General features: G+C 37.8%; 2 protein-coding genes across 4 annotated transcripts; both read left to right on the top strand.

Moving 5' to 3' along the window:
- The first annotated feature begins 121,112 nt into the window (after window positions 1–121,112).
- On the top strand, window positions 121,113–133,658 carry ZNF800 (zinc finger protein 800). Of its 3 annotated transcripts, none has more exons than XM_082281166.1 (6): window positions 121,113–121,201; window positions 121,800–121,910; window positions 124,201–124,296; window positions 127,734–127,877; window positions 130,288–132,043; window positions 133,459–133,658. In XM_082281166.1, exons 2-6 carry the CDS (start codon window positions 121,850–121,852, stop codon window positions 133,466–133,468), a joined length of 2,067 nt encoding a protein of 688 aa, XP_082137292.1. In that variant the 5' UTR covers window positions 121,113–121,201; window positions 121,800–121,849; the 3' UTR covers window positions 133,469–133,658. The 3 variants fall into 3 exon arrangements, with proteins under 3 accessions (XP_082137292.1, XP_082137294.1, XP_082137293.1); XM_082281168.1 differs by having other exon boundaries at window positions 133,455–133,658; XM_082281167.1 differs by having other exon boundaries at window positions 121,163–121,201; window positions 121,803–121,910.
- A 40,841-nt stretch (window positions 133,659–174,499) lies between these two features.
- GRM8 (glutamate metabotropic receptor 8) lies at window positions 174,500–490,225 on the top strand (the record flags this gene model as incomplete). The annotated part of the gene is made up of 10 exons (XM_082280316.1): window positions 174,500–175,009; window positions 231,289–231,505; window positions 313,887–314,022; window positions 314,503–314,657; window positions 315,581–315,718; window positions 366,435–366,635; window positions 422,110–422,246; window positions 446,243–447,178; window positions 484,912–485,158; window positions 490,176–490,225. The coding sequence occupies 10 exons, from the start codon at window positions 174,500–174,502 to the stop codon at window positions 490,223–490,225; spliced, it is 2,727 nt and encodes a 908-aa protein (XP_082136442.1).
- Window positions 490,226–518,981: the final 28,756 nt, after the last annotated feature.

Below are 518,981 nucleotides of genomic sequence, written 5' to 3'. Positions count from 1 at the left end.
AATAAAGTATTGACTATTACAACAGAAGCTGTATTTTACCTTTTTTATTCAAAGGAAGATTTCCAAGATAATATGTGTATTTTAAACGACTAGCTGAGCTTCCATCATGTAATGGCAACTAATCAATAAATCATGTGCCATTGTTGTAGCTCAGCATGTCGAATAGCTGCATTTCAGTGTCCACACTTGAAGATGTTGAGCAATTTTTTTGTTCTTGTATATTTCTAGTTCATTAGCCCTGATTCTAAGAGTGGTTATTTTCATGTCAATTACATTGGTAGAAAAATCACGTCTTACCTGCTTCTGCCAAAGGGAGGAGACGGAATGGGGTAATGAGTGGGAAACTTCTCTTCCTTAACACTGCTTGCCACCCCATGTGGGTTTGCTAAAGCACCTTTTCCTTGTGAGCAACATGGAAAATAAATACATGGCATCCTGCTAGACATCCTGGATGTTTTGATGCTCATGGGAGATGGTAAAAGGATGAGTGTTTTTGAAAGCAGCTTTTGGCATACATAAATCATGAGGTTTGTACTGGGGCCTGGGACATCCAACTCAAAGGATTTTGGTTAGATAACAGCATGAAGATACACTAATAAACTTTCAATTACCCCGCACATTTCTGTTACATTTGCCTACCAGAACTCCAGTGCAACCTTCATCTGCCACATGGAAACCGCCCTGCATGAGTAGGTGAAGTAGGTGGCCAGTATGCATCCAAATCTCTGGTTTAAGAACAGTGGCAAACAGCTGAAAAACATTAACCTTTGGTGTGATCTCCCATTGCCATTAATCACATTTGGAGTGCCTTTGCCTCTCTGTCAGAGTATCTAAAAATGTTCTTGATGAAAGTGGTTGGTTCACTTGGACTCTGGCCAGAATAAAGTGCTGTTTGTCCTCAGAGAGAGATGTAACAAAGAACTAGCCAAAGTGCAGTTGCTGTCTTTTGTCTGCAGTAAACAGCTCTACTTCATCAAGATATTGCAAAATCTCAATGTCCTCCATGCATTAGTCTTAAAAATGCCTGTTTTTTCATGTTTTAATTTATTAGAAGATTAAGTTATTTTCTTGTGGACAATAACTCAGGATGTAATAAACCCCATGTTTATCACAGACACAGGCACATAACTGGAACTCATGCAATCTGAAGTGAATTGTGAAGGTTTGTATAGGTTTCTGCATGTACAAAACACAGATGCTCTGTTTTCCAGTGGCTCAGTTTTATGTGTGTGTGTGTATATAAATACATGTATATATGCATCAAGTCTGTGCTTGTACTCCTTTCCTGTATGCAGTGTAAGAAAGCCTGGAGTTTCATTTCCAAAGCAATGAATAGTTGAGGCTGTAGCTACATTTCATTCTAGTAATCTTGCATAAATGGTGCTCCTCTGAGAAAGCAGATCGCAAAGCCTGGAATAAAATTTGTGAGAGCTGAACAAAATTCAGTCATATTAGATCAACTATGGAACTGTTCTTCTCAGTGGCTCAGGTAAATCAGGATTTTGGTGACCTTTTACATAGTTCTGAATGCTTCTTTCCTTCAAGGAAGCTCTTCATGCAGGGTGGTGCCTCCTCCCAAGGCTTGTCACACAAAGAGTCACCTTTGGATGCAGAAGTCCCCTACCAGTGGTCTTCTGGAACTGGTGGTTTTTCTCTTGGGACCACATCTATTGTGTGACCTCACTCATGGAGGTTCACAGACCCAGGCAGCTAGAAAGGACCTCTGAGGAATTTAGAACATACCCCTGACTGGGAGCAGTACAACATACACTTATAGGTAAATTTTGACTTGTTTGTCCAGAGGAGGATCATGGAGTTGATCAGAAGGCCAGAGCACCTTTCCCATGAGGAAAGGCTTAGAGAGTTGGGGTTGTTCAGCCTGGAGAAGATATGGCTCCAGGCTGACCTTATTGCAGCCTTTCAGTACCCGAAGGAGGCCTATAAGAAAGATGGGGAGAAACATTTTAACTGGGCTTGTTACAATAGGACAGGAGGTAATGTTTTTAAACTGAAAGAGGGTTGATTTAGATTAGATAAAAGAGAATTTTTTACAGTGAGGGTGGTGAAACACCATTACAGATTACCCAGAGAGGTGGCGAATGCCCCATCACTGCAGCCCTAACCCCATGATGTGACTCCTGGGGCAGCCATCTCTCACCTAACAGCTCGGAGCCTGAGTGGGGGGATTGAGTCTGGAGACTGTTCATCTAGAGTCATACTAAAGCAGCAACTGGAGCTTGTAGCTGGGAACTCCTGTCTCCCAAATCTTCACTCTAACTACATCTCTGCTGCCTTTGGCACCTCTCCCAAGCCGTTCTCTCAGCATGGTGATACATGGAAGTGAGGAAATGAATGCTGAAAGTAGCAAATGATGATTAATGAACACCTAGTCCCTTTGTTTTACTGTCCTTCCTCTTGTAATATGTCCTTGATAATTAATTTCTTCAAGAGGGGTTTCAGACTATAACTAGCTGGTCTAAGCTTCTCTTCAATGATTGATGGTTCCCATCCCATTCCCTGGTTCTGGCCATATAATTTCCCAGCATCTTGGTCCAGTTTGGTATATATCTGACCCCCAAAAATACGCCTCTTTTGGGAGTCAATAGTCAGAAAATAACAAGAAAAAGTGATATACTTTTTCTGCTTCCAGAATGCCTGGTGATATTGCTCCCTGAGCAGGTTTACCACCATGTCAGGATGGTGCTAACAGTGGCACACTGGAATGGGATTGGAATGGGATGAGAGAAATGAACATGCAGGCAGCAGACCACTAGATCAACCACTGGGTAAGCCTCAACATCCCTCTTTGATGTAGAGGGGAAAAAAAGTCATGGGAAGCAATCACTAGGTGCTTAATTTGTGTTTTCTCTTCTGAAATCTGTGGTTTTAACAATACTTGACTTTCATTTCTACATTCCACTGAAGTTGCAGCTGTCTGTACTTGAAGTAGGTGGGAGGCTTAAGAATGAGATTGTTATGAAAAGGCAATGCAGTTTTAATCCTTCTTTGGTCACCTGTTTTTCTATTTTTCTGTAAGATTCCAATCCCTGGCCCAGCCTCAGAGCAGAAGTCAGTAAGGCAGTAGGAACATTCACATGTTAAGCTTTCTGCACACCAGTTACCATGGGGCATGAGAGTGCTGTGAATGTGAACTCCTGCTGCCACCTGCCTCTCCTGCCTCCACTGCTTACAGAAGGATGGAGGCAGCAGGAGGGGCAGCACAAGCCAGAAATCAGGCAACATGAGAAATGGCTGGACAATTGCAACTGACAAGCAAGAGACTTGCAAGAGGCAAAATTTAAAGCCTCATTTCAGTTTTCCTTGTTAGGGTGCTGTTGGGCCTCCTACAACAATGACAAGCCCGATACAATCTAAGCCATATTGTATAGCTGAGAGCTGAATGAGGCTCTATCAGACATTAGAATCTCTCCCTAATGTTTTGCTTCTGATACCCAGGAAATTTTGTTCTGCACTTGGAACAGAAGAGAAATCATCATTTGAATAAAACAAAGAAAAACAAGCAAACATTTGGCAAATACATTATTTTAATTGTAAATGTGGTAACTATTTGGAAATGTTGATGTTTTTTGGCAAGCACAGTGCACACATGTATGTTATTAATCACCCAACACATTAGATTTGTGATAAATATACTTCTTAAAATAGATTTGCTCAGTATTTAAAATTTTTGTCTTCTTTATTCAATGAATCTCCAAAACTGTAGCAGATGGATAGGGGAAAAACATTTTTGACCTCAGAATGGAATAGTTTAATGGAATCGCAAAGACAGATGACTTCTGTGTGTTAATAGCATCTTATTCAAAATGGTTACTGCCATGGATCATGGTGCTGTATTACAGGCTTATGACAAGTATTACTGTAGAACACATTTAAATCTAGTTTGGCAAAGATGGGTAGAAAAAAAAAAACTTTATGTACTATTATCTGCTTCTCAATCCTTTAGCAGTTTTTGTAGTTTGACATACAGTCTTATTTTTGCCATGTTTTCCTAAGAAAATAAGGCTTATGAAATGATGGTTTGGATTTTTATCTCTTCCCCCATAACAAATTTGGAACCATGTCCTAATTTCAGGTTTTTAAAATATTGAAGTCCTGGAAATTTTATTGAAAATATGTATAGAGGTAGAAGTAGCCAAACTGGTGTGATAAAGGAAAAATGTCTTGTCAGTGAGGTTGGTAAGTATGAAGGGCTTGAAACAGAAGAGAGATTTAGGTACACTTCAGGTATGGGAAAGGGCTCATATATAGTTGCTGTCATGATTTTAGGCACTGAAAAAGAGCCATAGGATTAGCTGCAGAGATGACTGGCTCAATAATTTTGTATCAAAATACTGTTGTATTTATCACACAAAGTGAAGGAGATACTTTGCTTCATTTTCAGTTGCTCTGAGTACTCACGACAGCAACAGCCTACAACCAAAATCTTGTTTCTCTCTGAATGTTTGAGATATGTGACCCACTGAGAACTTCTGCAGCCTTGGTCCCATGGGATGGCTGGTAGAGGAGTCTTGCTCTCAGGCCTTGCTCTCATGACCACATTTGCAGCCCATTGTTAGGTCTGTGCATATTGATAGCCCAAATGGGAGTATTTTCATACGTTTAAAATGAAGCTCATGTATAATTGTTGGCAAGATCAGTTCCCACGAGCTCGGTGTTTCTATCACCTAACGGAGCAGCTCTCTTAACCCAGGTGAGGTTGACACGGATGCCTCGCAGAAGATTTAGTTCTCACTGAGAGCTAGTGTTAGCAGCTAAGCACATTGCTTCTTTGTTTTCCTGTGGTGCTTTGCCTGGTTCTGAATACCTTTAAAGTGGTGCATGCCTGCAATTACATGTGAGAGCAATATTCATTGTCTTTTCAAAATGTGCGGCAGGAGTCCGAGAGAGAAAACTAAATGAAAGGTCTTTTTAGGTGTGAAAAACATATCAATCTGTGCTCACAGCTGATTTCAGGAGCCTCTTCTGTCACACTCCTGCGGTTGGGAGTTTTTTCCTTCCTCAGAGAAAATTGCCCCCTTAACGTTACTCTGAGGCAGGGTGAGGAGAGTGAAGAGGAAATTAGTGTTTCTTCTCGTTTGGTAATTTTGTTCCACTCAAAGACTGTTAGCAGCCAATGAAAGCAGTTGTGATCCTGTTGGCTGCCTTCTTTGTGTATTAGGCAGAGGGAAATGGCAGCCTGCTGCAAAGGAAGGGCCCTTTTCAGCAGAAATCATGGAAATTCCCTTATCCTGCCCCCGAATTAGCAAGCAAGGAAATAGCAACAGGAGACAGCCCGGTGTGTTGGCAATGGAGGGGAACAGCCACAGAACAATTGATGTGAAAGCCTTCAGCCGAAATCAGCATGTGGCCCATGCAGCTGGCCAGCCTGGCTGCCAGTAGCTGCAGTAAGGTATTTACACCTTGGACAAAGTAAGAGAAGCACTAAAAAAGCCAGGAGAGAATCATTAAACTGTGTTTATTAACAACACAGTGCTTTATCTTCAAAGTGTTGTGCACAATTAATCAATATATTCAGCAAGTGCAGTAAATGGATAACATTCATTATCACCCAGTCACTATCTTACAAACAGATTTAAAGTGATGAGAAGAAGATGCGCTTGAAACCTTGTGAAGGAACATTTTTAACCTGCTCTTTGAACTGATGCAACCCCATTTTGAACTACTACATAGCATCTTGTCCTTTCAATCCCAGTTTCATCAGGCAAGCATTGCCCACAGGGCTGAGAGGGCATTTCAGTGTCCTCTCTTATCGCTTTGGTATCTGCCTGTTAGGAGCTAGAATGAAATCTGTTCGCTTCATAGAAATATGTGATTACTCTTGGAGGACAGTCATCACTTTCAGTCATTAGCAACAGTAGTCCTGAACCATATTTTATGTGAGCATCCTCATCAAGTGTGCACCTTCCCTTTGGATACAGGAAAGCTGGACTGGAGTTGTGCTTGGTTTGAACGTAAAACATGTTGCCTTCTCCAGGTTCTGAGAGAGTGGGTATTCAATGGCATTTGTATCAGTCTCTAAGTCCTGGGCTGAATTTAAGCTACTGGCAGCAGCAAAATAAAACTACAACCAGTCCCCCAAGGCAGGCAGATTCCAGTTAATATCTGACTAGCTACAGAAATGATATATAAAGTCAGACATTCTTACCTGCTCTCACACAGTAATACATAGGCTGTAGAGTATAAGTCTTGTGAAGAGCGGCTGAGGGAGCTGAGGTTGTTTAATTTGGAGAAAAGAAGGCTCAAGAGAGACATTATCGTGCTCTGCAACTACCTGAAAGGAGGTTGTGCTGAAGTGGGGGTCAGGCTCTTCTCCTAAGTAACAAGTGATAGAATGAGGGGAAATGGCCTCAAGTTACACCAGGGGAGATTTAAGTTGGATATTAGAGAAAATTTCTTCACAGAAAGGATTGTCAAGCATTGGAACAGGCTGTCCAGGGAAATGGTTGAGTCACCATTAAGGTCTTTATAAGAAGTGTAGATGTGGTGTTTAGGGACATGGTTTAGTGGTGGACTTGGCAATGCTGGTTTAAGAGTTGGACTTGATCTTAGCGGTATTTTCCAACCTAAATGATTCTCTGATCCTATAGACTAGAAGATGAAATCAAGCCCAGAAAGAGAATTCAAATCACGGAGAGCTCTCCTAACATAAAACAATAGAGCAGTGATGTTAATTTTCTGAGTATTGTCATTTAGTAAATAACAAACCTTTTCAAAGTTATCTTGTCATTCATAGGACAAACTCACTTCAATGTGGATGCACAGGTACCAGTTCCAAGAAGTACTGTCAATCTTTTCATTAAAGTTTTCCCCCCCCGCTCCTTTCTCTCTCCCTCCTGCCATTACTCTTTTTTTCCCCAAAGAAAGCATTGCACAATGGCAGCAAGAGGAAAAATCTGTGAAACTCCAGGTCAACAAGAAGGCTTAATCTCTATTAGATTTGTTGGGAACCTTTAGGTTTTTGTTGTTGTTGTTGTTGTTTTTGTTGTTGTTGTTGTTGTTTTTTTTGTTGTTTTTTTTTGAAGAGTGGCTTCTAATGCTGCTTGCTTCTGTAGAGTCTTTGTAATTTTAGACCTTTTGAAATTAGTCTGAGCAATCCTTTGGATGTTTTTTAGTGCTTTTAAAAGAAAATCTACTCATTAAAACCATCACTAGCTTCAGTAAAAATGGAGCTTGTGCAGTAGTTCCAAGGTATATCCTTCTATTTCTATTCTGTTTATTTTAATGCTTCAGAGATTATTTGTTCAGATAGGATTTTATTTGTTTCAGATAGGATAGCCTGATAGACAGAAAAACTCGGTGATTAATTTATGTTGTTATTAAACTATCAAGGCTTCAGATATTAAAATATCAATATTGTGGCTCAAAATGCAAAGAACTGAGCAAATTAACAAATAAAAATAAAAATAAAAATAAAAAGGTCTTTGATGGTCTTTGACACCCTAGTCCAATTTGTACTGACCAGTAATCTGACCATGCAGAGAGCTCAGCGGGCTAAATTTCAAGTCCAAGCTGTGCCACAGATTCCTGTGCTGCCTTAGATCACCATTAGCAACTGCATTTTTTAAGCAGTTGCTCATGTGCAACATTTCTGTCTTAGTGTGCCCTAATGAGAAAGTAGCAGTCAGTCCAGGACTGCTCCAGAGGCCTTGGTGCTTCAACTGCTCAGCTGCCATGGGCCACATCAGGCACCCAGCCTGCTGGAAAAGAGAGCAAGTCCCTCTTTTTTGCACCCATTCATGATGAAAGGAGTCATTTATGTGCAGAGTGGCTGAGTTAATCTGATTCTGGTAGCTGTAATATTTTACATTTCTTTCCAAATGTAGTTAACAATCCCAAAATCTATTACGTTCTAATGCCAAAACATTACTTTAGAAGTTGAAAACATGGATGGGCTAAAATATTTTGCTTTTCATTTTAGAGCCGTGATTTTCACAAAAAATCCACTGTAGGTTTAGAAATTAATGGTAACCTATAATATTTCATGTACCCAGAGTATCATCCCTTCACAGACCAGGAGAAAAAAGTCAAATAGTTTGATTTGCAGCTATTGATTCTAAAGAGTATGACAGGATAATCACAGCATTTCTGTTCTTAAATTGTGCTGCAGCCCAAACACATATTAAGGGGTCAGCTCCTGTGCCTAAAACATGCAAAACTCTCAAACTATCAGCATTCCTCCTGACTTGGTAGTTTAGACACTACTAAAAATTTTGGTGAAACAGAACAGATGCAGGGCACCCTCTGTCTTCTCTACTCTTGCACACTCTTGTCTTCATACTCCTGCATCTCTACTCATATGACTGGAGGGGCCAACTCAGATGGCTCTAAGGAGGGAGATCTACTGCAGCCTGCTCAGAGACACTGTGGCAGGAGAGGGAAAGTGGTGCAGGGTGCCCAGCTGGGGTCTGGAGGAGAATGGCTGTTAATATGAGACAGCACTTTAGGCAAAGTGCTTAAGACCCAACACAGATTAAAAAAAAAGGTGTAAAGGACACATAGTGAGAATTTCTTAGCAGGACTGTTGCCAGACTACTTTGGCTCTTGCTTGTGGAGTCGTCTTAGATGTGTTGCTGAAATGTAAAGGTGTTGAACCAGAACGCCACTTCATCTGCATGGACACATGCCCTCCTGTAGTGCGACAGCAATTCTCTCTTCTTTCCCAAGAGTGGCAAACTGCCTTTTTAGGACAGGGCAGCCAAGATGCTCTGCAAGAAACATGCACAGTACTATCAAAAATTATAGAAGTTATATTACCCCTCGTCCTGCTAGGATTCAGTCAAGGCTGCCACAGCAAGGAAGGATGGAAATGCTCTTGGCTCACTTGTCTTTACTCATTGCTTTGCTCTGCTCTACATGTGCTCACCCACAAGGGTTGCTGGACTTCCCACGACCACAGTGCATTTTCGCTGTTATGCATTTCCACCTTTGTGCATTGTCATAATGGCTTCTTCCCTAGAAATCTGGAAGATCCAATACTCCCACCTGATTTCAAACTGGACTGTGATGGGCAGAAGCTGTATGCAAATAGCAAGATCATTGCTGATAGCAAGACAAAAACCTATGGCTGTGGCTAATGGGGTTAATGGAGCTGGATTTTCCCATCAAGTGCTGGACTTTACAGCAAAATTAAAATTTGCAGGTGTAATATGGTGCATATTTAAAATTAATGTTCCAGTTCTAGTAAATATCCAAGGAGACAAGAGACTGATCCTGAATTTGCAGTTAATTTAAACAATAATCAAATGGGCAAAATGGCCTTTTGGTGAAGTGAGAAGGAAAGGACTGAAAAAATGGGTAAAATGCTTATGGGCAGCAGTGGGAAAGCCAGAGACTGCAGCATGCAAAGATAATATCTGGCTTACAGTATCTACTGGTACAAAGCCACTGTTTTTTCCAAGTTTATTTGAGCTGCCTGCTGAATAACTTTACTCTGATCCTGACATTTGCATTCTGTGGCTTCAGTGTTTTTGACCTAGCACTTAGGATCCCAGAAAACAGGCCTGTGAGTGAACAAGGCTCTCAAACAGGCAGTTAAACAGCACATGATTGCAGCTCCAATTGTTTCGTAGTGTGACTTGCAGTTGCTTTTCCACTTAATATTCCTTCAGGCAAACAGGCTTTTTAATTCCTGTGCATTTCACAGGAAGATTTGCAGATCTGCCTTTAATGTTTTGCTTCATCTGATTGTTGTTGAGAAATACCAGGGACTTGACATTGAATTCTCTGCCTGGAGACATTTTTGTTTGCTTAACAAATGAATAGCCTATATAGTGAAATTTGGAACAAAACTTTCTGCAACTCCAAATGGTACTTCCAATGTCCCTTTAAAGTTAGTTTTGTAGTGTTAAATGATATGTGCATTTTGCAGTAAAGGATTTATCCTTCCACAGTGTTCTTCATTAGTGTGGAATTCTTGGACTAAGACTCTTTTAGGGTTAAATTTTAGACTTGGTTTTTAGAAAGCCACATCAGTCATGATCTAATTGCACAATTTCAGCAGAGCTGACATTTAAAGTATGTGATAATTCTACCACTTCAGACAACCACTATTTCAAGGACTATCTCCTAGAACTAAATTAAGGATCATCTAGATTGAAGTAAGAAGTGATGAAGCATTGTTTGATTAAAAAGAAAAGAAATTATTCTACAGGGCAAATAATTGTGATTTGTTTATGCGGATATTTGAGATACACTGACACTGAAAATATACAGGTGGCCAGTCCACCAGAAAGTTTTCACTTACCAGAATTTCAAGTCTTCTTTGTTCTATTGATGTAAATTTATTGGTAAGAAGAAAACCACACTTGGTTTTGATGCTTAAAAGTGCATATTGGGAAAAATGGCCCATGGATTAATCTTAACAGATGTCAATCTCAAAAGATAGTCAGCTTCAAAATCAATCTGTCAATCCCAACCACGTACTTGTGGTTAATACACTCTTTGCATTAAAAGTAAATTTTCACAGTAAAGTGTTGAAAGGAGATATGCTGTGGGGTCTCTGCAAGGAAAACATCCTGCAAGGGGATTCTGTGGAACGACTGGGCAAACAAAGCAGAGCAGGCAGCAACTGTTCCCTTGCTCCTCCAAAGATTAGCACTGATAACAATAAAGTGAAATAAAATCACGTAATTGAAAACGGCACATCTCTTGCCTTGGTTTTCAGCCAAGTCATATGTCAGTGCAGATCTCTGCCTCCCCAAGGCATTGCCTTCACTCTGCCTCTGAAAGAAGCAGTTCCCATGTCTGTATAATGCCTGCTCAAATGGGAGAAGGAAAAAAGATGAACAAGTTAGGTGCTGGCACAAGGTCTTGCAATAAAGCTATTTGTTTCTCTTTTACAGGAAACAGTTAAGAACATGTGCTTATTTTGATTGTAAAAACAACCTTCTTTTTATATAACTGTTTCCTATATGGCATCATAGAATTATGATACATTTTACATATCCCAGCATTGTCCTTGCTTGCGGAGCTTGAAGTGTAAAAAGAAAGTAAGTCAAAGCAAATAAACACAAGGTAAAGTAGAGGACAGAAACACAAGAGAGAAGAAAAGAGAGTTGGTTGTTTGTCAGGGTGAAATTCAGAGTGATTTTGAAGACAACTCAAAGGATGAAGACAGAAAAATTATTCAATTGCAGGGACCTATATAGACTGGAAAAATAATAAAGCAAATTTTTAGAAAGAACAGAAAGATCAGGAGGCATGAAAAATGAAAACAACAGTAGGCAGCTTCAAATGTAGTTTTAAGGACCATTTCATACAATACAACTTAGTATTTAGGCTGTGGAGGAAAGATGTGAACACCAACATGATGGAGTTAAGGAGCTGGTCATGGCACAAGTAACCTTCCAAACTTAACCACTGGACACAAATAGCAGAATGAAACAAGTACTGAAACTGTGTGGTCCATTTGTGGAAGTGCTGGCTGACCGCTTTATGAGGCCAGACTGCAGTGCCTGCCCACTTGGCCTCAGCCATGGTAGCTGTGGACATAACTGCATTTTCCCCTTGTGCCTCAGTTTCCCAGTTGCTTCCTTAACCCAGTGTCATTGTGGAAAACATTACAGTAGAGGGGTACAAATACCATAGAATCCTCACAGGATCACCAAGGCTGGAAGAGACCTTTAAGAGCATCCAGCCCAACCATCAACCTAGCACTATTAATGTAACCCCTAAAACCACTAAACCATCACCCAGCACCAGATCCAGATGCCTCTAAAACACTTTCAGGGGTGGTGGCTCCGCCACCTGCCTGGGCAATCTATTCCAATGCATGGCCACCCTAACAGTGAAAAAATGTTTCTGTTATCCATTCTGAATCTCCCCTGTCTCAGCCTAAGGCCATTTCCTCTGGTCTTCTCACTGAAGAGACTGGTCCCCACCTCACCAGAGGCTCCTTTCAGAGAGTTATGGAGAGTGATGAGCTCTTCCCCGAGCCTCCTCGAGACTAAACAAACCCAGCTCCCTCAGCTGCTCCTCTTAAGACATGTTTCTAAATCTTTCATGAGCCTTGTTGCCCTTCACTGGACACTCTCCAGCACCTCAACGTCCTTTGTAAAGTGAGGGGCCCAGAACTGGGCACAGCACTCAAGGTGAAGCCTCACCAAGGCTGAGTACAGGGGGATGATGATCACTTCTTTAGTCTTGCTGGCGGCACTGCTCTTGATAGGGGCCAAGATGTCATTGGCCTTCTTGGCTACCTGGGCAGATGCTGACTCATACTGAGTCGGCTGTCAACCAGCGCCCCCAAGTCCCTTTCTACTGAACAGCTCTCAAGTCACTCCCCCCAGCCTGTAGCACTGCATGGTGTTGCTGCAACTCAAGTGCAGGATCCAACATTTCGCCTTATTGAACTTCATGCATTTGTTCTTAGCCCATTGATTGAGTCTGTCCAGGTCTCTCTGTAGAGTCTTCCTACCCTCGAGCAGATCAACACTCCCACCCAGCTTAGTGTCATCTGCAAATTTACTGAGGGTACACTCACTATCCCCATCCAGATCATCAGTGAAGAAGTTAAACAGGACTGGTCCCAAATATCCACATGAAAAGACACATGCATGCCTGAGACTCAAGTAATCAGACACTGCACAAGAGCAGACAGTCCCATATTCTGTGATGCTGGTTCTGCACAGCAGAGCTGCTGACAGGTAGGTTTATTGGCAGTCACAAGGTTGCAGCCTAGTTTTGTTACACCTCTCTCTAATAGTCTCTGTTTAATTTGATGGGAGTTTCTTACCACTAATTACATACAGCTTAAAAACCAGAATTATATTTTCACAAGCTTTGAAGAAAGCAAAGATTCTGAGCACTTGTATTGCAAGTTCAGTATGAGGTGGAAGCTATGGGGAGCACTGTCACACAGGAATCCTTATAGGCCTGTTTGGGATAACTTTAAAAACTCTTGTCTGTCTTCTTTTTGGGCATTTAATTTTAGATGTGCACCAGCAATCAAACACTGTAGATTTTCATTGTGGAGCAGGATGGAAAAAGTTTCTTTAAAGAAGGAGCAGTTGAAGCCTCAAACGACATTCTCACAAGTAAACTCAAGAAATATAGCAAGTTCAGCTGAACTATAAGATGAATATAAAATGGCTGAAAAATTCTCCTTAGAGCAATTTACAATTTTATAGAATGCTGGGAAATGCAGGACATTTATCACCCTGGAAAGACTGTTATGCAGCCACAGCTTTATTAATCAATAACCTTATGTTGAAAGTAAGGGAATGATTAGAGAAGATGCAGTTCCATTATTTATAGGGAACTAGGCAACTAATGGACAAAATAGGGGGAAGACTGAAATATTCAGTGCTTTTCTTTGTCTCCACTGTTGAAAAAATCCTAGCTGTGACCACAAATTATTGACTATGAAAAGAAAGAAAAGTTAGGGACAGAGAAGAGAAAAAGAAAGAATTAAAATAAATTTATATGGTTAAAGATATCAAACCAAATTATTAATAATTTCAGGCGCCAGGTCTGTAAGAAAGAGCTAACACCCATTTATCTACACTCGCATAATGTCAAATCAACCAGACTTCCTTTCTTGACAGGCTAACTAGCTTAGAGGATAAGAGGAAAGAGTAGAATCAGTGTATTATATCTTGATTTTAGAATAAGTTTTGATACAGAATCATGTGACTGACAATCCAGGGAAAGAAGATTCAGCTGGACTTAAACAGAAGGTTAAAAATCTGCCTTCAGAATTTTCCAGTGGTTTCTTCTCAAATCAGGAGGCAAGAACGGTTCTATCCCACTGCTGGTTTCAACAGCAGTGAATGGTAAAGTAGAGAGAAAATCTATATAGATGCAAACATTACATGTACTGTGAAAGAAAAGATCAAAATCCAGGATGACTTTGGTAAGCAACAGAAGTAGTTCAAAATGGTAAAAGGAGGTTCAGTGATGATTAGGACAAACTGGTATGCTTACGGAGCAAAAATTAGTTGACAAACACATGGCAGCAAGAGGCAGCAGAATTGACAAGGGGACAATTGCAAGACGATATTAATGCTATTGTGTTTTATTCTTGGACATCAGGAGGCCTTGTCTGAGGGAACATGTGCAATTTGTGTCCTACATTTTAAATTGAAATAACTGAAGAAATTTCAGAGAGGCGCTACAAAAATGCGTAGAGTTTAGGAAAAATTGTTAAGGCTGTAACTCTGAAAGAACTGCTTTCTGGTACTGACAAAAGATTTTAAAGATATGTTAAGAGTCCAATGATATATTGATATCAAGAGATCATTACATAAACAAAAGAACAATAAGAATTTTTAGATTTTTGCTGAGCGCAAGGCAAGTACTACTTCATTTCATTTGTGCCAGAAAGACTCATTTATATAGCAAGGATTGGTTTTTTGTATTTGCAGTCTTATTTTTTAGTTACAGAAGATCCTCTGTTGGAAGGGACCCACAAGGTTCATTAAGTCCAACTCTATAGTGAATGACCATTATGGGGATTGAATCTACAGCCCTGGCCTTATTAGCATCATGCTCTCAATAGACCTGAACCAGCTATGGGGAGGTATTAGGATTGGTGTTGTTAAGGAATTAAAGAGTCATCAGTCATGAATGTTCAAATTACTGTTACTCTTGTATCAGTATAAGGGAATGGACTGGAGACAGACGAACACCTGAATCATCTGGATGTGTCTCTTCACAGGATGTAGGGAGGCAGTATTATGCAGTACACAGACTCCAATTTATCTCCTCCAGAGTTAAGTGGGAAGATATTTTTAGGCATTTGACTCTTGCTTATTGTCAAGATCTTTGCATTGTTATTGCTCTCTTATGTCCAGTTTATCATATTTGCCATTTCACATTTGTGAGGATCTTTTGGCACAGCCTCATCAGCCTTTGTGCAGATCTGCTATGGGCATGGTGCTGCCTGGCTTTTTCTCTAAAGCAAAGGCAGCTGCAGGAGGGCTTGCTTTCTTCCTTCCACTCTGCCCCTATCTGCAATATCTTGCTCTCTGATGTATCACCAGGGAAACTCCCCCAGGTCAAAAGTAAGAGGTTTTTCTTATTGATATTATTTAGGAATTCTTGCTATTTACTTGTATTTTGCATGCTCCAACAACCTTCATTTTTGGGCAGCATAGAGAAGGATCCTTGTACGTGTGAGTTTCTGACATAAGCACAGTGCCAAGAGTGTAACACAAAATCCTACTCCTTGTCAGCTTGTGTCATCAAAGCCTTTACAAGAGCTTTTTCTTACCAAGGACTTCATCTGACTGTATAGGAAGATATCAGTACATTTCCAGTGTCTAGTAGGATGTCATCGTGTTCTGTCCTTGCTGGTGTCCAGTGCAGCCTTGGGTTAACACAGTGTTTTGAGCGTGTGAGAAAGGAAGCAGTGTAACGAAATGTGGTGAAGGATCCTCTGGTTGATTACTCGCCAGTTTGTTATCCAGACATGGGTGCCCCAGGTGCTCTGAGCCCTCCTTTCTGCGCTCCCTTGGGAGCCACTCTGAGATCTTGAGTGCTCCCAGGAGTCCCAGCTTCCACCTCTAATGCTGACATTCCTACAGGCTCAGGAGACCTGCAGGATGCCTGAGTAAACCAGTTTTCATGATATTTCTGGCCTATTTTTACTCAAAGGGGGGTCCACGAGAGGTCCCACCCCACCTCCAATGCACCAGGAGACTCTGAGAGCCGAGAAGGCTCGTTCACGCCTAGTCACCAGAGGGCAAATGTGGCACCTCTTCAGTCCTCTCCGGTGAGAAGGACCCCTGCCAGGTGACTTCTGACCAAAATCAAGTTCTCTTTGCTCTCTGAAGTAGGAGTTGGTTTATTTCAGATGGTGATTACATTTCAGTGGGAGAGCACTTAAACTAATTGTTTAGTTTTGTGCCAACATTCCTCTGAAGCTTTAGTTCAAAGGCCTGTGTTGCAATCAAAATACTTTGCTGTTTGACATAGATATAGCCGGAGTTCATCAGCTGGAAGAGAATGACTGCATTGTGTGGACAGTGTGCAGAGATATTGTCAAGGGAGCAGGTAACCAAGAGTAAAATCTGAGGGTGAGATTTCCTGTCTAGGTTCCTGAGGATGAGTAACTCAGAAGCCCTTTTCCTTCAGCTGGTGCTGTACAAAAAGGCCATCCACAATCTACCTTCTCATCAAGAAAATTTACTTTATTGCTCAATTTCGCATATTGAGAAAAGCAGTGGAGATACGTATATCCAGTTCACTTGTTCAGCTCGATAAGCCATACAGAAGCAGTGAGGCTGTTTCAATTGATAGAATTCCCAGTATATTATAAAAAGCAAAATATTTGCAAAACTAGGTCTTGTTGCTATTTACAACACATCCTGTGGCTTTTTGCTGTGAAATATTTTGACACCTACCAACAAAGATTAGTGCAGACAATTTATTGGGAAAATGTGTGAAGAGTATGAAGTTCACAGACTGCATACAGAGGAAGTATGGGTGGAATTGTGGCTTTCTAGAGAGACCACAGTCCACGAATCTTTGTAGAGAAAACAATGAGAAAACAGTTAAAAGTGTTTTTTCCTCTGTCTCAGTTTTGGAGACAAAACTTCAGGAGGAAGCATTCCAGAATGAGTGTCTCCTCCAAAAGGAAAAGGGCCTCCCCTTTTCCTCCACCAATAAGACAAGTGGGTCACAGCAAGTGAGAGTGGAAAAAACAAACTGTTTATTAACCCAAAACAAAACAGGGTAGAACAGGGAAAAAAAAAAACCCTCAAAATACAACAAATTCCTGGAGAGGGAACAGACATGTGGGCTTGGACCAGCCGGGGCCACCCTGCGAGCCTGCTGGGGCCACCCTGCAGGCTCCCTGGACCGGCGAGGAGGAAAGAGAGGCAGTGAGGCAAGGCAAGGGAGAAAGAACAAGAAAAACCAACACAACCTTTTCCCAGCTAGCCGGAACACAAAAGAAACCCAAAAAATAGCACGGTGCTCCCGGCGCACTCCCTCCCGAGCCCGGCCGAGCCCCCGAGCCCTTGGGCCGAGCCGTTCAGCCGCCCCCTCGGGTCCCATGGCCCCGCCCCCCGGGTCCATCTTAAAGGCACTGAGTCCTTGGGCATTGAGCGGACAGTTAAGGGATAAAGCGGCTTCATAGCATCACCCAGGACACCCTCCTCTATTAAAACAAAATTAATTTGTTGGAATGAACTTTTTTTTCCTAAAACAATGCTTTCATGTGGACCATGCCTTGTAAGTGTATTTGCTAAGTTCTGTACTTGTGTATTTAAACACAGATGTTTCTGCATACAGCACATTTTGGTTGGTGATTGCCTCTTCCACCCAGGTAAAATCTGAAGTGCTTTCCAAACTTTTAAACAGATTGGGGAGCCTTGTTGCTGGCATGTGTAATTGCTTTGCCCATTTTTACAGGAAAGCTGTTTAGCATGCAGCTATTCTGCACAGTAGTTTAGAACAGTAGAGCCAAATGAAATTATGGTGGGAGTTTCTAGCAGACAGGCTGTAATTATTCAGTTTGGAATTTGACCAGAGTGAAATAGAAGCTTGCCTACCAATAAACATACTTGAAGTACCATGTTTTTGAAGTTTTTAAACAAAGAAGCTTGTTTGAATGGTGTAAGTGCAAGTTGGGAGTCAGAAAATCTGTGCTGCTGTGGCATACATTTAGGAGCTATACTGGGAATTATTTAAGCTCTCCCTCACCCTTTTTTTTTTGCCATCTGTCTTAGGTTACAATATGAGATGTAACCAAAAGTATGTATTCTATCACCATCTGTTAAAACCAGGTGGGGCAGTGTTCTTCATCTCTTCCTTGACACATCCCTGATCACTCCCTCTGGAGTGGTATTTTTCTCTTGATGTGCCATCAAGCCTCACTGCATGACTCATAAAATTACATCATCCCATTGTGAGATGCTCCGCCCAGGGGGAGGAACCAAGCATTCCTACCTGGATATAATCTGAGGTTTGGAGCACCACAGGCAGCCCTTACCTACTGGGTTCCCAGAGGACAAGAGCTACATAACCACCACTGGAGCTTCAGAGGAAGACCAGACCCTTCTACAGGATCACTGCTTCAACAGAACCACATCTATCACTTCAGGAGGACTGCAGGCACCATTTAATCAGACTGCTACCACCAGCCTGACCGACAGGGTGTCAGGTTGTATCCTGACTCTGTCAGTTTAAGCCAGTGTTTCTGTATTATTGCCTTTATCTTAATTTTCCTATTAAGTCGTAGTTCTGATTTTGAGTGTCTCACTGGTTGGCTTTCAAATTAGTACACCATCAGAAAGCTACAATAGACTGGAGCCTTACCACCACTTGTTCTCTTCATTTTTACCCTGTATTACCTTAGAAATTATGAAGAGGTTGGCAGGAGTATCTTTTAGCTTTTTTTTGTTTGGTTTTTACTGGGTGCTTACATGTGACTCCAGAGTGGCCTTGCCTCTACAGAGACAAATTCATTATTGTGGCAAGGACAATTGTGTGAGTGTTCATCTGGAGTGACTCCACCCTGTGGAATTGTCTATAATTTCAGCAATTATTTAATTTGCAAAGTAGGATTGACATTACTTTTTTATTTCAATAGAGTATTTTCCCATGGCGAGTTAGTCTATGGTGTCTGTGAGCTGCTCTGTTTAGACAACCTCCTTGCTTAGGACTTTCACACTGTCCCACAGGCTTGCTTGTAAACCTCTAGGAAGAATAAATGGTAAGGGAGCTAACTGTGGAACAGCAATCCAAAGCAATGTTTCAACTCTGAAAAAAATATGTGAAAGTGAGGTTTCATTTTCCTGTTGAAGTTTTGCCCATAATTTTCACACTAGTATGCTTCACATGATATTTGAAGCATTCAAATTTTGTTGTCAATTAATTTGTCCATTATTTTTGGCTTATGCAAGAGAGGGAGAAAGCTTTAACAATGCACAGGATGAACCAATACACATGCATATACTTGTAGTGAAGCAGAGCAGAAGTGACAAAAGATTGATTTGCTCAGAGATGACCTCAATTACTGGTCTGCTGCAAGGCATATTCTAGGGCTAATTTTGCCATAAGTGTCATGGCATGTGTCAGAGACTGAAAATAATTCGTGCCTCAAACATTGATATAAAGTTTTGCTCATTATAAAGAAGCTACAACCGAAGAAGCCTACCTGAAGAGTGGGACTTTGGACTGAAAGTCAAACTGTTGATTAGATAAAGGGAAATGCATTGTTCAGTCATCTCAGGCTGAGGGAAAGGTATGCATCCACAAAATGCCAAAGCCACCAGCTACAGCTATTCCCAGTTGAGTTTGGAGTGGAGGGAGAGCACAGCTCACAGAAGCCTGGTTTACACAGACTCCCCCCAACCGAGGGGGGACGAGGAGGTTTTGGGTGCATGGTGCAACCTCTGGTGAGGGGCAATAAACACCCATCCTCTGATTGCACAAACTGGCCCAGCTGTGGAAGCCCCAGCCCCACAGGGCACGTCCACGGGACATCCACGGGACTTCCATGTGAGAGGCTCGGCCCCACAGGGCTGCACATGGTGCAACAGACCCAGAGTCTGCTGTGAGAGACTGACCCCCACCCCAGGGGAACACTCCTGGACACGGCCACCTAGCCTGAGCATGTACACCCGTGGGACTCTCTGCCTTCTGGGGGGACCTTCACCACCGGGAAGACCAGCTGGAGAGGATCAATGAACATCGCTGGGATCCACAGTGTGATGATATTTTCCTTATTCTGTCCCTGCCACTCTTTCTGTCCCCCCCACCTATCTTCTACTTCTTTCTTTCTTGCTTTGTTGCTTCTTGCTTTGTTGCTTCTTGCTTTCTTTCTTGCTTTCTTTCTTGCTTTCTTTCTTGCTTTCTCACTCTCTCATATTTACTATCAAATAAACCCCTTACTATTGTCACTGGTATATGGTCTCGTTTGCAGCTTAATTTGGGCAGAGGTATTTCTAAGAACCTTAAAACTGGATCATAACAGCATGTGAAAATGGCTATACAGGATGCATCATGATATGCAGATATGGATAACTAATGGGAAGATATGAAAGAGTGAAAAGTGTATAGAGGCAAACCCTGTAGCCACTCAGGTTCAGCTTCTGGATATTCTTCAAAAAACCTCTGAAACTCAGTAAAGGTGAAGCACTTGAAATGTTACTCACCATAATTAAAGTTTTGTGACAAAAATCACATGCTTTTCTAAATTATTGGTATTTATTGTGAATCTTACCACATTAGAAGGATTGGATCTTCACTGGTATTGTTTTCAGTCATGAATCTCTCAGGAGATAGGCTCAGGAGGGCTCAGGACACAGGCAGCAGCTCTCTATCCATACATTGTGTTGCAGTCAGGTTTAGCACAGGGGCTCCCTCTGATGCTACCTTCACAGTGATGGGAGTCTTTTGAATGATCTAGAGAAAAACATAAATTCTAGCCATGGACTTTATGTAAATGAGTCAAAAACAGTCCTGACAAAATGGAGAAGATTTATAACTTTTGTGAAGCAGAACAAACTTGTGATGTTGGAGCCACACAGCTAAAAACACACTTGAATTCTTGTAGACACCCTGAGAACATACCATACATACTTTCACACAAACAAAATAACTAGACATTTAACCTTTTCCCCTTGAATTGCTTCATTTTTTCCTACTATTTCACAAACTAGCTCTGTTTTCATTAAGGACAAAGTATGTTGTGAATTTATCACTCAGCTCAGCACACTGTCATTCTTGTGTTCCTTTCAGCTTAGTACTTCTGCTTTTTTATTTTAATGGGATGTTATGTAAGGTTGGATTCTGGTCTTGGTTACTGTGGTAGATCTCTGAAGGCATGCCTCTGGCTACAACCTGGCTTCACAGATAATCAGGCAGCATTGTGCTTCTAAATTTTAAATTTGACCACCCAGATTCAGATGTCTGATTCCATCAGTTAGAGAAACTACATCGTTCACATTTGCTGTCCAGGTGGTAACAACAGTAGGTCCCCAAAGTATTGGCTAGGGGAAGACTGGGCTTCACACAGCTGAGCACTAATTTACATTGCCACATATCCCACTGTCCTCTTTGACTGCATGACAGTGGCTAGCCACCCTGTCTTGCTTTAAAGCTTTTCAAGATCTGTGTTGCTGGTATCAATTCTGTTTATATTTACAGCACAACTGAGTCTTCTATTTGCTTAAAGCACTAAGAGAGCAATAGTCTATCTGTTAAGAAGGAACATGCAGTACAAAGAGCTCAGCTGCTGGTTGAAATATTCCAATCATCAGAAGTGCTGCTAATTTAGGTAGGCAATAAATACATTAATTGAGAATATTTTTGAAGACTTGTTTGTGCAGATGGACAAGGACAATAAGAGAATGGTATTTCCTTACTAAATGAAGAGCTGGTGTTTATCTCATGCTAGTATGGCAGGTATTTACAATATGTCCTTTCAGCATCTACATTTAGATCTCTAAATGTGGGGCCTAGACCTGGTTTTGTCTCATCTGACTTAAGCATTTAACTAAGCTGGGTTAGCTAAATCAGAGCTGTTCTTGTTCACTTAGGCAATCAAAGTGAGGGTGGAGAATGGGGGGAGGAGAGGGGGGAAAGGGGAAGCAGAGAGAGGAAAGGAGAGAGGTTATAGGATAGAGAGAGAAAGAAACACTTCTGAGAAAAAGCTTTTGAAACCCTGCAATCCAAGTTGCCTTCTGGAGATTAGATACCTAATTCTGCACTGATCAGGGCGATTTAGTTACGTAAATGCATGAAGTCATGTGGAACATATTTACATCACCTCTTACAGTAGCCCTCTCTGTCTACTTACTACACATGTAGAATGGCCACCTAACTTGGGAATTTAGAATCTGATGATTAAAGTAAGTTGCATGAACAGTCCTCTCCAGGCCAGAACTGGTAAGATGTAAATTGTTTTGAGGGTTATCCTTACCTCTAGGCTATTTGGCTCAGGGAAAGAAAAATATGGCAGATTTTGGACTATCTGGTCCCAATCCTGCACTTTCATTAAAAGGAGCTTCATATGACTTAGGAGAGGTGTTTAGGAAAAAAGCACTCTTAAACCACATGTGTGTGATTCAGGTTCATCTTCTTAGAGAGGTTTTCCCACTGTGACCCAGTACAGACAGAGGAATGTGCAGAGAGGTAGGAAACATGTTTTCTGCTGCTTCAGTTACCTACATGGGATGCCTTCAGGGACAAGAAGTTTAAGGAAGTTTTGTGTGTCTGATCATCCTGCCATTAATTTATTTCCAAAATGGTGTATCTCATTGCAAAATATTATTGGGCACAATAAAAGCTGAATCAGGACCCTCAGCACTATGTTATTCCTTATAAATCAAATGCTCTTTTATAGGGGTTGGATGGCGAGGGAGCTTTTCCGTGCTGCAGGGTTTAAAATCCAACCATGTTTAGATAATTTTGCAATTTCATTATGGCCTTTTGTAGATACATTGGGTGTGACTATAATGGTTCTATCCTTCCATCACCATATATTTTTGGACAAATCATCCATATTCTGCCTGTGATTTTTCTTTCTCCTCACAGACAAATCTGGTGTTGTCCAGCATTCCCATTCTTCATTAACCACCCTTGTAAGAGCTTTATCAACCAGCTCTGCAACATGGTATATCTCCCATTCTAACCTCTGTTTTGGAAGGCTGCATATACTCAGAACATGTACACACTATATACACACTGTTCTGCCATTAAATACAATTTTATTCTTTCTTTCTCACATGGGTTTTCTAAATAAAAGCCCATACTCACTAAACCTGGAAAAAGGTCATGAAGAGATTATTTATAACGTAATTTACAAACGTTTATTAAGTTCTGCTTTTAGTACTCAAGGGAAGGGTACTGCTAATTTACTGCACTCTAGTTGATGGTCTGCAGACCAAATTTAGTCTGTGGTGTGCTTCCATCTGAGTAGAGAAGATGGAGGTGAACTGTTCTTTTTTCTTTAATGCCAAATGGCATATTTTCAGTCCTCCACCCTTTTTTTTTTCCAGATTTGGAAAAAAAGGTACCCTATAAAGCATAGGTTGCACTCAAGTTATTAATAATACTTGCCATGAGGATAAAAAAAACTACAAACCCCTAAACCTTAAAAAGTCAGGGCAAATGATTTTGCTCTCTTCCTCATTACTCATGTGATGGGCTGAAACTGAAGTTGAAATAAATGGAAATGAAAGTCAGGATTATGCAGAAATTGAGTGCAGTCAGTGATTCAAAAGGAAAATTGATTAGACTCACATTTTGTTTTGACAGCATTTTAGGTAAAATTTTGGTTTTATAGGGATTGCAAGAACACTGACTTTTTGTTCCTTGTGCTGTCTTAACACAGTGTCAAAGAAAGCAATCACATACAAAGCTTCCTCATGAACAAAGGCTGGTGTAAAATACAAAAGTCATCATGTGTTCAAGTGAAAGTTGATTCAGATACCATCTCTGGTATTTTTACTTCTCTCTTGGGTAGTGGTTAGCAACATGTCAGAAATGGAGGAGGAATCATTGTACAACTATGCTGAAAAGAGACAACAACCAGTGCAGTTTAAGGTAAACTACCTTCAGTGCTATGCCTGCTGATGCATCTTTAACCTCCCTTATTGTTCCTAATATTGTTCGCAATCATATTAGAACATGATAGCATCAAGAATGCACACATATCTGCAACCTAATTTCTCTAAATCATTTTACAAATCTGTTATTACTAGATATCTCTTTTTTTTCCCCCCGATAGTAATTGTCTGGATATCATTTCAATGCATTCCTCATCCCAGGTAATAAAAGCCTTTTAAGGATATATTGATCTCTATGTGTTAATGCTTAGTGAAAGATACAGGTTTGGTTTTTCTAAAAATTAAGTCTTTTATTATCTCCGAGAAAGAATAGCAGAAAATGAGAGTGTTTTGATGTACCAAACTACACAGACCCTGACCTAAAAGGAAGTTCAGACTCATTCCTCCATGGGCTTTTTTGACTGATTTCCAGCTGGCAAATATGGGGAGGGTTTTTTTAATGTGGACACCTCTCAAGAGTAAATGGCTTGAGACTACTCCTCTACTTCACATAAGCTGCTACTCAGAACCTTCTCAAATTCATGCATTAAATAGCAAACACATGAATGAGCTGGAACAGAGTAGATGCCCTAGCATGTACTCCAAAACCACATCAGAGATAAAAACGAGGTATCAACAGCAAGCAACTGTCAGGTTCGCACCAATCTCACAAAAAAAAAGTTAAGGAGAAACTATCATACACTGAATCATAGAATAATAGAATCATAAAATGGATGGAAACTTTAAGATCACTTAGTTCCAATCCCCCTGCCAAAGGACACCTTCTGCTAGACAAGGTTGCTCAAAGCTCCATCCAGCCTGGCCTTGAACCTGGCGTTAAACCACACCACCTTTTACACTGTGACTTCCTTTTGAATGATACGAATAATGTTCTTGATTTTTGGCTTTCCTTGCAAATGAAAGGATGGATTTCCAAAAATGGATTTGTGATTACAGAACAGAGGAGTCAAAAGCATATCTACTAGACATTTAGTTGAAGGAATGGATCAAATCTGAACAACCTAGAGATTCTATCATTTTTTTCCACTCAAGATCTCAAAGAATTCCAGACCCTTATCAAGACTCTGCTTATATACTCCTAGGAAGAGTGATCTGAAACTGGAATGAAACCAAAACACCACTTTGACAACTGTCATTAAAATTACTTTTCATCATTGGTATTGCTAGGTGAACACTACAGCACCCATCCACCTCTCAGAGGAAGACTGCTGCTCATTTCAGAAAGACAGTAGGCTAATAGTGCTTTATGACTCCCTCTCTTGAGCACATACTGCTTGATGTGCTTACAGGTTACTTACTGTTTGTGTTACCTAGATTGTGTCGTACACACAATACATGCAGCCACCACTCTGTACAAACACTGAATGGTCATAACCAAATCATGCTCAGCCTTCTCTTCAATGCCAGAGTGTGGAGTTTTCCCAGATGGCACATTCTTTGACAAAGAGCTCTGTATGCTGATCACCAGCAACAACGCGAGAGAAGCTTTGTAAGCAAAGGCTGTGGGACCAAGCCAACACGAGTCACAGGCTGGTAATCAAGAGAGGCATGTGGATACCTTGAACCAGCTGGAAATGTGCTGGCTTTCACTGGTTAGCATGGCTACCTGCCCACTTCTTAAGTGTCTTTGATTCTCACCTTCCCACAGACCATTCTTCTTTCCTCGTTGCTGGGTCATCCTATGCTGTCCTTTCCCATTTTCAGCGTGGGATGGTATGTATAGTCTTCATTAGTTTCCTGGCTTCCAATTTTGTCTGTTACTGACTGCTGTGCCCAGCCTTTCCCTGGACTGTATCATTTCATGTGTTCCTTGCAGGTCTCTGATTTGCCATCATGCTTTTTCTAGTTTATGCACTCTTAGTTTTATCACTTTCTTGCTCAAACTGAAAAAAACAAACCATAGAGAAGCAAAGAAACTAACAATTATATCTTCTTATTATTTATTTCTGTTTGTGTTTCTGTGATCTTTATTCATCTCTTCTATTTTTTAACACAAAGGAAGAACTACATTGAGGACACATAAAATAATGTTTTGGCATTAAATGACTCCCAAAAATTTTTTATTGCTATGTATAGTCTTCTGATATTCATAGAATCTTAAACAAAATTTCTCAGTCCTTTCCATCATATATTACATTTCCAAACAAATCATATTTCCAGTGGATGAAGGTCCTAAGTGAATAACATTTCATCAAGAAAAAGGGGCAACTAAAAAAGTACAAAATTATAGCAGATGAGGCTGTAAGAAGAGGTAATAATTCAGGGAACTAAGGAAAAGTAGAAAAAGATGCATAAACAATGTGGCTGCATACTGTTAGAACAAACTCATCTAAACGTAAAAGTCTTTAAAAGTCTTAGTTTCTAGAGGTACAATTTTTGCTTCATTTTGCCAACTCCCCAAAACCCCATCCCAAAACCCAATCCCAAAATGTTAGGTGTTTTAGAAAAGTTACTTTTCCAATAAGACTAAAAATAAGAGAACATACTATTCCAGTGAATTTTTCACTGATTTATACCTTATATTTGGGTATTCTGGTGAAGGAAAACAGAATAATTGAAATCTTTTATTCAGCCAAGGAAGAACTAATTGTTTGAACTAAAGAGGAAGATTATTTCCTACAAATATTTATTTTATGAAATGCTCAACTTTAAAAACGACAACTTTTCACAAAAGCCAGAGCTTCTCTTAAGTGGACATGTTCTTACATGTATTTGAAGCTGCCACTGCAGTAGGTGAATGGAAAAAAGAACTCAGTAAAGTATGGCACAACCTTTGTTTTCCAGTCTTGTGACATATTGCTGGGACCTCTGACTTCCACAGCTGCCTCTTCCCACCTTAGCTTTGGGCCTGAGTCTAACTCAAGCAAAACCTTCACAGATGCCAAGAAAGGCAATGAATTTTGAACTTGATGATTTTGTAAGATTTTTTAGTTTGTGTGTTTATAGTAAACATTTCCCCCTCTGTAACATGCTAGTAATTGCTACAAGAAACAAGAAAAAGATAAAATGCACAACCCCCCTCCAATGCTTTCAAGGGTACAGAGAACCAAGCTGCTGTTTTGTCGAGAAGCATCATCTCACATTGTACAATTTTCCTTTAGTAAGTTTAGATGATTAAGAAGGACTCAGCAAGAAATGAAATTAGATTGTCAATTACTGATTTCATAAACAGGAAATAAAAGTGCAAATACATTAAGTGAGGTTATTTTTGCCTGCTTTCAACAATCCATAGAAAAGCAAAGTGTTATTGGTGATTTGATTTACTGATGTACTTTGCAAGACTTTATAGGAAGCTGTCTGTAGATGTTGAATCAGATTCTTTCAGATGAAATGTTGCTTTTCTTGCTGTGTGCATAATTATCAAAGTATGGTAATCATGTACACACACAAAGGCTGAATCAACTCCAATTGACGGCATAACTTCAGTAATGCAAGATCTGGGTTTTGGCTATTGGTAGAAATGTCTGCAGTGAAGATGTTGTAAGAAAAAGGCAGCAAAAGCTTCGGCAGTGGCTAATAAAATAGCTGTTTTTAGTCTTCTCCTTTTAAAGCTTACAGGGACTCTTATCCTGGGATGGAAACTGCTGCCCCTTACCTTACATCTACCTAACAAAGCTGATAGTTCCAACCTTCATGCCTAACTATCCTTTAGCTTTAGTGATATGATTTTCCATAAGATTACTTCTGAGGGACAAGGACTCATTATTTTACTGAAGAACAGTGAACTACAGAGAATCTGAGTAGCTTCTTCATGGGCCCACGGGGAGTTTATTTTAGGGCAGGTGTTTGAAGCCTGGCACCTAGTACTTTAAATACCAGGTCATGTTTTCTCCTGCTGGACTCCTGCTTGCCACATATCCACAGCTGTGTGGGTTGAAGAAATCACTGTACTTTTCCCCGGAGCAGTGCATGACTGTAATATTCAGACTACCACACAAGGCAGGAAGCAAAGTAAAAATCACCCCAGGACACAAAGGCATGGCGTAACAGGCAAAATTAATAATTTAAAAAAGGGAACGTCTTTTAAATTTGTGTCTACGACAGTAACTCTAAGCAGGGTACTGCTTAGAGCAACAGTTAACACTGGATATGACAGGAATGAAAGATAGCATTGGAAATGCAATTTGCAAGTAGCTTTTGTACCCTTCATCATGCCAGTACTCTTTCACCTTTCCAGTGGTGCTTTCTAGGAAGCATCTACATTCATTCAGCAGTCTGTTCAGGGAAAATTTCATAGGCTGTTTTTTTTTCTATCAACCACCTCAACAGCTCCAATATAAGTACCTCATAATACATTTTTAATTTCAAAAGAAGAGTTAATAAATAAAGCCCTCTTTCAAACCACTCAGCTCTCCAGAGTCAGGTCCTCATTCTTCTTGGCAAAGCCAGAAGTTATCTGTCTCCCCTTTTTCTGATGCAGAAGTCTAGAATTCAGAAGCTTGAACTTGTTTGTCTGGGCTGTGTCCTCATACCTGTCTGTAGTTTCTTTAAGAAGGACCCTGTGCTCCTCTAGGCCTATGTAAGGTTGATGGACTCTGATATGTCATCTTGGTCATCATATAAACTCTTCTGCTTCTAAATCTCATTTGGAAGGCTCCACAGGATATTTGTCTTATCCATCAACACAAAATGTGTATCGGTGCACTACAACAAATTTGAAAAAACCCCAAAACCAAAAAAATTAAAGCAAATTGTTCAAGTGTTGCAACAAGGGATCAAATACAGAGCATTAAGCTTTTCCTAAACCAGAAAAGTAAGCTGTGTGTTTCCATTACTTGACTGTTGCCTCTGCTATATTTTTCTTGGTTTTTTTTCTGTAAATAGAAGGATGCTACTGACAATCATATAACTCATTCTGGTTTATGACCTAGTGGGGAAAGTCAGCTCTAACACTTTCTAGCTCCAAAGCAGAATATTTTTTGCGTGTGGTTCTGTTATGTTGATAATCTGCAGTGTAAGAACCATAAATCAATATCTAGTAAAGCTTAAAATATTTCAAGTTTAACAATTAAACATTATTTCCCTCTTCAAGAAACCAAAATATGTCAGAAATTCCTCTGCATCTGATCTGCAAGGCATTTAAGTTTAGCATCAATAAACATAAAGGAAAGTCCTCAATTTAGGCATTCTGATTTAAATAGCTTTGTGTATATGCATGCATATGTGTTTGCATATATATATATTCAAACAAGAAATATAGTCTCATTTTGCTTTACTGGCATCTATAAGGGAAGATAATTGCCAAGGAAGAAGGATAAGGTAATGGTGTGAAACAAAATTTGAAGAGTAAAAGCTTTGAAAATATATAACTCTTTTAAGGTCATTTTAGATTAGAAGACACAGTCTACCTTCCCAAAATCTCCTGAGGCTCAATGTAAAACAAATAATTTCCATGAATCAGCTAGGCAATTAACACCTCCACAATGTCATCTCTCCAACATGGTTATGTGTGTGAAGTCAGAATGCATTTACAGCTCAGTCATGAAGACGAGACCACATCAGCTGCTGGTGTGATAGGAGCAAAGACAGCTACCAGTTCATGTCCTTGGCTACTGAAGCAAGCTCACAGAGCAGGTCGGATGTTACAAAGACATGTCTTGCAGTGTCTTCTAGAACATCACTTTTTGTTTTACTTGCCCCAGAGAGCAAAGAGCTTGACATAACATGTAAATGATAGGTTACATATGATTTGAGCATATACCTAGGTGAGCGTGTGAAATAAAAAATCCATTTGGCAATTGATTTTCTGCTTCAAAATATATTTAGCTTTTATAAGGAGAAAGAAGGTTCACTGGAAGACAAGCAAATATATTATTTTTGTAATAAATTCTACATTCTTTACCCAGAAAGTACTCAGAGCCTTGCAGATCTGGTCATAGGTCAGCAATGGCTCTTAGTGGACAAGAAGTCTGAAATAATATGCTTATCAGGAGGGTGGCTGCTACTTCCAGCTATTTACCTCTTTGCTAGCCTGGAAAATAGCATTTTTTTTTTCCAGGCTTTCTTGGCTTTTACAAATGCTCTAGTAAACACTGAATGACAACTTCAAGCTGTTTACCAGGAATAGCCAAATGGTTGGCATAATGGTGGCTGTCACAACAGTGGGAAATACTGTACTACCTTATTAAGTTATCATTTCTGTTAATAAACTCATGTTCTCTTAACAGAAAACAGCAGTGCAAAAAGAGAAATCAACAGAAAAATATGGAAAAGAATACAGTTTATTACCCAAAAAAGGCAACACCAAACTGTGCAAACCCATGCAGTTAATCCGGTGATTGAATGTGAATTAAGTTAGAAAACATAAGAGCAAAGAAACAAATGAAAAAGAACCAATTAGATTAACATCAGCTTTTTGTAGAAACATTTCTGATGACCTGAAGAAATGTTGTCTCTATGGAGTGAGTTGCTACAGACTAGGAATGAAAATTTTCTGTGTTGGTACTATGGAAATAATCCCATGTTATTTGTGCAAAAATTACTCACTAGTCTGGAAAAATAAAGAAATTAATATTATCTGTAGGACATTCTACAAAGAAAGAATGCTCCTTTTCAATGTGTGCATGAGCCATTACCAAAGCTTTATAAGAGAAATAATAGGTATTGATAGAAAGTTGGGCATTGATCACAGGCATGAACTTAATGAAGAAATACATGGAAACTTTCCAGTTTTGTGGAGAACTAAGTATGAAAACCTGTTAGGACTACCTAGTTTTGCTGTTGAGGCCAGCTAACAAACCATGTACAACCATGGCAATGTAACTAAAAGAGACAGAGAGCTTTAGTCTTGATCAGTCTGGGGACAGAGCCAGGATATGAAACTGAGGAGAGAGAGAATGGAGTGCAGAGCACTAGAGCCTCAGATATTCAAGTAACAGCAGGAGATTTTGGAAGCCTGCTAATATTAGAAGATAAATTACATAAATTACAAGGAAGCTGAAATCCTGTAGTGATGGTGCATACTTTTTTCTGCTACAAATCTGAGATATGCTCTAATACATTACCACATTTCAGATTCTAATAAAAGCTATTGGTTTCTGTGGTTTCAAATCTCTCAGTTCCACTTCCCCATTTCTAGCTCAATTTAAACCTGTTCCGGATTTCCTGAAAAGTAGAACATGCCTACCACACCAAACCTTGCAAAGAGATAGGAAGAAGAGAGGAAGTTATGCTTGCATCAAGCAGTGCTAAATGCATTTGAGGCATTGAGGAGAAAACTAGCACTCATTTTCTGGGAAGTGGTGGAGAGGAAGGTCTCAATATTATTCAGTGCAGGAAGAAAGAAGTCTGGTAAAATTCCTTGGTAAAGGGAATCATTACAGATTTGGGAACTCTTGGCTCCCCCAGCCTGAGCCACATCCCTGCCTCATGTTGGGGCAATGATGTTGTTGTTAGCCATTGGTGTCTGACAGGGAACTGCAGGGAGCTCCTTACCCAGTCCCTGATCTGGACAGCTGGAGGAACATTACTCAAAAAGACAGGAGTATGTCCCAGCTGGTCATCTAGACACAGTTTGAAATGCCAAGGAACAGTTACAGCAGAATGAGCCCTGTGTCTGGCAATATCAGGAGTGCTCTGCTGATATCCCAAAAATATTTCAATCATCCTTCTTGGAAGAGAGATTTTCAGCATTACAGAATTACATTAAAATACAGTTTGACTGACAAATGTCAGCATTCAGCTCAATAGATGCAATCTTCTTAAACTGACTATGCTGCCAGAAAAAGATGTCCTTGTATCCCAAGCCACTGTTTTTGCAGATGGAGATCAAGAGAGACCACACATATATGTGTGTGCCTCACCTACACGTTTACAGGCATTTCAATATTATACTGAAACACCATGTGTAAGAGCAACAAAGAGGGGAAATCCATATGAGAAACAGCAACAGATGTATGGCAGGATTTATCTCACCTATCTTTAGACATCCAGAGCGTAGGCGGTCTCCGTCTGAGCTAGCCAGCCTGTGCTCCTTTTATAGTCAGTGCAAAGAAATAGGCACTTTCAAGGCCTGATTTGTCTGCTTTATTTTAGATCACATCTACATTACAATGAGATCAGATGAGATGTATCCTAGAAATGCCATTTTCTTTCTATAGACTATGAAAGGACTTTGAGGTATCTAATTTAAACATCAATTTGAATGCTAGCTAAAATAAGAACTAAAAAACACTTCCTTTTTTTGGCAGGGATTTTTTAATGCTAGCCTTGTTTCCTGTTCAGTTATAGCATAACTATCCATAAAACAGTGTTGTTTATAAGCAAGCAAAGAGGCCTGTGGGGCCAGAACAGTCTTAAACCACATTGTTAAAGAACTCTTCTGTTCCTGAGACTATGATGTTAATCCCACACAGGGATATTAAACCTTTAGAAATTGAAGATTGAGTAGATAAGCCAATCAAACAAGGCAGAAGTTAATTTAGCTCAACATGCACAGACCTGGTCAATCTACACCACAGTTACCTGTGATATGGAGTGATTATCTGACTGACCAGCAGATCCCTAGGGCCAAATGTCTGGTCTGGTTATTGGGTTTGCATGGCCAGGCTTTGGTAACAGCGGGGTTACAGTGGTGGTTTCTGTGAGAAGCTGCCAGATGCTTCCTTCATTTCTGGGAGAGCCAATCCCCGGGAGCTCCAAAGATGAACGTGCTGCTGGCCAAGGCTGGACCAGTTAGAAATGGTGGCAATGCCTCAGTGGTAACAGATTTAAGAAAAATTTTAAAATGTTATTGCACAGTTGTAATTGCAGCCAGAGAAGAGTGAAGTGAAAACATGTGAGGAACAACTCTGCACACACCAAGGTCAGTGGAGAAGGAGGGGGCAAGGTGCTCCAGGCACCAGAGCTGAGATTCCTCTACAGCCCATGGTGCAGACATGGAGAGGCAGCTGTTCCCCTGCAGCCCATGGGTGTCCACAGGTTTGCAGAGATCCACCTGCAGACTGTGGAGGAGCCCCACGTCGGAGCAGGTGGATGCCTAGAGGAGGCTAAGGTCCTGTGGGAGACCTGTGGAGAGAGGCCCCCACACTAGAGCAGCCTGTCTTTGATGGACTGCACCCTGTGGAAGAGTGACCCATGCTGCAGCAGTTTGAGGGGTGCTGTTGCCCGTGGGATGGACCCGCGTTAACTGCAGGGCGCTGCTGCTCATGTGATGGAGCCACGCAGGAGAAGTTCACGGGAAACTGTCTCCCATGGGAGGGCCCCACGGTGCAGCAGGGGAATGACTCCTCTCTGAGCAGCAGGAGAAACAAAGTGGGATGAACTGACCATAACTCCCATTCCCGTCTCACTGTGCTGCCGGGGGAGAAGATAGAGCTGGAAAGGAGGGAGGGATGTGGAGAAGGTGTTTTAAAGGTCTCTTTTTACTTCTCATTATCTTGCTCTGATTTCGTTAGTAATACATTCAATTAATATCTCTAATTCAATCCTGTTTTACCCGTGATAGTAATTGATGAGTGATCTCTCCTGGTCCTTATCTCAACCCACGAACCCTTTGTTATAGTTTCTCTCCCCTGTCCAGCTGTGGAGGGGAGTGAGAGAGAAGCTTTGGTGGGTGTCTGCTATCCAGCCAGGGTCAACCCACTACACCTGGTTTGGAATGGGCATATTTCTGGCTAATATATACATTGGTTCCTAATGACTATATTTCTAATGGTGATAGCTATGGGTGTAAAACATCTGGAAAAAATGAAAAAAAATCTTATCCCTAATAACTCTGATTTTTAAGACAGAAAAACACGACTCCTCCCACATCCATGTATTATGAGAGATGACTATGAGAAACTTCCTGTAAATTTCAATGTGTCCTTAGCAAAGTTTTGCTATAGGAGGATTAAATTGTCCATTTATTGGCCTTCAGCTTTCTTGTGTGTTCTTGTTTGTCCTCCTTCAGGAAGAGTTTTGATACACTTTCTTGTTCAGACAGGCAAGGTACACTGGCCCACTGAATGCCCTTCCTGCCCTGCTCACCCAGCCCCATCCATCAGCTGATCTGAGACACCTTGGGCAGTACAAAGTTGGTATGCTGCAGTATGAACCTCATGGTTCTTCACTTATAATCTGTGTTGTGAGGCAGATACAGGAGCTCGTTTCCTTTAGATTCTTACTTTAGCTGATTAACTAATCTCATTTCTAAACTAAATATATGACAAGGTGCATGCTGTAGCAATCTAACTGCAGAACTAAAGAAACACCAGAAAATCCTCATTATTCAGTACTTTGTTTCACATTCTCACACATTAAAGTCTACTTTTCCATAAATAGTTTTTCTGCCTTTCATTATCAGTAATTCAATGCCCAGGATAGTTATTTATAAAATTATGGAATGTTTTGAGTTTGAAGGAGCCTCTAAAGATCATCTGGTTTCAAACCCTGTGAGATAAGGATCGGAGTCCGAGCCTAGATCAGAGAAAGAACAAGTTTTAGACTGAGGATATATATTATCTGTTGATGCCAAGTAATTTTAAGAAGAGTATTTTTTCTGTTTTCTCTCAGTTTTGTCTCCTCTTTCTTGTGGTAGCAGTTGATGCCCAAGCAGCTGGGCACATTTTTTAACATGACTTCCCTGTAAAATAGATCTCTGAAAAGATTAATCTTAAAAGCATAATTTACCCTGCTCTCCCTCCAACCTTACCCTGGATCTGCTGTAATAACACTATATAAGTCCAGTCTGATTTTCCAGGTCCATGATTAGCAAGGTCAAAGTCCTTCTAGCAAACCCACCCAGCCATCATTTTACCTATAAACTGAACACATCTTGGAACTGAATGCAGAGAATTCAATGACGGACAGTAGCTGCAGGTTTCTACATTGTTGTTTCACAAAATCATTTTACTGTCTACCACATCTGAAATAGTTTTTGTTTTAACAGCATAATTTAAAACTTGCTTGAGATGCATCAAGTGACTAATAGTCTGGCAGCCAAAATATGCCAAAGGTTATTACAGCGCAGATACTGCAACACGATGTATCAGACAACGAGGCCCATGGAAAAGAAATATCTATGGACGGATTCTTGGTAGATGTTTCAGAGGTGTTTATTTCTCCAGCCACATGGCTGAGGATCTGCCGAGGAGCTGCGGCAATCACGGGAACCGAGGGTCCTTCCTGGGCAGGGGAACACAAACCAACCCATGGGGAACGAGGCTGACCAGGGGCAGCGAAACCCCGTGTCTCCCCCCAGGGCCCCTCTCCCAGGGCTACATGGCAGGGGGAGGGCCCCAACAAAAGGTATTAAAATTTACATTAAACAGAGATTTGCAGAAAGCTCTGGACTGTAAAATCTTTCTGATTAAAGTGTGGTTCTGGGCTGAAAAGCCTGTATGAGAAAATGAAATAGAGCACCTTCTTGATGTTTACTCTAGAGATTTAGAATTTTCACTGTAGCCTTGTTCTTGTTTCTGCTGCAAAGCTTTCTCAGGTACAGAGGAGTTATTTGGTTTCCTTTGCATTCCTTTACCCTATTATTAATTCAGTGTTAAATGCAGGGATTGTTCTGTCATCTGAATTTTTGTTGATGTTTGTGTGTACTATTTACAAGTATTATGTACTTATTAGCACCTTGGTTAGGTGGTAATATTCAAGGATTAGGATTAATTGTTCCAGTCTTTGCCTAGGAGACATCAGATTTAAACAGACAATACAGACATGGGGAAATCAGAAATAAAATGGAACCATTTCACTAATACCTGGCAAGTGGGCACAAAAGGGGTAGAGTAGGAATAACAATCAGGACCTCTGACTCCAGCTTCAACACTCATCTAGTAAAAAATGCTATCTTCTGAGGATATTTAACAAGAAATAGTCCCTGGCCAAAACAGTTACAATCTAAGCACAATATGAAAGAAAACTTGGAGGCTGGAAGGAAACACTTAGGCTGCAGCGTTATGCATAGACTAGCAGTTTGCTCAGGGTGGTCTTTCCTGCTGTATCCTATAATCTCTTATTCTTTTCATTTTCCCATCCTGTTCTCACATTCTGTCCACCTGATGGCACAGTCTCTCCCACTCATTTGGGATCTTCTCACTTACCAGGAGGGCAACACAGTCTGCCAGGAGGGCAGAGCTCTGTTTTCCATGGACACCTTCCAGGCAGGAGGGTGAATGAACTGCCTCACTGAGAGGCAGAGATGGTGCAAGAGATGTGGGTACTCTATACCATCAGCAGAAGAACCTAGAAAGACGAGCAGCTGGAAGCTGTTAGAGAAACTCTGTCTTCCCTGTCAAACAGCACCCAAATGATGACATTAATTAATTTTTACTTCTCCAGTATTACTATTATTAATGAAGATTGCTATTGCAACTACTCAGGAGAGCAATGAGAACGCCCAGCAGTCCCTCCCAACATTTATCATCAGTCTTGCAGAAATCGCCTTCTTGCTAAGAACTGTCACTGCTAGTGATGTTGTGAGCAAGAAAAATACCAGACTTTACTTTCCAATCCCAGGTGTGCTTTGTAGAGACGCAAGTTCATTAAATCACCTTGTGAAAGGAGCCTGTTTGATTCCAAAGTCATTCATATATGCTGTCATTAAACCCTAAAGTATGATTGGTATAATTTTTCAAAATTTAGTATTTCTGTAGATATCTGCATCTACTATGAAGGATTCTCGTCAGAGGGAAACTCATGCTCAAAGCAATGGACGTTTACTAGTTTGGATAATTATCAGTGTTGCCATTATGCTCAGATTTAACTTGTTGCTAGAGAAAGTAAGAGTGAAAACTGTCCTGCTTAGAAAGCAACTAAGAAACTTTATTGAAGTGACAAACTGTGACAGCTAAGGAAATAGGCTTTTATGCACAGGGAAACAAGCATTAAAGTCAAAACCACGCAAGGCTTATTAAAATTGTGTTGAGTGTTGGCAGTGAATAAGTGCAGATGGCTTTCTGAAAGCAGCTTCCTGATGGTTAAAAGAATAGGAAATAAAAACAAAACAAAAAACAATTAACAAATTGCCCTCATTGTTGAGGTAGAGATGAGGGAAGATGGACAAAAGAAATTACTGAGTGTCAGGGCAAATTTGCTTGTTGGCAATGATGTTGGTTAAAAATTAAGTAGGTAAATGCACATTTACAAGTTCTCAGCTGTCAGCTGCCAAGAATGAAAGTCTCACATCTGGCTAATAAAATGGATTTGTTCTTGATTGCTCAGTTTCCAGTGGTGTTAGCTAAAGATGCAAAATTCTAGAAGAAACAAAACAAAGGTCCTATTCCTAAGGACTTTTTTCTGTAACACAGAGAAACATGTATCCTCTATGCCTATGCCATATCCCTTGGTATTTCTCTGTACATTTCAGTTTGTCCATAGGAGGATTAGAGTACCTGTATAGAGGCCTTCAGCTTTCGTGTGTTTTGGTTCTTGTCCCTATCCTCCAGGGAGATTTTTGATACCCTCTATTGCCCCAGCCAATGAGGAGCATACTGTTCATGTACCTGCTGAAGGTCCTTGCTGCCCTGCCCACCTGGCACCTTCCAACAGTTGATCTGTGATACCTGGAACAGTAGAAAGCTGACATAGTCTGGTTACCATGTGGCTTCAAGATAAAGCTGTGGGGCAGGACACGTCTGGGAGGATAAGGAGCACAGGGTTGAGGAGGTAGGGTAAAGGATGGAAAGAGAAGGAGAAAAGGGCTGAGATTCTGAGAAGGTGCGGAAAAGTATGAGAGATCAAGATTGTAACACTGGGGTGAAGGTCCTGGCTTAAAACTGAAGGATGTGTGGTAAAGAAATAGATATAGATGACATCGTCTATCAGAGGTTTTTGATAATTCCTATTCCAATTTATAATTCTTAGTGATATAACATCTAAAAGCTTGTGGCAGGTCATCTGATTCTTCTTTCAGCTAAATGAAATAGCTCCCCTCCCTCCCCCAGTCCTGGCATATTCTTTATTCTTTTGTGCCCAAACAGTTCACTCTGACAGCCTATTTATCACTCCTGAGACTCTGAAGTCAGGGTATTGCAAATCCCAGAGTTGTCAGTAAACTCACTCATGTATCTATGAACTACTTTTTGTTTCCTCTCACAGGCTCAGGCATTCACTATTGACTTAATACCATTTTGACAGTACTTTTTAGTGAGGTTAGAAGTTGAACAGTTTTACTGCTGTTGGGGTGCAGCCAATGATGCTTCCACCTCAGCTGGGAGATAAAAAAAACCAGAAACTATAATAAATGTGTTTTTATTTCATTTTTCTATGTCAATCACAGCCGTTACATTTACAGAATAGCACAAGGCCACACAGCCTTCTGGACCACATGTGGCTCACAAAGAGCTCCAGTATGACTCCCAGGCTGGGGATGCATTTCATAACCAAAGGGTATACTCATGTAATCTCTGTCTCAGGCACCAAGAGAGTTAAAGAAACTGCTGAAACTGAGATAGAAGATTGCACTGAGACTCACTTCTGTGTGCAACCCAGGTAAATCTTGGAATGGAAAAGTGGGAAATGTGACTACTCCATGTATGTGATGTATATTATATGGCTGTTGGTACGTACTTTGATAAAGTTCAGTATGAAACTTTAGTAAAATTTTTACTGTGTAGCTCACAAGTTCAGGGAAGTCTGTAGTTGCAGCTTGGATGGGTGCAGCGGTTGAGGTGCAAACATGCTTTACAGGGAGTCCACGGCAGCAGTGCAGAGTTTATCTTGATTTTGGCCTGGATTCATCCTTCCTGGCTTATGGCTTATTAAGTAAACAAGACTTTTTTGTACCTTACCTACTTGCTGGAGAAAGGTAGGGAAATTTAGGGGGCTGTGGAGTCCATTTATGTGCTGAATTACCATATGACTCTTTGCTTAATAAGGTGACTATAGATACAAGCCCAGATATGAAGCATGACAGCATTAAGGGGACACTTTTACCTTTAATTATTAGACATCTTTAGTTATGAAGAATGCTGTGATAAAAACCAGTGAAAGTAGACTTTAGCATGTCAAGGAAGCATTGAGTATACCATGTCTCTCACAATATAGCACGAATAATAGATTTCTTGTAACATGTTGACCATCAAAGGTGTAATTAGTAAACATTACTAGCTTCAGGGTGATCTTTCACAGTCCCACTTCTGAGCTAGAAATTGTTGATGTGACAGTAAGCCACTTCAGTAAAGCTGGATAAGCCATTGTGGCTGTACGGATCAGTGTGCATGTAGAAAGAGGAAAGAAATAAGACCCTCACAGGCTCTTAAGTCTCCATTCTTTTCTCCACATTACAGTACTTTTACACCCAGTTAGTTCATTTACATGAAATTAATTTCTGTACACAATCTGGAAGGTCAGTGATTTGATGATCTTGGAAAGCAAGGAATGTGCAGATGCAGGTGGATGGGGAAAAGATTGGCCTGAGAATCTCCAAAAAGTCCTGATGAGCAGAGGAGATCCTTCTGCGGGATGTTGGAAGCTAAAGAAACTGTGTCAGAGTGCCCAACTCTCAAGACACCCTTAGCACAAAAGGCTGCACCGAGTAAAGGAGAGTCATGAATCAACCTCAGCATGCTCACTGTCAAACTCCAGGTAGTCACAAGACCAGGGAGTACCCAGAGAATGCCAGGAAGAGTCAAAGGGCAGGAGGAATGGCAAACAAATGAGACCACACAACAGCAGTGTAAATCAGAGAGGTAAGTGAGGGCTTCCCTGCCTGGTACCATATCTATCAGTCACTTCAGGTGGCATATGAACTCCCCTGGTATCAATGTTTTTTAAGGTCTGACCCCCATTTGGACTTTTCTGAGGCTGCCTTTTAGGGAGGAGTGGGACTGTGACAGCTGCCCACCTGCATTCAGACACTGGTGAGAGTCTAGGGCAGAGAACTGGAAGGATACTTTGGAAGTATCCAGCTACAGGCCAACAGGTGGGCCAGGTAAATACTAAGGAGACTGTAGCTCTGTGAACACGGCCTTATACAGCACAGGAGAGGTGAATAATGTGATATAGTTGTATCAACACAACTTTGTATCCTTGTTTTCCACATTAGGCCCTCCAGTCTCATTGACTCTCAATTTATTACCCACTGTTCCCAAGCTAGTGTTTATTACATTTTCCTTTTCCTTGTGATAAAGCTCTGTGGTTTAACACTTTGGGTCAAGTGTGCGAGAGATGTCAGATATAGTTCAAGAGTCCTTAGACCTTGGTGCTGTTTTGTAGATCTGTGTGTGAGAATTGAAGCTAGTTTTGCCTCAGTTTTGAGAAGCCCCTACTCTCAGGAAGTAATTCTCTTCCCTGCTTAGCAGTTTCTTGCAGAGGAATTACATAAACATGCCTTGAGAATCTGCCAGGTGTAATGTCTCTTTTGTTGTGCTTCTTGATATAACAGAATTAAGCAGGACTATCATAACCTTCTTACTTAATATTCTATTACACGTCATAAAAGCAATACCATCTTGGACGTAACAAGAACAACAACTTTTGAATTTTATTAGGTTGTTTGGCAGCTAAGGAGCCAACAACCCTCCCTAGATTTTAGATGCAGTGTTTGAAGATAATCTAGATGAATATCCTTTACGATTTGCCAGAAGGAGCAGAATGGGTGCTATGTAGCAATGACGAAAATGGGTAGCTTAGTCATTAGCTACTACAATTCACATCTGGTTTAGGTACATAACCTGAAGTCACAGCAGTTAATTCACTGGTTGTGAACTGCAGCAGTTAAAATACCTGATTCATGGTACCTGGTGGATTATGCTATAACAGCTACTGCTCCAGATATGGAGGGAGGTCACCTCTCTAGTCTACTGAAGCTAGATGTGACAGAGAAAAAGAATCAAAGCTGTAAGGGGTTTTCCTCTGATTTGGGGAGAGTTTTTTTTAAAGGCTTTCTATTGTACGATAAGCCTTGTGCATACCTTGCAGGCAGTTGGATGCTAGGTTCCATTCAGTATCAGCCACTCAGCATTCAGTGTTCCTTTTGCATCCTGCTGATCAAATCTGAGTGTTATAAAAGTTTCATCCAACTCCACATAGGTGTATATGGCTTGCATTTCTAGGGAATGAAAGTGCCTGTGGCTTTCACGCATGCCAGTCTACCTTGTTGAGTTTCATCATTGCTCAAAACATGTGACTTACTTCTGAACACATAGTTTATTCAAAGAAAATTGTCAGATCTAGTTGAAGTATACTTGCTGGTGGTTTTTGGTCTTGGTATGCGCGTTACATTTTCCACTATTGTTATCTGTACTAATTAACATACATTCAAATAACTAAGACAACAAGCTCTAAGGTGAATGTATCTCTTGATATCAAACATGTATCTGTGCTGACTGGATCACTAGAATACAGATGCTTTCCTCACAAAATCAACTTCCCATTCTCTTCCTTGTTTGCAGCATTCTAATTCAGTCTTACTACTTTTAATCACTAACTTTATTTTGCAACATAGAATTTCCATTTCTAGATAAATCTTACAAATATAATGGCATTTGTGATCTGAATGTCTGATTTTTAGTACACATTGGATATCTCCATTATGTCCACATTTCTCAAAGAATGATAGTGTACATCTTCTGGCTCCTCTGAAAAAAACCCCAACTACTGGCATTTGTTAATTTTTATTGCATAATTTGCTCTGAGACTTTCTTGCTGAAACTGAAATATGTATGGCTGTTCAGGTCTTCCTGTGTTTTTGTAATGCACAAGCACTTGCCAGGTTGCTTTTATTCTTTGCTTCAGGCCAGAGTGCCTGGGAGGACAATACAGTTCATCTAACCTAATCCTTGGAGTAACTCATCCAGGTTCTTTTAAAGTCAGTTTTAAGAAAAACACTTCCAATGTATGATTCATTTCGTCCTAATATCGATATCCAAAATAGGTCAAGTGTATGCATTCTAGAAATGCCTGAAGTTAGAAAAGCTGAATCTCTTCTCAAGTGTCCCAAGAACTGCAGTCAACTGCAATTCTGCCAGAGAGACTTCTATTTATTTCCCTGGTGTTGTTGATCATAACACTGGGTGTTATTTCTATCTGTTGCAAATTCCTCAAAGTTGGCTCCACAGTAATACACTGGAATGCTATGCATCTATTTGGATTTCCACGAATTTCAACAGTCCCTTCTGGTGGTTAAACTGATATTCTTCCTTTGTAAATTGATTCCTAATCGTGCTCCCAAGCATCTATAACTATTCAATGCTATGCAGTATTAAGCAATGTACCATTCACTTCTGTAATTCTTGGCTTTGGCAACAATAGTGCAGAGCAGGTCATGTTTGATTTAGCTGAAAGCACATGAAAACAATGTTTAAGTATATGCAAATATGCAGTTTAAGTAAGAGCAGTTTAGCCAACTCTAGCAGTAATATCTCCTTTTCCTGTTCACTTCATTATTTCCATGTATTTTTCCTCACAACAGAATGACAGGTATGAGACAGCAGTGAGGTTGCTAAATTGTTTTTAACTATTTCCAAATAAATTATGTCCAGGAGATATCCCAGCCTTCAAACAGAACTTGCTGCAAGAATGCTGCAGTATACTGCCAGGAATTATTTTCTGTTTTCTTTATGTATCTAGTGTATTAATTACTTGTTCCCCATATAGTTTAAATATGTTCATTAATAAATTGATTTCAGTGGGGCTTTCTGTATCTGCAATATTAAGTGTTCCTCTTCTCCTTGGGGCTCTGTCTCCCTGGTGTAGGCTGTTTTAAATCAGTGCAGCCATGGCCTGTGAAGGTCCAGGCAGGGAACTCCCATTGGTAGCTGCATCAGAATGCTGCCAGTTTCCCCTTCCCCGAACTACTCTGGTGGATGTACAACCACATTCAGACAGTCTGTGGATGATACTTGTATCTCTATGAAAAAGCACTGATTCACCTTACTAACACTGTGATGACTCTTGGGCTGTAACCCAACTTACTACCAACTGAATGGTACACCCTTTCTCAGGGAGAAACACAAGAAATGCTCCCTGTTTTCCCGGACCCCACTGAATGGCTCAAGAATCTTGGACTAAATTTATAATTCTGCTTACAATTTTCAATATCCAAGTGATGGTGCATATAATTTTAATTAGCCTTTGTTGTTTGCTGTTCCATTTTGAAATCTGTAATGCTGTGGAAGTCTTTGTAACCCGCTGGCATATTCACTGATGCCCCATTGCCTATTCATTATTTAGTTTTTGGTTTGCTGTGTGCTTCTGCCTTGTCTTTGCATTTCTGACAGAGCATTCAGGCATTATTTTTTCCTCCACTGATAGTGTGCTCTCTCACCAAACCTTTCCCAAAAGTATTTTTCCTATATTTAATCATACAGCAGCTGCCATCCTCTCTTTCTCTTTTTGTGTATTTGTACTATAGACAGCAATACCAAAACAATGCTTACTATTCATGATGCAGTGGTGTGTGGCATCGAGCAAGAGCTGCTTCATGTTTTGTAGGTATATGGTCACAGTTTGATAACTCTGGGCAAATATTTAGATCCCTTGTGTAGTTCTGACAGGGGAAGGTGGGGATTTTTTGCTTCTCCTTTGTAAAAGAAAAGTCTTATTTACAGTATCTTCAGATTCTTTCCCTTATTAAGGTAATATATATATATTCCTTCCTCTTTTCTTTTTATATTTATATATAAAAAAACTGAAACAGAAAATAAAGGCTAGATTTCTGAATTTAAATTAACATTTTGCTTTGCAGTGGTGCAACAATTCTGAAGTGAAATGTCTGATCACTGTCACTCGCTGCGTGCACTGGTTTAGTTTGCAGAGCCATGCTGGTGTGTGTCACTTTCAGAGAAAACTAGCCAAGAAAATCTACTTGAGATCTGTATCCAATGGACTCAGCACTTAATCAGAACCTAGAGGTCAAAACTGATGAATAGGTCTTAGGACAGCCTTAACTCACAAGGGTGTTTGGAACATTTGGTTGTGGTGACCACCTGAAACTAGTCATCTCTATCCAAAACCTTGTAACATGTAGATGTGGTGGCCACTACATTAAATGCTTTGATTTACTATTCTGCTTCTGTTGTGATAAATTATTTCATGATGCAGATAATTCTTGGGCTTTTTAGAAAAATAATAAAATAAATATGATCAACATGGCCTCAACTTCACTTGTACTATGTTAGTATCGGTACTTAGTAACAAACAACTTTAAAAAATCCATTAGAAACAATCTCCTCCAGCTGTGGTCTGAGAATATTGATTTCAAAACTAAAAAGTTTTAAATCAGATGGTTGCATGTGGACTTCCCACAAAAATGTTCTAACTTTTAGGACTGATGTGATCAATTTCACTCGAAATGCTCTTGGTTATTGTAGCTGGCAGCACATATCCTAGCAAAGCTAATCAATAAGCACTAACATGCAGATTGATACCATCCTCTGTCAGGCAGTTAGGAATTTAATGTATTTGCAGAACAGGACTCTGGGAGTGAAAAATAAGAGAAAAAATACTAGTTTATTGATTGTGCTCCTGTGACCCATTTCCTATACTTTTTTACTCCATTTGTCACAATGCAGCTGGGATAGCCATACATATGCCTGCACACCATTCCACAGCAAACTAAAAGCTCTGCACTTAATGAATTTGACTTAATAAAACATTATCACCAGAAGCTTGTAACCTAATCAGATATAATACCAATATTTAGAGAGATACTCAAGGCTACTTTGTCAACAAGGGCTAGCCACAAGCCAGATTGGAGTGTCCTGCCTTCAGTTGTTGCAATGGCAAATGTGTTCAATTACAGAATTTTTGGAATGGAAAAAGGATTTGTTTTCTTTACTGTTCTCATAGTTCAAGGAGATAAAACCATTTTTATTGAAAATGAAAACAAATGGACCTTTAGGCAGGCTACTTTTATTACCACTGGAAGCTCTCTGGAAGAATGAAAGAGTTTCACCTTAGCTTCCATCTTCATCCACATGAAATAGATTCCAATGGCATGGGAAAAATACTAATAGAAAGTAGTCTTTTCTCTGGCAGTAGAAATCTTTAATGCAGTTTATGCCCTTTATGACTCTTAATTAACTCAGGCAAAGGATATTAGTTCTGACCCTTTACAGAAATACAGATAACACAATCCTCCATATGAAACTGAAACACAAGAAATGTGTTTTCAAAGTGATGGTACAAGAATTAAATGAAATTGAAGAAGAATGTGAATACTGAAGTCTTAAGTGGATTTCTGAGAAACTTACAGAAATCCTGAGGAATTTAAGAATGCCTGTCACCTATAGCAAACACATAAACTAGGTCAATCAAATGAACTCTCTTGACAACGCAGAAAAAAATGACCTTTGAGGAAAAACTGATTTGTTTGTGTTGTCCAAGGAAAAACTCTGCTCATTCTAAATCACTTATACTCCTCCTAAACTGCTATTCTAATTGTACAAGTGTAGCTTTGCACTAGAAGATATGATAACTGGATAAGGAGCTATGCTTATTAATGGTCTCTCTCCCAGACATTCTCGATTGGACATATTAAAGACTGTAAATAGGTATGACATTTGGATATCAGCCAGTAATCCCTAATCTCTATTATTTTCAGTATGAAAGTCTAATGCAATATGGATTCATAACCCATGAGCCACAGCTTGCCTACTGCAGGTATTGTGTTTAATATAAAGATGAGATTTAGAATTCTTGCAGCTTTTGAAGATGATGTAAGAAGTGCTTGGGATTTACAGAAAAAAGAGCAGACAGGAAAAGCTGAAGACATGTACTGTCTCCTTTCAGTAAGATTAGGTGTTACAATACTATGAATATGTTGCATGTGCATCTCTGATAGAAGTCAATGGCTGCAGAAAGTCATGTGAGGTTTTTCTGAGGCCGTAAAGAGTTACCTCTGAAATTAAGTCAATACCTTCTCCACCGTAACAGGGGAGATAAGATGACTAACATTGCTTGTTTGCACCAGAAAGCTTGTTAACTGGCCACAACTGGAACAAGTAAAACTGATTGTGCCCCAAAATGTAACAGGTGACAGGTCAAATAGACCAGAACACAGCCAGGTCAGGCATTCATGACTTGTGGGACACCTGGGACAGAGTCAATGGGAAAAATTTTGGCACATGGTGCTGCATGTGAATATCCTCCTCTGCCTCCAGTGAAGGTCTCCTTTTAGACCTGTCATGCTGTCAGTGTGACAGAATAGAATAGCACAGAATACAATAGAATCATTTCTGTTGGAAGGGGCCTACAATGATCATATGGCTCACTGATGCATCTTGGTTGCCTTAGGGAATCTCAGATGGCATGATGTGAGTGAGTCTGCTTAAGCAACAGATTCCTGAGCCTAGTATCCAAACAGCACAAGGCACTCCTGAAGTGATTTGTTTCAGTATGTTAAGCCTATAAGGTGCCTACAATTCCAAACCCAAAATGGTGTTTTGATTGTTCAGTGTCAATTATGTCTGGGAGTAAAGAAGTAATATTTGGAACTTTCACATGCAACAGCTTAACTTTGAAGACAGAAGGTTGGATTGAAGAACTTGATGTTCTATTACCTGCTTATAACTAATAAAAATGAATAAAAATATGAATAAAAAGCATATTTTTTCAGACAGTTGGGCCCACTTGCAATTTTTGTACTAACTAAATCAAAAGAAATGACAGTGCTTAAAAAAATAATGGGATGGAGAAAAAAAAAAGACGAGTGAAGATCCTCCAGGAAAATTAAAGGACAGAGAATGATCATGACTGGCCTTTGTTCAAAAGAGCAAATTCATTAGTTTGTAATAGAAAGCTGGAAACTCTTATTTTTAAGGATTTTCTTGGGCTAACTTCTTTCCTTTCTTGAAGCATTAGCAGCACAAACATGGTGATTTCTCAGATCAGAGGAGAGTATTGAGAGAAAGCACAAACGTGGAGGGTCCTGTGAATAAGGATGAAATATGTAATAAATACTGGAATAGTGAAACTAGACTTTAAACTGTTACCACCCTTACCCTATTAAACCCTATGCTATGCGAGTTCTTAGAACAGACTCTCTTACTCTTCATGTTGACATATTTGTCAGCAAAACTATTCCTGGCATTATAGAAATCTAGAATCATTTAGGCTGGAAAAGATGTTTAAGATCACTGAGTTGACCTGTACAACTAACACTGCCAAGTCCACCACTAGACTGTGTCCCTAAATGCCACATCTACATGGCTTTAAATTATATCCAGGGATGGTGACTCAACCACTTCACTGGGCAGCCTGTTCCTATGCTCAATAATAATTCGGTGCAGAAATTTTTTATAATATTCAAGCTAAACTTCTTCTGGTGCAACTTGAGGTCATTTTCTTTTTTCTATTGTTTGTTACTCGGGAAAAGAGATTGATCCCAACCTGGCTTCAACCTCTTTTCAGATAGTTGTAGAGAGTGAATAAGGTCTTCCCTGAGCCTCATTTTCACCAGGCTAAATAACCCCAGCTCCTCCAGCTCCTTATAGGACTTGTGCTTCAGACCCTTCTCCAGTTTTGCTGCTGCATTATAATCTAAATGGCAATGTACTTGAGTGATACCAAGACTAGTGTAGGATGTTCTCTAGTGGAAACAAGATACAGATAGATTTTATCTAGTATCTATACTTCTGCTCCTCTCAAGATGAATTAGTTTTACTCAGTTTGGTTTCTTTGTCAGTAGATGTATTTATCTAGCTACCTATCTGATTTTAAAAACTGTTATGTCCTTCGCTATGCAAACATGAGTGATAGTATGGATTTTTAATTTTGACTTGATGTCACTATTTAATTTTTTCTTATGCATGGTTCTATCTTTTGAAGTCTGATTTCCACCATAAAAGTTTCACATCACAGAAGTGCTGAATCAACAAAGGTTCCTCCCTCATGCCAGCCCTGTTAGAAACTAAGTTTATAGTAATAATTTGTTAGAAGTAGAGTAATACTTCCCATTTTCCCATTTAAATCCTCACTTTCCTAGATAAAAGATTTCCCATCATACTGCATAGAATTTTTGCAGCTTGCTGGTTTTTATTCAATTTATGTTATTTCTTCTCTGCTATTTTTGTACTAGAATAAGAAAATATGTTCTACTTACTTTAAAAGAAGGTAGGAAGAGCAAAATGAGAGCCACATGAGCAACTACAAAATAAGATTGTGCTGGTATGGCTGGCTTGTGTTTATGACTTGTCTGCAGGTCAATCTGCTGAGGACACAGGGAAGACTTTTAAAATCTATCTGCATAAAACACAGGTGACTAATTTTGTAAGTAGGAAGCAGATTCCGGATCTATTGAAATCAGTGGGAGGCTGGGTCCTGAAATATCCTCATGCATCTGTTAGTTAAGGATATATTTAGACAGCATAAATTCTACCTATATCCAAATGCCTTGTCAGCAGAGGAAGGTTTCAAACTCACATAATATTACAAGGGTTAGACAAGGTACCAATTGATATGGCACTTTAGAAACAAAAATTTAGAATTTAGGCTCATGAGCTGTGGAAACCCTGCTATTTCCATGGCAGAAATACCTATGGGGCATTCATTTTAAGAGACTCAATTACCTATCTTCTCATAAAGCAGCAGTCTTTGGATACAGATGATCATCTGAAGCAGATCTATATTACAAGTCTCATAGAGAAAAGTGTGTTTTAGGTTAGAGCTGAGCTGAATTTGCAATCCCAGTAAGAAGCCTCTGGGAATGAAAAACCTGCAGAGAGATTTTAGATGCTAGCGCTGGGAGATCTGGTAAGGGAAGCTATGAAATCCCTGAAACTCAAAATGCACAGAATGGCTCAATGCAAGTTGAGATAATGCTTGAGAAAGAAGCTGAAACCGGTAGTCCTAAGACTGTTCCAGATACCCTTGGGGGCCCCCCATCCTCAAAAGGTAAAGCATATGTGTGGAATCTCTACAGCTTGAGCACAGAAACAAAGGTTAAGTATTTTCCAGGTTTTAGCCAACTACCCAAACCCTCATGATGTATTTGTCCTCTTGCTCACATTGTATTTGAGGTAAGGTTTGTAATGACACGGATTCAAAAGCAGTACTACAGGGCATGGGGTTTCTCCCTAACTTAGATGTTTAATTGGCTGTTTTATGGGCAAAAAAGGCAGTTATAAGAAAAAGTGTATAAACATGTAAAAAAATGGAAAATCCTCTCACTTTCTGTGAGAGATGAACATTCTGTTTTCAGTTTTGTATGCACAGTCTGTGGGAAATAAATGATGTGTCAGTACCCAAATGTGCCAGGAGAATGCTGATGTATTTTGTACTTCACTCTCAATTATCCATGGACTCTTTATCCATGTTGCCAATTAACCATGTCATGGATGCAAGAAAATGGAGCTGGCTCTTTGCACAGCTGGTTGGTTTTGGCTTGGATTAGCTCAGTTGCAGTTGAAGCATTTCATCAGTTTTCATGTGGTATAGACCCGATACCAAAAGCTCACATATACCGGATCTGCTAGATCAGACTTGGTGGGGGTGTCTCTTTTTCCTACCATCTTCTGTGAAATGCCAATTCTTGTCTAAATGGCTTTGATCAAATTTGGATTCTTAGCTCCTGTTCAGAGCTGATACTACTGGACCAAAGGGTGGTTTTGCAAAGCCTTATGGCCTCAGATATCAAGAGGGCTTGTCAGAGTGAACTCAGAAGCAGGACAGCGCTAGGGCAAATCTGATGTTTTGCTGTGTCTGAGTTAAGAAGCCTCCACAAGTCAGTAGCACTGGAGAGTGGAGTTCACAAGTACCAAGTGAGTAGTCTGAGTAGATCTGGTCATGCGTAGAGCCGCCAGAATGTTGCCTATTAATGTGTCCCAGGTTGCATGATCTGGGATGACCCCAGACCCTGTTTCTGTGACAGAAAGCTTTTACAAGCTTAATTGGTAACAGAGCTACCAAACAAAGTCCTTATTTAATGGAAAACATTAGAGCCACAGTATAAATTAGCATGAGTCATTTCAGCTTGTCTTGAGATAGTCTTCTTGGCTCCTCTCATTTTTCATTGCTCTCTGTTTTTCATATAAGCCGAATAAGTTCAATTTTACTATATCAGCAAAACTGTCAATTCTGTCCGTGTTCTAGTAACCCAGTCAGCTAAAATAAGCTTCTTACTTCTCAGCCTTCTGTCCTCTCCTCAGCTGGGGAATATGGGACAGATTTATTTCAGGGGTCATAGACTGCCCATTGGCGCTGTATGTGAGGCATACACTTAGCAGCATAGTTGCTACTATATCATGCATGATGAGTATATTCTGTCTCTCTCTTTCCCTAGCAGGTGGCTGTTTCAGGCTGTCCATTTTCATGCCGACACAGTAGTCCTTTCTCCCTCATTTGAAATCAAAGACTCAGTGACAGTAGGGCTGAGTCTTGAAGTTTATGTTCATTAGAATGGACCCTTTCAGTCCTTCCTCTGTGCTGTAACAGGCTGGTGCCACAGTGTGCTATGAGCAGAGCTGCTGAGGTGAATATATGGAGTGTATTATTTGGAGGAAGAATGAGACAACTGCAAGTTTCTGTGGAGCCAGAGCAATTGCACAGATTCTTTTTTTTGGTGTTCAGCTAGCTTAATTTGAGGCAAATTCCTTAGTAAAATGTACTAAATGCAGGCTCAGGAAATTATCCCGTACTTTTTTCCTATTTTGTAAAGAGAATGGAAGCTCCACTCCTCCATTTTTTAAAAAAGATAAAGTTCCCATGAGTATTTCTTTCAGAGACTGACTAGAGTCCTACTAGTTGTTGGATTCCTACCAAGAGGGTAGATGATTCTGGAGGCTAGCTCTTCATCACTGATTCCTTCCTCTGTCCCCTCCCTCACCAAGGGTAAGCATGCCCACAGGAAAATTGATCAGGTCTAGTCTGCCTGGATCTGGACTCTTCAGGGAATTTTTATGGCAACAATCAACTTTTCTGCAATCAGTAAAATGTCTTCTGTCCATAGCTGGAAGATATTACTTTTGATTGTAGAATCATTTAGTCAATCTGTGTGACTGAAATTATCGATGACTGACAAAGGAAAAGAAGGATGAGTATGACCACACAGGAAACTTCACAACCATAATGATTCTACGGAGAATGTGGGCCAAGGCATCACATGTTTGTACTTAACACTATTCGGCTCAAATCTCCAAAAACTTCTCTCTTGACACAGATTTCCTACATGGGAAGAGAACTGACTAATATATAAAAGTTTAGGACTCAGGCTTCCAGATAAATTACTGTGTTTCAAAGTTTACTGTGCTGAAGTGAGCCGTGGTAACTGTGTGAATGTAGCTGAAGCTGTATGACTTCACATAACACTTTGGCAATGTGGGCTGTCAGGCTCCTTATGCCAGCTGAGCAGAAGTTGTTAGGCCACAGAAACTTGATCAGGAGTAACTTGGTGCAATTATTACTAAGTTTTCAGTTGACATTATGGCTCAGATTCCTTCCTTTTTTAAAAGTGAAAATGTGAAATTGTCTTGGTACACAGCATCTGACATGAGGAAGAGAAGGCAGAAAGGACAGATTGTCTTCTCTGAGTGAGCTGGTCTAAAGTTCAAGTCTGAGGGACTATTTGTGTGGCACAGATGCTTTCAGGACTGACTGTTTTTCATCAAAAACTGTTGGAGATTTGGAGAGTTATAAATAGCACCTACTTCATTAGCTGAGACCTCAAAGACTTCAAGCACAGGTGCAGGGATTTCTACAGGGATGAGAGAGGAAAGATCACTCTCAGTGGAACTGCTGTGTCCTTGAGAGTGAAAAATCACAGGTCTTTTCTGTGGGTTTTTGCTGCTGAATAGAATATAACACATAAACTGACACAGGGCACAGAGAAACAATTAAAAGAGAACAAACGTTGATTCTAGTACCACATTTGCGGTTTATAATTATTTTTGAAATTATTTGACTAGAACCTACTGTTAAATTGATAACATCTTGTGAAAATGTGTGATCACTGGCTCCCATAAACAGTGAGAAAAATGGATTAATGGAAAGTATGGTAACTGATCAGAATATTAATGATCTCCATGCCTTGTACATTAGACCACAAGACACTTTAAAAAAATTATCTCTGTCATGAACATCTGTTACCAGTCAAGCAAATGTTAACAGCAGCAAGTAGCCTTTCTTTCATCCTGTGCAGAGGTTCATCATTACACATCTCCAAGTTCAAAATGAAGGTCAGACTGGAAAGGTAAGAAACATAAGAGTTCTACAGCACATAGGCCAAAAAACCCCCAAGGTTATAGCTCTGAGCTCTCCTCCTGAGTATCATTCTGATCCACAGCTTGGAGAGGTGTCATCTTTGTAGTACAAACAGGAAGAGACAGCAGAGCAACAGAAATATAACAGTGTCTGAGCAATGGTTTTAATGAAGGAGAGGGCAACAAGAAGACTTCAGCAACTGGCAACAGAAGAGGAAAATAATACAGTCAAGGAGCTTCTCAGCTTTGAGAATTTGAACTTTTTTGCTGTCTGAACTGAAACTTTTAAACATCTATTGAAGCCTATCAGTATGTCATATGTTATTTAAAATAAATCAGGTATTGAAACCTATAATAAATGGAATTTTTTGACTAATGATATTACATGTAGATTTGAAGACTGGGACCTATGCAAAAATAGGTCAAGATTCTTACAGTACTATATAGGCTGAGATTTTTACAGCACTGACATGTAATTTTGTATTGTAATTATTTCACACTTGCACAGCTGTATCCAGATGCCTTAAAATTAGTGACACAAAGGCTGTGCTATTTTTAAGTTTATCCAGTTTTTTCCTCTGTTTGTGGTCAGAAAGCTAAGCAAAAGGAATCTCTTTAACACATTGATCTGAAATGAAGATTGAGTTATTTCTTAGAATTCTTTGTATCAAGACTCTCAGCCTTAGATCTATTATCAATAAAGCCCACTTCCCTCAACAGTCATGTTCTTAACATCTAGAAATATCAGATAAAAAACCTGTCTAAAGATCAAAAAATCTCATAATTCCGGGACTGATGCTGGTAGACTGGATATGTGAATTGAAATAAATCTTGAAGGTATTGTGTGAAACAACTAACTGGACTTTGCAGAAGGGAAACCACATCGCAGTGTTGAATGACAAAGCAATTAAGTATTTCAGCTGAATTACTTAGGATATGGTGATACTACAATAAACTTAGTTTAAAATACTTTGTTTGTTTGTTTGTTTTGGCTTTTTATCTGCACTATTGCTATTTACTCCTTTGGGATTTCCATCATAAGGGTCAGAATACTTCAACACTTTGAAAATTCACTAACTTACAAGAATTGGAAAGCTGCAGGGTCAGTTCTGTAAATTCCATTAGAATCCACTTAAAAAAACCCATCATATTTTTGTTAGGAAAATAAAAAAAGAGGAAAGGAATTTGAGAGGTTACATTCACTGGGGGACTTTTGGATAGTTGCATAATGTAATTAAATTCAAATGCTATGTAAAACCAAGTATGATTTATTTTGTCCCTTCCTAGTCTTCTGAAAGTTAGGTCACCAACACACATATATGCACATATATATACTGCCCAATGCAAGTCCCTCCTCTATCTCTATTTATAGCTCTGTTCCTAAGATCTGCAGCAACTTGGTAGAATTCTATCACACTATGGGCTTGTCATTCTGCAACACAGTTGATCAGTACTCTACATAGTACTCAAAGTTATGGAATTTATAAGCTGACCTTTTTCTTCTGGAAGTACTTCCTGTTATGTTTTAGGTTCTTAGCCCTCTCTATGCTAACAAATCAGAGGCCTTGGCTGATTAGTTAGGCATCTCAGCTCATTTCCTGGCAATCACAAAGTTCTTCCCATTTATAGCAGAAAAATTTTGTTATCACTCTGTAGCTGCAGCATTTTGAAACATCAACTACTTTTCAATTACTGTTTTAAAAAGTCTTCAAGGTTGTCTGTTATTGCATGAAAAGAGGATACTCCTCTGTACGGCAGAGGCTTCCCAGTTTTGCATCACTAATCAAGTTCTTAGAAAAAAGTTGTTATGCTTTTCTTTCCTTGAACTCCTATAAGACATTAAACCTTCCACTTTTGCATTCTGAACGATGTTCATTAATGAAAACTGATGATACTTCATGTAGTTTTCATAGTTTTCAAAGAAACTGAGATGGTCATTGCTAAATGGTTTTTTGGTTTTGTTTGTTTGTTTGTTTGTTTGTGGTTTTTTTGTAATTTGCCAAGTCTTATTCAGCCTCATTCTCACATTTCCACTAAATGTCCTGTGTTTGAAAACATCATTTTACTCTAATACTCTTCTCTCTGTCTCCACACTTCTGCATTCCTTGTGGGCTCTTCCTCCTTCTGATCTTTTCCAAAGCAGTTGCTATCTTATGTTACCTTCTACTTCCTGTTCTTGCCATGTTTTTGCTTTTTTTCATATGGACTTGAAAACTGCAGTAACTACCATGAAAGTTTAAATTACTGAATGTATTCCTCAACCAAGACACTCACTTAATGGGACACTTGTGTCACTTGTTCTGGCATGAAAGATAATTAGTCCATTCTTCTGGCTTTTACCAGAAGTCTCTATAACCTTACAGATTCATCTAATTTATATTCTTACTAGATGCATCCTGACAAGCATCACATTTTCTGCTGGATCTGCTCAAATGACAAATCTACAATTTCTTAGCCAGGACTCTTGAGTAATGAATCTTAAATCTGCAGATCTTTAACCTGCATCTTCACTATGATTATAAGAGTATTCAGTTCTTTATTCTCTCTGTTCTGTCTGAGAGTCATGTTTCCTTCTCCTCCTCAACATCTTGAAAATCATTTATATTTCCCTTGGCCTCTCAGTTCTAGCCTTTCTCCTTTTAGTGAAAACAGTTTTCCTTTTTTCATTGCCATCTTGCTTATTCTATTAATTTTTCTAATGGAGCAAGTCTGTGTCTCAATCTCTCTTGCTCTTGCTTTATCTCCCCCTGTCCCCATGGTCTTATATTGCCTCCTTCACTTATTTCTGTACTTCAGATTTTGCCAGATGTGGGTTTGGAAATCAGAAGTTGTTTGCGCTTCTGGGATTCTTCCTACAAACAGTCAAACTCACATCATGTGTTGATCCCCACCTACATTGCAGCACTCAAGTCTTCTCTCATGAGTCCTGTCTGTTGATGCTTCATGAGTGAACAGACTCTGAGAAGGTTCCAGTAATGGGCAATGTAGATGCTAAAACCTCCACACCCAGTAATCCTGATAGTCTCAGCAAAACTTAAAATTTTTGTGGCTGAATGCTTAGCCACCAATACTGGCTTTTCCTACAAGTTCACCGTTTTAAAGAAATAAAGAAATTTCTTCTGACTTAGCCTTCATGCTTCCATCTTCACGCCTGTTTAAGCTTTTGTCTGGGTCAATGCTATCAGCTCACTCAAAGTCAGCAGTTAGCTATTTTTCAGCTGTGATCAGTCAAAAGCAAGAAGCTCTCTTAACACCATTAGCTGCAACGCCTAGTTCTTACTCACGAAAGAAGGCAGTGATTTGAGAAACTAGGTATATTCCAAAAAAAGCCAGAAAAGAGCTTTAAGCATATTACCTGAGAGGGACAAAAGCCAGCAAGTGAATAAAAAGCAAAATAGTCTAAAATATTCTACTAACTCAAGCATAACATTTTTAAAACTATCTGTGAATAATCTTTCATAAATCAATGAGAACATTAGATTGTGGGGGTTTTTTTTGGCATAAGTTTTTTTTTATATCTTTTCCTTTCTTTTTAGCTGGTAGATTTAAAGTTCCAGGTCCAACACAATTTTTTTCATGGTACATCAATGACTTTTCATGTGGAAACTGAAGCTTTGGTTAGATTACAATGACTGCTGTTTGCCTTAAGTAAGCAAACATGCAAATACATTTTTGTAAAGGCAAAAGTACATACCAATGTCACTCCCCTATTGCGGAATTCCAGAGATTTTATTACCATATCATTTTTCAGCTATGACGTATACCAAAAGAGCACTGGGTATCCTCCTACAGAACAACTACTTGGATCATTTTCACTATTCTAACTCCCTTTATGCCTCAACTCCCTAATCCTCTCCATTGCAATGTCTCCACAACCTGCATCTCCTTTGGCAAGAGAGGAAAAAAGGAATCTCCATATACTTACTTCAAAATTGATTTTTTTTTCAGACCAGAATTCTTCTCTGCTTTTCTAAGGACTCTCCCATCTGCCTGTCTCCTATTTTCCTCTTATATGGAAGACCATTAATTATCTTAATTTTTAACCTTAAATATTGTGTGTGGATGAATATGCTTTCTTAAAAGGCAGGGGAATTTTTGGTTTTAATCCAAACTGAAAAGCAAGGGGACAGACAAATTCCCTCTTTTATACAGAGCCCTCCTGAAATGTTCTGGCATGTGTTCAACTTTTTGTCTTTAGCTAAGCCAAAAATGACCTTAAATGATATTGCTAGTCTGTCTTTTCATCTGTATTAACTTGTGACTTTTTGCTTATAGGAATAGAAATACTCCTTCCTCCTTCCTCCCGAGAGTTTTGCTTTTTACAGCTCAAGACAAATACAAGCTTAGCACTATGAAATCCCTCAGAGGAGAAATATGACTGCAACAAATGTCATGAAGGAAGATGAATAATAAAACCAAATTAATGAATTCAACCCTTTCTAAAGGCACTTTCAGCTTGGTCTCAGGAAGAGATGGTAACACACCGTTTTGTCAAGAAAACTACCAGAAGTCATAGCAGGCCTAGAGCTAAATCCTTAACTGGGTGCAATGTGGGGGCTCATTACTTAAATGAAATGACACCAGTGTATGTAACTGGTATGTAAAGAATCAGTCCATTGCACTCTCTTTCAAATAGTAGCTTAATAGAACTGGAAATATGATGTGGAGAAAGGACAGGAGGTATCAAAGCCATAACATCTGATTTATTTCACTGATTGCTCCTTCTTTTGTAGTTGTCGATTGTTTGTTTGTTTGTTTGTTTGTTTGTTTTGTTTTATTTTGTTTGGTTTGGTTTCAAAATTTTTTTTGGTTGGCTAGTTGGTTGGGTGGGGTTTTTTGCACATGGTAGACTCTCAGCAAAACCACTTAGAGGAGTAGAGGATTAATGTTTTATTGCTGCTTTCAGAGCCCTGTAAATTGTGTATCCAGCAAGAAATAAGAGGAATCAAAGGGCAGAATGACCAGCATTTGGAACCAAGACATGCTACAAAAAGATGCTGCAGATTTTTACTTTCTTTACACCTGAAGAGATGACCTGTCCAACCATGGCAGCTGCACAGGGATGCAATCATTCATTTGGCTCTAGGCTCAAATATTCATACTGGGCTTACTGCATTCCTGCTCTATGCCTTCAGGCACATGATGTAATTGTTGGAGTTGTCCTGTGCAGGACGGGGAGTTTGATAATCCTTGTGAATCCTCTGCAATTAAGGATATTCGTTGATTCTATGCTGAAAAAAGGCATATGGCTAGGAAATGGATTTTAGAAATATAACAACCCTTTGGGTATTCTATGGCTCCAAAAAAGCCCAAGGAATATGTACTGTTGCAAAGCAAAAACGTGGGAGAGATGCAAAGTGCTTTCTTTCTTCAGCAGAATATCCATGAAGCCATGCTCGGCATGTACAACTGCCTTTAGCTGGGGTGTAAGTAACTAGTAAGTGCTACAAAAATCCAGTCTTACATCACTGATACCAGAAGGTACAATTCAGCTAGACTGCTCATAGCTCAGCAAGCAAAGGCCAGACTCAGTCTGCAACATGTCAATGTGGTTGTTGTCATCAAAATGAATAGATACTCAAAGAAAGTACTGGATAAAAAGCTGGTCATGCGCTCTGTATGATGGAGCTTCCATAGCAGAGTATGTATATTTCTTTCAGGTACTTTTACACACGAACTGTTGATGCTCAGTTTTTTCTGCATAACTACTTGGAAGTGTCCCATGCTGTCTGATAAAACCCAGATGGTAACCAGATGGCTACATGTGACTCTTTGGAAATGCTGCTACAGATGGGGAATAAGAAACTGAAGTAAGTCTACAAATACCTCCTTCTCTTTTCCTTGACTTCTATTAATAGGGAGAGAAGATTACAATACTGTATCCCCTCTGGTAAATAATGTCAAATGTTGTGGGAGTTTGCAGATAATTTTCCCATTTTAGGAAAAAAAAAAGGCTAACCCAGAGTCTAGACATTTTCCAATAGTGACTTGTTTACTTACTTGATCTATCCTACACTGCCAAACTTGGGACTGTTTTAAAGTTGAAATTACTATGAAAATCCATAAATATTACACTATCATCAGGAATAAAGCAAAATCTGCTCTAGCTACTTTCTAAGAGCTCTCCTCTAGACCAATTCAGCAGCCACCCCTCTATTTCCTAAAGAGAAAGGTTCACACTCACGTCAGTAACACATGACATACAGCCCATACTCTTCTCTAAATCACCGTATCATTTTCTAAACAAAACAGAAAAGTCTCTTCTTATACAGATTTAGCATGGCCTGTAATACCAGACATCTTTCTCCATCCCTTGCACATTGTTCTAATTTGCTGTCAATGAAAATATGCTGATGTGAAGATTAAAGATGCAAATGGGGTCTGGAGTATTTAAACATTGTTAGTGTAATATTGCTACAATGTCATGGAGAGTTAACATATCCCAGTTTCTACCTGCATGGAAGTACTACGCTTTTGCAGGAATTTCATTTGGAAAGTTCTTCGTAGGGATTTATTTGCTCCAGATGGATTGTGTCTGCTCACCCTATTAATATTTCCTAATGTTGGTCAGTCATTTACAGTAAAGTTTCTGGTTTACCCTAGTTTTACCCCTTCTGTTTTACCCTAGTGAAATCATCCCTTCTGTGTGATAAAACACAATAATATACCTTCATAATGATATCTGACAAGAACATTTCAATGTATCTGAATTCATGCCACCAAAGCTTCCTGCAGCAAACTCTATATAATCTATGAGTAATAAATTAAGTAATTTTCATCTCTATAGGCAAAGCACACACTATGGTGGTTTGTAGTTAAGCACATTAGGGACAAAACAATTAGATAATGCACGTGCATTGATAGGAAAGTGTACATGCATAACTCATAAGACAGAGAAGCAAAGGGATAGAAGGCAGACATCTATGGTGGGGAATACATTTAAATGCAGGAAAGTATTACCACTCAGAATAAGAACCAAGATGTTCTTTTAAAATATCATAGTTGTCATTTCGATGGGAGAAGCCACTCATCACAATTACATTCATTGCAGCTGAAAGATCTGGTAGGAATTCGTCAGAATCTAGTTTATGCTAATGTTTTTCTGATTTGGTGTTTTGAACTGTTAATGAACTTCTGTCAGAAGGCTCCTTATTTCACCATTATTCTATTTTTAATAACACAAATGTTAATGTTTTTTTCCCCTTCTTGAATATTTACTCTTTGGGTGTTCCTCATTGCCCACCGTTCTGTGCTTCAAACTGTTCAGTCTTATTGAACAGAATGCAATAAAATGAAGAATAGAGAAGAGCCCGTGGAGCTCTGGAAAGTCGCCACTGAAGTATTTGTTTTATGTTTTCGTGCTGCCATCTTGAGCACAAGTGTTGAAACTGCAGTTATTGTGCATCCAAGCAATCAGACCTTTGCTTTCTTCCTTTAACACACATCTTGTGTGCTTGAATGTGGGTTTCAAATATGGTCAAATTAAATAAATTGATCACTTTATACACAGGGATGCAAGTAAGTAAAGGTAACGAGGTCATCTGTGATGATGACTATTCAGGACTACCAAAACATCATGTTGGACAAACAAAAACCAGTACCAGATATTAAGATGTTTATTTGCCATGTTTGTTTTCACCAAAACCCAGGAAATATGTAATTTAACCATTATTTGTTTTCTTTTTCAACATGAAGATATTTTTGTAGGTCTCTGAGTTCCAGGAATATGATGAGAGAATACTGGTCAGTAAGAACTGAACACTCATTTCCCCTTATTTTCATATTCTCACGTTTTACTTAGCACTTCATTCTGTTTCTTCTATTTCTGTTACTTTCTTCAAGAATTAAGGATTAACCCCACAATGCCTAGCTTCCGTTTTCCAGATTGGCTTATGATTTTAAGACTAACGTGACCTGATTCTCAGGAAGTTTTTAGCCACTTGCTCTGCCCTCATGCTACCTTAAAAGGGCAGTCAGACTGCTAGCGGAGAAGGCTGAGATGCCGTGGCTTAATTAATAACTGGTTATCAGCAGAACTTTGCTGCTCATAAGGGCCCATTGAAATGGCTGATCCTGTGTTTACAAGGACTCTTTCAGTGTAGCATGATAATGGCAGTTCATTAATAGATGTATATAAGCATAAAGGCTTACAGTTCTTATTTCTCAAAGCCCTAGCTGATGGTGTATCACCTGACAAACATGAATCAAGATCTTCAGAGATTTCCAGTTATAAAATGGGAATAAGGCTTATATTTTCTATGGTTACAGTGATTTAATAAAGCTTTTCGCCCTTCAAGAAGCACTATTCATAAACAGACAATCCTTTTCAGGAAAAAACAAACCCCCAAAACTAGCTATATTAAAGGACAGGCTTGTGTGCAAGGAAAAGCCATATTTTTAGACTGAAAAGATTAAAATATTTTACTGGCAAGTTCCCCATTTATTTTCAGTCAAATATAATGACAGCTTTCAGAGAATGATTGTAATTTTTGTGGTCATTCTGACTCTGTAATAGAGAATAGATGGACAGATAAATTTTCTTAATCAGTATTTCTTCTTCTTTGCTTAAGTGATATACAGAACTCAATTATATTTCTGCCTGCCTATTTTACTTGTGATTGTGCTTAAGGCAGGCACAAAATTATGATTAGACTTTACACATATAATCAGACAATACTTGACTGAGTGGGCAGAAGAGACAGATAGATTATATCATTATATCCTTATCCTTATATATCCTTATCACCAAAAAGAAAAGAAGAATAGAAAAATAATTTGATTATAGATACATTAGAGAGCACTGGAAAAGCTTCCCAAAAGAAGATAAGAGGTATTGTCCTAAAAACGTATGTTGTCGGGTTCACAGGGATGGGTTAGATTTAGGCACATTTAATTGTAACTCAGAATCTGTGGCACATCTTCAAATACTCTTGTCATGATCCTTTCATTTCAAAACCACCTGTCTTTTTTTCATTTGCCTACTTTTTTTCTGTTAAAAGTTTACTTGAAAGTAAACCTGTTTTCTCAAATGCCTGTATTTGGGAGTCCAAAGAAGAATACCTTAAGATAAAGATACTTAGAAATGGAATGCAAAGGAAATGGTATAGTTAAATATAAGGAAGAAAAATCTAATGGAGCTATTGCAGGACATTAGTCTTCCGTGTGTAAAACAGCTTTGAGTAGAGAAGATGATAATAAAAATATGAAATTTTTGTTCTACTGACACAATTGTCTGCTTAGGATGATAAGGCACAGGAGCCCAAGAATGCTCTGAAATCTCCAGCATCTGGCTAAAAGAATCCCTCCTAACCCCTTCTCTTATGTAATTCTATGATGTCTAGTCGAGGACACACTGAACCCTCAGTAATTTTCAGACCATTTGATTTACTATTCAGCAATTTAAATTTGGACAAAATGACAAATTGTCCATATATAAACACATTCCATTTGCATGGCAGGTTTTGGCTGTGGAGGCTATAGGTGTGAGAAGCTGCTAGAAGATTCCCACATCTCCAACAGAACCAATGTCAACAGGTTCCAAGACAGACTTCCTTCCTGCTGGACAAGACCAAGGCCCTCAGCGCCTCAGGGATAACAGAGAGGGGGAAAAAAAACCCCTGCTCAACTACAGCTGGAGAGAGGAGTGCGACAATATGTGAGAGAACTGCCTTGCAGACACCAAGGTCAGTGAAGAAGGAGGGGAAGGAGGTGCTCCAGGCACCAGAGCTGCAATTCCTCTGCAGCCCATGGCGTATGATGGAGGAGCAGAGATCCACCTGCAGCCCCCACACCAGAGCAGGTGGATGACCAAAGGAATCTGTGACCCCAAGGAAAACCTGTGATGGAACAGGCTCCTGTCAAGACCTCTGGACCAATGGTGAGAGAAGCCCACACCGGAGCAGGTTTGCTGACAGGATTTGTGATCCCATGGCGGGGCTCACCCTGGAGCGGTCAGTTCGTGGAGGACTGCACCTTGTGAAAGAGACCCACACTGGAGCAGTTCACCAAGAACAGCAGCCCATGGGAAGGACTCCCACTGGAGAAGATCATGGAGGTCTGTCTCCCCCTGGAGGAGGAAAAGAAGGCGAGGCATCCTCCCCCGGGAAAGGAAGGAGCAGCAGAGGCAACATGTGATGAGCTGACCACAGTTCACATTCCCTTGTCCCCCCCAAGCTGCTGCAGGGGAGAAGATAGGGAATTCAGGAATAGAATCAAGCCTGTGAAGAAGAGAGGGGTGGAGAGAAAGTTTTTATGGTTTGGTTTTAATTTTTATTATCCTATTCTGATTTGATTGATAATAAATTAATTTACTCCAAGTCTGTTTTGCCTGTGATTGTAATTGATGAGTGATTTCTTCCTGTTCTAACCTCGACCCATAAACCTTTTGCTATATTTTCTCTCCCCATCTAGCTGAGGAGGAGAGTGACAGAGCAGCTATGATAGACACTTGGCAACCAACAAGGATCAACCCTTAGCAATAAGGAACCTCAGAATGAAGGGAAGAGGTGCAATTCAAGAAGAAGCCTAGAGATGTACATTTAAGCAATCTACATATCTGTTTTCAGCATGTGCTGCAGATTCAAACCAGAACATTAAAGTCAAGTTAGTGAAACATCAGGAGGAGTGGATAATCCACACTGAAAATGGGGGCAATTTCACATCTACTGAGAGCTGGTGAGAAACAGAATCCAGCTAACCCCCAAGAAAACTGCCAGGGTATGTAGGATCACATCAAGTCCTAGACTTCAACTTACATATATTGACTCTTAAGTGACCCAACAAAGCTGCTACACAGACTGTTTCACAGTGTTTTTCCCCCGTGGAAAGACTGAGGCTAGTAAGTTTTGGAAAGGGGAGTCACATTAATACATGCTGTCTGAAGTGTTCTGAATTACTCTGCTCAGTACTATACATTTCAAAAGTAAAAGAGCAGTATCCCAAGTTACCAAGCAAAAAGGAAAATGGAGCTAACAAAACTCAAAACACTAAGCAGTGTTCAAATCCTCTTCAAACACAAGGAGCAAGGGAATAATTCTCTACAGGGCACCAGAGGATAGGCTTCCATCTAAAAAAAATGTAGGCAAATATTAAAGCCATAATTCTCTGCAGGAAAACATGGAAATGTCAGTAGTGAAAATGTAGGTTGTCATGCCTTGAGACTGCATTATCTGCTCTTTATTTATATTTTTAGTGTGTAAAATTGGTGTAGGTAATGGGGAAATGAGAAAGAACAATAATTTTAGAAAGCACCTGTCTAATTAGACTGTGTGCAACCCAAATACTAAGTTTTATATGAAACTAGTTTAGTTACAAGTAGTTATCTTTCTTCACAAATATGAGAAATAAGCTCACTGGTGTTTTTGATCAAAGAGCAATGTTTGAGGAATCTGTCATAGGAGATGAACTATTAAACAAGAATGACTTCTTAAGGTAAAGTCTCATCTGACGTTTAAGGGACATTTGATTCCTGGAAAACGCAGTAACACTACTCTCGTTTTGAAAGGGATGCAAGAGCCCACTCGATGGTGCTGTTGTGCAGCAAGAACAAGCATCCCCCGGGAACCTGCTCCAGCTCACGCTGTGCAGCCAGTGAAACCAGCGTGAGTGCAGCGAGTCCCAGGACTCCTTCACCTCATGGTTAGCGTTGCTGTCTAATTAATACACTGACCAACCCATATGCTACAGACCCTGCTGGAACAAGAAACAGTTTAGGCTTAGTTTGAAGTCATTCAAACAAATTCACTACCATAAGTGCAATCCCAGGCAGTTGGACATGTCTTCAAATGGGGGCAACTGCCCGGGGCCTGGGTGTTTCAGGTATGACGGTGCACTGGTAACTGATGCTCAAAAATGTGCAGTTCCTGGGAGCTGCAGGTCCTGTAAAATCTCACTGGGAATTGCTTCATCTCTGTGTCTACTCTGCCAGATGACAAGATCCATCATTTTTCTAAGTCAATGCCCCACTCCTATGTTTTTTCCACATCATGTGATAAAAAAGGTGAGCAAAGATTGAAAGCAGAACACACAGGTACCCAACCAGCCAGCCCTGGTGTTTTGAATAAAGTCTATTAGATGTTCTTGTGTTGCAAGCCCAGTCTGCACATGCACAGAGGTCAGACACAGGTGTCTGAACATTTATGGGTGCCCTGCCTACCACTGAACCAATCTCCATTTCCTCCTAGAGGGTCTAATGCTAGATCTTGTCTGCTTCTGCTGGTTGTGCTGAGTATAACTTCACCATTTTTTTAAACCAATCTAGCTGCAAGTTGCTGCCAATATGGGACATTCTACCCTGGTTCTTTGTTGTGCACTTGAGTGCAAGCTGACAAGTAAAGTGGTGTTCATTAACCACACTGTGTAGGTGAACTGTAGTTCAGCAGTTTAATTAAAAAGGCTGTTTGGTTCTGGTGCATGCAGAAGCATTTTATATTCTCACAGAGGACTCTTCTATTAATATCTTTTTCAGGCAAGATGGCCTGAGAAATCATAGAATGGTTTGAGTTGGAAAGGACCTTAAAGATTGTCTAGGTCCAACAACCCTGCCAAGGCCAGGGGCACTTTTCCCTAAACCAGGTTGTTCAAAGCCCCATCCCACCTAGCCATGACCTCTTCCAGGGATGGGATGTGAACAACTTCTCTGGGACATCTCTTCCAGTGCCTCAGCATTCTCACAGTGAAGAATTTCTTCCAAATATCCAATCTAAATCTACCTTCTTTCAGCTTAAAGCCATTGATCAGAGCACATCTCAAGTTACAGTGCTGGGGAGCATGGAAATATTTCAGCAAATACCTTTCCAGATTAAACTATCATGGGAATGCGTTAGGAGTGGGGCATTTGGCCATCAGGCAGGGACAGGAGCTGCTGCTTGGCGGAAAGTCTCCATAGATATTTAACTCTGGTGTTGTGTTCGACATTAACTGCCAGTCTATAAGCTCCCAAGTCAGCCAATATATTTTAACTGCAGCCGATGTGTTTATGACTTCGTTGGAACACTTTACAGAATATATGCTCTCACTCTCTGCATTTAGTTGAAGGAATGCAGTGAGTATAAGGTGTAGGAAGTCATATATGACAGGAAGAACATGAGTCTCAAGTTTTACAGGAGAACTGACGTCTTATTTATAGAGACCATAGAGAAAGACTATTAATATAATAGTACATTGCTAAAGGTACTATTTAGAATCAAAATGCGTTGCCAAGTTCTTTGCAACATGTACATAGAACTCCGCCTGCTACCGGTATATTGGTTTTGCAATTATAGCCAGGAAAACATTTGCAATTGTAGGGTGTGCCCAGCCACTGCCCTGGAGGGATAAGGAGATGGAGCAATCTCCCAGCAGGACTCCCTGGGAAGGCAGCTAGCTTTGCAGTTACAGCGAGAAAAGACAGACCCAAAATCCTCTGGGAGACCTTATGCAGATCCTTTGTAACCCATTGGCCTCTACCCTCTGGCACCCACCCCCTGTATCCCTATAAAAGCTAGCCCCCTGCCCCTGCGAGGGCAGAGAGCGCTGGTCCCTGGCTCCCCTTCGCCGGAGTACGGACCGGATCAGGAGTACAGACCAACAATAAAGCTCCCTTCGTGCGGAACCAGCCACACGAGCCTCCCATCTTTCTCTCCCTGGTCTGGCCTGGAGGCTGCCCTGCAGAGCTGAGCTGGAATCACGAGCTGATAATCACTAAAGAGCTGACAGCCTCTGCAAGGGCCCCTCTGCCAGCAGCTGAGGGAAGACACCGGACCTCGGGAAGGCGATTCCTTTCGGGACCATCTCCCCAGACCGGTCACCTCTTTCTCCTCCTCCACCTTCCACCACCCCTCACCAGCTGTAATATGCAATGACTAATCGATACTGCACCCAAAGGCATCGGAGTGTTGAGTTTACCTGGACTCTGGACTAGTTCATTGGCCAGTGCTGTCTGAGGGCAGACTGAACTCAAGGTATTTTACTTTGACCTGTAAGCATAATTAGCAATTAAACAGCAAAGCAACCATCCCAATGTGGAGCTTTGTCAGCATCTCCATCCAATGCATATTAGACAGGACTTCTGTAGAAGTAGAAATCAGTTTCAATGCCTGTGAAGTTACTCCTAGCTGGCATAAATCATAATATTTCACTGCTAATGTGGGCACTGAATGATTTTTGATTAAAACAAAATTATTTATATTTTCTGTCCTTAAGGATCACTAATCAAGATTTGAAATGAAACATTTATGAATGTTTGCAGAGTATCTGCATTCACTAACAATTTTCAACATGCTCAAGCGTTTATGACAAAACAACTCGCATGAAGTATGTTTCTTGGCAATCAGAATGAACGACAAGGTGAATGATGAAACTGATGTTTATGACTTGAGAGTAGAGCAGCAGAGCCTTTGACCAATCGTGTCTGAACTGGCTGTTATATTGATTTCTGCCAGTTAAATTGGTTATATAAAAACTAGATTAGGAGTCTGACCTCATAAAAATCTCCATATTTTCCAAGTGTTTTAATGTCCCAAAATGAAAATACTTTTTTTCCAGATTAATTAGTAAATTGTCAGTAAAAAAAAAAAAAAAAAGAAGTATTCCAATATTGGTTAGCAACTTCACAAGTCATCAGTAATATGTAAATGACTATGAATAAAAACATTCCTGGTTTACTTCACCAGCTGTTCAGTTGCTAGAATGTTCCCCCTAACCAGAGCTCAAGACCTAAGCAGGTCTGAATACCTTCTGCATTGAATATCTGATTGATAGTAAGGCCTGGACTATGGTTGCCAAACTAAAGCTTAATCCAGATAAAAGTGAAGATAATGTGAGACTGTGGCAAGATAATGGGAAATCTGGAAAGATTATATGATATAGCAGTAGATTATTTTATTGGAAGTCTCAGTGGATGCTTGGTCATTCTTAGATGGTGTTAGATGACAAAAGTTCCTCCAAAGACCCCTTTCTAACTTTGTGGCTACTTTTGGAGTAAATTATGTTCCATAATATGTTATGATTAAAACAAACCCATTGTGTGCTGTTTAGTCAGAAAGTCTGTGATTTACTTAACTGGATCCTTTGTTTGAGGGCACATTTGAATTACTTTAAATATTTTTCCATACCAAAAGCTGCAATTGTGAGGTAGAGCTAGCACCAGATTTGTTTGCAGGTCAGACTTTTAACCTCTTTCTGCCCTAGCCAAACACAGAGTTTATACGCCCCATCAGTTTTAATCTGCAATTCCTACAGTGGCGTGTGTTGTATAGTAGGTCTGCATTGTAAAACACAACTCTTGCGAATGGTATGGTTTACACTTTCAATCTTAAACTGCAGCCAGTTAAATTTTCACACATTGTCAAAAGAAGCCACCACAATGGAAATAAGTTCCCAGCAGCAGCACCCTATATAGACACAATTGCCTTTGCTGCTATAAGTGCAAATAAACTTCCATAACAGACCCCTTAATTTTCTGGAGTCCAATATCTAATTATAGCAGCAGCCATTCGAAGATATTTCGAGGCATCGAGGATCCCTTAGTCTGTGTGAACTACTGCACAGAAAGAAAGTAAACTTGCAGTCCAAATTCTTTTAGGGGCTTTCACTCATAGAGTGTTTTATTGTCCACAGGGCAGTCAGGGAATCAAACAATCAAACTAAAAACCACAGAGCACCCAAGGGAGGCAGAAAGGGAACACACCCTTTCTAACCCTGATTCCCCTTTCTTTTATAATCCATCCCCCAGCTATTAGGACAGACCACTGGGTCCTAGTAACCCTCTACTCATTGACTGCAGTTATCCACTATGTTGCCCAGAGAGGAAGTTTCTTTTTAATTGTAAAGATTTTTTACAGACATAAAATTTTTTAGCTTTTCTATTATTCTTATAATCTGATTTTGATAAAAATATTTTCTAGTTTAAATCTAATGAGCATAAAATGCTCGTTTTCCCCAATTTTCTTTCTTTCTGTTCAGACCACTAAACCTTTTTTTCAGGCTTTACTTGATCCCACCTGACCCTCTTCCTACCTCTCCTTTAAACCCCTTCCAGACCAGGGCTTTGCAATGAAGACAGAAAATAAGTAATGGATAATAAAACCCCTCTGATCACTTACATAAATGCTGAGTTTTACAGCTTGTGAGGAAAGGTTTACTTGTACTACAAAGTTTGTACAGAAATATTTGCTGCATCAATCACATCGGTGATTTTGCAGATTGCTGGGAAAAAAATAGCTACAGCAACCTTTTTCTTTAATTTGACATAGTTGTGTATAGAGCCTTTACTTATTGTATAGTTGGAAAGAAAAGGAGTTTGTTCATTAAAAAAAGATTTAAAAAATGCAAAAAAATGTAAAGCATCATCAAACCATAGGCGTAGTTTCTTTTCATTACTAGCTAAGTAAATATGTCTAAATATAAGTGTATAAATACAGGGGCAGGACTTCTTCTGTCCTTATGTTATAAAGATTTTCAGCTCTATTGCTCTAAAACAGACTGAAATTCTTCTGGCGCTAGACTTACAAATGTGTGAATGCTACTTAATAATTCCAATAAATGTAGTTTAATGTCATAATAATGAAATGAACAAACCACAGTCATCAAGATAATGTAATAAGTGAAAGGTTTCTTTGGCATGTTTTCTCACGCCATTGCTCCTAGTTTAGCCTCTGCCTAGGCTCCCAGTGAATTTTTCTAGCTCTCCTTTGCATTCTGTTATATTGGATTTCTTCCTTTGCCCCCATCTCTGGATGAAAAGCTGTCTCAGAAAAATGGCTGTTTAGCCCCAGATTAAAGCTGCAGCTCTCATCTGCAGAAACAGAAATCCCTCAAAAGACACTGCCAGGAAATCAGAGCCATTGTCAGCACTGACCACTTCCCCAGATGCAAGACTCACTGGTGGCTGTTTCCTCCAGCCACTGACTGGAGGCTGACCCTGCTGGACACCTACCAGGGCTCAAGAGGAGCACACAACACATCATATAACACAGAATTCTGTAATTCTGTGATTTATAATTCATCTGACTTTGCTGTTTAAATTTAGTCAAGAGACAGCTATTTACACTACCTGCAATGTTTTAATGATTAAAAAAGCTCCTTTAAATGTGCTGGCAGCAGTGGTGAGCTAATCAACCAGATGATGTTGTGACACCTTTGCAACCAACCATTTCCTCAATAAGTTGCTGCCTGCTTTTGGATGGTGGGCTTCTTAGGAATGTCAGCTGCAGTCTCCCTGGTCCCTAGTCACACTTAACTTTTAAACCACCTAGTGTCAGCCATTTCCTTGGTTTCCTAAGTTTTCTGGTGTTCTTTACCTGGGGTGCACACAGCTCCTTACAGCCCCTGCTCAGGACCAGTGAAGCTGCATCCCCCAAGACCCCTACTGCTCTGTGGTGCCAAACAGAGGCAGCAGCCGCTTGCTTTGCTCACATTGGTCTCTTGGACAGAGTAAGAAAGAGGCAAAGAGAGGAAAGGGCAAACCTCTTATGATTTCAACTCTCCCAGAGGTGCAGGGAGATGGCTGTCCATTTGTGTAAAGGAGTATGTGAAATGGAGGCCAGGTCATGAGGGCTGTCCGCGTCCCCTGGTGGTATCAGCCCCTGTGTGAACCGTAGGCTATTGCTACCCCATAAATGCTTTACCAGGCAGTTGAATTAATGAGAAGTAAACAGCAGTAATGACAAGGAAAGGCAAGTTTTCCTTCCCTGTAGACCCCTAGTTAGAAAATTTCAATTTCTTAGATGACAACCCTCTCACAGCAGCTTTACCTTTGTTACAATACATTGCTTTATTGGGGGGCAGGGCTGCAGCTCCCTTTCCAAAATCTGTTTGAGGTTATGCTTTAGACTGACTTTTGAAAAACAAAAAGATAGATTTCAAAAAGTGTTTAGGGCTTCTTTCAGTTAATTACAAAAAACCCCCAAAAACCAAAAAAACCAAAACCACCAACCAAAAAAGAAAACCAACAAAAGAAATGAGTAATGTTCTCACAAGGAAGGTTTATCACAAAGTTTAAGAGAAAGCAGAGGCAGGGCCAGTGCAAGTGCTTCTGAAAATCTTGTATGAATATTTTGGTACTTGCTGCATGTCTCTGCCCTGCACTGTTCAGGGGATGTTCACACAGGGCTGCTGTCTCTGTAAGAAAAGTGAGAAATAATGGGAGCACCAGAAATTGTGTTGGTGCAGTGACAAAGCATGGAGTATCATTTCCATGTACCTGAGATCTGTCAGCCAGAACTGCAGCTGGGGTAAGACCTGTTGTCCAATCTTATACAATGAAATCCAATTTCACTTTGGAAATTGCTCCATTTTAGGATGCTTGGAGAAAGAAGGATTTTTGTTACATGCTTGCAACAGCTGGGTGTCTTTTCCCAAATTACCCTGGGATATAGAAAATGGTACTGAATGTGTATGAACGGGTAAATCATATGTGTGCAGGTAGACACACCAGACCTTCTGAGTCTGTATTTGATGTGTGCCTATGCAGATTGAATCAGCATCATGAACACAGACTCTGACTGGACTGGCTTATTGCTGACGTGTCAGGAAGGAATTCTGCATATACTTTTGAACAACTGTGGTTGAGACTTCCTTCAAGTTACATAGGGAGACCCGATGGGCTCTCCAAATCTTCTGAGTAGGCACAAACCAGTGTCTTCCTAGTGTTACAGATACTGTTTGCTGCTATCCATTTCATCCTGCCTAAATAAATGGCTTCCTCTGTGAGGCTTTTATAGAGTGGAGGTTTACGGATGACAAAGATCTGGAAACCAAAACACTATTTAGGTTAGGTTGTTGCTAGCTGAAGGTGGGAGGGACATAGAGGAGTTAATTTATTTATGTGGGAGAACATATAATCTTAAGTTATGGTGGATTTTTCTGGAGCCCTAGGTAAAGGCTGGGAAAAAAAATTCAAGGCTTTGCATGTACAAGGGCCCTGTCTCATAATGCTTAGTCTTGTATACCTGAACATTTGCCTTTCCAGGTTTATTGAGCCTCTTGAACTGTTATTGCTACTGCTGGCTAAAGCTGAACTTCACCTGTTGTGCTCAACACAGTGAGATGGCAGCTGAATTGTTCTTTGGCCCCACCTTGCCTCTTTGGTAGCATCCTGTGGTCCACAAGAACTTTCTGGGTAAGAAATGATGTAAGGGAAGTAATTCAGGAAATACCTGGGTGTTTGAGTTCCTTTCATTTTATGTAGAAAACCAGACGTGCCAAGAAGCTCACTCCAGTGATGATGGTTGCAGTACAGCAAATAAGATACTGAGCCCAGAAAAAAAAAAAGAATGGTTTTCTACTGTTTCAGTTGTTGTAATTTTCTGGCTGTAGAGTCAGAAAAGATCTTGTGCTACTCCATTGGAGCCTCTGGAAAAGTGGGTGTCTGGCTAAAAGCAGCCTCAAATATCACTGTACTTTGTTCTGAGGGTGCTGAAATAAAGAGTTAGTGCAAAGTAGCAAATATAATGAAATTCATACCAACACTTGAATTCTACCAACTTTCCTGCAACAAGGAATGCAGGCATTACTGCAACAAGCCTATTTCAAACTAGGAGTCCCGTGGAAACGAAGTATATATGGACAGATTTGTGGTAGATGTTTCAGAGGTCTTTATTTCTCCAGCCACATGGCCGGGGCTCAGCTCCGGAACTCCACAGTCACGGGACCCCAGGGTCCTTGGCCACACCAGGGAACACAAACCAACCCATGGGGAATGAGGCTGACCAGGGGCAGGGAAACACCGTGTCTCCCCCTCAGGGCCCATCTCCCAGGGCTCCATGGCAGGGGGGGAGACCCCAACACTTTCCTATGAAAGAGGTCTCGAGATTATTACATATAAAGTTCAAAGAATAGGTTGTAAAAAATATAAGCACCGAATACCGTTTGACTGATTCCCACATCTAGTTAAATCATTAACAGATAAAATTGCCTTGTCTGCAATCTCAGCTACAAAAAGCCAAAACTAAACTGGAAGTAAAAGCCCCCAAAAAAAGAAAAACAAAGAATTTTTTCTTTTAAAATACTGCCTTATTTTCTGTTCAGTCAATAAGAAGGACATACAAACTTATCACAAGTCTTGAAAAATGGAAAGGTGAAATTGAGGTAGATACTGCCTCAGATTGAGGGATCAAAATCAAATGCTGCTGTGTCACCAAAGTGCTGGCAAGTCTCTCTTTTGTTTCTTGCTCCTAGAAATAGGAAGGAGTTTCTTCTGAGCAGTGACTCCATAAATTCCCTCAGACGCTTAGTTCAGCACCAGTTCGAGTAATTACCAGTACTGTTGTTTTCATGGGTGACATGAATAGCAGAAGTGTGTTACTTCTTTTTAATTGGAAACTTCTCAGTTAATTTTTCCATCCACATAAAACTGGTGCTTTAAATTTTTGTGCTGACCTATAAGAATCTGGGCAAGAACCAGCTGTTAAAAGCACGTAGATGTGTCTGAAATTAGATAGTCTGTGGGAACTTTGCATATATGATCACTTCTTCTGTCCAAAGGAGTCAAAATCCATCTCTATCTTTGTTAGAGAAGAGTTGAGTCAAAAAATAAAGCTGTAACTTGTAGTACATTTATGATAATTTTCCAGAAGAAGACTATTGAAAAAAACAGGTTAAAAGCTGCAGAAATTATCCTCACAATTCTCAGATATGTGTTCAAGAAGTACTTGAAATATTTAAGTGATCAGCACTGCAAAGGAAGTACAATTATCCCAACTGATGGACTGAGGCAGAAAGACTCCAGCTGACTTTATTGGTACCACCTGGGAAGCAAGAACTGTTCACAGATTAGCCACTACATTACCAGGCCTCATTGTGCTGGGCTGTTTGTGCTATCAGACTGTGGATTTTGTGTAATTTTGCTTCCAAATTTGACATCTTCATGGGAGGATTAAATAATGGGCAGATAGCAGGGTGGAGAATAATAGGATTAGGATAGTGAAAAGACAATCCTTTTCACCACTTTGTTATAATGCAAGAGTGCAGCTGTAATCTCTCACTTTATTTAAACTTTGCTATATTTCCTCATATTCCTTTTTCTACTTAACTGGTGCAGTAATATTTTGATTCTGCCAAAACACTGTCCATTCTCTGCTCATTCTCCTTTTACCTTATTGGCTTGCCTTGTGTGTTCCAAGATCCATTTCCCAGAGAATGCTCTATGGCATCTTCCAACTCCCAGGTTGACTGAACACATTTGTCTCAGGCCATTTTAACACAGCAGTCAAGAAAGACAAGAAAGTACCAGAGACAGTCCATCAGAGGGCTATGAAGATGATCAGGCATGCTGTTTCCTGCCCAAGTAAGGGTAAGGAGGTGTGACCAAGCCATTGTGTTACTCATTACCACCTTACATAGTTTCCAGAGGTGCAGAAAAGGAGGTCCCTCTCTCACTTCCAGGAAGAAGGACATCCCTTTCCAGTGGAACAAAGTGTGGTGGGGTGGGGAACCCATTGGCCATAGTTCATTGTCTTTGTCATGCTGTGTGGGGTCAGGCTTGGAGTGTTTTGCATGTTAATCACCCTCTCTTTGTACACTTTTTTTAGTTGATACTGGTGCTGTTATTGTTTGTTTTCTTATCTCACTGCTGTTTCCAGTAAGCTGTTCTTATCTCAACCTGTGATTTCTGTTTTTCGTGTTTCCCATTGGAGGGAGGAGTGGAACAGCCTATAGTTTTCTTTTTAGGGGGAGTACTAAACTGGGGAATACCATTCCTAAACCATGACGTTAGGGGACTGGAGCATCCTTCTTATGAGGAAAGACTGAGGGAGTTAGGCCTGTTTAGCCTGGAGAGGAGATGACTGAGAGGGGACCTTATCAATGTATACAAATATCTTCAGGGCAGGTGTCAAGAAGATGGAGCCAGGCTCTTTTCCGTGGTGCTCAGTGACAGTATGAGGAACAAGAGTTACAAACTGAAACACAGGAAATTCCATCTGAATATGACGAAAAACTTACTTACTTTGAGGATGACTTGTCTGTTTATAAGATTACCAGCAATTATTGATTTCTAACACATTAAAATATTTGTGACACTGAAAAATGTTACCAACCCTTATTTCTCTGCTACAGGTTTATCTGAAGAAAAGCTTTCTTATGGCTTAATTTCTGCTAGAAGGATTAATTTCTGATTGCTAATACTGAAGGAAAACTATATAATGCTGTTGCAAATCTAAAATGGGAACACATTCAAAGAAATCAGTGTATTTCCCTTTCACCAATGGAGATTTCGCAAATGAATGACATATGAAAACACAGTCTAAGAAAATAGAACCATTTGGAAACCTTGAAATCTAATGTTCTCACACTAACAACAGCAAAGGGAAGAAAAAAAGAAACATAGTGCATCTGTAGGACAGATATCAAGTGTCTCAAGCTCAGACTGAGTTTAATGCTTTGAGGCCTTGGCTCTTGGAAGAGTGTGAAACAGCTGTGAAAACTGTTTGGTCTGAACAATTTTTTCCTTTATGACGGTTTAATGCACAGATTTTGATGAATTTATTCCAGATTTGCATGCATGTGATATTAGAACATGGCCTTTCTTCAGTATTCTGTGATTCAGTTTGAAAATGTGGCAGTTTAAACTGGATTGAACTGATTAGAAGTGTCTGTATCTCATATGAATGACAGTGAATTAGGTAGAAACTTGAAAATGCTAACATAAGTAAAGCAGCTTATTTGAAGTACTTTTCTTTATACTACTCTGTACAAAGTCCTCAACACCTAATTTTGACCGATTTTGACTTCTGGCATTTATTTCCATTGAATAGGTGTAGTGATATGCAAATGTTTACATCTGACAGATTTTTAAAATCTTGAACCATGTCTCTAATTGCATACATATTATTTCACAATGTAACTGCATGCTTTTTAAAAAAATGTGCACCCTTGAAATACATAACTAATTTTACATTAACTTTTTCTCTTTTCTCTTTTCCTAATATCACAAATAATGGCTTTCATAATTATGAATTAAAACAAGGTTTGTATGCTAGTGAATTAATAATATTTACAAATCTACATTTATTGCATAGATTGTCAAGGCATTTTGTCTCAGTGGGAGCTATTTCTGTCTCCACAGGAACATTTTCTTGCTACACAGTATTTATTAGTGACACTACACAAACACTTATTCCATAAAACACAAGAATTAAAGAAATACAACTGCTATATTTAAAGGGTCCTGTTCAAAAATCTAAACCCCATTGGAAGTGACAAACAAAAGGATCCAGTCAGCTCCATCCTACAGCAAATGACTGTAATATTAGTTGCAGGTGCTCAGCTTTTCAGCATGTCTCTCTCAGCCTGATGTGTCCTTTAAGAGGCAATGGCACATATTGCTGCACATGTTCAGTTGCTCTACCTTTGTGCTGCAGTTCTTTACTCTGTAAAATGTTCTTCTCAGTACACAAAAGCAGCTGCTGAAGAAACCGCTTCAGACCGAGGGTGAGAGAACTGATGGCAGGATCACTAAGCAAACTCCAGTAAAGACAGAGAGAACAAGACAGTGCAGAGACACCGAAGGGACTTCTGTGAAAAACAAAAATATCAGCATTGTTGCCTGTCATCAAACTCCAGGTGAGATTGAAAAGCCACTAGAGACTTTTTGGCTGTAGATCTATGGACCTGTATTATGCTTGACTCGAAATGGTTCACCTTAGATTAAGAAAAAATATTTTGCAGAAATACTACCAAAAGATTTTATATTTTCTTTGTTTCATCAGTGATGATGATGGGTTTTTCACACTAGAAGGAAAATAATTCTGGAAGGACTTATATGTATCTTTTGAAAGTTTCATTGCTCAATGTTAAATTAATTAATTAAAAATTCCAGTTGACTGAGACTTCAGGAATGTCTATAGCTGGCTAAATTACCCAAGCACTACATCAGTGCCTCCTGAAAATGGTGGCAGAAAGCCAAATGGACAAAACCAGATGCTTGCTACTTAATTTACTTATGTTAAAATATATTTTATTGTAATCATTTGTAGTGGGAGATTTACCCTGGAAGAGCCCCAAAAGCTTCATGTGAAACATGCACAGCTATTTCTGTTAGTGCTTTATTTCAGGCAAGGATTTTTTGCATTGCTCCAGCCATGCAGCGATCTGTAAAGGGAACCTACTCTGATACAGTTTGAAAAGTGCATTTTGTACTTGGCTCTCCCTTTGATCGAATTAATCTGGTCTTTTTTGTAGTTCTAAATGAGGCCTATGGGCTGACAATGTAGCTGTTTAAAGGGGATTTTAGGGGATAATAGCCAATGCAAATAGTGCCATGAGAATGGCAACTTGCTTTTGCACTTTCAATCACATAATAACAGCAAAGAAAGCTTTTAAAATGAATTGAAATTTTGTGGCTTGCCATCTGGGATTATTTGGGGAAACAGTTCTGAATACTATGGTTGTATAAAAGAATGGTACTATGGGACACTCTTAAGCTGACATGTTTCAGATGGCACCCTTATGCTAACTGCTGCAAAGTTGGCTAGCATTTTTTTTTATTATTTTCTTTCTTCTGGATTATCTGCAAAAAATTCTCTTTGCTGGTATTTGGGGCTGAAAAACTTTTCTATTGTTAAAGAATTCAATTCAAACCCCTTGCAGCTGCTGATCCCTTTATTGTTCCAAACGTTATGTATACGCGTCTCAGATGAATGTAGCCAAGCCTTTTAGTGCCTTAATAGGTGTCTGTATAAAGTTCATTTATTCTGCAGTACTTGTTTTAACAAAAGTTTATACACAAACAACAACTACAGCCAAAACATTCACATTAATCAATGCTCTTTGCTGTGTAAAATGCAGAGAAAAAGCCTAAGTGGAGAAAGTATGTCCAAACACGAGAACTCCTTCTGTGTTTAACTCTGAAGCAGCATATATTTTAGACTCCAAGATCAAAAACCAAATGAAAAATCATTTCATTCTGAGCAAGGATTGATAATTCCAGACTTTTCAGGACAAGTGTAGTTTTGATGAGGTCACTGAAAGCTATAATACACAGGAATCAGTGTCTATGTGGTAAATACATATATATAAATATATATATATGACTTCTCCATTCCAGTTAGTTTTGGAACTGAGCTTTAGGCTAGCCAGCACCTTGACATTTCAGTTGACATAGTTGCCTTCTTTTCTCTTCCTATTCCTTTTGTCTTAGCTCCAACTGGCTGCCCTTATAAATGGTCCTTGAGGAATTAGGGTGCATATCAGATGTTTTAGATGAGAAGAACTGAGTACACTTCTTTGGCACACAAGATTTTTCTTTTTATAGAAATATTAAAATACCATCTGTAAGTTTTAGGAATGTAGGTCATGTCCATGGAGAGTTTCAATTTAAGGTTATGACAGATGCTGGATGGCAAATTAAATATTTGGCTCCAAGTCTGTAAATCAACTAGGTTCCATCAACTTCCCTGGAGTTAGTTCTCCTGACACACATGTAATGAGATCAGATTTTGACTATCTAAGTACTCAGTTGAGCTCAGCAGAATATAAATCCGTCAGTGATATGAGGGATGAGGCTTGTCAGGAAAATAATGTGGAAGCAACAGCGGGTACACAGAAGGAGCAGGACCAAAGAAGCCCAACTGCTTGATCTTTGACAGAAGAAAATAGAGAAAAGAAAAAATAAAGAAAGCTGTATTACCTTGTTTGCTGTTTAGTAATTTTTTATCGTTCTTGGGAATAGTTTATTATGCTCTGATCTCTAAATATGGGATTTTTAAATGTTTAACAATGAACTTATTAGTGTTGCTGCTAGGGGCATGTTTAGTGTATACCACTCCACAAGTCTGTGTCAAGATGCATACATGGATTGCAGTTACCCTGTACTAAAAACTTAAAAATCAATTGTTATGGCAGAAGTTTGTGAAAAATTGACATGTGTTCCACTGTGTTGATCATTTGATCGACAGCTGTGGGCTCTGCCAGGTAGGTGAGGACTGTTCTGTAAAGGATTGCAGTGAGAATGCCCTATGTCTCCAGTCTCAGATTCCAAGCTAGCACAGCTCAGTTGCTCTAAAATGCTACCTGTGCCACAGAGACAGGCTGCCCGTGGCTGCCTCACACAGGACTTGAGGGAGCATCACTTCCACTGCAGCCACGCAAATAGGTGGAAAGTGCAGAGTTTGGAAAGTTGGTGAACTGCGTGCCTCAGAGCCGGCACTGTTAATCTCATGGATAACTACATACTGCTCTAGCTGAAGCTTCCAGGTGGTCTTCAAAACCAGTCACATGTATAATGAATTGTAATAATCCCATTTGGCAACTGTGGCTAGGTCCTCATCCAAGCAAAATGACTGCAATTTTGCCAGAGAAGAAAAGGTGCCAATGCACTTGACTAGTGTGATGACTGGTCAAAATCCCCTATCAGAAAATCCTTCTTGCTTTGGCAGGTAAATTCTATTGCTATAAATATTCTAAATATTTCATAGTAACAGTACAGTGATTCTGTGGGAGAGATACAGAGAAGCCATGGCATGGCACAGCAGAACACACTGCAAGAATAGCAGGAGGGATAGGGAATGTCATTATCAGAAGGGAGGGAAAAATTTCCTCCTCACAGTAAATATTGCCTTAATTAGACTAATAAAACATAAGGAACTAATAAACAAGACCAAGCATAATGTGCTGTCAGTCACAGAGATGTGTTTCCTATATGAGAAACAGAATTTTCTGCTAAGCTCATTCCACCCTGAAAGGTGAGGAGCAATAGGCAGTGTCCATTTCAGAAGCAGGAGACCACTAATCAGCTGCTTGGCAGTGTTCTGTTGCACTGAGAAGTAGCAGGCCCTGGCCAGAACAGCTGCTGCTGTGTGCAGAAATTCTGGGAAGGCAGCACCTGGCACCAGGTTCTTGAATGAGGTTGTTTTGCCCAAGAACAGGAGGAAATCCAACACTGTGCTTTAGGTTAACATGATCATGCCATTTGGTAAATATTATTCATCTATTTTAAGTCAGGCAATGGCTTGATCCACACTGCTAACTACATTCATTGTCTAGAGAGCTTAATAAAAGAGTATTCCCAAAATAATTTTGTACCTAATTTGATTTTTTCTGAAAAAGGTGAAATGTTTGTAGGATACTATTATGCCCATATCAGGTCCAATTTAATAAAGTGAGGAATCAGTCAAATATCTAAATGGCAGCCAAGCCTTTAGTTGGTTAATATCCTTCTACCTTGCTCTTCAAATTGCAGACCAGATCTCATGAATCCCAGAGTATCACTCCTCAGTTTTTTTTCCCCCCTGACTTTTAAGAACTTCCATTGCTTCAATTTCTACCATATTCATGACTGCAAAGTATGTACAAAATGGGTGTTTGCATCAAATTAGTGTTTAATATTGCATGGTGCAGCAGGTGTAAGGGCAAAATGCATCCCTGTTATCCCTGAGCAACAATTACACTCTTTCAGCTTGCTTCATCATTATATCAGCAATGAGGCTTTATAGCAACAACAAACCAATATTGATATTTAATATTATATTCTGAAATAATGATTCTGACTTAAAGGCTGGAGTGATCACTAGCAAAAAAATGTCATGGGTCATGAAGAAAGCCGGTCATTTGATCAAAAGTTTAAAATAAGTAAGGTTAATAACATCACCAGGTGCTCAGCAATGTGAGTTTACTGATTGGTGACAGGCGACTTTTTAATTTGCTGGATGATATACAACAAGAAAGTTGCATTCTTGTGTATCAACTCACACAATACTCTTAATCTTTGAGAGCACTCTATTCTACCTGATGAAGAAAAGCTAGTAATTATATTATAAAAATAGCTAAATACCCAGGGTATATGTAATTATTTTGTCACTCACGACTCAATTATTTTAGTTCAGCGTGAACTGTGCATTTTGCCTTTAATACAGTACTTGCATAATTCCTTTACTAAAAAACCGTAACCTCAAACTCAAAACCCTGTGGCAGTAAATGTGGTGAAAGCTTTTACACAAAAGACTTACATCGATCTGTTTGTAGCATATTGGAAAAGTTGGCAGGCTGTGCAAGAGCTGCAGAAATGTTAGGATTTAATATTTTCACTGTTTTAATCTCCAGATTCTCTGATTAGATTTGTAGATAAAATATCATTATAGTTGTTTCACAAACATGTCGTAATACATGATCTCTGCAACTGCTGATGTTGTCAGGGTGTGTGAGGGTGTTTTCTCAGCATATAGTCCACTGGTACTTTTCATGGGAAATGGTACCAGCTGGGTGGAGTTTTTTCAGTATTTCCTCAGTTTCATTTGAAATGTTTATTCTCCTGTGAATAAATCTTTTGTTTTAATGGGCAAGGTGAGACTAACAGGTTTAAAGTTACTGACTCCTGTGATTTGTTGCAGGAATGTCATGTTCCCTTGTGACTCAGAGCATCATGCTGGATCCATATTAACCAGAATATACTTCCAGTAAAGAAAGTAAGAATAAAAGTGGTTATGCCATTTCTCTTTCACCCTTCTGTCTAACAGAGCTAAGTATTTTATTGTCTGGTATCATTCACAGATACTATACTCTAGAACTGTGAAACAGAATGAATCACAACAAAGAAAATCTTATTTGAAATCTTAATCACCTTGAATTCAGGTGAATCTTAGCCACTTTGTACTTCCTATCTCAGATACACGACTGGCACAGACAATTACCTCAGAATAAATCATGACATAGCTGGGAGCTGAAGAACCCTCTGAGATAATCAGGCTTAGATCTTACTCTGAACACAGTTCAGTTCGGCTGACCATGGTCTGCCAATCTAACGTGCTTTCTGCAGATTTTAATATTTGATAGGCTGATCCTATCCCTTGTTTTCTTTCCTGTAAATGCAGGCATCACAGTAGTGCGTAAAGCATCTCTAGGAGTTAGTAATATGTTGAGGAGATGTAGTAATATTCTTTGATTAAGACACCATTCCTCTGAGCAAAGAAGAGCAAACAGGTCACAGGGAGAGTGCTGTACATGACACAAACTGGGAACTGGAACGTTTGTTGAACTCTCACCTTGGAAGAGGAAATGTTTTTTAATGTGCTGAAGGCTGAATTAATTCTTTAACTGTTGAAAAGGAGCCTACCAATCACCAGACAAGTAAAGACGAGACTATTGTGACCTTGAATGACTACAGGATTTGCTGCCAGCTCAATTTAGTGTTCAATTTGTTGCTGATGTTGCTTCTTTCCAAAAATGCTAGAGCCATACAGTAGAAAACACAGGGTACATACTGAAACATTGCTTCTTAGGTCAACAGGAGTTTAGATGGCTGTTACTAATGTGTCACTTTGCTTTGCTAAATACACTCTGGAACAGGGTCATGAAAGCTGGCTTTGTCATTAGGTGCTGAACTTGGAAAGCCTCAGTTCTCAAATCACACATCTTTGTTCTGGAGGGTAATTATAGTAGCTGATTATAGTAGTAAGTCTTTATTGTCTGTGAGAGCAACCAGTAGGGCAGTAGAGAAGATTGTTGTTATGCTAAAAAGCAAGCAGATCAAGTTGCCTCTTTGTTTGTTTGTTTTTCTGTAAAGTTTACTTCCTCTTCTAGCTATTCCTCATAAAAAAGCCCATGTGGAAGCACTGACCACTGCTAGGATAGGAGGAATGCCGCAGTACAACTTCACTCTTCACTCATCTCACTTTTCTGTAGGAAGGGAGCAATGGAAAAGATACCGCATTGCTAGTTTGTTCTTAGACAGCTTTCATTTAAGCTGTTGTTGTCCTGAAGACTGATATTTCATTTCCAGGTTCCATGTTACACTTAGAGCCATCCAGATGGAAAAGCTTTTGTTTAAATTACACTAAGTCTTTCAGTGCTTTGCAGGATGCATTGCTTACTCTGGTTGACATGTGGGTCTCAGGAAACAGTCTCTAGACATGCAATATGTGCTGGTGTGTTTTTATTTGTTGTAACAGTTGTTAGACATCAGTTGTACATGGATATCAGCAGATAGGGATATCTACTTCCAGAAAGACTGGGCATCAAATCTTCACTTTTGTTTTGCATTTGGTTCTTCATATCCAGGTGACTTACATGTGGAGATGTAGGTATATTAATTTAGGTTGAGCTCTTGAGTCTTCTGAAAATACAGGACTGTAAAGACCTTGTCACAATTTGGCACACTTGTTACCAACAGGTGTCAGTGTTGTAGTGTGTTTTTATTGCTCAGGATCTGCTCCTGCTCTGCTTTGCCAGAGAAGCTTTGCTTCTGATGCTTCAGTAACACACCACACACACTGATGCACATATGGCTTTGACACATCCTGTCCTCAAGAACTGCTACAAAAAGAAGCACTTTTTTCCTGGTCATGCATGGTAATGAAGGCTATTTGGAGAATGTTTCATATTGAAGATTGCTAAATTAAACAAAGCTCATCTAGTGATACAGTAATAGATAATGACAGTGTCTGGGAAGCGAAAGCAAAGACATAAATGACTGCAAGTCTAGCTGATGGCAAAGAAGCTTGCAGAACTAGTGGCTACCCTCTTCTTAAATAAGTGCTAGACTTGTCTATAGTCTCTTGGCTTGATTCATCAAAGGAAAATGGTTAAGTACGTTACTTTTAGATGTTTGTGGAAAAAAACACTTCCTTATTTTCTCTACAACAACAAGTAAATTCTTTTTCTTTTACTGATAGTGACAACAAGAATCTATTCACAGAGACTTTTAGGTGAAATTAAGGGTACATGTCACAGGACTAAGATTTGCTGGATCACCTTCAAGCACCAAAGCCAAAATATTTTAAGAGTGTGGTCTAAACTAAAGATCTACATCACAGTTAAGCCCATAAATAACAGATTTATAAAGACTCTTCGTCTCCTCCTCACAAATATTTGCCTTACTGAGTTTTCAAACAACTCATAGAGCCTATGATTTGTAGCAGAAGCCTGGTTTGGTACCTACATTTCTAATAGACAAGAGCAGGTAAACTCCCATATTAGCTAAGCAGAACAGCTCAGCATCTGTTTCTGTCCAGAGGCCTTCAAAATTCACACACTGGGTGTCTGTATGTCACCCTGCCTGGCAGGGGTGTTCTGAGTACATCTAGCCCACAGTGGCATCACTGAAAGCAAAAGATAAGGACATCTCCATTTCACATATTTGATATATGCAAGAGCAAAGAGATTTCTGTTTTATCTTTTTTCGTTTCCAGGGACAAAATAATTTTCTCCTTACTTCAGCATCATATTGAGACACATTTCCTCATTTTAAATCCCATCTGCTATGACTTATCAGGCATTTAACTATCTTCTGTCTGGATGACTCAGGGTACTATTAATTTTTCAAATTTTATTACTCCCTGAGGGTACTGTTCTGGAAAAAACCCATGGGGACAGGTTTCTTTAAGATATTCAAGACTGACTTTGGAAAATCCTAGGTGGGGGTAAAAAATGAGACGTTTCACTGGGTGTTGTGCATAAAAGGAATATTTTGTTGGTGCTATAATTCTGTGAACCTGGGAAGTGTGAAAGTTATATCTAAGAAAGTGTCTGACTCAGAAAAAGGAAAAAGGTTTATGTGTAATAGATTATAATCTGAGAAATGATTCACTTGTCACTAAGTCTTCCTCATTTATGCAGTTGTGTGATGCAGAACTGTCAGTCTCAGCTGTTCAAATACTAGAAGCTGAGCTCCCAAAGCCTTGTCCTAACATCGTGATTTAAAAGATAATGGGTTTGTTGTGGTTTTAAGCCCAGCTGGTGATAAAACACCATGCAGCTGATCACTCAACTTCCCCTTTTCCCTCCACCCTGGTGGAATGGGGAGGAGAATCAAAGTAAAACTTGTATGTTGATATAAGAACAATTTAATAATAGAAAATAAAGTAAAATATGGTAATAATGTAAATAATGTAATGATGATAAAAAGGAAAAATATCCAAGTGATGCACAGTACAATTGCTCACGACCCACTGACTGATGCCAGATCCCCTTCCTGAACCCAGACTGGCCGCCCTTGAGGGTAACAGGGTAACTCCCCCAGTTTATATACTGGACATGATGGTCTAGGGCATGGAGTATCCCCTTGGTCAGTTTGGATCACCTGTCCTGCTGTCCCAGCTATCCTTCCTCCCAGGCTGGTTTTTTTATTTGCATATCTCCTCAATGGCAGAGCATGAGACAAGGAAAAATAAAAGTGCTTGAATTAAAACAGATATGACTTATCAAAACCCCAAACCACCAGTGTGTTACAAGCACCATTCTTATTACAAACCCAAAACTGTAACAGCTGGAGAGAAGAAATTAACTCTACCTTAGCTGAAGCCAGGACAGGATAATATTTGCTAACTTATTAAAGCTTTTCTTTGTCGTTTTGAAAAATGTGCTTAAAACAGCACAGTGCAAAGCAGAAAAGACTCCTTATTTTCCTCCAGAAGTGGATAGACACACAAGAGTAAGATGGTAGACATCTAGTTAAAATGGCCTTTTTCAGGAAAATTGTTGTATTTGGGAACCAAGTAATCACTACTGCATAAGAGTTACCTGCTGCAGTGCGCTGACTTGATGCTGTATACAATAGTTATAAGGAAGTGAAAAGCACCTGATTCTTAAATGTTGCAAAACATGTAAATACTACATGTGCACAGTGCTCTATTGTGTTTGTTCTTTGGAAGGGAAAGGTAGACAGCCCGTTGCATGTTTGTGTAAAGTAAATGAATAAATATTTCTGATTCAGTGCAACAGAATGTGAAAATCTGAACTTGATAACAGAAGTTGATAGCAAAGGATTTTTATTGCATGGTTTAGTGTAAATGTTTGTGAAGAAATATGTGAAATAAGCAGGTTTATACTGCTATTGCTGATGCAGAGCATATTTGCATTGTGTGCATTGAAGAAGCCATTCAGCACGAGTTAACTCATGAGATATAACACTGTTGCTAAGTTTAGCAAGAAATCAGTCCCAGAAATGTTGGCTCTGTGACACACCTGCAAGTGTCTTACTGAGCTTATATAATGGCAGCTGTTGCTGTTTTATGTTGCTGATAGAAACAAAGCCAGGGTTGAACTGAAGCCCAGTATCATATAGAGTTGCTCTGGCTTAGATGAAAATCATAAAGCTTATGCAGTGGGTTGACCCTAGCCAGCAACCGAGAACCCACTCACCTGCTTGTTCACTCCCCTTTCCCCCTAGTATGAGGAGAAACTAGACAGTGAAAATACTCATGGATTGAGATCAAAACAGTCTAATTTTTTTGAAACAAAAGCTGAATGTGCAAGGAAAGAAAAAAAAGCATTTATACACTACTTTTCATTGCTTGGTAAGCAGAACCTCAGCATGTGTAATGCCATAAACACAAGCACCACCCCTTAGTCTTCCTTTCCTTGAGATTTTATTGTTTAACACAATTTCATGTGGTGTGGAATATCCCTTGGCCAAATCAGGTTGGCTGTCCTCGCTTAGTCCCCTCTCGGTTTCTCACCTACCAGTAGCCTACTCACTGTTCAGGAGATGCTCAGCCAAAAGTGAGACACTGTGGTGTCATCAACACTGGTTTAGTCAGAGATCCAAAATGCACCACCAGATAGGCAGCTATGACGACAGATAAATCTATCACAGCCAGACCCAGTAGAGATTATCAAGACAGAAAATATAGGGCATGAAGGATTAATTAGAAATTTGTGCCCTCATTTCTCACCCTGCCTGCCCCTCCCTCCCCTTACTGTCTCCTGCTTAAAAATAGTAGTGGTCTGGAGAAAAAAAAAGCATGGTTCTCAATACCTGTCACTCTTCTCTGACAGAAAGTGAGTGAGGGTTGTATACTGGTTTGTTGTGGCAGGACATCCTGTTTGCAGTCATCTAAATTCTTTCTGCAATATCAGATGTCACAGATCTTCTGAAGAAGTAGAGTAATTCCACAGGACACGCTGCAGCAGCAGGAGCGTAGGTTCAACTTTAATAAAATAGATGGCAACAGTGCCTGCAATGTGTCACGATTTATATGATGTATGAAAGAAAAATCAAATACCATCTATAACCTCAATCTTATTCATGTCACTAGAAGTTACAGATGCAGAACTGCAAATGCTCAGCAAAAGTAAAATGCATCAGTTACTTTATTATATTAGTATAAAAAATTACTAGTATTAATTATTATTACAGATTATTCACATTAATATAAAAGATGATAAAGCAGAAGTTTCATGATTTAGCAGTGGGTTTTATTTATTTTAAGGTTCCAAATACCATCTAAATCTTTGCACAGTCTGTTGGGGCATAATGCACCTCATGTCTGTAGTGACATAGTTGAGTGTAAATACAGGAAGATCATTGATATCATAAACATTTAACATAGGACTATTTTTTAGATCACTCTGCTGGGAAATGGAGTATGATATAACTGCCAATGTAATGTGAGCGACTGAATTTCCATTCTTAGAGTTGGCTGTGCCACCTAGGGCTGCCCCAATGGCACAGTACTCACCATAGCCTTGCCCTGTTCCTAGAGTCTACCACTGGCCCTTCTGGGTATATGTTCCTCTGAGGTTTCAAAATGCTTCCTCCAAACAGAAACAGAGCTGATCCCCTGAAATTCACATTGTAGAAAATATTTTCCTCTTTTTCTCAAATTAGCAATTAAATTAACTAATTGAAATTCATGTGAAGACACAAGATCACAAGGCAAATTGCTGATTGACGGTCCCTTGTTTGTTCATGGCCCTTGACTTCACTGAAGTTTCAAACTTATAGTGAGGTCTGTGAAGTGCTGCTTCTTAAAGCAGGTATCACCTCACTGACAATAACCCACTGTATAAACAGTGTCCCCTGAAACCAGAGCTCTCTGGACACAGGTAGCCAGGAGCTTTGGACTCTCACAGATACCTCCTTCAATGTGCTACCCATGAGAGCTAGACTGGTTCTGTGGGTATTTGCCTTTGGGATCAGTGCAATACATTCCTAACTCCTGCTCTGTCGTGTCCACATTGCTGGCCTTGAATCATATAAAGAAGAGAGCCTGATCTGTCCCATCAGTCCAATTCTGTTTGAAAAGCTGCCAGGTGACAGCATTGTTTCTCGTCAGCAATCTGCTAATGTGGACTAATTTGATTATTCCTTCTTGTATTAGCTACTTTAAAAAGGTTGTAATCAGCTACTTTGATCAGGTAAAAATGAAATGAAACATTAAGGTGAAGGCGACAGATCAAAGGCAAAATAAGCTGGCTGCAGAGAAAGACAATGGAAAAGGCAAGAAATTAACTTAAAATGTCAAGAGCAATACCCTGAAAGTAAGATTTTAAAGTCTTTCAGGGTAACAGTTTAAATAACCCAGAATCATTGCTAGGGAGAGCCAGAAGGCAGTAGCATCCATAGTATCTCTAACTACAGCATTGGGTGCAGAAACCATGGCTTAACCTCAGAGCAGGTGCAGAGCCTACCTCCCTTCCAGCCCCAGTTGTTGTTCCAGCAACAACAACTTTTTCTTCTCTTACCTGCTGGCATTGGATCTAAATGTTGTTAATGGCTAGGCTGCTAAAACTGCAGTGTCAGTAGTGGTCCTCCAGAGGTAATACTACACGTGCAGATCTCAGAACAAGCAGAGCTCACCTGAAGATTGGGAGAATGCAAAAGGTCATTGCTTGTGTGTTGTATGAACAAGAGTGATGTGAAACATGAAGTCGAGGTGCTAGAAAATGAGTTATATTCTGAACAGTATTGAAATTTGTACTGGCACAAATACAAGCAAGTAGAGTTAATGCAACTGAAGAAATTACTATTCATTCTCCAGGAAGTTACTTCTCTTCACAATTCACTGACCATGAGCTCTTAGTCTATTACAGTGGCAAGAAAAACAGTATATTTAAACTTAAATGCAATTTTTATAGATTAAACTGTCGCCTGAATAGGTCACAGCCTTAAGAGACTTTTCACCAGATGAGATATAAAGATTAGTTTTCTTGCTGAAAGAAGGTAACAGTAGTACTGTTTTTAAAACCTAGTTATAATTGAGATGCTTTCTTTCCTATGTATCTTGGTTAATATAATTTTCTTGACGAGTCTTTTCATCTTGACTATTTTTAGAGTGTATAATCCTCCATAAGTCATGCAATAACTTTTTTTTCATGGCTACAAATTGTGACATGACAAACTTGATACTGTGGTCTATTAATGTCCATAATCTTATGAAACACATGCTTTGAAGCAGAGAGCTGTTAATTAAAAATGCAGAATACCAAAAATAAATTAACCTGAGAGCCAAAACCCCCTTCTTCACTTACAAAGAAATAATTTTTTCTACAATAATCAAATATCTTTCGAAAGGAGGAAAGCCAAGAGGCAGACATAATAACAATTTCCCAGATAAATGGTGCTCAATCTCACAAAATGTCACCATAGCTTTTCTCGAACCTTTAATTTTTTTCCTGATGGAATTGGAATCCAGGATTCTCCCTTTAATTTTTTGGGCATGTATTTTATCTTGAAGAACAGAATCTGCAGGGAAATCAATCTTGTAGTACGTAAAAGATAAATTGTAAAATAGGTGAAGAGGAAAGGAAGAAAGCATTCTCCATATTCACTGGAGGCTGAATAAGAAATAGCCATAAATGCTAGCAAGGGAAATTTGGATTTAACATGGAGGAATTTTTAACAGTCAGAACAAATAAACCCTCAAAAAGTTGGCCAAAGGCACTTGTGGTATTAGGAGTTTTTAAGTATGGGCTAGATAAGAGGTTTAAAGAAGTTAGACAAGATTTTAAAGATGAGGTTAAGCAACTGTGAGAATTATTTGGATACAGTTGATTCTGCTGAAAGAACTAGGTTGGGTAGGTGACCAATTTGAGCCTAAAATTATTTGTTGAAAACACTTCCAGACAGGCCTGTTCTGTCTATTGCTGTGCCCTTCCAGGACAAGACTTAATCAGAGGCTCCTTCTCTCCAGGCTTAGGACTGGCCCTGGAAATGCCTGTCTCCTTAAATGAAAGCAAAATGGGGACATTTTTGCCCTATGTCTTTGACCCAAGAGAGCTAAGCAAAATGTAAACCAGAATATGGGACAGAGTTAAAATGAAATATGTTTAACCTATAGAGCATTATTTCTTTGACTCTGAGAATTTGCATTGTGGGAAAGAAAATTGGTCTCTGTCTCTCACCTTTCATTCTGCACAACAAACATGCATGTTTGGTTGAGAAATAGAGTCACCCACAATGTGGAACTTTTCAGCAACAAAATTTTGCTTTACTTTTTTGTTGCTATAGCTTTTAGAGAAATCGGAGGTCTGGGGGCCTGGTAGCTTGAGAGCTGAATATCTGGGTTTTTTCTGAACTTTTGTGTACTCACGGTGAAGAACAGAAAGTTCAGTGAGCTAAAACTCCTGTCTACTTCCTCTGAGGATATTTTTTGAGCGAATGAAGATAAAAGTTGCAGCAGTTTGAACATTCCTTGACTTAAATGACTTCCTTTTCTCCAGGCTTAGATTTGCTGCGTGTGCATTTACTCTTCCTGGGCAGGTGGTGTGATTGTATGTGGTAGAAGAAATTATACCACAGGTGTGTTAACACCAATTTAATCTTTTCTGTGATGCTGCCAACAGCTTCATTTTAGCAATGAACTTGCCACTGGTAGATGACTTAGTTGAAACACATTTCCAGAATTTTTCTGGAGAGAAATGCAGAAGTGAGGTAGATTCTCCTTTTTTGTATTATTTTTTCTTGGTCTTCTAAGGCTAACTGTTCATTCTTCGGTAACTCGCTGTTGAATTTATTTTTCTTTTTCTAATGGCATTATTCTAGATATTACCACATATGGATAAGTCTGGAAAAGGAAATGAGATAAGGAAAAGGACAAATGAGAAAGTAATTGTTCTTTATTTTATACTACCTCAGAGATAGGGGATTTTTCCTTATTATATAATAAAAACATTAAGTCTTGTTCCTTTCTTGGGCTTCATCTATATTTCTGATTTTCTTTGATGAAGACCTAAGATCTGGCTTGCTTCAAGGAGGAAGGGTCTGCATTTTAAATTCAAATATTAAAATTTGAAAATAATGCAACCTTTAAAAATCCACATTTTCCTTCTTTCAGAAATGTTACAAAATGTTAAGAATTTTCCATTGTTAAATGTAAGGTACAACACATAATCTTGAAGAAAATGGCACCTGAAAGCTTCAAAAAAATTGTGTAGGAGGGAAAATCTATATAATTTTAATTGTCAAAGCACTGCATTTTAGTTCTTCAGGATTTAACTGTGTCTACATTGTACAGAAAATTAGTGCAGTGAAAATAGATCATTGCTCAGACATTTTGACATTATTTATATGCCTATTTTCATTTAAAACTGAATATTTCATCTCAACAAATATCTCACATCCAATCCATAAATACATGGTGAACCTAAAAGGTGAAAAAAAATAATAAATTTTTGTTGCTGGTGCCTTGGGATTATTCTCTGTAGTCTTTTGTGAAGGCAGGAATGTCCACAGAAATGTTGTTGGAGAATACGTGATCAATCTATGTTTTGAATATTCTGAATTGTAAGAGCAATACTCATACCAGCACCAGTCAGATCCAATCACACATGACCTGTATAAGCAATGAAATCTAATTGAAACTTTAAAATTGCAGTGGTTGGTATGAACTGCTTGCTTGAACCTTCAGAGCAAATCTCGTTCATCTAATTATCCACCGTGTGACTCTGTGAACAAATATAATTATACAATTAAAGAAATCATAAGCTGCTCTTCAACAACTCTTGAACAGAAACAAGCTTGATCCTTCCAGTTATTCTCAATGTATTTGTTCAACTGTAATAGAAGTGGTATCTGCAGAGGTTCCCTGCAGCAAATTATATCACCACTAATATGATGGCCCATTGCCTGCTAACTTTCATATTCGTATAAATATGATGTCCTGTGGATTGGATGGATCTTCCATGTTTTCACTTTCCACTACATTCTCCCTCTCAAGTTATCAGACATCTTCAAGGTTACAATGCTATTTATAAAAGAAGTGCAAATTGTTACTGTGTGAATCCCTCCCCTCTTGGTCCTGTCAACAATTATTTGAAGACCTGCTTTCAAATGAAAAAAACCCACTTAGAAAACAAGGGCATGCCTTTCCACTATAAAATCTACATGACTTTTCTTCATTGAATGTTGCAACATGGGGTTGGCTGCATTCTGCTGACAAGAAAATTTCCATGTTGAAAATCTCTCTATGATATCAATGAGAGCAAGAACTGTGAAGAAAGATTTGCTTTCCTGGTGCAGGAAAGAAGAAGAAAGCAAGAGCAAGAGACCAGGTCCATTAACTCTGAATACTGAGTCTAGACTATTTTAAGAAGAACTGCTGTAGGCCTAATTCATGAGGTAGGTGGTCCATTCTTTAATGTGTATGGGATTTTATTTTTTAATGTTTGTAATTCTTGATTTCTATTTCTGTTTCTCTCTTTAGATACCCTTTGCAATAAGGAAGAAAGGAATGGAAAAGCAAGGAGATGCATGACTGCCCTGTGAAAAACACATTTGGGAAAGGAGGAAAAGAAATCCTGAGCCTGCTGGAGACTTGAACATCTATAAAATGAATATGTGCTTTCATAGCAATTTAATATGATTTATGCCAACTAAGCAAAAATTAGTAAGATATTCTCTTCATATAGCAAAAAACTTGATGAACTGGTCAAACCCACTTGTCTGAAACATCACAGACTTTTAAAATATGCTACAGGGCTACCACAGAAATACGTAACTTATGTAATATGTAACATATTTAATATGCAGTCCTCACGAAGACTGATTTTAACAGCAGTCTTACAGATCTGTTATTCCACTGGTAAAAGTAGTATAATTGCAGGTATAAATAATGCAAGTATTGGACTTGAAACTTCTATTTCAAAGTCTTATTGTTCTTTTGAATATGGAATCTTTCATTAAAAAATTTAATCCTACCTGAATGACTTCTTTTTTTTTTGCGCCAAGGCCATTTTTTGGATAGAATTACAAATTATGCTGGATTCTCTGAGTGGTTTATTAATTAAAGGGCTGGAGGATATTTGACAAAAGACTAGCTTTATAAAAAACCCAATTGTTTGTATTCAGAAATAAAAACTATGATATAGTGTAAGCTTATTGATGAAAATGCAAAGTACTACAGAATCTTGCCCTCTGGATTTTGAAAAATGCAATGGTTTGATAAAAAGCTCATCAGTTGAGAAGGTGGCATATGGGGTCTCGCAAATAATGTAATTCTGCTTTTTCACTCAGCCTATGAACTCCTTCGTGTGACACCAGTATTGGCTTTGTTCATATTAAACTGAAGCCATTTATACCCTAAGGAAGATTTCTTACCTCTGGTGAGCTGCTGCAGACACTTCATCCTACTGGAGCTAGTGAAATTGATCAGAATTGCACACATGGTGTATCTAGCTCCTCGTCTAACTTTCCATGACAAAGCATTCCATTTGTTTTTACTCCTGTGAGTAGTGTTTAAGCTTCTCAACAGTAAAGCCAATGAATAATATTAAAAAAAAAAAAAAAAAAAGAAAAGGCTTATCCTTTGGAAGAAAGGTTGTACTCAAAAAATACACATTGTTTGAGGGGAATCATCAAGGAACTCTCACCCTACCTTTCCAGGACTGGATAGTAACACCAAATCATCCTTGTCACTTAGGTTTGGGCAACAGGCTGGATGGACTCTTGAGAGGCATCACAGTCCCTAGATTTGTAATTATTATCATCAACAGCACTGAGGTAAAAGTGTTGACAACTTGTGTCAAAATAGTTGAGTGATGCTCTAGCTATATGTTTGTGCTGCTGTATAAATAGCAAGGATGTCAAGAGATGAGCTTATTGCTTTATAGACTGTAGATGTTATCTGTGCATATTTGAAAAGTATTTTTAATGAATATTGGCATTTAGTAGTCCCTGATACTTCCCTATATGCCCCTTTTTCTGTTTAAATTCAGGAATGCAGCATACAGCTTTATATTGCTGAAGTACACAGGATTCAGAGTCTCTTAGCTGTGGTATGTTTATTTACAGATGGCTCTGTAAAGCTATCAGCTCCCCCTGTATTTTTTTCAAAAAAGAAGTTTTGTAGTGTGAGAGCAAATGGAACATAATAGTGGAAATGTCTCATATGTTTAAAAAAATTAACAGAATTTTACATCATATTCAGTACAAGGGATAGCAATTTGGCTGCTGTGCAGGATTAATTTCTGTAAATCTATTGCAATAGTGGCTTTTCAAAGGAGGCTGACATTTTTCAAAAAATTAAAGATAATACAATCCAAGACAAGGAGACCTAAGGCTTTATGAAACTTTTACTACCTGGGTGTTGATCAGGGGCTAAACTAGATTAGGAACCCAACTGTACAATCTGTATTGTTCAAAATACACAACAAACATCTTTTGGAACTGCATGTTTTTCAGAAATACAGCAGCAAATCAGCAAATAATCTTTAAAAAAATTGTGTGGTCCTGCCCAAAAAAAAAAAAAATAATAATTAAAAAAAAAAAATTATACATATCCCTGGTTCAAATTCAGCTGGGAAGCTAAATATGGGAAGCAAACATAAACTTTGCCAGGATTCAGTGTGATAACTCCTTACATAATTTTAAAGAGCTATAATATCCTCTATCTTTCAAAATGTTACTGTTCCATTTGCACAGTATAAAAGCACAGATCTTTATAAGCTTTATGTATACTTATGCAAACAGCTTTTTGTGTTATACTGATCTTAAAAATTGGACAGGACTATCTGCAGATAGATCTGAGATGTGGGTGCTAGTAACTCAAAAAGACTGCACTGTTGAGGATAGTAATTTTTGGTTTTTCTCAGGTAAAATCAGTAAAGAGCTTTTCAGTAAAGAAAAACCTTTAAAGATACTAAAAGTATTTTCCTTGATGACAGCAGCAGCCATGTGTGCTAGTTTTGGCTGAGATAATTTTCTTCTGGTAGGTAATATGAGGCTGTGGTTTGGATTTCTTTTGGAAACAGTGTTGATAACACGGGGATGCTTCTGTTGTTGCTGAGCAGAGCTTACACAGAGTCAAGGCCTTTTCTGCTGCTCGCCCCACCAGCAAGGAGGCTGGGGATGCACAAGGAGTTGGGAGGGGACACAGCCAAGCCAGGTGACCCCAACTGACCCAAGATATTTTCCAGACAATATGATGTCATGTTCAGCGTATAGAGCTGGGGGAAGAAGAAGGAAGGAGGAAATGTCTGGGGTGATGTTATTTGTCTTCCCAAGTAACCACTAGGCGTTATGGAGCCATGCTTTCCTGGGAATGGCCCAACACCTGCCTGCCCACAGGAAGTGGTGAATGAATTCCTTGTTTTGCTTGGCTTGTGGGCAGCTTTTGCTTCACCTATTAAACTGTCTTTATCTCAACATACGGGCTTCCTCACTTTCACCATTCTGATTCAGTCCCCCATTCCACTGCAGGAGTGAGTGAGGGGCTGCGTGGGGCTGAGCTGCCAGCTGGGCTTAAACCACACCACCATGGAATACATCAAGACCTGGTTCCTGTCAATGCCAAGTGTAAGAGTTTATGCCCCATAAATTTCAAATTATACTTAACTTCTCAGTCCTGATTCATGGGCTGTAATGGAAGGTGTCCTCTTGGCTTCCACCACAGAATGAGTTTGGCTCCTGCAGTGGATATAGGCAAAAATGTGGCCAGCTGGCCTTGAGTCATATTGTGTCTCGTACTGTCTGAGCCCTGCACATTGCGGTAGGGCAAAAGAGGCTGCTTGTAGACAGAAACAATCAGTGGATTGTCTTCGAACTTCAGGCCCTTTCTTGCAGAATGGAAAACATTTTTTGATTCTCATTGCAATCAGAAAGCATCGAAGGAACTCAGCACCTCACACAGTGTATTATGAGTAATTGCAAGAGAATTTTTATAAATTAAGGCAGTAAACCAGAAGTTAAAGTGGAAACATGTTGCCAATGAACATGCAGAATACTTCTTGGGTACCTTCTAGGGCTAATCTTGTCTCTTTCTACCTATCTCTAGGTTTGCCTGGATTCCAGGTTCTTCCCTCTATTGAAGCCATTGGCAGGAGCCATCCAGGCCAATACTTCCTCTCCCCTGCACATCTTGCTGACACGTTGTTTTCTCCACTGTCCTTGTACAAATCAGGATACCAGACATGTCTGTGGTGATATCCCTACTCTGACTTAGGAAATTCTAGGGTCTAAATAAATCCCTCAAACTGTGGCTGTATATGAATATACCAGGTCGTAGCAAAAGATAATTTTTATTTGATTAATAAATAAAAATTAATACAAACTGATTGCACAGGAAATTTTTCAAAATCAAAGAAGGATCACTCTTCACCCTACACTTTAGAAACTCATTTTTATCTTTAGGATGTCACAACTACTGCTTCTGCATCTTGCTGTGTATGCTTACTACTGTGATGTCTTTTACAGTTGAAATAGTCCTAACATGACCTGTTTATGATCTAGACTGAAATTTGAAAAAGTACATAGGATTCAGATGGTACATATATGTTGTGCTAATTCTTGATATTAGGTAAATTTAATCAGATATTCATAACATTTGTTTGAAAACCTGAAGAGACTCTAAGACCAGCCACAAAGGGGCAGCAGACAAATGTTACGATGCTTGTGTGCTTTCCTCATGAGTTCTGTTTCCTGTTCAACAAAAAAACCTCCAGCAATCCTAGAAAATTGTAAGGCTAGGCTTTTCTTTTGGGAAACACAATCTCCTCTTCACATCCTTCCTGAAAATATCATAAAAAGATGCATACTTGCAGGCAAAAATCTTCCTGAATTTTTTTTTAGTAGTGCTTTTTTCAGCCATCTTTTTCAAGGAGGTATGGTGTCTAATATTCAAGTCTAAGCATATTATATTACCCCCCTTATCTTTTGATTTTCAGAGATAATGTTAAAAGAATGTACAAGAAATTACTGATCCTCACTGGAAGAGAAATTGCTAGCTTTTGTTGTTTTTGCACTAAAGGCATTAAACAAGAGCTCTGAAAACTCCTTGAACAAGCAATTTCCTCTGTAGAAGATAATTTTTACTATTGATAAGATTGAATGTCAGTTCTAATACAAGCCTTCTACAATGTAAGAGAAACAACAAAAAAAATCCCACTTCTGAACAACATTGCCAATTTGCTGATTTTTAGGACAGAAACTTAAAGATATTTTGGTAAAGATCTTGCACACAGATACACATAAATTTAATTTTTATTATGTGCTTTCTGTAATTTCCATTGTGATTTCTTTGTTTTACTGTAGAAACTACTCTTTTCATTATTAGGCATGCAATTAAGAGGTTATTTTAAAGAATTACAGAGAAATGCAACTCCATTTAAAAACAGTAGCCTATGTACACTTGTATACAGAGGTATCAGTAGTTTAACTGGATAGGATCTTATAATAAACTTCAAGTAGTACAGCAGCTTGCATATCCTTTTCTGAAACAGAACTACTTGAAATAGCAGACATGCAACATTTCTTTTTTTGCATATGATTTATTGAAAAATTTGTGTTGCCATTACAGACTTCTCCTTAAAAGCACCCTGGAATTTTAGTGTTTCATATTCAGCAATTTAATTTTTCCAGAAGGTAACTATATAAGCTAAAATTCTCATGTTTATTCCCTCAGATGTGCATATTTCTCCAAAGTTAAAATGAAATCTATTCAGTTTATTTTTAATGATCTGAATATTGTAAGAACCCTGTGGTTTTCCTACTTACAGAAAATTGTTCATTTGTTGTTTCCAACTGGATAACTCAGAAATTTTTTAATGTAATTCTTCAAACTTTTCATGAACAAAATTACTGAACTGAAATATGAGGTTAACTAAATTTAAATTGATGAGGCAAACCCCTTCAAACTCTGTGTTTACAATCTCTGCATCTAACACACTCCACATACTAAGTATGTAGTTCAGGTTTTGATTTTGCAGGCACTGGTACCCACATATTGATGCATGACAGAGTCATAACTGTGCACAGAAAGGCAAATAGTAAGCTTATTACTGTGCTTGAGCAACTTGGCTGGTAGAGTACTTGTAGGAGGTACTGCTTTTATCTTAGCAACAAAATTACGCCATAGGTGTTTCCCCAGTCCAACAGCTTGAACTGCCCTCGTCTGTGTGTTTCCCATGTAGACTCTGTCCAAGGTGAAGGAAAAGACTTACTAAGAAGGACTTTCATCCTGTTTAAATTCTGAGGATGATGACAAAGATACTGATAAAAGGAAGCAAAGATTCCTTTTCCAACATAAAAAAGCGTCAGCTGTGCTGAAGGTACAACTTGTCTCTGACTGTTTCCCCTCTATTTTTTAAAACAAAAATCATGTTACTCTCTAAATGTGATACCACAAATGAAAAAACAGGTAAAAAATCAAGTGAAGCATTTCCCCATACCTGCTTCAAAAAGTTTATTTTAGGGTTTATCTTTGCTGAACGAGTCAGTTCAGATAAATTTGAGTTAACTTTCTTCCTCCAGGCATCTTACCTACTCTGAGTAAAGAGCAGTGACCTACAACAGCCTTTCTAAAGAGTCACCACATTTTGCAATGATGCAACTACAAAGAGTCATTTGATTAGCAGCTCAAAATCTTAGCAGTTGGATTAAACTAGCCCCTGTTGGTACAACCCCAGTACGTGCATTCATATGGACTTACCGTGCACCCATTCCTCTGCAGTATATCCATTACATGATTTCCCATCCTCTGTTGGATTCTCACTTGTGCTGTGACTCGGGTTTTTTGATTCTCATGGTAAACCAGACTAGTGCATTGAATAGCTCTTCTTCCTGATAAATTATATTTCAGTTACATCAGTGAACCAGTCCAGGTTTCCACACAGCCTTTCAAAATATTGGGTCAGCACAATGAAGATGGTAAATAAATGTCTAAGGCTGGTGAAGATGATTCTGCAAGGTGTCATTGCTGCAAGAAAAAGGTGCATGGAGTCACACTCTAAATGATCATTAAGAACATTAAAAAGCTGCCAGCCAAATCCCATCAAGGTTATGGCACTAAAGGACACATACATGATGGCTTGATGTATAAAAATGGAGCAAATCACACTTGTGGCAGCTGCTTACAATAAAGCTGTGCATCTGAAAGCATGATAAATAAACAGGATGTGTATTTAGAGGCATACAACTAAAATGTGATAAAATTACCTCTGATTTATCCAAGGGTAAATTTGTCACTCCTAGAGCAGGGTCATATTGCTTCTAGAGGTTTAATCTTGTTCATGGCTTTTAAAAATTTGGACAGCTGGAAATACTTGTTAACCCATTCACGTGTTCATGGCTTCTGCTGGATCTGTGGATGCTGCATTCACTGTAGAAATACTAAACTAATGTTAAGGTAGCCTAGCCCAGGTACTTTCAGTTATCAGGGCATTCAACCAGTAATTCTGTGAAAGATATCCAATTAAATACATACCCAGCAATTTCAGCTATTGTTATTAATATATGAGTAAGCATCAAAGGGGAAAATTGCTTGCAGCTAAAAGCAAATGGGGGAGAAGAAGCCCTCAGAAATGGAGGGATAAAGGAAATATTACAGAAAACTATGCAAGAAGTACATGTGACTCCATATATTATGACTTGAGAGGGAACATTAATACTCACTTAAAAGATTTCCAATTAAGAAATTCAGTCCAAAGCGCTCGATTTTTATGCAACAATATTCAGAATGACTAGAACCAGAGATGAGGTTTGCAGAGACAGAAAAAAGTTGTAGTACAGGGTCTCACATCCCTATAAAGTCTTTTGGTAAGAACAGGAGCATGTTTTCCACAAATGCATATTGGTCACGAGTATAGTGGGTTCACTGGTTTGAGGATCTCTGCTGAATCAGAAGTGGTAAAAACAGTGCTACTGTAGATGGTGTGCATTTGTTTCTGAATCACGTTCAATTAATATGTACATATTGTTTACCAAATGTCTTGGATGAGAAGATTTTATTGTATCTTGTTAATAACCTATTCAAACATTTGTTGTTAATTGCTTCATGTTTGTGAAAAGCAAGTTTCTTCATTACTGTGTCACAAGGTAATTGTAACTGTTTACTTTTATGCTAGAGTATCAATTGCTGAAGAAACTTGTTTGCCTATAACAAGTTCTTACCAGGAACAGCTGTTGGGGTTTTAGTTTAGTCTTAGGGGTTTTTTTTCTGTTAAAGGAATTTTCTCCCATATGCATGTTGCTAGGGGACAAATAGCTGTACTTAAGAAAGACAAAAAGGGAGTGGGGCGGGCCTGGCTACTTTCTTGTCTACACCTGGGTGTGGGGGCAGTTCGCTCTGAGCGTCCGGAGAGAGAAGCTGCAGAGAAAGGAGCTGCTGCTTCTTTCTTTTTTGGCCGTTCTTCTCTTCCTGCTGGAAACAACGCCGGGACCCCAAAAGCCGCTTTCCCTGCCCTGCTGGAGGCCGAGCTGTGGCTGCCCTGCCCCGCTGCTGCTGCTTCGAGCTTTTGCTACGCTGTAGCCCTGCTCGCCCTGCCTGCCTGGGCACCCGTGGGGTTCTCCCATCTGGATACATCTCGCCTGCCACCCGGGATTTGCGTTCGTCCCTGCCGCTCTAGCCTGTCGCTCTAGCCTGCCGCCCCTGCCTGCCGTTCCCAGCCTGCTGCTCCTGAGAGTCCGGGATCGGCTGCCCAGGGGTTTGTGAAGCCTTTGTTCCTTCCCTTCCCGGGATCCCAGGCCGCCATTGCCCGCGTGTTTCCCGAGCTCGCTCCGGAGCGCCCCCTGCAGCCGCGGGGGAACCATCGCACCTGCCCTGCTCACCGGGAGCCGCCAGCGCCCCTGCCGGCTGCGAGCGGAACTGCACCCCAGGGGAAAGGGCCTGACAGCCGAGAAGGCTGGCACTGGGTTTGGGATTGTTTGCTGTTACTGCCAGAGTTATTGCTGTTTGCTTGACTGGTTATATACATATACATATATATATATATATAGTAAAGAACTGTTATTCCTATTTCCCACATCTCTGCCTAAAGGCCCTTGATTTCAAAATATAATAACTTGGAGGGAAAAAGGGTTATATCTGCCACTTCAAGGGGGGCTTCTGCCTTCCTTAGCAGACACCTGTCTTTCAAAACCGAGACAACAGCAATGTCTCAAACGCTGCCATGAACAAAACTCCCTTTCCATAAATGCTAAGAAACAGTTAATAACAACGGGCACTAAAAGCATCACAAAATCCAAATGTTTGGAATTTAGATGAAGGCTCATGAATACTGCCTTACTAAATGCCATGCCACATTTATGACTTCAGGGCAAAATATATGAGCACCAGACAATGTGAACATATTAATTAATGCTAATTACATCTCTGCAGTACAGATGGGTTCTATTCTCTTGACATGAGTATGTAATATGTTTGGCATAAATGTCAGTTAACATATTTATGCAGAAAAAAATCTGTAGTTTGCAAATACATAATCAGCTGTCTTTTAATTGTGAAGACATTATGTGCTACGGCCCATACATGTTGACCTGCAATGTGAATGGTGCAGATCTTCACCATCATATTTACTCCTTTAGAATGGCTCCTGTGAATCATTAGGGTTTTTGCTGTTCCTCCTATGTGACTACTAGTACAGCATGGATGCAGATCCAACATAGGCAAATGTTGTGTAGCCTCCTCTGTGTCACATAACTGAGGATGGAGGGGAGGAAAGATTTTCTCTCAAAATCCACTCTCTGAAATCCACCCCTGGTACACGTACTAAGGGTAACTCAGATACACCTGCACTAACTTCTATTGATCCCAGTGTCTATTCCTACACTCTAGGCACAGCTCTTTGTGCCAGCAGGTTATACTCACTGGTGTGGATAGGAGGCAGGATTTCTGTCTCCATTCATCTCCATCCCTTTGGAGTTCTGAGCATCACAATTACTAACCTCCAACAAGTATTCTGTTCATTCAGAATCAAAGAAACATAGAACCATAGAATCATACAGTGGTTTGGGTGGAAGGCTCCTTTGAAGGTCGTTTAGTCTAATACCCCATGCAGTAAGCCAGGGACACCTTCAGTTAGGTCAAGTTATTCAGAGCTCTGTCCAACATGACTTTGAAAGTTTCTAGGAATGGGGCATCTACCACCTCTCTGGGCAACCAGTGCTTCATCATATAAAATGTTGAATCAAGCCTCTTTTAGTTTCAAACAACTTCCCCTTGTCTAATTGCTACAGGCTGTATTTAAAACTCCGTCCTCATCTTTCTTCTAAGCCACATTTTAGTACTAAAAGGCTGCAATAAGATCGTCCCAGAACTTTCTCTCCAGGCTGAACAATTCCCATTCCCTCAGCCTTCCCTCATACAGGAGTTGTTCATCCTATGTCCTGATGTTCTTCCTAGTGTCCTTCTTTATAGCAGAGGTGTTCGATCCCTCTGTTCAGTTTCATGACCTCCTCTGGACTCCCTCCAACAGGTTCACATCTTCCTGTGCTGGGGACCCCAGAGCTGGATGCTGCACTGAAGGTGGAGTCTCACCAGAGCAGAGCAGAGGGACAGAATCACTTTGCTTGCTGTGCTGGCCATGCTGCTTTTGATGCAGCCCAGGACACAACTGGCTTTCTGCCAATTGCAGCAAGTGCACATTGCCGGGTCATGTCCGGCCTCTCATCCACCAGCACCCTCAAGTCCTTCTCACAGGGCTGTTCTCAATCCCTTCATGCCCAGCTTGTATTGATAATGGGGCTTTCCCTGACCCACATGCAGGGTGTTGCATTTGCCCTTGTTAAATCTCATAAGGTTCACATGGATTAATTTCTGGGGCTTGTCTGGATCTCTCTGGATGGCATCCCATCCTTCAGGAGTGTCAACTGCTTCACTCAGCTAAGTGTCATCTGTTCAGTGGATCAAGGCCTGCAGTTTTTTGCAGCAGATACAGTCATTTGCATGTAGATACAGTGTAATTAAAATGTAACCAAAAATGAGTTTAAATAAAGGCCAATCAAAACAAAGATAGGCAATTTTTACAGTTTACTTTTATATTTTCCAAGGCTTGGGATTAGGTGGTTATTTCCCATGTGACTGAGGGAACTGACCTTCATCTTTCTTCCAGGCCCTGCCATAAGGGCAAATCCTAATTGTCCATGCTAGCTCATACCAAAGGGAAACATCCTGACTGTGAGACACAGACAACCCGTCCTTGTCCCTCGCACACCACCTTCCTCTTCAGTCCCTTGTTAGGTCACTTCAAAGTCCTTGCATGGTCCTGGAATTTGTCTAAATCTTTCCACTGGGAAAACACCACTTTCCAGCTCAGCAGCAGAAGAAAAGGAGGCAAAATCTGATGGGATTAGGGAAGTTTCTGCCTCTGTAATGATGTGGTAAAGGCAGTGCTTCCCATTGTTCCAATATTATTGTCTGAAGTTTTCCAGCTTATAACATCCAGGTTTTATTTTTCTATCACACTGCAAGTATTAAATGCTCGTGCTCAAATTCTCAAATTTTGTTGCCTAAGACTGACTAATAAAAATCTTACATTGTCAGAGGTAGAAACCTTTTGTTACTGAAGGTGTTTCTTAAAGTCCCTGGTGTGGTGAGAAATAAAATCAGGATAATTACTGCTGTAACCTAATCCAGACCCATTCTGCAATGACTGATGGGATCCTTAGAAAGCTGTTATCATCTCTTGTCTGTCAGTCATCCTAGAGTTCTGCAAGTATTGTTACTCAACCACTACTGGCATTCAGTTTATGGAATCCAAAAGTTTGGTTATTCTTGCGTAAATGGTAGAGAATAAGCAAGTGGGAAACAGTGCAGGAAAGAGAAAGAAAGAAAAACTGGATTGGTCTGATGGGACAATCTTAGGGAGTTACTTTTACTTTCTGTCTCTGTCACATAATTAAATATTATCCAAGTACATTAATCTAGGCTTCTCTTATCTTACATGATCATCAATTTTGCATTTGCTTTTGGGATACTGGACTTGAAGCACTGCAGATTCATTTGAGAGAGTGCCCATAGCAAACTCTGAAGTTAACAAATGCACTTAAAATTTAATGAAGTCAGTATTCTGCTACTTACACTAAAAAATCACATCAGGAGAGTCTCAAAATGACTACTGAAAATTAGTAATCACCTTTGTCTCTGTGTGTTTAATAGTCAGTAAAAGAAGGAAAGTAATGATCTCTAATCTCATTTGTGAAAATAAATGTTTGGGAACTATTCAGTTCCTATACTGATGTTATTATGGAAGAAAGAAAATTATTAATTCAGAGCAGGAGATGAACTGTGTACAATAAATAGGACATAAACTACACTGCACAAGGAGGAGAAAACAGTTTATTTGAGAGTTGGTTGTTAAATGAGCTCAGTGCATTACAGCACTGGGTGCACACGAGCTTTGCAACTTCAGTGTTTTGCTGACGTAGCTTTTGTGTTTAACATCTGCAGCAGTAGTCTGTAGTACTTCTAGCAGAATTAAGCTCAGGGCTTTAGAAGTTGATATTTAGAATCTAACTTTTTAACAGTAGAATTATTTTAGGTTATGGAAATGATGGAAGATAATTTCATGAGCTCTTTTACTGTATGGACAATGTTGTTTTATACTGTAAAATCAGTTACTGAAATCACTCTTATGTCTATACATATTTTAGAGTTTTGTGATCTGGGCAGAAAACTAAAGGTATTCCTTTATCTTAAAAATAATTTTCTGAAAATTTTCTTAGTTTCAACTTCAGAGACTTGTAAGTAGAATTATGATAATAAGTGAGAAAAAGTTAAGCAGTCACAGAGCAAAAGAGCATTTTGGTTTCTATTTGTTTCTCTTACTCTTTTAATCTTGTCATTTACTAATCCCCATTTACACAACTCCAATAACAAATACAGACTTCAGGGGAAGGTTTAATGACTTTTTACACCCCTTCTAATTATTCTACAGCAGAATCAGGCAACACCAGGACTGATATTTATATTACTAGTATGTCAAAATCACATAGAATTAAACAATAATAAATATAGCTAAAAACATTTCAGGACTAACAGGGAGAAAACACAATAATAATATTTATTACCTTTGAGAGTCAACATGAAACAGTGGCTTGGAGTAGATGTATACACTTACACTTTTCCCGGGCATATATGAAAAGAATCAGACACCTGCCTGGGACAACTTTAAGAATACTGTATTTCAGTGATTACAGGGTTGGCTGGTGCAGCCAGGCAGGAAGGAGTGCCATAAAACCATATGAGACTTCTACAGGAATTCTAAATGAAAGCAATTTTTTTTTTAAAGGGGTGAAAACATTAGGGTTAAAAAAGCCCAACTTCAGAGAATCAGAGAGAAAACAGTCAAAGACCTCGATCTTAGCTGCCTGAAACAAGGGAACAAATTACAAAAACTTTAAACCTCTACTGGCACAACAATATCACTGCCAATCACCAAAAGGCAGAAACAGGGTATATAATCAAGGAACACTAAGCATGTCAAAAGATTATGTACATTGAGAGAGACGGCTATAAAAGAAGCTGTTCTGATTCTCTGGTATGATGATAGTATTCTTCAAGATGGAATGATGAAAAGTTTCAAGTTTGGTGGCTCATTTCTGATACTGATGCAGTTAGCCTGGATTTCTCTCGTTCTACTCAATCAGGCATAAGTAATCTCCCTCACAGCTATTTTGCCCTCATTTGCTGCATCTGGGCTTTTTCTAATGGGAAGGATGAAGTGACAAAGATCTCTGAACAATGCTGTTGTAGTTTAACAGGCTAGTAGAGTATGTCTCCCTACCTTTGCTTTTAGGAGATGAGTTTGTCCCAAGCCATTTGAAGGCTTTTGTCTGATTATGAAGAAAAATATTTGTGACTTTAGAAACACTTTGGAGTATAAGAGATACAGAGCTGTTACCCACCTGATAGCTCTGCACAGAAATAAAACCTATTTGTTTAAATGACAGTTTGTAAAAATGACATGAATCACTCAGACCTTTATTCTGCAGACAGGTCTGAGTGAATGGATACTTGTTCTTTTGAATAATAGCCAAGATTGTAATATAGATGGATAATTTTTTTTTGTCTCTCAGAGCTAGATTTTCAGAAAGCAGGGATAAATACCTTTGAAAAACTCATTAACTTTAAGGGCCTTGCACCCAAAGTAAATAGCTGATATTAAAGATTCTAGAAAGGTTATCTCAGGTTTTCTTTTGTGAAAGAAGGCAGGAGATGCATTTCCTCTTGAGATGCAATATGGGGCTTGCTTCTGCTGCTGGACTTTTCTACTCTTACTTCTGGTGACACAAGTAATAGGAAGTAGATTCTCCTGGAGCATCCTGTGTGCTCTGCTCTAGTGATCCATAATCCACAAAAAATCCTACCTGTTCCAGTGTGCAGATGTGGGCACGCAGAACAACATGCATACTAGCTTGCTTTGTTCTCAAGGCCCATTAGGTATTTTGTTTGCAAGCAAGCATTTAGTTAAGTGCAGACACAGGTTTTAGAGCTTTCTGGAGGAAGAAATCTGGTGCCTGTTCAGGACCTCCTTGCCTGCTCAGGTTCTGCCTGCATGGACTGGGTAAGCCCTGAGCAGAGAAGAACGTGCCCCTGTGGAAGTACCACGCCAAGAGAGCGCAGGGTCTGCTGTGGTACAACCACAAGGGGCAGCTGCCAATGTCAGGGATAAAGAAACACATATAAATCTTGGTCATTTTGCCTCCTTGTTCCTTGCCTCATCCTCAAGTCTAACCTTAGAGTACAAATGCTGCTAACACATTGCACTAAATTTGAAGCAAAAAGTATTTCTCCCCCAAGCACGATTAAGAAAATATTTGGGGAACTTGACCTGAGGTTTTTACCGAATGAATAAATATCTGCTGAGACAATATGTTGAATCAGGGGATGATATTGATCTTAGTATAACATGTTCAATTGTTACATATCATGCTTTTAAAAATTAGTTAGTAAAAAGAAATTTGAAATCGTCCTTATAAAAATGACAACAAATTACCACTGGCTGTTTGAAAAATGAGCTAGGAGAATGTGACAAAACACAGGGAATAACACTAAGCAGTGAGTGTCAAGCCAATGGAGAGGAATTTGACTGTGCGAAACAGTTGCTGAGCATGTAAATAAAATTATAGATGATTAGAGATGGAGTGAGAAAGAAAATAAATATACACAAAGACAGCATGAGTAGCTGCATGCTAGCATGCAGTCAAAATAATGTGAATTTATCACACACATTTCAGATAAGCCATTCCTCAAATGTCAGAAAAAAATAGGACTCTAATGAATGTAGAACACATATAGCCCACTTACTGCACTCAAACTGTAAAGATATCGGTCTAACATATGTCTTAAACCCCAAGGATAATAGAGATTCTACACTTCCCTAGGCAATCTACATCAGTATTTGGGATCTTCCTGTTAAAAAATCCTCTCTGTGGTCTAGCTCAAATCTTCTTTGCAACAGCTTTCTACATTTTATTCTTTATTCTTATGACTTAGTAAACAATTTTTCTTCCTTCTTTAATTCTACTTTATACATACTGAAAGTTTTCAGTATACATTAAAGACCTGCAATGATTTTCATGTTTCTTATAGGTTGTATTCCTTGGACTATTTTGATGCTCATATATTTTTTTTCTGGATAATTTTGTTTGAAATGCAATGCCAAAACCTGGCCAGTTTTCCAGCTAGTGATTTACCAGAGGTGAATTGAAGAGAAATATTCCTTCAAATTCATGTCTCTACTTCACCATTTGATACTTTCAATTTTCTGTCTAACATTTCTGACACTTGCTCTGCTTGGCATATACTATATCCCCAAAAACATTTTCTACAGAACTTCTGTCTAGAATATCACAAGCATTTCGTAAGAACCTGTGGCCTTCCATGCTTGACTGAAAGGCAGTGCAACCCAGAACCACATTCAAAGCTGAAGCCAGCATGCAAAACTGCCAAGAAAAGCGTAACAGTGATCTTACCTCTGTTTTGTCTTCTCAGTCAAAGAGCTTCCTGGATTGAAGGCAATTGTATTTCAGAGCTACAAATGGACTTTTCTACACCTGTTTATCCATAAATCCATCACTTTAGGAACTCATTTGTCCTTGTAGTTTCCAAAGTATTCTGTGACAATGATACCCACTATTTACTTAATAATAATATATGAAGTACTATATTAAGATTTTGTAATGTTTACATTGCTCCCTGATAATTTCTTTAAGGGCTTGATAGTTTTTATGCGCCTATAAATAATTAATAAGCACTCCTTATTCATCTTATTCAAACCATTTACAATTTTATACCTCTGTATCATACCCCTCTCTGTCTTCTCCAAGCATGGAAAGTCTTGACACTTTTTCTCCTCCCTTTTACAGAAGTTGCTGTTTTTCTCAGTGGCTGTCCCTCCTTTCCAGTATTTTTTCAAAATTCTGTAACACCTCTTTTCAAAACATCTTATTAGAATGGTATGAAGTGTTCAGAAGGAGGACCAGGATGACTTGACAGTGATAAATAGGATTTTCTGTTTTGTTCTCCCTATACCTAGTAATTTCTAACATTCTCTTTATTGTTTTTTCCCCACCTCCAGTGGTTTCAGATCTCTTTCTGAAAGATAATAGATGCCACAGTTTGAGACAGCTGTTATATATTTATAATTATGGTATTTTTACCTGATGTGCATGGTATTATACTTGTCACAATTTTATTTGGTTGTTTTTACTTAACAGACCTTCAGTATTTTGCGATCTCTGTGGATTTCTTTGCTGTCACATTTATGTTTGTCTAGCCTGCATAATACTTCATCATCTGAAAATTTTGTTCTTTCACAATTCCCTCTTTTTCTATATGGTTATGACTGTTTTACACACCAAATATTCTAACTCAGATCCTTAGGGGGATGTCCTCTCATAGTTTCTTCTCATTGTAAAATCTGATAATTTAACCTTATTATTATTTTTATATCTTATGTATAACATTATAAGTTATTTAGGCACCTTTGATAAGAATTTATATGAAAAAAATATTAAACAGATGACAGGTATCTTATTTCCTTCAGAGATCTGTAACAGAGGGTAAAGCATGACTCCCAAACAGAAGTTCTTCTGGTTGTCTGTCAGTACATTGCATTTATCTATGCATCTACTTCTATAATATTTAATTAAATAGAAGGAAAACTGATTGAAAAGATAAATCAGATTTATGAGCCAGCAGTATCCAGAATTTCTCTTGGAGCCTGTTTTAAGCTTGGTGTCATATTTTTTAATTGTCCAGACCACTGGCACTAAGAGGCTGATTTAAACCACAGGTTATATACTTCAGTACTACTGCTCAGCTTTTTCATGTTTGAATTTCTTTACAACTCTGGATTGATAACCATCTTGTCCATGTTACTTAGGATGGTTAAGTGGTTTGTTGTAAACACCTTTTTGTTAATACTTGAATTGAGACAGTTTGTCAGACTAAGCACTCATAAAGAGGGGTGCTAAGAACTGACATGACCTTCTCTTCAATGAAAACTGATGCAAAGAGTTAGTTTAGCTTTTTCTGATATTGTTTATGTTTGTTGAGTGCTGCTTGTGATCACAAATCTGTTGCACTAATTGTCTGGTGAGCTGCTTCTTTTCAATGTGGTTAAAACATCTGTGAATATTTATCTAGGGCTCCAGAATAGTGTTTTTGGACTTGGTCTGTGATTTTACCTTTAGCGTCATAGAGATTCTTCATCTGGGTTTCCCCCCCCTCTTTTGGACATGACTACATTTTTTTTAAAAGCTATTTCTGTATTTTAGTATCTTTCCTTGTAGTGGAATCACAGCAATGTTATTTTGGTTTTAAATGCTTTTAACGCTTTTGATGTCTTCCTAGTAGAGGGTATGCACTGACACTTGGCCTATACCATTACATTTTTAAAGTCTCCAATCCAAAGTAAACTTTTTTAAACTTTTTCTTTCAAATTTTTCTTCTCTTCCAAAAATTTGAATTTTACTGTTGAAGAAGTCTTGTCTTATTTTCTCCGTAGCCTTTACAATCTCAGGATGGGCTATTCACTCCTGATTGCCGGAAATCTTAACAGCATGACAGCAGATAATTGAAGCCTGTCATTATTATAATTTTTGACCTCAGTAATTTCTCCAGCAGTTTGTGATAATTGTTACTATTCTGGTAATATTATAGACTGCATCTCTAATATTACACTTCTTTTTATGAATATAATTCACAGAAGTTCATGTACACACAAACTCTGTAGCATCCTTACCTAATTCCCCAGCATTATTTTTTTAATTACTAATGACTGCATGCCACCCACACAGTGTCTATTCTTACCTAAGAGCAGGATTTCATATGTCCAAACTTGTTATATGTCTTGTGTCAAGAGGATGGAGCCAGGCTCTTCTCAATGGTGCCAAGCAATAGAAGAAGAGGCAACGGGCAGAAATTGATGCACAGGAAGCTCCACCTGAACATGAGGAATAACTTCTTTACTGTGTGGGTGTTCAACCACTGGAACAGATTGCCCAGAAAGGTTGTGGAGTCTCCCTCACTGGAGATATTCAAGAACCATCTGGACACAATCCAGTGCCATGTGTTCTGGGATGAGCTGCTCGACCAGGGAGGTTGGACCAGATGAACCACTTTGGTCCCCTCCAGCATGACTCATTCTCTGATTCTGTGATCCTTTTTGTGGACTGCTCTGTGACTTCATCAAAATAATTTTCAATTCTCATGCTGGTTTTCTGTATGCTTGCAGGTCCTTCAATTTGAAATCATCTATAAATAGAACAAATACACCCAGTTATGTATAAACATATTTAATTGTATTCAACCGGGATAGAGCCTTGAAATATTTTTCTAGTTTGATAGTAAACCATTGGTAAATTTTCTTTACACATGGTTTTCCAATTACATTAGCTTGCCTATGAATGAGAATCCCACATAACAAAACATCAAAAGCCTTCCTCAAATCCTGCTAGATTCTACTTTTTGGTTTCTTGAGGCCTATTACTCATTAAGAAGGAAATTAGGTGACCTCCTAAGATTTGTACTTGGCAGATATAAGTTGGCTTTTACATATCCCCTTTATCTTCTAAATGCTTATAATAGTGTCTTTCACTATTCATTATCTGGGGGGACCAAAGGTAAACTGTCAGGTTTTTAGAATCCTTCTCTTGTGTTCCTCCTCATTTTAAAAATATAGTGAGTTTACCCTATTCCAATGCTTTTATATTATAATACCAAATGAGTTAACATCAATGATGAATTAACCAAGTCCAACTATTCTTTTGCTGTGCAGTAGCCCAGGGCTACTACAGTACTCTATGGGCTGTAGCCTATTCCTTTGCACATAACAAACTAAACTCACTGGCTGTCTGGGACTAAGTCTGTGCTACATACTCTATGTGACAGCAAAAATTGTAAGACAAAAATGTTTATCAGACTAGTGATAAGACCAAATTTGCAAGATTTTCAGAACTATTCTCTAATGTCTATACTGCTTAATACTATATGATTAATAACTGTGCAGTAGTTCAAGGAGATGTGTTGTAAGCAAAGTAAATGACAGAATTAATTCACCTGAGAGGCAGCTGGCATGGTACTTGGACAATATATTGTGAGTGGCCAATTAAATATCACATAGCAAGTTAGCTTGAAGGAAATTACAGAAAAGTGTGCCAAGCTGATGAATGAAAAATGATTATTTGCTTACCAGCTTTGTCTTTAACACATTAAAAAATACAATTAGTAGAAGCTGTGGGATAAGAACAATTTTAACAAGAGTCATGACTGACAAAATATCCTGTGCCAAAATATCGTCTGCCAACCTCAGTTCAGTTCAGTTTCATTAGCAAAAATTTCATTCACTCAAGTACTGTCAAAATGTGGAAGAGAGACCCAGTAGGTCAGCGTCAGAGCAGATCGGTCCTGCTCATTACAGGGATTGATTGTCTGTTTGAGGTTTGATTCCTTGGCACTATTTGTCATTGCCATCCACATTCAGCTTGAATGGAGGTTGCTGAAATATACTGATACCAATATAATTGCTCTCTTTTATTGCTGAATACTATTTATGGGAGTATACTGAATAATATACTGAATATTATTTATGTAATCACTTACTAATCTTCTGATTCCTGATCTTTTAGTGCATATCTCTCTTAAGCATTTGTGGATTTTGAACACTGAAATAGGAGCAGCCTTGTGTCACAATCTTGTCTGTCACAGTTGCTGCACAGTTTCTTTTACCCAGAATTGTGTTGTGCTTTCTATCTCCCAATTTGTACCTTTAATTAATTGTATTGTGCTTTGTCCTTCCCATTTGTACCTTTACTTTATTACCACTGACTTTATTTTGATGAATGTGTCCTTTATTTTGGACTTATAGTCCAAATTAGGCATGTCATGTTCTGCCATCCAAGAAGCAAATCTAATTTGCAGTGCAAATGCAAGCTGCATTTAGCTTTAATGTAGTGGCAATCAACAGTCTATCTATCTCTTTTTGCTTTTCTACAGGTGTTGCCTCCCTTCCTAAGGAAGCAAAATTTGCTCTGTTGCACATTCTGTCAGTGTAAGTCTTGCAATGAGCTTTGGAACCTTCTTGAAAATTTCAACTGATTTTGACAGTGCTCAAGGTCTCAGTGTTACAACATTCCCACAAGCTGACTAGAGCCAGGCAGAGTGTAGAAACCCAATCAGTCTCCCACTGAGGGCAGAGCTGCACCACAGTTCATTTATATGGATATTCTCTACCTTAGACAATGTAGACTAGCTCATTAGGTGCCTATCACAAGTTTTTTAGGCCATGAACTTTTCATTTTTCTTCCAGTTCATTCTGTGATTTACCATCTGCAGTCCTTCTTTATATGAAACAGTAATTTTATGCTGACTGGGTTAATTGTACATTGCATTTCCACAAATACTTGTTCTTGGTACTTTTGACAGTATTATTTCTGGAATTCAGCTTTCTTATTTCTTTTGTTTTCATGGCTTGTCCTCAGACATCTCGAAATATTTGCCTTTGGTCCTTGATGCTGAGTAATATCTTGCAAGTTTGCTGCTGAAATCATAATATCTCAAACAAAATTTGAAAGGTTCAGATTGCCCTGCAATATAGGACTTGATTTACACACAGACACGTATAAAAAAGCTTACAAAAGTAGTTGTTTGCTTTTGAATAGAAATGTTGTTATTTCTGGATTTTCTAAGCACTATTGCTCTGATTAGACCCAGGACCTGGATGCTTATGTGAGGCTTATGTTTACGCTTCCTTGCTTTTACTACAAAACCTAGGAAAATGGTCAGCAAACAGGAGATAATCTCATTTCAAGTCATAAAATCCCACAAAACCTGTCTTAATGAATTGTTCTGCTTGTTTTTTTTCTTTCTTGACTTCCTACTTCTTCCTCCCCCTATAGTGGCCGAGTTGAGGTCTGTGGCTCAGACCCAGGAAGCCGTGACCGCTCCAGAGAGAGTGTCCCGCAAGGGACAGTCTTCCAGAGGTCTGCAGCAATCCCTCGGCCGCTGGGGTGCCTCCGCAGAAAGGTGCCTGTCTCAGCAGGCTGCCAGCCCTTTAGTGATTCAGCGAGAGTGACTTCAGCTCCTGTTCTGCGAGGCAAACCCCAGGCTGGACCAGGAACAGAGAGACGAGAGGCTCCTATAGCAGTTCCGCATGAGGCAGCTTTATCAGCCTGCACCGTTGCAAAGGGGAGGCTAGGGACTAGTTCTCCGACTCAAAGGGCCAGAGGGCTAGATCTTATAGGGATACAAGGGTGGGTGTGAGAAGGTAGAGGCCAATAGGTTACAAGGAATCTACATAGGGTCTTCCAGAGGATCATGGTTCTTGTTTTCTCTCACCCTCACCAAAAATTGTTGCCTTTTCCAAGGGGATTCTGCTGGGACGTTATGCAATCTCCTTATCAGCAGGCCTTCCTCCAGGGCAGGGGCTGGGCATACCCCACATCCCCCTTTCTGCTATGCTTCTTGCTGTCAGTCTTGCCTGCATTACTTTTAAGCTACTGCACCTTACTTCATCCTTTCATTCTGAATCTTTCCTGTGCTGTGTCTCTCCCCTCTTCTCATGAATCTCTGTCATTCTCCCTTTCCTTGCCTAAGCCTCCTTCCAGATATTTTTGTCTCACTCTCCTATTTGTCTCACTTACTTCTCTCATTCTACTGCTTCCCATCCCCTCCCATGCTATATCCAACTGCATGCGGTCGTACATCACATATATATGTACACACAGAGAATCACAAGTCCTTGTCACTTTTCTGCAGGACTTTCCCCTCACCAGCACATTTTGAGCTAAGTTTAAGAATATGGTCCTTTATATTTTCCTCTGAAAGAATTAGAAATTCTTACATCTTCTCTTTATGCCCCTCTCTTCTGTCTGCAACAGATCCTTTGCCACCATCTACATAAGAAAGAGACAGCTGGCAACACTTTAAACTTCACTAGATTAATAATTAGGAATAGATTTTAAATACATTATTTGCTACAGAACATGATCACCTTGTGAATCAGCATGCTAGACCAGGTCTGCATTTGGCCTCAAATTGCTTATCCAGATGCATTATCCTCCATTTTCTAGTGCACATCACAAAGTCTTAGAATATATATGCCTCAATTAAATAATTTCTGAAAGCATGAAGCTCATTTTGTTGCATATCTGTATGTGTTTATATTAATCAGATTAATCAGGGATGAGAACATGAATTAAATTAACTTTATGTTCACTCTGCAGGAAGAGTGTACAGGAAAATTCACTGGACTGGAAGAAAACTGAATGCGGTAAGAAGATGCAAATTCATTATATAATACTGTAAGCAAGTCCTTCATTTTTCCTAATATATTTTACTAGATTAATTCTTTTGTTAAGGAAACTATCTGTTCTGTGAGATGCATACTTTTTTTTTACCCAACCAGTCAGGTAAGCAAAAAGGCAAGAATATTTACACGGAATACTGCCTTTCTTAAAGAAAGGTATGCAAGACAAACTATTTTAAAGTGGCAGGTCATGCCGTACTTGTCAGTGATCTGTGAGGAGGAAACAAGAGTACTTGAACTTCTTGGTTAGTTGAAGTTGAGTTCCCAACACCACAAGTGTCCAAGTCCCACTCAAAATACCCAAACTATGTCATCAATTCAGTTAGACTTTGTATTCCCTGTTCGTTGCAGGAGAGGGTTATTGACCACACAGATCTGATGATGCAAAATGTCTTCTTGGGGCATTACAATGGCCACTTCTTGTCACCTCAGTTTTTTCCAGCTGCACAGACTTTTTCTCAAGAAGAGGATTTGCTCTGTATGCTCTCTAACTCTCCTGCCAGAACCCACTGCCAGAAGGTGCAGCACTGAAATGGGTAGGCTGTATTCCAGCACACAAACAGCCTTGCTGATGACTGAACCACCAGCTCATACTTTCCACAGAACTGCTGTAATCACAAGCTAAATACTTTTAGGCCAGAAAATCTGTCCTGCCTCTGTGTGAACTGTGCAACCAGGAATCACAGCTGAAGGGTGTAAAGGGAAAACAACAGAATAGGTTGAATCCACGATCAAATGATGACAAGGACCTACTGGGGAGAGATGCAATGCAAATTGCTCCCTTTGCTAAACTTTATAGTCGTGCACCAGAAAGCACAGAAGGGAATTAGACCTCATGAGAAGTCTAATTAATTATGAGTTTTAATAACTTTGTAAATAAATGAATTATGGGTAAGACAATACACATAGCAGTTTATTTCTATCCCAAAAGGGTAATGAAGCTTTATGTTAATTGGGGAACAGAGCATGAAGATGCAGCTGCTTGTTGGATTGGAATACATATTGACTAAGATTCAGAATTATTCTAGCCCAGGGATTTTCTGTAAGATACTGTCAAGGCTAAGGTATAAGAATAGTGTAAACATTGCAATTATGCAAATGTGGGTTTGATGCAAATATAACTGAATTTAATTTCAAGATTTCACCAAAAACATAAAGCATGTAAGTATACACAGTTTAAATATTGTAAACAAGTTGCAGTGGATTATAAAATCTCATCAGGATAACCAGCTCACATAATTTCATTTGTAGCACATAGAAAACTTTTAATGCACTTTTTTGAGGTGACTGATACAGGAAAAGGCAACATAGAATTGTCTGAGTGATCCCACCTTCATCTGAAAGTCAACATGTCTGTGGTCTAAAGACTAGTTTATTAATTTCCCATTTATGAATCTTTGGATATAAATAAATAAACAGCATTAATCATAAAACAGCATAAATAAATCACAACCAGAACTTGATATTGTTTTCCCCCTTCCTCAAGTTAAGATTACTCTCAATAGAATCAGGCTGTTTTTGCTATTTTCTCTATAGTCCCCCAGCTCTTGAATTCCTGATTTAACTGTGCCTTGTGCTTAACAAAAGGAGTCTCTAACTTGTAGTTTAGGAATTTGAAATCAAGGTATTCTGCTTCCTTGGCAAGTGTTCTACCCATTTGGCCATCATGGTCAGAGACTCTAACAAAGGAGTCTTAATGTGCCTCAATTATAGAGTCATGGAAGGGAGCCATCAGGTTGACTGATGACTCCAAATCCTGGCCCTGCACAGGACACCCTAGGAATCACACCATCTGCCTGAAAGCAGACACTTCTTGAACTCTGTCAGTCTTGATGCTGTGACCACTTCCCTAGGGAGCCTGTTCCAGTGCCCAATCCGCCCCTTGGTGAAAAACTTTCCTGATATGCAACCTAAATCTCCTCCAGCTCAGCTTAATGCCATTGTCTCAAGTTCTGTTCGCTACTCACAAGAGTGAAGAAATCAGTGTCTGTCCCTCCGCTTCCCCTTGTGAAGTTGTTGAAGACCACAATGAAGACTCCCCTGAGTCTCCTCCAGGCTTAACAGACCAAGAGATCTCAGCAGCTCCTCATGGCTTCCCCTTCAGACCCTTCATCATCCTCGTGGCCCCCCTTTGGATGCTCTCTGATTACTCAGCACCTTTTTTAAAATGTGGCACCCAAAACTGCCCCCAGCATTCCAGGTGAGGCTGCCCCAGTGCAGAGCAGAGTGGGACAATCCCCTCCCTTGCCCAGCTGGCAATTCTGTGTCTGATGCACCCCAGGACACAGCTGGCCCTCCTGGCTGCCAGGGCACTGCCGACTCATTCAACTTGCCATGGACCAGGACCCCCAGGTCTCTTCTGCAGCGCTGCTCTCCCGCCTCCTGTTCCCCAGCCTACACACACAGTCAGACCTGTCCTGCCTCAGGTGCAGATTCCATCACTTGCGCTTGTTAAACTTCATACAGCTGGTGACTGTCCATCTCTCTAGTTTGTTGAGGTCTTTCTGCAGGGTCTATCTGCCCTTGAAGGAGACTGAATTTCTCTCAGGCTTCTATGTCTAAAATTCATTTAATATGGAGTTTCAGAATATACAGGTTTCATGGGATGCGTTCAGCAATGACATTAGATGAAGCCACATCAAATCAGTAAATAGACTAAGAGTGATATATTAAGGAATACTGGAATATCTGTATTTGCAGTAAAACGCTTTATGACTATGATTTGTGACACTACTTGGTTAGCACATATTACATATGAGATCCTTCAGGCTTAATGCAACTTTACCTTCATCTCTGCAAAAATGAACTCTCTTCAGTGCAGCATCACAACATTAATTCACTCCAACTTACAATTCTTTTCTCCTAGGAAGAATGACTGTGAAGCCAGGTGCTTCATTCAAAATGCACCCCAAATACAGAAAAAATGTCAGTGGTCATAGTGTACGAGGAAAAGTTTAGAAATAAAATCTTACAGCTCTTATATGTCTAAACAGATGGCAAGGCCTCTCAGCAGGTGTTACTACCAGCCCTTTGGCAAGACAAAACCTCTCAGTGGATATTAAATCTACTATCACGACTGTTTGAGATAACTCTTCAATATCCCCTACCAAAAATATACCTCCCTTGCTAGCATATTTTTTATATTTTGGAACCACAATCCAGTAACTAAGAGAAATTGTTCTACATTTTTCATTTCTCAAAGCCATACTCACAACTGAGAAACAATTAAAAAAGAATTTGATCATCAAGTTGTAACAGAAGCCTTAGTTCAAAACTTCTCACCAGCTCCCCATCATCTAAAAGACAATGAAAAAATAAAGATTCTGTTTCAAACTCTGCTGGTTATGTTGAGAACACTAGCCAGGAATGAAAGCTAAACTCGAACCCCCCCACCCCCCAATAATATATTTTATGCCTAGAATTTCCATGAAATGGATCAAAAGTATTTTCATCCTTATCTTTGTTATATGCAAGTGCATTCTGTACATTTTACACTATATCTGGTTTCACTATGAATTTCCATGTTCCCGGAATACAAGCTAATTATGGATTGTATGAAGAATTATGTATTGTTCAAAAAATCTTTTTCATTTTCATTGAATCATATCTGTATAAGACAAAAAGAATGTTATAAATTCCAATTATTGTTCATATTTTACTGAGGAGTATTCTATTTTTCGAAGTCAGGCAACATCATGTGCTTGTTCTTTTTCAATGAAACTCAAATTGGATCCAAGTTCCAGTTTAACCTCTTGGATGAACAACTGCAGCAGTGTGTGGTGAAGTGATCTTTACTGGGAGCTTTGCTGCCCTGATCCAAATTTCTCATATGCAATGGCTGCCTACTGGCTGAAAGGACTCCACTCTGCAAGCATTTTCCTCAAGGCACCTCCTGCTAGGTCCAGTAGAACTACCCGATCTGTGCTGGCAGCTTTTATCAGTCCCAGAGACACTTTGCACATGACTGGCTGACTGGTCAAAGTTTGGGTGTGGTTGTGTGCCCAAGTTACTAATTAGTTACATTGCAAACTACCTGAGGAGTTAAACACAGCAATGTACAGATTAGGGTCTTCCACACATAAACAGGTTACAAGGTCAGCTAAATTACTAAGATTCACACATGCATGCGTCAGTGCCCATTTTTTCTGGTCTTTCTTAAGTGTGGAAAACAAAAGTTATAAAAATACATTTAAGATAGAATAGATTTCAGTTGCTGTTTGGCCATCCTCCAAAAATATGCATTTCCACCTCCCAAAAAACACAGCGATAGTGAACTTGACCTTAGCTGGAATTTCTAAAATTGGAGAGGGGGAAGGCAGAAAGGAACATTTTGTACAACCCATGTCATTGTCTTTTATGATGGAATGGGTGGCTGAAAGCAGGGAGTGTCTGACATGCCAGAGGACAGGGTTGTTGTGTGAGGACACCTTGAACAAACTGGAGAATGTCCTGGCAGGACAAAGCCTTGCACCCAGGGCAAAAATGCCCATGCAATGGTAGAGGCTGAGGACTGACTAATGAAATAGCAGCTCTGCAAAACAGAACCTGTGGGTCCCAGTTAAAAAGTGAAATGAGGGTCAACACTGCAGCTTTGGCGTAAATTAGACTAACCACTATGCTGTGCCACATCAACAAGCCCACAGACAGCAGGTGAAGGGAGATGACCATTCTCCTCTACGTGCCATTTGGGAGGCCACATCTGCAATACTGTGTACAGTTTGGACTCCTAAGTATGCAAGAGATACTTAGAAGATGAAAAGTATCCAGAAGAAAGTAACCAAGATGGTTCCAGGGGTTGGAGCATGTGACATAAGGGGAGGCTAAAGTAATTCACATTCTTTAACCTGACGAGAACACTGAGAGGACGTAATCCCAATGCTTCACTGCATGGGGGGTTATTAAGAAGGAGGAACTATACTTTTTTGGAGGTGAATAGGAAAAAGACAAGAAAGAATGGCTGCTGACACTGGATGCCAGCTGCCCTCCAAAGCTGCTCCATACCCTCCCCTCCTCAACTGGACAGGGGAGAGAAAATACAATGAAATCTCATGAGTTGCTATAAGGATGGGCATCACTTACCATAGGCAAAACAGACCAAGCTTGGAGAAATTAATTGAACACAATCAAAATCAGAGTAGGATAATGAGAAGTAAAATTAATCTTAAAAACACATTTCCCCCACTTCTCCCTCCTTTCCAGGATTAACTTTATTCCCAAATCTTTACCTCCTCCCCAGCAGTGGTGCACGCAGACAGGTGGTTATTGTTATGGTCAGTTCATCATGTTATTTCTGATGCTTCTTTCTCCTCAGGGAGAGTAGTCCTTCCGCTTTTCCAACATGAGTCCTTCCCACAGGCTGCAGCTCTTCATGAACTGCTTCAGCATGGGTTCTTCTTTTCAACAGAGAGGAAATCCTTCAGGAACAAATTGTTCCAGCATGGGTATCCCATGGAATCACAAGTCCTGCCGGCAAACCTGCTCTAGCCTCAAACCTGCTCAAACCTCCTCTAGGTTCCTTTCTCCATAGGCCACAGGTCCTGCCAAGAACTTGCTCCAGGGTGAGCTTCTCACAGAGTGACCTGTGGCATCCACCTGCTCTGGTGTTGGGTCCTCCAGGGGCTGCAGGTGGATCTCTGCTCTCCCGTGGACCTCCATGGGCTGCAGGGGCACAGCTGCCTCACCATGCCCTGCACCATGGGCTGCAGGGGAATCTCAGCTCTGGTGCCTGGAGCACCTCCTCCCTCCCCATCTTCCTTCACTGACTTTGGTGTCTGCAGGGCAGTTTCTCTCACATATTCTCTCTCCTCTCTTCTCTGGTGACAATTACTTCTGTGCAGTAACTTTTTTTCTTTCTTAAATATGTTATCACAGAGGCTTTACTACCATCACTGACTGGCTCAGCCTTGACCAGTGGTGGGTACATATTGGAGCTGGCTGGCATTAGCTCTGTGACATGAAGGAAGCTTCCAGCAACTTCTCAGAGAAGCCACCCTTATAGGCCACCCACTATCAAAACCTTGCCATGCAAGCACAATATAGGCCATAAGCTACAAAAAGAGAAACTTTCATTGGATTAGAAGGAAGAAAAAAACCCTCTTGAAAGTGGCTAAACACAGAAACCCAAACGCAACCAAAAGATTATAAATTTTCATTGCTGGTTTATGATTTGCAGGTTGATTTTTCCTGTCTTATTTTTTGATCACTCAGTAAAATTATATAGGTGATATGGCTACTAATGTTCATAGTAAATGCTCAAGATGCAAAGTTAAGCTGCTATAACCCTACTATTTCAACATTTGTAGTGCAGTGACATCAGTGAGAATGCAAGATAATCTTTGAGCCTGATTCCCACATCTCCTGAGAGGTGGGGAATATTAATTCTCTGAGTTTGATACTTCTTGGGCAAGTACAACAGCCAGTAGGCTGTTGTGCAGAACTAGAGCTGACAGTTGTGTTCCTTGCACTTTGTTACCCAGGAGATTTACAGTTTGACCCAAGTGTACATGGGCTGAATGCAGCTGTGGCTGGTGGAGATTATGCCTCTTCCACTGTGTGTCTAAAACACAGCAGAACTCAGGATGTAGCTAAGCTCAAGGTGAGAGCATCTCTGGACACCCACAAAGACCTGTGTTTGGTTGTCTGACACAAAGGTTTCAACTGACTTCTGCTGTACTTCAGTTAAGATGCTATCTGGCACTCAGCTGTTTGAACTGTTCTCTGACACTTAAGGTGTTTCCAGTTTATTAACCAAAATCCAAATACAACTGATGGAGTTTGAATTTGGTGTCATGTTGCTTTGGAAAAAGATGACTTATTGATTAAATCAATGCCCATATTTTAAAAGAAAACATTATTGGGTACAAGTTAATGGCCACAGATGGTAAGCTCTCTCTGTCTGAGACATCTTACTCTCAGACTGTAATGTGACTTGGAACTTTTGTCTGAAACCATGAGTCCTATCTCCATTAAGTGATGCTATTACAAGCCAGAGTTTGACAGATTTTTTTCTATGTTTGTACCATCACTTAGCATTTTTCCTGTAATGATGAGCTTATTCCTGACATTTCCTTACAGATTTTTCTTCAACGGCAGAAGGTTTTTCTTCAATGGCAGAAGCTTTTCCTTAAGTGTATGAAGACTTAATCTTACCCTTTCCCTTGGCAAAAGCCAACTATCAGCTTTTCAACAACCCGAGGTGCTTACAGAAGTGCACTAAAAGAGCACAGGACTAAGCAGGACCCTGTGGAAACGTATCTGGAGACACCGGCTGCCCTGCCTGCTCACTGCACTGCACCGACGTTCTGTGGCCGGTATTTGCCATAGTGATCACACAATTCTCTTTCGGAACACGAGTTTTTCCTCCAGGTGTTCAAAACATTAATCTATCCTTTTCCTTGGTAGGTCTATTAGAACAACTGGTGGTTTGGTTCCTATTTTTTTACACTGTAATGGCGTAGACCAGGCTGAAAGGGGGCAGAAATGCCAGCTCCAGGGACACTGGCTAGTCCCACTGGTGTGCGGGCACCGGTGCCCTCAGGGCAGCGCTGCACATCAGGGGTGTGCGAGGCGGTCAGCGAGGGCCTTTCTCCCCGGCGGGACAAAGACGGCGCCGGTTCCCGCCGCGAGCTCCGCCCGGCGGGTCGGTCCTGTGGCGGGCGCTGCACTTCAGCCCTCCGGGACTCCTCCGTGACCCGCCACAGCCCCGCGGGCCGGGCCGCCCCGGCCGCCCCCGCCCCGTCCCGCGGCCGCCGCCCGGCACCTGTGCGGCCGGGACGGGGAGCGGCGAGCGCGGCGCCTGCGCACTGGGCGGGCGCTCGCCGCCAGGACCGCAGTCACTTCCTGCTCCCGTGCCCATCCGGCTCCGGGGTCAGCGGCCGCCGCTCTGGCGGGACAGGGGCGAATAAAGTTTAATTCGAGGAGGGGGAAGCCACCCGTCCTCTCCAGGTACGGCTGGCCCGCGGCACCCGCCCGTCGCGCCCGCTCCGTCTCGGCGTCGGCGGCCGCTGTCACCTGCGGCCGCGCGCCCCTCCCGCCCGGGCTGCGCGTGGCGGGCGGCGGGCGCGCCCCGCTCCGGCTCCGGCAGCGCCGCGGGAGCGCCCGGCCCGGCGGCGGGCGCGCTGCAGCCCCGGGCTGTTGGGGACGCGGCTTTCCCCACGCTCCCGCGGGAGCCCAGGGACATCGTTTCGTCGGTGGGGCTGCGGGACGAGGCTGCGAGGTGGGGACGGGACGCGGCGGGGCCGCCCACGGAGGGGGCGCGGGGCCGCGCGGCCGGGCCGGGCTCGGTGGGGAGGGCGGCGGCCGGGGCTCTCCCCCGCCGGCCGAGGCGCAGGTGGCGGCGGGGCGGGAGCGGGGCTGTGCTCGCCGCGGCCGTTGCAGAGGGCGTCGTGAGACCTGCCGAAAACAATGGGAACTTTCTCCTGCGCCAGGGGTGCCGCTGCCTCCGGCCTGCCCGGCCGTGCCGCCGTAGGAAGTGGGTGTGCGCGGTTCGCGTGCTCCGGAGCCGCCTGTGCTTCGGCGGTGACAGCTATTTTGCTTATTTTAGCAGAAACGAGCTGCTGGATGTAGAAGGAAAGTAGGTCGTGCGCACGGAAAATGCCTCTAAGGGACAAGTGTTGTCAGACTGACCACCATCACCATGGATGCTGTGAGCCAGGTATAGTGGTGTGTGATGCTTTGGCTGTTTTGCATATCTGCTTCATTAAAAGCGTGTAGGAACTGTTGTGATAGTTGTGAACGTATATCATTAGTGTCAGCTGTAGGTATAAAAAGTTTCTGAATTTTGTTTGGAAATTTTTTTTTTGTATCCTTGAACTGTCGCCTTAAAATCATTTCAGGAAGAGAATTTTTTAGTTCCTGCAGGATGTTGGATAATCCTCAGGCCACCGCATGGACATTGTATGCAGTGAACAGAGGAAGGCAAGAAGTTGTATAAATACAACAACTGACCGTTTTGTTTCCAAAAAGTGCAGCGGTCTCAGTTTTTTTGTAAAATGATATTTCTGGCAATCATTTGCATTCGCTGTTTGTATTTTTTCTCTCTTCCCTGGTGAACCCTGATGAAATTGAAGATCTTAGTCTCAGAGGAGAAAAACCCCACTATGTCCTAGAACAGCTCTTTATATTCCATGGCTGAGTGATGTGAAAGATGCCATCAGTGAAAACTGTAATGAGTACTGTGAAGGTTCAGGCAACCTGTTAGATGCTTTTGAAATTATTCTGTCTACCGTTATAATTGGTATTTTTAAAGGCAATTTTGTTTCTTTTTGCATTGTTATAGAGTTTATTTGGATGCTTTCCCTTGTGTTTTTGAAAGAAAGATGCTATTTGGATGCTTTCACTTTTGTTTTGAGAAGAAAGTTTGGGGAAATAACAGATGAAAGTGTGAGCATGGTGACTTTGATTATGCTCCTTTAATAAAACGTAATTTGAGAGTAGATATTGTTCAGTTAGTAGAAACATTTTTTTGTGTTGATGATGAAATGATTTTGAGTTGTTCTAATGCTTTAAAAAACTGAAATATTTTTCTTCCCTGACAAATTAACAGCGATCTGTTAGGTCTTCTTCACCTATGTTACTCCTCTTGATGTCAGTAGGTGTTATACATGCAGATTAGAAGCTGTATACAAACAAAAATGTTTTGTTTTGAAGTGTAGGGAGTAGGCTAGTAGAATACAATATGTCATTGTGTTCAAGATCCCCAAATGATTAGCTGATTTGTCATGGTTGTTATGTGTTTGTACATATAATAGTATATTATGGAGCCAGCATAGTTGGGTGAATTGTTCATTCTGTTTTCCTGTTTTACAGTACTTTTCTTTCTGATGTTCTTTTCAGCTAGAATTTTTTATAACCTTTTATCTTTTATCTCAACGTTCCTGTGAAAATTTGTTTAGTCTTTTTGTACTTATTATCTCTAAATAGTTTTTATATTATGCCTCAACTGGCCTTTATTAAATACAAATTTCTTAGAGATGCTCAGTGCTTCATTTAGAAATTAAAGCCTTGAAATGGGGTTAAAATCAAACCAAAGGGATAAGGTGGGAGCCAGTTTATGAAGTACAAAGCAAGCTGTTTAGTCAATAAGAACTTTGAAAGAAGACCTAACTAATGATTTTGCAAACACATGCTTCAATAAGTGCTCTTATTCTTGTAAATTCGTGTTTCCCTCTGGGCAAAGCTTAATTGTCATATCTCTATACTGCAATGGAATGCTGTGAATTTTCATGTGTATAAATACTGCATATTGGAATGACAAAAGATCCTGATTAATATATGTTTTAGTTTCAACAGCTTTTGCAAAGAATATGATGTGGAATGAAACATCAGAAATAAAGTATTCCCTCAGCAGTTTACTTGAACCTGAAGAGTTTATTGAATGTAGTTTTCTTGGTCAAGAATACTATGATAGGTTTTTTTAGTATATACTATTTAGCTATGCTTATGCTTTTCTTCTGATCATTGCTGCTTTAAATTTGGGTTCAGTGTTTAGGTGCATACTGGCAAAACTGAAGTCAGGTAGTATGCTGTGAAGTATTTGGTAATGCTGGTAATACAGTATTTGGTAATGTTTTTTTGTACATGCGGTTTGGTTTTAATGATGGGAGTCAAGTAGATTGTTCTGGGGAATTACTTTAATTGACGGACATTTCTAGTGAGTTAATTCTGTTTTATGTATTTATATGTTTCTATGTTACATATAGCTTTGAATACACATTTTTTTAAGTGATCAAAATGACAACAAATTGTCAGAAGGTGTCATGGCTAGAAAATTCAGTGTTGACTGTTTTTTAATTCAATATAGACGAAAATTCTAGAGTAAGGCTGCTTTTACAGTAGTCCTGGCTGTTCTTTTTAGCTAGTTTACTGTATGTATGGAAAATTCCTAAATTACAGAAATCACCTGAGTGTTTTCTAATGGCTTACTATCCTTTTATATATTTCAGTGCATCTGTTGGAACCTGGTGATCCTCCGTTATTGCAGCAGCCTCTGCAAACATCAAAATCTGGTATTCAACAAATCATTGAGTGTTTTCGATCAGGTATGGAACCATGCCTGACCCTTACAAAGTTCATTACCTTGTTAAAAGAGTTATGTTTATTCAGTGTATTAAAATAACCAGCACCTGACTTTATGCATATTTGCAGAATATTTGTAGATTTGTGAAATTAGGTGTTCCTTTTCATGTGGGTTTTCATAGAAAGTAATGAAGATACAGATCTTGCCGTGTAGTTATCTTTGAAAAACCTTAAAAATTAAGTTTGTTGTTCTGCTTTGTGTCCTTTCTGCTGCTATTATTGATGAGTTTATCAGAAAACTCCTGAGCTGAAGAAAAAACTTTATCTTGAACTTTTGCAATTGCTTTATCATACTATTAAGGTCTTCCTTGATTGTTTTTGGGAGTTGCAATACATAGCAATGAACAATTAAGCATTTGGGGAAGCATGCCAGGGAAGATTGAAACCTTCAATGTTTTCAAGCTGTTTCTACACTTCAGATGTGGCAAACCAAACATTTTATTTTCACAACTCTAGGTCTTTAGTGCTACTGTCTATGTGTTTCTAGATTTTTTTCACACAGAGCTTTTAAATATATGAAATGTGTTGTGCATAAAAACACTGCTGCTGTGCAGTGAGATACTTGTCTGGTCTGAGTCTTGTGAAAGGGCACAGTATTTAAGTTGTCCACTTGCATTTCAATAACTTAATACAAAAACAGGATGTGAGATTATTCATTAGTAATCTTTTTTAGTTTGGCTGAGATTGCTTGAGGGCTCAGATATGTGTGACAGGCTTCTTTGGCTGATTAATGTAATCTGAAGAAGATTAATGGAATATCTACTGGTAATAGCAGAAAGTGGTTGCAGATACTTTGTCTCTGAGTTACTTCCAGATTGTCCTCACTGGCAGGTGTTAAATTGATAACTTGCTTTGATATCATCAGTCACCTGCATCAGGGTGCTTGGACAGAAGGAAAGAAGACTTAGACAAAGATTTTACTGGCTAGTTTTGAACAAGCAACATTTCATCATGGAAGGAGAATGTTTGATTCTTGTAGTAAAGGAATAGAGATTTAAGACAGAGTAATTTTATCAAAAGCTTCTGTCATTCAAAGCATTAAGAATAAAAAGTGAATTTGAATCTAATTTTTTTTTCTAAAAAAGAAACTGCTTGCAAAAGGCATAAACTTAGGTATTTCTGACGGAGAGATATTTATGACCAGTGTTCTCTACCAATTTCTTGTGACTTTGATGTTATTCTAGCATCAACACTTACAAATATTAACAGAATTTGACCAGGTATCACCTGCATTACCATCACAATATACAATTAGATGTAACTACAAAATAGAGAAGACTTCAGTAAGTCTTCTTCAGTAAGCTGGGGGCAGCATATACTGACAGGAGATTGACTTGTTGCCACAGTCTGCAGTTGGTGAAGAGTAAGGAGATGATACTGTTTTCCTCTGCCTGCTGTGTCCACAAAACCAGTGGACGTTTTAAATTTTTTTCCTGCTTCCAGAATTTTCTAAAGGTCTACAGTTTGATTCAAAAGGATCAATTATTTTTCTTTACTCCCACCTGTGAAAAGCTTCATAGTTGCATAAGGATGATTTGAAGCCAGAGTAACTACCATCATATAGTATGATCTCTAGTATGTCATAAATCCTTTAGTCTCATCCACTAATTCTTAAATCCAGTAATTTGTATTGGAAAAAACCATTTCAGTCCTGAACAGAAGGAGACTGAAATATCAATATAACAGGAGAGAGAATGAGTAACCTGTGTGTCCCTTGATTGGGTAATAGTGGAGAATTTTTTTTTTTTTTTTGAGAGGGAGGTTTGTGGCTAGGGCATGCCTGAACACCATGGCTGAATTCTGTTTCTTTGTGTGCCTTCACCAAACTGGAAGCATTTTGTTTCTATTATAGATTGGTATCTCACATGAATTTTATCTACATGGAGCATCTTCAGTTTTGTTCAGCCAGATTTTCTTTATATACAAAAATTCAAATGTTGGTTGCTTCTGGGGGGAACTCTGTACAATTTTTATTTGTTGCTATATCTAAATATTTGTTCAGTAGTCTGTTTGTAAAATGCAAGTCAAATGAAGGTGAGGTTAGTAACACTCAAAGAGAGAGCAGTGACATATGGCCTGGGAAGGCATAGGAGGGGACAGAAACCGTGGTAGCCTCAGATGGTCAAGTTTGGATCCCAGTTTTAAGGAACTGTTGAAGACACTGCTTTGCTGAAACTCGATGTAAAAAGTTTTGTAGTATTACTATTGCACCAAGAAATAAGGTTTCTTGGTAAGGCCCATTTGTATTGAAGAACTATTGCCTATTATGGTATTATTAATATTTGAAAGAGTTTAATTTCAAAAATAGTTCTGCAGTGTGACTCTGAGTTTGATCTTTAAAAGAAATTCTTAAGAGAAGTGTGATGAGATGACAGAACACTTGACCTTGTATTTCAGCTTGAAGAATGTCTTGCTGCTGCTTTACCATAGGTGTTTGGTATTATTTATTCATGGTCCAGTTGCATGGTATTTTTGCTTGTTTGATTAGTTTTGATTAATTAAATTCTAAGAAAAATGAAGATAGATAAATTAGCTGAATTTGGTTAGTGCTTTTTTCTGATTTGGAGTGGGTAAGCATCATTTAGTAACCTATTGCTAATTTTAGGCATTACATTCATAATTTTCATGAGATGAGAAATGAAGGAGTAAGTTTGAAGTGTAAAAAAATGACAGGAGCTGGAATACATCAACAACGCTAGATCTAACTATCTTTGTATACAATGCATAATAGTCTGGAAAGCTGGCATATTTTATCACACTCTCAGTGTTTTAATAGACATCTTTCAGATTTAAGTTGCATGTATTTTCCTTTCATCAGGCTGAAAATATGCCTACATTTCTACTATCTTGCATAAGTGTCATCATCTTGGACTTGGGTCAGATACCTACATATAGTAACATTTCTTGACCTGTTAGTTATTCTCTTTGCTCTATTTTATGCTTTAGTTTTTTTGCCTTACCAGGTACCATTTCTACACGAAATACCTGTATATATCTTGTTTTCTTAGCACTGTAGGATAGCCCTAAAGAAAAAATGCTACAGGCTTCTTTAAATGCTCGAGGTGCTTATTCTTTCCTGTTGGGCAACTGTATTGCAACAACTGAATACTGTAGGAAGAACTCTTTCCTAATGTTAGGTGTTAGTTTTTATTGTAAATCATTGCACTTTCTCTGTAAACTGTAATGTGCGTAATCCTTGAGGGGTTTTTTCATCCTGGTCTTGTCTTCATAGTGAAATTTGGAGCGTGTATCATAAACTTACAGAGCAAATGAAGTAGCATTAACAAAAGATAAAATGCTGTTATAATTATTCATGGTCTAAAATGTTTCCACTTTCATGGGATGATATGAACTAAATGAACAGAAAGCCTTCTTAAGTGTAATATTTCTTTTATTACAGGAACGAAACAACTTAAACATATCTTGTTAAGAGATGTGGACACCATTTTTGAATGTAAATTGTGCCGGAGTCTCTTCAGAGGATTACCAAATTTAATTACTCATAAAAAGTTTTATTGTCCTCCAAGTCTTCAGATGGACGATAGTAAGTATTATTAATTTAAGTGTTTAATAAAGCTAATAAAGTTGAAAACCTTATCTTTCTTTACCATTTACACAAAGATACCTGAAACAAAAATGCAAAAAAAGGAGGTGGAATTAAATTTCTGTAGTAACATATGTAGATCAATTTTATGTTACTGAAGAAGCTACAGCAATGACTTTATATGAATTAACAATCAAGAGCCATGCCAATATCGTAATTAGATAGCTAGTTTGTACATCTAGCCTTTTAATTAAGAGTGTCACTCTTAACACTTTCTATTCCTTGTTCCCCTTTTTCTTTCCCATCTGTCCTTTACTGTGAAAGATACCAAAAGTATGTCAAAGGACTGGGAAACTGATCTTACAGAAAACAGTGGCTCTAACTGGGTGTTTCAGTTTTAGGCCGTCATAGCTCTGATGGACTTCAGCTGCTGCTGTGAAGTGACCCGGCTCAATATCCTTATTATTCTCCTGTACTGAGGAAGCCCTTATAGTGCTTGTGTCATGGATGCAGTCTTTTGGTCTCAGTCAGTATGAAACACAGACTAAAAGTTTACCCTTTTATTTAAGGCTCTGTGCTTGAATAATGCTGTCTCTTTTTCCTTGCTTCACTTCATGTTACGTGGCTTTAACATATTCTATGTGATCATGACTAGCCCAACATCTTTGTTGTAGAAAAGAAACTTTATTATTAAAAGAAGGGACTTAAATGATGAGGAAAAAACCAAGAACTATATTTTTACGGAAAAAGAAATTTATTAGAGTCTCATTCCAGTGATGACTTTTTGTTGATCTGAGTAAGGTTGATTAATTTGGAAATGTGTCAGCATTCAAAAATGTTTTGTAAAGCTTTCTAATTATCTTGATCTCTTGACTAGATCACTATAGGTGCAGTGAGGATTTTTCTTTCCTGATTAATGCCTTCCCGCTTCAATATTTCAAAAATTAGGAACAAACAGAGATATATTTTGATGATTCTTTTTGCACATGGTGTACACTAAAAGGAGAAGGTGAAAAGGCTGGTACTGTCACCTTCCTAAAACAAACTTGCTTGGCCAGTTATAGTCACTGGTGACTTGTAGTTTCAAAGAAAGGTTAGAATTGCATCTGACTTAGATGCAATAGTTTCTAAGCAAAGTAAGATTATCCTGAGGAAAGATTTCATGTCCAGCTCCTGACATTCTAGTTTTCATTTAACTTTCTGATTAACTTTCATATGTTATATGAAATAACATACAAGTAACATACAAATAAAATAATTTCCTCTGTTCAGTGTGAGGGGTGCAAATGAAGGGAATAGTACTACATGGTCTGAATAAAACTGTATAAGTATTTGTGCTTTATATAAAATTGAGTATAGTTATTGAACTAAGTGGGAGTTTTTTTCAATAAATAAAAGATAGTGAACAAGAGGCAGGAATAGAAGTTCAGCACCCCATGGTGAAAAATTCCAAAGACTATTTCCTGCTAAGTTTTTTGACATGCACTCAGTATAGTCACGAAGTAGTCTTAAAAGGTGCTATAAAATAGGAAGGACTTTTTACTTTTGGTAAAAACTATATAGATAGGCCCGTTTGAAACTGACTGCAAAAGCTGTTAAAAATTCAGTGTTAAAAAATGGGTTTGGAGCAACAAAACAGCATATTTCTTGTACTGACACTTTTCATGTATTGCTGGGTGCATGGAAGGAATAACTCTGACTAAGTGTGGGTTTTTAATTAGCTGTTACCAGGACTCACATCTTTAAAATTATTCACAATAATTTGAACTGTGTCACTCAGTGCCTCACCTTTTTGCTGTAGGACCCTGGCTTCTTAGTTGTGCCAGTGCAGATGCTTCAAGTATCACATTAAGAACTAGAGCACTGAAGTAATTTGACATTTAAAAAGAGAATATTACTGAGACCTGTAAAATATTATCTACTTATATCTTCATGCAATGCTCAGGTTACACAGATGTTTCATTCTTTGGTAAGGATTGTTCAGAATTCACAGAAAGAGCTTATTTCCAGAATTAGGTCCCTTTATTGAGAGTGCCTGTATCCCACAGTAGGAAAATCGGTTTCTAATGATACTTCAGGCTTAGTTGCACACCTGCAGAACAAGCTTAGTTGAATGATGTTATTTTTGCAATTGATACAGTTTTTTAAAGACCAGCTTAATTCCAGTCATACAAATTTTTAGTTCAGGTGGCTTTCACATTAGCACGCTGGGAGGGTTATTTCCGATGTTGGCTTTTAATAAAAAAGCAACTTGTAACGATTACTCAAAGCCTTTGAGTGTTCAGAGAGTACAAAAGAGGATTTGTGGAAATTTGGAGACTGAATTCACATATTGGTTAAAAGCTACTTTGAAATTTAAATAATTGAAAATTACCAAATCATTAAAAAATACCTTTTCCTCTTTTCACAGACCTCCCAGATACAAAAGATAAGCAGAGTCAAGCCATAAATGACCTTCTTGAAGCAATCTATCCAAGGGTAGATAAGCAAGAATATATAATTACATTGGAACCTATAGAAACTAATCAAAATGCTGTATTCCAATATGTGTCAAGGACTGATAGCCCAGATGAGAACACAGAAAGTAGTCATACCCCTGATCAAGCTCCGGTACAGATACAGGAACCCAGCACTGAGCAACCCAAGACTGTTTCAGCTCCAGCCCCAGTCCCACCTGGGGAGTCTGTAGAATTACCTCCTGCTGATCCAGTTACAAACAAAGTGGTATCTACTCCTGAAGAACAGCCACCAGCAGTAAATCCTGACTTGGACTCTCTGGATAACTCTGATTATGGCCACCAGTTGATTTGTTGCCTCTGTAGGAAGGAATTTCATTCAAGACGCAGTGTACGCCGGCACATTCGAAAAGTACACAAAAAAAAGATGGAAGAGCTAAAGAAGTACATAGAAACAAAAAAGAAACCAAACCAGTGCTCTGCAAAAGGACGAAATAAGAATGTTCTCGTAACATTAGGTAGAAGTTGTCCTGTGTGTTATAAATCATTTGCTACAAAAGCCAACGTAAGGAGGCATTTTGATGAAGTTCATAGAGGATTAAGAAGGGATTCCATTACTCCTGATATAGCTACAAAGCCTGGGCAACCTTTGTTCTTGGATACAGTTTCTGCTAAAAAATCTTTTAAGACCAGAAAACAAAAGTCGTCTTCAAAGGCTGAATACAATTTAAGTGCATGCAAATGCCTTCTGTGTAAGAGAAAATATAGTTCACAAATAATGCTGAAAAGGCATATGCAAATTGTTCACAAGATAACTCTTTCTGGAAAGAACTCTAAAAGAGAGAAAGGACCCAACAATACTGCCAATGGCACAGAAATAGAAGTTGAACCAGCAGATTCTGTAGAACCTTCACCCCCTTCCATTGCGCTTTCTCCACACAATGAATTAAAGGGAACAAATCATTCAAATGAGAAAAAGAACACACCATCAGCACAGAAAAATAAAGTTAAACAGGACCCCGAAAACCCTAAATCAACTGCTAAATCAACCGCTAAATCAACCTGCAAATCAACCACTAAATCAACCCCTAAATCAACCAATGCATCTGCTGCAGGTGGCCAGCAAAAAACCAGGAAGCCAAAACTTTCAGCTGGCTTTGACTTCAAGCAGCTTTACTGTAAACTCTGTAAGCGCCAATTTACTTCTAAACAGAATTTAACAAAACACATTGAATTACACACAGATGGAAATAATATTTATGTTAAATACTACAGATGTCCACTCTGCTCCTACGAAACGCGTCGCAAGCGTGATGTGATAAGACACATAACTGTGGTTCATAAAAAGTCACCACGCTACCTTGGGAAAATAACTGCAAGTTTAGAAATAAGAGCAATAAAGAAACCAATTGATCTTGTTTTAAATAAGGTGACAAAAAGAGGCTCTCAGAGGGATGAAACAAAACAGATTGGTTCAAAACAGGATGTCACCTCTAATTCTCCCAATAAAAAGTATGAAGGAGCTGATGTTGGCATTGAAGTAAAAGTAACAAAAAACTTTTCTCTACACCGATGCAATAAATGTGGGAAAGCATTTGCCAGAAAAGCTTTTCTAGAACATCATAAGAAAACCCACAAAGCAAATGTATCTCATTCACCTGAAGAAAGTAAAACCAAAGGCAGAAGTACAAGATCTAAAGCTGTTGTCTGGTGAGGAAAAAGAAAAAGTGTTTTGTCTTTTTTTTTCTTTTTTTTTTTTTACAAAACCCCCAACAATACCACTGCCTTTCTTTTGCTGTTGTTGATTTATTGTTGAAAACATATTTTCCCATAGATTTTATGGTTTAGTGGCTTAAATGCAAAAATAGATGTCAAATTTGGTTTTTTTTGGTTTTTTTTTTTTTTTTAGCATTTTGCTAGAGTTAAAATCTAAATTTGTCATTGCAGGAAGATGGAATTTAGATTGAGCTGTATTGAGTCAACTCTTTAAACTGTCTTAAGGCATATGTTATAATCAAGTTAATATACATACATTTTAAAAATAGTAATTTAAAAAAAATTAACAATTTTGTTTGGTTTGAATAACTTAACTCATTTAATTAACTTTGCTGTGACCACTTGAAGAAGTACTAAAAGTACTAAAGTAAAAGCTGATAACAGAAAAAAATCTCTATGAATTTACTGAAATTAGCATTGTAAACTTAAATTTTTATTTTAATGTGTATTGCCTACACACTGTCAACAAAAGTGCATAGAACAGGTTTTTTTCATGTAATTTGGTTGCTTAGTTGCTTTGATTTAAAATCGTTATGGGTTAGGTGCCTGCAAACACCATTGAAGTAATCAAATTTAGCATTTCATTCTTTTAGTGCTTTTTTATATAAGCCCGGGTTTGGAGACTTGTGGTCATTTATTTTTTTAAATTGTTCAAATCTTATCATAAGTTTTTGATTTAGGCATCAATATGTATTGAAGTCTGGCTTAGAAATTTCTAAACTTCTGCTTATGTGCTACTCTGGGAATTTTTTACACTTGGAGGGGTTGTGTTTGTAGTTACTCAGTTTTCCATAGCCTTCATGTTAAAGTTGGCCTATTTTTAGAAGACCTTTTAAAAAAGAAAATATTTGTATACAGTCAGTTTGTATTTCAGAATGACCAACTGATGCCTGAAGGTTGGGGATTGTACAAAAATATCATGAAGAGAGACTGTAGTGATACTTGTAGGGATTTCTAACGTCCTTATTCAGAACCATCTTTCTCGCATATTTGGTAAAAAAGAAAACTAAGTATATGTGCCTTGTTCTGTATTTCAACTCTGAAATGCTGTTTTCCAGGAGGTGATTTGATTTGAGTTCAGCTTTCATAGTGAATGACCACCTAGTTATGTTAAATTGTGATGTGGTGCTTTTGTGACTTTCTAACAAATCCTGGCCAAATTAGACATAACTTCAAAAATAAATTGAGTTGGATCCTGAAATATGCTGAATTTTAGAGGAGGAGTGGCTTCTGCATTTTGAATAAGAATTAAAAATTTAGCCTTATAAATTATTTACGTTGTGTAGTTTAAAACAGAATTATGTGGGTAAACTCAAAGTATTAATTTATTCCCATTTCTCTTCAGATAGGTTCAAATGATGTTCGGAAAGTCTGAAGTTCATTTGACTGAAAAAGACTTTAGTTTGTTGTTGGAACTGCTAGTTCTTGATAATGGTACTATAAGGAGGAAATATTTTCATAAGCTGTTTTTTTTCTTACTATATTAATAACCATTCTGACTGCTTGTAGGACAGTGCCACTTCCCAAAACACTGAAGTAGTTAAAATGAAATGCGCATGCTTCTAAATTAGCAGTTATCTATGCAGTTGTAATTTGACACAGTATAGAGCAAAGTTCCTGAAATTAAGTAAGAGTCCACTAGAGACAAGTTGATGAACAGCAGCTTCGGAAGAAGGTGTTTTTTCCTCATTTAGGAAGTCCTCTTCGGAAAACTCATCATCCAGGCATACTGGTCCTCCCTGGTAGTGTTAATTGATGGACAACTCAAACTTTGATGTGATATCCTACTTTGGTAAATGTTGTGTAATATACTGGTTTAAATTTATTACAAATGAATGTATAAGAGCAAACAATGTAGTGTGTACTGGCTGAATTCTACTAATTTTTAGTATTTGCCATAAATTCAGTTTGTTCATATTGACTTTTTCATAATTTCCCAGTTCTAGGACATTCTGAATTTCACTGTGCTGAAGTTACTTCAAAGACCTCCATTTGTTTCCATATGTGGTTCATAGAAAAACTTTGTAAACATCTAGAAAGTTTACGACAATATCCACATTCCTCTATTCTTTAATTTTTTTAAAAAAATTATACACAAGCACTTTAATGATAGTTGCAGTTTATTTTTTCAGTTTATTTTTAAAAGATCAACACACTAATGTTAATATGAAGGTAGTGAATATTTGCTGATGTATTATAGACAATCTGTGCACAACCACTTATAATGTTAGCTTATTTCATTAAATATTAATAAAAAGGGAGGATAGTTTGGGAGAAACTCAAAATAAATTTTCTCTCAAAATCATATATGACCACTATGGGTAGCACTTGACTTTGTGTAATTGGAAAATGTTTTAGATACCTTTTTTTTAACCTTTTAGTCAAGATTGTAGTAAAACAGTTGCATGCCTACCATTATGAAGTTCTTGGCAGGTTTCATGCGATCGGGTTTTGTTTTGGGTTTTTTTTTTGTTGTTTAGGTTTTTTTGTTTGGTTTTTTTTGTTTGTTTGTTTGGTTTTTTTTTACCTTTTAGAAAATATTCTGTTTAGTGATTTGTGTCAAATTGCTACAATTTGAAAGGTATTGTACATCAGAAGAAATACCATGTTTTTTATATTGGTTCACTCCCTTACTTAGGGAGGTGCCTCGTGTTCATGTATACTTTTTGTATAAAATATATCTAAATGTTGATCACAAGATCAGGAGTAAAAATGCTTTTATGGATAGAGAACTATTTGGGCCTGTTAGTGCATTGCACTAAAAATACTGTGAATGGGAACTAAGATTGTAGCTTTGCTCAAAATGTTCTATATTGAATGTACATGCTTTTGTTTGGATAAATGTACTGTATTTGATGGAAAATAAAGCAGACTGGAAATGATTTTTAAGTGGGCATAAACAAAAAGATGTTGTGTTTGAACACTTGGGATATCTGTCACTCCACAGTTGGAAATTTCATTGTTTGCATTTTGTAAAGTTTTATTTGTTGATCATTGAAGCTAGTTATTTGTAATATTATGTTGTAATAAATGGTTTTTTTAATTATAAATTTGGGACTTGTGGAGTGAACACTTCACACTGGTGGTCAACCCTTGCTATATTTTTAGAAAACACTGCCTTTTGTCCCTTGTAAAGGAATCTCTTTCTTAACTGAGGAACTCTGGTTGTTGTTACCTTTTTAGAACAAAATATTGAAGAAGATAGGCTATCCTGGGATTTTTTTTACAAGAAAATAGGATTACCTAGTTTTCCATTGGAAATAACATTGATGGCTGCTGAAGGTTCCTTGTTTTCATGGTTGGATATAAAAAAGAACTGCCATAACCATTGTTAATTCTTTTGTAAAAGACGACATTAGGCTATTAATGTAAGTGCATTTTAAGTCATATTCCTGAGTGCCTGCAGATGAAGAATGGAAAATTAAAATGCAGACATAGGGATAGAATAACTGTTCTTTTCTCAATTTATCCTTGTGGTTTCTGCTGTCTGTTCTGGGTAAGTGTGTAATCTGTATCTTGAAATATGTGAAGATGAAGTTACTCCTATTTCAAAGGTATGCTTTCTGCTCACCAGCACCCTGGATATGAGTTTTTAATTAAGGTGCAGTCTTGCATCATTGATGGGGCACATTGGTTTGGCTCGTTTCACTTACACTAGCCAAAGACAAATAGAGGGTCTTTAGTGGACCTTCAGAATTAATGTTGAGTCTTGTTAGAAGAGTTTTTTATTTAGAATGAATGTTAGCTACTTTACAGAAAACTTGGAATGATCTAAACATTTTGTATGCAAGTCTGTATTTTTTTTTAAAGTGATGCATGTCTTCTAATGCTAAGGCTTGAGGGGCTAGCTTTCAGGGACATGACATTGCCGACAATCTCCCATACTGGTGGCACCAGGCTTGCTAAGGTGTAAATATGCTGGCGTGAGTCTCAGAATCATCTTAATTGTCTCTCAGCTGAGGGTGTCGGTCTTCCTGGTTTTATTTTTTTTGTCTTTATTTTTAGAGTGGTTTCTGGTTTTATGTTTTACTTGTCTTTCCTGTCTGAGATGTTAGATTTCAGGGCTTGAAGTCCTTGTAGTGCTTAGTTTCCTCAGTTTTATAGGAGAATAAAGAAATCTGTACCTTAGATAGTTAATGGTCATTACCACCATTTGTTTTTGATTGGATTCTCTTGAGATGAACTAAAACCTACTGTGTGAAGGATTTGTGTAAGTGGTCAGGTGCTTGAAGTACTTAGAAAATGGGGTCAGTTTGGAGTGGTGGCTGAAAGAACTGTGGGTAGGTATTTTACATCATTCCCTTTTGCTGAATACTGAAATAGAACAATTGGTTAACCACAAAGGTAGATCAGTGTGTTGTTTGGAGGATGAAGGGTAGAGAACAGGTCCTCAATGATTTTATTGGTGGAGAAGCTGTGGTGTTTGTACTAATGAGGAGACTTGGCAAGGGGGACTGCTGGTTGGGTATACAGGTTCTCTGCCCATCTTGAAAAGGGCATCAAAGGGGAAGTGAGTGATGTGGAATACACTTTAGCTCCCTTTTTTTAGGGAGCTTGCTTCACAGTATCCATCAGTTACTGTCTTAAAGTAGTAATTTCATAGACACAAAGTGGAATGGAATTTGAAAAGCTAGGATTGTTTGGGTTCATTCATCCCTTTGGGTATTGTCAAGATACTGGTAATCTTAATAGAGTTGTTGTATACTTGAAATAATGTCTCAAATGAGGAAATATCATTGACTTTGGAAGATTTAGTGGGGATTGAAGATCACCTGAGACTTTGATAGCACATAGACCAAATACATTTTTCTGCAAAACAGATGACATGATGTATTGTTTCACTGCATTGCCATGGTTGTTTCGAAGTCTGGATGGGTGAGGAGAATGTGCTTTTTCATCTTGCTCTAATGTTACTCTTAAGAAGTAGATCTTGTGGTGGTTTTGCCTCAGTTATAGGTAGGATTGAGGTTCTCTGTGTCAGTAATCCCCTGCACTACATTTGCTAGCATCTGATAATGCTGGTGTTTTTTTGTTTTGATGCTTTCCTGCCATTTCAGTCTAAGGCAGCTTGGATGTACCTGGTCTGTCTTCTCAGCATAGGCCTTTCCAGTGCTAGCTGGTTCAGCTCTCTTGGCTGAGCTGAATTTGCTCTTTCACATTACCTATGTGCTTTGAGCCTGAGCTTTTGAGCCTCCTTTATTAGGGGCAAAACAGTCTGCTTTGATGATCTTCCACAGCTGTTGATGTTATCTGAAAGAGTTGAGTGGGCTCGGTAGCACAGCAGAGACCAAAAAGCACAGTCTGGGGTTTGCAGCAGATCTTACATGTACACGTGCTTACATTTTTTTCATTCTGTTGCTCAGATGTTTTCTTCTCCAGGATGTTGTGGTTTTACAGTTCTCAGCTTGTGACTTTCTGCAGCAAACAAAGGGGTTGTTTGAAGTTACTGTCTTGTGGCAAGGCAGGTGGGGAGAATCTTAGACTGAAATAGATGTGTAAATTGTAATGAGTTTCCTTCATAACATCCATCTAAATTTCAACTGCTACCCTCTCTTTGAAGAAACAACTACCTAAGAATGAACAGGCCTAAAATGGACACGTCATCCTTTAAATATGTAAAGATGCATTTTCCATCAAAAATACATTCACGATATTGGCAGATAAAGAGATCAATAGTTTGTCTCAGATATAAAAGTGATAATGGCTTTCCAAATTCAGTGAGACATTTCTCTGCATGGTGTCAAAGTGGTAGTACATTAGGTGGTGGCTGGGTTCACAAGGCTTAGGATTGGGTGTCTGTGCTGTTTCAGAGTACTTGTTCCCATTAGTATACATGAGGAAAACAAGGTGCATGACTTTGTTGACCTTGCTCAGAACTGAACAGATTGTGACTTGGGTCTTTTTTATTAAATCTCTGTACATAAATATTGCCATTTGCTTCCTCAAGGAACACTTGCATATGCAAACAACTTAGGCACTGTAAGAATGGTCTTTGACGCTGAAAAGATTGGAGGGACTGTTTTCTTATGTCTCAGTAATGTCCTGAAGCTCAGGCTGGAATCAGCTCAATTTGCGCAAGTCATTGTTTTTGCAGTATAACAACATGCAAACATCTCATAAATTGTACTTCATCTGGCATTTGCTATTCTGAGTTACTGTTTAATTATCATTATTTCATGACTTTAACTTCAGAATTTGCTTTTCTACTATTCAAGGTGATACTGAAGGTATTCCACTTTGAAGACTTATTTTCAAATTTTTGTTTTCAGTAAGCTGTCTTTCAGTTTACAATTTACTCATCTGTGTGCAGTGGTAGGATGTTTGTTTTCCTTGTTTTATCTCTCTGTGAATGTTAAGGCAAGCAAATAATCGCAGCAGTGCAGAGTCAGGTACTCGGTTATGTTTTGAGTGAGACTTTCAGAAGGAAATTTCGTCTTAGAGAAATGTACTGGGAAGCATGGAGGATGCCTTTGAAACTCTGAGTGCCTGCACAGCTGTGGACTGACTGACCCATGGTGGTTGGAAATGGCCAGCAAACTATTAGCATTCTTGGCTTCAAAACGACTGGTAACAGACTAAATACTTCTACATCTTGAAAAGCAAAAAAAAAAAAGTTTTTTTATCTTAGAGCTAATTTTCTCATCTCAGTAGATTGTTTATCTACACCAGTATAATACAGGACAATATAATCCAAAAGTAGTAGAATTCCTAATATATTTTTAAACAGTTTTTGAGGGGTAAGGCTTAAGTGTGAGTTAGTTTCTGTTAAAAAAGAAAAGGATAAAACTACGTAGCTTTGATAGCTACATTAGCACAGCTACGAGACAATTACCTTATTCTTTCATAAAATGTCTCTTCCCTTGTGGAAGGTGCTTGCTGTCATTTTTATGTTTCTATTACTAACCTGTGTAGTTCCCAGTTCAATTTTTAATGTTTTACTGTTTGGCTGTGGTTATCTTGAATTATCTATGTGCTTAACATGTTAGCTTCTTTAAACCCCTAATTTTTAAAGTAGAATTTTTTGTTTCTGTTTTGAAAGCTGCTTTAAAAATGCTTGACATTTGATAGTGTTGGGTAGGTGGGTTTGTTTTTTTTTTTTTCTGGAGGGTGAGGTGATCCAAACACCACTGATTTTGGGAGTTCAGAATTTGAGGCTTCTAGAGGGTGGTTTTGAAAAAGACAAGGCAGAGCAGGAAGAAATTGAGGCAGGAACAATGTGGATCCTCTTATATTTATGCCTTTAAAAATAGATTAGAAAAACAGCTGCCAGAAGTAATATTTCTCTCCGTGAACTAGGCACCTGATAAATGGCTCAAGAACTTCAGGCCCTGTCCAGCCCTATTTTCTCCCTATTTCTGTGTGCCTGAATTAAAAGTGAAGTGTTTATTTTTCTCTTGTGTTGGGTTTTATTTTTTTTTCTTTTTTTCATTTGAGGTTTGGTGCTCTTGGATTGTTTTCTCCTTAGTTATTAAATTGTTGTTTGGAGAGGTTGAAGGTAACATGTAACTGAATTCCAATCATTACCAAATCTTGGTTTCTTTGCTCCAGAGGGGCTTGCTACCTTTGGAGCTACACTCTCTAACTTTGGAGCAAAAATAAATGAATCGATAAATAAAAAAAATGAATAAGAGTAAAAAGGTAACGATGGCAAGACTCATGAAAGCACCTGAGGCTGGTGCATTTGTTTGAACTGCCTTATACTAAGTGCATGTGAGAGGAACAGGATAATTCCTACAGCATTCATAGCCTTAAAAAACTTTTTTGTCTTTGCCTTGGTATAAAGAGTGAAATGCTTTGGGCAAGTGTTTTGTGTGTGGACAGGAAGGGCAGTAGGGCTATAGTTGTTTTTATTAGGCTGTGACTGTACACTGCCATAATGCCACTTCCTCTTCCCTGGACCAGGGAGACTTTGGAAGAGGAGTCAGAAGACCCTGAGTCCAGAAGAAATCCCACTTTTGGAGTGGTGAATGCAAGCAGAGAAGCAGAAAGATTTTCTTTCCATGGAAAGTTCAGGGCTGGTGAAGAATAAGATTTTTCAGGTTTGCACTGGCTTTTGTGAAGGGAGCCTAAATATGCGTGGGGAGTCAGTGCCAAGGAAACCCAACAATGCCTGGAGCACACCTTGGTCCTTTTCTGGGATGGAAAGGGTGAGGTGGGCAGTCACCCTGCAACGCCTGAGCTGCTGCTATGACTTTCGGAGAAGCGAATGAAAATCAGTGATTGCAGTTTGTATCGTAACTGTTTCCAACAAAGGCCTTTCGGATGTTCCCTTTCCCTGTCTCCGCCTCCCGAGACTCGATGTGCCGGGCGGGGCGGCGCTGCCGGAGTGGCGGCAGGCAGCCTGCTACCGCAGAGACCTCGCCAAGGGCTGGCACATGGCGACGAACCCACAATTGTGTCCTTCTAGTGCGGCCTCCTGTAAGCACATCCTTAGGAAAAAAGGTGGATATTCAAAAAGCGAAGACAAATTACCGTGGAAAGACTGGCCTTAGGCCTTTGACACAGGAATGAGTCATTAATGGGGTTTCTGTAAGCAGATCGTAGGTTGTGACATTTGAAATTCTTGAATGATGTTTGTAAGGATGAAGACTTAAGGTTTGCTTGATTGCACTTGCTCTTTGTCCCCAAGGCTGTGGAATAGCTGAGGACAATGCATTGTAGCAGGGTTAGGTGTCATCTACCAAGATGATCTCTCAAAATTAACACATCGAAAACCTGTGCAGCTCAATAGCACTTAAGCTCCTTTTTTGTTATTTAGTCCCTTACTGAATTCCAAGAGAGGAATTGTACTTTTCTAATGTCTTTTACCTCCTTTAAGCTTCATTTAACTTAGCTTCATATTTAAAAGGCAAAATGCTGAACACAAAATTACCTCCACCTTTTAAAATGCAGAAACTTTTATCTTGGGGATGGTGGAAGACATCATAAATAGAAATTTCTGCATTGTTATGTTATTTAGCACCTGTAAACATGTTGTTTTCAGACCTTGAATCCTATTCTGTTCCCGGACTTATCATTTGGAAAGGAGAAACATGGGTCATATCTACAGATAGATACCATCTCTTCTATACTTTTGGTAAAGACAACCACTTAATTTCAAGTTAACAAATCTTCTGCCAAAAGAAAGAGAATAATATTAATTAAAAAGCAGGTAGTGTGTTTTCCAAATGAGCATTTGTGTGCTTTTGGTGTATTATTTTGTCTTGAGGTGGTTGTTGTTGTTACTGTTGTTTGTTTGTTCTTCTTCAAAATGGAAAATATCTCAGTATCTCATATTCCGAGCAGTAACTGCAGGGAATACAATACTTTGTTGGTAGCTATAATGAGGTATGTGCAGGTCAGTATACAGTATAATGACTGTTCTGTGTCTTGGATGGTGGCTAAAACCAGTAGTGGCACATCAGAGCCCCTCATTTTCACAGCTTCTAATTCTGCCTGGAAAGAAATGTTTATGTATACTAATTAAAACTTATCTGCAGTGAGCTTGGTTATTTTGTTCGTACACAGTCAAATCAGACCTCTTCAGGACATACATGACTTAATGTGTGGGTGCCAATCAGTTGTCTGTGGACCCATTCACACGTGCAAGCATTCTGTAGCCCTTTGTGTCAGATTTGTTGGATACACACAGTGCAATGTTTATGGGAAATAATGGGTTTGCTGCAAACAAGCTCTCTGCAGTGGTTATCTGCAATTCTGAACATCCAGAAGTTTTGAATGCCTAAATTGCACACCAAAACTTAGCACTGCATGGGTACTGTAAGAGTGCATTAAGTCAGTGAGGAGACTGCCTAGCTCACCAGTGTCATGAAGCTCCCACCTTCTCCTGTGCTGCTTCCTGGGGTGTTCCTGCTATACCCCAGCTCTTCACTGTCTGCAGTACCTGCAACTAATGCAATATCTCAGCCAGCTTCCTTGACACTGTGACCCTTTCTGAGAAAAAGGAAAGATGTGTTATTTGCTATTCCTAGGAATTCTTTTACTCTTTCGGCCTTTTGTTTATGTCTGCTTGCAGACAGCCCCTTTCAACCAGGTCATATCTATTGCTCTTTATAAGCTTTGAGGTGTGCAAGTAGCTCAAGATTCAGCTCTGTAAGGAGTATGCTCCAGGCTCTGAAGAATTTTAGTTGGAGGATCATTCCATCCTCATATCCATCCTCACTTTGTCTCTGTACAGCTGTTGCAATTACAGCATACACCTAGCAACCAGATGTCTCTAACAAACATCTGACAGCACAGGAAGGTGTTTGAGTTGCGTCGATGCTAGATTAATTTGTTTTCCTACTGCAGTCTGTGTATTCTTAAGGTGAGTGAAATGCTACCAGTACCACCACGAACTTTCAGTCCTTTCTGTTCACTTGGGATTTGCAGATCTTTGTGTTAGCTAAAAACAGCAGTCAAGTAAACTATCTATCTTATAGATAAGTGGTGCCCTGAAATTTTTAACGAAGACGACACTATTCTATTAAATTCTGTTTTGTCTCAAGAGAAAAGAGAATTGATATAAGAATAGGCTCTTCTTTTAGGTATTGTTGTGATTCTGGTAATATCAGTTGTAATATCAGTGATGTCCAGATAGAATCATTAGGGAGAAGCTGTTCATCCAACATACAGACTGTTTTTGTCTGCAGGGGAAACAGAATTAACAAGATGCTGCACCTGCCAGATTCACCGTCATGGTTTCATTGACAGCTGATCCACTGGACTAGTCACTATCCTTAAGGAACTCTTGGGTTTTGATGGTCCCTGAGAAGCTCTGGGGTGTCAGCTTTCCCTCCAGTCACTGAGAGCATGTGAGTCGTGGTGAGGTGCACAACAGCACCCGTTTTTGGATGTGGTCTCTCATAGAACTCCAGGCAGATAAATCCATCCACGGTGTTGTAGGAGCCATATGATATGTTTGTTGGTGTGGTTCACATTTGCATCTTTCCATCAAAATGGACTTTTAAGCAGATCTAATATGTAATGTAATATCAGTGCTCATGACAGGACCTTTGATAACTTTAGCAGTACAATGGGACCCCCTGAGACTTACTGACCTTCAAATGAGTTCATACCTCCCTTTTTGACCTTTCTTGATCCTGTAGTACCCACTGCAAGAGAAGACTTCACACACACGCCAACTTTTGTGTTGACAGAAGTAAGCCAGTTAAGATGTATTGCAGTTTGTCATAGGGCAAAAGGACTGGTTGTATGAGTCTGGAGCCTTCCACCTCCTGTGCTGGAATATAGCTTGGTAGATCCACTCAGTCAGAATTGTGCGACTTCTATGGCTTTTAAATAATGTTCCAGTGCTAGAAATCCGTAGGGGGAGATCATATGTTACAACCCAGTGTTGCCCTAAGACAGGAGAGTCAAAGAGGATGATCATTTTGGCAGAGTTGTCCTGTAGTCTTTTTTTAGAAAGATGCCAAGCAGCTACTCCCTGTGAGATGTAGCACTTCCTGTGAAGACTGGTAGAGGGATAAATACTTGGCTAGAGATGTGAAGAATTGAGTTAGTGCCTTTTACATATCCCTTTTGCTATCGTGATAATAATGTAAGGGTTTTAGTTTAACTCAGATTTAAACCTTTCCTTGATTTTGTGCTTCGTATTCACTTTTGTCTTCATACATGTGTAATTTAGATTTGTTAGGCTGGAAAGGACCATTATGATCAGGTAATCTGACCTGAACAGAGTCCATAGACATTTGCCTAAGCTTGTGCCTACATTACAGTTATCCCCTCTGGCTGACTTCCAACAGGTTATTGAGAAAGATCTCCAGTTGTGATTTTAATATTAACCTTCTGTTGCTCATTCTCTCCTTCTCCCCCCCCCCTTTTGTTATATCCTCTGTTACCTGTCTCCTGCTCTTTTTGGCAATTTCTATCATGCTTCAGGCAGATGGAGCCCCTTTAATCTTTAGTTAATTGCTTTCCTGTTCTTCTAATAAAGCCTGAAGACTCCTTTTTCAGTAAGGCAAAAGGATTTTGTGTTAATTAGCCTCTGTGCATATGGTTAGAAGAAAAAATACTAATGCTTTTGTGTGGTGGGACAGTAGGAGTCTGGAATCTAATCTGTGCTGTATGTCAAGGATTCACAAAGCTGTTATATACCATAATTAATTTCGACTTTTATTTTTCACAGCGGCAGCTATGCTTTCAGTATAACCTGAGAAATGAAAGCTGGTCTTTTAAAATAGAGACCCAGCTTTAGAAGAAACTGTTTTTGGATTTCTGATCCAATTATCTGTTTGATACCTATTGCCCCTGCCTGCTGAAATCACAAAAAAATTAAATATTTTAAATACACTTTTCTCCATGATAGTTACACATGGAGTCTGAAATGCTGCCTCTTTAACATATTTAAAGTTTACTGAGCACTGGTGCTTGATCTTGCCCAGCTGTCCTCACATTTTATGTTTCAATGACAAGCACATAGAGTATCAGGATTCCTAAGGTGGTCCTAAATTCCCTGTCTAGTCAAGGGGAAAAGTAGGTGGCTTTGACAGCTTTTAGAGAAATCATTTTTTCCTAAGTTTGGGCATTTAAGTCATCCACGAAGTACAGTCAGGCACCTTTCCAGACAGGCAACACAATGATGTGGTGTTGGGACATAATTTTACCAAGTGAAAATAGATGCTTAGTTGGAGAACAAGACTACTTTGTGTAATGCACAGGAGTGGCGATTGGACTTGATGTTCTTTGTATGTTAGGCAAATAAGAGGCTTATGTTTTCCTTGAAATAATTGTTCAGAGTCTCAGAAAAAAACCAAGTTTTTGATGTCATCGCTTCCCATAAGTGGGAGCTCATAGGTATTTCACAGGCTGGCTGGGTTTTTTGAAATGTGCAAAAGTTGCTTATAAATGCTAGATCCTTATTTTGTCATTTAATTTACATAACCACCATATGGCAACAGTCCATCTACCACATACTGGCTGTAACTAATTTTAACATTATTATTCATCTTTTTTTCCAGCAACAGAAGGAAAGAACTTCTGCTGTTTGGAATTGTATACATTACCTAACGTGTAGTAAAATGGTGTGTTCTCCCTTAGATAAAATGCAGTCTCATCATTGCAGAGCTGAAAACTGGAAAACAGAACACACAGAACTGTAAAACAGGACTAATTCCTGAATTGTTTCTGAGTCTTTAGTGACAGTTTGTTTTGATTAAGGTCTATTCTCTGCTTACCCATTGGTAATGTGCTGGAGATGGTCTGTTGAGTAAAGTGGTGCAACTTGGAAATAGTTGTCTGAATAGGTGGTTAATAATGGAGAAAAATGACTGAAAGCAGGAGAGATGTTAAGCTGAATATTCAGTCTACCTCTTGGAAAGAGCAGAAAAAAGCTGGCCAAGATCTAGATTAGCTATCTAGACTGATCTATAAGATGTAGTTTCTTAGCCAAATCATTAAGCCTTGAAAGGTAGCTATTAATCATCTGTAAAGGCTTTTGTGTCCTCTCTAGAGCGTTGCTCAGGGAAAGCAGAGACAGCTTGGGCACATGTACAGTGTATTGGAGAGGGGAGGCAGCCGCTCCGGACCTGGTACAGCCTGTGTGGTCATCTGGGGAAGGTGAGAAACAGGAACACAGCAAGGCATCGTTATTTAATCTGTGAAAGAGGCCAGCTGGTCATGATGAAGAGATTGCTTTTAAGGAGGGAGGATGTTAACTCTTTTTCTGATAATATTTAGGCAAGCTGAGAATGGTGGGGGTGCAAGGAAGATGTGGAGTCTCTCTGTACTCTGAGGCAAGGTCAGTTGACTTTTGCAAGGAAGGTTTGTCTGGCCTCTTCTTCAGGCAGTTCATTTCTACATTCCATTATTCTTGCCAACAGAAAATTCTCTTGGCTTGAGGTGGAAACCTTGCTATTAAAATCTAAGCCTGTTACTTTTTTCCTTCTCCTGGATGAATGTAGGAAATTAACTGTTCGATCTCTCCCTGCAGCAGTGTTTTATGTGCTTGAGGGCTGTTAGCATGTCATGTCTTAGTCATAAGTAGTTTGACTCAAAAACTCACTGCTCTGTGTTTCCTCCAGGGTCATGTTTCCTGGAACTGTTCTTGCAACTCTCCTATGCATTTCTTCCAGTTGGCCCACTTGAATTTTTATTTACTTATTTATTTTTGTATTGTGAGAACAAGGCAGTATCACAGCTGTGCCTTGCAGGGCAGAGGGTTTTTACAGATTTTGCATTCTGTCTTCTGGCTTATGCATAATTCTGTTGGTACCTTAAGAAACCAGTTATAGCTTGATGTTGACTTCTGTTCGGCTTCTATTTTATATCATTGAAGGTCCTTTTCTACACAACTGATTTCTAATTGGCTGTTTCCTGTTCTGTATTTGTATGGTTCATTTGCTCTTACAGTATCTTCAATTTGTCCCTGTTGGGGTACATTCTGTTTTATTTTTCCCAGACTTTATTTCCATTTTTTGTCCAGACTATTTTTTCCTTTGCAATAGTTTTATTTCCTTCTAGGTTCTTGCCATCTGTAAATTTAATATGCACTCTCTGAATCATGGAGTAAATACTGGAATGTCTTGCAGCCAGAATAGAACCCTGGTGAACCCCATGTGACACGTCCTTCTGTTCTGATGCTAACTCATATATGGCAATGCTCTGGCAGAGAATCAGAAGATTCCCAACTTGAGAATTTTTTGGCCACGTGTTTGTAATTTTTACTTTCTCCTGGCTTTATGTATTAAATTAATGACATTCTCTCAACTTAATTTTGGGAAACATGTATACAGTAGTGATATCTAAAAGAATGCAGAAGTTGAAAACTGTGACTTGCTATTGCGTATTGTTCAGGTCAGTTTGCAGAGGACATACTGGCTGATGTACTGGAAGAAAAGGAAAGAAAGACTGTGATGCTATACTCCACCCCCCCCCAACTATAATGTCCTTTTTGAGGTACAGTTTATTTCAGCTGGCAGCAGATCCTGCAAACTTAAATGAAGACAAGTTTTGTGGTTAAAGAAAAAGGCAGTTGTGACTCTTTTTTTGGTATGAACTAGTTTTTTTTTAAGTTAAAAGTCAGAGTTGTACCAACAACAGCAACTGTTTACCTTGCAGCATTGGCCCATTCTAACTTTTATTTTTCATGGGGAGATCAGAGGCATTAGAAACTACTTTTTAAGAAGCACTTCTCATATCCAGGTGCTGAGGGTTAAGAAGGAGTTAAGCATTTATACCATTTTCTTTTTTTTTAAATACAATTTTTTTCAAGAAAGACTGCTTCTTTTGATGCATGATGTGTATTTTATATCATTTCCAACTGCAGTTGAACATTTTTCTCCAACCTTTGTCACTTGAGTGTTCTCACATCATCTCATGAGAGCAATAGCTGTCTCATTGCTCTGGGACTCAGTATCACAAGAACTTGGTTGACTCAGTTTAGAATGATGGAGTTACCTGGATGATAGGAAGGAAAGACTTTCTTGCGTAGCTGTTGCTCTGTTTTTTCTTTTGCTACCAGTGATGTCATGATTCCCAGCTTTCCTTTATCCTTCATTTCACTTTTGACTGCTCTTTGCTTTTCCTCTTCATTCTCTTTTGTTTGTTCTCCTTTGCACCTGTCTTCCCTGCAGGAGGACATTTGGTGTGTGGGGAGGTGAGCAGGCCTGTTACCAGTCAAAATATCTTGTATTTTTCCACTCCCTTCCTTCTTTCACACTTACTGCTCCACTTCTGACAGCAGTGAAGCTTCCCAGGGTGAAAGCCTCCCTCCTTGCTCCCATGGTGGGGACAGCACTAAGGGCAGTCATCTTTCCATCCCTGATGGGACTCTGCATCAGGCAGTCTTTTTTTATATTATGTTATATTCTAACTAAAGTTAGGCTAAAGTTTATGGGTTTTTCCCCCTTTTTTAAATTTCAAACAAGGCAAACTTTTTTTGAATAAAAACTAAAAAAATAAGTTTTTAATTGAGCAAATTTAGAGCTCTTAGGAAAGGCAAACAGGAAATTAAAAAATCCCAAAAATATCTGCTCTTTCAGGTGAGTCCTTGCTTTAGCTGATTCAGTGACTTCCTGAGTTATAGCAAACTCTATCCAGTCTCCTCATGCCTGGGAAGTTCTTTTTGTTCTTCCCTGAGCTGGCAGGCTCCTTGGCATATTCTCTTTCCATGCGATGATTTCATTGCTTCATCTGTTGCCATAATCACAATAAGCAGCTCTGCAAAGATGTTCTTCCCTCTTAAGTTCTGGCTGATACTGCGTTTTCAAAAGAAAATAACAAGGACTTAGAAGCAGTAAATAGAGAAGAATCTCTGCCACAGCATTTGAGCAAGAGAGATTGTCTTGAGCAATGGTGAGTGCATGGGGAAAGAGTAGATGAGCAGGACGTGTATGGTTACAGTTGTGTTTTGTTAGAAGGAAACTCCTGATAAAACAAGGTAAATGTAAAGCAGGATTCTGAATATCATTACTCATCTGGGATTTTGGAAGAAGAACTTCACCGTTAAATCAGTGTATAATTTTATATTTTTAAGAGCCCACACTTAGCTGAACACTTTCCATACATTCAGGAAAAGACAGTCTCTTGCCTGAGTAATTGCAGTCTAGGGCTGGAGAGAGGTGAGTATATACAGATTAGCTGGATTTGTTGAATTCCTAATAAATCAGGAAGATGATTGCTTATCTGATACTAATGGAAAAAATTTGCTTATGATTGATCTATGTGATCTAAGAAGAATGTTTTTTAACTAAATTAAGAAAGATTTCTTATACTGTAACACAGTTTCACAATTTGATGTGTATTTACTAATAGGTCTGCTTTCCTGAAACATGAGTTATGCAAAGATTAGCCATCTTTCTTAATCTGAAACTGTAAGGTAAAGCTGTTATTGCTATGGATTTAAGAGAAACAATTTGTCAGGCAGATGTGATATTTAAAGAAAACTGGGATTGCAGTTACACTTGCAGAAAGACTGACTGGCAGGAAGGAAAAGCAAGGTGCTGGTGATCTGTGTGGGAAAGGGTCTTTCTTGTGATGTCAAGTGTTCCGTGTGTTGGAGCAGGGCATGTGTTGATTCTCTGTTTTAGTTCTCTGTACTTGAGGTTTTAGCTCTTCCTCTGCTCCCCCAGAGACACCACTGAGTTGTGGACTGAAATTAATTTCGCCCATTGGGTCCTGTTCAGACAAGTTCCCCTATACTCTGATTTATTACAATTTTAAAAATTTGCTAATCTTTTTTTTATTTTTAGCACTTGCATAGAAAGGTTGGGTGCTTTGCCTGTAGTGTTGTAGGTAGTATGGCAGTGCATGTTTCAGAATATCTCCTTCTATGCACATCATCTCTCGTCTTCAGTGAGTGCTTCACGCTGCAGACCGTGGCCCTTTTCCTCCCTGTCAGACCCTTTGGTAAGTGATGTTCATTCTTGCGAACATGTATTGGTTACAGAAGACAGCTGCCTGACCACAGCAGTGACTTGAGTGCTGCTTTTTTTCTTTTCCCGTGCTCATAGGCTTAAACCCAGGTGCTACGGTGCCGTGCCAGCTAACACGCTGTCCCGGGCACCGAGCAATGTTCTGCCCGCCTCGAGCGAGGACGGACGGAGACCGACCGTGGTGCGGGAGGGCCGGCGAAGCACCTGCTCGGGCTCGCCTTGGCCACCGGCAGCGAGGGCGCGCAAGGAGGTAGGGAAAAGGCGGAGGGACCGCCTTGTGAGAAGGGGTTTATTAGGGAGCAAAATTCACAGAGAAAAGCCAAAGCCGCGTGGCCTCCGGGAAGTCTTGTACTCCCACGCTCTGGGCGTGGAAAACACACAGTAACCAATGGAACATCAGCCAGGGGGTGTTACCGAGGCGGGGAGAAGGAATTACAGCAAATGGGAGAAGGGGTAGGCGGGGAGGAGTAACAAGGACCAATTAACAACCGAAGAACACAGAACTCTCTGGAAATACAACCGCGAACGAGAAATGAGGGGTGGGGTGGGCTGCGGCCATGGTAAGGCACGGAGTTATGTATATTTCACAGCCTTAAGAATGCTCAGGGCTTTTGGGCTGTGGCAGCGTCAAACCAATGGACCTTTGGGTCCGCTTGATCCGGCTGACCCTGGGGTTGGTCATAGTTCACCGCAACACCCAGGAGCTGTGAGAACCTCCCGCACAGTACGAGCTGCAGGACATCCCTGCAGAAATCCAGTATTGAATCCTGTGTTTGTAACTGAGCTGCAAGCATGCCTTCTAGCAAAGTATGCCATCTTAGAGGTTGCAAAATTTTACTGATTTACAGTAATCCCAGTTTAGTTGTTCCAATGGGTAATAAATGTTCCTTTGATTAGAATTCCTTTGGCTTGTGATTTTCGTGTTAGATCTCGTTGTGCTTCTGTTGGTCTAATAAGCTAAGGAAACATCCAAACCCTTATTTTAAAACTGTATTTTTAAGAAATCCAACTTTGGAACCTTCTTGTGGTTTGTTAATAACATTTCTTGGCTTCCTATATTTTTAAATACTGACATTGGACTCAGATTCCAGTCTCTGAATTACAATCTCAGCTGACAGAAGGTATGGATTTTTCAGAAATTCTCTCTCCGAAAACAGAACAGAAAGAGAAGACGTTAACAATTTCTATAACTGTATGCTCAAAAATAATCTTACAGCAAACATGAGATGTTTCATTACAATTTGACTTTAAAAGGTTTTATTGTTAAAATTTTTAATATATGATGTCACCAAAGATGCAAAAAGCATATTAAATTTGAACTCAAATCATGTATATTTAAAAACACAAGAGAAATGTAATGAAAATCAAAACATCTTCATCTTCTTTTCTAAAATTCTTTTCTTATTTGAACTTCACCTCCCTCTGAGAATGTTGAATTTTCTGATGAAGAATGTCAGGAAAAAAATCGCAATTAGCTCATCTCAGTTGGGCAGTATACAATTGTCCTACTTGTTACAGATTCATTCTTCTTTACACATCTGAAGATCATACTAGCCCTAATAATCACACAGTCATGTTATGAATTTAGTTGTGTATTTCCCTTATACCAGAGTTCTTCTCTAAGTCATTGAATTACAGGATACTGCTTTTCCAGATCTGGATGTTTGACCTATATTCTTTGTTTGAATGAAGCTAGCACTTGAAGCACCACAGCCTCCGTGTGGAGCTGACCCATTCTTATCACTTCTGGCATGCTGCCAGAGTTTGTACACTAGCTGCAGTGATTCTTTTGTATTCACTTCAATAATAAAGGTATTTCTCATAGTTGAGCCAAGAATAAAAAATTCCGTGCAACACCATTTGAAATACTTCTGTTTAGAAATGTATAAACCCAATTTTCAGTTGAAATCCATTTTATATTCAAGAATCTGCAAGTGGGTGATGAACTCGATACTCTAATGAAGTTTTTTCATCTTATTTTTCTTATAACTCTATACTTGTTTTTAAACAGAAGGTCCTTCACTGTGACGTAAAATAGCTTGTCAAAGCCTGCTATGTCAGCATAGTTTACTTTATCACCTAAACTTCTAATCTAATGATATTTGTGTGACAAAGCCTGTTTAATGTAATTCTTACTGAATGACCTTAATTATGCTACCATACTCATGGCAAATGGCATCCCTATCAGCCTTCCATCATTTTGTGAGCAATCAATACCAGTCTACCCCTTTAGGTCATCCCTTTTAACCTTCTTAATATCTAATTAACTTTTTGCCATTTTTTTCTTCCTTCCACATTATACCAATATTTCCTAAAAATCAATGTTAATCTTCTCCCAAACTTTCTTGTATTTGAAGAAACTCAAGGATAAGGCTCTTCTAGCTCCTGTGGAATGCTGAGGCTGTCTGAACTATTCACACACGTCCTATTCTCAGATGCTGGGAGGCTGCTTGAGCTACAGTTGTGTTACACCTGGACATACACAATGGGGAAAGGTGTTTCAGGTGAAACTTTATACTTGTTTCGCTGTAATTTGGAGAAACAGCTTAGACTGTACCTCTGTAAAGTCTTAGAGTGGTCTTGGTAAGACCTTACATGTTTGCCTCTCATGTTTGATGGCACATGATCGGCCGGACAGAAGGGTAAAGCAGCATGAGAAAGGCAGCCTGTGGTAAGTCCCTGAGCATGGCCCCAAGCTGGGAGACAAGAAGTGTCCTGTGTCCCAGCTCACTCTGCCATGCCTGTTCTTTGGGACTTTGTGTACCTTTCAGGTAACAAACTTGCTGCTTCTTGTTCTGAAAAACAAAGGATGGCATCTATACTTGTTTGTTATAGATCAAATAGCTGAAAATTTTATATATAATTTTACAATTTTAAAAACAGTTTTACAGTTTAAAAATTGTACAATTATATTCAGTCTGGTCAGGCTTCTGAGCTACAGCCTACTACCTCAGCCACGGTAGGAAAAGAGGGAAAACATGTCACTAAATGTGTGTGCGTGCATGCTTGGAGAACCTGACTGAGGACTGTCTTTCACAACAAAGGCATGCAGACAGTAGGGGAGAGGAATTTACTTTACTTTGAGTTCTAATAAGCTTTGCAGCCTTGTATTTGGTTTGACCCACTGCAGCAAGGACCTTTGCTGTGGTAAATTAAGGTATTCTCACTGTCACCTGCAATTTGAGATTGGTAAGAAGATGACACTAAAAAGACATCAGGTAACTGATGGCCCTATTAGACTCAAGTATCAGAACAGATAGGTTAATATGTAAAAGCCAAACATGTACAGCACAAAGTCAGCACATGGCAGAAATGTACAATGATTTTCCAGTTTTCTTACTGTTTTTATGAACCATACATATACTGGCTTCTTAATCTCCTCTGGCCTGAGGAACTGGACTTGTGACTTGTTAAAACTACAAAGAAAGTTTGTTAAGGAAAACAAATCCATTTTAGTCATGAATATCTGAATTGATCACAGCATCATGTGTTGCACATGACAGAAAGGATGATTGACCAGATAAAGATTGCATGCTATGCTTTGGACTTCCAAATGTGTGCATAAATGTTTGCTTTACAATGCACAGGATTTAAATGTTCAGATCTTCAAAGGTCCAGTATTCCTGAAGCACATGGGATCAAATTATTATTTTAGTAAACTGAGAAGACAACACAAAAAAAAGCCTTAGGCTGGTTGGCCAAGTTCCTATTGATTTCCAGCTGGCAAGTTGGTATCATCTCCTTCTTCCTGCTCACATAATGCAGACGCTAAAAAATAATGTCTTGCTTTCTGTTTTATGATTGAGTTTGATTTCTTTGAGTGTCTATTGTAGCAAATGTGTGCAATATCAGCCTTTGTGACATTAAAAAAAAAATCAAATTTTCTGTGTGTAAAATTGGATATAATTTCATTTTTGACTTCACTAATACATATCTATGAAAGAAATGTGAGATCCTTTGGATACTTTGAGAGCAGTAGTATGCAAAGCTATCATTGTCACAGAATATTTCAACTTGTTTTATTATACTCTAGTCTTCATCAGCCCATTTTGTATCAGCTGTGGAACTGTGTATGTCATCTGGCTTGGGAATATATTTGCTGTGATTACACTTGCCGTGGGTTTGCCAAGCTAAACAGAAATTGGCAAAAGCCTTCTCCATCCTGTGCCCAAAACAGCCTGCTGTGGTAAGCACTTAGTCATGTCATCGTTTAGATGCTTATTTTGCTTACAAATCTCATTGGGTGGGCTTTCACTCTAAAACTAGTGGATTTTCTCAGAAAGACCCATGAACAGATTTCTCTGTCCATACAGCTGTAAACTACTGTATGGTCCAATTGACCTTAAAAAGAGAGTGAAATTGGAGGCAGCCACATCTAACTTTATTCTATTCCCACTTTCCCACAGGCTTCACAATGTGCAGCTGCAGAGCTAGGTTCCATGCTCTGGCATGGAATGTTTTCCATAACATTTTATTAGCATAGTAAAATATATAGGTGAACTTGTGCTTTCAACTGGTTATCACCTCTAACTAGTTGAGATTTACTGCTGCTGACAGTATCTTCTCAGTGCACCAAAGTCCAGAAGCAAGGTAAAAGATTGCTCTTCCTAATGTGGGATTTGGTTATTATATAGGTTTATTTCAGTTGCTAAAACTTTGTCACCTCTTTCCATTTAAGAAGCTATAGTGTGTCTGCTGGCCTCTTGCTACCACTCCAGAGAAGTGAATGTCTCCCGTGTAGCCAGTGGTGATCTCCCACCTGCACCTCCCTTGGACAGGACAAACACTCCTAGACACCTTTTACAGTTGGGTAATTGGACTGAGCTCTTGGTGCCTTTTATCCAAACATCCCTGCCCAATGGCTGCTTAACCTTGAGGATTTCTAAATGCCTTTGGAGATCCTCTGCATCTCAGTCTGCAATGCTGCTTCCCTACCAAAGCTTCAGTGGATCCCAAAAGTAGGCAGAAGAGCATGCAAAATCCCTTGAAATGAGCCTGCCTGGCACACTGCCAAAACTGTCTCCCTCCCAAGTGGTAATTATGTGTGAAGTGTTTCTAATGGACCTCTCATACCTGGAGCACTCACCCAGGAGGCACAGACATGCATGGGATGCTCTCTTCCAACTCAAGGACTTCAGGCTCTCAGCCCCTCTGCTGTAGCAAAACACTGTAGCCATGCAGTAGCATGAAGTCCGCTGGAGAAACCAGGAGGGTGTGACTCAGCAGCCTGACAAGGATTTAGCTGTGAAGAGGCAGAATGCAGTGGAATGGGGAGAGCAGGATTCTCACCACTGTTCAGGAGTCTTCTTCCACTGAATGACCTATCTCAAGTTATGGAAGGAGCTCAGGTATCTGACTCTGAATTTCATTCTGGAAGTCAGCCTAAACGTTAGGTGTTGGCACCTTTAAATCTTTCATTGGATCTAACCCAAAAAGGTAGAAAAAATATCTGAACTGTTCTTTTATACTTCTAATGATTTCATACGTATTTTTGCAATTGTTCACCCTGTAATGTTGATGGGTAAATATCAGTGCTGACAGCTCTTGTGATTTGGGCCATAACTCTTGTGAAATATGTGACCGTTTGTAGAGACCTGGAAGGTGAATGAAAACCAGGATGCACTAAGTTTCCATTAAAAAAATAAAATAAAAAAATTTTTTCTTTAGTTGGTATAAAAACCTTGAGAATTTGTCTTTAGTGGAAAGCTGAGGCCGAGAAGACAAATAAGACTCCAAGTATAATAAATGACCAACATTCCTAATTTCAGCTAATACAACTCGGAGCCCTGACATGATTTTTTGATTGAATTGTAGCTGCAGAACTGAACCTGGCAGAGTTATAGAACAGTCTGCTGAACGTTAGAAGTGGTAAATGGATGATGTGGGTATCAGACTGATCAGGCTTGAAAACAAGAAATCTCTCAGGTCATTCCAGAATAGATAAATTATTCATTCACCTGGCATTACAGATCACTTAATCACATATAAACTACCATCTAGAAAACTTTTAAATGAGGCCTTATTGCAAGCCTAAAAGGCCTGGTAACTTTTTCAACTCTAAGAGAATATTTCAGCTTGAGTTTTGTAAGGAGTCAGCATCCATAGACAGGTTTTCTGCTTTCCCCCACTATTTTACATCATTTTCATTTCATGCTTTTTTGTACTGAAGAATTATTATGTTATATGGCACATGCAGGCACTGTGGTTTCAAGTACAATGCATCAGGATGTAGTAGTGTTGTTAGTACCAAGTATGTCCTCAATATCTGCTGAGGACTGCATAACTTTTAAATTAAAAAAAAAAAATTGTTAAACCCCTCTAGTCTTTATGCAAGCAAGTAGTACCAGCAGATTAAAACATGTTCTTTTAGCAAAGCCATTTCTCAAAGCAAGGTTGTTAATGGATGCAAATGTAATAACCTGGGGCTTATTTTAAGTTTTTAATAAGTTGGATGTGTTCTAAATACTTATTGAAGTCAGTGCTATTTTGAAGGGGTGATTTTTAGGAAACAAATCTTTAAGCAAACATCAAATGTATGAGGGCAAAAAATCTGAATGTCTCTATTAGCTGTTCATTTAATCCCAAAATTAAAATTGACTCCACTGAGAAAGAGCTTTAAAAATTACCCACGTTAACCCAATTAACTTCTCTAGAGATTTTAAATTTAATTGTAAAAGCATATTTTTAACTGGCAAATACCAGATTAAATTACTTTTTATTTTAGCAAATGTATATATGTTTTAGTCTTGACTTCCTTTCAGTCAATTAAACTCTTTTCATGGCTGATGTGACAACTTTATATATTTTAGCTCAGAAGCAGAAGCATTTCAGAATTCCAATGAGGTTGTGCTCAAGTCAAACGTTCCTCCACATGGCTGCAGTTATGAGTGTAAAGCATTAAAATCCTTTTTATCCAGTAGCAAGTTCATGAGATATAGCTGTATTGCACTGCGAAACCCGGACCCAAATGGACTCCCTTCTGGAAATCTTCTAGAGAATATGGTTGTACTATACACCAACACAAGCTTGCTTCAATTTCAGGTTCCTCTCTGGAAGGTGTTGTGCAAGATTTTCATGGCCCCTGTGGGCTTGCAGGAAGAAAAACTCATGTGCTGAATCAGGGTAAAACCCTGTTTCCAATTAAGTTTTGTTTTGGTATTTCCTTTCCCCAGAGTATGTGAGGCTGCAGAGCTCCTATTTCAGCTGTGTGAGTACCAATATATGTGTGCTGACAGTGATCTAGATTAGGCAGAGAGGCTGGATTTAGGTGGAAATGGTCAGATAAGATGCCCACACTGGCACGGACACTTACACAGCACACATACAGTCCACTTGCTGCCGTGGCAGCCCCAATACCTGCCGAGATCCTCTGGCTGGACTGTGCTCCCTGCACCGAGAGGATGGGTGTGCCCCATGCATGGTCCTGGGTGGTGGTCTGAGACTGTGCTTTCCTCTCCATTCCCAAGCTCCTGCAGGAGAGGCAGCCCTTTCACACGAAGAGACAGAGAAACCAAAGGCTCAGAGCAGGGGTATCTGAGCTGTCTGTTCTGAAGTTATGGAGGGGGACATTGAGGGCAGTGAGGAAACAGCAAACCCATCCAGAGCCCCCCACCCATTTCAGAAACTGGAACAAATATCTTTGTGTTACTTGTCTTCCCCCCCCCCCCCCCTTTTTTTTTTTCCCCCTAACAAGGGCTCAGGTCTTTATGTCTAGATTAGTTGTGGCTGTAGGTGTCTAAAGCTAATGCCCCCCTTGTTAGTCTCCTGAGACTCCCTCTGTAGTCAATGGAGAGAGACTCTGACATTTATCAGTACATTTACCACCTTTTTAAAGACACCTGTTTCAGGATGAAGTGGTTGCTCTGGAGAGAACTATTTCTCCTCCTGGTTTAGAAAAAAAGCATAGGGTTACTGTTATATGCCTAATCCAATGGGGTATGTGAGTCTTGGCTCCTGCACTTCCTGGAGGATCACTGTGAGCTCCAAAACTTGTCACAGGTCATGGTGAGCTGTTCATCTTAGTGGTAAATACATTTAGCATCTCATCACCTGTGACCTGCAAACCCCAGCCTGAAAAGCACCGGTGTGACTAACACATGCTTGTTAGAGGCTGTGAAACCAGTTATTCTGTAATATGGACAGGCTCATTCAATGTGTGCAAAAGCTGCTGAAGTTGATTTTTGCTCATTGCTTCATGTGTTTGAAATTTCAAACAAGAGTCTGTGCTAATGTTTTAAAAGCTCACAAGTAATAAAAATACGTTAACATACTTAACATATTTTAATCCAATCTTACTGCATTTTAAAATAAGCATGAACCATTGCAGGTTGTAATGCTAATTTTGTAGAAGTTTAATTTCAGACTTTAGTGAATACAGTTTACACTTATACTGGCATACAGTGCAGCTGCAGGAAAGAAAAATAATTTTTAAGTCTTTGACTTGTAAATCCATTGAAATAATATGATTAATAATGTTTCTTTCTGTTGATCAACAAACTAGTGTTTTTATAAACCACTATGTGCTCTTTATATGATTTTTTTCTGTTATTAGGAAATAGAAATGGCAGAAGTGATTTGCAGCCATTTCTTCTATGGGCTCTGATCCAACAGTTAGCAATAGTGCTTATGTGGATCTATCCTCACAAACCTGTTTCCTGACAGAACTGGAAGAAACTTGTTTTTTATGAAAATTACTGATATTTTAAAGCACACTTTCCTTTTATTTAAATTTCTGACTTAGAATGAGTACAAGGTTTTAAATGTTTCTGTGAAGCAGAAATAATGAAAAGAGATGTTTGGGACGCCTCAATACATAGTCATTACAGGATAAAATATCTCTCCTGGCCTGAAACTCATTTAAATCTTCATTATTTTCTCAATGTTTGTGCAGCATTTCTGCAACTGAAGGGAACTGGGGCATTATCACTACAAAGTGAGCAAAAGATGGAATATTGCCCCCAGTCAGAACATCTGTTTGGGCTCCTTCTTGAACACACTCTCTGGCCCAGTGGGTGTTTTTTGACCTGAAGCAGGGAGCTGCACAAGAGAGGGAGAGAAGATGTGTAGAGCAGGTCGCTTAGGACAACAGGAGCAGATCCATGGGGTGGGCCCCCGGGCCCTGTGCCCACACTGTCCTTGCTCAAGAGGTGTCACCTGGGACTGGGACTGGTCTGGTGGTGAGGTCTGGCTGCCCAATGGAGCTGGGGCATAGCCTTTGTTTTGGTTTCATCTGAGAGGATGATCCTGTTGGTTTGGTCCAAGACAGCTCTGTGGTCCAATCAGAGTGGTGTGAACAGGGTGAAAAAGAGGCTTGCATCAAAATAACAGTCCTAGTCCAAGCTAAGATGCAAATATAAACATGTGCAATGAAACCCATCCTGGAGCATGTTTGAAATTAGGGCAGTGCTTGATGTCAGGGAGTGCTGGTTTCAGACATTGGGTGCAATGAATCAGGGAAAGGATGCCTTCATGTGCTTCTGGCATGGCAAATGAATAGCCCAGCAACAGGGCTGGAGGAAGGGGTGTGCTCCCATCAGTTTCTCCTCTTACAGAACTCCAGCCCTTTATTTTCAAATTTCCTTTTAAGTGTTGAATACAAACTAAAAAAATAAAACAACAAACAACTCAAACCAACAAAACCAATAACAAAGCAATGTAACAGCATTTAGGGTAAAAAAAAAAAAAAAAGAAAAAAAAAATTTTTGTCTGATCCTACATTATTTATTTTATGTTTATGTCATTCATTGCTTATTTCATCTTCCTTCAAATGTTCAAGTGTTTCTTAGTTAGTCTGCCAAATAGTTTTAGGCTATGGACATTCCAACAGGATCATCCCCAGTGGAAATACAGAGATACTATGTTTCCAAAGGAATGTTTCATTTCTTAAAAGCTCTTGGCTGAATACTTGAATTATTTCTTCTGCTGAGGGAAAGGGCTTCAGCTTGAGTTCAAAAGCTTTTTCCTCCATTTTACCCGTTTTACTGGGCAATGGGCACACATATTTTTGTAGTAACACTTTTGTAGTAACACTTTTGTGGGCATTAAGAGTTAATATTGAGGGGAAACAAGGCAATATGGGAGAAGCAGCTAGAGACATTAATAAATACACAACATTTTTGTCAAGTTTTACAAGTATAGTTGCTGTAGTAGTCGTATTTCACACTGAAACAGCTCTATGCCATTCCCATGTTATCCAACAAGACCAATGAGGTAGCATTTAAGAACTGGAAATGCTTCTGCTGCAGAAGCATCTCTACTCAGTGCCTGGTACAATACTCACCTAATTATACCTGTCTTCACCTCGTTACCTGTCTTCAGGTCAGAGTTAAGCAATGAAGCACAGGAAAATAAGTCATTACCTTAATACCAATGACATGACTAAGTGGCTTTTAGATATCCTAAGTTATTTTTTTAATACAAGAAAATGCCACTATCATAAGAGTACATTACAATTGGTCTTTCTTGATAGAACTACTACCATTCATTGTTTTGTACTTTACTTAAACAATGAAGGGTTTTATTAAGATCACCTTATCATTGACAAGTGAATGTAATTCCCAAACCATAGGTGCAGAGCAGAACACTGACTGAATGTTGTGTCACTGTACACTTAATCTTCCTCCCAACAACACTGATAGGGAATTTGTTGTTTCAGTTGCACAGAACCTACAGCAAATACAGTTACACGTAAGTTTTCTGATGCTCCAGTGTATTAAAAAAGTTCTACCTTCACTTTACACACACAAGATAGAATCTTGTACATTGTTTACAACTGGTAACTATTAAGTGAAGTGTGAAACTTCCCCGTGAAACTTGCCATGCATCATGTTAGCCTTTAATTAGTTACAAGGTCTAGCTCTCTTAGAGCTTCAGTGCAGTCTTTCAGCTCTGGCCCTCAAGGGAATACTGGGACAGTTTTCAAGACTGTAACCTCAATCTGGCAGGGGCTATATTTATCTTACCAAGTCACATGGGCCAGCACAGGTCTATAGAGCAAAATATTTGGTGCTGATGGGTTGATGTCCACATGACATGTGGTTCACCTCAGACCAGCTCCAGTTTGGTCTGCCAGTGATTGTAACGTGTTGGGTGCAGTCCTGGAGCGGAACTTCAGTTTCTGTTTTTCCTTGAGAGGAATCCAGTCCGTGAGCCCTTAGACTGCTCTGTTACATTAACCAAAGCACATCATAAAAAGGGACAACTGGAAGGTTTACTTCAAAAGTGCGCTCATGATCCAAGCTGAAATGTTAACATGACCTCCCCCACAAAGTACTGTACGGATGTGATACGTCATTCACGGATGTGAATCTTGAGCAGCAGCTCAACTACATCTTGTTCATATAAAGGTCAGCAAAAAACTGAACCCTGACCATTTGTTTTTTTCACAGGCAATTAATTCAAATGATTGCTTGATTTGGTACCAATTGAGTTATAGGAAAAAAAATTGCAGAATTGTTTCTTTCTAGATATATAACTTCTTAATAAATACAATTTTTTTCTAAATCTTTTTTGCTTTTAAATACTTGGCACAGAGTTGATTGGCTTCTTAAGAACATTTTGAATATTTGTCAGCAACTCACTGTGGGAAGAAGAAAGGTAGAGGAAAGACTTATTACTGCTGGAGCATTAGCCACCCCCAGAAAAGGCACAATGAGAAACCAGTCATGAACTGGTGGTGTGTGCTCTCAGACCCTGAACCTGACCTGTTGTCTTACTGTCTGCATCTTCCCATGCTCTGCTGGTGCATATAACTCACCTCATTCTGATCATCTACACTGCAGACATTTACATTTGAGCCAGTTGTTTAAACTCTTTTTATAGTTTATGGAGAGAAAAAGACACTTCTGAGGCATGATTTACATGTTCTATTTAGATGTCTATGGTAATATCAGATGACTCACTGCCTGGAAAGGAGCTATTTTTTTTCATTTCCATATTTTTCTCTTACACAGGGAGCCTAGAGGAATGTTTTAAGTACAGGAGTTTACGTCTTAGATGTTTGAGAATCTATCCTGAAGACCTGTGTATTTTGCCCAAGAAAAGTCACCTCTGAGAACCCTAAAATATATTGATGTGATTCTTACAGAACAGTTTCAAGAGGAATTGACCAGTAGGACATTCTCACCTGCTTATTCTGATGGATCTGGGCACATGAAGTGACATCATAATCTACGTAGCATCATTCTTGTGAGTTTACATATCCACTCAGAGAATAACTTCAGGCCAAATGCTCGGCTGGGTATGTATCTGCTGCCTGTATGGACACTGTATGGAAGCCATGGGTTTAGGGGAATTCTCAGAGCCTCATCAAAAATGTTCTCCCTGCTCTCTGCTGCATGAGGGTGGGTCTTGCAACATTTAAACTTATAATCACATTTAAGCAAAATATATTTTTTACTTCAAATGAGTCTTCCTTCATGATTTTGATGATTCTTATGATTCCTAGAGCTAAAATTCTATTGCTTCTGCAACAAGCCATGAAAAGAAATGTTTGGCTGTGCAATGCAATGCCTTGGAGTCTAGATGATAGATTAATGGTTTGTTTTCTGATTGTCTAATAGGCAGTATTAAAAGTAGAATCAAAGTTTACTTTATATCAAGCCTTGAGTATGTATTTTTCTATCTAGGGAGTACACAGAGATTTTGCACGCTTAGTTTAGAAAAGTCTTCTGACAGATTCTGCTGTCCACAAAAAATGATAGGAGTACTGGATTTGAAGATTAGCTATTTCCATGCATTGCTAACTGAGAGGATTTTGCCAACACTCTACAAGGTGGCTGGAACAAGGCAGAACCTGATCAGCTCCACTTGACTTTTGGCAAATGACATTATATGCAAATAACTTATTTGGAAGGGTATATAATACAAATTTTTTGTTACAGCTATGTAAAATAGTGGTATCAATCTACTGCCATTTAAGAGGAAAGGTTATGGCTCACATGTTGAAAAGGTGATGTGGCTTTGCTTTCTGATTTATAAACCTTTTTCGTACTTCACCTCAAAGATGTCAGCATTTCAAAGGCTGGTGAAGTAATCACTATATATAGCTTTTTATCAGTTTTTGTAAAGTGGCTTAGAGTGAAAGACACTCTTAAACATGATTTCATTTTTCCTTTACTGAAGGACAAAATGAAAGAATAGGGGTTTAGAAGCAGCTGAACTTAGTACCTGTATAGATACTTTACTGTTATAAAACTATACAGTCATTATTCTAGAGGACATGCTACTGGAGACTGTCCCCATTATAACAGTGTAAGAATGGATAACTCCATTTGGGGGTGTTGTAATTTTTAGTTAATTAGCATCAAGTATCTTCTCTTAGCAAATGTTATTTTGCTTCACAACCCTCTCTGCTGACTTCAGAGTTCTGACTGGTGTGGGAGAGTATTTTGCAGATTCATCATCCACTCGTATTTTGGAAACACTGTATTTGATTTGTAAATATACTATATCCTTCACTTAAATGTAGTATTTGTCCACCATTTTTGACTTCTAGATGTGTCTCCTTCACATTTCAATCACGTTGAGAGGCAAATTCTTACACTGTGCATTAAGAAAATCTGTCAAGTTTTATGACATGTTCAGGACAGATGTGTCACTGTCATCCTCTAGCTCTGTGCAGAAAAGGAAGATGTAAGAGAATATGACAGAAGACTTTGACCAGTATATAAGTGAGGACCAAGAGCCCTACTCTGCTCCTATGGCTCTGGCACCAATGGTCAAAGCATCTCTGACATGACGCAGTGGTGTGACCCTGGGTGAGGCTGCTGAGAAGACAGCTTTGTGAGAAAGCTGTAAGAAATCTCCTTTGGGCTCCCCAGCATCACTTAGAAGATTTTTAAGCTCTGATATTCATTCTTTGCCCTTCCCTGAGCTGTTGTAGCCATGCTTGTGCCTTGCCATGTACCACTCTAATGAAGATTCTGATCTTCCGGCTTGACTTCCTGGCTCGACCCCAGACTTGCCTCGGCACTGAGACTTGTCTAGCAGTCTCTGGGATGTGCTGACTGTGGTTGCTGCCACCAGATCTGTTCTGCTCTGCTTCATAGTTTGGCTGTGGTGGGACTAAGTCTCCTGCTGTTTCAAAAGTTTCAAAACCCCATTAACTGAATAGTGTTCTTATGCTGCTCCTTCCAGCAGGGCAATGGTTTCTAGCTGCTAAAATCTTCTTGTACACTGGAGTTTTTTAGACAGATTTGGAAATTAGAAACTGAAAATAATCTGCTTCTGAAAATAGCTTCCCTGGAAACCATGCTACCTTTCCTACATGATGGCTATCTTTCTTTTTAAAGTTTAAGCTTTTACATCTCCTGTTCACTGCTGAAACATGTATTTGAAATAAGCCACAGTTGGGGCCTTCTAAAGGTATATTCTATTTTACAGATGGTTGCACACTTTCTTTGGCCTTCAGATAATATTCTGTCATAGTTACTGCTGTGAAATGTCTTTTCTCCAGCTTTTCTTTTTTCTCCACACAAATAAAATTTGTAGTAAAATAATAGTCTTAAAGTGCACACAAAGCACCCAAGTTTCAAGTTCTTTTCTTTATAATGATTATGTTTCTTGAAAAATTCAAACACTCTTATTCTGAAACATCTTCTAACCATAGTATCCACTATCACTTTAATGGAAGTCAATGACTTTGTGGTTCTGTATTCTTTAATGTCTATTAATCAGCAGGCTTTTGCTGAACAGTGATTATTCAAGAGGTTTTATTGCCTTTGTGGGTTTAATTCCCGTATTTGAATGACTCAGTCACATTTCTCACCTGAGTAGCAACAAAAACCTCATCCAGAACTCAGAGTGCCTTACTTCACACCGTTTCAAAGTTAAAAAAAAATCAGCTTCATTTGAATGTCATTAAAAACTGTACTGGTGATTGAGGTTATGGAAGAGCACTATTGGAACATGAGTTTCTTTGCCAATTGCAATTGCAAAATGGCACTGGATACACTGCTTGGATACATTGAGGATCAACATCTGTGTAAGAGAAACAGAGGCACAGAGACTGACTGATGCATTTGGCTTTAAAGAGCTGTTTACAGTCAGCATTTATTCCAGGCAGTAGTTAAACCTGCAGCCTTTCAGGCCGTGCCTCTACGATCCATTTTAGCATGGCCATGCCAGTCTCATTACGTGTCAGATGCTGCTTGTGACAGTCAGGAGTTCGCACTTAAAAAAAAATGGTTTAAGATGTCCTTTATGACAGGTTGGTCTCCAGAACTGGATTTCTTGCCTTCCAAGTTACTTGTGTGGGTAGTAGTTGTCACCAGCCCTGACATTAGCCTTCTGTACAAACTGACATTAGCTACTGTTGGGTTTGAATCAGAACGAATCCTGCTCAAAGAATCATGGTTGTGTTTTGCCTCTCTGCTGTGTCATCTATCCTCACTGAATGGCCATTTTCATGTAAAGCTTCTAATTATCTTCCCTCCCCCCTAATTAATTTTCTCTGTTTGAATTTAGTTAAAACACAGCAAACTTCAGTTATGCATTTATGTATCATATCCCCACCAAAAAGTCATTGTAGTACTCACTGTAAATATGTGTAAAAGAAATACCCTCAATGTCCCCAAAACTGTGCTGTAGAAAAGATGTGGCTAGAAGAAATAGGGGGAGGCATCAGGTTACATTCAGGTTGGTGGCCAAGCTGGAAGCACATTGGAGTTTCTGTATCCTTTTGACCTCAGCTTGCTTCTCCAGCTGCAAGATTCACACAAGAGTTCAGGCATCAGCTATGCCCTCAGGACATCACTTGGTTTTGCTTTGCTGAACTTTCTGTTAAGCTGCTGGAGAGGCAGAGTATAAATACAGTTTGAAATTGGTCTATCCAACACTGATGATAACTCATGCACGGCTTATTTTCCTGATGGGAGTAAAGGAGGATATCCACTTTTAAATGAAGTTTTGCTCGTGGTTGGACATCAGGACACATAGTCACCGATACAACTATATTCCAGATTTCTGAGATAGATCACTGAAATAACATCTCCTCCATCTTCTGTCATGGAAAGTTTTGAGAAAAAACAAATGCAAACATGAGATAATGTATCCTGCCTAAGACCTGGCTGGTCTCCCAGAGCCATTTTGCAATTGTAAAAGACGTTTTCCATAAGAGAAGTTACAGGCTTGAACGACTCATCGAATATTGTCTGAGTCCCGTGGTTTGCCTGGGGCAGGCCTTTAACATAAACACAAGCAGTAGCACACAACAACGATGATCATGGAAGCACGGGTTGGAAATATTTGAGCACTCTTGGAATTCCTCCTTCCAGCAGTGATGGTCTGAGTAAGTGAGCCAGCCCTGGGCACAGCAAAGAAAAGATATTATTCCTTTTGAGGAAAGTAGTTCAGACTAGCGTGAAAAGGGAAGATGGAAGAGATCTGGTTGGTGGCAGGAGCCTGAGGAGCCGGCCTCCGAACCGTGGGGTTTGGAGCCCTGTCCTGCTCCCGAGGCCGGGCCGGGCCGAGCCGTGCGGGGGCCGCGCCGCGGGTGCAGTTGCGGGCAGCGCCCTCGAGGTGGAACCTTCTCACCGAGGTGGAACCTTCTCACCGAGGTGGAACCTTCTCACCGAGGCTGCGGCGGGCGCTCCCGGGCGGGCGCTGCGGCCCCGCCGGGGCTGCGCTCCCGCGGCTCCGCGGGGCGGGCCGGGCGCTCCCGCCGGGCGGCGCGGGGCATCCCTGTGCCGTGGTGGTGTGCTGGGCAGCCTTTAGGAGAGGAGCAAACTTCCAGAGCCTTGCGGCGAGGTGCTCCCGGCTGTGCCCCTTACCCTCCGGGCTGGCCCCGGCTCCGCGCTGCCGAAACCTCCCTGGTGCCTGGGGATAAATGGGAACTCCGCCACCCGGCATCCGAGCTGCGGCCCAAAACCGGGGACGGGACAAAGAGCGTCGGGAATCTTATCCTGTGTCATCGATCCTAGGGCGGGGGACACGAGTCCGCGGAAGGCGGGGTGGGGATGGAGGCCCCGCACCCTGGGGGAGACCGCATTAAACAGACCCGGCCCGCGCCGGTGACCCCTTCCTTGCTCCCGCTCCCCCACAGCCTCAGCCTTACTGGCTTCCCCCGCTCAGAAATCCCGCGGCACGCGTTCGCCGGGCACCGCGCCCCGGGCGGAGCGGCTGTGCCGGAGGAGGGCGGTGCCGACCGCGGGCGGGCGGGCCCGGAGCCGCAGCCCGCGACCAGCTGGGGATTCCGTGCCGTGCCCTGCCCTGCCCTGCCGTGCCCTGCCCTGCCCTGCCCTGCCGCGGAGCGCCGCCTCCTTCAGCACCAAGAACAGCTACAAGTGTGGCTGCGCGTCCGCCCCGCTGTGCCGAGCCGTTCCGTGCCGTGCCACGCGGTTCCGTGCCGCGCCCGTCCCGCCAGAGCCGCGGTAAGCGCAGGGAGCGCCGTGCCGCTCCCGCCGGAGCCCGAGCGTTCCGAGCCGTGGGCTCCTGGCGCGCACCGCTCCGCCGGCGCGGGGGGCTGGGCCGGGGGCGGGGGCTGAGGTGTTTTCTTGCTTATCTGTGAACGGCTCTGTCGGGCCGGTGCGTGTGTCCACCGCTGCGACTGAGCGGCAAGGCAGCGGAGGGTTAGTATCGTCACGGGGGCTGAGCCACTGACCCCAAAAAGTTACCTTGTGGGTTGGTTTTTTTTTTAGGCGAAGGGATGAGAAGTGAGGAAGGAGTCAGTGGAGCAGGTTCGGCTTGGCTGTTCGCGAGTGTTAAACAGCACGACTGAAACCGCTCTCCTGGATACCTGTCCCAGACTGAGCTCTCGCATATTAAGCTGAGGCTGCTGGGGGAAGCTGTCTGAGACGAGGCTTGTACAGAAATTACCTCATGCTATTCCCGATCGACACCAAGTATAATTCCAGGGACCTCAACAGTAACATGGATATGACACTCTTTTCGATCAAGGTATTTGTGTATCTGTGTGTGTCGTCTTTAGTTCTTATTTTAAGCAAAGAGGAGAAGGCAAATAATGCGAGTTTGCCTCAGTTAAGATTTTTGGGCTGGGAATCCTGGGCAATTCTCTCCACCTGCTTCGTGGCGCCGGGGGCTTTTATTTTTTTATATTAATTATTTATAATTTTTATTGTCAATATCCTCCCCCAATCAGATCTAATGAAAGAGATCCCGGACACGGTGCCGTCACAGCAGCGAGCAAAAAGGGAGAATCTCGGAGCTCCCGAGCAGTGAGGTCTCCCCCTGGCCGCCTTAGCCGGGTCTTCTCCCACCCCCGGGGGAGGGGGGCACAGGGGTTCCCCCGCGCTCCCGCCGCCTTGTTCATGTTTCGCTGGGCCGGAGGGAAGAGCGGGCTGCCGCCGCTCCGGGGGCACGGGCCAGCCCTGCCCGCCGCCGCCAAGTTCTCCGGGGCCGGGGTCGGGCGAGGTGCCGGCCGCCCGCCCATACCTTGCCGGGTGGGCTCAGCTTCTTTGGCTCCTCAGGGGAGACCCCCGCGTCCCTGGGGAGGCAAGGGGCAGGAGGATCCCCGCCGGGCTTCGGGGGCTTCTTGCCCCGAGGAAGAAGGCAAGAGGCTGTACGGGCGGGCACAAGGCTTAACTGTCCTCGGCGTGGAGCAGCATCCCCAGCGCTGGTTGCAGGAATGCGAAGTGTTGGCAGGTGAATGTATGACACGGTTAAAAGCCCAAACCAAACAAACCAACCAACAGCAACAAAAAAACAGAGAAACGAAAAAAAAAAGCCAAACAAAAAAACCCGTACAGCACAAATCAAGTAATAAAAAATTAATCAGTGACCCAAACTGCATGGAAATCCGGCGTTGGCATTTCGAAGTTTGCAAGCTTCTGACCTCTGGGACCAGGGATTCATTAAAAGAGACTTAGGTTTGCTTCGAGGGGGGAGCAGAAGCGCATTAAAGCTGACCAGTTGATGCAAGGAGAGGAAGAAATCACCGGCGGCTGGAAATAAAAGGCGTCACTTGTTTTTGCATCGCCGCTGACGGAGGTGTAGTCCTCCCGGCCGGCGACCAGGGTTCGGAGGGGACCGGCGGAGCCAGGCTCCAGCTGGGAGATCCTCATGTGCCCGCCGTCCCCCGCCCACGGCCCGCCTGGGCTGCAAGGCCGCGGCGGGAGGCAGCTCAAACCTTCCTACGGCCGCTCGCTGGAAGGAGCGAGGCTGCGAGGAGAGCCGCGACGAGGCTGTGCCGGAATCCCTCCACAGCACACGCCAGCTGGGGTACGGATGAGCCTGGGAAGAGAAGAAAAATAATAAATCGCTCGGCTAAGTAAAGTGGAGAACAATAGGGGGCTCCCTTCAAGGGAGAAGCGCAGCGGTGATGGGCGATGGTCGCGGAGTTGCTCGGGGAGAGCCGGCTCGCCCAGCCCAGGGACGCTCCCCGGGCCCCTCCGCTGGGCGGGGCCGGCCTGGCTGCGGTAACCCTTCCTCGGGCCGGGAAAGGTGCCGAGCACGCGATAAGCCGGGAAAGCACGGAGGAGCCGCGCGGAAAGCCGGTGCGTGGCCGGCTGTTCGCTCCCGGCGGTGTGCGCCGGAGGCAGGCGGAGAGGGGCGGAGGGGCAGAGAGCGGCGTGCGGTGCGGAGCGCTGTGCGGGGTGCGGTGCGGGGTGCGCTGTGCGATGTGCGCGGGGTGCCGGGCGCGGTGCTGGGCGCCGTGCGGTGCCGAGTGCGCGGGGTGCTGTGCAGGGTCCGCGCAGTTCGCTGCGCTGTGCTGTGCGGAGGGCGCGGGTGCGGTTCGCGGGATGCTGCTCGGAGTGCTGTGCAGGGGCGCGCGATGCGCCGGATACAGACAGCGGGATACGGAGAGCGGGATGCGGAGTGGTGCTCGCCCGGGGGACTTGCCCGGGGGACTCGCCGGCTCGCCGGGGCCGTCGCCGGGATCGGGCGTGGATGCAGTGTGGGATTTTCCCGCAGGGTGCCCCGGGACGATTTCGGCGGGCGGCTGCGTTGTCGGGGCAGAGCCGTTCTTGCAGGGCACCGAGCTGCACCAGCAGCGCCTGCTCTGAACCCAGCTGTGCAGACTGGGGAGCGAGATTCTAGTGGGAAGAGGGTCAAATGAAAGCAGAAACAACAGGGAAAGCTCTCCTAGGGTGCCTGGGAAAATCTTGATCATCACTTGCTAGACCAGAGGTGGAACCTGTTCTAAAGGTGTTAATAGTGATGGGGTTCATTCATCTTTAAGTCCAACCAAGGGCAGATGAAAATATTCAATGTTGTTTCCTTTTTAAAAATTGTAGGCTCCTCTCCGTTCTCACTCCAGCAGAAGGACCTGTGCCAGATTTTCACAGGGTAGCTCGTTGGTAAATGGATATTTGCAGAGTAGGAAGTGAAGGCAGGTGCTCTGGGGTCTTTGAAAAGGGGCTGATCAGACTGAGGGGAGACATCAGACTGCATAGGGTTCCTGTAATAGTTCCTGTAAATGAGATGCTGAGAGTGATTTGCCTTGAAGTCCTGATTATTGGGTAAAGGTTACCTCTGTGGCAGGGGCACAGCAAACCATTACAGAAGAGCCAAGGTAGATAAGACTACTTACATCAGTGAAGAATTCTCTTGCAAGTTAGGAGTAGCAATGTCAAGGCCAAAGGTTTTCCAAATTCCCTTTTGTTGTCAGCAAAACCCATTAATCTTCTATATGTGTCGGGCTACTGTATGCAGGTGGCAACTCTACCTGTTCTGTGTGGAAATTTAGCTATTTGCTTATTGTGGAATGCTGTACAGAAGAAAGAAGCAACTTCTGTGAACATTGAGTAATGTTAGTAAAATAATTCTTTCATTGTTCAGAGGTGTCAGTAGTAAAACATCAAAATAATCACATTTGTTCTTTTTTTTTCCTTCTCAGAACTTACTAACGGAAATTGCCATTATTTTGTTTTCATTCAGTAAAACCAGATCAGTTTTGTATTGACTGGACAATCTGATTTTTTGTGAATGGGTTTTCACTCTAGAACTTCTCCTATCCTAATTCACAGAATATTTGTTTTATTTTATTTTAGTGCAGTTCCAACCATGCTTTAAATGCAATGAGAAATTAGTTTTTTGACTCAAACAAAATTTTAAGTATTTTTTCTGAGGTATTTTCCCCCTCACTTGATAGCTTATTTTATTTTACTCTTACTCCCTCAGTAAAGGGTTCATGTCTGTGTGCGTAGCAATGTCAGCTGTAAAATGTCCATCCTGCTTATGCTGCAGAGAGTACTCCTCGCTCCTGCGGCTGTCTGTAATTGTGAGATTTTTTAAAACTGTATTTCCTGATGAACATATTGAATCCTTCTACATGTTTTCAGTGAAGACTTCAGTGCCAGCTGAAGATGGCTCTTTCAGGAACCTTGTTAACCAAATAAAAACATTTCCTATATTTACTTAAGTATTTATCTGTCACTCAACTCATTATTTAGACCATTTCATTAACATAAAGAGGTTCCATAACGAGCTTGTCTCTTAGTGCAATGAGTGTGTGGTTGGAGTAATGACTGGTCTGGGTTCATTCTGATGCATTGGTTCTGGCAGTGTGGTGCAAAAATATGCAACCTTGAGTACCAAATATCTGATAAAGCTGAATGATTTTATGAAGGAAGTAATTTCAGAACCAGACACTACATGCAGAAGTTTCCATCTCCCCTGTCTTGCAGTACCCCGCCTCCTTAGGTTTAAAAATAAATATATATTCTAGCAGAACAAGTGGAGGTTTGTGCTGAAATACTGACTTTAAAAATAGCAATATGTTCTGATAATGCCAGATATTTTTAATGAAATAAACCCAAGAGAAGTATGTATTACAAGGTGACTGGAAGAGAGGCTTTGTGGTGCACTTACTCCCGGGCTGTGCTGGGGAAATATATAAATTTTCTTCTCTGAACTCAAGTTGCTAGTGAACACCAACTACTACAGTGGGGAACATGGTAAATCAAGAATATATTTGCATTAATTCAAACTTTTATGGTCAATTGGAAAAGGACAGCATTTTACTTCAAATGAAATCTCTGCACATGAGAAAAGTTCATTCAGGCTTTATAGCCCAGAGGCCTATGCTTTTTTCACTAAAATTCATTGATAAAAATGGAATTAATTTAGATCATATGCTTTCTGCTTAGCTACACAGACTTGCAATGTTCTGTAAAAGGTAATATTAATCAATATATAAAAAGCAGTGTGCCATGAATAAATTAGGCAGTATAATAGAAGCTTTTATTTCTTAGGTAACATTAAAAAAAGACTAAAAGGTCTTAAATTTTTAAAAAGAACACTTTAAAATTTTATTTGTGTTTTACAGACAAGCACTGGACACTTGATGTAAGAAACATACTTCTTCAGGAATCCATGCAAGCTGAGGCAAAGCAATTAATGCTTATGAGGACTATAATGTTGAAAAATGCTAATTGCCAATTCATTTGATTTTCAGTCAGTTCCAGATAAAGTATTAGACTGGTGCTTGGGCTCACTGTAACTTCTCTACTGTTAGAATTTGGGTTGCAATAGTTGAATTCATCACTATTTGTTTGCACTAAGACTGACACTTGCTTTAATTTCTGGGCATTCTTTGGCTGTAAGGAGTTAACCTGTGGCTAAAAAAGAGAAAAAGCAGCATTTCTTTCCTTTGGGAATATTTTCCCTTTTTCAGTGGCGCTTTCTTGTTCTCCATATAGTGTTAAATAAGAGTAGTCTTATCTTTTATTCCCTTAGTGAATTGCTCCTTGTCTGGTTTGTGCATACATACATGGACTAATGAGTTCATTGTGGAAACATGAAGCAAATTGCCTCCATGCCTATTTTAGGTATACTCTTTACTATTTTGAACCCATAACTGGCTTTTTCTAATAAGGCAGTCAAAACAACAGATAATTGTGGCTAGTTAGTAGTTCAATCTTTTCTCTATAGCGTGGACCATATGAGAAACATCCCATGGGCCTGGATCAAATCACACTGTAGTGTGAGTCAAGTTGTTCAGTTTGTGAATAACTCTGAATTTGGCTCACAGAGCTGAAGCCTAGGCAGCTTCGTAACCTGTGCGCCCAAAAAGAGCCAAGGGAGAACGATGGGATTATCACATAAAACAGCATAGACTTTGTTTCATTTTTATTGAACCTTGGGCCAAATTCAAGCAAAACTAAATGTCAAGAGGCATGGAAAGTCCTGTGTGCTGCTCTCAATTGCAGTGATTTTATTCATATCCATTAAATCTTTCATTTTCAACTGGTTCTATTACCAAATCAGAGTGACACACTTTCACATTCAATAAAAGACTTTCCATTGTGAATCCTTTTCTCAGGTCTTCAAATAGCCATAATTTGAAGACTCTACTTCAACATTTTTGAGCTTAGTGTTATTATTTAGGGAAAACGTAACAAAATTAATGTAAGGAGAGGATTATCAATTTAAAGCATTATCAAAGTGAATTTTGAGTTTTGTTACCACATGATATATAAAAGTTTTGTGGTTTTGTCTGTGGTTGTCTTCCAGTGTGACCATATTTTTGATAGGAACCAGTCAGATCACTAAGGACAAAGTAGATATTTACAGATGAGCTTGATGCCTGGATTTTATGTATAGTGAGTGACACTTTTTCAGTGTGATCAATTTCATAGTAAATGAAAATTTTTTAAAGAAAAGGATCAGGTGAATTGTATCTTAGGATGTTCACTGCTCTCCATAGCCTCTAACAGATGTATTGAGAGATTGGTTCAGATGCAATTGCCCAGAGTGTGCCAATCTAGTATCAGGTAAAATTACTTTTCCCTTTCTTCTCCTCAGAAGTTTAAAAATTTATTCAAGCATGTATAATTTTGTTAAGAATTGAAATAAATAAATGCCTTCACTTGAGAATTAAAGTGTGGGAAATTTGAAGATATTTATAACAGTCAGTCAGGTGTTTAAATATGTAGGCTGAAATCCTCATCTCGTTAAAATCAGTGGGATCTCTCCAAATGTCAGTGCAGGCACAACATTGTTCCTATTTAATGTGGTCCAAATGCAAGCAGAAAATAGAGACCTTGTTAATGTTAAACCTCAGCTCAAGTCAAATGTTGGAAAGGGAATGTTGGATGTTCAGCTGGTTTCCCAACATAATATGTTGTGCTCTTTTTGCTTGAGAAATCAGCTACCTTTTCATAAAAATAATTTAGTGTTAGACATTGTCTTGAAGGAGATTTAGATAAATAGTTAGCCCCCCCCCCAAAGTGAATTCCATTGGAGAAATAATCAGTTTAACATTCAAATGAATTGAATTGTACTTGTACTGCATTGGCTGAAGTACTTAAATTCAGGCACCCTGATTACTCCATTGTCATAAATGAGACCTCTCCTGGAGTGAGAGTGTAAGTGGTTATTGCACTTCTGTAGGCTGGAGCAGAATAATACAGTTGAACAGAATAATGCAGCAAAACAGAAAATACAATGTGTTACGGATCAGGTCTGTTTCTGGGTGTCACGCAACGCGAAGGTAGATATGAATAACTGTTCAGAATCTGAATACCAAGCTAAGTTTAATTCCCCTGATTCGGCTCTTGCTCTGCTGGCATCATCAATTTCCTGGCTCATAGTACAGTGCAGCCAGGTGTTCAAATTCACTGAAGGCCAAGATTTGCTCACTTAAAGAACATTGAAAGTAAAACCTAGGTGATGTAACTGCTATTCAAAAGTAAATACACTGTGTGACAGGTATAAAACTGCTGAAGTAAATGGTATTTCTCACTGTTTTTTAAAAATTATTTTTTATTTTTTTTCCAGAAGTACCTCAGCTGTAGGGCAAAATACAAGGACATAAGCTACTGACCTCCTTTTATCATCAGGACCAGACATACTACCTTACTCCTCACCATCAATTAAGAGCAATTGAAAAACCACCTCAGAAAAGCTGGTCAACCCATTCCATCAGTGGACATCTTTTGTAAAACACATTTTATGTACTTCTGCTGAGATCCTTTTTTCTACCTACCTACCACATGGTTCTATATTACTTATTGGGCACTGATGGTAGCCTCCAGAAAGTGCAGCTTCAAATGGTCAGCCTCATCCTTTAGCAAGAAGAAAACCTGGATACTGGATAGCAACAACGTCTTCAGAGAAAATGGTATACGAAGGGAAACGATTGGTTTCCTGCCATTGTTTCTTCCTGTTAACAGCCAAATTCTACTGGATACTCACTCTGATGCAAAGAACTCATGGCCAGGAATATGCCCACTCCATTCGACTGGATGGGGACATCATCTTGGGAGGACTGTTCCCTGTTCACGCAAAAGGGGATAGAGGGGTGCCTTGTGGGGAGCTCAAGAAGGAGAAGGGGATCCACAGACTAGAGGCAATGCTGTATGCAGTTGATCAGATTAATAAAGACCCTGATCTTCTTGCCAATATCACCTTAGGTGTCCGTATCCTTGATACGTGTTCCAGGGACACTTATGCATTGGAGCAATCCTTAACATTTGTGCAAGCATTGATAGAAAAAGATGGTTCAGACGTGAAGTGTGCAAACGGTGACCCACCTATTTTCACTAAGCCAGACAAGATATCAGGCGTGATAGGTGCTGCAGCAAGTTCTGTGTCCATTATGGTCGCAAATATATTAAGACTCTTTAAGGTAAGTAACATTTTCTATCTTTCTTTTAAATTTAAAGAAGAATGAAATAAGTGAAGTAGTTGTGTTGTGATACTTTCAAAAAAGAAAGGACACTTTCCACATTCAAAATCTGAAATGGCTGGTTTGCCCTTTCAAAGCAAAGGGGCAAAAAACACCTCAAAGCAGTGTTTGCAGACCCAATTTCAAGGTGCCAAGTGCTTCTCTTAAAGTTCTGAGCAATCTGTGCACATTTTAACTCTTTAGGGATTTGTATCCTTACTTTATATTACTCAAATTTGGTCCATGTTGAACATTTATGCTCATCAAGACTGGGTTGGGATTGATTTCCCAAATTTCCAGGAGAATGAAATATAAGATTTTAACACAAATACATTTGTTGGAGGACCAGATAATTTCCTTACATAGAAAGATATGCCAGTAATAATCTAGTGCTACTGATGTGCATGTCTAGCCAAATGAAATGTGCTGTAATATCTTTGATTTCCTTGAAATTTTAACCTCCTCCACATTTTCTACAAGGTGATATTTTTTCCAGACTTTGTTATCACTTTGTGAGGGCTTATTTTTAGGCAACAGTTCTACTGGCATTTGCTTTCAAATACTTTATGAAGCTCAGACATTCTAGATAATGGAAAAGTAAACCTGCCACTTTTAAATTTGCTAAGTTAGATGGGAAGATGAACACATTCTAGTCAATCAACTTGGATGGAAGAGATCAGGCAGCAGGTGTTTAACTTTTAATCCTATGCAATGGCAAACAGATATGGTAAGTTGAGCACATTTTTCTATGGAACATGGAACAACTGTAACTTATGTCTGAATCTATTACTGCCCTACCACCTACTGTTCTTCTCATCCATTAATCTCGCCTTATTTCATAGAACTTTACAATCACCAAAACTCACTTAAAGACCATTTCTTTGACTTTGGTGCAGAAGATTCTGGTAATGTTTAATATTGCTGTCATGTATTTTGAAAAGTATTGCATTTGTTTTCTAATGGTTGTAACTGAGATTGATCAGTAGCAAAGAAAGATTGGCTTTTTCTTACGGTTTCTCGGCAAAGTGTATTTCAGTCATTTGAATAGAGATTTTAGTCCTTCCCTTTGGTTCTTCCTTGAAGGAAATAATGATGGATTTACAGTTCAGTGGAGGAACAAAGTGACTGCTGGATTGTTTCAGGTATTCCTTTCAGTCTCGAAACTGATGCTCATCTGCAGTTACTGCACAGGTTTGAGAGTCATGGACTAGTTCTAGCCATATGTTTTACTTGTGAAAATCAAGTACACAAAACTGAGCTAAGACTTAAAAAATGATCTATATGGAGAGCACCTCTGGAGCTGTGCCTGGTGGGGAGGCTTATCTATCCTGGGAACCATCATGCATGTTGTGGGAGGTGTCTTTTGTTTAGTTCACGTCCTTTTTTGAAGTTGTGCTATCCTATTAAATAATGCATATTTCTGAAATAATGATAGATGGAATGGTCACTTTAATAGGCATTATAATGCAGGGCCACGTAGACTACGACTTACACCTGGTTTTGAGTTGAATACGGTTCTATAGACTGATTTAAGAAACTAAGCCTAGTAAGACATGCATTAACTGTGAATTAAGAGCAGCAAGAAGGAAAGAGGCCTATGAATTGTCTAAGATAGCAGCAATTTGTCTTCTGAAACCTTGACAGCTACCTCCTGATTTACATTATGCAATAAGATTGCAAATAACATTCTACTGCAGTCTTAATCAATAGAGGGTCACGTGATATCCCCTCTGGGGAAAGATCTTATTTACCCATTTAATTGATGTAACACAGCTGCTGGCAGAAGGAGGAGACATCTCTTTTAGTTTTAAATATAGATCCTGTACAAATATTCTTAATAATGTAAAAAAAAAGATAAATTATGACCTTTAATGCCTAATGGTGGACCAACGTGGGAGATCTGTTTATACACCTTCCTCTCAGAAGTGAATCTCTTTATGAGTAAAGTCTTCTGGATAAGGCTCTGCATTAGAAGCACTGTAGAAACCACTCACACTGGTTATAGTCAAGAGTATTAGGAAATTAAGGGTCATTTTCCAGAAAGTTAGATGTATAACCCCATTTGGATTGTACTCAGACCAAAGACATAGGCTGAAATTCTCAGCTGATGCATCCCCACAGCTCTGTAGTTGAGGACCTGGGCCTTGGCCCATGCTCACAGAGGCTCCAGGCATGAAATTGTGTTTACTGTATCTTGATGTATATCAAGGTGGGACACGCAGCTGGGGTAAATGCCTGTACTTTCATTGAAGTCAGCAATCACCGTCATGCAAATGCCTGTTTCCATTTTATCCAGGATGAGCGTGATTCATCCATGTTTCTGTTTAACAGTACTATTTAGAAAGTTGAACCTATAATTTGAAGTTCAGTATTGCTTTAATACCTACTCTGAAGTTCCGAAATGTCAGGACTACATATTTTTGAGAATATTATTATCCAGCAAAATTTTAATTTGTAATGAAATTGTGAGAAGTGTATTGTATCTCTCAATGTGAATACACAAAGATAACGTAAGAAATAACCTAAGAAACTCTCAGCAGCTTGGATTTTTATGCTGCTATTTTTCTTTTTCTTGCAATTTTTTTTCTTTCTTTTATTGATTTTACAACAGAAAACATACAGGTCAATAGTCCTATCTGATGATCTGGTGGATAGAATAAACCTTGATTGATAGTCAAGGTAATCTTTTATCTAAGTGTTTTCATGAGAAGAGGGGAGGGAGGCCACCACAGAAAATGACCTCTATCTATAGACTTTCTCCTGATCAAATGGCTTGCCTTGAATTCTTCTCTCTCCCTTCTCCTTCTGTGAATTTTGAGGTGCATTGCTGCTTAGGAGGTGATTTTCCATAGGACTTACCCTTCGTAGGTCCAAAACATTAAGGTACAAATTTGGACAGACTAAATTTCACTCATTGATGGTTTTAGACTTTTCAGAGGCACTTTACACACAGGAAACACTGGAGCATGGAATTAATTGTGTGAAAGTGAACCTGTTATTCCTTGATTATCATACAGTTGTTGTTTTTTGCCATAATTTTAAGCTGTTTTTAGCAGGGAGCATCAGGAATGGGCTGCTTCACAAAGGACACAGAGACAAGGGACCACGCATTGGTAGGATCTATTGAGGAGCTGGCTGTCTCAGTTAAGCAGCTCTTACTATCACAGAGGCAACCTTTCTATTGACTCAATCTGTCAAGATATTACTCTTACATCCTTCCTTATATTTGTTTTTCAGAAATTCTGTTTTCCTGTAGGGTGCTTAGGCATGACTGGATGGGAACTTTTATCTGCTTTGTGTGACACTTATAAGCATCTGGGTTATTTCCCAGGCCCCCCAAACTTGGCCTGGAGGAAACAAGAGACTATGTATCCTAGCTCACTTCATGTACTATGTTCCCTGTATTCAAAGCTTCTACTTGTTTAATGTCTGAATAACTTATGTCAGTGGTTAAAATCTGCTGGAAAAAGAGAGGCATTTGTTTATGCTAGTGTCCTCACATCTAAACACCACATACTATTTCTGAACTCCTCGGTGCACTCCATCTGTCACCTTCACACATCATCTAGCCAGTGTCACACTAGGAGCAGCCTAGGGATGATGGTTTGCATGCAAATTGAGATGGGCGGACAGTATGCTTGGTGAATTGTGATCTCAAGCTTTTATGTATGTATTTATGTACATGTGTATAAGGCCAAATATTCATCAACAGCTTTGATCCTTTCCTTGCCTTGCTTTGCCTTGCCTGGCCTTTCCTTGCCTTACCTTCTGTTTTCACCAGTTTCCCAAGGCTGAATTACTTATTGCCTCTTTTTGGTCAAATTCCCTTTTTGTGGCAGAGTTGTAATCCACTTTAATAGCTGCTGTCTGAAGGGACTAATATTCACTTCATGCACATTTGCCTTATACATTTCATACACGTTTACCTCTTCAGAAGTACAAGTACAAATGGTATTATGGAGTAACACTTTCAACTTTATGGCAACCATCCAAAATACAAGGGATAGTTTCTTTCAGTAAATCTAGAAGTGAATATATTAGTTTCACCAGCATTTTGCTTATTCGCTTTGTTTCATTGCCTCATTTTGGATTTTAGTGTATGTCTTTGCCTGGTATCTTTGCACATTTACTAGAGCTATACCTGTATGATACTATTTTTATGCTTAGTTGCAGGTCTTTTTATGTTTGGCTGCCATGTGGCACTTTTGCTGCCTTGTGTTCTGGACCTGCACAGAGCAGCAGACAGCCCTCCCAGAAATGAGGGCATTACCATAGTACAGAGGCTAATCTCACTTAACTTCATAAATGCTGGGCTTTGAATTTAAGTTGTGGCAATGGAGTGCATCTCATGAAAGGAATATGATGTAAATAAAATGTAATAACATGTTACCACCTAATTTCAGAGAGCACAAACATGCTTTTGTGAGGCAACCTGAGGCATACACAGATCCTGATCTAGACTCTATATCTACAGAAATATTTGCACCTCATGAGCTTTACAGACTTCAAAGGCTCTAGGAAGATGCAGGAGTCAGTCTGTTCCATGTGTGACTGCAGGGCCTTTCCATAATGGAAAAGCTGTATTTTATACTTTAAAGAAGTAGAGATGAGGCTCAAGAATTTCACCCAACATATTGGTACTCATTAATAAGTGTGCTGCACTGACTGAAATTTATCAATTTTCCATTCACTGTGTCCTGCTACATGTGTCAATATTTTCCACTGTATACCATTTGAAATTTGTAATAGGAAGATTTTTTTCCTGGTGGTTAAAACATATGGGGAAAATTTTGTGTGAAGTGTGAAGAAAAATTGTTGTAAGTAGAGAGAAGACGACTGAAACATTTTGAAATAGGTCTTAAGATGAACATATTTTTATTTTGTTCTAGATAATATTTGAACTTTCTGAATAATTTTTAATTATAAAAGGAACCCATATGTGCCATTTAATTTTACAGTGCTTTTTTGTAGCTTAGTACATACATATATCTGTTCAGTGCCTGAGCATCTTCTCTTGTTATTGGCGGTAAAATACCTTTATTAGAATTTTTTTTTCATAATTGAACTTCTTTTACATAGAAGAAACATTCATATCTCTTTGCTCCGCAACATCTTTATATTTCCATGGCAGTAGACACTTGATTATGCAAAGTCCCTCTTTTAACTCAACCATGATTCTTCTGTCAGTACCAGGTTAAATGTGTGTGGTTGAGAGAGGCAAATACCAGGTCAACACCAAGATAAAATTATAGGTACAAGAGGTACTTTGCTAGCATCAGTAATGAAACAGTTGCCAATTTTTTTTAGTTGCAGCCAGAGGAAATAATAGGTTTTCAGATTCTGTGAAAACTGCTAGCACTTATTAACATCAAATTTGATTTGTGCTAAGCTGCTTGAGGCAAGAGAGTACAAAACCAACTTGATGCATTCATTTATTATTTTACAGTATATTAGTTCCTTAAATATTCCCCTAAAACTTTAAGAATTTTGGTTTCTCACAGTCCTAGATGGAACCTGTGGTTAGAACAAGAGGGTAATCTGTTTTTCTGTGTTATTTTCGTTTGTTTGTCATTGGTTTGCTACAAGGCTTGAGAAGCATCTTCTGACCTTTTTGTGCTTCTCTTTTGTCATTTTGATTTGCTTGTGTTTAAGCATTTCACAGGAACAATCAGAAGCTTGGTTATCATTAATTAAATGTTTGAGATGTCTCCCCTGCTTTTGTAGGCATGTTGAAGCTATCTTAAATGTTGAGGGTGTTACGTCATTCCATAAGTACAATACATGAGCACCTTACAAAGAGATTGTAGCTGTTAAAGACCAACAATCTGATTTTCTTTTTACTTCCCTGAGGGCAGGAAATAGATATCTATATATATATCTACACTATCATTTCCCTCCCCTGAAGGAAACTGCATATGCAGAGAAAATTATTTCACCCTTTCATGGCTGAGGCCAGCTGATACAGGCAATCCATGCCCACATCCCATACTCCTTTATTTCCCCAAATCATGGGGCTGCATGCAAATTACTAGGAGGGAATGATTCCTGACCCATGATGACTTCTGAAGCCTGTCAGAAAATTGGGAGACTTGGCTGGCACAGGTCGTGGCCGAGTTATGGACTGTCCTGACAGTCTGACAGTGGAGGCAGCAGAGCTGTTGCTGAGAGATGTGCTCTGAAATAATGTGATTTACCAGCATAGGCACTGCTGCTGATTTCTCAGGACAGAGCTCCTCTGCTCCTACATCACACTGAAGGGAAGCCAAGACACTGCAAGGATCATTGACGCTTTTTCAGTGCTGTACTACAGCAATATTAGTTTTATTAGCTGCAATGAGAACTAAATTAAGACGACTTTTCCCCCCTGGTGTTTAATTGTTTCAGTACAGTAGCAGTTGGGCAATATGAGTAGTCCTGCATTCTGACTGTCATCAGAAACCAGGTGCTATTGTGTTCAGCCAAGTGGTAGATTTTGTGTGTTTGCTTATTTCCATTCTCATTATTTTCCCTAAAGCATATTGTGCTTTTAGGATTAAACTGGTTTAGAGTGCTTAAATGTATATCCTTGTGCTTCCTAGCATTTATCAGAAAAAAAGTAGTCATCAGAACAAAAGTCTAACTGGAGGACACTAGTTCCACAGGAATGAATTAAATAGCCAAGAGCAAAACACTCCTCTGGGCTGGAATCTATATGTACTCCCAGCAAGATATTATGTCCCCTATCACTCTGACAGGAAAATTAAGCATTTAAGTAAGGCCTTAAATTCAGAGGCTGTTGACCCTTGGCTGTCTGTGTCCTCAACAGAAAGAATAAAATGCTTTCAGAAGGGAACTGGATCAGATCTATGAGTATGGATGCATCTTTCTTGTTTATGGAAAGATTATGGGTTAATACATGCTGGGACTTGCATCAGATAGAACCTCTTCTCTTTGGAAGGCTTTGGAAACCTTTGATGGAAGTGATACGAGATTTTATAAGAAGATTTCAAACACCTGCAAGGGTGGTGCCAGTTTCTTAAATTCTTCCTCACTTTCCTTTGGAAGGAATTTTACTCATCTCCTTTTCTCTTTCTTTTCCCGCATGCTTTATTTCTTTCTCTAGTTGTCTTAAGAAAAGCTACTTTTTGACCACGGTTGCCAGAATTTTTCAAGTGGCTATTTCATTCCATAGTCTTCAAAGAAATTTTTTTTCAGTCATGCTGAATAAGCAAGACTCTGACCGAGTCACAGTTTCTGCAGGTTGTGAGGATGAGTGGATCAGCAGGAGGAAGAGCTGGAAATTAGGAAACTTGTGACAGGGATCTATCTATGGGGATAACAGGAAAAAAGGGAAATGCTTGCTGAAAGATTGAATTCTAAATGGACAAGGGTCTCTATTTTTTTTTACCTCCCTGTAGGATTTCTTATCTGGCACTTCAGGTAGATACTGGGCTCTAACTCTTTCTGAAATAAACTATTTCTGATAGCAATGTTGAGATATTCCATGGTATTGTGAGATCTCCCTATTGTATTTCTTTTACAGCTTGAGACTGTGGGACAGGAGCAAAAGTGATTTCTCTGAGGTGAAATAATTAGTCTTTTGAGTTTTGGCTTATGTTTTTTCACTAAAGGTGCCTCCAGCATTTAGTTATGTAGCAGTGGTTTTTGTAGAGGCAGAATCAGAATCTCTATTCCTTCTTCACTGGTGCATTTTGCACACAGCTCTTCTATAAATAGAAAAGTAGCAAAAGTATGATAGCCCATTTTAGGTATCATTCTCTGAAAAGTACCTAACAATCTCCATAAGATTTTTACTTTGAGTGTGGCTCTGTTATGTTTAAAATGCCATCACAGTCGTCTTCCAGGCAGGGCACAATTTCATTAAGCAGCTCCATCGCATTACAGGAACACTGATCCCCTAAAGTGATGGTTACTCTCATTCAGATAAATTTTCTTTGTTTTTTGCTTGCAAAGTGCTGTGAAATATTAAGGTCTTAGTGAAAACTTATAACCACAGTTCTACTTAGGTGATTTGTTAGAGAAACTATGGATCCTGCAATGGCTCTGTAGGCCTGACACTTCGGAAACAAAGCCCGAGAAATGAACTGAAAGAAGGGCTGGGTTTCTTGCCATTCCAATTTCTTCTCTGGGTGCCATAAGTATGCTTTGGTTTTATCAGTAATGCTGAAACACAAAAAGTGTCCTAGAAGAGCTGACTTCCTTGAGGGCTGTCATCTAGACAAGAGCTTGCCAGTCTGGAAGATGTGCTGTGTGAATGTAGGTGAGGTTGCAGGAGGTCTCCAGACTGACCTCCTTATTTGGATGATATGTGAGTGGACTGTTAAATAAAGTGGAGCGTGTTGAAATTCAGTGCTATATAAGACAATACCTACTGGCTAATAATAGAGAGGAGAGAATATATAGCACATATATGTGTGCTTTGTAAAGGATGTTTGCTATGTTATTACATTACGGTAAATTCACTGGCTGTGGACCACATAGTCCAAACAACCTTTCAAGACAGTGCTGTGGGAGAAGAGAATATATCTTGGCAATCTGAGACAGGAACACATTTATCATTAGGAGCAGCATAAAAAAACCTGGGGAATTCAGACTGTGTTCACTGCTATGGTGTCCAGGACCAAACCAAAACCACAGAAAGAGACAAATAGGCTGTCAGGGCTGGTATCATACATTGAATGGAAAGTGCAAAGGCCTTGGAATCCCAAGACTGTGGATGTCTTGCTGCAGGGGCACGAGTTGTTTTAGGATTCAAATTTCTGGCTTCTTCTGTGTTCATGAGACACAGACAAGTAGTGTAAGTATCTATGTTTTTCTATAGCCAGCTGGATAGGACTTGTTGAATTCTGCTTACTCAAAAGGGAAACAGAGTCTGATTTTTGTGTGACTTTTAGTCTTGCTTACATGAGGAAGAATCCCTGAGAGAACAATGAATTCCAGGGAAGCCAGTGAATTATACCACTCTAAAACTGGGTTTATCCAGAGGCAAATAATGTCCTGTGTCCACTGAAATATTGTGTCATCACCGTTAGTAGACTTTGAGTACAGTTTGTCCAGCAGGCACATAGCAAAAGTGAACATGGGTCCTCTACTGCTTTATGCAATTTTCAGATATTATCATGGTGATGCACTATTGGTAGCAGTCAGAAAATAGATAGGGATACAGCCAATTAAAAGAGATTTCTCTTTTTTTAACATGGGACAATAATGACCTTGAGGGAGCTGGCAATTTGGTCTCCACAGACACGCCTCTCCAAATAATGGTTTTGTAATATGGATTAAATACAAACCTAACACTACAAACTCCACTCATAAAGAGGAGTTAGTAGAGCAGAGACACATATAACTAGATCTAGGATATTGTTTCAGGAATTAAAATATGGGCTGATTATAAGAAAAAAATATTGCCAAGAAGTAGCCTGTTATATGTTGTCTAAAGTTTAATCCAGTTGTGTGTTATGAGAAAAATGCCAAATTTTCTACTTCCTAGATTTCTAAAAATTAGGTTGGATAGAAGTATAAAAATATGCATTTTTTGTACCAGTAGGAAAATGATCTAGGTAGAGCAGCCAGTGTTTCCCTCTTCTAAATTTGAGATTTCTGCTTGACATCTTTTGCACAACAAACCACAGGATTTGAAAGTTACCAGCTGCTGTATTTGCTTTCCAAAGTGTGAAGAAAACATGTATTGTCCTGAGGATTAAAGGGCTGATTCTCTTTGTTCACAGTTCAGGCAGAACTGAAGTGTTTATAATGAAAGTAAAAGCTATTAAAAAGCAAGAAACATGAGAGAAAAATAACATGTTTGTATCTTCTTTGTTGGATAGGATTTGATGATGCCCTTAGAAAGTTTTAAGTGTAAACATTTGTCTTATTAACTAGCATTTCTTTTGTGCATGTTGCAAACACTTCCACTTGCAAATCCTAAGTGTAGTCAGAGCTGTTGTTTCAACCCACTGGGAACTGTTTTGCCAAATATCATCTGAACAACAAAAATTCATCATCTGTGAGCTAGTTCACATCTCCAATACTAACTGCACAGCATTTTGGAAACTGGATATGTAGGGTATTTGAGACTGCAAAGAAAAAATAGTATTTCTAGTGCTAGTTTTGGTGACTGGAATAAGATGGGAAGGTAGCTGTGCTGTATATGGGAGCATGAAAAGCTTGCAGTTGGAACAGATGCTGAGAGTGCCCTGTGACTCAAGGTATGATTTCCTGCCATTCCTGCCAAGTTTCAAAGCTTGTGGGCTTTTTTTTCTCTCCTTATTTCTATTTTTGGGCTGAATAGCAAAGAACTTGTGCTTCAAGAATGAAGATTCACCATTCTAGTTGTACTTGTTTTGTTGTGTCTTTGCATACACATCAAATAATTATACTGGCCTGCAGGAAAGAATGAGAGTAAAGATGTAAGAAGCTGATGAAAATGCCGGGTATTTTTGGTATGGATCACATAATCACTTGGCTCAATGGCAAGCTGCAAAGCTTTGTCTGAGTGTGACAGACTTCCCTTGCTGTGTGGTACTGCTCGTTGAAGCCTTACATCCTTTGTCTTGCTTCAGTACAGGTTTTCTGTGTGACCTTGGGCAAGTCACACAGCAGCGAATCCTCAGCCTGACGGATGATGCCTGTGGAACGGAGCGCCCAGTGGCTCTGGAGGACTGATGTCCAGGGCTCCCCCACCCCTGCTTCCTTGGTTAGAGCACTTCTGTGGCTGAAGGGATTTGTGAATATAAAGGCTCCTTGATAATCAGATATAAGAGTAAGGGGTGGGGGCACATAAGTACTTCAGATAGCTAGTCCTTAACGAGGGATTCCTTGTATCCTCTTACATAGTTCTCTCCCCTGGGTTTTGCTATGAGAGGAGATTATCCAACTCACAGTATAATTTAAATATGCAAGTCATCAGTCTCAGGAGCAAGTGGTGAAGCCTGCCTGACCTGTAATCAGAGGCTGTACATCCCCCTTAGGAAACCATGGCAGTCAAAGAAAGAGAGCTCCAGAGTCAGGAAAAAGTATTTGGATTATTGCCCAATAATATTAAAATTGTTAAAATTAATATCTGCAATCTATATTAGAGTGATTGGGAAAAAATGAACGTCTATCATTCTTACAACAAAGCATGAAATTAAGTAGTGTGGGATGAAAGAAAATTAAGATAGGTGTGTGTGCAAATGTACGTTCTACTAGGATGAGAGGACTTGTGTTCTTAAATGTTTGAGAAGAGAGACAATCAAAACAATCTTGTAAAAGACTTGCTAGCTGACCATTATGCCAGTATATTTCTTACTGTCTCAGGAACCATTTTTTTTTGTTTGTTTCATTTTTCATGATGGTTTCATTAAGTTTGCTTTCTTATCTCCAAATTGAGTAAAACTCCCTAAGAATAGGCAGCTTCTGTCAGTTATGTGGTGAATAACTGCCTCATCTATTTACCAAGAGTAGATCAGGAGCTAAGAGGAGATTCCACACTTTTTAGAAATGGTGATTCCAAATTTAAAATTTCATTGTCTTTCATTGTTGTTTTTAATCTACCCAAAGCATGAATACAATATTATGAGCAAGGCTCTGCAAATAATTAGTTAGCTTGACAGCCGAGCTGAAAACAAACATTGATTTTATTCTGAATCAAAATGATCATGTTTTAATGAAACTTGGGCGCTTCTTTATTGGGTTGGGTTTTTATTTTTTTGTTGTTGTATTTTTTTGTTTGGGGTTTTTGTTTGTTTGGGGTTTTTGTTTGCTTGTTTTGGTTTTTGTTTTATTTTGTTGAGAAAAGCTTTCTGAAATGGTTTCTTTTGTGTTAAATGATAACATGTATTCTGTGTGAAACAAAATATTTTATTTCTATTTTGGAGATTTTAGAGTGTAAAATAAAAGTGATGGGTTTGAAATGTCAGTCTTGGGTACCATTCATTAAGTGCTGGTGCCCCTCTTGCCACACTGTTTACTCATGACTTAAACAAGGCTCTTGGGCGAATTCTTTTGGATTCAGAGAAGGAAATCAAATATAACTTAGGAGATGGGACAGCTCATCTCCGACAAGGACAGACAAGGCTGCTTTAGGGTAAAATTATGAGCTCTGCAGAAACAGGGCTGCTTGTGCATGCAGTATGCCATGAACTTCCACACTGGGACTTCTCTTTCTGCCAGAAAAGGTCTTATCTCAGCAGTCTGCTGTGTGTAGGACTTTCCCTGGAGAACTCAATCTCAAAACTGTTTGGTAAAATGGGTCTATAATGGTGCATCTTCTTGAAAATTCTTGCCTGCTCTTCTACCTCTAAACAGCTGGATGCATGTGAGTGCTGCTGTTGCCAGATGCTGTCTATTCACTGATGATAAGCTTTCACAATGGGAAAATTTTATTTCATCCATGCTAAAATTCATTAAATGTTCGTTAGAGTAATGATTTGAACTTAGCTATTACCATTCCTCACTGAATACTGGACTATACAGTGAATTACTCTCAGGCGGGTCCAATGGAAGTTTAATTGTTTGTGAAAACATGAACAGCTTCAGCAGGAGAGACTTTCATGTCCAAAACCCCTATAACTCAATGGTTAGTTGTTCCCAGCTGAGTACTTTATCCACCAGGCTATCAACTATAATTCAGGCAGCTACTGCAGCCTCATTTTTCCTTTGGAACATACTTGTGCATTGAGAGGATAAAGTACAAAAAAAATGACAGATACATGATGACAGAGACCAGAACCAAAGGAAAACCTTTAAAGAAGGTTTAATGCCATGGGAAGACCTAAGAGTAAAGCAGTTTTGAATACTGAAACATTCCTTTATATGCTTTAGCCACGGATTTCCAAGATTTCTCTTAAAGACTAAGCTTGAAAGTCTTGGCCAGAGCAGTAACACAAAATTCATCTCACTCCCATCTGCCCCTGTCTAGTTTAACAGAGATCTCAAGGACAGACCCCTGTATTCATATGAATGGCTGAGTCATCCCACATGAGTCTGAAGTGAAGTGGGCTTCTGGAAGTGCCTATATATGTTTGCTGGTCACAGATGAAGACATAGTGATTTTCAAAGACTGGGAGTTTCTAACCACCTCCTGCTACATAGCACTGACCATCTCAGTTTTGAACTGTCTAAATGCCAAGCAGCTCCTTCAGCATTTAGGACTGATATCTCTGCGGTGCAAAACCCTTGCCATGAACTGTCTTATTTACTTACTCTCATAAAATATGGGTGTTTTTTGTTCTTGACATACAGGCTTGTAATTACTTTTGATTTGTTTTACATGTAGGATTTTATAGAAGAAGAGTAGAAATTTTTGTTTTGAATAGGGAACATTGGAGGACACTCCCACAGCAGCTATTGACAGTGATATTTGTCATTCTTTCATTCTTCAGACTGTTGTGAATATTGTAGTTACTACAGTTATTTAGGCAGACTGATTCATAATAATAAATAATGTATTTAACTTCACAGTTCCTATTTGCAGTAGTGCTCCTGATTCCTCCCTATAATACACTACAGACCATTAAAATATTAAAACACACAGAAAATGAATCATAAAAATAATGCAAAATGGAAAAATAAAGCAAATAACCGGACTACAATGGAAGCTTTTTTTTTCAAACCTAACATACTAGTCTTTCTAAACAGTGATGTGGCATTCCTTAACTGAAGGCTCAGGATGTGGAGAGGGCAGGAGAGGAAAGGGCAGCATACAGCCAATATTTCTGCAAGTTCTAATAAAATAATACAGTAGTCATGAATTTATTTGAGATACTTTTCAGATCCACTGACTGAAAAATAATGAAGTTATGGAGTTGGATGTCTTTATGAATCTTCCTGATTTTATTAAAAGCTTCTCTTCTAAACACTAAGGGGGAAAAAAGTGAAGAAACATTATACACATTCTTATTCCCACTTTGTAAGAGCTGAATTCTGCTCTACCTGCACCATGTCACATGCCAAGGAGGGCAGAAAATGATGGCAGGAGCCTGAGAACTGAGCACAGGCAATGCTCTGCACCCCCAGCTGCCACCCCTGGGCACTGCACGAGGGCCCCTGAGGACATGAGAAATGCAATATCCCTAGATCGAACTTGCTATACACTGGACAAGCAGAGCTGCCCTATGCTTCGAACCACCTTATGCATATGCTAATATTAGCATCGAATTTTATCTGGCAATATATCAAATAGGGTCCTTGCTTTGGTTTACAAAAACCAGCCATGTGTGATCTTTGATGTGCTGGAGCAGCCTACCCTTAGCCAACAAATAAAAAATCATCCACCCTGCCTACAGTGGCAGGTTCCTCTTTGTGCCAGGAAAGCCTGCAGCAGCTGAACGCTGGCTTTGCAGGATGGACATCTCAGTATCTCGGGCCAAGGGTTTTCTTGTGGGTATGGGCTCAGTTTCCATACACTGCAATGGGAATGTCTGAAGCTGGTGTAAAGGCCCTAACTGACTCACTGAAATTAAGTGCAAAATGGTTTCCTCTTCCTTTAGTTCTGCTGGAAAGAATTACAGAATGGTGTAAATTAGGAAGCATTTATTGTTACCTTAGAAAAAAGTGAAAGGGATACTTAGGTCTTATCACCACAAATGCCAGTGTATCACTTTGGTGTGGATGATGATCATAGGAATGACTTAAAATTCTCTCTAACAAACCTTGATAGTAATACTGCAAAATGCAAGATGCAGCTAGACCTGCCCTAGAAAATCTTAAGAGCATTTGATATATTCTTAAGCAAAGGACTATCAAATAAGCAGCAGTAGAAAACAAAGTTGGTGAAATTCTGCTGCTAATAAAACCAAAAGTAACATTACTCCTATGTATCCTTGATCATTTTACAGTGCTACATGTGAGTTTTTTTTGAAAATGATTTAACTTGCTGCAAATGATGGCTGAACTGGCCGTGTATCACTACACACTTTGTCTGCAGTGCTCAGGAATTTAACACACAGAATGACAAGTGTAATTACATGCTTGTGAAACATATGCCATAATTTATGGATATTAAGCAAGTATAAACAAGAGATCAAATCCCAGTGTAAGCAGTCATCCAAGAAATCATCTTGACATTTATTTCATTAAAATCTTTCTTTCAGTACGAGACAGAACGTACCTGAGTTGCACTCACAGCACATCTGCAGATACTTGCCAATTATTGCATGTTTGCAAAGCAAAGGATCAGATGCATGCATGCAGCTAGCATTTAATTTTCAGTTACATTTTGCACATGTAGTTATGTCGATGTTTATCATGCTTATTATTATCCCTTATTATTTTCATCATCACTATTATTACTATTATTATTAATCTCCCATAGGTGATTAATATACAGGACTTAAATAGAAACAGCCTTTTTCACCTGTTTACACTGTATGTTAACATTCATTGAAATTTAAATTAGAAAACTGAGTGAAAAAGGCTCAAGCCCTAGAGAGCTGATGGTTTGTTCACTTGAGATCCTGCTAGGAAGAGAAGCAGAAAAAGAGGAGTGAGACATGCTGGGTGAGGTGTCCCCAAAAGATTAGGCACACCTGCAGGTGTGAGCAGGGGAGCAGGCTGGGCACTCAGTCTCCCAGCTGGGATCTTCCACGCCCTCTGGCTTACTGCAGTGCTTAGAAGGCAGTGGGGTTGCTAATACTGTGTAGATTGTAAAATTGATTTTTATTTCCTGTTGTCATGAAATGTCTTTGTCTGCCTTATCCCTCTTGCTAAGTGGTGCTTTCCATGAGCACTACCAGGGAACTGGAATAAGCCAATATTTTGAAAAGGAGGGAAAAAGAAGGCGAATCTGGCAACAAGTCCTTGCCAGGGGCAAAATAACATAACTGATATAAACGGGTATTAATGTACAATGAAGTATCGTGAATGCCAGCCCACATGGAGGGATGGAAAATAGGTCTTAGCAAATAAACTTGAATGTCTTTTCAGCAAGGCTTTGAGTTGTAAAGGTAACAGCATTGACTTCTGTAAATCTCAGAACCACATGTGATTCTGTGAAGTACTTTAACCATACTTCATTTAATAAGACCATCATAATTACATATATTTTTAAAAATTCTTTACTTTGATAGTAAATTAGGTAGCTTGGGTTTTATCTGGATAAGCTTATGCTCAGGGATAGAAAGGAAGGTCCACAGGGATAAGTCCTCCTCTGCTAGCTACTGCTGATATTGCTCTTATGCCAATGCCTGATTCTGTTAAGGAAATGTTTTCTTGCCAGATTGCCAGTGCTCCTCTACAGCCACTCTAGGCACTCCTTTCCTGATTACGAGCCAGAAACTGAATGGTTGTTGCAGCCAGTTTTCCGTGAACCTTTTTACTTATCCAGCTTGTTTCTAAAGTTTTCAAGGAATATCTGTGAGACATAAAAGAGCATGCTGGTGGGAACTGCAATCTCTGTATTAGCCAGAAGGTCTCTGATGGCCTTCAGGTGAGGTGAGCAATGGGGAGGAAGGGGGAGAAAACTGCCTGTGAAAGGCAAGAAAATGAGACTGTGTCAGGGAGGAAATCTACAGAAAAATTACAGCAAATATACCTGCTCTCTGTTGATTGTATTATCTTACATTCCTGCCATCAGCTTAGCAAGATGATACCAGTTGTATCATTTGAATGTATTGTTTTCCTATTAGTTCAGTCACCCGAGATATTTCAAGGTATACACACTCAGACAAAAGAAATAGAATTTGTGGGTCACGATTATTCCTGTTATGTATCTTGCAATATAAAATTCTGTCTCTTTAACTAAAACCAAAAATAATTTAGCAAATACTGACTTAATCCAGAAGTTGTTGCTAATATTGTCCTGCAGCGAGCCTTAACAAAATCATGATGATTTAGCATGAGATTAGGAAAACAGCTACTGCTTTGTTTGTGCTTTAAAATTTTCAAAAGAGTAGTCTGGAAGAATATTTGAAAATTAGGCATAGAATCATAGAATATATTCTTGAAAATTCAGTGGATGGAAGGCAAAATTGTCAGGGCATGGTACTGTCAGGGCACTGCTATTGCAGCAGGAGGCTGAGGACAGAAGACACATCTGTTTCAGCCTGCAACCACCATGTGAGCAATACTAACTTACTACTGCAATATTGTGGCCTGCAGGGTCCTGAGCCAGAGGACTATTTAAAAGATTAATTGGCTGGAAAGCATTCAGCACCTGAAATCTATCTCTGCTGCTTGACTTTCAGATAGATAAAGTCTCAAGCTTCTTTGCACTTGAAATGTCTTTTCGGGCTGGAAACACTCCATTTCCCCAAACACACAGAAAGTGTGCTTGTTTATAATGAACCATAATATTATAAAGGATGTCATGGAATACCAGGATACAAACTCCCATGCTTAATGTTTTCTTCACCACACCTACAGTCTTGAACAGGTGTAGTAGGTTTCAGAAAGCTATTTGCCCAGAAATTTTCCACATTTATTGGATGTTTTCAAGAATACAATTGTTCCTGAAAAGGCTATTAACATCTCCTTTGATTATTCGTTTCACCTGGGAGGTTTCTGGTATATGCAGGGTGATGGGAAGGCAGGAGATTGTTTGCAAAAATCATAGTCCCTCCGCAACTTCCTTTTGCAAGGGAACAAGTACTATTAATGTTTCTGTCTTAGTCCATTCCCTGTAAGATAATAATATCAGACCTTTTCCAGTACCACGAACCTTATTGGAACAAACAAAATTTGCTTTGGGAATCCCTAGCTTTAACATGGCCTATTCATTATTCTTTAGCTGTTCTCCTAAAAGCTGTTAGGCTTTAAAGCACTTTGCACTACTCTGGAATTGGCTGCAGAGCAATCAAGCATGGTGTAATTTGCCATCAGCCTCATTACTTTTCCAGCTCTTCGAGATCTTTCTCTGCTACACCTGTGGTATGCCTCAGTATTACTTTTAAGAAATACATGATGCAAGTCCTGGGTTCATCTGTACGTGCCACAATTTGGGTCTCACTGTGACCAAGAGCATGACAGTGATCCAGTGATTGTGTTCAGGTATCATCCTGTATTTCAGAAGACTCAGAGGCACAGGTGTATGATAGGGTTTTAAATCTCTGTTGTCCAGCTGAAACAATGTTTAGACTTCATGGTGATAAACATTGAGGCTGTTAGGTAAAGAGGAGTTTGGTCACAGACAAGCATTCTTGTGTGCTGGGGGACCTGCTTTCCCTCCTGTGCAAATCTTGGCAGTCAAAAATTTCCAGACTCACTGCTTCAGACATGCAGTTCACTTTTTTCCTTTTCAGTTCAAAAAAATAAAGAAGCTAGGAATTAAATTCGAATAAAATAATCAAATACATATTGTAGTATCCATTCCAGTTTGCTCTTTCACTGTTTACTAAGAAAGTACAAAAAACTGTTCTGTTTAACTTTTCACATAAGTCAAGGAAACACAGAATTATTATCTCTATACCAACATTTCCTGTCTCTGTTCTTCTGTATGGCATATACTGTTTGCTTGCTTCATAGGACCCATTTGAATAGCTTGAGTAGCAGAACCTCACGTGTGATTTATTTTTTCAAGTTTTGAAAATAAACCAAACAAATACTATCTGTTCAGTTTGCTTATGAAAATTTATACATGGATGGAAAAAAGAGAAATTTCAATATATGTGACTAATAAATTAGCAGTCTGTGGTCCAGAGAGAAATGGAAAATTGCAGCATTAAATCAATTTTGTGTGGTAACATAACAGAACAACAGATTGTTTGGGGTACTTGAGGTAACCACCTTTCCCTGGTAATATATGATTTTCAGTAGCACTGAGCAACACATTCTTCATCAAGTTTATAGTGAAAATTTCTGACAGTGGCAGGTGAGGAATTAGTTTTGAGGATGATGTCCTTCTGGTGGCTCATGCTGAGAATGATATTATTTATATTAACTGGCAAAATAGCCTGGCAGCACACAGGCAATTACCTCAATTTTATGTTTAGTGCTCTTCTCATAAATCTATGTAATGATGGCATCTCTGTTATGAGCTTACATTAACTTACTGGTTACAGTAATTCTATTGAAACAAGTAAATGTCCACTCTGTGATGAAGGTAGTACAATTATGGTATTCCAAATAAATAATCGCTTGAGCTATATATAAGAACAGATCAGGGTTTTTTTAAGGAAACATTAATTGCACAATTAGGTAGAGCTTTGGTAGTGATTTTTCTTGCATATGTGTGAATTTTGTTCTCCATAAGGATTTTTTCTCAAGAAGGCAAAATGATAATTGTGGATTTCTTTTTTGGCTACATCCTGTCCTCCAAAGTGGTGTTTAAAGTCATTAATGGAGGTGAAGCAAAATGCAATATATGTCCCCTCGGTATTACCACAACCCCTTTATTCCCTATAATAGCTTAGTCTGAGATGATCTGTTGAGATGCAAAGGCAGAAGATGTGCTGATTATCTTGCTCTTTCATTAGGTATTTATTACTGACCACTGCCAAAGATAGATCATTGGTTTGTCCCAATATGCTACTGTAAGAGGAACTGCAGATAATTTGTGGGTGACTTGTATTTGGTATGAAGCTGGAATTTACAAGAGTGGGTATCCAAAGTGTTAGACCAAGTAATTACTGGAATCACACTCCATATAACATTAACTTTGCACTTTGTCGCTAATACATGTGTTCTTTTCTTACAATATATTGAAATATTTCCTTGGCATAATGGCACATGGGAAATGGGTATCCTTGTAGCCTTTCAAATGTTCCCATATTAGTTAATAGAGAGGAACTTTAGCGTCAGTTGTCTTAGGGGAAAAGTTAAGTTCCAAAAATATTTTCTTCTTCCATGAACATTAGAAATTTATCTTAATGTGCTGACCTTGGCTGTGCACACTTAAAGCAGATCCATTAAGGTAAAATTAGCTTATGAATTACCCAATTTGATAGACTACCTGACCTGCTAAGTACCTGCAAAAAATTCATTCAGGTATTTTTTGTCCAGAATGCTTTATTATCTGGTGGTGAATGCTTCATTATCTGATGATAACTGCTTGGGCTGAGCTGTCAAACGACTTTAACAGAAAACAATGGAAAAATTCTGAAATAATGAATTGCAGGCATATTACCTACAATTCAAATTTGGCCAGCAAAATGAAGCAATGAAGTCAGATTTGGCAAAGGCAGGGATTGAGACAGACTACTTGAAGACCCTCTGCCTAGACTTAAAAATAGACTCACATTTACTTGTGAGTACATCTGAATTGATGGCTTCTGTGCCCTTGAGATGCATTTTTAAGTGTGGCATTTGAGGAATACTGCAATTCATGGGTTACTATCGATGACAAAGGTTTGGAGTTGCACCCTTTTAATAGGCAAACCCATTTTTTCCTTGCCAGTATCTTCAGCGACCTTTCTGGTTTCACTGCTATGTAACAGCCCTATTAAGATGAACCTCTGGCTTGATGCAGTAAGGGCATTTGGTGTGGCTGGGAATGCTCTGTCATCACCAAGGGTTATGCTAAAGGGATTGGCAGCTCTGGAAGCAGTGTGGGAGCCTCAGGTATTCAAACATGTGAAAGGAGTTTCAAAGTTTTTGCTTTCATCTCCTCTCAGCCTTATAGTTCACATGATGGCTTTGGAAAGGGTACAAATCAAAGATACTGCCCTCTTTTAGAGGACTGTGACTTAATAGGGATTTTGCCTATCAGATGTGTCCAGGACTGAAATTCCAGCTGTTATCACACACTTGCTGGGTGGCAGCTGGCAGATGAGTGAACATCACAGGACCATGCTGAAGGATGTGGTCTGTATTTTCCAGGCAATGTAGATTCAAACAAGCAGAGGGGTGAGAGAAGATGAAAATGGTGATATTAGTGTAGCAGTAAAGAAGAGGGAACAAATTTAAATGTACACATCTTAGAGGATATTTTTTTATTTACTCCTGTCTGCTAATAATAATAAAAATGATAATATTATGGTCCCAATTTCAATGGGAGAAGTGTCACTGCATCAAATGACATAGCTTAGAAATCAGTTACTGATGTCTTTGTCATGAGTAAAATTTTTTCCTTAAAAAACCTACAATTAAAGGGTAGCTTTTTGAAAATAAATTTATCTCTGCAAAAGCAGAAAAGCATATTTAATATCATACAGCATTCAGAGATACTGTGAGGTTATTACAGTAACTTGTTCATCATTTAATCAAGAAATGTTATTCACTAAACTGTCTGGACATCTTCTTGTCAAAGGAATTTGTCTCTGAAATAGAAGCACAATGGGACTCCTAAGCTCTGCTTTATGCAATGTCTGGTCCTCCTCTGGTTTTATTTCTGTTATGCTTTTCTCCCTAATCAAATGAGAAAGGTCTTCCTACCCTAGGAGATCCTTTCCCATAAAAGATCACTTGATAACTTTAAGACTTCCATATTAGTCAAATGGCTGTTTTGCAACTGCATTACTGCATGTAGCTTGAAAAGTTACTGCATTTTCCACTGTTGATGTGCCTAGAGTCTGCCAGTCTCACAAATGAAGTTGTTCTTAAACCTTTTTTGCTTTTTTAACAATCCTGTTTTTTGGGAGACACCAATCCAAAGACCAAATTAAGAGAAAGGTAAATTCTAGGCAAGTGTTCTTTGACTTAAGATATTGTACAAATAAGATAGGGATAATAGTATGTGTTACCAAATTCCTGTAAATCCCTGACATCTATTTTGGAGCTATGTTAAATTGCATTGGCATCATTATTACCTTTACCCTTGCCAACATGTCTGTGATTGCCGCAGCACAAAAGCCTGGACTGGAGACAGACAGTACCAAGAAACAATAAGTGAAAGGTGAAATAAAAAGAGAGTATTGTCTGGAGTAGTGGTTGCCAAGCTGGAGAAGGGAATGCTTTTGAACTGAGGATGGCATTGAAAGATAAGCAGGTGAACCTTCACACATGAAAAGTAGAGCAAGAAATGTATTCCTTCCAAATAGCATAATTGCTTCCAATTTTCAGATCTGTGAGATCCTAAAAAAAGATTTGAAGAGGAAAAAGTAGAGAATTGGAAGGGGTAGCTATGCAGTTTGACTCTCAGAAATGACTCAGAGTTATACAAGGCTTTTCAGAAGAAACCAATGTAACTTGAAAAATAGATTAGAGACAAAGGGAGCTAAAAAATAAATAAGACACATATAAAATTAAATGTGATCTAAAAAGAGTCAGGGGATTGAAGTCCTTTCCTAATATTGCCTTTAGTAAGAAATGGAAAGAAAAGGAAGGCTTGGCAATTAGAAGACAATTGAGATCCTGTAACGACAGCTACTGATAAAAAAACAGATTTGGGAGTACTTGGAAAATGCAAACAGAGACAAATCAATCATTACAGATGATGCTTAATCACTGAGACTCTCTAAATGTCTGAGCACTTACAAAGACCACTAGCAATGCAGACGGCACCAGAAACTCAGGAAAAGAAAAGGCATTGCCCAGTACCAGGACAGAAAAAAAAAAAGATAACTGATAATAGCAACTACTATCCAGTAAGGACAGTAAATAGATAAAGTATGCTATGTGATAAAGCTATAGAAAAGAACAGTATGATTTCATTGTGCTCTCATGAAAGGATCACAACACGGAGGACAGAGACAGCAGTTCATGTCAAAATTTTATATGATCTTTCACCTATATTTTTCTTACTATATGGACAAATTAGAACAACATTTCTAAGGTGAACAACAGAAATCATTGCGGTCTGGAGAAATCACTGTTAGGAAAATTTTAAAAAGGTAAAGTATGACAGTTATACAGTGACTTAGAGAAGAAAATGCAGCAAAAATTGACTGCTTGGAAGACCTGAACACTGAGATGAGAGAAGAACAGAGGTATGTCACCTTATAGGAGCTTATAAAGTCATAGAACATTACTATGAGTCTTTGTCCTAGCTGAGAAACAGATAAGGAAATTCCATATTTCTCATCCATCCCTACCTTCAGTAGGTCAGATCTGTCAACATTTAGTTCAGTTTAACCAGTAAATAATGTCATACACCTCTGGAAATCAGGATTAAGCATGAATTCGTATGGTGAATGAAACTGGACGATCTCGTTCCTTGTAACAAAATTGGTTTTTCTGCCTTTATATTTTTACCTTTGTCCCCTGTGCCAGTAGCTCACACCTATACCAGAAAGTATGGTGGCCTGAATGGCCAGTACCTGGCCCAGGTTATTCCCAAGTTAAGACTGAACACAGCTGTTAGGTGTTGAAGGAGGCCAAAATTGTGCTATGGGACTTGCTGTGGTTTCTACCATGTACATGATTGTATGTCAGGATGAATCTGTCCTTAGCCTTGTTTGTTACGTTTATTCCAAAAGCTGAAAAAAGACTTTTAAGTAAGAGGAACTGGCATAATATAATCCGGACTCTGGACTGTGCTTGAGCACACTTTGTGTCATTACCTGCATGACTCTTGGGGAACAGAAGGAAGGAATTTGTGTGTGTCCCTGAATGAAAGAAAAGAAATTATATGTGTGATTAGGTTGGACAGATCCACATACAGACAGGGTTCATCTTCCCAGCTTTTAGAAAGCTGCTGGGAAATCCATATGCACTCCTAAATGGCAGAATCTTTCTATCTCATTCCTACTGAGTCTCTCAGTGAAGACCATTGTATCTCTGCTGTGCAGCAGATCTGCAATTTCCAGCTTAAATGCGTAAAAAAACCTATTTAATGGTCTGTAAAGTTTAAGAGGTCTTGTAATGACAGCTTCACAAAGGCAATTGTTGATCTTGGCACAACTACAGCCTGATACAATGAAGCTAGGTATTAGTAAACTTTTTTACAATGTCTCATGAAATCCAGATTTTCATTCTAATTCGAATAGTCTTTTGTCATGAGTAATAAATATAAGTAAATAATAATAATAACATCAACAACAATAATAACATAAGTTTTAATAAGTATGTAAAATAATTATAAATAAATAATAAATATATTTGAAAATTAATACAAATATAAAAATTAATATAATTAATATATTTATTGTATTAATACATAATAAATTATGCATAGCTGTCTAGCAGAAGGCCAGAGATATCATGAAAATAAGCATGAAAATGAGGAAAATTAGGCTTCTTTTCCTAGTTTTCAAAATGTAATGGATTCCAGTTCAGAGAAATATGCAGCTATTCTTTGTGATGCAGAACAAACGAATTAGAAGATTAAATACCTTGGAAGACACGAGGATGGAACAGAAAGCAAATCTGATGAGTGATTGCAGTGTTGGAAAAGAGCAAAAGCAGCCTGTACAACATGAGACCGAACAGCATCAAATAACTCAGGGGAGTATGACGACTCCTCTTCTGGTCCTTTTTCAGCAGCGTGGCTGGCAGCCTTTCCAGGCACATTGTCCTCACAAGGGACTCACACACACGGACGCTCCACTTAGGAAACAGGAGAAATCATAGAAAAAGAAGGCTGATCAACTTGAAATTAAATTTTACCAGAGTTAATAGGCTCGAATAGTGGGTTTCAAAGAAGTCAGCCATTTTAGGCTGTATTGAAATTGGTTGGATGCAGCAGTAATTCCAAAAAGGCCTGTTATTGAATCCACGGGATGAAGTGAGATTTTGGCTCCTTTTATTTATCAGCAGGGAAGAAAAGATTACATGCACTATATATTTGCAGCAAAATTATTCTGAATAATTTAGGGTGGTCTTAGTGTTTATAATAAGTAATTAAATGAAATAAAGGAAATAATCATTGACCTTGACTATCTTTTTTTATGTCTGCAATATTTTCTGAGACCAACTGACCTCCTGAGGAAGGAATATGTCATATCTCATGTGACATCTAACCTGGACTGAGGAAAGTGGCAGAAAATGCCCTTTTAAAAGATAATCTTGTCCTGACAGATGGATGGAGTAAATATATAGTAATAGTAAAACTTTTATTGATATATGATCTGCTTACAACAGATAATAGCTCTTTTTGTTTTTAATTTATCCAAGTCTTACAGTTCAATATAATACATCTATTGAAGTAGCAGATGATTGCACAGGCAATCCTGAGGACAGAATTAGGCCGTCTTATTCCATCCTGCTTCTTTTGTTCAGTTTAGGCATCCATCTCAGTGTTTACAGTGCTTAAATTAAATCATATTCGGGCATATACTTCTCAAACTGGACATAAGAATTTTAAGACTGAAAGCACTAGATCCAGAAATGATCAAGTTTGAATTGATTGTAAGAAATAAAAATGCATTCAAAAATTTATCAGTAGGCTAAAATATCAGTGTTTCAATGAAACAAATTTCTTTTAAAATGTTTCCGCATCTGAAAACAGCATGACATGGGCTATTTTATTTGTAATTTTTAAGCCTTTAAAGCTGCACCAGATATTGCTTATTGTCAGTCTCCCAGAAGAGTTATATCCATTTCTCATGGAAGGTATATTCATGTCAGTAGTAGATCAGAGAAAACAATTGTGAGTCATGATGTTGGGGAAAGAAACTCTTGACTCTGCACTTCTTTTGGTTTAATGATCCAGAGAACAGAGATGTGGCTGAAACATGAAGTCTGGAAGACTCTTAGAGTTGATCAGCTTTGCTCTGAGGTTGTTCACCTTGCTAGTAAAGCTTTTATTGGAAATAAATGTGTATTATATACTTGAGATTAAAGAATGAAACTAGAAAGTACAGTTCTGAGTATTTGCAGATGCATAATTACCTTATGAATTGCATGAATTTCTTCTTTTTTTAAAAAAAATCAGAATGCATTTGCTTGAATTGTTGGATGAATGTCACAGCAGAGAGGATCTAAATTTATATGGTCTTAAGAAGTTAAATCTTAAGAAGTTAATTCTTAAGCAGCTAATGTCTAAGCTTTTTAAGTTTCCTAATCAGTGGCTGTAGACTCTGTATATAATGAAAAAAAGCTGAAGGAAAATGTGAGTAGAAACCTTTCTATTAATCACAACAAATTCCAGTAAAGGAGGGAAGAAATTCTAACTCTCAGTTGTCTGAGATGTCTTACCCAGCAGTTTACATAGCTTTTGGCTCATAAGCAGAAGTACTTTTAAAAGAAATATTCAGATGACATTTGAGCCTTGGATTCTAAAATCCCACTCTATCATCCCCTCAGACTGTTCTCTTCATAAACTTTTCCAAATTGAATGTTGTGTCTTGTGTTTCAATGGTGTTGCCATCATAGACAAACCATCTGCAAGCAGCTGGATTGTCATCTGAGACTTACCTGTCCAGCTAGATAAGGTGGCTCATTTTGAGGTGCCTGTGAGGGAACTTGGAAATTTAGAGGGAAATGATGCCATCTATAAGTAGATAACCTAAACCAGGGACCTCAGCTAACCTCTTCTACACTAAGTAATGTAACAGCTACTTGTGAGAGTGCATGTGTGATGTAACCAGAGTATCTACATCCACATGATGTGGAATGGACTCAGCACTGCTGCAAGAAGAGTATTGCCATTTAAAAGGTGCCAGACTGCTCTGAAAATTGGCTGATCTTCTGAAGATTTAAAACAATCTTATGGGAACTCCTTTGGAGTCCTTATAAGTTATATTTAGAGCAAAACAAAATATCTTGGGGGTTTTTGTTTTACATCACTCTTTGTGATGTACAGTATTTAAGAAAATCCATTTAAACCAAGGGGCAAACCGTCTGGCCTGATGAACCCACTAAACCCCTCCTTTGCTGCAATATGTTCAGAAAGAGAACATTACCTGAGATAAACTCAGCCAGCCGGTACTGGAGGAGCTGCGAGGGCTTGGGCTGCGCCACCCGCACACCCTTCAGCCGTGGCCCAGCTCAGCCACAGCAGCACACATCCCCTTATTAAAGCCCCATCTTGCCTTTGCTGTTCCAGATGAAATTCTTGTTTCCCTGGGAGATTTTCCTGATGAAATGCTCAGGGTCCTGCTGATGTGTGCAGTTCTGTTCTGCTGAGTCTTCCCTAGCACAGGCATCTCACACAGTTTTAAAGCAGAAGGCACTGTTTTTTACCATAAGGCAAAGATGTAACACTACTTTGCAAAGAAATTCCCAGAGCAAAACTTACATGACGTGGATGGGATCACAGTCATAATTTTATGGGTATTTTAAGCTCCTGTTAATATTTACTATAAGAAACATGCCTATACAGGATCAGATCACACACAAAAAATAAACTTTTTCAATTACTTATAAGCTTGCAGAAAATATTTTAAAAATAGCTGTGTTTATATTTAAAAATTAACTGTATTTAGGAACAAAGTTAAAAGCTAGTGTTTCCAAAAATGGTCTCTGTGTATATCTGCTGTGGGTAACATTTAATAAAGAGACACTGGTCCCATTTTTGGAAGATATATGCTTATGTTTTAGCATGACCCCCTTAAATTTGAAATTGTTGTTCATTCACTTCTTAATTTCATGACAATTAGGGGAAATAATAACAATTTTAAAAACTGCATTGATCTTTGTAAAAATGCTAGTGGTTTCACAACCATTCCATAACATCTACTCGAATGTCAATATTCCAGAAACCCCAGATACTGGATCAGATCCTAAAGTGCTTGATTACTATTTTTATGCACTGCAATCAATAGAAATGTTGCTTGCACTTAGTACTTTGTAGGCATAGCCAGAATAAAGCATATTTAATTGCCAAGAATGACAGAAGAAAACAATCAAAGCTGTTTAGCTGTAAAATTAAAAAGTGCTTCCCATAGAGCAGGAAGCTTATCATTCTCTAATGAAATGAATAACACTATGAGATGACAATTGTTTTATTTCAGGATATACTTGGGAAAAAGATTATTCATTTGTTGTAGACAATATAGTATTCATAAAATTTATCTGATTCTGTCATTCTGTTTGTTGTTAGCCTTTGTAATTTTTATTTCAAAAGGTAATTACATTCACAGAAATTGAGATTGAATTTAAGTAATTCACATTTTAGAACACTTGGACAAAAAAACCCCACAGGCTGTTACCTCACATTTTTAATTGGTGCAGTATATGAAGTTTAATGCTTTGATACTTGGGCTTAGATAAAATGGACAGGTTTTGGTACAAGAATGGTTTAGTTAATAAAACCACATTTAAATAGATAGTAAGAACAGCTTAAGCTCACAGGTGGTGTGAACACAGAAGTCAGTTGTGCAACACAAAAAAGGTCTTCTGACATAAATAAGTAACTGCTTATGTGAATAAGCATTAAGACTGGAGGATAAAGATCTTACTATTCCTTTAAGGAAGGAGTTCTTCCTGTTTCTATCTCCTTTAAGAACTCGATAAAGCCACGTGATAGATTGGAAAGACCATAACCTTTACTCTGTCTTGCTTCATTTGACCCCTTTCTAACATAGGCAGCTTCCAAGATGACCCATTTTCTGCATTTGCTCTGCTTTGGCTTTTTTTCTTTTATACCCCCTTCACATTAAATGTTTTTGTTCAGCTGTCATTTCTATTCTTTGCTTAAAATAGTGATAAAAATCTGTAATTACAGTGATTGAATGAAGTTACAAGAAAAAGTAATGAAACAAAAGTATTAATTCCTAAGAAAATTGGTGGGCTAAACCAGCCTTCAAGCAGGAGTCTTTAAAGTTTTCCCATGGATAAAATGAATGTAAAATTATGTTGCTAAACTAGCTCTCAGATACAGATTCCCTGTGACTTTTCTAGGTGCAGGAGTGGTGCTTAGAACAGCTGGGGATATAAAAGGGTGGTTGAGAGCCGCACTTTCTGCACTGACTTCTAGAAATGCACTCAGCTGCAGTGGGACCTGTTCAGGTGGGCTGTGAGAGAAGTGAGAGGTTCAGATGATTCCTCTCCTTTGCTGTGTCTACAGAACAGTTGTGACTTTTAAGCAAGGAGCTGACCTAAAGGGTCTCTCCTGCTAAAGTGTCTGTCAAATGATGTGCAACCAGGATGTCAACAGAAGCGTGATCAAAGAGCTTTTATAAAAGATTGGTTTAAGCCTTTTGGTATGACCAGTATGTAGTCAGTAGTGTGCTGTGCTATGTGTTTGCATCAGTCTTTGCTGACACAAAGGCAGAACACGTGTGTGGGCAGTCTGTGCGACAGAAGGCAGTGTCCTTTCTGAATCCACTCATGTGGCACATGGGCAGTGTGTGCATATGCCCTCAGCAGAGTGAGGAGTTATATTTCCCTCTTCCTGTCGCACAACAAATCCCTTTTCTCACAGCAGCATCCCAGGCACCAGTAAAGTAATTGGCCCTTGCCTGTAGGTGGACTGGGGGAAGCCTGAGTGATTGTTCCCCGTAAAAGAACCACTGTTAGGTTGGCTGTGTTGCTTGAGTTTGTACTTCTCATCTGTCTATAGGGCTGTCTAGAAAAAACAGCATTCTCAGACATAGATGTAATCATGTTACTATGTTTAAATGCAAACTATTGTCTATAGAGGTGATTAGGTGCTGAAAATGATCTTTGCTCCTGACGCTGAATTAAGGTAGGTAGTACCTTTCATGGGTGTATGTTCACACAAGTTGAATTTGAACTGGAGAAAATTCTGGTAAGGGGAGAAAAGCTGCATCTAGATTAAGGATTCAATAAGAGCCTCTATCCTGAAACTATGAAAGACAGGACCATACTATTCTCATTTATATAAATATCAATAAAAATTAAGAAAGGCCTTTAAGATTTTTCATTGTACTTACAGGGTAGTGGATTATTGTCCCTATATACCCTGCTTAAATTTTGATGCTTTAAAAATGCCATTTTGGCCACCAGAGGGCAATGATTTCTTCTATTCCTCAACACCAGAAGTAATCTACTTTGAGTGAGAGTCAGATGTTAATATATATAACTCCCTGACATTTTTGAGCTTTGCAGTATGTTCACTTTCACCTCTAAGTTCAAAACTGGCTGCTGTTTGTAGTGACTCAAAATTCTTCTCTTGTGATAGTTAATTAGTATATGTGAAGCAACGATGGTCTTTTCAGTTCATTTTTTTAGGTACAGATGTCTACAACACAGAATTGATAGTTGGCCCCTGTTCTGGCAGGTCATTTAAGATCAAATGAAGAAATTTATGGGGAAAGTAGGCAAAATATAACCTTAAAAATAGCCTCTCAACACTCAAGGATTAAAAGTGTGTGTTCCTTGGGTCTCCTTTGTCACTAGGACTTACATTTATTTATCTATCTATCTATCTATCTGTCTGTCTATACACAAACATCTAAGCTCTCTGTCTTTAGACTGAATGGATATGATTTTTACTAAAAACCATAGTAAAATTCTTTTCATTTCTGATATCTTAATGTGAATTAGTCTGAATAAGATTCATCCCTATTATGCTGCCCATTAAATTATTGAGACATTATCTATCATGGCTTACGATTAAAATTTCAGTAGAATAAGTTGGAAGATATTTGGAAAAAACTACTGAAGGTTGTTATCTCTGTCCTGTAAACAAATTTCATGCCAAAATGAAGATTTAGTAGACAAGCTGCCAGAAGGCTTCTGGATTTTTTTGCCACAAAGCTCATAGAGATATCACTGAATAACTGGGGTCAGCAGATTTGAAGCCTTTTCAGGTTTTTAAATTATTTTGGGTGAAGACACTCTGAAAGCATGCATGACTGGTGGATTCATCTTGACAAATGTTTATTCTTCTTGGCCTGTTTTGCAGAATTTCTGAGTGGTCAGCTGTCCCATTGTGGTGACCCGGCTCCCAAAAATCAGACCACTTGTCTGAAGTGGAGCACATCTGTGGATGTCCTTTGATACAGATCCTTAGCATTTTGATGGAATTATGAACTTGGGTATGTGGAATAGATATAAATAGGACCAGTGTGCTCCCGCTGTTTCTATTTGCACCATCTACTAGGACCTCGAGACGGAGAGAGGAGTGTGTCTGCAAGAGAAAGAAGCTTTAGCATCTGCTTCAGAGCAGATGCTCAGCATCATGTGCTACCCAAATTAGCTGGCCATCAGCCTCAACCTTGCTGGAGTCAGGTCCTGTCCTAAGATATGAAAGAAAAATCCTTTGCAGTAGGAACTCTTGCTGAGTGACCTGTGGATTTATTAATTACAAATCAAGCCGAGCTGTCACATGAACCTTCTGTTCCTGAGTTCAAAGCCATAAAAGTTTTAATTTAGGAAGTACTGATTGCAGCTAACATACTTTGTGAGATCCTTCACAGATATTATTCCTAAAAAAGATCAGTGATACTGAGAGAGGTTTGGAAGAGTATTTGTATTGTACAGAAGCATAACACATTGCTAAAAAAAAGAAGAGAGTAAGCACTACTGATTTGGAGACTTACTGATTTTGAGACTTACCAAACAGAGTAGTTTGTAGCTGACATGTCAGGTTTGGAGTCCTTAGCATTCTTTGTTAGCTCTTTTGTTACCTTGAGACTCAAGTCTATATAAGACTGATTGGGTCATCCCCAGCCAGGCTGTGTGCCAAGTCTCAGTGCACATTGATTTAATTTTATGCGGTGGGATTCATAAACATTCTCCCTAGCACTAGCTCTGCTCCTGCAGCAGAAAGCTAATGAAGGAGCAATGAACACTTTGCAAGTATTTTGAAGGGGAGTCCCCAAAATGCTGGGAAATCTCTTCCAGGAATGTAGCTGTTTTCCTGCTCTTGTGTCCATCCCATGATGCTGGGAGCACTAAACACCAGTGCCCTGGTAAGAGTCTGCTGCAAAGGAGGAAGGCAGGGAACAGAGAGGGCTGTAGGCAGCTACTTGATTGAACTCACCATGTATTCTGCAGAGATTATGACAAATTGACTTCTGAAATATCCCAGTTTGTTTCACTCTTTCCTAGGGTTGGGACCTGGTGGGATTACAAGCAAGAAAAATGGGACACCACAAGTCTGTCTTAACTTAGTCAGAATTGTCCACACATTTCCTTCATCTTTAGCAGTTGCCAAATCTCTGGCATGGTTGTCAAGCATTGGAACCGGCTGCCCAGGGAAGTGGTTGAGTCACCATCCCTGGAGTTATTTACAAGATGTGTAGATGCCATGCTCAGGGATATGGTTTTAGTGCTGGACTTGGCAGTGTTGGGTTAACAATTGGAATTGGTGATCTCATAGGTCTTTTCCAACCTAAATAATTCTATGATTCTGTGGGGCAAAGCCATTATAACACATTAGAGTGTGGTCCTTTGTGCAATGGGGAATGCCAGTTTCATGAGGCAAAAGGAGCCACTGCAAAGGCAAGCTGATTCTCACTGGGAGGAATTAGATGATGCTGTATTTCTTTTTATGTTTTTTTTCACCAATGGTGATGTCAAGCAAAAATAATATAGGGTTCCAGGAGCAAGAGCTACCTTCCTGAGCTGCACCCTAATAGACAGCCTGCTAACTCCACCTCTCCTCTTTGCCAGTGCCCTGGTGCTGGGTGGCAAGGGCTCTCACCTTAATGTACAAGGTGTGTTTAAACCTAGTCACGCTGATTACACTTGAGTTCAGCAGGTACTAGAAATGGGTGTACACCAGTGCCTAAATTAGTCATTCTGGGGGTGGGCTTACATTCTGTAACAAAAAAGGAGCAGATTAAAATAAATCAGTGTAAAGAAGTAGATTCAGAATATTAACTATGCATTAATATTCTAGGTACTTAATTTTAAAAGCTTAAAGCTTTTGTCTAAAAAGCAAAACATGGAAACCCTCACGCATTCTTGGAATTTTTCCTATAATTTTTAATGATAGGAAAAGTGAACTAAAATCTGTTTTCAGGACTTGGTGATGACAAGCAACCATGGCATCATGATGTTATCCCCACTATTTTTTTGGTGTATAGGCATGAGAATTGTAACTTTTTCAGTTTTGTCAGAATGAGCTTTGCTTAGCTACAAGTTAGCCTTTGTCAAGGATAAAATGACAGTTTTTATTTCTTTTGAATGTAAGAAATGAATGAAAGAACAATTCTGTAAGTGATTTTTGGAATGTTTTTCCATTATTATATAAGAATTCACAATGTCCTAATAGGATATTACGTGGTAAGTTTATACAATACATATAGAATAGACCCTTTTAATAAATTGTTTTTGATCTTGTGATTACTATGGTCTAATGTTCACAGTGTTTCTCAAGTGAGGTAATCCCTATTCCTTTTTGAAAGGATCAAAAGGAGAGATCTCATTAGTTTATGAGTCATAACGTTGACTACATCTAATTAGATATCTGGTTTGAGTGAGCACCACAGTCTGAAATTGACTGTAATTTTATTTTGATTGACAAATGATTCACTTGTTACAAAATAATAGAAAACTTCACAAAGATAAAATGGGATAAAATGAGTTCTACATCAACATTTGGATACTAGCAACTACTGTTTGTCTGGAATTTTGTGATGAACATTTCTTTTTTTCTTTGAAAATTATAGCTAGTTGAATCAAACTTTTTAATGCAAATGTATAGTTTCCCTAAAACTCTAATCTGGAAAGTTTTCCAGATCTATTAAGCAGTTTCTGTGCTTATAAACACATACAACTCCCAGATATCCCCCAATCCCAACTGAACACTTTTTGGTTCCTAGTTAGACATTTAAATTTTGATTTTCCACCTTTTAGAAACATCTCCTATGCTAAACCATGTATTTGTTTTATTTTTGATAGAAAATCTGGGCATGTTGTGTTTCCATCCTCATGCAGAACAGAAAATATTTTGAAATCTTGAAATTATTGTTGGGGTAGAGAAATCTTTTCCCACCCAGCTCTTGTAGCACCTTATAAACTATTTGAATAAGCATGTATCTGAAAATGCTATATTAATTGTCTTTAGTATTACAAAGAGCCTTCCTTGGGGTTTTTTTTGTAATTACCTTCAAGTATCATCAATGATACTTCTATTTGCAAAGATCTCTATGCATATAATTTCTTCTTTTTTCTTTTCTGACAACGGAAAAGAACAGCACAATACATACAAAAAAGCAAATAGACAATGACCATGTAAGAATAACATATTTTGGAGTGGCATTAGGAAACATGAGTGTTGTAAAAGCTGATGTTATGAATCAAAGTTCTTTGCATTATGAGAATAAATGCTGTTTTCCCAAACAAGGTCATTAGAGATAATAGCAATCTATTTCATCATAGATTTGTTCTTATGGAAGACATACTTCAAACACCAAAGGAACTTTTTGACAAGCAGAAAAATACTTAAAGGATTATGCATGTAGGTTGGAAGGCCGGATTGCTGCTGGAAGTATAAGGGGAATTTGTACACTTGCATTCTGGCAGGATTTGGGAAACAGGATCTGGCAACAGGTCTAAATGATGATGTGACCAGATATTCCAGGCTGTCAGCATATATTAACATTTTCAATATTATGTGTAGAAAATTCCATGTATCAAATATATTCAGATTAATCATTAAACAGATATACAAGAACTTTAGGTAGAAAATTAATGAAAATGCACAATATTTTGTAAAGTTGTACTCCTTTCCCCACCTGCATTTTTCTGCAGTGCCAAAAAGCTGGTGTTGCAAGGCTCTTTATACCATAGTGACCTATTGTACCATAGTGAAGAGACGAGGAATCCGAAATAGAGGAAATTGATCCTATAGCTAGAAAATTGTCATTTTTCCAGCCCTAAAGGATTTAATACAAAAAGCAGGGCTACTGATTTTTAGCTATGGCAGCATGCTTGGAACATGATTATCTATTAAAAAAAAAAAAATTACATTTTCTGAATATCTGTACAGCATGTTTATCTGTCTGTGTGCTCTGATCTCCTTAATCTATGCTGTAGTAAATATGGTCACTTCTTACTTTTTGTTTTTTCACTCTTAGGTAGTTCTCATAGGGACTGAAAAGGCTTTCCTCAAGGGATGTAGCTGCAGCAAGGGGATAGTGAGAGATTAAATCGATTAGTGAGGAAGAGAGGAACTACAGTAGTCTTGTTTGTTGTGAGTATATGATTTAAGATTTCTGTGGAACAAGAATTTCTTAACAGATATAATTTTACCAGATAACACAATGAATGTGAAAAACAACACCAAATTTCAGTACTAGTGTAATGTCAGGATTTTTCAGATAACGAAATACTCCACAGAAGAAGCTGTGTCTCAGGCAGGCAGAACTCAGAGTTACATGTGTATTACTGCACATTTGTAATCACATATGCAAATCCTTACAGTAAGATTGGTTGATGAGGAGTAATTTGCATAACTCCAGTATGATTATTTCTCAGTAACTCTATCACACATAAATCCCTTAGTTCTGGCAGTTATTTGTCACTATTACCTAATCAGAGTATAAATATTTGTAATAACTGTGATTATGGAAATCTCTGACTTTATAATCATTGGGATACAGGCAGTAATTGGTTGCAGTTTTTATTTTTATTTTTACTGGTTAGAGACAGTGAGCTCATCCCACTGCTGGGCTGCTCCTTGCAGTGATGAAAGCCTGGCTTTGGGCACTCTGAGAGAGAGAGAGAGAACAGGTTTTGTCAAGAGAGTCATCATCTTTCAGAAGCATTTTACCAAAAGCATTTTGCCAGAGGCATTCTGCTTAGCAGGAGATTTGTCTAGGGAGGCATTCCCTGGAAGCATTTATCTTGCAGGGACTTGTCTGTAGAACTGTTCCCCTGAGGCTTTTTCCCAAGCAGAAAGAGTTACTTATGTCATAATTCAAATGTTTTAACAACTTATTATTTTTGTATTTTTAAATATATATTTATATATGTATGTCAGTATGAAACAGACTGGCTATAGTCTTAAATTGATGGATGCAATATGTGTCACAAACAGATTTCTCCAACTACCTCTTCAATAGCAACATGCTAGCTACAAAAATGACTACTTCAACTTCCCACTTCTTTCATTTACATCAAATTTACTGTTACCTTCTCACACTCCAGACGACATATACATGGCCAGATTTGTTCTACCCTAAATTCACATACGTAGCACTCATTTCTGCTGATGGGAGTCACACATACAGTCCAAGCAGGAAGATACCATACTACATTTAGTTCAGGCAGCAGAAAAATAATTATATTCATGACATCGTTTTGGGCTTCTTATTTTTCTTGAAAATGATCTGGGTGAAATGTTGTGTTGCATTTTGCAGTTTCTAGAAACTCGTCTGTCGCCTTTTAGTGAATATGAAACATCTTTGCTGTGTTTTTACCATTTGATGCTTTGCCATAAGTGTGTATACATGTGATGACAATTGTTAAGCAAAGCTTGCAAGGGAAATGTGCACCTGCTAAATTTCCTTGCTGACTGCCTTTACAGAGCCTTAATCCACTGATTCCTACAGACTCACTCTTTACTTACACCATTACAAATGAAGAATTATAGAACACTTTTAGAGTATGAAATAGGTCATTTCCTTTGTGTCTTCTGGATCACCTGAAATAGCTCAGAGGGGCGAATCTTTGCTGTATTGAAATACGTGAAGCCAGGGAGAGGACCCATGTGCTTAGAATCAGGTAACTCCTAAAAGTACCTACTCTTTCCTGGACTGGACTCCTAGGAGTTTTTGACTCCAGTCCTTGAAGCAGTTAACTGTAGATAATGCTTTAATTTGGGAGACAAAGTACAGCCAAAAGTAAGGTAATTCTCTTTTCAGTTATGTTTTAGACAGCTGCATCTTTTCATTGCTGCACAGTATTTACCACTTTCCCAAGATGCTCTTGCCCTATTTTCTGAAGTTTCCCTTGAAGTACTACTGATTTTCTTTGGCCTTTAATATTATGCATTATAAATATGATTTGCTTAGAAGTTTGTAATGCCTTTTTATCAGTGGTTGGTATGACTGTGCAGCTGTTCTGCAATTACATACTATGGAGCTGAGCAGAAACTTTAAGACATGAAGCATTTCTACGGAAGTTTGGTAATTGAAAAAACCTGGCTTAAAAGTGAAACCTCAAATACTGGAAAATGGAAATAGACTTGTCTCTGAAAATGTTACGATGATTTTGAATGTCACTGCATTTGAAGGAATATCCACAAGGAGGGTGCTAGGCTCAGCATCGATTTAAATCATGTTCTCTTCGGTAGAGAAAATTAGTTTTAAATGTCATCTGTTTAATTGTTTGTTATGCCTAATTAAAAATGTTAATTTATTTGATTTATTTGTAGCATAGTTAGTATGTTGCTTTATTAAAGAAATTACAGAAGTTTGATTTCTAATTATGAAGACTGAGGGTTTATTAAAGTATGTATTTTGAAATATTGGACAAAATTGAGACCACTTTGTTAATGTGGAATTCCATCATTCTTGAAAGATGGATAATGGGCAAAGGGAACATTATATCTAATGAGATTATTCTTCCTTTATAAATGGTAAGCACGATAACAAGTAAATGCTCTTTCTCACCTGCAGAAATATTTAGTAACCAGACCCCTGACTTATTTTCACAATGGCTTAGCCACAGAACTCTTTTCATGGTCTAGGACACACAGCACAAGGGAAGGCTCATTATGCTGAGGAGGCTGGAGCTGAAGTGGCACTTGTGCTGCTGGAATGGTAGCTGTATACGATGAGGTTGGAAAGCAAAATAAATCTGACCCTATGCATTCTGGAGGAAGGGGTAAATGCTAGTGAAAATTAATAAATTTTTTCAAGAGCTTTTTAACGTAGCAGTATTTAAGAAACAGAAATTGATTATATGAGATGGACATTTTTTACAAAGAACATCTTCAAAATGAAGAGAAAAGGGCAGAAATACAGATAAGGTTTTTCATCCCTTTGCTGCAGCGAAATTGACCTTTTTAGCTAATTGGTGGAATTTTTTTCCTTTTTTTTTTTTTTTTTTGCAAATACATAAAGAGCATGTTGCTAAAATATCTTGAGTTTTCTGTGTGGTGGAGACTGTCATTCTCAGTAAGACACTGCTTCTGTATATGAAAAAGAGAAGGAAGATGTGGAAGTCATCTTTCACATTCCTAGGGATCTTTAGGGCTAGTGGTGCCCCTCACTCATGGGAGAACACCACGTACCTCTGGGAACTGGACCTTAGCAGAGAGAGTTGCACGTGTGCCTAACCTCATTTTACTGCCCATGTTATACTATCAAAATCAGGATGCATGAGAAGCCAAGAAGTTCCTTGGCATTTTTCTAGTGAGGAATGCCACTGGGGCTGCTGCAGAGAGAGCTACCATTCTTACCGACAGGAACTGGACCTCACTGTTTGCTGTGGTCTATTCCCATACTATGTGCGTCTGCATATATGCATATTTTAAGTAATCGTGGATGTTTATTTCTTTGTTCAATGCAAATTCTCCTTTTTGTGCTGTCACAGTGCTATTCTTGCACATACAATTGGAAGTCTCTTTATTTACTATGAAATCTTTCATGTGTGTTTGATTTTTGAGGTTCAGCAATATTTTGTAAACGTCCTTTACAATTTTCATGATTTACTATATGAAATTTTATATACCTTCTTTTCTGCACAGAAAGTCTTAGGAATTGCAGCTGCACAGTCGGGTTTTGGGGTTACTTTCTCTAAGGTAGCAACAAAATCTGCATAGGTTTTGGTTCTTGCATGTTTTCAGTGACTGTGTTATGTTTACTCTTTCAGGACATATCAAAGCACAAAAATTAGGTCAGATAATGCGTACTTCCATTTAACTTCTATATTTAAATGAGAATTAAGGCAAATATTTGCTGCTTCTTTGGTACACAGAAAGATATCTGAATATTATTGAGGCTGTGACTTTAATCTAATCTCTGCAGTTACTGGAGACAAATGGGTTTCCAGTAGAGGTTGATTAGTCCATTTAGATGTGAATTGCACAGTGGAGGTTCCTGTCTCTCTTCGTGAACTACAGAGAGCACTGAGGACAACTCAAAGCTCAATCCAGTCACCAGTAAGGTAGGATAAACCAGCACACCCAGGCTCCTGCTCAAAGCAAGGTCAGCTATAGGATCAGACCACTTGCTCAGGCCTTTATCTGGTTGGGTCTTGAAAACCCCCATGAATGGAGAGATACTCCCTGGGCAGTGTGTTGCACTGTCTGACTGTCCTCTTATGGTGTAAAAGTTTCTCCTCATGCTAGTCTGAACCTTTATTTTTTCAGCTTTTTGTCTGGTGTCTTTTACCCTGCCACCCCATGGCTGTGAAGTCTGTCTGTATGTTCTGATGCTGAAGGACTGGTGTTTAGTTCCTCTTGAGCCAACTCTGCTCCAAGCTGAATAATCCCATCTCCCTCAACCTCTCCTCACAGGACAAGGAACTTCAGCTCCCAAAAATTTTGGTGGCCCTTTGCTGAACTTGGTGTGGTTTATCCATTTCTGTCTTGAACCGGGGGACCCAACACTTTGCACAGTATTCCAGTGTGCATCATCATCCACAGTGATGAATGGAGAGTGATAATCTCTTCTGTGTCCTGTTCTTGTTACTATAGCCCAGGATATTTCTAGTCCTCTTTACTGTCAGGGTGCTGCTGTCTCATGCTGCTCTCTTCAAGGGTCTTTTTGGCAGAGCCACTCCGCATGCACTAGTTTCCAGCCTGTATCATTGCAAGGACCATTTCCTTCCTAAATGCAGGGATTTGCATTTGTCCTTATTGAGTTTCATAAGGATCCTTTTGGCCTGTTCCTCAAACTTGTATAGGTGCTTTTATATGACAGCCCTGTCCTGCAGTGTATCCACTGTTTCCCTCAGTTTGGTGTGATGTGCAAACCTGATGAAAGTGCACTCCATTGTCTCAGAAACCTGCAGGTCACTGGTGAAAATGTTAAGCACAATGAGTTCCAGAATAGACCCCTGTGGTAGTCAACTTTTTAACCAGCCTCCAGATAGGGGTGTGGCCCCTTAGTCATGACCCTTCCCAGATAGTCTGGCTGGATTTTTACCTGTCCATTTGTTCACCAGTAGATTGTAGAGTTGTAACTTGGATACAAGACTACTGTGTGAGACAGAGTCAAAAGCTAAAATCAATGTAAATGACATCTCCTGCTCTATCCTTGACTACAGACTCCATCACTATACTCTAGAGAGATATCAGGGTGGTCTGGAATGATTTGTTTTTAAGCTCTTGTTCCTGGCTCCTCCATCCTCCTCCTGTGTATTGCCTTTTAATGCCCTAAGTTCCCTCTTCAGTCATGCAGATTTTCTGAAAAAATTAATGATCTTCCTGAATACTCTCGAGGACTGCTCTTGCAGTTGTAGGAGGCTGGCTGACAGACCTGCCCACTTCCCTAAGCCTCTCTGCTTTTCAGCAAAGATCTAAGATCACACCTGCCAGTTTCCTGGGTAAGTTAAAGTCTGCTGACCTGAAGTCTGGACTCTGTACTCTGCTGTTTTACACTAGATACCAAGAAGTAGAGTTCAGCAAAGTTTTGCAGTTATTTGTTATGTTCAACATTAAATATCTTTATCTTATTTCTACTCCTAATTGTTTTTCTTTCCCCATTTTAGCTATTGGATCAAGTAATGATTTTATTTTTATAAGGAAATAAGTTTTCTGTTCAGTGGAAGAAACTGATGTATTAGATTCTCAAATCACCTCTTGATCTTTAGTTGTTGAATTCACTCTTATCTCAGCTGCAAGGCACTATCATTAAGAAGCAGCTGTACTAGCAGGTGACTCATACAAGCAGGTGCAAATTGTCTGAGATACAGGAATCTTTCCCTCAAGCAGATATGATGAAGTATTAGAGCAGTGTTGGTTTTTAGAGAGCTGTTGTGGCTGTAGTCAGTTGTGGGGGAAGCTTAGGTTTCTATTTAGTTACTGTTTGAGTTAACAGTAAAAATCAAAACTCAGGGAGTCAGTAAGTTTTGACTCCATAGAACATCTGTTGACTAATCAAAGCCTGTATTCCAGACTCTACCTTCCAACTGTTCTTTAGATTTAATATTTGCAGTTGATAAAAAAGAGAATATATTTTTTCACATTCTGAGAGAGAGTTCAGTATTTAACATGATGCTTTTTGCATTCTAAACAGATAAAACAAATTAATCTGTTCTGAGTATACATCAAGAATTTATTATTAACTGGTAGGTTTGAACATGTTAATTTTTTCTTAGATTTCATTTCTAAAACAGGTATGAGCTGAAGTAAGATAAGAGGTGGAAATTGCTGTAGTGTGAGAAAAATCTCAAGTGCTTCCTATTTCTTGAGAATATGTAGGTGTGGATATAGAAGTTTTTAAAAAAATGTCTGAGAAGATCACATTTCTGATCATCTGTTTTATTTTTATTTTTTAACTGCTGCTTTCAGGTAAAGTTCCACATCGGTGAAAAGCTTCCTTGACCTTAGTAAACACTTAAATAGCGAAATAAAATAGTTTGAGACTTGAGCATCTTATTCTCTGTAGAATGCGGGAAAATTGCATTAGTTTTGTTTTATATCTTCAAAAACTATGGTAAGGAGAGGTTGATGCTTACATCAAATGAGAGCCTGATTCTTAATTGTCTTTCTGGAAGTTTATTCTGTAGAGCTGAGACTTCCACAGTCTATGATAAAATGGTAGCATGAGGACAACCCAGTAATTCCCGTGAAAAAAGGCTTTTTCTGTTTTGTGTGACCTTGATGCATCCAAACTGAAACAGAGGTCTGAAGAGGGCTTTTCTGTTTGTTTCTTTTCTTTCCGGAAAAGGTGTGAAAATAACACTAATAATAGCAATGATTTGTGGTTTGTAGTGAGCAGTCCTGTTGTGGGAGGGGGGAAATAAAAATCAACATGTGGAAAAGAGGTGGTATAATATGGTTGGTCTAGCTTTTGCACAAAGATTTAAATAATCTCCTGACCAGGCCAGCTGTTACAGTGGGGATTACTGTAACAAGCATATATCAAACCAGGAGTCCCGTGGAAAAGAAGTATATATGGACAGATTCTTGGTAGATGTTTATTTCTCCAGCCGCATGGCCGGGGCTCAGCTCAGGAACTCCGCAGTCACGGGACCCGAGGGTCCTTGGCCACCCCGGGGAACACAAACCAACCCATGGGGAATGAGGCTGACCAGGGGCAGGGAAACCCCGTGTCTCCCCCCCAGGGCCCCTCTGCCAGACTCCATGGCAGGGGAGGGACCCCAACAGCCAGCTACCAGCAGTTGCTGAGCTTTTCTGTGCCCCTATCACTTAGGCTATAAGCCTTAAAGCGCCGATACTACCTGTGCACTTAGTGTCTTATTCTCACTGATATACCCCTGACTAGAAGGACATGTCCCAGAAGTGCTGTCTTTCAATTGCTGCAGTTATGAGATGCTCCATGTGTCCCACACAGCGTATCTCTCCATGTGTGCAGCCCTTGGCTGTGATCCCACAGGGCTGGGTGGAGGGGCAACAGCGCTAGCACCCTCCCCCGAATTGCAGAAGCTCAGAGGAAGGTTTCATTCTCGGGGTAGTAAGAAGAATGCAAAGCCTTTGCCTGCACTCTAGCGGGGTGGGCTGTGCCTCTCCAGCCTGCTGTGGCACTGCGGCTGTGCCCTGCCTCCAGCCAGGCTGCGCTGCGGCGGGGAACCGTGTGCTGTTCCCACCTGCGGCGATCCAGTTGCTGGCTAGCAGGGCAGAGCACAGGGCACCAGGGCCTGGCTTTCTGCAGCCGACTGCCTGCCTGAAAATCAGGTTTTGCTCTGCAGTTGGCTGCAGAACAGAGCGGGCTCTGGAGACTCCAGCACTGAGGCTTGTGTGCACCAGGCTGTGCAGAGGGTCAGGTCTGAAGGTGCCTTTTGCTTTGACATGAGGGTGGTAGAGGGGATCAGAGGCTATTGGCTTCCAGCACAGGCACTGGAAGTGTCTCTGCTTTTGCTCTTGCACATTCTCTACAAAACTCTCCTCTGTGCATGCAGAAGTTCATTTGAAACAATTCACTCTTTTTTAAAAGTCTGATTGTTGTGACACCTGTGTATATAAAGCTAAATATACACCTGTGTACATAAAGCTAAAATTTTTCTCTCACAAGTGAAATATTGTTAATTATTGGCTCAGCTGACTTGTGTGAATGGAAAGGACATATGCTATAAAATGTAAAACATGGAAGGGGAAAAATGCTTGGAGATAAGAAACTGATTGATGTACAAACATATAGAAAATAACTTTATTCACCTGTATGGGGAATTCTGTCAGGCAGAAATTCTCTTATTCTAGTAAGAATTGAAATTGCAATTCTTTATAAATCTGACACAGAAGATTTGCAGGTGATTTGCAGGTTCATTTTGAAACTGCATAATACAACTGTATCCCTTAATTGTTTTCATAGATCTGAAGAGTTATATTTGGACTATCTAGCCCAGAGAGAAAAAGTAAGACCTCACAGAATCCTCTTATGTGCGTAAAGGGGCACTTGGGCATCTCAGTCTGTGATCTGTAAAGATGTTCTTGGATCTGTGAAACTTCTGCTGTCTAATTTTGGCCAGTGAAGTTCTCTTAGAATTTGCAATTCTATGATTGTATTTCCCAATGGAAGCTGTCACCTTGTCAGTTACCTTATTTCCTACACGTTTGGCAAATTTTTTTTCAATGTCAAATGTACCTCAAGAAGCCAAGGCCAGACCCCGGCACCTGCACCAGGTTGGATATAGAATGGAGCTCTGCAATTCCGTCTGCTGCACTTGTTTTCCAGCCTTAGGTAACCTATCCAGGCAGGGCCCTGCTGCCATGGGAGGGTGGGAGAGTCCTTCCCATCTCAGTCTGGCCAGTGTTTCAGTGTTAGAGCAATCCTTTGGGAGATCTGGTTCTGGCTGTATGTATGCTAAAGGTGACATGAGAGCCATGTTCCGCACTTTGCCTTTGCTATAACTCTGTCTGTACTGGTTTCTAACTTAGAGGAAAGGGACTTGATGATCTCCCATTAGCCCTACACAGACGAAATGCTCTCAACTAAGAGTGAAGATGCACATGTATAAATGTGGGCTTAGTGGCAACTAACTTTTCTTTAAAAACCTAAATAGAGTTGTCAATAGTATCCTTATCTCCAGACTTCTTTTGAGAAAAGATATCTGAACCACTCTGATGTGTGGAAGATGTCTTTGGACTACAAGAGAAACATGATCTTGGACACATCTCTTGCTTGGTATTTTGATTGGCTAGCTCAGTATGTATCATATGAATCCCATTCCAAGGTGATGAACTTCTGTTATGTAGGCAGCTCACATGTTGACAGAACCCACAAATTCTGTTTCAATAAACTTCAGTGCTTTGTAAGATCTACAAACTGTGAAAGTGAAGATAGACTAAAGACATCAAAAACAAATGCTTCAAAGTTGTGTGGGTTGTTTTTTCTTTTTTTTTTTTTTCTTTGAAAGAGATGTAGATGACATTGATATTCCATTGAAAAAAATGTGTTGATATCTTTCATCTGGCAATTTTAAACCAATTCTTCCAGTGCCTGGAACTGGATAGGTGACAGTGATATGCAGAAATGTATTTGTGAAGCAATTTCAGTAAGTAGATAGAAATGGGATTGTATCAGGCTCAGCACAGGCTGGCGTTCCCACACCACTTGTTGTCAGGAGCATCCACTCAGGCTTTTGATGTCTCCAATGTTTATTCAATGCACTTGACACTTTTAAATCTAGTTTAGTGTAATTTTGCTTTTGATGGGGTCTTTTAACATATGCAGCAACAGACTGAGGGAGAACAATTTCAAAATAAAAGATGTTCACTCATCAAAAGCTGCTGTAGTATTCAGAAGTGGCACTCTAGTCCCTAATACAAATCATTTGTGCACAGTATAGAAGAGATTTCCAAAGACTCCTGGTCAGTGCACTAATGCACTGCATACAGTAGCTGCAGACTGAAGCACTGTCAGGTAAGCACGAGGTTATCTTCCAAAGATCTGTGCTAAAGCTGGGTTTAAAAAGAAGTGCTTTGCATCAGTCATAGGAAAAATCTTCAACAGCTGACGAGTATTAACGTTCCCAACATTTGGGTAGGACAGAACAGATTGGTTTCTTATTCTGCTAAAGAAAGACACAGTACTGTGGAATACATTGTGGGCTGACATGAGCATTTCAACCCTTTTAGGTGAAAAAAAAAAAAGGTTTGTGTGGAGCCCCAGGGTCAAAGTTTCCTTGGCTGCCAACTGAAGCAGTGCCTGGCTGTGCTGCATGGCAAAGGTGAGCTGATCCCTGCAGGTGGGAAGGCAGGCAGGAGAGCCACTTCTCAGGGCACTGGAAAGTGGTTGTCAGCAAGATCTGCCTCTGACTACTGACATTCTGTCAGAAATGTGAGTTGTTACTGGGATTGCTGAAATGGGAAAAAATTTGAGTGCGGGAGCTTTTTGAACTTATTGAAAGCTCCTCAGGCCCTCTTCTTTCATCATCCTGCTGAGCTGCTGAAGTAGAATGTTGATGGTGTGCCCAGACTTACAGGATCAAGCTAACTGAGGAGGACTTTTAAGAACCTTCAAAAGGACTTCTATATCATTCTGTATTTGGACTTAGAGATATTGGAGAGTCATAGCTAGGGAGGAAATCTCCATTGCACTAGCCAGGAAGGCTAAGGCTAACACACTCAAACAAGGCTGTATGGTGGTGATAACAGTAAACTGATTTGTAGTTAAATTGCAATGAATAAAAATAGGGAAAAGGCAAATTTGCAGAAATTATGTGAAATGCTCATCCAATATGGGCTTTTTTCCTATATCAAATACTGCTTTTGCTGACTTTGTGGATGTATTCCCAATGCAGTCGGAGAGCAAAAATATCTATTGTGGGAAAGGAAGCCTTACTCAGTAGATGAGAGGGAGGAGTGACCCTGTCCAGCCGTATTTCACAGAAGAGGAGTTCCCCTTTGCCCTTTCCACTGAGTATCTCTGAACATGAGCTACCAAAGGAGAGAAGCAGAGCTCAAACTGAGTGTACTAAATCACTGTTTAGGAACCAACCACTGTCTACTTTCCCTTCTGAGTTCAGTCAAGCTGTGGTTGAGGAAGAGAGTGAGAAGAGGTAGGGAAAAAAGGTGTGAAGGAAAAAGGATATCTGGGAAGAAGCTGTTCATGTAGAGAAAAGAGAGGAGCATCCTGAAGAGAGCAGGAGGGAACTAGAGGTTCTTGAAATGTCTGAGGAAAGAAAGGAAGAATGATATATACTTGACATTTTCTCCTTTTTTCTTATATGTAGCTATATATAGAAATAGGTCCAAGAAAAAATAGCATGATTTAAAAAATTATTTCCTCCATATTCTAATGATCTCCTTTAAATGGAGAATATATTGCTGTATGGGTAAGAAACTTCTGCAAGGTTTCTCTGTTTCTTCAAGTATCTTAGTCCGTGCTTTTCTTAAAGCTCATCTTGTTCAATTTGAGTCAGTAGCAATATCAGCTTAGAGATAAAATTTGGGTGGCCTCCGCAGTGGGGAAGTATAAACCACTAACTGCTCTATCAGAAAGGAAAGAAAAAAAGCCCAACATATACAATATGTGTGTGCATATGTGTATGTATATTATACATACATAAAGTACTTTTATAGAAAAGTATAATAATTTCTTCTGAATTCCTGATTTTCCTGACCATTTTTACTTTTTGGAAACTTTACCCATGGCTGCTGATAGGGTCAAAACATGTGGTGGATAAGTTCAGACTTCAGAAGTAGTTCTTATACCCCTGACCATGGGCACAGCCTCCTTGTGTTGTGATCTGTTTGTGTGTGTTGAGTATGATTTGTAAGGCTGTACCTATCCTATTGGAATGGCAAAATTTATGAAACACAGGTATTTGTGAAAGTTGATTGTCTTGCTAATCTTAGCAGTGTTTGTGCTGTTATGCCTCTTTGGCTGTGGATCAGTCTCCAGAGAACCATGTCCATCATGAAGACCCCAAAGTCTGTCTGCAGGATACCTTGGTGGAAATGGTGGGTACAAAGCTGCTTTGGACATGCAGGTTTCAATATATCTTTTTGGTGGAGGTAGAGGGAAAGGCATGTTTTTGTACTTTGTACAATGTACTTCTGAGCCTGAATTACAAGACTTCTTTTTTCTAGCCTAAGATTGGATAGTTATTCTTGTGAACAATCCCCAGGTGGTGGATAATGCAGTTACATTTGCTTTTCTGTGTTGCAAGCCTGGGATTTTCAAAAGGGACAAGTAAGATTAGCCCCTTGGCAGCCAGGTTGTACTTTGGAAGCTTTCAGACACTGACACCGTTAGGCACAAGGAAAGAGTGCACTAGGTTATTTCTTTTATTTTAAATCACTTTTATCGCATAATTAACATAATCAGTATTTTTGTTTTGTTTCCCCCCCCCCCCCCCCCCCCCTCATTCTCCTCTGTAAATATTTTGCTTTCTTCTTCAAGGTTTATACTGGTAGCAACTGTACTTAGCATTTCACTGTGGTAATACAGGAAATATTGAACGTTTTGGAAATGGCTTGGTACTGGCTAATGTTTTATAACTTTTAAGGTTAAAAACTCAAGGTAAAATTGTTTAACAGCCAAGTTTGATTGTGTTAAGAATCAAAGAAAATTCATCTGGACACAAACAAAAGAGAGATACTTTTAATTTTTCTTCTTCTAAGTCTGTAGTTTATTGGTTTAAGATGATGCTTTATAATCCCATATGAATTGTATGTGCTGTGAAAGGAATCCATAGCTTTGGTGACTCAGGGATTTCCTTAACGCATTATGATATGTGGTATCCAAGTCATTAGCATGGGACAGAGAGATTACTGGAAAGCTGGGCTTTCTGACCTATAGCTGAAGTGTAGGCAGTGTACTGTAGAACACATGAAAGCACCCACTAAAGCACTGGGCATATGTGTCTGGCCAGCTGAGCCCTGTTTACACATCTTCATGTTGTCCACAGTGTGGAGAGACCTGTCAAGAATACAAAATTTACTTTTCCTCCTTATGATATTTTTCAATCGCTTGTATCTCATGTTAAGGTGGTAGCATGGGTAGCAAAAGGACAGCACTACTGCTCAGCCAGTCGTGTAAGCTGGACTGGCCTTGCAGCAGTAAAAAGTGAATGCAAAGACCAGAGTTGTCCCTTAAGCAGACCATCCCATCTTGCATCCTGCTGAGAGCACTCCCCCCTTCACATACTCATTAAGGTTGGAAAAGACCTCTAAGGTCATTGAGTCCAGCCTTTGACTGATCACCACCACGTCAACCAGAGCATAGCACTAAGTGCCATGTCGTCGTATCTTGAACACCTCCAGGGATGGTGACTCCACCACCTCCTGGGCCGTCTGTTCCAATGCTTTTCCCTTTCTTCCTATATCTCATACTTCCTTCCATAGTGATGGTCTCTGTAATCAGAAAAATTTCCATGGATGAGTGCATGAACCCATGGGCGAGGCTCTGAAATTGCTTGCTGTGCTCTCCATGGTACAAATTATCAAATGAATGTTAAGGAAACCTGATTTTGGCTGAGGGATACTCTGAGGTACTAGGTAAATTTGTCACTGCTGAATAATAATAAAAAGTTGGCTTTCCTAGTTCAGACTAAAAGGAATGCACATTTTTGTATATTTTTCTCAAACTCATCAAAAGAGATTAGATTTCCAGACACTGACATGACAAGCTCTAGAGCTAGAAAAGCTGAAATATCAGAGTTCATACTGTGCTCAGCAGAGTCTGACACAAGTCTAATATATTGATACACATAATTAAGTGTGGGTTTCCCCGACAAGTAGAAAGGGAATTTTAATAGTTTAAAAGTCCCTAAAGCTATCTGACCATCCTTGGCTTTCTGTTTGATCTGATGACTGGGGAACAGATGGTTCTGTAAAGGACGAGCTACCAGCAATCCCCAAGCTCAAGGTCCCCTCCATCCCCCCTCCTTGTGATTTGATCTCAGTATGAATATTTCTCATTTGATCTGCTGCTTCTTCCGTTTATCATTCAGTGCCTGGACCTCAGCTGGCCTTAAAATATTTAGAAATGGGCTGCCTAAAGATGGTGGATAATTTAATGTGCAACTGCTTAACCCAGTTGGTTTTCAGAGAGGAAAACCCCAGGATTTAAAATGATGTGGAAATAGGGATAGAGCTCCCATACTGAGAAAATGCCATTGTTAAACATTTATCAATAGACTCTCTTGCATAGAACATTGACGACAATTCAAGCTGTCCTTAGATGGATTCTCATCCTTCTGGAGTTACACAGTGTTGCACAGTGTGACAAGATGTACTTCAGCTGTAAAAATGTTCATAATGCATAAATATTCTTTTGATTTTTGGCCCTATATGCATCCCATACTTTCTGTAGTGGTGAATTTATTTTGTAAATGCTGCATCTATTGTGGGATTTGAGATTGAGATACCATATTATTTTCCATAGTATCCCTTGTGTATAATTAAAAGTAATGACTTCTAATGAGTCCCTGACCTACTTCAACCCACTGGAATGAACCTAATAAAATTCAAACACTTAATATTACATACTTTATATTATACACATTCTTGCTTTGTCACATCCTGTTCTACCAGGGCTGAACAGCAGGTCTTAAACTGAAATACACCTGCTGGAGCATGTCTTGTTAGACTTTGTGAAAGATACTTTCTGGCAGGTGGTGATGCAGTGGAACTTTAATAGTTTTTCAGCCCGTTATCTGATACTATATAATTATATGTATTAACTAAAAAAATTACTCTTACTAGGGTAATTCAGTTTATTCAAACTACTGTAGTTGCTAGTCCATTTGACCACCAGCAATATTCTCAGAAATAAGTATGATAGATAATTACTGTGTGTGCAGTGGAGGGGAAAAAAAGAGAAAATCAGTAATGAAAGAGGATTTCCACGTGTGATTTTACCCCCATATTTCCACTGGGCTAGTGATTGCATCTGTCTCTGCAATTTTTCACATACTAGACCAGCTTATGACAGTTGCAGAAATAATTTCTTTGGCAACAAATGGAGCTGCATTGATTCTCATCTATGTGCTTTCATGAAAAGATCAGTGCTGATCATTGAAGTTATATTCTGTTCAGGAATATGTCTTCAGAAGGTAACTGGCAGCAGAAGTAAACCCAATGAAAGACAAATAGAAAGAGAAAAAGAAAAGTAAAATAATCTACCAGTTCTTGCTCTGAAACATTTAGGTATGATAGATAACTTTTCTTCCTGTATTTGGGGCAAAACCCAGATATGTTGCATTTTATCACAAAACCCCATATCTTTGCACAAAACCTGTACAAATATATGTGGAACTTCCAAAATATTTTAAGTGACCTATCCATTACCTCCTCATCATTAGGTGTATGAATTGCAAGCACGCTTGACAGGAACTGCTGTGATATTTACTGCAAGTAGTATGACTTGGAATAATTCAAATGAGTTTAAAAAAATCCTACCTACCAAGTGAAGTCAGCTAATTACAGCTTTCTGGTTATACTTTTCTTCTTTCAGTTTCCAAAGCTTTTTAAATTCTACTAAAATTTTTGAACTAAATGTATTTTAAATTGTATTCATCTGGGTGAAAAGTGTTTTTCTTGCTTTTGCTCAAGTTATTATCAACATTTTTTGGGGGGGCAGAGATAGAAATCTGTGATAACTCCTCAACAACATGCATTGCTTGACACATGATTAACATTGTCATTGAGTGTCCTTAACATCCAGGAACAATATATTCATCTAAATAAATATATATTGGAATTTCCTGAGTTTATAAATATACATGAATACATGAATTTATCTACTGTGAAAATATATTGTTTTGGATCACTCCTCCTCACAGTAAAATCCACAGAATGAGGCTGATTCAAAAAACTTCATATGTTGAAATTTTTCCGTAAAATCAGCTCTAGCAGAGTTGGTTTGTAGCTGGTGGAGTTGTCAAGGTGTCACCCTGCTCAGCTGCTCTGAGCATTGAATGGGGCATCTCACATCTCCAAAGGCATTAATGAGTCTTCAAGCATTAGATCTTTGCAGGGTGATTTAATATTGGTTTATTCTGAAATGAATGAAATGAGGTATCTAATGATGACATGGGTGACCTCTCCAGTGTTTGCCATAGAGGGAAGGATGAAGACATCATAGGACGAAATTGGACATAAGGCATCTTAATAATCATGTGTAGCCAAAGTGAGTGGGATTGTGAGATTCAATGGAAGACGTAGCTGTTTACACTAGTGTTCTACATAGTGGGCAGGACAGTTGAATTAATGTCCCAGGCTCCCTTTATAGTCAGTGGAGAGAAATGTTCCAGGGTGCATTTCATCTTCTCCGATAGTTAGTAATAATGAAAGACATTTTCAGTACTGTTTGGTATAGAGTAGGATGTTATTAAGCTTTACAATCTCTTTTGAATCTTCAAGGTCCTCCCTGAATGACTTTGGCATTACTGAGTTGCAGGCTGATGTTTTTCAGAAACAGAAGCAAACTAAGATGGTGCTCTGTCTGATGGCAATTTATAAATGTCACTAATAGCCAAAGTATGGTGACCTCAGCTCTCCTCCAGCAGCTGTTCAATATCTAGGCCCTGAGGATTAATTTCACTGCTGTGAAGTTTTGGTACTCGCAAAGAACTCTTTCTTGCTGTACAGAAGAGGGAATAAAAATCTTGAAGAGACAGGGCCATTAATGATTAATTATAGACATTTAAAATTAAAAGAATCATCAAGTTGAAAACATGTTTCCAAAGTCAAACTTTATTCCAAGTACTTTAACTCCTTTGCAAGCTGTATTAGTTGGTGGTAAAATGCCAGTTGATATTGAGTAGTCATTAACTTAAAGTTTATTGGCTTCATTTTTTTAGTTGCAATTATTACTATTTTTAATGTGCTATAGCTAATATTCCTCAAAAAAAACCCCAAAAAAACCCAAAAGGCTGCTCAGTGATGAGAGAATGGTAAAGAGAAATAAAATGCTAGTTGATATGTTAAAGTTAGTAGTGATGGGACTGAGTGGGTAGTGAAACTGAAGATGTGAGTGATTTAAGCCCATTACTCTTGGTGACTGTACAGCACGGTTACTGCTGTGTGTGTAACTCATAATGTCTAATGTTTACAGTTGATGGTGATTCCTTTCTCAGGTCATTTTTCTTATGAGCTTTGCTCATTTCACTGTCTGCTATTTTGTTCCCAAATCATGCTTTCAGCTGGAAAACTGTGTAAAGGAAGATGGCATATGAAATGGCCAGCTGATGCTTTACATTGTCAAATGTAGCATGCAAATGGATTTGAAAGCTCAGTAAAAAGGGTTCTAGTGAACTTTTGCCTTGAACTTGGAGAGCATATAATTCAAGAGAAAGCATGCTAAAAACTGCCTGCTTTGGTGAAGACACTCTTCTGGAAGGGCACAACTAGGTCATGTTGTTTCCTCTGTCATCCTCAGCGCACCTCTTTCTGGTTTAGGGTTTGGATGCCAGCACTGGACCTGCCGAACAGATCCATAGGAATGCTCCTCTATGAATAGTCCTAGATCCAGGAGTAGTGGGTGGCTTTTGTTTTCAGTGTGTGAGGAGCCGAAAGTGGTTTACCACTTGGCTGAAATAAATGGAAAATTACATTAGCTGCCTTTGACACTCCTGAAGTTGTCCACACTTCCTCCACAAGGAAGTACAAATCTGTTTCGTAGTAACGCTTGGTGCATGTCTCCTACTGATGTCATTCTCCCTTTGAAGAGCTGCCACAATCATGCTTGTGGACAGTCACTTCTGAAAGTACCTGCTCCATCTTCTCTAATCCTCTGGGAAGGGATGACCTTTAGAGACAGATTTTAAATCAGCTAGGAGATATATACAGAAAGATCCAGGAAAAACAGACTTTCTGGACTGCTGATTTTGGCTCGAATGTATCTTCAAGGATTAGGTGCTCTGCTTAGTTATCAGCAATTTTTGTGTGTATGTGTGTGTTTGGTTCTTTTTGTTTGTTTTTGGTTTTTTGTTTGTTTTTCTCCAAATTTTTTTATTTTTTTAAGCACGCAAAATAGTTTTCTGATGCCAGTGACTGAATAATAGAATGAAATGAAGCCACCACTGACTTAGATGGAAGGACTGAAGGATTACTAGTAGTTTTGGCAGTAGTTCAGCAAGTATCAGGATTAAGACCAGTATATAAGTAAACCTGGATGTTGTTTTAAAACATCCCACTAGGATTCTTTGGTTTTAAACATCTAATAAATAGTTTAAGGTTTAAAAATAATAAAAATAAGGCTTCTATGAATTCATCTGTATAATAATTTCAAAGACTTCAAGTCTGTCACCCACTAGAAGTTGAGTTTATCAGCAGGTTATAGGTTAATGGGAGACAGTGGCCAAACCATAGGGCAGGAAAGATTGGAAAAATTATATCAATTAACAGTCAAACATGAATGCTTTTAGCAATTGTCAGTGAATGTGACAGACGTTGTGCAACAACCAATTCAAATGTGGTTATATAATATATTTTTTTCCCCAAAAGAGAAAGAAATACACTATTAACACTGATATGTACCACTTAAATACAATGTAAATGTTACAGGTATTGCATTTAATTTTGAAAAAATAGATTGAGAAATCTAGAATGAGAAATAAAACTCCTTCTTTGCAGGTTTTTTCAAAATGCAAATTTAGATCTCAAGAGACCAGTGGAAGTCAAAGTAGAAATAGAGTCTGTATTTAGGGAGTTTTAAAAACACACATTACTGAATTGATAGAGCATAACAGTTCCCTTGCTTAGGCAGCATTATGCTCCATCTTGTAAAATGTACTTGGGGACATGTAAAATGCCTTATTAAACATACAGTCCATAACTGGAGTTGTTACATTTTAATGTATATGTTTTTCATTCATGGATTATTGAACCACTAAATCCAAAGAATTTGACCTCATGCCAAAAAATTTCTTTGAGTCTCATTCTGAGTCTTTTCACTTTCTATGTAACTGGAGCATAACCCAAATTATCAAATGTTAAAGCTATTTTTCAGACCTTGCTGTATACAATTGTACATTTACAAGCATGCAAGGAAGAAAGTTGCTATTTATTTTTGCATAAACTGCTTTCAAGAAAAAAGAAGTCCATGAAGCATTTGTGGGTGGAAGATCTGCAATTCTGGGGAGAAAATTCTTGAACATAGTGTTCTTTATAACTATGAGGGATATATACAAGAAGAAATGAGTAAAGTAATTATATATTTCATTGCAAGAACCATTTTTTTTTCTCCAAACTTAAGGTCGGCTTGCTATTTAGAGAGTGTATTTTTCCTTACTTTCACATGGCATATTGTTCCTTCCTGCTAGTGAAAAGCTGGCAGGTGTTATAAAACAGTGGTGATTTAAGCTTACTAGTGTGCCCAGTGATTTCAGGGTATTGTGTTTGTACTGTATTTACCTTCTGTTTTCTTCCACTGCTATTAGAAATAACTCTGGGGAGGAAGCTGAACTGCAAAGAGATGAAAAGTAGGAAAGTAACATCTCTTCTCTACATTTTCCAAGGCTCCAAAAATGATATTCATAGTACATAAATTGTGTCTATTGATCTGAAACATCTCATTGCTCTGATTGAACCAATAATTCTCCTACAAACACATATCTAGGCTTTGTTATTCATCTCACATCTGAAGAGAAACAGGAACTGAGAGAGTTAATGGATATAAGTCTGTGGTCTAGGCTTCAAGATTTTCAAAGCAAAAGTATCGGTCTAAAAGATTTCTTACTGGTGTTGATTTTATTGACATTATTGATGAAATAACTTTCAGCAAAGCAATAATGACATAATATTTGTGAAATGGAACACCAAGGAGCAAAATGAGTAAAATCACAAAGGTTGTCTTTATTTCTGTCTGTTAAAAAAAAAAAAAAGAAAGACTGTTTTAGAGAGTAATAGAGCAAGTTTGGAAAGGCTCTAAATTGTGCATAATAAATATGTGCTCCAAATATGCGTAATTGTTTTATTACAGGCCAAAAATATTTTGTCTGTAAAGAGATAAAGATGTTTCAAACAGTTTCGGCAAGAAAGGCAATTTATACAAGGCAAGTTTTAGAAGAACAATTTATCCTTTAGTTTTACTTGGTGTATTATTTCTATGTTAGGAATATTGATTTCCATGAAATATAAGCTCTAACTTTTTCTGTGATCCTCCCTCTCCTTTTCTTTTCTGTTCTCTTTGCTTGTTATTATAACAACATTTAAGACTTTTATTCTGAGGCATTGCCATGTGAAGAAAATTTGTTAAAGAAGAATACAGCCAAGATACATAAGAGTTTATTTTGCTAGTTTCTGACTGAGAAATCATTGTGCCAACCCTTAAGCAATGAACTGTTTTTTTAGGCTGTAAGAGTCTACACTGTCTCTGCAGGTATGGTTAATGACCAGACTATCTGAATTCCTTACATTTGCTTCAGATTCCTTTTTCAGTTTGTACTCATGAGGAAGCACTATACACGACATAACAGTTGCACTGAAAACTTCTACTCTAACATCTAATATGACAGATCACCTGTTGCCTGGTGCTCCAAAACTCGGCTCTCAACAGAATCAGCTCAGGAACTCCATTCAGATTGCTCTCTTGAAGACTATTTTATGTTTCGTGACATGAATTAAGCACCTATTATTAATACAGATCACAATGCAATGCAGTATTTGGCGTATCTTTTTGTTTCAAGCTAATGACTATTTCATCAGTTTTACCATTTTAAATAAGAAAATAATTCTCCTTTAAAGTTAGCATAAATGTTAATTAAATTTTCTTGCACTAAAATATTCTTCCAAATAAGTAAGTATTGCTTGCAATGTCTCTTCTGGACATTGCTGAACCACCTATATAAGAGTTAACAGAAAACCACCCTTCTTTTTTTTTTCCTAAGAGAATAATAATGTATTTTAAAATGTGTTTCAGTTATTTAGGTTTTTCCTACTAAGAATATTGAGGTGTTTTCAATGAAATTTACCATCCTTGTAACCTTTCTCCTTCTCTATATGAATATCAAAGACAGGTAATTTTTTTAGGTGTGGGTTTTTTTTCATCAGATAGCTTTTGCTAATTAAGACATAGCCTTCACGTTCTTAAATCGCACACAATGCACTATTAAAACTGGAAAATGAAAAACCTATGACAGAGAAAGCTTGAAAAATAGTTATAAGATGGGAGCACACATATTCATATACATAAATAAAATAAAAAAATGGAAATAGGCCACATTTTCCTAGTCAAATTTCAAGAATCACAGTCATCATAACTGAACTTTTCATTTTCTGTCGTTATGGTAAGAATTCTTCCTTTTTCTCTTCCCCCTATTTTTTTACTTCACTTGTTTATATTAGAGCCAGAATGAAAAAAGAAGTTGTTACATTTACATGTCAACAATCATGACATCTGGAGCAAGGCTGAATGCATTATTTCTTGGTGAGAGGGTTACACAATAAAGCTTGACTGACATTATACGAAACCTGAGATGCTTTCTGATCAGCTGATTTAATTAAAACAAGATATTTGGTTCTGCACAATGCCCGTGTATAACCTATTACAGGCATTTCAAACGTACAAGTAAATACTGTAAAATGTTATTAGATTGGCTTGCATGACTTGTCATTCTGTTTGCAGATACCTCAAATCAGCTATGCATCTACAGCTCCAGAACTGAGCGATAACACCAGGTATGACTACTTCTCTCGAGTGGTCCCACCAGACTCCTACCAGGCACAGGCCATGGTTGACATCGTGACGGCCCTTGGGTGGAATTATGTCTCAACGCTGGCTTCCGAAGGCAACTATGGAGAGAGCGGTGTGGAGGCGTTCACCCAGATCTCCAGAGAAATTGGTGAGTGTGTGTTTATCAGGTTTGGTATTTAGAGCTGCTGAGTTGCAGAGCATCACTCAGTTCTGCTTAGGTGTATGCAGTGTGATTAGAACACTGTGGGCGTGTTACCTGGACTCAAGGGGGAGATTTTGCTTCTTGCACGTCTGCCAAGGTGATGATTCTAGCAGCAATTTAAGAAAAGAGGCAGAAAATGTATATCTCTTGACCCTTTCGGAAAGGGCAGCCTCCTTGATGAGTTAGGGGCAAAAAGCAACCATCTGCTGAACTATAGCCAGATTTGAGGAAATGCAATTTTTGATTTATCTTAGGAAAATTATAGTCCAGTGAGAGCTTTTTTCCTGTTCCAGCATGGATAAACCTAGAGGTTTTAATTTTGATGAATTTTAAAAACAACAAAACCCCTCCACTCTGAAGTAAAAGACATAACCTTGTCATTTTTCCTCTACAATAAAATGTGCTATACAAATACAGGCATTATGAGAAGTATATTTAAGTCCCTTTGATCTTGAAAAATTTTTTTTCACACTTTCATAGTTTTTTCTGGCCTGACAAAAATGGCTGTTTCTCAGGAACTGTAGGTTTTGGACACCAAGGAATAAGATGATGAGTATCAGGAGGTTTGAAAGAGGGTAGAATTGGTCTTTGACCCAGTACAGTGTTAAATGACATACAACTGCCCCCGCAAACAATCTTCATGTCCTTCCTGAGAAAGCCTGGGTTAATCTACTAGATTTGACTTCCAGGGCATGTACATATAAACTCCAGCTCTTTTGAATCAGCTTGGGTGACAAAATATGATAATGTCTCCCACTTTCACTAACTGCATATGAATATAAAGAGCATCTATCAAATGGGAAGGTACACATGTGTTTCAGGTACTTATGCTTGAACCATAAAGGTAAGTGATTACTTGTAAGAACCTGGCTGTAGAATGAAACTACAGCCATTCTCAACATTAGGGAATCAGTGTATGTAATATGCTCAATCATTTAACTGATAAATATTCTTTTTCTAGCTTCTGGTCATTGATGTCAGCTCCTAGGTGAATTCATGGGAGAGCCAAAGATGTCTACTGTACATTGCTTTGATCTGGAGTTAGCAAAGGCATGGAAAATTCTTTCACAATTCATATCTAAAAGAGATGGTTCATCTATTGAAAATAGATTGGCTTCCCCAGACAATCACTGATTCATTGGCTGAAAAATCATTTTTTCTTGAAACCATCTGCAACATGGCTAGTTCTGAGTTAGGAAAGCAAAAAAATAAAATACAGGACCTTTTACTGTTTCCCATTTCCAGGAGTATGAGAGAACTTCAGATGTGTGCAAGCAAAAACTGTAATTATAATCACAGTTACTTGAGTTTGTGTCAGTTGGATCTTCATTGATCCCGGAAAAAAACCCACCATTGTAATTTGATAAATAATTAACATTAATAGCATAAATAAACATTATTAACAGAATTGTGAATTCAAAGCAGTTAAAATCATGAATAGGTGTCCTAAATATTATAAAATCTGTGTAACACCAAGAAGCATAATAATTAGTGATTTGTGGTTTGATTTTTTTTTTTTCCTGCTTATGATTTATGTTTTCTACTAGAACACCTGATTTTTGTCAACCTCTGTGCTCCCAGCAACTTACCAACTATTGTGGGTATCAGGGACTCTAATGGTTCTGAAGAAGGAAAGCAGAAAGAGGCAGCACAGACAAGTAATTTTTATTTCCTAGAAAAATGTTCAAGTAAACAATCAGGTAAATCATATGTAACCACAGGGACATGATTGATAACCCATGCAGAATTGTCAAGAACAAGCAGTATCAAATCCATCTAATAATTTTCTTTGACAGGATAACATGTTATAGCTGGAGAAAAAGCATTTGATGTGTCACACCTCTCAAATTTTGTAGTGTTATCTCAATTTTCACATGCAGTATTCTCCACAGTATTCTACAGTGATCTAGGTGTAAATAGGCTGGATGCAGCCCTATTTAGAAAATTTTGCTCAGAAAGCAATAAGCAATTATTTCTGTTTAAATGAAAGAGTATGTTGTGTGGTATTTGGCAGTTGTTTAAACTGCATCAGGTACTAGCCAATGTTTTCATGTTTAACCCAGATGGACTTGGAACAAAGATTGCTGTAAAATCTGGAGGTTACTTTAAGGGCAGAAGGACTAAGACTAGGACTAGGAGAGCACCTAGAAGAAATCCTTTGAGTCCAATTGTGACAACAGTGTCCAGAAAAGGACAAATTTGAGACACCAGAAGACATTTGGCTTCTGCAAGAAGGATCTGTACAATGGGGAATTCAGACAGACTGGTCAGAAAACACTGTTTAAAAAAATGATGCAAGGATGATAGTAAATTGTAACCTATATTCCTCATGTTTTAATGGAATGTGCAGACGGACATACCATCTGTAAAATAATTTGAGTAATCCTCCAATTTGTCTGTCAGTTGTGGAACATCATTTTGACTCAGTACAGATTTTGTCCCTCACTTCAGAAAAGGGGAAACTCCTCAAGCAAGCAAGAACAAAGACAAATATTGAAAATGTGGACTGTGCGAAGCAACTGAGCAGGAGGGGCTTAGTTAGCCTGAAGAAGAGTTGACTAAGAAGAGAAGGTGATAGAAAAGAATGTTTTCAAATAGGCTTTTGCAGAAAGGTAGAGGACCCTTGTTCATCAACATACAGTGTATGTAAACAGAAGTAATGGAATTAATCTGTAGCATGATTCTGTCTAGATTTGGAGAAAGCCCCTTTTAATGTTTGAGACGTTAAGTATTATACCAGCTTGCTTAGGGACATTTTGGAACCTCCATTGATAAGGATCTGGGAAAATGCATTAGACAAACACCTGCCCAGTGATTATGTAAGTGTACTTAGCTCTTGCTTGGGGCTGGAATGATTTTTTGACGTCCCTTCCAGCCTGATCCCATTATCCACTGCCCTCAGACTTTTCATCTGAGCCATAGGGCTGGAAATGCTTTTAAAATGGAAACTGAATAGCATCTAACTGTGAGGCCTGAGACTATAGAGTCTATAGAAATCATCACATGGTATAAGACTGCACACAACAACAAAACTTACCAGCTCTGTGTTAATAAACTGTGCGTTAAGAGAACCTAATTAGGACACTATGCCTCTTGTGCACCTCGCATACAAATGTGCAGGACAGCTCAATTCCTTGCTGAGTACTTTGTGTCCTGCTTAAGATAAGTAGCCAACAACTTGAAGCAAAATGAATGTGAAGATCAGCATAATGAAAAGCAAAAAAAAATTGAGGAAAGGATGTAAAAAATATTGATATATTCACTTCTGAAAAAAATTTATTGTATGAGAGGACATGAGATAGCAGACATGAAAATATAAATAGGAAAACTTGATTTTTTTTGTTTATTATTTGTATTGCTTTTTAAAGTTGAGAGTTGAAAAAGGGCTAGGGTTTTACATAATTTTAAAATAGAGATTAATTTCATGAACTTATATTTTAATGTAATTTTGAGTCTTTGCCTCTAATTTCTAGTTTGATTGGCTCTCTGTTCTACTTCTATTTCTTGATCAGTAACAGAAGCAAAAGGAAGAAACAGGCTGCCAAATGAAATGTGGAATACTGAAAAGGTCAAAGTGGTGCCACCCTGACATGTCACCAAATATATTACATATCAAAATCTGCTCTCATTTTAATGACCAAGATCCTGTCAGGGACAAAGCAGAGCTGGAAGTTAAATATTTTACATGATAATGATTGGAAGGAGATTATTCCAACTCATTCATCCATGCATTGTTTGAAGACAATGATTAAATTTATAGAATTTTCTACTCCCATTAAAAAGGTAATGATACCATTGTAATCATTTTGACATCATGATCAAATCATTTTGGTACATTGACCAAAGGAATAAATTCATACTAATTGCTTAAGAGTTTAAGCATTAAACTGAAACTTGATTCACTGATACAAACTAAAATGGGGAAAAAAAGGAGCACATTTTGCCAAGTCCTCATTAAACTGTCATGCTAAGTATTAGTCTTCAGTTTCCTTACTGTTCATTATCTTTGACCAAAGAAATGTTGGAAAGTTTCTAATCCAGCTTTCTTTTAAAGGTTCATTCCCCCTGTTATTAGAAACCAAATGAATTTACCATTAGAGAGAAAATCATCAGATGCTTTTCCTTTATTTTCCAAAATACAAAAGCATTTGATTCAGACGAATCTCTTTGTGTTCAAAATACTTGCTCAGTTAGTGTGATGTTTGTACTGGAAAATGTAACAAATCTACAAATAAGATATGAAATGCTACACAACAGATTTTATTCTCCACTATTGGTCAACTGCTGACAGGTACTGGCAGTGAAACACTTACGAAACTCTTAGAAGAGGAAGCAAAAATGATAAAGGCAGGTAACAGAGCTGATCATTAAGAAAAAGTGAGAAACTTTAGCACTGCTTGCCCGTTTTTGCTTGTAAGTTGATTTTGCATGTCTTGCCAGAGGTGTAAAGACAGCAAAGAGCATTTAATCAAAGAGCATTTTTTAAATTTTTGACTGGTCAAAATAACAGCGTCATGACTGCTTTATCCTGGAAGAGAATGATTCACTTAATATCAGGGTGTGACCTTGAATACATGTTTTCAGGAAAAACATTCAGTAGTTTTACCTACTCCTTTTATACTGGTACATTGCAGTTAACAGCATTTTTCTGAGGACAGACTACAGTTACTTTATGATCTTTCATAACATTTTATCATTACAGTGACAATGAAAACTATATAATAATGATAGTGAATGCATGTGCTGAGTGAATGCTACAGTAGCTTTATTTGTTTTAGACTTCAACATGGGTAGCTATATTTTGTTTACATCAGGAATGGTGTGTGACATTTCTTTGACATAGTTCTTCAACCGTGTTTGTCTCTTGTCAGTTCTTTTAGTGTGTATACAGTTGTGCATTGTACCTCTGCTTTTCTCCAAATTATTGGATTTCTTCTTCACAGAAGAATCACAGAATAGTTAGGGTTAAAAGTGATTCTGAGGATCATCTAGTCCAACGCCCTTCCAAGGCAGGGTCGCCCAGGGCAGGTTACATAGGAGTATGTCCAGGTGGGTCTTGAATGTCTCCAGAGAGGCAGAATTACCTTTAACAACTTTTGAACTTGAAAATTTCTATGGAGAAAGTGGAAGTCTATTGGGAAGTGGGGAGGGAGGTTTGAGCAGGAAAATAAAACTTAAGGGGTGTAACATTTCCTTTCTACTTAGACATTGATAATTTAGAAATAAGATGTGTTGCTGTTAAGATTAATTCACATTTCCTGCAGTAATCTCTGTATATATTTGATATAAAGCTACAGCTTTCTGTATTTTGTTAAGTAAGATTAATGGACTTCTCCCCCAGCCCCAAGATAGTGTTTAATAGAAGATTAAAAAATCTTGCAACATGGAGATGAAAGAAATACAATACATGAAATGTAATCTTTTCTCCAGAGATATTTCTGCTTTATAGGCTGTTTTCAGGCATAACAAATTAATTTTCACTACTAATATTCTAACATACCCTCACTAAGGGTAAACAGTTTAATTCAATTTTAAGTTTTATTTTCATATTTATGCAGATAAAACTCTATTGATAGCACTGTATTTCAAGCTGCAAGCTGTAATTAATAATAACACTATATAATTGGCTACAGGAGCTTCAAAGTAATGTTGAAAAATTACAAAATCAGATGGTAGGTGTATTAATATTGCAAAAGCTTGAAAATTATTCCAGCAGTTTTTAATATTTGTACCAATTAGTACCTGATAAAGAACAGTATAATTTCTAGGGATTTAAAATGAAAGACTATTTTAATTTCTCTCAGTGGTGCTAATCAATGTGATAATCTTTAGCTATAATTATTTTTTTTCTCTATAGTTTTAGGGAGATATCTAGGAGCAGTAAGCATACTTTCTGGGTATGCTCTCTGACCCTCCAGTACTTGTAGGAAGAGAGACTTTAATAGCTCTTGAGGGGCTTTTTCTTCAGTTAATTAGTTAAGGCACTTTTAGAATGTCCTATAGGAAGCTCACTAGCTACAGTACTATAAGTACTACAGAAGTCTCTGTAGTAGGACCTTTTTCTTTTTGCTTTGTGTGAACACCAGATGTTTGCATTGGTTGTGAACACAAATTCAAAGAACAATAAAGATGTCCAGGAAAGTTTATTTCAGCAGTGTTTTTACTACAATGGCTTGTTGGTAGCCATTTCAAACCTCTTAACTCAGTCATGACATCTAATTCAATTTTTTAAATGTATAAACACAAACAAAATTATAAATGTGATTATGCTAATTTTAAGAAAACAGACTTGTTAGATTAAAAATTAGATTCAACAAAAATATTTTTGTTGAAATACAGTGTGTGATGACCATAGTGAACAAGCTTTTTCATGAAGAAAACTTTTTTCAAATGAGGAGCACTTTACTCTTTGCAAACTGGAAAGTCTTAGTATCTATAAACTGAAGTCAGTAGTTTTAGGGAAACCATTTCAAGTAAGATGTAAGGTGTGCTTTTTAATACTAGATGTGAAAAGGCATCTTAAAAGTACTAAGGGACACTGGTATATTTATTTGAGGTTTAAATTGTTAGGTGAAATCTCTAAAAGGAAAGGCCAAATTTTGAAATCATTGCTTAAACTGTAGCCTATACTGTGCTTGAGACATCTATGATTATAAAGGATCTTTTCTGGCCATATAAACTGTTATTAAAATTTCTGAAATAAAAAGGAAGATAAATATATAGGGTTTAATGTGTCATCTGATCATTGAGATGACAGGAATCGAATTTCTCAAGTGTTTCTGTTCTGTGTATTGGTATGTATTACCATTGAGCCTGTAGCTCCTCACAGATTCTGTGACTCTCTTTTGCTAGAAGGAGTCCCAGAGCAAACAATTCACACATAATGAAAAAACTCATGCAAAAGCGAAGTTAGGAAATGCCTAAACCAAAATGTAGTCATTCTAGTTGTTTATGACCAAATTTCACACAGTCCCATTGACAGGAAGTGGATTTTAACTCAATAGCAGTGGATTTTCTTGTGTTAAGGAAATGTATTTGTAAAGTGGATAGTAGAAGGATAATCATCAAGGACTCCCAATAGGATTCGTGGTCTGAGTAAAGCTACCCATGCTTTGTTTTTGTATTATGATTTTTTTGTGGTGAAAGGCAGAGGACAGCTGTTGGAAAAAAACTGACAGCTTATGTGGTTGTGCTTAATTGTTTTAAAAAATTAAAAGTCTGTTAATAATAAGTCCCAGAAGCTTTACGGATTTTGCCATCAGTGAGATTTTTCCCCTCCTTTATCAAGAATTGAATTCCTCTGTCCTTTATTTTTTTTTATATAGACTTCTGTTATTGTCACTTCTGCAGAAAGCTTGTTTTCACACAAGGCTCAGCCAAGCACCTTCTGTATTGTAGTGGTGTGAATGAATCAGGGATCAAACAGGCAGACTACGGCATAGCCTTGATCAGAGCCTGTGTGAGTGAACTTTGCCAACACAACATTTTGCTTTCCTGGCATGCACAGGCTTTTGTAAGGAAAGCCTGTATTTAAGGGCACTGTGAATAAAAGTGACAGGAAGGACCATGGTGACGTGGACTTGGGCTGTATTTACGATTCTTTTGTTAACATGTCAAAAGGTTCCCAGCATTTGAATTATAATCTTGGTTATGCTCCTGTCAGGAAGAACTGTTTCTGATATCACAGAATATTCTGAGTTGGAAGGGACCCACAGGGATGATCAAATCCATTTCTTAGGTGAATGGCCCATGCAGGGACTGAACCCACACAACCTTGGTGTAGTTAGCATTGTGCTCTCACCAGCTGAGCCAATCTCAGGGTCTTCAGTGGTCAAGAATCCATAGTCTCATTCATGTTAAGAAGGTACACCTGATAAAGACAAATTGTTGAGGCTCTTGAGTTTTCTGAGAAAATTTCATTTGTCTCTCTGTCTTTTTGTCTTGAAATGGTTCCTATTAGTTTTAAATATTTAGCATTTTTTTAGAAGGCTTTGCTTTCTACCTGGAGAACTGTAATTTTTAAAAATTGTGTGAGCAATGCCTCACACAATTATCACAATAATGATCGATATTAACAATATACTCTTAGTATCAGCTCTTTTGTGATCTGTGGCTGCAATTAAAAACAATGAAGCACTGTAACTGTCAGACTGAGTCGGACACTGCGAGTCAATATCTTGTCTCCAGTGGTGGCCTCAACACGGAACAGAAAGACACCAAAATCTTACTTGTCACTGGCAGAAATACTTATCCAAGGAGTGTTCTGTAATCCCAGGTGTTTAGTGGTTGATACTTAGTTTTCCTGAAGCATGAAAATTTGTATCTGTTATAATTTCTTTCTGTTACCATTTTAACCTTACTCATTAAATATTCTCTTGTTTGGATGCTGCAAATAGTATGCAGGAGAATCCAGTTAACCTCCTTTATAATGTGCCTTCTTACTTAACTCTGGGCTAGAAGATATGAAGTAATTGCAGTTTAATGGTTTCTGTTGTCACTTTCTGGATCCTTTATTTCATTTATATCTCTGTTAAGCTGTGTAGCCATGACTGAACACTTCAAGTAAAGCTTTACTGTTGATTTATGTGGTATCACTGTAATCTCATTTTTATTCTCATCCCCAATCTTTATGCGTCCTGACAAATTGTAAGCTTTTTCTGTTGGCTGCTGGGTATCAAGCAAATTATTTCCAAAAGCAATCTGTTTTGACACTCAAAGTTTATTAACAAATGGCTATAGCTGATTTAGTACTCAATAATGTGTGTGAACAATTCCAGGTATTTCTGCCAGCCTGTTCTCCACTGTATTTGTCAATAGTCAATATTTTTCTATGACATACTTTTTTATCTATCTTTGCGAATACTGTCTCTTCTCCCTGCTCTTGTTTATTTCAAATAATTTTATAGCATTTTCAACATTTCCAATCTTTCTATTCAATACACTCCCTCTCCTTTTGAAGAGAATTGTGCTATGCAAATCAAACCCAAGTAGACATTTCTAGAGCACATGTTTATTAGCCTTTTCCAGTGCTGAATTTTGACTGTTTCTTTTTATTCCTTCTACTCATTGTTTTTGATTCTCGGGAGTCTCTTCTCTCGCCCCACTCCCCAGTTTCTAACTATTCATCCAAAAGTCTTCTAAAAACTCTATTATGAATGTTAATATTCTATATGCAAAGCTGATATATCAGTTATAGTAGTAACTACCGTTGCATGCTATCTAAGTACCAAGAGCAGAATGCAGAGAGATTTGAACTTACCTTGTAAATATATCTTGTGTAACTGTATGCCCCTCCTGATATCACTGGCTCATATCTGCTACTGAGCCAGTGGTACTGGTAGTTTGAGAGTGAAGGTTAGTAACTTAGCTAGGTTGAATTCTTGTTATCATCCAGCTGCATATGAAGCCAATGACTCACATAGCCCATGGTCTTTCAAGTATTAGATTAGCACTAAATGAAACTTGGAATTTCTCTTCAGAACTCTTGACAACTTATAGTTTAGTAATTGAGACAGAGGGAAATTGCATTATGATTTTTGTACAAACTTCTCTATTACAGCCGAAGCATATTTTGTTCAGATTTCAGTATAATTTTATTTTTGAAATCTATAAAATGAAATAGAAAATGAATGTTTCATCTGATGGCTTTGCAATTAGGCATCGTGATATTAAAAAGAAAAAAATAAATGCAAAAACTAATTGCAAATGCAATCGAGACTATGTTTTCGAGATTTTTCAACATTTTTGTCTGAATGGTAATATCTATCAGAAAAAAATAATCATAAAGATTAATGATACCCAGTAATTATCTTTCCTACCTTCCATAGGGTAAATTTTGTTAATCAATGTATGTGCACGCTCTATGGTTTACTTTCCTAGGCAGTCCTATGGACACCTGGTAAACTGTTAAAGCAGACAGTGGGGTTGTTTTTCTCTGAAGAGAAAACAAAGAGAGAAAACAGCTGTTCATCATTCTATGTTTATGCAACATATATGTGACTTTATGCACATTTTTATTTACTGTACTGTGATATATCTCAATAGTAGGTAGATGATAGTAGGAGAGACAGAGGATAGTGGAGCCCACTATCTTTTTTCCTTTATATTATAGTAAATTTCAACGTGTTCAGGGCCTTACCAGCGGGATTTTCATTTCTCATTTTACTTCTTTATGACTTTCCCTACTTCTACTGTTTTCTTCCCCTTATCCTCAATACAGAAGTATCCACAGCCTGCTTGAGAAACAACAGTTTGTGTTGTCACTGGCTGCTATTTTTAATATGCCATGCTAATACAAGATTCTTGAGCTTTGCTCATCTGAATGATGTAGAAGGGTTGACTGAGTTGAATGTTACAATGCTGACAGTATTCTTGCAAGATTAAAAGCAAATAATGCCTGATTATAAATGTCAAAAGAGATATTCTTGTCTTCATTTTACTTACTTCCTTTCTGTTGTTGAAGGGCAGGGAGCCATATTGTGCCCTGAGTCACAGTAAGTGCGTGTTTGCTATTAAACTTGCAGTGGGGTAGCTTAGTAGTAACAGCTGTCTCTTGGATGTCCAGACTGGGGTAGCCCTTCAGATACAAGTCATTCCCTCAATTCTATTACCTACTGAACTGTCCATTGAGTTCCAGAGAATTCTGTTCAAAAAATAATTTTTCAAAGAATTGCTCTTATTGGTTTTAGAAAGAACAGGCATATGTATATGCCTCACTAATATTTGGAAAGACTCCTTCAGAGATTTTTTTCTGTTATAAATGCATAATTTTTATGCAAATTGCAAGCTGTGATACCACCACTTTAAAATGGGATGGCAGAAATATGCATATTTTGAAACCTCACAGCTTATGAAAAAAGATTTTTTTTTCTCTTGCTGGAAAACAAACTGTTTCTTGGGTCCTCTCAAGGACAGAGTTTTGTATGATGAAAATGGTGTTGTTTATTCCTCTTCTTTCTTAAATACATAATGACTAGTGACTTTTCATCGCTTTTTAGAAGAAAATGAAAGAGAACTAATTGTTTAAAATGCTGACATCTAACAAAAATGCCAATGTGTCTTTAATATTGTTCATAAAAGCAGGATATTTTGACTAGACAATTAATCAAGACAATGAGTTACAAAACAATACCCTTGAGTAGCAGAGGTGTCATAGAGATAAATCCCTGTGTTGCTGTGACTGTGGATGTGTATGCATCCCAAAATTTCCCTGCCACGTTCATCCAGAGCACGCTCTTTGGTAGCATACAGGAAGGCAGACTGCCCCTCATATGCCTTCATAAGTCACCTCCTTGGGCTGCTTGCCAAAGTGCTGTGATTGGGTTGTCATAGAGAGGAACAAAATTTCAACCCCCTTGAAAACACAAGAACAAGGAGGTTGTAGATTTCAAAATTGAAGACTGAGTCCATTGAAATGCATGCATCTGTGAAATTTGTTGATGTTTTGGGAGAGAGGGAGGGAGGGCTAAGAAAAAAAATCTCAATGCCTCAATGATTCCTACAAACATTTATGCTGGAAATGTTTAACTGTCATTAATTGATCCATGAGATTTGTATGATGTTATTAACCCTGACAACATTAATGCTCTCTAAAGTAAGATCAACCACACCTGTTTTCAGGAGTGCCAAGTCCAGATCTGTTTTCTTTTAAAAATGGGAACAAAAAGTCTGAACTAAACTTGTGGTGAAGTTCTTTATTTTTTTTGTAGGGATTCCTATTTTCCTTTTTACCTATTTTGCTTTATTTTGAGGGTGAGTGGGTGTCTATTTATCTTCTGCATGGACTACTTCCCTTAATACAGCATGCAAATCCTGGAACGTCTTAGGCCCCAGAAGGATGAGAGAGAATGGTGTTGAGCAGTCCCAGGAAATAAGCAACCTTCATTTCATAAAAGTTTAAGCTGAAGTTTGGTACGAGTACCATGAAACCCTGCTTTCATGGTTAGGATGGAGGCTGTATAACTCATCAGAGCTGGCCCAGGTCCTTGGTGACTTTGCAGAGTTCCCATGGATCAGGAGAATAAAGCACAAACTGAGCCCCTTTTTGCTGCTCTGTTCAGAGGTGAGCCAGATGAAGGCAGAAGGTCTGTGTGCGCTCTGCCACGTGCATTGTCATACATTCTGCTGGCATATTGGATTTGCTGTGAGATGCATTACAACATTTGCTATGGTTAGTAAATTCAGATATACAATTTTAAGTATTCTACCTAAAATGCTAATGCACTTAATGGTGTGCAGATAATCATGCTGCTCAATTTATAAGAATTGCCAAACCTCATAATTAATTCCATTATATTATGGTATTTTATGGATTAAATAATTTCAAAGCTTATTCAGGAAGTAGAAATATTAATAATATTTTATTAAAATATTTTAATTAGTTAATGTTTTTAATTTTTTTCACAGAATCATTAGTTTTGTAAACTATAATGCCCCTTTCACAGAAATTAAATGTTAGAGCCAACTTGAAGATATTCTTTCTGTTGCTAAAATGCATGCAAAATATGTGGTTTTTTTTTCCTTTTCCTCCAGTTATGTAAGAAGAATTTGGTTTAATATTGAAAAGTAACCTATGGAATGGTATTGATGGTGTAAGTTTTTACATACTTAGTAATGGACTTTTAACTGTAGTTAATGCACATTTCATTGTTAAATCTCTTAATTGTTTTGATATTAATCAGATGTACATGAATTGGCAGTTATGACTGTACAGAGGCTTTTAAAGCCCTGGAGATTTGAGGATGCTTTTCTTCCTATGTGGACCTTGGTAGAGTCTAAACACAAGGTTGGCTGGGGAGAGGAGGATTTCAAGTGATGGCAAATGTTGAGATGTAGAATGACTTTTCAAAGAGAAAGCAATGGTAATGGCCAGTTTTCACAACAATGTCCATGAAATTTTAAGTTTCATTAAGTAAGGTCAATTTAACTGGAGTTATCTTTCTTTGTCTTTCTGTGATAAACAATTTCAAAGGAGACAGGTTTTTGGAAGAGGATATTTGGATATGTTCAGGAAACGTGTTAGTGATGGAAGAGCATCAGTTCCCATATGTACACTTGCCACAGGCACTGAAAGCTTGTCACAAGCCCCTCTGGGCTACCTACACCTCAGGTGCCTCTCAGGAGGAATGGTGAAAGGCATTCAAGGACTTCTGCACTGGCTAGAGAGTCACTTTCTTTTTCCTTCTAAATAACTCATTCCGCTCATTTGTTATTTCAGTCGTTATACAGGCATAGAAAACCTTGTGTAAGAAAAAGATTATGTACAGGCTTAAATGGTAAAATACATCGTGTTCAAATGCCTTTTTCCCCTAGTCCAATTACAGAGTTTACACAGAAGAAAACAGGGCAAAAGGAAAATGAAAGAAGGGAAAGAAAAAATATAAACGAAGAGAAAAAATGCTTAGTGGATATCCTCTGTTATCTGTTATCAGCTTTGAGTTCACATTATGTTCAGTCTAATAAAGTGCTTAACAAAATACAGCTATGTTTTATTAGGAAGTGATATTCTAGGCAGTGTAATGTATTGCTGAACAGGGAAGTAAGCCCCTGAATTCTGCCCAGTTTGGTTTAATTTATGCACAGAAGGTAAGGAAAACAAAGCAAGTTTCAAAAGTGGACCTGAGCAGTTTATAAAAAGGACTGTTCAATGCATTTGCTTGAAACAGAGTGGAATCTGACTCAGCAACCCAGATGATGCTTTTGCACACTCTCTTGGTCTTAGGATTTGCTCAGGCTCAGGGGCAGAACAGTTGTACATGCTCAAAGCTTGAAAGCTGAGTTTGGGTTCCATCTGCCCCATCAAATCATCCTTTCTTCTCAAGCAATTTATCACTTCTTTAGGATGGTATTCTGATTGATGACTCTGTAATTTTACTCAATTTTAAGTGGATTTGGAGGCGTTTGCAGCCACTGGGAGCTGGCAGAAGGGGGTTTTACCCCTCTCGTGCCGACACAAAGAAGCCCGGAGGTCAACGCTGAAACCCCTCTGGAAGGCGGCACTCAGTGCCCAGCACACAATGAAAACGGGGCAGAGCTCCTCACCCAAAGGGGCTGCATCCTTCTGTCGCTGTTCTGCAGGAACGCAGGCGAAGGCAAAGAAGAAAAGAGAGAGGACTCTCCATATGTGTTCCATGCAGGTGTATTCCCCTGAAAAGACAGGGACGAAGAGGCCAATTGGTGGGAGGGTCCAGGGATCTTATACTGGGTACAGAATAGGTGGGGAAAGGGATCTCAGCCAATGGGATAGAGACAAGCAGGTGGGGTTGACAGGAAGGGAACCAATGGGAACAACACATAGGAAGGACTCAGGGAAGGATCCAATGGGGCGCCAAGGAACGAAGAACTTTCTAGAACTAATACATATTAAAGAAGGAAAATGAATATACATAATTTCATACATGAAACAGGGAGGAGAAAATATTAACCAATCAGGGGAAAACATGCAAAAGACAGAACAGGGGAATCATGGGTTCTCACCGTGACTGGGGTTGCTGACCAGCACAGCTGGTTGTCTGAGTTCTCAGGAGAAAGAGTGGCTGGGGCTACCTGCCCAATTATATGGATTTATTCAAATGAAACACAAGTCTTGAGTAAATGTTTCTTTTGATGGTGCACAAAATCCATATGCTCTACCTCACTCTGTCTTAAATAACAGAAATGAAATACTTCCACAAATATTTTTTTTAGTTCTGAGATATGATTTTCCAATCCAATTAAAAATGTGGGGCCTTTTAGCTTGGAGAGTGTGTTTCATACTAAATCATGGTTTCAATTAGAAAAGTTTGCTGTTGAAGCAGTTGTTTTTATGGATTATAGGACATACCAGATGTGACCGCTTTTTTTGAATTCTGGTTAATTAATTAAAAAACCCCCCAAAACAATAAAAATATTAATGCAATACCAAATATTCACCTGTGAAACTGAGCTCAAATCTTAGTTATTTGTGCAAAAGCTCCTCTGCTGTCCCCAAAGGCGAGGTATCCCAGTGTTATGAGATCTTCATGATTCACCATTTGGCAGACTATGCCATGTGCAGTTGAGAACATGGGGAGAGAGTTTTCACAGTGCTGTTGCTTTTGCTTACCCAACATTATTTATTCTTTGCTTCTACAGTGAGTGAGTTTCCCACCGTTCTAATTCATTCCTTTCTGAAAATGTGAATAAATAGATTTTAGACAATTAAGCGATTGAAATAAGCCTGACACCACTAAAAGATAGCATGATGAGATACCAAGATTAGCCTCAGCCCTTCTCCAATTAATTTGCTCCATCAACATTTTGTTCTTACTGAAATCGTTGCTCACTGCTAACCAGATGAGAAAAATATAAAGCAATCATTCTATCACAGAGGCAGTGTGAGGGGATTGAGGGCAAGAACCGGTAATTTTTGTATTAAAGTAATCCTAATACCACTGAATCTGTAGGAATAAGATAATGGATATGACAAAAAATGCCAAAATGGCATATATTCCTCTCTCTTTTGCATTTAATATAAATTCATTATAAAATTTAATATTAGGTGTAATCTCTTGATTTTGATCGCTGTTATGCATCAAGAGGAACATAGTTATTGAAGTAAAACAAGTTTTGGAAGGCAGAAACAAACCTGGTATTTGTCCATTTCAGACTTACGGAAAGAAAGGAAGTAAAGGTATCTTGTGGACTTGCACTATTTTAATACATTAAACTAGTTGCCAGAAAATAGTTACTTTTGATTTAGTTTCAGATGCAACATCCTGTGCTGTTTTTTCCAATAATGGAGTGGTTCCTGCTTTTTCAGGTTTTGTTATTGATTGTATTGAGTTGCAGAACTTAGGGTATGTGTATGTACACATTTGTGGTGGCAGTGAGTAGTTGAATGAGTGGTGTTGGTATAAAAGTAGAGTCAGAGATCAAAGTACCAAAGCTGATGGCAGAGTACTAGGTGAAATGAAAGCATTACAGATGCTATATGCTACCACAGGATCTTTGTGGTGGGGAAAAAAGCTTTAACTTCTCATAACTTGCTCATGACAGCCTTTCAGATTAAGAAAGGGGGGGAAAAGGGAAAACGAGATGCAGATGAGAAAGAAGAATTAAGGGTGAATAATAGATAATTAATTCTGTAGTATGACATGAGGTCGGAGCCCCAGATGGCCTTCCAGCCTTTGTTTTTTTCCAACTTAACTCTTAGATATCCAAATTCATTCCTTTGAAAGTTCCTGCTTGAGGCTTGTGGTTGCAAGCATGCCATGTCCTCAACACTTCAAAAATCCCGAGAGAAGTCTGAAACAGTGGCTGTGATCAGGAGTTTGATTTACATCATTTGATGCTGTGGTCATCTGTGGGGTTACTCTAGCAACAGTGGATGCTGATTTTTGGAGATGTGTGAATGACCTTCCCAGGCTGACTGCAACCAGAGCCTACCTGTCCAGGACGGTGCCTTTACCTGTAGGGTTGCACATATGCCCACTCACAGAAGGTGCAAAACCTAAAAATTATTTGGGGAAATTAGTTCAAGTGGGGCCTTTTAATTTGGAATCTCTAAGATTGAGAGTAGCAGATGTGCAGGCTTAGATCCCCAATCTCAGATATACAAACAGAAAAACAATATCTGTAAATTCAGTACCTTATTTGGAAGAAAATAAAATGCAAGAATATGAACCTACAAACCTATTTATTTTCTCACAGCATGCCTTGAAAATAGTTGCTGTTTAAAAAGGATTTCCACTAAAACCAAGAATCACATCTGTAGTCAGTCCTTTGTTAATTTAGCAGCTCTTAGTTTCATCAAACAGGAGTTGTATTTCCAGGATTACCTGTGGCAAAGGAGTCACCCAAAATCTGGAAGATCATCCAATTACAGTTTAAAGAAACTTAAAACAAAGACAATTAACTAAAGATAGAAGTCTCTGAAAGCATCAGGAAAAGAGAATGAAAAAGTGTGACAGGGGTTGTGTCAGAGCAAGAGCTTCTCTTTTGTCTGTGATTAAAACAAGGGGAATTATGTTAATAAATTATCTTAAATAAACCTGTTGTTTATTTTTTCAGTTAAAGTAATCAAGGTCCCTGGTATTGGGACACCTGCTTGCTTTCCTTTCCTTCTTCTTTTACCTCTTTTCCATTTCTCTCTCAATTTTACTATAAACAGACCCCATACTTATATGAAAAACTGATATTTGATTCAAATTAGCGTGGTTTTCGATTTATATATCTTAATAAAAAGGGATCAGTGGTCTGCTGCAGAAGGAGGGAGTTGATAGTGAGATGTTCCTCTGCATTTTTCTATTGATTGCCTAAACTCTTTAGAGTCAATTTAAGTGGATGGAGAAGTCCCCACTTGGGTCCAGACACTTGAAATTTCAGTCAGTGCCTAACTTGATCATCCCATTAACAGTATTTTATTTCATCCCACATGTATTCTATGACAATAGAAGAACTATTATAGGAAGAAAATCAGGGCATTTTGAGCAATCCATTATTTAATATTATGAAATGTGGACACCATTTCATTTAAAGGATGTGGTAGCAAATGCCTGAATTTTTCTTGTAAAAGTAGTCAGTGAAATTTAATTATGACTAAAGTAATTATCTAGAATTCACAAAACATAAGAGCCTTAAAGCACCTGAATGGGGTCTAATAAAAGGGCCAGATAGCTCAGGTCTCTGTCTGTGGCAAAGAAAAAAACTTCCTAGGAACGGGATGTATGTAGAAAGTAGTTCACCAGTATTTCCTAGACCATGAAGTGTACTTGGGCCATTATATTTAATAGCCATTTGATCAATCCACTCTCCCTGAATTTATTCATTTTTTGTAGGAGACTGTGAGCATATAAAAGGCTTTCGGATTTTCTAAGCTGCAAACATCTCTGGTTCTAAAATTAAGGAATAAAAAGAGTTTTGATGAGCATGGGTATAATGTAGTCTTGTTAACTATGACTTAATATTTTATGGTTGAATTGGGTGAGAACTTTTGATTAAAGTTTTACCTGTTGTTGGAGCATTTGAAGTGACTCTGTCCTGTGTGGGTGCTATGGTGTCTACCAAAAGCTGAAATTAGCCTTTCCCCAAGGGACACCACTTAACTGAATCTTGTCTTTAATCAGCCTTGTGCTTTCACAAAAGATGAATGTACTTAATAAGCTTTTGGACCTCTATCTCTCTGTCAAATTTTGCAAAACTGTGAAAAAATCTGGTAGATTATGCAATATGCCAGAAAAAGTGTACATTGATCCACACACAACATCATAGCCTTATTGTACAGATTTTGTTTCTTTAGGAAATAAACAAGAAAAAATCTGGAATGTACAAAGCCTGCCGATAATGTGGTCAAAATTCAGTTTGGGGTTTTAAATGAATGGCCTCTTATTTAACCTCTGAAATTAGAGCTCTTTCAGCAAATACTGTTTTTTTTCTTCTTAGTAATTATTGGAAATAAAAAGAGGAAAAAAGTCTCTTTCCAAAATTATCTGCCTCCTTGTCCTCCCCCTCCTGCCCAAGAGAAAAACAAAGGCATCACGTAAAGGCTTTTATTTATTGATGATTTATATATTGTTATAAGACACCATCAGTGCCTACAACTTTCATGCATGGCAATATTTACCTTCATATAGTATTTGTGGCATTCAGAACTCAGTGTGGCATACTGTAAATATCACAGTAATTGTAAGTACTGTGTGTGGCAAATGTCAAGATTTTAATCGCACCTTAGCCATAGGCTTCTTATTGCCTGTTTGGAGGAAGCATGTAATGAGCATCTCCCCAGGATATTACGTGATGAAGGGATTCATCAACATAGTTTACCTGATGCTGCTCTGTGAGTGGAGTGGTTACTGTGTAGCTTTAGGCTGTAAAAACAGAACCTGAGTAAAGGAAAAAAGGAGAAATATGTTTCTGTGATAGTGTCTTTCCTACATACACAGCAATTTAATATCACCACAGTTAAATTAATTGTCAGTCCCATAATGTGGTTTTTGCCTAGGTGCTGCCTAACCTTTGCAGGATATAAATAAAAAAGTCATTGTCAAAGACTGCTGCTGGAAACAAATAGTGAAGGAATTTAACTCTCTACTTTTTTCAGCTGGTTTAACAGTGTTTTCTTCAATCATGAACAGAAATTCGTTCTTAATATGCAAGTCTGACTCGGTCCCTCACAGTTACAACATTTGTGGGCCTTTTTCACAAAGATGTTCACAGCCAAAATGTGCCTGAGGAACTGGCTGATTTGGATTAAGGCAGGTAAAAGGTCTCAGTGATATGCTAAGCACAAGTTTCCACATAAGTTTGTCCAGTGTAGTTATCAATGCCCAAGATGCATCCATTGTGGGGGTGTGCTTGAGGTGGGGTTGCAGAAGGTTCAATATTATCTCCTTCCTCTGGCACCACAGATTGGAAGAGAAAACACTCTTATCTGAGTCATTTTTACCCTCCTCTGACTTTTCCTTAATTCTCCAGCACCAGGGAGTGTAATGGTTTTCTTCTGGACTCGTCTTATGTAAATATTTATTGATGGGCTACAGTGCTTAACCCTCTTCTACTTCACATTCACCCAGGATGTGCTGTCCAGTCTTCCTGTGGTAGCAGTTCATAAATGTAATCTCAACTCCTCCAAAGCAAGATACTGAGTGTTGAGCTGTGGACCACCAGTGTGTTGTGTTGTGTTTGCTCCTTGCTGTGACACAACATAGGGAGAAAGAGCTGGGTCTTCTCCCTCAGGGTGTTTCTCTCCCTGCATATATCTCCCAGTTATGTGAATAGAGAGATGCAGGTTAGCTCTGGATGTGAAAAACCACAGACCTGAACCTCAGATGCTCTAGGAAGCAAATTTACTACTATGCTGTTGAAGAAATTTTCCCTGTAAACTCTCAAGCCCTGCCAGTGGGTTTTAGGTATTAATCCCAGGGGCAAGATTTCTTTATAAGCATTTTATATTCTGTTGCATTATGTGAATTACTGTAATGCTTGGCTGTTATTTCTTCAGCTTCCTGGTTTTTGAAAGTGTTTGGAGACAGGCCTTAAACTTTTGGTTGTTATTGAATGAGGGCCCAAAGTGATGTTCTGTGAATCTCTTGCCAGACAGATTGCTGTCACTGGGAATGGGCTTGAGGACCCATCCAATTCCATCTGATATCATGTTCCTGTGCACTCAAGCGTAGTGTCCTCTGAATGACAGAGAGATACAGCAAAGCTGTTCTTTTCTAGGCAAGCAGAGATTTTCCAGCTTTGTTAGGATTTCTCAAGAGAATTAGTCTGTTATAGGTGACTAAATAAATTCTTATGTTAGTCATATTCTCAAGTTAGCGTTTTGTGAGATATTTCATAACATTTAAGTGATATTATTACTCCTTTTCCAGAGCTCTTAATTGTATTATACATCATCTGACTGCATAGAAAAAATATGCTGAAATCTGGAAATGGATGAAATGAATGTTTGGATTAGTCCCAGAGCACAATATTTTGTTCTAGAAAGAAAGGAACATCTTTAATTCTTTACACCGTAGGAGAAGAGGAAAAGCTGGTTTGGATTTACATCCATTATAATTCTGCCCCCGTGACTTCAGCACATTGCGTTCTGTTAGGCACTCATGTTCAATTATGGAAATGATGCTTTAGAAGAAGCTCTTTTTAATAAAATGCATAGAAGTTATGAAGGAAAGAGGCTGATGATCACTGTAAGATGACAGATGGAGGCAGGATAAACAGTTCAGAAGTAACATTATGGTATTCTGTGGGTTACAGCTGGAATCTGGGTCACAGACAGACTGTCTAGTATACATATTTGAATAGGCTTTGCAGGTAATTCTTGCTGTTGACCACATTAGGATCCCAAGGCATGACAGCATGGGGGAAATTGGCTAGATAACTTGGATATGTCTCTCAGTTCTTTTTAGACCAGCAAGTATATGCTGCTTTTCAGAAGCTAGTAGAAAACAGAGCTGCAGCATAAAAGTGGGTACTGTTTAGTTTAATTAAGCATAGTTTTGATGCTCAGCTGTTGGCTGATTTTTTCAGAGTAATTACTCTGGTAGTGTAAAGAACAAGAGACACAATGCACTCTTGTGCTGCTCCAAACTAGATACAAGCACCTCTAACAGTCACTCTCTAGAAAGAAATGTGTGGTCAAAAGGGCCTTCTAAGCCTTATTGAAATGAGAGGAGAAAACAGATGTCTAAAAGCCTTTCTCAGCTTGTTATGATGGGGTCCAAGCATGGCATTGAGTTAAAAGGCAAATCCTGTAACTGCCTCTTAAAGGCAGCATGGCAAATGTTAATAATGATATCCCCTGACTTGATAGCTGCAGAAGAGCAGGCAAGTGACATTAATTTTCCTTCCTGCACAGGCACAATGTGCAGAATCCCCTGTTGCTTTCTTGGGGATTGTGACCTCTTGATGACAGCAAGAGTGACCTAACTCAACACTGGAATTTAAGATATCTGATATAATGAAATGGGCCATACTGGAAACATTTTCCCCTCAAAGCTTGTTGAAAATAATCTGTTCCATCTGATTGTTGAAACCCTGATGCTCTGATATTTTCAGTAAGAACAACTCGTTTTCAATCTGCCTATCAAGAAATATTCATGAAAAATAATTGGATACACCAGTTTTGAAACGAGTCTAAGAACTGCCCACTAATTGTGTCAGTATTCAAGCATAAGAAGAGACAAAATTCAAGGAATAAATGATTCATCATGAATTACTGCCATTTCATGGGCACTCAGAGCATGACAGGGATGTACAAACCTTTGCCCAAAAATCATCTGATAGAAAAGAATGTGTTCCTGATGATAGCATGAATATTAGGTGCAGGCCTCATCAGCAATGCAGGAGTAATATTTATTTTTATGAGGAGTTTGTTATTAGCCTTTTTTTCAATATAAATCTCACAGTTATTCTCTGAAGTCAATGATCTCTTTTGCCTCACCCAAACTAATTTGGTTTCTTCTAATGTGCCCACCTGTTCTTTCAAATTCTGTCTTGACACATTTCTGCAATTCTGTGAGGAGTTTGTGCCTTCAGAATCAAGGCAATGTAGCTGAATGTCCTATCTTTTTTGTGGATGTGGGAGAAGAAATGGTTTTGTACAGTTATGGGATACTAGTGTTGTGCATCCAACATTACAAAACAATTCATACAGTTATCTTTTAAAAATAACATTATTGAAACATTATCTGTGGCTTTGTAGAGATTAATTTATTTACCATCATGTAGTTAATTGGAAGATTCATTCCATTAGTAAAGCTTCTGCTCTTGAAATGACTGCATTCATGTAAAGTGGTCTCAGGGCCCTTCCCTGATAGTGGGTACATGGTTACAGAACTGAAATGTCGCAAACTGCAATATTTCACTGGCTTTAATGGTAGTGTCATTTGAAAAAAAAAAATGAACTACTCCATGCACTTGAAACGTGTACCACTCTGTAGCATTAAATTTTGTTGTTAGTGATTACAACAGGCAGTGCATGCAGTGATGCCATGTGTAGCAGCTGTCACACAATATCACTGGGAACAAATTTTCCTTTGACTGTAGAACATGAACTGCAGCTAAAGAAAATGTGAAGCTGAGTATCTGGAAAAATACAAACTGGGATGTATTTGGACAGTCCTTTCTGGCAGTCAAAGGAATTGCGCACCTGTTGGTATCTTTTAATTCAAACTAAAATTGCTTTCTGGATATACTACATACGGATGATTTACAGCTTTATAATCTGTTATGGCAGTCCCTGGAACAATTCAGTAAAGAAGTAGAACTGGTTGGGTTATGGACTACAGTGAAAAAAGTTACATTTTCTGCATTTTAAATCCTAGTCTTTCAGTTTAATTATACAATTAAGATATAAAGAACGAATAGAGGCAATGTATTAAATCTGTGTTGAGACAGCTAAACTGAACCATAAAATGACTGTGGAAGAAGATGTCATGGTTAAAGAACTACAAGAGATATTAAAGGCTGTTGGACTGTATAAAACTGAGGTCATATCCGCTACTGCAGAAATTAGCCAAGGTGCCCATCTGTCAGGCCCACTGGGATCACCATAGAGCACAGTAATAACCCAAAGGCTTATCTGAGCTGCAGCTCAGTTTGTTGGTCGCTGAGCCAAACTCTCCACTTCTAAATTTGAAGAATACCTTTTTAACAGAGGAATCAGTATGTAGAGCACATTCATGTTTTCTCCTCTTTTGAATAACTGGGAGGTTCCATTCATCCATTGCTGGCATAAATCAGAAATGTTAGAAGGGTAATAATATGTAACTTTGTACATTTTTTTCTGAATTCAGAAAATCTTAGATCTTTTGATGATTACTAGCCTGCATCAGGGTAATAAATATGGACCTTACCTCCTTTTTTTTTTTTTTTTTTTTTTTTTTTTCCCCCTTAACTTCTGGATTACAGAACCCCTGGCTGGGGTGATTGTATTTAAACTCTGAAGGCAATCCATCTGGACCCTTTGAGTAGGACTGTGAGAAGACACTTGATCATGTTGCCTTTGCATCTCTATCTCTTCTCTTGGTTTATAACAAAACAAAGCTGCCAGCCCTTTGGTTCTACTGAGAATATTTATGTTCTCACTGTTTACACTGAGGAAAAAGTGGCAACCCCCCCTGTGTGCAGGAAATAATGGTGGTTTTGATATTTGTGGTTGTATAAGGCTTCTACAAACTGCAACTAATCACAGATAAGTTGTGTCTGTTGTAGTTACTTCGTGTTTTCCCAGGATGCAAAGCAAAAGCCGGGGTTTCAACCTGTACTTTAAGTATGGTGAAGTTTTGATAATGCTGAACAGATAATCTTTCTTTGAGTTAAAAAAAAAGTCTGTAAACGAAAAAGAAGCACTCTTATAGTTACTGAAAATGGGAACTTGAAAGTGGTAAAATTTAAATGCTGTTGAAAGCCCTAATATTTGCAAGAAAATACCTTAAATTCTCTGAAAAGCAGACCATACATGTGCTCTTACAGTATGTCACCTGTTGATAGGGTAACTGTTCTTTTGAAGATAGTCTCTCCAAAATCAAATTGCTAGAAGATGCAGATTAAAAGGTCTGCAGGTGAAGAGGTGAATTATGTACTGAAGACTTCACTAAATACAAAATCTTCATGAAGTGGCCTTTTTGAAAGCCTAAAATTACTTGTCATTTATTAAATCCATTAGTCTTTTTAAAAAATTGTCTTTATTTCTTTAAATATATTTATGAATACAAGCCCTGTGTTACATTTTCATGTTATGATTTTATTTTTCTTTTATTGTTGCTAAGACTATTTTAAACAGGAGGGCTATTAAAGCAGACAGATGACCAATGAACAAAGGCTAAAAAGATTCTGTCTGACAGAAAAATATAGCCTGAAACCTAAGGGATTTGTTATTTCATTTTTACTAGCTGTAGTATGTTACAGGAGGCTAGAAAGTTATGAATTACTAAAGAACATGAAAAGTTAATTATAAATGGTTTCAACAAGTGAAAAATTTGAGGCTCTCTAAGCATAAGGTTACCTGTCTAGTTAACTGGAAGTTTTACCGTTTGGAGTGCCTACTGTTACTTCTGGCTGTAGATCTTTAAAGTGACACAAGAAAATTAAACACAGTGCTTTTAAGTTCCCTGAAGCAAAACCAACTGATAATCTGTTTTAAGATTATCTTCTCTTCAAAAAGGGACCTTTAAATATTTTCTGAAGTATTGTGATTTGTTATATGTTTCGTGATCATATGTAGGGCTGCCTCCCTTCTAGAAAGTTTTAAGTCTTTTAAAGTGGTAGAAAATGGTCTATGAGGGAGCTAATTTTTACGTTTCCAGAATGCAGATACTTCAGGAGTGGAACCTGCCATGTTTGAATAATTCACAACACATAAAACAATGATTTAGGAGGAAAAGATAACATACTCTTGGGATGGGAAAACAATTCCTGAAGCAATGGGAGAGGTGCTATTGTAGAATTTGGCCAAACTACTTGTTAAATAGGTAACCTAATAGCATATATTCAAGCATATATCAGAAGTATAAAATAAAAGCTACCTGTTGAAAGAGGATAGACAGTGTTATTTCTGAGGCTGAGAGAGATTTTTAATAAAAACAAAAGAATAAGAGGAAGTTTTGGTTTTTAAAGGTCTAAGGTAAAAGAGCACTCTGACCTTTTAGGTGCATGACTACTGAGATTAATACGATTTACATGGCAGTGAACTGGCAGCAGAGTTATCAGTCTATTAAAAGCTTAGAAAAGAAAGAAGGACAAAATGCTTCTGTCTTCCCTAATATTTGGGTATTTTGTTAATTTTGTTATTTTGGCTTCACTGTGTTAATGGTACAAAGAAGTTGCCGAAAGCTGAAAAGAAACTGCAGCAGTGAAATGAGAGATGTGTTGCTGTGGGTATTGGGAACGTCTGTATCAGTTAAAAGCATTTTTTACATTGAAATAGGAGGAAAAGATGCCTTAGATAATATGAATGGAAAACAGGTCTGTTTCCCAAGGGACATATTTTGTCTGTTCCAATGGCATGTGCCATGCCCGTGGTCATCCTGATGTTTAGAGAGTACTTGAGAGTAGCAGGAACAGCAATAGACCAAGACCTGTCTGTATTTATATCCCTTTTCTCCATACACACGTCACAGGGATATTAACAGAAAGGTCTGCTGCGCATCTTCCTGGGGCAGACCTGATACCTGGAAGTGTCTGAACCTGTCTTGCCTGCAGATAAAAGTCCTTGTTGGGTGATAGAGAGAAACCCACTATCTCAGCCCAGTGACCGTTTCACTGCTGCTAAAAGGCTGCTCTGGATGCACTGAACAGTGGAAACTGCTGTTTTCATTTGGCAGACTGTGTATTTATTCCCATGGGCTGTCTTGTCCTGTTATTCTCACTGCCTGTCCCTTCCTCTTGCTCTTTCCCTTTCCTCATTGTCCTCCTTCCCTACTCTTTAGCTTTGTCCTTCTTTTTTTTTCCTCCTGACTGGCATACCAAAGGCTGTTGATGTGCCAGTAGCTCTTTTGTATGATGTGTAAGTTCTCCACGTCTTTGTTTTGATCTTTTTTTTGTCTCAGGGGTTGACAGGCCAGATAGTGTGTCCAAAGTATACAGTAAGATGGTACAGTCCTGTAGATGTTACCAAAATGTAAATTATCACTTGAATAATAATTCCTCTATTTCTTGTTGTCTAAAGGTCAGAAAGCTGTGATCATTGTGAATGCACAGGACATCTGTCTGGGTGCTGATATTGTTTGTATACAATGTATTCTAAATGCCACAGTCGCAAATTTAAGAGGAGCTATAATAAGAAACCGTATGAAAACAGGGTGACAGTGACACAATTATAGTGGTAGCCTTGTTTTCTTGTCTCATTGATGTTCCTATCAGGAGAATGTAGGGTGTTTTAGTTTAATCCCACCTGCAGCTAAGCCCCAAGCAGCCCCTTGCTCACTCCCCCACCCTGCAGCAGGATAGGGGAGGGAATTGGAAGAATAAAAGTGAAAAGACTCGTGGGTTGAGATAGAGACAGTTTAACAGGTAAAACAAAAGCTGTGCACACAAGCAGAGCAAAACAATGAATTAATTCACCACTTTTATGAGTGGGCAGGTGTTCAGCCATCCCCAGGAAAGCAGGGCACACATAACAGTGACTTGCGAAGATAAATGTCATCACTCCAAACATCCTTCAGTTCCTTCTTCTTCACCCAGCTCTAAATGCCAAGAATGACACCATATGGTAGGGAATCTCTTGGGTAAGTTAGGGTCAGCTTCCTGCCTGTGTTCCCTCCTGTGCCCTTATGTATCCCCAGCCTACTCACTGGTGAGCTGGGGTAAGAAGCAGAAAAGGCCTTGACTCTGTGTAGGCACTGCTCAGAAGTAACAAAAGCATCCCTGTGTTATCAATACTGTTCTCAGCACAAATCCAAAACATAGTCTCATACTATGGAAAAAAACCCTATATCCTAGTCAGAACCAGCATGCCAGGTAAGAAATGAAGTCACTTATATATATATATAGTGAGGGAAACTTTATCTCAAGCATTTTCAAGTGTAAGTCCATATCTGTGGCATGTGCAGTAGAAGAGGTAGGCAGGCAGGGTGGTGTTCACCTGCCCTAATTTAAGGATTCAAACACTCTGCATTTGTGATGGTGTTAGTTATCATGACCTGCCTCACATTCAGCTTAAAAAGATGAAGGCAGCTTCAGAAACCAATTTAATTGACTTTGCTTAAGTATCTGAAAAGGGATGAGATTAGCACCATTCTGGTAGGGGCTAATTTCTGCCCACTGATGATAAACAGAGCCTGAATGGCTGCTTTATGTTCTATTATCTAACTTTTAGACCCTGCAATTTCAGTGATGCTGCTGTCATTTGTGATTACCTGATTTATATATACTTTTTGGAGAAGAGACAAAATATTCAGGCCTAAGGCTAGTGGAACATTTTGACAGTTTTTTGCTCCCTATACGGTCTCATTCCACTCCTACTGCTTCACAGCACAATGAAAATAAAGGCAATGAGGTCTACATGGAACAATCACATGAGTGCCTTTTGGCGCTAACAGATGTTCAGTAGTGACTCTGACCATGATTTGCTTAGGATGCACTCTCCTGCTTTCTACAGCTGTCTGCCCAACCCTACTGCTGTGCAGCAGGGTACCCTTAATAAAGGTAATAGAAAGGGCTGTGTTTCTGGGTCTCAGTAACCTCTAGGGTACAATGCTGCCATATCAATATATTTCTGATAAATATGCATTGCATTTCTATTTTATCTCTGTAGGGGTGTAACCATGACACAAACACATATTATGTGTCAGAGAAGAAGGGTGGACTTATGCAGCAATCTCCAAAGTGGAGTTTGCACACCACAGAGGGTGTGCGAACCAACCTGTTAGGGAGCAGGAAGATTTTTTTTTTTTTTTAATAGTATGAATAAAATAAAAATGTAAAACCCCAAACACCAAACATAACAGTAGTGTTATATTCCATCTTTAACTTATCCTTTTAAAATTATTGTTTCTGGGTATTTTTATAATAATATTTATACAATGTATTATTAATAATAGCACCATATACATATATGCACAGCACAATAGTACATGTACAGTAGTGCATGTATATAGTCTATAAATAAAAATATATTGGGGTGTGTGCTTGAACGTTTTTTACTGATAAAGGTGCATGATCAAAAAATCTGGGAGACTACTGGTGTAGTGGATATGAAAATATTTCAAATTTGACAGCAAGATTTGCTAGAGGATGTCTGTCAGAGCCCTTCACAGTGTTTTTGATGTTTTCATGAAACTAAAGGCTTCTGTTCTGCTGATCTCATCTGATGCAGAAATTGTCTCCTGTTTATTCGAGGTAAACACTACCTTGAGCAATGTATTCTCAAGGTGACAGACCTGTCACCACTTAGTGGAAAATGCAGTATAGCCTCTAATAGACTCTAGAGAGAGAGCAGAAGGTAGGCACATCAAAGCTGGAGTTTTAAAATATATTTAAAGTATGAATCACGAAGAAACAGACCTTGCCAAGGAGTCCCTGTTATGAGGCTTTAAAAGTAACAGTGTAGTCATCTTATTGGCAGGGTGGCCTATGAGACAGACAAAATTGATTGGGAGGCTACCTATGCCTCTGTCATTTCAGACAGGCAGGCTTGGATCCAAATGATGCCAATGGTTTTTATCTTCTTCTTTGTGGATTTTAGCTGAGGATAAAACCTGGTATTTCACCTTTTTTATCACATTATGAGTGATTATAAATTATTTATGTTTCAAATTTGGTGACTAGGTTCATGCTGGGATCAAGTAGGCTAGTAAAGGATGATAGGAAGTGTGTGTAGTTCTTATCAAGTGCCAGAAGTTGTCAAGAAAGATCAGTGAAGCATTTTGGAGAAAGAATAAGACGGGTATGCACAGTGGTGCTGTAAAGTCTGGTAAGTTGTTACTGAGCTATTTGTGAGTTTGCCTGTGTAGGAGGAGTTGTCCTGTTCAGCCAGCAGCAGAACCCATCAGTTCCAGTTTCCTACTGGGATAACTGTCAAGACCACGTTACGTAACTTTCCAGTCTTCTAAGTGCAGGAAGAGACTGAACTTCTTGTAACACAGGAGACTGTACTTTCATACTATTTTTTTAGCGTAGTCATAACATTTCTAGAGCAGTTTGGGATCTTTGAATGGGGTTTGCAGGACTGATTTTCAGTTCTGAGAACCTGAATTTTCAAATGAAGTCTTTAGTAGTGATAGAACAACATATCTGAAAATCTGATCTCAGAGATCCTTTATATGTCAGTCATTAGTTTTGTTTATTCCTTTAGTTTATTTGTTGAAGAATAGTTATAAAAGGACTGCTTTCCTCATGCAGGAAAGTGTCTGCGTTTTATGAATAATCTACTGTTTAAAGCTACAGGATGTTGATGTGACCCAGGAGCCATTTTCTCAGAATGATGGACAATACTCTTGGGTTCCAGTACTTGCAAACTGAAAACATCTGACAACCTTTCCTTAGGTTACTTCTACAAATTTCCCATCTCTGTCTTCAGATCTGTCCAAATTTCTTAATTGTGCTTTTCAAGATTTGAATGATGAAATTCTTGGGGAGAGTTGCAAACTCTCCAGCAAGAGTCTCCATTTTTGTAATTTCATCATTTACAGGATTTCACTTTAGGTAAATGCACATTAACAAACTATGAGGGGACACGAATTTAACGCATCACTTATAATACTACAGCATCAGCCTGGACATGTGCTTCTGTCCTAATGCGATGTAACTTGTCTCCAGAGCATGTATGTATCTGTTGCACAGCAGTGGAAAATATTTTTTTACGTTAATGTACCAGCATATCTGTAATTTTTCTATGTCGCAGTGCCGTAGATAACCAAATGATGTGTACAGTCCAAGGCTGAACTTTTTCTATGAAACTGGTTTTTCACACTAACTCCTTTGGTTTTAGTGTCATGATGGCTTGGTTTGCATTCTGATGTTTGCCTGGCACAGTTCTCTTCTTGAAGTGAGAAACACTCATTCTCCTTCTGCTTCTGTATAGGGAGCACTGATAGCATCTGTGTGAGAATCTGTAGCATAGATAGCACACAAAAAAAAAAGGGGATCAAAGACTGTGAAATTAAAAAGAATCTTAAAAATGCATAAAATACACATTGAAACAAGGACTAGGAAATGTTATTGCTGTTCTGAGTTCTGTTGGAGGGTACTCAGGACATACATTTGGTTGAGGTGTTTATAGCTTCCATTTGCAAGCGTGCTCAGGGATCTCACATTTTGTATTAACATGTTTAACCCAGGTATGAAATGTACTGTGTACAAAGAAGTGATGGAAGATGTGATTAATGTCATTGGGAAGCAAAGTGCATCATAACTTGCCACTTGTCTTCCCCTTGTTCTGAGCCTCTTCCAAGTCATCCAAACCAAGAAAGATCTTCATGATATGTTTTTATGACCTTTATGAATAATCAAACTGCTGGTTTTCTGGGGTTGCTTCATAGGAATTCAGTCTTGTTTTTTCTCTATCTTAATTCTATAAGCTAGTTTTAGTTCTTTTTTACCCCTAATAACTCCCAAGGGTTTCAATGAAAGTTGGGTTCCTCACATATTGCTCACTGTATTGATGAACAGAGAATGTCCCTGTCCAAAGACTTCATAGTATATGAAAACAGGTTGTGAATTATTATAGATAATGGCTGGACTGGAGGAAAGTAAATGATGATAATGAATATTGAGAAAATAATCACTGTCGCTGCATTTCAGTGCTTTCATTTTAGTTGAATATAGCTAGATAATCCTTTCTACTGAGATTTGCATTGATAATCAACAGATGATTTCACAGGGGTGGTAGCAAAAGTATAAGTTGAGAAGGTCCTCCACAAGAAAGAGGGAGAAAGTTATCTTTTTCTTGTCTTATGGAGAATTAAAAAATATAATAAAACTTGACCGAAGCATTTCTTTGTAGAGGGGGCTTTTTAAAATGAACAGCAAAATTTGGATATCTTGCTGGAGTTGAGATATTGAAAAATACTCAGTGCCCTTTTTTCAGAAGGTACAGACTGTCACTGTCTCATTTTGAACCTACTCGGCAAAAATGCTGGCAAATTCTGCGCTCATTATGGAAGCCTCAGGATGACCTGAATCACAACAAGGGTCTTACAGTGGAAATCTGAAGGGAAACTCTAGTTCAGATTGATTTTTATGCTGCATTATAAGACAAAATTTGACATATGGTTTTCTATAGAAAATTTTAGAACTTTAGTACTAAAAAATAATTTCTTTTCATCAAGTTCAGGAAGGAAATCACAAGTAAATTAAGGAGAAAGAATTATCTAGTTTGTTCAACTTGCAGAGGAGTTAGAAAAGTAAAGTTTGAAATCAAAATTGCTTTGCCATAGACATGTGTCAAGGTAATACATTTGTTATTAATATCATCACATCAAGAAACAACTTAAAAACCCCCAACCTGGTAAATCTGTTTCTTAGAGTAGGTTGATTTTGGAGCTTTTTTTCTTATTGTATAAGAATGCGTGTCTCCAAAAATACAAGGTTTTCACAGTCCAAAAGTAAATAAATACTCAAGAATTTTTTTTACAACAGTAAAAAGTTGACTGATTATACATTGCAACTACAGCTGGACTTTATGGAAATGAGCATGCAAAACCTAATGTGTTCTGTATTCCACGATGTTAAATAAGATGCTGTATAACTTCTGAATTTCTAAGTAGGAGGATTCCAGAGATGAAGGGACTGTCTGCCCTCAGCAGTTGGTCCCCTGATTCCCTGCTGTTACTTCAGACACCTGTGGGTTTCTGGTGTGGGTTTCTGGTGTGGGTTTCTTAGGTTCTTGCTTACTCAGACTTGACCTGGTGAGAGGAAAAATGTCATAGTGCAAACCTAGTGTGGGCTGAACTCTGCCATTCCCTCTAAGCCTGAACTTGTCTGCCTGAGTAAGGTACTGGAGCAATCCCACTGTTTTTTTGCAATTCAAAAAGGTGATGTTGGCAGAAAGTGACTTTTTAATCCTCCTCTATGACTTTGAATAATGATTTTCTGTTCCTTACTAGAGCAAATCCTCTTTATTTTTCCAGGAAAGAATGGGGAAATGGTAATTATACATACGCATACTCTGGACTTTTTCATGTAAAACCACTGAGGGAGTGTTTCACAGAACTGTACTGGCAGGATCCTAAAGAAGATTTAAAGAATGGGCAGGAAGTAAGATTGATTATATCTAGGGAAAAAATAACCCCAAATACCTTCAACAGGAAGAAGATTGATGGAAATCAATAATGTTGAAAAGCAGACCTATGGGCAATAATAGACAATTAAATATAAGTTTGTTGTGAAATATGGCAGCAAAAAGTCAAAGCCGTTTAGATTTAGAGGTATCTCAGCTAGGACAGGAGGTGACAATTACCCTTTCTGAGAGCTGCTAACAATACAGTTAGAAAAAATGTTACAGTGCTGGGCACTTTGGAACTAGAAAGACACTAAAAGAAATCAGGAAAGTGACATGGATAGCCACCGCTGTTTTTAGGAACCCAGCATTATTATCTTGGGAAGAACAGTAAAGAATGAAATTTATTTTTGATTAATGAAACTTGAAAAATTAGACTTTATTTGTGGTGGTTATGGTGGTTATTGTTGTTTTTTCCCTGCCCCCAAAAAATAGGTTTAGAGATACTGAAAAAAAGTTGATATAACAAAATCTTTATTGTTATCAAAATGGAATTTTTTATTTTCCTCCATATATTGCTACTTTATATTTTAATTTTGTTTAGAGTCATATATAGTATTACTACATTGACAGAAATTGCATGGATATGTGGTATTTTTATTTTTTACAGTACCATTTTGTTTTCTGTGCAGTGATTTCCTATTATCAGAAAAAGGGCAGAATTCAGTGGCTGAAAGAAAGACTTACTTAGGTGTTTTTGGGTAGGTCATTTTGCCTCCAGCTGTGGCTCCCAAAAGGCATTGGTTTCCTGTTGCTCCTGTGCCACCCCTGCAAGGGCAGAATTGGTACCTCAGGTGCTGCTGTGCCCACAGGAAAGGAGGCATTTTCAGCCCCTAAAGCAGCTATGGATGTCCATTTTGTTTGACTGAATTCTACATTAAGAATTTAATAAAATCATTTCAATTTCTTCATATTTTTTTCTTAATTTCTGTTATTAGAGAAGATGGTTAAAAGAACCCTCTCCAAAGAGCAAAACTTGTCTCTATTTCTGCTAGAAAGATATAAAAATCATATAAGGATATAGAAAATAAGAAATGTTAAGAATGAAATATAGAATCAAAGAAGGTTGTTTAGGATGTTTGAGAGTTGAGGAGGATTTTGATGACTGTTAGGATAGCTTTTGAGATTGCCTACCTTCCTAGAGTATCAACCTGGATGTTAGCTTCTCATCCATCACATGGGAGAAATATTGGAGTTAAAGGACTGTTTTGTGTTTCATTTGATACTTCTATGATAAGCTCAGAGCATGCCAGCCAAAGCAGACTTCAAAGGTGGATTTACTACTGCTTTAAGGTGACCATGGGAACCATAAGTAGGCCTGAAGTAGGGATGTCCTACTGCTGAGCATACACCTGCTCAAGAGGGATGTAATTTTAGAAATGGAAGGAGTTGTGATCTCTCTGTGCACTTACAGGACTTGGTGTAAGAGTCCAAGAGAACTGGTTTTCTTGGTTATTCTTGAGGTTATTAAGTGCTTAAAATCTCTATAGTTCAAATTAAGGTGATGTAGGACATTCTGGATCTTGCTCAAAGTGAGAGATAAGATGAGGCTAGCCACCTCATCTACAGTTGCCATTGTTTTTCACCTGTGAAAAATCTGGACTGTTCACTGATTCTTTAACAAGCATTTCTGGGTGACTGGAAGTGGCCACCCTACTGCTATATCTGTAATGTTCCAATGTGTTACAAGGGAAGAGATTGTAACAGTGTTACCAGGACCTTAGTGATAAAGACAGGAATCAAAAGATTTTATGTGCACAGAGACAATAGGACACCTTTTTCCTTTTCCTCCCAACCCATCTAGCACATAAGATTGTCTATTTAAGAACATTGGTTTTATGGAAAAACATTCAAAAAAGCTGGATATCATCAACAAGGAAAAATATTCTGAGAAATGAATGAATTACTGAGAAACAAATTGTTCTCTTTCTCTCTCTATATGGAACTTATGTCCACTTAAATTCTCTATGTGAGTGTACCCTAGAAAGTTTCATTCTCTTTTCTTTAAAAGGAATTAAGGTTGATACTGGTTTTTTTTTTTTTTTTTGTGCCTGAAGCAAAGGTAGTAAATGAATATTAGCAGCATATAAACTTGTTTTCTTCAAAGTCTTGGGGCAAATTATTACAATAGAAATTATTTAGACTAAATAGCACTGAAATGTGTGCTTTGGATAAGAGGAGTCATATCTGCTAAATGTCTTTAACAGAACAATATCCAGCCAACAAATCTTTCCATGGATGAGGACTGGGGAAGAGGAATAAACTATGATGAAAATAGAAAGGGCTTTACCAATTTTGCTACATGAAATGCTCTTAATGAAAGGAAGAAATATTCACACTGATTTAAAAACCATAAAAAAGCACCAAGATGTAAGATCAGTTGTGACAAGGTGCCCAACTGAACTGTAAAAATGCAAAGGGTATTGTAACAAAAAGGAATGTTACTCTATTTTAAAAGTTTTCATGTATATGACAGCAACTGGAAAAGCAGTTGTTTTGTTATGTTTGTATGTTTTATAATGTGCAACATGATCTTTTTATATAATCAGACTGTACAATTGTAGTGGTTTGATCCCAGCCAAGAATCATGCACCAATGTGCTGCTCACTCCTTTCCCCCCAGTGGGATGTGGGACAGAATCAGGAGGGTAAGAATGAGAAAACACATGGGCTGAGATAAAGACAGTTTAATAGTTCAATAATTAAGCTATACAAAAGAAGGGATTTATTCACCACTTCCCATGGGCTGGAAGCTGTTCAGCTGTCTCTAGGAAAGCAGGGTTACTCGGGAAGACATCATTCCAAATGTCCCCCTCACTTCCTTCTTCTTCCCTCAGCTTTATCTGAGCTGAGCATGACACCACCATATGGTCTGAAATATCCCTCGATTCAGTTGGGGTCAGCTTTGCTGGCTCTGTCCCCTCCCAACTCCTTGTGCACCCCCAGCCTCCCCACTGGTGGGGTGAGGCCAGAAAAAGTCTTGACTGTGTATAAACTCTGTTCAGCAATAACAGAAACATCTCTGTATTATTAACAGTATTTTGATCACAAATCCAAAACAGAGCTCCATACTAGCTACTGTGAAGCCCATTAACTCTATCCCCACCAAACCCAGCACAACAATATCAAAAGATGAATATGAATTTACTTACAATTTTCCACAATCTGTTGTATTACTTACAATTTATTCACAATCTGTTCATATAATTTTATGTAACTACACCAGACTTAAGATCTGCAATGCAGCATACAATTATTTAAGGTGCTGGTAAAATCACTCAGCATCATCAACTCCCACTGACATCTTCTCAGCTTCAAGAAGATTCTCAGCTTCAAGAAAAACTGTAAAATGCTATATGTCGCCAGTCAGAATCACTGTGATGAGCAAGGCTAGGAAGATGTTGAGAAACGTAGTTTTTTTGGAAGTTTTAATTTTACTTTTAGTCTTCTTTGAATAAAACCAAGCAAAAGTGTATTTTCTTAATAAATTCTCAATTTCTATGTCTTTCCAATTTTTTTGTGGTTGAACAAATCCTCTTGGATGAAAGACACATTTGTAGAACTTATGCAAATCCACGCCTTCGTACATGTGCACTTGTAGCTCTTAGTAGCGCTTGAACAGCATTTAAGCAACACTTTAGGTACCTCAAAATGAGTAGACTTGTATTAAAGAGTTAAAATAGGAATCCAAAATTGGGAGAACTTTTCAGGAAATCTCTCTTCCTAAATCTAATTCAACTGTTTTCACTTGATGAAATGATCAAAGCTGTTTCCTGCAGTGCTGACATTGTTTTGATCAGATTAATAATCTGGTATATAAAAGGTTTATAGTAGATAGCCTCAGACCCCCCAGTGTGATTGCTTAAGCTTAATTGTCAAATTCCACAGAAATTTTACCATTCTGTGTGTGTGTTTGTACACATAAAGGACATATACATAGCACAGGCATTTACAGATGTTTTGAGTGTGTGAAGAGAAATATTCAAGAAAATTCTTCAAAAATACTAATCAGGACTTGAACTTGGAATTTTCATTCCAATGTGACGAATTTAAAGACTTTTTCAAGTCAGAAAAAGTACCAAGAAGATCTGTCTAATCAATAAATTGTGCAAAATTGAGTAAGGGTCTGGTGAGACAATTTAGTCTTCTAGCTGCTTTTATGCTTGATGTTGCCTTTTACACCTCACAGTGAGCCTCTTTCAGATGAACCCTAACTGCTTTCTCATCTAGCTCTGCAGAAACAGGAGTGCAGACAGTGCCGCAGAACTGGGATATTGCTCTCCAGATGTCTTGTCACATGAAATAGACTGCACGTGGCAGTAGGATGAAGAAAGGAGAATCCTGTGGCCTGACTTTCATCACCGTACTTAGTCAAGGTGGGAGGCTAATCTGTTCAGGTGGCCTATGAAGTCTGGAAAAAATCTGGTGTCTTCAGGAAGGTGGTTCAGTTTGGAGAGTTTTGGCTCCTAGATAGAAGCCTTACATTGGTATGTAAACTCAGACATTATGGAAGGTGTAGAGTGTATAACTGAAAGGGCTAAAACCTACTTAATTAATTCAGTGAATAAGCTAGTGAAAACATGTTAAAAAGGCAATATGCATCATTTGGACAGAAGCAGAGATGTATTTCCCATATATAAATAGAAAATATTAAGATTGAGGGGGGCAGGACTTCAGGTCTTGGGTGGGGAGCTGTTCATGTTTATAGGTAATGCAAAGGGTAATGAAATGGTAAATTATAGAATGTTCAGAACAAGTTATACCTATAAACAAAACTGAGCAAACAGAAAAGACGAATGCACCTAAGCCACATGACTTTGAATACATTTAAATGCAGTGTACTACAAGAAGAAAAATATCCAGTAAGGAGCTTTGCCTAGCTAGGTTAAAGACATCATTAGGTATATAAATGAAGTAGTAAAACAGCAAAGAGATATTTCCTCTATACGTGCTAATGAGACTAATATTGAAATAGAGTATTCAGTTTTGAGTTCTGCAGTTAAATAGAAGGTTCAGAGAAAGAAAATGTTTAAGAGCCGGAAAGTATATCTTATGATGGGAGACATAAGGAGCTCACTGAAGAGTAGGTCAAGAGGTGATTTGAACTAGTCTGTGTGTCTCTTTTCAGGAAATGAAGATATCCTTTGTAGAATGAAAAACATTGCATTCTTTAATATCTAAAATAGTCCTGCAGAAATTTAGGAAGACTTTTTAAAATCAGTGTTATTATCTAAGATATTAAAAATACCGCAGATATAAGATAATTCCACTGTTGAATACTATCCTCCATATCTGGAAATTTTTTACTGAATGCTGTAGACTGCTAGTAGTGTGGTGGTAATTGTTGTGCAAAAAGATGATTTCTGCATCTGGGAATTCAGAAACTAAGCAGAAAACACAAGAAAATATAAATCGCTATTTCAACCTCAAGTTATGGGTTTAAATTAGAAACTTCTAGGTGATGTAGCATATACTGTGAAGGAGATAATACCAAGTGTTAGTAATGAATTCTAGATTTTCTTTTAAATAAAAGAATTGCATCTCAGAATAGGAACTGAATGAAAAAGGTCATATAAACCTTTTCATTTTACAAAATATTTAATACTGACTGCTGAAAGAGGAGAAAGATCAGACATGAAAGACCTTCTGATCAAGTACGCTCTCTAAATGAACTCCCACCCACTCTCCAATTACCAGTAAGAGGCCAGAATGCTGTTTCCATCCAGAATTTCCTCAAGTACCCTGCCAGATAGGGGCATAACATGAGGAACCTCTGTAAAAAATATCAATGTGACTTGACAAAAAATTTGTAACATAATTTCTTTCTATTGACATAATTTCTATTCAGGGATATTTGAATCAAGAAGTGCTGCTTTAATATGCTGCCAGGTATTAACTGTCGAGGCATGAAATACAGTATTTGGTCACATATTGTGGCATCAGAATCTATCCTGGACATACTTAAATGCAAGGAAAAAGCTCCTCGGGAGCTGGAAAAGGAAATAACTGGGCACTAGATAAGTGGTAGAATTAGTATACTTTGAAGATGGTGCTAATCTAGTTCTCATTGCTTTAATACCTGTGCTCATGGGAACAATTTCTTGTGTCATTACTTCCTATATGCGTGCTAGGGAAGGGAGAATCAGATTCATTGTGTATAGTCCATGGAGTTCCTGTCCTGGCTCATCAAATGGAGATCTGCAGTGACATGCAGACCATGTTTACATGAACAGGTTTGGACAGTTCCATCTGTGCTCTGAGACAGCTGAGTGCAAGCCAGCAGCATGTGTTACCACAGTGCTATTCCTAAAATAATAAACCAGGTAACATGGTTCTATAGGTTTTGTACTGGAGCTGGCCTATATCCAACCAGCTCAGACCTCAAGTGAACAAGTAACTGCATCTGCTTCTGTGGATATGCTTGTAGAATCACATAGGATTTTGTGCATTCCCAGGATGTTCATATCTTTTGCTTTCTTTCCATCTGTTGTTGAATTTAGGGGGCAAAGGTAGAACAGGGAGAAAAAAAAAAGAAACTTCATTCTCTGATGTTGTGCTGACAGTAACTCAGCTATTCCTAAACTTTTTGGTTTTGTGCATTATATTTGATGTTAGGTACGGTGCATTTTATCTCAACAGCAGTTCTTTATCATTCTTTCTTTCTCTTAGTGGAGGAGAAGGAGGAGGAGAGAGATCAATAAGCTCCTGGTTATCTTGGATTGTCAATGAGCAGCATATTTCTAGCTCAGAATATTTCAGTAGATGTTCTTGGAGATGAAACTTGAATATGTGTACATAAAGGCTGCAGATTTTGTTTCTTATTCTTTTTAAAAATTGCCTGTTGGTGGGGTTTCTTCAACTGAGGCTGATAGAATTGGTGATGAATAAGGAGGCAGTTTAATCAAGGTACATAACACATCTGCTTGCTTTTTTCTTCTCTAATATGTGGATACAGAGTTTTTCTCAGACAGCTCTAAATTCTGACCAACTGTGAGAAATTATGGCTTTCGGCCTTCGGTCTCTTCTGATCATCAGCTGTCACAACTGGGCCCTGTTGATGACCTTACAGTGTTTCTCAAGATAGGAAAAGAGGGTTTTTAAAAGGTGTAGAAGAGAAAAGTAGACAACCAAATAACTGTGCAGTATGTGAGCTGGCTTACAATCTTCTCTACATACCCATCCATGAAGGTAAACAGGGTCATCCCAGGAAGCAGAAAGGTAGAAGGAAAAGCATCTGTGTATTAATTGCTTGACCTCCTGTTCCAAAAAGGAGGAGAGACTGGGCTAGAGCATGGGAAACTGAAAATTCCTAGACTTAGGGTCAGCACTGCTTAACAACAGCTAAAGCATCAGCATGTCCTCAACATTTATTGTTATATTAAAACCAAAATGCAACACATGAGAAAGAAGATGACTCTCATGGCCGAAACCAGGGCAATACATATTTCATGTGTTTTCTGTCATAGCATAAGAAAATCTGAAAGCTCTTGTCAGAGAAGGCAGAAGTACTAAAAGTCTTAGTTTAACACACTGACTCACGCTAAGGTATCCCAATTAAGGGAAATTACTATCCCCATTATGAAAGTCATTGCCAATGAATGTTGCTGGACCTAAATGTGTTCACTGGGAGACATCCTGATTAAGAAGATCTCCTGAGTGTATATCCTAATTAAATAGTGCATCTAATAATAGATGTTGCAACAGGTCATTGGCTCGGTGACAGGATATTCCTCCTGAGCAGGAATCTTGAAATCAGGTTTATTCATTTATTATGAACCACTGAGAACAGGAAAAAAAAATCATACTATATAACAGATTCTGAATTTCTCAGAAAAAAGTTCCAATTACTTTATTGGATTCAATGCATTCATAGAACTTCATAAAAAAAAGATAAACTTCTAAATTAGTGATTAATTATGTAACAGATTAGTAATAGCAATTTCAGCCAAATAGATTGACACAATTTGGTGAATCAGCAATAACAGACATGGCTGTCAATAGGTTGGTGGAAAATACTGATTTCACTGACACTGCATGTTAGGAAATGTTGAATAGGTGACACATCTCAGGTAGTAAAATCTTGATTTTATATATTTATAGAATTGCAAAGTAAAATTTCATGGAAGAAAGTTTGGAGCAAGATACAAGAAAATTTCTCTGTTCTGCAACTTTCATGGATGTCGCAGCTGTCTGTTACTGCCGGCTCCTGAGTACCTGGGGAGATGATGATCCAGATACTAACAGAAGGCTGAGTGCCACCAGGAGCAGCATCAGCCCCAGTGGGCTAGGGAGTGGTTTCTGAGAGTCCATCAGGGATTTTGCAGAATTCCCTGTCCCTTCCTATGCTCCTGAGCAAGCTGAAGTCAAACCTCACATCAAAGACTTGTTGATGGGAGAGTTGTTTAAAGCCTTTTTTTTCTATAGTGCGATACCTGATTGCTTTGAGTTTTCTCTCTATAAAGAGTTAATTATAGTAGACAAAATTCTAATGATTCTGGCCTTTTTGAGTCTGAGAGATGTAAATTATTTTCTTATAATCTTGTAATGTGGAGAAATTCTTGATAGAGCCACCCAAGGCTCTGCTGCATGAAGAAGGAACAGTGGATGTCTCTTCACATTTCCAGAGCTCACACTTAGAACAGTTGTCTAGAAAACAAGCAAGTGGAAACAGGAGGAAAGAGGGAGGATAGAAATTGTAAAAGCATTTCAAAGACAGAGTGGTAATGGAAAAATATTTTAAAAAATAAATAAAATATTGAAATATAAAAATATTTCGAAGTAAAAAAATCTCCAAAATTGTAACAAAATTAATGATGGTCAATAGACCAAAAAAAACCCCAACCTCCCAACATTAATCATACTATTGCAAACATTAGAAATTACTAAAAAATAAAGGACTCTTATTAGAAAAGTGCATGTTTGCAAATGAAAGCAGATACCTTCTGCTAGAGCTGCTTGCCATCATTTGCAGAACTTGAAAACACAGCACAGTTTCCTTTCCCCGTCTGGCTAACCCTTTTTTTTAAATTCCAAGGGTTTCTATTCTTCAAGCTACTTGTGCTTCTGATATTTTCTTTTTGGTCAGAAAACTAAAACTGTGTGAGTCTATTTTTTCCACAGTACTATTTTTGGGTTTTAAGGATCATACCTAGCTATGTTAAAACTTCTTTTTGTTGTAAAAAAGTCTTTTAAATGTGTTCAGGAACAAAGTTTCAGTGTTACTTAAGGTATATAATAAAAAAGTAATTTCCAAACTGCAACACAGTTTAATATCCAGTTGTGAAAAGAAGACTGAGATGTGATATTCAAGAGGGGAGGAACTTTTTTGTACAGTAAGCAATGCCAACAACTATGTAGTAACACTTAATTTTCGCGGTTTTGTCATCCTGCATGTGCTTTCCTTCTCAATATCACAATTAATCTCTTTTATGTGGATTTATGGGTCTGTTTCAAGAATTGTACCTTGCAATATAGATATCAGATATTCTGGCCTTTTAGAATGCGAGTGATATCCTTTCATGAACTGAAGAAGCTTTGTTAACTTTTAGAATTCTCTACTTGCTGATCAAAAAAAAAAAAATCAAAAAGGAAGAATTAAAAAAAAGCCTTCCTGTTATCAGACACCATGTATTGTAATTTCTCCTAACCTCATATTCAGGTGGTAAGAGAGATTAAAAAAGAAGCAATAGCCTAAGTATCAGAATTGTCAAAGTGGACTCTCATTACCTGCATGTGCAGCTTTAAATATAAACATGCTGCATTTTTCACATTTTGTCTCACATATACACGAGAGCCAATATATGTATGTCCATTACTGTAGATGAATAAAAACTGGTCTTATGGATGTATTATATATATTTTTCTACCATATGAGGTACCTTTCTGTGTCTAACATTAGGTTGCTACATCTTGCTGCTTCTGTGATTTTTCTTATGAAACTATTTCACACTTTATTACATTCTTTTCATGCACTCTTTCCTGACATTCAACTTATTGAAACCATCACTTCTAGAATTACGTGTTAAACCATTCAATCGAGTGTCTACAGTTCCTCCCTCTGAAATTCCAGACTGCTAAAATAACCACACCTCTTGTGACCATCAGTAGAGCCACTGGAGAATTTATAGTAATATACCTTAACATTTGGAAAATATTTTTTTTCTTTAACAAAAATAAACCAGAACTCAAATTGTGACTTCAGAGTCAACTGAGGATTAGATATGGTGTTGTTTTAAAGACTGATTCAGATTCAGAATCCAGTCTGTGATTCATATTCAAGTTTTTGGTTTGGATTGGGTTCAGATTCTCATGTCTTCTAGTGCTCAGACTCAGTGTTATACAGTGGGTAAGCAGAAGCATTTAATCCATTATTAATTGACTGCAGGTGCAGCTAAGGCCCAGATTCTTCCCATTTCATTTTAGATACCCTTAGGTGGCTACATGTAAGAGAGACAGAAAGTGAGAAAAAATTGTTGAGATTTTGATTGGGTTGAAATGCCTGTGGACAAAGTCTGTCATTTTTATACAGACAATGAAGGGACAAGAATGATAAGGGTCTTAGTGTAGGCATCGACTTTGTTATGGGTTTAAAGTTAGACTGGATCATCTTTGGGACTGTGGAAGCACATGAACATTTATTCTCCCTTATTTCATAAGAACTTAAGAACATGAGTAAATAAATTACCCAACATTAGTGAAACATGCCATAGATGTAATGGAAACTCATTTTTCCTAGTTATGATTCTCTCCCTTTACTCCATTCTCATGAGTCCCCCACAGGGAGTACTACATCCAGCTGTGCGGTCCCCCACCCAAGAATGGCATAGAGCAACTGAAGCGAGTGAAGAGGAGGACCATGAGTGTGGTCAGAAGAATGGAGCACCTCTCCTAAGAAGACAGGCCAAGAGAGTTGGGGTTGTTCAGCCTGGAGAAGGCTTCGGGAAAATGTTAGAGCAGCCTTCCAGAATAAAAGATGACCTATGGGAAAGCTGGAGAGAACTTTTTACTAGGACATGTAGTGAAAGGGCAAGGGGAAATGGATTTAAACTGAAAGAAGATAGATTTGGATTAGATTTTAGGAAGGAATTCTTTATTGTGAGGGTGGTAAGGCACTACAGGTTGCCCAAAGAAGGTGTGAATGACCCATCAGTGGAAGTGTTGGATGAGACTTTGAACAATCTGGTGCAGTGGAAATTGTCCCTTCTGTCCCCTCTCAGCCAGTGGGTTGGAACAAGGTGATCTTCCGGGTCCCTCCCAGCCCAAACAAGGCAATTGGGCTAAGAATGTCCATGCCATATTTGAAATGCTGGCTGATAGACTACTTGCTCATTCTGTTCAGTTACTGTCAAGTTTCATTCTTATCCATTAGCTGAGCTATACACCCTCAGCTTTTTTATGAACTAATTTTTTTCATGCCATTGTCACTTCTTCTTTCATAGGTGTCTAGAATATAACCTATTGTATTGTTGTTTTAGTAAAGCTCTTGTGTTTTAGTTATTACTTATCATTTACTCTTTTACAGGGTAAGATATAGTAAGCTCTTTATGATGTCCAAGGAGCTCCCTTTTTAGCTGACATAAGAAGGGAATGTCCTCATTGTCCTGATAGGCCTATGCATTATATAGTACACATGGTGGGAAACAAGGTGAAGTTTGTGTAGTTGATTCAGGTTTGATCCTCTGCTGAGAAATATGTTCAACATGACAATGAATACAAAATGCAGTTGAAGAGGTATGGGTTAAAGTCTATTAAAACATCATTTTCTAGGAAAGTGAGTTTGTGAGTGTAGTGTGCAATTAATCTGAGAAAATTCAAAGGATAGGATACAATATAAGTTTTCTTACACTTTTAGCCTGCAGAGATCAGCAGAAAATCTTTGTGTGCTTTTCTTTTTTCCCCCTAAAAGAACAGAATTTTATGCTTAGTACAGAAGAACACAATGTAGTTCACAATGTGATGAGGCATTCCCTGAAATACTCTTAAATGTAAGTGCTGCTGGTTTGAGAATCAACAGAACATCTTTATTAGAGTATTTAAAGTAGCCAAATTAAATTTAAACCTTTGATCAACTCATCTTTAATCAGATCATTTCTCTAATAGAAAATCTAACATTTAATTATAGAGGCTTACGTTAAAGTATTAAATACCAGAGCGTTTTACTGATCTTTTCCATGTGACTTTGAATATTGGAAATCTTGCTTCTTTTGTAACTGTCATCAGAGAACTTTTCTTAGCTTCCTTGTCTCCATAAAGCAGGCAATTTGTCCATGCTTTTTTTAAGCACAGAGGTTAGATGTCTTTTCTTAACTTTTTAACCTTATGGACTACTTTGTAACCTGAAAATAGGGTTAGAATTTGATTATAGCAGCTTTTAAGTGAGAGAGGCTAGGAGAGACTAGAAGAAATTATTCGTTGCCAAATAATTCTCAGTAAAGTATTCTAAAGTGAGGAAGAATAAAGAAAAAGGGATGTATGTCATGTGAAAAGGGAAGGTATCCCTGACCCTTAGTGTGGGGAGATTTACTCAACCCTTAGTTTTTAATTTGTCTGTCATGGGATTTCAGCACCCCAGGAAAGCTGAGACCCTTGTGTCCGACCAGTCTGTCATGGGGACCCCCTTCATTCCTGCTGGATTGGAGGGTGGTTTGACTGACTGAGGGAAAAACACCAACAGCGCAAGGGAGATCCCTCAGCAGGTCTTCCTCTTTATTTGAGTATATTCCCTGCTGTAGGCAACTGCCAGCGCTTGTGAAGGACTCACACCAATGGTTTATGGAAATACACTCTTTATTAATATAAAATTGTGACAGGTTAAGGTTCAAGGATTGTTGGTAATAGTACTGACTGCCAAAACATATTCAAAGCAAAACGCAGCAAGCTCTAATCCCCAATAAAAGTATTCAGCACACATAGAGTATGGTTCTCACCCGACAGGCATCCCTATGGGGGAAGACAGGTTCAGCCCATCGACTGATCCCAGCAGTTATGATGGAGTCTACCCTGACCTTTCCCCCATTCTTGACTTTCTTTCATACTATTTCTTTTTGTTTAGGTGGAGCTTGAGTGACTCTAGTCATGCATTGCTTTGTTACTGATTGGTGGAAAATTCTCTCCCTTCACTTTTAAGAGTACAATCAAAAAGAATATAGAGCACATGCCCAGTGAGGGGTGGTTGTACATTGGAGATGGGTAACTTTGGGATGGAGGGGTGTGTTCATATAACCATTTGGTTTTCGTGAACCAAGTTCCTGTGAGGAGAGTGATTCTACCACAGTTGTTGGCTCAGCAACAGGACATCTTCCCCTCTCTCCCCTGGCTGACACGTGCTATGCAGTTTCTCAGCTGCAAAGTACCATCGAGTTCCCCTCCCTACAAGGATTTCAACAGTGCCTGGCCATGATTTCTCCACTCCCCTCATTCGATCCCCCTTAGCACGTGCTCACAGTTGCAGATTGTGTTTATGGGGAATCATCGTGGAATAGGTTTCGAGCATGCCAACCACATTCCATTCAGGAAACAGCAACTATATTTTACTCTATAATTTCTGTACCGTTAAAACTTCTTCTAGGATGCAAATGTAACTTCTCAGTTTCCTCTAATTGTATCTCCATTCATCTTTCCACAGTGTGGGAGAGGATTACAATTTCTTTGTGGATGGACTTTTTTATCTGCCCAGAGAAAAATGTTGCAAGACGGATGCTGTTAAACACAGAAATGTCATGCCAAGTTGCATTCTGCTAGCAGGAAAAAAGAGCATAATCACTTTTCTCTGCTCCTTGGAGGCCTGAATGCTTATCTCATTCAGCTGCTGCTGGGCCAGCTGGGAGGGTTATAAACCCTGCAACCAGAGTCATTCTCCCCCTTTGTCCTTTCATGTAACAAACTCAGCTACTCATGCTATTATGTCCTGACCATAGTGAACTCAGGTTGAGCTAAACTAGTGCAGGTAGTAGTAAATAGCATTACTGGAGTTATGACTACAGAAGCTTTAGTGGTTTGGATCATTCCTTTGGATTGGGTTTTTATGGTGCCACTGCAGGAACAGCTGCACTGGCAGGTCCAGAAATGCAGTGTAGATAAAAGGGGTGAACGGTGGGATGACTCCACAGAGTGATCACCTCTGCTGGAGTGAAGCAGGCTGGGTGGTTGCTGCCATGTCCTGTGGTGCTTTGGCTCCCTGGAACATAGATCCAGATTTCTTTGTGTTACTTGTCTCCTCCTGGATATGTGTGTGCTTTTAAGGCTCTTCCTGTCTTACTGCATTTCAAATGTTTCTGACATCAAAATATGTAGCTAATGGTATGAAGATAATCCCTGGAGAAATTGAAGCCGTGAGTAGAGGAGACATGTCTAAGTCACTTTGCTATATGTCAGTGGCATTTTCATTAATATTTAAACAAGATCTTGCTATTATGAATGGAAATAATATTAAGAAATGTTTCACTGTGTAGCTTTTCTTTATAATTCTTTTCACCTGAGCCATGTCACTTTTATGAGTTTTTAAATCCCAATTGGGCAAGAAGAATAAAAGTGAATGTCTCATCAGTTGTACTGTAGGTTATATTGGATGCTTTTGCTTTCCCCTTCATTCTCACACTCTACTTTAGAAGTATCAGTTCCCGAGGGGTGTGCTTTTTAACAGGTGTTTAAAGAACGAAGTAGGCTCTAGAGATGAATTCAAATACTAATTTAGATGGTAGTATAAACTTTTTTTAATCCAATGTTTGAACTTTGAATTTTCCATGCTTCCTGCACATTCTAGAATGTCCGGGGTAGAAAGGACTGCAAGGAGTTATTTAGTCCATCTCACCCACAACAAGATTGACAAGACCTGTAACACTTCAAGGTAGATTTTTATTTATGCTCTTAGATATTTCCAATGACAGTTGTGTCACAGCACCCTCAAGCACCCTGCTTGAGTGTTTTAGGTGCCCTGCTTCTTTGGATGCTTTTTCTGTTTCTAACCTGAATCTTTCTTGCTGCAATTTAATCTCATTTCTTTGTGCCCTTTATACCATGGGTGTAGAAAACATATTGCCTTCTGTGCAAGGTATTTCATATAACATTGCATTTCATCTGTCATTTAGTATTTGAATTAGCAGGTAGGTGTAAGCTTTTTAAGTATGACTAATTTGATTGGAGGATTATTGATTTAAATGTGAGAAGAAAAGAATAGTAGGCAAGATATCTGCTAAAACCAGGAGACTTACACGGACATTTAATGATAAGAAATGCCAGTAGAAATGTAAGATACTGCTATTTGACAGAAGTCTGCATGATAACAAATGCTATTAAGAGTATCTTGTACTTGACCCAAGTAATTTGCTGGGAGCAGGAGAGAGTCAATACAAGTATGCAGTCATGAAGGGAAAGAGAATTTGGATTTTTTGTTTGTTTTGTTTTTATGGTTATTACAACAGCTAAATATGTCTTCAATAAGTAGCCAATGTTAAGAAAACAAAAGAATATACCTGTATTTGATTATTGATAAGATCCTCAGACATAAACTGTTCTACTATAACCCACACCAAGTTGCCTTTCATTATATATTTCCAGTGGTGCAAGTACTTGTACCAAAATCACCATGAAAATTTGTCATTTCTGATGTGAGCATAGTTGAGCTTTTTGACACTGGTGATGTACAAACCCCTTTGTGGTGATTTCAAAAGTACCAGTAAGATGATGTCCCTACACTGCTTCCTAGTTGTTCAAGGGCTGTAGAACACGTTGTAGGCAGACAGTGAACCCTGCCAGTCTCTGGAACAGATTTTAAAGAAACAGCAATTGGTAGCACAGAGCAGATTAAATGTATATTCCAAGAGCTTCCTTCCCTTGCAGTCATGGTGCTAAAACATGCCTCATCACAACTTGGCATGCACAGTAGATCTTCTGCTACCTTTAAAGAATAAAAGTAACTAGTTAATTTTAAAGTCTAGTGAAGGGATGGTTTCTGGAACTTTTTTTCCTTAATGTGAGGTTTTCAGGAGGCATCATGGATCTCACAGATGTGTTCAAAAATAAAAGATCAATTATGGGATTGTGTCATTAGCAAAACTCTTTTTTTCTCCCTTTTTTTGGGGGGGGAGGGCGGTAGAGAATTCTGCAGCACTTCTGTTCTGCAGAGCTGTTAAGAAGCTGAAAGGTTGTTCATTAAGAAACCTTGGTCCATTTCTGCAAACTCTTGTAATTTTTTTAGCTCTACCATGCAGCTTCACAGTAGTTTTCCTGAGAAAGACTGAAAATAGTTTGTGGAGATATTTCTTGTGCTATTTCTGGGTCTTTTTGCTGATGTGACATACTGCTTTGATGTCCCTTGCTACATAACAACTTAATGTCATCTGCAATGACTTCACAGTGCAGAGAAAATATGGAAGTTTGCAATTGTTTACCTGCTGTGCATAAGTGATGGAAAGTTTGCACTGGGTTAACTCATTCTGTTTGTCATGGCTCCCATTAATCTGAAATGCACTCTGCAGCTGTGCTGGCAGCACTTCAAACGAGGGAGATTCAAACCTCTGTAGTTTGAATGAAATACTGAATTTCTGCTAATAATATAAAATTAAAAAGTAATGTAACCTTCATTAGCACATTTTCAACATGCATTTCATGGAGGAAAAAATAAACTATCCTGAAGCACTTTGCAAAAATGTCACTGATTATGATACCTGTGTGGCTGCTCTCACCTTGGAAAGGTGATAAAGTCAGTATATATTAACAATGAGGGAATCTTTCTGCTATGCAGCTCTGTTTTAATACAGTGCTGACAAATGTATTCAACATATTTTCATGCTGTCCTATATTTAGTGATCCTCTGTAGTATTTGCAGCCAGGAGCTTTATGCCTTTAGATATGCTATGCAGAAAAGAAAGGAAAATATGAAAGTGGGGAAAAAGACATTCTTTTAAAATAGAATTTCTTTATGGAACAAAAACAATCTTGTGCTGGTAAGTGGAGCAAATAAAAGTGATGTGATACAGAAAGATTTTTCTCGTCTCTGTTGTGCATTTGCCTTTTTAATTAAAATAAGTTAACAACTATGTACTATTTAAAGCTTTTCTGCACATGCCACAGGGCTTTCAGAGTCCTGTCACGATGAATCATCACGTATTAAAACGTTGCTATTTCAGACAGACTTTGCTGTTTTGTGATAGTGTTGATTCAGCAAATGTAAGATAGGGGGCCAAACAATAGGGTACCATTGAAATATAAACCAACTCGTTTCAGAGGTGCAATGTCACCTTAACGACATGAGCAGCTGGCAGAATGGTCTTGCATTCAAAATATTCGGGGTAAGTAGTCACTCAGTCCTCCTGTCCATCCCGCCTCACACTTTCATAGGTGTCATGACATTCAATTGTTGGTGAAGGGTGTGTTCTCAAAATAAGCAAAACTAATTATTTCAAGAATCAGTATGTTTTGTTCATGTATTAGGAATAGAAATGTTTTGACTCTTAAAGAATGACATGCATTACCTACCTCTTTTTTATGTATAACTCTGTGGTGTTAAAAGAACAAATGAGTAAAATCTTGAGATATGCCTAGACACTTCTCTAGCAGTTGTACTTAATGCTACCCAACTGCAATGAATTTGCTTGTAGATCAATAGATAAACTGTGGCCTAATGATTGATAAATGTAAGAGCATGTGTGCCTGTTGAAATAATATAAACTCAATTTTGGGCACTGTAATTGATATCCCCATTATATGACACGTGTACAGCAAGACCTGGGTTTATGTGTCTTTGGCAGCACTCCCATAGAATGATTTAGAATAATTACCATCATCTGTGTAATCAGTGGGAGTTTTATGTAAATAAGAGAGAGATTGAGATGGACACATAGCAGAGTGTGACAAAACCAGATTTTTAATGAATTATGTGGTTAAGCTTGAATTGCTATATTTGCATGTCTTCTGCATTTGCTTTCAAAAGTGCTACACTGGATGCCACGCGTACTAGTACGGAGGCTTCAAGCCGACCACCAAAATCAATTCTTTGATCAAAGTAGAGGTGTGTCTTTTGTGTTAGCCTATAAAAACACCAACAAATTGCATGGCAGAGTACACTGAAAAAAAACCCAGAAAGCAACTAGAGATGAATTTATATCTTTCTTGCATGAATAGTACCTCCTATATTCCCTAACTTTGACTTAGCTGGTTAAGCAAAGCAGAAACATATCTGTTTTCCTTTATGCAGCACAGCTGCTGAAAGGACCATATGATCTTCTGTTGAAGATCACACATGCTTCCAGAACTCCTAAAAATTTAAACAAACTGATAAATAAACATAGACACTCACAGTCACTCACTTTTAGAGCAGATATGCACAGAAAGAAGCAGATGTATACAGCTGCTTTGTTTACCAAGTGTGATTAAAAATGCAGAAAAATCCAGTCCTTCCTGGAAATTTCCTGTGATTAGTCACATTATAAATGTCTGTTTGTTTAGCTCAAATGCTTCACTCAGAACAATTTTAGCTTAAAAAGTTTTGAGGGAACATTATAGATTTGTGCTTAGCTTCTTGTTAGGCTTCGCCATTGTAAACTTTTGGGATTTATAATCTCTGATTTTGGAGATGATTCAGTAACTGGACTTCCTCCCCCTTAGAAATGACTGGTTCCTGAAAAAATGGGCCCCATGAAAATGCTGTTTCACTTCTGCTATTAGCAATAAAAATGATGGGAACATAAGTTTCACTGAGCAGATGCACTATCTGCTCACAGTAAGCAAATATCAGCTTCAACCCCAAATTTAGATAAGAAATCTAAATTTCTTGATAACCAGACATATTGTGTTTATCTGTCTAGTCTCAGCTCCTGTCATTACTGTAAGTATTTCAGATAAAAAGAAGCATGTGCTTTCCATGTAAATAAGAGATTAATGGCAGGTTTTCAGTTTTGAAGATATCTTCAGTTTGTAATAGCAGTCAAAGGGCTCCTGCAATTTGACTTCTTAATATAGCTTTTCCTCTCCCTCTTGTTCTTCCGTTTCCTCCCCTTACAAATTGAGTACAAGTGTCTATGGTTTGTACCCAGCTAAGAGCTCTTCTCCAGATACACTTGTATTGAATGCAGTTTTTCTAGAAGAGATTAGTCTCAGCATATGGCTGGAATGTACAAGTTCCTTCCCATCATATTTAGCAATCCTGTTATTTTTTGGCATTAATCTAAGTGTTGTTTTCCTGTAAGGAATATTTCTTTCTTTCCTTCTTCCGTCTCCATCACAAATGTTTTTTATATTTTACTTAATTCTTGATCTACAAGATAACGTGGTTTGTGCAGAGGCTGGATACTAATTATAAAAGTTTTTCATTACTAAATGCTCAATTTTCAGGAAGTTCAGATGAATAACCAAATTCCAATATTCAAAAGCTATTCCACTGATAGCACTTGTTATTAGTCCTGTTAGTGATGATTTTGTATTTGGAAGAATAAACTCTGTAGTTTTGCTCCCAAATTAAAGCATGCTGGCAGATTTGCTGGGTGCAAGATGCAGTTTTACTGAATTACTTATGATATTTTGAATTCTCATTTTGCATGAGGTCGAGTTGGCAACACAATCTGTTCTCAGAGAGAGATACATTAAAAGCTGCCTCTCTTTTCTCAAAATGGGAAGACATTAGCAGGTATAGAAGGCTGTATACTTTATTGCCAGTTCACATGGCAACCAGTTAAAACAAAACAAAAATCCCAAACCTGAACATAATATAAACTGAAGGAATGAAAAAGGAGTGTAGTGTCCATCTTTAGGGATATTCCATCCTCCTCTGCCCTTTTATTCTGCTACTGTATAGCATGGAAATATTTCTGAATGTGAAAATATTTTTTTAATTGACATTCAGTATAACCTATCCTTGTAATAACAATGGAAATACTCAGTTTTGGAAAATTAGGAAAATAATGAAGCTTAAACAAACCTTGCATGGCTGCTTCATATTTCTCAATGGGATTATTAATAGTGAAAGGAAAGAGCCTATACTGGAATCACAGCAGAGAGCTTCTCATCATTTACAGGACAGGGGCTGAACAATCAGAAGAAATGTAGAAAATTAACTAAGCTGTAATTGAACATATTTGAGATTTTAAATATATGCTGAAAAAATTAACAGGAAAATCCCTTGCATTATATTTGTGTGTGAGTATGGTTGGTGGTACAGTAAGTAAGAATAAATTGTTCATAAAAAATTCAAACTTTGTATTTTAGCTGCAAACGCTTTCCCCTGCCGGCAGGAGCTAAAATTGGAGTAGATACATTTATATTGTTACATAAATGCACATTTTGCAACAACTGCGGATGCTGCCTGTCCTTGCAGCAGCTCAAAGAGATGTCAGTCGGTACATGGGATGATTAGGGGAACTTGCATATGTTACATGAATTCCAATCAAATTACAGAATTATTCTGTAGTTATAAAAATGTTGTGTCATGAATACTTCTTGGCAAATATTTATCTACATTTACTCACAAGTTTTCCAACATATACCCTTCAGCCTCAGGACAATACTTAAATTTTAGTGACTGCTCCTTGACCAAAAATGAATACATTTTATTAATCTGTAGGAAGAGGGTGGAATAAGACTAAACACAGTATAAAGAGGCCAAGTTTTTTACATAGAGAGAAACTGCCAGCATCACCTAGAAAGCCTATCACAAAACACTGCAGGTAAAAAGAGAGGAACTGTGGGTGCGTGGCTTAACAGTTGGTCTTGCTAAGGTGAGCTGGGCTGAAAAGACTCCAAGGTTCAGAAGTAACTCAGGATACACTGAAATGTCATGAAGATACTTAAGGTACAGCTTAAAAGGGTGAGAAACTCGGCATGTTTGTAAGACTTACCTATCTACAGAACCATGTATTTTTCATACTTACATAGTGAACAATTTTGCTTTTAACTCTAGGTGTTGAATACCTTCAGTGTGACATGGTTATGTTGAGGAATAGCTCTCCTGTCTTTTTGGCATGCGAACTGGGACGACAGCTGGCTGGTGGAGTTGAGGTATAATCTGTAAGGTTAGCCCAGGGACACAAGCAAGCAGATTAGTTGTCAGGCAAGTCCTGTTGGATGGGCCCTGGAAATACTCGAGGAGGGAGCAGTCTGGTGGAAATCCTATGAAGTAGAGCTTGATCAGACCAGTGATGGAGCTGGCTAGTGAAACTACGAATGCTGCAAGCTTGAATGGCTCTAAAATATAAAGCTTTATGGACTCTTCATGATTTTTCCTATTATTTATTTAGCAGCTTAGAGGGTCAGAAATATTCAAAAACTTGTATTTCTCTGTGAACATTTGTTTTATCTCCACATCTCAACAGCCTGTTTTCTGCAGAGAGCAGATGGACACTTAAGAGTACTTGTTTACAGTACTTTCCAGCAGCATTTTCCAAAGTATTCACTGATAGCTTTACCCTGCTTGAGTAGTATTTTCTGACAGGACGAACATCCTGTGTCTCATGAATAACTAAGCTCAGTGGGGTGGGAGGGTGAGTCTGTAGCTCTTCGATTCACCTGGGAGAGAAGAGGCTTTGATCTTGGCTTTTTCTCTGCTTTCCTCAGTACATGGAAATGTTCACGCATCTGGGCCAAATTGCATAAGCCTTGTTTGAATGTGCACTGGGGAATGCAGGGGCCTAAAGCAGGTTGGTGTTATTATACTGTGTTGTTATGGTGTTTGCACACAAGAATTGGCCAAGAAAAGGCATTGTGAGAACAATAAGCAAACCTCTGTAAACATCAGTTGTCTTTGCAAACTGCGGCAAGTGGGAATGTCAAATTGCTCTCATTCTGCTTTGAGTTAGCTCATCTCCGAAACAGCAAATTCTCATCTGAATTACCTTGAGCTACATGTGAGACAGACTGATGTCTCGCATCTCACAGTCTCATTGGACTTTCTGTGTTTGAAATCCCAATTGTCCTCTTTTCTGAGACTTGCAGCTCACTTATTCCAGGAACAGTAAAATAGTTTCTGAGCAAAAAGTGGTTGGGGTTTTTTTGTTTGTCTATTTTCAGTTGTGGTTGGTTTTTTTCGAGTGGGAGGAGAGCAGAGAGGAAGTGTGGTATGGTTCCTTTTGTTTTGTTTTGTTTTCTTTCTGGTTTTTGTTTGGTATTGATAGGAGATATACCTAAATCTTGAGTTTCAAAACAGTTTTTGATTCTGCTTTTAAAGCTGATGGATTATCAGTAGACATAGGTTTCAGCCTTTATTTTGTGTGTTTTCCTGACCAATATTCAGATGCTATTCACTCACAGATTTTGGTGTGATTAGCACACAACCCTAACACCATTCAGGATGATCTGTGCTTGCCTGCAGCTCTGTCTGAATGGAAAGAATGGCCTTTTACAAGGTCACAAACAGTTTTTCACCTTTCTTATGTAAACTTTAATATGCAGAGAAGGTCATTCTTCTCGATACCACCCTCATTCAACAGAACTAAGTCTTAAGTGAATGCTTATTTAGCCTACTACCTGAAGCTGAGCCAATACAGGAATACATGAAAAAAAACCTTGATTTGTGTCCTGAAGATGAAGAAAATAGACTGAAAAGGTTTTCTTTTAAAATTATACTGTATATATGATATTACATTGACTTATTTAAATAGTATTTATTTTTTTAATAAAACTGTCTAATGGCAATAAAAGCATAAGAGCTGAAACTGCTTAAATTAGTTATTCCTGTTGGACCACATTTTTGCATTTCCTTCAAAGATGTATAGAATCACTTTTCTAAAGTAGTTGGGCATTATATTTTTGATGAGTGAGTACAGGATCTATAAGGTTATTTGCTTGCTCTCTCACACATTGTCATCCGTAAATAATGGTATGTTTGTATGACTGACTGTACTTTAGATTGTTTATTAATGTTTATTAATGACTAAAATTGCATTTATTCTGTTGTGGTTTAACCCCAGCCAGCAACTTAGCTCCACAGAGCTGCTCACTCACTCCCTTCCCCAGCAGGACAGGTGGAAGTGAATTGGAAAGGTAAGAATTGGAAAAGTGAGAAAAGTTTTGGGTTGAGATAAGAACAGTTCAGTTATTTTTCTTTTAATAATTATGGTAATAGTAATGAAAAGAAAAATATTAAAGAGAAAGAAATAAAACTCCAAAAAGACAAGTGATACAAATGGAAGCAATTGCTCAGCAACAAGTGACTGATGCCCAGCCAGTCTGTGAGTGGTGGCCCCTGAGCCAACTTCCCCCTAGTTTTATTGCTGAGCATGATGCCATATGGTCTGGAATATCCCTTGGGTCAGTTAGGGTCAGCTGTCCCAATTGTGTCACTTCCACCTTTTTATGCACCCCCAGGCTCCTCGTTGGCAGGACAGTTTGAAAAGGCCTTGACTGCGTAAGTACTGCTCTGCAATAGCTAAAGTAACTCTGTATTATCAATCCTGTTTTCAGCAGAAACCCAAAACACACTCCCTAGTAGCTACAATGAAAGAAATTAACTCCATCCAAGCCAAAACTAACACACTCAAACGTGTTTTTATTACGTTCCCTGTAGGCCACACTACAATAGCAAACTCTATAAGCCTTTCATGGTTTTTTTTTGTTTAATTAACAGAGGCAAAGTCTTTAGCACAAATGGATTACAATTCCCTGTACTAGATGAGACTGCTTTAGAACCACAGCATGCTTTTCTTTTGTTTGACGTCCCTTTCTCCTCAATGTTTTTCTAATCCTATTATTTCCTTTCTACAGAATACAGTAGTTGCATCCCTGAGAGGAAAGGACAGACTGACAAGATGACTTGCTGCTTATGCTGAGTTGATAGGTTGTTTAAATCCTGCATTTGTAGTGCAGATGGAAATAAACAGTTTCTGAGCAAAAGCTGATTAAAGAATTTAGTCAAAATTTTGTATCCCAAAGAAATTGCTTACTTAAGCAAAACGAAAACATTGATGGAGCCTATGTTATTAACCAAAAAACCTCACCAACCCCCTGAAAAACCAAAAACAAACCACAAAAAAATCATAGAAACCTTGTCAGATACAAGACCACCAAATGACCAATTTTATGATGAAGTCACTAAATTTTATTAATTTAATGTGAGGGTAAAGGGTTTTAAAATACCGACGCCATGGGATCACATAGCATTTATGAGACTTGAACTTCAGTTCGGTAAAGGCAGGGAGGCCCTATGGTGAGAATTACTTTAAAAAGCTCTGAAGCAGGATGTGTTTCAAGGTAAACATTCCAGTGAGTCATTGTGCAAAAAAATTTTCTTCCTTCCTTTCCTGTTATGCACATGCAGAAACCGTGGATGTAAATGAGATTCTCAACTGCTAGTTAGAGCTGAGCCCTTCTATACTCTTCACCTTTCGGCAACTTTGTGCTTAGATCCAAATCCTACGTTGCCTTTTTGATTATTTGAGTTAGACCTGATTTCTGTATGGAGATAAGAGAATTACAGCCAGATATAGGTGTGAACTCTTATTAGCCCAGACAGTGATCTGTCTTCTAAGCTGTTGTTTCTGCAGCACTGTCTACTCTCCAGTAACTCACCAATAAAGCATATTTATTGAATTTAGTTTATTTTCTTGAATTTTCTATGGCCTTCCTTTCTTGCCAGTTACTGTGAATTTATAATCTTTGGCTTATTTAGAGTCATCCTCTGAAATGCCCCACAGGGGGTTGTGATTTAACCTCACTTTCTAGAAACAGAAATCTGAGTGTCCTGTTAAAAGTGAAAGTTTAACACTGGAGGCAATCTGTGAATTTTAGGCTAACAAGCTGGATGTTTGACTTCAACTACAAAATATGTACAAAAAAGTCCTAATCGAATAAAATACTATACAATCAGTGTTCATGGGAAAAACACAGAAGAGTATAGACTCCTTTGGGTAGCAACAGAGATACAACTTTTTGATATTTTGGCTGACTGTTAAATAAAGATAAGCTGCATACTAATCCCAACACTTTCTTCTGGGGATGCAGTCATCAGAAGCATCCACCAGGCAGTAACAAAGCAGCAGACATGCAACGTGCCAGCACCTGAACTTAAAAGCAGCTGTGACGGTGTCAGTGGCAGAGCAATTGTTTGATGTAGCAGCCAGCGGCAGCTCAGTGCCTCCCAGGAGAGCAGGTGAAACTGATTTTGTTCCACCAGAGATGGCAGAACAGCCCTGGCCAAAGACGTGCTTCTCTTGGCATAGCCAGGAGTGGAGGAGGATGGAAGTGAATCAGGAGGAGAAAGACCCAGAGAAACAGCCGTGTTTCTTGTGCGGGGGGCTGTGGGAGGCAGAGGACAGCAATTCCTTATGCTCAGAGGGGTCCAATTCTGTCCTCCAGCCTGACCCTCCCCCCCAACACCCCCGACAGGCACACACAGACACACACACACTCCCTTTCCCCTCGGTGCAGCAGCCGCAGTGCAGTCCAGGCTCCAGGCTGCTCTCAGTAGGCAGCAGGACCACAGGCAGTGAGTCATCCCTGGCTGCCTCTTGCTCTCTGCTGGGAACTGCCTCACTTGCTGGTCTCTGCCCTCTTAGCAGTGCTTCTGTCACCTGGCCTGAAATGCAAATGCCTAACAGAGCTGGGGAGACTATGCCCATAAAAACTGAGATTTTGGAATTAAAAGTACCCTGTAAAGGTAGTTAAATGTTCCCTGTTACTCTGATATCTTAAATCCATACAGTATTGATCCTTGTACCTACCTCTGATGGCAATAAGTATTTATTTCTGTCACAGATGAAAAGCTTCTGGGATGGTGATGTGCCTGAGGAAACATGAGAGATGAATAGCAGAGCGGTGAACTGAATCCAGGTCACAGCTCAGCTCCCTAGCCAGGAGCATGGCCTTTGCTTGCAGCATCACAAGTCCTCCTGGGTCTGCAGGAAGGACTGTGGTTCTCTTGCTGCTCATAATGCTGGCTTGAGCTCTGGGAACATCTCTCAACTCCATTAATGTACCTGATTGAAGAAATTGTGAGCACTGATTAGAGTGATCAGGATGTACTATCCCATGGAAAAAGTAGATCTCTCTTAAAACCTGATTGAAGAAATTGTGAGCACTGATTAGAGTGATCAGGATGTACTATCCCATGGAAAAAGTAGATCTCTCTTAAAACCTCTGGGCTTTATTGCTCTACCTAAATCTACTGAAATAATACTTTCACAGCTAATTAAGAAGCTTCTAATTTCTAGCCTAACCATGTGCATGTCTCCATTTCTTCATGTCTTAACATCATAATTTATGTAAATAGCTCTTTTGTCTTGCAATATTTTTTGTCAGTTCTGAGAGAAACAGATTACCATAGTAGGACTGAATGTGAGTGGTTTAATTCAGTGAAGAACTGTATCCTGAGTATATTTTGCAAGTGTTATGCAGAATTTATATAGACAGAGATCTGAGGTACTTCAAAAATATTAATTAGGATATCCTGTCAGCATCACCCTTTTGTAGGTAAGTATTTCACCATTTCATAGAGTGAGGTCAAATGCAGCATTCTAGTGTCTCACCCTTGAGAGGTCTTCCGTTTTTGACTTTAATGTGTTGGGTTTTTAAAAATGTAACCTAGAAACATAACAGAGTACCAGATTTGAATATCATTTTGTACCTGATTTTATGTTTATTGCTGCAGTATCTGACCTTCTAAGGTCACTTATTGTGAGTTTTGGTAGTGTTTTTTGGCTGTCTCTGCTTCCAGCATTCAAAAAGATGTCTTAAAATAAGAAGAACCTGACATTAGAAAACCCTTAAAAAGATTTGCTCACTTTTCCAGGTGAATCGCCATCTGTCTTGCCTTTCCATCTGGTAATTTAAAAACATCTTGATGAATATTATCAAATTCCTTTCAGGCTGTTAGTTGATTCTAAGATGGCATACAGTGAGATTGCATAATTCTTATTTCCATCTTCAACCAGTCTAAAAAAGTTATATTCACAATTGTGTTATCAAACATATCTGTATTGACAATCAAGGAACTATGCAGATTGACACCATCCAGCTATTATTCCCATATTGTCTAAACAATACCAGTGCAGGACTTTGCTGGAAACTTAAAGAACTTCTCCTCTACCTAGATTGTGATTGGTACAGTACAGCCCTCCATGAGTGTGGCTGTCATGCAGTAATAATGCATTTGAAGAATTATTAGACCACTGTAAACACCTTCAACCTGTTATTTGGCTATTTTGAAATTTTTTATTCTGAAATTTTTTAGACCTCTTTTAATGACTAGAATGACTGTAGACCATAGACTGTATTCTGTGTCTAGATAGTTGCTCATCATAAAATGCAACTGTGGTAGTGAGAAGGGAGTAAAATACACTGAGTACATAAATCTCTAAAATATTTTTGGCTATTGTTGTTGGTGTTGAGGCCTTACAAGTTTCGCCTGCTGACACCAGCAGAACTTACTTTAAATTTAAGAGTATTTCAGGGGAAAAATAGTTAAAACAATCCTTATGATGACAGATACAGTATTATTGTAATAAGGGTTTTCAATACAAACTATATTATGCATTACAAAACTGTAGAGTCAGTCTAGTTTGTAAGGTATTTTGAAAGAAAAATGTTTGCTTGATTCTGAATTATTAGTTTAACCCTCTGGCTGTTGGTATTCAAGAAATAGTAATGTAATGTAAGCACACTTGGATCCTGGTTTGGCTTCTACATATGCCTGTAGGTGCAAAAGAATTTCAAACAATTGAAATGAAGAAGCAGTGTAATGAGGAGGCTCTCCTAAATTATGCAGTGCTAATATTCTCACTCCCAGGATTTTGTGTGTTGTAAGAAGTTTGCCAACTGTGCTAAAGCAAAATGGGATAATTGAGGGATATGTGAGTGGGGATGAAACTTTCCCAGAAGAAACCCAAAAAAAGGGAGGGTAGAGTGAAGAAAATAAAGTGAAACATGAAAGTTTTGGATGTACAAATTAAACTGCCCCAGGAGCTGTTTTTCATGGTGTATGATGATCACTTGTCTAAATCCTGATGCAAACTCATCTGAAATATGTGAGAGTTTAGCATGCATAAGAGAGACAAGATTTAGCCCCATATGGCTTATCACTTTGATCTTCAAAGGTCAATTTCGTATTGCTGAGCCAGTATTGAATAAGTCCCCAATTAATTAGGAAGAGAAAACACTTCTGTTCAGAAAAAAAGTGCATCTGCTCAGTGTTACTTTTTTTGCAGCACAGAAATTAATGACCACAAACACAACAATGTCTCCTGTTCCATTCCCTCTGTCCTTATAGAGAAGCAATAATGCAGGATACACCCTCACTAGCTATTCTCATGTTTTCATCATCTACCCTCCCTGAATAACAACAATAATAGATATAAACCTTGTATGAAGTGGACTTTGTTTTCTTTGGTAAAAAGAAATTAGATTATCCTTTACTTTTTGTATAAAATCTTTTGTGTAAACTACATTACAAAACATATTCTAGAGGAAGAGCAGCAACAAAAAGGAAAGCAAAAAGCAAAATAGTGAATACTAGCTATAGACGAGAGAAAATGCAATCTAAAAAGAAATTGTATGTTAATGAGATTGATTTCAATTTCACATGACAGAAAAGACATTCACACCTAGAAATAATAACACTAAGTGAAGAAGCAGAAAGACCTGTGTTAAATGAACTGAGGAAAAAGAGAACTAATAATACCTTCCCACTGAATTTGCTGTATGAATAATTAAGCAAAACCCCTTTGAAATCCCAAAACCCAACTCACCAGTATCTTTCTGCTATTTTGGAGTGCTCAGGAGGTTTCTGTGGTGGGATGGAATAAGCCTGGGAAAACTGAGGGTTTGTTTTTGTTGTTGCTTTTTTTTTTAAATTCAGATGAGGGAGCCATTTTACTAATATTTTTATTGTGGATACTCTATCTCACTCCTATAGCATCAGAAATCAACAAAACTTTACCCTGCTTGGTCTACAAGTAAAATAGGAAACATCTTTTTTTCTACTGACTTTTTTTTTTCTTCCAGATGAAGAAGAGGATATGATTCTTGAGAGTTGCTTATGGGTCAGCTAGAAACACATCCTCAGTGTTTTGACTGGAATGAGATGACAAAACAATGTATTCCACCACAGATCACTCTCCCAATTGGTTTTGCATGTCACATAAATGAAATAGAGGGTTGTTAGCAGATATATTTTGCATGTAAAAAGCTGAGAATTTGCATTTTATTTATGTCAGACTGCAGAATTTGGACTTTAGTAAAGCCTCTGCAGGAATCCTCTTGCACTGCAAGTCAACTTGAAGCAATGGCCTGAACAATAAAAGCTGTAGATTTAAGACCCATTCAGCAGGAGACTGATGTGCACATTACTTCAGATGTATTCAGAATCCCACAGATGCTTCCAGTGTCTGCATGTTCACATGCTGGGAAAAGATCAAATAAGGAAGTCACTTTGAGATTTATGATAATGCCAGTACTGCAGACTTCAGGAGTGGTGCAACATGTCCTTAATATTATGCTTAAATTCTCTAGAAGAAAATACTGTGGGGCATTTTGTGTAATCAAGATCTTTGGTTTTCCTTGCCCAAAAAATGTGTGGGGAGGAGTAGAGGAGATCCAGGTGGATTAAAAGACAACATTCTCAGTTCTGAGCTCAGCTGTCTGTTGTAGCTAATGTGATTTACTCTAACCATAGGTATTTCAAAGAAAGGGATTCTAAGTCCTTTAGGAGGCATTTACCAAAAAGATTTGACTGAAGAAGGGTTTTGCTAATTATTATTATACAAATTGGTGCTAAAAGAATTATAAAAAAACCAATGTGGAGCAAATGCAGAGGTAAACTGAATTTTCAATCAGTGGAGTCCTTGGATTTTTGTCTTTTCTTTTGTATATGGTATAGTTGCCAGGAATGCATGGATAAAATATGGGTTCCAAAGCACAAATCATTTTGTATGATGTGAATGTTATAATGATGAATCAAAGATAATTTGATTCATATGGCATTTTTCCACACACCTACTCATCTTGAGGAAGAAGGAGAAACGAATCTGCCTTTCCACCTACATAACAACACAAGGCGCCTGAACTTAGATAAAATAAGCTCCTGGTGTTGATATAGTTGCCTGGATAGATATATTTATCGTGTTCTAAGTAAATGTGAAAGAAATGCCAAAGAAAGAATGTGCTGTCCTAAGGACGGGTTCAGAAATACAAAATGTCAATACCTGTCCTTGTGATTTCCTTTCATTTACCATCAGCAGGCTGATATTGAATTTTCAGTAAAAAAAGTAACCAAATAACTTTTGTTTGTAATTTGTCACCATACTGGGAACTCTTTCTTGCTATTATCATTAATTGTTCTAAACCACAGTGAACCTAAAGAAGGGTCTTTGAACTTCCTTTCTTTAAAACACAGCTCTGTAACAAATACTTTCTGTTATTATTCAACAGATTTTTTTGATTAAAGTTCAGATGGTAGGATTTGCTCTAACTTCAGAGAACTATAGTTGCACACTGTATACCAATGAGGTAGAGAGTAGTTGCTTATAAAGTTAATGGGTATCTCAAACACAAGGGTATTTCAGAAATCAAATCATGCTGCTTCATTCTGAAAGCACAGTTTCCTTCAATACCGTTCAAGAACTGCAATTAATCAAACATACTTTTCTGTGTCTGTGCAACATTTATTTAATTTTTTTCTTATCAGGCAGAACTTAATGTAATGTCACAGAAGATCTTCGTGATTTAAGTTATCAAGCAGCTTATGCTAAGTGTCTTGTTAAAGCAAACTTTTCGTATTTCTTCTCTCAGAGGAATCTCAGCTTTGGGGAGAGGGGAAGTAGAGGTAAGTGGAAGGCTGCAGACACAGTCTCCAACCTTGACGCACCTGGACAAGGTGGATATTTTGGCTCTGGCCAGGCTTGGGATGTTTGTAAGGCAGGTCCCTTGCCACTGTGGTACGTACATTCTGAGGAGGCAGGGAGGAGGCCAGTGCATGGCTGTCACCGCAGGCTGCCCCTGTGCTCCATCTTGTTGGAAGTTCATGCTTGCCTCTTCATGAGGAGCTGACATCAGCTTGTTTTGATGCTGATAGAATGTTCCACAGGACCTGCTTCCAGCCCTCTCACCCATAAAAGCCAGCTGCAGTGGTCACTGTGTGGCTATTGGATGGAAGGGAGTGATGAGAGCAAATTCCCTGCCTTATTTATTGCATTTAAAATTGGACAAACTCATTTCTTCTCCAAGAAATGAGAAACAAGAAGAGTGGATGTTTCTACTTCTAATGGCCAAGCCTTCACAGTTCATTGTGCTGCACTCTGGGTTTGGATCGTGGTTTTGCAATATATTGAGTGAAAGGTCCTTATGTTACTCTGTGAAGTCACTTTGGAGTCTCATGGAAACTTTAAGTCACTTTGTCCTTTCCTTTGTTTTAATTCCTTTCCCATTGTATGAGGTTGAACATATTTGCCAGAAGTATGATACAGCCTGAAGGAGAAGGAAGTTACAGATGAGGAGATTTGTGAGATACAGTCACTGAAAAATTGTTGCAAAATGTAATGGTGTTAAATGATAAGGTACTTGGATGGTAAATTGTGCTTAAGCAAATGCAACACACCTTTGAATTGAAGGGACAATCACACTAATGATCACTTCAGAGACAGTTAATTCTGGTGCTTTGTAAAAACTCTGATCAGTGGTTGCAGTGGGCAAGGAGTTTTGATTATTCCAACATTTTTCAAAGTGTATTAATAACAAGGTAGATAATTGTATGTATTTTATATGTTTAACCTTTCTACATTTAAAAAGGATTTTTATTTATCTTCATTTACCTCAAGCCTTGGATAAATTTGATCACTACACTTTTAGATATTGCACATAAGAGTCCATGTGCAAATGAGGAAAGAAGATATTCTATGCTTTCAAATATAGGTGTATTTCAGGGTGGTATATGCAGTATGAAAGCAATACACAGGGGCTTTGCCTTGGTACTTGAAAAAAAAAGGTCATTTCATACCTTAAAGAAAAAAGGGTGTAGGAAAGTTAAATGAAGAAGCAAATAGGCTAGGAAACACATTTTAAATCCTAAAAAATATCATCATCTGGTTCAATTGAAATCTGACTGGGTGAAGTGTACTGAGAGCAGTCTGGGCTGAGAAAGATTGCTGTGGAAGTCACTCGAGCAAAGGTGGTAGACAGGGAGCTGATTTCACAAAGATACAGGCAAAGAAATTGTGGTATCATATTTTGTCCAGTTTACAAAAAAATGGATGCTTTGATGGAAGGTGCTTAACATTTAATTGTGTTCTCTTCAAAATAATCTGTCCATGAGCAAAACTTCTGCCTAACCCTATAAATTACTGGTTGGGTTATGCCCTGGAGTGTGAGAGTTTACTGCCCGATGAATTTTTTTTTGTTCTACCTACTGTAGCATAATTTGTTCTCGTTTTTCATATAAATATCTAATGAACATTACAAACTATGAAAAATGAAACCCTTTTGGTGACTTCAGAGGGAGCTATGCAGTATGAAATAGGACTTCTAGAAGCAGACTTAATGAAATTGGCAAACTCAAATCAGTAACCAATTTTGTCTTGTTAAATTTATTGTTAGAAATACAATTATTTTAGGTGCATGGGAAAAGATTTTTTCAGGATCTAGTATGAGAACTTTACCATAAAACACTGCAGTTACTGGATAGGTACAAACAGAAACAGATGTAGGAAATCACCATATTTGAACATATAGCAAGAAGGGGTTCAACATGTACCAGACAACTGCTGGGCCATTGTAAAAAGTCACTAAGAAGATATAGCTGGGATTATTCTGTAATTAGTGTTTTGATTCATTCATAAAAAAAATAAAGTTCTCTTGATTCCAGAGCACCAAATTGCTTGTCAAATATATCTAGTCCTTGATTTCAGTTGTGCTAGAAACTAAAGAACTTGTTACTTCAAAAAGACTTTCATGCAGCCTTTAGAGATGTGCATATATGACTGTACATTCAGATTTTTGCATATGCTGTTTTTCTTGGCCAGTTTTCTGGGGTCCATGAAAAAAATCTGCAGACGCACATATGGGAATATAAAAATATATCTACAGTTTTAGATACTAGAATATTCTGGGAAGCTGCATAGAAATGTATCTAAATATACTCGGCAGAGCTGTTCCTGACAGAGGGGGAAAAGTGTTGTGTATATAGGACGAATAAGACCACCAGCTTAACTAGAAGGCAAAACTGCAATGCAACATTGGGAAGACTTTGCCATGGCATTGGGATCAAACTGTGTTTTTTGGAGCTTAAGACTGTAATCATGAAAAGAGAAAAAGGAAAATTGGTCTTTAGGCACTGTAAAGTTTAGGCTTATTGATGTTGAGGGAACCCCTGGACCATATTCTATAGCTTTTACCAGCGTTCAGGGGGACTAAGTGTATTAATGAAGAAAAATTCTAGCGAGGGCTTTTGATGAACATAAAGGCACCTTCTCTGAAAAAGCCCTTGAGCTGGAGATTATCGAAGGCTAGGACAATGTGCCAGCACATATGTTTATTCTTCCACTCTGCCATTATGAGTCATAGCCAGAAAAGGACTGTCAGGGAAGATGAACCTTTGGTCAGACCCATAAAGGCTGTTGTCCGATAGAGATTCCCTTGCAACTGGAAATCCAATGAGCTCAGTTAGCGAAATTTAATTAAATGACAGCTGGCAGGGAACTTTCAGCCACAAATGTAGGGGAAAAAAAAACCAACCCTATTCCAAATAAAAATATGAAACGAAGTCCTTCTTCAGAGATGCAAAAAAGTAACCTTTCCTGTTATATACATAACATACATACAATTTTATTAGAAGGAAAGAGTTTTGTCCATTCTAGACTTCAACCATAATAATCATATTATAGTAATAGGCCTTTTTCCTAGTCTCTTCAGTGACAAAATACAACAAATCCTTTATTCTTTGAATTTATCTAATTTTTCATTATTAATTATAATCAAAGTGTGTAGAGGGGTTTGCTGCCCTTAGGTGGTCTGAGAAGTGATGGTGAGAGTTTTCATTTCTTTGTGAAGATTCTGTGAAATCAGCAGAAGAATGAATTTGTGTTCAAACTCCACTGTAACTGCCCAGGGACATGCTGTTTTCCTGTAATGAGCAGAGTTTTTGTCTGACAGAGTGTGTGTATCCATCTCTTAGTGGGGTGGAACTCTGCATACCCAAGCTTACATTACAGTAATTTTTTTTCTGTTGCATCCTGTCTGTGAAAACTGATTTTGAGTGAGTCATTTAACTTCCACTGTACTGGTTCATACTTGGAAAAGATGACCTTGGCTTTGTAGACAGAAGTATCTGAGGAGAATTGATGAGAGAATTTGACAGATATTCTGAAAATAGTGTGAACGTGCTCAATGGGAAAATACCAGGAGACTGAGGTATAACTAAAATATTTTATCCTCTCCATTGCTAGTCACTAGATTTAGCACTTGAGAGAAGCTGGGCTTCTTCTTGGCTAGCTCTGAGAATAAAATCTAAGTTATCTAATAAGACATGATCTTGATAATTTCTCAGAATTTACAACTTCAGAAGGCAGCTCTATGTACATGTCCTTGTGTTAGTTTTTGATAGGTCCTTGCCTGTTTCATTTCACTGCCTGTCTCAGGAACCTGGACTGTCTGTAAATTCTCCAATGCCATAGGCATCATTTCACTGTGCCTTGTTAAAAAAAAAAAAAAAATTCTGTTGGCTTTGATTTTAAATCAGGCTCTCACTGTGCCCTAGTCGAGCTTGGCATGCAATACCAATCTGAGGCATGCAACTTGGAGGAAAACACAGCAACACTGTGAGAGCAGGAATTCAATTTAGGAAGTCCCATGTGGGATTGCCTCTGGACTTTTGTCATCTGCAGCATTGCCCTTCAGCTTCTAAAGGACTTACCTGAATCTAGCAGCCATTCAGATGGCTAAAGGTGATTTCTGGGATATTAGTATATTATTTTCCAATAAAAAATCAGACAGCATCAAAAGAAGCTGATCAATAGCGAATTCTCTTGCACATAGTTTTGTGCTCTTAATGTCCTTTTTCCAGATAGGATTTTACAACAGACTTGCTGCTGGAATCTCTAAGTGCATGACAGATGCATTTCCTTCCTTAAGTACTTTTGGTCTTGACTACAGTTATGGTGGTGAGGAGACTAAGCATTCCTGTTCTGTTTCACATGTAACAGTATAGGACAGTGTCTTCCTCATGGGACAGGGGTGAGATATGATATGAAACAGACATAGACTCTGTGAATCACTGTAGGTTTTTGTAGGTTTTTATATGTTTTCTCATCCAGAGGGAGTTTCCAGAGAATAACGCTGTATTGTGAATATATTTTTTGAGACTAACAGGGAAGCTGAAGATCCTTAGAGTCCCTTTTCTATTCCTCTCCTCCCTAGTTTAATATCATGCTTCATGTTTTTCTTACTATGCAAGAGATGAATCATAAGTCAAGTGAGTAGAAGTTTCACAGGAAAATTGTGCAAGTCTGAGTGGAAAATTGCTAGACTTTGGTTACTAGGACTGATATGCATGTAGTTGACTTCATATGGAAAACCTGCTAATGATTAGTTTATGAATCAAGAAGTAAAGTTGTAATTGTGAAAAGGGCTAGCCCAGGCTAAACATTTTACAGTTTTTCAAAAACTCAGATGAGTTATATTTGGACACTGAGATCCTTATGCATTCACCCAGAGAGCCCAAATCTGAAGGCTGAGGTTGGAACATGGCTTGCAGATTGCACACAAATATCTGGTATGGGTTCCAGTAGACTGTGCGTGCATGTGCCACTGTGAGCAAACGCATGAGCACAGCAAGCTCACTGCCCTGGACTTTTCTTGTAAACAGATGTTGTACACAGTGGCTTCGGTGTCTTAAACTGCTGTATGTATATAATGTTGCTTTCTTCATTGGAAAGCTATCAGGAGTGATATTCTGCAGTTAATATATTTTTCTTTTTCCTCCTATATTCCTTTTCTTTTCATTTTTTGGCTACTCTGTTCTAAAATAAGTTAGTCCCTCTGCAAGAAACAAGCACAAGAAAAAGAGGAAGAAGTTATTTGTGCTCTTCAGAGCTGTCTTTTGCTTTTTACTATTTGCTGTCGTTTAGCCTAAACTGGCAGCTAAGCCCTACCCAGCCCCTTGCTCATTCAGCCTCGCAGCAGGATGGGAGAGAGAATCAGAAGGGTAAAAGTGAGAAAACTCATGGGTTGAGATAAAGACAGTTTAAAAGGTAAAGCAAAAGCTGTGCACCCAAGAAAAGCCAGCCAGAGAATTCATTTGCTACTTCCCATGGGCAGGCAGGCAGGTGTTCAGGCATCCCCAGGAGGGCAGGGCCCCATCATGGGTAACAGTGACTTGGGAAGACAAATGCCATCACTCCAAACGTGCTCCCCCCCCTTTTTGTTCCCTGCAGGGTCTATATGCTGAGCTTGACACCTTATGATCTGAAATATCCCTTGGGTCAGTGGTGGTCAGCTGTCCCTGCTGTGTCCCCTTGTACACCCCCAGCCTCCTCACTGGTGGGGTTGGGCTCTAAGGCAGAAAAGTCCTTGGCTCTGACTAAGCACTGCTCAGCAATAATGAAATGATCCCTGTGTTATCAACATTATTCTTGTCCTAAATCCAAAACATGCACTGCACAATCTACTATAGAAAAATTTAACTCTATTCCAGCCAAAACCTGCACACAATTGAAATTTATTTCCTTCTTTTCCATCTTTCCATCACTGAAAACTCTCTAAATGATGGGAAAGGGGTACTGTCTGTTCAAATACTGAATTCAGTGGAACTTTGTACATCTTTGGCTGATTGTGATCTTTCTAATATAAAGAAAAATATTCTCAAACTTGTAGTATTTTGGCTGCTATCAGAAATCAGAATATGAAAAAGTAAAAATTGTAATACTCAAATTTCTATTAATTTCTATTGAATTCTTCTGGGATTTGAAAATATGCATTTGACTTGAAAATTTCAATGCAAACTCCCATAGTAGATTTATTATGGAAGGTTTGGAAGATCCTTGTCTCTCTATTCTTTCTTACAGCAGAAGTATGTATTTCAGTGAGGAAATTTCTTTAAATAAGCAGAGCAAGAAAGTTCTTTGGAAGTCTGGAGAATAAAGGATTCGTTCCTACTGCTTTTTTTTTCCACTTCAAAACCTGACAGTGATTAATCATAAAGCATTGCAAACAAAGGTGTACTATTATTTTAGCAGTAGGCATTTGCCAAAGATTTTGTTTTAGGATCAGCACTATTATTTGTGCATTACACTGAACAATGAGTGATTGCAGCACATCTCTCCAGTCCTTGCTTGCTTTGTTATCTTCTCTTCTCTTCTCTTCTCTTCTCTTTGTCTTCTGTGTTATCTTCATTTTTTTATTCTCACTTGCTACTTTTGTCAAATAATATAGAATGGGTTTTTAGTTACTGCAAGGTGGAGTTTCTTTCTCATGAGTCCATAGGGCCCATCATATATCTTTATTCAAGGTATAATTCAGAGTAAATTTAAGAACCTTCATTTTCCCCATTACATCTTTTGACAGATTTGATGGGCAATACATTTCAGTATTAATTAATTTTGAAAACATGTATTTCTGCATTTTTCTTTTGTAATGTGTGAGATATAAGTGCTACATGAATAATAGATTTTTGTCTGGTATAATTTTTGATAGCTTTTGGGAAAAAGAAAAGCATAATGGAGGATGCTTAAAAATGTTACATGTGGTGAATTGTCCCAAATTACTGAATCCATGGGAACAGATGAGTAGTGTGGACAGAGGAAAATCCTTCAGGCCCTTGATGAGGCAGTCTGTTGATCAAAAATCTGTGTGGAGGAGACTAGATGCATGCTGAAATAGGCTTTTATTTCATCTTGTATTAACAGCATAATAGTGTCCACTATTGTGCAATGCTCATAAAAGCAATTTTGTACTTGGTGACTACATTTTTGGTGTCATTGTTGGCATATTTTTTTGTCTCATTCTCTACAAAATGTGGTGGATCTATCAAACCTTGTGTTAGAAGGGGGTGATATGCAGACATCTTTTGTCAGTTACTGTATACCATGAATACATAATCTATGACAAAGTAAACACTTACTTCCATTTCTTTTACAGCTAATGATGATTTACTGTAGCACAGGTATTATTTACATGGAAGGAGTTAGATCTGGAGTATTGTAATACTAAAACATTAAAATCAGATGGAAATAAACCAATAGAGCGCTCACAAGTTTTTGTCTCTGGCACAACAAAGAAGGGTGCCGCTCTGTGGCAAGGATTAAACTGTGGTCCAACCACCTTCCTAGTGTTTGATCTGTTTTCTGTGTCTTAAGCCTTTCTTCCAATTGATAGCTGCATTGGTAGAAGTATCTGGATTTCTGTATTATTGTAGTGTTAATTCTGAACAGAGTTGCATTCATTCATCTGATGTCACTGAGCAGCTTTGCTGGGGTTGAGTGAGATCCATATATTCTAGCTGAGACTTTCCAAGTTTGGTCTAGGAGAGCGAAACCTCTTCTTCCCACTGGCTGCCTTTCTTTCCAGGGGATTTTACATTAGCTGTGCACTTTCATGGAAAGAGCAGGTTTTCCTGTTTCTCCCTGCATGGATAGCAGCTTTCTTGCCATGTTTTTCCAACTTTGATGTTAGGTAGAACTTTTGTTCCTTTCACATGGATGTTAGTGAAAATGAAGCCATGTTTCTAGCATCTGAAAAAAGGATAGATAGGCTTAAATCCTGTCCTAGTGTAACTATTGACAGACTACATAACATATGATTCTGTTTGCTGGTCCTTTCCCAGTAAGGCAAGTGCATCCCCACTGTTACAGAAACTCATCAGACCTCCCATCCAGAAACCTTAGTATATGTCTGCTGTATCGCCTACAAGGTAGGATTAGTTCAGAAGATTGTTTTGTTATTTGAGTCTTCAAATGAAAAACATATATTCAATAAAAGTAAACACTGCTGTATTTCTGTAATTTATTTTATATGTTAAGGAAACTTTCCTGTCTGGCCATCCCAGAGCCTCTCTGGCAGTCACTCTCAGACCAGCTGGGCTAGATCTGAAATGCCCTTGCAGTGGGCAGCTCCAGTGAGCCAACGGATGCCCTGCTTCGCTCCCTATGCTCACTCCACAGTCAGACAAGGTTTCCTTGCCTTTTATGCTTGGCATACCCAGTCACCTGGCAGTGACACAGGTCCCCATGCCCTTTGTTGTGCAAAAGGTTGGCACCAGCTCACTGTCTTTTGCCTCAGGCTCCTGCCCTCCAGAGCTCAACCTGCAGCTCTCACTGCAGCTGCTCACCGAGCCACCTGCACTGATGCATGTACATAGTATCTTTTGTCCAAGAACAGGCAAGAATCTTTTCAGCATTTATTATGAATTAAAACCATTTCAGTCTTGTCATTTCATTACTCTTGTCCCAATGTTTCTACATTGTTGTACACGCCTTAAAGCAGACTGACACTGCGACTGTGTTCAGTTTGCAATCTCTCTTTGATTGCATGCATAGGTCTTCTGAACACTTTTCAGCTGTTTCCTTCAGCTATAAATTCGGAGTCTTACTGAAGCTATCTGAGGATGTCTCAGATGAGATTAGTAATTTTTGACCCAGTGCTTTCTTTTTCTCTAGACCTTTATGAATTCAGTTAATCCTTTATCCCAACATATTTCAAGAAATGAGCAATTAGCTGATCTGCTCACTCCTGAACTTCTTCTCAAGAGACATCTTGCCACTTGCTATTAAAGGCATAGAGACAGAAGACTCTTGGTATTAAATGCATAGAGAGTGCAGCAAAATTTCTTAAAGCTACAGGATCTGTGTGGCCAACTTGGATTCAGTTACATTTTTAAAATTAGGTAGGCTTCTGTAAGTTTATATACATGGACAGCTGCAGAGTCAGTAACTCTTTTGTTTTACTGCTGTATTACAGAAGAAGTATTGCTGATTCTTAATATCACTGTATTTTCAACTGGTGCAAAGAAACATAAAGACCTGAAGCAATATATAAGACTTAGCTTTATTCTCTCAATTTTTTATTACTCACAATGGTGAGAAGTCAGCAGATAAAGTTCCTTAATATTTTTAGATCCTAATGGTATTTTTACCCAAGTGTCCAGCTCTTAAAGAACTTTGAAGTCAGATAAATAGAGTTAGGTGCTAACATCAAAACAGATATATATTGATATATGAATTTTGAAAATGTAACTTGCAGCCTAGATACTTAATGAAATAAAGCCACCCCTCCTAATTTTTAATATAACTTGACCACAAAATTTAATAATGTACAATTTTTTGTGTTTAGAAGAATGAGGGAGGATGTCAGTTTTTGATGAAAAAGGTATAACCAGACTGAGTTGCTTACAAATTGAAGTTAGAAACATTAAAAATTAAACTGATAAAAAGGGAGTTTTTTTCAGTAAAGATAATTATAAATAATTTGAGAAACTTCTACAGTGACATGGGACACCCTTCATGCCTTAAAATGCTTATTTTTAAAATATGAACACTTCAGCTCACTTGGAAACCATTTGATCCAGACATTACAGGTTAGCATTATTTGATTCACTACACTTGGAACCACTCAGAAACTGTACTTCCACTCCATTGAGAACTCTGATACAAAAAAAAAAACAACCCCCAAGAACCAATATTGACATTTGTTATGTGAAATTTCAGAAATACACAGAGAAAATAAAACATTTATTTCTTAAGTATTATTTGCTTTGTCTCAGTAGTATGTTATTTTGTACTGAGTAAAAAAAAGAACACAAGTAACAAATCCTCAATACTGTTCATTTGAAATAAAAAAAAAAATCCTATTTTATCTTAATGTTTTAATATTGATAAGATAAGAAATCCAACCACTATGTCATTTCATCCTTTAAAACATATGTGGGTAGCCCACTGTATCCATGTGCATCTCCATTTTGTTGTAGGAGACTGTGAATCTATATCATATATACTTTCTGGGCATTAGATTTATCTATGAGATCCCCTGTCAGAAGTGATCCCTTCTTGATTTTCATTGCAATTTTGTGCACATGTTTTATGTTGAGAAAACCACAGAATTATCTTTTTCCAGTTTCAGAAAAAGAATTAGCTGACAGTTCTTTTTTGAGGCCATTTTTTTGAATTTCCAATTTGAGGCTTTTTTTGAATGTCACACTCAAGCTCTAACATCACGAGTCAAACTCAGACTTATCTTCATTAAAGTAATTCTTTATATGCAAACCATTTGGATAGTTCAAATTATGAGAAAATAAATATTGGATGAATAAGGGTAACCTAATCTAAATAAAACATACTTAATTTTAAGAATAATTTATTGATATTGAACTTTAGGGTTGCAGATATACATGAAGAAAGATAAAAATTGATTTTGCTACTTCAAGATAGCAAAAAGCAGATGGGATTTTTTTTTTTTTTTGAATACAAGAAAACTGTGATTATTTTAATACCACAAAGAAGAAAAATGTCTTTACTTCACAGAGCAGACCAAGAAGTTTCAGGATGAGAACATTAATTACAGCTGCTATTTTTCATAGAAGGCATGATTAAAAGTCGGGTTCCCTGCCCGTGTACAGCATTTCAGTTCAAAGGAGGTGACTGCAATCCCTGAACACCATGATAGCATTAAATAGCATGTAAGGGAGAAGTAGGATAGCAGCCTACAATTAAAGTCAGGCAACCCAGGACAACTTAACTGAAAAGTCTTTTATACCACTGGTAAAATATTTAAAATAAGCAAGATGGGGAATGGAATAAAAACTGATAAAGAGGCCTGCAGGGAGCAAAGTATCCTAAAAGAAGAAAGCCTATATTTATTTAGAAATAAATGTTTAAACAAAATTCCATCTTTCTTCTGGTGGATTTTTTTTTTCCTGCCTAAATGTTTTTATAAGGAATGCTATAAGCTCCTGTGTCATCTTCATGATCTAGGAACCACTGTGTATTGTGACTTGGGACCTACACTTGGAGGCAAACTGATGATTTTTATGCCTGACCCTCCTCTAACATTTCTTTGAATTGGCTGTTAGCATCTCAACTCCCCAGAATATCAAACTCAAATCTTTGCAACTAGTCAGGCCCACTAATATGGGGAATTGTAGAGAAATGGAGGAAAGAACTAGGGCCACATTCAAGCAAATTTACTTTTGGAAGAAAATGCTTTAGGTAACCACATGCCACGCTTTGAGTTCATGCTATTACTTTTATATAAGTCAGAACTGATGTTACTTTAAAAGCAAAATTTGAAACATATTTTAGAATGTATGAAATTTCTTTTCATAACCTAGGTTTCCTAGATCTTTAGAAAAGAAAAAAAACCCCCAAAATATAGAGGGTCTCCTTTTGTTGTTAAGGATGTACCTGGCATGTAGCCAGAAAACAGAAAATAGCAGTGTATTTCTTTTTTCACATTATGCCTCTACAAGTTCTAAATCTGCAAGTAGCAAGAACAATGTTTCCCCAGAGGGAAATATTTATACCCACTGTGATGATAAAAAGACATAGCTGTGAAAGCATTGCAACAGCTGACCAGTAAATTTAAGTGGAGGCCTATTTCAATTATATTGTTTTGGCCACAGATTGTTTTGAAGTTTGACTGGGCATCCCATATCCTTTCTGAAGTAACTATACAAGGAGTCATTGTGGAGAGGAAACATCCTCTCTCACAACCTCCCAGGATTCATACTTTTCAGAATTTTTTTGGGTGGCTAGGTGATTTTTACCCGTTCATTAACATCTCCACTACAGATTTTTCTTTTAGCCTCTCACATTCATGACTGTGAAAGTTGGCTGTCATTTACACAAATAGCACTAAAAATCAAAGGATAAAAATGTGTTGTTTGTAGGCTGTTTTTTTTTTTTTTTCAAATCTGAAAAAAAAAATCTGTAGGTTTGGAAATGGTGGGAATATTCTTTGCAGCTATTTTCTATCAGATGCTGGTGTTAACAGACTCTGAAGTGCTGCATTTGGAAATGTTTCTTCTGGGGGAAAAAAAAATGAAAGGAGAATATTTTACTTTTCAGAATGGAAGTACAAAATAGCAGATCTCTATTGCTTCATGTCACATTAGAAACTGACTCTGATGACTGAAGCCAGTAGCCAGTGGTCTCACATAGCAACAGAGCTGGTTTATTCTCTTCCTTTTATATCTTAGAATAACCATCTGCTTTGACCAGAGTGTAAGGATCTGTGTGAGCCCATGTGCTTGTGAAATATGCATGGCTGTATGCCTGTGAATACATGTAGGAATGTGAAAAACAGGTTCAAAAGGAATGGGTGAGTTGCATTTATGAGAATGTTGTGTGTTCATTCATGGTCTTGTTTAATGCTTTCTAATTTTTTTTTTTTCAAAAGAGTTAATAAATGTAAGACCAAACAATAAACCCTTTGCTAAAAAGCCTTTTCTAAAACACTATAATAAACAAGAGAAACCTTGATCTCCTAACTGCTGTTATTTTTGAGTAGAAAAGCTCATAATTTTACCTGACATGTTAGTGAAATGCATCACCAACCTGCTTGTGCAATAAAAATATTTTTGTCATAAATATTAAGGGATTTTGAGGAGATGCAGTTTTACTTAAGTAAAGGAAATAAAACACCAATATATGGGTTTGAAATGAAGAACATTTTTGTCTGTTCAAAGGTTATAACAAAATCTCTCATCCTCCATTATATTTAAGTGTATTGGATACTAAGTACCACTTTTGTCAATTCACAGTAAATTACTGTTTATATTACTTATTTTTTAAAATGATTTTCTTTCTGTTACCTTACATCAAAAAGTACTGCCACTATTGGCTGAAGAATGAACTGCCTTTGCAGAAGTAAGTCAGTGAGTTTAGTTTATTTCCATAGTGCAGTTAGTTTGTGACTTCCAACACTGGAATGGGATTTTATTTTAGCAGACTTGGCCATGAATAGCAGGCAAAATGCCATGACATTGGCATTGGTGGAAGAACAGAGCATGCTGAGTGCTCAGGTTCTTACTCATTAAGCTAAGCTACCCTGAAGTCCATATAGCAGTGTCAGTGAGAGTACCATTTCTTGGGGTAGTTAAGTAAAGGTAGCTCTGGAGGCTGCATTACATGGCTGCATTCAGACCTCCCAGCAACAGCTCTTTGGCATTAAGGAGACATTTAATTTTGAACAATTATTGCTTGAGAAATTCTATCTTCATCTTGTAATTATACCTTCCTAGGTGTCACTCCCTGTTGACTCATACGCTAGAAAATTATTCTTAAGGGAATCTAGGGACACTCAAGATTCCGTGGCAGGTTGGTTTTAGTTTAAATAATAATTGCTAAAAGTGACTGATTATCAACATCTGTAAAAGTCCCATGAAGAACAGTCACTTACCTTATTTTTCTTTAACAATCTGATTTCTTACCATCCAAGTTTGAGAACTCTTAATATAATGAACTCTCTGCTTAAAAAGAATGTCTTGATGGATTCACTAAGTGACAAAACTGTCCTGATTTTTGTCAACAGAACTCGAGTTTGGAGCATCTTGTAGTTTTAAGTCTCTTCAATAATCTTCATACTGATCTAGGTTCCTGGCCATTGGAACAGCCTTTCCGTATAACCGGGTCTAGATTTTCTGGACTTTCGATATAACCACTAGGACTAGAGGAGGAGGAGAAATGCAGTTGTGTGTTTTTCCTTATATTCTGTGTCATGTCATATTGTCAGAAGTGTGCAGTCTTCTATCACACAGAGGCTCTGTCTGCCTGCAGCAGCACCCCGTGGGTCTTGCAGGAGTTTCTTGCTGAGGCTTCTTCTTAGTTTCTGACGTGTTTCCCTACTTGGAATAAGAACTCATCTGCCTTCACGTATTTCTGTCATGCCTTTTGGAAACTTTCCACAGACTTACATTAAAATTTTGTTGACCTAGTGACCAGTGACATATAACTCATAGTAAAAAAAGGACATGTGTACTTGAAGGCAGCTGAGAATTCCTGCCAGGTAGGACTGGATCCCAGATGTGGCCTAGCTATTTGTCTTGAACTTTTTCAGGAACAATGCGATTTGTGATGAAGCTCTCATGAAATAATTGACTTGCAATGCTGTGTACTGAGTCAGGTGAGGGACACCTCCTTATGCTAACAAATAGGTAGTTGAAATGCATACCTTGATCCCTCCCCTGTTATAATGGTAAGGCTATTTATATTTATGTGGGGAAATAGTTTAGAGGGTAAACTGGTTCTTAGTGTATGATTGTGGTCCCAGCAGTGAACTGAAAACTGTCTTCAATTTTCTTGATAAAAAAACAATGACCATTCTTGTGTATCCTACTTAGCTGATCCATAATATAGGGCTGAATCCTACCTGGGGTGGGGGAAAATTCAGCCTTTGTATTTGCATTGAGCTTCATCATTCAGTCTTTTTTTCAGGAAATTAATTAATTTGTGCAAGTTTTCTACCAAGTCTACTTGCTATTTTCCAAATACACTTTCAACATCCGACACACAGCTTCATATAGTTGAGTATTTAACAGTTTACAATTAGCATGTCATCTTGTGACTTCAAAACCCACACAAGCAAAAATTAGTATTTATTATTATACATATTATTATGTTTACTTACCAAAATTATATGGGTATTACATATCCATATTTTTTCCATTTGTCTCATTATTTATCCACTGTACTGACAATATCTTCAAAATATCACTTTTTTGGTTTGGTTTGGTTTTGATTTGTTTGTTTGTTTGTTTAGTGATAACCTGTTTCCCACAAGCTGTGTTATACAGAGTACCTGTAAGCTAAGTAAGCCTAGCCTGGAAAAAAATTTTTAAGATGTGATTTTTATCTCAACAGAGATAAAAAACTTGTTGGTGTAAACCCAGTCTGGTTATGTCTCTGCTTTTAAAAGCACATGAGTTTCCAGCTGTAACCATGGTGCAGAGTGGCCGGACTGAGCCCCTTATCAGGAGTCAGGCAGCTCCTGCCATGAGCCTGATTTCCAGCTCCCACCTCCGCTCTCCTTGTTTTTATCATCCCTTTGCCCCAGGTGCTGGGTATGGCACTTCATAGCTGCTGGACAGAAGACAAATGGATACTTGTCACCACTGACACAAGGTAGTTCATATTAACTGTTTTATTCCTCCAATCAAGCTCTGGGCTGGCTGAGGACAACCTTGTCTTTACAAATCTGAAAACAGGTAAAAGAGGCTTAGCAGAATTTGGTGGTAAGACTTATCTTCCTCCACAGTAGCTGAAGAACTACTTTCCTTCAGTGCCCCCCTAATGTCTTTGAAATGTGTGATAGATGCAAACTCTTTATTTCATCTCCTGTGTCATATATGAGTTAGGGAATGGATACAATACCAGTGGGTACAATTACTGATTTCTGTTTGTAGTAGCTACCTGAAATGAGTCTGGCTGGCTGACTCCCTTCTTTATTGCAATAACAGCTTTTAGTTCAGTGCTCTCTGAAGCCTCATCATAGGTCCTTTTAATTGATGGGGCTTAAACGTATAATTTTCTTTTCAGTAAGAGGAAAGTTAGCTCTCATTTCCTTATACAAACGTTAGATTTATCATCATTTTAGCTCAGGGAAATTTAGACCTATGCGGTTTTTTTTAAGTACATCCCCAGACAATGAAGGATTTTAGAAACCAGCAACAGAGACAAGCAGTCATCATACCAAATCAGTCAGAAATGCTGACAGAGTGAAACACTATTTGTTCTTATAATTCAGAGCCATAAATTCTCTGGAGACCATAGATGTCTGAACCATCTGCCCTTTGGTACCTCTGCAGCAAATGGTAAATCCATTGGTATCACGTATGAGACATCTGTTCTCAGACCCTATTTTTTCGTAGTTTGGGGAAATCTCTCTTTTGTTCATGCTTCGTAAGATTAATCCTAACTACTAGCCTTAAACTTGTCCTTTAAGTACCTCTGCTACCTATTTTGGAGGAATAATTATTCTTTATTTAGTTTGCTGGCTGATAGGAATTGTTTCCCTAGCCACTTCTCTCTCTCTGTGTCTGGGCACTTAGCCCAGCCTGTAGATTTCAAAGGCAGCAGGGTGCCAAGAGGTTAGACACTGTAATGTTGTGAATACCTTTGTGGATCTAGCAATTCATCATTAGCTGAAAATTGATGTCCTGTTATTTGTTTGAGCAACAGTTGTATATGCAATATATAGGTAAGGATGTATACAGTGTTTTGTGTGTTAGAGATAGCCTACACAATTAATTATACATGTAGCAACAAGGCTGAAGTGCATTTTATTTTGTTCCTAGTAGTACTTAACACATTCTTCAATGCAGAGATGCCGAGATACACAGTACAGTCATGACTGAACTTGCTGCTGCAATGATGGAATGGTGTTTCTTCTACACTGTGTTCACTGAAAATAGCCATTTTAGATACTGCAGTTCTTCATTGCTTGATATCCATTTCACACAGATTGTAGATGGATGTATGTAGTTTATGATATATATGCATTTTGTAATATTTGCATTTGAGTTTTATATGGGTAGAATGATTTTTTTTCCTTAAGGGTCATTGCATGAATAGAAGTAGTTGAAAAATGCACTTACAAAATATACGAGGTAACAAACTATTCTTTTATATCATTTTTAGGATCTGTTTTACTTTTTGTGCTGAATGATTTTGGGGACAGTTGAGAGCTTGGCATTTTTTTTTCAAGTGTTTCTTTTCTTAACAGTGAATTACTGATTGTTGAATTTACAGGATATCTGCTGAATATTTCTCTTATATTTCAGCCCTGGTACTTGAGAAAGAAAGTAAAGGACTTTGAAGCGTCTATCACTATAGCCTAATATCAGTTTAGATAACCGATTAAAGTTTTTCACAGCAAAGTGTCCATTTTTTCATTACTGGATTTTCAAAAATACCTGGTAAATATGAGGATCATCAGCTATAAAGGCTTATTTGTTGTTATTGGCATATTAGTTGTCCATCATGGGGAGACAGGATATTCGTAAAAATAGGAAGAAATTTGTTACCATAAAAAGTTTCCATATTCCATTTTATAGCAGATAAAAGTAAATTATTTACGTTATATTTTTGCACTATTTATGGATGGTAAAGACCTATATACAAAAAGTTTTTGTTAGAAATGGCAGGTATTCTGGCTTGCAAATATTATTTCTTTTGTGTAAACCAGAGAAGAATTCAGGACAAGCCTGTGCTGTAGAATGAATTTCTCAATGAAATGAAATAATAATGTAACATCCCAAGTAATTGATGCATAACTGAAAAAGGTGATATGCTTGCCTGTGACTAAAACTGGGTGATGTAATTTGAAAGTTGTTATTTTTACACTGGCAGTTGATAATTTTGTGCTTCATTTATGCCATGTCTGAACTTGGTTCAAACTTAGGATCTGTGCAGAGAGCTATGGAAGCCAATGAGACTCTGCAAAGGCAGCACAAAATCTGATAATGAATTCGCACCATTTTTAAAATATTACATAGAATAGAATAGAACAGAATATTTCAGTTGGAAGTGACCTATGATGATCATGTAGTCCAACTGCCTGACCGAATCAAGGCTAACCAAAAAGTTAAAGCAGGTCATGAAGGGCATTGTCCAAGTACCTTTTAATCACTGACACATTTGGGGCAGCTTTGAACCATTCCTACTGATTTTTTGAGTAAAATAAAGAAAAATACCTTCAGAAATACCTTAATTTTGTGTCTTTGCTTAAAGATTAATTCATTAAGCTTAAGAAAGCTTACACAAGGGACCTTGATAACCATCACGTAGATCTACATGCCAGGCTTCACGTGGCTGGACCCTTGTTGTTCAAATCCTATCACTGAAGGTGTGCATCAACATAATTTGTGAAGTACTTTGGAAAAACAGAATTCTAACATTTTAATAGGACAGACAAGATGGATGAGAAAGTTGGAAAGCCTCCCCATATACAACACAGCCATCTAACTGTAACTTTAATTGACTAACTACATTTAATGCAAAGAAATGTATGTGCCTCAAATGATCTTATAAATCAGAAGATTAATACCAACATTCATTAAAAATAGAATATCTCTTTTAAAACTCATTAAAAATAGATCTCTTTTAAAACACATTCTTATTCACATTGAAAACAATCTTCAATGTAGAAGTATTTAGATGTAGAGATGCAAAATGTACGATTTTCTTGGCTTTGTCTAGTAACATGTCACTTTTTGTCAGAGCTAAATATCATCTTATCTTCTTAATTTTCTGGGTTTATTAATGATTAGTTTCCCCACAATAGGCTCTTATGCTTGGAATCACAACATTCAAGAATAAACATTGGTGGGTGTTAGATGTAGTTAGGAGAATCAGGCAATAGTTCTTAGAGAAAAAATAATTAAAATAAGCAAATCAGCAAACAGTCAGACCATCTATGCTATAGGAAGCTGGTAGCAATATAGACTCAGTGATTCAGGAAACAAGCTCAAGGAATTTTTCTCTTGCATGCTCAAACACAGAAAGCAGTGTTGTAATTGGGGAGTAGAGATTCCTGTGAACTGGTCTATGAAAGCTGATAGAACTCACTAACATTCTGTAGAAATTGGCCCTTTTTTCTTAACAGGTAAAATATAAAGATTTCAATTAGTACTGTCTGTCAGGAAGAAATATAAATGTAATCTCTGAGTTTGTGTTCATTTCCTGATTAGTAATTTAGAATATTCAATGACAACTTCTTAAATAATTAAGACAACTCAATTAAGAGTGTCATACTAACAATTAAAAGTCATCTGTGTGTATTTGTTCATAAGAGAATGTTGCAAATTCTCTGCTACAAACTCTCTGCTGACAAAGCAGAGGTGTGTGACAGTACCTGATACTGAAGAGCCACATAATGAACATAAGGTAACTGTAAGACTGTGGATCCATGGCTCAATGCAATGCTGGGTTGTCAGTTGGCATAGATTAGGTAGTTCTGCGGAACTCAGTCCAGTTGAGACAGAGAGTGGTGCTTGACAGTAGGCCACAGAAGGTTTTTTAAAAATGTATTTAAAATATAATGTAACAGGTAATTGTGTAATAGTCTTTAATGCAGCATTAAGTGTGTAAGTCTGTACAGAGCATATTTCAAAACACGTAGATAATGTTACTTTTGGCTCTGCTGTTGTATCTCAGATTAGCACCTTGCTTTCTCTGCTTGCCAGATTAGCTAAGAATTTTTTGAAATGTGGGTATTTACTGGGTTAAAATTCCTTTTTTATCCTTTTAATTTTTCCTAGGTGGTGTTTGCATTGCTCAGTCACTCAAAATCCCTCGGGAACCAAGACCAGGAGAATTTGAAAAGATCATTAAGCGCTTGTTGGAAACTCCAAATGCTCGAGCAGTGATCATGTTTGCGAACGAAGATGACATTAGGTGCCTGTTTCCTAATTTTGTGTTCTGAAGACGCTCCTCTTCACAAAGATACTTGGTTGGCTGGTGGAAAATAGACTAACAAAGAGGTTTCAGATTCAATCCTACATAAAATTCTTGGAAATCTGATGATAAGAAACTGAGTCATAGAATTATAGAGTATGCTGGTCCTTTATTCTCTGTAATTCTAGACTACCCCTAGCTCCTAAGAGTGCAGTGCCAATAGATTGTTATTTGGTGACCAAAAAGGAAGAAACCAATAAGAATGCTAGAAAAATATGGCTAAAAATAAAACAAATTAATTTCTATATTACTGTATCTTGAATTCATTACAGCTGTGGTTGAATATGCTTTAGAGTGTGAAAACTACATATTAATTAGTTAGTGTAAGATTACTTGCACATAACCAAAATAAATGCTGGGGTTTCTCAGGTTCTTTGTAAATGTGATTTGTTTACTTGGTCATTTGTTATTTGTTTGCAGGAGAGTACTGGAAGCAGCCAAAAAAGCTAATCAGTCTGGACATTTCCTCTGGATTGGCTCAGACAGCTGGGGGTCAAAAATTTCACCAGTCCAGCAGCAGGAGGAGATTGCGGAAGGAGCAGTAACCATTCTACCCAAAAGAACGTCCATAGATGGTAAGGACACAAGTGGCACAAACCTTTCATTTTCTGTCAAAGTCGAAGTCCTGTAGGTCTCTTTAAAAGTAATTAAAATATCACGTAGTCCTTGACTACTGGGAATTCAGGAAAAGCTTTCTGACCAAGTTACCTAAATTGGCCTGATCCAACAATAATTTAATACATCTGTTGAGATGAGGAGATGCTGAATCTGCAACTAGGCAATCTTTTAATTGTCTAATAATGATGACACTTGGGGTGGAGAGCTTCTTAACCACTGCCTGTTTATTCTTTGGGACAAATAAGGAGAGTATTGGATGGATGATAATGAATCAGATTATTCTCTGGGGAGGAGATTGATCTGTGTCCTGCTTTCCTCTCCTAAACTTGCTTTAAGAAGCCACTGCATTAAGAAAGATTCTGACTTGGTGGATGAAGTGGAAGTTGGTTTGAAGCACTTTATTCCTGTGAGGGTACTGGATATAGTAACACCTCTTAATGTCTGGGTAAGTGTGCTAAACTGGTAATTGATTAGGAAAAATAAGCACCACTGATGTTACATGGAGAATTTAGCCACAGGGAAATACTTGTAAGGAGCTAATCCAGATGAGATGTGTTAATCATGATTTCATTATGACTGCTGGATTGCAAGGGTAAGGCTGGTGATCATCAGGTTTAAGTAGGAATCTTTAGTTTCTCAACTGGTGGCATTAACTATATAAACAGAAGCAGAATTTTAGGTATCCTGGAGGTCCTCTTTTTCAACAAAGAGGTATTTTAAGTGGTCTTAAAATGAAATCTAATCCTTAGATGCTACTATGCTCATAAAATTGCTTCTGCCTTCTTGTTCTTGTATTTATAAAAAATCTGATATTGTCTTTAAATTACTGTTTTTATACCATATCGTATTTTAATGCTTCTTTCACTTCTCTTCAATGTAGGATTTGATAGATATTTTCGGAGCAGAACACTTGCTAACAATCGAAGAAATGTCTGGTTTGCAGAATTTTGGGAGGAGAATTTTGGATGCAAGTTAGGATCACATGGAAAAAGAAACAGCAATATCAAGAAATGCACAGGTAACTGTGAAAATAAAACATTATCTGTAAATTGTTTATAGGAGTGCAGGAAAGGAACTGCTTTCTTTTCATCAGTCTTCTGTTTCCCTTCAGTTCTCCAGTGCATACTGCTGAGTTGTAAGAAATGTGTGACATTTTTTCTTAAACCTGAAGAAAAAATTCATGGACAATGTATGAGAAATTTAGTAGTTAATTTGCACAAGTCCAATGATGGTACAGATTTTATTAAAGACCAGTGGCAGTGGTTCAATTCCATTTATGTTTTCAACGACCTCCTCTCTCACCCCATCTGTAGTTGTCAATAAGATTTCTTTTAGCAAGTGTGTGCATCATGGTAATTCTCATATTGTTAACCCTGAAGTATATACAGTGAAAATTAAATTTCTGTTTAAACTATTGAGGTCTTGATGGTAGGTCAATCTTGAACTCCTTATTTAGTTTACAAACTGTGTTTGAGGATGAAGGAAAAAGCAAATCAATGTGTTCTTATTACTTGTCCCCATGCGTAAAAGAAGGATTCTATATCATATTATTATAACACTGAAAGCCTCTATACAGTTTTAGCAAAAACTTGAAGTAATTGTCACTAGTTTTGCAAACCTGCTTGCCCAGGCATCATACCCAGATGCAATTGTCACAACAGCTAATACAGCAGACACATCAGCAGCTAACTTTCATCTTCTCTATGAGATGTTTTCTCGCTGTTACTTGAAAAGTTTATTATAAGAGTGTTATTTTCTGTGACTACAGCAGATTGCTTATGTTACTTTTTGTGTAAACACTTTTACATAATGTCAGGACTACTTGTGTCATTTCCTTAATTGCTGCCACCACTCCCAGCATTACTGGTTGTGACCACCATCTCTGTGAGCAGTGCCAGCAGCAGTACACAATTTTGCTGTACTACATACATAAGTGGTCTGTGATGTGCATTGATTTTTCTGGTGGTCTCTTCTGTCACCAAATAATATTTTTCCCATGAAACATGAACTTTTTTGTTCACATGCTGTCCCAAGATTTCTGGCTGCTTGCTGACAACTTTCATCCAGCCTTTGTTATAGGGGTGCTCTTCCAAACTTTCTGCACACCAGCACCCCACTTCTCCTGAGCTTGTCAGACAGAAACACTGTGAAGTCTCCAAGAACATGCATTCCTGCATGGTCCTTTCTGGACCATCAGATTTACTGTATGTGTATTGTGCCATCACTTCAAACACTTACTGCACTGGGCTTCACAAGGCACAGATACAACTCACACAGAAATATCGGAGCCATGCATTCACTCTCATTTCAGCAATGCCTTTTCTTCAGCCTTTTACCACATATTAGACACACAAAAAAGGGTAATATTCAGTTCCTCACTGAGCTAAATGATAGCTCATTACTCTAATCCTTTACTCCTTGGCCTTGATTCATATAACAGCAAGTCACGGTTAGATAGCTACCCACCTCTGGAAAGGGATTATTTTGTTATTACTATTTTAAGTGGAAAATAGATGGGTTTTCTAAGTTCTTCAGGTGGAATGACTGGTGTATGTATTGTACTTTGGGAAGCTCTAAATGTTTCCACAGACGGTTTTATGACTTGTCTCAGCCTCATCACATCTGTCAATTGAATTACCAAGTGAAAAGTAGTGTATGAAATGCATAGGCTGTATCTTGATCCAAAATAATTTCTAATTTGAAACAGATTTCTGTATATTTTGTGAAACAAAATTATGGTATGTTCTCTGAACCTGAAAGTAGAAAGAAAACATACTTTCTGTGCCCAGAAAGTTAACATGGTATCAGGTGATGAGACAAAGAAATGGGTGTCCTCATATAATGGTTGCACATGCATTTTCACCAGCAGGGGAAAAAACAATTAATTCTTCTGCAAAGTACCTATGAGTGATAGGACTCTTGACTAAAACCACTTAAAAGTGGCTTGCCACAACAGAAAAAGTCTCCACTTGAACAGCAGCAGAATGACACAAATTGGCAATTCATCATGATCCCTATGCTCATCTAACTCAAATTTAAAGGACTGGGTAACAAAAGTACCCAAAATATGTTCATTTTAACTAAACTGAATCAAGAGGTGGTGGTGGTGGTGGTAAGTTCAAAATAAACCTCCTTTGATTTAAGGAAAATGATAGGTGGAGAATGGGGGAATGACCCTCAGCCCAGCTTAGATTCAGAGAATTACGAATGGTATCTTGACATACCCCAGTTCATTTGACAGGGCCTCTTGAGCACAAAAAAGAGGCAGTAATGAAATCCTGTCTGGTTCTTCATACCACAGCCCTCAAAACAGAGGACTGTGTACTATGATCTTCTATGTCTGCTAAAAATTAAAGAATATCCCACCCATGAATTTATCTTTCCCTTGAGAGGCCAAAGGCATTACCTCATGGCCAAGTCTTCTCTGAAACAATGGTGGTAAAGGACAAAAATGAATGAATCCCCAAATTTCAATTAGAATATAAGAGTTGTTACATTTAATTGTTTATAACTTAATATTGAAAACCTTGAACCTCGGCCTATCCCCACTGCCGTATTTCCTTCCAGTGGGTTTTCTCTGATATTTTATGTGTAGTTTTTCAGTCCTAATTTTCAGCTCAATTCTTAAAAGGCACATGCAGGTGACCAAGCAGGTTGTCCAGAGAGGTTTGGGAGTCTCCCTCACTGGAGATATTCAAGAACTGTCTGGATGCAGTCCTGTACCCTGTGCTCTGGGATGACCTTGCTTGAGCAGGGACATTGGACCAGATGACCTGATGTAGTCCCTTCCAACCTGACCCGTTCTGTGATTATCTGATTCTTTATTCCCATCTCTAGTTGAGAACTTGAAAGCTGACCTTAAAACCACAATTTATTCTGATTTTCCTGTACTTTTGTTTGGGCACGGCAGAAAATAAGATTCTCTTTGTGTTTTGCCCACGAGTCCAATTTGTCTATCATGTCACTGTCTCTTTAAGTATTCAAAAGGTGTCTGGATGTGGCACTTTGGGATATGGTTTAGGGGTGATTATGATGGTGTCAGGTTGGCAGTTGGTCTAGGTGATCCTGAAGGTCTCTTCCAACCTTGATGATTCTGTGATTCTTGATATTATGATGTCAGTAGACAGTAGTACACTGAAAGCAATTCAAAAGCTTGAGATACAGTCACAATCTGAAAATCTCTTTCTCCAATGATATTAAAAGGCAAATTGATAGGTATAAAGTTTTCTCAAGCTTGAGATGTGTTTTATTACACCTTCCTGTTTATCTTACTTAGGAAGTACTTGAATCTTTTTCTCATATAACATTTGTAATTCCCAACAACAACAAAACTGTCATCCCTGTTCTCTATTTAGTCAAGTTATTCATAGCTTTAAATTTTTGCTACCTGCAGTGAGGATGCTACTAATATAATCCAATTTCAAGCATTTTTTCCCCCTATGAATATACAAGAAAATACTTAATAGTGAAAAACCTTTCTCTCTTTTCTTTCCCATGTAAAATCAACAGTCTTTTAAGCACTGGAAGTCTGAAAGGAATTTATCTTCCTTTAAGTTTAAGAATTACACAAGGGCATAAGCCTTCTTACCTTCTTCTGTTCTTCTACATTACTGACTATTGCAGCCTACTGTTGTAATAACTTGAATACTTTATTTGAATTTTAAAATCCTGTTTATTTGTGGTTGCTGTTGATTCTTATTCATAAAAGAATTTGTTTTCTGGAGATGCATAAAGTAGTAAGTTTCTTTTGAATTTGTCTGTTTGTTTGTTCTCTGATTTTTGCCATTTACAGAAAGCAATGATTCACCTAAACTTTGAAAAAGTAATTTTTTTGCCACTATTGATTTGAAGCTAGCTCTGTGTGTTTCTGAATGTGAACGTCCATTGATCAAATCCTCAATATTAGAATATTTTATTGAAAAATATTAGAGATTTTTTTGTTCTGACTTTCCTGGAATTAAAAATACATAAAATTGGGCCATTAACTTAGTTGTCGCAATGACCGCCACTGACCACTGCCCAGGCTAGCTCCTGCGGTGTGCGACAGGAGTGGGGAGCAGCTGGAGGCTCTTGGCTTTAAAGCTGCTCCTCAGGAGTTCAGCTCTGCCCAGGGGAGCTGAAGCTCCAGGCACAGTGGCTGTCAGCAGTCCCAACGAGGGAGAGGCTAAAAAGTAGCAAGGAGGCTCACCACACGGGATAATCCAACTTTACTGGAAGGAACTCCCAGGAGACAAGCCTCCATCAGCTCCAGGGAACCTCTTATAAAGGGAGGTGTTACAATGGGGATGGCTTGAGTGGGGACCAATAGAAATCTCTAAGGGAGGGATATGGACGAGGATAGACATTTCCTTGGGCCAATAGCCCCAAGGGGAGGAGGGAAAGGGATCACATGCCCCAATGGGGGCCTCGAGGTTTAGGGGATTTCCAAAGGGGGAGGTATCTAGAGGGGTAGGGTCTCGGGGGATTGATGGGGACCATAGAAGGGTAAATTGGGAGGTTTCAGATGATGGACACTGGACCTTCGGGAACAACAGGAGGGGTTTGGGTGATTGATAGGGAAAGAGCCAGAACAAGGGGAGGAGAGCAACCATGTAGGGAGCACCGGGGGATAGGCTTGGGTCTGGGGGAAACCAACTGGGAATAGGAGTGGGGAAGGTAGGGATGAACCATTGGGGTACAGAAAACTTATATAAAAATACAATAAAGGTATTGCATCACCACACTTAGTAAGCATGAAACAATAATTCAATGACTACCCTTAAACTATTTTACTTGGGAAAGGAGAAACACATTTGCAGAGAAAGCTCATTTGTCTTACTACAACAAAATTGAAAAGAAAGGAGCACTACCAAGATTAAACCATATGTAGAGGTTACAAGAAGCCTTACTTCACATACTTATTTAAGGTGTAGGTTTTCTGCATTCAATAAAAACATATTCAGTGAGACATGAACCTTTCAGAGATCATCAGCAGTCTTTCTCTAGCACTGGGTTCTCTGTGGGGAGGAGAAGTGAGGAGATGGAAAGGTTTTCACTCATCCCTGTGCCCCAGCAGAAAACTGTAAAGGCAGAGACAGTAATCATTCAACTTTGATTCCTATTGATTCTTCAAGAGGAAGGGCTTGTATGGTGGTTGCAGGAGATGGCAGAGACTCTATGCCTCCTGCTCTACTTTAAATTTAACATCCTGGAGAATTTTCCCACACAGCTTCCCAGTTGACTCTACTGGGAAGAAACTGATCGGTGGGCCAGTTTTTGGTAGTTGAAGATTTAGCATTACTTTGAAATACTGTGGACTGACCAGACTTATCTCTGGCATTTTGTTCTTAGCTCTGACTCTTGGTTGTTGAGCTATTACTTGTCAGTCCCACCTTAATGTAGATTTCTAGATCTTGTCTTTCTTAAGAAGCCTACAAAAGGATGAATTCAAATATTAGAAAATCAAACAAAGATATTGCAGAATACTCTTTTAGTAACGGCATTGAATAGAGGTGCTGACAATATACATCACTCTTTCAGAAAAGCAAAACAGTGATAGTAAAAGAAAGCAGCATTAATGATGAAGTGTAAAGAGAGAAGGGCAAGAATTAAATGAAATCTACTTAGATTTGCTTCAATTAACCTCACAGACTGCTAATATTTGATTTCAATTTAACAAAAATTTCTGAAGTCCTCTTTTTTTATTTGTATGTATATGTTTGTGTGTGCCTATACAAGTAGATACAGGTTTGTGTTTGTATGCATAAGCAGATAGAAATGTAACATGCAATGAAGTTGCTTACTATATCATGTGTTAATGGGAAAAATCATAGCCTCAACTTCAAATCTGACATAAGAAGGCAGTTCCATTGAGATTTGTTCTGGATTTTGCCCATAGAATCCCTTGAAGGCATACATTATGGTCTTTGCACAGCAAAATGGGGTCCTTTAATAAAATATCAATGTAATGTGTCACTTTCATAAAACCTCAACAAAAACGTTAATAAAAAATCTTCATGTACATCCCCACAGAAGGAGTCTTCCTCCTGTTTTGTATGGTTAGAATTCTAATTACTCTGCAAACCTAATCAGCCTTTAACTGCCTATAATGACTGACTGTGCTGCTAAAAATAAAGATGGAAGAGTTTCTGAAAGTTTAGAGACCTGTGTCAATTAGCCTAATTTCAATTTGCTCTATCAAAATGAGCTGTTTGCTTCACTGAAAAAACATCACGGTGCAGTATAATAGAAACCATGAAAACCTAGGAACCTTGCAAGGACACTATTTAATTATTTTCTTAACTAACCTCTTTGAAATTACAATTTTCTCTAAAAGTATTAATACAAAGAAGTAAATTTACTCATGTGTGTATGCAGTCACATTCTGAAAAATTTATAGGACAAATTGAAAACCAGAATGTGAATCTTTTAGAAGTAAAATGACTTGCTACTTAGTTTGAATAATGGTTCCTTTACCATCAAATCACTCCTAAAGTAGTTTTTTTTCTTGATGAGACCTACAGAAAATTAAGAAAACTGGCATAGGTGCAGTTGAGATACATGCATTAAACACAATTCTCAAAAGTCACTAAGGCTCAGGAGGGACTCTAAAAGAATACACAGAAATAGCTGTTGCTCTCCCTCTTTGTGATTTATGAGTTGTGACTGGCATGTTTAGGTATAAGATTAGAAAGGGCAATTCTTATTATTTTTGTTCTTTTGCTGTTGCTTGCCATTTCTTGATTCCCATTTGAAAAGTATCTGCTGAACAAATCACAAAATAATTTTTGACATTTTATTTCTATTTCTGAAATGTCTTTTTCTGTTTTGTGTAAGTACAGTAATTGCACATAAAAATCACAGTAGTCAGATTTGCAGCATAAGCAGGAGCCAAGTTGACCATTGAATCTTTGTTACCCATCACATCAATTGGACCCAAAAGACTTTGAGGGAATATGGAGTGACTTGCAACATAAACTGTTATGCAAAAGTTCCCACAAAACTGTCTATTCTCTATTAGTTAGTACTTGATTTACAGGATATAAGCAATCAAATAAAAAATATGAGAACAAGGGCAAAGCAAACGGTTTATCTTTCTATTGTGATCTCTTTACTGATTAATTACTGATTAAATATGTTTGATATTAAAATATATTTGAACTTATTTTGATGTTAGATGCCACCAATACCAGAAGTAAAACTATATTTTTAATAATTATAGGAATTTTATAATACAATTTCTAAGGGTAAACTAAGTTATTTTATCATTTCATCAAGTAGTATTGGAAGTACCTAGGATTACTTTTATATCATGAACATTTTGGATACATTGAATAATTATTCACTCATGAAATGTCCCTGATTTATAAGTAATTGCTCATCTTTTGTGGAAGGAAGTTCAGACTGGTCACCTGTAAACAGATGTAGATGCTTTTAAATCTACCAACTAGAATTTTATTGCACAAGGAGTCCTTGCAAAATCAATGGACAGACACAATGAACTTTAGTATAATTCAGTGTAGGAAAGGAGGTCAGAATTTGTCTTTCCATGGTCAAATGTAGTGATTAAATGTACCAATTATAGTTTAGTATTTCCAGAATGTTATTTGTATCCAATATTTGAGGTAGGTGTTTTTGTATGAAGGGTTCTTATGAAAGGTTGGGTAGAAACACAAGTGTCCTTAATTTGTGTTAAAATCAGGGTACAGGGGAGGAAAGGTACATTTGTTATACTGAGCTTACATGGCTTTAACTGCATGACTAGGCATAATGATTTGGACTCTGGACTAATGCATGTTTAGGGCTTGCAGGCTTGCACTTGGATGGAGCTCATGAGAAAGGATTTACTTAATTCTCCAACTTCTGGCAGGCCACCTCCATATGTCTCAGTAAACTGCTTAGACTGGTGTGACTTACCCTGTGAGGATGCCCATCTCTCTTTACGGATTGCAAATAGACCCAGATGACTAAATTGGATCAGGTGTTCCACTTTTAGATTGCTCAAACCAAGTGAAATGATTCCCATTCAATGCACTGATCATCAGCTTCTCAACAAAGCAATCTTCCTTCCCAGTTCCTGTAAGATCCCAGTGATAATTCTAATATTTGTTTGTATTAATTATGATTGTATTACTTAAATGTTTAGAGATAATTTAGCATTCTTACAGGTGCTTTCACACATAGAAACAGAAGGGCAGTCAATACATGACAGCCCTCTGTACAGAAATAATCAGAAAATATTCCTCAGATCTGAGTATGTGACCATTTGCTTATTGATAATATCATAGATTTTGAGGATGTAATATCCTTTGGAATTATGCAAAAATATTTTAAAATGACTTGTAGTAAAAGATTTATATTTCTGTTTTACATTTAGATTTTGTTTAAAAATTAAATATTTAATTATTCTGGCTGAAATCCTTTTATACTATGAAGAGATGATACCAGGAGACAGAGAAATTAAAGTTTTAAAATCTTTGATGAATCTACATAATATTTGTGATCTGTCACTCAGACAAACACAGCTGATGTTGTGATCTCACATACCCTGTGGAAAATAAGTTACTTTCAGTTTATTAAAGCAATACCGTGGAATGAGGTGTTTTTCCTTTGGTGGCATCTTTGGTCGTATCAGTAGACAATGGGTGTTTAATGCTCTGGGGTTTTCTACTCTGACTTCAGCATTTACTGAAGTTTTGGCAGCCAAGAATGGTCTTGTTTGACTTGTTACTGTGTTAAAATGTAAAGTAGTGAAAGGGAAAGTCTCTGCAGTACATACATTCCACCTGACCCCACAAAATAAGAAGATCCAAATGCCTTCAAAAACTCTTCAGTCATAGGGCAGGTGGTGTGCTGAGGTCATGCTGTTCAGGGTCCCCTTGCTTCCAATCTGTTCTTTACTTTTCCATGTGCTTGAATATAATATATTTGGGCCAGAGATTGCATTTTTCAGATTTTGTTTTTGAACAGTCTTTTCTATTCTTTCAAACAAAGAAGAAAAATGAGGGGGCATTTGCATGTCATAAACCTGTTTGTAGGAGTCCAGTGGAATTTAAGTGCCACTTAAGCATTGCTTGGCTCAGACAATAAGGGCACTTTTTCACTCAGTGCTAGATTCTGACAATTGGTAGACTTTTTCCTGAGCCATACTCTAGAAAGAACAGTTCTTCAAAGACTCTCAGGTAGATCAACATATATTCCCTCATCTTGAAATGAACAAATAGTTTCCAGCAACAGAAGCACTTCAAGGTAACTTTTTAAATTGACTGTGGCTTTTGAAACTACAGCAAAAAAGAAACAAATTCATTTTATGCCTTTTAAATTTTGAAAAATTGACCAGATCTCTAAAAGTGGTAGTTTTAAGAGCATTGTAAGTGCTGGGTTAGAGAGCAATAGAATAATCTCTGCAATTTGCAGAACTGCCGTGAATATGTTGGAATCACAGAATTGTTATGGTTGGAAAAGATCACCAAGATCTTTGAGTCCAACCTTTGACCAAACACCACCATGTCCAGTTGTTTCAATTTCAGAAATGACATTTTATATTACATGTAAAATCTGAAATTTTTTAAGGTCACTTCCCATTTTAACTGAAATGTTTTTACCCATTCCACTGTGAAATTATCTTACATGTAGTTTATGATGATAATAGAGAAGACAGGGTTTGAAACACCAGACCAAAGATTTTGCAACTTAGTTTCATAGGATAAAATACAAAGGATATATAGCGGCCAGATCTTCAATGCTGTACATGAGTGTTGCTTTATTGACATGAAGAGTTACGGGATTTGAGAGGATATGGACCCCCAAATGAGAGTAATAACTTGATTCTTTGTGGACTCAAAGCGGTCAGTAATCAAAGGCTGAGTAGGATAAGAAAAGCTTTAAAGGAATGATCAGAAGGAAAGCTACATTGCTTTTCACTTCAGAAGCCAAGAGTTAGATCTTATGAGGAGGGTGAAAATAAACAGAGTTTTGTAGTGAAGTTGAACAGAACCTTGAAATTGAGACAAGGAGTTTGAACATCCTATGAAAAGGGTAACCAAACAAGAATTTGATCTCAACAATACTAAATTCTGAAATTTTCTAGTATCAGTGAATGCAAAATTGTTTGTGAGAGCAGACGGCAGTGCATATTACTCTTTGAAATCTCTTTTGGTCTGCTGTTATGTGATTCTGTTTTCCACAGTGTATATACATATATATATATTTATTTTTTTCTCATTTAACATGAATCACTCTTCTGAAAAAAAGAATTTAAACTATTTGTAACCTCCTTCACTGTAGTATTGAATCATGTTGGCTTTTGCTTTTTGAGCCTTTAACATCAATGCTTTATGTTTACTTCCAGTAATATATGTGACAATAAAAAAAAAGAAAGTGTGTATTTAGAATGTGAATGCTGGTTTTACAACCTTCCTCACTTTTTTACAGTGCTCCTTAGATAATAATTTTTAAAAATCCTGTACTAATTATTTTCTTGGTTTATATATTTATTTTTTATTCAATTTTAGAATAGTGTATCTGAGCGTATATTGGTTGTGATTACAAAGGTGATCTTTTTTAATCCTATCTCAAACTGGGTCTAGTGCATTCATCCACATAAGGACCAGCATCCTTTCTCTTCTTGGGCTTCTCTGTTCTTGTTGGTCATTTACAATATCTCTGGCTGATGCTTAATTATGATATTTACTTATCTGAAATATGGCTATGTGAAATTTCAAATGATCATGTTTTCATGATGTTCAAGTCCGTAGTAAATCTTTTATAAACTATGTACATTTTGCTATGGCTCAGTTTATTGATTCATTTATCAATAAGTTTATGAATATTTTTGTTTTGTTTTCCAAAGTAATTTTTTTAAAAGTTTTTAGTGCCAGTTTAAATTAATTCTTATTTCAGAGTGAGGAGTTAATTACATTATGATCAAGCATTTCAGGTGTAATTATGCATTCAAATAAATTGCTGTGCAATATTTAGAAATACAGCTCCACTCATGCAAGGTAGGCTGTATGGGGGCCACTTAGGCATCTGTGCAGGCCTGCACTGAACTCAGTAGCATTTCACAGCTGAAGGATCTTATGAATGATTATGACTACCTGAGGAGTGTCTTAAATATATTTTCTACTCATGTAGAAATGTTCCATAGCCAGTTCCACAAGGAAATAGTAATTTTAAGTGCTTGTACTTTGTGTTCTTATGATACCTCCCTAGAGAACAGGGAGTTATTGGAAAAAATGTGTTATTAATACTTTTCATTGGTCATATGTTTGTCAACTTCATATGTGATTGACTTTCTGATCAAATGATGATGATATAGCCCTATTCCTTGGGTTTTGACGTTCATACAGATCTACTCTCTTGAGCATTCAATTTTTAAATATTAACATGGTTAGCAGCATGCTTGTATATATGTCTCAGTATGCATTAATCTCCTGTATAAAATCTCCCTTCCCTTAAGTCCACTGTCGTCCCTATCTGTATGCAGGTCTACAGAGGATGCTTTTGGAGCAAAATCTTCTGCCTTTCCCAGCCCCCTCTCCTGTCTCTAATCTTTGTGTTACTGATCTTCAATCCACGTTAGAAAGTCTAAGTGAGAGGTGAAGGACTGAGGAAATTATTAAGACTAATAGCAGGCAGCCTGGAGTAAGGGAACCTGATGCTGTGGGAGCTGGGCCTTGGGGCTGGACCTCTTAGTGTTGGCAAGTGCTTTCAGGCCACAGGAGAACTGTTCCCTGTCCCCTCTCCCTCGTTCCTAGTCTTAGGTGAAGGGAAGCATTTACAGTGACTGCTGTTACACATTAAGAACCTATTTTGGAAAATGGGAAAAATGTTATAAGTGTCAAAACCTTTATTCTTAATTTATTATTCAGGAACTCCTCTTGAGAAGCAGAACTGCAAAGAAGATCAATCTTCTATTTTAAAAAGGATTTTGACATTTGGAATTGAAATTAAACCAATCCATTTTACAATTCAAAGCAAAAAAGAATTAAACTTTATCCCATTCCAATGAAAATACTATAATGTGTTTTCTAGCATAGAAATCAAATGCATGTAACCAAGAGTTTCAAACTGGTTCAGTTCTAAAATGCGACAGTTCCATTTTCAACATAGTCCTGGTTTTCTCTGCTTTTTTCCTTGCAAACCAAAATGTTGCAAAGTATTTTAGAAAGCATATTTATTGTGATGGAACTACATTCTATAGTGAAGTGTAACTCTGTAACAAAGCCTCCCTGTGAGTCTATAGCTTAAGATGACGACAAAAATGTATGATTTGGGACCCAGGAAAAAAAAATTGTTATCAGAGAAGAGTATAATATTTTATTGTGTACAGTACATGCATGAACAGTAAATATTTATCTAGCACACAGTTGATGGAGACAATAATGACTGTGTGCATGAATGACATGCTGATTATGATGAATCACACAGATAAAAACATTGACAATGGTGTCTAGTAGTTTTCCATGTCTCTGGACATGGATTTACCCTTCTATGGGTCTATTTTTCAGAAGAAACTATCTAAATTAGGCATTTCACCTCTTCCTCAAAATCAAAGATATGATTGTAGCAGTAGAGTGTCATGTGAGAGCTGGGTAAACTCACCACATAGTTATGTGTTTCCTGAAACCCAGCTATGTCAATTCCTACAAGACAGTGAAACTCTGTGAAGAATGCAAGTTTAATGCTCTTGTAGAACTATTTTATTTTAAACATTTCCAAAAATTGGAGCATTTATGCCTCCTCTTTTATGGCCTATTGTCCCTGGAAAAAAACAGGATGAAAACTTTAATGAATTTCTGCACTTGTATCACAGGGATAGGTTATTCAGCTTTTTTAAAGACTAATTTTTGGCAATATGATGACATCCGAAATGGAGTATATTTGGTTCCTAATGAGTTATTGTTCAAGAAAGATGTGATTTCCTTGGTTTGTTTTTAATTCAAAGTACATTGGTAATTGTGGGAATCTCATCTTTAACACAAGCTTTCCTCGTTCAGAAGATTTCTTAATGTCCTCCCTTATTTGTGGGGACTATTGTGTCCAAAGATTCATAGAATAGTTAAGGCTGGAAAAGACCTCTAAGATCATCTAGTCCAACATTGCCATGTTCACCACTAAACCAGGTACATGTTCCTCTGACATTTATTAAAACCAAGCCCCTCTTTCTGATAGACAGACTTTTCTTGGCCATGTGTTAGAGCAGCTCTTTTTTCCTTTGCAGTATTCATGCCATACAACAGAGAAATTCTTGGTTATTCATAAGTCACTGAGGGTAAGAATGCACTCAACTATGTGGACACAGATACCATTCCAGCTGTGAAATTTTGTGAGCTGGCAGGCTTTGGTGGAGGAGAAGCATCCAGTGACCGTGGAGAATGAACGGTTTTCATGGCTCAAAACAAAGCAAAATCTTAGTCAATCAGAGGATATTTTACTTTTTGTTAAGCCGTGTGCAAACTTTGAGATTTCTTGTTTCTGAAACGTGCATTGTGTTCATGCTTTGAGGTTTCACTGACACTTGGAATTGATAATTTAGGCACAGAAATGTTCCCACAATTAGCAACTGGTAATTCAAATATAGACAGATTGGTAATACCTTAGGCTGTGAGAACTATGCTACGCAAACAGAGGTCCATTGTCCATTCATACCTTGCAAAAAGGAGAAAGAAAAGAGATGAAATGTTACTTCTATCCTGCCCCAAATCATGTGTTGCTTACCTGCTTGATTGCTTATCTGTTGCATGCAGTGGTTTGTTAATTGTACTACCCTGTAGGTACAAAAATGCTGTTAGCGAGGATTTTCTTGTTATTTTCTAAGTCCGTGAGAGACTTTTCTCTCTCACAGAAGAGGTAGTAGGGAATGTAAACAACCAAGCCACCTGCAACCTTGGAAAGTCTTGTTTATGGTATAGTAGAAAAATATTTTGACAATGGATGTTTTAGGATTTTGGCCAATCACCCCCAAGGGGTGGCTGGTCCTTTGTCCAATTAGACTATGAAGAAAAAAGTCTAGAAAAGAGTTTGTAAAATAATTAAGTAAATCAATCTTGCTGCACAATTCCTGCCTGCTGGATCTTTTCTCCTCCTCCTCCCTATGGCTGTGGGACATGGTGATATACCATAGGAACCAGGCCTGCGGTAATACTACCCCATAAAATTTTTTAGACCTGTAGATGCTGCCTGACCTGTCTTCCTCCACTTGTCTTGGGCTATGTCACTTACATAAATTGAGCTTAATAAGGTGATTCTGAAATTAATTTCCTCTTTTAAAGGTTAAATATTTTAAGTAGAACTCAATTGTGATGACGCTTAGAGAACTTGCATGGAGATAACAGCCTGAGCCTTGTGTGGTTGTGTATCACACCTCATACTTCCTAGCATTGTGTTGGGAGGCTTTTAGCTTTGGGAAGTCGATCTATCTCTGGTTTTACCTTTTTTGCAGCATGTTGCTTCATACTACTGAAAATCATTCTAATCACAAGGGGAAGGCATTAGTTTTCAAGCTTGCCTTTTGTAGCTAAAAAAGCTCATTCAGAGAACAGAGGATGTGCAGTTCATCACTCATGTGCTGAACTTTTCCTTTGAGATGTGAGTGTTTGGGTACAACTCTGAAAGAATCTGGAATTCTGGCACCATGGCACTCAAAGATATGTACCAGACAGAAATGCAGATAATTCTGATAATGAAGGAGGAACCCCAAAGAATATCAGAGTTTGATTCCTGAAGCAGAAATTGCTAATTTATCTCAACTGTGAAATATAGAGTTTTTGGGCCTTAGAACAGATGGGGAGAATTATATGCATTTCACTGTAAGAAAGGGAGAAAGAATTCTATTTTTATATTGTCTGCTTATTTAATGGTTTGATTTCTTTGTTATTTTTATATCTTTTCTTCACCTTCTGCTTGCACCATAATCCATTCCTCCTCCTTTTCATTTAATTTGATCTGTCGAGTTTATTGAACTATGTCAAATCGCTCTGTAGAAGCAACTTTTGGATTAGCCCATTTGTTAGGTCTTAGAGTATAATAATTAGGTACATTCAGGTAGGCTTCAAAAGGAACAGATAGCATGAGTTTTCACAGCAACTATTCAGTGTGACAGTCCTATGAGTATGAATTGTTTTGACTTTTCTCACTTACAGATGCCAGTAGTCTTTTGTGGCAACTGATCCCCAGTTGAGAGTCATTCTCCTTTACAGCTTGAATGCATGATTTGTTTCCATTAGCACTGTCAGGGTGTTTAAAATAGACTTGCAATTTTGTTTCACCTACATGGTGACTCAGTGGTAGAATGTATTAATAAAAGTTTAGAAACGATAATGGTGTTTACCCTTGAATTTAAAAGACTTTGAGGATGTACCTTAATAGTGTCACAGAACTGGTGCAGGTTCACACAGGAATAGATTTATTTCTTATGCTCTGTTAAATTTCCTGTGGAATGCTGAGTGCATTAGGATCCATGGTAACCGAGCCTGCTGCAGCGCTGTATTACTGCGCTGTTGATAATGCAAGTCCATCTAATTAGCACCAAATGTCAGGGTACTAAGAGGAGCAGGTGGCACCATTTGTATCTGAAGTAAATACAAACACAGTATTTATGTGCAAAACCAGGCAAAATAAAGCCTTTTATAGTGTCTATTATAGATGGCTTGTGTGATTAATAAGGTCTGAGAGAGAAAAGATAATTATAAACTGTGACCCATGAATGGTACTGATAATTTCAAGTCCAGGTTGAACCAAATGCTACTGATAGGAAATATTTTGGTCTTGAGACCTTAAAGAAATAAGATGTATACTTTAAGATTACAGACTGTAATATTTGGCATTTGTAAGGTCCAATGTTCATTCTCGATTCATGTTCTGTTCTAAAAGTTGTTAGGAATAATGAAAATTGTGAATAAAAAGAAGGTGGAGAATTTTAATAACCTTTATTTTCATGAAAGATTAGAGACTGTGAGCAAGACCTCCTATACAGTGTCTTTAGGTGGACTTTAGGGACCTAAACATCTGTGGGACTCATAATGTACATAAAAACAGTGTGAATAGGTCTGAAGTGAAAGGAAACTGCTATTGATCTGCCTAGATGCATTAGGAGACATAAAGAAAGACAAATGCCTCCAGAAATCTAACAAAAATCATTGTCTTGACTCTGTTGTCAAACAAGGAATTCATGTTCAGGACAGATGCAACTTATGGGCTCCACTAAAAGCCCAAGTGTAACCCATAAAAACTTAAGTGTAATCCATGTTTATGCCACAAAGTCTTGCAAGGCCAGGAGCAGGAATGGGACTGAAGATGTACTTCTATCTCAAAAATACTGTTTCTCCCTTATCAGGCATCAAGGTTTTGTCAGGAACAAAAGTAGTCCAGAATGCTGTGACCTCTTGCGTCTCATACCTGATCCTATCATAGACAACTTGGCGTCCAGGGTGGGACCCCTGTGGGTGGGACCTTCCCCTGGTGCAGCCAGAATGCCAGACTCCAGCACAGATCTAAACTGGTGCTTGGGCACCACTTTTATAGCTTCATGGAAATTTAGAAGGTAAATAACTGAAAGGTGTGAGGGCTTTTACATGGCTGATCCACCCTTTGCAAATTTCACCTACGATGACTACATTGTCAACCTGATTGCAAACACTAAACTTCATTTTTATGCCATATCAGTCTAAGTAATCATCTCATACACTAATATTCACTAAAATGAAAGATACCATCTATATTAAAATTTTGAGCTTTTTCTGAAATAGCTCAGTAAATCTGGCAACTGATACATAAATAAGATTTGCAATTCCATCTATACTATAAAAATACTGTGCTTTTTTCCATATTAAAATTTAATTAAAAGTGTGTGCTATCTATTAACACATTATTAAATGTATTTTATTCCCTTCCATTTACTAATTAGATGTTAAGTCTTCCTTTTCCTTTCCTTTTTCTTTTTTCCATTAAAGGCAATTTGATGTCGAGAGAGAAAAGAAAAGGAAAATGTGATGAATGCTTTAATGTATTTTGTGAAAGCCCCAGAACCTGAAACATAATAATTTTAAGAGGGTGAACTTTTAAGGAGAGATAATTAAGTAAAATTAGTATCTAGCAGGTTTGGAAGTACAGAACATATTGTACAGAGAAAAAGACAAATAAACTTCCAGAAGAAAAAAACACCCAAACATATCCAGAAAAGATTAAGAGGCTAAGGTAAGTAATAAAGAAAGAATATGAAAAGCTACCTTTCCAAAAATAATAACATACTTCTCCTTGCAGCTATAAAGGAGAGCCAAAGAGCCAAAGAGCTTAAGGGGAAAAATGTAACTGGGCTTAAAAAAGCAAGTAAAGCTATTTTTTAATGTTAAAAGTTCTCACCATGAAACAAAAATTTCAATTCAAAGCAGTTGCAGAAAGCTGTCATATCCTTAAAAATAATATCCAGAAAGCTAATCTTCAGTACAAAATATCAATTGGCTTAAGAGGAAAATAAATACAGCTAATTTTTTACAGTGGCATAGCACATTCTGATCATGTTGTCTTCCTCTTCTCCTTTGTAGGGTAGCTGGCAGTAATGTATGACTTGTTCTTGGACTGCTTGGTGCAGTTAGGGAGACAACAGTGTTGTAGGTCAGTCTTTGTTGTCTTTTTCCTACTTTGGAAAAACCTAAAAAGCCTGATGCTGGCTGAAATTTCTCATGGCATCTCCAGTTTGTTGATACAAGCAGTCCTTCAAGTGACAGCCCCCATCTTCCCCAGTACCTTCATAAGTTTCTGAGTCCAGAGAAACCCAATTCTTTAAGAGTGAAGATAACCAGTGACTGACAGCACTGTGCCTCCTTGTGAAGGAGTATTTCCTGGCGCTTGCAATACAAGGCACTTCTATTTGCATAAAGTAAATGAGGTTCTTACGTCCTTTCAAAGAGAAGCCTCTGTTCGTACTGGAGTCCAAATCTGAGGCTGCCCAAAGTCATTCTCTTGCTACAGAGAGTGTTAAAAGACAGTGCTCTTCTTACCTTAGAGAAACAGTGATTTCCAACTTGGTTTGCCTTACAGCGTCCTTGGAAACTTACAGAGAACAAGTGACTGCTCTTTGGACAAGATTGCTGCTGTAGCTGGGATCTGTAGTCAGTCTTAATGTAAATGTCCCCTCCCTCCAGCCCTGAAGAAGTCAATGACATGTTGATTTTCAAAATAATAAGTATGATAAGTTGTCATGCAACTGTGTGCTAATTGCACACGGGCCAGATAAGTCACTGGAAATAACTGTGATAAATACCCTCTCCCACTCATTTTACTGTATGTGTACATGAAGGAATGTGGCTGAGCAGCAGGCAGGAAGGCTGCCTGTCAGCAGTGCTCACACTGCTACAGCACCAGTATCATGGTACAAGAAAATGTTTTTTTTTTTTTTTTCTGAGGACAACTGAACATGGTTATGGGGGAGAGTGAGATAGGACAGACGGGGAGTGATAAATGTCATAAGTGGGGATGCTCCTGCACAAGTACAGGCTGAGAAACTCCTGAGGGGAGCATGGAGCTGGCAGAAATATACAGAAGGGCTTGCAGAAGCTTCCTTGAAGGAAAGGGGAACCTGATGGGGACCCTGAGAAGACCACAGCAAATTTGTTGCAGTCCAGAAAGCTGATAAAAATTTTTGACCTAGAAAAAAGTAGGAAGTACCTACTCTGTGAGGTACAGTGAATAAGGGAAAGATTTGTTTGCAAACCCTTTTATTTTACTCTGTCTCACCATATTATACTTAACTGGACATGGAAAAGTCACTTGTTTTAGTGTGTGCTTTAATAAATCATTGATGCCACAAGCTATTTTCGTGTCTTTAGTCTGGTCACTTTTAAGGGAAGAGTACAGTGGTTCCAACTTCAGAGTTATGGCCAGCTGAGAGCCTGTCACAACAATTTTTCAGTCACTCTCTCTCCTGTCCTGCTCACTTGCACAAGGGCAAAAAGCAATGGCTTTGCAGAACCTATTAGCTTTTTCTGCACTGCTTTAGTACACTGCCTAAAGAAATAAAAGGAACTCTTTATGACTCTCAGTATTTATTTGGGTTTTACTGTGCAGAAATATAACCATCAGGCTTTTATATGGATAGGAATAAACTTAACTGCATGCAAAGTCACATAAAGAGATCTTAGCAGGAATGTAGAAATGTTTAGAAATTCTCATTGATATGTGTCTTTTCTTTGAATTAGATAAATGCAGACTGAATATTGAAAATGACTAAACTGTAAAAGATAATGGCTATTTTTTAGTGTCAGAGGAAATCACGGATCTGTCATCCCTGTGAAAAATCTACGAATGTAGTTTAGATCACAGATCCATCAAATTATTCAAAAGAAAATTACTTCATAAAAAAAAAAAATCTTAGCAACTCCTGAAATCTAAGTTGAGGGCCTACAATGTTCACAAAATTTGAGGAAGAGAAGAAAATGTTGGGTCCCAAATCTGTCATTTGTGCTGCTAGCATTTCTTGTGCAGACTCTTTGAAGATTCAAATGTATGAATCTAATAGCAGGCATGTCACTCGGTCCTACAATGCTGAAAATGATCCTTCCTGCAAAGAAGTCTGAAATAGGCAGTATGTTCAAACTTATGTACTAGATAGAAAAATTCAAAGTTTAGAAAGAGGGAGCAGAAGCCTCCTCATCCATAGTGCAAGGGAGAGAAGTGCCAGGGGATGTTTATAAAAAGGTTTTTCCCCCAGAGGTGGCTGGGCACTGGAACCGCTGCCCTGGGAAGTGGTCACAGCACCAGCCCTGTCTGAGCTCAGTGCTCTCAGGCACATGGTGTAATTCCTGGGGATGGTCCTGTGCAGGACTAGGATCTGGGCTCCATGGTCCTTGTGGGTCCCTTTCAACTCAGCATGTTCTGTGATTCTGAGAAATCAGCATTTTTATAATCCATCTCCAAAGGGAAGCAGGAGAGAAATTGAGATTGGAACTCTGTTCAGTACAGCTAACTGTATTGAAATACTAAGTGCCTAGCAAATTAGTCTCTAAAAAAATGCCACAGTTCTTTAATGGCAATGGTATTTGCATTTGAAGGTCCTGTGACTATAATTTAGATATCTACATTTGGCAATCAGTTCTTACACCTGAGATCCTGGAATCAAACAGCCCTTTTCCCTTGCAAAGAATGTAAGTAGCTTAGATGGCACTTGTAGAAGGGTTGGTTCATGTAAGCTGAGGGTAGCAATTGGGTACTCAATACAGACTGAGATTTCACCAAGCCATTTTCGTCACAACTATTTTTTTATATAAATATTGACTGCTTGTCCTGCTGATGAAAAAAACCAAACAAGTGAACAAGTGGGTTGAAAGACAAAGAAGGGAGAGTATCTCTGATGAAAGATGGTTTTCTTAGAGAAGGGTCTGTTCTGAGCAGAGCTGGGCTGAAGGCAGCAGATTTGCAGGCTTGACTTCCTCAATAAGACACTAAAGTTGTACAGTGGTCAAAGATGGAGAGCCAAGGGAAGCAGAATTTCAGGAGAAGGTGGTAGAATTGTTCCAAAGTCTCATCACTGAGATAGATGCACCAGTTAATAACTAGGAGCAAAACAGAGTCAGCTGACTGTTAAGTCCTAAGAATATTTTACATATTTTGTATTTACCATTTTAAAAATTATATTTCCTATTCTTAATGAATTATCTAACATTTTCCTTTGCTAAATGAAAACTTAACCATAGCTAGTTGTAGAAGTTATTTAGCACTGAGACCTCTCCTGCTTAAGGAGCAGCACAAGTTTAAGAGTGCCACAGTGTGTATGCTTGCTCTGCTTGTGGTTTCTGAAGGATCTCAGGAGCTGGCAATTATTTTCTTAGAAAGCTGTGGGAGTCAGTTTGAAGTCTAATAATGCCAGTGGAGAGGAATTGCCCTGAGTGGGTCAGTATAAACAGCACACGGAGGAACACAATTTCTGATCCAGGGATTAAATCACAGGCATCAAACATTTCTTTCAATACATCAATATCTGTGTCATCCCTGTCATGTCACATACAGAAGGTGACAATACAAAAGAGGTGAGGTATGGATGGTAGGACAGCTGGAAGCAATAGATGCATTTAACACTTAAGCAGGTACTGGCAAACACTATGTACCTGTCTTCTGGAGGAAAACTGGAAAATTTTTAAAAAATGTAAAGATTTTTAAAGCATTTTAGAGTAGGTTTTGTGTTTTCTAAATAGACCAAGAAATTATTGATTTTAAAATCCATGGCAAAGAGAAATCTCAAAAGAAACAAATAAAACTAGGAAATGAAAACAAAGTTGGGTTTTTTTAATATTTAGTTAGTTCAACTAAAAGGACAGGGAGAAAACAGAACACTCTCTTCAGTTTTTGTAGAGGGTACCTAAGGTAGGAATCCAGTTAAACTCTTGCAGAAGATGATTCAAATATCTGATGGCTTAAAGACTAAAGTAGGTAATGTAAACAGTAATTAAAGAAGTATTGTAACATAACATATATAATGTACTATAGAATAGTGATTATCTCCTTTGCATATATATTGGTATGACAATTTTGTCCTCAAGGGCTTCAGTTAAAAAGCACTTTTTTACTTTCACCTATTTTCTATAAATAGTTACTTCCACATGGGTACAGAGTACCATATTTACATAGGATGACTTTTTAAAGTGCCACCGCAGAAGACCAGTCATTTGTGCCAAGGCTTTTTTTTCTTATTCTGTCTCCAGAATATTATGTTCTTATTTTATTATTAAGTTCTGTTATTATTCTCTTTTTTATTACGTTCTTATTCTGTTTTATTAATGTTAGTTGCCTAACCATGTGCTTAAAGGGCATATGAAGAATTAATTTTCAAACACTTTTTATCTGCCTGTGGGTTACTGTAATCTTCCATGTTCCATTAACAATAGCCTTTGTAGTCCCTTTTCTTGAAGACAGTATGGCCGGCTCTGCAGCTTTTGGAGCACAGCCCTGCGTATCTTTGATTTTCTGCAATACTGCTTGAAAGATGGAAATGTCAAGCTGGATGACAGCTAATGAACGGAGTGTTTAGTAGCTCATCACACTGGTTTTACCAGAAATCATTTAGCAACAAATTTGAAATAATTGTCTTTGGTAGCACGAGATCACTTGCCTTCTCTGACAGAAGAGTTGACCCTAGTCGGAATGGCAACAGGCAATGGAAGGGGCACATCTAACCTCTGAGTTGCAAAGTGTTCTGTGAAAAAAACCCTATCCTCATTGTGGATGAATTTGTGATGAATCTGACCTCTGCAGCTTTGGCCCCATTGCAGAGTCAAAGACATCTGCTCTTCAGCTGTTGTGAGTTACTTCTGTTGACCGAATTCATTGTTTGATAAGGATTTAACCATGTACCTGTCATTTTAAGGCATGGGGAGCTCTTCACAGCTTATCAATGCTTGTGTGGGAGACCTGCTCCATCTCGTGCCAGCAGGAAAATAGGATTTGGTTCAATGCTAAGCAGCTGTGTCTGAAGAGGTAAACACAACACCATGAGTACTGTGAGGGGTTTGTTACTTTCCTCAGGGGAGAGGAGACTTCCATAGTCTAAAAAGGTTTCCCAAACCATTGTCTGTGTGTTTCCCCAGACCACATGGATCGTCTCTGTGTCCATCAGCAGAGATTGCAGCCAGGAGCGTTTTCCTGACTCCAGGCACTAGAGCAGCTGCTGCTGCCACCTCCCCCTCATGCTTGCAAGCAATGTCTCAGCTTTTGCTGGATCCGACGTAGAAAGAGAGGCAGAGGTGATTGGGTGCTGTGGATTAGTGTTGTTCCAATCACGAAAATATCCAGAGTGGCTGCAAGCAGGAGTGTGTGAGGAAAGGACGGCATTGTACTGATCTCCAGAAATACTTTGCTTTGAGGTTGCTGTTACGCTTCTCTAGGGGAATTCATTTCCAGTTGCCTGTTCTCACATCCTTTTCTACTGACAGAACAATGTATCTTACTCAATACCAAGATTGATATGGTCCCTAATGGGACAATATCATTATCTTCCTAAAAGAATAAGGAGATTCTGCCTATCATGTCAGTTTTATGGCCACAGCACATCATGGGGAAGACTACAGAATCCGTCTTATACATGGTTACAAGAAAATGAGGTAATTGAACTCAAATTTTGTTTGAGGTACCTTAATCAAAATATAAAAAATATGATTATCTTACTACTTTTACCTGACATTGTGCATAATTTTATTTGGAAGGCATACACTTATTTCACACAGTGAAAAAATGTTTTTATTAGAAAGGCTTGGCAAGCCGAGCTAAAACAAAGCATGCTAAGAGAAAATGATACTTTAAAAGAGGCTGTTCCATGCACTTTCTTGTGCATTGAGGCCTGATGTTGAACATTTTCTGGTTTTATAGGTTGGAAGCTTTATGGATAATTATCAAAAGGTATTTTTCATCACAACTTAATTCTTCACAAAACCCTCAGTGTTTTTACTATGTAGAAATATAAAAATATACATCAAAGGCAATGACCTTACATTAAACTGGTTCCTGTTCTGTGGTATGGCAGCAATCCTCAATTACTCATAACAATCAGAAAAAATATCTGTGTAAGATAAAAGTTCAGAAGAGGTCTCATGGGTCACTGATTTAAATTCCTGGTAAATGTGGGCTCTTAGATCACGGAATCTAATTTATGAATCTGATGGTTTGTTTTCAACTATAAAGTTGCCTCTGTCTCTCTGTTTTGCCTGATCTGGGGGAATGGGATGTTAGAATGCTCCAAATGCAGTTCCCCTGGACAAAGAAAATCCTTTTTTCAATTTTCTATATTTTATTTTATGACTCATGACTCATGCACTTCCTGCTTCATGGGAGTGTTCCTCTCCAGGTACAGGGCTTTGCACTGCAAATGAATCAGTTCAAAAGAATCACAAACTTTAGGAATGGATAATACTAATTTCTATTTTTTATTTAGCTAAAATTCTGGAGCTGATTGCCTGTGAGTTTTTTGGTGTTAAAAATGTTATGTTTATTTTGTTGGTGAATGAGAAAGTGCTTGCAAAGGGTGTCAGTGACTATTAAATTCCTATTTTCTTATTCTTTTTTAGGCACTTTATTTAGGTGAGAAATAAAAAAAACCCCATACCATTATAATGCAAATTGTGCAACTGCAGTACCAAAGAAGGGATGTATCACCCCAGTTCACTTTAAGAAAGAATTGCCCTGACATAGACATATAGTCACAGGGTTGCCAGAAGAAATGGTTTTTTCCATGCTGGATGTTCAAAACAAGGAAGGATGCTACTACACAAACATGGATTTGAGTGTGACTAATAGAGAGGGATGCAGCTCCTTTCTTCAAATTAACACTGGCACTTTCAGAGCTTGAATTTGTTCTCAGGTGATGTAGATACGATTGTGAAGGTACATAGCCATTCCATTCATGTCATCACTGTGCCTCTTCCTGCTCATGATGCTACTGTCACATTTGTTGCTTTGTCTTTTCTCTCAACATTGAATGTTTTGAAAAATATGATCACTATAGTCATATCCTCTTACAAGTCATTATTCTTTTGGTTTTATTTCTTCTAGCTACATGGGCTTTTTTATGCCCCTAGCCCTTCCCCCCCCCCCCCCCCAATTTTTATATTTCCTTCATCCTCCCTGAACTTTCTGTCTTCCTGATTTTATTAGAGCTTTAGGACTGTCTTGGTTGTGTAGATAGTAAATGTGCACCAGCAAAGAAGTAGAGTGGGGGGTGTGTTTGTGTATGTGAAAGAGGAAAATGTGCTTCAAAAGCAAGATCACTCAGTATAGTATTTCTAACTGCATTTGTTATTGAGAAATAGAAAGAAGGGAGATATGATGTAAGTCAGCAACAACTGAAGAACAGAATTGAGGGTATTAGATAATACAGGACACCAAACCTCATTTTGCTTGCTTCCCTTTACTTGGGTGTGATTCTGCTCTTTCCATGATGACTGATTTCAGTGCTATAGTTTAAATCCCTTGGAGTTATCTGCATATATGGCCATTAATTAATCCTAATTTCTGTTTTTAAGCTCTTACCAATGAAAACCACTTTTTAAATGAAGGTTGAGATTCTCAACTCATAATGTTATTCCCAAGCTGGTACCCTAACCTCAAACCTAGAGTCCATAAGAGGCAATCTGGTCCTGCTTGACATAGTCATGTTTTTGTCTTTTGTGTTTGCTTTTTTCTTTAATAGGATAGTTCTATTTTGACATGTAGATGATTTGCAAAGGATGAAAAAAGCCATTGCTACTATTTAATTCATATTTGTTCATACATTTTAATTATGTACCCCTTAGCTCATAAATATGAGAACTTTTAAATGAGAGTTAACTTAGCAGAACTTTTTTGTTGGATTTGTTTGGGTTTTGTTTTGCTTTCCTTAAAATAAGGTTAAATAATTAGCAGGATTTTGCAAATTTACATAACTGCTGCTTTTTTCATTTTAGATTTTCTTGTTGCTATGGCTTAACTTTTTTCAGCCTGCAATGTTTATTTTTACATTTGAAGCAAGCTTTTAATCTACTGTGATGTATACCTGATACTCATAACAAACAATAAGTCAAAGGAATACACTTCTGTTAGAATTCAGCTGTCTTATAAAATGCTGGAAATTCTGATCTGTAAATTTTTTGCAGGAATTATACTGTGTTTAACACTGGCAAGAGTATTTCAGACATAGCACTCACTTGTCTTCTTAATTATCATTCCTGGTTATGAGCACACTCACAGCAGGTTGGGGGCTATTTACAGCTCTGCATTTTTATGATCTCTATAGTCACCTAAATGAGCAAGTTTAGTTCTCTGAACTAAATAGGAATAGTTACATGAATGAAATTCCTCTCTGGAAAACTGCCTGAGTGATTAGATATGATACTGTCCCAAATACAGTGTGTTTGCCTTCTTTTCCAACTCAAACACTTTTGATCAATTCCCTTTCTTTTTTCTCTCATCCTAATATCTAATTGTCCTTCTTTAAGCTGGCTTTTTTTGTGCTCTTGTTTGTTTGTTTGTTATAACCTAATTACAAAAGAAGGTAGTTTTCTAGGAGATTTTTCAAATGTTTAACATATACCTATGGAAGTGCAGGGTCACCTGAATTAACAGCCCACCAAGAAGTGGGGACAATATACCAATATTACTCCAGCACTGTATGCTAGATAACAAGCTCTAATAAATTCGAGGTCATATCCCAGGTAAAACCTGGAGATTAAACTACTGTACAGCAAGGAGCAACAGCACCACCACCAGGTGCTGAAAGAAAAGAACGATTTTAGAATATTCAACCTTGAGGATGAAGCAAAATGGAAGAAGGTGCCAATGGACAGCTCTAGCTCATTCCTGCACTCAGTGTTGTAATTGGCTACTGCTGCATTTGGCAACTGATTGTGTTTATAGCTATTGCAGATTTGTAAGTGAGCTGTTTTTAAACATTAAGATCATGTATATTCTTCTTTCTGGAAAAAAGTGGTTATAAAACAAATGTGGTTATATTAGGAGGCTGAGCATTCTGCTGGGCATATGAGGATTTTCAAAGGGATATATCACTTTCTGAGATTCCTTTTTTTAAAATTATTTTTTGGTGACTACAAGTATTTTGTACTGGTTTTAAATTCTAATGTTGTCTGGAACTTCACAGCAATAATGCAATCTGAAAAATAACAGTTTAACAGTAGAAACAGGTTCTAAGATATAAAGAGTCTCTCTTAGTACAGGACATGGTATTTTTCCTCAGTTCAAACAAGCTGTGAATCAGAATAGTAGCATTCATATAATTTAAACTCTGATTCAGATTTACAACCAATCGTTTCAAATGTTTAAGTAGCACAGAAATCCAAAACAACATCTAGATATACAGTAATCAAGAGTTTCTCCCTCTCTCAGCTTTATCCTTGCTGCTATTCTCATTTCTCTTCAGCCTAGCAGTACTGTTCTACTTCTTCTTTCTTCTTCCACTACATCTCCTACAATCCACCTCTCATTAACTTCTTTTCTCCTTTTCTCTTCTCCTCTTTAGCATCCTCCTAATGCCTCTCTTCATTCCAGCAGCCTCTGCTGATGAACTGACTGGCAGATTTTTTCCGCAAATGCTCCAGACTAATCTGATCTGCACAGCCAGCTATCATCAGTATGCTCTCAAGTACTGCATGCTGGGTGCCAATGTGTAATCTGTGCAAAAAATACCGTTTTGTTTTATGTTTTATACAGGCTAGAGAGTAGAAAAAGGCAAAGGATTCTCAGAGGTCTGCCAGTTTCACTGAAACAGTCTTAACAACTGAATGTCTTCTGGACTCGATTTCACTGCACTTACCCTTTTTTCAGAAGTTTTTATAACTGTCACACTTTGGGGGGCACAGAGCTTCCCATAACACAGAAAGTTGCAGAAAGAGCCCATTTCTCCCATCCCCCGACCCTCTTAATGTTTGTCTTTGCATTTTGCTTTCCTAAATGAAAAGTACTTTGGTATTAGTGTTATTTTTACCCATCACCAACAGTATCTGTGCAGCACTACTTGTTTGACCTTCAGATACTGCAGCTTCCAGGATTTAACCAAAACCTTTTTTTTTTTTTTTTTTTTTTTTCAATCTACCATAATTTCCTGGACCTTAGATTTTTTTTTCCATATTTGTTTCTTTTTACTCTGAGGATTGAACTTATGTTATTACATACTAATATAAAAGTGACACAATGAATGTCTTACAGGGCCTCTATCATTGAAATGACAGGTAAAGACTACTGCTTAGAGGAGCAGGATAGATTCACAAAGTTATCAATATTACTTTTCTTTTGTCCTATTTATTAAAAAAAATACACCCCGTAAACAAACCCAATTTGTTGTGACTCAGTCTTTTTAACATTTATTTCCATCTATTTGTTGCAGAACCTACAATTTCCATTCTTCATGAAGGTAGACCAGACACACTTAAAATCATACTTGATAACTCTGTATTTTGTGGCTGAATTTCTTGGAGCTGCCTTTGAGACCTAAATATCCAATTCCCAGCAGAACAACTGGTCATGAGGCTTCTCTAAAACTACCTGTAGTTTTACAGATGTCAAGTCTATATGAGTGAGAAAACTAAACAATCACTCTGAATTTTCAGGGCAAGTTTATGGTTCTTGAATGGAAAGACATCCCTGTGGGGTTGATTTCACATTTTTCCTTTAATCCATAACTTTTGACAGATTAGTGAGGTGACTGATGGAGAAGAGCCATATGTCAATTTGGTTTATGAAGTATCTTCATTGATGTTTGACTTCTCTGATTAAAAAAGAGACATAACATTACAGATTGTGGGTTTTGTTAACTTAGGGCTGCTCAAAAGGTGCCTAGAATTACAGTAATGTAAAGTATTTTTCATTATACAGCATTTTGTGCCCAATATAACTCAGCTTTTGAATCAGCACAAGGTCATGTTACCGCTTTGTATCACAACAATAGTGACAATATAATTGAAATAGAATTCTCCCTTAAGGAGAGGTTCTCACTTAAAAATCCAGTCTTGCATTAGATCAAGAGAAGATAAATAGTAAAAGTGCAAAGAGCCTCCTCTTCAGATGCTAGGCTCAGGTGCAGTTGAGATCTGGCAGAGATACGAAAAAGCTGACTAGTTCTGTCTTTTCCCATTCAAATGGCATGTTAGCTGAACCCCATAGAGCCTTGCCAAATCATGCATATGCTGAAAATCACTTTAAAATAAAAAAAATACTTGACATCCAGATGGGCCTGTAATTTACAAAACTTGATTGCTGCATGTTTATTAAGAATTTGAAACTCCATACAGAACTTTAATAAATTAGTAATTGATGATAATCTATGCCATTTGGTCGAAACAGGGTCCTCTAACTGATCTTCTTAGAGGAAGTCAGGACAAGAGCTACCACATTCTTTTTGCTGTCTACTAATCAAAGACAGAATATTAGTAAGAAAAGTACTTTGCTTAACATTTAAGTGGGGTAAAAATTGCATTATTTTATGTTGAAAAGGACTAATTCTCGACCTACTTTACAGCTCACCCCCTGAACAGTGTCAGGCTGACACATCTAGTACCAACTTGTCTGCTCTCGATAATTCCTTTACTATTAGGTCTCCTACACACTCATCAGAGATGCTTCTAAAATAATCACAATTTTCAATTGCCACACTTAATGTGTTTCCTTCTTCCATAATCATAGAAAAATTAGAAATTCTTTGGAGGTGAGTACTAAACAGTACTAGTCAGTATGTTTGGTATGGTTAATAGCTTAGTTAATTGTTTTGATTAGCTCTGGGTCTTTGTAAAGAAGGAGAATATTATCTCTGCATAACACTTCATTTAACTTTGACAGCATATTCACATCTCAGTGTTCAGTGTAATTTAGTTAAGCGTGGCTGAGCTTCTTTTTTCCTCTATCAAAGCTAAATAGATGGCACTAGTATTTTTGCAAGAGCTTTTGTCTACCTCAGGTACTATCACTGTTCTGCAGAAGAAAGCAGCCATAAACTCATCTCAGCTGGCTGCTTACAAATTCATCCTACAGAATCCTTAGGCTTCTGAGATAACAGTATTTTACTTGGTACGAAGACTTGGGGAAGGTGACGTGTTCGTGGGTTACTTCTCATTCTCTGGGTACATAAACATTTGGAAAAAACCAGCAACTTCTTAGCTGTGCCAGACCAATGCTTTTGGGAGACCTGAGCAGCTGTAGGGGTTTATGGGAGTACCTCAGCCTTGGCTTTTTGTCTTCTTTTTGCCACAGTTTGCATCAGTCAGAATAAGCCATGCAGGATGGGAATAGGGAGGAAAGGAATGAAAAATTTCAGCACTTCAATACATTAAAAAGCTATGTGCTTAGCACTCACCTCATTTCTATCTGTAGTTCAACTACATGGACTTTTACAGGGCTGGAACCTTTACACAGAATCCTGTTATAAAAAGGCAGGTTAATGAGACTGTCCTTCTGCTCAAAGTCCTTATTCCTCTGGGAGAGTACATAGTGAAATAGAATGCAAATGTGTGTGTTTATATATATATGTGTATATATATATGTATATATATGTAAACTTACTAAAACATTCAGAGTACCATGGCTGAATTATCTAGACCACTGAATCTGAAGGAAAGTTGTTAGCGAGGAAGGTGGGCTGTTTTGAGGATATGTCAGATACCCAGAAGGTTTATGATGACTGCTGCAACCATAATCCAGAATAGTCTCTTTTCCTCTGTTCTTTACTGATTTTTCCATATTACCTGTAAGTCTAAGTCTGTGGAAGTAATGAAATAAGACAGTGTAATTGCTTTCCTTAAGCATCTTCTCTTGGCCACGAACTTGAGATGAATCCAAACCAGTAATAAATGTAATAGCCTTGTGGAGTAAAGAGAGGAGAATTTAAATCCCTCCCACCTGAAGAACACCCCATGTATGTCTCCTTGTTGGATAGAGTGGATACACTTAGCCCTGTATCATTGACATCTATAATGCATTCTTGACTCATTCTGGTCTTGCAAAGCCAAACACTAGTTTATTTATGTTGTAACTTTGATTCATTATCAAGTCAGAAGGACATACAGAGGAAGTTATACTCCTGTGTACAGTTTGTGATTTTTTCCAGTTTTTGTCTCTTAACTCTTAAACTTTTTGCTTCCTTGTACCCATTACAATCTCTGAAATATGTGCCACATTAAAAACCATAAAATAAGATAACATTGTGGTATAGATGAGAAAGAGCCATGATACTTTCTTTTTGACAGTCATATTTTCCAAATCTCAAGTGAAAGTGAAGCATACCATGCTTCACATGACACTCCATCATTAAATAAGGAAGTTCTAATGAAAATAATTGAGCAATGGCTGCCCTTTCTGTGTCAGTTTTGTATGGCCCATTAATTCTGGCAAGTCTGTGTAAGAGTCACTGTTATCAGCTTCACAAAGCTAATCAAGCATTAATCTTAAATCAGTAGCTCATTATTTTAAAACTCATCTTATGTCTAGTAGGTTGACTTAGAGGATCTAATAGGGTGCTTCTTGGGTTTTAATGAGTGAGAAATTTTACTTTAGAACTGAGTGAAATGAGAGACCTGTCAATATACTTTAATAATGTTACTCTTAATAATTAGAAATTACTCTAAGAGAAAAAAAAATCATCTTTCCCTGTTTCATTTTGGACTGGAGAAATAGTATCCCTCCAAAATAGTATCAAAATATTTGTGGGAATTAAAGCTGAAGACATATCCATAGTAATTTCAGTAAAAGCTGAACTGCCTTCTAATTGATTGTGTTATTCACAGTATGTCATGTAAATGGCTGGACTTGCTGTTTATCTTACTGAATTTGTTAGAAGTGTGTCATACAAAGGGTAGCTAAAGTACAGCTAGTAAATCACCTAAACTCAGGAATTCTACTACTGGGGCAGTCTCCTTTCTGAAGTGTTCTTGACAGAGTTTATTTTAAGTCACCGTAGGTGTCATGCAGTATCTAGATATGACTGAGTCTTGCATAATTTTGTTTTCAAAAATTCTGTCTAGTAAAGACCAAATTTTGCTCATTCTGAAGCTAGACAACTTTGGGATCAAATTTTCAGCCAGCCTTATGAGATTATTTGGCCTCCTATGGATATTCATAACCAAATGCTTCACTGAGCAACCTGAAAAATTTAAACTTTAAGGAGACATGATACTAGTTTTACTGTATTTCCCAGAAACTCTATGGCAGATATGTGCTGAGAGAGCTTGGAAGCAAAATTTCTAAAATTTGTAAAGCCATGTTTATTAGGGCTTAATGTAAACCACTGTCCATATCTTTCAGTAGTTTGTCACTTTCTTCCTTTGAGGTATAAGGTCAGATGTCTCGATTAAATTTTTCTGATATGTTGACAAAGATGTTGGCTTCTGATGAAGGGCACTATTCAGCAGACTGCACAGGGATCTAAAAGCTTCTGGCTCACATGCTCATCAGCCATCAATGATTTCCCCACTCGTACCAAGAAAATGGCTCTTAAATTAAAAAAGATGAGGACTCTGAAACGAAGCTAAATGCAATCTCTCTCTGTCCTGCTCAGAAAATATGCTTATATTAGTAATACATTATGTCTGTCTTACAAAACTTACAGTTTAATTAAGTAGAGTGTTATTATGGCTTCATTAACAAGAATATAATCAGAAAATATCTATTAAAAGGCAAACCCAAGCAATACATCAGAACTGAAAGAACTAAAAGATTTCCTGTCTTTCCATGGAGCTACACAGCAATACTTCCACAGTTAAATGAATCAATGTCTCTCTCAATAGTGTAGTATTTACACCAAGAGCCAACATGTAAATTAGCTGAAACTCTTTCCATTGTCCAAAGTAGCTGAAAAGTGAAAAGTAGAAGCTTGTACCAAAACATGTGGTCAGAACTGGGAAATAATATATTTATTCTTAAAATCTTTGTATTGTGCTTAAAATAGTCTGATAAACGTTTACTACATTTGCATTTGATGCAGCTTGGAAAATCACTATCTTACTAGAAGGATAGTTATATAATGCATTGCAAAGAAATTATAAATACAGGTGACTTACAGTGGATGAAGATTCACCCCCTGTATTGTATATAAATGTATTGTATCTATACATAAAGAAACCTGTATAACATTCAATGGTGTTGGGAAACCATAAAGTACATTTTTGAAGAGTTCGTTCTTTTCATTACAATAGGTATTTTGATACACATCTAGAATATATATGAGTATATATTCTAGTGAAGAAAAGACCTTGTTTGCTGATAGTGTCCCATTTTTATCAGAACAAACAATAGATCAGATTCATGTAGTTTTTCCTTCTTCTAGAATATGTTCAAGTGTTCACTTAATTCAAGTGTTTGTATGCTTAAGCTTATTCTGTCCCTAAGAGGGAAATTAATCTTCCAGGCAATGAGGAGTGACCTGGGTGACCCCAGAGAGCAGGGAAGTTGACACTAACCAGTTGAGACTAGTAGTAATCTCATGCTGTGCAGAAGGTCTAAGTGAACAGTCCACAAGGTTAATGTGTTAGTACTTCAAGACGGTGTCCTAGGGGAAAAAAGTAGATAATTAACTCACCCAGAGCCACAGGCTATTTTGTGTTCCTACTGTCAGTATGATGATAGAAATGGACTAAACAGACTTTCTCTTTTGAGAGTCTGTGTTCTGATGAATTATAAAGGCTCAAATCAGAACACTCCTTGCTTGTGAACTTAATGCAGTTAAACAGCAGTAGAGCAGAGGGGTGTCCTGAAACTCTTACCTGGTGAACTGGTTTTGTCTCCTGGTAACAAGTGTGGTAATTTTGCTTAATGTGCTACTTTTCTAGCATTGGTGGTACAATGCACAACACGTTTAAAACTTATATTATTATCAATATTAATAATTATATCCACAGTCATGTTATTGTGGTTGCATGCTGGGATTAATATGTTATTTTTAATTGCATTAAAATTTTTTGTGAAAGCATAAATGGTTAAACTCTTTAAAAAAAGACCGCCCTTTTCCTTTAATAAGAGTAGAACAAAGAGACATAAAATAGTAAGATGCTTTGACTGTACTAATAAGAATGCTAAAATTAAAAAAAAAAAAAAATCCACATCCCTTATTGTATTCCCTCTCTTAAATACCGAGTTGTTTCAGGAGCAGCTATTGGCACTGGAGGCTTAAAAAAAAAAGGTGACACTTGTGAATAATTTTATTTAGTGTGTGTGTGATGTTGCCAAAGGAGATTCTGAGTGCTGTAGAAATTAAAAGCTATCAATATTCTGGTGACATCAGGATCATCAGGTCAGTTTACTGATAGACATAATAATTATTTTTGAGTTAGAAATTGAGAACTGTGGTTTGAAAAAAATTAGCCTTACCTCAGTCCCATGAAGCCAGAAGTGATGCCAATGAGTCCACTAAAACAGTTACATCCTAATAGCATGAGGGGACTGATGGGACTATTAAGAAGAGTTATCAATCTTTTTGCCACTGTTCTCATCTATACATCAAGTCTGTGTTTCAAAGAAGCCCTCCTCAGCCATAGCTCTCATTTGCTGGCATGTTGCTCACATATAGCCTTTGTTTTTGGCTTGAGGAGCCATACAGCATGCTTTCTGCAGACTGGTTGTTCAGAAAACAGTTTTGGAGATCAAATCCTGAAAAAAGGTTATCTAGGTATGTTTATTGATAACCCTCAGGGAGAGTTTTACCTAAATAGAAGTCCTTGCATAATAGTAATTTTGTGCATTGCATTATAAGATCTTTGTTACTGTTTCACTGAAACCAGACCAGTTTTACAAGTGAATTTGAAGTTATTTCAGATATAGTGGGAATTTATTTTAAATAAATGGATTTAAACTACGGCACTCCCATTGTTCTTATTTAGCTGCCTTTCTTAGGCAGCCTTCCCAAATGATTTTATGCATTCCTGCCTGCAAACTTTCTAAAGGAAGAAAGCAAGATAGCACCAAATATGACCTAGGCAAAGTCAACTGTTGTTTGGAGACTTGTCCATGTCACCCCAACCCAGCAGCCTGGAGAGCCAAGCTGAGAGTTACAGAAAGCAGTGGCTTCAACTGACAAATGTGTGAAGTAATTTGTGGTTGTGACAAATGCTGCTTTCTTCCTTTTCATCTCTTGGGGACAGTGTTAGGAATAAGGTTAGTGTTTCAGAGCTCTACAAGATTTGTATCCTCTTTCTGACTTTCTGTGGCAAAAGTGGCTCATTCTGGGGCAGAAAAAATTGGTTCTTCCCTACACAGTTGGCAAGAGCATTTTGGTTTCACTTGGCTGTGGTTGTCTTGAGCTAGCTTTTCGCACTGGCACGTTACATGTCACAACTATTCAAACATTTTTCTTCAAAAGTAGCAAGCATCAATCACTGATGTCTGGTCTCCTAGATTGCAACCACCTTGTTCAGTACAATGCCAGGCCTGTTTAGTCATTTTGTAATGGCAATTGTATAGTTTGTGCACAGCCTGACTCTCACATACATTTTCCATGTCATGCTGGTACACATGTATTTTGAGTATGAGCTGACTCTTCCTTACTCACAGTTCTTGTCATTGTTCTTATGACAAGAATCACAACTAGCTATACTTGCATTTTTATGAGCAAATAACGTCTCAACCATTATTTCCAGAAACCTTAAATAGTGTAAAATACAAGTTTCATTCTGCCACTATGTATGCAAAGCTGATTCATTAATTTGTGAGACATTTATTATTGGATAATCTGTTTTATAAAATAATTCCCACCAAAAACTACATTGTAAAGGTATTGGTCAAAAACTCTGAAGCTTAAAAAAGCTTAATAAAATCTTTTCCTCCCAGGCAACAAAAAGAGAAAAAGTAGATATATAATCAGTATGTACAATTCATTCAGTATGTTTGCATATATATGTCATGTACACTTAATTTTCGTCTTTTGAGAAGGGATCAGTCTATCATAGATGATAGTGTAATTTTTATCTTTATATCTTTACATTTCTAAAAATGATATTTTTAACTGTGGTGGTAAAAAGTGTAACAGCTAACATCCTGTTTTACCAATCACCAAGATAACTAGTTTTAATGCTATGTAGAGTACATTTTGTTTGCTTTTATTTTTACTTTGAATACTGATGAGAACTAATAAATATATCAATAATAAAAAATAAATCAATAGGTTTATTCACTGGAAAGAAGCAAATAATCATTCAATTATCACCTCTTTCTGCAAATATTATTGGCCAAGTCTTCCATTAATCAATGTGAAATGGCATCACTGGGATTTCACTAAGATTTCACTTGTTTTCCTTCAGTGTCCTAACAAATAATATTTATAAATCAATGGAGAAAATGGAATTCTGAAAATATTCTTTTAATCTGAAGGACCAGCTTATAAAGTTCCTGTCCCTCTTTGTTTGACAATGTTTTCTCAATGCCAAGGCATTAAGAGGTTGAAATCATAACAGAAGGTAACTGGATGCTTTTATTCCTCTTAAGAAGCTGTGATGTATGTTTATTATTGAATTTTGTAAGAGAAAAAATCTTTTATTTTTGATTTTCTGTTGAATTATTTCTCAAGCACAGTATGGACTCACTTTGTCCTCATTCGTTGCCTTATTTAAAACAAATAAATAATTTTATTTGTCATTCTCCATGGTGCTTTTATTAGTAAACTGGCTTCACCACAGCATTACCTCTGGCTTGTGTCACTGATGAAGAAAGTTGCAGCCCAAAAAATACAGATTTCCAATTGTCCATAAAGGCACTGAAGATAAAAAACCTGAAGAGACCACAAATTTACAGCATAGAGCAAGGCACTACTTTCTATCTGTTTCTTTATGTGTTGCCTTGTTTGTGGGGCCATAATTACATACTGATTACGGCCAGAAAAAAGGATTGTCTCCATCCTGAATGGTAATTACTATATTACTGTGTTTCACTTTCATCCTTTTCTTTTGCTCTTTCTGACCATTATCAGATCTAATTTAGGCTTTAACATGGCTTTTGGGAGATATAAATTTCAAAATATTGTTTACATTCCTTACAATAATGGTCATCTTGTGAATAGTATATCAGCTAGTATATATTACTAACTAATTAACTTAGTGTAACTGCGTGTACCCATGAGACTGGAGAATGTTAAAATGAAAGGCTGACGACAGCTTCCTTGAGCTACATGATCTAGGCTGTGTTTGAGTTTCTATCCCTTCAGGTGACTTTGATTAAAGTAAGAGAGCATCAGAATCGTTCTCCTTTAAGGAAGCAATAAAACTACCTAAGAGAAAATAGTGCAATTTTTCTTAAAAAAAAATTCTTTTCTTTACCTCTCTGACATTCTCACATTATACCAGATTTTGAGACAAAATTGGAGGGGCCATAAATCACCCTTACTCAATTGACTTCCATTGGAAATGAGATGATTTAGGCAATTGGAAGAGGTCAGTGCCAAGAGCTGTGAATGCTTTCAGTCATGAAACAAGTCACTTGCAGATCATTAGGAGGGCTTAAAAAGGATCTTACCAAAGCACATTCTGGCTTTTTTCTTTCTGTTCTTTGAAACTTTGGTATCCACTGAGGTGACAGTGAGTGAGCTCTCTACTGATGAAAATGTTTGAAATGTATTTAAAAAGAGACCAGAGTTCTCACCATCACTTTCCATCAGTAAACTTTTTTCCCTCTAACTGTCATGGAATTCCAGGCTCATGGGAGTGAATGTAAAAGTCAGCTATACAATTCTTGCACTAAGTGATATGGTAGTCAAAATAAAAGGCATCCAAACTAGCAAAACTAAATGTAGTGTACCCCTATCTATGTAACACGTCCTTAAAGATGCAGATACCTTACGTGGTGAGGTCAAATATAACAATATTTTTTAATGTTAATTCAGCTGGTTTTCTCTGCTTTGAACTGTACTTAATCACCTAAGGACTGAGAGAGTAATCAACAAAAGTCCCCAGAACTCCCTCTGCTGTGGATTTTCACATGCTTGTCTGCAAGAGCATGCACACCTGTACATGTGCATATGCACATAGGCACTTGAGATTGTTCAGTGTCATTGGCTAAGACATTTCTGATGCAGTGGCATCTTAATAGTGGATCATGGGATATTTTAGGTTGGAAAGAACTTCAGGAGGTCTCTAGTCCAACCTCTTGTTCAAAACAGGGTGCTAATTTCAATTCAGGCTTAAGCCACAACACAGGGTCAGTGTGAGGTTGGATCTGGGTGAGTTAGGACTTTATCCAGTCAGGTTTTGAAAACCTCTGAGGATGGGGAGAAACTGCATATCTTCTTTGGGGGAGCCTATTCTGATGTGTGAGCAACATCATGAGAAAAAAGCTTTTGCCAGTCTAAAGGTCTTGTTTCAAGCTATGCCCATTATATCCTGCATGGTACACCATTGCATCGTACACCATTGTGGAAAGTATTGGTTCATCTCCCTGTTGGGATCTGCTGTTTGTGGGACTTGACCCAAAAGCTATTTCTTCTCTAGGCTAGCCAAACCTATATCCTTTGTCCTTTCCTCACAGGGAATGTGATTCCTCCCCCTGAACATCTTGATGGCTGTCTGCTGAACTTGCTCCAGTTTAATGATGTGTTTCTTATATAGAAGGGCTCAAAACACATTTACACATCTAATGTACTGGTGAAACACTTAAATGATTTGGGGAATTTTACCATCAGTCTGCACACTAAAGGTTATGATACAAGTTATAAGAATAAGGAGAAATGAAATAGCTTTGGTAAAACGAGTTCAAACTGCACTCGTTAAATTGGAACATGAACTGCACAAGATTTTGGCATTCCGTAGAGGAGTTTGGATTTCTTCAAAAGCAAATCCATAACTGCAAAATAAGTGATAAGAAAGTAGATGGAAACATTTCAGTTTTGCTCAAGATCAAGACTTTTGACCAGCCTTAGGTTCCTAAAATAAGCTTATGATAATATAATGTTCATCACATGTGGTCTTTTTTTAATCATAGTAGCAGAATACTTAAAAATTTCTGCCCTTCTCATTTGATTTCAGAGTGCATGAAAACAACCAAGCAGGTCCTCATTGTCTCAGTATTACAATGACATGCAGGCTCAATTAAAGATCTGCTTTTTTGGGGTACATGTTTCCAGCAGGCTTAGAATACTGTTAAAAGATTGTACACTGAATTGCAAGTTTGAAGCCTTACTGTGCTAATAGTTGTTCATACTAGGGGACTTGCTGATTTAAGTATGCAAAATACAGCAATGTGAGTACCTCCTATCAAGAGAAAGACAGTGCTTTAACAGTACTTTGCATATTTTTATTATTACTACTATTACTATCATTAATAGTATTACTATTATTATTAGTGTACTAGCACCTAAAGGAGAGATTTGATTGATGAGTAAGTGCCTAATCACTAACATTTTTAAGCAGAAGATGAGTATCTATCAAGTGCTAAACCAAGTGTGAATTTGGTGGACTTGGATTTATTTGTTGGATTCATCCCCTATGAGGAATTAAACTTGTTTGAACCATGAATTCTTGATGGCCCTTGGCGGAGGGTAAAGTCCCCCAGATTCTCAAGATGGCTTTGGTTTTAGTTGTGTGAAATATATGATTCAGATATTTTGATAGAGTATTGAATTTTAAAGGTATTTATGTGGCTAAACAGGTTTTTGACTCCTTTTAAATTAGGTGCCTAAAGTGTACTGTGGGGAACTTTTCTGGATGTTGTTTGTTGCTTAGTCACAGCCATCCTGTTCAGCACCATCTAATTTAGTATGTCTCAGCCTAGGTAATGCTCAAATCTGCTGCACAAGCTCTGACAGCATATCTATTTCTCTCCACCTCCAAAATACCATCTCCAGACAAGCTTCTTTGCTCTCTCTTTAGCTCTTTGTAGATAATTGTCCTGATTCACACAGGGGGAGCAAGTAGAGCAAATTGATTCTCTCTATCTGAAAGGGACAGGACTGCCCATAAGGGAACTTTGAGTTGCTTGCTGTCACTGTTTTGCTGTGGTGAGGATGGGATATGTGCAGCTGTGGAAGTGCTGTCAATGGAGTGTGTACAGCCAACCTGCTCAAGGAGAGTGTCTATAATGTCCCTAATTTAGCAATTTTAGCAATGAAGCCAATCAGTTCTAATTAGTTTGTGATTAAAGAACTAGCTATCTTCTAGGCTGTGTAAAGAGGACTGGGTAAACTGTCTTCCAGCTTTAGACTGAAATCCCCTTGCAGAAGGCAATCGTCCATGTCCTGTTCATGGCATCAAGCAGTCCATTAACTAGCTCCTTAGTTCTAATTGATGGTGCTCTTATTTTTATCAGGTCCTGAAAAAACACCTTTAATTAGACTAGTGGGGAAATTACAGATTTTCACCTGTGGAACATCATGTGTTTTGGCAGTTGTCTACCCAGCTTGTAGAACAAAATGATGTTTCACCATCTCCAGTAAATCACATAGGTTTACTTTGACAGTAATACATGATAAAATTATAGCCTATAGCAATCCAAAGCTCTTGAACCCGTGTTTTCCATTTTGTCTGTCAAAAATTATCTCTTGTCATACAAAAGATATGAAACAAAAGAAAGCATTTAATTTTCTATAACCACGTAGCACCTTTCCTGATGGCTACACTAAGTGAAACCTACTATTTCTGTTCCTCATCATGCCCTACTTCTTGCAGTGTGATGGATTCATTAAAATGGGACAGAGCAGGAAGACACCGTGGATAGGGCAAACACAAAAGTTACTGCAACACTTTCTTCAGCTCTTAATATTGTAAAGTGTTACTATAGGATCTTTTACATGCTTAAATTCATAGTCGTTCCTTTGCTGTGAAAAGTATGCTTTCATTGTCTTCCTTTTTGGTTGCAGTTGAAAAAATTCTCCCACTGCTCCTTCCTGAAAAAACTCCACTCTTTTTTCACGTAAAAATTCTGTCATGATACTTCTATCTTGTCTAGCTCCAAAAATTTCCTCTTCAAAGTTTGATGCTGTGAAATCCAGCAGTAATTTAGAGTGAAATTATTTTAAGATTCATTATTACATTTATTGTCATTTTACATTGTTCTTCATTACATTTGTATTGAAAATTTTTTACATACTTGTCTCCTTAGTAGTAACATGGAGCCCTGTGAATTAAGTCAAATGTGACATATAGCTATTATCAGTCTGCAACAACTGTAAGAAAATCGGACAACATAATTTTTTTTTCTGCTGGAGCCGAGTCTCTATTTGCATAACAGCTGACTAAACAGTAAATAGGATATGAGATACTGTTTTAAGCTAGCATACATATTTATCTTGCACAGCACTAGTTCTCTACTAGTTAACTGTGTGGTTTAAGCTAGTTACACAAGAAAGTCTGTTCAGGGAAGCGCTTCAACTTGTTTTCCTAAATGCTTATTTTTGGAGAGGTTGAGTGTTTTCTTTGGAAGCAAAAAAGCTTTTCTTTAGGTTAGACAATTAACTGTTAGATCACTAAAACTGCATGAGATGCATCCTAACTCAGCAACTAACTGCAAATACACCAAGCTGATAAAAGCTCCTTCAAGGAGTGACTAAAGTTATTCAGTACTTCATGTGAATCATGACATCAAAACATTTAGTCTGAGTGGGAATTCACAGTACATTCCAAATCTATATTTAAATTCTCTGCGTCAAAAAGCTATCAAATATTAATTTCAGAAATGGCCCTGATAGGATGTTGCTGTCCCTTAGCTTGCAGACTTCAAGCCAAGCCAGAACATACGTCCAGCCCACATTACCTTCATGATAATTCAGCCCAGCACTCTGATATCAGAAAAGGGGCTCTTACATAAAGCTCCTTCCATTGAAGGAGCTCCAACTGAAGAGGCCTTGAATTTCTACAGTATCTATAGGTGATGAAAAGGGCACAAAAACATCTCAATCTGCTACTTTGATAAATAGCTGACTACAAATAATTTCCAACCCGCATTGTTCTGCTCTTTTGGAGCTTCTCATCAAACTAAAGAAAGTTGCTTAACACTCTGTTAAGTAGTAGTTAATATGATTAGTTTAGATGTTGCAATGTTTTGGTGAAGACTTGGTACAACTTTACTCTTTAGTCTCTGAATAGACTCATAACAAATAGTGGCCATAAATGCTTCACAAAGTGATGTGTTTGGATACCTCTTTGTCTGTATATACTTCCAAAAAGTGCTTTCTAATTGCAAGAAAGTCCTTTCCTAAGCACGATGTCAATCAAGTTTGTAACTAAAAATAATACTTCTGAGGACAAAAGTCCCTTGAGTTTCTTGTCTGAACCTTTAATTTAAAAGCTCTCATGGTAAATAAGCAGAGAAAGGATTTTTATACATACTGCTGTTATGTGCTGAAGGTCCTCTGAGTTTAAATGCTATCAGAAAATGAATAAATTCAGTTCCTTGTACTGAATCTTTACTCTGCTGTAGGCAGATCTTTACTATGCTGTAGGCTTTGGAGTTATACACTGGAGCCTGCATTAGAATTGCTTGCGGCCTGTGGGGGTTTTAAAATGGTACCAGTTATTTTAACCTATGTGCCTGGACTAGCAACTTCTTCCATAGTTAGGAATTCCCATGGGTAATTTGTGTTAGAAAATGTAGGTTCTATCTACATACTTTCCTTGAGATATAATTTGTTTTAAACTTGAGAAATTCAGCAAAATATTTGGTTACCTATTCATGCTAACACTAATACTGACAGTATTCTGAGAGAGAAATAAAGCACCTATGTTTGAACAACATTTAAAATGTTTTTGCTAACATAGTCCTTAGAGCTTTGTGTTAGCATTTTTCCTTTATCTTCATGTTTTTTTTGTTCAGAAATAACAAAACTAAAACTTTTGACATGGTTTAATTATGATAAGTGCATCTCTTTTTACATTTAAGACATTTTTCCTGTACTGTTTTGATTTGGTGAAAAATCAGTAAAGCAACATTTCTTGTTCACAATTCAAGCTGACAAATTTTGAGGCTGAAATTCCCTATTTTTGCTTAGAATTTAAGGAATGTTAATTAATGGTAAAACTCATAATTTTAAATTTGAAACATAATTTCATGTGTTACTTTATACTGATATATGTAAAAGAAAACCTTAAATGTGACAAAAATATATATTAACCTTCTGCATTACTTTTACTTTTACAAGTAAAGAAAAATAGATATAATTATAGGATTTAAAAAAATAGGATGCTATAATAAGATAGAATCAACTGCCTAAGTTTAATATGTACTAAAACTAGAAATATAGAGGAATTGAAGAAATAGTGGGTCACTAATACTTCTAAATGATATATGGTACAAAATTTGCAGAAGTATAAAAGTTGAGCAAAACTGAGACGTAAATATCTGATTTCAGTGTTTTTTCTAAAATAAAAACAGAAGAAGCAAGAGGGGAATGAGCGATATTTCAATGACCATGTAAATATTTAGGAAACCTTCAGAATACACATAAATATTATATAGAAATCTTTGCGAAAGGTTGGCTGTGGTTTGCTCTCTGGCTTAAAAGCTGGACAAAATCTAACAAAACTTATTGTGATGTCAGATTTATTAATTACTGTGGGTCCTTGCCTAGTAATGAAATAGTTTCTCTCGCTTTTTTTTAACTTCCAAAGTGTCTTTCTCTTTTTCTGCAGGTATTTTCTGCTCTCAGGTTGTCAGGCACATTGTAGGCAGAAAGTGAACCGGTATAGGTGAACAGATTTCTACTTTCATAGTTTCAAAGCTGCAATCTGTTTATAACAAGGAAATATAACTTCTGAAAATGTTATACCTGCTTTCGAGTTCTGTTTCTACTAAATATTATATTCCAACATGGGCAATTCCGTTAATACTGACTAGTCATGTGCCTGAAAGAAATCTAGCTTATTCCACTGTATTCTTTTATACATCTTTTCTTTAAATTCATGAGTGGTTCTGAGTGTGCTTGGCTAAGGAGACAACATATGCTATGGTGTCTCCTTGTTATTTTAATGCAGACATTAGTGTTCAGCTTAACATGTACATCACAGCAAATCTTGGCACAGCAAGAGGATTTACACAACACTCTGTTAGATGTAGCAGACTTCTTTTTTAAATGTATGAGAATTCTGAGTGTCTGTGTTCCCCAATTCTATACTCTGTTTCAAGGAGCTATAATTAAGCAATATGAAGGCACTAATTAGAATAAGGGAAATTTTTCACCCTGATAACAACATTCAAACTGTTGTTAGGGACTCTCTCAAAGGACATAAATGAGGAAATAGAGAATCTTCTATGAGCAATGCAGCCTCAGTTTGCTTTCCTAAGAGAAAACACTCTAGTAAATGTCACATATAGGAATAGGAACAAAACACTACAATATAACTATGACAGTGGTTTAATTCCACTTTGGTATGTATTACTGTGCAATGGTTAGAAATGTTTTGCTGGAAGAAGTGTCCAATTTACTGTGAAGGTCAGGAAAAATGCTATGATATTTCCAATGAAAAATGTTTGTGGGCAGGCCAAGAATTTTTTAGATGCTTCAATTAAAGGACCAAGCAAAAAGAAAAGTTAGTTCTTCATTTATGTTGGTGTTAAAGTGAAAATTATTGAAACATATTGACTTAATGTGAAATGTTCTTTTTGCTATTTTGTATTTAAAAAGTAAAGTTTTTCTATATTTAAAATATGTGAAGTTTCATCCCAGTTCTGAATAGGAAGTTTTTAAAATATCTGTATTATTCTAGGGATTGAAAAACTCTTTTTTTCTCAGACTTTTTCTAATTGGTCTTGATGTCTTGTAATTGCTTTTATTTTGTTTTTTAGGGTTTTGGTTGGGGTTTATTTGTGAGTTGGTGTAAAGAGGCATAACCCCCAAAAAATTACATGAAGAGACAATTCACTAAATCACAAACCCACATCCATCAGTTGCTGGAGAACAGCAGACACTTAAACTGCTTCATTTCACTGTCTCTGCTTCTCAATTTTCTCAATTTTCTTTTTGGAATGGCTGAGAAAATTGATATAATCCTTGGCTCCCTCTCCGAATTGCTTCCTAAACTGACACCACACTATTACAGAGAAGCCGCAGGTTTTGTGATGCTCTCTGCAAACTAACTCATGCATCACTGTTACCATACAGCCATTAGAAAACTCAACTCCTCCACCATAAAAGTATATCATGCCCTTAAGTTTGAGTAACAGAAGATGAAGATCTGCATTATTTGTTCAGAGAGATCAAACTCTGTAATGTGTGAGGAAAACAGCTGAATAATCGAGAAGACTTCAAGAGGAGCAACATATGCTCCTGGTGCTTCCTGCTGAGCCTGCTGAAATGGCTTAGTTACAGACGCCAGCTTTCTGTAGAAACAACTCTTGCTGCAAAGGTGGGGAGTTCTAACCAATTCTGACAAATAGAAGATTATCATGCCTGAGCTGAAGAGTGGGAGATCACTCACACATTACTGTGTTTTAGTTGTGATCGGGATTGGCCCACAGAAACAATCAGCTGAACACAATATTTATCTTTGACCTTGCTTCCAAGTGCAGCTTAAGTAAAACTGTTTTGAGAGCCAAGTAATGGGGATAAATAATTTAGCAGTGAGTAAAAAATGTGAATTGCAACTATGAACTAAAAAAGTATTAATAGAGATCCAAAATCCAGAGTTCTCAAAACAGAAGTTTGGAAAAATACCCCAACTGTTGCAGAGATGCTCTGTCTTTGAGCAGAAATTCTGCACAAGTGTATATAAAAAAGGCAGATAAAGAGAGGTAAATGGAATAAAAGCTGTTAATGAGAAACCATTCTAAGACCATTGTAATTTTTTCTCCCCTCTTCCACGTTAGTTGTCCTCCTATCATTATCCCAGAAAGATTTCTCCCCTTATTAAAAAAAAAAAAAAATTATTAATTTATATTCATAAAAGATTTTTTTCCCATCACAGATGAGAGGGGACAAGGTCTCAAAAGAGTGGATGGCATTGTGGAAATGAGGGAGGAATACAGGCTCCAGGTAAAGGATCTTTCCTTGCTGGTGACAAATCTACAGTTAGGAGATTCTTGGCCTTCCTTGTCACTGCTAAGCCAACTGTTCTCACTGGCTGAAGGACAAGACATGCCAGTCTGATATTTTGTTTTGTTCTGGGTTTTCTTTTTAAACCTTTTACTTTTCCTGATAAATACTGATTTTGACCAAGGTTACCAAACTTAAGGATGATTTTGACCAAGGTTACCAACTTATGGATGATATACATAAATCAAACAATAGCCAGTATAGAAATAAGTGGTTCAAAATAGTATAAAGGTTAATCTATAGTTGGCAGTTGAGTTTGTAGACATAGAATATGTCCATTTTTATTATTAGCCCATTAATATTATTCCATTGCTATATGTATCAATAATCACACAGAAAAATCACAAGTGTAATATTTTTAGGTTAGTAAAACAAAAGATCTAGCTATAACAGATGATGATGAAAAAGTAATTTCCATTCTAAGTGAAAGACTATGACACACTGCAATAAGAGAAAGTTTTAAAAAAGAACGTTTCTATAATTTCTACCTGAGAGTTTTCAGAGAGGAAAGTTGGATGTTTTCTGTGTTTTTTAACTTTTATTTTTATAAGATTTTGAGAATTATTTCCTCAAAACAATGGAAGAAGGCTTACAGTGAGCCAATATTTGAACTGAGAATAAAAAGTGAACTGTGCACTTTTATTCTAATCAGTTCTAGACACTGAAAAAACAATAATGAGGGAGAATGATGAAGAAAAAAATGGCCATTGACCAGAGGTTAGGAGATAATACCTTGAAGCATCCTGTTTCCTACATGGGACTCCAGACTTGTGTTCATACTGTCTTGTTTGCAGTATTTCTCTAACCTTGGAACATGAAAATTTGATGATTATTTTGTAAATATTAGGATCCTATTCCCACACACACTGCATCCCCACAGCAGCTATCTCTCCTAAACTATGGAGCCCTTCTCCTGCCTCCCAAAGCTCTGTAGTGCCCAAAACCTTTCTCAAACCCTGCATCATCAGAACATTCTTCCAATTTGAAGCTCTAACCAGCTGCTGTATACAAGGTCCTTGACTTCAGCCTTTTGTCTTCAAGTAACATAAATTAACATTTTAACTAGACATATAGTATGGAATCTAAAAATACTGAAATAATCATGAGAGATAATGTAGGCTGCATTTTTTTTATAAAGTGATTTCAATAATACTAAATGGAAACAGAAAGATTTGTGAGACAGAAGGAATGGAATTGCTCTGAAATGTTAGGAGAGCTAGTGATTTCCAGAAACAGGGCAGTTAAATAAAAGACATTGTTTTCCCTCTATGTCACAAGTTACAAAATATGCATATCTATTTGCCTTATTTAGAATTTTTATATTCTTAAGAGAAGAATTTCTAGGAAATTTACTCTGAAGTTTTCCTAATGTCATGGACTTATATGTTTGCAGAAGTTATTTCTACATGTGCTTTAAGATTATCATTAAGTTTTCTAAAACTTGGATGAATTACGCAACATTTATCACGCAGCAGATTATTGCTGGTGAGATCAGCAACTTAAGTTTTGATTGTTTAAGATAGTTGCTTCTCTCTCACAGGTGTTATCATCACCTATGTATGAATTCATTACCTTTGCTATTTTACATTAATCTTCACTTCCTGCATGCTCTTAAGTTTTTAATGAAGATACATCTTAGTTTATTGTTGTAAAGGCCTAATTTATCTGGATTATGTTCCCCGAAATATCTTGATTCCCAATTCATAACCATGGAACTGACAATATTACCTGCTTCACCTTCTTCCCCCTCAGACTAGTAGCCCCAGTCACATCCCTATCCACCTAATCCGTGTCTCACCTTCCTACTGTATGCTCCTTATCTTTCCCTGTCATAGCTGAGTTACACCACCCTGGGCAGGACACACAATTTTTCCTGCAGCATAAGAAATACAGGATGAAAAGGGGAAATGATGAGCAGGTATGGAGGCAGTACCTCCAGCAACAGTCCAGCTTGTCACTCTTGCTCAAGAGGTGCATGAGTACCTGTAGCAACTCTTCCACATCTACAGGTTTTATAGGATCATTCTTGTGGCTTGCTTTAGTGTTCCCAAAAGACATTCCAAATTGATTGGTCCAGGAATGGCTGACATTTACTGGGCTAGTGTCATTGTTCTCCTAGATCTTCTCAAGCCCAAGATGATAGCATTGGTACTTATGTCTATGTACTTCATTGGTTGGGGAGAGCCTTGACATTCTGCTGATGTCAGGTTTGCACTTTTCAACAGCTGGATTGGGAGACCTGCTGTAAAACACCACGGCACATTTCCCCAGATTTCTGTTGTTTTGGAGATCAGGAAGAGATGGTCAGGAACTGGTGAGCCCAGTTCTCATCTCAGTTCTTGGCACACTGTCAGACCATGGGTCTGACAAGTGCAGTTCAAGAATTGAGAATATCTTCTCACTCTTTTTGATAATGACAGAGCCTAAGCAATTTTTCTGGAAGAAAAACTGTAGAATAAGAAATTGAAGTGATCATTAAGAAAGCATTAAAACTTTTATTTTATGAGCTACAAATTTTTATGTTCTTTCAAATCACCAATGTGTGTAAAAACATGCCTCATAGAGCTAACAGTCAAGCTATAAATGAAAAAATTATTGTTTGCATACAAGTCTGAAGAAAAATTATAATCATGTCTTCCAATCCAGTAATATCTGTAGGAGCTGACCATATTTATGGCTTAGACAATATGCATAATTTTATTGCTATACATTAACATTTATTTAGAGCAGTGCAGTGTAATTTAAGTTGATGAGTTCTTGTCATCTTTATAAATTGTTAGTTTAGATGTTTGAGAATTCCAGAAAGAGAAAATGAAAACTCAAGAAGAGCTCATAATCCAATTTGCTGTGGTTTTCAGTTGTGCAAAGCACAGAGACTCCTCTTGCCTACACATTCTGGATCTGACTGATTTAAATATGACTATTCTGTGATGTTCCTTACCTCTTTGTATGTATAGAAACACATTCAGTCCCTATAAATGAGTTTTTTCCTCTGTAATTTGTATGATAAATTAGTTTATAGTAACATATCTGTGAAGAGTAAAGGTAAAATCTTATGCCATGGAGGAAATTTATACAAAAATGTTTTATATGCATTTAAACTACAATATAGCATAGGGAAGAATAAAACTTTTTTTCCTTCTTTTAAAATCTGTATGACTTAGTACAATGTACTTGCTTAAGTGCTTGCCACCTTTAGTTTTTATGACTTAGAGTTTATTACAGAAAAGGATTCCACTCTGTTTTCCACCAACCCTCCACCCCTCATCATACATAAATATCCACTTATGTGATGGGAATTATATTTATCTTGGAAATAAAAGTGGATCTCCTTTTAACTCTTCCTGCCCTGGCCATCCTGTTTAGAGAATGTGGAAGCTCTGGGAGTGCATACAGATTACTGACTGCTCTGTGTCTGCAGCAGTTCTGTAAACCCTTTCTTTCGCTTGTTGTCTCACAGTCCTTAACAAGGCAGGAACAATTAAAGTGGAGAGCAGGAGCTCTAACCATCATTTGCTGTTGGAAGGTTGTTTCCAAATGAAATAAGCTAGTAAATTTGTAAACTAATTAAGCTTCGTGTTTTCCATCCTTCATGTCTTCTTTTATGTCTGGGCAATGCACTGCAACTAATTGTGTAATTTTCAGCATGTTCAAGGAAAGGTTTTTCCTGTTTGTTTATTTGCAGTAGAGTTGCATTATTCACTAATTATTTGTCATTCATTAGAGAACATGTCTTAAAAAGTGTCTGTAAAGCTACTTGTTCAAATCACAAAAATGATCTCTGCCTTCCTCTCCAAATGGTTTTTAGCTTTTCAAAAAGTAGTGATTTTATTTTTTTTAACTAATCCCTGAGGAGAAATAAAAGCACACCATGATTTTTCAAGGCTATCTATCGCTTCCAGTGCTCAGGGGTGTTTAAAGCACAAACCACTACTGCTTGTCAGATTACAAATTTGTTCATATGTTATCACTGTAATGCAAGATGGTGGTACTGAAGTGCAGCAGGCAAACAGAAGGCTTCTGAGTATGCTCCCTGGCTTTTTTCCCATGTCATATGGGCTTGCATACTTTATCTAAAGAAAGATCTTGTGTCCAGTATATTTTCAGGCATAAACCATGTACTTTTATAAACTTGGATTCAGCAAAATGGATACCTTGAACTGATAAAATCCTGTGTTTAGTTTATAAAAAAGAAACAATAAAAATAAGCTTGAGGGTTAAATTTTTTTAAAAACTATGCATAAACTTTTGTCTCATTTCTAAATAACCTTAAATAATATTGACTGGATTATTTTCAAATTGAATGAGTTGATAACCTGGTAGATAACCTAGGTGTCTATTCTTCTGTTCACTGAGGCAACAGGAACTTGACAGTAGCTTCAGCAGGGCAAATTTCACATCAAGATTTGCAGATCACTTTTCCCTGGAAAATGAAAGTTTGAGGCTTTGAAATCAGCATCTGAATTTCTATATAGGACATGGGATTTCATGTTGATTCTTTACTTAAAATATAATTTTTCTGAGCTTTATTTTTAACAATTTCACTTAGTAATATCACCTATTAATCTAAAGTTTCCCTTGTACTTGGACATAGATGATAAATTTGGACAATTCCTGCAGAATAAAAGTTATATAATGTAATATATAATCAATGCTCTGTGTTCCCTCTGAAGGATAAATATCCCTGTAGGAAACAGCAAAGAGTACATGGTTCTCAATGTGAAGCATAATTCACTAGTAAATACAGGAAAATGTCTTAGAATAAGCAGTTTTCACTATGGAGACAGATGGTCACATCACTCAGCAAGCATTCAGCTTTTTTCCCTGAGATGTTTAAATAATGTTTATCAAACAATAGACGGGGATGAAAATCAAGATAGCCTTAAATTTATCTAAAAGAGAATGGCAGGCTGCTATAGAACTGTCCTATAAATAACAATAAACAACTGTTGAATGAAAATCAATAAGGTGGAAAGATAATTTTTCCACTGGACTGTAGAAATACATATATCTATATATCTTTTTCTTGTAGTGAAATGTTCTGTCCTCTGTCCTAGCCCAGAAATCAACATACTGTTTACATACCTGGCACAGTGTAGAATGATTAGAGGCAAAACCAGATGGCCATATTTTTCCTTGTCTTGTTAATTTAGGTGATGGATAGACAAATCCTGACTTTACCTGTCAATCCAGCTGTAATTATTTATGTTCCACTGTGAATTTTTGCATGCGAGTGCTCATGCAGGTACACACTTGTGCACACACAAATAGAAGTAAACTCTTTCTCTTTCTTCCACAGGCTTAGAAAGAATTGCAAGAGATTCAGCCTATGAACAAGAAGGGAAAGTTCAGTTTGTCATTGATGCAGTGTATTCCATGGCCTATGCCCTGCACAACATGCATAAAGATCTCTGCCCTGGATATATTGGTCTGTGCCCAAGGATGAGCACAACTGACGGTAAAGAACTACTCAGCTATATCCGGGCAGTAAACTTTAATGGTAAGTTACATGCACTCTTTTTTTTGCCTCTCTCTTCTTTAAATGTTTCATAAGTGGCAAGTTGGGTTTTATTCTTTATATAGGATACATTTAAGGCACAGTGGAAAACAGGATTAGAAGCAGTTCTCATTTAATCAGAACTGTGAGTTTTTCCACCTGCTCTGAAACCCCCAGTGTATTTTTCATCTTAACATTTTTCTTCTTAACATTAAGCTGTTCCCAAAAGAGGCAGATGTTAAAAATATGAATCTGTCGATCAAAATACTCCAGTGAAAAGCTACTATTATGGAAACAAATTGAGGACTCGTGCAGTCTTATTGACAGATTAAAATCATTTGACAGTGGTTGCTTGTGTGTTTGCAAGAGAACGAATTTAAAAAATACTCTTTTGAAAATCTCCTTCTTCTGAAATTGATTAATAATTCCTTTACATAAGCAAATAGTGAAATTACTTTCAATTTACATATTTAAATTTAAATTAAAATACTCACTAGCAGTTCCAGCTTCTTTTCCATTTCATTGTTTTTGACTCAGTAATTTAGTGAGCTTTAACACAACTAAAATAAAAGTTTTTAAACAAAACTACATAAGATTATATGGGGCTGGGATCTGCCTTCTGGGGAAATGCAGTTATAGGTGCTTATGCTGTTAATAGTAGAGGCCAATAATGAACAGGATTAATTTATGGATGTAGATATGAAATGTGTAGAACATACTAGATGGCAAAATAAAGTTCCCAAAAACCTAAATTATTTCATTAGAAGTCATAATTTTTATAGACAATATTTGCCATTATTTTACAAAGAAATTGAGTGATGTGCTTTGCTCTGTTTTGGTTGGGGTTCTTTTCCTTACTTGGTGGTAATTCATGTACTGCACATGCCTTCTAACCATGTGGAGAGAAGGGCTCTCTATCACAATTCATTCCAATGACTTCAGCTGCAAGCACTTTTGAAAAAAACACAAGGTCATTTTGAATTTAACTTCTGATTCGAAGCTTTTTTTGCTTTAGGTAATACACCAGAACATTTGGTTCATATAAATGCTGGTTACAGTTCACAGTTTTTTCTTCCTATGCAGTTTTCATGAAAAGGGAAACCCTGTCTCCAGGATTATAATGTTATAAGGAGTCTAAATGACTCTTTAGTGATTTTAAAGAACACTTGGAACATAGTATGTTGCTGGCAAATGGGAAATATTGTGATGATTACAAAGGTAGGCAGCATATTGTAAGGTTTGCAGTGATAATTACCTACATTTCTAGTAGATGTTTTTCTGGATCTGTGTTGTTAAAGCACAAAGTGATCTATTTTCATTTGGTGAGCATGAAAGTTTAGCATAATAAGATTTACATTTTATATGAAAGCTTCCTCTCCCCAGAGAATTGTATTTCATCAATACCTGTCATGATTTCTGTTGCTGTCTAAGTATGGCAATAAAGGGAGATTAAAGCATTCTGGACACAAACAAAAATATGTTTGATTTTGAAATAGTGATTTACTGAAAGAGAGGGAAAAAAGAAGAAAGAAAAACAAACATTTATTTGAGATTAACTTCCTGTCCCATGGGATTTGTTAAATGTTCCCTGTACTAGGCTAGTCCACATTATAAACTGGTGTACCAATTTTTTGGGTGTGATATATGCCCAAATATTTTATTTTCTTAGTCATGCATTTGGAGGCATAAGCAGAGGATGGTCTTAAACACTTTATCTTTTCCTATTAATCCAAAGTTCCTGTTCTTCAGGAGAGCACTACTGCTGTGTCTGACAGAGGTAAATATTTATATAGGTTACAAGACCTCCTGTGCTGGGAATAAATAGTAATGCTGTGTGTCAGTTTTGATGTGCATCCTAGCCTCAATCATTACCAACATCTTATATTAAAAATTAATTGATACATGAAAGGAAAACCCTGGGTTTCTTAGCCATTCAATATACCACTTTTCTACCCTAGTGATCACAGGACGACAGCCCAGCTGAAGCTGACAAGGACCTCCACCTACTCCAACCCCTGCCTAGTTCTGGATCAGCATAATCAGATTATTTAGGACCATTCCCAACTAGGTTTTAAATATCTACAAGGGTGGAAAATCCTCCAAAATTCTCTCTGAGTAGTCAATTACAATATACAATCATATTCACAGTAAAAAAAAAAAAAAAAGAAGTAACTGGCATTTTTGAGACAGGCAGTTTTTCCTTTTCTTCAATATTTATTTCTGCGCATGATCCTACCCTTATGCATATTAAACCAGCTTCTCACCTCACTTAATTCAGTATATCCCTCTTCACTCAGGTAGTAATGAGTAGGTTCAAGTCCAGTTAATATGCTTACACATTCAACTTAGTGGGTTTCCCTCACAAAATGTGATCTGTATTCTGAAGAACTTCTGTCTGTTTTATGGATGGTATTTGCAAGGAAAACACACATATTTCTGTTTATTGGAGTAACTGATTTGCTCTGGATTGCAAGAAATCACTTTGAACTATATTTATTTTTGTTTGCTCAGGTTTTTTTAATTTACAAATCATGAAGATTTGCTTCCCTGAAGGATTCATCTGTGTAATATTCCATGACACCTTCATGACTGAAGGGTGATCATAACCACCAGCTCACATTGAACTGATGTGATTAATAAGACATTTGCTTCTGCTTAGATATTCTTTAGTTGTATGCTAAATGCAGAAAATCTCATAGTTCATCATGATTTTAAATGGGATACAACTTGATTGGTAATAGAAACAAAGAAATGTATTTGTACACAAAATATGAGTTACTGCTGACTGTAGACTCCTGTTTTACTATTGCCAGTGTTTTTCATAGGACAGCTAGGAAAGAATGGTCTCTAAAATCAATTCCTTTTCATTCATAATGGGCATTTTAAAAATTAATTTAATTTAACAGGAAAAGAAACTTCTAACATGTACCTGGTACAACTTATTGCTGTGCACCTCTAAAGAACTTTTAAATGAAAATATAAAAGCAGTGTTCTGAGATATGGCACACTTAGTACTTTGAGTTCTTCATGGTTGCTTTTAGCAGACCATAACCAGACCATTCTGTTTCTTTGATCAATGAATACTTAGACATTTTGAAAGTTTCATGGTCCTATTTTTCTTTTTTCCAGGCGAAAAGTGAATATTATCATTTAAGGGGTTCTTATTTTAATAAGGTGCCACATTTGAAAAATTTTTCCTATCACTCTTTGTATCCAAATGAGATATTTTTGCAAAACTGGTGTTTCGTATTTAAAGTTCTGTAAAGAGAAGAGTTTTTCTGCTAATTAGGTTCATAAATGGTGATATGCACAATAACGTAATTGTGGCGTGATTCAATATATTCTCCTATCACATTGCTCTGGTGTTCTCCTTCTGTTTAACTTCATTTAACTTCTGTCTACAAAACAAGCAGGTGTTCTATAAGGGTTTTTACCCTGGCATGTGTTGAGTGCTTCATGAGAAGTGTTCTGTTAAATTCAACATAAGTGCTCATCATTTAACAGGAACAAGATTTGAACATGCAATTGCAGTGAATGGAAGTGTTTCAAAGGTGGTTTTGTTTTGATTTTAAGAAAAAGATTTATCTTTGTACTTCCTTGCTGGCAAAGAACTACAGCATGGATACAGTGCTATTTCTTGGGTGAGAATAAAACTCTGTCTCTTCCCGCCACCTCCCCTGTGTGTGTGTGTCTCTCTCCTCCCAAACTCTCTCTTTATAGGCAGTGTAGGGTAGCTGTTTTTGGCCTACCTTTAGTCATACATTTGTATTTATATTTACATTTACACATTTTAGTACTTCTACGGACAAATGTAACACTGTAACAAAATGTATTTACAGATATTGCAATATGAGTTTTACACTTGTAAAGGTAAGGGCAGCACTTGACCTCTACTCACATACTTGAAAAGAGACGTCTTATTTGCTTTGGTGAGTTATTTATCCTGAGGAGTAATGGAGATACTTGGTAATTTGACTTTTTTATGTAAGCAAACATAATTGAGAAGGGAGAAGAGAATAGGGGGAAGCCCTGACTCCGCTCTGCCATCAATGCTTAGGTAAACGTTGTCTGCTTCTTCAGGAGGTCACTGCAACATCACTTCCCTCTCCTGGTGAAGAAAAGACTTGAAATATATTCTAAGTGTACAACCTTTACTTTGGTCTTGCTGGACAAAGTACACAACTACACTGCTTTCTCGGATTTTGTGACAAATCTACAGTAACACTGGAACAGGCTGCTTAAAAAAAAGTTGTGGAATCTCCATCCTTGGAGACACTCAAAACCTGGCTGGACACAGGCAGCCTGCTCTAGCTGAGCCTACTCTAAGAAGAGGAGTTGAACTAGTTTATTTCCAGGGTTCCCTGCCCACCTCAGTCTTGTTGTGATTCTATAACATTATCTGGACTTGAAGGAAAGAAAAAATATTATCACTTAACCCTGACTTACAGTGTTTTACTCTATTCTTCTGGAACTAATTTCATTGTCTGAGTGGACAAGTAAGCCTTGCTGTTATTTGTTTTTTAGATATGTTAATTTAATGCCTTTGAGAAAAGATTAATTTTGGTTGAACACACAGAGACACATGGAAACATTAACCCCGTTTAAAAAGGGAACATCAAAAAAATTCATCCTGAAAGGGCAGAATAATACCAGAGAATGAGAATAAAAGAACAGAAGCTAGCAGGCTAACTCCAGGTGTCGACTAAAATAACAATTAATGATCCCTCTACGTTGTAATTTTTTTTTTTTTAACTGAGAAAACAATATCTATACAGGACATTTAAAAAAACCAGAAGAATGAGATTTCTCATAAAGAATTTTGAACCCTCTAGAGAGTCATTATTGTGGAATCAGCCATTTACAAAATTAATCTTCTTCTGCTATCTTTTGAAGTTGCTAAGACATCAATCTATGCAAAACTCTCCTGACTTAATATTCAGCTCAGACTCTTTAAAATGTTTTCTTCAAGAAAGCTGACACCTCTCTATTCTTTCACTGAGTACAAAATTTGCATTCTCAAATAATTATTTATCATTAAAACAGAAGCTTTAAAATGGTGCACTTTCAGGCTGATAAGTTTTGACATTTTTTGAGGCATTAAGCACAATAGAACTAAATGTGCCACTTAAAATGTACTGGTGCTATGCTCCTCACTCAGGTTTTTTAAATTCCTACTCTCAAGTCTACAAGTACCCATAGAGAAAATAACCTTTTAAAAATAGTTTAAATTAGGCACATCTTGCATTTTTTGGGAGTTATGAGTTCTTATAGGCAGTTTATAATATAGAAGTTTTTACCGTCAGAAACACTTGGGATAATAGGATGCCACCATACTCTGATAGGGTCAAAAAAATGTCTAAGTATAATGTGCATAGCACATAGCAGATAATAGCAGATGAGTAGATCAGATATGGACAAATAAGATTAACAATGAATTGGGAAGGGCTGAACTCTGCTGACCTTGCTAGGACTCACTGTGGTAGCAAATCTATTTTCACTAATCTGTACCATGCTGAAAAAATAGATATGGCTTTCAACCACAGAAGTGGGAGATGCAGGGGGAGTGTCTGCTGGGGTTTTATTAAGATCTGTGATTTTTTTCTGTCATAATTAAATCACGTCATAATTCTATGTAATTTTTTTAGAAATCTTGGTGGTACAGAGAAATGTTTGAAAACATGGTTAAAGCTTAAACTAACATTGGCTTGACTTCATAAAATCCAATTCAAAACTCTTTTCATGTACTTTCGTCATAGTTTCACAGCTGTCTGACTTGGTTTGCAAATGCATAGGGGACTATGGCACACGATGTGTAACAAAGAATCCTGATGTCTAGTTTTCCAAGCCTTTATGCTAAATGAATAAAAGAGTTGTTACCAGTGTTAATTTATTATTGGGAATTAGCAGGGAATGATTTCAGATAAATTCTGCTTTGGCATGCTAATTATTTTAATGGAATTAATCCAGGTGGCTGTACAAGATTGTAAGATTGCAGAGTGATCTGAATCATTCTTAATGGATTTAAGTAATGTATGGCCATAATGTAAGCAGGCGCAGCAAGCAGAGCTTGGAGCTTCTGTGATTCTGAGGTACCTCACGAATCCATGTGATTAAAATCAGTGATTATGAAAATGCTTGGTGTGAAATTAGAAGGTAGAACCTAAAAGCAAATGCAATTTATAGCTGTGCTTTTGCTTATGTAGAGATCTTAAGTACTGATTAATTGAGCAATATATATGCTCCACATACAAAATTCATGAGGCAGAACTTGACTGAGGTCAATTCTGTTTTGAGAAACAAGGTCTAATTCATATGGTATTTTAATAATTAATATGTAAGGATGGTGATAAAGGATTTACTCTCATTACTCAATGAAAATTGATTTGCATCTCCTGATAGGTAAGGATATTCAGAGATATCCTTTCTAATATGATCAAGTGAAAAATTCAAGCTGTTACAAGGAACACAACAAATTAACCCTTGTCATTCCAAGCAAAAAAGTATCTGAGTGCAAAGAAACTGTGTTTTTTTACCTTTTAGTCTGTGTAAAAAATGTCACAGTTTCAGTTCTGCAGCATTTTTAAGCCCTTCAGATATCCTTACCTTTATTAACAGAAAGAAGTCCTGTTTTGAGGAAAAGAATACCTTGGAAAGCTTCCTAACTTGAATGGTTAGATTTAAAATCTCCTCTTAAATCTATCAAATCAAGTGAAAATGTTTGTACAAATTTTTAATTTTCCCACTTGTTGATTTATGACGTGTTTAGTACTACAACTGTTCTGAAAGCCATCAGGACAGATGTGAGGGGAAATTGATTAGTTTTAATACCTCTGTAACTAAATAATATGAGCCTTTTTTATTTTCCTACATCATTGCCTTAAAAATGAAATAAGACACATTAGAGAGACTATCAAAGAAAAAATGGAAAAAGATTTTGTTAATGGTATTTGATAGTATAAATAAGCTGCATTTATAATTCATTCATATCCAAAGTGATCTATCTAATAATTGCCGGTAGGTGACAAACTCAAAAACTAGAGTAATTCTTTAGGAAGGTCACTGTCAGTGAAATTATCTTGACAAATCTTGCATTCTAATATAAAGAGGAAAATAATATTTTCTTTATATTAAAGGGAATGGCAGTGGAATCAGGTAGACTAAATACTGTAGCATAGGAATTACAGGAGAAGAGAATAATTTTATTATTGGTAGACACTGCTGAAATCATCAGATGGCGCTGTTTAGTTTTTCTGCTCTAGACAGGTGCACTCAGCAGTAATCAACCAAATTCAGGTGTATAATCAAAGCAATACTGGATTCTAGAGCAAGTTGGATGTGTTAGACCTTGTTACCAAATGTGACCGTAAGCAAAAACAGGGAGCATCCAAGGAATCTAAGCAAGGTATTCAAGAGGAAAATGGCAGGATTCAGTTCATCCCTTACAGGCTGATTGGTTCCCCTGTTTCAGTAGCTGGTGAAGTCCACTGTAAGAGTCTTGTTCTTCATATAACTGGGAAAGGCTGGTACCTCTCAAGGCTCCCAGAGAGATCCTGTTTATCTGCATTTAGGCACCACAGCAACTCATCTACTTCTCTTTGTTTTCTGCAGTCAGCTGCGAGTCGGAGGTTTTCTCAATGGCTGGTTAAAGCATTTCTAATAGTATGAAATATTAAATATGTGGAAGATAGCGTATCTTAGAAGTTTCTCTAAACCAGCAAAGGAAGTATTTCCTTATTATTTCTGACGATTAAGGTATCCAATAATTTTGGCCACATAGCACATTATGTTTTATGCTGAAAAGATTGGACCCAAAATGTTATGTCTGTTGCTGCAGTACTTTTTTGTATTTGCAATTCTAGGTATATGATAAATACATATCTCCTTGTAACATTTTCCCACATGTTTTAACTTAAAGCACATAAGGATTCAGGGTTTCTCAAGACATTTGTAAATAGAATTTAACACTAAAACAAATAATAAAGAAATAGAAACTTTGATCTATTCAGGTTGATTATTCAAGGAAAAATGTTCTTAAAAGATGATTGCAATAATTTTATCTTTAATCTGTGATTTTTTTTCCTAAAAGAGCAATAAAATTCAAATATCACAGCAGACAGAAATTGATTCTGGTTACTTCTTTACTTTTTAGAAGTTTCCAATGCTTGGAAGCATTAAAATCCAATAAGCCAATCTGAATGCTGTGAGATTATGAGTATTTAACTTAATTGAATTGACTCACTCTTTTTAGTTCACACTCTGAAATGGAGCAACATCAGTGGTTTGCGCAAATATTTCTTGAAAAGTAGACATTAAATTTTACCTGTTCATTGTTTAATTGAAAAAAGGAAAAATCCATATTCTAACTAAAAAATCTCAAAAATATTATGTTTATCAACACTAGGTTTATAAAGTTTCAACTGTACTATATTCAATAGAAAATATAGTGTTTGTTTTATTGGGTCTGGAATACCAGTGTTCATCAACCTGAACACCAGCTATTAAAATGTAGCCACTCTAACAGCTTTAAAGGATTCCTAAAAAGATAAGAAAAACCAAAATCCCGTTTAACTGGCAAGCAAACAGATAGAAAAGAGTTTGCATTTAAAATTACTTATTTTTATTATGGGCATCATCTAGTCACTTAAATGTGGCTTTGAGTTTGGGTGTTGCACTTGCTGCATACTGCAAGGTAGTTCCTAGGAGCTTGGAAAGCATCCTAATAACATAATGGTTACCTGAGCTGTCTGAGGAATAGAAAACATCCTGAGATTATAGATGTGCTCTCTGCCACATATGTTTACTTGCGGGAGTAGAAGAGCGGCGCAGTAAGAGATAGTCCTTGACATTCACTAAATTAATATTTCCCTGGGAGCAGTATGTTTTTCAGTGAAAGACAAGGGAGTTTGTGTTTGCTTGTGGCAGGCAGAGGATGGAGTTTGTACAGACTTGGTGCAAAGGAAGTAGCTATATATCACCCGTGCACTGTACCCTGCTGCCTGCTCAGAATTTCTTTTTTTCAAGGTTTGCCATATATATACTCATCAAGTTCTTTAAGATGAGAAGAAATGCAAAATTCTGTATCTTATGGGGACCTAAGTAATAGATTTCTTTCTTTTGGCTGTAAGGCAAGTCAAACAGGTACAATCACAGAAGACACATTACTGCTCACTCTGAGCTCCATCTGGATCAATGTTTGGATTTCCTGTGTGATTCTTCAGCTACCCGAGGACTACCCTGGCCTCACTCCAATACAGCTTGATCCTGAGTTGAGAGACAAAAATGTATTGGCAGTGTTCCTGTGTCACACATAATCACATTTTATAAATATATCCCTAGGTACCATCAAGTCATAACTCATAATATGGCCAGTTATGGTAGCTGTGTCCCACTTTTTAGAGATGATTATTACACATTTTAAAGGAAAGCAAAAACGATATATGGAACCCCAAGTCATCATCTGCATGCAGGATATGCAGCTACAGGGCAGTTAGACTCCTCAAAACATGCCAGACTCTGCAAACTTGAAAAGCTTATTTAGTGCATTCTCTGGTGTGGTACTTCCAAGTCCTACCCAGAGATCTGAAGAGAAGGCCTCAGGATATTAGAGTCCACTTATCATGTTAGAGAAAAACAACTAAAGGTGCTTGAAAATAATCCTTATATTGATATACAGCCACTGTGGGAAGGTTTCTGCCAAGTCAGTCAGCTTTTAAAGGCTCCAGCTTTTGATAGTTACAAATATTTGTATTGATCCTCCCTTATGCATGGACTAATTGCAGTTCAAACACTGGTAATTTTTTCTGTTTGTCACTTTCACCATTTCTTACCAACAAGGGATATTGCTTATGCACAATGTTCTTTCTTACCTGGACATAAACTGCACATGATTTTGGTCTTGTTGTAATAAGTGAGTTCTTCTAAACCTTGTATAGTGAAACAGAAAATTCTGAGAAATGTGTAAAATAAAGAAAGTAATGTTTGAGCAGATGTTCCTAAATCGAAGTTGTTAATTCTAATTCTTAGTGCACATATCAATTTGCACATCAAACATGAAGGGATAAGGTGTGGTTTAGATAGTGTTTTGTGAATTATTGCATGGTACGCAGACACAACTGGCTGCTGTGTTTGGACCCTTGTGCCAAGGTATTGCCGTGTCAGCAGAGCTGAGATGCCTCCCTCAGCATCCAGGATCCCTGTGAGTTTGGAGCTGCATTTCTCTTGATTTTTGTCCAGAGGGCACAACTCAGATTGGAGAAATAGGCAAAAAATAAGTGTGCCTCTCCCTCTTGGATCTGAGCTGCAATGTGGGTGAAGTAGAAGATGTGTGCCTCACTGGTTGGGCTAAGGAGCCTCTGAAAAGGGGAGTGTAAATGCTGGTACTTCAGTAACTTAGAAATGCAAATTGCTGCCATGTGGACAGTTCTTAGATAATTAAATTGAACTCAGATCTTGGTCACTAAAACAGTCATCTGAAGTCTGCCCTTATTGTTGCTCCTTGTCTTATAAAAATGTTGTCCTGTTTTTTATGGGTGATTTTCAGATTGTGGAGTCCTTGGAGTCTGTGATAACACAGACCTCGTAAGTGTTGATGTACAGTGGCTAAATGGGAGGTGATCAAAAAAGGGAATAATTCTCATGGCATTCATTGTCTTCAGAGATTACATAAAGATCTTTTATTAAGGCTCATATATGAAAAATTAATATAGATCTATCTACCTTTATTTTCTTGATTTTTTATGGCCTTCTGCCACTTCTAAAGTTGTAAAGATGGCTATAAATTTTCTTAGCTTTTTTTTCTTGCTACGGATACAATTGCTTCTTTGTCCTCCCTCAGAGATCCCTCTGTCAGAATCAATAACAACCAGATCAATGAAAAAATATTTCTGAAAATTTAAATCTTTTATCTTCATGGTCCTGACTTGGTAATTGTTTCTAATGGAGTGTTAAATAGGAATGAGCACAGATCTTGGTATGAATTGCTGGACAGATATGTAGCAAGAAGGGTTCTGAGTAGAGAAATGTTGGAGGATGATGAAACCTGACAATAATAGAGGGCTGTGGAAAAAGCACTGAGGGTGAGAACAAGTGAACATGACTCCTATAGAACAGGGTCACAAGCCTGTGCCTGAACCATATGATTTGTTGCTAGGAAATGGAAAGTAATAAGGTTAGGCACAGAAAAACAGAAGGGCTTATAACTTCAGCAGATTGACACACTACAAATATTGAACAGTACATAGATTAGAGACAAAGACTACTTATATGGTATTGCTTTTTTCATTTTTCCCCCATGAGAAATAACAGAAATAGTACAGACACATGATGATGTAGGTGATAAAAGGGGCAGTATTTCCTAGCATTGTGAAAGGTAGTAGCAAAACTACTATGATGTATTGGGTTTGCCTTATTTTGTGTGTTATGCAACTAGATAAAGTGGAAGAGGGGACAAGTGAAGAAATGGAATAATACAGGAACATGGAGACTTTAGCTATTCAAATAGCGAAACAGTGTAGGAATAGAATTCAATTTGTTTCACATTAGACGTGATGGGTGCAGCTGTCTACACACGAACTAGTTGATTACAGAGCTTTTATAGTGAATGGAGAGAAAGTCATTTAGTGGGGCATGGTTTGCCTCATCATTTAATCCTCTAAAATATGCCAGATGAATTGTTCTGTATAGATGCTTCCAACGACAACAGAGCAAATCTATAAAACTCTATGAGCTTTAGTTATCTGTTTCCAAAAACATGTCAGAGGACTCCAATATTGTCCTGGTTTTTTTGGAGAAAAAATGAGCTGGAGGATGGAAGCTAGGAATAAAGTGTTGAGTTATTATTGTAAATCACTGGAAAGATGTCTACCTAATAAAAAAAAATAGCAGGAACTTAGAATATGTGCAAAAGTTATATAATAACACTACTTTGCAAAGAGATATTAATCTAATTATCAGTAATAAATGCAGTAATAATAACCATAAATTATTTAATAATAAAATTAGACTATTATTTTGTGTCTGCTTTAAAAGCAATCAAAGGAGAAGCAATCTACATGGAATTCCTCCTTGCATGCACAGAGATTGTATGAACTAATTAAGACATAACCAAATGCTAAGATCTTCTTGCAGACAAAACTGTTAATCTTAAAGAAGATTGTTTAAATGCATCTTGTGAAACAAGATTTTAAATTATACCAGTATGAAAACACCTTTAAAACTGAAAATAATCTGCAGTTTGCAAAGCTTGCAAAGGGAAAGGAAGATGAAACAATTTAGGAAAAATAAAAATAAAATTGGTCATAAAAAGCCTATCAAAACTGGTAGGAAGAATTGGTGGATAAAAGATGTAAATGCAGACATTTGAGTGTCTGTAGTACATTTAAAGAAGTAATTCTGACAATAAGTGATGGAGGTTGACAAGGCTGGGCAACTGAACACTAAACAAAAGAAAGTCTTAATGGGAGCAAGCAACAGTACTTACAAAGCTATTTATTATTTGGAACTTAAGCAAACTGGAGAAGTTCCTGGGAAAAAGGACTGAGTGTGGTAGAAGAGCCTTCTATTTAATTCTGGGGACTCTGGGAAGTCCAACAAGATAATGTTATTTTTCAACTGTCATTTGTCAACACTCTGCTAAGAAAGGAACTTTGATAATCATGGCTAGAGAAATAAGATGAGGAAAATAATTATATAATTCGTTGTTCTGGAGCATTCGCCCTTTCCATCTTTACAGCATCCATCCATACAGTGCAAAATGGCCAAGCATTCCCAAGAAAGAATGCAGCATATTCTAAGAAATATATAAAAAATCATTTGAAACATGAGTGAAAAAGAAATAAGAATGAAGATGTATACAGAAAGCTGGATGCTAGATGTAGAAGAGATTAATCAAAAAGTTTAATGACATGTTGTCTTTTTGGCTTTATTATGATGGCCTGTTTAGGGATCTGAGGAGAGCTACATAAAATCATCGCAAGATTTACTGCTCTGGCATTGTAATAAGGAAGGTCTACAGAATAAGACTGGGGAAATGTTTGGATAATACAGTGTATCCCAACGTGATTATATTAGAGATAAAAATAATTCTATGACTTTACAGAGGTAGGTAATAAATCCTTAATGTGCCTGAAGAAAGGAACTGAAGAGAAAGGCAGGAATCTAGTGTGAGACTTTTCCTCTTCTTTTGTATCTAGAAGCATGGGCACTCTGTACTCTTAGAAAAGTTCCCATTATTAGCCCGTAAATGCCTCAGGATATACATAAAATCTTATTTTTATTGCCTCAGTCCCTAAGGTTACCCAAATTCTGCCATGTGGTGTTTGATCTCATTCCATGTTACCAATGTATGCCATCCATATTCATGCTGCTGTTACATTTCTTTAGGACATCTATGTCCCCAAAGGGCATTTTTTTGCCCCTTGAGGGCATAGTCACTGGTGAAAACACTAAAATTTTCCAAAATAGACTTTGAAGAACTGTGTGGGGAACTCACCAATACCAGGACACTTTCAGCACAACCTGTTTGATCTCCTTTTTGATCCACTTTACAGTCCAGCTTCTGATCCCCACCTTTTCAATTTGAATCAGTCATGTCCTATGGAATACATTTCTGAAATCCAGAGAGATTATATCTGTCAGGCTTTCCTTGTAAATAAGTAAATAATGTCTGTCAGAGAAGGACACCAGGATTTTTGGCATGATCCATTTCTGAAAAATTTATGTAGCTTTTATCCTTATTTGCATTTCTGTCTGTTTCATCCACAGAGATTTCTATATGGGTAGAATAATGATTGATCATGAAAATGTAGCCCAAAAGACCACATCAATAAAGTATAAAAAGAGGAATTAAGAATCTGTTTGAAGAAATAAGAGATTTACTTGTAGATAAGTGATTCTGGCACAAACCTCATTCTAGGATTTGCGTGTTCAGAGTTGCCTCTTGAGAATATTGTGGAATTGTTTTGGGAATCCAGTCAAACAATATGTCAGGAAACCTGACCTCAGTGAATTTTTTTCAGGGGACAGCAGGCAATAAACAAGGTTTTCTGAAGCACTAATTTCAGAGCAGACTCTGCCTGTTGGCAAACTGGATTTAACTAGTGGTGTCTGGAGACATGTTAATGAATTTCAGATTAACACAAGTGCTAAACCTACTGCCATAATTAAGAATGGCCTGCCAATCACTGCCTCGTTTGCACTGGCACAATTTGTTCTGTAGATTTCTGTTGCAATATTAGCATCTAGTGAGGATGGCAATTAATTGCTAAATGGATCCTAAAAGAGCAGTTCACAGGAATGAGAAAAATTACTAACAGAAGATTTTTGCGTCCCATTCCACTGTGTATATCCTAAAGTTATATAATTTCTGTGCAATTTTCCACATTTACCTGTCCAATCTCATTCCTGGAAGCATGTTTTTAAAAAGTAGCACTTCAAAAAAAAAAGTGTCTGTTTTAATTAAAATTACTTATGCTAATTTCTGGGAATATTTTGTCCATTACCATAGAATCATAGAAACTGTAAGGCTAGAAAAGACCTCCATCTGTAACACAGGAGATCTGTGAAATTGTAACAAAGGCTTTCACTCTCTGTGTTATAAGCATTTTTTTCTTAATTTCGTTGGATCTGTTACATGGATTGTATTTTCTGCTTCTTCCTCTGTTGACTCAACTGAAATGGCAAGAGTCATTGTAAACTTAATTTGGCTATGATACTATTATCTATGTTTTATATGCTTTCAAAATTAGAAGAAAATTACTTATTAGATTCTAATTATTACCTAGAGCTGCATTTTTATGAAGAGATTTGTTTCCATTTACACATATCTACAGCTACTTAGTTTATTATTCAGTCTTACTTACTTCTGAAGGGAAAGTAGTATAAATTTCCACACCAGAATAAACCTAAGAATCGCACATATCATAAGAGTGCCTTGACTACAGGTGCCATTTTTTAAATACCTGAACCTTTATTAGTTCCTCCAACATAAAGCTATTGAGGGCTGAGCTCCTGAAGCCTTTTCACCAGACTGACAACTATTAATAATGTGGGTCTTTCATGGGTCATCTTCCATTCTCATTCTGCACTGTGTAGTCTGCATTGCACAGAGTCACACATAAGACAATACATGCACAGAATAACAATACCCCTTTTTTTTTAAGGATGAGGCTCATAAAACACATTAGGCTGATTTTTCAGATACTCCTTGTTTGGTATTTACTGGCAGGAAATGGGTCATCAAAAAGTGTTGCCTATGGCTATTTTACACCTCTCCTGGCTTGGTGGTGCGGCCAAATGGTTGCAGATATCATGTCATTGTGATTGATCATTTGCAACTCACTAGACCTCAGAAACAGAGTTACTGCTCACAAAACCAGGCTGGTCCTCTAGAGATGTCTCATACAACCCCCTTTGCTCAGAGTAGACTGAGCTACAGCAATAGCTTGCTCAGATCTGCATCCAATTGTATGTGGAATATCTCCAGAGACGGAGGCTACTCAACCTCTCAGAGCAAGCTATTCCACTGTTCAGCTTCTTGCACTCTGAATTTTTTTTATTTTATGCTTAAACATAATTTTCTCTGGTTTGGTATGTGCCCATTGCCTCTTGTCCTGTCTCTAGATGTGACTGAGAAGAGGCTGCCCCTACCCAATGAGATATTTACACACATTAATATAAGATTCCCTTCTCAAGTGTTCCCTTCTGCAAGCTGAAAATCTCAGCTCTCTCAGCTTCTTCTTGCATAAAAGATGCTGCTTTACCATCTTTATGACTTCTTGTAGTACTCACTCCAGTACATCCAAGTCTCTTACTGGACACAGTTCTCCAGCTCTGGTCCCACCAGTGCTCAGGAGACAGGAAGGATCACCTCCTCAGTGTGCTGCTCAGACTTAGCACCTCATCTGCTACCACCACACTGACCCTTTTGCATCAGAGAAGGAACTTTTCTCCTGCATTTGTTAAATCTCTGGCTTGGACATGTTGCAAGTCTCCATTTCTGCACCAAATAAGCACAGACCCTTCTTGCCCCTCCTTTGTCACAGCTCCCCTCTATTGGTAAGGTGGATGCCCCCCCAGTAAGGGGCCTGCAGAGATGCATCATCATCCCTTCGGAGCTGGGGTAGCTGCTCTGGTGTGTGCTTGGGACACGCTGTGTCACTCCCCCCCACTGCTGGCACACAAATACTCCCCTCAGCAGCAGGGTTTCCAGAAGGCTTTTGCACATCATCTGCAGAAAACGCTTCTCTGGGAACTTCACGCTGGGCTGGCCCTTAAACTCTCCTTTCCCAGCACAAGCTGAAAGGATACTTGTCTCTGCTTGCTCAAAGCTCAAAGCAATCCTTTGATAAGGAATAGCCTCATTTCAAACTGCTGGAAGTCACAGGCCCCGTGGCTGCTTTTTCCTGATGAAGCATGTGCCCTGACATTTCTTCAGGAGTTCCCAGAAATCCCTGGCTATCCCAGAAGGAGTTCACTGGCTATACACAAGAAGAGCCCTAAAAACGCTGAGCAACCTGCTGTGTCTGAGGCCTGCCTCTATCTTGGTTTTCCTTGTCATTCCTGTTTCCTTGGCTGTTTTCTTACCTCTGAAAAGGGATGAAAAAAAATGATATCCCTTTTTGTATCTGGTTTAGGATTCTTCTGTGTTACTGAAGCATTTGAGTTTTGCATGTATATGAAGAGGTAATTATTGATTCCATAAACTACAGGAAGTTGCTAAATAGACTTTTACTTATGTGGAAACAAACTAGCTCATTCCTCTTCATGATCAATAGTACCCTTATTGACAAGGATAGAGGTCTCATTCTACAGGAACAACTAGGTAATATACATAAAGATATTCAGATTTTTACCTATTATTTATTCCTAATGAAATGTTGAGACACAGCAGCACTGATATACAGTATTATTGTTGTGCAGTCCTTGAGTGTTACAGTGGTATCATGATAATTTATTTCACCTGGTAAATCTCTTAACGGTCTTGAAGAAAAATTGATTTCAACCTTTTTTATGGAATATCAAGTAACATATAGTCAGATTTAAAAATCCAGGTTACAACCTTTCATTTAGGCAAGCACTTAAGAATCTTCTTAAGGCATAAAATTGTTAGCAAGCAAGTCATCTGTTGATGCACTGAATTTAGTGGCATTACCCCTGTAAAGTTATGCATGTGTCTAACTATTGTTAGTGGCCACCTTAATGGAATTGTAAGTAGCACTCAGCTGGCAGAAATGTGATTAAGATGCATTATAAGCATGATAATAACTACTTTAGACACCAAATAGAAAGAAATTTGACAATATAAGAGATTTTCTGGAGGCAATGACCTGAATATCTTTTCTTTCAGGAAGTTTTAAGTAACAAAAGAGATACTTATAAACAGTAGAGATGACACATAAGTTATAAAGATCATTATATGATTTCAGTTGACAAACACAACCCTTTTTAAAAAATGTATTATCTGCTCGATATTTACAATTAAAGAACTTTAGTCAGAGTTAAAATTATAGCCTTTTATTAACTTGCTCGAGGTTCTGAAATGACAGGTGCTGATCCTTGAACAGAACTGTACTCATTTGCTGTTAAAGGACAATGAGGTTTCCGCAGTCAGAATCATCAAAGCATGAAGAAAGAGTAGAGAGCCCAATGAAAGAAGAGAGGAGGGAAAGCAACAGCTGTAAATTACTGTTGCTGCTTTGAACAGCCTGTCTTATGGCTCCTTACCCACTGCAAATCTGGCACTAGCAGTGCAGTGAAGACTTAAGAGTCTCAGATGTTCTTGGATATTTTGTCAGTCACTGTTATCTGAAGATCTGAGGAGTTCATCTTCTGAAAGAGGACATGGGCTCTGTTGTTGAAAGAGAGCAGATCAAACCGGTGTCTTCATAATACTCAATATTTGTTCTGGTTATGTAAATACTTAATAACAACGTTAATGAAAAAGTCGCTTAAACCCATTAAAAAAATAGAAAGATGACCAAAAAAGTAACATAATTAAATTTAAAATTCCTATTGATCTCAGATGTATGATTTTTAGCCTTGAGTTCTAATGCAAAACTAAATCACTTCTTGCGCAGACTTAGATATTTCCCCTGGGCTCACCTCAGACATAGACGTGTTTGAGTTAGCAGTCTGGTTATGACTGAAATCTGATTCCAAATCACCTTTAAAACTTGTCAGACAGGTTTCTGCAGGTTATGATGTGAAAACTGGAATATTTCTGTTTCCATTCCAGCTACATAATATTGTGAGTTTCTGAATATATAAATCTGAAAGAAAAAAGGGGGTTTGAGTTGTGGTTGGTGTTTCGGATTTTTTTATATTGGTTGGTTGGTTTTGGGATTTGCTTTTGCTTGTTTGATTTTTTTTGTTTGTTTCTCTTATTTTAATGGAATCAGTGTTATAGTACATTAAGCAGTAATGTGTGAATGTAAGTCTAAGGAAGAATGACATTTTTAACTGCTTTAGTAAAGCCTGTTATATGTGGTTTTAAATTCACATCATTACTCCTCACATCTATATTTAAAATTGAGACACTTATTTAATGATTTTTATAGTTTCAGATTTGAGTAAATGCTCAAGTTTCACCACAAGCCAAGCCTAATTTTTCAGTTTATTTTAAACTCAAATCCCCAGGGGATAAAAATAAGAACTTTTGCTTTCTTATTATTCCTAACTTTTAACATTTTTGATATATCATATTGCCCCTCAGTCTCTTCTTCTCTGGACCTAACCAACCTGCTTCCTTTAACCACTTACGGAAGGTTTTCTTCTCTTAATATCTTCTCTGGAGCTTCTCTTGTCCCATATCTTTCCTAAAATGCTGTTCTCAAAATGTGTTATAATATTCCACTGATGGTCTTGCTAGTATTGGATGGGATGGAAGAGTGTTTAAAAATAATCTTTAAAAATTTCAAAGTTCCATTTTTACATAAAATGTTGTCATGTCCAGATTGTGACAGAGCCACCAGTACTAATGGGATACTATTGCTCTCTGCCAGTCTTTTCTCTTCCGCAATGAAGTGATTCATTTTTCTACCCTGAAATTCAGACCTTGCCCTTCTTTGTACCTAATTTTCTTCAGACTTCCATCTGTTGAGATTATTTTGAAACAATGCATTTGCAGATCTCTCAGAATGGTGTCTGGCAGCTTCTAGATGCAATAACCCTACTTTTGATTTCTTTATCCAAATTATTAAAGAATGTACTGAATGCACTCAGAGCACTGTGGAACATACTGCAAACCCTTGTCCAGCCTGACAATTAATTAACAGTGAGCTGTTAATAACAATACTCACTGATTCCATCCAGGGACTGTTTCCCTAGTTTGCCTATCAAAAGGCCATGAGAGACAGCATCGGGTAGCTTTCTAAAGTGAAACACAATGACAATGGAAGTGCTTTTCCTGTATCCAAAAGGCCTATTATACTGCCATGAGGGAAAAAAATTATTTTGACGTGGCTTGTTCTTGATGAATGCACTGTCACTGTAACTCATCTTCACAACTTTCTTCTCTTGTAAGTGCTCAAACAATGTTTGATTATTTGTTCTACCACTTTTTAGGAACTGAAATTGAACTAATTTTGTGACTTTCCCCTCCTTCCCCCAATTTAAAATAAGAACTGTGTTTATCTAATTCCATTTTCCTTGAATTTTACCTTCCCTCAGTCCCTGGTAAGAATTGTCTTTTAATGAGGAAAAGTGTAATTTATTGAAATTTGCTAAGATCATTAAAATCTGTGGGAGTTTACATTAATTACATTAAAACTCATCATTCCTTTGTAGTTTTATAAAGTGTGCCCTTAAGAAATGTGTATAAAACTTGAAGGCATGAACTAATGTCTCTGTTCTATATAGCACATTGCTACATATGAAAAATTGTTTGGAAAATCTAGAATTCTTTTAGAACAATATAATATTTAGAAGACATCTAGGAATCATGGAAGATATAGTAAAAGGGCCAAAACCAAAATGCTCAAAACTTGCAGTATTAAGAATGACATTTAGGGTGTGATTTTTAAAAAGGCAGAAACATCTGCTGTTCTCATAAAACTGTCATCAATTTACTTTTTGTGACCAACAGTTTTGAGACTGTTCCATGAGAAAACTTTTTTCTCAGTCCTTTCCAGAAAATTTCAGTACTAATTTGCTTTTTAGATTCCTTACAGAGAACTTCCAGAATATTCATATTTAGGGCTTTTAAGTGGATAATGCAGAATAATCAAAGTCCCAGCAATGGCCAGCTGGTCTCCATGAACTCATATTTTTAAATAAAAATATAAATATACGAAATATGTTTAACACAAATATATATATTATATATTATATATTATAGTTTTATATAGTTTTATATCGTTTTATATAGTTTTATATAATATATAATACATTATCTTATATATTTATAAATATATAAATATATAAAATATTAAAATATATTAAAAATATTTCTTGAATGAACTATACTTTTTTATGGAGGAAGTAGTCTAATATTTAATATTTTGATAACATTAAGAGCATAGAATGAAAATAATAAATTTATTCATCACTAACTAAAGGCAAGGTTGGTAACAGACATTCTAACAGTACTCTGAGTTAGGAAACGAGTGAAATAATTGACACCTGGCCAATGCTGTCGTACTGCATCTCTACAGTGTCCTCAGGTAGTGTTTGGAAACATATTCACTGCAATATTTCAAGTGGAATTTAGTAGGAATCAAAAATAAGATTTCAGCAACTGTTTTCTTTCCTTGCTGTGGAAGGTTGCTCCTTTTCAACTGTAATGCTCGATGATATTTTGAGGCAAATTGATAATGCTAAATGATCATATGAATTCATTCCATTACAAATCTGTCTAGTTTAAAAAACCAGCCACTGATGAACCAACAAATGAGCCAGACCTGTATAATGAACATCTATTTATTCTAAATCTCATTTTATTCTACATTTCCTTATTAGTTGCCCTTCACTTGTGCAATTCCTGTGTTGGTAAATTATTTTTATACTTCTTGTGGTTGAAAAAGATAAAATTAAATGGAAAAATTAAAAAAAAATTATTCATATACTATTATAGATTATTATTATTAACTGTTATAATTAGTTTGTGAGATTAGAATCGTTAAAATTAATACCTTTGTCAGAAAAATTTTACATTACATATTCAGAACCTTTCTGGCTTGGGAATTTTAATGTAGAAGATCAGACCCTAATTGTGCATGTACATATGTGAGAAGGGGCAGGGGGGGAGGAAGTGAAGTAGCATTTATTCGTCATATTAACAGGATTCAAGATAACTGAAGATTTCTATTTATCTAGATAATTTTTGACTCGAATTTCATGTAAGCGTGCAACATCTGAACTTTTAGAGAGTTTGCAATGTGAATTAGTTAATTTGCAGAGTGACTGAGTTCTTTGTGAAACCTTCCATGTGAAATGTTTGCCAGGCTGTCACCCTGATATTACTGATGCACTAGGAAATGAAACTGAGGACCATTGCAATGTGCAATAGATTGTCTTTAAATACTTTTTATTTCTCTGTCTCATTTTCATCCCGTTAGTTTTCTCTAAAAATCATAAATATCTCTGAAAAGGAGAATTGAAAAGAAAACAGAAACGAATGGAACCTGGCTTAATTGCAGGGCTGAAAATTGCTTCAGATAGATTTTGGAGGTGCAAACTATACTTAGGTGGATGTTTGAGGTGAGTTTGCCTGTATATTGTCTGATTCTTTAGGAGAACTTATTAAAATAAAGTAAGATATTGGATTTCTGTAGGAAGCACTTTATAATAGGTACACTTTTACTGTTGAGCTGATATCGCCATTAATAATTTTCTTAACTACCTTTTATGCTGTGCATTTTCACAGGATTTACTGCATTTGTACTCCTAAAAATACTAGTTTGCTGGAAACGTACATAGATAAGATTTTTAATGCTTTTGTCTCAAGCAAAAATTAAAATGTAAGTTTTTGCATGTACTTGTACTTATCACCAAAATCACAGATGTGAGGTATATGCCTGCTAAATTTTTACATTTATCAAAGTAATAAAACCCAATCCTTTAGTGGCTTAACTTTTACTTGTTTCATTCCTATATAGCACATATAAAAGTGATGCAAAACCAAAAATGTTTTGGAAGGATTAGGCGCATGTGGTCAGTACTCATTCCAGGTTTAATCTCCCGAAAGGTTTAAAGAACAGTGATAAAAGCCAAATCCATTTGCTGCTAAAGCTAACAAATAATCAAGAAGGAGTATATCAAGAGGGGGAATAACCCTATTTTTTCCAATAATAAGTGGTTTGCATACTAATGGGAAGACCTGCTAGCCTGCTGGAGGTGAGGAGGGATTAGCATCAATTTGTGTTTTAGCACTGCAGGAGGCCCCTAGTTCTAGGGCAGCTCCTGTCAGACTCATCCTAGCAAGCCAAGGACTGAAGCATTTTTTCCTACATAATTCATACTAAATGGCAGACTCTTGTAAATACAAGCAGAGGAAAAGAGTACCCTCAACACTGAGTCAGCTTCAGACCTGCTTTTAAAAGTCAATTTCATCCTGCTCACTTTGATGCTTATTTTGTTCTTTCATTGCCATGAAAATTATTTCTCAATAAATTTTATAATCTACATATGCATCTTCATCAAAACAGTATTTTTTTTTTGTTACTGTGTTTCTGTCTAGTCAAAACAGGCTTCTCCTTTGAATCATCTATGACCTATCTGATACAGCTGTATCTTTTGAGAGGAAAAAAAAGAAATGATAAACCCAAATACACCAAATACATGCCACAAAAATAGTGCTGTATTGACACCTCAACATTTCTGCTGATCTCTCTCCTTTGGCTTCTGGGTAGTGTTTTATCTGAGGAATAAACAACCCAAAAACTTCCAGTCTATGCTAGCTTTACTGTTATCCTGAAAATAATGAGACAAGGTGGGCTTACAGAAGCCAAAGCTGTTGGGATATTTAGGTAGTATTGTCGTTTACATATTTTAAAAACAACTCATTAATTAGATGTGTCTGGTTCAATACAGAGTCTCAAATAAACAGAGATGAATAAGAACCCTTAGGCTCCTGTTTTAGAAGAGGGTGTTTCTTCCTTTTACAAGACCCTTCAGTTTTTAGCAATGTAACATCAATCCTTGCCTAACCTTACTACGAAAAATATAAATTCCATTTCCCCAGGATGTTTTAGTATAGTCACTTCCCACTAAATGCAGATGGATAAAAATAATAGAAGGGGGTGGGATGAGAAAAATCCACAATGTACAGATAAAAAATAACTTTTTGGCTGGAATGCATGAGACCTTGCTTCAGATAAAGACTTGAATTGGTGGTGTATGGTGATACCATGATACTTAACCTCTCTATCTTGCTTTTTCTAAAGAATCCACAACCCTTAAAATTGTTTCCATTTTGTGATTGATGTGTATGCTGGAATCTAAAATATTTTAATAAAATTCATAAAGTTTTAGCCAAGCTTACTGTCAGAGCTGTAACTCCTCAATGTTATAGTAAAGACTATGCTCAGGTCATTACAGCACCAGGAGAACCTTGATTTAATTCACCATTTACTTGGTATTTGACAGAAGGGTGTTCTCTGTAAGAACAAGCCCTTTTATTCTTCAAAATACTGTGGCACTGCGTTAATGTTATATTAGAAGTCGTAGTACAATTTTGAAGGTGATCAAAACTCTATGTGAGCAGTTTGAACAGTGTTTACAGTCATATTGGTGGAGTAAATCTTTATTACTTACCCCCTTACCCCTCACCCAATCTAAATTAGTAAATACAGAATGCAATTTATCTGCTGAGTTTTACAGAAAATCAAATTCTAATGAAATATCAATTTCTAAAAATGTGCAACACTTAATTGTGTAACAATAAGGTAGATCATCTTCATTATATAAAAACTTTGAAAGAAGGCACAAAATACATTTTGTTTTGAGAAGCTGTGAAGCCCCTGGTAAAGTTTTCTGGTGTTCAGCTGTGTGTTGTTGAGATGCCTCATATCATTTATGTCACACTGCATAAAAGAACAAAAATAATATAACTGGATATCATCCTTGTCTCAAATTCAGAAATTCAACATGACAGGAAATGTCTGAAACCATCTTGGGGTGGGGGGAATCAATTATCTTGCTCCAATTTAGAAAGCAGTTTTTTGATCTTGTATGAGGTATACAAATTGCCCAAGCACTCCTTTAACATTTTAATGGCTATGTGTGACTGATGTTATGCTATCACAATTCTGTACTTCTCATAACGTACTTTTAATTTTTTCTCTTGTCTGTTTGAACATTTAGATCCAAATTCTCATCCATCTGCACAGAGTCATGCATTGTGCATGATTTGTGTACTAGAAATCTTCATTTATGCAATGCTATTAATACTTGGAAGACACAATTTGCTTCTCAGGCTGCGAATGGTATTTGCAGATCAAACAGAACACAGTTTTAGTATTAATTTATAAAATTATTACTTGTGTGGTCTTGGGACCTGTTTTTCTTGGGCCATCTCCTCACTGTTTTTCTAAAGCTGCCTCTTGTTGCTTAGAAATGCCTATCTGTGGGTTTTTTTTCATTTTCAGAATTCACACTTGAAATTGACATTTGTTGCTCAGAGGGCACTCACTCAAGTTTGCACATGCTTGTAAATACTTTATGTTTGCATATGTGCCTCCCACAAAATCTGTGCTTTTAAACATAGAAACTGATTTTTGAGCATCCATTTTCTTTCGAGGCTTTTAGCAACAGGTGGGTAACTGCACTTCCAGAATAGGAAATCCAGAGATTTAAACGATTTTGTGTGCTTGACGCTTAGCTGCATCAAACCATGACACCCCCATAATCATTATGGATTATCTGGGTTAGTAGATTTGGTAGAGAAAAAAAAAAAAAATCATTTAACTGACCTGTTTCCAAACTAAGTATGTACATTTCACTCAATTTTTTCCCTGACTAGAAACGTATACCTGGCCTAATTCTGATAATGAGAATTGTAGGTGCAGGGTGTTCGGCAATCACGTTGGGCGCCAGACTGTAGGTTCTCTGTCTGGGGGGTGCTCGGTGCGGGTTCGGACGGTCGGGACGGATGGATGGAGACGAGAGATCTCTGTAGTCAGATCTTGGAACATGCGGTTTATTGCAAAGGGCGTGGGTACAGGGGCACTGCTTAGAGCTGCAGCTGCAGCTCTGAGCAGGCCCAAGAGAGCAAGAGAGTAAGCGGGTAAGCAAAGAGAGAGAATAGTAAGAGTAAGAGCGTAGTAAGAGTGTATAGTAAGAGTCTATAGTAAGAGTCTAGTAAGAGTCTCTGAAGTCCTGGTTACAATACAATAAATCATCTTCTGTACTGAATATTCTAATTGTCACTAACCAATCTAATACAAGATACAAATCCTATAGCATTTACATACAGCCTATAAGAGTTCTTATATTACCGTAGAGTGTTACATCTTAACTTCTAAAAACTACTCTTTGGACCCCTTCTGCTGAGCTAGTAGGGTCTGCTCTGACCCTTGGACCTGCCTGCAAGCAGAGGGTATTGTTCAATCAAGAGGGGATTACCTTCAGTCGGCCATACCATTGTTTTCCAGTTGTTCAGTAACTAAGACTTGGTATCTCAAAGGTGGCTTTCATTTCGATGTCGCTTATAGTTTTCATATTCCCAAAATCTTTTGTCAGGCAATCATATTTATAAGGCTTTCCTGTTTCATCTTCCCCAACAAGAATCTAAACTTGAAGTCATATTATTCAAATCAAGAGTATGATCTAGATTTTCAAGATGTCGTATGTATTACGTCTGACCATTTATCTTCAAGATACATTAAATTAATTGCATTTGCTTTAATCAATCTTCTTCTCTTTTACGTTTGAAGAAGCCCTTGGGCAGAAATTGTGTGTTGTCAAGGCACAGAGCTAATTGCTGTCATTAATTCACCATGCAGAAAGTAAAAGCCTGGTGTCACAGATAGGAAAAGAGATGTCAGTAGTGTCATTAATAAGCATTTTAAAAAACAAACTGAAATGTGTAATAGCCATTGATTGAATAGATAGCATAAATAATGAAGAAACAGATATTAGAAACTGGTGTAAAGGATGTCAATGAAGATAATTTTATGAATGACTCATCCTCTCGGACTGAGGTTTAAATTCTCCAAACTAGAAATCTCTGAAGAAAACTCAGCCATCTCACAATTTCCTTGATTTTTTTTCAGGCATGAGACTGTTTTACCTCACCATCTTCTTGCTGAAAAGTTACACCCACTTACTGACATATGTTGGTATGATAGTATGTTAGTACAAAGTTTTGCTGGTGGCTTAGTGAGGTCACTTTTGCAGTGAGCAGTCCACAGTGAAGGTGTGAAGTAGTTGCTGGTGCCAACAACTCTGTCAGTGGGCTTTGTTTAAACTGAAGCAGACATGAAAATGTGTGTAGACTTGCTTCTGCGCTGACACTGGCATAAAGCAATATATAGTTATTGAAATCAATATGTTTATATCAACATTTTGTCAGTGTTGCATGTTAAAGGATTGTAAGGCCTGACCTTGTCCTATTTCTGCCTGTGATTTCAATAAGAACAATGCCTGCACAAACCTAATTTACTTGTTTGCTGTATGATCTATTTATATACTGTGTATATGGCTGCAATTTATTAAATACTGCAGAGGTCTCCAAGATATAGAGTTCTACAGAGAAAGGTATGATAAGCTATCATAATTACTTTATGTTCCTCATCTATGTGATGTCAGCAAAACTCGTAAAAGAGATGGATAAATATTATTTTCATAGCAATGGACAGATTGGATACAAAAATACCCCAATTGTTGTGCAATCACTGTAAATTGGCTATGGCCTCTGATATGCAAATTGAGGACTATTTTGATAGATGAATTTTTTTACTCATAGTGACAACCATTTTAATGACCTAAGATCCTACTTTGGATGCCAAGTCAAGAAATTTATAGTGGTATAAATTCTGGAAGTCCTTTGCACAAAGTAGATGCCAGGTGATTAATTTCTTTCACTGTTTTAGACTCCTTGACAATGAGGAAAATTACTTACCAATCATACTCAGTTCTTCTGAAGTTATGACAGTTTACCTGAAAATGTGAGGTTTGATATACTCCTTTGGACATCACAGTGAGTTTAAAACAATGGCAATATGAGCCCTCTTATTTCAGTTCTGTTTCTTCCTGACTCCTAATAAGAATCCTCTTGTTTTCTGAAGGCTGCTTCCTTGCCCAAATAATACCTTAAACAACATTAAAATCAGGATCAATAATTGCAGTTGTGTTTTCTTTCTGTCTTTGAAGGTAATGATCTCTTTATCTGAATTTTATCTCCCACTAATAAACTAATGTGCATGCTGGGCTACTCTTCTTGCTTAAATGCTGAAAATTATGCATCCTGGGAAATTTAAAAAAATGCAAGATTAATAAAGATGGTATTTACACTGGCAATTGTGATATAGCTTCTTTATGGGTAGATAGTCTGGTATGGCTCTTTCATCTACTGATATCCAAGGCAGTATTAACACAGAGGAATGAAATTTTGAGTGTTATGAAAATAAATAAATATGTTGATCGGGTATCTAAGCAGTGGATATTTGCCTCTGTGATCTAAATGTGAAATAAAATTGTGATTGTAAACTTATGGATAGTGTTTATGCTACTACCATTGAGTTTTTCCTTTATCATGTTCTAAATAGTGTGAGGTAAATCCTTGAGAGGTTGTTTACTCCATTCTTCTAGCACTGTCAAGGAAAATGTGTTTAAAAGTCTGGCAATCCCACAATCTTTCCCAGGCAGTTAAATTTTTTTTTTGATTAGCAAACACCACAACATGTTTATAAATAATCCTTCTCTTTTCTCTCAGCCTGCTTTGACAAGTTTCTATTACTCAAATCAGAAGAACTAATACCTGAAACACAGGTATTACTCTGGACAGGCAGTACATGTTTTTTCTAATAAACATATTTAAGTTGCTTCCCCTGAAAAATATGGTAATATTCCACTATTGAATAATTAACTCCTTAAACTTCTTTCCAAAGCCCACTGTGCCATTACTGTCATTTGGATGTCAAGCCTTGCATTACTACCAGCCAGGAAGAACATGTTAAAGACCTGCCTAAGACAGAGCCTTGAAAATTTGCTTTTGCATCGCTAATTTTGTTTGAGTCAGAATTAGATTTCTGCTATCCTAAGCAGAAAACTATGAGAGATGTTTATATGTAAAAATACTAATCAGAATGAACAAAGCAGGGAAGACAGAAGTTTAAAAAAGAATCAACTGACAACTGAAATAAACTTTTAACTTTGGACAATCTAGATTTATTTTCTTGTATAACTCAGTGCAACTGAAATTAAGAGAAATTTTTATTTTAGACTGAAATTTAACCTTTTCTCTAGTTAAGTGAGGTCAGGAGGTAAAACTGCAGCACTCCTTTGTAGGATTCAGGTTACACTGTGCTGTAGTTATCATTAACAATTCAGTTGAAGATTCAGGATAAATGTGAGAAAAATTTTCTTACATGCCACTGCCTTTACGAAATTAAATAACAAAAAGAAATTTTGTAGAAAAAAAATTAATCAGAAGTAAATAAATGTTCTGATAGATTGACAGAGAAGGTATCAAACCCACAGCATTCCTCTTTCTTAAGGCTGCCCTGGCTCCCTTCTGGGAAGCTCATGTCAAAGCCAATGGAATTCTGTCCTAAGAGCCTCCTGTGCTGAGGCTCTCGGTCTCTCTGCTGCTTTAGCCAGGGCCCTCACTTGCATTTGCAGAATTGGATGATGCAGAAAAACAGTGAGAGAGGCCTCCAGGGAAACAGAGGGAGCAACAGCATAGAGCTCTGTTGACATTATTTCATTGCTTGCTAAAACACCTGGGGTTTTTATAGATATAAATTTAATAGCAGATCTTGTTTAAAAAATATATATTAATATGTTTTGCTTGTATTTTTCCAGGTCTGCTAAATGGATGATATAAAATATGTGTTCATATGTGTTGTAATGATTTAAGACCTAATTATGTAGTTATCCTCCTACAATCAGAGTTCAATGAAGTGCTCAATTTCATAGCTCCTTTTTGTAAAAATGACTTACAATGTAGAAAAATCTCATAACATTCTTTGGCAATCACACTTTCTAGTTAAATCGATGTCAATAATGCATGGTTGGTGTAATATTTCTTACAGCAATTAGTGGAGCATACTTCTCTTACTTGTGCTTAGCTTATGATCAGACTGATTTCTTTTTGTCTGTACACACCCACTCACCATATTTTATAAACAGTTATAACAATTTCTTATATATACATATACTTATACACACACATATATATGTATATAAATTTATTATATATATAAAATATGGTAGTTCACCAGTCTCTAATTTCAGAGCTTTATCAAACAATGTTTTTCATTTTCCTGCACAGATTGGGAATCTGGATCCCATTAACTAGCCTTGAAACTCTTACCTTTAGATTATTTTTTATAGTTTGGAAGTTCTGTGAGAATATTACTCAAAACTTTTTTGTTAAACACACAACAAGGACAAGTACCCTGTCATTCTGCTGACTGGCAGCTCAGAGGTTGGGATAGTTATTGGCTGTTAAAATAGATCAGAAAACATTCACTCCTGAAATACTGTAATGTAAGCTTTCTTTTTAAAAGCAGCCTGGGAACTAACCTTTGCTTGTATCCTAAAGGAATTAGGATGCTGTGCCTTCTTAATAAGTTTTTACAAATGTTTAAGTTATTGCCTTCTTAGGGAAGACATTTTCAGTGCATCTGGAGAAAACAGATAAAGTGAGATCTATTAGAGCAGAGCACCAGTCCTGAATTTCATGTTCAGTGGATCTGAATTTTGTATTTATTACTACATTTTATCCAGAAAATCCATAATTCTTAAAACATTAAGAAACACCATAAGAAATAGAAAAATAAAGGAGCAAAGTGCAACTCAGCATTTTATTAAATGATGCGCTAAACCAGATCTTGCTTGCTTTTATATAATCTCAGAGTGAAATCTGATTTTAATTTACAGGTGTGTACAGTAGAAATACAAGGGAGCTGAAAAATAGACCTGTGACTACTAGTCAAGTTGAATGCAACAAAACTAGGAGAGTGTAGTGGTTCAGCGCCAGCTGGATGCCAGGCACCCACAAAAGCCCCTCTCTACTCTTCTCTGCAGCTGGACAGGGGAGAGGAAAAAAAAAGAAGGGTTCATGGGTTGAGATAAGGACTGGAAGAAATCACTCATCAAATATCATGATGGGCAAAACAAGCTTGAATTAGAGATATTAGTTGAATTTATTGCTAACAAAATCAGAGCAGGATAATATGAAGTAAAATCAGACCTTAAAAACACCTTTCCCCTACCCCTTCCTCCTTCCCAGCTCCATGTCCTCCCTGACAGTGACACAGGGAGATGGGAATGGGGGTTGAGGTCAGCTCATCACCCATTGTTTTTCCCACTGCTCAGGGAGAGGAGTCATTCCCCTGCTGCACCGTGGGGTACCTCCCATGGGAAACAGTTCTCTGTGAGCTTGTCCAACTTGAGTCGATCTCACAAGCAGCGACACCCCTCAAACTGCTGCAACATGTATCCATGCCACGGGCAACAGCACCCCTCAGACTGCCACAGTGTGGGTCACTCTTCCACAGGGTGCAGTCCTTCAAGGACAGGCTGCTCTATTGTGGGCTTCTCTTTCCATGGGCTTCCACAGATTCACAGCCTCCTCTCAGGCATCCACCTGCTCCAGCATGAGCCTCCTCCATGGGCTGCAAGTGGATCTCTGCATCCCTGTTGTCCTTCATGGGCTGCAGGGGCACAGCTGCCTCACCACATCTGCACCAAGGGTGGTAGAGGAATCTTGGCTCTGGTGCCTGGAGGACCTCCTCCCCTCCTTCTCCACTGACCTTGGTGTGTGCAGAGTTGTTCCTCACATGTTCTCACTCTGCTCTTCTCTGGCTGCAACTACAACCGCGCAATAACATTTTTTTTTCTTCTTCTAAAATCTATTACCACAGAGGCGTTACCACCATTTTTAACTGGCCCAGCCTTGGACAGCAGCATGTTCATCTTTGGAGCCACCAGGGATTGGCTCTGCTGGATGATGAAAGAAGCTTCTGGCAGGTTCTCACAGAAGCCACCCCTGTATCTCCCCCACTACCAAAGCTTGGCCATGCAAATCCAATGCAGAGAGTCTTGTGAAGCAGCTGCTGTTGGACATAGCTTCCACTGTCCATTTTTTTGGCAATAACGACTGGCTGGTGATTTGCGGTCAGGGTTGCATTGCCCAGATAATAAATTTTCTATACAAAATGAAATTACATAAGAAAGTCTGGACATGCAGCGTTTGATTGCCTGCTCCTTTTAGCATCTGCAGCTTTTGCAGTGTATACTGAGAATATGTATATGTATACTGCAGCATTAATTGTCTTTAGTTACTATTAGCTTTATTATTGAGAAAGCTTGCCTTTTGACACAAAAAAATAGTTGTGGGCCCCAAGTGTCTCTTCTTAAACTGAAAAATAGCTTTGGTTTTCAGAAGCAAAGTAAGTATCTGGGGGGAACCTGCTAAATTGAAAAACGGATAGGAACCATGAAACTGGGATTTGTCTTTAATGATTAGCAAGACTTGAATTTTTCAGTTTGTGATAACTACTGCTATATATAATGAAGGAAAGTCTTTAACTGATAAGGAGTTTGTTCAATTCAAAATATCCTCTTGAAAGTAAATCCTATAAAAAGAAATTAGAAAATATAGTATGCTCGAACCTTATCTTCCTGAATGGAAGATCTCGTTTTCATCTGCAGAGAAGAAAATTAATTTGAATAATTCAAATTAGCTTTTTATTTCAAAAGTAGGTTAAGATTAATTTTCATCATTTTCAGGTTGGGCTTTTTTCTTTATCTAGAGAAAATTAGCGATGGTGTAGGTCTAATGAGCTTTTTTTAAAAAATTATCTTTACATATCCTAAATATTTAAGGCACCAGTTTTGTTTCACCTAATTTTAACAGAAAAAGCAGGCATTTAGTTTAATTTAGCCACTTAGGCTCTCCCAACAATTTATCAGAAATTTAGGAAATTTCAGAGTGGTGATTCGCCCGCTTGTATTAAAACCAGTTTTAGAATAACATGAATCACACTGGCTATCTCTTTCTGCTTTATATATAGCAATTAAAAATAGCTAAGTGAGGTGATGAATCCTACCTATGCTGATTGAGTCCATGCTCCCTTAACTAATACATCATATGCCATACAGATCAAAATGCCTCTTCTGCCCAGCAGACACATATGTGGGGCAGATTTCTTCAAAGTGTGCTTTCCTTTGATAATTTCTTACCTAGGCTGTAACATATATGGCGTTTTTAACCATTTGATCATTGATCCTGTTTGCTTTTCTGGACAACTTTCAAATGACTCAGTAGGTTGTATTTTATGTTTCTTACTAATTTAATTTTTTTTATGCTTTATATTATCTGGTTAAAGAAAACATTATTATATTGACACTCCCTTACTGCAAGTACAGTTAAAACATGTAAAGCAAAGCTAGTTTATATTTTACAGGAAAATGCAAAAATGAGGGCAAATCTAATCATGCTTGAAGGAATTTTTGGTTATGCTCTAACAGAATCAAAAGTATTTAAGCGGTCACCTTGGGCATTGAACAGGTGCATCTGTATTTGCTCCCTTTCAGTTTTTGCTCTTCTATTATGCATCAGTGGAATCATTACACTGCACGTTGGTATGGCTAACAGCACTTTTCAAGCAAGCAAACTAATGTGTCCATCAACATTTCTGCAATATGCCTATGCATCTTTTGATATAAAAAGACCCATTTTTCTCACTTTACCAGGGCATTAATCAATTAGTAATTTTGCTTCAATGCTAACATTGCTTGTGGTTTATCAACTTCTTTGGGCTTAAGAAAAAAAATAACAAAAAATAAGCAAATTACCCCAATTTCTTTGATTTTTTTTTCTTTGAATTTATATTCTGGAACATTTTTTTGTTATTGTTGTTAATAAAAAACCCACAGACATACAATTAATGAACATTAAATTTTGTCCTAATGAGTGAGGAACCAGAAAATAATTTAGGACGTGGCATAGATAATCATCTGAATCTCAGTTCATTGGAAAGAATTTTGGCAAGGAAACAAATGTGATTCTGAGTATATAAATAACATAATGAAAAGTGTAATTAAAATTACTGTCTTTGGCATTTTAGTGTTATCACTGAAAGTCATTATCCATTTCTAGTATTCATTGTTTAAAAATGGTGCTTGCATATTGCAGACATTAAAAAAAGTGCTACAAGATTTTAGCAAGCGCTTTGTACAATGAAAAAGTTGAGAACTTTTATCTAATGAAAGGCTAAGAGGTCTTTTTTATTCTTTCTTGTCTCATGAAGAAATAGACCCTGATAAAGAACTTAATTATATTGCAATTTTGCAAGCATGGCAGGGTTGCTGAAGCCAGACAAGCTGAAACTAGAAATGTTGTTATATTTTTAGAGTGTGAAGTTGCTTATAAGTGCCTAATAGCAAGAAAAAAGTTAACCTGGGAATCAAGTAAAAGCTGAAAATGGGGCAGAAAAAGAAAGGATAATGTCTCCACAGGTGAAGGGGGGGGCGCTGATCCTGAGGAGACATCAGCATAGTTTACAAGAAACTCATAGATAAGACATGGGGAGACAGGATGGGTAGACTGCAAAGGACTTGCCTGTTTGGCAGGAGAGAAAGTGCATCTTGCTCTGCTGGGTGGGACAAGGCTGCGAGAACAATGCCATTTTCCTACCACTTGAATTCCTTAACTAGAATCAGACTTCTGCTTATGCAACATGCTCCAATCCATCATAATTGATTTGAGGCAGGTGTCACATATTCAAGTATTCTGGTACTTGTCAGACAGGACGTCATGCTTCTTTTTGTACTTGTTACTCAGGGCTACTTTCGGAATATCTGAGTTTAATGCACTATGTTCATTTGCTCAGTGGATGCTTATAGCTCTTCCAGCTCTCTGTGGTGCACATTTCTAAAGGAATTTTTGTTATAGACACTTACAGAATGTTCCCCAGTGGCATATACTTTCAGTGGAAAGCTGCTGGAGTAGAAGACAATGATACTGTAAATTGGTACAATTTCACTGCTTTTGTTTTTAGACAACATGTTTTTAGCAGGACATCTTTAGCTAAAAGAGAAGAATGGAGTGCATCCTATGACATTGCATCTCAAGCTTGGTAAATCATTTCAATAGCTATATTCCAGCTAGGAAATAGGCTTCCATTGCTATAAATTAAAAGTGAATTCACTTAACTAGATTAACTCAATTATGAGCAGATTAAGAATGGCTTAGTACCCATGTGTTCATTTCCATTCATCAGCAGCTGACTTAAGTCCATAGGAAGTTTGCTGTGTATAAGATAAATGCATTACCATTTTATTCATTTATTCTTCAATTCAATTTGGATTTTTTTAAGCAAACAAAGGTAAATCAAAGTTTGAGCTTGGAAGTTACTTCCACGTAGTAAAAATGTGAGCCCAGTGAAGTGTCTTCCTGCATCTTGATTTGAGACAACAGAGTGTAAATTAAGTACACATTTAGTGTTTTAAATAAGTTAGGCAAATGAAATCCCCCCCTTTCAGTGGGCTTACATTTTTTCACTTGAATCCTTTCTGAAACTGATATTTCAGACTTATAAATACTTAGCCTGAGCTGACAGGTATAACCCCTTAATGATGCCCCAAATGTCATAGGTTCTGTACCTTTGCAGAATGGCCAGAGAGATGACAGAAATGTGGGAAATTGCAATTGCATATCTTCCTTAGGTAGAAGTCTAGGTGTGTTAAAAACATGCAAGTTTTCATGGTAAAATCTGTGGGCCCCCTGTTTTAATATGAGACATAAAATGAAAGCACAGTACCTTACCATGATACAGCTGAGATATGCAGACAGATATGTTCAGCAATAACAAGGGAAAGGGTATGCTAGTATCTCCCCTGCTACTTTCTCTCTGCCTGTTTTATAGGCAATTTCTGGGGGGAAAAAATATTTTCAGTAATATATTAAAGCACCATAGTTAAATGTCTTTTACTTCTGAAATTTTAATATTTTCCAGGTGAACAGACAATTAAGTAGAGAGTAAGCGTTACTGAAAACCCCAAAACAATGGATATTTCTTTTAGGGTACCAACAAGAGGACAGCTTAAAATAAATTTTTTAGCTAAAGTTTTGTATTTTGATGATTTGTCAGGTTAGTGTCTGATGTGTACTTTGAATTATGTCAACAACAGTTTCATACGACAGATTACACTTTGTTCTAAATGTAAAATTTATATAAGTCCAAGATGTTGACTGTGTTTAAAATATAGTTATGATAAATAAAAAGAAAATTAGCTTGTGTTGACTTCAAAATTATTGAAAGCCTTTAGGTTAATAAATTGATTCATATGATGAATATGTATTGTGGATACAGATGAGAAACTTGGGACTTAAAAAAATTCCTTACTTTAAAATTTTGAGGTTTAAGTTTTATAAATAAAATAAAATCATGAGACTTCTTATCCTGAACTGCTTGATATTGAGCAAGTCTTTCATGAACTTTTATCAACTGCATCTTCTATCTGTTTAATATGCAAGAGAAATGTCTTGATATACTAGCTAAACTTTAAACAGTTTTAGCTAATATATCATACAAGAGAATATTAAAATAACTGTCCTCAATTTTCCATTTTAAATTTTAACTAATTTCTTATATTTCTTGTAAAAAATTATAAATTCTGCATATTCTGCATATGTGGTGAAATAGCAACTTCCTTATTTCTTCAAAAAAAAAATCAATTTAAAAGAAAATGTCATAAGTTAACTACACTGAATTAAGTATTTCAATGCTATAGGTGTGTAAACATCCTGATGTCAGGCTAAAATAAAGAGAAAATAAAATAATGAAGGACTTTAAGATACTCTGACAATAATTTTATTGGCAATATTCTTTACTGCAGCCTTCACTCTTCCCTTTCATTCAAAAACTTTTGGCTTTAGTTAGTCACATGATTTGTCATTTGGAACATAAATATTTGTAAAAAGGCATTAAGGATGGAAAAAGATGTGCATCATTCTGTCCTTGTTTCTACAGCCTTCCATTTAAGAATTAAGACAATTGGTTTGTCTGGGATAAAAGTCAATGTGAATCCAAAATTATTAAAAAAATGTGGAGATATCCAGTATAATTTGAAGTATTTGTCTTTAAGCATTTTTTCCAGCAATTAATATTACCTTAAGTGTATCGTGAAATTTTCTACCATTCTGCTTGTTCTTCCTTTTATAGTTACTTCAAACTTTATTGTAAAACAGGCAGTGTTTCTTTACTTGTTTTCAATCTGTAGCAAATATTTAATTTGTGTTCCCCTGAAATAATGCAAAAAATGCTCACCAAAAATCATGGCTTTCATTTTTAAATAGCAGACATACTGTTCCTAGAAAAGAAATGGAAGTAAAAAAAAGGAGAATCATTTTGCCTAGACAAACTTTTGGTGACAAATTTGATACGGAGAGCTAGATGCAAAAAAATAACCGTAGTTGACTTTTCTGTCAGTGAACTTGGCCTTGTCCACAGACTGGAGCTGGTTATGAAATCATATTTTGCTACTGTGTGAAAGAGTCTATGCTGCCAAATGAGAAACAGCTCCTTATTGGAAACTGATTTATCACAAATTCTGTATTCAGACAAACTTCTGATGGAAGATAATAGCTTTATCAGGTTCATTTATCCATTATAACAATTTTGGGAAAAATGCACCTATTCCAAAATCTACTGCATGTGTTGTATCACAGTACATTTTTTGATAGTTTATCTAGTCTTTGTGTTTCTGTTTACAGTGCATTTGGTTCAGCTACGGTCTAAAACCATCTTTCATCTGTCAAAACGTGCAGATCAATGAACAGGGATGTTAGTCAGCATAGCATAGGCTGCACAAAAATATCAGTCATTTCCATGTATATATGGATTCACATTTCTCTGCACTGAACCTGAAGTGCATTCTAGTTTCACCATAAAGCTCTTTGTCTTTTAAAGCTTCAGGAAAGCATATTTGTTCTTTTCCCTGCTATTGACATTACCAGAAAAAAAATCATTAGCTTATTTGGCAATCCCTGGAAAGCACAGTCCAAGGAGTGCTGCCTAGTCCCTTACTATACCGACAGATAAATTCCACAGGATGTCTTTGAAACTGTGCTCAGTAACCAACAGAATGTCTTTGTAGCACTATGCTGGCAGTATCCTTTTGCAAAGAGGAAATATGCAGTAAATTTTAACAAACCATTATTTTGAATTTTGAAGCCTATCTAACTAGAATATATTTTATTGGCCTTTCTAGGAGATTTTTATGCACCCGTTTCTGCAATTTAGTATTAAATATGCTGACACTAAAAGATAGTATCAGGGAAAGGCTTTTTTTATTTGTACTTGAAAAACCATACCTGAAAATGATAAAGTTTTATTTATTTTTTTATTTTGATGATTATATATTTCCTGCATTTGATAATTCATTGCATATAAACCAAGCACTAAAACACCAGGAAAACCAGACCCTTGGATTTCTCTATCAATAATAAAATTATGAATTTATCATGGAGTCATAGAATGGCAGGCCATGATTATGCTGGAAAGGACCTTAAAATCATCCAGTTCCATCTCCCCTGCCACAGGCAGAGACACTTGTCACTAGAATAGGTTGCTCTGAGCCCCATCCAACCTGACTGTGAACACTTCCAAGGATGGGGCATCCACAGCTTCTCTGGATAACCTCTTTCAGAGCCTCACCAGCATGGCAGGGAAGAGATTCTTTCTAATCTCTAATCTAAACCTATCCAGTTTCAGTTTAAAGCCATTTCTCCTTTGCTCTCACTACATGCCCTTGTTAAACATTCTTCTCCAGCTCTCTTGTAGCCCCCTTTAAGTACTGGAAGGTCCCAATTAGGTGTCCCTGGAGCCTTCTCTTCTCCAGGCTGAATAACTCCCTCAGTCTGTCCTCAATAGGAGAGGTGCTCTGTTCTTCTGAATATCTTCATGGCCTGCTCTGGACTTGCTCTGCTCCAACAGGTCCATGTCCTTCTTATGTTTGCTTATGGTGAAAAGGGACTTGTTTGAGTAGCTTCTATTATATTGCACAACACCAGGACAGTAAAAATTCATTCATTCTTTTTTTCTTTTTGCAGAATATGGTACATGTGACATTAATATGAAGTAGATTCCTGTCATCGGTCATAACATCTTTCACAGTTCCATAATACAGTCCTTGAGTATTATTAGGAGGCCAGATAAATCGAGTTTCATGTCTCTGAACACCAATTTCTGTGTACTGATTTCTGATAAAATTTCCCACAAATTGCCTAATGATTCTAGAATTGGTAGTAAGTAAATAGCTGTAGGGTTAGGTGATGTGTGTAGTTCAAGAAAGCTTCCTAAGTTTATTCTGCTTACTCCAAGATTAGCTCAACCTTTTGCACTTCGGTTTGATCTAGAAATAACTAGTATGTACAGATGAGATTTGTTTGCTTGTTTTCTGACGTGCATCCAGCCTTAACTCAGGAGGATTTCTTGTTCTTTAAATAGATACAGATTTATATGAATTGATGTTATCTTAATAAAACACTTTTTAAAATAAATTCATAAGCCTTTTATAATTTAACTGAAAAAAAATTTGAAAATTTACAGTGAAAAAACACAAAAATATTTTCATTGAAAAAGATTTTTGGTTGATAGCTTTCTTAATAAAAATACTTTTGTTTACATCTATTTTTAAGTTCTGGTATGAAGAGTCATTTGATGGGTATTCCTTTATCTTTAAAAATATTTACTATGAGATTAAAAAAAATACAAGAAATATTAGAAAATATGAATGCAGCATTATCATCCTAGATGCAAATCTGATTATTATTTAAATTCTGCTATTAAACTTTGAGAGCTTTAAACTTAAAATATATTGCTAAAGGGTATTTTTTTCTCCCTATGATATAAAGCAATTCTGAAGAAGAGGATTTAATTTTGTACCTTAACATGTTCATTATGACAATTCAGAGATAAAAGCAGAAATTTATTCAGCAGAAATAAACAGCAAAAATTCCATAGCTGCCAGTAAAATTTTTGACGTGGGAGAAATAACAGTTTATATGAACATGGGGGGAATATTTAGATAAGCAGAATGTGATTAATTATATAGGACTTGGAGTCCTTTAATACCTGCAGCATATCACAGGTGAGATGTATTGCTGCAGGTGTTAAAGACTGTGTTTTCATATATTACCATGCATCGCTGATTAGATTTAGGTCACTCTATTAGGAAATCATCATTATAGACTTAGATGGATACTGTGATTCTCTCTTCATGGTGTTTTGAAGCATTATTGTGCTCTTCTAAATGTTCTTCATTACTTCACATTCTCAGTCCTGGAACAGATGGTGTACAGGTGGATTTTAGCTCCCATGCATAGCTTGACTGGAGCAAATTAGGATCTTCTTTTATAGAGCTTACAGTAACTGTAGGGAGTCTGTATAAAAAAGTTTGAAGCCTTTTAAATATGTTGGATTATATATGGAAAGAAAATCTTCTAAATGACCAGATTTTTAAAGTGCCTTTTTGCAAAACAGGTTTGGGTTTTGTTTGCTTTTGTTGTTTTTTTGGTTTGGTTTGGCTGGGATTTTTTTTTATTTTTATTTTTAACTTTAATAGTATCATGTTTATAACTATTAAAGTTAAAAATAAAAATAAAATAACTCTTCATGAAGCTGAGCTCTACCCTGTGACGTGGCTTTGTTCATCCTAAAGGAACAAGCAGCAAAAAATTAAAGCAGAGCAAGAAAGGAGAGCGATGATCAGAACAAGATTTTATAATATTAAAACAAAAATGTCATAGTGAGAAAGAGAGTGGAAAAAGAGCCATAGAAGGCAAAATATGAAATATCATCAGACAGGTATGAGGTATGATCTCGCATAAACATCAAGTGATAGCACTCCATCTGAAGCTTGGCGTGTGAATGCATATACTCTGACTGCAAGAAGAAAGGTGAAGAAAGGTGAAAATTCTCAGTCTGGCACCTGTATACCTGGTTGTAAAAAAATAAACATATAAACTCTGCAGAACTGCACATAATGCTTTCAGAGATCAGAGTCCAGGGGAGAATGAAATACTGCAACATGCGGGTGCCTCACCCTGACCCCGCATCATGCTGAGAAAGCTGTGCTGGTCGCGGAGGTTGTGCTGCCAAGGGACAATGCACTATACCGAGTGGGTGTGTTGGCACGTCTGAAGAAGCTCAGGGATAACTTCCTGCAGTCTTTCCTGCCCAGATGAGTTGGGACAATCAGCTACAAAATGACCTAATACTTCCTCAGACTGTAGAAACAGCCAACAGATCAGATGAGTTTCAAGAGAGCAGGATTTTATGTGCGTTACTCTTTTGATTTAACTAACTTAAGCTTGCAACTACGTTTCATATGTCAACTTATCCTTAAAAGAAACAAATCTGAAAGGGCACCAGATAACTGCAGAGATAGTATTAAGAATCTGAAAAGGCTTTGCAATATTTTCCTAAATAAAATGTCATGCTTTTGTTTTTCTCATTTTATTGGAATTTTGATGGGTGATAAAGCTGTGGTTCCAATGGGGGTATGATTTGGGCATAGAAAGCAGCAATATTTGGGTGGGCTGAAGCGCTGGAGTTTTTACTTTAAGAGAAAGCAGCAGAAAGCTGACAGGCTGTGGTAATGGCAGAGTATTCTTTCTCTTGGGTAGGATCCTTCCTTGAAGGAATTTTTGTGGCTCTTTGGCAGTTTCTGTAAGATCAGCATCTAGAGTCGTGTCTTTGTAAGTATTTGGGAGGGAATTAGTCTGTTAATCATCTTTTTATGAAATCATTCAATGGGATTAAAACCCCCAAATACTGCTTATGTAGAGTGTTAGCTGTAGTTTACACGATGGGATCATCAAATCCTAAACCTTCTTCTCTTAGGACTTAACACTACCTTATAAATGTAGATGTATTTATACTGTGATTGAAGCTTGTTCAAGTTGTAGTAATTAATACAGGCTGTGTCTAATTACAGTTGCTCAGGCTATAATAAGCAGAGATGCCCATTATCATGCCTTTTAATCACACCAAAATCTGAACTGTATATATATATATACATCTATATATATATATATATTTTTTTTTTTTTTTTAAGGGGATTTGCTCTGCTCTGAAGGCTGCAGAGGCAATGTTGATTTTTACTCTGAAGGGCTACAGAAGTAAAACTTTCTTACAAGGAAATAACAAAAGGAAATGAGAATCTATACAAGGCCCTTTCCAGTTTATGTCTGCCAGGTACCTAGTGCAATAATAAATTAGTACAGCATTTCCTCTAACCACCAGAAAGAATGATTAAATTATTTTAAGCAGGTAGAGCTACAATTGAGAAATCAGGGGGTTTATGTGGTCTTTGAAATAATGGTAGCAGTTAGATCTTCATATCACATCACAGTTATCAGTGAAAACACTAGATTTACTGACATTTAAAAGATCTGACTTTTGCATGACGATAAGTAAGCACACAATGCTGTTTTCTGTGGCTATTATTAGAGACTTCACTAGGCTTCAAACAGCTGGCAACACTCTGCTTATATTAAATACCTGAGAAACTATGGCTACATGAGTTCCAATAACAGCATTGAATCTATCATTAAATCTAGGAACTAAATTTTAATTTATGAATTATTTTTAAATGCTGTGATCTTAGATTTTGGACACCTGGACATAATCAGATGAATTTGACAAGCCAATTAACACTACCTTCAACTCAGTCCTAAAAGCTGATTTTTTGATATTCTGAATAGCACCAGAAGCAAGATGCTCTTTTTCTTTTCTTCATTTTTAACTTCTGTTCATGTGTGAGTCTCTTTCTCAACCTAGTGTTGCTGGGTTCAGCCTGCTTGCCAGGCATGTCTTTTGCCAGCTCAATGTGTGTGATTTCATCATTTGGCAATTCAACAGGTCCCTGCACTCCATGAGCTTCCGGTAGGTTGACATTTAAATCAGATATAAACAACCCCTTTGTGGCAGTCATGTAATCAGGACAGTGTCATTACTATGCTTGAGTATGAGTTCAAAGAAGAATGATGTCTGTTTTGTTTGCCCAACTGAAAATAATATCTTTTTAAGGACTTCAAACCAAACCAGCATATTAAATATTAAAAACCTTGATAACTGTTGCAAAAGAAAAAAAAGTGGATGTATGTTTTTATGTTACTCTCATTGTACAGTGATAAACTAGAAAGATTTATTTTGGAAATTTTGAGCCAAGCAACACATCTATAAAATAAATCTCTTGGGTTTCAGATTTTTTTTAAACTTTTGTGGTTTTTTCCACAATACAAATCAGTTGCAAACCTAATTTAATTAGCTAGTTAAACTGAATTTACCTGTCTTCCTTATGATACTGAAGGAAGAAATCAGTATTATTTGATGTTTATGCCTTTTAGTCATTACATATTTAAGCTATATAGGGAAGATAATGCCAAGATTTGAAGGATGTCTAATGTTATCATTTTTCATCATATCACTTGCTCTAACTAAGTGTTCCAATACCCTGAGCTCAGATGTCTTGAACAAGGCCCTCAAACAAGCCTTTAAAATTTAAGGTTAAAAATACTCTTGGAGAATTTCTTTTGCACCATCTGGGTTTTTTTGACTAGAAGTTTGGCTACATATGAAAGCTTTTTTCCTGGGTCCTGAGGATTCAGAATTTTTAAAGCCAGCTATAAAGATTCTCTCACATTACATGAATTTAGTATCTGGGATCCAAAATGAAGTTTTTTGGAATTAGCCGTAAAATTTCAGTAATACTAAAAACGTTAGTAGTTATTATTTCTAGTGACAGTTTTTGGAATATGAATTTCTCATACCGGTAGATGAGATAGAGATATCAAGCCTTACTGCATTAGCAATATGGCCTGTGTTCACTAATATTAATACAGAACAATACCTGTAAAAATATGTTGCTGAGGAACACTCATCACCAGTCTCCTTGAATGGAGAGAGAGCTGAGCAGAGACTATATTGTTCTTCTAATATAGACTTGTTTTCCTTTTAAGAAAATTGTCCTCATTTGTCTTCAATAAAAATAAATTACTGCCCCAGATATCAACAGCTTCTAATATGATCCATTTAAACAGGTGAATAACCTTGTATCCTAGACAAGAGTCAGTGAAAAAATTCCAGTTATACTCCTTCACAACAATAAAGGTATAAAATTAAAGTTTCTGAAAACTTAATACTGAAAGATTCCATGGACTGACCTCATACTGAGTCAGTATGATCTCTAAAGTAGGGTCTTTAAAAAGTGGAAGCATGGGAGAGAGTATATAGGTTATAGGTGGTTTAAATTACTTCCAAATTTAAGTCAGTTGTTCAGTACGACTGTGACCCTTAAACTGCTTTTAAAACACTGTAAACTAAAATTACTTCTTAAATGTTTTATAGCATTAATATAGTTTTATGTCTTTGGAGATTAGTAGCTTTACAAGTGCCTTAAAATAACCATGGCAACAGAGTAAATTTTCAGTGGACATCAGTTCCTCACTAATGGTTGTTGTAATTACAAAGAAACAAGATAGTAAAAACCTATAAATTACTCATCCTTTGACTTCAGTGTATTAATTATTGCTGTGAAGACTTGAAGTACTCAGGAATTTCAAGCATTTTTTCCTTGCACATCAGGCTTCTCAGTAACTGCTTTGTAGTCTTTCCCTCTTTCTGGCACAAGGTAATACTTTAATGAATAACATAGCATTTATTGTGAATTGTATTAGATGGTTTTGCATTCTAGAAATGTCAGAGAACAAGACATGACAAGGTCATAAGGCTGAAATAACATTACCTTGGATACTTTGGAAAACCTAAAACTGTGTTTCAGACAGTGATGTTTCTGCTTGATGCCTCTCTCCAAATTTTTTGTGGTAATTGAAGCGTGGCCGGAAGCTCTGTGTACGCGCATGTGTGCATAGTTGTGTGACTTAGTCCATTTTTGATGTAGACTGCACAAAAGAAATTGAGCTACAAAATGGGTTATGGATATTTAACAGTTCCTCTTTGGAGCTTTGTCCTCTCTAAATGTCAGCGTTTAAGCCCCAGCTGAAGAACTGGAATCAAGATTGGTTTTCATCCCTGACAACTGATAGAAATCAATATGCCCTGATATACTTTTAACCTGTTTGATTATTTTACTTAACACACAGCTGATTGCACTCCAGAAAAGACAGGAAATAGTTCAATGTCAAACAAGATCTTTTTCAGCAAGATGAACTATCCTTGTGGGTGACTGAGAGTACATTGGTCATAATAATTTGCATGTGAAGCTCGGTTAGACAGAGAAGAAAATGGCATTTATGTTTCAGGTGTCTGTTAATGAAATGTTAATGGACTTATGTCTGTTACATAATGACAATCCCAATGAGACAGTGTTAAGGATGCAGATATTTCTTGCTTGAAAATTCTTAAATTATTTATGTGCTTTCAGAACTTTCTTAAAGCTAATTGCTTTCGGCTGTGGGTTTGTATGTTGGGTGTTGGATATTTTTGGTAAATAAACTACACTTTGTATAAACCTTAAATAGGAAATTGTTTAGTTCCTTCATTCTCTCTGCAATCTATTATTTCAGCTATGATTATGTGCCACTGGTTTTGTTTGCCTGTTCTCTGTTAATTTTTGTTCTAGCAATATATCCTATCTGGAAAAATAATGAAGGCTGAGAAAAGAAATACCAGAATCCTAAGATATCAGTAATGATATCTGAGAACTATGGCCATGGTCTAGGACTTCCAAGAGCCTGGAGGCAGAGGAGCAAAATCACAAATAAAAGGTCTCTTGGAGTTGGCAGAGTAATCCTTGTATTGGGGATGAAGCCTGTTAGCTAGCCCATTTACTCCCTTTCCCATTTTGATGACATTTTAACAATTACTCTAAGGATGGTTGTTATTTTTACTCACCAGGATGCTGCCTTGCTCCCCAGGCATCTATTACCTGAGGCAAAGAACTTTTATTTGTCTTTCATTGGCCTCAGGAATCTATTAATGCAGAGGAGTTGCTTGAGGGACTGGACAAACTCTAAAAACATTTGTCCAAAAGCACCTAGAAATATAGATGGCTCTTCAGATGCTCACTTTTTTTGCAGACATCCCTTGCAGCTTAACTAGTTCCTGCACATCACAATCTGTATTGATTCCTATAGTAATGTGTGGCTTTCTTTGATTGTATTCCTTGTATGAGCCCCACTGCCTTTTGGGCACAGTTTTCGCTAAGCTCCACATCTCCTTTCTCTCATGTGGGTCAGTAGCAGGAGTATTCTTCTGTAGTGGAAAGAGAAGAAATCTCTCTTTCTGAGACTGTACAGTCACTTGTGAGTTACTAATATTCACTAAAGTTTCCTTTTCTGAAACACTTTATCTTAGCATCTTTTGACTTCTGAAGTTCCCAGAGGTATTTATGTATCTGCTTGGCGTGTTTTCATCCTGGCATGAAGTAAATGCTCAGACTGGAGTCTGAAGTGGGACAGCTGTAACTCATCTCTGCCTTCTCGTATTCAGTGTACACAAGATGATGAGTAAAGTCTGGTATCACCTGAAAGACGCTCTGTCAATTGTCAGCTTGATAGACTCTTACCTGAAACATGATGAAAAATGTGACTGAGGTCAGCAGTGCTGAAATAAGTATTTCTTTCTGGGACTAGTAAAACAAAACCAACAAAAACCCAAACCAAAACAACAAAAACAAAAAACCAAACCCCAACAACCTCCCTGCTCCCCCCCAAAAAATAAAAGGAAGGGGGGGATGAAGCACAGCTACACCCCTACCAAATAGTGCCACACAGCAGGAAAAATGAACAAGTAGGGTAAGGAAGGTCCTCAGCATCTCATAGTTAACGCTGAAGACAGATACAGGCAGGGTGCACCCAAGCTCTTCGCGCCATGTAGGTCTCAAATATATCTTGGTGTGTCCTTGTATCCACTGAGATAAACTGATGAATTATGGTCAGAAGATAATTATTCTATGCTACTAATTAGAGTTACAGGTAACAAAGTTGCAGAAGATCTTGGGCACTCCTGGGTGTCCTCAATCTCTTCTGATCTCTTTGAATGGCTTTATATAGCTACAGCGTCTTGAAAGAAGTTTTTTTTCCAGAAGAATCATGATGACATAAATAAATGGTATGAAAACTCTTAATCTGGGCATATATTGTGCCCATAACATTGTTGTGTTGCTGGGGTCTGATCCTAATTTAATAGAGAAATTCATGTCTACTTAAAGTGTATTAATTTTGGTAGTACTAAAACAAATTACTTGTGGTTGTATTTGTGGAAAAGATTCCTCACATTTTCACTCCCACTTACGTCCCAGCATATGTGTAAGCTACATTTTTTTTTTTTTTTTTTTTGTGGAAAATCATAACCAGGAACTCTTCTCAGAAGGACTACAAGAAATGTGCTTGCTATTACTTGTGCTGCAAAATATATTTAAAATAAAGAATGCTCAACCATATAATTTAAAAAAAATTTCCACTGAAGAGCATTTGATACTACCCAGTCTATAATACCGTGCAAACAAAACTTTATGCATCTATTCACACATTTTTATATGAGAAATCTAACCACCCTCCTGTAACTTCCTCTTTCAGTACAAGCTGTTAGCTTGTACTAGATAATGTCATATCACCCTGCTACTATTTTAGTATGTTACTAGAGTAGTATTTATCTTTCAGTTGAGTTTTATACCATGTGTTGGTCTTTAGGGGATTGAGTGATCTGTTCCCATTGCATACAATATCCCTTCCCTGAGCTTTTGGCTTTTCTGACTTGCTGGATTCTTCAGCTGTAGAACTGAATCAATCTTCTCTGGCACACAATGTATGCTGTAGATTTCAAGATGAAATCTGTCTCTGTGGATTTTTTGAGTACAGAATAAAAAGAGGCTGGATTCTTTCAAATACGCTGGTAGCACTGAGCTTTTTGGCTACATGTAGGGAACAGCAAGCTTTTTGTCTCACTCTCTGCCTCCTCTCTTCTCAAAACCCCCTCCTATGTGTGGACAGAGCTATCTCTTTTCTGGAGGTGAAAGGAACAAAGCTAAGGTGGCAGGGGAGGTTCAAAGGGGCTCGTTTTCTGTTCCTCAGTAGCTCCTTCCCCATCAGAACTTCCTTCATCACATTCTTTTCCCAGGACTGATGGATGTTTCTGACAAGGCCACAGTGATAATTCCTGCCTTGCTGTATCACCTACCTGTGAAGTAGCTCATCTGCATCTCCTACTCCTTCCTGTTAGCAGCAGAATAGGGAAAGTCATTCTCATAGCATTGCCCCACCACTGGGAGGAGAGGTCAAGGCATAGTCTTGTTGAGCAGAGAACGGGCTGAGTACAGACTGGGAGATATAAATCCACCTTCCCAATTCTATGACACCACAACAGGGGTCAGACTGGTGTCTACCTATTTTAATTCCTTATCTGCCAAAATTCAAAGTTTAATCTGTGCTACGGTTGTATTACAGGTATACATATTTCCTGATAGTAGACTCAAGGTACTGTAAAGAGAGGAGCTAGAGTTCTGTGGTTTTATATTCCAGGTTTAGTTATTTGTTAGAGGGTACGAACAAAAATTTCACCACTGCAGTACATTTGCCGAGAGTGGCCAAGAGCAGATACTGGGACAGCGAATGTAGGGAACATGGAAAATGTAGATGAAGTTTTCTCCTCTAAAGTCTTGAAGTTGTAACTGAACAACTGCATGAACCAGAGTTTGCATTTAGATCACTGCTTTTAACAACCACTGTTACACCAACTAATTAATGATAGGGCAAATGGCTTTTTACTACTCCTATACTGTTGAAGGCTAGAGTTCAGTCTCATCTCTGAATTTTACTCATTTCAGGGTAAGTTTTATGAGATATGTCTCTGAGCTTGATGTGGGAAGGATCTCTAATACATTCTGTAAGGAAAAAAGCTCTACTTTTTATTTGTTATTTTAAATACCATGTGGTTATGGTACCTGCCCTGCCTGATGTTCTTGTACAAGGGTGGAATGAACCATTCCTTTCACAGAAATACACAATTTTATTTTTTCACTGTGCTGAGGACCAAGACATCAAATAAATTATACCCTTCTGTGCAAAATCACAGTTTAAGTTCTTGTTCATCAGCTTCAAAAATGTAAAGTTGTACTGCCTGACCTAGAATTGATTTATATCACTGTCTTGGGGTGACGTTATGATGTGTATCCCGTATCGCTGCCTATGCCCAGAAATTAATTTTTGTGCCTTTCTATGCCTCTAAACTGAGCCTGAGAGGGGGAAGAGGAAAAAAAAAACTGAGCAAAACTTTCTCCAAGCAGTTTGCAGCTCGTTCAAGGTCATATAAAGATAGCAGGTTTTTTTTCCCCCCCCAGCTGCGGCAGGGGAGTGAGGAAGGACCCAGCTTGCTGTTTTGGCACTCAGCTTTTGGCCAGTTTTTTGAGTTTCTCGTTCTCCGGAGAGAGACTGAGAGTTGGACTTTGCTTTTTCCTTCTCTGGAATTCCGGATTTTCTCCCTTTCCTACTGGACTGCTTTCAACCTCAGAGCACATCGGGAGGACTTTCCACCGGGCACAGAGGGCCTGGCCCTGGGCCAAGCCCCACCTCCGAGGAGACCAAAGGGAGGACTCTAACGCTTTCCCAGGTTTTTTCCTCCACAGTGAAAGATTTTACCATTTAACATTATTTTCCTTTCCCGGGTGTTTGTTAAATAAATAGTTTTATCTTCTTCACTTTCCTTCGAGGAAAATTTATTTTTTCCCGAACCTGGTGGGGGGAGGGGTGGTTGTACCTTCTCTCAGAGGATATATTTCTAAATTTGGCCAAACCGGAACAATCACTTTATCTCAATACCGAATTTTTTACTTTCTCTATAAGCCTTGTAAAGGGTACCACCATAATTTGTATTACATATGCCCAAAATCTGTATATAATTCATTTCTTGTAGCATTCCTAGTTTCTCTTTCATTCTGTTTTATGCATTCATACATGAACAGCCAGAATTTGCCCTGTGGTAAGTAAGATAAATTGCCTAAACATGGGCATCGAATGCCATTTAAGATACCCCAGGGTATCCATCTGGCCTCCAGCTGCTGCCTCAGAAAGGCACAGATTCTCTGTCATATGCATATTCTGCATATCTGAGTGGATGTATCCAATATCTTAGGATATTTAAAATGTCAGTAAAGGTCTGTGTTTACTGCAACTGGAAGAAATCCTGTTTTATTGTCCTAATCTTGAACTGAGACATGTAGGGTAAGCATGAAAAGAAGTCCTTTCAGATTTTGAATAGGTGTAAAACAATCTTTGTTGTTTTATTTTAGTAACCACATTGCTCATTGTTTGAAAATGTCTGCTGTGTGGAGATTGAGCAGATATCGGCTTCATTTATCACAAACCTTACATAGCTTGGTACAGTGTGTATTCTTTCTCTGACAGCCTGACATTCACAAATTAACTTTTGCTAGTTCTGATTAGTTGTTTAAAATTTTCTGTGGGTTTTTTTTTTTCCAAGTATTAAATGTTATAACAGCCTGTATTTACTCTTTCCATTTATTCAATTTCAACCTTCTATTTCATTTGTCTCATTAACAAACAGCTTGTTTAATTTTACAGATGCATTTTTCTTCTCTGGGAACTCTCAGTACTGAAAGTTCAAATGGTTATTCTCCCTCTTTTTACTTTCCTAAGAACAATTTAATTCATGTACATCTCTGTAGTACTTTTTCCTTTTATCAGCTGCTTAGAATGAAATGATCATTAAAAAAATTGGAACCCTTAACTCTAGTACTTGAAAATATTTGCGTGAAATATGAAATAAGAGTTGATCCTGTAAATCTGAGGAGTCTTTCCATAAAGCTGAATGCTAAGAGATGGTGCATTCTGAAGTTTTGATACACAATAGTTAATTGTATTATAGTGACTACACAACTGCTTGACTTCCATTCTTCTAAAGCCTACCCTTGACTCCAGGCTTACTTCTTTAGATTCACAGCAGATAAAGTAGCTTATGTGGAACAGCTCAAAGGATGAAGACTCATCTTAAGTAATTTTAATTTCAGATTAAGAAAAAAGAAATTAATATCAATCCACAGAAATCTAGTTTCAGAAATAAAAGATTTGTATCTGGTATCAAGCTTTATAATGAAAGCAGCTCCACCAGAGTTGGAATATTCTGCAAATGGCGGTTGTGATGCTTATCAGCACAGCCACGTTTCTACACTTTTGTCAAGGTACTGAAGTAGCAGGGCCTCATAATAAGGATATTTTTTTTAAGGTTTTCATATAAGAAGAATCCAAGTGTGCTGATTTAATTGAAAAGAATTATTTTTTTTTAATAAGGCTCAGCACTGTTCTTAAGAACTTTTATATATTAATCACTTTTATATGCACTTGGCCAGTGCTATACATGAAGTTCATAAGTCAATCCACTTCTTTTCCACTTCCTGAAAAGTAAAGAGAATTTCACTGGAAGGCATTGGCCAAGTGCATGCTGTAACCTCACAGGGATATAATATTACAGTCTGCAGTACAAGCAGGGATGTTTTAGAATCATGTGAAATGTAACTTGACAAAGTAGGCACATGAAGGATTAGGTAGTTGCTCACCAGCATCTCTAGAATATCAAGGTATATATTTAAAGATTTCTTCAGAAGAACGTGAATTTTCAAGTCCAGTGCACAAAGGACCTGTACTACAATGGTTGCTTATCAGAGGGGGTCCTCCTTGATATCTGTGTAAGGCATTGAAAATTCAAAAGGATCCATTGCATCCTTGAATCCAATTTAAAAACCTCATACATTTTACCTTTTTTTCCTTCTCTAAATAACTTTTCTGGCTAGTTTAACCTGCATTTTGAAAGGCTTATAAACAGCTGAGGTCACAGACACATTCTGAAATGTCTAGCTGAGGTGCTAGTTTAACACCCAGAGTTGTTTAATGCCAATTGCTGCAAAGTGGGAAGGAGGAGGGAGAATTTCTTTCAGTACCAGATATTATTTTATACCTAAAAAATGTAAATATGTCCTTTGCTCAGCAAAGAGATACTTCAGAAGCAGATCTCAAAATAAGTTAGTAACTATGTCTTTATATTAAAAACCCCCAACCCATGCCAAACCAAACTGAAAAAGATTGTCACGAAGAAGAGATGAAGAAGGTGAAAGCTCACACATGATTTTCCATAGTTAGCCAAGCTTATTATGTCATCTGGAAATTCTACCAGGTACTTCTGTTTTAGACATCCAGAATAAATTAAAAATTTAGTTAAAATGGTGACAGATTGAATACAATTACCTGAGTCATTCATGAGTTAAAATTACACATAGCAACATAACCACATATAGGATAAAATGTGAAAAGGCTCAAAGATATAGTTTCATCACTTCTTTTTTAGCTACTGTATTAAATGATTGCTTTAAAAATATTTCTAAAATTTATATCAGTGAAATTGTTTTAAAAAAAGTAGCCTGCTTTCTTCTATTCTCTATGGTGGTCTACACTAGCATTATAGGAACATTTATCCTAAGCAAAAGTAACGTTTTCCCTATGATGGTTTCCAATGAAAGTGGTTCCCAAATGAAGCTAGCCAAGTTAATTCTCTAACATAAATACCTATCCAAACACTATTTGTTGTGGTTTCCCAAAATATTTTTTAATCTAAGCTGGAGTTTATGTAGTTCTGGCTCACTACCTCAGGTCATTGTTGTATTCTGTATTACTTTCTCTCCACAGTGTGTTAAATTTATCAGGCAGACCTCAATGATCAATAAGAGGAGGATTTAAACACTCTCTATCTTGAACTATGATGCAATTCCCTGCCATGGTAATGATACAGTGTATGTGGCAGTACCAGATATCAAGAATGTTCAGTTCTGCATATCTGGTTGTCAGAAAAAGAGGCACTTGTATACTTCCATGGCATTTGTTAGAGTGCTGTATACTGAATCCAGGTTTGCCTCCACATATGCAATTAGTTGTTATGGTCAGCTACAGTGCTTCTCCACATGGTTTAATTATCTGATCGCTATACAGTGTTAATCAGTTTTTTCACAGAATTATGCACTTTGATGGACTATCCAACACAGTATATTTTCTTAGAAAACCTTTTCAATTTGAGGACTGTCCATTCTCAGATGAACTCAGATCATTAACCATGGCATATATTTCTTCAGATGAGATTAACGTTTTTTAAGAATACTAATTAACCCTTGGTGGTTTGTTTATAGCCTTGAGGCATCTAGTTTATCCTACACTTTCATTTTGGCCTTACATTTTGAAGGCTCCTGCTACCATCTTGCATTCATTGTTTGGGGAACCATTAGTATAATCCACAAGTTTTCTTCAAATGCCTTTAACCTTTCTTTCCTGGTTATGCAGCTAATAAACCATTGTTTATTAGCACAATCCAGTCATGAATACCTCCTAGTTAGAGTTCATTAAATGTTTCATTCCACAATGGAATATGTGAAATATATATATGTATTCCATAATGGAATATATATGTATATATGTCTTAAGATATAAGACATGGATTAAAATAATAGTCTCCTTGTTAACAGAATATACAAGTTATGGCATCATTGAAAGCACAACCAAATATACTTTACAGCAGGCACTGTGACTGTTACTGTACTTTCTATGGTCTGCTGTTTAACAAAGGGATAGTGGTTTTTCCCTTTGTTATTTACTCCCACAGAGTAAATCTTCTGTGACTTATTCCAGCTTTTAGCAAGCCTGATTTTATTAACTTAACAAGGGTTGTTTGACTTTTGCCATATGAGAAAGATCTTGTTGGACTCAGTTGGAGACGCTGCTGAATTTAGCAAGTTGCTATGTCCCTATTGACTGTGGTGCACAGCATGAGATGCTGTTTGCTCTAGCTGAGAACACAAAAAAGATGGTTCTGGTCTGGACTAGTCAGTCTCTTTGTACATGTGTTGTGGTTTAACCCCACCTGCAGCTGAGCCTCACACAGACTCGCTCCCTCCCCCACCAGCTGGACTGGGGAGAGACCTGGAAGGGTCAAAGTGAGAAAACAGATGGGTTGAGATAAAGACAGTTTAATAGGTGAAGCAAAAGCTGCACACACAAGCAAAGCAAAATAAGGACTTCATTCACCACATCCTATGGGCAGGCAGGTGTTCAGTCATCCCCAGGAAAGCAGGGCTCCATCACACATAAGAGTGACTTAATGCCATCTCTGCAAATGTCCCTTCTTCCTTCTTCCCCAGTTTTATATGCTGAACATGATGTTATATGCTAGAGAATATCCCTTGGGTCAGTTGGGGTCAGCTGTCCTGGTTGTGTCCACAAGCCCCCATCTCCTTATGCACCCCCAGCCTCCCTAGTGGTGCAGTGGGATGAAAAGCAGAAAACAACTCAAATCTGTGTAAGTGCTCCTCAGCAAGAACTAAAACATCCCTGTGTTATCAACAGGTTTCAGCACAAATCCAAATCAGAGCCCCATATAACCTACTATGAAGAAAATTAACTTTATCCCAACCAAAACCAGTACAAGATGATATTTCTAAAACCAGCTATATATTATAGGCTCATACTCATATTGGTGAGCATAATAATGTTTTAAGTTCTCATTGGTCTTAAGGGATACAAAGGACATTTCCTATTTGTTCATAAAAATGACATTTTTTTCATGAGGTCTTCAAATGCTGCTGAGTGGAAAGATGAATTCTATTGTTAACTCTAGAGTAATATTTTGAAGCTTACCTCCATAACTATATACCAAGAACAGCTGAGTATGTGTTTATTGGGTGGAAAAAATTTATTGCATCAATCTGCTATGTGAGTAGTGAAGAATAATTTCATTGCTTGAAAAATTGTAGACTGGGATTTTTCTTGCCCTTCATTCTGTCAAAAGAACTGGGAGCAAAGCACGAAGAGCTTTCAAAAATTTTTTGTTGAGTCTTTTCTATCTTCATGGGGTCTTAAGTCTTTACCACACGTAATTTTTGATCCTCTTCTTCCATGTTTGCTCACGTCCAATTTTTGCAGCCAGAATTTTTCTGGCAGAACTCTGAAATTGGCACAGTATTTAATGTGCCACTTGTCACTCTCAAAATACTGTTTATTTCACTGGATATCAGTTTTATATGAAAGCTGTTATACAAAATGAGAACAAAATACTTTATGGGAGAGAGACAAACAGCCATACAAGAAGAATTTATGCTGAAATCCTAGAGTGTGTAGACTGTTCCCGCTTCTACTAGCTTACTTCTGCTTGATATGCATCCAGAATTTCAAGCTCTTTTTTTTTTTCCCATTCTCTGGAAGCCACTCACAGTGGACTTAGTGCCTCTAGGTGATACACTAACGTGTTACAGTGTAGGAATTTTCTATGAACTATTTTCTTGGATGTTTACATGGAGAAGCATGAAAACATTATGGGGGCATTTTGTGGTGGTTTGTGTTTTTCCCCCAGTAAAGAAAAATTTCATCTCCAGACACTGAAATAGAACATTAGCATATGTGAATTTTTCTTCAATGGACCTCAGCTATAAATATGACTCACCTATATGCAAAAATTTGGGGAAGGGGTGTAGTTTTGAAAAGTCTCTGTAGGAGTGCAGGTCTTTGATGTCACCTTGAGGGAATTCATAAAAATGTGTTCTAATTTGGCTGGTCTGGTTGCCAAGGTAGATGTGTAGTTTTCAATCTTTGAACATTTTGTTGATTGAAGTAAGAACAGAGTGTCGATTTATAACTTTTGACAGCTTCAGCAATGGCCTTTTCTGTCAGGCAGTGTCATGTATAGAGGAGAGTGCAACAAGCACAGCTGATGCCCTTAATTTATTTTGATAAAATACTTTTGCATAGGTGGTCAGTGCCAGAAACTTAGCATATTAACTGTGACACAATTTAAACATTTGCATTGCAAGGTCTTTTATGAGTATTGGTTCCTAAGTTGATGATATTAATAATATTTTTGTACTTAACAGGAAAATTTTTAATGTAGTTCATTACAAGATTGCTACTTTTTTTTGCCTACTACCAAGTATACACATCCTAAAGTGAAAGTATGTCTTTCTTAATTTTAAAAGTAATTTCTTCACTTCTGTTTTATCCTAGAATTTCCTAAAGTTCTATAATACACACACAAAACACCCCCAACCAAACAACCAAACAGCCAGAGAAAAAGACTGCAAAGGATTATATTTTAAAATTATTTTCATAGAATCACAGATAGGGTAGATTTTGTGATGATGATAATGGAATACATTTTGTCTTTGGGAGGTTTTTGAATTTATTGTCATACTAGAGTTGCACTATGAAGAACCTCTTCAGTCTCTAATTAGTATTTTTTCTTTAATATGTATTTTTTAATTGCTTTAAAGGTACTTACTGCTTTTAATATTTTTTCAGGGAGTGCTGGAACACCTGTTGTCTTCAATGAAAATGGAGATGCTCCTGGACGTTATGATATTTTTCAGTATCAAATTACCAACAAGAGTACAGAATACAAAGTAATTGGTCAGTGGAGTAATCAGCTTCATCTAAATGTAAGTACACTATTTCCCTCAGTATTCTCCTGCTGAAACTGGCTACCCATGGCTTGGATGGGCACACTGTTCACTGGGTAAAAAACTGGCTGGATGGCCAAGCAATCCAGAGATGACAGTGAATGGAGTCACATCCAGCTGGCAGCTGGTCACAAGTGGTGTTGCCCAGGGTTCAGTACTGGGGCCAGGCCTATTTAATGTCTTTATCAATGATCTTGGCAAGGTGATCAAGTGCACCCTCGGTCAGTTTGTAGATGAGACCCAAGCTGAGCAGGAGTGTGGATCTGCTGGAGAGTAGGAAAGCTCTACAGAGGGCTTTGGACAGGCTGGATTGATTGCCAAGGACAATTGAATGAGGTTCAACAAGTTGAAGTGATGAGTCCTGCACTTGGGTAGCAACAACCCCAGGCAGTGCTACAGGCTGGGGGCAAAGTGGCTGGAAAACTGCCCAGTGGAAAAGGTCCTGGGAATGTTGGTTGACACTCAGATGATTAGGAGCCAGCACTTGCCCAGGTGGCCAAGGAGGCCAATGGCATCTTGTCTGTATCAGAAATAGTGAGGCCAGATGGACCAGGGTAGTGATTGTCTCTCTGTATTGGGCACTGGAGAGGCTGCAGCTGATAGAATCATAGAATCTTTAAGGTTGGCATAAACCTCTAAAGTCAGTGAGTCCAACCATTAATCTGCCAGGACCACCACTAAATTATGTCCCTAAGGCCACATCTACAAGTCTTTTAAATACCTTCAGAGGTGGTGATTCCATCACTTCCCTGGGCAGCCTATCCCATTGCTTGACTGTCCTTTCAGTGGAAGAATTTTTTTTCTATTATACAATCTAAACCTGCCCTGGCACAACTTGAGACCATTTCCTCCTGTTCTATCACTTGTTACCTGTGAGAAAAGACTGACGTCTACCTGTCTACAATGTTCTTTCAGGTCTTTGTAGCGAGCGGTAAGGTTCCCTTGAATACGACAAGATTTTGAAGTGCTGGGGCATGTCCAGAAAAGGGCAACGAAGCTGGTGAAGGGTCTGGAGTACAGTTCTTGTGAGGAGTGGCTGAGGGATCTGGGGTTGGTTATTCTGTTGGGTAGAAAAGGAGCCTCAGAGGAGAACTTATTGCTCTCTACAACCACCTGAAAGAAAGATGTGATGGGACAGGGGAAATTACCTGAAGTTGCACCAGGGGAGGTTTAGATCAGACAACAGGAAAAATTTCTTCACTAAAAGGGTGAACAAGCATTGGAGCAGGTTGCCCAGGGAAGTGGTCACCATCCCTGGGGGTATTTAAAAGATATGTAGATGTGGCCTTTAGGGACATGGTTTAATGGTAGACTTGGCCATGTTAGGCTAATGGCTAGACTCGGTGATCTTAAATGTCTTTTCAAACTAAATGATTCTATGATTCTACCAATTTGATTATAATACTGATATTGGAGAATACTCATTTGAATATTAAATTAATTTAAACACTTAAAAAAGACTGATTATTTATTCTCTGTCAGTTGGCAAAATAAAGCTCTTCCTTTCTTGTGCCTTCTTTCTTCTTGTGCTATCATCTCTGTTCTTGAGAAGTCAGTAAAAGATAGCACAATAGCCCGAACCAAATTCTTTATATTTTCAAGTCAGATGGGTTGTGTAATTATCTGCTCCTTCAGATGATATTTTTGAATCATTTAATATCTGTTATTCCTCAGAGTGATTATTAAGTTAGGCAGGGAAATAATAATTCTTCCTTGAATAAAAGGTGTCAGACAAAATGATAGGGACGTGTAAATTGCCCAGGTATTCCAAACAATATAAGATGATGGAAATGTATTTAATAAAGGACAAGTTTGGATTCTAACCACTTCTGATTTAGTTAAAACATTGGGATGATGAACTACTGCAATAAAAATGTTCCTTGAATATAGAGGGAGACTTTGGTATTTTTCTATATGAATAACTAGGGTTTGTACTGTCCTTTATTACTTCATAGCAGAAGGAATAAAAAGACGCAATTTACCCATCCTTAGATGGTGTTTCTAATTTCTGTCTTAATGTTTTTTGCAAGTTTTGGGATAGTTAAATTCCACCTATGCATGGAATTATATTTGGGTGGAAAATCGCCGTCCCAATTAAATTCAGAGGATATATTACATAATATTTATATGACAGATAGGCATCAGGTTTTGACTTGAGAAATTTTTTGGATCCAAGGCACTTCTTTCTGGCAAAAGATGTCTTTATGCAAAGAGAGAAAAAGAAAAATTAAGATAATCACTTTCCTTATTAGCTATACAGTATTTACAGGTCTTAGTCGAGTTGTGTTAGCCATTTGGGTACCTCTGCAAATGTGAAATACCAATGTTGTTTTGCTAAAGGCTGATGAGAAGGACAACAGTGTGAATTGATGACTAGATCCACCAATGGGAGTTTATGCAGTGAATTCAATCAAATCAGAAAAAGCAGGTTTCAAATATCTCTGGTTTTCCATGTGAGATGTTCCTAATGAAGAGTAACAAAGACAGTGTAGGAAAATATTTACAAATTATTCTCCTGTTCAGACTATTTTGCAATAATTATCTCAGTGCTATCCACAATAACATATATGATAGCTCCCCATTTTCAGCCACAGCTGTTAAACCACTTTAGCATATCCACCATTTAATATCTGTAACTACTTGTCAGGAATGCATTTAATTCTTCTGCCCAAATAGAAAAAAATCCTACCAACAGAAGATGTGTGTTGCAGATGGTGTGGCAGTGTTATTTCCCTTCACTAGCCTGATATCTGTCTGTTGAAAGGGTTGAAAGGAAAAAACTGGTTAAACAATTTAAGATTAATATTGAACATTAATTTCTGGAAAACACTACAGTTAGACCCTTACCATAACTATTATGGAATACATTCCAGATTTTCATAATTGTTACATTTTTCTGCAAAGTTAGTGTTTATTAAATGAACTCAAAACTGATATACACATTTTGCACAACTGGTAGTACTAACATAGCAGTTGCATAGTAATATCTAAAAGCTACCTAAAACTTTGCTTCAATTTTAGTTCCATTTTGATCTGCCTTTTTTTATCTCCCCCTAAAGTGCTAAATTTTTCATTAAGCTGGTAGCTTTCAGTCCCATTATTTCTGCCTCATGTATATGTACTCAGGGGAACTCTGAAATATGACTGGATTGATGGCTACTCATATTACTGAAACCACACCATGGTAACCACATTGAGCACAAACCGAACAGGAAAGGATTTATCTAAAATGCCCCTCATTAACTCTCATTAGTTAAGGGTGTGTTAAGAGTGTTTGTTTCTCTTTTTTCACCTCCATGAGCTCACGTGGTAGATCCAACTGGTTGTTCAGACTCTCAGGCAAGCTCTATCTAGTATGTGGAGCTGTGGAGGCGTGAATGGGCTGGCACAGTGCCCTGCAGGGGATGATGCTTCTGCTCCCAGCCTTGTGTTAGGGTCCTGCTCTCGCCCCACTGCCCCGTGCTCTGCTGCAGACCCCTGCTCACACGGACCAGGGTGCACGCAGGCACACAGGACTCAGTCCCCCTGTTTCTACATTCACTAAACTCTTGCCAGGTGTTGATGGCAGTTATGACAGATGATGGTCTGCTGTGGCAAAGCTGTTGCCTCCTCTCACTAGACAAAATATGTTAAAACCAAGTAATCTTTTTGAATGATTGTCAATACTCCAGATCATCATATTGCAAATTAGGTAGTGCTTTTGATTGCCAATGAATCATAGGGAACACAGTGGATGTTTTCATTAGTTTCTGTGAAAACATCTATATTTATTGAAAGTGAAGCAGTATTAAGATGGCAGAGCAATTTTTACCCTGCTGCTCTTTAAAGGAGATGCTTTTAAAATATAATACTTTTTCCCTCTGTATCCCTTCTCTTACAGTTTCCTTTTAATGAAGACACATGTAACTATTATTTTTAGTGAATGTTTGTAAACTAGATATCCTCTATAGATACTTCTACGCTGGTTTTTACAGATATTTCTTCCTCAAATTGTGTGGTAACATGTTGTAGCTATGAGGTATTTATGACTGTGTTCATCTATACAGCTGGTATTGTACTTCAGAACATTTATAGTTTTTATTCATCCATTTATTTTCTGTGTCAGAAAAATAAATCATGAAAGCATCAGGTTTTTAGTACAGTTCAACCCTTGGAACAATTAATGTATGACAAATTAGAACATATATTCCATCCAAATAACTTAACCTAAATATTTCCTTTTCTACTTCTGATCTCCTCATTCCCCCTCCTTTTCCATTTTCCTCTTCCTTTGCTAGTTTATATCAGGCTTTGGCTGCAGGTCAGTTGTCTGGGCTGTGGCTTCACACCTGGTAGCCAGCTCTAGTCTGTCTCTGGTCACCACCCTCAGGATTCATGATTGCTCTCCTGATGTCTCTGGCTCCTCAAAATTTCACAGACTCTGCAAGGTCCTTGTGGTCAAGCTTCAGACTTGTCCCTTTCTTGTTGCAGTGCTGTTTTTTTTCCCTTTGGGCAGAAAGTGCTGACCCTGGTTGCATAAAGACTCTGTATCACGCTCCCTGAGGTGCTCTTTCTCAGCAGGCTTCCCCAGCTGCAGAGACCCCTCTGATGCTGGTTTTTTCATGGAGACTTCGGGAACTTTAATGCTCTCCTTTAGGCTGACTGACCTTTTAGATTTCCTCTGAAGCAACCATAGCTTCCAGATATAGGCACTTCATGACTACTGATCAGTCCTACTCTTGTTATTCTTACAAAACAAACACATGCACGACAATGTTGATACAGTAGAGAAGTTAAATTAAGAAACAATAATGATCTTCCAAATTTAAATTTTTCATGATTCTTGAGTTTGAATAAGGTATCTCAGTCTTTGACAGACACAAGGAAACTGAAAGCAAATATTTAGAAATGTCAAACAATAGTCTCAAAGAACCTGATCGTCTGATGATTCTGACCATGTAAATTTACACCTCTTTTAGTAAAGTCCTTTTACTCTCCAAGGCTTTCTAACTTTAAGTGATCTTAATGTACTGGAAACAACCAGACCTTTAAAACTTTTAGTGTCATTTTAAAGGAAAAAATAATTGCCTTAGAACTTCTGATTGTTGATGATACATTAACTGTCAGTGTTTTCTGTTGTTTACTTTCTTAATTTTCTTTTCTTCATCAGTGGAAGAAGATAACTTAATTTTCAGGGAAGTCTGATTGTTAAAATGCATTCTTCCAAAAAACATTCTGTTTTTTATAATGAATAAAAATCCAGGCAAAGGTAGCTGTTTCTGCAAAAGTTATGTTTTATTCATATTGCAACAGTATTTTGCATACCAGGTCACATGTAAAAGTTCTCTACAAATGTGTGGGTTTAGCAAATTTGAGCTCTCAACCATGTAATCTCTGTACAAGGAAAGTTGTCAGAAACAAGCTTGCTTTTCCTGGTGTTTATGATTTGAAATCAACTTCTTTTTATGATTAATAATGAATTCCCCCTTAGAAACTGTGTTCTGTACTGCATGTGTTGTTATAAGGGTTCGACTGAGATGTCAACTGGTGGCTTTTGTCAGTGGCAGTAGACGGAAATAGTCACAGTCCTAAAGTTTTAACAACAAGTTTCTGAGTTCCTTTCCTTAGAAACCCATTCAGTTTGTTCTGGTTCATTTCTGAACATCTTTTTTTCTCCTCTTAAAAATGCTCTATTTTTAAAGCTAAATACCATTTGGAAAAAGAAAAGCTGAAATATTAAAGAATTTTAAAATCTAATATTTGACTTTTTAAAAAAGACCCATATTTTAAATACAGTTTGAAACATTCTCAGATTGCATTTCAAGCTTATATGTTGTTTTGGTCTACCAAAATTTGTGTTTAAAAATCCCAATATGAAAAAATTTGTAGATACAAATCCATATTTTCCAAGTTAATGATTTTGATTGATGAGTCTTCAGGCAGACACAATTATTGGTGATTTCAAAATCACATATTTAGCTGATGCAGTTAAAATGCTCGAGTGGGTATCCACTTATGTGATACTACTCCTTAAGAAATCCAAAGCATATAAAAACCCTGCATGTTTCCCTGCAGCTGTTCAAGGCCAGGTTGGATGGGGTCTGAGCAACGTGGTCTAGTGAAAGGTGTCCCTGCCCACAGGAGAGGGGTTGGAACCAGATGATCTTTCAGGTTGCTTCCAACACAGGCCTTTCTGTGATTCTGTGTTTCAAGCAAAACCTGTGAATTTTAAAGACAGAATTCACTTGTATTTGTTTTGCTGTTTGGTTTGGGGTTTTTATGTGTTTTGTCTTTGGTTTTGTGTTTTTTTCACCAGAGCACAAGAGGTCTGTTAAAAGAAAAGAGAGATTTTATAATAACAGATTTCTACTATTCTCTTAGAAATAATAAGATGCATAAGGTCTCAGAATTATAGAGTATATGCACTGAGGATATAAATGACTCAGGGGCATCCATTTTTCCATAATGATCTTGATTTATTATGAAAACCATAAATTAAAATTACACTGATGTGATGAACTATCAGAGAGACAGCCATAACCATCATCAGCCTTAAGCACAGTGATTGGTGAACTAGTAAAAATTGGGAACCTCACACTGACAGTGAGCTTCCCTGCAGGCAGCCAGATCACAAAGAGATTTGAATCAGTATTTGATTTCTTTTCTTTTCTAGGACTCATGTCTTGTATCTAATACTGAAGGAAGCCATCAACACTGAAATTAGTCAATTGTTTTTGGAAGTTACAGATTCAAAATGCATTAGTTCCCTTTCTTGTGACATGGTAAAAGAAAATGGCTCAAAAAACTTCTGATGTTTTCTGTAACTGCATTAAATAAGATTCAAGCTTTGCTGTAGGCCACGATATTTCATTAAAGAAGTCAGAAAACCTCTTTTTTTCCTGTGGTAGCTATTATATAATTGATAGATGTTTTTAAAATGCTGAACCTAAGGCCTGTCTGTAACAAAAGAACACAATACAGTGAAATACACAACAGAAGCACTTAGTGCTGTATATGATTATAAACAAAATATGACAATCATATGGCCTGCAGGGTGTTCTTCTGCCTGCATGCAATAGGGCAGTAGAGTTCAAACTTTCACTCTACCCATGTTATCTGACTGAAAATTGTTGATGCTGGGTTAAAAGTAAAACCCAGTGAGACAAGCAAAAATGTTTTATGTTCTTCTATTCTTCTCAAAATTATACTGCTGTCTTCCTTTATTCTATACAAGGCTGAAAATAGAAGAGACTATTATGGTTTTATACTAGTTAGATTTCACAAAGCTAGTCCTGATCGTAGCACTGGCCAAATAGTATGACTCAGGATTTGTTCTGCTTTACTGTTATTGTCTTAGTTCAATATGAAAATTGTATCTGCTAAGGACCAGTGCTAGACTAAAGAGATAAGTCAACAGTAGGCTACAGCAGATGCAAAGTAGAGACAAGAAAAAAAATTCAAGAAATGTGGAATAAAATTGAGATTTTATGATTTTGAAAGGTGTGCCAGTTTGGACAAATTTGGAGGAAAAATATCCTCTGATAGAAGGCAGGATACAACCAGCCTTCCCCCACTAGCTTCAGGAAAAAAGAAATTTTCCCACTTCTGCCCTGGCAGCACGAGTGCGTGAATTGAAGGAGCGCAAGTCCCAGAAAGGAAGTTCTACCAAAAAGGAAGCAGCTCCAGTTGCCCGTAGCCAAACTGCTTGAAAAGCTTGCTCGGATTTTTTTCCTCTCCCCCTCTCAGGCTCAGTTTAAAGGCGCATAAAATTAATTTCTGGGCATAGAGCAGTGATAGGGGATACACATGATAAAGTCACCCCAAGACAAAAGGTTATAGATTGTACTCATATAAAAAGCTTTGTAATGGAGAGGAAATAGGCTGAATACAGATGTTAAAAAAGCATTAAATGATTTTAAGTGCCCATAGTAGACAGATGCAATTTCAGACATGACTGAAAATCAAAACAGAATCTGGATTCAAGAGCCAATGACCTTAGAAGAACACAAGAAGAATGACAATTTGTCTTCCTTCTGAAATTTTTTACTTTTTTGGTCTGAATAGTCTTTTTCCCCCCTCAATGAGATAGACTTCTTGACTGATTCTCTAGGGAAAAGCAAACAAATAAAAAAGAAAATGGATAAAAGATAGCTGCTGAGAAAATATCCTGAAATTTGGTAACCATTTTTTCTTCATTAGAATGATAGCAAATTGCCAGTGAAACAGTCTCTGCTTGAGAGTTAGGATGAATAGTGATTTTTTTCTCACCTTGTCAGGGTGAGTGAAAGTCAGGTTTCTCAAAAGAACCATGGAGCTGCAGTTGTATGTTTGTCTGTGAATTTGTCACAGGATTCTTGAATGGGTGGTAGATACTTTATAGCTTTTTGTGTTAATCCTTTGTAAAAGTGCTATGATTAGAATGAATTGTTCTTTGAATAGCCATAGCTAACAGGACCAGGAGTATTCCTATTTTTTCAATAAACTGGAAAGGAATGACAAGCATAGCACTTGTGTTTTAAAATACTCTTTTCTATTTCACAGTAAAAAAATGTGCACTGGTAGAACAATACAAATTCAGGAACTTTTATATGCATTTCCAGAGAATTCTGCCTTCATATATGGGACCTCATAGCAGGGTTAGCTGCTCCCCTGGTACAAGCTAATGTGAGTTTTAGCACAGACAAACAGATACTGGGCATAGCAGTTAGTTTCAGCAAGTCTGCAGTGAATTGTTTCATGAAGTGCCAGTCTGAAAGGTAGCATGCTTCTTCCCCAGCCTCTTCCATCTTTCTCTTTGCCTCCCACCCTGAAATTTATATATGTCTTGTAAGTTGAAAATGGACCTTTGAACCTTGAAGCAATTTGTTTAAAAGTCCTTAAAAGCAAAAAACTGTAGATTAAATGATTAAATTCCTTTAATTATTGTTCATTTGTGTTAAATAATGGAAGTCTACCACTAAATTAAAAATCATTAAATGGAAAACAAAAGAGGCCTTCAAAGGCTATTATATGATGAAAGAGAATAACCAGCAGTTAACAGAACATTACTGTATGATTATTTTTTTCTGTTTGATTTGCTGCAATTCTCTTCATCTTGCACTAGTATTATTTTAATTACTTTAGCATAGTCATCTAATATTTATCCAGGACTTTTCATCCTGATAAATCCCCAAACACTTTATTTTTTTAAATTATTTAAAGATAGGGAATTAATTATTTCCCAAATACCCAAAATGGTATCACTAGTCTTAGTGGTGATGTAAATACATCTTAAGGCAGGGAATGAAGAATACATAGTTAATTTAATTGTAACTTCAGCTTGCAATAAACAGATTTAGTGTTGAATATGTCAATAAAATATGCTTGAAATGACTGGGTCAGAGAAGGAGGATTGCAGTGTTCTTTCTGATAACTGCAAGAACTGAAGTGAACCTCCCTGTTATGGAAAACTTAGGCATAAAGCTAAGCAATAGCTTTGGAATGGTTAACTGATTTGCATCACCAGAGGCCATTGTAGCAAGGAACTCCTGGACTTGTGATGTAATTCATCTGTTCTTTTCCTCAATGCTGTGAGCTCCTTAGCAGAACTGTGACTTCACTTGGTAAAGTAGCTGGAGACAGTCCAGCTGCAAGCAATTATAATGATCAGCAATCTAGAAGTGTGCCTTTAGGGAAAGATTGAGCAAACTAGGGTTGTTTAGTCTGAAGAAAACTGCACAGAGGGGGGTTATGTTAATCTCTTCCAATACAGAAAGGATTATTCAGGAAAAGAACAAACTGTTAGGCATGGTTAATTTGGCTATTAGGAGTAGTAGTGGATTTGAATTACAGCGAGAGATATCTAATGCAGACATGCTGGAAGATTCTAAGGATGAGGATAATTAAGTACTGGGCTGCCCTGGGAGGCTGGACAATCTCCAGCACTCTGGGCTGGTTGGAGCAGGTGAGCTGTAAAGATTCATTTGCATAAGTGCTTTAGAGATGGTGCTGTGACTTCTAAAGTTTTCTGGCTTTCATTTGTTTGGTGGGTTTGATCTGCTGATAATCCCTCAAAGGCAACGTCCTGTATCCCTTGAGCAAATGCTGGAAGGCACACAAGCAACTGGCTCCTATACTCGAAGTTTTGTGAGTGAATACAAGACTGTCTATGTCTTTAGCAAGAGCTCTAGAAGAAAGCTATGAAAGATTTTTTGAGTTGGAAACATGGTTACTTATTTAGGATATTCTTTTGCTTCAGGTTGTGCATCACTTTAGTGGGTAAGGACAACTTTTCTAGCAATCCTTGGAGAGTTTTCCATTCACATATAGGACTCCAATTTGGACTTCTTTTTTTACATGCTAGGTGCTTAATAATTCCCAAATTGATTTAAGTTCCCTTATATGGAAAACAGTTTATTATTGCAGCAGTGGTGATTTCTTTTACTAAGACCTTCTTTCCCTAACACTTAGAGAAGCATTTTCCCATAAACAAAAGCAATTTACCCTACAATATTTAAAATGCATCATTAATTATACAAGAGATAGGAAAAGTAGGATCACTACCATTTCTTATTTAATTTATTCTTGTAAATATTTTTTTCCTAAATAGGTATTCTGTGAAATTGCAAAAGACTGCCTAAAGAATTTAGTTGTCATGAGAGTACATTGATATTTTTCTATTTATCTGGCCTAGTTATAGTCTTTTTATTTCTTCTCAAAATATTTGGTACCTGAAATCTGCCTTTGCATTACAGAAGACAGCTAAAGGGATCTCAAGAGACTCTCTAGCCCTTGGATAAAGTGAACATCTTCTACACTTATGTTGTTCCAAGGGTGAAGATTTTGCAGCTTCTGAAGGCATTATCTTTCATTTTTTAGCTACTCTTATCTCTCTGAAGTGTCTTATAAATACCTAATTTTACTCCTTATTGCTATAATTTAAGCCTATATCTTATCTTATTCAGTGTACATTGAATCCTTTTCATGTATTTGAAGACTTTTGTTTTACCTCCTAGGCTATGTAATTTCTTCAGGCTATATAACAGGAGTTTGTTCAATTTAGTCACATAGATCATGTTTTCTAAACATGCTTCTGATCTTTGCTGATTTCCTCTGGACTCCCCATCTGATTCTCCTTCAAAGGGAAACACAACGATCTAACCTTCAGAAAATGTTCTGACTGCAGTCTCACTAATGCAGAGTACAGGAGAAACATAATCTCATGTAGCCATGAGTAGAGAGCAGAGGGGAAAGATTATTGTATCTATCTGCATTTATCTGGCATTTTCCCCTTTTGCAACAGTATGACACTGGTTCAATATATCACAACCTACTAGAGCCCCGAGATCTCTTTTTCTTTTGAAGAGCTGCTACCTCTGTCCTTCCTCACCCATAATGTACTGCTAGTTGTCCCTGTTAAACTGTATGCTTCATTTTTTCAGATTCTGCAATATCATTTGAAATATGAATTCTGACCTTCAGCATAGCTTCAGCCTTTTCCAGTGTTACTGCCCAAATCTGATCATTGTATACTCTATTTTATCATCCAAACTGAATGAATGGTTATTACAAATATTGAATAACAGCAGACTAACAACAGACCTTTCCAAGCCACACCCTGTGCCATCCCTTCCCTTCTGAGAGTAAATCAACAACAAATTTTATCTTTCTGTGGCTTTCTGATATAATTTGCACCTAGCCCTTAGGAGCTAAATCTGTTTTACTAGGTTGCTTATGACAGAGAGTGTAATTTGAGATGGTGTCAAAAATCTTTCTAATGTTAAGATAAATGACACCTGGCTGCTTGTCTCTTATCCACATTGCCTGTTACCCTCTCACTGAAGGAAATGTGACAGCTCATTGATGAGAGATCCCTTTTGGGTGTTGTCTTGTTTCTTTTCTCTGTGTTTTTGAAATGTGTTTGTTTATTTCTTTCAGGATTTTTATTGGAATCCAAGTCAAAATGAATGATTGATAATTCCCTGGCTTCTTCAGTCCCTCCCTTTTCAGAATGTAAGCACAAGGTTTCCCATTTGCAAATTCTCCATTCTTCCCCATAAAGTCTCAAGAGCTTTCTATCTACTCAATTCTTTAAATATTATAAAATAAATCCCAATATGTTCAGTCCATATGAAACCCCAATTCCTCTCATTTTGAACATCTTCACCTTTATTTCTTTAGTAAGAAGTATTTTTGGCTTTGGTTTGGTTTTTTTCCCCCTGACTAAATGCACTGTAGCACTTGTCAAGCTTAAACTTCTTCTTCGTGCTTGTTTTTGTTCCTGCCAGATCACTAGGTCTCTCTGCAGAATTTTCAATTTAATTATTTACTCTTCATTCTAAGCAACAGCACAGACTTGGCAGTGAGCGCTCTTCCCCTGCTGCTGGAAATCTCAGTATAAAATACAGTCTGTTTTCTGCCTGTTCTGAATTCAGACTTTCACACATTTTGTGTATGTGGTTTTGCTACCTGTCTGGAACCGTGTTTAAAGGGCCAGTGTGTTTTCTTTTGTTTATGTAGTGCTGAAAATTCAAAATCATTAGCATGAAAAGATCTGACTCTTTGTGAAGAGGAGCTGGTAAATAAGATATGTGCCATTATAGAGGGAAACCATCTTAAAGTAGTGTCCTGGTGTTTAGGATTTTGAAGTGTTTCAGGGTAGAATGTACTACACTTATTAACAGCTTTTTTTCCCTAAAAACAGGTTGAAAAATGTGTCTGGAACAGTTTAGTTATAGTGTCTCTTTTTTTTTGAGACAAGTAAATAAATTTGATCCCTGTAATTCCAGCCAATTTTGTCTATTCCTCTGTCAGAGTCAATGAAGGTTGCTGAGGTGAGGGCAACTTTTCCCAAAATTTCAAGTGCTTCACTTTGCTGAACCATTGTTTAGAAGCTAAAATGCACAGGATATTTCAGCTCTGTTTTATGCTACTCTTTGAGAGGTCACTGATGAAGCCAATGCCTTTGTGCTGACCATCTTGGAGTTGCTTTTGCTTGGATGGAAATCTCAGGAAATAGATGCAAAATTGCCCCGCTTTCTTCTTTCAGTTCCCTTGTCAAAAATCTTTTTTGGCAAAATTTCCTCAAAGAGCCCCTGTTTGGAGGTGTACTATGGCTGCTGACTATCATGCTGATCTGTGTTCCTTATTAGTTTTAGGATGTTCTGTTCTATATTCTGCCAATATTCTGCTCTCCTTTATCGTATAGTTTGACTGTGAATTCTTTGGGATTGAGACCGCATTTTTTTTCTTGTAGATTTGTATAGCCCTTAGTGCAACTGACATCTTGGTCTGTGAGCAGTGTGGGAATAAAAAGAATATATTATCTGTGTGTCGGTATTAATTTGTAGGAAGGGTTGTGCAGGATGGAATTTAGAAGCATTCATTTTTCAGTTTCATGCATACAGCACCTTTTTCTCTGATAAAGAAATAGGAAATAGATGAAGCCATTTAAAAATAATGGGGTAGGATTAGAACTAAAACAAGCCTATCAGCATTTTTTTCTTCATATTGAACTGGGGCTTTTGTGATTGGCTAATTTCTAGTTTTAAAACAATTAAATATTAAAGATAAAAACTGTGACAGGTCACCCTCTTAAGAAATAATAACTTGTTAGCATAACTGTACTAAAGTTACTGGGCTGAACTAAATCAGCTAAAGGTCCAGCCCAGTACCTTTTCTTTTACAGATCATCATGAAGGAGTTTGGGGACAACAGCTCTTGTTTTGTTAAACTCATCTTTAACCAATACAATAAACAAAAACATGCCATGGTGAATATTTTTCATGAAACACTGAGATTTATGAAATTATATAGTTTTAAAATTAAAAAAAAATATCTATGTTAAATTCCTTTAAAATCAAATGGCAACTATGCTCAACCCCTTGTGTTCCTTCTGTCTACTATGAGCTGTGAAGTGAGGGAGAATCTGAGGGCCATCGGAATTGAAAGGCACCTGACACAGATTGGAGGGAAATACAGTAGCTATGGAGCACTGGGCTTGGGGCAAGCCAGCTCTAACTTCAGTAATTGTGGCTAAAAGAAATGGATTTTGGAGGGAGCAAGGGTTATGGGTATTAAAAATTTCATCAAGAAATGCAACTAAGCTAATAAACTAGTCATGGTCCTTGGGCAGAACTGAGGAGATTCTCCAGGCACAAGCAAAGTGATGTTAAAAAACTCTTTGCCAGAACTATGCTCCTTTTCTTTTCTCAAAGCACTAAATTCTTTAAGGTATGCTTGCAGGCTATTTCTGCATGATCAACTGCAGGAAGAAAAAAAGTACTTCAAGCATTATTGTTCGGTACTAGAGCTGATCAAAACTAATCAGTTGACAAAAAAGTGTGATGGTGGAAGGTTTCCTCTCAAAACCCCATTTATTTCAAAATCTGGCAAGTTTTTGGGGGTTTTGTTTGTTTGTTTGTTTTTAATTTGAGTGCTTGTGGAGATAGAATCACAGAATCATCTAGGTTGGAAAGGACCTTTGAGATCATGAAGTCCAATGTATGACATAACACCACCTTGTCAACTAGACCATGGCATTTAGTGCCACATCCAGTCTTTTCTTAAAGACTTGCCTACTTATATAGGCAAAGAATTGACACAGTCTGCTTTTGATAGCATATAATGAATTCAATCCCTGTGTCTACATCATGAGTTTTATTTGTAAATGCTCATAAAATTCTCTTCAAGTGCATGTCAGGGACATGTAAGGGCCTCTAGGTAAGGATATGTGATCGAGATTGTCTATGTGAAAATGGTCTGTGTAAAGAATAATTTTGGAAACCTGATTTTCAGTCTGATACATTGATACTAGTTATATGTTTTCAAAATATAGAAAGTAGACCACTGAAAGTGCTTTTAAAAAATCTGGTCTGCCAATGCCATCTAGAATAGGATATTTCTGTGGTGGTGTATTTTGGTTTGCTTGGATTCTTTGATTTGGTTGAGGGTGACTTTTTGTCTCTTTTGTAAATCAAGAGGCTATCTTCAGAAGCTTGAAAATTAATTGTGATTCATGCTTTCAGTAAAGACAAAAAAAAAAGTATATATTGAAAAGAAGTGCCAATTCTGTAAAATTCCATTTGGTGGTTACCCAGTGTAGTAACAGTAGCTGTTTACCTGATGACCTGCTAATCATTCCACTTTGTGCTGTCTACTCCCCAAGGCATTTGAGAATAAAATGATGTTTTCCAATCATTCCAACCACATTAATGTTTGTTTTCTGGCAAATTGAAGAAGGTATTACACTGCAGCTCCTCCTGCCTTTGTACCAAGTATCTGCTAGGGCCAGCAATTCTGTACCCCATGAGATGAAATCAAATAATGGGAGGAGAAAAGTAAAAAAAAATTAAAACTAAAAAGAAAAAAAGTAAGATAGATCCCAAGCCATATAAAGGCTAGCATTTTAAGACTGTATAGCACTAATAAACACTCTCTGTATATTGTGATACAGTGGTATGATTATTCCCTGGTTTAGGTTACCATAGTGTGTTCCTCTACATAAGTACTCAGCAGTCATGCATTATATGGCTTAATTAGTAGGGTTGGTTTCTTTGAAGCAAAATTATAGTATCAGCCCACTAAATAACATACTTGCATTAATAAAGCAAGGCAAGTATTTAAACTTTTCTTCTATGAACATAAGAAACTTTATATTTTTTTATAGTGTTCTTTTCAATTTTTATGTATTGCCTTAGAGCATCCTTCCCTATAATTATTTTTCCCTAGCTGAGAAGACTTGTTAATATGTTTGGAACAATAAAAGTGCATTCTCTTTATTTTTAGTAATTCCAGAGATTGGTGATATTGCAGTTCTGAAAACTGGAGAAGACAAGAAAAATTTTGACATGATGAGAAAGCACTGACACATTATGAAATTTCCGGTACTAATTCTTTGAAAATATATTGCTCAGTTCTAAAAGTTGTTTTAGTCAGACTTTCTAAATTGCAAGTAATTATTGGGCAAAAAAACCTTATAGACCTGAGAGATGGATACCAGTTATATTCCTACTTGAACTTTTTACCCATGTTTGAAGAGAAAGTGCCTCCACTCCTCCTGTCTGCATGACAGCTTGTCTCCATGACTGAAAAGTTAAGATTCAAAAAGGTTAAAAAATTTGCCCAGGGTCACAGAGTCAGACTGTATCAGAGCCATATAGGCTAAGTCCTAGGTTAGAGACCAAAGCTTCACCGCTAATAATATCTTTCTTCCTTCCTTCCTTCCTTCCTTGGTTCTAAGATTTGAAAGAAAAATAAAAATTCTTGCAAGTGATAATATAGCATAATCAGAAACATTTAAATATTACCCAAGCAATGCACTCTGAAAAACTCTCTGAAGGTTGTCCAGGTGTTTTTCTTTGTATTGTTCATGGGTTGCTGAATTAAGTAAGTTATACATTTCTCCATGAAAATTAAGAATGGGAAACAGAGTGGTTTTGTACACATAAATTGGACACATAATTCAGAAATTATATTTTACCTATTAACAGCATTTTCGATCAGTCTCCTCCAGTTGCTGAGGGCATTGCTAAAGGAATGAGTTGCCTGATGATTGGAAGAATGTGGGTAACAAGAACGTGAATGTGCTGTTCTTACTGTATCATGTCAACCTTATATTCTTTTAGTAAAGTTCTCACATCTCTATTATTAGATATTAGAGGGAATTGTGTTTGTAATGTCCATGAAGGACAGAGGTGTTTATTTGGTTTTGATATGAAATGGCATTTTGTCTGCATTGTAATGGTTTAGTGAACTGTGAATCTTAATTCACATTGAACAAATCTTAACACATTAAAGCAAACTGCAGCTCAATCAGGCAGATATCTCATGTAGAGATGATTTTTATGTCCATTGAAAGAGCAATGAAGCCATTCACTTTTTGCATCGTGATGCATTTCATAGAAAATGAATACATGTCTTACAGAGATGCTGTCAAAGTATTTCTGATATTTTCACTCTGGTAAGTATTGGACTAGTAGGAAATGGAACCACATCTTAGGGAAATGTGAGGCATTTCATTATAGCACATCCATCTATCAGACACTTTAAAATTCAGAGAAGCTACTCAAATAAAATTGAAATAATGTTTAAACCATTACTAATAATAGATCCAGAGCTAGGCTACCCCAGTCCAGCTGATCTAGATGATGTCAGATACATTTAGCAACAAACTTTGCCTTGTAATATATCATACTGTAGTGAACCGCATCTAGAAGATGTCACATGAAAATGAGGTGACAAAAAAAGTCTTCTTGAAACCATGTTTACCCAAGGCTACTTAACAATCTGAGACCTGCTCAGCCTTGTCTGGGTCTGAGCAGAATAAAGTGTGCTGCAGACCCAGACATTTTAATCAGTAAGAGCTGAAGAGATGCAGAACTTAATCATTTTTCAATGTCAAAAAGCACCTTCTTTTCTGTGTTTCTTTTGTCTGACTTTGGCCTTTTTGTTGGTTTCTTTCCCCCATGAGACTCTTTAGAAATGTGTGCCTAAAGATCCCCTGAAGTTAGTTTTGTAACATTTGAACTTCTAGATCACTTTAGGGCAAGTTTTCTGACATATTTATATTGTGAAAACTGCAGATGGAAGCATAGTGGGATTTTCAAAAGCAGTTAAACAGACAAGGCACTTAACTCTCATTTAAATTAATTAGCTGTATTGAGCAAGTTCCCCTTGGCACTTTTGAAAGTTCCACTGCTAAGTGTTTATGTCTACATTAAAAATTATGTTCTTCAGAAGAGGCTGAGCATCCAGAAACTCCCTTTAAAGCTTGACTATTACAGGTTTTCAGTAGTTCTGAAAATTATAATTGTCCCTTGTTCTATGTTCCCAAATTATCCTCCTTTGTTTTCTTGTTTCTTAACAGTTTCTGCTGTCATTTATTGTATAAAGTTAATCTCAGAGAACTGGGATCAATAGTACTAGCTCATAAAGAGAGAAAAGTAATGACATGTGTGAATCTTCTGTACAAGTTCAAGAAACTGAAATCTTTCATACATACCATCAATGAAAGGACTAATAGAGCTTTAAGACTATTGTTGTAATTATGTTTTGTACTGCATTTACTTATTACTTTGATAGTATGCAAAATAATAGCTCAAAAATACATTACAGGCAAAGACTGCTGCAGGTTGTGGACAGCTGGGAGTGAACCAGATGACCAGAATTAGTATGGCTTTTCAGTTATTAACTGCTGCATATACAGAAACCCTTAACAGACATGTTCAAGTGTAATAAAAGCCCAGTGCTCACTCTGAGGTACAGTTTCCCCTGCCTTGTCCTCTGCCTCTACTACAGGATTGTCTAAGCAGCAATCTGAGGATATACACACATCAGCATTCCGGTTTCAACCAAGAGTCAGCTTGTAAAATGAATCTACTAATTATTCCCACTTAGCACACTCATTCATTGTGGAGTGGGTCTTGGGCTATGTGAACTGGGATGCTTTTGGCTGAAATGAAAACAGAATATGCCTTCCAGAAGGCCAGCAATCTTCGTTAATCATTACCACTGTTCAGCCTACTGATGTTAAAATTAGGTCAATACAACCTTCTTCTGCAGACTAATTCAAATACAGACCAATGTGAACATCAAGTCCTCAGAATTAACAGCTTTGCTCTGCCGATTGGTTCTTACTGTGGCACATTGCTTGTTAATGTAGCTATAAACTGAGTTGTCGATGGTTGTGCTCATGGGAGAATCCCATCTTTCCACAAACTTCCAGAATTAACATCCTACAATGCCAGAATTTTCTCAGATGTACAAGTATCTTGAAGTGATTTTCAATTTTCAAATACTGGCCAATGTTTCTTGACTATATCTCCTCTTTCTTCTTAAATAGAAAATGAAATATAAAACTAATGAGCAAGAACTCATAATATTTTTTTAAAAGCTTTCTGATAAACCTAGGTCACCATAAATATGGGGGGGGGGGGGGGGGGGGGGCGGTTTGTGCCTAGAAAATTAATCCAGACAATCCAGGTTTTAAAACATAGGATTTATACCTTGTAAAATCCACCTGCCCGAGCCATTCATTCTGGTTATTTTCTACATTAATTTAGAATTTTTTATGCTTTAAGAGTCTATTCCTGTTTGAATTTTTCTATCACTAACTGTTGCGGTGGGGATTACTGCAACAAGTATATTTCAAACCAGGAGTCCCGTGGAAACGAAGTATATATGGACAGATTCGTGGTAGATGTTTCAGAGGTCTTTATTTCTCCAGCCACATGGCTGGGGCTCAGCTCAGGAATTCCGCAGTCACGGGACCCGAGGGTCCTTGGCCACCCCGGGGAACACAAACCAACCCATGGGGAACGAGGCTGACCAGGGGCAGGGAAACCCCGTGTCTCCCCCCCAGGGCCCCTCTCCCAGGCTCCATGGCAGGGGAGGGACCCCAACATCTCACCCATTTTATTTTAATAAAAGGAGAATGAAAACAACTGGATAAACATAACAAGAACAGTTTCAAGACAAAACAAGCCACCCTCCTGAGTCTTTAAATGTCCAATCAGATTCTGTGGGACATCTTAGGGCTGACAGAAGGGAGACAGAACTCTCTGAGCATGCTTTGTGGGGAAACTGAGGCAGGAGAGGGTTTAATTTTTTCCCTCCCTCTTTTCATCCCCCCCTCGGTACCGGAGAGGAATTGTAGGGAAATGGAATTGTATAGGGAAGCCATGGGGTGAAAAACGGATTAGGAATAAACTGGGGATAGGGTAAACTTAGGAAGGGGTTCATATTGGGTATAGGGTAAAAGGGGGAAGTAGGCTGTGGGTAGGGAAATTGCTGGGATGGATATTGTTTATAATTTTGTGCATAACGGCTGCCTTGACTGGAATACCTCCAGGCCCAGTAACATTTGCTGCTTGTAAACCCTTCTTTCCTTGCACTGTATCAAATTGTACAACTTCCCCATCTCCTACACTTTGCAGGTAATTTTTAGGGTTATTCCTTTTAATGGCAGTTCTATGGATGAATAGATCTTCTCCTGTATCATCTCGTGTTATAAATCCATAGTTGTTTTTTACATTGTACCATTTCATGGTTCCTGTGACTTTCATTGCTATAACTCCTCCTATCACGTGTTTGCGTGTTCGTTGTGGGTGCTGGTCCCGCGTGGCCGCCGCCTCGCCGACTCCGACATCTCGGCCGGGCCCCCGCGTTGCGGCTGCTCCTCGCTCTCCGAGCGGCGCTGCTCCGGCGCGTGTCTGGGCTCTGCGCGGCCCCGTGTTGCCATCGCCGCTGGCCCCGTGCCCTGTGAGTGGTTCCGCTCCGCAAACTCCACGCTCCTTTGGGTGCAGTCCCGTTCCGGCTCGGCGCTGCGCGGCTTCTCGTGTCGCTGTGGGAACCGCCGCTTCTCCCTCCGCAGGGCTCTCTGAGCCGTGTGCTCAGAGCGGGCTGCCACGCCGATGCCGGTTCCTGGCTGCTCGTGGCCCACGGCACCCGCGGCGCCTGCGGCATCGCTCCCTCACTCGCGGCCGCGTGGCCGGGGACCCCGAGACAGGGATGGGGTCCGCGATAAGGAGCGCGGTCCCGAGGGGGCCGGGTGCATCCAGCACAGGCACCTCCGCCGGCACGGCTGCAGTCATGTGCTCCCGGGATGGCGGCCGTGTGGCCTCGGCCATGGGATAAGTATGATCATCTGCTTTAGGGGTAATGGGACAATACAAATGCTCCTCAAGGGCTTCCCTGATTGTAAGGTATGCACGGAAAGCTTCTCTTTGATCCCATACTTTATCCCATATCTCGTCCCAGAAACACCCCTCACAAGATACAGGAGGTTCGATATCAAAAAGTAAGTCTCGAGAAATACAGGAGAACCTTTTGAAAAGCCAGATGAAAAAATGTTCTAGATCTCCCGGTTCCAATACTTTCTTGTTTTGTTCAAGGATTCCTTTTACTTCTAGATACATTTTTCTCTGTGGCTCAGAGAGCCCCATTTCCCACGATTCTTCCATAGTCCAGAGAGAATATCCAAACCAAGATGAGAAGAGAGAGGTCTAGAGTGGTTATTTTACTCACGAATCTTCCTCAGGGATCGGTATCTTGCCCGCATTCCTCCACCAGTTTGTTGCAGCGGGGATTACTGTAACAAGTATATTTCAAACCAGGAGTCCCGTGGAAACGAAGTATATATGGACAGATTCATGGTAGATGTTTCAGGGATGTTTATTTCTCCAGCCACATGGCCGGGGCTCAGCTCAGGAATTCCGCAGTCACGGGACCCCAGGGTCCTTGGCCACCCCGGGGAACACAAACCAACCCATGGGGAATGAGACTGACCAGGGGCAGGGAAACCCCGTGTCTCCCCCCCCCAGGGCCCCTCTCCCAGGCTCCATAGCAGGGGAGGGACCCCAACAACTAACCAGTCAATAGTGCTTATATTCATAATTAACTTATTAGGAAAAAAAAAATTCTTTATCCTGTGAGTTTCTCAAGATTCATAACTTTATATAATTTCATATGCTGGAAAATATATCTTTTGCAGTTTGTATCAGATGTACCAGAGTGAAAAACATAATATGAATCTTTACTAGTTAACTTCAGAAGTAGGACTGTGTTATTAGTTGTTGCCAATGTGATGCATAACCTCAGGCACTTTAATGTTTTGCCAACCAGGAAGCGATTTTAAGCATGTTTTTAGTCAATTAAAATAGTGTCAAGACAAAAGTATGTGAAATCATAAATAGCTGTAAAATAAAAGGATTTTCTTATTATTTTTTTTTAGTAAGGTAGAAGCTCTAAAAGACAAAAGGGAATTCCCTGTACTTATCTAAGCCATCGATTCACAATACAGTAAATGCGACCTTAGGATGCTTAATGCCAGATAAGAACCACTGTAGCCTCATGGTATTAAATACTGATCTGTTGTAAACTCACCTTGCTAGTTCAAATGTGTTTGAAAATTGGACACCTAAGCTTTATCCTGTCAGGCTTTCTGCTGGATGAGATATTGCCTGTCCATGCCATTCTAAGTTTTTGCTGGATAAGGTTTTGTCTACTCTCCTTGTGATTCTGTATTGTGTGCTATAATCTAGCCAATATGTGTTACTGTTCTTTCTGAGTCATCCCAAACTTATCCACAGATCTGGATTAATCACCATGGCCTACTGTTGCCCCCACTATTGTAGTATGTGACTAAACCACAAGTTTTGTATTTATTCTTCTAGCAACAATATGAAGGAGAATTGTCTTTCCTATCATGCTGATTTCATCATAGCATGTTTTCTCTCACGTCTAGTAGATGAAACAATAGGCGTTTCAAAATGTGAACTTTGAGGATTTCAGTGATTAAAACCAGGAGATTGGAACAGGGGTGAATTTTTTCTTAGTGTGTCAAGTGCTCTGCTGTAGCTCTATCAAAGCTGTTTCATACAAAACTGGGTTATTCTTGTGTTTTTTAGGAAACTAATTGCTTAAATTATTTTCTTTTCCATAGGCACCAGATGATGTATTCCGCATAGTCATCACAATTTTTGATATAAAACCTGGTTGACTTCTGGGGATTCAGGATCCCCTCCCACTGAAGTCCTAGAGTGACTCTGAGGGCTCACAGAGCTGGTTATATGAGCAATATTGTTTCCTTGTTGGTGTGTGGTCCCTTGCTTGCCCCTTGGAGTGGAGAGCAACATCAAAGTCCTACACCAGAGGGGCACAGAAGAGATGAGGAGCTGGGCTGCATTTTCTTGCTTTATTCACCCTGTGCAGTATTGTAACTGGTGCTCTGGCTCTCTGGGGAAGGCAAATAAGGCCAGCAATGCTACCTTGTGATTTCCTCTCAAATCTGTTGAAAATTTGCTGAAAAAAATAAACTTTAGAGGCCAAAATTATCCCTTTTTATAAGCTGTCCTCATTCTGTCCTCCTCCAGAAGGAACTGAAAACATTCCTGATGCCTGAAGTTTTGTTACTGCTGTTTCACTTATAAATAAAGACTCCAGATGAAACAAAAGTGCTAAGTACTTAATAGGCAAGAACAAGGAAAGTCCTTTGTCCTTGAGCATTCACCACCTCACAAAGGAATGAAAGGTGGGGCCAGGAGAAACAAGGAGTGGTTCTGGTGCCTACAAGTGGCTTTGTCCCGCCCACAGCTCTGGTTAACTCACAGTGACCTCTGCAGAACACAGCTTTACTAAGGGTGGGCTAAGGACAGCTGGCACCAAACTGAGTGATAATTTTAAGCAGGAAATTCTTTAAATCCAAGAGTTTCCTATTCAGATTTTATTTGCAGGGCATGCAGGAAGAATAGATAGGTGGATGAAGAAAAGGATATTTTGTTAATGTGGTGATGTGGAGAAAGCTGGGATATCTAAAACAAGATTATATTGTTCTGGGCTACAAAAGGATCCCTGGACTTTTTATATCAGGAGAAATAAAGCAATAGTCATTACATCTTTTTCCATTATTACTCAGAAAGCAGTATATACTTGTTTTAATCTTCTAGAAATGTAAACAAAACACTTTTGAGCATTTCAAGTCTTTGAAGGTGGAAAAGTATAAAATACCCACATTCTTGGAAGGGGTGGCATCACAGATCTTTCTTTTCTGGCACTCTTTGTTCTGCCAGAGGTGATGCATGGAGATTTTAATCTATTTCTTTATCAGAAATTCCTCTGAAGCTCACTCGGAAAATAGACTTATTTTGTAATTAAATGTTTGAGAACTACTGATATTTATATTTGCATGTGATTAACTTTTTACAGCACTGCATATGGGGCTTTTTTGCTTTTAAACTAGCCTGGAGTTAATAAATATCTTTACAGATGTCAATTTGGTCAGCAGTAAAGAGGTAAATAGAAACTAATGATACTCATCAAGCCTGTGGCATGAATGATTTATTGGACACAATCATTTAACACTTTTTTAAAGTCAGTGCAAGGGAAAGAAACACGTTTCTTATTATGGTAAACTGTATTTGTGCTGTCAGCATGTAGTGATTTATGACAAACCTGTGGCCAGGATTAGGATAGTATAAATGAAGGAAAATAGAAGTCTCATTAATTTTTTATACCCACAGGTAGAAGACATGCAGTGGGCTAACAGAGAACGCACACATCCTGCATCTGTCTGCAGCCTGCCCTGTAAAGCTGGGGAAAGAAAGAAAACCGTGAAGGGAGTGCCTTGCTGCTGGCACTGTGAGCGCTGTGAGGGGTACCATTACCAGGTGGATGAATTCAACTGTGAACTGTGTCCCATTAATAAAAGACCAAATGCCAACCGTACGGATTGCCAGCTTATCCCTATAATCAAACTGGAGTGGCATTCTCCTTGGGCCATCGTGCCTGTCTTCATAGCTATTCTCGGTATAATTGCCACCACCTTTGTGATTGTGACATTTGTCCGGTACAATGACACACCGATCGTCAGGGCCTCTGGGCGGGAGCTCAGTTATGTGCTTCTGACTGGCATTTTTCTCTGTTACTCCATTACTTTTTTAATGATTGCAGCTCCTGATACAGTGGTCTGCTCATTTCGAAGGATCTTTTTAGGACTTGGCATGTGTTTCAGCTATGCTGCGCTGCTTACCAAAACAAACAGAATTCACAGAATATTTGAACAAGGTAAAAAATCTGTCACAGCTCCCAAATTTATTAGTCCAGCTTCTCAGCTGGTGATCACCTTCAGCCTCATATCCTTGCAGCTTATTGGAGTCTTCATCTGGTTTGCTATCGATCCACCACATACCATCGTAGACTATGGAGAGCAGAGGACACTTGAACCAGAAAATGCCAGAGGAGTTCTCAAATGTGACATTTCAGATCTTTCTCTCATTTGTTCCCTTGGATATAGTATTCTCTTGATGGTCACATGCACTGTTTATGCTATTAAAACAAGAGGGGTTCCAGAGACCTTCAATGAAGCAAAACCCATCGGATTTACTATGTACACAACCTGCATAATTTGGTTAGCTTTCATTCCAATCTTTTTTGGTACGGCCCAATCAGCAGAGAAGGTAAGTGATGATATGTTTACATATCAAGACACTGCTCTTTTTCTATTTTCATCTCTCAATAATTACAGCACTAAAATGTTTTCACTCTTACAAATGAGTAATTCTGAATGATAATGGCAAACAAACTGTCAGAATTCACAGACAATAAGGTATATGTTTCAAAAGGTAGGTTTCCTATATATCAACACAAGAAGCTGATTGTGATTGTTGTGTGACGGGCATAAAAATGTTGACAATTTCTCAATATAACCTTAAATGACTGTTTCTTCTAATGTTTGTTATTGCCCTTCAGTGATGCTGTGGCCTGTTACATGAAGCACTATCAATCTTTGTTATCATCCACAGATCTGATAGAACTGGTTGCATTCCACAAATCTAAGATCAACTTACATTTGTCAAAAATAATGAAGAAAAATGCTGGGGCAGAACGAAAAGAATTACTTTTGTCTCTGGTTGACACACAAAAGTTTAAAAAAATTTAAAAGAACCAAAAATAGAATAGGAGGAATGAATGGTAAATGAAGTGTGTGTCAAATCAGATAAGACATAATTCACTAATTATTACATCAGTGCAAAAAGAAAACACTTTCCTGATATTTTAATAAGAAATTAAATGATTCATACTTGGATGCAAAACATGTCAGACACGTAACTCTCCTCTCAGTTTTAATGGGAAGGCAGAGGTAAATGTCGACTGTGTGAGTTTTTTATTGAGCTGACAGTGGTGAAAATGACAAGCAGGGAAAAGCAATAATAAGAGCATCAGTCTTCAAAATGGCAAATATTTGATATATGGAAAATCTTAAAAATAAGAAATTAAAGTCAACAGTCTTTTACATAAATTCTTGTCTTTCCTTCTAGCAAGTGTTTTTTATAATGTTTTCAAATACACATTTTAATTTAATTGGAAAAGTCGGCATGTGTTCATTTATAATTGTGCAAAGATTTGACATGTCTCTAGATTAGAGGGCACCCTTGCCTGTGGAATTAAACAACAGTTTTGTATACCTTGATAAAACACTTTCTAATTCAAACAGAAGAATTGTATGGGGGAGACAGTGTGGCAGAAAAAACCATTTTCCTCACTAAAAATTGAAGCAGGCTTACTAAATTGGATCAGACTTATTTTCACGGCTTTTTGGATTAAGTCAGGGGAAGTGAGTACCAAGGTAACAGCTTATCACAGATAGAGTAAGTAAAAAAAAATCCCATTTGACATAGGAGAATGTTTAGGTAAATTGTTTTAAAATTATGACTTTTTTATATGTATAGGCTTAAGTCAAAAAAAGGTTTTTTGTATAAATGTACTTTTAACAGCTTGGTCCAATCAAGTTTATGGCAAGTACTTGAACTAGAAGAATTGAGTCTTGAAATAGGATATATTTCTTGGCTGGCGACCATGCAGTGACTTCGATTTACTCCTTTGGTTTACCTTGCCTTGTAGTAAAGGATGATTTGGATTCAACTTCCAAAGATAAGATTAATGAACCTCTCTTCTGCATTTCTTTTATGAAATCCAAGACCGAATACACAAATGATGCTAAATGACACAGCTTCTAACACTAAATTTCACTTGTTAGTTGCATTTTTTCTATCTAAATGATTTGTTTTTCTTCAGATAATGATTTCAGGAGGGAAAAATGCTAATACAGTAGCTCTGTAATTCAAATAATTCTTTTTAAAGTGCTTCTACTTTTTTCTGCAAATAAAAACATGCTTCCCCACAGAGTCTTACAGACATCTTCATAACAGTTTACATATTCCATACAATTAAAATATTTCTCTGAATAGGTCTCGTGGTTTGACAGTGGCCCAACGCCAGGCACCCACGAGAGTTGCTCACTCACCCTCCCCTGCCACAGCTGGGCAGAGGAGGGAAAAGGAAAAAAATTAACAAAGGCTTCATGAGTGAGATAAGGAGTGGGAGAAACACTTCAAGGGCAAAACAGGCTCAACTTAAGTTGTGTAGTGAATTTATTACTAACAGAATCAGAGCAGGGTGATGAGAAGTAAAATAAGCCCTTAGAGCACCTTCCGCTCGCCAGCCCTCCCTGCTTCCCACCAACAGCACATGGAGACAGGGCATGGGGGCTTGGTCAGTCCATCACTGAGATTCTCTTCCGCTGCTCCTGGAGAGGAGTCTTCCCCTGTGAGGCTGTGGGGTCCCTCCCACAGGAGACAGCTCTCCCTGAACCTCTCCGATGTGGGTCCCCTCTCAGGAGCAGCAGCCCCACCGCCCCTGCTGCAGCCTGAGCCCCTCCCACGGGCACACAGCCCTCCCAAACTGCTGCGATGTGGGTCTCTCTTTCCATGAGGTGCAGTCCTCCAAGGACAGGCCGCTCCAGCCTGGAAGCAGGGCCCTCTCTCTCCACCAGGTCTTCCACTGGATCACAGCCTCCTCCAGGCATCCACCTGCTCCAGCACGGGCACCTCTTCCACAGGCTGGGGGTGGATCTCTGCATCCCCCGTGGATCCCCATGGGCTGCAGGGGCACAGCTGCTTCACCATGGTCATCACCACGGCCTGCAGAGGAACCTCAGCTCTGGCACCTGGAGCACCTCCTGCCTCTCCTTCTCCACTGACCTTGGTGTCTCCATGTTGATTCCCTCAGGTGTTTTCACCTTCACCTCTTCTCTGACTAGAAACCAAAATCTTGTGACCTTGTTTTGATTTTCTTCTTAACTATGTCATCACAGAGGTTTTAGCAACCTCTCTCATTGGCCCAGTTTTGACCAGCAGCATGTCCATCTTCAGAGCCATCAGCCACTGGCTCTGCCGGACATGGTGGGAAGCTTCCAGCAGCTTCCTCACAGGACCCATCTCAGTGGCCCCCCTGCTACCTAAAACCAGGCTGGGACAAACCAATACAATGGGATAAAAATGTAATATCTTAGTGCACACATATACATTGTTTGAATAAACTTAAAATTTCTCAGTTAATGAATAACACCAGAAGAAGCATTTTAAAGACCAGCTAATGTATTCTAGAATATTTTATTTGAAATTTGATATTATGATCTTTTTGGAGGATAAAGCAAATGAAAAACTTACATGTACTTTTTGTTAGTACTTACTCACATTGCAGTTATTTTAGAATACTGAAATTATTTTTTTTTATGGCTTGAGCTTACTCAGAGAGAACAGAGCAATAAAAGCTGGGGATTTTAAAGTGCTATTTTAAAGCAATGTTTCCCCTTATGAAATATTGACAGTAATAAAATTTATCATGACATTCATTACTTGGCAGGGGTACTTCCAATTACTAACTTTTGATACACTTCTGTTTGAGTAATGAGTAGTTAAAACTTTTCAAAAATGTTTTGAGGAATTTCAGTTTTCCTAGACATTAGCAGTGCTTACAATAGTAGCAGAAGTTACTAAGCATTTCTTGAAAAAGAGTCTGTACTTAGTTAACTAAATATTCAGTCAACACTAATTAAATAACAAACCTATTGAGCAGCTTTTATTTCACTGTCAATACCACTGATAAACAAAAAAAGTACCTTCAATGCTGAAAGTAGATGTCTAGATCCAAAACTTAAAGCTCACTCTAGAAAAGGTACCCTTACATTTAGTGGCCTTGGGGATCAATTCCCAAAAGTATAAGTTTGCTAAGGATTCTGTCCAGAGTCTAGAGGAGTGTAAGCCTGTAAATCCATAAATTGAGTGTTGGGACCAATCAAACTTCAAATATGCATGATGAAGGTCATTTAAATAAGCATAAATACGTATCTGCGGACAGGCTAGGAATCCTGATGATATGTTCTTGCTGTGAAGCACAGAATGGGAAACTCCTCTCTTTCCTCTGTGCTCATGAGGACCCTTGGGTCTCTAGCTGGTGAATGCAGCTGAGTTAAATGCCTGAATTTGCATGTGGTGACATATCCGTAAGAAAAAACATAGTAAAAGTTAAGGTAACTTGACAAGATGTAATGGGAATATGTTGCTTTATAGTCTTGACATTTGTAACATTTTTAACAGTGCTTTATAATGTATGCTGTTTCTTTTAATTTGTATTATCTCAGTTTACATATAAGTTTGAAACTAATATAACATTGAGAAAGCTACTGTATAGTATTAAAGAAATTAAATATATACATATGCATAATTTAAAAAGATTAAAGTATCAATCCAAAATAACCTGGCATAACTCAAGCTTGGTGGCTTTTATTGATCTCCACATGTACTAATTTGTCCTTATTTTTGAGAAGCAGAATATAAACACCCTGTGGCATGAAACATGCCATTTTGAGATTGTCATTTTTACGGATGTTCTGCAGAGAAAATATAAACCTTGAATTTAGGTCCTGTGTGATTTTTTTTTAAATCTAGTTCATGATTTTGTCCATTCATGTCCATGCCTGTTTTGACAGCTCCTTGTTTATGAAAGGAACTTTATACAAAAAATTAAATTATTCCAGTGTGTCATTAAACTGAATGAAGAATGGACCCCTAAAACATAAACCACTAATTTTCTAGCACTTACATAAATGTCAGTAAGGTGCTTTAGAGGCAAAGGACAGAAATTCTGTCAGAAGGCATTCTGTGAATATGGCTTTCACCTATGTCATGCGCATGTATATGGCAAAACACTGGAAGTGCTGGCATCATCTAGGATAGAGATGTCTGAAATGTCATAATGACTAGAATGCCACTGAAAAATATATTGAATAGCTGAGTGATTAAAACAGGTGTTTGAATCCGTGTGTAAAATTAAGTTAAAATGGCAGATTGCACTATAATCTTCTGAGGATAGATGGCTGTCTGAAGTACAACCCTGTTTGATAAACTGAACTTAGTAAATTTCCTTCCTTTTAGCATTTTTGACAGGTGGATAAATCATGTTTATTCACAGATTATTATCACACATCATTATTATCAGACATAATTTATATTAATCTAGAAATATTTTGTTTTGAATGAGAAGATGAATAATTGTTTCCCATATTGTGAAAGAAGAGAGGTTTCACTTTCTGCTAAGGAAAGACCATTAAAAACACTGAATAATTTCTTTCTTCTCCTCCAACTGGAAGCAATTGCAAGGTGTAATCTAACAAGGCAGATAAATTTAAATGTATTTCCAACTGTTCTGACAAGTCTGACCTCTCTTTTCATAACTGCAGTACAGACAAAACAAGTTGTAATTTTATAGTAGAAGTCTTGCCATAAATTAGTATCCTTATGATCTTACTATTCCAGCTGTTTTCGTGCTGGATTTATTGTTCAGTGGATTTTATGCTTATATCCATTTGTTTGTTAGTAACACTAAAAGAAGTTAGCAACAATACTAAAAGTATGCCACTATTAATTTGACTTGTAAATTACTGCTGTAGTTGTCAAGATAAAGAAATTCAGTTCTCAGTGGGAGGAAGAGGTAGTTCCATCAGTGTAGTAATATATTTTCATTAGTTTAAAGAAAACATCTACTAATGATAGTTCAGGTAGAGACCTCTTACTTCTCCCATATTTCTAAAAAATTTACACAAATCATCTTTTTTGTGTGTGTGTTTATGTTAGGAATTCCTGACTAAATGTATTCCTGTGACTGCAAGAAAACAGCATCTTAACGATTCCTCAAACTGTGTTAGTGAAGGGGACAGCACTGAGCTTGTTCTTCACCTCTAAGCATTCTCTTCCAATCCTGAACATATTCGGAGTCTAGCTCTGCAGGTAGTCCATGCAGTACACATCACAGGAAAAAGTCCAGGCAGGCAACTTATAATTTTAACATTTCTTTCATTTTATGAATTATTTTTTGGCTTGATTAAACTTGAATCTCTGCTGCCAACACTGTACATAGCATGAAGATTAATCTGAGGGATATTTGAAATAGATTCTCATTTTCCTTTTCACAGGAGCAAAAGTTAGAAGACTGCTGAAGTGATACATTCCACATTCAGCAGTTTATCATTGTTAAAACTCAATTTCTGCACTACTAATGGTTTTTTATTCAGAATTTTTATAATATGGGAGGAATTTCAAGATTATAAAAAAAATTTCAGTACTTGAATTTTTGCATGTCTAAAGTACAAGATTTATAAGGAACGCCTCAGAAAACTGGATTCGTTTAGCTTGTTTCTACAACTTTCAGTAGTGAGGAGGGTGTTGTTTTTTCTCCCAGGTAGCAAGCAATAGGACAAGAGAAAATGGCCTCAGGTTGTGCCCGCACAGGTTTAGGTTGGACATTAGGAAAAATTTCTTCACTGAAAGGGTGGTCAAACATTGGAACAGGGAAGTGGTGGAGTCACTGTCCCTGGAGGTGTTTAAAAGACATATAGGTATTGCAAGGGACATGGTTTAGTGGTGGACTTGGCAGTGTTAGGTCAATGATTGGACTTAATGATATTAAAGGTCTTTTCCAACCTAAATGACTCTATTATTCTATGTTTTGGAAAAGAAAATTAGTTAAAATTCACCAGATTATCTGGTAGAAATATCCTTCCCTCTCACTGGAAATCATGTTAAGAGTAGAGCAGCTTTTCATTCTGTTTTCTCATGTCATGTTTTTTCAATTGTAAAATTTCATGAGCTAAATTATTTCTATGTTTCATAATTTACTTGAACTTTTGATCTAATATTTGGCAGAAGTTAGGTCTTTGTTGTTCTACTGTAGGAGCAGAGTGTCAAAAAAAAGGCATGAACAAGAATGAGACCAAATTGCAATTTATTGCCCAATCTTCCTCTGCTCCCTTTCTGTCTGAGAGGAAGTTCCTTGCTCCTTGTTTATCCCTGAGGAAGCATGTTCCCCTTCAGCTGGAAGATACTCAGTGCAGTGCAGGCCATGGCCATTGCTGGGTCCACCCACTGGCTGAACAAATGTTTTCAGCAGCCCCCAAATCTGTTTTCCCTCCCCACCCTCCCATGAGCTAGTGTTAGAGGACAAAGGAATAGTCATACTTCTCATGGGTGGCAGCGTGAACTGCAAAAGGTACCCGTAATGAGAAACCAGTCAAATATAGAGATCCTCTTTTCTTTCAAAAGTTGCTTTGTGGGAACCCATTCCAAAAGTTATTTTTTAGGAAAAGAATGTGATGACATTTTTCTTTTTGCAAAGTTTATTAGCTGATAACTGAGACAAAACCAATTAACTGGGCAATTTAAATTATTGTAGGCATTTTGAATGCCTTTTTTCAGTTTCAGTCTTTTCTATCCTTGTAAGTTTAAATTGGACTTTGGAAGCAGAGCAGTTCTGATATTTAAACAGCATAATTCCAGAAGTTTTAAACTGTTTCCACTTTCTTAAACTGAAAAATGTCTGGACTGTTGACTGTAACACCAGCCTTGCATTTAAAAAAAAACACTTATAAAAAGATTTTTTGTGAGTTTTCAGGCCAAGTACTGACTTGTTTAGAAAATATTACTTTTTAAAATTTCTAGCCCCTGTTTAGATTTTTTAATTCAGCATAGTGGGTACCCGAGTTTCAGCAAGTGTTCTTGCTGAATGACTGACTTGGTGCAAAGTTAATGAATATGTAATTTTAAAGACTGGACTTAATTGTTTTAAGATATGCCTATTGCCTTTAGATTGAGATTTCATTTCCCTGATTACTTTTATATTAATGAAGCTACTAGGATTTTGATTATGTACACCGAGCCCTGATTTTAATTATAAGTTTCCTAAGAGGTATCACAAAGAGAGAAAATGCCAGCTCCTCCAAGAAAGAAGTGGAGTATTTAGTAAAATATCTTTTTCTTTTTAGCCCAGTGAGACGCTCACATGTGCACCTGAGGGTTGCAAACCCTTTTCATTTCTGCATAGTTCCATGTCTGTTCCAGCATGAACATTGAGCTGGCATACCTAGCTGTATACATTGAAAAGATGTGCACCTGCCACAGAATGGAAAACACTGGCATTTTGCTTGTCTGACATGTTTGCTTCTGGCCCCATCATGAACGATGGCTCTTCTCCCAAAGTCAGGAAAGAGCTGCCAGAAAAATTAAATTTGCCTGTGATCAGCTTCCTACCCCATCCTGGAGAATGTCAGAGAGTTGGTAACATGCAGATGAAGATGGAATTGCATGCTAAAGAACTTTAAAAAGATCTTTTTGGCTACTTGCTGGCTTCTGTAATAAGTAATTAATCCTAATTGAGAAGCAGAAACAATTTTGTGAAGCACAGATAGCTAAATAACTCTTTATCTTTTTTGTAAAAAAAAAATCAATAATCACAGAAAGCAGTTTGTGACAGACCACAAATGTTTCATAGAGATAATATAAAAAAATTATGCCTTAGATACTGTATTTCTAGAAATGAGATTCACCTCACAAAAATATTGACCTTTTGGCTATGATTTCTTCAGTGCCAAAAATCTGGTTGTCTTCAACAAGTGCAGTTTAAGAAAAATCCTTCCAGCATTTAAAAAATCTTAGGATTTTGGTGCACTGCAAGGTTTAATTTGTGTAAAATAAAACTAGTAAAAATGCAAACTGTATAGAAAATATCTTTAAGCAAATTTGTCACTCACTGAAAAATGTTTGTAAGTAGACAGGAAGAGGGATTTTTTTTCAGCTAAGAATGATATGATAAACCCACATACTGGAAATAAAAGCTATGGGTAAGAGAAAGTTAATTGGAACTATGTTTTACACTTCTACTCTTGTTAAGACAAATAGAAAATCTTTAAATAGAACACTGTTTAGAAATTCTGGGATGGTCTTGTGAAACTTCATGTTCTTGCTAGCTCTTGCCAAGTTGGAAGCAGTACATCAATAGCCTTTGTTGTAGCTTTAGCAACGCTTGTAATTTACTGAAAACAAGTAAACACATGTATGAAAGAAGAAAAAAACTAAAAAGGCTTTTAGCTTGGCTCTGAGTAGATATTCAGCTTGTTGTCTTTCTTATCTCCCATGACAAGAATTCAAATTTTGCATAGGTTTCATAGCAGTATCAATATTTTGATCTTACAGATAGGATAAAATGCTGTGGACTGGTAAGTTGTCATGCATAGGCTCAGCCTAAATAGCGATGCTTATACAAGCTCATCACATGCCACATCTTGAACTTGACACCAGTTCACCACCACACTGCTGAGCTTGATCACCATTAGGTGATCAGCACCTCATGAATACCGTATTACCTGGTATTTTCTTTAGACAAATAACATTTTGAAGCACAATTATGGTGACTCAGCTAAAGTGTTTCTTATGGAAAGCACAGTAGATTGATGTATGTTTCAGCCCCTTGTGACCATTCTGTTAAAGAATTGTCATAATTTGTACAGCTGAGAAGATGACAGTAAGTTGGACATCCTATCAAAATACAAGATCCAGACAAAAAAGAATCTAATGAGATATAAGTCCAGTAAAAGTTTGTAACAGAATTGATAAATACAATAAAATTCTAAAATTTCATGTAAGGGACAGTAATTTTTTAAATTTATGTCCCATAAAGATAGAAATACCAGAAACCAGAAATTATGCAAGTCTGATTTCACATGGACTAGTGACCTTTATGCTTACTCTTAAAATGCAAAACTAAGTCTATTATGGGAATAATTATTTAATTAGATTGTTAATACTGAATATGCATGTGTGTGTGTACAAGTATTTATTTGCACATTACTGTAAGCTGTTTCTTCATGAAATGAGAATAGCTAGTATAGAAGGCCCAACAAAAGCAACAATTTTAATACATATATAAGAAATTTCGTTTTTTAAAAAAAAAGTCTTTAATTGGTCATATACACTTATTTTTTAAGTTTATCTTTCGGTTTACAGTGAAATGAAAGCTTCCTGACAGGGAATGAAATGACAATAGAGAGATCCATGTGAGCTCATCCAAGAGAGTCAAAATTTAAATGTAGCAGAACATAATCTATTTTTTTTTTAGTAATCCAAATAAAAATAGATTCATTATGAAATATCTTCTTAAGTTTAAACATTCATTTTCAGTGTGTACATAGAGTTTGAATTTTTCTTTTCCTAAAGTGGTGCTTTTCAGACTTGAGTGTGATTTCATAATCAGTCAATTTACCAGAAACATGACCCTAGTAGAAGGTTCAAATGATTGCTTTCATGGTGATTACCAAGGTCATTAAAAAACATGCATTACAAGGTTCATTTGATGTTGTGAAGCATATGGATGGGTTTAAAGTGGTGTTATCAGGTTCGTTGATAGAACTGATGACACAGCACAAGTATAAATCTACTTTCTACAGAAAACATCCTTATTTCTACCATTGTACAATAAGAATAACTGAACAATGAAGGGAAGAAAGACAAAGTACTTGATTTTCCTTTTTTTAACTCCACTGAACTCACATGGAATAGATTAAGAGCAAGTATTCACAAGTATTGTGAAAGCCATTCTGCAAACACTTCCCAATTACAAAAGAGCAAAGTCAGAAGGAGATTAGAAGCAAAGAGGGGAACTACTTATGAGACGGTGTTCAATGGAAAATAAAGGAAATGATTTTTAGCTCTGATGCTGAGGAACACACTACATTTTGCAAATGTCTTTTCTAGAAGTTAGAACTCATAATTGAATGAGGTATAGCAGAAGAGCTCACAGCAGGCAAAGCATCCATCTCCTAATCTAGTCATCAAAAAGACACGGGCAAACCAATGTGGCATGAGGCTGAAATTGGTCCCAAAGCCCAAAACTGCTTTACAAACAGTCTTGTAAAGGAATTGTTTGCACCATATGTTTTCCTTAAGAACTGATCTACTGAAAGGGTGCTTTAGATTATGGTACAAACTGAAGCAGCTTCCTCCAGAACACATCACCTCCTATCCCTTTGAGCCATCACACTGCATAAAATTTTATTGATCTACAAAGATCACATACCTCCATCAAGGCTTCCAGATTCCAAGTTAGAAATTTCTCTGCTGTTCCTCTACACTATTTGCTTTGTCAATGAGGCTTGTAATTTCTTTGTTTCCAATCACTACCACAGCTATAACCTTTGTTCTTTTCAACCTTCAGCTTTTTGCTGTTTAAATCCTCGCTTGTTTCCCTGCTTGCTTACTTGATCATTTGTCAAAGATAGAGCAGTCATTGCAGCCAGTGCTACTTTTCTTCCTACATCCCAATATCTTATATCCTTAACATCTTATATCCAAAATCCTAGTTCTTTTTTGTGTGACTTAGGACTCAGACCCTCCACTTATCTCTATGTCTCTTCCTCCTCTCCCTCCCTGACATCGATAGTGGTGTTTTGTTACTGGTGTATGTTACTTTCACTCTTAAATTTAGATGTTTTTACAAACATTTCCTTCGTTCCGCCCTCCCTTTCTCCCTCCTTTCCTGCCTTCCTCCCTTCTTCCCTCCCTCCAGCATTCTCACATTTGTCCAAGTTCTAGTTCCTTTGTTTAGTGCTTTACCTTTGAAAGGTTCTGGTAAAGCCACAAGCAAGCGAGTGAGAGTTTTTCTAGTGATGTCAAGAAACGTTGATGCCCAAGCTGTTCCTTTAATATTTCCTCTGTATGCATCCCATTTATATTTCAAGCTGTTGAAAGCTTTTCTAAAGGGACCTGAGTAAGCTGGAATTTTGTGCATTTGAGTTATATAAGAATATAACTGGGGAATTCGACATTGTATGTAAAAATTTCATTTTTTATCTAAAATGTAGGTCATATTTGACTTGGCTTTAACTTGAGCTGGCTATTCTGTGCTTTTGTGTAGTTTTAATAAACAGCCCATGTGTGTTTGAATTCTCCTGCACACAAGGAGGATGGCATAAAAAATACATTACAGGCAGTTCTGGTTTTCTAAGCACCCAAAACAGGGAAACTGTTAAGTACATTATATCCTTGAATATTGCTTTAGCGTAGAAGCTTTTAAGTGCAAGGGAGGCATAAAATGAGGAGAGAGAAATATGTGGTATGCTTCCTCCTTTCTCCTAGGCAGGGATGTAACAAGCAGATCTAGTTGACTGACTGTTTCCTTGGGGGTTTTTTTGGCTTTTCTCTTTCTCTTTGTACCCATGTAGCTCTGTATGGTAGTTTGGCAGGTTTCATGCCAGACTGGGGGCTACAGGGAAGCACTGTCAGTGGGCATTGCTCCAGTTGCACTTGCTTTGAGAAGGTGGTTCAGAGCCAGGCATTTTAGGATTTGACTATATTAATTTTCTCTCAGGGTCACTAGAATGTACAAGGATATGTCAAAACTGCAGTGGAACCAGCCTCTTCTATATGTCAACAGATCATGTGGTTTCTACACCTCACTGCTGGAAAAAGTTATTTGTGTTTGAAAACAGTGACAGTAGGCTGAAGATAGATTTTTTTTTTTAATTGCGATGAAGAGATTTTTAAGTGCTGTCAGTTTCATTTTATAGAGTGTGCTAATACCTTTCAGAGCACTGTTTGACTATAAGCCTAATTAGTAATTTCTGTCTCCTCTACAGAAATAAAGACTGAAATAAGGCTTTTGTAAAATTATGCTAGATTTTTTATCTATTGAATTAAAGGATTACACCTGATTTTAATTCTCATCTGAATATTAACACAAGCTCTTTGGGCCTCTTTGCCCATGTAAGAACACAGCTATTCCTCTTAATGTTAAAGTTATTGTGCACACATATTGACAGAAGACTAGACCCCTATGGTTGTAAAATGAAACCATCAGCACCTCTCCAACAAATGTAATGCCTGAGAGCCAGTGCCGAGACCTATTTTTTACTGCAGTTAGCACTTCCATGCTGTTTAAAATGACAGAGTATAAGCAAGTAACTTAGATCTAACCTGTCAGGTTACCCAGCAGTGATGTGTTTCTGAGCACCTGAATGCTTCTTTTCTCAGTTATTTTTTCCTTTTTTACCCAAACTTTTTCAGCTCTGGTAAACAATACTCTCTTCCTCCTACAAAGCCACCCACTTGGGTGAAGTATATTTCACAGAGACCCCACACTCTATGCCTTAGTGACTTTTTGAAAAAACTTTTTCACTATTTTCACAGTTCATCTCTCTTTTTTCTTCCCCTAACCAAGACCTCTTTCACTTTGAAGAATCACACTCTCTTTCCTTAAGAAGTTTAGGTGTGCACGTTTTCTTATTCAGGTGATGACTGTATTTTGCTCACAATCTAATTAAAGCATGTGATTAATATCTGTGTTAAAAATGAAAGGGAAAAAGAAAAGGAAGCCCTGTTACTTCCTAGAAGCTTCAAGTACTTAGATTTGTCAAAGAACATTAAGGAAAGTAGTGTACATGTAATTTTCAAAGATGGGCCCTTGTTGTCCTGTTTCTTTACTTACACAAGTCCCCCCTGATGCAGGGGGTGAGACAAAATATATTTGTCTGCTGATGTCAGATATATGATACATATGCAGATATCTGATAGTTTCAGATATCATGTCTGCTTATTTCAGATGAATAAACAGCTATCAAATAGTGATGTAGCTATTTCACAGATACAGAACAGTAATTGAGTAAATGTTTTAACAAACAGGTTGTTTGTGTTTAGGGAGCCATTCTGGCTGGAGAGAACCTTAACAAAAGGAGCTAGTTTTCTTGGAAAGGCTAGAAGTCTGATATTTTTACATGCCCAAGATATTCTGCTATAAATTCAGCCATCTAGCACTTGATTTCCTAATTTTGACAATTTTGTATCTACTACATATATACAGTTTATACAAAGTCCAGCTCCTTTGTATTGTTTGTTTGTATATGGCTGTTCTGGAAAGTTTATGGAAGCAGCAGATTTCTGTTTTCGCTGAACAACCTTCCTGGACTTTTTTCAAATGAGTGACTAGCTAAAGATTGTCATGAGAGGTCTCCTAGGACTGCATAGGGAGAAAGTTTTAGTAATGGCTTTCTTTTTTATTTCTGTGTTCTGATTGGATTATGAAAATGAGGAGAAACTAGCTGTCACTAGATGGAAAATTATGTGTGGGAATATTGAATTAATTCTCAGCAAATGGTGTTTAGATCACTTATAATGTTAATTAAGGTGGGCAGGACTTTGGTGGAGTCATTGTCCTGAAAGTTTGCCATTTGGACAGACTTTCACATGATCACTGTACAGAAAATGTTGCTGCTTTGTACCCAGATCCCAATTTTTTTTTCACAGCATGAGAATGCCAGGTCAGTGGTCTTCACCTCTGTTGCTGGTATTCCTACAAGTCCAGGCATGAAGACCTACTTTAAAATTTCAGTTTAATTAACAGTTTTCCATGTTGGTTTAAGGTATGTTAAGCCACTTTTTTGAGTCTATATCCATGTGTTTGAAGACACAATTGCATACCCAAGGCATGAAGGGGAGTTTTATAGCAAATATTACTTACGGTTATATTTAATTCCATGATCTTCCTAGCCATTACTACATGGTGATCAGAAGTGCTGTTCATCAAGAACAGGAATGGAAAGGAAAGGAATGGAATGGAATGGAATGGAATAGAATAGAATAGAATAGAATAGAATAGAATAGAATAGAATATGGGTTCTTTACCATAGGAGCATGTAGGATTTGTGAATTCATTTCCTGCTGGGATAGTGACTGTATAAAATGGAGAGAGTCATATTTGTCAAGGCTTTGTCAAAACTGCATTTGGAAATTTGTGGTAACCCTGAACTACTGCTGAGCATTGTCTCTGAGAATCATATTCTGTAAAGGAGCTCATTATGCCAAGGAACCTACAAAGTTTCAGTGAATCTAGTTTTCCAGTGGATTCCTGTTCCAGTGAATCTTGAATTGTTAATTCATATAAAACATTTCCATTTGAAGGTATGGAAAAATATAATTCCAAGGTGCTCTGTAGCAAGTTTATGAAGCTACTGTTCTGGGAAATATGAGACAAAGTCCCTCCATTCTCAAGAATGGTTATGAGGCAAAACAACAATATCTTAACAATATTTATGATGTAAAAGGATGCCACCACCTCTTCTGTCTCTCATAGCTCTATTTGATTTAATTTGTTTTTCTTTCAAGGGCCTGAAAAGAAAATATATTATACAGTGATAAATAAAACACGTATTAATTAAAAATGTTAATGTTATTGAGTTTGTTTTTTCTGGGAGCAAAACCAGAATAAATGCATCTGATTCAATCCCAACCAATTTTTAAATGACAGCTTACTTGCCAAATCAGAGGAAAAAAATTGTCATTGACTTAAGTTCATTATCTTGCATCCTTCCTTCATGGAGTCCTGTATACAATATTCTGCACTAGCCCTAGGGGAAACACAGCCTTCAGCTACAGTTACTTGTAAATGGGAACTGCTTACTAACAGAGAAAAATTGCCCAGCTCCTTTCCCAGGAGATAAAGAATATCTCAGGATATCTCCACTGAGATGATTGCTGCCCTTGAATCTGTTAGTGACATCAAAAATTATGGCAACAGTCTTTGTTACTGGTGATTCCATGCAGAATTCAGTGCAGTCCTCTCTAAATCCACTGGCACCCAAGGCAGGACTTGTTCGTTTGCAACTCTGCCTGGCATTTACAAGCAGTTCAGTGCCTGCATTCCTCAGCAATTTGATGTGGCTTCATGATCAAAAGTCTGGATGTACCTGAATATAAAAATACAGAATGGATGCTCAGCTGCAGCCAACTTTGAAGGGATTCTACTGTGGTAGGAGTTTTGTCTATCCAATGGATAAGTATTTTACTTTTATAATATGTACAGGACCTGAATGCAGAGGAGTAAGAGGCTAAACTCTTGAATGCCAATGCACATCACTATGGTATGTTATACACTCATAAAAGTGTGGAGGCAGATCCCAAAACAACTATTAATTCTGAAGATAAGCCTTCACACATCAGTCAGAAACCAAGAATCTAACAATATTCAAAAATAATTAAATTATAATGATAGAAATAGTGCACAGTAGCATTTTTTAGTGCTAGAAACAATTTTTAAGGGATGAAATATCACACTTGAGGTCTTAATACAGTCTCTAGTGATTAATAATGAATATAAGTTCTTCAGAGGGTGTCTTTTTCTAGGTCTCTTTTTACCTTCCGCTAAAGTGCCTTGCTTTGGTCACTCTGTAAGTCATGGCATTTGACCACATGGATCACATTCTAATCTACTCTGGTAACTTCTACATACCTTAACATTTAAAAAAAAAGGTATTTTTCATTTTATAGTGTATATTTCCAAAAATAAAATAGCTATGTGCAGTAGAAGAATAGAACTGTGTGGGTTTTTTTGTGCCACCATTCTTTCCTTCTTATTCGTTTCCCATTATATGGCATTGCTGTTAGTGTTTATGAGCTCCTGAAAAGCTTTTTTGAGCTTTTGAATTTTTGTTCCCCATCTGTTTTTTGCAACCCTACTTTATGTGAGAGATCTGGTCAATCATTCCATACAAAAATAATATAGTAAAACTAAACACCACCACCTCACCTGCAATCATTAGGTAGCTGTGGTTATGAAAAATACTCCTTCATATAGAACCATGTATTCATTTCTTCATGTCTTCATCCTGAAGTTTGTATTCTCTGCAGCTAAAAAAATATGCTCCTGTAAACATGCTGTGATTTTCCACTTGCATAGCAACAGTATATTTTTAAGTGGAGACAAAAATGCTCAATTATTTGTGATTACTCCAAGATGCTTTCATCTGATAATGCAAACCACTGTGTTTAATACCTTTCAAATGCATAATGTATGACTTTTCATCCTAGTGGAAGCTTTTAGGTTTTATGCAGTTAATGAAATTTCCTAATCTGACATAATTGTTGTGACACCAACAGTTTAAGAAGTACCTCTTCTTTTAGAGGAGTCCCCTCATCTACAGGGTGCCTGTTCTGACAGAAGAGTGCTGTGTGGCTTGTGGACAGACTGCTTAGTTACTGCCTTGGAAATAAAATGGGGACAGGTAACCTCCCTCAGCTGGCCTTTCTTCTGGCTGTCTGTCTCACAGAGGTTTTTTTCTTAAAGGGCTTGTGTCCTGGTTTCAGCTAGGATAGAATTATTTTTTTCTCAGTAGCTGTTACAGTGCTGTGCTTTTAAAAAATATTAAAAATGAATAATTACTGTAGGAAAATAAGTTTGCATTATATTTCAACCAAAAGGGTAAATGAGATAAGCCCCACTGTGCTTGCTGGTCACAAGGTATTTGTACAGAGTTGGTGGATAGAGCTCCATGAATAAAGGAATACAGGATCATAGTGCAATATACTAATATAAAGGAATACAAGAGCCCACTGTAAGGGAGATGGACAATGCAGTGTGCTTAGGACAATATTTGTTCTCCAGACAGAAAAGCTGGGATTTATTTCACAGTATGCAGACATATAGTGTATGTGAACATAGTCACCCTAGGCTTCTAGTCAATTTGCTGGGTCCCAAGTCCACATTCTTACTAGAAATTGTGTTTATAATGATCAGAGAAATGTCAGTGTCCACCTGTCAATGGCTTGTCTGTCATCTTTTCACATTTACAAGTGCAGTATTTATCAAACATTGTGTCTCTGAACATGCAATGTACAGAAGTTTTCAAATATAAAAAGTAATGTTACAATAGCATAGAAACTTTTTATATCTGCTAAAATGGTTAATATATAGTAATTATATGGGATTTTAAAAAAACCCCATAATAACTGGAGTCCTTAAACTCATAGTACTTCAGTGGTCTGATATGGTGACCTTTAGGCAAGCAAACACTTACTAAATTATACAATAATTTTACTAAATATCTTAGCTATGTCAATTTTTTAACCTTTGCAGAAGCCATAAACATCAACCCTGTAGCTTCTGTTTTTTATAGAGAACATTTCTGTGGTTGTTGAATTCTTTATCAGAGAAATGGAATGCATTTTACGTGAAAAAAAATTAGCTTTAAGGAATATTTCAATTTTTTTGATTATCAGAAGACATACGATTTGATGCGACTTCCAGAAGATATTATTATGTCTTTTCATGTCTCTGATATTCTATATTACTTTGATAAGATAAGCTTTTTGGTAGTTTATCCCACACAAATTTTCAGTCAATCATATTTGCACACATAAACTTGTCCCTTTTAAATCCTGTTTTTATTGCCAGATCCTTTAAAAACCTGTAACTTCTGATAGTTTGTAGCTGTGAGTTATCTGACTTTTTAGTATTGACAAGAAAGAAAAATGAAAAATGTATGAAATAGTGAAAGAACTTGGTGGCAGAAATATGATTAAGCTTTGGCAGAGCACTGGGAAGATAATTTGTTTTCAGAGGTGGAGGAGCATGGAAGTAACCCCCCAGTTTTGTTACACATGTATTCAGAAAGGACTGACTGCTGCAGAGTCACAGAGTTTTGAAAGAATGAAAATTAGTGTACTTTTTACCCCCCCAAATGCATTGTCAGAAAACCCTCACAGCGTGATACTCATAGGAAAATAAAAACTTCGAATGATGGCTAACTTGAAAGGTTTTCACTGAGAAGAAAGGAGACAGTTGTGATTTTAAAGATTGAGAGTTTAAAGAGTTTTATGGTAACATAGCATCACTATTCTGTTGAAACTTTGAGATTCAGAATGTTCTGAGGTACGCTTTGTCTTTATTGCTTTATTTAAATTGATTTCAATGTTCAGTTAATTGGTGCAAGTAAAAACTTTTATATTCACACTCCCTTCAGTCATGTAATCAGTGCCATCAAAATCTTTAGTCTTTCCTAGAATTACAGATAATAAATTTCAGAATCGTCATATATAACTTTAGAATCCCTAATTAAAGGGGTATATGTAGTTAGCTTAGCAGTTATGTAGGCATATGTAGCTAGTTAAGCCTTACTTTGTACTTCTGTTTGTCTGAATTTTAGTATCTCTTTTTGAATAGAAGTGAAAATATGAGTAGACATAGATGGATTATTTATTTGGGGGAGGAAGCATTGTTTGTAGGATTATTTATTACTAGCCTAAAACATAAACCCAAAAATATAATGTGTAAGTTCCTTCACTCTGAACACAGCTTTTGTACTTTTGTTTTTGTTTCATGGGCCTGTTTATAAGTAATAAAGATCACCTGATATAATATGATCTAAATTTTGGAAGAAAGCCCAAAATCTATTATGAAGAAATGAATTGTCTGAATCAACTCCATCCATAGCTTAGGAACAAAGACTTTTTCAAACATTCGATTGCTTTATAAATTGTGTTGATAAAATATGAAAGAAAGCTCTTTTGGTCCACTTACAAAATACATTTAGCTTTTTAAGAATTAAGTGGTACAGAGATATATTAATGTAAGAATACCCATAGAAAATATTTAAAACTATGGATTCTGTTAGATCTCTTCTGTTCTCAGGAACTTTCTTTACACAGTCATAAAAATGGTAGCAAGGAGCTTAGTGTTTCCTCAGAAATTCAGAGGTAAGATTTACAGGCTTCAGCATCTGCTATTGCAAGTTGATTTGTCCTGGATCAGGATACAAAGGTAAAATGCATCATGGTGTCTGACCAGTGCTCCATTTTTTTTTCTAGAAGGCAAGTGGACATCATGTAGTTTTAAGGGCATTGGTTGGGCTGCATTGACTTCACAACTGGCAGCAAAACTACAGCCATTTCCTCATCTCATCCCTTTTGGTATCAATACTATATATACCCTTGTAATGGGGATCATCAACAATCAACATGATGAAGTCAAGAAACAAGGATGACCATGACTTCATTTGTGCTTCAATCAAAGTTGTCCACCATGCAATGTGGTGCAAACAAGTGTTGACATGAACATTCAGCATTTAAAGAAACAGCTTTAAATGATGCATGTGAAATGCTGAAATTAGGGCAGGTCATGTGTTGGATAATTGAGATTGCAACAAGATAGTCTATCATTAAAAAAAAATGCAGAATTGTCTGGTTCATGTGTTGTAAACATTCACAGACAGAATGCTTGCTAAAGAATCCACTAATTGGCTGAAAAATGTTGCATAGGGTGATGTTCATGTGGAGATGCAGTCTTTCAAATAGAATAGTCTGTCACTGACTAGGTCCTCACAATGGCATTGTCAGCTGGTTTGCATAAGACTCCCTGAACTGGTTTTTTTCTGGTTTCAACTCTTCAGCAAGTGCATGAAATTCTCCCATTTTGTAGGCTGATTTTGGACTACTTGGGAACTGATGACTAAGTATGCTGCATGTCTACAAAAACAGAGCCCTGCTTACTGAGCTACATCACAATTATGTGTAAAGTGCTAACCTGAATTTCACCCTCACGTAAAAAATTTAATTTTAATTCCATAGATCTTGCCACACTGTTAGATCTTTTTCAACTTTTGAGCTTAGCCACTCTCTGTGAAATGTGTGTGAATAAGCCACTGAAAGCAAAAATGGAGCAAAGCACTGCAGCTAAAGCTTACATAATATGTTGTGTTAAAAATCCTCAAATTCATTTTCCTGCCCTATTGGGCCAAGATGAGAAAGCACATATGGTGAGGAAAGCCACTTGCTGTTGGGAGATCTCTGCATTCCCTCTGCACAGGGAGGAACAATTTAGCCTCATCACTCACTCTCTTCTGTTAATCTGGCACAAATCAAATGCAAGAGACAGAGCGTGAATGTGGATAAGTGAGAAGATTCAATTTCCTGTCTCATGTGGCTAAACGTTTCTTGTTAAGTGTCAGGTTTAGAGCTGAGTAAACAGTGGAATAATATATTTATGGTTCCGTTTATACAATTTGACTTGTGATTCAGTAAGCATCCTCCCTATTTTCTTGCATTTCTGTTACAACTTCAAAAATGTAGTTTTGCTTGGAGCATACATATGGATGCTAAACGGGGTTTCAGCCCCTCTTTAGCATTCCTGCTTTTTTGTAGATTTTGTATTTTCGTGGAAGTGGAGGACAATTATGAGTAATGTGGATAAAAAAAGTGGATTAATACAAAATGTCTGCAACACAACATCGACTAAAAGAAGGGTTGTGTATGTATGAGCAATAGAAAAATTACTTGTGAAGAGAGCAATTGCCTACCACCTCCTTCCTCAATATTGTGGTACAAGAGCTCACCACCTGAGGGCAAATGCTCATGGACACTTTTGATTAACCTTTAAACATTCCTTGGAAATATTCAAAGAGTAAAAGCCAGGGGCTGCCAGTGATTAGAGTGAAAAACACTGGCAAAGGGAGGTTGAAAATGGTGGCAGAAATAGCAACTGATTGGTAAGAAAATGACAAGAGGAAGGGTCTGCAAAATTTGATAAATATTGTATCTGATTTAGATTTCACTCTTCTTTTTACCTTTCAAAGGTAGAAACACAGCTAATATAAACTCTAGAGTTCCTATTTACAGCCCAAAAGAAGCAAAAAATTGTTGTTGCAGGGTTGGGTGGGGAGGCTGTGGGGAAGGAAAGGAAATTATTTTTAATCTTCTAAGTGTTCCCATACTTCCTGTCTCCTATTATATCCTTCATTGTAAAGCACTCTTAGCCTTCACCTGAACAGTCTCAGGGCATTAATAATGATTTCATTCAGTGCTACTGTTGGCAAAAATTAGGCCATCCAATCAGGAAAGCCAGTGAAGGCAGGATACTATGTCAGTGATGCAGGCAACCTGTCAGATAATAACAATATAAAAATGCCTTCAGAGATAAAAGCAAAAGAAGTTACAAGGTAGGACACAGGGAGACAAACTAAGTGTCCTGAGCTAAGAGTTCATTCTTAAAGGCTCATGAGGGAGACAGTGGCTAGGATCATGTGGCTGTGAGGATTTGTGTAGCTGGCAAATAACACGGATTTCCTTTTCATAGATATTTAGTATATTATTTACCTCTTAGTGAAGCTCAATAGATGGAATATGGTGGGCTTATTAGCAAAGATATATTTTAGTTAGAGTTGTCATGGGTTCATCTGTTACTTCCATACAAAATATTGCCTAGTACTATAATAGTCTGTCGCAAACACAATTTACACAAACTACTATTGCATAAAAACAGTGGTGTGCTAAATTTAACTGGACTGTTCCTACTCCAGGCCAGATTATTTATACAGTTATAAAGCTAAATAATGAATAAAAATAACTACATACATCTTATTGCACCATGTTTATTCTTTGTTTGCTATACACGGTGATTTCCAAAGCATAAAAAAACCAACTTCATTCCTTTTGGAAAATGAATATTGTAGATGCCTGAAATACAGATCAGATTTACTAACCATTGATAAAATAACAGTAACAGCTAGTTGGTTCTCCAGGTTTATATCAATGATTGAAGGAAATACAGTAAAATCTGTGAGAGACTGGTGAGGTTCTGCCAGGCAGAATAATGTATGGACAGTGTATGCAGTTATATATCAAAAATATTTAGAGTTTACATATGACCAGCCCTAGTAATCTTATCTCCACCACAAATTAAAAAAAAAAACAAAAACAACAACAACTTTGCACCCTGTTTCAGCCAACTTTTATGTAGAAGTGGATTTCCTAAACTGACAGCTAAAGAAGAGAGAAACAAGCTGTGGTGTGAACTACACCTGACAAGATATTATGGGATATTATCCTTCCACTGCAGGAGAGTCTGTGAGTAGTCCAATATAGGAAAATCTTCAGATAAAGACCATGGCATTTCTCATCAAACAGCTAAAAGAAACCTTTCCAGTGAGCTGTTTGTTTTTAATCAAATCAAACAGAAGTCTGTGGTCCTTAAGAGTATTTTTTTTAAGCTTCCAGGACATTTTAGTAGGTTAAATACCTTATAGATGGAAGTTGTTGTCAGCTGCCATTTTGATCATTAATAGTAGCATTCTTAGGCCATGTCTACAAAGAATTGCCAACAAATGTGGAGAGCAGAAAATAAAGTTAACCAACCCACACTCACATACCAAACCTGACTAATATAGTTACACTGGCAAAATCCCAATGTGTGGTTATGCCAAAAGAGGAAAGCTAATGTTAGTTTTGCATCTGTCATTCAGTGAGGTGATGTAACTGTGCTGGCAGGAGAGCATCTCTATTTGGCACACGTTGAGGGGATTTGACAGCATAGCCCCAGCAGACTGGCTAGTGGCAGAAGCTTTTTAGTTTAGACAAGCATTAAAATTTACATTGAAAAATGAGTGAACTGGCAAGGTAAAGTATTAAAGTCTGAACAGTCCAAGAAAGCAGTTAAGGGAACCGACAAGGTTGGCCCTTTTGCCTGGCCACCATTTTGTAGGCTGCAGGCTGTATTCCAGCCCACTGAATCAGGTTCACTGAAAGTAAAGCAAATTGATAATCTCATTAGTTTAAAAGAAAAAAGAGTGTTGGTCCCTGTATTTAGACACATTGCAACCATAACTAACAAATCTAGTGATGGTTCTTTTTTTCTTTAATGATAGAAGACCACTATCTAGTGACTGGCAATTGCATGGTCATGTTCCATTTTGCATGCAACTGCTCTTTGTAATTTTGCTATACAGTGACATATTAATTATAGTTTAAAAGTAGAAAAAACCAGAACGGCCTTTTAAAATTTATTTTAAGGAAGACAAAGGAAAACTACCTTTTAGTTCTTTCACTTAATGGAGTTGGTTTTCCTCCAGAGATGGAATGTCCTATTTAATCATTACAGCAGCTGTGCAAAAACAATCTGAATATATAGGAATATAAACCAAAGGGATTTTCTGTTTAAAACATTGGCAACATCTTAAAACATACAATCTGTTGAATTCTGAGTTGGCTTTGAGCAATGGATATGCAATAGTGAAGAAAATACTTTATATTAATAAGTAACATTTATAAAATACTTTGAGGACTAGAAACCCATAATTTATGCATAGTATTCAGGTAAGATATACCATAAAAATACAGATTATTAGTCGAACTAATCAGAATCCCATGTGCTTTACACAAGTTTCACCATATTTCATTGTCTCACTATGAATACTAATTTGTTATTGAGATATTTATTATTTAGGTTACTTAAATATCCATAGTTAGCAAATTGAATCTAATTATAGTAAATTAAAATATGGTCCTTATCTCAGTCTTCTTTATTTGTTGAAGAAGACAGAACAAGGAAGGTCAAAATGCCAAGCATATACCACAGAAATAAAGAAAAGTATTAATAAAGTCATTGGGTTGTTCAGTAACACCACTCAATTTTTTATTATAGATAATTCAGCAACATGTCTTAATTACTATTACTACTACTTTATGACTTGCGAAGTAGCACCTCTTAATTACAACTACTACCATTATCTGCTTTGTGGTGACACCTTTTCTTTCCCCATTTTCAGATAAGTAACTAGGTAGTTCTTGATTTTAAGAACACTAAAACTAAGCTAAAAAAATTTGGGTATATAAGCAAGTCAATTTGTCTCACTTTGGTCCCTGGAAAAATCATTGAGCAAGCCCCGTTGGAACATATTTCTGGTCACATGGAGGAGAAGAAAGTTTCTGGAAATAGTCAACAAGTCAACATACCAATCCAACCTGACTGCCTTCTTCAATGGGACATCTGTGTTTGTGGATGAGGGGAAAGGTGGGAATGTTGTTTACCTTGATTTTAGCAAGACTTTTGACAAATATTGTGTTCTGCAATATTTTGGTACCTAAGTTTAGGATGTTATAGTCTTGGTGGGTGTGCATCAGATAGGTAAGAGTCAGTTTGGATGAAAGGGATCAGAGAGTCACGGATCTATGTCATACTCTACTTGAAGGCCACAAGAGGTCTGTTCTGGGACCTGATTAGCATCTTCACCAACAACCAAACAGTTGATGGTAACAAATTGGGGTATAAATGATTGCTAAAGGAAAGGGTTGTCATACAAGGACACAGACTGGATGGAAGAACGAACCAACAGGAAACCACATAAAATTAACAAGGCATGATGCTAAGTTTGGTGCATGGAAAGCTAGAGACCTTGCAATGGTACAGGGTGAAAACTGACAGACTGGGGAGAAATTCTGTAGAAAAGGTCACAAAGGCCTCACAGACATCAAACTAAGCATGAGTTAACAGAGCCGTGGTCACAAACAAGGCCATCAGCCTTCTGGGCTCTGTTAACAGAAGCAGATAGGTAAATTGAAGGAAAGGATTTTCCCTCTCTACCTGGTTCTCATTAGGAGACGTCTGAAATACTGACCTCCCAGTACCTCCCAAGACATACAGCAGACTAGAGCAAGTTCAGCACAAGGACCATCATGACTGTTGGTGACTGGAGTGCTTGCTCTGTGAGGAGAGACTGATTAAGCTGGGCTTGTTCAGCCTGGAGCAGAGACAGCTCTGGACAGACTGAATAGCAGCCCCTTGTGCCTATATCTTGGTCACTGAGAGAATGGAGCAAGGCTCTTCACAGTGGGGGTGGTAGGAGAGCAGGAATCCGTGGACGTAAATTGAAACAAAAGTAATTTAGTCTGGCTAAAAGGAAAAATGTTTTTCCTCCAACAGCAGTGAAGTTCAAGAGGTTTCCCAGAGAGGCTGTGCAGTCTCTCTTCATCCTTGGGGGTTCGAAAGACCTGGCTGGAAAAAGACCTGAGACACCAGGTCTGTCTGCACAGCTGACCCTGCTTTGAGGAGAATGATGGACTAGAGACCTGAGGTCCCTTCCACCCTGAACTAACTACTTATAAATGTAAAAAATTCATTTTGGAAAGAATGCAATCAAATGATTCAATTAAACTGGTTTGAATTTTTGTAAGTTTTTATGGATTTTCAGCTTCAGGAAAAAAACAGGTCTTGATCTGGTACAAAACCTCTTTTTAGCACTGAGAATACCACACAAGGGAAGAGCCATTTTCCTCTCAGCAATAATATAAGATCAAAGAGTATTGCATCTGTTAAAAAGCTAAGATTTTACATCAGCTTCTCATGGCTCAGGCTGACATATTCCCAAGTTTAGAGTTCAAATTTGAACAGCTGGAAACTGAAATCTCTTGGTAGCTGTACTTCACGTTCTGCTTGAATCTAGGTCTGCTCTGCCCTTGTAGACAATATCTTTTCAGGCTGACAACAAATCTCTCCTAGTCTTGTGGCAGATGATAACAGTGACAGTACAGGAAGTATTTCACATCTCTAAAGGAAAATGCACTGGCTTATCTTCTCTATACGGTGTTAACATAGCAAGAACAGATGGATGCCTGAACATCCCAGTGTGCCATATTCACCCTGTATAATTAACTGCATTTGTGAGAGTAACATGAATGTTTTGGTCACTCATAATTGTCCCTGAGTATACTATAGCCAAGGTATACTACAGTCAGCTCTGAATCAGTCACAAGCCCACCTTGTTGTTGGTTCTGCTGTGCGATTTATACACCTTTCCTGCTGCATACCTTATAGACATAAGTTTCTATCTTCTGGCATTGCTCCCAGAAAAGTTAAAATGTTAGGGTTTTTATTTCAGGATTAATATTCTTGACAGGTAGGAATGTCAGAGGAAAAGCAAATGTTGGATAGTGACATCAGAGATATTCTAATGCTGAATCTAGAAAAAATTCAGTATTACCTGTTGTGATAGGTAACTGACATTGTAGCTGCTGAGGGTTCAAATAGATCAACAATAATAACATAATAACAGTGTAAAACTACACTGTATTCACTGTTTTATTATCTGGGATAAACTAATTGAAACCTCACCAGAGAAGGTTTCAGTTAAGTTGAAAAACAACAACAACAACAACAACAAACCAAAAAACAAAACAAACAAAAAAATACCACCAAAAAAACCCCAAAAAACCAAACCCAGAAAACCTATATTCAATTAATCCTGAACATACAAATAGCAAAAAGAAGGTAAAAGTTAGAAGGATGGTTTGCATGGGCAAGGCAGAGGGTGGAGGGGGAAGGCATATATGTCATCACTACTCTACCTTGTTGCTCTCCAGAGATCCTCTCCTGAGATAGCACAGAGATCATATTGCACATTTCTGTGTGAGTCAATAGAATCCTGCTTTGCCTTAAGAATCCTCCAGGTAAACAAAGAGGAAATTTAAAGCTTCTCAGAGTAGCACAGAACATATCATGTTTAGCATGCAACATAGGCTCAGTCAAAAGTCTTATTTGAAAACACTTATTTTGAAAGTCTTTTGCTTTTCCACTTTTCAAGGTGGACTTTGAAAGGGCTGTGGGTTAGTTGTAGCACAGAACGTATCATGTTTAGCGTGCAACATACCTACCCTCTGCACTGGAGCTAGGAACCTGGTGTCTGCTTCTAAAATCCAGTTCAGGTTAGTGGGTGTTTTTTCCTGTTCCAGAGTGAATTAGAGAATTCACAATGGTCTTCTGCAGTGAGTAAATCTAACAGAAAATCTGTACTGGGGACATGTCACAATCAATTATGGGATAAAATAAATCAGAATGACACCAAGGCAAGTAAACACTCAAGTGAGACCTTTAGAGATTAGTAGCAACAGAGAGGAAATAGCTTTATAATGTGCAGATTTTTAACTCTAATTTATACTGCAGTTTAGTTAATTTATTTTTGCTAAAATATCAGAGATAAAATTAATGAAAAAATATTTTTATTAGTTTATAAGTTTTGATCAGTTCACCACTTGGAGTAATACGGTGTAAATTCATTGAAGCAGCCATCAGCTGATTCATCCGGTTGCCATTAAATTTATTCTGACATAAGGAATGAACACAGCAAACATTTCTAGATAAAACTAGTACTTGAGTACAGCCATTGTAAGATTTCTGTTCACAAATTGCAATTGAAACGCTTGCTAAGGGCTGCAGGGACATGTTTGATTGTTTGTTTTTCTTTTTGTCATTCTGTTTTAACTGCTTCCTTGCTTATTACATTGTTCCCATTAGCATAATGTATTGATTGTGTTTGTACAGCTTTTCCTGCCAAAGGCTGCCCTTCAGTTGTACAGCCATTGGGGTAACCAGCTGTTACTTATTTAAGCCTCCATCATTTTGTATGACAGAGTAACTTAATTATGTCTCACTTGAAGATGCTAAATAAAATTATCTTCTGAGCAAGTGTACTTCACTTAATTTTTGTCTCTATCAGGTATTTAAACCCTGACACTTAAGCTATGTGTGCAACACATAAGCAGCATAATAATAAGCAAACACATTTTAAAATGAAACCTAGTACCTAGTTAATTATTACAGAGTTAGAGGCTGTTTTACAGTGTTTCTAGACCACAGTTATCTCTTTAGCTCAGGTGTTATGCATATTTAAAAGACTTCAGAAAAAAAGAAACTAAATGTAGTTAATAGTCTAATAAACCAGCACTTAGGGTTAACCTTTTCTATGCATTATGAGCATAGGTAATAGATCTTCAGTAAGCATTCTGAATTTTAAAAAACCAGAATTTTAATACTCGATGTAATTCAAACCTGGACAAGAAAAAATTTCTACTCAGTGATATATTCTAATTATAAGAATGTGTCAGTCAACATCAATGGCCTTTGTGTTATAGCAGAACATTTTGTTCTTATTTTAATCCTGGTATTTGAATTAAATTCAGACCATATATTTTAATTTTTATTGGCAACATCTTTCCTTAGTTCACTATAAGGCAGTCTTGCTTTCCCTTTTTCATCTCTAGTCAATTATGCATATGAGAGTGACAATTTTGGGCTTGTCAACTGGGTCATTGAGTGTAAAGTGTTCTGAAATGCAGCTCCCATGTTTTCAAAGGGACTATAATTGAAAATGTTTGAATTGACATGAATTTATTTTAAATAGTCCACCTGCCACATTTGCTAGTTTTTTAGCTTTAGGGTAAATTCAATCTGCATTCAAAGTAGATACCTGAAGACCTAATTAATAATAAACCACTTACAGAAAATAAAGTTTTGTGAAAGTGATAAAAGTGCAAAAGTAAAATTATCCTCTAAATGATGCTGCATCTCATCTAGATAGGTTGTGCAAGTTAGAATGTATTTGACAAAAGAGAATTTTAATTTTGCTGTATTTGAAAGTAATATGAAAGTAATTTGAAGGCTCTTTGGAAATCTTATAATAAAGGAGTATTTTTTATCAAATAAAGTTGGAAATAAGCCTTTATAGAGTACCCAGCTATTGCTCAATAAATATGTATGGGGGGTGTGTTGTTACTAGAAAAAGGCTGCAGGCTTTATATAGACCTGTCAATATGGGCTTTTGGAATATATTTTTTTTAATATCTTGAGCTTGTGATGGCTGTGGTAACAATTGTCCAGCAGTGGGGAGTGCTGCCAAACTTGTTTCAGCTTAGGTCTCTGAATACTGTACATGGTAAAGATCTAACAAACCTGTAAAACGACTCAGTAACAAAGTAACTGGGACTTAATTTCAATCAATAAGCAGTTAATTGGTGGAGATAGTTTAGAGGAGAACTCGTTTTTAAAAAAGAGGAAATAAGGGCACAGTGTTAGAAAATGTGTAAATACAACCTCAGCCTGATCCAAAGCTAAGGAGGAAGGAATACCAGACATCAACATCAAGGACTTGGGATACTGGCTTTTTAACACAATTTTCTCTTCCTTCTATTTATCTTGCAGAAGGCTGAATCTGTTGGCCTTAGGAACCAGAGGAGCAGGGACTGGGTGTGTATCACTGGAGAAAAGGGATTGACACTCAAAAGTTTATGTATATACAGATTTAGCTACATTATTAATGAGATTTTCCTGTAATAATAATTTGAAAAGTAAAAGCTAGGATAATTGTAACTGGATTAGTAATAAGATTTGTTATGATTTTGAGTAGGCTGTTAAGATTTTAATTAGACAAACAAATTCTTTGCTTAACATTTTGTCAATAAGAAGATCATAAATGTAACACAACATACCATAAAAATCCTACTTGTACATTATGTTGAAGATTCAATTAATGTATAAATAAGAATTAATTTAATTAATCTCATTCCTCAGTTTTTTCCATGCAGCACAGTCTTTTTCCAATATGTTTTTATGTTTGTTTGTTTTTTTTTTTTACTTGTGTTTGGAGGTATTTTAGCTTAGCTGTACAAAAAATTAGTGTTAAATTTCTATTTGACCTTTTGGAGCTCAGTATTTCTGACTATCAGGACTGACATGCACATTACAAGAAACATAACAGAAATTAGTCTTTGGTCAATTACTGAAAACTGTGGCTCTATTTGTAGTAAGGTTGATGAAAGGTATGACTCACATGGACTTTAAAAACCATAATACTGCAATAAATTTTGTGCTGTGGTATATGCTAGCTATATGATAGTGTGATATAGGACAAGAAAATTTAATTATGAGAATTTGGGAGAGGAAAAAAAATCAACTTACATACTGATATTTTAAATTACTTTGAAAGTCTGCAAGGCAGTACTTAGGATTTTCCATGATATGTATATCCTGAGGATGGAACACAGTGAAGAATCAGACTTAAGTTTATTGCTAGTTTAGTATAAAATGTAGTAAATATTGCAGATGAAGTAAAGCTGAACATTTCTTTCCCTTCAATAATGTTGCTTATTTCCAATGAGTAGAATGTTTGATAATACAACACTTGTTTGTCTAATCTTCTCCAACTTTTACCAAAAACCAACATAGTTTCTGATGCCAATGTTGTGTGATGTTGTCTGTAAAACTGTCTACAGGGGTTGCACATCAACAGAATGCTTTTTGAAATTAGCAGTTTTGAAGGAGCTAAAGCATCTGAAACTGGCATATTGAAACAAACAAAGGGAAGAGAAGGAAAAACAAGGAATTAAACCAATAAAAAAATCTGGTTTTCTAGAATGTTTTGATAAGAGATTACATTTGCCAACAGAAATGACAACTGACATTATTGTCTGCCATGTTAAGAAAGTGCCATGTTGCTATGAATCATGGAATCATAGAAAAGTTTGGGTTCGAAGGCACCTTTAAAGATCATCTAGTTCCAACCCCCCTGCCATGGGCAAGGAGATATTTCACTAGGCCAGGTTGCTCAGGGCTCCCCCATCCAGCCTGGTCTTGGAACACAGTTAACTTGGACAGTTACAACTTCTCTGGGCAACCTGTGCCAGTGTCTCACCCTCACTGCAAAAAATTTCTTCCTTATCTTCAGTCTAAATCTACCTTCTTTCAGGGTAATACTATTTCCCTTGTCCTGTCACTACAGGCCTTGGTAAAAAGTCTCTCTCTGTCTCTCTTACCCACTCCCCCCCCACCCCCCCCACTTTTATATATTGAAAGGCCACAATAAAATCTCCTTGAACCTTTCTCTCCTCTCCCCTCCCCTTTGTTTGGGACAAAACTGTCCTAGTATAGTTTTGTGCTAAAATCAGGTATTGAGAAATCACTGGGAAATGTTTGGGTGAACTAAGGTTAGCTTTAGACCTGAGGTGAAATAAAACTTTGGAGGGAAGGCTATGCAATGCAAACTTTGCAGTTCTCATCTCTAAGTTCTCTGTATCTATTTACCTTAAAATAATAAATACAATGATAAAAAAAGACCTAGTAAGGCAATTCCTTTCTTTGAATAAAATAATTTATGGGTAGAAAGGGAATACTTATAAATATTGCAGGTAAGGTCAAAATTAGAGTTAAGTGAAAAATCTGAATTGAACTAGTCACCATAATTCAGTTTCTGAAATGCACTTATATACATGTTCCTCTAAGACTCCTCCAAGCTTTTATAGCTCCTCTCACATCCAAGCTTTAATGGAAGTTCATACTTTTTAAATGTGGAACACATTTAGTTTGAAATCTGTTATTAGAGCTTTCCTTTCTCATAACTTTCTGGAAGCAACAGAAATTTAAGAATAAAAATAAAGATCATATGCTTTTTCAGCACTTGTTTTCTTCTGCTGTGTGAAGAATCATAGCCTACATTTACTTCTTGAGATAATAATCTAATGAATGTTGTACTTTCATGTTTGTGAGAAGGCTTTCACATTTCTTCTTTAAGCCTTGTTTTAATTGCTAGGTTGGTAAGGAATGTTTTTAAAAGGCTAAAAATATATATAAGTAATGTAGCTTCCCACGTTTTCTAACTGAACAAATGTTTGAAGAAGACTCATACAGTGAGGTTTATCTTATACCTGGAAAACAAGCTTGTTATATGAGCTAAACAATGACTGACTTGTACCTGTTTTCCTTCAAAAAATTTTCTTCCCACAGGTCAAGATAGAAAAGTGCGTTTTGCACTGAAAGCAATAAAAATCTGTAGGTGTCAGCTTATGGGGTTCTGCAGAGAAGCATGAATCCTTTGGTCAGTTATTGGCACCTTGCCAGCATTGTTACCTCCCTGTTTACATTCTCCTGGTTTCAAATGTATTTCATATCTATTTACCTGTATCTAGTATTTTTCTCATTGCTTTGGTGTGGAATCCATTGCATGGTGTTTCTTTCTAATTTGTGAACATGACTGTGAAACAATTTTTGTCAGCCAGTCAACTCTTCAGCAAGCAGCAGCACACACAAAAGTAATTGTAGTGTATGGCATGTTCATTACTTTAAAAGAAGAAAAGGACTGTCTTTTTCGTAAACCTTCTACGTTCTGCAGCACAGGGAAGATGGCTATGAATGCTTTCAGTGTTTTCCTGGGAATAAAAAGACTCATGCTGTCTCCACCACAAAGAAAGAAGGCACATTTTGCTGTCTTTCCCAATATGAGGGATGCCTGTAGATAGGTGATATGTATCTTCATTTTATGATGTATCATTTATCTCCTGGGCAGAAGTGATCCAATAAAGGCTTCTAGCAGCTGAGAATGAAGGAAAGAGTGGAAGGAGGGAATGAGATCAAGTAAAACTATTGGGAAACGAAGCTTGCTGCGGTTCTGGCCTTAAAATATGGAAGTGGCTGAAGCAGCTGAGAAGATTCACATAAGAGACATAAAGAATTTGATAACAAGGATAAAGGAAAAATTAAATCATAATTCAATCTTCTGCTCTGTTACCAGCAATGTGGGACATATTCAAGAGTGCCTGTATTTATCTGTCTCAGCAGGACGGTTCAAACTCCAGTGTTTGATACTAAGGCTATTGCTCTATCCTGTGGAGAAAGAGGCCTCTAAAGGGCAAATTGTATAGAATTAGCCATTGAAAGTCATTAGACCAGCTGTGTCTCTTCAAGCATCCACTTCTCTTTGGACTGCAAGTAGCCGAGTTGAATCTATGCTAGGCACACTCATAGTCTGAGATGTACCAAGACTTCCCTCTGTGGTTTAGCACTTCACTCACTGCTGGACTTTTTCATCTGTGTTCTTACAACTACCAGGAATTAGAGAACTTGTGCCAAAGTGGTAAACAGATTCAATTTACTCAAGGCATCACAATAGCCATATGTTCCGCCTTTCCAGGATATACTATTAAAACCAGATTAGGGAACAGACTGGGTAAGAGTCTGTTTGACTGTATTTGACTTATTAAAACTGAGAAGAGAAAAATAAATAGCATCAGTAAATCACCAATTCTGGGGAGACCCTGAATGTTATCTTACATGTAAAAATAGGGGAGGACTCAAAACAAGGAAGCAATCTGGACAAGGTTGTGACATTACCACAATTTTTCTCCCTTAGTGAAAGTAGTTGCTTTGTGTTGAACTAAGCCTCAGCAAGCACCAAACTGATGAGACACTACAGGGGACTTGGGGGATATTTTATTTCCAAGCAGGAAAGCCTAGCTGAGAGGCAGTCATTCAGCTGCCTGCACTGGGACAATTCAGTGCCCACACTTGCTTTGACGCATAGAAATTTTTCAGGTTACCAAGAAGGCAATTCAGTTTAAGTACTTTCAAACTCAAGAACTCATCAGAGTATCTGGTTTTACTAAAATAGTGTGTTTCATTGGCCCAGTCTTTCCTATGTAATATTTTAAGTTTCAAAGTAGAAAGATATGAGATACATAGTCCTAGAATCAATGGCCATTGTGTATTTTAGCTGCTGAGTTAGGATAATCTGAAGGCTGTATTACCAAACTTGTAGGATCCTTCTGATGAGGAAAGGGTCCAGGTCACCTGTGGGATAGAGAGATCATGTGTCTGAGTGGGGATCTAAATCTTTCATATGAGAGACTATCTATTGTGAGGAATCTTTTGTCGATTGTGGAGGTTAAAACTGTGCATAAGAAGTCTTGTATCAGTTCTGGGGTGGGGCTGAGGTGAAGGATGGAGACAGAAAGTTATTTAGACCTCAAGTTTTTCCTGTAGTTTAAAGGGTTTTTTTTCTTGTGCTACCATGATTTTCGTTTTCTGACATATCCTCTGACTGTCAAGAACAAGGAGAATAGATATAGCAGTCTTTGTTATATTTATGAAAGGCATTATTGGACAAAAAGTTTGTAGTTCAGAAGGGATTTTAGTGTGAGGAGTGCTGAAATTCATTTCTGTGTAACTATGAATCATAGTAAAAAAGGGACCTTTATTCTCCTCTGAGTGAGCTACCACTGTGAAACACATGAAAAATTATTCAGACCTCATATCTTATTAAACTGAACTACTTTTGTTGCTCCTTGATTTTTAGAGCAGCTAATTCTGTAAAGTTACAGGTAGTTATGTTCCCAGAATAATAAAAGTACCCAGAATGCACAGCCATAAAACATCATTGTCCCCTTGTCAGGAATAAAACAAGGTAAGAGTCAGACAAAAGTCAAACCAAGTGTGTGGTATCCTGTTTGCCAGACTTGGGCTTCATCGGGCTGCAAGAATGGGGATTCCAAAGACAGGAAAAATTAAATGCAAGAGACATTCCTGTCCTGTGAACAGACTCTCAGCCTGCAAATCACCACTTAAAAAAGTAGTAGAACTTGTTGCAATAGGACAAGGGGTAATGGTTTTAAACTAAAAGAGGGTTAATTCAGACTAGTATTAAGGATTTTTTTATGGTGAGGGTGGTGAAGCACTGGAACAGTTTAACCAGAGATGTGGTACATGCCCCATGCCTAGAAACATTCAAGGTCAGGTTGTCTGGTGCTCTTAGTAACCTGATCTAGTTGAAGATACCCCTGCTTACTGCAGGGGGGCTGAACTAGAGGACCTTTAAAAGTCACTTCCAACCCTAACTATTCAATGATTACAGTAGGAAAAGGAATCAGACTCAGACTGTCATGGACAACTCAGCCTCCAGCTGAGTATGCAATTGCATTAGCCTATGAAGTCAGACTGAGGTACGTGCACACACAATGTGTACATTAATATATGTTCAAAGCCTTTCTCTCAAGGTCTCGTAAGTGTCTTTAAGCCCTTCTTTCTAATTGGCTTCATTAAAGAGTAAGTAGTATGGGTGATCCAAGAAAAACAAGATTCCAGAGTCTGAAGCCCTTTAAAGATTATATTCACAATTTGAAAACTGTTCTGTCAGAAAACTCTCAGCTCACCCTAGTGTTAATATTTCAATAATTACAGTGATGGTTCAGAAACAGAGCAATCATTAGAAATAAACCCCATTGCATATGAACTGTAATCGGCAACATGAAACTGTGATTTGGATTTTTCAAAATAGGCTGTTGTGCTGGTCATTAATTAAATCCACAGAAAATAGATTAGATGTAATGACATATCTAATGAAAAATACCTGTGTTGAAATCCATGGGCTCTTATTATTTCAGTGTATGATGAGATTTAGAGTTGTTTCGCTTATGAAGATTAGTTGATTGCAAACCTTCAAGCTGACGTTGATATACTAAGAGAAACCTCTTTAGTATTTATAAGATCTTGGCACTGTGGCACCTCTTATTGCAAAAAAAAAGATCATTGAGATCTACTATAATGTGTAGATTTGTTAATGTTACTATTAAATTAATGCATGTATTTTATCCTATAAGATTCAGAGCTTTATTCTTTTTATCATGCCACTCTTACACTGAACCAGGAGAGAAAGTCTTAGAACTTGTGTAGTTGATAAGAAATAAAAACTCTGAAACATATTTAAATGCCAGGCATTGTTACAGAATGCATGGGTGAGGCTTAGGTAGGCACTTAACTGCTACGACTTGGATTTTAAAAAATGTTAAGGCTTCAAAAAGAATTTTTGTGTTTAATGGAACTTTCATACACAATACAGTTTTTTAAATGTATTGCTTGCAATGATTTCAGTTTTGAAAATCCCATTAGGAAATATATTCATCCTTAGGAACCAAAATACTTTTGCTTTTGGATGCCACTTAGAGCAATGCTTAACCCTAAAAGCCACTGCTGTACCAGTTTGTTTGGAGATCAGTCAATTTGGTTCAGGGAGAAACAGATGTGTTGGTGCTGTCTGCATGTGAACATGCATCTGCACAGAGGTCCTTCCACAGAAGTCTGGAAAAAACGTTTATTAATGTGACCATGTAATGTTTTCATTAGAAATGTTCATGCACAATATAGCTCTACTTTCAGGCACACCACTGTCATTTTGGAGATTGAAAGGAATGGAATTATTTCACTGGTGTGAGAAAAGAGTATATTATTTCCTCAAGTATTGAATTGATGTATGATTGAAATGAAGGAAGGTGTTGCTCCTATAGCTTTCCTCAGTACAACAGAAAGACAGTCCTGATTGTCTTTGCAGTCTGGTGCTGTCCCTGAAAGCCGGTTGAAGTCTTTACAGATTTTGAAGAATTGTTAGTGTTTTCTTGAAGAGTAGATTGGACTATCCTTCCTTTTATGTAGTATTTGGCATAGTATTTGTATTTCTGTTCATTTATACAGTTACTTTATTAGGTGGTTGAGAACCCGTGTTTTTTTCTTACCTAAGATTGCTTTAAGTGAGAGAGCACAGTTTATTTGTGATCTCTAAGGAGAAAGTATCTAATGGAAAAACTTTGTAGGCTGAAAGACATTAAAAATGTTCAACTATAATAGTGCACAACAGTTTATTATATCTCTACTTTTCTGCCAAGGGCCAAGTCACCCAAGGGCACTTCATAAAAAATGATGATCTGAAGCTGACATTGCAGACAGACTTACCACCTTATCTTCAGGTTAATGTGATGGTGTTGGCCAGTGCTTAAAATCATGCCTGACAATAATGTCACTGAATTGTCTGCCAAGGCACTGAGGATGTTTTACTTCAGTATCTTTTTCATTATAGCAAGGATTATTGAGAGATTTCCTACTTAACACAGAACTGTAAAGTAATTTTTTGTTCATAATATGGCTAATAAAAAATAATTTCCTAAGAAAAAATAAATGTTGAGCAGAACTACAATTGGTAATGCTAATATACTAGCTGAATACTTCTTCAAATAGAAACTTCGGTCTGCTGTTCTTATGGAGTGATCATTGTAATTTTCTTTTATGGTATTATGGAAGACCAGAGTTCCCTTCTTTTTGTAGGTGATAACAAAAAATAGACAGACTTGCTCTGAAATGTCAGATTTTTCCTTTGTATCTATGGTGGGGAACTGATGTCTTCTGTGAGGTAATTTCATGGTTCCACAATTTTCTGATTTCTTAGTTAGGACCATGACATATTAATAACTTTATGGTGTGCCAATGGAGAATTGTGATTAGAATTCAAAAGTAGGATGGAAAACAAACAAAAAAAACCAAACAAAAAACCAATCCTCCAACACACAGGAATATTCAAGCACCACTATGGAAAACTTTTTTTTTTCCCAGCTTGAAACTCACAGACTATATAAAAGATTTCATTAGATTCTTCATTATGCTACTGTCAATTGAGCCATGCTGCACACTGTTGAATCACCATGTGGCATATTGGTGTAGAGGCTTCTGTCTGTTAAAATAGATGACACAAGGGTATCTCTATTGTTCCTATTTTCTTGTCCAGACATACTGGTTTTTTTCTAAAAATGTGTTTTCTGCAGCATCTTTGTTACTTTTATGAGAATGAAATTTCATGAATATTGGGTTGTTTCAACCGCCTACTCTTAAGGTTACAAACCCAACAGGAAACAGCCATACTTAGCTATAATTAAAAGCAACCAAAGCCAAGGGTCCTTTTGATGTATGTTCCCTTTCCAGATAGTACTTTTAAGATAATTTCTTTGTTTTCCTTCTTATATTAAATCAATATAACAATGACTTTTATGTTGTTGTTTCTTTCCTTCCCCAGATGTACATCCAGACAACAACACTTACCATCTCCATGAGTTTAAGTGCTTCTGTGTCTCTGGGCATGCTCTACATGCCCAAGGTTTATATTATCATTTTTCATCCAGAGCAGAATGTTCAAAAACGGAAGCGGAGCTTCAAGGCTGTAGTGACAGCTGCTACAATGCAAAGCAAACTGACACAAAAAGGAAATGACAGACCAAATGGCGAAGTCAAGACTGAACTCTGTGAAAGTCTTGAAACCAACAGTAAGTCATCTGTAGACTTGGTCAAGAGTGGCAGCACATCTTAATAGATGTACGTTCACAAGAATGCACTTTCTTTTAATAAAAAACCTAATTATTTTTGTTGCTTGTTCTGCATGAATCCAGAGATGTGTCAGACATGTACTGCTGAATTCAGGAATGTCTAGAGTTGTTTCCAAGAAATTGATTTTTGCAGGAGGCTAGTAGGAAAAAAAAAAAAGCACAGGCAGATTTTGAAAAGCCACATCTTTTAAAAATTATTTGTTTTAGCTAGTGCTATTTTGATGTGTTGTACATTGCTGTGCCAGTGGTATGTCCTGACAGTTCATGAGGTGTATTTATGGTCATCATTGTATATTCAAAACTCAAAGGCTGTTGAAAAAATCTATAATGAAAACAGCTAACATTGTTTTTATTTTGAAGTCAGATAAGGAAGTGAAAAGAATGGTTTTTATCTTTTTACCTTAATATTTGTTGGATTGTTCTTTTATCACAACTCATGACTAACACTTCCCAGAATAATGCTTGCCATCCAGGTTTTTGTTGTGGTCTTACTCATCTTGGTACAATATCGTGATAATTCATATGAAGCTTAATCATTACATGTTCTGATATATCGTAGGTTTGTAATGGGAAAAAAATTCTTTCCCATGTCAGGAAAGTTCTTGAATCTTGCTACATTTCTAAGTTGCTCTGGTATAGAAGACAACAGAGGTTACAGCTTACATTCCACCACATAACATATCATCTTATCAACTGGACTTCATAATGACAATAATAATCAAATACGAGCAGAGACATTAACCTTACCCTAGTGCTTAGCAATGGAGAATTGTTTTCTATTGAGAAGTTAAATGTCACATTAGATGGGCAGCAGCTGTAACAGCTAAGTTTCTCAGTCATTTTACTGCAAACAGCATGGTTTATTTTTAATTTTTATTACTTTTTGATGATAGTGATAGGTGATTAAATAGTACTATTTTGTTTAAGCACACTGAAACGAGGCAGTACCAAGTTTGCATTAAAATATTGTACTTATTTCTGAAAAATGCAACCCCCACTGAACTCTATCAGAGTTTGCAAGATTGAAGACTATTTAAAAGTAGCCCATAAGTTTACCATACTACAGTTGCTGATGCATGGAGGATACTGAGTACAAACTGTTTCACTGGAAAAACTCATGACCCTTCAAAATGTATAAAACTGCTAGAGTGAACTATGGATTTATACAGCTTCAGATTGTGACATGTAACAAAGGACAAACAAGAAAGGCATAGAAAATTCTTTGTGGATTGAATAACAGAATAGAAATATGAAAGACTCAATAATTTTGCAAGTCTTCACAAGTCTCCAAAAGAGAAGGAAAAGAGAGGTGGATTTTGCCGAGTGTGCAAAATGACAAACTTCTGAGGAGAGGATAAAGGAGGGTTTTCACAGTAGGGTGAGAAAGAGTGTTAATAAAGTCTTGGGTATCTGATCAGTTTATCTACTGTACCTAATTAAGAAATGCTGTGTTTGGTATTCCTTAAGCTATGATTATGCATAATTCATAGAAACAGATGCTACTGGAAACCATTCTGCTTCTCCAGTAGTGTGTGTATGCAGGGTAATGCTTATTTACTGTGCTCTAAACATGATTTTAACAGTAACACATCTATATAATTTTGACCTCACTAGGAGTATATCCTGACTAGGCTTTCATCCATCATAATGCTTCATAGGCAAAAATTCAGTCAAGTCATTTGAACTCCAGAAAGCTCTCCCTATGTAATTGAGTTCTAGACCTCAAGATGGGTTTCTCTCTTCCCTGAAATAGTTATTGTCAAAACTTTTGAAGGTTCCTGTGAATTATAAGTGCACAATGCAGCATATGTCCTTTTCACTAGGTCACTAGTAACAACTTCTTGACACCACAAAATTTTTTCTTGCACTGACTCCATGTGAGGTAGATCTTTCTTTTCAGTGACAGTATATGAAACCGACTGCAAAATATCAGTCTACTCCTAGTGTACCAGAAGTTGGCCGTGAGTGTTGCCCCCCATTTACCAAGCACAAATACTACTAATGACAGCAATGCTCATAACTAGGTGAGAAATAGGGTGAGGTAGTCATGTAATCCCTTTTACTTCCCACCCAGAGACAGCTCTGCTCCATCTAGTTTGCCCTGTTCCATGTACCACATGTTATTCTATGTTGTCTTCTACACGCCTGCGTTCATGGGTTTATTTGTGGAAGTAGGTCCACATTCAGTGGAAAACAAATTGCTTCTGGGAAACAGGAAAAAAGCTGTTCAGGTGCAGTTGCAGAAGGCAATGACAAGTACATTAAATGAATATGGGTCAGATCATAATAATAATTATAAATTGCTTTAAATTCTCTTTATTTTCTTCTTTTTCTTTTTGTTTCATTCCAACAGCAAAGTAATGACTGCAGCTGTAAAAAAATGTTCATTTCCAGAAATATTTTGAGCCAAGCCCGTTACTTTTTCTGGTCATCTAGGCTTGCCAAATGTGGTTCATGTTATTATTGTGAAATGCTAACAGTCTTAAAGAGAAGGACACCAGCTGCTGAAGCTTTCAGATCCCCAAACATGAACTCTAGGCTTATTCCACATAACTATAAAGACACATGCAATATTTATCAAGTAAAAAGACCCAAACATTGTTTGGAGATGAGATTAGTTTTAATATATTTCAAACTACTGCCTACATTAAATTCCTGTGCTATCATTTTTTAAAGTAACAACACTCAGAACTCAACTAGATAATTTTTGTTTGTTGACAGCTCTAGATTAATCCTATCAAAACTGTTTAATTCTCAGATACCCAACAAAGGTACAGCAATTTAACAAATTACTCTATATCAGCTGAGGTGTAGTAACTATTATTTTTGTATTTTGAGCTTCTTGCAAACATCCTCACATTATTCAGATTACTGAGTTGTGATAAATTTGATTATGTTACATTGCTGTGGGCTAAAAACATGCATATGTAAAGTTATCACAGAACTCAGCTCATACAGAATAATGTGGTAAGCTCACTTAACCTGATCATATATCTGACCCTACTTTCAGGGAAAGGGGAAGAAAAATGGCTCTGATCTTTCTGTCCTTTTGTTCTGAAATATGCAGAGTTTGCAGATGTGCATTTATCTGTTATTTATTAGCTAGGAAAAATATCCTTCTATAGTTGAAGAACTTGGTGCCATTTCATCAGTCCTGCATTATTTTGTGCAGGAACTTAGCAGGGCAAAAGAAAAAATAGAATCCTCTCAGAAATCCAGCTGTGGGAGCATGAGAGAGTTCAGACAGGAGCAGTACATCCCATCTGAAAGATCTGAAAGATGTAAATGAGGCTATATTTGCTTCAAGTGTCCCAATACATGCAAATAAAGCTATTTCATGTTGGTGCTCAAATGTTGTAATCAACTATGAGAAAGACTTGCTTTGTGTGCCAAAAGCAGTCCTTTCATGAATTAGCTTTTTCCAGACACGAGGTGCTGGAGCTACCTGTGCAAATGAAAGTAAGAAATATTACGTTTTTCAGCTTTTTTTGATTATTTATTCTTATATATACATTCTTAGGGGAAAAGATTACAGTAATAGATGAATTAAACTGGTCTGGTTCTGTTGTGTCTTTAAAAAATGGCAAATGCAGTATTAGATTCAAATTGCTCAGAAAATCTAAAACATGACAAAAAATCAAGAAGTAAACTTAATTATTTATACTAACCACTATTAATTTGCATCAGTTTTAGTGATCCTTTATTTAGTTTAATCTTTGATGCAGAGGAGAGAAACTGTCATTTCTCAGTTTCTGTAGTCTGTTCTTCACAAATCATCAGATTGTTGGGCTGAATTTAGAAGTTAGCATGAAGAATGCTTTTCCTATCTATCTCAGCAGTTCTCACCAGACTATATATAAAAAAGAGAGAGATTGAAGAAAGGTATGGAAATAGAAAATTTGAATCTATAGACCAGGCAACATTTTTGCTATCCTGTTATTTTCATCTTGCCAACTGCAATCTTCGCTATCATAAGCAGAACATATCTGTAGCAGATGGAATATAAAACATATTTAGAAAGTCAAATTCCTCTTTGTGCATTGTAACATAGACCTTGTTATAGAGAAGAAAAGATATTCAGTCCCTCAGCAGTCTGATTTTCCATGTACCCAATTGATTTAAAATTAGAGAAGTAACTACGAGACCAGATGTCACGACTTCCCTCCTCCAACCATTACATTAACCTTGAGTGATATGACTTGATTCATATTTTTATAGCATATTTTTTATATTTTTTTAATAGCAAAGATGTAAGGGCTAGAACCTGAAACAAACTTTCATAAAAGATTCATAGTTGTTCACTTTTGTAATAGTAGAGCTGTTTAATTCTCTCAGCATATTGTCTCATTCTGAACAAGGAGTGTCAGCTTTGATCAAAAGGAAATATGATCAGCTGGCCATCAACATAAGGAGACCATAATTTTCTCCAGATAATATGTTCTGTAGGGACTATCTACTCCTTTTCTCTAATTTGGAGAGGTGTTTCCTATGTTAGGCTTTGTTCCTTTCAAGGAGCATAAGTCTCCTTCTAGATGGACAAAACACCACTAGCTGAAAAGTTGTCTTCAACGAGTAGAAGAGAAAGAAAAATCCAATCTCTAAACTAAAAAATGTTTATATCGAATTCAGACATAATAATACCAGATGTTGAAATTCTGTTGTGGGTATGCTGAAACCACTCATCATTGTTCCCTTCTATTGACCTCTGCTTTCCCTAGTCATAAACAAAATAAGTGGTCATGAAGAACCCAGAACTTGGGATCCAGTTTACTCACTGCTTATATACATCCTTAAACATTCTTTATTCCATGAACATGGACCATATTGTTTGGAAATATAGTAGGGCACTGTCTGAGTTCAAATGCTAAATATGGTTTTTTTTCCTCCTCTCTTGAGTCTAAAAATCCTGAACTTTGTTTTTTTGTTGTTGTTTGTTTTTGGTTTTTTTGATTTACAGCCTCCTCTACCAAGACAACTTATGTCAGTTACAGCAATCAGGCAAACTGAGCAGGGATGAAATTCACTGGAAGATCTGCAGGACTGGATCTTGCAAACATAGACTTTACCACCACCAGAATTCAGTCTTGAAAATATCAGTAGACTACATTCAAATCGATAGTCAGTCTCCTAAAGAACAAGGATTAAACAAGAGCAAAAGGCAAAAAGAGACAGGGGAAGGAAAAGTCCAGTTTTATAACATAGAGACAGAGTGTCAAGCTTCTGAACTGTTCACTCACTAAAGGAAGCAAATCACAAAAGGAAAACAAATGTTAGCTTGTGAAAAAAAAAAATGCTGTTGAAATAAATCATGTCTGATGTTATATTTGTAAGTACTTTTTTGTGATTGTGACAATTTCCTTTCCTGTCCTACATTGTTCAACTCGTAAAAGAAGATGAGTTTGTTTCTTGTGACGGCTGACTGAATTAAGTCCTGGGTTATGCTAAAATAAATGCAATGGTCAACGCATGCTAATTTTTATACAAAATAATTTATTTCTAATAATAAAGGAATGTTTTGCAAATGTTGAGACTTGTTTTGTTGCAGTTTTAAGGAAAAGTCCTTACACTGTTGTCTATTGTTTGTTTAGAATGTTCAGTAAAGGTGGGTGTACAAATAAAATAATAATCATGGCATCAGAAGAATGCAGTGTAAACTCTAAGCATGTGTGTATGTATGCGTGTATGTGTGCACCTGTGTGTGTACATACGTGCATGCCTGCCTGCATGCGTGTGTGTGTGTACTCTGCAGTGTGTGAATTTATCTGTTCAAAGCTTTGTGACTATATTTTCTAATGGAAGGATTTTTTCCCTCTTCTCACCCTCAAAGTAAGTGCATTTTATATGTTTGTAAAGTAAAGGAGTCCTGATACTAATTATTTTGTATGATTGTATTATATTTTTCAGTGTCCACTAATAATTTTGATCCTTTTCATTTCTGGAACTTACAGTTTGTAAGACTTTATGACAGCTAGACTGGATTAAGCTGAAAGTCTATGCAGCCTAGTATCCTGTCTCTGACAGGGGAATGTAGCAGATGCATATCTCAATAAAGGTGACTTTGAAATAACAGAAGAGAAATCAATGGAGAATTTGGAAAGCAGTAGCTTAGTGAATATATGTACTATTGCCTTATAAACACTTACAAATCAAAGAAATAAATGCCAATCTACAATCTTCACATCTTCTAATTCCCACCATTGCGTGAGGTTGGAAACAACTATGCAAAGAGAAAGAGAAAATCACATATATATCTATCGTGTTAATGAACCTCTCCAAAGAATTTAAAACATACAGATAGGGACTGTCCTCTTTGTTACTATACCTGTGATGGATGTTCTGTAAGACTTTTTCACTCCGTAGAGTACTTACCATTCATCAAGTCAATGGGTCTTCACATGCAGCTGATTATTAAATGTTATGTCTCCTGACTTGGCCTGGATAGCTCCTTGTGCTTTTATCCTCACAGCAGATGTATTTTTATAACATATCTTAAGGGAGCTGTGGTGGGTCCTAAGTTACATGAATGAAAGTTGAAGTATCTGAAACTGAATCTCTTTCTATTACTATGCCAATAATTAAGCTCCAGCATAGCTGGCAACTGTATGACAGTGACTTTCCATTTTCAAAGTATTTGATAAAACATACTTAGTGTTTCCCAGAAATTACATGTCTGAAGTATTATCTGATGATTGCTTTGGTATAGTATGGTATTGTGTGTTTGGTATGTGTGATATTTAGTGTGAAATTTCCTTTTTTGTCTATGCCAAAAACACATCAAAGCCAAACCTATAAACTAACATATGCTTACTTTTAAGCATATAGATGGTGCAGGTAATGCAGTGAAACATGCAAAAATTGATAAATAAAACAGTTTTAGTTCTATTTGGTTAGCTAATATCTCATAAAATTGAAGTTTTCTTCTGAAAATAGATTGATTAGAATCAATTTTTAGCAGGAGAGACTTTCATGTCTAGGATGGATTTCCTAAAAGAGAAAGAAAATCTGTTTTATCTGAAAAGCAATATTTTGACAGAGTTTCTTTTCAAGAAGCCTTTGAAAAGTTTAATTTTTAATACAGAACAAAAGAAGTTTCAAATACTTTGAAATATCTATGCCTAATAATTTAAGCATAGCCCTGTGCATTTGAAAAAGCAGTACATGGGAATTGCCTTTAAAAGCACATTTCATATACACATAAACATATGTTAAATATATATAAAGATTAGTATATGTTATCTAAATAACTTCCAGTTTCATAGTGGCCTGAAGAAAATTTTATTCTGAACAGATTTTCCAGGATCAATATACTTTTTTTTTTTGGTTGAACAGTAGGTTAAAAATGGAATGTAAATTAATTTGTGCATTTTCTGTGTAATTCTGTCTGAAACATGGAGTATATTAAGGCTATAAGTTCCACTGGCATTAATGTAACTAATCAGATAAAGGAGCACACAGCATAAATTACAGAACAGCACTGGTCTTCAGGTTTTGCTTCAACAGGGTGGTTTTGTGCAGTTCATACAAATGTACAGAATGGTCCACTTGGATTTCAGTCATTCAGTAGCTGAGATCTTGAATTTTAATAACTAGGCACAGAAATTTTTTCCCATCAAAAATTATAAAAAGTCATTATTCTACAAACTTAGAGTTTAGTTTTGCTCATGGAGAAGCAGACTATTCAATTGCTATTACTGATAATTTGTGTGTGATTGTGCTGAAGCAACTCCATCAGGGCACACAACTTTTTTTTACTGACAGCATAAACAAGTCCTTAATGCTGTTTTGTGACTGCAGGATAAGTACAATGAGATCTGAATGACTCTATGTATCAGGTCAATGAACCAGGAATCAAACAGAACTAACAGACAGTACTTTAACTGTTCTACAGAAAGAGTTATGAGCCACTGCATCAAAAATCCCCTTTTCCAGAAACGCCGAAATAGCAATTTCCACAGAAGGGTTTTCAACTAATAGCATTACCTCTCTTCAAATTAATAGATAATTTTTTATTACTAAACAAGAAAAGAAATAAAGTAAACATTCCTAACAGATACAGTTTGTAAATCTATTTTATTGGAAGACAACTTACTCATTTATGCATCTACTTCAAGGCAGAATGTGAAAGCAGAAGACATAGAATGGTGGAGGGAGCAGCAGCCTTTGGTTTGAAAATGTACATCAATGATCCAGCATATTTTACTATCACATCAGCCATTAAATAAAGTGATAGCTTATCATTGCACTTTCAATTAACTTATGTGCCGTCTGGCATAATTAAGAAATTACATATTCTGGTTGAATTTTGAAAAGAAAAGTTCAATATCAGAAGAACTAAACATTACTTTTACCAGTTTTGGTAGTATCTAATCTACTGGCACCTTTAGCACTTGTGATACTGCAATTATTTGCATCCAGAAAACACCACTTTGCATGCACGTTTCTTTGCTGTGGATTATTACTTCTTGCAACTAAATGTGAAATGGTCTTTTTCTCAGAAAGAAGTCATTTCTTTCAGACTTTCTCCTGAAATTTCAGAAGCTAATAGGAGAGCAAGGTATGTGTACCACTAATCCTTATTATGCTTCCTGGGAAAGTAAACTATTGTTATTAATGGGTTACAGCAAATACAAGAAGGAACAAATCTTATCTGTGGACTGTATCCTATACTTCTGAATATATGTTAAGTTGTATTGTCCCCTACTTAACTTAAAATTTAGCTTCTTTCTTGTCTTAAATTTACTAGTAAGATCATGAGAACTGAAAAATACTTTTGGTGGAAATAATCTGTTACATCTGTGCAATGAAAATAAGCTGGCTGATGTGAAAGACAAATTAATCTGGAAACATTTTGGTTGTAATAACTTGAAGGAAATTGGAAACCTTACTAATGAATATATTAAAAGTTTTATCAGGAAATGAACTACAAATTAGGAGTGTGCATAGCTTGTTGCAGTGGAATCTTATGAAGATTTTCAGTTTGTCTTAAAAGGTTACTATAGAAGTCTTTCCACATTTCATGTGTTTTGATAACTGTACATTCCTCCATCACATTGAAACACTAAACTAATGGAGAGCAATACCTTTTCTCATTTGACATTACAGTGCGACAGCAGGTCACTAGCTCCCAGGAACTTAATATTTTAAGTGGTACAGCAGCAGGGAAGAGAAAACAGCAGTGTCTCCAAAGCTGAAACAGTGTTAGAAGTACAGTAAGATGCACAATATCCTGAATGAATAACAAAGCCCCTGTTTGTATTAAACAAATACCTTGTCTCTTTGTAGAAGGGGAGTAATATGACATGAAGAGGAGTATGGACATGAAAGAAAAGAAAAGAGCAGTGACAGAATCACAGTGTCTAAAACCCTTCCAGAAGCAGCACAAAATATTGAAAAGTGCCACTGTCAAAGGACTGTGTCAGCTCCAGATACTGACCTCTGTAAGGGACACACTCCACCCCCAGAGTGGGTGTTAATCTTACATACTCCATGGGACTGCAGTGAGAAAACATGACAAAATAACAAACAGAAACCATCAGAGTTAGTGTTGGATGAGGTAGCAAATAAGAACATAGACTCATTTTTTCTTTGAAATTCAAGAAAATTTAATAAAAACATTTTATTCACAAGGTGTAAGCTGTGATCAAAGGTTGCAACATAACAAATAAGACAACACCTGTCTTTCTACAAATGAATCAGCTCATTCTCTTTTGTCAATGACTAATTCAGTGCCAGGATTTCAGAAAAACTCTGGAGCTTTCCTGCTCCATCATAACCTGTTCTGAGAGGGAACTGGACAATATTTACCAAAATAAAGAGAAAATTTCTCTGTGAAACTGATTTTTTTTTTTACTTAACTTTAAATTTTCAGGTGCCCAATATATTGAACATATTCAACTACATATTCAGCTACATATTCAACTATGTATGCCTGATAGCTTTAATTACTGTTAGAGTTGTGCTGGTTCTCCTCTTTATTGGTCACATATAGAAGAAACACACACCTAGAAACATACCCTGGCCTGTACAAGCATTAAGGACTGTCTTGTTACACAGTGTCATCTAATATCTGCAACACTGCAAGTGCACTAACTTCATCCTCATCTCAGAGGAAGGAAAATGTAAATTGCATGGCCAATATCACGTCCTACTTCATGCACAGGTGTTTTGGAGGTACTTTGAATAAGTGACAAGCCAAAATTTAGTGTTATTCTGCAAATATTTCTTCAAGATTGATGTTACTAAGAAGTGCTATATACAGTGCTAGTTTGAAAGCCTTTTTTTTTCTTCCTGTTTACCTGATACAGCATTTGCTCTGTTTCTGGAAGCCTACTGTACTTCCCAAATTAGCTGCCGTGTCTTTACTGTCTTTGTGATCACTATCACACCAATATCAAATAAGTATGACCTTTAATAAAATAAACTATATTTATATAATTTACAAGTTTTATTTTTCCTAATCTTGCTTGAGAATTGATGAACTTTTAAACAGTTATAGTTTGATTTATGATTGGCCACAATCTTTCTTCAGTACAGCTTCTAGTAGTTCTGTCATACTCCATTTAGAGTTTTTTATTCAAGTATTGGCCTTGATATCATGCAAGAAAACATATCAATAGAGTAAATACATGTGAAGAAAAGGACAAATAGGAGGAATAAGAGGGTGAAAACTGCTTAAAGAAGGTAACACAGCTCCTGACAACTGATTTCTTTCTTTTGAGGAACAGAATAACCATCCATATCTAAAGACAGTTCCCATAGGCTGCAGATGGAATTCTTCCTCAGTGACTGTTTTCTTAGAAAATCTTATCAATTGGATTAGACTTGGCTTTTTTTTTTGATTGAATGGCTTTTTTTTTTGATTGAATTTTAATAAAATAAAGAAAAAAAACCAGAATGAACTAGTGAAAATAAATGTTGGATATGCATAAGATATATTGAACTGCCAAATTTTTGAGAACTTGCCTGTTACAAGAATAGTAAAATTAAATAATTAAAATAGTAAATCAGAGATGAACCTATCAATACTTCTATTTATCTATCCATTTCTTTACATATCTCACATATTACAGACTGTAAAGGGTACCTCAATATTACTTGTCTACTCTTTTTAAATCAGATGTTCATTTCTTTCTGTGCACATAATTCTGAGAGGATACAGAGTAGTAAATATAACTGTATCCATATATTCTCTCCTAGCTCCTCATAGTTTTTCATCACCAGTGATAAACATTTCTAAAAACAATATGTTATTTATTTCTTCATTTCTGTGGCTCATACACTTACCTGAAAATACAGAAGAAGTTGCAATAATTTTGATATAGAGGTTATCATTTCTAGTGAGAGCTTCCATTCTTTGTCACTATTTGCAGTGACACTGAACAAGGAATGACAGAAAGATTAGTTTTATTTGAAATTTGGGGTATTCTTCACTGAATGACAGCTATGAAGCACCCAATTTGCAAGATAAAATAACAATAATGTGATTATTTCAAATGCCAGACTGAGGGTACTTTATAAATTACTGTCCAAAGCATTGAAAGTTTAGGATAGATGGCTTCAAAGTGTGTTCTAGAGATAGTTTCAAATATCAGTGTTTCAGAACCTGTTTCTTCACCTAAGAAAAATGAGCTGTTACTTCAAGAAAAAGACCACACATAAAACCAGAAAAGGAAGAAACAACAGCACTGGCAACAACATAAATATTACAGGTGAATGAAAGGAAACACTTGTTTTTTTAGAAAGTCTGATTAATTCAGTGCATGTTATAGCTATGTATATTGCTTTGCCATGGAAACAGAAATGAGATAGTATAGGTATTATGCTCATGAAAAGTAATCACTCCATGCTTTCTGCTTGAAAAGAACAGAGAGCAGAGCTACACATACCTGAAACCCTATGACTTGCTCCATGGCTTTTTTTTTCTTGAAAGAATCATGCTCATGATTCCCTTGTAAAAAAATTCTTTAAAATACATCATGCTTTCCTTTAAAGAACAAGGAGGGTCAGCAGTTTGTACGCAGACAACCTCTTTTTAGTGAACCCTGTGTGTCCATTTGAGGGAAGTAATACTGTTTAGGCAGGTGCTTGCACTTTTTCCATCACTGTCTCCTACTGTATCCTGCCTGTTAGCACCAAGACACCTGACACAGCTTATGACCTACCTTTGATGAGGTTTTGCTTGAAAGCCAGGTTTTCCCTAAGCAGCATTAATGACAAAAGAATGTTTTTTCTGGTAGGAAAACATCACTGAAAGTACTTCCCATGTGGGTGGTTTTCCATAAATATGGGTCAGGGATCAAAGCAAGACCTTTTCTGGAGAGCAAAAGTGTAATGTCAGCTTTTCTGTCTGGTATGGCGGAGTTGAACTACCAGCTGCCAGGGCCAAAGGGCTGGTGTGCTATTGATGCAAATGAGACTCTCAGCTCTCTGGTGTATGGAAACAACACAAGTCACCTGAAAAACATTTGCATAGCGTGGGGCTTGCAGCACATCCTGACTCAAGATGTAGATGTTACTGTTTATCCAGTAAAGTGACAGTAACAGGTAGATTGTGGGTTTTCTTTCAGTTGGATAATGAAATTTCCAATAGATAAGCCCCTCTAACCTCAGAGGGGAGTTTATGAAGTTAATTTTACAATCAAGGAACTAAAAATTGCTTGTAGGCACTAAACTGAAGAGACTGGTATCAAGTCATTATTAAGGCTCAGCAATGTCTTCACTCATGTCTGTTTTCCACTGCAAGCTGAACTTGGAAACAATCAGATTTGTCATACACATCCAGGATTGCAAATTTTACATGGGGTAGACTGAGTCAGCCTTTCAGAAAAGAAGTAAAAAATATAAAAATGTAGGTTGACTGACATACCAGGTATCCCTGGTTTCTATTCCGATATAAAATGCAAATAACAATGTGCTGACATGCAAAGACATCAAAGTATTCAGTAAGCCAGATCTTTGCTTAAAAACTAAATGAATCTACAGAGGTACAACTCCTGAAAAAAAACCCAAAAAAGGCAGAAAATCTCCTGCAGTAAGATAAAACAAATTATCCAACATTCTGTGAAATAATTAGAATATCCTACAAAGAATTGCTGGCTGTTGGCATTTTGTACATGGTAATTTCCATATTTTATTTAAAATACTGCTGAACCTGATGAACATTTTAATCACAATAAAATAGCAACTTTTTTTCTACTGTAGTTCTACTCCTTACTTACAAACTTTTAGCTTATGTCAGCAAGCAGTGGTACTGACACCAACAGAAGCCCAGGACATAAGCAGAAGTGGATCCATGTGAAGCTGAAAAATTTCAGGCAGGTACTTCCCTGTATGTAAGGATCAAGATAAATCAGCATGTGCAAGTCAGCCCTCAGACACCTCCAAGAGATGAGTTTAAAGATACTAGAAACTGGTGCTTGCTTTCTATATGAGTCTCCATCACCACTTCAAAATGTCTTGTTCTGGCAACAAGTCCCCAGACTGCATGCTCAGAAGCTGACTGAAGCACATAAATCCATAGAATCTGTTCTAGAAAATACAGTCTATAAGAATTTGAAGAGTAGCTTCAAATGAAGCATGTACTGTTCATACCATTGAAATATATCATTAAAATTTTTGACCTAGGTGAGCATGGTTGGAATACTTCGGCAGGATGACTTATTCTAGTTACTAGAATTCTTTATTATTATTATTATTAATATTATTCTGTATTTCATCAGCACTTTTTATACATTAATTTGTATTTAATCAGCAGTATCTGAAGAAGGTACTTGGGCTTAGAGTATGTACATCCAGAGAAGCACAACTGGTGAGTTACTCATAGATAATTGTAGCAGACAATAACTGAGATGCTCAGACAATTACCCATTATTCAGCACTGCTGTAGTGTGTCAATTTTGATTCCCTTTTTGAGGCTAATCCGTGGTTTTACTTGATTTTAGAAGCATTCTAGCCTGCAGCTGAGACACAACCAGTTTGCAAAGCTCCCTGTGTGTGATTCACAGAAAACAGGAAAGAAATGATTGGCAACCATCAGGTCCATTCTGCAGCAGTGCTGTCTGCTTAGCTTGTCTGGGATCAGAAACTCTGAGACAACCCAGGACTAAAGAATTTCTCCAAAGAAATACTACATGGTTGGTCTAGAGGTGTCTGTCTGCCTGGCTGTTTGTTTAGAACAGGCTTGCCAGGCCACAGTAATCTATCTGCAGCAGTCTTTTATTAATTGACCTTGTCATAGTAGCCCGTATTTTGATGATGGAAACCACTAACTTTTAACTACAATATGCAATACGAAGCTTAGGGACTGGAGACTTTTCATCCTTCAGGAACTTATTTCTATTCAGAGCCCCAGTATCCCCCAGGGAGCCATTCAATGTAATTGTTTTTTGGATGGCTTCAGTGATTTTGCTTTAATAGAAATGCCCGCTAGGATGCTCCATATACTTATAATTTTTTCCATGAAAATTTCTTCAGAGTTTCTGCTTGGAGTTTGCTTCTTTTTTTTTTTAGAAGCTAAGAAAAATTGAAACTTTTGATTATGTGTATATGTCACATTTTTTGATTATGATTAACTGATAATTCTTCTACAGATTGGAATATGCTTTCCAGAAATTAAATAACTTTATCATTTATGAACAACTAAATTCTTCTCTCTGTGAAGCTAATCTGAGGTTTTCTGTAAGATACTGGTGTATCCTGAGAGATGAGGGCATCCAGTTTTTCCTGAAATGTCTGGGAGGATACAAATTTAATAGGAAGGGTATAATTTCCAGGTCACTAAATTATCAGTGTCTGAAAAAATAAACCTGGCTGTTGCAATAGCTTGCCTGCCACATTGAGATCCTGAAGTGATACCTTCTGAGGAGCTCGGAAATAGGAAGAAAATTAATACCTGGGAGCTGTGATGGAGGTTATGACTTGGGCAGTGTGCCTGGTACCTGTAGCAGTGCCACAGAGCTGCTGTTGCTTTGGGGTAAATGCGCAAAGCAATTTAGGTGTTACAGTGCTGCAAGCAAAGGATCACATTGAAAATTAAAATCCACTAAAACCCAGCTCAAACCAGTCTAAAGTTTGTTTTGAAATGGCTTTGAACTGGAATGAAGCTCTTCATTGAACACAAACTGAAGCTAAACCTGCAGCAATTCTCCACTATTATAGGTCAGCTAAAACCATGATGATTCCAAGGGCAGATGATTTGGATGCTTTCTCTGTGTGTATATGCACTTCTGTTCCATAAGGAAAACCTTTCTCACAAGCAAAAATTTCCATAGGTGTTCCTTTATAAACCCTGTGGTTTTAATATGTAACAAATGAACTAGTTCAGCAATTCAAATCTTACCAAGAAACTTTAAAGCAGTGTTTAACTGTCAAATAATTGCATTTTTTTAGTTACACTGACAAAATTGAAAAATCTTTTGTTCAGTAAAAATAGATACTTGTAGACTGAGATGCATCCAGAGAGCAAATCTGGTGCAGACAGATATTTCCATTGTGAATGCAGTTATCTTTAATTTATATAGAACTTGTCTGAGAAAAAAACCCAACTCTTTGGAACAGAATAAAATATTCTTTCAGTAAATGGAGCAGCTTAAGGATAAGAAAATGATATTATAATTAAGCTGAATGATAAAATGATTAAGAATATATAGCTTGTGAAACATGAGAAAATCTTAAATTTGACAAGAATTTTGATTATAGAACAAAAATCCAAAAATTTATCCAATTAGCAGGCCTAAAATGTGTGTTAAAGTATCACAGCTGTTTTTATAATGAATAACTGAAAGTACCATTGGGAATAAAAATTATACAAAATGTATAAATTACAAAAATGCATAATGATCTAAAAAACCCCAAACTTACCCACTGAGTACAGAGATTTTCCTCATGAAGGTGATTATCTGCAATTAGATCACAGCTGTTACACAATGAATTAAACACCTTCTCAAAAGTAAACTTTTTAGGTTGTTATAATTTTGTTTAAAATGTTGATAAAAATTCTGTCTAAATGATTCTTTAACAATAAAGATGAAAACAATCATATAAAATAATGATAATAGCACAACCACAAACTTGTTAGTAATCAACATTTACTTAGAGATGTTTGCTGCTAAATATTTTATTAAAAACTAAGTTTTAGCATCTATTTCTGTTCAGGTATATTAAAATTCATGATAAAACAGAATACTCTATTTGCTTTCCAACATCATTCATTCCACTTCTCTGAAATATCTCAGAAAACTAGGGACCTAAAAGTTCTAGAAAGCACAAATTTGAACGCAAGGCAAAGAGGACAGAAGCAGGATCTTTTCAGTGGTTACCAGTGAAAGGAGAAGAAGCAATGAGTACGAACTGAACCACAGCAGTTTCCCTCTGACCACCAGGAAACACTTTTTTACTGTGATGGTGACCAAGCACTGGTGCAAGTTGCCCAGGGAGGTTGTGAAGCCTCCAGCCTTAGAGATCTTCTAAAGCCGTGTTCCTGGCCAACTAGCCAAGGGTGACCTTCCTTAAACAAAGGGTGAACCAGATCATCTCTGGAGATGCCTGCTAACCTCAGCTATTCAGTGATCCTGTGATTCTGTGAATATCACCCATTAAATTTTTACAAACCTGTTCAACACAAAAACAACCTTTTAAAAGCCAAACAACTGACTACATAGACAGCTACTTGGAAAAATCAATGTAGTTTCGTGTGTAAAAATGTGATGGTGTTACTCCTGGGAAGGAAAATCTTGTAAATATCTTTAAAGCTTAGAAAATATTTGTAAAATTTTGGCAAGTTTTCTGTTAAAGCCTCATTATTTTCTCTGAGTGGTATAAATAGAAAAACAGACATTTGGCAGCTTAAGACTGGTTTAAGTCTCTGGACTTCACCTCAGTTTTTACTTCAAGGTTTTGCTAGGGAATGTTGTAATGCAAACATAAATTGAAGTATGGAAGGGAATTTTACTTAAAAGGTAGGAAAGCAGTATATGAATTATTTCCTTCTATAATCTGCAGGAATTAATGTCTAATTTCTATTGACTAAAAACCAATATTAGAATCCCACCAATAAAAATGCATTTCAGCAATACTTCTGGCTGATGATAAGCATAGAAGCACAAGGTTGTATACAGCTAATATCACTAACAGACAGACTTCCAATTTTTCATGTTAAGCTGGGAGTAATAGACCTGGATCCTATGGGATTTTACCACAATAAAATGGAGTACCCAATGAAACTTTCTTTATTCTTCTTCACATGCCAATTTTATTTATTTATTTACTTATCCATCTTAAATAATTATGAAATCTTTTGAAACCTTGAAGGATCATAATCTGAATAGCTTTCATATGTGGAAGAAAAGCCTTTAAGAATGAAATCATCTAACTGGCTGATAGTGAATTAAAGTGATGGTAAAAAGCAGTAAGTGTGTTAAAGAAAAAAATTAATAGTGTCAACTAGTTATATCTATATATACATAACTTCAAGGAGGCAAGTTGTTCCACTGAAGGCATTAGGAGGTGCACACTTGCCTGTATGCTTGTACATTTTACTGTATTACACAAACAGATGCCTCATCAAGAACATGCTCATGTATTTGAGGTGTCCACAGTGCCAAAGAGAAGAAAGGCACAGTGCAACTGGATCTTGGACATATCACAGAGATTAGAATACTACTTTGGGTCTTTAAAGACTTATGCTAACTTTGCTTTATTGAAGGTATCCTTCAGTTTTAAACACCTAGAAACCCTTGTGGAACTATCTGCTAGAATTTTTACCATAGAATGGAGAGGGTCATGTTTCTTTATTCTACATGGATGTAACCAAGGCAAAAGCATAAAGGCTCTCACACATTCTAATGCTATAGCAAGTGGGGACATGTAAATATACTTCTGACTGGTCAAGGAAACTCACTTAAAACAGGCAGCAGAATTATTTCTCTATTGGGTATAATATCTGAAGTCAAAAGCTTGCCCAAAACAGGAAAAATTGCATTATTTTTTCCAGTACCATAGAAGATATGCTTGAGTACTCAAACTATATGTGCAAGCTTGAACTTGACAGAAATTAAACCATTTATTGAAGATTCTTTATTATGTTGGTTGCACTGATAATACTCATTTTATTTCTCTACTGACGTAACAATCCCTCTCTCCTTCCTCTTCTGGGACAGCAGGTATTTGTGGTTTCTCTTTGGTGATAGGAAATGGGTCAGGTTTATTTCTAAGCTTTTTGACATGTGTTCTGTGAACATTTAGAAAAGTACTCTCTATTATAGCTGATGTTTTGAAACTAAGAAACATTAATGTGTTCATGAAAAAAAAACCCAAACAGTTAATTGCCTGTCTAGCTGGCATAAAACATACAGATGAATTTGTACATTTTAATGTCTCAAACACTTTGTACTTAAGAATATTAAAAATATCATAAATTTAAATGAGAAATAAGAATAAGTGTGTCATCTTGCTTAAAATACTTAGGTTAAAATCTTGTGTAAAATGTTAAAGGAGCCAGTCATTTCCTATAACTTCAAGACTATTGAGTTGATATAATTTTAGATTGCTTGTTCTGTAACATATCACCTTTTAATTACTCAGTTCCTAAATCAATTCTTATTTTGGCAGAAGAGCTGAATATCTGGGAATACAAGTTTCTTTTTCTTGTAAACCTCACTAGCTGTTGGTGAGAGCATAGTGATACTAAAAGGGTATAGGAGATAATTTATCCGTATCAATCACCAAAAAAATTCCACATAGAATCTTTTTTACATGAACAAGACATTACATAATCTTGATAATAATCACAGCTAGGAAATAAAGGTAGAAAAACCACATTATTATTTGCCATGGACTGAATTCATGCAACTGTGTAAGCACTGATTAACCATGTAGTGAAATTGTATAATAGGAGTCACTAGTCTTTTGTCTTTCCAGAAGAATCTAGAAACCTAAATCAGCTGCACATATTCCTCAAGAACAGAACTTGGAGAGTGCCACTGAGTGGGCCCTGTAAAAAGTAAGGTCCTGTGGGGGAACATGACTACATTATCTAGTGGGAAATGCAAAAGACAAGAGGGTCACCAAAATCCTTATCATGGCAGCATAGGACCTTTCAGCTGCTAGGGATTTACAGATCTGGCGTCTCATCAGACACGTTTTTTAGGAATCCAAGATATGGAAATCTAGTTAACATTAATCTTTCTGGAAGATGTGAGAGGAAGATGTCAGTGCTGAAGCACTCACACTTATCAGTGAAATAAGGATCCTGTCTTTGGAAGCACTCCATTCCACAGTGCCTGCTCGCACAGTATAACAACTCCTAGGTTATGGAGAGCTATGAACATGAGGGTAAAGAGGAGAGAGAAGGAAGCACAATAAGCTTCTGCCGTGCTTCACTGTGAAGAAAATAATGATAGATTTGTTGGGCTTCAGAGAGGAAATACTCTGTGAAATACATCAGATCAAACAAAAGCAGCCACAGATGTAACCATAAGACAGTTCTATGGAGCATCCGTTTGCACCCCTACTGGGATATTGAGACAATCAAATGCTTCTACAAAGTGCCTGTACACCAATGTGTGCAGTATGGGGAACAGGAGGAACTAGAGATCTGAGTGCAGTCACAGGGCTTGGATCCCAGCGTTTACAGACACACAGTGGAATAGCTTGCATACCTGGAATGTTGTCATGAAGGATTACAGCCTGTTTAGAAGAGATAGACTAAGAGGGCGTAATGGTGGAGCTGCTCTCTATGTGAAGCAACATTTGAAAAGTATCAAGCTCTGTCTTGGGATGTCTGAAGAATGAGCTGAGACATGACATGTTAGGAAAAAAGGGCAGACTAGTAAGGATGACTTTGTTAAGGGTATTTGATACAGACTGCCTGAGCAGGAGGAGGAAATGGATGAGGCCTTCTGCAGGCAGCTTGAGGCAGCCTCACAGTAAGAGGCACTGGTTCTTGTGGGGGACTTTAATACCCTGACATCTGCTGGAGAATCTACACAGCAAAGCACTAACAGTCCAGGAGGATCCTGGAAAGCACTGACGACAACTTTCTGACACAGGTGGTGGAGGATCCCACAAGTAATGGTGTACTGCTTGACCTTATGCTAGCAAACAGGGAAGGCCTGTTTATAATGTAAAGGCTGGGGGGAATCCTAGGTTGTAATGATCATGAGATTGTGGAGCTCAGTATTGGGCAAGGAGGAAGCAAGGTAGCAAGTAAGATAGTAACCATGAACTTCAGGAGAGTTAACTTTGGTGTCATCAGGGATCTTCTTAAAAGAATCCTGTTGGAAGAGGCACTGTAGGGAACTGATGTCCAAGAGAATTGGTTGATATTGATTGATAAGTTGGTTGATAAGGTTCACTTCCTCCAAGCTCAAGAATAATGAATTCTGATGAGCAAAAAATCAGACTAAGGAGTCTAGAGAATATAGCAGTGACTAACCCAGCATTTCATCTTCTCTGGGGCACATGGTGTGACTCTTGGGGATGATCCTGTGCAGGAACTGGAGTTGGGTGTGATGATCCTTGTGAGATCCTTCCAACTCACCATATTATGTGATCTGGTGTGTGTACTAGGGAGTAAGTAATTGTTTTATACTAATGAATTGTTTTATACAATGAAGAACAGTGATTTCACGCAGAGGAGCTTTGAAAGTTTGAATTTTTGTAATCTCAAAAACTATTTTCTCAATATATCCTGTATCGTCTTCTGTTTCATGTTCAGCTTGTTAACTGGTTCTGGATAGAGAATCTTTGTTCCACACTTACCCAGTATCAACCATACTTAACATTTTACCTCTCAGGTTCAGTCCCTCGGTACTATTTCCACACCAAAAAAAAATGGATACTATTAGGTCATAAATCCCTACAAGCTCTTCGTCTCCTTCTTGCAGAACTAGTATTGGAACACAGATGAAGGCCAAGTCAGAGCCATTTGAATTGGCATTAATTCAAAACTAATATAGGAATCAAAGCAAGACAGCACTGATCCAAAATATATCTGATGAGAAGTATATATCAAGGGAAAGAAAGAATAGAGTTCATAATATGGATAATATTCTCAGTGAAATACAATACAAACTATCTGAACATGAACCTCACAAGAGAAATATATTCAAGATGTGCATCTGAGGAAAAAAAATATTTTATTCTAATGTGACAATGGTAGTCAGGTCATGGAATATGTAATATCTATATCCTGTAAGTTATGCTTGGTTAGAATTATAGAGAACTGTATTAATCAAAAAAAGAATAATTTTAATCAGCATCTTAGATAATGCTCATCTCAATGTGTTAGACTGATAACTGAGAAATCTGAGTGGTGTGGACCTTATGCATATGTTTAGACAAAAAAAAGAGAAGTTCTATCAAAAAATCAAAATAATTTAAAATTATATTTCTTTTCCATAATGAAAAAAATGACAAAAATAATGTCTAAAGTAATCAGAAACTCAATGAGTGTGTATGCACTGAATCTCTGTTACAGAAATGGACTGCTCCTGCAAAAATTTAGATGTTTCTTTCCATGATTATTTGAATAGAACCATGTGAAATAGGAAAATCAAATATCAAAATCCAGTCACTCCATCCCAATTTCTGAAGCGCCAAGTCTGATTGCTATATTATAAAAGAAACTGAAGGGGGTTTTCAAATTATCCAGACAAAATTTCTTTCTGTTTTCCCTGATACTTGTAAATGGCAGAGCTAATATATTTTGTTGAGAAAATAGCAAATCCATGTGCAGAATAGTAATTCATATATAATGTCCTTCGTATAGAGAGTTATGAGATATGGTAGATGAAAGCAAAGACCTGTGTAAAGAGATTTCTGAAACACTGATTTGTTGTTGTCACAACATGTTATGAAGTGAAAGAAAGTTGGAGGATAATGTCTCTGTATCAGTTCAACATATGACTTTCTAAATCATGTAAACTAAACTTTTCATACTTTAATTTTTTCCTGCTGCAAACTCATACATGCTTCTTCTTTATCTCTTCTCCCTGAGAGATGAGAAAAGTTATGAATAAAGACATGTACACATACAGACAAAATCTTGTTTTCATGTGCCACATTAAGTAGCGATCTGATATTGACATCAATTCTTCTGTTTCTATGCAGTAGGGTGATTTTCAATCATGCAGGAACAATCTGAAATTAGCAAGATGGGAGGAAAATGTGAAAGGAAGAGAAAATATGGGTCCTATGTGTGGTAGATTAGATCTACACAGAAGTCATTAAAAGAGAGCTATTGAATGGAAAACATAAGTAGTACAATGGAGTATAGCAAGGCCAGAAACCTGAACTGAAATGGAGTAGTATGTTGAAGGTGATCAGTAGAGTCAATTGAGATAAAAATAACAGAGTATAAAAGTATTAAAACAGATTTAATATTGTAATTATATCCCAAGTCTCAGTAACAGTATGGAAATAAATATGGATTACGTGTAGGAATGATAGAACTAGGATGCTGCTATTTTGTGGGTTATACAATAAAAAGAGATGGTTAGTCAGCCCAACAAGAAGAATCTTAGTGATTAAAATTAAGAGTTCTATCAACATGAGTCTAAATGTTATAGAGGGTGGATCTTATCAGCAGGACAAATGGTTGGTTGAGTTCTATCGTCAGCATTATTTGCTGTTATATTAATAGATTCATAGATTACCCATCAAGACAGGGCCATGTAGTCTGACCTTCTGTAAAGGAAAGAACTTTCCTAAATTAATTCCAGTCTGAACCAGGACAAGTCCTCTGGAAAAATGAAATAAAATCTTATCTCAGTTTAAAAAATCTGAGTGACGATAAATCTAGCACTCCTCTCAGTAATATGTTCCAAAGGTTAATATCTTCACTATTAAAAAAAAAAAAAAAAAAATCCCCATTTTTTTTCTCCTAACTTGAATATATCTATATTCTCCGTTCTGCTTAGATGTGCTGGCACACTGACAGGCTTCTGGTCTCTTTGTCACTATTTATAGGCTGTAATGAGCTTGCCTTTTAACCTCCTTCTTATAAAGCTAAAGAGATAGAAAGTCACAATGTGACTTTTAGTTACTCTTTGAATCATTCCTGCAATTCTGCCATGAGCAAAGTATCATCTTGACTATTCTTGAATGGAGGCATCAAATACAGACAGAAGCTGTGGAAGTCATTGGCTCAGTGACAAATGCACAGACTATACTTATACTGCTAAAGATGTGCTGCCTGGGAGTGATTCCAGGCCTCCAAGTCAAGAGTTGCAGATTCTCCTGTGTCCGTATGAATGATGAACCCTTCATCATGGAGTGCTGTTACACTGCACTGCATTGGACAAAAGTAGCTTCTGGATTTCCTGTGATACACCCTTGGCCTCAGGATGAAGATGTAAATTAGATCATTTAGAATTGGAAATTTGTATTGTTTCACTGGCTTTCAGAAATGATATTTTTGTGTTTCAGGTATAACATTAAGCATATGTAGCATATAAGTACCTATTTTCCTTCCATGAAGGAAATCTGAAGAATCAGGGTAGGCCTTACAGGCTAAGGCAGGGTGAAGGAGGCAGAATTTTGTGCAGTTTCCTTCCTTATTTTCCTACCCAGAATAGTCCCTGGAGCAAGGTAATGAGAGTTTTACGTCTAGATTATATGCAAAAGCAACCAGTTGGTTTGCTTCAAAAGAGAATTCAGGAGTGAACCAAGTTACATGTAGAGAGGACCAAAGAATCAGACCCCTGGAAACTAAGCCATTTGACAAGGAAAACACATTCCCAATCTCCTATCATTCATGCCAGTTCTTGTCTGTGCAAGAATGGTATTGGCCTACTTGCCCAGAGGGAAGCTCCACTAGAAGTTTAAAATACTACTGCTTCTCCAACCAGCATCTCACACACTGCCAGTAGACCCTAGAGAACAGTCTTCTATTGAGAAAACTGACTCTCTATGTTAAAGCCTATAGCTATTTGCCTAATGGAAAAATTGGCCTAGAACATTTTCCAGCTGTTGTTAATTGGATGGGTCCAGAGCGTTAGCCTCGTTTGTTCTGAAGCAAAGTAAGATAGAAGAGAAGTTGCTTTATACTTTTTCTCATTTTATTCCCAGTAATGAGCACAAATGTTATTTCTGAGCTGAAAACTATCTACCTCATTCAGAATTAATGTTCTTGAGGCTTCCTGCTTAAAGGTAGAACATGCTAAAAGTTGAGTCAACTCCTTGAGCCCCATATATTTTAAAAATATCTAATAATAACAACATTTATTTAGCTTTTATCACAGAATGTTTATTTTATTGTCATTAAGCATAACATTTTCAATCTTCTAAGCAGATCAGTCATGTTATTAGGTCTTCTGGTAAATTGTCAGATACTCAAGGCTATAAGAGCCTACCGTACTTCATTGAGATATCAAATAAAGAAACCAAACACAGAAAATACTGGTTTATGGCAGTAAAATACTCCAGCCATTTGAAAATTGAAGTGCATGGGGTTCTATGTCAACTTATGTGACAACAGCTGATGTGTATGCCAAGGATGCCACAATCCAGCTGTACTGACAAGGGGTCAGAAAGTTGCTTTCCCTTCAGCTTCATCAAAGGCTAAAATAATTTTGTGATGAACCTTCTACCTGCTCCCTATCTGATGAACTCAGAAGAGAAGCATTCAGACAAGGTCTTGTCTCTCAAACAAAGACAAAATTGACAGCAGCCTGACCCTACTATAGCTGCAGGAATTTGGGTTGCAAGAAATCTATTAACTATGCATACCGAGAAAAGAACGTCATCGTTTTGTACATCCAGAATGAAATTACCTCCAGCACAACTGTCTGCCTCCAGAGCAAGAATTTATTCCTGCTGTTGGAGCTTTTGTGTATTCCCTCACCTGTACAGCAATGAAAGTGCATGTCTGAGGTTTGAGTTTGGATTTAGACCACTTACAGATGTCTGCTTGTTTACTTTTAATCCTGATATTCATCACTTCAGTGTAAGTTGCCTCATCAGCCTATTTACTACTACTTTTAAATTTTGCTTACTGAAATAACTGGACTCTCAGTTTTAAGGACATCTGCATTATCAGCAGCTTTGATTTGTTTCCTGTAGTGCTGCTCTGTGGGTCATTCATGTTATTTGAAGGTAACACAGGCCCAAAGAGCTACACCTGGTAAACTCAATTACCACTAAACCAAGTTAGATACAATTTCTATTTTTTGCCGTGTTTGCATTTTCTAACTTGCACCTTCAAGCCCTCTCTCCATTTGTAGTCGGTCCATGTTTTGCCAGGAATGAACAGTAGAACTGTGAATAAATTCTCAGAAAATGATGCATCAGAAGTATTTGCCTACTGAAGAGGTGAAACCTTTCAGCCCTATATTTCAGATTATTGGGTAATTAATGATGATAAAAGACAGAAATATACTTTTATGTGATCAGTTTAGTAAGTTGTCTTCTCTTGGTTACTAGTGATCATCTATTCTGATTTAATAGTGGGTTTTTTCCTCAAGGCTTGAAAAATCAATGTTTTGTAGTACTTGCCCCTTTCTGATATTAAACTCTGAATTTTTAGGTTTTTTCTGCGGTTTTAACATTAGATTTTAATATATTAAAGGCCTTTTCTTGTTTTGAACCATTGGCTAGAAAGTATTGATATTTCAGAACATTAGATTTTCACCCTCATACTCTTTGATGAAAATATGTCAAAAGGCAGATCCTATGCTCACATGGTAAGAATTGGTTATTTCCATGCAATTTTTTTATTCTTTTTACTCTTTTTTCTCTTCTTGTACTACTTATGTTGCATAAATTATGTTCTTCCATGTGACTGTGTAACAGCTCTTTCCCTTACTTAAATGTACTGTAAGATACTTAAAGTATACATACACCCATAGATAAGGGTCACATAATGGATGCTTTATTGCTCACTTGACCTCATGGGGGACTGATCAGGAGCTTTACAGCAGAAAAATATAGATTTTTGTATCCAAATGTCTCACATGGACATTAGATACACATAAAATTCTGTATCAAAGGGTCTGTTTCTTCCTCTGCCTTATTCCTCTGTTAAAACACAGCTCTCTGCTAAAAGCATCTATTCCTCCTTTTTTTTTTTCCTCCTCTATAGGGAAAAAAACCTCAGCCCTGCTTTATAAGAGTATTTAAATAAAAAGTTTTATGACAAATCCACTCACTGTGATTTGCCAGAGATCTTACCTGCAATCTTCCTAGCTTAGAAATAAATTTACCCAGTCATATATAGATCTGTAGAATAAATTTATTTCTTTCAGTTTAAAGACTGTCCAAACCCTTGGTACCTACCAAAAGGTTTGGCTTCTGTGGGGGGTTTCTGGTGATTGTTTTTTATTTTTCTATATTTTTTTTGTTTAGGTTTTTTATCTGTATCATCTATATCTATATCTCTATCTATATCCTAGTGAAGGTTTTTCTTGCGTTTATTTTCCTTCTTGCTCTGCCTGATGACTTTTTCAAACCATTTTCCCTTTACAGAGCACATCCCTTTGCCTTGAAGAATGATACAATCTTGTCTGCCCTCCAGAGATTTCTACTGGCCAGCTGGGCAAATACTGATCAATACTCCATGTTACCTGGCTACAAATTTCTTTCACAGGATGCCCAAAATACAACACAATCCATTCCATTAAGGAATCCAGTGGTGTATGAGGCACTATGTTCTTGTTCAGACCATCCTCTTGTATGTCCTGGGCTGAGCCCTGATCCTTGTCCCTAGCCAGTTCCAGTCACCCACAGTGCCAGCACCATGCCATGCAGGAAGGAGGTGGCTCCCTCATCCTCCCTCATGGTGCCCAATGCCTGCACATGGCAATTTATGGCTTTTGCATGCAAATCAGTGAGCTGCTGAGACCCAGCCAGAGGGAAACAACTGGCACAGGATGAGATCTGGGCAAATGCCTCCTCTGCTGTAGCAGCTTAGACAGGACCCATTCCATTCCTGTCACTGTGCAAAACCCTTTCTTGGGGCAAGCATAGCTCTTAGTGAATCAAAGGTGGGGTTTATACAGTAGCTTAAATGTTAGCACACATTCCAGATTTAAAGTGGTTTAAATACAAAGCAGTAAGGTAACACAAGAGGGAGCAAGTCTCCATTCCACCTGTTGAAATGAAAATACTGATGTTTCAGAGTACAGGGAGAGAGCTTGCAGGACAAAACTATTGTAAAGTGACCAGCTATAGGCTATACACTGTTGCCTACTGCTTAATAATAATCAGTCTTCAGCCCAAACTCTATAATCCAGATGAAGTATACCAAAGATATTTACATGTGAACTGAAAATTCTGTCTGGTTTTCCACATGCCCTGTATGAGAGCTCTCTGTTCTCTATATAATGCAATTCTCATGCTTATTAAGAAATAACCAAACACATTCATCTGAAAGAACAAATATGTTCTTCATTGTCTACCAATGTTCTTGCTACAATATCTTAGAGTGTTGTTTGTAATTTTGCTTTCGTTCATACACCACAATAAACATAGTTTTTAAGAGGAATTTTATTTTTTAGCATCTGTAGTTTTACAAGATTTTGGTGATAAATGAGTCACTTAAATTGACCTATCTTACATACAATAGATCTGAGGCTGGTACTTAGCCCTATGAAGATACTAATAGTGCAAAGATGGAATAAAATCTCATAAACCATATTATGATGTACTCACTGTAGGAGCAGGCTTGCTGTTGTACATTTTCTCATTACAACATTTAATCTCATCTTCTGTCGAAAAGACATGCTGGCAAAAATATCTTGTCCTAAAACCTATCCTAATCAAATAGCAAGGCAAGAAAGCTTATGTTAGCGAGCCAGTACTAGGTGTACAGAAGCTGGAAGCCTTGTCAGAAGTCTCCCCCTTCCTGAGCACCACTGGGAGTGCTCGTGGGTCAGAGCAGCCAACTGAGGAAAGGGGTGCTGCCAGCTCACCAGTCAGTTCCTACAGACCACCGGTGGCAAGGGAGCCCTATGGTGGCAACAAAAGCTTCCCTTGGCACTACAATGAATAGAGAGAATAGAATAACAGATAGTACTGGCTGTCACTTATGGTTATGGTGTGACTGACGAGTGACTGAGTGACTGTGACACATCATCAACAACAGGAGATTTCAAATTAACTCTCCATCTGCCCAGGTGAACTTACAATTAGGTGCTATCTGATTTTACAGACAACTATATGGGAATACACTTACGTGATTATTTGTATATGGCCCGTATACCAATGGCATCCTGGCCTGCATCAGAAATAGTGTGGCCAGCAGGACCAGGGAAGAGATTCTTTCACTCTACGTGGCAGCGCTGAGGCCACTCCTTGAGTACTGTGGTCAATTCCAGGCCCCTCACTGCAAAAAGGACACTGAGGTGCTGGAGTGTTTCCAGAGAAGGTCAATGAAGCTGGTGAAAAATTTGGATGCAAGTCCTATGAGGAGTGGCTGAGAGAACTGGAATTGTTTAGCCTAGAGAAGAGGAGGCTCTTATTGCTCTCTACAACTCCCTGAAAGGAGGTTGCAGCCAGGTGGGTTTGGCCTCTTCTCCCAGGTAACCAGCAGCAGCACAAAAGGATGTAGTCTTAAAACTGCACGAGAGGAGGTTTAGGTTGGACATTAGGAGGACTTTCATCACAGAAAGGAGACTTACACATTAGAATGGACTGCCCAGGGTGGTGATGGAGTCAGCATCCCTAGAAGTGTTTAAGGAAAGACTGAATGTGGCACTTAGTGCTATTGTTTAGTTGACATGCTGCTGTGTTATCACAGATTGGACTCAATGATCTCAGAGTTTTTTCCAGTCTAATTGATTCTGTGATTCTGTGGTTTGTGGTTCACATGTCAGTCTTCTTCTGTCTTCTTCTCTACTGCTGAACTCCCCTCCATCACTCAAGATGACATGAAAAACTTATTCTTCTACGGTTTGGAGGCTTTATCACATCCACCTGGGACAGCCAACTTTCTCTTGCATTTTGTCCTACTTCTTGTGGCCTTTCCAAGCCCCCATGTAGTTTATATAATAATTTGGGTTAAATGAAAATGAGGTATTTTTACAAGGTAAGTTTTTCTCTCTTCTATACCTCGCTGTCCTGTGGCCTGTTGTTTCAGATCCTGCAACACAGTCTGCATAATAATATTTCCAACTAATTAGGTGGGATTGTGGTGTGCTGCAAAGACTCTTAGGGAATGCAAGTCTACAAGCAGATCCTTAGGAAAACTGATAAGCAGCATGGAAATGCTAGACTGAGCAAAAGTTAATGTGTTTAGAGCAACATGTGGTTGCAGAATCACTGTCTCATACAAAACATTGGGCAGGAGTGGTCAACAGGGCCTAAAAACCCCTCTAGAGCTCATAATCAGCACACTATGTTAGGCAAATATAGCCTAAATCCCTCCCCTGTTCCCTGCAAGTGGGAAAATTGAATTTGCTGATTGAATATCCTGTTTCCCTGCAGACTGTTATAATAGCTAATGTGCCATATGAAAAGAAGAATGCAGACAGATATCTATAGACTTTTTTTCTCTGCAGGTGGGAATAGCTTGCCCTGAGGTTGATAATAGAGTTTCTATCCTTATCTGTTTGCCCCCTGAAGTAGCTTTAGAACTGCCACAGTTAAGTGAACTGGAATTTAGTTCATGGATTTAGCAATTACAAGAAGTGGAGTTTCTGAAGCCAGATTGGTGCAGCACACTGATTTTGGTTGATTTTAAAATGCTTGGCTATAAACTTCTTGGCACGTGTTTAATAGGCAGCTCTGTCAACAAACGGGGTGAAAGAAACGTATCCAACACAATTTGATGAGAATAAGCAGACACTTCTTTATTGGGGGCACCAGGGATAGCTCCTCCAAAACATGTCCCACTCAACAAACCAAACCTACCCCTTTTATATACTTTTTCTGTTAAATCATTGTTACATAAGTTCTTTTGCATATTATGCATACTATGCCCGCTCTGAAATTTAACATTTACAATGATTGGTTCCAATAGTTAACAACTGCATCAATATTCTTATCCTAAAACAATCATTGGCTATTTCTTCTGAGGTCTGTGGATTGGAATCCTTGATATCAAAGTCAAGATGGGAAGGGTAGTGGGTTTTCAAGCAGCATAACTGGTGAGTGTGGAAGTCTCCATAGTCTCTTAACCGAAACATAAAGGTCCAGTAACTTCTTGGCAAGGTTTCTATGGTTACACGTTGCAAGCACAGCACTCCTGATATTTCTATACCTGACACTTCACAGTTTTCTACTTATAATCATAGCTAACCCTTTTATATTATTTGATTATTTGATCAAAAATATTCATAACAGCTCTGTCAGCAGACAGAGGAATGAACAGAGATGAGCTGCAGTTCAGTCAGTCTTCAGAAACCAAACTTTCAGTCTCCCGAGGTGAAGTTCTAGCTTCCCTCATGGGCACTTCTGGAAGGTAAGAGATTCCACTGTACTTCAGGACCAGTTTGTCTTCGAAGCACGTAACATTTAACTTGTTTTTTGGTGGCTCTGACCTTGACAATGCTGCAATTTCTAACTGCAGTTGATTTCGGATACCCTTGTCCTTTTTAATATGGTAAAAATTTCTCTGATATGAGTGACTGCATGGAACTGTGCTATACAGTTTTGATCAGGGTCCCAACCCGCATTAATACACATAAAATAGTAAAAAATAATGACCTTTATTAATTTGGATCATATCTAATTACATTTTGACTCTCTCTATTTTATGAAGGAAAATGTAAAGTTTTTTATTTTATTGACACATTTTAGGAATTGTATACATTTTAGGAGAAGGACATATAAAGCCTCACTTCTTATGCTTTATTGTTCTGAATGCTAGCTTTTACACAATTTCATAAGGTACCAAAATATTTGTAGCATGAATTATTAGGTCTTGTCAGAAGGTTCAGAACACAATCAATCCCATGTTTCTTCAATTTTTTTCCCAGTTCACATTTTGAAGGATAGTGCTAATGATATTTTTGCTTAGAAAAAATAGTAGTTCTTAAACAAATACAATTGCTAAAATCTACAAACAAGCAATAAATAGGAGAGGATGTGCAGAGTCAGTTTAAAAATAAACACAAATATTTGCAATTTTTTCAATGAAAGGTTTGAATATTTTAAATTATACAGGGATCTGATATTGTAATATTATCTGAGATTTCTGAAAGTACTTGGAATTTGTGTTCCTAACTATGCTTTTTATTTCATCACAGTAGCTAACAATTGCACTCTAGCAGATATTTAGTTCACGTGAGATAATGTAAGTCACTGTTAATTTCATAGTAGTAATTGATCAAAAATTTATTATAATCACATATATTTTTCAGGTATATTTGTGCCTATTCAATAAGAAAGTATGGTAGCATATAAAAATTTGCTTTTTAGTTGAACTTTCACAATTTTTAATTCTGATGAAAAGGAAATTTTTAACCTGAGAAGAAGTACCAGAATTCACAGTGGTCACTGACCTCAATTTTTGTACCAAAATCATTACTTGTGTGTTTTTCTTTGTAAGTTTCGTATGAGGAAATGGACCATGCAGTCAGCTAGAAACATGATTGCTTCTGAGCTGTATCTCAGAATGCCAGGGTCAATGTTCATTGTCCCAAGTAACCAGATATAGTCCCTGACCAGGGAAACTATGGGATGGGAGAAAAGCTGAAGGCTCTACCCCAAGGACTCTGCTCTTCCCTGTGTATCAGCAGCAAACACATTACCCAGGATCAAAGGTCATTGTTTTTAAAGGAAGAAGCAGACAACTCTGAAAAGGTGAACAGATTATGGAAGACAATATTTATGAAACTAGAGTTCTCTTAATGGCACAAAGGGGCTGAAGCTTGCTTTGCCTCCTTACTTCTTCTCAGGATAATTACTTGTGCTTGGAACTCAGTGAGCTCGTATCTGTTGCACTGCTAACTGTGGAGCCGAGTGTGAAGTGTTGAAGGATGGGAGGCTGGAGGAGTTCATTAAATTACCTCCCAGTTCACCATCTGCTCTACAGCTCTGTGAAGCAGTTTAGTTTCTTTGACAGCCTGACCTTTCTGCTTAAATAGGTTGGCCTGCCATGGAGATGGTCTTCTGGACCTTTTGAGGCTAAAAAGTATTTTGTGCTTAGTAAGACACTTTTAAGATCCTTTAAGTTAAAATTTCCATTTGTAGTCATTCAGATTACCTTTAGCTGCCATTCACCTCTTGTACTTTATCCTTACTTGTCCAGTCTTGCTGATTTCTTTCTTGGTTTTTTTTAAATGCATTTCTTGTCCAGATAACTTTCAGAAGAACAATGAGGATCAGACATGGAAAAGTGCAATGCCTTTAGGCAGTTTCTCTTTTTCACTTCTTTTCCCAGTTATCTGAGAATCAATCAAGATGGTCACTCCCTCCCTACCCTTTCAATAGTGCTCAGTAACACCTCCAGTACCTTTCCCAAGAGGTTAATTCACCATTTTAAAATATGAGGATAAGGCCTTACCTGTGTAATTTATATCTGGTTTCTGAGATAGATAGATCTTTATATGTATACATACACAATTTTTTTAAGGCTCCTACTGTTTGTTTGCTTGCTTTTTAAAAAAAGCCTTGGCAAATGCCTTTGCTCTATGCTGCATCTTTACAACAAGCTACTTCACCAGGAAAGGCAGAAAAGAAAGAAAAACCCACAAAAACTTGTAAAATAAGCAGCACACAGTACAGCACATAAAAAACAATAGCAAGATTAATTAAAATGTGGTCCACGTCATTCCTAACTGCATCAAGTGTCAGAAATAGCAAGCAGTCCAATCACATTTAGAAATAATTAATGGGAACTCTCTAGTAAATTAACATAATAAATAACATTGTAATTACAGGAATTATACATACAATTACTAAGAAATCATCAACATTAGCAAGAGACATTTGTTACTGCATTTGTGTTTACATAATTCACAATTGTATCACTCACTGAAAGTTATCCCAAGACAAATGGCAGCTAATCAATATTAGAAAATATCAAATCAGTATTCTTGGGATACTAGGCAGCCACAGTGGAGTTGAATGATTGGTTTTTCCTTAGTGAGTGGTTAATTCACCAAAAAATGCCCTATCAAACACAGAATTTGGGATGTCTCAAAGTTTCTGGGATTGAAGCTGTAGTACTTCATGCTTCTCGTACAGCATTTCAGAAGGCAGCACACTTGGTCAATTTAGGATAAATAAATGTTACATTTTTAATCAATACTTCATCCAACCCCACCTACCTCACCCAAGGTCACCCCCCACCTTGTCTTGCTCTTCTTTTTCTGTGCAAAGATTGAGTAAGTGGCTCTTCTCTGTTGGATCTATGAATGCATTGTTTTTCTGCTTTATGTAAATAATTTGAATGTATAACTGGAACTCAGTTTTTCTGCTTGTCTGTTCTAACCTCCAGGATAGTTCAGTGCTTCAAATGAGACATCTCACACATACCTAATTTGAAATTTTCTGAAAGAAAAGACTGTTAAGCTGTTCAGCTGAAGCAAAGGATCCAAGTTCAAATCTGTTCTTCCTCTAATGCAGGAGAGGGAACAGAATGTATTTTTTCTTACATTCTTTATATTCTAGTAAAATGAGTTGAGTATTATGAGGCATAATACCCTTAATGATCTCTTCATGGAATTTTGTCTGTTCTGGGAAATACTTAAATAGTCATTCTGATACCTGTAGGAAGCTGACTGGACCCTTGTATATATTACTGGCATTTGAGTAAAATTCTTGTTTCCCATCACTCAACAACATATTTTATTTATTCAGGGCTTATGTATCTTCAATTTTCATT

Source organism: Coloeus monedula (genome assembly GCF_965178545.1).
Source record: "Coloeus monedula genome assembly, chromosome: 4".
Classification (NCBI taxonomy): Eukaryota; Metazoa; Chordata; class Aves; order Passeriformes; family Corvidae; genus Coloeus; species Coloeus monedula.
This window is presented reverse-complemented; position numbering and strand designations above follow the sequence as displayed.

Excerpts from the sequence above, each read along its gene's own strand:
- ZNF800 (XM_082281166.1), top strand. The coding sequence starts at position 121,850 with ATGCCTCTAAGGGACAAGTGTTGTCAGACTGACCACCATCACCATGGA. Across the intron at positions 121,911-124,200 it reads CCATGGATGCTGTGAGCCAG|TGCATCTGTTGGAACCTGGT; the intron begins GTATAGTGGTGT and ends TATATATTTCAG. Across the intron at positions 127,878-130,287 it reads AAGTCTTCAGATGGACGATA|ACCTCCCAGATACAAAAGAT; the intron begins GTAAGTATTATT and ends CTCTTTTCACAG.